Below are 576,716 nucleotides of genomic sequence, written 5' to 3' on the forward strand. Positions count from 1 at the left end.
GTTTGAGCCCCCACAAAGGGAAGGTTCAACCATGCTGGTAGACTGCAGAACTCACTATCATTGCTCAAGCGACCAATGCCACTTGGGGGAGGATGACTTTGTTCCACTGCAAGCCACTGGCTGCCGCTTTTGGCTAAGTTGATCCCTGTTCGAGTCCTAGGTTCTGACGGTTTGTACTTCCTTTATGCCATTTTCCTGGGCACATGCTTGTGAAGTGAAATTCTTTTCTGGTGCATTCAGGCCTGTGCACCATTAAGAGGGAGCTACTGAGGACCAATAAATTGGGGGCATCACTGCTTTCTGTTTACCTTTTCTCATTATTATGGTAGGTGGGTCACTGACAGACATATATATCGGATAGATAAGCTACCAGATTCAAGGGGTTTATTTATGGACCCTTACAAGGCTCGCCCAAACATTTTCCAGTTGTGAAGTCTAACTCACAGTCTTTCTACAACACCTCAGCCAGAAGGCTAGTATTACCCTGTTTTGTAGTACCTAGAGTCAAGCCCGGCTCTAGGACGCTTGAGGCACACCCCAGCAACAGGCACAAGTGGCACCTTGGTCTGTGAATTGGTAATGCTTACTGCCACAAACTGGGTAGAGGTCTTGGAGTCCCTCTCATCCTGGTACACCACAGGCAATAAAATAAAAGGCAATAGCAAATGGAATGTGTCTTTGCACTATACGAGCAAGGAATGCACAACCGTGTAGGAGACAGTGCGACAGGCTATGCATGGCCCCAAATGGAGTGGGATAGGGTACTACAGGCCCACCATGTGCAGTTCCATACAAGACCATACAGCTTTGGGGCATAGGTATATAAAAAAAAGAAAAAAACAGATAGATTTAGAAAGTAACATTGCTTTTACTGGACAGAGCTCCTGACTGTGTGGAAAAAAGGACTGTGTGTTGGAGCATAGCAGAACAAAGTCCTGTGTGGAATGGGGGACATGTATGCACATGAGCCCCAGGAAGCTTTTTTATTTATAATGCTGCTGGCCATCATGCTCCAGCCCTGTGTTCTTCCTGGGGATGACAGTCGCAGAAATATGGAGGAAAGTGGCTGGTGCATAGGAGTGTGTACGTTTACAAGTTACAGCATTTGCAGGGAGGGTGGACAGAATGGATCCACTTCCACCACAGCACGTAGCATAACTTCTCATAGGACCTATGTGCTCTGTATTACAATAACATGGTGGTTACCTGGCAAACTTGGTGTCTCTCCCTTTATTATCCTGTCAAAGAGAAAAGAGATTGATTCTGGACATAGGACAGATGGTGTTGGATGCTACATGTGGCCACCTCTGCCAAGGTACAGCAGTAAGTAGCACTGGAAGTTATTGGATACCGTGGTCATTTATCTAGGTTCCAAGACTGTTTTACATGTACAGGGTGAGACTGCACAGTTGTAAATCAAGGATATCTTTGACCATTTCAATAGATCTATAAAGCCAAGTTGACCATCTACTCTTCACTCTTGATGGCACGAGTCATATTAGGGGACATAGATCATGAGGGCACCAATGCCATATTCCACACCCACTAAGACAATGTCCAGGTCGCCTGACCACAGATCCAGTAAGTAGAGACACATAATTGCAGTTTCCCTAATAAAGAACCAGGACGTTCAACCCTCTGTAAAACCATAAAATAGAGTAGTGATTAGTTACAAGTGTAAATTAGCGCCAAGTATAAATCAAGTGAGTAGCTATAGCATATACGGGTACGAATGTGAGTTCCAAGCCAGTGGTTGTTGAAGATAACAGTTCATCAGAGGACAAGAAGGGAGAGAGTACCAACAAAGTTCCAAATGAACAGTGCCACAAGAATCCAGAGATATTAAGAAGAGAAGGGGCGGGATAAGGAAAGGCCAGTTTGCAATCCAATATCCAGATCACTACATATGGTATGGCCAACACAAGAATACCATACTAAGCATTAGTTGAGAAGGAAAGTCTGCAGCCGCGTCGGGAAGTGCAAGTTAGATATCAAACTACAGCAGGCAAACAGGACACAAGCTCAACACAATCCAAGAATAGTGTATTGGATCACAGGATACTGGAAGAGGCAAGGTTTTTAAGGAGTTAGCAACCCCATTTTTGCTTTGTTTTACCTTGCCATGGCCATCAGGATATGTAGTCTTAGTAATGCATTAGCAAACTTATGTGCATGCAAATTGGAAATGGACTAGTGGCAGAGTATCGAGACAAGAGGTGCAAGCAACATGGTGGATGTTAATATTATGTATCCAAAACTCCAAATGCCTTCTCTCCATGCTTCATTTCATTGAGGAATGGACCGCCAATAGATTCAAAGCCAGAGAAACTGACATGTGTCAGATGTTAATGTGTTTTTGCGAAGCATCGGCTAGGTGGATGTGTTGTTCGAGTGCAGAGCTTGAGACAATTCTCTCCCAAAGCTTGTTCATTGGCAGGCAGAATTGGTTGGTGTCAGTGGATAACATGCATGGAACTCAGCCATTAACGTGCATGGAACTCAGCCACCAGTGTGGGTGTAAGAACAACAGGTCACAAGATTGCTCTTCTGGACTGAACCTCTTCCAATCAATCATCTCATGTAAAACACCTCTAGTTAGGTGTACATCCAATGCTACTCAAACCTTGTATTTCTCTTCACTGTTTGCCGGTACAGGTGTGGGCGTTGGCAATAGGCAAATGCCAGGTTGTACTGGGATTCAGAAGGGACATGTGAAAGTCTGCATGCACCGTCTACTATTCTGGTATTGCCCGGCGCATATACACTAATGAGCAGCTCCTATGCAACAGCTGTTTGTACCTGGACAACATTCAGGAATAAGCTATTGAGGAAATATAAATATATTTCAGAAATGTTTAGAATCAGTGGCAGATTGTGATTTCGCAGCGTTCTTGAATAATTACAATTTCATTGACTCTTGTGTGCTTGAGTCTGTATGAAAGAAGTTATTTACTGAACCATTGCATCTGAGTTAGACCTGACTGCTCTGTTTGTGTCTGTATTTGGCCTGCATACTTAAGACACCTCACCATTTTTCTAAAACCATCTTTGGCACAAAAAACTGCATTCTACTGCTAGAACTACCATAGCTAATGTGTTACTCTGTTGTGATAAAACGACTCTAGATTCGATTTTGTGAAATCTATGTCAAGCCATCTAGATTTGATATTGTTATCTGCATGTGAATCCACCTAGATTTATTGTGATTTATTGTGCACTTACTTTATTCATTTCGAGCTGCATTCTATCTACTAAGACTCAAGCGAGTGTTTCACGCTCACCGCGCACTGGCAGAACCTGGTTACATGCTGCTATGGTGTAAGCAGACTCTGCAGTAGTCCGCGGGAACTTTATTTCCCAGCACTCCTCTGGGTTCTTAAGACCATCACCAGCGCGTCAGCGCCAGTGCGTTGGAGTAGGTGCCGGTTTGTGCCGGTTCGTGTCAGGGAGTGTAAGGCCAGGAGCCCAGTATAGTTCGGCAAGGTAATACTGCTTCTTCTCTCTTCTATCCCTTGCTGATTCTTGTGGCGGCCTCCTCAGCTTTGCCACTTCATGGCATACCGTCCATCATGGCTCCTCCTAATTACCTGTTTGACTCTGTTGGTGTCTATCACTCTACTATCCGTCCACCTCTACAGGCATCTTTGGCAGGGCTGATAAGTCTCAGGTTCTGCAGTCAACACCTAGCACTGCTCCCGAAAAATCCGATGTCAAAAGACCCAGAGCATGTCCGTCCTGAGCCTCCCATCTGCGCTAATAAGCCCCTGCTCAAGAAGGCTCTCCTGAATAATTGCTCCCTTGTTAAACATGGGGTCGAGGTTGAGGATGTAATGGGTATAACAGAGATGTGGCTGAATGTTACTGCCAACATGGCAGCCTCTACCTCTGTCCCTCAGTCCTTTAACATCCTATGGACTGATAGAATTGATCAAAAACGGGGGCAGGGGGAGTCACACTCCCAATCAGGAATCATCTTGACTACCATGCAGTTATGCATACAGGTATAGATGGTTGTGAGAACCTACTTATTAAGAAAAAACTAGCTTCAATACCTCTGTAGCAATTCTGATTATTTACAAACCTCCTAATGATATGCCTTTATTTGAGGAGCAGTTTATGGCTCTCATTAATAGCATTACAAAACCCAAATCCACTGTTGTCATCTTTGGTGACCTTAACTATTGGGTAGAGAATGAAAAGCACAAACCTTCTAAATCCTTACTTACAGCTTTGGATGCCATTGACTACATCCAGTGGTTTAAAGAACTTTCACATAAGGAAGGCGATATCATCGACTTGTTTCTCACTCACAGGCGGAGGTTCTCAATCCAGCCTGCTCTCCTTGTCCATGGTGAGATCATCTGCTGGTCTGCTTCACAATCTTTCTCCCCGAGGTTCCTATTTACCTGGATAAATTTCCCAGGGCCACTAAAAAATCTTGTAATTTTAGGAATGTCTCAGGAGCTAAATTTATAGAACTGATCAAACCCAAACTTCTGCATCCTGAATCATTTAGTAATGTTACCACCCTGGTGTTCCATCTTTCAGTGGCCACTGCCGAAGTAACTGATCTATTAGCCCCTGAAAAAATCAAAGTCATTAAACCTGATATGCTAAAAAAAACGCCTGTTTCAATTAAATCGTGCTAAAATCCAGGTTAGAAAAGAGATCCTGTGAAAGAGAATGGCGAAAAAACTATACTCCTGTAGCCCTCTCCAAATATAAAATCGTGGTCAACAACTACAAAAAGTGATCACTGAGGAAAAATCCAAACATTTCAACACAAGAATCTATAACGCCAAATCAAGATCTCAGGAACTGTTCAAAGTGCTGAAAGAAGTGGAAGGGAATAATACTGTCTCCTATAGCATCAAGCATGATTCTACCTGGTGTGAAATGATCCAAGAGGAATTATGTAATAAGACTCTGGGCCATAAAAGCATCATCCAGATGAAACAACACCTTCTCTTGAAAAAATGTGCATTACCAGATATCGCTCCTGCTGGCTCACTGACCTCAGAGTTCAATTTTAAACAGTGCTCAGAGACCGCGTACCTCAGGGTAGTGAATAACTTGAAACCCACCTCCTGTAGGGGTTACATCTGCCGGTTCCATGTGTTAATATCCACACGAAAATATCGCCATACAAAAATATCACCATATTTTTGCGGCGATATTAAGGCATGGAACCTGCGGGGGACACCCCTGCAACCCCTGTATTATTTGAAAGGGAGCGGGGGACACCCCCGCAACCCCACTCCCAAAAACCCCAAATATTATCCCCAATAAAAATATCGCCTATGGCCTTTCCTGATGACCATATATACGGCGATATTTTTGTTGGGGATAATATTACGTGATACCCATCTGCCCAGCCATTATTACTAAGGAATCCATGTCCTTTCTCATTCCTTGGATTACGAGGATGGTCAACCTTTCATTTACAGAAGGAGTGGTGCCGTCAACCCTTGAAGAGGTCTGGATAACCCTGCTATTGAAAAAGAGCTCACTCGACCCCTCTCTAGCTAAGAACTATCAGCCCATCATGAATGTGCCTTTTTTAATGAAGATTTTGGACAAAGTGGCGTATCTCCAATTTGAGGAATTCCTGGAGCAAAACAACATTATGGGACTGAGACAGCTCTCCTGGATTTGAAGGCCACATTAGCTAGTATTGTGGACAAAGTCCACCTGGCCCTCTTGATGCTTTTAGACCTCTCAGAGGCCTTTAACCTTGTCGACCATTCAATTCTTGTCGACAGGTTGAAGGGCCTGGTAGGCTGTTCTGAAGTGGCATTGGACTGGATAGCATCCTTTCTTGGTCCTCCAGTGTCAAGAGTGGCAGTGGAGGATGCACAATCTTGTCCCAACGTTATTAATGATGGAGTTTCACAGGGTTCGTGCATCTCTCCCTCACTGTTTAACATCTATATAAGACCACGTCTGGGCCTACTGGACCACCTGGGCATCCGCTATACCAACTGTGGATGATACTCAGGTGGTATTTGAACTATCAGGGAACTACACACAAGACTCTGAAGCTCTCAACATAGTGTATTCACCTATTCAGTCATGGATGATTTCCAACTCCACTTTATCTTAATGACACCAAAACAGAGCTCCTCTCGCACCTGACGATTCTGTATCGGATGTCTTTGGCAATTAGATCCTACTACTCTTCTTTGAACAGGTCTTCTCATGCAATTTCTCCTTGTAGAGATAGGGACGTTCACGACCCGCCACCACTATTTCTCCCCTGCCAGGGCTGGCTGGATTAGTAATCAGAAAGAGTATGTGCATAGAATTGGCTGAGTAGCAGTCAGAAAGAGTTTGTACATAGAATTGACATTGTGCTTGCCCAAGTCAAGATGGAGAGAAAGAAACTTAGTCTGATTGGTTGGAGGAACAATGGTATGTTTGGTTTGCCTGATTGGTGGATAGGACAATGGGTTTGATTCTTGTGAGGTGAGCAAGATTCTAAACTGCCTTTCTTCCATAGAAATTCAGTGGCTGGTTGTACATTAGTTAAGCTCCTTAAATAAGGCCTTGTCAGAGTTCAGAAGATTTACCAAAGAAGTAAGAAAATCGTTGGCTGAGCCAGAGTGAACAAGAAGACATCAGGTGGGATCGTTCTTTTTAAAGGCTTTAAGATTTTCACAGTGAACTTTCATTTTTCATAAGAAAACTTAAAGAGTTAACAAGTTTTAAAGTTTACTGAGAAAAAAGACATTTTACAGTTAAGTTACTATAAGGAAACAAGTTTGAAGACTGTGCGCTCAAGTTTAAAGTTTGTTAACTACGTGTAATGTATTTCAAGACTGTTTAACGCGTGCGCGAGTTCGCGTGACGTCGTTGGCGGTTTTATGGGAGCGCGCGGGTATTCAGTGCGATAGAGCGTGTGTCCAAACTAAATGCGCGAGTGTATTTTAGCGCGTGCACAACTTTAACGTGAGAGACGTTGTGTGATAAAGCGCGTGTTGGGTTGCGATAGAGTGCAAGTCCATTTTTAACTAAGCGCAAGTTGTTTTGAAAGCGTGTACTATTTTTACGTGATTTACGTTTCGTATAACCGCGTGTGTTCGGTAGCGATAGAGCGCGAGTCCATTTTAACAAGCGCAAGTTGTTTTTTTTTAGCGCGTACATGTATTTTCACACGCGCGTGTTTGGTTAAGTTGCGCGTGTGTATTTTAAACGCGAGGACAATTCTTCACGTCTGATGATTTCACGTGTTTATTGCACACGCTTGTCAAGAAAGAATCTATACGTTTGTATGTGTAAAAAAGAAAACGATTCACACGCAGAAGGAAAGCAGCATTCAAGAAAGTTAATGAGTTTCTTTTTAATGTAACTTTATGCAAATGGAATTCAATACTTCAGAGAAAGACTGCATTTTACAAAAGCATTTAAAACTCAAACTTCATAGAGTTAAATGAACTTAAAAAAGCAAGAAGAATATCTAAGTCTGTAAGGTGCTTGCAAGGGTCATTAGGATTAGGATTCTAAAGAGACTTGAATGGCTTGAAACTATATGCACCAGCAAGATAATAATTTACAAGATATTCCACACAGTTAATTAGCCTCTAAGTCTTTTACTGAGGTTTAAGAGGTAAAGAAGTTAGAGATTGTTTTAGAATAATATTAGAAAAGAAGTTTATATTAACATATAAGTAACCAAGTGTATTTGTTTACTACAGATACCAGAGCCTCCCAGAAGGTTGCAGGGCTGCAGTGTTTCCGTTGTTATTTTCTCCAAATTCCCCTTTCCCTTTCTTGGGATTCTCAGCTCAGCTTATACTTAAGGGTTGAGAGGTGAACTCCTGGTGAGGGTCTGTGGGGCCAGCATCAGCTCCTGTGGAATTCAGTTAAGCCGGACCCTGACATCCCCAAAGGGTACAGGGAGGGAAAGAGTGACGGATAGGAGGGGCGCCGTACTGAAAATGAGGGAAAAGCCGGTTGGCAGAAAAACCTTGTGGGGAAAATGGCTTGTCCACTTGCAGTTCCGATTCCGGAAGTGGAAGGTAATGTCCATGGGAGGTAAGGACAAGTAAAGGCTCAGGATTGGAAAAAGTATTCCCGTGAGCACAGGATGGTAGCAGGCAAGTAGAGAGCTCCAGTGTGGAAGAAACACAGCGTAGGAGCAAACATAGACAAGAAAGAAACAGAGATCCCGGAGGGCTGATGGGAACAGATGAAAAGGAAAGAGAGAACTGGATCATCTTAACCGGAAAAAGCTGAGGCCAGAAAGCGGGTTGCAACGCGATTGGCTGCAGTCTCCGTTTGCATAAATAAACAGGACGTTGAACGGAAGAGCCATCTTTAAAGGAACACTAAACCGATACTTCAGTTCCTGGGAATTACGTGATGGCATCACCGTCATCCATGCTTCCACCAGTGCCACAACAACCAGCGGCCGGTTGTGACATCCTCATTGGGGCTACTGGCCAACGACTGAATAAACTCAACACCCCATTCAAAAGCTTTGATATCGCAGACAGTCAGATTCCAGTGTCCACCAGTGTTAAAACACTTTAGGCATCAAAACAGCTTTAAAACACTCAGGGCCTCATCACGAGTTTGGCGGTAACTCTTAAATGCGGCGGTAATGCTATTACCGCCGCATTTAAGGGTCCGCCAGATCATGGCCTGGGGGGAAATCCAAAATTGCAGATTTTCGGTGCTATTACCGCTCGCGGGAAAACCGCCGGCGGTAATAGCGCACATTTTCCCCATTGGGCCCATTGGGGAATGAGGAATTCCCGAATGGGCCCAATGGGGAATGGGCACTAACCGTTCCGCCAAACCCGTGATCTGGCGCTAATAGTGCCGGGGGGTTTGGCAGTAGGGCTATTAGCACTGGCGGTAATACCGCCGGCGTTACCGCCCAACTCGTGATGAGCCCCCAGTGTCTATCTAGACGCACAATTTAACATGAAAGCCCATGTATCCCACACCCGAGCAGCATGTGGGTATGCGGTCAAACTCCTGAATCAAATCAGGCCTTACATCTCCATCGAAAACAGATCCATACTTGCCTCAGCATTGGTGAATTCAAGGCTTGACTACTGCAATAGCCTCCTGTCTGGAACTACCAAGGCTAACATACAGGCCCTCAGCTTGTCCAGAACAGCGCATTTCGCACTGTTTTTGGCCTACACAAGCAAGACCACATTTCTGACTCCAGGAAGGCACTGCAGTGGTTACCTGTGCCACACAGAATCTCACATAAGATCCTATCACTGGCCGCCAAATGCTGGTGCTCTATTTGCCCCCCTTACCCGATGAAACAGCTGCTCCCTAACCACCCTGCCCGCCTTCTTCGCTCCAGCGACCATGATAAATTGAAACAGCCCTGGTTCAAGCTGACCAAATTTGGTGACTGCAACTTCCCTGCCCGGGCATCCCGCAGAGTAGAATGCGTTACCACTCACAATAAGAACTATCAACTCGTTGACAAGCTTTAAGGAAGCAGTTAAAATGCACCTGTAATGTCAAAAATCAGCTAATTCTCGGACACCCCATGATTGTATGTTTTGACAGGCTCCAAGAAAGCAGTTAAAACGCACTTGTTCTGCCTCATGTTCCTTGTTCTTTGTGTTCCCTGAGGTCTATGGGCATGTGGCGCAGAACAAGAAATAAAATAAATAAATAAATACATAAATAAATGAGCAAATTCTAATAGAATTGTATTTTTTTTCGTCTATTTTACAGATAAATATATACATACATATGAATATTTGATCAAGGAGGCCAGGGCTCATTTTGTCTTCTCGTTCCTCCGACTGTTTCAAACCTGTTGTCTATACTTGGTCTTCAGCTCTGTGTTCCTCTGACACTGATTATTTCTCTTTGTCTGTCTCATGTCCTTTTAAATTCTGTCGCTGCATGAATGGTGGGGCAGGTGTAATGTCTCTTTGGGCACATATTCTTTGCAGAGGATGTTATTCTGCTCCACACAGCGAATGGAAGTCAAGCTTGTAAGATATGTTGCAATGCGTACCATGGCAGAAAGAGGAAACATTTTTTTGTCAGATGGTGTTGAAAGCTACGTCTTGCAGACAGTAATATAGAAATGTATAATGCTTAACACAGTGCTGACCAGCCACCCAGCTCTGCCACTGATCCCATGCGAGTCCAAGTTTCGGAATCCCTTACAAAGCTTTGCCAATTAACCACTGTCACCAGATGGTACGTGGTACTGATTTTCCTCACACACAGCTCTGCTCATGCTCTCGAATCCACGCCATGAGCATGTATATAACATACAACAGTTGATGTTTCAGAATGTGGGCTGTTACAGGTTTCAGACTCCAAAACCAGGCAGCTTCAGTACTTTAGATGTGTCAGTGCTGACGTTGCAGGTAGAGGCTCCAGCATGACACCCCAGGTTTGTGCTGGGGAAATCCCTTTGCTGTAGATGACTGTGTTACTGTCTTGTTTTCATTTTGACTGAGAAGTAGAGTAGATGCAGTGGCCTGTGGTCCTCTAAGCATTTGACTCCTGGACGTGGGAGGTGCGGCGCACCAAGGCGGACCTTGCTGGATCCTGGATCTCATCAACAATGACTTCTTTAGGTGCTTCTCTCCTGGTGAAGGTGCCCTTCACAGACCCATCGACAGCATCCTTTAACTAAAAGCAGACATGAAAATGACAGGCCTGTCAGCATTGTTCATTTAGAGAGGTTCTCATCAGCAACGTTACCCTGACTAATAGACAATGTTAGAATGGACATTCAACTCTGTTCGACTGGGCAGTCAGCAATGTTAGGCTAGGCAGTCAGCAATGTTAGACTGGGCCTTCAGTAATACTAGCTTAGATACTCAGCAATGCCAGGATACCTTCACCATTGTTAGACCAGGCAGTGAGATTGGGTCGTGAGTAATTTGAGAATAGCCATACATCAATGCTACATCTGACATTCAGCAAAGTTAGCCCAGACAGTCTCCAATTTTAGATTAGGATATCTTTAATGATACACTGGGCAGTCAGTAAAGTTATATGATGCCTGCTCCTATCTGTTCGAATAGGCATTCAGCAGTGTTAGTCCAGGAATTCAGGTATGTAAATAATGTAGGCCTGGAAAGTCAGTGATGTTGGACAGTGCTTTCAGCAATATTAAATCAGGGAGTCAGCAATGACAGAGCGGGCAGCCAGTAACAGTGTGAGCATTCTGCAATGTTAGACCAGGTGTTCAGGAAATGTGGAGCATATTCCAGCTGCCAACCCACGTTAATCTAAAATGCCCCTGCCCCCCATGAACACGGACCAACAATTTGGCTCCCGGTGTGGCCTATACAAATGCCATGTTACTGCATGTATAGGAGTACTACTCCTGGAGTGCCTGTGGGGACAGTAACTGTTCTGCCACTGCCTGTTTTGGCAGACATGCGAGTGCCCCTGTGTGACTGACCAGCATTAGCTACCCCATTGACCCTCTGCTTGTACCAATTCTCACTAATTTGGCATTAACGTGAGAACACCTATGTACTCTATGACTTCCCAGAACGATACTTTGCCAGAACCTGCAAGGCCTGTACTCACAGTAATGCAGGATTACGAGGCATGGTTTACCTTAATAGTCATGCTGAGGGCACAACACACATGCAGTTCTCCTTCTGGAACTAACATTTATGTACTCTATGTCCAGAGCTCATGATAACAGAGTCTTTGCTAGCAAACGAGACGGGGTGAAGGTAAACACACAACAAAACATACCTCCTTAAGGCTCACCACGCCAACCAGTCTCCCTGTTGAGGTGACGTAGGCTATTCTAAGTCCCAGCAAGTTGAATAAATCATAACACTGGAGCAAGATGGGTGAAACAAAACAGAGAGAGCAGTGTCACAGCATTAGAACTGATTGTAGAAACAGGACAGGGCAAGAAATCCGTAACCTGGCGATGGAATCATAATATACAAATTTACATTTCACTTTTTCACAATCTGCCTCCTTATCTCTGTATGTCCCAGGTCCAGTACCTCTGCTACCATCTTGTGCTCCCATAGATAATACTCTTGTTTAACGTCTGACACGAACAGCTGTCTCAGAGTGCCTTCTAAGAGGTTTTTTGGATTACAATGTCCATCAGTCCTAGCCAGCATGGCCCATGTTGGGGGATCATGGAAGTCGTAGTCCGAAACATCTGTAGAGCCACTGGTTGGAGAACCCTGCAGGGTTGGTGGCTATGTACTGGGTAACACTGCTGAACAGGTGATGATGGGAACAACTGTCATTTAGGCTATGCCATGTTAGGATCACTTCTAAACTGCACCTGTTGCCTTATCCCTTTAGTTGCCCAGGTCTCTATTTCTACCCTGGTCAGCTTACCTTTTGTTGTGACCTTTGGCTTCTTTCTCATGGTGCTGTGATTGGACTTCCCACAGAGCTTCCCATGGGATAACATCACGACATGGATATTGGGCCACATTATGAGTTTGCCGGTAACCTGCCTGTACTACCGGCGTGTTACCGGCAAACTCGCCTTACCATTACCAGTGACCCAATATTCTGGTGTTACTGAGATATTATGGGTGCCGGCAACAGCGGTAAGTTCCCATTCCATGTAGTCCAATAGGACTCCATGAAATGGGTTTGCCGCAATCACCGGCCTAGTGATTGGGGCAGTTCTTTGCCGGTAGGGGCCTGAACTCCCAGCAGGGCAGGCCTGCCGGTAGTTTACTGCCCCTACCGGAAAACCTGGAGTGTGCATGTCCAGTAAAAATGTTGGATCCGGTATTACAGACATTTTTACCAGACTGGCACACTTGCAATGGGGCTCATTGTCACAGCTTACCCATTCTGTGCCTCTGTTCAATGGGGGTCAATGTGAGTGCTCATTGCAAGGAAAGAGGGAAACAATCCCATGAGATGTAGCGAGGAGATACTAATGATGTATTTTGGCATTTATTTTGTGTTTATGCATCTGGGTGTGAGGGCTGTCCTTGATTAAAGCAGGGCATAGGTGAAAGCTCCTAATTTGATCTCTTTCTAGGGGGTTTCCCTCCTCCTTGAGGACTCTGTTGGGGGAGCAAGCTACGGCCATCATTTCCCAGTGTTGGTTGTTAGAACTCTCCAGTGAGTTTTCTCTGTTGGATGGGCTTAGATCTTAGGTTGACATTTGTTCCTGGAAGAGTGTAGGCTGTAAGGCTGACCCTTATTACTATGAAAGGGGTATAGGTTCAACCACAGGGTGCGGATTTCCCTTTAGGAAGTGAAATGTCTAGCTGTGACGTTTCATTCTAGCTGTGACGTTTCATTGTGGGGATTTGAAAAGTCCACACTTTATCTCTGACTTCAATGAGAGTTCTGTGTCTGGTTTCTTAGAGCAGTGAGATTGATCTGAGGCCTGGGCTTCTCCAAGGGCAATGCCAATGCCTGATTTCAACACGGTTAGTGAGTGTGGGGGTAGTTGGGTGGTATAGCAATGATGCCCAGTGCCCTGATATTTAACTTGGAGGTTAGACATCTGTGCTGGATTGGCCTGTGGGATAAATGAGGTATACTTCTGTGTTCTCTTAAAGAGAGAGGTGAAATAATTATCTTGAGTTCCCTGTTGGGAGGTGAGAGGCCCATCTCATTGTCTCCATAATAGCTGAGAGATTTTCATGGGTGAGAGGACAAGGCCATCCCCAATGTTTCTTTATCATAAGTAAGCAGTGCAACGAATCCTTAGCTGTCTACCCTTCTCCCATGGGGGGAGACCTTCCCATGGGGCCAGGGTGGTGAGGCCACAGTCCAATAGTCTCCCTGGGGATGGTACATCAAGGAAGGATCACATGGGTAGGTAAACCCCTTATGAGACGAGGGATGACTTGTTAGGGAGAACATGGTATCCACCCTCCCACGTACAACCTATCTTAGTTCCACAAGTTTCTATCTACACGTATAAGGTAGACCATTCTATTTCACTACCTTATACTGAGACGAGGAAGAGCAAGGACTACCCATGTGAATCCTATCTAAAAATCGGGACGAGAAAGATCATCAATTACCCAGTGGAGAACAATCATAGTATGACTGTGGCGAAGAAGAAACTCAGAGTGCTGAAGAGCACTCCACAGAATCAACAAACGCAGACTAGTCAATATGGACAATCTGTCAGTACGAGCACTACAAAAAGGGAAGATGGACCAAATATGTGGTTGAGTCCTCCCAGTAGTAACCCTGAGAGGCTGAACAAGAAGCAAAAACCAGGATGCTGAGCCGGGAGCAGGACCCTCCCAGGCTGACCTAGAGTGGAGAAAAGGCTGCTTACCAAGCCGGCTCAAAACAGTACCCGGAGTCGTTAAAGCAGGAGAAGGGCATGGAGCAGGAACCGTGTGACCCAGAGGAACTGGGAACTTGCAGAGCCAGCGCACACAACAAGCCATCCGAGAAGGCTGGAAAGAGCTCCCGCTCAACCACACCACAAACTCATGCATACCTAGCCAAAAGGATACACGGGTGACCGAACGGGTGAGGGGAACTAAGAAAGTGGTGGGAAGCAGAAAGGCTTTACGAAAGCCAAGAAAGGAGGGTCTTGACCCGGAGAGTCGTAGAAGATGATAGATAGTACCTAGCTAGATAGTGAACCAGGTCTATCCTTACAAGCAGCAGGAGGAGAAAAGAAACCATAGAAACACCTGGCAGGATAGTGAGCCAGGTAGCCCAAGAGGTAAGAGAAGCTCCATCCCTCTTTTTCATCGCAGTACCCGGTGAAGAGAACTAGGTTTGCCAACTGGTGTCTGGGACCCCCACCCAAAGAAACCAGAGAACGTCAGGGACAAGGGAATTATTTTCTCCTGGGATTGAGAAGCAGAAGGAACTAGTGGAGGGTGCCATCCCCTCTTGTGTTATTGCACACTGGGAAGAAAGCCAGGGGAAAGGGAGACATTTCCCTCTGACATTGAGAAGTAGAAGGAGCAAGGCGTTGGAGTCACTCCCTCTCGTGATATTGGACACTGGGAAGAAATCCAGGGAAAAGGGAGGCATTTCCTCCTGGCATTAAGAAGCAGAGGAACCAAAGGAGGGAGTCATCCCCTCTGGTGTTATTGGACTCTAAAAAGAAAGCCAGAGGCAAGGGAGGCATTTCCTGCTGTCATTGCAAAGTAGACAAACCAGGGAGAAACCAGGGGAAGGAAGTCATTCCTGCTGGGACAGTGGGATACTGAGAGAAGATATTACTCTTGACATTGGAAACTGTGATAGAAACCACGGGAAGGGAGAAGTCCTGTCTGGAATGCATTGTCCAGAAGAAGGGAGTAATTTTTCTGGACACAGTAGAGACATTTTCCTTAGTTGTTAGGAAATAGGATTTGACACGACGGTGGACACTTATGATTTTGGGCATTCTGACAATCTCCTTAGTTTATTATTTGAGGCAGGGAAATCCATCTTAGCATTAGGGATAGGAAGTTTCTTTCCCTTTCTTTTGAACCAAATAAAAGTTTACAGCAACCACTACGCCACCTTTCTGTCGGTCTCGGACTTCTGCACCCTTACATCAGTTTGTTTCCTATGCCTTCGTATAGCAGTTTACAGTAATTCCCCATGTGAATATGAGATGCCTCATTCTGAAAGTTCTGTGGGAAAGGTGAAGTATGTCTGCATAGGGGCTTCATGATACCTACGTAGCGGCCTTATGGTGTCCCGTTGAATGTACTATGAATATGCTAAACTCCTAGATCTGATAAACACATGTAAGAATGCATTTAGCCCATGCCCCACCTGGTACAAGGTCTCCTTTTCTACCAGTCTGTAGGGAGCCGAGTCGATGATCAGGTCCTCCATGCGAACTGTCTCTTGTAACTGGCGGCACTCCCACTCTTCCATCTGAAGGGTAAACAGAACACTATTAAATTCTAGAGTGATGGGATGCCAGAATCCCAATTGGTAGAATTAATTGGTTAACAAGCCGTATTGGAGGAAAGGTGTAGTGTTGTTAGGTCAGGAATGATACAGGAAGTCGGGAGGTTCCTAAATCAAAGAGTTAGAGGTTTGTTGGGTTTGAGTATGGGAAGAGGTGCCACAGATTGAGAGGGCATTCACCAACAATGTTAGATGAATAATGGGTAGGGAAGTAGATGTTTGCTGAGGAAAGTTTCCAGGAAATCTTAACTGCAAAGGATGCAACGTTGTTGGGATGAAGATAGGTGCAGGGGCATTAGGGAGGTTTAGAAAGGGAAATCTATTGAGTCAAGTGGGCATTAAGTAGGACTGCTGTAATAGCCATGAGGTTCCACACCGAATTCTGGCAGTATTGCAGCTTACCCCGCCACCCCATTCTCCTTGTTCATCAGTTCCAAACAATTTGAAAATCCAGATGTAAGGAAAAAGTTACCTAGTAATGTTCCAAATAATATTCCGATGAGCCCCTCACATCAACACAACTCAGCCACAATTCCTGTCTGTGCTCTGTCCCTAAATTTCACTTTTTTCTTATTTAAGAATGGCAGGAAAGGAGATGAAGACACACAGAGAGTGTGCTGGCGGGAATGCTCTTGAATATTTTAATTTTCAACATACAGGTTTCAAGCCCCTTCAGCTCATTGGAAATGTAAAGAATTATGAGTGTTGTGGTTATCAGAGTAAACGACCCATTAACTTTGCCAAGATGTGGCTTCCTAAGGGTGGCAATCGAGGCTCAATTTCTTCTAAGCGAAGCGGCATGTGGAACAATATGCTGCTACCTTGACTGGCAGTGAATTCTTGCCCCATGAGTAGTGTCTTAACTCAATCGTTCACCACTCACACATTGTAATGACTCATAGCTGCTCTTCCCCCAGCTCACTCTTCCCTCATGGTGCAAGCCTCTCATCTCCCATGTTTCCATAGCCATCAGGAGTCCCCTCACTAAGTCCCCTCCCCCAGCTGCATATACTCCCCTCCGCTCACTCTGGTGCTAACCTCTCATCTCCCAGTGTCCATTACTTTCCTCTGCCTCTGCAACAGTATGGTCTGGTGCAGTGGTTTGGGCCATTTTCTCAGGCTTCTGTCCAACAGCCGTGTGGACACGACTGCTGGTGGATTTGCTGTTTTGCTTTGGTCCTAGGATGCCTTCCTAGCATCCAACGTAAAGGAGATTTTTTTTTACCAATCATACATATGGTCAGCTTGCACCTCCCTTGAAATTATGGTTGCCATCTTTGGGGTGTCAAGAGCTCCTGCAGCCACAGACTAACTTCAGACTCTTAGTTCTGCCACGTCGCTCCTCCTACACTCAACTGTTTTCTTCCTCCCCCATTCTTGTGCCTTTAGTATACTTGTAAGCCTTCATGAACAAACACTTTGACGAGCATGAGGCCAGTAATTCCACCTGCGTGCCTACTTGCCTGCTCTTATGGAGGACTGTCAAGCTCACCACAACCTTCAAGGCATGCTTTGTGCCTCACAGATTTATGCCACCCCTCCTCCAGGTTTCTAATTCCTGAGGTTTCCGTAGTTGTCAGGTGGACCCCTCACTCAATGTATTCACACTGCCTGCCCAATCTTAGGTCCAGGCATTCTGCACCTTCCTCTTCTTGCTCATCTCTTGGCACAATGCCGGAAGCTCTATCCTTTCACATCTGCACCTTCCTCTACTTGCTCATCTCCTGGCACAATGCCGGAAGATCTGTCCTTTCACATCTGCACCTTCCTCTTCTTGCTCATCTCCTGGCACAATGCCGGAAGCTCTATCCTTTCACATCTGCACCTTCCTCTACTTGCTCATCTCCTGGCACAATACCGGAAGATCTGTCCTTTCACATCTGCACCTTCCTCTTCTTGCTCATCTCCTGGCACAATGCCGGAAGCTCTATCCTTTCACATCTGCACTTCCTCTACATGCTCATCTCCTGGCACAATGCCGGAAGCGCTATCCTTTCACATCACCGCCTTCAACCCCATGACCACTGTTTCTTTCTGGCCCTGCCCATCTTATATACAATTCATGTCTCAAAAATTGAACATTTCTAATTTTCCAGAAGACCTATGCAGAACATTTGAGGAAACATGAATGCCAACTGCAATAGTGGTTACAATAGCACTACTGTGACACTGTGAGAAGATGCTTCTCACCAAAGGTCGGGACTCTTGGACCTTGGCTAGTCAATCCTTATCCGGCTCATTGCTGGTGCAGTAGAATTTATGGGAAATGTGTAGACCTTTGCCCCCCCCCTGTACTTCACTGAGGTTTCCCCTATGAGCGCAAGTGTTTAAAGTCTTTTAGAGGGCGAGATGGAAGACGACTTAGACGGGAAGTCAGAAGAGGAGTTATGAGGTTGTGGGGTGGGACAGAACATAACTCAATAAAGAACTTGCAGAAGCACTGGGTCCATAGCTAAGCAGGACATTGGGTGTGAAAGTTAAATAGAGGCCTCTTGGGGCAAGTTAGAAGACATTGAGAGGGGTGTCATGGAATGGTGGAGTTACAAAGCCATTGAGAGGGAAACCTGGGGGCCACACAGTAGGGAGTTGCGTGGGTAAAGGTTTAAAAGGACATTTGTGGGGGAGATCTAAAAATCAATCTAGTAGGGAGTTAGAAATACTGGTTTATGGAAGGATATAGGGAAAGGACTGGGAGAGTTAGAATGACATTGAATGAGAGTGTTCAGAGAATATTCACTAGGTGAATGCAGCCATACCTGTCGCCGCTTACCGAACGCTCGCGCTCCGTGCTATTGAGTGACAACTTACATTTGAATGAAAAATACATTGCAAAGAAAGCAGCAGAAGGACTAGATGATGAACCCAGTGTTTAAAAACATTTCTAACCCCCTTTTACTTACCTGGCTTTCTGAAACCTCGAACCACCACCAATTAAGGAATTAACCAATCAAACCAGATTGCAAGGGAGGAGGACAGAAGCACACGAGAAAAAAAGGAAGGAACAACCCAATCCCCAGTCCATTTCCTTCAGCAAGACCATGTCATTGTCAGTGGATTTAACTCTTTCAATGCTGCCCAGGCACCACAAATTGAAAATGCCAACTCCCTCATTGACCGAGCAGTGGATAGACTCTCCTTAACTGGCTTTATCCCGTTTGACCCTTTTAGTGCTGGGGTCTTTCTTATATTCTTAAGAGCAATAGATAAAGGTGAATGGTTACTTTCACAGAGCTTCACAGTCGAATCTGTTGCTGACTGTTTCAGTGCAGTGCGTGCTCATTGTTATTCAGCCAGTGTTTTAACACTGAGGCACTCTTATACACAGTAGCACAGTCAGTACAAAGACTTAAAGTAGCAGCATGATCTCTCTATTCGCCAGTGGAAGACCCTTAGAGGAGACATGGCAATGCAACCAAATTTGGCTATTATTGGAAATGTTCAACAAATATATATGGGGCAAATGGTGAGGGCAGGTTCAGAGGCCAATGGAGTCAAGACCCTTCTCTTTCTGGGTGCACTGGAAGAGTTAGTACAGGCATGAGCTTGAGGGATGTTTCAAATGTTAGAATAGAGAGGGAATATAAAGTTTGTGGTTGGTTCTTCCAATGGGGGGTAACAATGCCAAGTGGGGCAGAATGAAAGCAGTAAACCAGTTACATGGATCAGACCACAATTTACTAAGCACTATCTAAACTGCAGAATTTCCCATTTTAAATGGGCCACACAATGATTTTAAATCTACTAAAAACTCACACATCAGTCTTACCTAGAAGGTTGACTCAATCAATAACAATATTGCATAACTCTACTTAGACAATTATACACCTGTAGATTGTGATTCTTTAAAATGTAGACATTGATCAAAACAAGCTCCTCACTCTGTTGGAAAATGTGACCAGTCAGGAATTTACATGTAGGACACATGTGCTTTGACACAAATAACTACCACTCTTCACTCATGAATACGACAGCCTTTTCACTCCTCGACTTTCTCTCGATCCCTCTAGTCCACCTGCTTGACTCCCCCCTTTTTCAAGCAGCTACGCACAATGAAGTTAATATTATTGGCAGATGGTGCTGTACAAGACTTCTTCCTTTACATGACCAAAACCAGCAAAATGATTAATACGTGATCCTGTGACAGATGCATGCCGCTACATACTTCCTTATAATATTTTAAGTTGTAGCCTATGATTGTGGGGTCAGCCTAAGATCCTTCATTGGAAAGATCTGCAACTCAGTGACTCTTCTTCAGAATTGATATGATATGATAAGTCATTTCTAACGTGCCTGTGACTAGACAAGTAACGAGGACAGATCGAGGGCAAAACAAAGGTCTTACTAGGCCTTGTGTCATTCAGATCATGCACGTGCAGAGGGGAGGGTAGGGGGGAAGCGCCAGGGCATAGAGTGGACTGGCAACAGTGCAAATAAATGGTAAGTGCTGCAAGCAGGTGGCTCATAAGTGCACCAGTCAGGAGACTTTAGGGTTGCAGATACAGTCGCATAAGTGGTTTGGAGGCCCGGATGCAGTGCAAGGGCAACTGGTTGTGCAGTTGCTTGGTCCCGTAAGTTCAGTGGGTGGCCAGGTAACCAATTTGCGAAGATAAGGCCAATCTAATATTTTAAATATTTCAGACCACATTAGTGCAGAGACTCCAAAGAGCCACCCTAACCTTTTAAAAGTACAGTGGGTCGACCTTAAGTCTGGTTCTTTGACACATTCAAATATTTTTCAGTCCTGGTAAAACATTTCCCTATTGGCTTGTAATGTGCAAGACATTTCACAGAATTCAATTGCCAGCCAAGTCTTGCCAAACAGAACAGAATAGATTGCACCTCAAACTAAACCGCTGAATATCTGGCGGAACATCAGATGAAAAACCACTTCCCCTCATGACAACACTTTATGGCGAAACACTCTTCAGTCTCAAGAAGGACAGCAAATCTTTAGACAAACCAAGCGCCAGTCTTATTGAATGCTCTAAGCTAAATTCAGCAATGTCTAGCCTCAATAAGGGTTTCCTTAGAGTTAAACTGATGGGATTAATCAATGGCAACACCTACAAATGTGTAAGGCTATGATGCTAACCTGGCACAACCCACTTAGTCTACCCTATTTTTATTTATTTATTTAATTCATTTATAAAGCAGGCAGCAGCCCAAGGGCATTGTGGCGCTGTTACAGAAATCATAAACATAAATTGCATGTGACGGGCATATACAAAGTTGCAGTGGACTTGAAATAGTGCACATTTGCCTTATTTGAACAGCCATGTTTTGAGGGCTTTATGCAAAGCCCGCAGGACTGTTCTTCTCTGAGTGAGGGGGCAGCGAGTTCCATTGTTTGGCTGCAATATAAGGGAAGCTTGCCCCTCCCGCTTTGGCATGTTTGACTTTGGGGAGTAGCAGTCTTAGGGTGTACTGTGTTCTGGTGGGTCTGGAAGAGTGTATTCTGATTATTTTCTGGGAGAGATAGGGAGGTGCTGAGTTGGTGAGGCACTTATGAGTGATGGCCAGTGTTTTGAACAGGACCCTCTCTCTGATGGGTGGATGTGCCAGCGAATAGGACATTGCAATAATCCAACCTAGAGCCTATGACGGCTATGGCTATGGAGAGGCAACTTGCAGTGGATAAGAACGGTTTTGCCGCATTCAGAAATTTGATGGAGTAAGCTGCGGAGAAGGCAATGGAGCTGACTTGGCTAGACATAGAGAGGGTGGCGTCTAGGTACACCCCTATGGTCTTAACCGCGGAGAGACCGGGATCTGTATGTTACCTATCTGGAATGCAGGGTATTGGCTGTTGAGTTTTCTTAGAGCCGTCGGGGGCCCTCTTAGCAGGATTTCAGTCTTGTCCCCGTTGAGGCATAGACTGTTTGCCGCCATCCAGACCTGGATGGTGGAATAGGCTGTATTGAGGGCCTTTGAGTCTTCTTCGTAGATGCCTGTGAGGGGGAGGAGGACTTGGGTGTCGTCAGCGTAGTTGGTGTAAGCACTGCCGCTGGAATCCAGGTTGTCAAATAACGGTCTGGAGAAGATGTTGTATAGTGTAGGAGAGATGCAGGAGCCACATGGAATCGGGGAGGTGGCAGCGCTTCCATGCTCTGTAAACACTCTCATTTGTCTGCCCACAAGGAATGAGGCGATCCAGGTTGTTGCTTCATGTGAGAAGCGGGACGATGTAGTAAGGTGGTGACATAGTATTTTATGATCCGCTTTGTCCAAGGCGGTTGATAGGTCCAGAAGGAGGAGCAGAGCTGGCTTGCCTTCATCTCTGATTTCGTCCATCTGATTTTTTAAGTCCAGCAATGCCGATTCAGTGCCATAGCCGGTACAGAAGCCCGATTGGTGTAGGCCTAGTATGCGGTTTACTTCTAGGAAATGCTGGATCTGCAGATAGGCTGCTCTGTCAAGTATTTTTAGTAGATAAGGGACTGTTGTGATAGGCCTATAGTTGTTGGGGGGCTGTGGGATCTAGTGAAGTTTTTTTAGGAAGGGGAGTACCCAGGCTTCTTTAAGGCTGGATGGGCCTAGCCTTGAGGCAAAGGAGGCGTTGATGAAGGAGCTAGGATGTCAGAGCAATCCCTTAATGATCGTGGCAGGACAGACATCACCTTTGTATTTTGATGGTTTGAGGTTTTTTAGGATAGAGAGGACTTCAGAATCCGGGATGTCCTTGAAAGAGAAAAGAGGGGTGTCTGGGGTAGATATGTTTGGTGCAGAGGCTGCAGCTATATGGTGGGATGAGGCCAGCCTGTTCTGGTTGCTGCATATTTTATTGTTAAGCATGCCTATTTTGCTAATCATAGTGGTTTGAATGTTAGTCCACCAGGCTTGGCTTTGTCTTTGGTGATAGATTGAGGGCGGAGACTGGGGTCTCAAGTTGTCTAAAGATGGTGAAGATGGCCCTGACGTCTGATTTCAAGTTAGTGATTCTGGTATTGAAATAGGTGGCTTTGGCTAAAATGATAGCCTGTTTGTACATTCTGGATGCTTTGGCGAACTCCCATTTAGAGGAGTCAACCGGATTGTTTATCCAGGAGGATTGGGCTGTCCGTTTTTTGTTTCTGAGTTCGAGTAGCTCATGATGAACCAAGAGTTGGAGTACCTAGTGGGTTTCGTGAGGGAGGCAATGGTGTTGACTGCCTGCTTAAGCATGGAGGTGTATAGCACTTCAAGTCTGTTAGGATCCTTGGGGAATGGCAGTTTGAATTCCATAGTGTTGAGGAAGGGGATTAGGTTATCTTTTGTCAACTTCCGAGAACTGTGCGCTAGTGCAGTAGGCAGTGAAATGGTTGTGGTTTTCCGTTTTTTGGGATGAGGGATGGAGAAGTGGATGATATAGTGGTCTGACCACAGGCATGGGGAGTTGGATGTGATGGATGACTGACAATTGAGAACCGCAACACAATCCAGAGTGCTGACTTTGTTGTGCATGGGGCTGGTGATGCAATGAATACATCCTAGTGTTTCTAGAGCTTTGGCGAGTGCCTTGGCTTGCAAGTCCTTCGTGTCATTGAGGACAAGTTTCAGGTCACTCAAATGGATGATCTTGGAGGAGTTCTTTAGGTTGTCATTCTGATGTTTCCTGCTTCACCCTGAACGTCCAGACGCTCAATTCTCCAGTTAGGTGTAAATCGATCTTCCACAGGTTAAATGTGCTAGGTCCAGTGTTGGTGTTTTTTCAGGAGACTCACCTGCTCCCTGGTGATGAATCCCGATTTGTTAATGACACTTTTCAAAAGGCATACTTTGCTGCTAGCGGTACCAGCTATTCTTGCTTGACAGGGGATTCCATTGAAGGTTAAGGGGGTATTAAGAGGTACCGAAGGGAGATACATAGCTCTTAACACAAGGGTGGAAGACCAGTGTCTGACCTTAGTATCAATTTGAATCCGTTGTGCACTCCCAGATGAACTTTATTGATGGGGAATTGATCATAGTGAGCGATTTTAACTGCGTGGTGGATCGCACCATACACAAAACCCTCCCACCGATGAGTGCAGAAAATCGCAATTTCTTAGTCATGACAAAGCTGCTGTGGGACCTTTCGGTGATAGAGACTTGGAGATTCTTTCCCCCGAACGAACGGGACTATGCGGGACTAAGACCCCATCGATTGAGAGCCTCCCAAGAGTCCTATCTGACCATTGCAAATGAACCATACCCAAACCTCCCCTCAATTATAATCAACCAGCAGTAACATTCTGATCCCATGAAAAGGGTTCAATGTCACATTGGAGGAAGTAAGTTTTCAACACTTGTCTCTCGGCCATGAAATCTTCTTTCTTGACCTCCTCTGCCTCCTCCGGTGACCCCATCTGGGGCTTCCAGAGGGATTCAGGCCTTCCGTGATGTCTGACTCGCGTGGGGGTGTCACCTCATCATGACTCTCACTCGTGGCTTCTCTGGCACCATGCTCATTTGCTGAGCTGCCTCTTCCTCTTTCGAAATTGTATAGCATTGATTTTTGAACTCAAATATCAATTTGCAGGGGAACCCCCATATGTAACGCACATAATGTGAATGCATCCAGCGAGGACCACATTCAGCTTTTATCACTTAGCCAGCGTAAGAGATGTAATGATCTGGAAAAGCGTGATGTTTGAGCTATAGAAGCAAGTCCTTCAAATCAGATTTGGTGGCCAACGATCCTTCCTGCATGTTGTCCACCTGTGGCGTGGGTATCTGAGCTATTGCCATCTGTATGTGCTTCTCTTTGCTGTCTTGGTGTGACAGCATAGACTTGATGTCTCCCTGCTTGATCTTTGTTGGTTTTTGGCCATATTGCACTGGTGGAGGTAGTGCTGGTCCTGCACACCCAGTCGGAGCTCTGAGGGGGTTCTCCAGCAGGGTAAACATTGTTCACCCAGCAATGTAGCTTTGTGAATGCCAGAGTAGGTAAGCCTTGCCTGGCGCAGGGGGGCCAACAGCTGAATTTGGAAGTCTGCAGTCCGCTTCAATGCAACTAGTCTCCATAACGTATATGCAGGTACTCCCTAAGCGGTATCAGGGTCCAGCCTTGTGGTCTCTGGTTGTGCCTGTCGTGTGTGTCACCTTTCCTCCAGAGGAGCACCACCCCCGCCAGACTTACCGGCTCACTGTTTAAGGATCACTTCTCAGTATGTAGGACCTCTACGCACCAGATCACTGCTTCATTCTCTCACCATTCACTCAGGGGTCACAGCAAGCTCGAGTCCTCAGGTGCTGGACACCAACACGTTCCCCTTTGATATGGTAATGGCGGTATGTTCAACGGGCTGACCATCTGCTCGGGCCTCCAAGCAGGACTCCAAGAATGCAGGTTTTGTTAAACAAAGTGAAAAAGCTCTTTACTTCTTAGTTTTCACCGTGCACCCTGCAGGGTTCTTACAGAGGATCAGTGGGGCCCCAGATGTGATTCATCTAATGACGCCTCTATGGAGCCACTGTGTGAAGATTCACTCTATCCAGGCCTGTTTTCCACTGTGGTGGGCCCGCACTCTCAAGAAGGGGCCTGGCCGCAATACAGCTTTTCACTTCTCACGGCCATCCATTGCAGCTATATGCAAATCGGCTTACCTGGTGTGTATCTCGATAGACGTCAGGTAGGTCTGCCTCACTGGTCTCCAGATGACAAGGGGCCCTCCTCTGCTGCTCCCAAACTGGGCGGTGCATGCTGTCTGCGAGCCCGACGCTCCGGGCTCCCCAGCTGTCTCAGATGTTTCACCTGCTCAGCGTGGGCAAGCCACGGGGGAGAACTCCAAAGTCTCACCACACCACGCCACTCTGCGGCACAACTTGCTCTACTCGTCGGAGTTAGCCTGTCTTCAAGGAAGGCGGGGTCACTGCCTTAATTTGTTTGGCCGGGCAGCTCCACGCTTCTCCCTTCTTTGGCTGACAGGTTTCATATCCTTTCATGGCGCCATATTTGTCCAGTCGGCCTTCCCGTTCTTTTCTCCATTTCATCGTTACTGGTGCTGCGATCTCATTAAGTGTCAGACTGCCAGGAAAGCTTCTCAAGCACCTACTTTAGTAGGGCAAAATTGATATTGATATGGCTTTTGTTGCGGCCACAGGGACGTTCTCCCCCGGAGTTCACAGCAGACACGTACGTTCAGTCTGCCATATTGTCACGCCCCTGTTCCTGACACTTTTAAAATGCTAATGAATCAAATTTTAAACAAAATGCTGACCACGTGCAGCTATTAGTTCTTCGCATTCCGCAAACCTGTAATCAACTGGTAAGATGGCTCAGTGGGTTAAATGATTGTTGCTGTGATCTGTGTTTGATCTGCAGGTCACAGGTTCGAATCCGGGCAAGGCTAAGGCTAAGGAGAAGAGACCTGAGGGCTGTTGTGAGGGTCAGGGAGAACACCAGTAACTATGGTCAGGCAAATGGGTTTACGGACTTGCTCCTGTAACCTGTTAAGTGGTTGCAGATGCATAAAATGTGGAGCCGACAGTCAGGGAGAGGAGACCAGCAGGAGAGAAGCCAGGCCTACGAGGAGGAAAATCCTGTCAAGAAGGAGGCTGCTGAGAGTCACAGCTGTTAGAGCCTCCTTGGTCGGGTGCCCACAGCCGGGGTTGTGGGGCGCAGAAATGACCCCAGTGCTGGAAGCTACCGGCAGCTTCTGTGAGTGGCCGCAGAGCTGCCAGCAACCCACAGAGAGGTTTCCAATGTGCGAGCGTGGCTTGCAATTCTACACAGACTTGGACGCGGAGTAGAGAGCAAGGAAAGAAGCCACTGCCATGGACCGCTGAGTGAACAAAAGGGAACATTCATATCGGGGCGCTCTTGGGGCTACTGCAGGGCAAATGGAAATGCCGGGTGGCCGAAAATAGATATGCAAGCAAAAGTGAACGCAAAGTGAGGGGTTATACAAGCAATTTGAACTATAAGAGATAGCCTCATGAGTTAAGAATGATTCAATACTGAACTAAAGGAAAGCTTTGATAAGCTTATGAATGGAATGCAAGCATGTGCAAAATACACATAATAAATACTGAAAGGCAGTGAACGAATCCTATGAAATAAAGTGAAAAGCAAGTGATGAACATTACTAAAGAGTGTGACAGTAATGTGGTAAAGGAAAGTAGGCACCACGGAGCAAACTGTGTGAAAAGAACACATTCTGGCAAAGCCAATAGACTGGCAAGGAAAAGCAAAAGTGAAGGTGAACCAAAACACAGGGGCAGTAACAGAGAAACCTGTGTGTGCAAGAAAGCCTAGGGTTATCAGTTGCGTGACCTGTAATGGGTGGACCGTGTGGTCTGACTACTGCGCCTAGATCGAGGATACCCTGTCTGTATAAGATAAGGAAACATACAGATACGTAGGAAAGAGATTGCTGAAGTGAAAGCAGAAGAGAGCAATCTGTGTAAACTATTAAGGAATCAGAAGGAGTGTAAAGTTGACCTGGAACTGGTTTTGAGTGCTAAGAGACTAAAACAAAGTTTGAGCTGGCAAGCTGATGCCTTGTGAACTTTGTTGTAGCCTTGGGTAAGGGAACCTCAAGGCCCTTTTGGAACTGTGTTATCTTCTTGGGGAAGGGAACCCCGAGACTTTGTGGAACTGCTTTGAACTTGGGGAAGGGGAGCTGGAAAATAAGCCAAGAGCTGGAAGAAGCTCAGAACTTTTATTTGGAACACTGCTTAGTTTGTTGTTGATATCCCTACACATTGTTTAGCTTTAGTTGTGAGGGCAAGTGTAGATTTCTGGACACAGACAGACTTTTAAGTTGAGCTTACTGACTTAGACTATTCTAAGTTTCTTTAGGTAGGGAAATCCCACCTTAGCATATGGCAAGTTTGGCCTTACACCATCCTGACATTTAAGTTAATAAGATTATTTTATTTGAACTTTGACTCTGTTGTCTGTGTCTTGCTTCATGATGCCTTTACAACCCTCTAACCCCAACAGAGCTGCCTCGCCTGAGGATCTTGTAACCAACTTCAGACTTGACACCTTTGAGGGGAAAGGGAAATGGGACAGCTAAACAAACTTCCAGATTTCAGCACCACCCTCCAGAAACGACTCTCAGTTCTCTGCCTGTGTGTGTCAGGTCTGCTGAATCCACAAAACACAAACACTCAATTAATAACTGAAGTCTAGCCTACCCTTTAATTGTAACCCTACTCAGTCTAATCTCAGCCTTTACCTGGTTGCCTCCTCTTAGTGCTGAAAGTTAGATACAACTAAATCCAAAGCTGTACAATTTAACAACTTATCTTCAAATTAACTCTCCTTTGAATCTCTTCTTTTAGCATAGGTAAGTATATACTCATTTTCTCAGTTTAATGCTCAGCACAACTTTTAGAGAAAACCTTCTAGTGTCATCATAGAACTCCAGCATTGTTCAAAGATAAGTTCACTGTAGTCCCGCGCTATTTTTTTTCTTCTTTTTTATGGTTAAAATATTCAACCTTTAATAACAATGAATGAGATGAAACAAGGACCATTTCTTTGATAATACAACGTTTTTAAAAATGCATGTGGGTATAATTCAGTTCCTATCTTAAAATCATTAAACCAATTACACTCAGTTAGCACCAGTCACAATTAATTCATACAATAAAAGCAAAACACAGAAGAAAAATAACAGAAGAAAAGGTTAACATTTCAGAATCTAATACGCCATTATACAGTATTGATTTGTAGGTTCAGTGATTTTATAAAACCAATCTCAGCAATGACACTGGAGGTTGTCCATCCAGCCCACCATGGTGCAAAAATAGCTACGTTCCAACAGATAAAATTGTTAACAAAAATTTCTCAAATTAAAGCAGCCAAGCACCCTCCGGAGATGTGCATTCAGTTACCCAATGCCTAAGAGATTCATATTCAACTCCTCGGGTGGACCCTATTACAATCTGGCCTGCTTCCTCCTCCAAAGGCAATATCGACTATGCATCTTTTTTCCAAGAAAAGAGTCTTTATTGAAGCCTGCATCTCCACGGCTTCAAGCAACACGGTCAAACCTTTCAAAGTCTGTAAGGAACTGGCCAATCCTGCAGCAGCCTCTTCTTCTGTCACACCCACCCAGGACCTTTGCTTGGCCCTGGCTGCACACTTCAACATAAAAACCCAAGACATCCTTTCCTCCCTCTCTTTCACACCACAGCATACATCAACACTGGTGCCTCCGTTGGCCCCCCTCTCCACTTCCCCTCTCTTCTCTCCCAGCTGTCACACTCAATGTGGTCGCCAGACATGTCCGGTCTATGAAGGCTTCTGCTAAACAGGTGGACCCCTCCCAAAACCATTAAGGACAACATTGACTCCCTCACCCCAGCCTTGGCTGATCTCTGCAATCTCTCCTTTTCCACTGGTGTTTTCGCAACTGCTCTTAAGCACTCCCTTGTACACTCTCTGCTCAAGAAACCCTCTGCCGACCCCTCCATTCCGGAAAACCACCGCCCTATCTCTATCACACCTGACCTGGGCAAACTCCTGGAGAAGTTGGCTATCTCTCAGCTGACCCTCCACACTGAATCTATTGGTTGCTTCCACGACCATCAGTCTGGCTTCAGAGCATCCAGCAGCACGGAAACTGCTCTTCTGAACACCTGTGAATACCTGCTCTCAAACGCTGACACTAACACTCCCGCTATCCTCATTCCCCTTAACCTCTTGACTGCCTTTGACACGGTTAACCACAACATCTTGATCACACGTCTCCGTGATATCTTGGGAATCTCAGGTTAGGCTTTGGCATGGTTAACCTCCTTTCTCTCCGACCGCCCATCCCAGGTGGAACATGGAGCCTTTCTCTCGACTATCGCTCTCTCTACATGTGGCATTCCCCAGGGATCTAACCTATTCCTCTGGTTGTTCAACGTCTAAATAGCTGCCTTGGCACGTGTGATTGCCAATTTCACCTCTAACTTCCAGTGTTACGTGGATGACACGCAACTATCTTTCAGGCTACCCCCAGCCGCCTCCTCCTCCTTGCTTATATCTAACTGTCTGTCCGCTATTCAGTCATTGTGTGCTGCAAATGACCTCTGCCTCAACGCCAGTAAGACTGAGATTGTTCTCATTGGGACCCGTGCTGCCGCTTTCTCACTTTCACTCTGGCCGGCCTCTCTTGGCCCAGCGCCTACACCCACCTGCGAAGCTAAAAACCTTGGGGTCATCTTCGATTCCACTCTCTCCTTCTCTCCTCTCACATTTCGGACATCTCTAAAAAGTCTATCAGCTACACCTCCTCAGAGGTACTCTACCTTTTCCCACTTTCCCCCAGTGACTTACTGTCTCCAGATTCCTGGTTCTCTCTAGGCTGGACTACTGCAACAGCCTCTTCCTCAACCTCCCTGCTTCTGCTCTGTGCCCTCTGCAACTCATCCAGAACAGAACCGCAAGACTTATCCTTGACCTCAAGTTCAGGGGCCGCATCCCTCAGGCACTGAAATCCCCCCACTGGCTCCCCGTGGCTGCAAGGATCAAGGTCAAGACCCTCTGCATTGTCCACAAGGCCTTCTGGGGCCTGAGACCTACCCATCTGCAATGATGCCTACCTAAATACTGTCCCTCCTGAGCCCTCTGCTCATCTACCTCCAACCGTATGCGAGTGAGCCGGTTCTCCAAGCAGAGATTTGGAGGGAGATCTTTATCCTCAGCAGGGGCCCCCCTCTGGAACAGCCTCCCTGCCGCCCTCCGTCTTGAGCCTGATCTCCTTAAGTTCCGTAAACTCATCAAGACTTTCCTCTTCTCCTCCTCCTTCTCTCTCCCTCTACCCTGCTAACCTATCCCTCTTCTTTCCTTCTCTCCCTCCTCTTTTCTGTACAGCCTGCTGACTGGCTGCCTGGTGTACCTTAGAGTCTCACAGGTCCCTGGCACCCCTGCCAGTTCTCTCGCATTTGCCTCTGGGCCCTGCACTTACCTCATCACCACTGCCCTTGAGCAATGACCCAAGAGAGGGGCTCTCTCTGCAGTTACCGCAGTTGGAACCCCCACCCCCAGAACTTGTCCCCCCTCCACCTCCACCTCCTCGTCCCCTGTAACCGCCTGTGCACTTGCGCGATCCAAATACACCTGCCTGAAGATCATCCGTCTGTTCTCCCTTATCATTACCTCTTAATTGAACTCGTCATCAGATCTATCTGCTGTTGTCTCAACTGTTTATTGTATTATATGCACTTACTCTGCCTTTGCAGACTATTCTCGTTTCAGAATTTCAAGGACTCTGAACGACTGTTGTTTTTTCCCCATGCTCCAACCTCCCACCCTCCTTGAGCACTTTGCAACACTTGCTTGTGTATAGGCGCTATACAAATAAACATGACCATACCAACATTACCATATGTGCCTGGTACATTACAGAAGTGACATATAACCTTTTCAGAGGAGCTTATACCATATCTGAGAAGGATTTGTTTGGTAAACAACAGGTTCCAACGAAATCATAAAAAGATGGCCCTAATCAGTTTATCTGGATAGATGCATAGACACAGAGCTATAATGACCAGCTTTTTGTGGCCATTGCACAGATGACTCAATGAAGGATAACAGTGCATAGAATTAATTGTTTTGATCCAATCATAATTGTACAAGGATATTTTATCCTTAGCTGGAGAGTGCACCAAATCCTCAATGGAACCATTAATAGCATCAAGTATAATAATACATCTATTTGAGATCAAACTAAGCCAGGTACATCCTTGAACCTGAAGAATTTTGTTAAAATCTACAAACAGGAATCCCTCAATTGGACACAATGGGCCTCATTAAAAGTGTGGCGGTCCGGAAACAATGGTGCTGGTGAGCTCACCGGCACCCTTGTTTCCGTACTGCCACACTATGAGTCTGCCTCCCGACGCTGCTGCGACCGACAGGTGTGACCCTGCCGGGCGCATCGGCCCAGTAGGCAGAGGCGTCACGGAAGCACCGGCACCATTAGCAATGGTGCCGGTGCTTCTGTATCCCCACTCCCATTGAGTCATATGGGACTCTATGGGAATGGGGACTTAGAAAATCCAACGCCTGACTTCCCACGCCGCCGGAACTTGTAATGTCCTGGCGGCACCGGGAAGTCAGGTGCCGTTTTCGGTGTAACGAGGTTGGCGGCAACCCACTGGTGGCACCGATGGGTTACCGCCAACCTCGTTATAAGGCCCAATATCTTCGAAATAGCAATAGAATTTTCCAATCAGCTCTTGCTTGTAGTGATATAATACCAAGTTCGTACCGTATGGCAAAGATTGGTAAATAATTCGGAAGTTTGCGTGTTCTTCTCCAAATAAATGCCTCAAGTGCTGATAAACAATTCATCACACTGGCAGGATAGGTCTCAATACCATAGAGTAATGTTGGCAAGAGTTTGCCCTCATAGAAGAATATTGCAGGTTTCAAGGAAAATATGCAATATTTCTGATCAAACCTTAATAATTGGGAGGAGAGTGCTTGGACATAATCTTTAAACCACTGTCTCAGACTCCCTATACAAGGCTTTGAAGTAATCAAAAAACCTAAATATGTAATTGAAGTCACAGTGTTGATATTCACCTCTCGTATCTTCCAGCGGTAAGAACTCTTAGTCCTAACTTTGGAGAATTGGATCACCTTAGTCTTTTCTGGATTGACCTTCAAGGAGTGGGCTTAAATATAGCTAACAAAGGAGTTTATTAGGTGCTGAAGACCTACTGCAGTGTAGTCAAATAGTAAGAAATCATCGGCGTGCGCTAGGGTTCTCAGTCTTAAATCACACAATTTAGGTGAAACAAATATTGCAGATTTTAGGCAGTCATCAATGTCTGCAAGATATAGATTAAATAGGTGAGAAGGCATCCCTGTCTAACTCCACGTATAGTGGGGATAGATTTAAAGAGACCACCAGTGTGTTTCAGGCGAACCTGTATTTGAGTATCGGTGTAAAGTCCCACGATAAGTTTAAGGAGTTCAAGAGGGATGCCCCAGGTCTGAAGTTTGAGCTAAAGTTCATTAATCAACTTCATCAAACGCAGAGCTGAGATTGAGAGAAGCGACAAAGATACATTCACACTCGCCCCATGCCAAGTGTTGTAGATAGTTCACCATAAGACCATTTAGTGAGGTCGCTAAGTAACGCCTAAACCTTGTTTGCCTTTTCCCGAAAACCTGAGAATCAGCAAACCACGACTCAAGATGGTTCAATAGTATGGAGGCAAATACCTTACTTTCTGCCTCTTGGGTTGCAATTAGGTAATAATTCAACGGGCATAATCTTTCACCTCTTTTGTAAATCGGTATAGCGAGGGCAGAAGACCATAGACCCGGCAGCTCACCAGTGATGACCATATTTTGAGATAGGCAAGACAATGCATCAGCCCAAAGGTACGGGTCCCTCCTAAACAGAAAGCTGGGAAGCCCACTTGGACCCGGGTCATGGGACTAGCTGAGATGCAGTAGTGACCGATATACCACCTCAGGCCCAAAATCTTCCAGGTTCATGTGAGTGACAAAATCATCGGATAGATGCATAGTGTCTAGATCATGATTGTTTTTAAGAGAGTAACCAGTACTAAAGTGAGCAACCCAAACTGATTCTGTTACCGCATTAGTTTGCATGCTCGGTTGTGACAGATCTCCAGAATGCTCTAGAGTACTTATTTCTAAGATAATTTACCATCATTTCAGAGTCAGCCTGTAATCTTTTTGCCTGTGTGTTTCACGTCCAATTTTTATAGAACTGGCAAATCTTTCTAATAAGCTTTTGAGCCACATCCAATGGGATCTAAGTCGTCTTATGCTCTTTCTCATATCTCTTCTTCTCAATACCAGTTCCTCATTGTAGGTATAGGTATGTCGAATAGTGTTTCACCGTCTTGCCGACTTAGTGAACCTCCCACCTTTTCTTATTGCACCAGAAATCATCATTAATGAATTTACAAAAGTGCCAAATTTGTCAGAGGCAAGGTTGGTGCACTTGCCTTCCTCCGAAGAGAGGCGTAGGAAATGAGAAAGATGGTAATTCACTCAGGCTGGAGGGCCCGCATTCCATGAAATCCTGTTACCAGCGCCATTAACCATCAATTCACAAGGTCCCCCCATATGAATTCACAATCACACTCTAATTTAATGTCAAATGTGATCTCCAACATGGCATGGTCAATGAAATTGGTGGGTGTAACTATAAACCTGGTACATTGTGAATGCATCCATGTGTTGACAAAAATGGAATCCAAAATAGAAGATTTGTTGCCATCTGTCCATGTGGGTGCTACATTGGCCGAGGAGGAAAAACAATAATTCAAAATATCCAAACCTAAGCCATTCAAACAGTTCTATCACTGCCTACCATTTCCGCTTTTGTTGGAGGTCCAAACTCCCTTCTTACCAACCCCTCCCAGCCCTTCTGGGTTGATGCGATTAGAGTTTAAATCTCTGACCAACACTATGTGACCTCCCAGGGAGCTGGTGGACCACTCCAACAGAAAGTCAGTTAGACAACACAATATAGAATCCAGATCTCCCAGTTTGTTTTGCCAAAAAACATTTATATTCAAGAAGTTCATTAGTCTCATTATTGTGCTGAATATGGGTGGCCAAGATTCCAAAACAGACCTCGTGTGACCCAATTACTGAAATGGTAGGGGAAGAACGAACACCCATAATTAGGCCATCATAAGCGCGACCAAGAGCTCCTCACCTGGTAAGTTGACAAGAAAGATAATAACCATCCATCACAAGAGACTCCACCAGCCAGGTCTCCTGAAGAGCCACCACAGAAACAGTTTGTAGCTTACACCCAAGTTCAACATTGGTTAATAAATGTCCCTGACCTCTTGTGTTCCATGAGATTACATTGAAAGCTGTTGTCTGTTTTTGATCAGGATCACAAGGAATTCACTTTTGGTATGACTATGATGCTTTCAATAACCATGACCAGTTGTTTGTCTGTTCAGAGGTATGAATGATATGTTTTAAACATTGTATTTCAGCCCTCAGAACAGCCTCCATTCAGATGTCACGTGCTTTAGTGTCATTCACACGTGTCCATTTATAATGAGAAATATCAAAACCCACCACTCTAGAGTTCTCCCTTTCTTCCATAATGTGGTCAAACACAATTCTCAATATTACAGAGCGATTCTCAGGTAAAAGACCTTCAAATAAAATGACATATGGATGTTGCTCTAAGATGTACTTCTCATTGGCCAAATTGGCCATCTTCGTTCACTCGCGCAAATTCAACGAGAAAAATAAACACGTCCATGCACTGCTCCGCAGTCAAAAGTACATTTCTAAAAACACGCGATCAAAATTCAGAAAAAACCTTGTGCTAGTTCTTTTCTCAATGCGCGCTTTTAATACGTGCACACACTCTTAATTCTGATCGCGCCCACGCTCTTCTTTGAAAGAAGATCTCGCGTACAGTCAATTAGGAAACGTGCACTATCGCACATCGCACACGTGCTTCCATGAATGACGCTGTTAAAGATGTGAAGACTCGCGCTTGCGCTAATGCTGTTTGAAATTTCAAGGCATGTAAAACAACATTACAAACTTTTCGCGCACAGTCTTTTTTCCTTCTACTTATTGCTTTAAACAGTGTTTATATTAGTTCACACACTGTACAGTCATTAAACAGCATCAACGCATTTATATTCCTTAAGTACTGAATCTTGAATAAATGCTTAATGAGTTAACATCTTGACTAATAACTTTTTACACAAAAAAGAAATATATATTTATATATATATCTATATATATATATATATACATATATATATATATATATAGAGAGAGAGAGAGATGCTAAGTCTTCTCTCTTTTCGCAACACAGTCATTCAACAGATGTCTTCTCCTTATTTCTCTTGTCTCAAGGTTTCTCTTTCACTAATGTATATATTACTTTAGATTGAAAATTCTTTGAAGTCTATGAAATTTTAAAGGAACAATCCCACCTGGTGCCTTCAAGCTCTCACAGTTACTGCAATCAGTTTTCTTACTTCTTTAGTGGATTCTCTGAACTCTGGAAAGGCCTTACTTAAGGAGCTTAATAAATGTACTACCAGCCACTGAATTACTATGGATGAAAGGCAGTTTAGAATCTTGCTCACCTCCCAAGAATCCAACCCATTATCCTTCCCACCAATCGGACAAAGCAAACATATGATTGTTCCTTAAACCAATCAGATATGGTTTCCTTCCCTCCATCTTGACTTGGGAAACCAACAATGTTTATAGTTAAGGAAACAGCTTCCTATTCTACATAACTACAGGCCCTTTCCTGCTCCTTTTCCTGCTACCAGTCCACTTACTCCAGCCAGCCCTGACAAATCCTTCTTGTCACCTTGTATGCTGCTCTGACATACTATATTCTTTTTTGTACTCCTCTCTTCCCTCTTTATGCCTCATCTCTACTATGATACTCTACCATTCTATACCTTCTGGTCTCCTTTACTCTCATACCCTTGTCCAGTCTACTGAAATACTTTTCTACTCGAAGCCTCTTGTTGTCCACTATTGTAGCTTTAGAGCTCTCATATATTCTCAGGCTCCTCCATTGTATTCCTTTGTGGTCCTCTTTTCTCTTCTTAGTTCTCTGTTCTGGTCACATACTTGCTTTCTCTCTCTTTAGTGCTCACCATGCCTCACATTGCCTTTCTCGCATAGCTCTTCAGTACATTTCTCCACTCAGATAACATTTGATGATTTCCATATATAGTCCTATTTTATTTCTAGTTTCTTTCCTGGGCTCTCCTGATCCCATATTTTCCGAGATTGATAAAATGAATGTCGTTGAGTTGGGTAATGAACACCTGGTATTAGCACCTACAAATGATTCATATAATTAATTTCACTGCATATGTGTGACATGCATTACTTACCGTAATAGCATTTCTGATGATTGTATCTGCTTAGATTCACTTGCTGTGCATATAACCAGACATCTAGTGGTAATCGTGGAGTATCTCATCTTTCTTTCGAGGATCGAAAGGGGACGTTGACCTGGGTGTGCCTGTAACACTATCCTTAATGTGACGTGTAGTGTACCCAAAATCCCTCACGCATCGAGGTCCCTCCGATTGTGTTTTTTCTGCCGTGAGTGAGCCTTATGACCATCGTGAGTACAGAAAGAGAGAGGTGTAAGATGTCTATGTTCCTTCTACTACAAGAGGGGAGGAAGGGTGGTTGCATGTGAATCAAAGTAGATACAATCATTAGAAATGCTATTACGGTAAGTAATGGATGTCTTCAGATGCTTGTTACTCTGCTTACAATCACATGTTGTGCATATACAAGCAAGCAGTACCCAGAGATGGTGGTGGGATGTGTGAAGGAACAGTAGGAAAGAGATGTCTTAGCACCGCTTGACCAACTTGAGAGTCAGACCTAGAGTGTGTATCTAGGCAGTATTGTTGTGCAAAGGTGTGTACAGAACTCAAGGTTACTGCTTTACAAATGGACTCAAGAGGAACATTTGCAATGAATGCTATTGAAGCCCCCGTGCCCCAAGTAGTGTGCTCTAGACTTGAAGGACAGATCTCTCTTGGCAAGAGTGTAGCACAGTGTGATGCAGTTTACGATCCACTTAGAGATGGCTGATTTAGAGACAGGGTCCCCTTCTCTACCAGCTGCCACTGACACGAAAAACTGGTTCGTCTTTCTTAGTGACTTTGTTTTCTCCAGATAATAAATCACCGCTCTCATCAAGTGTGTGGAGGCTTCTTTCTGCCATGTTAGTGGGGTTCTGGAAAAAAGTGGGTAGTTATATTGATTGGTTGACATGGAACTTTGAAATAAATGTAGGCGCAAACCGTGGGTGAGTGCGCAGGGCCACCTTATCCTTGTGAAGCGTGACAAATGGGTCATGAGCTGAAAGGGCCCCCAGTTCACTAACTCTTCTTATTGATGTAACTGCCACCAGGAAGGCAGTCTTGTAAGTGAGTGTTTTAAGGCTAGCCTTATGCATAGGTTACAACATTCAGCTCCCATCCAGAAATAGGGGGATGCAGTCTCTTAACCCACTGCATAAAAGCCTTGATCTCTGGAATTTTCCACCAAGGAACCTTCTTTTGGGACATGGTGTAAGCTGAAAGTGCAGCTAAGTGAACCTTTAAGGAATTGAAAACCAGGCCTGAGTGCAGTAGTTGAGTCAGGTACAGGACAATGGGCCACATTAAAAGGTATACGGTAGAGGGTTAAGGGGGCTGGGAGGGATGCCGGCCCTGTTATCCCTCTACCGCCCCATTCCGAGGACTCCTTGTGGGTCCCGCAAGCAGGCCAGGATGCTAACAACGGGCCCGTCATTAACGGGTCCGTTGTTAGCATCATCCCATTCCCATTAAGCCCTATGAGGGCTTGAATGGGAATGGGGATGTACCAGTATTTCCCCATTCAGGGAACCCGGACCCGGTACCCGGTATGGAGATAGCCATGCCGCAAAAAGCAGCATGGTTATCTCCATCCACTTAATGAGGCCCAATATCTGTTGGTGAGCAGTCAATAGGATTGATGCTTTTGGTATTGCACCAGATGAGGAAGCGTTTCCATTCTTGGAGTAGCAATGTCTGGTGTTAGGTTTTCGTGCTTCCCTAAGTATGTCCATGCATCTTTGAGGAAGTTGGAGGTGTCTGGACTGTATGCCCTCAGGGGCCTGGCTGCCAAGTTGAGAGTTTGCGGGCATGGATAAAGTGTCAGGGCCACCAGAATCATCGTGACTTTTTGAGTAGGGGAGTCGGGGGGGGGGAGAAAATGTAGACAAATTTCCCTGACCATGTTATTCAGAGACCGTTCCCCTTGGAGCGATTCTGTGGGTCCCTGGTGGTGTAATCTGGGCATTGCGTGTTCTCCAGAGTTGCGAACAAGTCGATCTCTGGGAAGCCCCAATATACGAAGACGTTGAAAACAATGTTTGTGTGTAACTGCCATTCGTACTCTATGGGTAGTGGAAAATCTCTGCTGAGCACATCTGCCAGAAGATTGAGTTGCCCTGGAACGTGTTGTGACAGGGGGAACATCTTGTGTTTGAGAGCCCACTTCCATATGTTCTGAGACAGTTTGGATAGCCTTGGAGAGTGAGTACCCCCCCTGTTTGTTCAGGTAATACATGGCTGTGATACTGTCCATGATGACTAGAACTGTCTTCCCCTGGAGTTCTGTTTGGAATGCCTTCAAGGCCTTCAATACTGCTAGCAGTTCCAACAGGTTTATGTGGTTGCTTGCTACCACTGGGGACCACATGGTGTGCACCATTTGGTGAAGGAGGTGAGCCCCCCATCCCGTCAGAGATGCGGCCATGGTGAGAGTGGTTTCTACTGCGGGGGTGGTGAAGGTCTTCTCATGCAAGAGGTTCTCCCTTGACCACTTCTGCAGAGACTGAACGAGGGCTGCTGAGACCACTAGATCATCCCAGTGCCCGCTGGCCTCACACCATTGGCTCGACAGCCACTCCTGCATGGGGCGCATGCGCAGGCACGCGTGTGGGACTAGATAAATGAATGATGCCATCATCCCTAACAGTTGCATGGCCTTGCGTACGGTCACCTCGTGATTGGCTACATAGTGAGGTATCTGGAGCAGCATGTTTTGAACCCTCTGATTGGAGAGGAAGACAAGTCCATCTTTGGTTTGAATTAGAGCACCTAGAAATTGTTTGTTTTGGCTGGAGTCTAGACTGGACTTTTTCTCGTTGACTGAGACTCCCAGACTGAAGAGGAGATCCACTGTCTTCTGGGTATTTGAAAGCATGTTCCGTACGAATCCCCTGTTATTAGCCAGTCGTGTGTAGACTGGAATGGACTGCCTGCGCAGGTGAGCCGCTACTACCGTTAGTACCTTCGTAAACACCCTTGGGGCTGCAGCAATCCCAAAGGGGAGAACTATGAACTGATAGTGCTTGTTCTCTGTCATGAACCTTGGGGAATTTCTGTGCGCTGGCAACGCTAAAATATGAAAGTATGCATATTGCATATCCAGTGTTGCCATGTAATCCCCCTCCGTCAACAGAGGGATTACTTCGTGCAATGTTGTCATTCTGAACTTTTGTGGCTTGGCAAATTTGTTAGCTGGGCACAAGTCTAATACAGGGCGCATGGTGAGATCCTTTTTGGGTACAAGGAAGTACACTGAATAAATACCCTTGTTTACCTGCTGAATGGGGACGACTTCTATGGTGCCCTTTTCTTGAAGGACCTGCACCTCCTCCAGTAGAATCTGCAGGTGTGCCAGCGATAGGCATCTGTGTTTTGGAGGGTCGTATCGAGGTGGCTGGTGGAACTCGTTACATTAACCGTGGGCGACATCTTGAGCACCCACTGGTCTGAGGTGACCCCCTCCAATGCGTGAAGAAAAGATGTTAACGTCACCCGACCGGGAAGGCATGAGAGGGGACCCCGGACTATCGAGTCATTTGGGAGCGGAGGACGGGGAGCCTCTTGGGGTAGATTTTCTGCCCCTGCCTTTGCCTCCTCACTGTCCCTGCTGGTATTTATTGGTGCCAGCTGCACCTTGTGTAGAGGACCATGAGGTGCCTCCTGTGCCATACTGGTTGTGTGGAGACCTGGAGAAAGACTGACCCCGAAAGGAACGGCGAGAGTTACCTCCCTGTTGCAATGCCTAGCAGTGATATGATTTAGAGGCTTAAGAATCTCATGCTCTTTCTTTGCCATCTCCAAGGCATCATTTACAGCCTTGCCAAACAAATTTATGTCTTCCACTGGTTTGTTTATTATGGAGGCCTGCGTCTCCGGCCTAAAAGCTGAGTTCTTAAGCCAGGCGCGCCTTTTGAGAAGAGTGCCTTGGCCTAGAGTTCGCCCTGCCATCTCTGCTGCATCCAAAGTATTCTTTAGAATTTTGTGGGTCACCTGCTTCCCTCCCGAGACAATCACTAGCTGGCGTGATCGTACCGGTTCAGGGACTAGGAGGCCCTCCTAGAGCAGGTTCCACTGTACATCACTATAATTGGCAAGACGTGTTGAATTATTAGCAATTCTTGTGGAATATGTGGCTGAAGTGGTGATGCGTTTGCCCATGCCGTACAACTTCTTGCAGTCTTTATCGGGGGGCGCTTCAGAAGTAGATAGTGGTACCCTAGCCCTCGTTCTGGTGGAACTGGAGAGGTGTATAATGGGTCAGAAGGAGAGGCGCGAAACAATTTTTCCACTTGATGGTTCACAGTCCTTGTAAGGGAAGGGGACAACAAGGATGGTGCGAGACGTTTTTTTGGTTGAATTTAACAAGGGGGTAGCCTGACTCGTGGGAGATTTCTCCTTCAGCATGTCTTCCTCAAGGTCAGTATCTTGAACAGCTTCCTGCATGGCAAATTGGAAATGTTCTGCAGCTCTTTTCAGGATTGCATTAAAAGCCATCTGATCATCAATAGGCAATGCTTGCCTCTGTGGAGGTGAGGAGGGAAGGTCCAGACAAACGGCATCTGGGTCCGGAGTATGAGTATTACCAACTGCACCTTCACTCTTAAAGTAATGGATAAGATCACCACAGCACAGTTACAGTCATTTGTAGAGGCAAATGAGATTCTGCATCGCCAACAATCAGGCTTTCGGCTGCACATAGCACCGAGACAGCTATGCTTGATTTGCAGACACACATGTTGGGTATCATCGACAAGGGCAAGAAAGGACTTCTTATTCTGCTTGACCTAAGTGTCCCCTTTGACCTGCTGGACCACCAATTACTCCAGCAGGCACTCCAGAAAGTTGCCAACTGCTCCAAGGGGGCAGTCAGCTGGTTGGCCTCGTTCCTTAGGGATAGAAAGTCCAAAGTACATTGGGGAGATACATTTTCACACGAGTATGATATCTTTTGCGGCGTTCTGCAAGGAGCAAGTCTATCACCGCTTTTATTTAACCTGTACTTTTGATTTCTCTGTGAAGTCCTGGATAACATCAAAGCCTATTTCACTAACTACGCTGACGACATTCAGCTAGTGGAGTTAAGCGGGGACTACGGCAAGGACAGCCAGACAGTTAAGGACCTCCGTAACATCATAGAATCTTGGATGGACCATAACTGGATGTGTTTGAACAGTAATAAAACTGAGCGATGGTGTTTGGCTCCCATCAAGCTAGGGCCAAATTATCACCATAATATGACTCATTTACGATAAAAACACTCAAATCCAAGTAGTGAGTAAAGTTAAAACGTTGGGCATGACTCTGTAAGCCTCAATGAGCTCAGATGCTCAAGCTTCTTAGAGCAATCAAAACTTTCCTAAATGAAGTAAATTGTACCAACATAGCAAGAGCAACCATCCTATACCGCCAGAACTATGGAAATGCACTCCTGCTGGGTGCTAGTAAACAATGTATGACCACATACCAGCTAATCCAAAACAACGCGGTTAGGATAATTAAACAGAAACCCAGGACGGAGCACATTAGCAATGCTAGAAGGGAGCTACACTGGCTGATGGTTGAAGATAGAGTTCTTTTCAAATCCTTGACACTTACCCATAAGTGCTTGTATGGGAAAGCACCTGCCTATCTTAAATCGAAAATTGTCAGATACAAGCCAGACAGTGTATTAAGATTTGAAGCCCTGGGACTTATTGTGGTTAAACCACGTAAGAAAGCCAATGGTTTCAGTAGAGCCTTTCCCATTTGTGCTGTTACTAATTGGAACAAATGACCTCTGAACCTGAGATTAGAACCCAATCATCTCACTTTCAGAACAAACCTGAAAACATTCTTGTTCAACTGAAGACAGTGTCCATTAGTTAGTCTAGGCAGTCCGTTTTGTCTTGGCCTCTGGTAAGTGTCCTGTTGTGAATGTTTGCTTGATGTCCCCTGTATGTGTCTTTTTGTTGCACCCCAATGCCTGTGGGCTTTCGGCGCAATACAAATAAACAAATAAAAATAAAATATGATTGGGGGAAAGGTGTTTCTCTACAGGCTGACCTGTACACCAATCTGGGCAGGGGTCAGGTATGTCTTGGCCAAAGGGATTGGCATCCTGGCCATGGGGATGCTTGTAGACCTCTTCAGGTTCCGAGAGTTCAAATACGTCTTTCTGTGGAGTATAACTTAAAAGCCTCTGCACCTTTGGTAAGGTAGGGCAGGTATCCTCCTCCCTAAGTCTCTTAGGGGTTATAAACCTTTCTGAGAAGTCCACAAACTGTGAAAGTTTATCCACATAGCTCTCAAACCTAACTCTGGTCCAAAGAGATGAACCAGAGGGGTCAGGAGGGGGGAAAGGCTCTCCAGGAGGACAAGAGTCCTTAGAATGAAGGGATCTGTCAGACAGAGTCTTAGAGAGGGGCAGGGACCCATCTGAATACTCCTCTCAACGTGAAGATGAGCTTTTAGGCCTATTCGCCACCGACACAATATTTGCGAGACTCTGGGTACACTAGACGTCACGTTAGGGATCGTGTTACAGGCACGCCCATGTCGATGTCCCCTTTCGATCCTCAAAAGAAAGTTGCAATACTGCGCGTTTACCACTAGATGTCGGACTATATGCACAGCATGTGATTCTAAGCAGATTAACAAGCATCAGAAAATGTATCTTTCATCCTTGCGTCTTTGTCTCTGGTTCTTCTCTTTCTGCAAGATTGCTGCAGGAAAACCCCACAATCAGTCCATCCATGTAGACAACAGACATCCCAAGTTTAGCAAATGGATGGTATTGAGACGGCCATTGTACAGAGAATGTATTCCTCTCTGTAAGCATCCCTCGCCCATGCTTCTGGTAGAGACGCATGCTTTTTTCCATTTTCAGGGAGATTTTTCTTTATTACATTTACTTTCCGGCAAGGTGCCATCAATATATAGAACAGGAAAATGGTCAGCCAATCAAGGGCACTTGGGATGTCTGTCATAAACGGCAAATTTTGTAAAGATTAAAAAGAACAATAATTTCCCCCAAATTTGCCATCGGCAGAAACTGAAAGGTTAGAATCTTTCCTAAAACATAATTTTAAAAAAGTGAGCATATCCAAAAAGAAATTAAACTAAACCAGCAATCAACAAAAATGTATCTAAAACAGTCCTATCTAAACCAGAAATTTTTATGAAATTAAAGTAATCTTAAATATTAGTTAAGAAACCAGGCTGCTATAACAGTGGAATAAATCTATTTTAAAACTAAAATTAAATTAAAGATTTGTTAAAAGCGAAAAGAAATTGGAATAAGCAAATCTAAAATAAAAATAAAACAGGCCTATCCGAACAGGTAATAGAAGCAACATTAAAACATGATTATCTCCAGGTGAAGTACTGTTCTTTCCAAGCTGTAACAAAATTATTTAAACTTTATATGAAACTGAAACTGAGCAAAGAGCTCTTATTTGATTGTAGGAAATAAAAGAATACTGATGCAAATCCTGGGATGTTTGTCCTGCTGATGTACGGCCTGGCGTAATTGTTAGTATGTGTGATTGATGTGAGTGGTAGTTGAAAGGATGGACAGCACCAATTCTACTTTGATGACCCACACCACCAATTTCTAGGATTTCAACTGTTTGACACCCGTGATTATGATTACACCCATGTTCATTGAACTCCACCGCACCCAGTTTTCCTCTCACCTCTTTGACAGTCCGGGTGTCATAAACGGCCAATCCATCCTGAAAAGCAAACAAAGGCTTAACATGCTGATGATTCATGCCGTATTGGGCACAACCGCAAGGACTTGCGCCAACACTTAGGCATTAGCACCCGCTCAAGCTTACAAATTTCAAGATTCAAGACACAGGACAATGTTGATCATGGACTCTTTAAAAACTAGTGGAGAGAACTGGCATATGTATGATTGGCGTATAGACTGGCAGCAGAACATTCTCAAAGCATATGTTGTTTTATTTTCAATAGAGATTGGGCCTCATTATGACCCCGGCAGTAGCCGTGCCGGTAAAAACTGCATGGCTGCCGCCGGAGTCTTTTTTTTCCCAGTGCCCAGTAATGGGGACTTACCGGGGCATTAAAGCCCCGGCGGTCCCAGTAATTCCCCATTGACGGGCGCCGGAAAAAATTACTCCTCATTCCCATTTGAGTCCCATTGGACTCAATGGGAATGGGGAGGACGGATGCACCGGCACTGCGTGCAACAGTGCCGGTGCATCCATCAAGGTCTGCGAGTGGCTGCCGCTCCACCCGCCAGGTCAGACACCCGGTCGCAGAACTCGGAGTATGCCGGTCTGGTAACAACGGTGCCGGTAGCACCGTTGTTAACGGACCGGCATACTCATAATGAGGCCCATTGTATTTTTATAAAAAGAGGCCCACGGTTTGAGTATTAATATTCTGTAGCTGAAGATGGGGCAATGGAAGACGATCAGAGAGAGAGGGACAGAGGTGTGTGCTTTAGAGAGACAGAGAAAGTACTGCGCTACTGTTAAAATATGTCGGCCCAAATGCCAGCTACACACACTCTGTACAGCGCTCCGAAGTCCTCGAGCTAGGTCAGTGCTTTAAACAATAACATTAAAATAAATATAGACGGTGAGCTAGAGCACAAAATATTAGATTATTGCGTGATGGAGAAAGAAAGATGGGAACTCAGTTGTAATGTTTGTATGGTGGGGAAAGGAAAGAGGGAGTGCGGCGAGAAAGACTATAAGCAGAAAAGAGTAACTTACCTGCAACCATGTTTTCCACAGAGACAGAAAGAAGGAACTCCGTTGCAATGTTTGTATGGTGGGGAAAGGAAAGCAGAAAAGAGTGATTTACCTGCAACCATGTTTTCCACAGAGACAGAAAGAAGGAACTCGGTTGCAATGTTTGTATGGTGGGGAAAGGAAAGCAGGAAAGAGTAACTTACCTGCAACCATGTTTTCCGCCGGTGTTTTCCTTCTCTGATTCACAAACCCTGTGTTTATTTCTTGTAACCAAGCTTAGTATTATCTGTATATTTTGGTGTATTAGGAGTCTTTTAGTTTTGCCTCATAGAAGTGGCAAATACCACCTGTATGAGAAAAAGCAAAAAGGTATCATTTGAAAGTTTGGCACTTTTTACTACCATTTTTAGGAGGAGACATATCACCAGTGGCACATACTCTCTGTGCTATCCAAACCAGTGCCTATTAAGATCATTTAGAACAGCTATTTCTGCATGCAAAATCAATTTCCGAAAAGGTAATGGGTGTATTGGGGTTATTAAGCCCTACTTTTTTGATAACAACATCTTCAACAAGCACAACTTTCTGGTGTTTCATTTGTAAGCAATACAGCGTATATATGGCACAGCCCTGAATTAAAGTACAGCAGCTGCTCAATGGTAATACATCTGTCTCCAGTTAGACTTTGAACTTTTGACATGGGTTATAAAAAGGCAAATGTTCACCACACTCATTATAACAATACATAGTGGGCCTCATTACGACCCAGGCTCTAATGGGTTAACGGCGCAGTAAAAGGCTGCGGCACCGTTAACCTATTAGCGCCTAATTACGAGGTCCCTTTGCGGGACCCGACCTTAATGGCTGGTGTAGACCAGCCGTTAAAGTAGGGACCCGCAAAGGGACCTTGGTGCTAATTACAGTGCCGCAATTTGCGGCACCGTACTTAGCGCCTTCCCCATTCCCATTGAGCCCTATGGGTCAAAAATGGGAATGGGGAAGGGCCATGGAGGAAGGGGGAATTACCGCCCCGCCAACCTTGTAATGGAGTCGGTAACTTACCGGCATGGACCATGGTGCTAATAGCACCATGGTCTTCCGCCAGGGTCGTAATGAGGCCCATTGTGTCGCAAATATTTGGACACAGCTAGAACACTGCACTTCCTGTAATTCCCATTCTGCTGACTGGTCCACTGAGATAGTTAGCACTGTGATGCTTCTTGGGCTATAAAGACCAAATGCATAAGAAAATCAAATTTAGTGTAAATGCAAAATCAAAGCGATTGTAACTATTTGTTTTTTGTGTATATGATATGATATGACATTTATAAAATGTAACATTATTTATTTAAGATTGGTAGTATGTTTTGTGATGAGCTGTACAATATTGTACTATATAAATAAAAATGGTATTGTTAAAAATATATAAAGAATGGAAATCTGTCTTCCTCTAGAAATGCCAAAAGCTTGACTTTGCAAATGCTTGTTATATAGGCTATCCATTTCTTTGAGCATTTTGTTCTTATCATTGATTGGTTGATTGAGTGTTTATTATGCGCTTACAAACAAGTGTTTCAAAGCACAACCATGCATGGGGGGAGATATAGGGAAGACAAGACAAACGATCTTACTAGGCATGGTCCATTCAGATTATGCAGGTGAACAGAAAAGAAAAGGAAGTACGTGTGGGGTGGGGGTGGTTCATAGTAACAGGGAAAAGTGCGTCCAGTCAGAACATGGGTTAAGTGCATAGAGATACCACTCTCGTGGGTCGTAACCGAAGTGCAAGGCAAGTGCAAGGCCCAGGGACAAGTGCAGGAGACTGGCGTGGAAAACTTGGGACCTGTGAGGTTCTGAGGTACACCCATAGTCCTCCAATAACCAACTGCGCCACCCCTTCCAACGCTTAGTACTCCTCTAGACAGTCCACCCATAGATAGAGGATCACCCAAACCCAACCGACTGAGTGAACAGACACCCTCAGAGAGCATCCAGCTATTGCAACATAAGGGGATAAAACTCTATATTATACAAGCACAAGGCCCGACAGGTGGGCTACTGCCCCTGTAAACACAATATCCAAACAAATCCTACTACCAAGGACCTAAAATGTCCCGATGCAGAATTGGATCCCGCCAAAGAACCCTGGAACACTTACCAACCACAGCAGATACACAAACTCACCTGCCTCCAGTAGGAGCCCTCTCGAACACAGGACGCACCCCAGCAAACAATACAACCAACAGAGCAAACATCATAAGAGAAAAATTCCTATACCTTACACTGTATCTTGCAACAACTGCAGAACCTTGACACTTCAATGCCACTGAATTTCCAGACAAGCAAAGTATCTTACCGAATGCCACAAAAAAAGATGAGAGGACCCAAGAAGAGAAAGGCACGATACCAACGCCCTTACTCCGTATATCACAAGAACAGAAGGGCACTACTGACAACCACAAAACACGAAAGATGATGAAGCTGTAGAATTCATCAAGCCAACTATCAATCTAAAAGTCTGATTCAACGACTAAGCGGCCTCCATGGAACTTCAACCAACCGGCGAAAACAACTCAGAAGCGCTACAACTGAATATCCACAAGTCAAAACAGGGAACAACAAACCGAAGCACACCAAAAACATCCACTGCAATCTAATCAACGCTAGGTCAATGTCCAAACATGCCACCGAAATCTACGACCTCCTGTGCGATGGAGGTATCGACATCCTACTCGTAACTGAAACATGGCTAGATGACAACTAGAAAATCACTCTCCACAACTGCCTGCCTGAAAACTTCAAGTCCGCCAAGCAAACAGGAAAAACAAAAGAGGTGGGGGACTGGCAATAGCCCACAAGGAAGACCTGGAAATTAAACTTGAAGACCCACTAAACATCAAAAACTGCAAATCTCTAATCCTTCGCCTATCAACAAACCCAAGACAAACCTGAAATTCATACCGGTGTACAGACCACTGACTTACGATGCAAACTTCATAGATGCCGCCCAGGAAGCAGTGACCAACCTAGCCATCGAACAGGATCACCTGATTACCCTTGGTGACTTCAACATCTGGTTTGATGAAGAAACCACAGCCACACAAAAATCACTAGCCAAACAACTGAAACAATGAAATTACATCAGTTAGTCAAAGGAGCACCCCACACGGCAGGACATACACTAGACTCGATCTTCGCCAACAGAATTCTCATTACCACGGCACCACCACTTCAGATCCATCATCCCTTTCATGATCCCACTGGCCACACCAATAATCAAACAGGACAATCTGCCAACTATCATGAAAAGAAACTAGAGGACCATCACAAATTGCAACCTAACTGAACTACTGGAAATAAACAAACCACAAGCAACAACTATGGACGATTGACCTAGACAAAAAAATAGAACTACTTCACAACTGGATAATGACAACAATAGATGAGATCGCCAAAGAAAAACCTTTTACCCCAGCAAGCAAAAGAGCAACAGCAAAATGGTTTACCCCCGCTACTCAGCACCATAAAAAGGAAAAAACGAAAACTTGAACTAGAATGGAGGATCAAAAATGACCGTGCAAAGAAATTCCAATTCCAACAACAAATCCACTCATACAAAAAGGAAATCCAAAAAACCAAAAGGAAATACTTCGACAACATCAAACCACCAAACACCCAAAAAGAACTGTTTAAAATCATAAATGACATTTTTTAAAAACCTGGATGTAACAATGCTCCAATACCATCGAAGGGACTAAGGGCCCCATCACTAGTTTCACGGTTTCCAGGAGCATATACAGCCGAGCAGTATTTCGGTTAATGCCGTGAGTTGTGGCGCAAACAACGCCCCATTACAAGTTGGCATTACAAGTTGGCGGCCATGTGCACACGGCCTGGGCGTTAACACAAGTAGCGTTCAGCAGTAATAGTGGCTGAAAACTCAGTGAATATTGTCTTACCGCCGGCGTCTCACACTATTAGCGTGCACTACTAGTGCACACTAATAGCGCCACAGGAAATGTGTCACCCCCGGAACGGGAAACGAAGCGGCAGCCATTTTGGAATTCACAATCCTCCCAAAATCAGAGCCCCTGGAAGCCATCCACTCCAACAAACCTCAGAAAATGTCTCAGGAGAGTGTGAGGGTCAAGTCTGCCCTGGACAGGGTGCGCAAACTGAAGTTCTCAGACTCCAAGCTCACTATACAGGTGGAGGAGGTAATTTCCTATCAGGGTGAAGTCTATGGTCCCCAACAAAAAAAGATGGACTAACAGTGGTGTAACCACATCTGGGCAGACATCAGCCAGAAGGTCACTGCAGCGGGCCACAAGCGTGTATGGGTCCTCCTGGCACTGGCACAGCACAGGAGTGAGAGCATGTCGGCCGGTGGAGGGCCACCACCACCGGAGCTTGCATCATGGGAGGAGCAATGCACCACCGACATCGACATGGCATCCATGGAGGGGGTGGGAGGAGCCGACGCAGGCCCCGGCACTCAGGAGGCTGGAGGTGAATCACCTCCCACCCCCTGCAATTGTATTGTAAATAGGCCACCACTCCATCCTCAGCGGGAATGTCCGACAGCTGGGCACTGTGAGTGGGTGCAGTGCGTGTGATCGACCACAGCCACCCACGACTGCGCCCTTGCACCAGTGCACCTAGGCGGACCCAGGGATCCAGAATTGTGAGTAGGGAAGCCAATGGACAAATGCAAGCACCATGGCAACCATATCCATGGAGGGGGCACAGCAACGTCAGGTGGGCGTGTGTTGTACCAACTCCCCCTGACTGACTGCGGCATGCTAGCTGTGCATTTGCATCATATGCATGAAAAGGCTATCACAACAATTCCGAAATGTGTCCCCCCCACGTAGTATGCCCCAGAAATACCAACATCGTGACTACTAAACAGGTCAGGACCAAGCATGATAGAAACTGTCCTGTACAACTCCCCCCCCCGTAAGCCTTGAAATGCATGAAAATAATTTGAGGTGCCCTGTCTTCATGCCATACCCTATGTCCCCTACAGACACACAGGCGTCATCCGAGCCAAGGCAGAGTACCCACCCCACCACACAAGGGGCTCACCACCTCGGCACCCACAAGCCACCAGGGGCTCACCACCTCAGTGTCCACAAGCCACCACGGGCTCACCACCTCGGCGCCCACAAGCCATGAGGGCCGCCTCGTCGAGCCCATCCCAAGCCACCGGGGGCTCACAGGATGTTGAAGTTGCCACGAGTGCAACCACCCCAGAGGAGGATGCGTCATCCTGTGAAGAGCAGCATGCTGTACCAGTCATAACGCCTATACACAGTCCAATGCAGCAAATGGACACACCCAATGGGACCCCTGAGCATGTGGAGAGTCCCAGCCACATTCCACATGTCTGTGGACGCTGTGCACACACACCAGTGGCGGAAGAGGACACACTCTCAAATGGGTCACCTGCTGGCAGCCCCTCAATCAAAAGCAACCATGATGTGCCTGGTTGTGACGGAGGCACGCCAGATGAGGCTAGAGGGCATGGCCAGCGAACACAACCACCAAATCAAGGCCATTAGCAATGCAATTTGGGGGGCTGCCAAAACCATGGCATGCGACAATTCCCACACACATAAGGTTGTAGAGGGATGCACTGCAGCACTCACAGGATTTGGTCAGCGAGTATGTGAACTATGCAAGGTGTAATCTGCGAATGTAGAACAGATGTGTGAGGCAAATAATCTCCTCCGCCAACAGCTGCAGTTGGATACATCAGTGCCATACACCTCAACAACCCCCACACAGGGCTCCCTACAGGGGTCACCCAGGCGTCGGTCACTGCAGCATTCACAACGGCGCTCACCTGAAGGCAGAGCACATGGAAAGCGACAACGTCCATGTTAGATGGACAATGCATTGTTGGCCTGAGGGCCGGGCACACTGACCCATATGCACTGTGTGGGGGAGGGGGATATGTGTGCTGGGGAGCTGGGGGGGCAAAGGGGGTATGTGTGCTGGGGAGTTGGTGGGGGAAGGGAGGTATGTGTGCTGGGGAGTTGGTGGGGGAGAGGGGTATGTGTGCTGGGGAAGTTGGTGGGGGGAGGGAGTTAGATCCACTTTAATTCAAGCCTGTTCAAGCATGACAGAAAGCTCAGACATTCATGATTGTGTACAAGTGTTATTTATTTTACAAGTGCTCTTCGTGACATGTGCTCACCCTTTGTGTGCAACGGGGACATGCAATGTGATTGGCAATGTGATTGGCATCTTTCAGGACATGCATCATCTGACCCATACATACACCCTGTGTGAATGAGTGGGCTGTCCTGTGGCAGATTACATTTGCCTGCACATGGGAATACTGGACTTGCACCGGTGGATCGGCGGATGATGACCTATCTGTATGGGATTGTGTGGGACACTCATGCTCAACAAGTTCCGTCATGTAACCACCTGTCCTTTGAATATGGTGTATTCAAGTTCCACGGGTTTGCTATACAATGTCCCTTGTATCCCACTTTCTACATGCATTACTCACTGGATTTGATTGGCACAGTGGCGCATCCATACCGTCACGATGAGGCTCCCGTCATGACTGACTGTTCAGGGCCAGTGTTGATTTGTATTTGGTTGTGGCGGTCTCAGGGGATGGTGGAACTTTAGCTACATGGTACCAGTTTTTGTTTCACATGCATGTAAATGTGGATTCATGGGTCACTCTCTCAGGGATGTTCATGTTCGGGTTTGATCCTGATCATCTACTGTGGTTCACAGAATGGTTATTGTATTTCTCTCACTTTACATTCCTGTGGGGTGGCCCTGGGTGGGGTTACTCTTGTGTGTCAGGGTGTAAAGAGGGACTGCAACAGACAAGGTGCATTCTGGTCATTTCGTCCCATGTGTTAAGTTTTGAGAAGTGTGTGCCCATCACCTTTTGTGGGTGCTGGTGTGGTGGTTGTGTGCAGGTGTCCTTGTGTGCCACACGTATATGGTACTGGTGCGGTGATGGTGCTGGCTGTGGCTCCTGTTGGCATGCAAGGCTTCCTGTGGCTCTGCCCCCCCTACATTTGTTGTACGTTGGCATGCATTTCAGGCAGGGTTTGTACTCACCAACTGTCCATGTGCGTTGGGCTCTATGCCTCTCCATGTAGGCTGGCAGTCTGCTGTTGCGAAGCATCATGGAGTCGTGGGTGGATCCAGGGTAGCGAGCGCAGCAGTGGCTGATGGTCAGGTCTGGGCTACAGGTCATTTACACGTTCAATTAATGGAAATGCTTCTGATTCCTTTAGGCTGCCTCATGGTCCCGGGATGCATCATGTGTGCAGTCTAGGGCTGCAAGTATGTTCAGCACTTGGGCAATGGCATAGAACTGTGCCTTGTGCTCATTCACCTGTGCCTCGGTGGTGGGCAATGCAATGTGTTCGTTCACATGGCACAGCAATGCATCCTAGGACTGACAGCAGCTTCACGAGTGGGGGCATATCGGTGCTGATGGCAATCCTGCTACCAATGTCACCTTGGATTGTGTCCAGCAACTGGGTGATGGTAGCCCTGTCCAGCCTGTACTCAGATACCAACTGTCCATCAGTCAGGGCCCAGAGTGTTGGCCTGACTCTGGGGATGGCTGCCCGCCTTGCTGGAGCTGGTCTCCTCCTCCTCCTCCTCCTCTTCATCAACCCCCTGCCCCTCTCTGGGCTGGTTGTCAGGCCTCTGTAGCTCCTGGTACAGTATGTAGAGGTCCATGACAAGGTTCTCGGCTTCCAACGGCAACATGGGGTTGGGAAGTGTGTGTGGGGCATGGGTTGGTATTTTGTAGGCCTCTTGTGTGCATAGTTTGCACCTGTGCCTTCATTGCTGTCAACTCCCTGCTCCTAATGGCAATATGGTGTTAGGAAGGGTGGGTGGGGCCTGGGTTGTTTTTTTGTATGCCTCTTGTGTGTATTTTTTCCACCTGTGGCTTAGTTACTCTCACCTGTGTTCTTTTACCTCCAGCATACTGTACTTTTGATAGGTCTGTGATAGTGTGTTGGGTTGTCAGCGCAATTACAGCCGGCGCTATTACAGATGGCTGTAATAGCGCCCGACTGGAATAGCGCCGGCTGAATTGCAGTCGTAATGCAGCAGAGCAGAATTGGCGGCGCTAATACCGTTACCGCCGGATTGCAACAACCTCGCAGACCACTTCAATAACGAAATCATCACCATCCAACAGACCATACAAAGCAGACCATGTGACCGCAATATGCAACCCACCCACCCGTACGAGCAACACCCGTACAAACTCGTCAAACTGGTGAACAAAGCAACAAAACAGGCTCCCCCACGGATCCCTGCCCACTCCAGACATCAATCCTCACACAAGGAACAACCATGGATTTCTACAGAAACCTCTTCAACCACTCAATCTCAACAGGGCAAGTGCCACAATCCTTCAAATCAGCATACATCAAGCCACTCCTCAAGGACACAGCAGGAAACATGTAGGATCTCTCCAATTACAGACCTATCTCCAACAAACCGTACCAGGTGAAACTACTCGAGACATACATCTATAGAATAACCCAAGAATTTATAGAATTTATAGAAGAACACCACCTATTGGATCAGGCACTATTGGATCAGGCACAAGTAGTTTTCCGAGAGTAAAGGAAACAGCACTTCTCTCAATCTGGGATGATCTAAAGACAAACGCAGACTCAGACAAAAGCACCGCCCTGATACTTCTGGATCTCTTTCCATCATTCAACACAGTTAACCACTACATCCTCATCAGGCGATTGGAAGAAATTGGATTCACTGACCAAGCCTTACTATAGATTAAATCCTTCATAACAAACAGAACAGAAACCATATGGATCAAACCTTTCAAATCCAACTCAAGAGAATCCTCCTGTGGAGTACCACAAGGATCATGCTTCTCCCTGTTATTATTCAACAATTACCTGGATCAACTAATCAAGATCATTAAAAGACATGGACTCACACGCTACAACAACACTGACGGCACACAAATAGTCTATAAAATACAAGACACACAAGAAAAACACACAAAACTAGAGAGCTACCTTCATGAAATCTAAAGCTGGATGAACTCGAACTACCTCAAACTCAACCCAGGCAAAACAGAAATAATAACCATCTCTAAAAATGGAAAAAACATTCACTACATCCCTTGGCCAATGGAACTTGGTACAATCCCAGCTCCATCGACGAAAGTGAAAAACCTGGGAGGCTTGATAGACAACAAACTAAGTCTAGAGCAACAAGTAACCGCTCTAATAAAGAAATGCTTCTTCCTCCTATGAGCAGTAAAAAGGATCCTACCAATCCTCTCACTCGCCCACAAAACACTCACCATCTTTGCTATCATGTCCAGAGTAGACTACACCAACAGCAGATATCCAGGCATGCCAGAGCAACTTCAAAACAAACTCCAACGCATACAAATTGCGGCTCACAGGCTGCTCCTCAAACTACAGCAAAGAGAATACCAGCTCTGAAAATGCTAAAATGGTTACCAATTAAACAGCGAATAAAGTTCAAATCAATGTGCATAACGCACAGAGCAATCCACGGCCAAGGCGAAGAGATCCTAAGAGAGAAAATAAAAGTCTACCACCCAACAAGACCCGTCGGATCTAGCGAAGACAACTGTTTGGAAACAAAACCACACAACAAAAGACAATTCGGAGGATTCTCCTCTCTCACCTTGCACAAAAAACCTTGAATGAGCTACCAAAGAACATTCATAACACGAGAGATCACCTTCTATTCAGAAAACTACTCAAAACTATGGGGGCACATACACATGTAATGTTTTCATTTCCATGTAACATGTATACGAGTAAATCGTCTGTAACAGCGCCACGATGCCTCAGGGCCGCTGCACGCTTTATAAATTCAAATAAATAAATAAATATGCAGCTGAAACAATACTCAGAGAGGGAAATTATCTTCCTAAGCTAGCTTTCATCAAAAGAGGGCGGGGGAAGAACAATCTGCGGCATATCACTATACCACAATGAAAGATAAGTTAGAATCACATAAAAGAACGATTATGTAGAGATCCGGAGGGAAGTGTAAGGATGACATGTCAACACACCTTTAGCCGATGAAGCAAACATAGGCAGCTATGGATCACCGACAGGGAAACGGATAGGAAGGGAGCTGATGAATGTAAAATATACAGCACCAATACCAGAGCGGAGGACAATGCGTACCATAACCTGTTAAACAAACCTCTGAAATAGCTCAGATGGAAACTTGCCATCCCGTCACACCTAATAACTAGACGGACAAACTAAAATACCAGCTCCATAGGACAATCAGAGACGTGGTACTTTCCGCATATATCTCTCACACAAAAACCAACACAACCATTCTCAGCAGAGCGAACCGCACATACTTCACCACACCACAACAACAAACAAATAACACATAACTCACACCAATAGCACATAAGGACCCACATCGATCTGATAATCACACCCAAGCCCAGCGCACTGTGAAAACCTAACTGAAGCTGCCAACAGGACACCACCTTTCTCACTTTCCTACTTCCACTTCACCCTACTAACCCCTCACCCCTCCTTTATTTGTTTGCAGATTCACCAGAGCGCTTGGGGACCAATTCCGTTGGTGATGGTGCGTGTACAAATACCTTTAACATTAACATGTGGGGGCAAGCACAGGGGCATAGCCATATCCCTGTAATGATATCGGGTGATGCGTACAAACTGATCAAAGAAATCAACTGTTTCCTTGGAAGTGCCCAGATCATTTCAGGGGGTAATAGTAATACCAACGCTGATGATCCTAATATAGACCACATTAGTGGGGAAAATCCCAACAGGAAAGTAGAGGGGGTGAAATCAGCCTGTGCAGCAATGATGAACAATCTCAGGGAGGGGGGGGGCAGTTGACAAAGTACAAATGGGGACATGTGACCCCTTCTCAGCATCAGCATTGCCAGCTACCAGTACATCTGTTGACACCTCTTTTTCTACCATTGAACGCTGGCTCGAGAAATGCCATCTCGAGCTCTCAGAAAAACAGCCTCAGGCGAAGTGCCTCCATAACTCTGCACCGCCTACCCCTGCTGCCGCCAGTTGTAACTCTAATTCCAGTGCCAATTACTGCTCCCATTGCATTGGTTCCAATATTTGGCGCCCCTGTCACAATCTCACAAGAAAAAAGGCCCCTGTTACCAAGTGTCAGTCCCCCAATCACCATGGAAGCCACTGTCCACAAAACATCTGATGCATGTGAACCAATAAATGTGAAATTGCACCTGTGGGAGTCCAATTCTCCATGTCCATTCCCACTGGATACATTTCTCTCTCTCTCCCCGGTCTCCATCCCTAAGGAAACAGCCCAGGGCTGCACCCGCTCACTGGTTCTGACCGAATTGGCGACCCTAAAGAATCTGCTACTACAGATCCTAGAAAATGGTAGAGGAACAGGAAGAGGGGCCCAGGGGGACCCACACCCAAGCACTGACACCATTAACAAGGATCCGGTGACGCCAGTGAAGGAAATCTGTACTGTTCCCAATCTCGGCACAACCCAGTTTATTCAAATAGCTCCCCCAGTCCCTATAAAGGTGATGCCCACTGAGGTGGCGATCCGAAAGGGGCTCTGGGGCAAAGTTGACGCTGATGTTAGCTCGAAAACCAACCTTACCTAGGCTGAAACTGCTAAATCTCTCCAGCAGGGATTGCAGGGGGAGGTGGTCCAAAGGGCCCAGGTTTCCTTGCAGGGTGAAAAAAATGAGTGGGGGGCAGGTGAGATCTTGAAGGTGTGCATAGAGCATCCCCTGATTTGCCAGCGCACAGCGATCCAAACCCACAGAGGCTGATTCACATACTAGGAGGTGTATTTTTGCACAGGGTCCCCAAATGTTCTAGTGACAAAGTCGAACCCAGAGATTCACTTACAAACAAATGCACACATTAGCTGTGGTCAGCATACGGTTACCGCTCGTTGATTAGGGAGGACATTAAAAGCTTGAGAAGACTATCCTATGGGGAGGGCTGTCCCTATGACCTCATCCGCCTACAACTAAGGGACCCAAGAATGGCTACTGATTTACTGGGATATGGCCTGCGACGAAGTACAATGCCTAGCAGTCAGATCACAATGAGTGCTTCCCCCTTTCTCAACACTGACCCCCGTATAGGATTTATGCTTGTCTGGGGTATTAGGCCCCAGTTCTTGAGGCTATCGGGAGACAATGCAGTCCCTTTGGAGACATGACTGGTGGGTTTATCCAATTGATGTGGAAGCATCCTCTAAAGCCATAAACTGTGTTTCCCACCTATTGTTGTTGCTGCTGTACACGGATTTCATGGGGGCTGGGAATTGTCCAGAGGTTTGCTCTGAGCCATAGAGGCACGTCCGGTTTTTGTTAGTACCGATGATGTTTTGAGTATCCACTCTTCCCTTTCCCTTTTCTGTTGATGAGGGTTTTGTGGCTGACTTCTGTCCTTCTCATGGGTCTCAAGCTGACTTTTGTCTGGCACAATAGTTGGTGGTTTTCTACATGTGCCGGTGTTTGTTCATATACATAGGTCTCTAATAGTTTTGCTGGATATGGAATGTTTGATATCGGTCTGTAGTTAGAGAGGTCTTCCACATTGCCCATGGTATCCTTGAGGAGTGGTTTGATGTATGCAGATTTGAAAGCCTGCGGTAGTCTCCCCATAGAGAGTGATTGGTTGAAGAGGTTTATATGGCATTCTGGTGGTGTGCCCTGTGTAAGGATTGATGTATAGATGTCAGGTGGGCAGGGGTCCATTGAGGAGCCTGCTTTGTTGCTTTGTTTCACCAGGTTGACACATTTCTCTGTTGACATTTGGGCAAAGCTTTGAAGCTTGTTTTGTGGTTCCAGGGCAGGTAGGGGTTGAGGCACGGTCTGCTTGATTGGTCTACTTTGTATGATCCGTTGTATGTCAGTGATTTATTTTTAAAGTGGTCTGCAAGATCATTGCATAGTTTTTGTGAAGATACCGGTGTGTTATTACATGCAGGGGAATTTGTCATCTCATTTACTATGTTGAATAGTTCTTTCTGGGTGTTGGTGGCTTTTGTGATTCGTTCATTGTGGTATTTGTTTTTGGCTTTCAGTGTTTCCTTTTTGTATGCTTGTATTTGTTATTGATAATTTATTCTTTTGGATTGTTTGTAGTTTTTCCTCCATTTTAATTGAAGTTTCCGTTTTTTTTCATTATATTGAGGTGAGGTGTAAACCATCTTGCCACTGCTTTCTTTCGTGATGGAATGAAGGGTTTTTCCAGGGACATGCTGTCTATTGTTTCAGTGATCTATTTCTGTACTAGGTCTGCTTTTTCGTCGGTTGCGATTGATGTTTTGGAGGATTCCAGTTGTTCTTTTAAGTTACTGCTTTTGATGGTATTCCGGTTTTGTTTCCAGATCTGGTGGAACTTTTGGGGCTGTTTGGGTGCTTGAGATGGTAGTTGGATCACAGACGGTATGATGAGGTGTTCGCTCCATAGTATTTATATTGGTGGTGCAGTTGAGATCAGTTTTTTGTTGGTGAAGATTGCGTCGAGAGTGTGTCCTGCTGTGTGTATCGCTCCGTCACCATCTGGCATAGTTTCATTGTCTTGAGCTGCTTCAATAGTGATTGTTGTGAGTTTGCGTTCTCTTCTTCAAACCATATGTTAAAGTCGCTGAGGATTATCAGGTATTCATGTTCGATGGCCAGGTTCATCATGGCTTCTATGAAGGTGTCTACGAAGGTGGCGTCGTAGGTCGGTGGTCTATAGAGGAGTATGAATGTGAGGTTTGTTTTTGAGTCTGTCAGGTGAAGGACGAGGGCTTCGTAGTTTCTGATGTTAAGAGGGCCAGCTGTTTTTATTTTCAGGTGTTCTTTGTAGGCTAGTGCAAGCCCTCCTCCTTTTCTTCCTTTTCTGTTTGCCTGTGTACATTTGAAGTTGTCGGGTAGACAGCTATGTAGTGTGACTTTGTGGTTGTCATCTAACCAGATTTCTGTGACAAAAAGGATGTTGATTCCCCTGTCGTAGAGTAGATCAGAGATCTCTGTGGCATGTTTGGACATTGATCTTCCGTTGAATAGATTGCGCTGTATTTTGTTTTATAGTGCCTTGTTTTATTCTTGGTTTTGTCTTATAATGCTCTTGTTGGCGAGTTTCCTCATTGTTCTGCAGGGGTGGGGTGTGTTTAACAGGGTCTGTTTGACTAGATCGGCTAGGTTTCGTATTGTGTTTGCAACTTCTTCTGGTTCCTCTTCTGTATCTTGTTGCCGTTGCTGTTGATGCCCTAGAGTTTTTGTGATCCATGGAGTGAAGCTGTTTCCCCTCGTACTATACTACTGAGTGGTCTCGCTGGATTCAAGTATATGCAAACTATGATTTACTTTGTAATTCATTATTGCCGATATACAGTTGGATAGGCATTATTAATGGAGAATAACGTTGATGTATGCATTTGCTTTGAAGTGCATGTATCTGACACTGGTAACAAAAAAGGTATCACCCAAAAATATCAAATCATTTTACTGCAAGTCCAAAAACAACACATTCTTTTAATCGCTTTTCCAAATATTTTCAAAAAAATAGAAAGGGTTTTGGGTTAGGGTATTAATTAAGGTGGGGGATGTGGGAGAGGGCTTCAGGCGGTCTCCATCCACATTTATTTAAAAAAACAATGTACAAAAAAAGAAAATACATCATTTTTGGGATTCGTGTAGAATCAACGAAAAATATTTTAAAATATAAAAAGAATTGCAGTTGCTTAACAATTTGTTGAATGTAGTCTTATTATGTCGATTGACCTGTAGTGCCATATTTCCGGTAGAGACAGGTGTCCAATTCCTTCCCTTTCTCCTCCTCACCTGAGTGGTAATCCTCCAATTCGTCTGTATTGAGACGCTGACGTGCGCAGAAATCTCTCCTTGTGGATAAAGCAACTTGCCTACCACGAGAGGAAGCCACAGTGAATGCCTGAAACAAGCAGTCCTGGGACTCCTCTCCCGCAGTAGGCGACAAGGGAAAAAGCCTTCTTGGCACAAAAAACCCTTGTGAGGCAGGAGGTCGAGCAGAAGTCTTCCCAGGGAAAGTACGAGAGTCCAGCAGTCGAAGAAGTGAAGGTGGACGGCCGCTGCGGGCTGTGGGGGCGGAGCAGAGCCGAAGGCGACGGAGACCAGGAAGCGCTCTCACTAAAAGGGAGAAGCGTGAGGGGCGCTCAAGCAAGAAAACTCGAGCGGCCGCAGGACCCAGGAGAAAGGGAGAGAGGCTCAAGCCGAGGAGCAGGGGCGAGCCACCGGAACTGAAAGAGAAAACCAACCAAGAACCAGGAAGGGAAAGAGAAAGAGAGGGGGGAGTGGCGGAAGAAAAGAGGTATCGCAAGGAGCGATAAGGCGAAGAGACAGAGCGGCAAGCCGCAAGACAGAAAACTAGCGTCTCACCCAAAAGGCTGAAGCGGAAGCTACGGGGGTTGCAACGCATTGATAGCTGGGATAGGGAGACTATGTACTTCCCAGTGACCGCCATGTTGAAGGAAAACTAGACCGTGACTGCGCGCAAGGAAACTCAACGTGCTGGAACAACGGTCGGCGCCGGAGCCTCCATCGCGGAGGTAACCGCCAGTCGGCTCGGCAGCGCATGACAACAGGGGAGCATGGGGTAGAGATGGAAACTGAGGTATGGCGGAACCCTTGCACTGTGTGCTGGTGTGATTTCAGGTGGTTTGTAGAGGTGACACCTGCCTGGGTGTGTGTCTATGCATGCACTGGGGAGATCTCAAGATGGATTCCCTGGCAGCGCTGGAGTTCCAGCAGAACCGCTGGCCCGGGAGGAGCGGGAAGAGGGTACGTGATAGAGGCGGGCGGCTTGCCATGACGTGCGCAGGGCATGGACTGTGGCTGCACACTGGCTAGCGTGGTGTTTAGATTCTTGCGGATGTCATGCTGCAGTGTGCATTGGGGTTCTTTTACGCACTGCTAGGCTTTTACTGGTTTTTAATAGATTGAAAAGATGAGTTGGATAGTTGAAGTGGAAGGTTCTGGACTGATTATTGATTAGGTTTTCCCTGTGATTAGTTCCGTTTGCTATGACCTTGCAGTTATGGGGCGCTGCAGAGCAAAAGGAAGACACTAAGCCTATGATGCACACTGTCGAAAGTCCGTTCGTGCCCTGCCTGAGCACGTCGTGTGACGTCCCCATTATTCAATGTGCGTGGGGCGTGATGGAGTAAGGCGGCTGATATGGTGGTATCATTTTGGCTATAGACTTTTATTCAAATAAATAAAAGAAACTGCCTCTCCTTAGTTCTAGAGGGGTTTTCCCTACCTCAACACAGAATAACTCAGGTGCTCGTCAGGATGTAAGTTACAAAACCAATATACTGGCCCCTGTCCAAACCAACTACTCTACCCCTACCACTGACAAATAAACCAAGAAAAAAAGGTTCAATGAACTTCTTATCTAAGCCACTAGGAGAATGTTCCCTTCTCCTGGTGAAATAATCCAGTCTTAGGTTGACTTAACAGAAGTCTCTTATACCAGGGTCTGATGTACCAAATACACCTAGACCAGGAGAATGACTCCCTCCTGCTGGTCTATCTGGAAGAGTTTTGCTGGTGCTTTGTCAAGACTTTTTATATTTTGTATATTGCAGAGATTACTCCCTGACAGTTCTTGGTATTTTTGGTATCTTTCACATGTGTTGGAATTCCCACTGTGATGAGGGAGTTAACGAAGAATACTTTACTCTTAGTTTCTGGGTATCACTACTGTGACGCTGGATGTCACTTCCAATGAATATTTGACTCCTGGTTCTCTGGGTATCACTATTGTGATGAGGGAGATCACTCCTGAGGAATATTTGACTCTTGGTTCTCTGGGTATCACTACTGTGATGAGGGAGATCACTCCTGAGGAATATTTGACTCTTGGTTCTCTGAGTATCAATACTGCAATGAGGCAGCTCACCCCGGCTTTCCCGCAACTCCTGTTAGCTGTATCTTCACTGGGGAGCACTACCGTTTTTTCCTGGGGTCTCACGTCACTTTTGGTTCTACACGCGTAGAGCATGTACTCCTGCCGCCCCCAACATGATTGGCAGGAGAGGTTTATGATACGTGATGACAGAAATGGGATGGCCGTATATTTATTCATACACACTATTAAAGCGCACAGCCGCCCGAAGGCATCATGGCGCTACCCAGAAAACAAATGCAGAACCTATAATAAATACGTCCTCAGAGATCTCCTAAAGGCTAGATAATCATCCATCCTCCACATGTGCGGAAGGAGGGAATTCCACAGGGTGGCCCATGCACCGAAAAAAGGCACACCCAGCGACCCAAGAAAATCTGAAGCACGGAACCTCCACCAAAAAAGCTTTGACGGAGTGGAGAGAGCGTTGAGGTACATAAAACTAGAACTTGGCCTGCAAAAAGGCTGCCCCAATCCCATATAGGGCATGGAAAACCATACAAAGAGACATAAACTGCACTCTTCGGCACGTGAAGCCAAGCCAGTGGAGAGAGCACAGCACAGAAGAGATGTGATTTCTGTAAGGGGTGGAAGTAGTGACCCAGGCCGCCAGTTTTTTTATAAAACCTGGAGGCGCCGGATCAAATAGGCAGGCTAACCCAGCAGCAACGTGTTACAATAATCAAGAGATGATAGCACCAGGGAAGAAAATACCATAGCCCATAGAGAGAGAGGAGGTAACTTTCACCACAAGATCTTTAACAATTAGCACAGGAATGGGACAAGAGCCCAGTTAAGGGGGCCAAAAGAGGTGGGACCAAATAAAAACATCAGAAGGACCCACCACCAGTAACTCCGTCTTCTCCCCTTTCAGTTTAAGCCAGTTAGAGGACATCCATCTTCCAAGGCACCCAAGCATGACCTAAGCTTGACAGATGTCTCAGGTACCGCCATATCTAGGTGGACCAAGATCTGGGTGTCATATGCATACGTGAAGCCTTAGGAGGTGATGAGCCTTATCACTGGCTGCACATAGATGTTAAACAGGATAGGGGAGATGGCGGAGCCTTGAGGGACCCCACAAGAAAGTGTAGTAGGAAGTGAATTGAAGTGCAGTAAAGTGAGAGATTGGGACCGATCCGATGATCCAATAGAAAAGAAGAGAACCAGGCCAGTACCACTCTGGAGAGTGTGGCTCCTGTGAGACGTCTCACCAGGACTGCATGATCGATGGTAACAAAGGTATATGAACAGATGCTACTGGTGAAAACCCCACAGCATGGCCAGAGTCTCTTGCTCTATCTGTGAATACCTCTGCTATGTGGCAGCGAGCGCCCTGCTGGCATATGCTACCGGCTGTTCATTTCCTCCATTCCCGGGTTCTAATAGCACCAACCATAACCTGAAAGGGCTGGCATCCACCACCAACTCATATCTTCGTCCAGGATCAAAAAATACCATGGTGCTATCCGCTGTCAGGGCCTCGTTTATTTCCAGGAAAACATTTTCTTTTAATGGGGTCCACTGCCATGGTGACTGTTTCTTCATAAAATTTTGTAGGGGCTCAGACAGGGATGCCAAATCCTTAATGAATCTTCCACAATAGGTCACCATCCCTAGGAACCTTCTTACATCCGACACAGTCACCGGGGCGTGGGCAGTCTTATTAATGTCAGCCCCCTGTTTGGGATCAGGGAAAATGCAGTTTGTAGCAACACACCCTTCTCCTTGTGGAATGACATTCCTAGCAATTCGATCCTGTCCAGCACTCTCGCCAGCTGTTCTAGATGTTTGACGTCCGTTTTTGTATACACCAGTTTGTCGTAACTGATGTTTATGGCACCATGTATGTGAGCCAGTGCCCCTCGGATCGTGTTCTGAAACACTTCCACCACTGACGATACACCAAAGCTGAACTGCTTGTACCTGTATAGGCCTTTGTGTGTCAAAAACGTAATGTATCTCGAGTCTGGGTGCAAGGCCAGTTGGTGGTACCCTGCCCTTAAGTGCAGTTTGGAGAAAAGAGTTGCCCTTGCAAGTCTGCCACAATGCCATCAATTGTCCGGGTTATGTGTCGCTCACGCTTAATCGCCTTATTCTCACCGGGTTTGGTTATTTCATCTTGCCTGCAACGAGAATAAGTGAGACCCGGAGAGTAGGACAATCCACTCACTCTATGATCTTTTGCTTCACCAGATAGTCAATCCCCTCTTTGACCTTCTCTCTGAGATGGAACGGGACCCTTCTTTGCTTCAGGGTCACCGGCGGAACCGTCTCATCAATACACATCCTCACAGGTTCTCCTTTCATTTGTCCTCTTCCTGAGAATACTGCCCTGAACCTTTCTATCAAAGACTGTATGTCCTCCACATAGACCCCAGATACAAAATTGCCGATCCCCAGTGCTTCCGCTGCTGCACATCCCAGTAGAGTATCTTCGCTGAAATTCATGACATAGAGCCGGCTTGAATTTAACAGTCATCATGTCGTACCTTTGTTACGAACACTCCCTCTAGGGGAAGAGGTTTCATACCTACAAAAGTGAATATGCAGACTTGGGTGCGATTCCGTGCAGCTTGCTATAATGGGACGCAACCATCACGTTCACTGGTAGCCCTGTGCTAATGAGTACTTGGGTGTCCTAATCCTGGATGTGAACTTTGTACCTTCTTGGTTGCTGCTCCCTGTATTCAATAAACTTGGGTTTAAGAAAACTTCCCCATCATCGTCTTCCTCACCTTTTTGCTATTCGTTTTGTTCAGCAGGGTAAACCAGCGCTAATTTGTTTTCTGTTTTTGAAATGGCTTCCTTTGTTTTTTCAACCTTGTTGTTGTATGACTGACATCTGTGCTCGACATACTCTGGCGAAATGGTCCCCTTGTCTACACCGGCCAGATGCAGCATTTTTCTGCGCATTATCCAGTGTGAGGGCGATTATATACGCAGCTTAGGCAAGCGGACACCCATCCCCTTTTGCTGTACCACCTCTTTTCACCATTCTCACTGGCTGTTTTCCCACACCAAATGCATCTTCTATTTTGATAGCCTTCAGTGTGGCATTCATTTCTCAAGCTCTGCTCTCATGTCCACTAGTTCATGTGACCTCCCCAGCTCCAGTATGCCTGGCAGAGGTATGCCTGTTTTGCGCAGAATTTGTTTGCGTAGTTTCACTAAGAAAACCCTGGTCTTTTCTCCCCCTTTTTAGGATTCTCAAACTTGGGTGTTTTTTCCCCGTGTTGTTATAAAATGCACTGTATCAGTATTTAAAAATTGCATTGTGAAAAACCTGGCTTTTCCCCCCTTTTTAGGATTCTCAAACTTGGGTGTTTTTTTTCCCTGTGTTGTTTTAATATGCACTGTATCAGTATTTAAAAATTGCATTGTGAAAAACCTGGCCTTTTCTCCCCTTTTTAGGATTCTCAAGCTTAGGTGTGCCCTCCCACCTGTCTCAAACCGGCACATTCTGAATACTCTTATCCAGAGTGTTGCTGTCTTGCCTATTGCTCAACTCGCTTGCCTCTCGCTGTCTTGCTTGCCTACTCCAGTGACCTTCTCTAGTGTCTTCCCCTCTCCCGTCCACCCCCCTCCTCTCCCGCCTACTCTATGGTGCTCTCTGTCTCTCCTATCTTTTCAAACTGCTTCTCTATTGACTATCCTGCTCTCCTCACTAAATCTGGTAGGAAGAAGTTTAAAAAGGACATCCTGGTCTCCAACCCAGGCCTCCCTATCGCCGACACCTACACCAGTGCCTCCTCCAAGGAGACTCTCACCAACATCCTCTTTTTCGTGCCTTCGACAGATCTATGGACCCTTCATATGGTCTCTGTGCTCTCCCCCTTCTCCTCTTCTCCCATTAATGGTGGCACCCGGTGGGACGCCCTCCTGGCATCCTTCCATTCCTCTAAGTTCATCATTAATGTTTACTTTAATGAGACTGTTCTTGTCCAAGGCCCTCAGGCCAACCTTCACCTCTTTGACAGACGCTTCCCACACCTCATCAACTTCCTTTCTTCTCCCGCTGTCCCCTCTCCCCTTTCCTTGACTATCTCGCCTCCCCCTTCTGCCTCCTCCTTGGCTACCTTGCCGCCCCCTTCCCTCTCTGCCCCCTCTCGGGCTCCTTCTACACCTACGCAGGGCTTACCTCTGATCTGTGCCCCTCCCCGGAAGACCTTCAAGGATGGCAACCTTCTCATATTGCCACTCTAAACTCTCGCTCTGCTGTCAAACACTCCTCTGATATCTGCCGCCTTCTGGAAGAACTTGACCTTGATGTCCTCGGTCTCACAAGATCCTCTCCACACCGAGGGCCAACTGCTGTGGTGGGGGTGTAGCCCTGATCTTCCCCGAGTGGATTCCTGCCTCTGTCACTCCTACGCAGGCCTACTACTCTTTTGAAGGCCTCTTCTGCAGGCTCGCTCTCTCTCTCTCCCCTAGCCGTTCACTCACTGTGGCTACTATCTATCGGCCACCGGGTCAGATTTCATCCTTCCTCTCTGAGTGGGCTGACCTCTCCGCCTCACTCCTTGCCTTCACTACTCAACTCCTCCTTCTTGAAGACTTCAACATCCACCTGGATGCCTCCTGTCCTCCCTCTGGACTCTTTCGCGACCTCTGCGACTCTCACTCTCCATTCTCCCCTCTGGCCCAACTCACTCTGCAGGGCACACTCTGGATGTTCTGATCTATTCAGACCTTCCCCTCTCTGTCCCTCTCACAACTCCTCTCTCCTGGAGTGATCACTTTCTCCTCTCCTCCCACCTCACCCTCCCTACCCTTCAGGCCAAGCTACTTTCTTATTTATTTATTTTTTTCTTTACTTGTTTATATTCAAAACAAAATTTGATTTTTACAAGAGGTCATCTCTCGTGTGCCATATGAAAGTGTTACGTTGAAGAAGAGAGAAATTTAAAAGAGAAAAAATACCGTGTGTCATGCAAAGCGAAGCCGAAAGGCTTGTGGGCGGGGACTTTATTAGAGAGTAACAGGTGAGGTTGCATTCTCTGTCGCTCGTTTGAGAGCGGCCTCCAAAATCTTTACCGCCGCACTGGACCATTTCGTTTTTTCGCCTGCAACCAAACGGCACCACCATGCGTCTTACTCACGAAGAGTTGCGCCATACATTAGGGGCAATAGGAAGGCTTATCGCAGGTATGCTGTTTTGTCACAGCTTAGCAGTAAATGCTTTACAGTTTCCACCTCTTGCGTCTCTGGGCATAGTCTGCATGTTTTAGAAATGGATTTTGTCCGAATGGCTTTGATTTCTTGAGTTAACGTGAGGTTGAATCTTAATTTCATGATTTTTTTCTGTAGCCTTTTTTCTGGAAATTTGATACAGTAATTTAAGGGTCTGTTAAGCCGATTTGTAGTCGGTGGTAAGTGAGTGAGCAATTTGTTTGCCATCGCTACCTCGCATGTTTGAATCCAGTCCTCCGGAGCTATTTTTCTTTTTATCTTGGCTGGGTTATGGATTAAGTCATCAGAAGTGCAGGCTAAATCTGCCAGGTTTTTTTGCAATTCTTGCTCCCATTTGTTCAGCGCTTTACATTGTCCTTGGATAAGTTCCTTTTGGATTGCCTTAAACAATGGTAGAGCGTCAGGAGAAATGATTTTGCTCAAGAGTCTTATTTGGCTTTGTTTGACAGATGCTTTCATTGATAGAAGGCCCAGCTCGCGCCTGATTGCCGAGATAGATGTTGATTTCGGGAGGCCCAAAACTGCTTTCCACAAATGGCCTTCTAGTTTTGGCCAGATCGTGTCTTGGATATTTAAAGCTGCGTCCATTGCATAGGTTATGATGGAACCACCTTTTGTTTATAAAATTGGATCGCCAGTAAAAGAGAACATTTTCCATATTTTCCATCTACAAGTTTGGTCTGAGTGGTCAATGTTTTTATTTTTGACCACAAGGCCAAGTGGATAGCCTTTTCTGAGTGCGTTGAGTCGAACATTATTCCTAAGTATTTTATACTGGTGACAATCTCTATCTTCTTGTTATTCAGGAACCAATGTCCATAGTTACTTGTAGCTGAATAAGTTTTCCCCATGATCAGGATTTTGGATTTGTTGGTATTTATTTCCAAATCGTTATCTTCAATATATTTGGCCAGGTTGTTGAGTTGGCGTTGAAGCCCAATTTGGGTTTGATCGATGAGGATTAGATCGTCCGCATAGAGAAGTCTTGATATTGCAGTGTTTCCTACTTTTGGGGGGAAAGCTCTTATTGCCGCTTGAGTCTGTTGGTAATCTCCCAAAAAAGCTATGAAGAGGGCAGGGACAAGCGGGCACCCCTGCTTAACACCTCGTTCTGACGGGAATTGTTCAGACATCAGGCCTTGTTTGTTGAGCCGAACTCTCAACTTAGTATCTGTGTGCAGAGCGATCACGGGTCCTAGGATTTCACCCGGGCAGTTCCACTTTGATAGCTTTGACCAGAGTTTCCGACGCCCAATTCTATCAAAAGCTGGTGTCAGATCTACAAATGCGATGAAAACTTTCAGCGCGCCGTTCTTCACTTTTTCTTTTATGATATTTAGTATCATGATGTTAATGCTTGTGCTCGCGTTTTTAACAAAGCCTGTTTGAAGTTCATCTAGGCATGGAGCCGTTCTTGCCCATCTGTGAAATCTGGATAAGAGAAGAGTTGCGAAAATTTTCCCCATAATATCCAAAAGGGCAATAGGCCTGTAGTTCGATGGATTATCTCTACTTCCCTTTTTGAAGATAGGCACTATAAGTGCTTCTGTCCAGGTTTTGGGAATTTGTTTCTTAGCCTGACATTGGTTGAAAATTTTGGATATTAGGAAGGACCATTCCTTAGGGTCTTGTTTTAGGTCCATGTTGGTAAGACCATCAGGGCCTGGTGCCCTAGATGTTTTCAGTTTAAGGATCGTGGTCAAAATTTCTTCTTGGTCTGTGAGATCAACCCATGGTGTCGCCGTAAGGAAAGCAGTTGCTTCTGTTGTTTCAGGCAATGGAGCAAATTGGGCTGAGAAGAAGGAAGTCCAGATGGATTCTGGTATAACGTTACATAACTGGCTGGCTGACTCAGTGCTTTTATTTTTGATCAATGCCCAAAAGTCTTTTGATCTTTTGGATATTAAAGTTTTCAGCATTTTTTCCGCGTCGTTCTGATACATTGTCGCTTTGTGGTGTTTCAGCCATGCTTTATATGATTTTACAGCCGCGATGGCGATTTCTTTTTGTTTGTTTTTATCAGAAACTTTAGCCAAACTTCTCAGTTTGCGTACTTCTCTTCTTTTCATCACCACTTGCAGGCCATATTCATGGGTCTTGTATTCGGTCGATGGAGCTTGGTTTCTTTGCTTTTTCCTGTACTTCACAAGTAGCGGGAGATAGTTTGGCCTAGTTTGTGAAGATCTATTGTTGTCGTCTGCTTCATCGAATTTCCGGGAGATGTCCGTGATGTTTGCTGCTGAGAGATGGATTCGGGAGGAGTTCCGTGAAACCTCCAAGTCAAAGGGATAAAGATCTTTGAGAATGTTTACTGACATAAAGGTCGTTGACAGCAAGTTGTGATCACTGGCTTTGGTTCGGTAGACTTCAAAGAGATCAATAGATGGAAGCAGAGAATGTGAGACGAAAATATAATCCAATGTGGCTGAGGTGTCCAGACGTTCCCAGGTTGGAATCATCGGAAGTCGGCCGTGCAGCGCTGCCGCGTTGTGGAAATTTCTGGAGTCCATAAGGTCCGACCATGCTACACCGCGTTCCACAGAATGCGACAGATGGAGATTTTTCGCACCTTGCGTTTAGGTCTCCACAAATAAGGATGTGATCGGTGGCCAATTCGATGGTAAGTTTGTAAAGAGTGCCTGCGATGGCGTTGCAGAACTCAGTGTTGGTTGTCCTTTGTGGTTTCCAATATACGTTTATAATGGCTAGACTGGATTTTGTTTTCTTTCGTGAAAATTTTTCTGTTACTTTTTTTTTAATAGAGATGCCTGATCCAAGCTTGACTGCGGTCAAAAGACCGGATGATGGTCTGCCAAACAAGCCCTTACTGGCCGGTGAGATGGAGGTGTCGTAGCCGTCGATCGTTGGTAAATCCATCAACCAGGTCTCCTGGAGACAGATAATGTCGAACTGAGCCAGGTCAAATGCGTCTGGTTTAGTTAAATGGTCGTGGCCTCTCGTGTTCCATGAGCACAAAGATGTTTCTTTTGGTTTAGAGGCGTGTCGGAAGTTCTTGAGCTATGTTGCATGTGGACGTTGCTGCGGCATTTCGTTGTTATGCTTGAGCGTTTGGGTTGAGCACCTTTTACAGCCATCTCCATGGACCAACGGGTTCACGTTTTTTGTTATGAGACCAGTCAGCGCTTAGCTCAGTCGAAGGATTGAGCCTTAGCTTGTTCACCCATCTATCGTTCTTTCTTATGTATTCTAAGTGGTTCGATCTCTTATAGTTTACATTGTCGTTTTTTGGCGTGTAGTTTGCTTGGAATCAGCCTCGGTGACTTTCCGTGAGCCTCCTATTCATTTCGTCTCTCTTCTTTGTAGTCTGAACCTCTGTACCCGTTGGATAGGCGGGATAGTTTTCTATTGGTCTGCTTGGGGCATATGTGCCTTTATCAGATGATGCTGGTGTAGTGATTTCTTCCAAGGCAAATCCCATTTCCTTCAGGGTGAGGATCACGTCAGATTTAAGGTTACTGCTTGCTGCCTTTGTGACGTGGAGGTACGCTTTTGCCTTCTTGTGCCTGTGACAAGGTTCAATCAACACCAGATCTGCCGTGTCCAGGGATTTCAACTTTGGAATTTTGGCTAAGATCTTAAGGATCGTTTTTCTGTTTAGTATCACAAAGTTTTTCCCAGCCATCAATTGCTCCATCTTAAAAATTCGAGTTTGGGAGAGTCTCGAGTTTGTTGCTGAGCCTGTTTGTGGTGAGACCTTATCTTGCTCTTTACTGGGCTTCTGCCTCTGTCTAGGGATTTCGATTTTATCTGAGGTATAGGTCTCGTTTTGGTTGGTTTTCTTTCGCAAGTCTAAAGGGGCTCTGTCCGGTTCTTCACATACGTTGGCTTTGGGGCACTGAATTTCTAATGTAGGCGTAGCTGTGGAGGGTTCTCTTGGTTTCTCCTGAACAGCGATATTTCCTGATATGTCGGTCGCCATTTCTCAGTTTAGGCCGGTGTAGTCTTGTGAGTCGCAGGCCCCTTCGTGATCCATGTGAATTGTTAGATCCGAAAGTGATAAGTTTCCTGATGAATCAACTAGAGAGGTGGTAGAATTGTCCAGTTCAATTATCTCTTGTTCCTGCGGTGGATTTTGCCCAACAGGACCTTGGGACGCCATAGACATTTTAGGTATAGGTGCAGCTTTGCTTGCAGTTGGTAGAGTTGCCTTTGCAAGATTAAAAATTGTCGCTACTTTACACTGGTCTTGGTTTATTTTTCCCTTTTGGCGTGTTGAGTCAGAGCATTGGATCGCCTTAGAGGGAAAGGTGTTTACACCGACAGTTTTTTGCTCCTTTGTGATTGGCATTGATCTTGGCTCCTTTTAAGTCATCGAAAATGCTTCTTGAGGGGAGTTGTCCCTGAATTTGGCTTCAATTAAATTTTGAAGATGAGCGAATTTCGCGTCTTGTTGTTTATCCTTCTCGACATTTTGCTGGATTAGCGCGGTAATGAAGCCCTCTAGGAAGGTTACTTTGGTGTTTATTGCGGCTAATAAAGTTAATGAGTCTTTCATTGAGTCATGTATTGACTCGTATAACTTTACAAAGGGGGCCAAGCCCACCGTGATTGCTGACATGATGGTGACAAGATCTGTTTTTTTTTTATGGAGTTTCTGTGTGCAGAGTCCCAAAGCTGCTGGGTCTCTCATTCCTGAGTGGGGTTGAGATGTTATATTGAAGGCCACTTTGAGAAGGTTGTCTTCTGACTGGGGAGTCACTGTTGTTGATTCTTTACTCTGACTGGGTCAAGACTGGTTGGGCCTGCGTTACTAGGGGCGGGCTTATCTTATTTCGTCCATTTGTAATAGACAGATTGATTAATGGAATTAGTAGCTCGTTTCCAGGTCCTGGCTTCCCTAAAGAGAAGGATGGAACATCGTCGTCAAGCAGATTGATTTGTCGCCAGGGCAGTGGTTTGGAATGATGGATTTTGAGTGTTGATTCTCTCCTTCGTAGCAGCTGACGTTTCTGATACTAAATTGGGGTCCTGAGCACAGGGAGGAGTTTCCAAGAGGGCTTGAGACAATGTCGATGTGTTTTTCCCTTGGTTAGAGGCTGAGGAGACCAAGGGAGCTTCAGTGGTGGCATCTAATAGTTCGGCATCTGAAAGTTCAACCTCGGAGTCAATTTTCCTTTTTGTTTGTTTGAAGAAGAAGTCTTTCAGTGAGTGAGCCGTCAGAGGATTATGCAGAAATGGCTTTCCAGATTCGCCCTTTTGGTCTTGTAATGCTGATGGTCTTGATTCAGTAGCTCTCCCTGTTCCTTAAGGATCTTTTTAGTTAGTGCTCTTTTTTTTAACAGTGCCAGTGCTGTTTCTCTTTTCTGCCGAATTAAATCGTTTGTGGAAGCGTTCAATGGACTATGGATTGCATCTTGATCAAAGTCCGACCCCAAATGTTCCTTCCCCTCTGAGTTCAGAGTGTTATTTTGAATGGTCCGTGGTAGTTCTCCCGGAGCAGCAGAGGGCGCCTCTATTGTGGCGCATAGGTTCTGTGATGGCTTTTCCGTTTGGCCAGGACGGAGCTCCACCAGTTGACCAGGGCTTGACACCTCTACCCTCGACACCGGTACCATATTTGGATCTGAAATCTTGCTCATGAGCTTGTCCGCCTCGTCCATTGCCTGGACGTGGGCGCACGGAACACCACCAGATTCCCCCGCCGCTGCAAACTCCTCGGCCCGCGAGCTGAGGTCAGCCTCACAGCGTCCTTCTACCCCGTTTAGTCCCACCTCACTCGCCGCAGCGGCTGCCCGCGGGTCAAGGGCAGGCAGCAGCGGGGAGGTTCGGGGCACCAGGAGCTCCTCTGCCAGTGCCCCTGCCGGCGGCAGCCGTTGGGGTGGAGAAGAGTCTACGGGTAGGCTCCCGTCCGCAGTTACTGGTGGTGCCTCAGCGGGCGTTGTTTTTTTTTTTTTTTTGCGAGGTTCTGGAGGGGCTATGAGACGATGGAGAGTCAGTTGGGGAATACGTTTGAGGGGAGGCGGGTGCGTCCTCCCCGCTGGATGCTTCATAGCTCTCCTCTCCTTCCTCGTCCGTGGTTTGAAAGTTTTTAGTTGCGGCCCCCGTGATGCAAGGGGCCAACGCAGCTTGAATTGGGCACAATTGGGCAGAAACAGTGAATGTTTTTTTCTGTACTGGTAAACAGGAACTGAATTGGATGTTATCGTTAGTCCCAGTGATAACCGTCCGATTTAGCTGTCAGGCCTGGCTGGGTTAGTAACAGGAAGAGTAACAAGATTAACATTGTGCCTTCAGAGCTGGCTGGGTTGTTGTGCTTTCAGAACTGACTGGGTTAGTAACAGGAAGAGTTTGTACATAGAATTAACATAGTGCTTGCCCAAGTCAAGATGGAGCGAAAGAAACTTAATCTGATTGGTTAAAGGAACAATGATATGTTTGGTTTGCCTGATTGGTGGAGAGGACAATGGGTTTGATTATTGGGAGGTGAGCAAGATTCTAAACTGCCTTTCATCCAGAGAAATTCAGTGGCTGGTTGTACATTAGTTAAGCACCTTAAGTAAGGCCTTTTCAGAGCTCAGAAAATCTACCAAAGAAGTAAGAATATCGTTTGCTGAGCCAGTTTGAACAAGAAGTCATCAGGTGGGATCGTTCTTTTAAAGATTTTAAGATTGTCACAGTGAACTTTCATTTTCTTTTATAAGAAAACTTAAAGAGTTAACAAGTTTCAAATTCATTTGAGAAAAGAGACATTTACAGTTAAAGTTATTATAAGGAAAACAAGCTTAAAGTGCGTAGGAGTTTAAAGTTAATTAACTGCGTGTAATGTTCTTCAAGACTGTTTAATGTGTGCGCGAGCTCGCAAGTCGTCGTTTACGTGTTTTTGAAAGCGCGCGGGAATTCAGAGCGATAGAGTGCGTGCCCAAATGAATTGAGCGAGCGAATTTTAGCGCGTGTACATTTTTAATGTGAAAGACGTTTCATGAGAAAGTGCGTGTTGTTTTGCGATAGAGCGCGTGCCCAAAAGAATTGCGCGAGTGAATTTTAGCACGTGTACATTTTTTACGTGAAAGACGTCTCATGAGAAAGCGCTTGTTGGTTTGCGATAGAGCGCCAGTCCATTTTGATGAAGCGCAAGTTGTTTTAAACGCGTGAACTGTTTTACGTGAAATACGTTTCGTTTCTCCACGTGAGTTCGGTAGCGATAGAGCGCGAGTCCATTTTAACCAGCGCGTGTTATTTTTTATCGCGTTTATGTATTTTTTCACATGCGCGGGTTTAGTAAAGAATCGCGTGTGTATTTTAAACGCGAGGACAATTCTTCACATCTTCTGATTTCACGTGTTTATCGCACATGCTTATTAAGGAAGAAACTATACGTTCTTTGTGTAAATAAGGAAACAATTCACACGCAGAAGGAAAGCAGTATTCCAGGAAGTTAAAGAATATTATTTAATGTAATTTATGCAAATGGAATTCAATACTTCAGAGAAAGACTGCAATTTATGAAAGCATTGAAAACTATATAAGGTTAAAAGAACTTTGAAGCAAGAATAATATCGAGTTCTGAATAGGTGTTTGCAAAGGCCATCACTTTAGGATTCTAAAGAGACTTGAGTGGCTTGAACTATATGCACAACACAAGATATATTTACAAGATATTCCACACAGATTACTAGCCTCTAAATCTTTTACTGAGGTTTAAGAGGTAAAGAGTTTAGAGTTTATTTAGAATAATTTTAGAAAAGAAGTTTTTCTTATCATATAAGTAACCAGGTGGATTTGTTTACCACAGATACCAGAGCCTACCAGACGGTTGCAGGGCTGCAGTGTCTCCGTTGTTATTTTCTCCAAATTCCCCTTTCCCTTTCTTGGGGTTTTCAGCTCAGCTTATATTTAAGGGTTGAGAGGTGAACTCCTGGTGAGGGTCTGTGGGGCCAGCATCAGCTCCTGTGGAATTCAGTCAAGCCGGACCCTGACATTAGATTTGGGCTTTTACACGTTTCGTTTCGGTTATGAACTCTGACGTATCTGTTCCTCAGCATTCTACCCGAGGGATTTTTTTTCAGAGTCTGGGTGCCAGAAACGTCAGTTATGTGGGGATTGTCACTGTGTGCTTGTATATTTTCTGGAAGCAGTGGCATAGTTTTTGGGTCCACACTCGAGTCCATGTCTCCTCACCTTTGCGCCTCTGTTGCCTGGTTGAGACCGCTCGTACCTCTCTGCAAACCACTTGTAAGTCTATAGGTCTGTGCGTGAACCGCGCAGAACAGCCGCACAACAGCCTGTGGGCTTGTCCCCACCGGGCGTACCCGCCGCAAGGGTGGTAGCCTTTGTCCTTTAAGGGCGAGCCCGATCACGTGATGGAGTCACGTGTCTCCTGCCCTGCCTCCTCCAGGAAGCGGGATGATGCGAGGTATGAAGACGGCAAGAGCAGAATACAGCTCGCAATGCCTGGTGAGTGAAAAATCCGCCTCTGCACACTGAGTGTTATTTCCACGGGTCAAATGGCACACTGGTCGGGCGGCAGCCTTCGTCCTTTAAGGGCGAGCCCGATCACGTGATGGAGTCACGTGTCTCCTGCCCCGCCTCCTCCAGGAAGCGGGATGATGCGAGGTATGAAGACGGCAAGAGCAGAATACAGCTCGCAATGCCTGGTGAGTGAAAAATCCGCCTCTGCACACTGAGCGTTATTTCCACGAGTCAAGCTACTTTCATCACTGCCCCCCACCTTCTCGATCATCCGACCCAAGAAGCGCGTGTCAGCTGAGGCTTTTGCTGCCACCTTCTCACCCCCCACTCCTCCTTGGGCTGACTCTCATCCTGACACAGCCCTCTCCACGCTCCACTCTGCTATATCTGATACTCTTGATATCCTTGCCCCTGTCAAGAGATTCCGCTTGAAGCTCAAAGCCAAGTGCAACTCCTAGTTCGACTCTGACCTCGTCACCCTTAAATGCAAGTGTAGGGTGGCCGACAGGAAATGGCATGCTTCATGTACATCCACTGACAAGCTGGCCTGCTGCCTGCTGCAAAGGCAATACCGCTCTCTGTCCTAACCAAGAAGAGAGCGCCTATCCAAGCCCACGTCTCTGCGGCATCTAACAACTCTGCTGAACTCTTTAAAATCTGCAAGGAACTGGCCAATCCTGCCGCAGTCTCTACCTCTCCTGTTCCCTCCCAGGCCCTCTGTACGGCACTGGCTTCTCATTTCATCTCTAAAACATAGGACATCCTGTCCTCTCTCTCCTCCTATACCCTCCTTCCCCCACCCCCTGCTCTTCCCCAGGCCTTTCTTTAGCCTCCTCTCCTCCCTCCTTCGCTGCCTTTCCGATGTTCTCCGCTGACGAGGTTTCTAGACAAGTCTGATCTATGTAAGTCTTGTCAAAACAGGCTCACCCCTGTTCTTCCAAAACCATAAAGGACCACATTGACTTCCTGGCTCCTTCCCTGGCTGATTTCTGCAATCACTCTTTCGGCACTGGAGTCTTCCCATCCGCCCTGAAGCACTCCCTTGTGCACCCCCTTCTTAAGAAACCCTCTGCCGACCCCTCCTACTTGGCTAACTATCACCCCATCTCCATCACTCCCTTCCTGGGCAAGCTCCTGGAGAAACTGGCCATCTCCCAGCTTAATCTCCGCACTGAATCTGTTGGCTGTCTTCATGACCCTCAGTCTGGCTTCAGACCTGCCAGAAGCATGGAAACTGCTCTCCTGAACATCCGTGAAGACCTGCTTTCCAACCTTGACTTTAACACCCCTTGCGTCCTCATCCTGCTTGATCTCTCTTCTGCCTTTGATACTGTCAACCATGCCATCCTGCTCAACCGACTCTGTGATAACCTGGGTATCACTGGTCAGGCTCTGGCATGGCTGACTTCTTTCCTCTCAAACCGACCCTCCCAGGTTCAACTTGAGTCCTTCCTCTCTTCTATCTTTTTCTCTACTTGTGGTGTCCCCCAGGGGTCTAACCTCTCTCCCTGGCTGTTCAACCAATACCTGGCACTCCTGGCCCACCGCATAGCTGCTCTCTGCCCCAACTTTCAGTGCTACATGGATGACACTCAGCTCATCTTCAGGCTACCCTTGGCCTCCTCCTCTACTTCCCTCATCTCTGACTGTCTGTCTGCTATCCAGGAGTGGTGTGCCGCCAATGACCTCTGCCTTAATGCCAGTAAGACTGAGATTCTCCTCATCGGCACACCCGCTCCCTCCTTTCCTGTAGCTCTCTGGCCGGCCTCTCTTGGCCCCCTTCCCGCTCCCACCTGCAATGCTAAAAATCTCGGGGTCATCTTTGACTCTACACTCTCCTTCTCTCCTCACATCTCTGACATCTCTAAGAAGTCGCACTACCAGATGCACCTCCTCAGAGGTATTCTTCCTTTCCTTTCCTTCTCCTTCCTTTCCGCTCCTTCCCTCAGAAGCTCACTGTCTCCAGAGCTCTGGTTCTTTCCAGGCTGGACTATTGCAACAGCCTCTAAATCTGCCTGCTTCTACTCTCCGCCCTCTGCAACTTATCCAGAACTTGGCCTCAAGCCCAGGGATCGTATCTCTCCAGCATTGAAATCTCTGCACTGGCTCCCAATGCCAGCCAGGATTAAGTTCAAAACCCTCTGCATCTTCCACAAGGCCTTCTGGGGCCTGGAGCCTCAATACCTTCAACACTGTTTTCCTAAATACCTTCCTTCTCGAGTTCTTCGCTCATCTGCCTGCAATTCCCTCAGGGTCAGTCGCTTCTCCAGGCAACAAGTTGGTGGTAGATCTCTCTCTTCGGCTGGGGCCTCCCTCTGGAACAGCCCCCCTGCCTCCCTGAAACTTGAGGAGAATCATCTTCGTTCCGTAAGCACCTCAAAACCTTTCTCTTTGCGTCTGCTTTTTCACCTTCTCTCCCTTGCTGATTTCCTGCCTGACACTGAAACTGCACTGGTTACCTAGCCACCCTCTGATCTCGGGCCCAGGTCCACTCCCCCGCCAGTCGCACTCCTGCACTGCCTTCCTGGCAACCCCTGCACTTGGTGACTGTTTTCAATATCCCTACGGTTCCACTTCCAGCACTTGACACCGGTCGTCTGCACTTACCCTTTCACTTGCCACCTGCTGGCCATACTTTTACTTATTGTATATTATTGTCTCATCCCATGTACAGCACTGTCCTCTCACCCTTCCCCCTCACTTCTCCTCCTTCCCCTTCCCATGCACTTGCGCGATCTGAATAACAACTGGCCTAGTAGGATCGTTGTCTGTCTTCCCCCTGTTCCCCCTCCCTTGCCTCGTCACACCTTGAACCACTTGTGTATAGGCACGTTATAAATGCCATATCATATCAAACAGCTTTGTAGGATCTGTGCTCGCACTTCATCCTCTCATTGTCCAGCATGCACATAAATGCCAATTGACGGAGGCTCCCATGAAATGCGGCAAGCGTTTCGCTCACTGTTTTGCATCTCAGAGTATTAACTTTTCATAGTGTACATTGACCATGGGGCTAAAGTACTCATTAAGTGCAGCTGTGGCTGCAGCATATGAGGCATCACCCGGGAGTAGAGTCTTGAATATCTTGCAAACTGCAAGGCCAGCTGAATATAGTAGTGTTGATTTCTTGGCGTGGTCGATCAGCTCTCCAGTGGAATCAAAGTACATGTATAGGACAGCGTTCCTGAGATGTCAAACTCTACAAGAGGTGCCAATGAACCCTGTTGCCTTGGGAGTCTTCCCCTTCATGTGCCCCTTCCACTATGCCAGCCATAACCAGCTGTGTTTGTTCTTGTACTCCACTTGTGATGCCCCTCTGTGTGGATTATTCAATGGGAGCCTCTCAACGTCCTGGTCTCAGCTTGACCCAGCCCACTGTTGTGGCCTTACTTGTACACGGGCAACCTAACTGTCAGTCCTGTTGTGTTTTTTTTCTTTTGAGGCACATCAGCACTATGGACATAGCCGCAATCTCCCGGTGGTGGCACTTATACTGTTGTTTGGTACGCATCCTCATCCCCTAAAACGAGGAAAATTTTGCTTTTTTGATGTGTAAAACACGGATGTCTGCCTCTTTGAAATCCTAATAAAAGGTTTATTTTGCATAATGGAGGTTGGCACTAAAGAGGGCTTTGACATAACAAAGCCAAGCTATGTTAAAAGCCATAGCTGGACTTCACCGGCCCACAGGTCCATCCCCAAGTCTGTTTCTTTGATGTTTTATCTTTTATTATTGGGCTTTGGCAGAAACGTTTGAATTGAAGAGTGCTAATGGCCCCTTTCCCTGACAAGTCACATCACAGCTCCCTGGGAAGGAGCCATAAGCATTCCAAGGGTCCTCATTCTGCCTATTATCCACAGTAAATGGCTGCACTGCATAAGCCTGAAACAGTGTAATGCATGCACACTTGCACATTTTATTCAATTCTGTGAGGTGAAGACAAGTTGGGCAATACACAAAGATGTCTGGTTGTCTTGTGCAGGTAAGACATCTTCAAGCATCAGAGCGTTGTACATTTTTGCGGACTCCTTGATTTCGGGAATACAGGGTGTTTAAAATGAATGTCGAAAACAAGAAAAGGGGGTGTTTTAAAAAAAAAGAAGACGAGTATTGGTACAACTTTAAACTGAGAATTCCACCACCAGGTGCAACCTTCAGTTCACGTGCCACACCCACCAGGGATGGGTGTCAGACACATGTGCCTGGTTCTCTCTGACTTCTCACCTCTTGTATGCTGCTCTCACTGAGGCGTGCTATCCAGGATAGGTCCGCCTTGCAGCGTCTGTTCTGTGGGTCCTTGCTTGCCGGCGCTGTAACTGCCCAGGGGATCGTCCTCGTTGACAATGTTATGGGACGCTGCGCAGCAAAAGGAAGACACCGAGGGCCTGATTTAAAGGTCTGTCTAAAAATAGAAATGTGTTATTCCAAGCCAGAACAACACATTTCTTAACTGCACCATATTCTGACAGGGAAAGAAGTGGTGCAGGGACATGAATGCCTCGGCTTCCGCATGAGCTCAATTACGGCTTGACTACAGCCCTAGCAACCATCAGGAATGCAGGGCAGCCACATGGAGGGCCTTCTCCTCCCATCAGCACTGGTCTAGCACGTCAATAGGAGTTAAACTACACTCCCCTGCACTCTTTTCCCATTTATAAACATTACATTTCTTAGAATGCAGCACCACTTTTCTAGTTTAATGAAAGTTTAAGAAGAGATTCTTAAATTAGAAAAGTGGCGGGCTTTAAAGAAATGCTCGCAATGCCACTGGAGCACACGTTTTCCTCACAACCTGTGATTTTAACAGCTTCCGCTGCTCGAAAGCAGGACATCTGCACTCCAATATTCCCACCCCCCTCAGAATGATGGTGCTGGAAACTGGAGCGGAGAATGTTGTATTTCTGCACTCTAGGAATCGCCCTAGGAATCGCCAACCTACCGGAGGCAAGGGACTAGCAACTCTTGAAGAGCCAGGGTTTATCCACCCCAGCGTGAAGAAGGCTTCTGCCCATCTAGCAGTTATTTCCTGTACTGAAGCAAATTTGCAAGAAGGACATAGCCAAGCGGAATCGTACCAGTACTGTGACCTCATAAAGTTGCCTGGTACGATAACAGCGCCTTTGCGCATTAATAAAATGCAGACCCCCATTACTGCGACTAAAGGAAGCTGGGGTTGCGGGGGTGTCCCCAGCTCCTCTTAGTCGTGGCAATGGGGTTTGCTGGCGGTGTCGTCCCCCGCTTCCATTAAATGGAGAGCGGGGGAGGACACGAAAGTGTAAAAAAAAAGGACCCTTCCGAGCCAGCGCCGACCCACATAAGTGGGTGGGAACAGACGCTGCAGGCATCTAATCACTGCACCGCGGCGTAATTGTCATCAACACTTTCGTCGGCGGAATTATGGGCGGCGCAGTGATCACATAGATCCTAGCCAAGCTGAGGAAGCCCACTGCCAAAAGGTAACTAGAGCCGTCACATATCCCCGTAAATGTAGCAGACGACCCTACAATGCCAAGAGACGACTACTGGCGTACACATTTGTAAGCCGCACAGAAAAGCTCATCGAGAATATATTAGTGTTTCTAGTCACAAGAAACATTTTTCACAGGCTGTGGACCCCAGCAAGCCTGAATAATCAACTTCAACTATTGAAAGGAAGGCTGAGCATTTGTCAGTCATAACCAGTGGTCGAAGTGTACGAAATGTAGTAGTGGACCTATGTTCCCTACTGGCTTGCCCCCGCTCCCCACAAACCTCTCGGCACTCCCCCTGCCCCCGAACAATCCAAAACCCCAAACACATGCACCTACCGTTTAAGGGAACGTTCAGTGCAGTGCACTGAAGTTCAAGGTTCAACTTCCTACACTTTTATTTTAAAACTGAACCATTCGCGAAATGGTGTCTTTTAAAAATAAAAGTATAGGAACAGTAAAATGTAATTTAAAAAAGTAGAGGAGTAGCTCTCCCGACCATTCCCGCCTACTTCGATCACTGGTCATAACACATGATCAACAGTCCCGCTAGTTACATGTGACGTATATACGGCCATTGCTGATGATAATGTATACCGGTGGGTCCATTTATGCTACTAGACGAAAATAAGGATAGATGTTTATACTTTCATAATAGGCAGCTCAAACTCCCAATGGACACATGAGTTAATATGGACATTAAGAACAGCACTAAGTCCTATCAAAGTGCTCAGGCTGAATATTCGGCCGGCCCTATTACACAGGACAGGATGAAATGTGCATGCCTACTTTTCATTCAAACCTCTTATTATGATAATAATAATCGTAATAGTAATAACGATAAAAATACATCATAATAATAATTTGATAATAAATAAAATAAATACAAATAAATACATAATCTAAATAATGAACACTTAAGATACAAATAATAACTCAAAATAATATCAATCACATATTAATAATACAGAATAGAATTATCTGGATAAGGGATTCAAGACGGGCAAGATGGTTTCAACAGTTTTCTAAAAGTCAAGGCATTAAAAGCATTTGTTGAATCTGCTGACAAAATGTCAAAAACATTCTTGAATTCCTTATATCTTTCATTATGGAGACCTAAGTTACAGAGCTCTGAGTATTCATCGATCACACTGAAAAGTAGCCGGTCCCTGCCTAAACGTAGACATTCAATTATATTTTCCACAAAAGTAATTCACAAGCATCGTGGCAAGAAACCTCCATCATTGTTTTTTTTCTCCAAAAAGCAGAAGACCTTATACAATTGTGCAGATTACAGGCCAACCGGTCACATAAATTTGGGATATTGAGACCTTTTCAAATATCTTGCCATAATCCTGGGGTTAGTACCTTTGGATCGGAGTGATTTTATCCAAAACGGTAGTGTCTGTAATCAGAAAGTTTTATGTGGCTTACCATGGTGTAGAACTGGAAACGCTTCTTGCTGGACTTTCTGCGCTTTGCATCGCGGAATATTCGCGCATTCTAAAGAATAGAAACAATGTAAGAAGTCAGGCTTGGGTCTAGAGGTCAAGCGGAGCTCATTGGGACACGTGCCAGTCTACTCTATCGTGAAAAGGACCTATCACATTTCCAAATGGGCAGCCACACACATCCATCAGCAGGTGCTGTTCTCTAGGATGAGCTGCTCATCTAAATCACAAGCCACTTGTCTTCACCAGCCAGTCCAGTAAATCACAAGCCACTCGTCTTCACCAGCCACTCCAGTAAATCACAAGCCACTAGCACGAGACAGACTCGTCTTCACCAGCCAGACCAGTAAATCACAAGCCACTCGTCTTCACCAGCCAGTCCAGTAAATCACAAGCCACTCGTCTTCACCAGCCAGCCCAGTAAATCACAAGCTACTAGCACGAGACAGATGTCTCCATCACCATTCCCTTGTCAACTAAGTCATGTGAAGCAATGGAAGGAACACCTCCACATAAGCAGCCCTCTTGGCTTCATTCTTCTTAACTAGCTCGTTTAAGAAATGCATGAGAGTCTGCTCTCCAAAAATCAAGACGCAACCTAGGCCAACACATCTTGATGGTTTGGGCGCTGATGGATCTAAACAGGTGACATTTATGCAGAAATCCTTAAGCAACTGAAGCAAAAATAATATTGCTCAAAACATGTCAATGCAGAACTGCTGCTTCTGTAATTTTTAGACACATTTTTGAGTAAATGTCAGGTCCTCTTGGTGTTCTAGGGAAAGTGGAATAGGCGACGTCATAAGTGTTCGATTCTGAAAGAGTGAGGTGCGAGAATCGGGTTTTGGCTGTTCTTTCCTTGAATTATCCTTCGATCAGCAGGATAGGCCTATTCCTACACAAGATGGAGAATGCGGAGCAAAAGGCTGATTATCTCAACATGACTGACCAAGTGATGTAAAACTTTCCTGAGAATCCTAAACTGGCATTCAGTGTCTGTATTACCTGGAAGCAGTCAAGAGAAGTAATTTGGGAAGTCTGGATTCTTGAAAGTTACCTCAGTTCAGAATAATCAGCATGAGAGGGGTTCTGGAGGGTAACGGTAGGGCACAGCGTTATTTCAGGAAGTGGCACCTCCTGAAAATGTGGGTCTGCAGTGTACTTCAAGGGGTAGATCTCCTTCATAAAACGTTGCGGTCATACACGCATTCATAGACAGTGCAAGCTAAGGCAGTCATTCTTGACTCTTTGGCAGACAATCTGTGGGGTCTTCGCCTTAGCTGAGTAATTCGGGAGGCTCTACGCGTCGCCCTTTGCTCACATCATGAAGATAGCACACCTTTAGGAGGAGACGTTAGGAACACCCTGAGAGTGCGACACTACTGACAACTGAGAGCAGTGCCATTTCCTATCAGAAAGGTAGGAGACTCACAGCAGAAGAGGCATGCAATGCTCATGTATGGGGAAGCTGAATTTTCAGTGTCTCCACATTGTAAACAGTAGCATGTGCAACTGCTGGACTATCTCATGGCTGTTTCATGAGTCATTTTGAAACAAAAGTGTTCAAAGTACAGTTTGGAGGACCACTTGTTAGTAAAGAAAATCTAGGTTTTAAGGAAAAAGTTAACTCATGATAACTCTTGTGGGGGCTGGACTCTGAACGGAAAAAGGAAAATAGTTGAATGAACACTACCAAGCACCCTAGTGTTCAGTTAGTGAGGGAACCCATTCCTTCACAAATATATGGATAGAAGATGTGAGGAATCCAAGGATATCGGCCCTTCTCTTAAAAGAGGAGACCCTTCTCCTTCTCAGCAACACTTTCTGCTGTATAGTGATCCTTAGAAATACTCAATAAATACAACAAAAACATTCAGTAAACACAGAACATGGTCCTAAAGCTCCCATGCCTTATCTTCCTCTACCAAGTAAGAACTTACCAAAACCAATATGTATATAAGGTGTCCAGTCATTATCTCGAAAACAAAATGTCGAATTACAATAATGTCGAAGCAATAATGTCGAAAACATTTAATTTACATGTTTTTTTGGGGTTCCGGTGGTAAAAAAAGGGGTAAAACAAAAAAAAAAAATAAAAAAGGGGGTTGGGGGGAAACCCCCCCATTTCGAATAAAAATCAACAAAAAAAAAGAAATTCGACATTTTTGTTTTCGACTTTATTTTTTCGACATTATGACTTTCGACATATTTGTATTCGAGATTATGACTATAAACCGTATATAAAATAGAACCAGGTACATATGGTTCACATACTGAGACGAGGAAGCTCACTGCAGATGTAAGGAAGAGACAAGAGCGCTATTATGAGTGCTCTAGCCTTTTTCCCATAGTTAAAGACCCTTATGAAATTAAGAGCGACGAGGGACGTGAGCTGCAGAGAAGTAGTTGTCGCTGGAAAGGCAGTTTGAACTGGACACGCAGTGGAAGTAGATTAGAAAGAGGGAACTGATGGCAATGTGTGAGAGAGAGAATACCGGAGAAACAAGCAGAAAGATGCTGATGGAGCCGTGGTCAGGAAACGAAGCGGAAGACCAGTGGGGAAACACAAAGGACGTCCCCCCAACAGACTCCACTTGGGTGGAGGTACAGCAAACACGAGGGGAAACATCAGACCCCCCCCCATACTGCTGCTATACCAAAGTTGTATTGCTGCAAAGCAGATCACCCAGGAAAGCCGACAACCCCTGAGATCAGTTTGTCGCTGCTGAAAATGGCAGTTGCCCTGCCAGCAGCATTGAGTGTGTTCACCCAGATGGTGGGTACAACTGGAGACGCTGCCGGTACAGGACAGACTTCTGGAGCCTTGCAGCTCCCGAGACAATGGAGTCCCGGCAAAGCAAAGCAGCCAGCTCCGTGAAGCCGGTGAAGGGACACTGGCTTGGGGAGGAGAGCTCCGGAGAGCGGAGGACATGGCAACCAACATAGTGGCTGAAACAGACCCCAAGAATACAGTCTGTCTCAATTTACAGAGACCCGTAAATAAAAATATAAACACCATGCGACAGAGACAATAAGAAGAAACAAGCAACAAGGAAATTGCTTGTTGATTATTGAGGAGACATTTTGTTTCCTCGTTTTTTTCACGCAGTAGGAACAAAGAAAGGTTGTGCTTGTCAGGAGAGTGTACCAAGTCTGCCGTGGGCTAAAAGTAATAACAAGAAGGAGTGACGGATAAAACCCCTTTTCTTTTACTTGTGAACTGTGGAAATTTGGAGCAAACCAGAACAGTAATATACCCCTTTTTGCACATTGAAACAACGTAAACGTAAGAGAAGCCAAAGGAAGAATCATATCCCTTTGAAACTACCAAATTGGAAGAAACCTGAAGAGAGGAACTTTGTTTTGTTTTGGTGCCGTTGGAACTTTATCTGAGAACCTTGAAGAAAGGTGCGAGTGGCCAGCTAAGGAATCAACTCCTTTTCACTTTTTATTGAGTTTAGAGTGTGAGGGTAAGATTAGGTTTTGGACACAGGACAGAGAACCTTATTTTGGACATTCTGATACAGACACTAGTTCGTTTTGTTGAGGCAGGGAACCCCATTTTAGATTTAGGGAAATAAAGGAGTTTTTACAACCCCTTTTTGCTTTCAATAAAAGTATATATCAACCAACTCACCACGCCTGTGTTTGTCTCCGAATTTCTGCACCCTTCACCTTTACAAAGAGCACAGATCTTCAGGTTATAAAAATTGGAGTGACCGCTTATGCTTCCAAATAATTGGCGTGGGCTAATCATGCATGAGAGAAGGAGTAAAGGGGGTGGAAGGCAGCTGAAGGTAGGAATGTGTTAAGGGCTCGATCACGAGGGTGTTGCTTACCGGATACTGGTTGTGAAGATCCTTTCCCTTTCTTCTTGGGGGCACCAGGTGGAGAGTCGTCCAGGATGAACAGGGGTCAATGCAGGCCGGGAACCCAACCCCCTTCTGACCCAAACTGATATTGACTGGGGTAGTCGGGGACTGGTTCCCCCACACGATGGGCTGAGGAGCTTCCCGGCATTTATGTGGTGCGAAGGCAGTGACACCACAAGGGTCCCACTGAACCGGGAAGTACTGTGGTAATATAGTCTGACAGACAGACAAGAAAGCACAGCAAAGAATAGAAGTAGGAACCCAGCAGGAAAGAGAGAGAGAGCAGGCAGAGAGAAGGATGAAAAGAACCAACATGGTTGGAAAGGAAAGAAGCTGTGTAGCAGAAGGCAGAAACAGGACCAAATGGCTGGTAAAAGGGGCTAGAAGACAGGTCCCGACCATGGAGACACACAGGAGAGATCAGACCATGCGAGCGATAAAACGCACTGGAAAGGAGTGACAGCCAGCCTTATGTAGAGCCTGCATCTCCGGCAGCTGTGGTTGCCAGGAAACTGAGACGGCGCAGGCCGGGAGGTCAGTCACATGACCCAAGGTTAGAAGGGGTGCGTTGTGAAGTAAGCACGACACGGCCCTGACCCCAGAAACATCCAGCAGGTAAATGGGGGACTCACGGAGCACCCCTGTGGTTCCTCCCCGGTGCCTCTCGTGATGGCAGGGTGCGCATGGATCCCAAGAGCCGTGGCGCCTGCTCACGCCACCCAGGATACAGATGCCAAGATCTTGCAGGTAAGTGGTACAGGTGGCGTGTGCAGCGGTGAGCAAGCGTAACAGAATGAGAGAATGAGAGAACTCTATCAGGGAACACATCTTTTTTCTTCTTTCTTATTTCCTAAGGATCACTCCAGAGCATTGGACTACCTGATTCAATTGTTTTGCCCAAATCTGCTTTACTGTGTGCCAGTTCTCGCAGGTCCTATCGTGGTACATAGTACTGGGGGTGTTTCTCTGCTAGGAGATATTTTTAGGATGAAGTTGGGGAGGTGGAATTTCCCCTTTTAGGAGTTCAGGTTCTAGCTGGGAGTGAATTATACTAGCATTCTTACATTTCCTTTTAGGAGGTGTAGTCATCCCCAATCCAAATGACATGGGACCGGAGAATTGATTGGTTTATAAGATGAATGTGGTTAACATTCAAAACTGCCTTTCATCTAGGATTGCCAAGTGTGTAAGAACATCTGTACAATCACTACTATGTTCATTTTCAGTATCCCGTTGCTGCTTCTTTTTTATCAATAGTTCCTAGAGCATACTATGAACAAGAACAAGCAAACTGACATGCAGCTAAAAAGAGAACGTTCCCGCCAGGTTTTCTTGAACGTTTGAAGTTAGATTTCTTTTCCTGTAGTTTCTGTCTTCTTTTTTGCTGTTCTGGGGGATGAAACATGGTTTCTGTGGGAGCCACTGAGATGTGGCCCCTTCTGGCTCGATAGCTTCTGATGAAAGGCAGTCTGGTCAGTGAATATGGACCAATAATTCTTCAGATAGTCTCCTTCTATTTTGGAAAGGGACTTAGATATTTTCCTAATGTGAAATCAGGTTAAGGAAAACCTTTTACCAATCTGACTCTCACCAGCCATACACCTGCACCCTTCACCGTAGCTACTCCCCCCTTAAATTTCCAGTAAGAGAAGCACCTCCCCCCTGTGAATGACAACTGCTCTCCTACCTTTCTCATTGCACTGAGACAACCTGACAAGGAGGTTTAGTCATCCCCAATCCAAGATAGAGACAAGTTAACTGAGAACTGATTGGCAAAATGGAATGTGGTGGACATTCTAAACTGCCTTTCAACTAGGTTTTTGAGATAGCAGGTCCAGTTTTTGAGAGCTCCCATCTAGGGGCCTATTCTGCTCAGCATCTGGCCAACGAAAAGATAAAGAATTCACATTTCCAGTGAGGCTGAGATGAATTAGTAGATGAAGTAGTAAATCACTTTGTACAACAATTCCCTGGGCAGTTCCACAAGAGTCGGGTGCTGGAGAGGGGAGAGGGACCCAGGGAGCATCTTCGTCGTCTCAGTGGGGGCAGGATAAAGAGTATAAAGAAAGCAAAATGTGTTGAGACTTCCTTGAAGGAACTCCAAGTTTTGGTGAAAACTATAAGGAGCCTGCTGGGAGAAGGTAGTCATTCTCCTAACCCTACGAGGATCCTGTAGAACTGTTTGTTTGTTCGAAAAGCTTGGAACTTTAATGGAACTTTTACTTTGAGAAGACTTGGTATCTTTGAGACACTTTGCATCCAAGAGAAGGGAGTCATTCTCCTGGTTCATGATCAGAACCCAAACTTTATTATTGTTTATTGTAGTGATGGGGATAGCGTAGGAGTTTTTGGGCGGAGACGATTCCTTTTGATTTAGACTTTCGCGGACATCCTTACGAGCACCCGAGTTTCTTTAGTTTAGGTAGGGAAACCCCATTTGAGTTAAGGACAGATAGGTTTGTCTTTTGTTAAATAAAAGTCTATACCAATCACCATGACACCACTTGTTCAGTCTCTTCATTCCTTGTCGCCACAGGACTCAAGAGAGACTAGACTATAACCAGTTTTCTTCTTATCTCACCACCTGCTTCCCTTCTCTCACTGAACATATATTATCCAGTAGAAGACAATAAGTAGTTGAAAGTCTTTTTTTTGTTTTACCCATTTCCCCTTCCCCACCAGTGAAGTTCTGTGGGTATCTTGGAAGAAATACATAGGCAGCAGGCATTACTTCTACACGGGGTCTGTGAGGATTTGAAACTTCCCACAATTGAGTTTGTCTGGACCTAAGGGTGTTCCGAGTGTGTTATGTTACGTTATGTTATTTTGCATTTATATAGCGCCTTATATACCATTGGTATAGTCTGAAGGCGCTGGTAGGTTGAACGCCTTTGGGAACCGAAGATCAGGTCAGTAGAGAGAGTCAAAGGTGCATGTGAGCACCGGGTATGTGTGCAGCTGGTGCGGTATTCGTGTAATAGCTGCTTCTTAGCAGTAGGTGTGGTGGTTGAGAGATCAGGAGTATGTGTTCGTTCTGGCAGGATTCATCCAGACAAAATGTGGCTGCGTTAGGCCTGAGGAGAACGCCTGGCTGGGGGGGGTGTAACCAGCAGTGCTTACTTAGAGTGATGGGGAGTGAGCGGCGGATGTTGGTATGAGAACAGTTATACGAATGGTGTCATAGTATCTCTGTGTTCTAGTTGAGTGGTGGTGTAAAGAAGAGAGTAAGCGTGGTGGTGTTATATGATGGTTATATGCTCTTTCAAACGTTCCCTGCATTCCAAACCATACTATGTACGTCACGCAATTCTATGCGCTCTAGTCCATTCCATGCACTCTTATTAATTCCATGCACCGCAGTCTGCTCCACACACTCCGGTCTGCTCGACGCACTCATGCACTCCAGTCCGCTCCGTGCGCTCCAGTCCACCCCACACACTCTAGACTGCTCCATGCATGCACTCTTGTCTGCCCCGCGTATGCATTCCTGTCTGCCCCACGCATGCACTCCTGTCTGCTTCATGCATGCATTCATGTCAGCCTCATGCATGCATTCCTGTCGGCCTCATGCATGTACTCCTGTCCGCCACTCGCACTCCTGTCCGCCACTCAGACTCCTGTCCGCCATTCGCACTCAAAACCGCTCTATTTACTCCAATCCGTTTCGCGTATTCTAAGTTGTTTTATGTACTCCATCCACATATTTCATCCGTACCATTCTGTGTATTCTAAGTTGTTTTATACGGCACCCGTTCTATCCGCATATGTCAGCCGTTCCATCAACGTACGTCACCCGTTCCATCCAAGTCCGGCATGCGTTCCATCCATGTATGTGATCAATTCCATTCACATATATCATTTGTTCTATCAATATAGAATCCATCTACACACTTCCATCTACACCGTCCGCTCTATGCATTCAGAAGCTCTACGTACTTATTCATTCTACGCACTCACCATACTGCATGCACTCTGCACTCACTCGTTCTACATACTCATCGGCTCTACGCAACTCGTCCGCTCTACGCAGCATGACTGTTCCTTCTAGGCATTCGTTCACTCTGCTCTTGGCACTCATTTGCTCTAGGCACTCGTTCGTTTTATGCCTTCACACGCACTATGCATTCACCTGTTTTTCTCACTAATCCGCTCTACGCACTCGTCCCCTCTACGCACTCTTCCCTCTATGCACTCCTCACCTCTACGCACTCCTCCCCTCTACACACTCCTCCTCTCTACGCACTCATCCCCTCTACGCACTCATCCCCTCTACCCACTCATCCCCTCTATGCACTCATCCCCTCTAATCACTCATCCCTTCTACGCACACATCCCCTTTACGCATTCGTCCCCTCCACGCGCTCGTCCCCTCTACGCGCTCGTCCCCTCTATAAACTCCTCCGGTCCCCGCACTCGTCTGCTCCCCGCACACATCCGCTCCCCGTATGCGTCCGCTCCCAGCACTCGTCCGCTCGCCTCATTCATCCGCTTGCCTCACTCATCCGCTCCCCGTACTCATCTGCTCCCTGCACTCATCCGTTCTATGTACTCAATATGCGCTCATCAGCCCTATAAAGTCATTCGCTAATACGCAGTAATCCTGTTCTACATATTTATCAGCTCTCTACACTCATCTGCTCTGTACACTCATCCGCTCTGTACATTCATCCGCTCTGTATACTCATCCGCTCTGTACACTTATCTGCTCTGTACACTCATCCGCTCTGTCACTCATCCGTTCTATACACTCATCCGCTTCATACACTCATTCGCCAAGTCTGTACATTCATCTGCTCCAGCGATCCACACACTCTCCGCACTTCCGTACTCATCTGCTATCCACACTCATCCGCTCTACTTACTCATCCGCTCTACATACTCATCCGCTCTACATACTCATCTGCTCTACATACTCGTCCGCTCTACCCACTCATCAGGTTTACGTTCATCCGTTCTGTACATTCATCTGTCCTACGTACTCATGCGTTCTACTCGCTTCTCTGTATGTACACACTCATCCACTTTACACGCTCGTCCGCTCTACACACGCAACCGCTCTGCACACTCATCCGCTTGATATGTTCATCCATTCTATACACTCATCCGATCTACATACTCATTCGATTTACATACTCATTCGATCAATATAGTCATCTGTTCTTCCACTCATGCATTCTTCCACTCAGCGCATTCATCTGTTCCACAAGCTTCATCCATTCTAACTATTTCATCTACGCCATTCACTTAGTTCGCTCCTCATACATTATGTCCATTTCTGCAGTTTAAATCTCTTTACTGCTTCCCTATGATTTATTCATTACTCGTTTAATTCTGTTTGTCCTTCTAGTTTATATTTGGGGTTATTGGCTGTCAATTTCTCGCATCAGGTAGTTTGTTGGATTGGTGTCAAAGCGATGCAGTTAGTCTGTTTGGGTTAGTTTTGGTACCGGTTGCTTTTAGGGGAAGAGCCTGGTTTTCAGCAGTTTGCGGAAAGACATTAAATCCTCAGTTAGGCGGATGTGGGGTGGGAGCGAGTTCCACAGGATGGGGGCCAATGCTGAGAATGATGATCCACCGAACCTGGCTGAGTTTGTTTTAGGTATGACTAGGAGGCCGGCTGAGCTTGATCTTAGGGTGCGTGGAGGGTGATAGGGTTTTAGCTTGTCTTGAAGATATTGAGGTCCGGTTTTATGCAGTGCTCGATGGGTGATGCATAAGGTTTTGAAAGTCACCCTTCGGGCTACTGGAAGCCAGTGAGGCATCTTAAGGGCTGGGGAGATGTGGTCTCTTGGGCCGAGTGCAACTAGCATTTTGGCTGCCGCGTTTTGAGCCCTTTGGAGTTTATTCAGGCGGTACGCGTGGACTCCGAGGTATAGGGGGTTTTCGTAGTCCAGTCTTGATATAACGATTGATTGGACCGCAGAGAGTCTGTTGGGAAAGGAGAGATATGGAAAGATGCGCCTAAGGGTTTTAAGGTGGTAGTGGCAGGACTTTGAGACGTTGTTGACTTGGCGCGAGAGTGTTAGGTCAGAGTCAAGGGTGCATCCAAGATTTTTCACTGAGTTGCAGGGGCTTGGTGAGTTGCCCATGGTGGGTGGCCAGGGTAGTGGGTGCGGAAGAAGTTTGGAGTTGCCACATACCATGATTTCCGTTTTGGAGGGGTTTAACAGGAGGTGGCTTTGGGTCATCCAGAGTTCTATGTCGAGGAGGCAGGAGGCCAGGTCAGGTCGGGAGTTGGGTTTTGAGTTCATTAGTTTTAGAATTAGTTGAGTGTCGTCAGTGTAGTTGTAACACAGGATGTTGTGTGAAAGAATTATTGGTGGGAGGGTGATCAGGTAGAGATTGAATAAGAGGGCGGATAGGCATGCTCCTTGTGGGACTCCCGTGTCGACTGGTCGGGCTTAGGAGGTATAGGTGGAGAGTATCGTTATTTGGTACCTATCTATGAGGAATGAGGCTATCCATTTAAGAGCGGTTCCACTAATTCCTAGGGAGTGGAGGCGGTCTAGGAGAATTGAGTGATTGATTGTGTCAAAGGCGGCAGATAGGTCAAGAAGGATTAGAGCGGCGCATCCCGCGGCGTCTGCTGTCATTTTAAGGTCATCCCAGATTGAGGTTAGGGTGGTTTCAGTTCCGTGACGGGCTCTGAAACCTGATTGTGCGGGGTCTAGGAGATTGTTGGCTTCGACAAAGGCATTTAGTTGGGAGTAGGCGGTTCGGTCAATGAGTTTGGCAAGGAATCTGGTGTTTGAGATGGGGTGGTAGTTTTTGGGCTCAAGAGGGTCAAGAGAAGGTTTTTTAATTAGCGGGTTGACATGAACCGTTTTGAATGCATCCAGAAAGATACCAGAGGAAAGGGAGGCATTTATGATGGATCATGCGTGTTCTCCTGCACAGGTGGAAGCGAAAATCTCTTTGAGGGTTGTGGCCGGGCAAGTGTCCAGCGGAGAGCCAGATGGTTTGCGGGCAGATTGGAGTTTGAGAAATTGCTCTGGTGATATTGCACTAAAGGATTCGAACGTTGGTTGCGTAGTGGTCGCAGCTGGTGGGCTGGCCGATATGGGGGGAGTATTGCTTGGTGGATGTAAGAGAGCCAGTTTGGTGGCTAGAGTTTTTGTTCTTTTGAGAGCCGTTTTGTAAAAGTGGAGGGAGAGTGAGTCGCACAGTGATTGTGAGGGGGTCGGGACGGTCGTGGTGCAAGCCGGTTTGGTGAATTCAGAGATGATTTTGTGGAGTTCTTTGCTTGGGTTTTTGCAGTTTAGGATTCGGGAGTTGTAGTGGGCTTTTTTTGCTTTCCGGATTTCGTCCTTGTACTTATAGAGGGGTCGGGTCAAGGTGGCCCTGCTCTCCTTGGTTTTGTCTTTCTGCCATTTGCGTTCTAGGTATTTATATAGTTGTTTAGTGGTCTTCAACTCAGGAGTGAACCATTTGGGGAAGAGGCCACGGCGGATTGATGGTTTGCAAGGGGGTGTGAGCCGCGTCAGAGATGCGTTGAGCCATGAGTCAAAGGCGTCAGCGGTTAGTTGTTTATTGAGTTGGCAGGTAGGTGGTGGAGACTGGAGGAGCATGTCGGCTAGGTCCGGGACGATAATTTGTTTATTCCAGCATTTGCGTAGATTCAGAGGTTCAGATTCGAGTACGGGAAGGGGGTCAGGTAGCGAATGGCGAACGAGAGAATGAAGTGATCGGACCAGATGATAGGGGTGGGGAGGATTAAATGAATCCGGGTGTTGGAGCTAAAGATGGCATCAAGAGTTTGTCCTTTATAGTGAGTCGGGCCCTTTATGTGGGGTTGGAGGTTAATTGCGTCTAAACCGTCAACAGAGTGTGTCATAGGGTTGGTGGGGATGTCGAGCCATACGTTGAAGTCTCCAAGAAGGGTGAGGTTGGGATGGTTTAGTTGAAGGGTGGCAATCGAGTCACAGAGGTTGTTTGCGAATTGTCTATTGTAGCCAGGGGGCCTGTAGATTAATAGGCAGCTGTGTGAGAGTGACGGGGAGAGGGATAGTTTAACAAGGAGAGATTCGCAGGAAGGAATGGAAGGTTGGTTGTCGATGATTGAGGCATGGAAGAGAGACTTGAAGACGAATGCTACTCCCCCTCCTCTGGGGGGACGGTTCAGTGGGATGAGAGAGTAGGCAGGGGGGAAGGCTTCATTAGCGATTGGGGTGAAGTCGTCAGAGAACCAAGTTTCGGTGATGAAAACCAGGTCTGGTTTGTCGGAGGCGAGGAGGTCAAAGATGCAGTGCCTGTTTTTTGCTACAGATCGGGCATTAAATAGGAGGCAGTTCACATCGGCAGGCGAGGTTGGTCCGGAGCTGGAGCGGAAGGGGGTGGTGGTGGAGAGACTGGAAGCTGGAGAGGGTGAGGGCTAGGGTGGGTGATGATCGATGGGAATAGTGGGCGAGCAGAAGTATTGGCGGGCCTCTGGCGGGATTGGGTTGCTGCGTGTGTTAGGATGATCCGGTCTGGCTCAGCGGATTTGAAGGGGGGTGTGGGCGGTTAGGAGTTTCAGTTGCAGTTGATGAGAAATCGAGGGAGAGGGGTTTCAGGGAGGGTGAAGCCACGGGGGAAGGAGGTGAGTGGGGGAATGAGGTGGTGGGTCGAGACAGGGGAGGCGAAGAGTGCTGAGCGATTGAGGGGGACCAGATACGTTTCCTCTTTAGTTTCTTTGTTGCGATTGGAGTGTGAGAGAGGGTACGGGGGTCAGAGGGGGAGAGGGATGCGGCTTCGGTTCTTGCTAGGGCTAGGCGTGCAGATTTTAGGGAGGGGAAAGGGTGTGGTCAGGGGGGCAGGTGGCAGGGGTTTGAGGGCAAGGCGGGGGGGATGATTGCAGGGTGGGGTGTGCCAGGTATGATAGTGAGGGGAGCGGGCATGGTTAACGTTGGCTGGTCGGTGGTGGGGTTCAGGGGAGGAATGGTTTTAGGGTGGTTGGATCGCCATCGAGCCTCTCTGGCTTGGTGTTTGGAGAGGGGAATGGTAGGGAGTGCGAAGGGGGGTGGGGTGATTTGGGAAGGAGGGGACGGGAGGGCAGGCTGATCGGGGAGTGGGGGCGGTCCACAGTGGTCGTTTCCAACAAACTTTGGTGGACTGTGTGCACTCATGCTTGGTACAAGCTTTTAGGTGGATTTAGGAGGGCTTTTTAATTGTAGATCTAAATTTATTGGGGGCAGCCTTTTGACGCACTTCCAAGTTCAATTTGCACAGAGATGATACTAGACTATTAGGTGCACTTCTAGATGCAATTGTACACAGAGATGATATTAGGCTATTAGGTGCACTTCTAGATTCAATTGTACACAGAGATGATATTAGGCTATTAGGTACTATTATGTACACTTCTAAGTTCAACTGTACACAAAGATGATAATAGGTCTACCTCTAGATTCAATTTTTGTATTGAGCGGATATTAGATTATTAAGCACAGTTCTAGATTCTACATTACACAGATATACTATTAGGCATACTAATGGTGTCGTGTACACTTCTAAATTGAACTAAGCGCAGAGAGACTATTCTGGACACTAGTCAGTTCAATTAGGGCACGCTAATAGGCGCACTTCTCTCAATTCAACTCTATACAGGGAGGGCATTAGGCATGAATCTAAATCAACTTTGCACAGAGAGGTTACTATGGAGATTAGTCGGTTCAACCGGCACGGTATTAGACTATTAGGATATTGGGCACACTTCATAATTCAACATTCACAGAAAGTCTATTGGGCACACTTCTTAAATTCAACTTTCACACAGAGGCTATTGAGCACACTTCTAAATTCAACTTTCCACAGAGAGGCTATTGGGCACACTTCTAGATTCAACTTTCGCAGAGATGCTATTGGGTACACTTCTAAATTCAACTTCTGAATGTACTTCTAAATTAAACTTTCAATGAGCGGCTATTGGGCACTCTTCAAATTCAACTTTCCACAGAGAGGCTATTGGGCACACTTCTAGATTCAACTTTCGCAGAGATGCTATTGGGTACACTTCTAAATTCGACTGTACTTCTAAATTAAACTTTCAATGAGCAGCTATTGGGCACTCTTCAAATTCAACTTTCACAGAGAGGCTATTGGGAACACTTCTGTGGGAGAAGGTTTAGAGTGTTGCACACATGGAGGCTGATGGGGGTCTCTGAGCCAGCATTAGTTCCTGAGGAATCTCATCTTGAATGACAGCTAAGCAGACAGTAATCAGTGAAAACATCTAGAAACTATAAAGCAACCGACTATTGCACCCATTGTGGTACTGTCCAGCAGTTGTAAAGATCATCATGAAGTAAGACATGGACAACAGATCCACATTTCTAAAATACAAATTATTTATTTTTATGCTATGGTGGGATTTCCCTACCTAAAGAAGCAAAGGATAGTCTGTCTTTAAGTTCAACTGAAAAGTCTGTCTTCCGTCTGTGTCCAAAACATACTTGCCCTCACAACTAAAGATACACATACAATGTGTAGGCATGTCAGCAACTAAAGCAACAGTGCTCAAAATACAGTTCTGAGCTTCTTCCAGCTCTTGGCTTGCGTTTCATCTCCCCATCCCCAAGTCAAAACAGTTCCACAAAAAGACCTCGGGGTTCCCTTCCCCAAGTTCAACACAGTTCTAAAATAAGGCTTCAGGATTCCTTTCAACAAGTTCAATACAATTCACAAAGTCTCTGGGTTCCCTTCCCCAAGAAGACAGCTCTTCTAGCTTCAAAAACACGGTCAGTTCAATTATCTTCTCTTGACTCTAAACCAACTTTGTAACCTTTCAGGCTTTTCAACAGTTCACATATTTTGCTCCTTTCTGTAATCACTTCAACACTTGTTAGTCACAACAGCTTTAGTATCTTGACTTTCCTTGGTTCACTCCAAGCAGGGGTTACTCGGTTAAGGTGCAGTTGTCGGACCACATGGTTCACCCATTACAAGTCACGCAACCGATAATCCTTGGCACTTTGTTATATTCAGCGTTTCTCAATGGACTTCCTCACCAAAACAGTCTTTCTCTCTACACATGTGTTATTAGTCCACTTTCAGTTGTATACCTCTCCTTGGCAGTCTCTTGACTCTGCCACAATGTGACTTTCACACAGTTCACTTTGTGGTGTTTATTCCTTGTCTCCACCTTGCTTTCCAACTATCCAATAGTGCTTTTCAGTTGCTTCTTATAATTTTCTTTTCACCTGCTTCACAAGCCTTCATTACTGGCTTTCACTTGGCTCATACTTTCACATTGTCCATCAATGCTTATTACTGATTTTCACTGTGTTCATACGTGCACATTACTTTGTTTTCACGCATGCAGTATTTTCCATGTACTTTGCATATCTTTCCTTTAGTTCAGTATTCAATAACTTATACAGTACACTACAGATTGTTCTGTATTCAATAATCGTCTATTTGGTCTCCAGACCCATTCATTACACAAGCAGCATCTTCCTCTGCCCATGTGAAGCCCCTGGAGTGCCCCTGCTTGAGTGTTCCCTCTATTTCACTCACCGGTCTGTGCCCGTGCTCCCGGATGCCTTCGCTTTCTACACCGGCTTCCTCTCGCTTCACCTTCACTTGCGGGAGCTCCGGCGAGCAGCGCTCGCCCCGTCCGAAACCTGCTGCTGCAGTCTGCAACATCCTGGTTTTCTGTGTCCCACAGCTCCGGCTGAGGAGACACAGTGCAGGGATCTACAGGACTCGCAACCTTGTCCTGGCCCGTTCTGGGCTCGGCGGCCTTCTTGCTCTTCTTCAGTGCTCGGCGTCCTTTTCACCGGCCCCTCTCCAGTCTGCTCCACGTCAGTTTGCCGTGTCCACGTTCCCAGGTGGGTTTCTCCTTTTTCCTCGCCTCTCTCTTCTTTTATGCACCTGTAGTATATCAGTTGGCTGCAGGTGAAAGTCCTTTGCCGGACCATAGAAAAAGAAGCTTTGAACACACCTTATTACTGCTCCAAAACAAATGATGCTGAATCACAATGTGTTTACTGAGTATTAAGTTTAATATGGTGGCACTTGAAGGTGACACGTGTTTCGGCGTTATAAGTAATAAGGTGTGTTAAAAGCTTCTTTTTCCAAGTCTAACAAACGGAGTAGGTGAACTCAAAGTCTCCGTTCTCTGACACACCAATGCGACAGCGCAATCTTACAATTAAAAAGGTTGTGAAGGACACTAAGTGATATCATCCAAAAAGTTCCCACAGTAATTTCCTTTGCCTGACCACAGTTAGCCTCATTAGTGGGACTTTCCTGACCATTGTAGTAATGCTTTGCAGTCCTCGTCCTCATTGCAGTACCAAAGTCGTGCGCCCCAATGGAAGTCTGCATTACTCCTAGCTGCTTCTTCCTTGTCTTAGTCTTAAAGGAATATGAATGTGGGACAGTTGGTGTGTGTGAAAGGGGCAGACTGATAATAACCTACAAAGGCAGTGGGAGGGTAGGGTGCATTCTGACAAGGGAAAGGGGGATACCATGTCTCACCTGTAGACATCCTCTCTGCGCTCTCCAAGGTCCCTCCACCCAGGTGATCCCCAGGGTCAGGATCCAAAAGCAATGGCCTTCCCCAGGCCACCTGAGAAGAGGATCCATGGGGAGCAGATGGGAGGATGCTCTCAGGTTTATCACACAGCGTAACATTCAAAATAAATCTCACAGGATCTGCTGCTAACCCCAAAGATCCTCAGTGGGTGTCCTACCTGCAACTGCCTCTTTAAACAATTGCACTAATGATTCTTAGAGAAAGGGGAATGGGATAAAAAAAACAGAACTCGCTACATCCAATTCTTCATATCACAATGAACCTTTTTACAGGAATCAAAGTCAGAGTCAAAACTAAAATCTTCTAGTGTCTTCAAATGCATCTGATGAAAGGTAGTTAAAGAATGCCTTTTCTCCAGGATTACAAACTGCCTCACGCCCTGTAACCAATCTATACCCAGGCTTTTCCACTGCATCTTGAATTGGGTTATTACTCCATGTCTGATTGGTAGTATGGGCTACAGAAAATCATCCTCCCTACACACTAGAAGGAAGACATGGTATCAAACAGTGAAGACATACACAAGTGATCACAGTTCAAGGGTGTTTATTAAACTTCAGATGGGTTGGTGGAACACCTATCTAAACCTAAATCTAAGGATGGGCGCAAGATACGATCATCAAATAATAATACCACAGTCCTAGTGGAGTCTCTGTTAAAATAAAAGGGTCTATACTAATAAACCTATTTCCAATCGTTTCTTCTAAATATAAAAGGGTGTGGGACAATGGTGTATGCAACAGTAAAGTGTTCAAGAAATAATATGTCAGGACGGTTGAGCAGTTGGTTTCTCTTCCCCACGTTTTCAGCACAGGCCAAGTTGGCATGTCCTGGCTTTGCGCACACTCTGGCTTCTTGGCAACGAGGTAACAGTTCAAAACATAGCCATAAGGGCATTCTGCCAAATTCTATCTCAATGACCGTCTCTTATTGCAGAGGGCCTGATGTAACAAACAGAACACAAAGGTTCCTTTCCTTTGTCAGGGTTCTCAGATTCACAAGTTCACAACTGGTCTCCATCATTCGGGCTCAGACCACGGATCGCGCTAGTTCGGGTTCAGACCCCTTTTCCACAATGTTCATAATTGGTCTCCCTCATTCAGGCTCGGATCCTCTTGATATGATCTCCCTCGTTCAGGTTTGGATTTTATAATCTTGATATTGGAATCTAAGACTTTCAAATGTGCAATGGGTTTTGCTTAAATCATCGCAGGACCACTTCAATTCACTTCACACAATCTTCTACAATCAAATCAATCTTCTACTTTCATTTCTCTTGGCGGGATACCTTACAGAGACCTTCGATTGAGCACATTCATGGTGCCGTATCCTTCTGTCAACGGTATCGTATCGTGCCTTCTCAAGTTCAAACATTCATCAGCAGTCTAGCTTTACTTGCGCTTTCATCCCACGCGTTTAACAGTATTGTATTCCATCACACTTTATACATTGTTGCTGCTTGCAACCTTGACTACAACACAGACTGATCTTGTATCGGTCTCCCTAACTCATCGGCTGTGTTGATCTCTCTGGCACTTATTTGTTCTTGAAGCTAAGGATGATACCACAGCGGCTGCTGCTGCTCTTCCCCGCCTTGGTCAGTTACGCGGGAGGGCCCTCAGTATTTTTGACACACAATGCAGGATTCTTCAATCTGGTTTCCTGGCCTTACGCTTTCTACCTCGAAGGTTTCTTGAAAGTAACAGCGTCTTGCGGGAAAGGTCAAGGGTAATTTCCTTCTTACGAAACCCTACTTCGTTTGGCGTCTTCCTCGCTCGTTCAGCTGCCTACTCGAAACTGATGTTCCTTCGTGAGCTTTGCCTCGCTCAGAGTTTGCTCTCGTGCTCCGCCCTTTATCCGTGTGGGGAAGTTTAATGGAAGCCAGGTTTGAGTGATTGGCAGTAATTGCCGGACCTCACCTGACCATAGTAGCGGGCATATCAGACACACTGCTCGGGTGTGAGTCTGTTTTTTCCCAGAGCGGGCTGTCAGTGAGAAAGTATTGGAGAAGGGTCCACGTATCCTACCTGGTAGGATGGGGTGAAGGTGTTACAGGGGAAGGGATACAGTTTCTTGCCATTAGGTCTGCCACCCCCACTTCCCGAAGACCACTCACCCAGGTGATCCTACCGCACTGGTCCACCCCTAGAGTCTGGATACAAAGGTGATGGCCGTGCCCTGGCCACCTGAGAGAGAAATTCGCGGGGACTAGCAGGTGAGATACCTTTGGTTTCTCACAACACCCACACATTACACTCCATCAGCATCTCCTTCTTTCAACATGAATCAATATCCTCTCCCCACCTTGATATGATATGATATGATATGGCATTTATAACGCTCCTATACACAAGTGTTTCAAGGCTTCTTAAAGGTTAAGCAACCCAAAACTCTCTGAAACACCGCTGCCTGGAGCTTGGACACTGAGACCAAAGGTCCCATCCTTTCAATCTGGCCCTGTGTTCTCCCTATCTGGTTACCCTTACCTCTGCCTTGATATGTGGTCACAAAATGCCTCATGAGAGACACAAATACTGATTGTTGTTTATCCCTGAGGGACTCTTAGGGTCAAGGTACACCAATATCCTGTAAATGGGAGTGTCTGCTTGCACAGTTGTGTCACAAAGGAAACAAACTACTGGGTGATTCCACTATTGCTGGGTTTATCACTTGTTTGCATGTTCAAAATGGCAGTGTTTCATGCTGTGATGCAGGAAGGAAACATGTTGGAAAGCCGTGTAGCACTCTTTCCCAGGTGGACTTTGTGCTGTATGGACATTGCCAGTCACAACTAGGGCTGGCATGCTTCCTTGACCTGCAAGATCCTTCTTCCAGAAGCAGATCAATTCTGGAATGGCATGGATATACGAGCTGGTGGTTCCTCTGGGGCTGAGCGGTACGGCACACTGGAAAGCCAGACAGGCATGAGAAAGGGCTTCATTCAGGATCAGTCTCTAATGCACCTACATCTTTACATACTAGATTAGTATACCTGGTATATTAATATACTGTTTCCAGAACTCACAACAAAAGAGGTCATGAATAATTAGGTGAAGTCAATATCATCAGTTGATATAGTGTGACCCTGGACTAATCACACCATCTTTCTATGTCTCCATTAAGCATCTTCATATCCAAGCGTGTATGTACTCTTGAAAATTACAGTATTCACTCAAATCCATGAGTCCATCATTCACCTCTTTTGACTCAAATCTAACACCCAACATCTTTCGGTGTTGAGCATTCCTGTTCCATGATAGTATGACATGGCAAGCAGCTTGATCAGACCACACTCAAAAGGGGTCATCACCAGTTATGTGATATGAGATCACAGAGAAAATTCTTAGATGGCAAACGGTCATTCGTCATGTATGCCAGTACATTCATACATACATACACACCATCTGGCCTGCTGTACAAATTACAAATACATGTAGCCCCTTTACTCACCGCGTCACTCTCACTCACGATGGTGTCCTCTGCACTGTATGTTCCATCTGTGATTTCGGGATTGTCTGGAATGGCAGAAGGCGACAGTACCTTGAAACAATGTCTGCAAACAACTGACCCGCAGCTTGGAAAGTCGTGTTTTCAACACAGCTTTGCTTTTAGTGTTGAATACCAGAAAATGAGCAATAACTGCAAAACATTGCTTTTTATAACACAGAACGGAAAAAAGGCAGAGAAGTGGCCAAGGTACCCAATAAAGCATTTTCATAACTCACTATAAATATCTTAACTCTATGTTTTAAAATGATGTGGCTTACGACCCTCGTTAACAAGGTCCAGTTTTTTTAAAGAAATCTTTTATGACTTAATGAACCTCCTTCTAATAGAAGATTTCTCTTTTCATATTGATGACCCTTGAAATCATAATGTATGAGAGATTAAGGCTGGTTTAGATTGCTAGGAATGTACTGTAGATATGTTTAATCAATCCATACTGTAGACCTTTTGATGGAAATTAGCTTTGAGATCTAAATGTTCTAATCAGCAATCTCAAAACCAGTAAAACATTTAAATGCAGGTGCACAAGCAGACCCCCATTTCAGGCCTATTGGTAACAGATCTTACCCTGCACAATACTGGATTCATCATGCAACGTGCTTTAGTTTCCATGAAGACAAAAACCCAAAAGAACGAAGATCAGTTGTAGAATTTGAACAAAACTTGTGTGAGATCTTCCGAGAAGGTAGATCCATTGTAGTTCAGTTACAGAGGCCTTTACCTAGAAAGTACTGTGATTCTCTAAAGCCAAAATATATGCAATTATACCACCCATGGCAGGGTGATTGGCCAGTAACAGCATGTGCCCCAAGTTTATAGGCCCATGGGTTACCGGATGATCCAACCCGCCTCCACAGGTATTATTATTATTAGCACTCCAGTCCACACTCAAGGTGCTAATAATGTGAACAGAAAAAAGAAACAAATCAGGGGAGTGCATGGCTCATCTGGAGCTAAGATGCCATGGAAATGGAAGCAGGTGTTCAGAGCGGTGTCCTTCTTCCATTTCCATGGCTCGTGTGGGCGGTACTGGTGTGGAAGACAAAGAAGACATGTGCAGGTGAGCTGCGCAGGTTTGCATCACAGAGGGAGTAAAAGGTATGTTAGGGAATGAGAACAAGGGACATGGAGAGGACATTGGAAGGGGATAGATCAGAGATGAAAGTAGAAAAATGCCAGTTGCTTGGATTGGCAGTTGCAGCCCAGGTTTGGAGTAACCAGATTGGCTGTCGCACATGCGCTGGTTTATATTATTCTTTAAATCCCATAGCATTAGTGAAAGCTTCCAATTGCAAGTTCATTAAATCTCTTAATTTTTTCTGTTTGCCTCAGATGGTCAAGATCTGCTGTACAGAAAAGCTAATAAATAGTTCCAAGAGGACACGAGATGAGTAAAATCAAGAGGGCAGAAGAAAATAACTGACATGTATCTGAACTTGCCCCAGGTGAAACCCAATGTCTCAAAACAAATAGGCATCATGGCAATAGTGCATGCTTTTCCTTTATATTTAGCAGTAATACAATTTTAGCGCACACAGAAGCTTTAACAACATGCCATTCCATCTCCCCAGGTAGCCCCAAAGCCAGAGAAAATATTATACGCCTGCGGGCAGCCCTCAGATAAGGGGTGTATTGGCCACTTTTACTCCCTAAAAATAGACAAATACTCCCAAAAAATTAAAACTGGGAGTAGAAATACTCCCAACAAAAAATGGAAAACAGACACATAGGGCCTTGTGCTCCTGCTTTCACCCACACAGCTCCATGGATATGTTTGGAGCAATAGTGCACATAGTACCACAGGATGAAACTACTGTTATTATTGCCTGATTGGAAGAAGTAAACTTCTATATTTTTAAATGTCTATGAATAAGTAGATGCAAAGGAATAATTATTACAAAATCATTTCCATTTTCCAGTTAAAAAAATCTCCTCACTTATAAAATATTCCCATTGTATATTGGTCTTACATTTGTACTCTCTAAAAAATCATTTTACTCCCAAATTTAAAAAGTAGGGAGTAAAATACTCCCACTTCAAAATCTTATCTGGAGCACTGCCTTGGCATGTGGTGAGACGAGGACCTGTCAGAGGGTCTGTTATTTTTTCAGTCCACTGCGGTGGACTGAAAAAATAACAGACCCTCTGACAGGTCCTCGTCTCACCACATGCCAAGGTGTATGTTCAAATAGTGGCCAAACACCAGAAAACAGAGTGTGGACTCCCACTAGCTTCCCCAATGACAGTACATCTGAGCCTGTGACTGAAATCAGGGGTCATTGCCATCTTCCAGTGTTGAGGAATTGGTCTTGGAACCAAGCACAAATTCCAATAGTTGCAGAGTCTGCAAGAGCTACATTTAATTTATTAGTAATGACTTAACAGTAAAAATGACCAGGCAGAACAATGTCGACTTTTATTTATTTTAAATTTTTGGAAAGATAGAAAATGCAATGTGGCCTCCTCATGAGCTATGCAACTATGAGATACGTGTAGAGGATTAGGAGTATATATAATAAAAATTACACTTTAAGAGAAATAAAACCAAAAATATAAGAAAAGACATTCTCTATTAAATTGACTAATAAGCCACCCAGGATATCCACAGATATTCCAACATCAGGACAGACAGTCAGGACACTCTAGAATAGATATTGTAAAATTTATAAAAGGTACCCATTTTTCTCACAAATTAAAGCAAAGATTAGCCAATAAGAATATCAAAGCTATTCTCTTTTCTGACAATCTGCACAATGTATCTATTATAGAAGATCTGAATTCGGACAACCACGTTGAATTCACAAATAAATAAGGATTATTGAATATGTGGCCCTTGAAACCTGACCTATATTTTTGCAGTTATGCAATTATTTTGAGTCTATTTAATACTCCTTTTTGGTTTCTGCTAATCTTAAGAGCACCCCAAGAAAGAAGGATTACCTTGAAAATACTAAAAGGTGCATGGAATTTGAAAACAGACTTACCTGTTTGCAATTCAAAGACTTTGAAATCCTTTAAGAGTTTATTGTTTGGTTTCTGCAAGCATTAAGAGTTTCTCATATATTTTTTTATATTTTTTATTTGTATGGACATTAAACACGTTTTCAGATCTCATAAATGGAAGGTTTTCTTTCTTCTCACTTTTTTAGACAGTTTATGTACTTTTAATGTCATCTTCTAATATAGAAATGCATTGGGAGTCACGTTTGACAATGCCGAATATCTTTCTAGGATTCTGCTGATTTAAGGGCCCGCACAATGTTGTACATCCACTCTCCTCTCCTCAGATCTGTTTGTGGTGTAAGTGGCAGGTACCCAAAACGAAATGCCCATCACATATTAGTCTGGCGAAAAACTATAGGTAAGAAAAGTGTCATGTTGTGCTGTTAACTTTACACCCCGCCTATAGTACATTTCAGGTTTATTGCATGCCACCTGCTGTGAGGGGTCGGAAATGAGAGGTGGACACAAAGTGCTAGCGTTTTCAACATTAGACATCTTTGTTGAAACAAAAGGGGTCGTATAAAGGCCTTTCTGTCCCTAGTCTAAAAAGAGTTTCCCTATCTAGGAAACTAAAACTAGAGTCAGTGGGCCTCATTATGACTGTGGCGGAATGGGTTTAACAGCACCGGTAATGGTGCCGGCGCCTTTAAACCCATTCCGCCCTATTATGAGGTTCCTTCTCGGGACCCGATCTGGACGTCTGGTCAGACCAGACGTCCTTTGCGGGTCCCGCGATGGAACTAACATGCTAACAACGGGTCCGTCATTAATGGGCCTCGTTGTTAGCATGCTCCCCATTCCCATTGAGCCCTATGGGGGCTCAAATGGGAATGGGGATCGTCCGGGTGCGGGTTCCCTGAATGGGGAAATACTGGGCCCTCCAAAGTCGGAATGGCCCGGTAATTCCCCATTCAGGGAACCCGGACACGAGTTTGGAGGCAGTCATGCCCTTGGCTGCCTCCAAACTCGTAATGAGGCCCAGTGTCTTGTCATCAAATTTATGTAAACTGTCGTTGTGTCCAAAATATATTTGACCCTCACACTAGAACTAAATAACTAAGAAGTGTAAGGAAAAATGTCTCTGATCAAGGTTTAGCCAAAACGTGTTCAAATGTAACGCAAACAGATCAATCCAATAAAAATGGTTTCTTTCAAGGAGACTTCCTTGGATCCTGAGGGTAGTTTCCTTCCCCTGGATTAATACAGGAAGGATGGTGAGAGTATCTTATCTCAAACAATGTTTCCTTAAGAAGGGCAAGAATGTCTCTTCCACATAACAATGTTTCAAGGCAGGCAAAAATGTATTTTTTTACACAACTGTTGTTTCAAGGATGGCAAAAAGTGTCTCTTTTACATAGCTGCTTCAGGGGTGGCCAAAGCGTCTCTTTTACACAACTGCTTCAAGGATAGCAAAAGTGTTTCTTTCATACACAACTGCTTGAGGACAACTTCCTGGTATATTCCCCTGTCAGGAATTCAGTAGATTCTCTAAACCCCCTGGTATACTCTCCTGCCAGATATTTTTTCACAATGTCGTTTTCTTTCATACACTAAGTGCACTCCCTTGCCAGGAATTGTCTTCTGGGTTTTATAGATCCCATGGTGTACTCTCCTGTCAGGTATCTTTCCCTCAAAAGCCTCATTGCCTGATATATTTCCTTCACCAGGACTTCCTTCAATGTTCTCTTTGTTTCCCAGTATAGCACAGTTTTACTCCAGTACTGTCTTCTTCAACTTTAGACGCTACTTGTCCCAAGCTTCTCTATATGGGCATCTCACATATGAAGACTTGTTCAAGTTCTCTCTTTTAACTGCTTCACCAATGTTCATTTGCTTATGGCAATGCTTGGTCCAACTTTCCCCACATGGACATCGCATATATGGAGACTTGTGCAAATCTTGTCTTTCAACTTCTTCATTAACATACATCTGCTTGTGATAACATGTGCTCCCACTTTCCCCATATTAACATCTCAATCATGAGGACATTTGCAAATTCTGTCTTTCTAATTTGCTTGGTATGTATTCAAAATGCACTTTTAAATGCTCATGTGCCTGTCAGTACGTTCGGGGGTTCCCACTATAACCGGGCCAACTCACTGGTTTTTCATAGTGTTTCCGACCTGTGGCACGTTGCTGTGGCGAAGTCTCAACTCGGGAACAGCTTCTCCCACTTGGCAGATCCGCTTTCAGCTCTCGCGCCTGACTCGCCTTCACTTGCTGGTAAAGTTGCAGCTGTTTGGCATGACCGCGTCCTTGACAGCCTTGCTGTGGCTGCGGGTACCTATGCGGCACTTTATCGGAGCATGCCATGCTCCCCTGGGTCTTCCGCCACTCCGGTAAGAAATGCTGACAAGCGGCAGCTTGAAAACACCTGCCTCTCTCAGCACGGTCCGATCCAGTGCATTTGCCTTCATCTGCGGTTTGGCTTCCCGCTTTGCCCAAGCCGCTTCTCTTCTCTCTGCATTCTGATTGAAAGTGTAAACTATGTTTAAATGTCCCGCGCAGATGATCTACATTGCAACAACTAGTCTGCATGTTGAGCTTAGGCTTTCTTTCAATCCATACTAGTTCCTTCTTCCTCTTCCCCGTCTCAATACTTGAGGCGTTATGGTGTTGGGAGTCTCTAGGATTATTAGAACTTCTAAGGTGATTTTGTTTGGGTCTTTTATTTAATACAAAACCATCAAAGACAGGAGATGTTATGTGCTTTCTATGTACATATGAGGAGTGAATGGTATTTAGCCTAGAATGTTTGTTAGGAAAGGTTTTTGGAGTTGTCTAACTGCAGGGATTCGTATAATTACAACATGCCATCAGGAATTTAGGAATTATATGGTCCTCCACATTTATAAGGGAAGAATACCACATCCCTCCCAATGGGGCCACCACATCTCCCCGACAGCCATCTCCTACCATGTGATCCTCTCTATAATACCACCCCCAGGGTCAGGATCAAGTAGCGGCTGCCGTCCCCTGGCCATATGGCAGGGGATCACAGGATGGGGATCTGTGATGACTCCACAGGATTCATCACACTGCTGACACTATTGAGTTAAACTCTTGAATTTCCAGAAGCATAGATATGATGGAACTATGTTTGGAAAACTGACAAATATTGTCAATACACCTACGAGCACACCTAAGGCTTCCTTCTGTGGGACAAAGGCCACACGCTGAACAGAGACCGTATGAAGAAGGGTAGTACCAGACAGTGAAAGAAGGGTTAGCATTTCAGTAGTGATGTGGCTCATAGTTGTTTGTATTCCCTGTGGGGCTGTCACCACATGATGAAGTACTCTTTTTTTTTTTTTAAAGTACATTTTATTAGGCAATGTTAATTGGAAACCCACACCTGCAACCTGTCAAGTGGTTGCAGGTGTATAAGGGAGGAAACCAGCAACATGGAGACCAATAGGGAGGCATGTGTTGGGGAGACCAGAAGGGAACCAGTTTTATGTGGAGGCAGCTGTGGTGGGACCTGAGAGGAAGCCAGGACACCTGAAGACGACCCAAAAGACCTGTCTAGCCCAGGGTGAGTTGGGCTGCCAGAAGTCCACAGGTGTGGGAGCCTATGTGGTCGGAAAGGAGCAGCTGGAGCTGCCTGCATCAGCAGAAGGGAAGTGGAGAAAACGGCGAGCGGGGAGAAGCATCCAACATGTGAGCGTAGCGTAGCTCACAGTTACAACAAAGCCAGCCAGTGGAGTGACGCAGCTGCCCGCAGAGTACCGGTGAGTGAAGAGGAATGTCACTCGAAGCCGGGGCGCTCCTAGTGGCTGCGTGGAAGTGAGAAATGTGGAATGAACCAAATAGAATGCCAAATGAACTAAATGACATATACAAGTCGAAATAAACCCAAAGCAGAATGACAATTAATCAGCAAAATAAATAATCACAAATATTGAATGAAGGTTTGGGCGAGTCAAGACCCAGTTTGAAGCATTAAAGATGGGCTTCTGTTTGATACAAAGTTATTTTTGCCATTAGAAAAGTTGCAGGAAAGAACACCATGAATTTCGTCAACACTTGTGACGTTTGTACCAGATTGAAGAAGGCAGTGGGCAAGCCTGTTGGTTTACTTGAACCTCTTCCGATTCTGCCGCGTCCATGGTAGACGATTTCAATAGACTTTATTGTGGATCTTCCTAGAGATCAGGGATGCTCTGCAGTGTTGGTTGTATTAAGTAAAGCCACTTTATTTCTATGAAGGGGGAAGTTACTGCAGGAGCATAAGATCAAAGTTTTTGGGAAGGCGTAATACGTTTACATGGATTGCTTAGTGTAAGGAAGGCATGGTATCAACAGTAAGACAGTGACCACAGTTCAAGGGTGTCTATTGAACTTTAAAAGGGTTTGAAAAATGCCTATCTAATCCTAAAGCTACAGATGGAAGCAAGCTCTGACCATCAAATAATAATAACGCAGTCCTAGAATTGTCTTGTTAAAATAAAAGGTCTTATATTAATAAACCTATTGCCAATCCTTACCTCTAAATACAAATAGTGTGGGACCCAATGTTACAAAAAAGAAAGAAGTGTTCACAAAACTATACGTCAGGGTGTTCAGGCTGTTGGCCTCCCTTCCCAACGTTTTCAGCAGGATAAGGCGGGGCACTCGAGCTTAGCACAGTCTCTGGCTTCTCTAGCACGAGGATACAGTTCAAACATTAGCATCAGGGCCTCCCATTCCCAAATTTCTTTGTCTTTCAAAGACTCTTGATTCCTAGGGTCTGATGCAACCAACAGACAATAAGTTCCTTTCTCCTTTCTGATTTTCACAAATGCTTAATTTCTCAGGCGTTTCACTATTCACCCTGGATCCCCCTCTGCCGAGCTCAGATCCTCTCAACCCAATGTTCGTATGCATCCAATTTGTCATAGGATATTCTTTCTCTGGTGACTCACTGTTCACCACGGATTCCCCTCAGCCTGGCTCAGATCCCTTTTTAACACACTTCGTCTCCCTCCGCCGGGCACGGACCAATTTCAATTCAAATGAAATTCTTAATACAAACTTGCTTTAACCAAAAGGTTTTAGCTGATCTCCCTCCGCTGGCGTCGGACCAACTTCATATACTTTCTCATCAATTACCGAAGACTTTCAAAAGTGCACAGGGTTTTGCTTGACCCGTTGCAGGACCACTTCGATTTCACAATTCTTTGTTACTTTTACAATTGCCACCTTTCAGCTGAATACCTAACAGAGACTTTTCCTTTTGAATGAGTACCCACGTGGTACCTGACCACTCTGTCTACGGTATTGTATGTTGGCTTCAAAGTTCATTCACCCCTCAACTGTTTCATTTGTATCACTTGCCACATATGCTTCATACACTGTCCTCTTCAGTTTTTACTATACAATGTTGCCGCTTGAAACCTTGGATTCAATACAGACCGGTCTGGTGTAAGTCTCCCCAACTCACCGGCTGTGCTGACTTAACTGGCGCTGCTTTGTTGTAGAAGCCAAGGACAGTACCAAGGCAGGAAACGATTCTCCCCGCCTTGACTATTGACGTGGCAGAGCATCTGACACACAATGCAGGATTCTTCAGCTTTGATTCCTGGGCTTAAGTTTCCTATTCTCGAAGGTTCATGAAAGTAACAGTCTTTTGTTGAAAAGGTCAAGGTCACTTCCCTCCTTGCAATCCTCTTCAGTCTTGCCGTCTTTCGCCTTGTATTAAACTGCTATCTTGGAACTGCTGCTTCCTCGTGTGCTCTGCCTTGCTCAGAGTGTACTTTCATGCTCCACCTCTTATCCATGTGGGCATGTGTGATGGACGTCCGGTGTTTATGTAATGATCAATAATTGCCTGACCCTGCCTGACCATTATATTGGGATATGTCAGCTATACGGCTCGGGCGTTAGTTCATTTTCTCTCACAGTGAGCTGTCTGTGAGAAGGTTTTCGTGTTGGAAAAGGCGGGGTTTTAGTTCCTACGTATCCTACTTGGTAGAATGGGGCAAAGGTGTTACACGGAAGGTATACCGCATCTCGCCATCTGGTGTCCCACTTCCAGTCCCAGAGGACCCCTCACCTAGGTGATCCTCCTTCACTGGCCACCCTCAAGAACTGGATCCAAAAGCGATGCTGTGTCCTGGCCACCTGGATGACAGATCCCCGGGGACTAGCAGGTGAGACACCTCAGGTTTCTCACACTAGTCAGGTTAATTCTGATAGGTGGTCACAGTTTATCTCCAATTTTTGGAAGGCATTTTGAAAAAGGGCTGGGGGTCGAGATGTTGTCCGGCTATTATCCTGAAACTAATGGTCAAGTGGAACGGTGAACTAAGAAATATAGAAATATCTAAGCTGTTATTTACAGGCGAGAGATAGTTCAGTGTATTTAGATTGGCTTGCAGAGTTTGCTTTTAATAACTCACTGCAGGACTCAACCTCCATGTCACCTTTTATTTGTAATCATGGGTTTCATCCTCGGTTATACAGGAAGAGGTTCGGGAGATGCTCCACTTCCGGAAGTAAACGACAGCATTCAAGCAATGAGGTTAGGTTTGGAGAAGGCAACTATTGCATTGCAAAGGAGTAAGGCTAGTTACAAAATATTTGCGGATAAAGGATGAAGTGTCGGTCCAGTTTATGCTGTGGGAGACAAGGTGTGGTTGCCCATCAACTATCTCAGATTGAAGGGAAGGAATACATTTAGTCTTAGGTTTGTTGGACCCTTTGAGATTGAACACATTATTAATCGTGTGACTTTCAGAATAAGGCTACCCCACAATTTGAGGTTCAGAAGAATTTGAGGTTAGAGCACTTTTAGACTCAAGACTAGTTAAGGGGAAATTGCAGTACCTGGTGTATTGGAAGAGGTGTAGCCCGGAAGAGAGGTCTTTGGAGGCTACTTTTGATAAACATGCACCTAGATTGGTGAGAGGATTTCACAGTAAGTACCGAGATAAACCTGGCCAGAGTCACAGGAACAAATTAGAATTAAACTAAGCCACTAGGAGAAAAGCTATACTTTTATGGATTCCATACGAAGAATGCAAGCATGCATTTCTGTTGTAAGTAAGGCTAGACCTCCGCTACAAGGTGTAATACATTAGTGTAACACATTAGGAGAAACTCTAAACAATGAGAGATTGTGTACATAGTTACTAATAAAATATTTGGAGTTAAAAGAAAGGAAAACCATTTACAGAAGTGAGTGCTATTCAGAAGATACACTAGCCTGACCACACAAATGCAAAAGCAAGAAAGGTCTCCTCAAGGTATGAGATAAGACTGGGGAAGGGAACAAGAGAACGTATGTGTGTTGTTATTTTCTCGACAGATCTTCATTTTGAAGATGAAGCAATCCATTTTATCATTTATATTGCCCATGCCCCCTTTCCCTTTGAGGTAACCTGTACCGAATTGTTGTTCTATACCCTGGGGCAGAGCTCTATGATGGGAACAGTGGAGTTCAGCAGCTTACACAGGAATAAAGGTATGGTCCGGAGTATAAGGCAGCCGAGTGACGCCCATCAGGCATCCGTCATTCAGGAGGGAGAGTAGCATCTCCTTAACATGCAACTGAGCTCATCTGAAGGAAAAGTCTTTTGACTTGGAGAGCAGAGCCTGTTCCAAATGCCACTACTCCAAGCATAAATACAAAAGTGATATTTACTACAAAACGCCTGTTTCTAACGTGAACGGATAAGCAAAAACCAATGAGGGCTGTATTGCAATGGCCTAGAACCCATGAAGGTTTTGGTGTTAATTATTCAAAAATCAACCAGGCATTTATCTTGCAAGTGTAAATAATAATCTTAGAATTGTACAGCAATTGTACAGAAGTATCTTAATTAGGGACAGTTAGTCTAAGTTTAGACACGTATAGGGTAAACATTCTGAATGCATAATTTATCCGAGCAACTCAACCATTTGGAGTAAATTCTGCAAGAGCTTTGTTGGGACTCCAAGAGAGCTAATACTGAGATTGTCCACAGAGAGAAGACATTCATTTCACATACCTCCTCTAATCAATTAGTAGATGAGCACAGGTACCGAGTGAGTTCAAGGGAGTGGAGGATGGGAAAATATTGTGTTCAATGAATGTTTACAACTATTCTTCTTTCTCATACCTGCAAATCTCCATGAAACTTAAAAGACCGGAAATCTGTTGGTTGTTTTTTTATTCACTTCCCCTTTCCACCTGCGATATGTCGGATAAGCACTTAATAACCATGACAACCATGATAATCATCCGACGGATTTCATGTGGTGGGAAATCCCTCTCAGGCAATGCCAATTTTAAGAGGCTGTGAACATGAGTGCATTACAAGTTGAATGAAATCACAGATTGAGTTACTCTTACCAGTTTGTTCCAAACTTGGCAGGGTGGCTTCGTTCACGCTCTGCGTCTGTAAAGAAGAGGGAGGTGGATTAGCTTTCCCAACACACTGCAGTGCAACCGCACACTCTCTTCTCCAGCTTGCAAGTATGCTACTCTCTCCATCGCACCAAAGAAATCTGACTACTTAGATACTTAATGGGGTTGCGCGTTAAGGGACTTTTAAATGTGCATAGGCCCAGAAGTAACAATAAAACGGTAATCATAATGAGGGAAGTGGTGGAACATTTTATATTCCGCTAGCTGTGAAGTTATCAAGAACCACTTGACAGATATCCAACTGGTCAATACATATCTACCATTACCACAATTGTAACACAGGCCGAAGTAGTACTGATGGGATTTAAAAAGGATTTAAAATCTTTTTCAAGTTCAAAAGACACTGCCCTTCTTATCAAAGCAAGAATATGGGTAGCGAAAGTCCTCTGAACCTTGGTTAACTCCCAACTCTTGTGGCGTGGTGGAGCAAGGAATCAGACAAAGGGGTGGCATGTTTCAACAACACTGTATTTCAGAAATAAAGAAAATAACCTACCTCTCCCTATTTCTAAAAGGTTATCCCTACCTAAACAAGTATCACCTTGGGTGCTCATTGTCAGGATGTTTGTCCAAATGAAAAAGTGTCCATCCTCTGTCCAAAAACCTACTTTAACCCTACCACTAATCTTCAAAAGGGTTCAACATTCAAATAATACGACTACCAGGAGAATGACTCCCTTCTCCTGGTGAACTTTCTCAGACCTTACACCTTTTTCCACAATCCTTAGGTCAAGCTTCTGATTCAACAACGAAGGTCTGGCCAGGAGAATGACTCCCGTCTCCTGAACTTGCGGGCTGTCTTGGGATATTTTTGGCAATAGTCCTCAAATGTCTCTTTACTTCTTCTGAAGGGCTTCTGAAAGCTTGCCTTACAAATCCAGCAATTCTTCCCAGTCTTATGATGTTATGAAGATAACCTCCAGAAAGCTTGTGTTGTCCAATATGATATGACTGGTTATTTATAATGCGCTTAATACCCAGAGGTTTCTAAGCGTGGACCCGGGGATCGAACCTGTGTTGCTCCGTGTCGTCTTGCTTCCAAGGCGAGCACATTGCCCCTGAGCTATCCTCCAAAGACAACCCTTCTTAATCCCACTTTAGTTATCACTGTGATGAGGGTGATTCCTCCAGATGCACTCTTGATTCTTGGTTCTCTGAATATCACTATTAAAAGGACGGAGATTACTCCAGAGGCTTTCCTGACTTTTGGTTATGTGTGTGCCACTACTGTGATGAGGGACATTACTCCCGAGGATTGGCTCTTGGCTCTTTGCATGTCACTAATGCGATGAGGGAGATTACTCCTGAGGCCTTCTTGACTCTTGGTTCTCTGGGTATCACTACTATGAGCGGGAGATTACTCCCAAGGTTTTCTTGAGGTTGGATTCTCTGGGTGTCACTACTGTGACAGGGGCGATTACTCCTGAGGCTTTCTTGACTTTGGAGCTGCCCCAAACCCTTACCGGGTCTCCCGCTGTTCCTGTTACCTGTAACTTGTTGGGACTGCATTTCGGCTACTTCTTGTGGTGATGGGCTCACTTCCATTGCTTCATTGCCTTCATCTGAGTTATGTTACTTTGTGGATCAAAGACTGAAGAGACATTACCATAGCAGACAGTAGTGTTATCATGGATTTCTGATAGGGACTTGGTTCCTAGGGAAAAGTGGTAAGGGGTTTCCTTCACAGAATGAGAGTCCTTATCCCCAGTAGGGGAGTCTCGCCCTGTGAGGCCCCGCTTTAAGCCACCTCTAGGGTGGCTATTCTGTAGCGGCCTAGCCTCACTGGGAAAAGCTCCTCCCTGGGGATAAGTGACGACATCCTGTGAATCGTCACACTCTCCACTCGCTTTTGGATGAGACACGTCCTGAATAACTTCCACCTACGTTCAGCTGATATCTTGGCATGGACACTCCTTAAATCGGCAGGAGAGAACTACATCAGGCAAGAGGCTTCGGCTGGATTCTATTAGACCTCTCATGTAGCTTTTACTATTTGGAGCATGAAATCTCCAGCAGACCTCATTTGGTCAAACGCAATCCAAGACACAGACTTTCGCTAATTTGCATCCTAATTTCCTGATGAAATGAATTCACCAGATAACAAAACCATAAATTCTGCCCCGGCCTACGCAAGTATCAGAGGCAATACCCAACCACTTGGACATCAGCACCTTGGTGTAGTCTGCCCCGGCCTACGCAAGTATCAGAGGCAATACCCAACCACTTGGACATCAGCACTTCGGTGTAATGAGAGTGCTCTGTTATGTTATGTTAACAATGCTTATAGAGCGCAAGTTGACCTGAAGGTATCTAGGATACTAACGCAACACCACCGATCCTCCTTAGATTTTTGGAGGCAGTGAAATGGAAGGTAGTTTGCTGTGCTCAGAAGAGCTGTAGGTGAATCATTCCAGAGAGTTCCCACCACCATGGAAAAGGCCCGGCCCCCAGCCCACGTTCGCGCGAAATTTGGGGATGCCCACAAGGTTGGCCACCATAGATCGCAACTGATAGTCAGGAATTTATGGCAGAAATATGTCCTGCAAATACTCTATCCCTTGAAGATAGATGGCCCAGTGTACCAGGCAGAGGGCTTTGAATGTAATCCTTTTGGCCCCCAGTGCAGTGAATGGGGAACCGGATTGATGCGTGCTTCATGTGGACATCTCGTGGCAACCCTTCTGCCATATTTTGCAAACGCTGCAGCCTCTGGACCAGGCCTTTCGGCTGGGACAGATAGAGAGCATTGCAGTAGTCAATGGGGCTAGTAATCAGAGACGCCACTGTCTGGGGGCAAAGAGTGGCCGGCAGGAAAGGAAGTATCTTTCGGAGCACCCTCAGGGAGTAGAAGTCCATCTTGCAAACCGCACTCAGCTGAGCGGCCATTGACAGGGAAGAGGAAAGATAGACATCCAGATTCTTCACTGTGGACACAGGGACAGGAGAGTCTCCTAGAGCAGACAGCCGCAAAGAAGACTTCCAAGAAGTGGTCTTAGAAGAGGAGCCCACCACCAGTACCTCGGTTGTGTCCCCATTCAGCTTTGGCTTAGTTCTGTGACCAATGTAAGGGTAACCACATGTTCACATGGTAGTACAGGTTTCCCGAGGCCCTTCTTTTTACCATATGCTTGCTTGTTTTAAATTCCACCCTCAAGTCCAGTGGAAGTCACATCCCACGTTAGTACTGCTCGGCGGAATTTCTTTTCTTCCTTAACTAATCACTATGCATGTTTTCCCCCTTCATCACACATGCTTGATATGTGGCAGACTGGTGCTTTCAGAGGGACTGACAATCATCAAATATTTCCCCAAAACTGTATATAGTTCTATGGTTGTTCTACCTGCGAGAGTGCAAGCTGCCACACGCATTTCTACACTGGAAGGTCTGTGTCTTTTTACCAATTTCACCTGAGGCTATTAGTCACAAAACCATATTTTCTGCATGTACAGTTTTTGCCCTTTCTCCTTCTGTCTGGACACCTGCCTCCTCTTTACAGACCAGCATATCGATCCATTCAACAAGGCACATACATTTTGGATATAGCAAATGTAGATGGCACCAACATCTTTTTTAATGTAGGTCAACATTAGCTGGCCTTTATCACTGATGTTTTAATGTAGGACATACTGGGCCTCATTACGACCCAAGCGGAATGGGTTTAACGGCACTGGTAAAGGTGCCGTTAAACCCATTCCGCCCTATTACGAGGTTCCCTCGCGGGACTCGGAAAGGACGTCTGGTCAGACCAGTATGTAGCACCAAAAGCTATGCCTAGTGGGTCTCTTTATTTCCGAGGCAGCAGTGCAGTCACTCAGGGGTTCACTCACAGACAGGTTGGTGGCGCCGTTGGTGGCCGCAGGAGACTGGTCGAGGAGATACTGGAGACGCCGCTCGGTGCTCAGCTGCTCCGCCAGGAGCTTGACCAGATGTTTCCTCTTGATGGAGCCCAGAAGAATCTTTGCATCTGGAAAATAACATCATTCTTGTATTGTCAAGTAAAGGCACACACACATAAAAGTCAATGAAGCCATGAGTAGCAAAGCAGGCGCAAATGTAATCAATGACCCCTTCTTGATGCCATTCTGCAGTGCCCCCCATCGACTATGTTGCAAAGGGATCTATTTATGCACATTTTGACTCCATCCAGTGAATGCATCATGGAACTTGGGCCTTGGGTGAAAATTAGGTAGGTACGAGGATAGGTAGTCATGTGCAAATGAACCTATGACAATGAAGGCAGGTTGAGTTGAGCAGTGTACTAGAGTGGATGGTTGGAGTACACATTGAAAAATAATTAAAGTCAAAATAATCTGTCATTTTTAAACTGCCTCCCTCTCGATCCCCTTTCATTGCTTAGTTAATTTGTACATTTTCTGTGTAAAGACGCAGCACGGTCTGGTCTTTTTCCCAAAGCCTGTGGACTAGCAGCCCCAATGCAAACATGTCGCCATTGGTTCTAGAGAGAATCGGTCCTGGACCCATGAAATACCAGTTTCATCTCAGAAATACAACAGACCACACATTGCAGTGATTTGGGGGTTTCTAGGTTGAGCAACTGCAATGCCTAAGCTGTGTTTCTTTCAAAGTAAGGATGCCCTTTGCTATATTTAGAAGCTGGTGGTTTGCCCCTACTATCAATCAGTGTGCCCCCACTTGCAGCTTTCAATAATGAAGTACCCCAGCACATTATTAGGGTCAAAGGTTGTGCGAAGCCACTGCAATGAACCCACTCTCACAAGTAGTACATCTGTGCTTCGCCTTGATCTCACCGCACACTATCCTTCCAGTCACATGTATGTCAAACGAATGCCTTCACATGAGTTGCCATGACTAAACATGCACGAGGGAGGGGATGGCAGGCTGCCATCTTCTGCTCACCCTGCGAGTCCACCAGTGGAAACTGCTTTAGGTCGGACACTTTCAGCAAGTCGCGGACGTCCTTGTATTTGAAGTCCTTCACCAGGTATTTCAGATCGGTGATCATGAAGTCTTCAGCATAGATGTCGTGAGCCCTGGACAAATGAAACATCAGAACCCACTAACACCAAGAGACAGGGCACTTCTGATGTTTTCAATGCAAAATTCCCCTCTGTCTGATTAGTCATTTTTCACATGATGACTGTTCACAGGCTGCGCTAAGAGTAGCCAACTTGTTTCGGCACAGTCATGGTGATATAGGGCTGTAAACTTCAACCGTACATTATGGCAATGGTTCCACTGAAATCACACAAGCAGAGGCCAGATGCTTACCCTGTTTTGCCCACTGTGAGTTTGGGAAGGTACGGCAGCTTCTTCACAATGATGATACCATCAAAGAAGGAGGGCTGCGACCGCTGACTAATGGCGTTGGCAATCAACACTGCAATCAAGACTGGCAAAATGTGCGACATCTGCCCGGTGAGCTCAAAGACCAGCACTGCAGTGGAGATGGTGTGGGTCACGGCACCGGAGAATGCAGCCGCACCTGGTCGGGGAAAAGCAGGAGTATCATTCAGTGTGCCCTTCATCACCTTGACTCCATATGCCAAGAGGAACCAATCGGTGGGCGCCGATAACAGTCAAAGTGGAAAGCAACATTGCTCCTAGACCTACAGACTGACTTATAGAGAGCATTGCGGCCATGATCGCAATTCCCCTCCCGCTCCCCCCTGCACTTTGCACGATCTGAATGTCACAAGGCCTAGTGAGATAGTGTGTATTGTCCTCCCTGTGCATTCCCTCCCTTGGCTTGTCGTGCCTTGAAACACTTGTGGACAGGCGCTTGATAAATGATTTATCATATATCATATCATATCACATCATGGGGGTGTCTATACCAGTGAAATGAGAGTCTAATTGTTGCTCTAGCCACACACACATGGACTAAGACTCGCAGTACAAGCACAGTGACAGAGAAGGATTGAGAGCTTAGTCAGAGGATATAGATAATGAAAGGAATATGAAGGTAGCCGAGCACCAATAGGGAGACAGATTATACTCCAAGGCCAATTGAGCGCATACAGAAAATAAGAATGGCAAATAGACAAATATAAAATCAACAATGTGACAAACAAGTCGGGAGACTAAACCTAGAACTACAACAAAGGAAAGAGGGACTAAGAGACTCGTCTAAAATGTATAGCATGATGGGTAAACTGGAAGATAAAGCCTAGAACTACTAAGGCAGAAAGAAAGAAAGGACTAACCAACTAATTTAAAATCCACAATGTGAAATGAGGTATGAGAAGAAATGTGGGCCTACAAAGAGAGGAAGGGGGGCTAGAGACTAACAGAACGTCCAAAAAAAAGAACAAATGCGTCAGGAAAATAAAATTAAGCCCATTTAGAGAGAGAAGGGCGGGCCAACAGGGACAGGACAAGCGGTAGAAGGCAACATACATGCTAATAGAGAGACAGAGCGAAAAGACAGCAAACAGGCTAACAGGGAGGTACTGACATACTCCAAGACAGCACCGTGGCCAACAGATGGACAGAGCGATTAAAAGACAATACCAAACCGAACCAAGATGTATAGAGTGCTTGAGGCAGCATCTAGATCTACGAGGAGAAAGACATGGCTTCTCGGCTACATTCAGACCTAGGAACAATGAATAAAATGCCAAACCAGTATACACAGAATCCGCCGGGGTGGCCATGTGATAAAACCTAGATCTACCCGAGAATCACACCGCTAACCTGTTACAAAGGAACATTCAGGAGCAACGCAGACCAAGAGATGGAGACGGGACTAACTATAGCAAAAGGTCCTATATTAATCCTACAACTATGAAGGTTTGGGTGAACTAATATGGGTGAAAGCACTGGCACTGTAACTTTAAGTCTGCATACTCGTGAATTGTCCAATCCCAGAACGTACCTGCTAGGGCATAGCCAGCGGGCGTGATTTTGATATTGATGCCCTCCGAAATGATTCCTTGCGGGAATATCTTTGCCATGATTTCTCCGTACAGCCTGCCTAATCCAGATCCTGTAAGGAAAAACAATGTGCTCTTAGTAGGAATGTTCATAGGTCTTCCCAAGTGAAGGAATACCTGGTTAGCTTGACAAACCTCTTTACATGCTGCAGTAACCTGCATTTTATTTATTTATTTAGTGTGCCTAATCCAGATCCTGTAAGGAAAAACAATGTGCTCTTAGTAGCAATGTTCAAAGGTCTTCCCAGTGAAGGAATCCCTTGTTAGTTTGACAAACCTCTTTACATGCTGCAGTAACCTGCATTTTATGTATTTATTTATTCATTGTGCATTGCCCAGGCGCTTATACAACAGGTAAATTGTGTTTCAAAGCGCCCACAGGGCAACAGGGGAGGAACAAGGGATAGAAAACAATTTAATACACAAGAGCATAAAAGATGAACCTATTAGGCCATGGGAGCATTCAGAGTGTGCAAGTTCCTGGAGAGGAGGGAGGAAGACGGAGAAGGGGGGAAGTGTTGGCGTGCCCATGCTCGTGCGTGAGCAGCAGGTGTAAGTGCCCAGTGTAGGAAGTGCTAGGGAACTTTAAGCTGTAATAATACATTGGTAAGTGCAGGCCTACAGTGGCGAAGGCCAGTTTGTGCCAGGGAAAGTGCAGTGTGTAGGCAGAGTCTGGGGTGATTCGGTGTGAGAGGCCAGGGCCCTGAAGGACACATAAGGGCCCTGGTCACCAATCACAGCGACTGTGAGATTAGTAGAGGATGGAAGAAGCGAAAGACTTGAGGAGCTTCCAGAATTCTGAGGAGGTCCGGCTCAAGACAAAGATGAAGGAGGAGGCTGTTCCATAGGAGGGAGCCAGCTGAGGAAAGAGATCAGCCATCGGCCCTATGTTTAGCGAAATGCTTGACACACAGGGCCTCATCACGAGTTGGGCAACAGCCTTTAAATGCAGCGGTAACAGTATTACTGCCACATTTAAGGGCTGGCCCGATCACGACTTGGGCGCTAAGTTAGCCGTTTTACCTCCAGCTTTTCTCTGGAGGGGAAAATCCCATTTAGCGCCCTGTATTACCGCCAGTTGTATTAGTGCTGAAAATTCCCCATTGGGTCCATGTGGAATGTGGATTTACCGTTAACGCCCAACCCATGATCTGGCGGTAATACCGCCGGACTGGTGGGCACTAACGCTATTACAGTTAGATGGTATTACAGCCAGGATACCGCCCAACTTGTGATGAGGCCCACAGAGAGTTGGTGCCAGAGGAACGTAGAGGTCTAGAGCGAGAGTATTTAGTAAGAGCAAGTTGTAGATAGCCTGGTCCCTGGCCCCAGCCAGCCTTATGGATGATGCAGAGGGATTTGAACTTGATCCTTGCAGCAACTGGGAGCCAGTGACGAGAGTTTAGGGCAGGAGAGATGCGGCCCCTGGGCTTGAGGCCAAGGATACATCTCGTTGCCATATTCTGGATTAGGTGGAGTGGTTGTAGAGAGAAAGAGGGTCAATTCAAGCGAAGGTGATTGCAGTAGTGTAGCCTAGAGAGAATCGGAGCTCTGGTAACATTAAGCTTCTTGGGGAAAGGGAGAATTCCTTTGAGAAAGAAGAGTTGAAAATTGGACTTCTTGGCAAGAAAGGAAAGAGAGGAGTTGAAGATGGCTCCAAGATTTCTGGCTTCAGATGAAGGGAAAGAGCCCAAAGAGGATGGCCAGATTGTGGGGAAGAAAGAGGGATCAGGGATCCCAATAGGAAGGATCTCAGTCTTGCTGGCATTGAGGCAGAGATCGTTGGAGATGCACCAGGACTGGATGGCAGATAGGCAGTCCAGGATGATGGAAGAAGCAAAAGGGTCAGCAGGAAGTTTGAAGAAGAGTTGTGTGTCATCTGCGAAGCACTGGCAGTTGAAGAAGGAGGAATTGATGCCTGCCAACGGGTAAGTGTTAAAGAGCCAGGGGGAGAGGTTGGAGCCCTGGGGGACACCACAGGTGGAGAAGGAGGTAGGTGAGGAGAAGGTGCCCAGAATAACCTGGGACATACGAAGGAGGTCAGCCACTCAGTATTGAATGGTAGTTTGTTAATCAGTATATGTGTAGTCCAATCACATGTCTAAACCTTTTGAAAGATGATGGTGCTGTAGCTTCTGACACCTAGAACTGGCAATGGCAAAACAAGTTGTGCCAAGTAAGACCAGAGACTGCTTTTATAGGTATGGTGTGCCCTGTACTGTTTGCCTATATCATTGCTCACCACTGGTGTTGTGGGCTGGTTCCAGCAGTGGTGGTATTATAGGCACGCGTCCCCAGCCCTGTTATATGACAAAGGCACCATGATCTGAACTCAGTTGGAACACAAAGTGAAAGGATGGGCCTTTGTGTTTATTCAGCTATGTACACATTGTTTATGTTGTGAACAGTGTCCCAATGTAGGTACTGAGCTTGCTAGCACTGTATACTCATGTACATATGGTAGGTTAGCTTGCTGCACAGATACATGTTCTCCTGTGCAGATACGGTATTTGCCAAGGGAAAGCTACTCACCTTTTACTACTGTCACAGTTTATCAACATGGATATCGTCCTTACACACATACCGACTTGAATTTTCACCTCAAGTTGGGAACATCTGGAAACACTTAATGTTATCACATATCCAACACAATCTTTCTTTGTTATCAAGCAGAAACCCCTACACTCCAGTGCATCTATGCATTGAGCACCCCCCCGCGACCCCCACCATGAAGCACACTATGCAGTATCTCAGTGATGTTTTCACTTGAAGTATTGGATCAAACGAGTACCTCTGCACACTTCTTTCCGATGTGCAATGAAGACATGGGTTTCTTCATTCCACTTCTCCCATTGAAGTGTCTGACACTTGAAATCCAAATATTTTGAAATTATTGGGTCAACTTTCTTCACTAGTGTAGATTCATTTGGTTTGGACACTTTTGTATAGCACCACTGAATTTGGTTGCACAGTTTATTCAAGCACACTCTATAAGTGAAGTGGAACTGTGGGGGTAGTTCCACTTGTCTCTCCTACTCTTTAAGTTTGAGACGTCACTCTGGATTCTTTTACCTTAGTCGTTCTGAGTAAACTGCTTGCTGCACAGGAAAAAAACACTCCCTTCTACATTAAACGGAATAAGCCACTAGAGGGCGCATGAGCACTACGGAAGCTCCAATCATAAGGATGTCTGCCGTCAAAGAAAAGCTTTGTTTACGCTGCACAAGAACTCTCTTTCTTAGTTTCAGAGTTTGCTTGTTCTAAGGAATGCGCTGCAGGTGAAAGGTCACGGAGGGCTCCCCATCGGTCTAGAGCAGTGGTCTTCAAACCTTTTAGGACTGGGCCCCCCCTGAGCAAAATGTGGGCAGGCCGCCCCCCCCAAAAAAATGCCACATGGACAGTAATTCCAAATGGCTATGATCTGTCACGTGCCGTCATGGCACCCTACTAGTCCCTGGGCTCCCCACCTGCTCCCATCAAAGTCTCTGAGCACCTTCATCCCACTCTTACCCAGTCCCTGGGCTCTCCCCACTCTGCTCCCACCACTATCCCATGGTTCCTGCCAAGCCTGCTCACACCACAGTCCCTGCCCCCCCCCCCCCTGCTCCCAGCACAGTACCAGGGCCAGTGGCGGCTGGTGAATTTTTTAAGTGGAGGGGCAGAAATATTTCCCCAAGATATGTCATAGCGACCGAGCGCAGCAAGGGAGCCGGAACCAATTAAGGGGGTTTAGGGGTGTTTCACCGTCTGGGAATTTTTCTAAAAATATTTAGGTTGAAATGTTGCATTTTAGAGCATACTTAAAAAGAAATTGGGTAAAAAGCCAAACAGTCTGCAATTGGCGCTGAGGGGACCAGGAGGAAGGCATGCTATTTTTTACTGGACATCTATGATGGGTGTCAAGTAAAAAAATAACATCCCTGTCCCCTGGGCTCCAAAGCGCCTCAAAAGGAGAGCTGATTTTGGCAGGTGGGTAGGGAGATTGTGCAACAAAAGCATTTTTAAAATACCTTTGTTGTACAACCCCCCCACTTGCCAAAATCAGCTCCACAGACAAACACACACACACACACACACACACACACAACAATCACTCTATCATTCACACAAGCACCCATCATCATACACTCACTCATAACATAAGCATACATAGATCCATGAACAGGAATCGGGAAGCAAGAGCTGCCTGGTTCCTGAACATGTGTGTGCAGGGGCCTGCGCGTGGGTGCAGAAACGCATGGGTGCTGAAATGCCTGGGTGCTGAAACGCCCCACTACAGGCTTCTCTGTCTGTATTTGCGAGGAGGTGCAGGAGCTCCCCCTCGCATATACAGACATACAGTTCGCCAGCCAGCATTTCCAATGAGCTATGCAAGATGGGCGAAGCAAAACGCCCCATCCTTGCATGCTCAGTGAGCATGTGCGGCTGGCGAACTAAACTGTCTGTCAGGTTTCCTTTAATTACTGTCATCAGGTTTCCTTTAATTACTGTAAGGTTCCCTTTAATTATTTCCCTTTATTTCTGTGTGGGTTTGGCCTTGACCTTTCTATACAGATTCCTGGCTCTGGCCCAAGGCAAGATGGAGTCTTACAATAGAAGCCTTGATTGGCTAGAGAGAACTGCAGGACAACAATGAATGTTCTAAACTGTCACTCTCTGCCTTTCATCGTCGTAACCCCAGCTGAGAGGACGTGTTTGTAGCTGCTCCTGCTGAAATCTTGGGCCTAGTGGATTTGAACTTTCAAATCCTGGCAGTCGAGCGGCTACTTATGCGGGGTTGTTCAGGAGAAGAATTCAGGTTCGCAGGAGAGTTTCTGGAAGTTCTTTTGGAGAAGAAAAAATTCTTAAGCTAAGTGACTTTATTCGGATATGTAAATCTTTGCTTAGATTCATTAGAAACTTTAGGAGATTGTAAATGAAAATTCAAAAGAAGAACTGATGTTACACTGTTTATAGTTCAACTTTTAATTGTTAAACGCGCACGAGCAACGTTAGACTGTTACGTGTTCATTGCGCGTGTGTTCGTAGCGCGAGTGCGCGAGCGCGAGAAAAGACTGCTACGGGATAACTACAGCGCGTGAATACATTGCGCGTGTAAGCGTGCGCAAGAAAAGACTGCCACGTGATTTCTATAGCGCGTGTTCCAGCGCGAGTGTTCATAGCGCGTGTGTTCATTGCGCGTGTAGTCATAGCGCGAGTACGCGTGCGCGAGAAAAGACTGCTATGTGATTTCTATAGCGCGTGTGTTCCAGCGCGAGTGTTCAAAGCACGTGTGTTCATTGCGCGTGTAGTCATAGCGCAAGCACGCGAGTGCGAGAAAAGACAGCTACGTGATTTCTATAGCGCGTGTGTTCATAGCGCGGGTGTTTATAGCGCATGTACGCGAGAGTAAGAAAAGACTGCTACGTGACTTCTACAGCGCGTGTTTTCTTAGCGCGTGTGTTCCTCAGCGCGTGTTTTTTCTCTGGCGCATGTTTTCTTCAATGCGTGTTTTGCGTGGGTACATTTTTGCGCGTGTGCGCGAAAACGTTTCAACTGACTTTGGAAAAGTTTGCAAGTTCTTCATGAGACTATGAACTTTATTTATTAAGAAGAAAGAACAGGATTCATCTAAGTCTTCTTAACTGGAACATTTAACAGTTTATAAGGCAAGAGTCAAGGTTCTTAAGAGTTCAACTATCAAAGGAGTTGCTGTTATTTTCAAGACTTTCAAAGCAAAAAGAAAGGTAGAAAGATTTTATCAGCTATTACTCCAATCTTCTCTAAGATCCTAAAAGAGAAGAACCAGGTATGATTCTTTACATTTTAGTTAAGGATATAAAGTTTTCATAATTTACAGGTAGTAAAGTGATTTGAGGATTCTGTATGTTCTTATGTATTCACTGCAGGTTCTGCATCAGCTAGTCAGAACGTCGCCAGCCTGGTGTTTCTTATGTTATCCACATCCCCCTTTCCCTTTGGGGTGTAGTTAACAGAGCCAAGAATTATCGGGTTCTGAGGATTACACTTCAGGGGGATTGTCGGGGGTTCAGCAGCTTCCGCGGACACAGGATAACTCTCAGCCTGACACTGTCAAAGTGAAACAGTGCTTCCCTGCAACAGTTCAGCCAGCTCAGGAGCACTCCCTCAGCTGGGAAAAGCAGCTAAGGAAGTGCTCAGTGTTTCACTGGGCTCCTAGATGAGCCGCCAGGCTAGGACTGGCCTATGGGGCAATAGGGCAATGCCCGAACCAAAAATGCAAAATGCTAGTGTGGGCAAGTTTTTTGGGTCAAAATGGGCTGTTTTTTTGTCCATGGTTGGCAAGTTTGATGAGTTACTTCACTATGCAGCTAGTAGTTTTGACAGTTGCTGAATAAATATTCCTTACATTTCACAATGTGCTTACATTCTAGCAAAAAACACCCCCTTGGGGACTATTCAGTCTGTCATTAAAGGAATTAATTGTCATTTGCAACTATGGCCACTTTTTCCTTAGTTCCCGAGACTTTTTCATGCTCTAGTCCGACCATGTAAACCGCCCCAGCCAAATTCCTCCATTTAAAAAAAGACTAATTTCTTTTAATTTTTTTGTTTTAAATTTCAGGCTGGGCTCTCGCGCCTCCCTTGGAATGCGGCTCCGCGCCCCTCAAGGGAGCCCCCCACAGTTTGAAGACCTCTGGTCTAGAGTTTTCAAGAGGAAAGAAAACGCTGCGAAGTGTACGCAGCGGGTCCACGCCCCAAAACAATGTTCCTTCACTATGCGGTGTCTGTTCACGCTGTTAGAGATATTTTCTTAAAACTGAAAGGGAACGCTTGCATAGATTAACTGTCTTAAATTGATTACACTTCTAGTAGAATTAACTGCGCTGACTCTTGCCTTCAACAAATCCTTTTGCACAAACTGTTGACTGAGAAGAAAAGTTCCTAGAAGAGTAAATCCTGTAAATAGATAGGGGCAGTCCGGGAAAGCAGAGTTAAGAGTCACAGAACGGACAGACTTCACCGGAGAATCTGGTAATTCACAAAAGTCCGCACTCCTTTATCAACAGACTTAATAGGAGACTCTCAGCTTTCAGTGGAGGTGACCAGGTATTGGGGGGCTTTTGGGAGAGCAGATAGCGCCTTGAAACACTTGAGTATAAGCGTGTTATAAATGCCTTATCATATAATATCATATTATAGTGATAAGAGGGCAGGCAAGAAAGGTAATAACTCTAACCTTGCTGAGTGTCTGTTTACAGATCTCCAGATTAAGGGAGAAGTCCAGAAGTCCAGGCAGGAAGGAGCAGAGAAGAGAGTTTTGGTGTATATTATTTTATCCAATCCCCTCTTTACCTCCAAGGGGGGGGGTGCCTGCATCTGGAGACAGTTGTTAACGGGAGGGACAGCCCTCAGGATGGCAGGACTATGTGCTAGAGAAGATTTGCAACTGAGGGGGTCGTCCTGCCATCGGTATTTGGGTCTTTACATAAACTTTATGCAAACATATTGATTTAGTAACCTGAAGGCAGGAGTATCTCTGTCTTTATAGTCACCTTGACGGAAATAGAACAACACGTAGGGCCTCATTACACGGAAGGCGGTAATGGTTAACGGTCACCGTTAATGGTAACGGTGACCGTTAACCAATATCGCCTTACTACGAGGTCCCTTAGCGGGTTGGTGCTTTAACGCCTGCTTTTTGCAGGCGTTAAAAACCAACCCGCTAAGGGACCTTGGTGCTAATTACGGCACCGCAAAATTGCGGTGCCGTAATTAGCACCTTCCCCATTCCCATTATGCCCTATGGGGCAAAAATGGGAATGGGGAAGGGCAGTGGTGGAAGGGGGAATTACCGCCCCGCCAACCTTGGAATGGGGCGGTAATTCCCCTTTCCACCAAGGCGGTGCCGGTATTTTACCGGCATGGACCAAGGTGCTAATAGCACCATGGTTCACCGCCTACCGTGCAATGAGGCCCTAACCGTGCTCATACAGCAATTATTATTTTGCGGTAGATACATTTTTCCTTTTTATCTTTTTTGTCAAAACCTTTTTAGTTTCTGTATGACATTTTTGTGGTTCATTCAACCTAATACAACAATAACCATAACAAAAATAGAAAGTAAAGTGACATTTGTATTCAAGAAAAAGCCATAAATATCATAAAATCATAGATACCTCATCACTTTGCATGTATTGATTACACACGTTGAAGGTTCATAGTCTTTTTCACATGCATTACATACAAGGAAAGCAAATAATTAGCCAGAGGTGAGCTGGGCCAAGGACAGGGCAGAGCCCTATGGGTATCAGAGAGTGCTGCATGCCACACTCCCAGGGAACGCGCTAGCTAATGCACTCCTTTGTAGGGACCTCTCTGAGGTATAATATGCCAGAGATGCTAGGCAGAAGGGTGACCCAGTGCTTGGTCTACGTCAGGATGCACATCGGAGCCATGTGTTCAAGATAAGGACTGTAAGGGCACCAAGTGTGGGGATTGCACCGGCACAGCCATTTTATAAATATGTACGAAGCAGGTCTCATTTGGATTATGCATGAACACAAACCAGCCATCGTGACTGCAGGGAAACAAACACGCAGGTCTGTTGGCCTACCGGAAAAGGCAGGACTTTGAACCTCCTGCTCATGTTATGTTAGGTTACGAGGCTTTTATACTGTGCCAAACCAGCACTGTCTTTAAAATGACAGAAAAGGGCCATACCTTGGAGGATATCTCTAATTACCCTACATCACCCTGGGGGAATGAGCACAGCTAATAACAAGATGGGAGCGTGGGGCAAAAGGCATTCACATTGAGAGCCGTGTGCACACTCCCCTTGTGAACACCTGCAGACCAGGATGAACAGGCGATTTGGGAACTCAATAGGCAGATAAGCACAGGTGGTAAATGATTAGGGTACAGTACCAGGAACAGGTATTATTCTAATATGCAGGATAGTGATTGTACTTGAAGAATGTGTGCAGTAAGAAGTTACGTGTGTACAAAGACTTAGCAAATATAGCCACACATGTTTACTAATTCATACCGTGCTGATCAAAAAAGTAAATGTTCTTCCCCCATATGCTTCTTGTAATTCACAACTACACATGATTTTCTTACCGTAGACAAACACAGGAAGGAAATACCCAGCTGGCACGGTCATAGTGGTAGCAAAAATAAGCAAGAAAAACTGCAAAGAGAAAAACAAGTTGATATCAGTCCACAGTGGCGGTGGATCAGTACATTTTTCAAGCGGAAGATGGCCACATGGCAAAAGAATGATGCCTGAAGACAGTGAGGGAGCCTGAACCTAATGGCTTCCTTTGCAGAGACAGCTCATGGGCATGGACACTGACCATTAGGGAGGTCACTTTCAGAAAGGGATAAAAATGCTTGGACACTAAGGCTGAACGCTGCTTTCATCTACTGAGGTGGCTTCTATCCAGTGAGAAGAGGGATTAAACAGACATGGAAAATAAGTACCGCCATCAAATCCAGCATTTGAATAGGACTAAGCACCCTTTGCCTACTTGGAGTTGTGGTCCCTCTCGGGATGGAACACACTCTCTATTTTCTCAATATTGCGGTAAATCGCTTCCCGCACCTCAAGTAATTTTTTTAACAAACAGGTTTTATGGTTAAGCTTGTCTTTAAACGGAGCCTGCAGATTACATAACCCCTGACAGGCTAAGGAGCGGACCTGGTGCCCATTAATGCACCTGGCATACCTGAGTTTTTTATTTGGTGGGTGGTTTATTCACCTGGCACCTTCTGAGGTTCATTGTGTGAAGGAGTAATCAGAAGGGTAGGCAATATGATGAATACAACAACATTTCCTTAAATGAACTTTCAGTCTGAGACCCAGGCCAAGATGGCAGCATCTGTGAGTGACTTGTCGGGCTGTGTGAGAAGCTCCACAGAATCCTGGGAGAACTTTTGAAAGGTCCATCCCCCTTTCAACAGGTCCACTGAAGTGGTAGTTTGCTTCTTGTACCTCAGCTCAGAAATGCCTAAGTACATGGTCAACAAACAGGTTCACCTGTCGGTGGTACATCTCGGATCCCCAAAGCAAACTTTTCCTACAGGAGCAGAGTCACCCGAATGCTGGTTTGAGCGCATAGCTAGGCTGGGTATGCAAGTCTAGGAGTAATCCAGATTCTGTGCATAGCGGGAAAATATGACGCTACTTTGGAACAAAGCTGTAGACAAGGAAGAAGGCCAGTGAATGTGGAGTCACAATGTGAACCGAAGTGTCTCAGTAACTCTGGCGGCAGAAGAAAAGGAGTTACCGGCAGCGTAATCTACTAGTAACTTGACAATCTTTCTCATCAAGTGAATCAACACCTTCTGCATTTTACAGATGAGTTTATAATGTACTTGCTCAGTGAGAAACTGAAATCGAATGGGAGTGGTGGTGCAATATGCTCGTATATTTTTGATTTAATGGACACGCTAGTTTCTGGTATCTTGTCTACTTGACAGCTTCCATTGCATCTACAGGTTGCCTGATTACCTTGGGATTTGCCCTCCCCAATTTCAGTAATAGATATATTTTGCCCTTATGGGGTTCGCCCAATGCCCTTAATAAGGCAGGAAGGCAATGTGCTTTTTGGAACACGAGAATTCCTTGACACTCCATTTAGATTTTAAAATGGGCGCTTATCTGGCCCTTTTTATTATCTCTTATAAATGTTACAAAAGCAAAATACAGATAGAAATATAGCAGAAATACTTCACCTTTAGCGTTATTCTAAAACACATCACTTGCCAACGTCAACGGGCTGAAGGAGCACGTCTGCTTCTGTCAGCTCGGCCGAAGTCCAAAAAAGGGACTTGATTTTACTCTGTCTTTCTAAGGTCTTTCTCTCTCATGTAATCCAGTACAGCCTGGTATTTTTCCAGAGAGGTTTACTGTCAGTAGAATTCCACAGCTGCTCGGCCGGTGCAGCTCCTGAATTCCACTGAATTGCAAACAACCCCCAAGGCTTCGCGTGAGAGCTGGCAGACTCTGCTCTCTGCTTCCTAAGGAATGCACAACACGACTCACTTGAAACCCATAACATGATGTTTTTCCACGGTTCAGCAACCACACACTGTGTTCAGAAATTAGCTCCTATTTAAGCTTGAAATCAAATGCTCACTTGTGTTTGCAGGATGCATTTCATCTAAACTCCATATTGGAAGCAAAGCTAATATATTTCTAAATGCATTACACCTTGCTAGGCAGCATCAAGGTGCAAGGCTGAGCCACATAAGCAATGCATTCATGTATGCCTTAGGGCGTGGCTCTTGCATGTGTACCTACACAAAGGAAACTAGCTGTAACTAGTCACTGCAATAGGCCAGACGATACACTGCCACAGTATCATGACCTTTTCAGTTTCCTCTAAAGCTTCCTGCTCTCCCGTTTTACAGAAACCTCCACCCTCATCCATCCCAGCACTTCACTAGCTTGCCTTTTTATTATCCCTCAGACTCACTGGGCAACTATAATAGAGCTTGCTTGCTTTAGTAAGCCTATACCTGTCCAAGCATAACTCCCTTGCTTGTAGGGTTGAAAACACAGGGGGTTCCTAGTAGCCACCCCCACTCTCGGCCCCCCACCACCTACCTCTCCTTGCCCTCGCGGGATGTTTATCATACCAACCCCCGGGCTTGCACATTATGAAGGGAATGCCAGCGTCCAGAAATAAACACAACGTAATCGAATGAGACTCTGCATAACCAGGCAGCTATAGGTTACGCACGTAGAGTTCTGGTTGTTGTTTTGAAATCATCATCCTGCCTTCACCATGTGGTCATGTAAGAAGATGCACAGTACCCACAAAAGAGAGGTCTATGGTGCAGAGGTCCACCAGGCATCCTCCAGACATCCCTGTGAGCCAGTCAAGCAGAGCCCTAGAGCTAAGGGGAGCGGGGGTATCTGACGGATGAGTACATACCAGGGGTGTTGCTAGGTCTGGAGAAGATCCGGGGCTACGCGGATGTCAGGACTGTCAGGACTCTGGCTAGCTAGCCTTGTGGTTGTAGCCTCTGAGCTTCTATCCAGGGCTATGAGCAAAAGACAAAGGCTATTGCCCCATCAGGCCCCCCACCCCCTAGCAACGCCTCTGGTGCATACATTTTAGGAGAGCCTGTCGTTGCAAAGGCTTCTGTCCCAATTTTTTATGGCTAGATGTGAAATGTATTATAGTGATGGTGATAATAGGTGCGGTGCAAAAGGGGAGAACTAACATACAACAAGACAACTGATTTGCCTTACAGCCTGTGCTGTACATGTAACTTAACTTGTCTGCAACCTACCTGACTTGACCTGCCAGCATTGTGTTATATCACAACTTATCTGCAACCTACCTGACTTGACCTTGCAGCGTTGGGCTGTATATGTAACTTAACTTGTCTGCAACCTACCTGACTTGACCTTGCATCCTTGTGTTGTATATGTAACTTAACTTGTCTGCAACCTCCCTGACTTGACCTGGCAGTGTTGTGTTATATATGTAACTTAACTTGTCTGCAACCTACATGACTTGACCTAGCAGCTTTGTGTTATATATGTAACTTAACTTGTCTGTAACCTACATGACCTGACCTAGCAGCTTTGTGTTATATATGTAACTTAACTTGTCTGTAACCTACATGACCTGACCTAGCAGCTTTGTGTTATATATGTAACTTAACTTGTCTGTAACCTACATGACCTGACCTAGCAGCTTTGTGTTATATATGTAACTTAACTTGTCTGTAACCTACATGACCTGACCTAGCAGCTTTGTGTTATATATGTAACTTAACTTGTCTGTAACCTACATGACCTGACCTAGCAGCTTTGTGTTATATATGTAACTTAACTTGTCTGCAACCTACCTGACGTGACATGGCAGTGTTGTGTTATATATGTAACTTAACTTGTCTGTAACCTACATGACTTGAACTGGCAGCGTTGTGTTATATATGTAACTTAACTTGTCTGTAACCTACATGACTTGACATGGCAGCGTTGTGTTGTATATGTAACTTAACTAGTCTGTAACCTACATGACTTGAACTGGCAGCGTTGTGTTAACTTGTCTGCAACCTACATGACTTGAACTGGCAGCGTTGTGTTAACTTGTCTGCAACCTACATGACTTGAACTGGCAGCGTTGTGTTACCTTGTTTGTAACCTGCATGACTTGAACTGGCAGCGTTGTGTTATATATGTAACTTAACTTGTCTGTAACCTACATGGCTTGAACTGGCAGCGTTGTGTTAACTTGTCTGCAACCTACATGACTTGAACTGGCAGCGTTGTGTTATATATGTAACTTAACTTGTCTGTAACCTACATGACTTGAACTGGCAGCGTTGTGTTACCTTGTTTGTAACCTGCATGACTTGAACTGGCAGCGTTGTGTTATATATGTAACTTAACTTGTCTGTAACCTACATGACTCGACCTGGCAGCGTTGTGTTGTATATGTAACTTAACTTGTCTGTAACCTACATGGCTTGAACTGGCAGCGTTGTGTTAACTTGTCTGTAACCTACATGACTTGAACTGGCAGCGTTGTGTTAACTTGTCTGTAACCTACATGACTTGAACTGGCAGTGTTGTGTTAACTTGTCTGCAACCTACATGACTTGAACTGGCAGCGTTGTGTTACCTTGTTTGTAACCTGCATGACTTGAACTGGCAGCGTTGTGTTATATATGTAACTTAACTTGTCTGTAACCTACATGACTTGACCTGGCAGCGTTGTGTTGTATATGTAACTTAACTTGTCTGTAACCTACATGGCTTGAACTGGCAGCGTTGTGTTAACTTGTCTGTAACCTACATGACTTGAACTGGCAGCGTTGTGTTAACTTGTCTTCAACCTACATGACTTGAACTGGCAGTGTTGTGTTAACTTGTCTGCAACCTACATGACTTGAACTGGCAGCGTTGTGTTACCTTGTTTGTAACCTGCATGACTTGAACTGGCAGCGTTGTGTTATATATGTAACTTAACTTGTCTGTAACCTACATGACTCGGCCTGGCAGCGTTGTGTTGTATATGTAACTTAACTTGTCCGTAACCTACATGGCTTGAACTGGCAGCGTTGTGTTAACTTGTCTGCAACCTACATGACTTGAACTAGCAGCGTTGTGTTACCTTGTTTGTAACCTGCATGACTTGAACTGGCAGCGTTGTGTTATATATGTAACTTAACTTGTCTGTAACCTACATGGCTTGAACTGGCAGCGTTGTGTTAACTTGTCTGTAACCTACATGACTTGAACTGGCAGCGTTGTGTTAACTTGTCTTCAACCTACATGACTTGAACTGGCAGTGTTGTGTTAACTTGTCTGCAACATACATGACTTGAACTGGCAGCGTTGTGTTGTATATGTAACTTAACTTGTCTGTAACCTACATGGCTTGAACTGGCAGCGTTGTGTTAACTTGTCTGTAACCTACATGACTTGAACTGGCAGTGTTGTGTTAACTTGTCTTCAACCTACATGACTTGAACTGGCAGTGTTGTGTTAACTTGTCTGTAACCTACATGACTCGACCTGGCAGCGTTGTGTTATATATGTAACTTAACTTGTCTGCAACCTACATGACTTGACCTGGCAGCATTGTGTTAACTTGTCTGCAACCTACATGACTTGAACTAGCAGCGTTGTGTTAACTTGTCTGCAACCTACATGACTTGACCTTATCCAATGTAACTAGCGCCTAGATGCCCTTGGGCTTTGAGCGCTGCTAAAGATGCAAAAATAAAATAAACTGTTTGTTCACACCTATTGTAGCTTTGTGATCACTTATGAGATTGCGTATTACGTTATATTGAACGTCTACTGAATTGCTTTGGCTTGGTTATATATGTAACTTAACTTGTCTGTAACCTACATGACTTGAACTGGCAGCGTTGTGTTATATATGTAACTTAACTTGTCTGTAACCTACATGACTCGACCTGGCAGCGTTGTGTTGTATATGTAACTTAACTTGTCTGTAACCTACATGACTTGAACTGGCAGCGTTGTGTTAACTTGTCTGCAACCTACATGACTTGAACTGGCAGCGTTGTGTTACCTTGTTTGTAACCTGCATGACTTGAACTGGCAGCGTTGTGTTATATATGTAACTTAACTTGTCTGCAACCTACATGACTTGAACTAGCAGCGTTGTGTTAACTTGTCTGCAACCTACATGACTTGAACTAGCAGCGTTGTGTTAACTTGTCTGCAACCTACATGACTTGACCTTATCCAATGTAACTAGCGCCTAGATGCCCTTGGGCTTTGAGCGCTGCTAAAAATGCAAAAATAAAATAAACTGTTTGTTCACACCTATTGTAGCTTTGTGATCACTTATGAGATTGCGTATTACGTTATATTGAACGTCTACTGAATTGCTTTGGCTTGGTGAATGGTAAGAAAAAGTTGTCATAATATGTTATTTGAAGGCATTTATCATGTTTATAATGACCGGATACACGTTTTGGAGGTACATCTTTAAAAAAGAAAATGTAAATGTAGTTCCCCCTTCCTGAGTTTTCACTTGTTACTTTGATACTGTGTACTTTGCTCTTGCTGCAACCTGGAGTTCCAGTGAAACACGCTCCAATGGCCATGATGACTTGTGCCAACCCTATTGTGACCAGCACCATCATACCTACCTTCATGACCACGAAAAAGGTCAACATCTCCAAGGAGGAGAGGTTGGGGTGGGTCCACTGCAGCCAGATCTGGTCGTAGGTTGGGTTGGGAGGTTGCCGAGTGCTATTTGTCACAGACAGCTCTTCTATTCCCCATGTCACATTGTTGAAAAATGTCTCCAGAAGTTCCTTCATGGAAAGCTGCAAGTAAAAGCAAGCCTCCCAGATTAACAGGGAGCAGACTGGAGACAGGTGTAAACAGCAGAGAACAGTATTTCAGGCAGACGTGGAAGTGAGGACAATGAACTAAACACTCATGTGAAAGTGGAGAAAAGCTCGCTGAAGCCAATGTGGGAGAGAGAGAGAGCATCCAGCACAGACCTAAGAGAGAAACAGAAAACATACAGACACAGGTGGTGCAGGCAACCCCCGAAGGGTTCAGCAATGAGTGTGTAGACTTATTGAAGGAGGACAGGGAGAGCAAGCCAAATCGACTTACCCGAGCTGCAATGTACTGCCCCAGTCCATGTGGGAAGGTGATACTTGCCAGAACCAGAGCCACAAACCCTGCATACAAGATCTTGCTGTGGAGGTTAAAAATCAAAATGAATTGAAGATGATCTGTAATCTGCAGCCTCCATTTAAATGTGTGCCATTTTATCAGTGTAGCTGGCTCATCAGACACCTGAGAAGCTTAACCATAAAACCTGCTTGTTAATAAAATGACTTGAGGTGGGAGAAGCGATTTACCGCAATATTGAGAAAATAGAGAGTGTGTTCCATTCCCAGAAATGGGGTGGTTAAGCTTTAGCCTTACATCAAAACAGTTAGACAAAGGAACCTGTTCAGGCAGGACTTAACTAGATAAGGCAAGCATTAGTTCTAAGTATATACAATGCTCTTATTAGCACCCTCAGCGTCTTACTATTACACTTTGTACTCAAACCGGCAAAAAATATAAGCACATAAAAGAAAATGGCCTACCCAGCCAGCATTGACAACAACGGCGGTTTTGGTTTTGCCAGAGGGGAGTCTTTTAGCCGTGCAGGCCTCTTCCCAGGTAGAAAGACTCTGGAGGTGTCCCTGAAATTCCCTGTCGCCACCAGTCTCCCGGTCTTGCTCCCCACTTTGTTCCCTGACAATGCATGCTACGTACCACATCCCAACGAATCATTAGATAACGAATGAGGTGTTCCTGAAATTCCCTGTCGCCACCAGTCTCCCGGTCTTGCTCCCCACTCTGTTCCCTGACAATGCATGCTACGTACCACAGCCCAACGAATCATTAAATAACGAATGAGGTGTTCCTGAAATTCCCTGTCGCCACCAGTCTCCCGGTCTTGCTCCCCACTTTGTTACCTGACAATAAATGCTACGTACCACATCCCAACGAATCATTAAACAACGAATGAGGTGTTCCTGAAATTCCCTGTCGCCTCCAGTCTCCCGGTGTTGCTCCCCACTTTGTTCCCTGACTATGCATGCTACATACCACATCCCAACGAATCATTAAACAACAAATGAGGTGTTCCTGAAATTCCCTGTCGCCACCAGTCTCCCGGTCTTGCTCCCCACTCTGTTCCCTGGCAATGCATGCTACGTACCACATCCCACCGAATCATTAGATAACGAATGAGGTGTTCCTGAAATTCCCTGTCGCCACCAGTCTCCCGGTCTTGCTCCCCACTCTGTTCCCTGACAATGCATGCTATGTACCACATCCCAACGAATCATTAAATAACGAATGAGGTGTTCCTGAAATTCCCTGTCGCCACCAGTCTCCCGGTCTTGCTCCCCACTTTGTTACCTGGCAATAAATGCTACGTACCACATCCCAACGAATCATTAAACAACGAATGAGGTGTTCCTGAAATTCCCTGTCGCCACCAGTCTCCCGGTCTTGCTCCCCACTTTGTTCCCTGACAATGCATGCTACGTACCACATCCCAACGAATCATTAAATAACGAATGACATTTTAACAAATTAAAAATGACGAAGGAAATACCGATTTGATTTTTGGGGGGGCCCATAACCCCATTTCCCCTTGCTAAAAACCCACCCCAACCGCCTCCCCACAAGATGTAACCCTTTACCCCACCCCCGCATATATCTTCTAAAAAAAGAATTGATATTTTTTCTTTTTTTCCAATTCGTTAAAATTGTCACTCGTTATTTTTTTCCCAGTTATATTCACTGTATACCAACCCACACACCTATAATAATATCTTTGTCTCTCTTTTTGGCCCTATAAAACCACTCAGGTGCCAAACATATGCAGCCTTACATGGTGCCGCTAGCACCACTTGTAACACAGGACTAATGGTTGTCCAAATACGCCACCAATGAGCCAAAACTATTTCACTTCACTGCGCCACTCAAAAGCGTCACTTATAAGCCAAAACTAATATTAGAGCTAAAGCATGACCTGAGACCCAAAACTATGTAGCCTGGCCACAACTGCAGGCTTGTTCTATGTCTGCAATGCCATCTTTCTCTCTAAATACTTAATACCAATCTTTTTTGCCTTGCTACATAGCACTAAAATGTGTGATGTTTTATTACCAAATAAAGTCCCATCTATGAATCAAAACTAAAAAATATACACATCAAACATACAACGCCAACACATCCCACACTCATTTTAACAGAAACACAAGCAGCCACGTCTTACATATACAGAGACACATGTCATAAAACAGAAAACATACAGGAACACATATGTGGCAGATATCACACAATTTCTGTGTTGAAGAATCAGCGCTTAGACTCACTTGTTGGACAAAAACCTCTTTATTCTTGGAGTGTTCTCCAGAAACAGAAGCAGGTTGCGATGGCAGAAGAGGTAAGCACAGCACAGGCAGCCGCATACTACCCTGGAAACAGAAGAAAGCTCATTGGTCCAGAAGTAACACTGCCATGCAACCACAAAGAGGATGGTCAACCAGGACATCAATAGTAGGTGGGCCTGTCATGTGCCCCCTCCACATAAAACCAGACGGAGGACATGTTAGCAAGACCTGAAGCTGCCATGCACTGGTCGCCATCACTGATCGCAGCCAGTATCCCTGGTAATGCTGCACCACACTCTGGCAATGAGTCACATCTTCAAACCTGACTTATGGCTTCTTCAGAGTTCAACACTTTCCCACAATCCAGCATTAAGTCATTATAGATTTCCTGGCACATTGCTGTTTAGCGAAACCTGCTTCGCCCATATATACACTACTTCCCTTCAGGCACAGCCATCATCTCACCAAAGCTATACAGGTATACAGGTAGCAGAAGTATCACACTGGCCCTCATTACGACCCTGGCGGAGAACCATGGTGCAATTTGCACCATGGTCCATGGCGCTAAGCTGCCAACTCCGCCATGGTGGTTGGCGGACTTACCGCCCCATTCCGACCTTGGCGGGGCGGTAAGTCCCCAATCCCCATTTACCCTTCCCCATTCCCATTTTTGCCCCATAGGGTATAATGGGAGTGGGGAAGGCGTTAATTACGCCACCGTAAATTACGGTGGCGTAATCAACAACAAGTCCCGTAGCGCCATGGATTTTTCCGCCTGCAAAAAGCAGGCGTAAAAATCACCATGGCGCTAGGGGAACTCGTACTCAGGCGGAAAGGGGCGCCATGGTTTACGCCGGCGTAAACCCCTTTCCGCCAAGGGTCGTAATGAGGGCCACTGTCTTTAATGGTTTCTCATAGGAAGTGAAGAGAACTCACATCACATGACCTTTGATACTCACTTTCTTTGTACGAAGCCACAATTTCACATTGTAAGAATAGATAGATCACTAAATATTATAATACGCCAAGATATTTAAGACTGTTTCCGAGTAGTTTCTATAGCTCAGGATTCTTAAGGTTTCCATTAAAGCTGTACCTGACCAAGGAAATCTTGATGGGGAGTAAAGAATGGAAGGAAAGAAATATCAATTGCAGGTTTTGTGGCACGGAGGAAGTTGTGAAAACTTTATACCATCTGATACTACTCTGCCCAGGGCTTACAGAAAAAAGAACACTCTATTTGGGAAACATCTCTGAAAGATCTAATACATCAACTAGAGAGGACTGGTGGTCAGTGATTATACGTGGTGAAAATGTAACAACAACAGTAGCCCTCATTAACTACCTGGAAAGCGTCTTGGTGGGACAACAACATTGAGGTTCTCCTTGATGATGAATTTCTTTGATTCAATTATTGGGCTTTGTTATATCTCACCTTTTGTGTCTTTCTCTTTTTCAGTTTGTTACTGTGGTTTTGTTTTTAAACGGTTTTAAGGATTGTAAAGTGTGATATTACTGTTTTTTCTTTTAAGTGATTGTGTAACAGGTAAAAGATTTATAATTAAACCAAGCACCTAACCAACAAATAAATAAATAAACAAATAAATAAATAAATAGTATATAAATCATTAGCAGGGATTTCACAAAGTCCCACAGTTGCGGGCATTTTTGAACAAAAACCAAAGTATGAACCAGGTGATCCCTTCCATAAAATAACATGCCGTCCCTGATTAATTCTTGGAAAATATAGTGTTTTTGGTTCTCATGCTATTATTTTGCATACATCCTTGCTGATGTGGGTAAAAATAAATAGAATACTGCAGGGACGTGCGCTAGAAATCTGCATCCGCTCGCACTGGTAGGGAGGGTTAACCCGTAATGACATGGTCATTGAATCCACATCTTCAACAAAGGTAATGATCACATGTAGGGGATCAAGAAGCATCATGTAGGGCTCATAATGAGCGCCAACCGTCCATTACTCACGACTTTGGCTTCTAATTCCATTCTCCTTCTGAGCCCTCTGAAAGCACTGTAGCGATCTATTCCAAGAGGCGTGAATGAGCCTGCATCTGCAGATGATGAGTATCAAGGATCCGTCTTCCGCCTTACGCATGCCGCAACGTGGCCCAATCACCAAACGCATCTGAAATTGTCTTGCTCTGCTGTACTTTACCTCAGGAATGTATTCAAGAGACACTAGTCTCAGTTTGATATTGATTGCTACCTCACTCATTCTTATACTATTATTACTATGAATGTCATGTTCTGTAGAAGATTACGTGTAGCGTAGCATAGGAAAGTATGCTGGTGTGCCACCAAATAAAATCCTCTCAGGCATGCCTTATAAATTAGTAACCACAATTAAGTTGAGTCGACTGAATAAGCCTTGCCATTTTTCCCTAAAAGATGGGCAGATAACTATCATATGCCATGGCTTGGCTTGACGCGACCAGTATCTATAACAATGGGCAATTGGACGGATCGTGTAGAAATGCAATCGTGCAAGTATTTGCTATATCTCATAAATTATTTTAGATTGTTGTGCTTTCTATTTTGTTTATATTTCTAAGCATTATTTCAATGGACTAAACATTTACTTCAGTGCATTCTGTCTGAAACTGTATTTCTATTTCTTCCAGATATTATATAAATCTTTAGGGACTTGTTAGGAAATGTGCAGGTGACTAGAGAAATCATAATTGCGCTTGTGTTCATATGTAAATACACCACCCTAAACGTAAAGGGAAATACAGGTTGCGAGAATGGTAAAAAAAAGTGAGGCTTTATGCCATTTTAATGTTCACATTTTTTTGCCATGATGTTTTAGTGTCTGTGCCATTTTGAATTAGGCCTCATTTCTGCCGGATCGAAGAGAACTTTTTAAGTTGCTAAGTACGCAGCTGGATTGCAGGCAGTGCAAATATTAATCATATTAGTTATTGTTTCCGGAATGAGGTTCCTGCCATCTGTTCTCACATAGCTTTTCCCAGGGCATTTAAGCACATGGAATAATAACGATTTATGGACCTCAATACAAGCATGGCGGTCCGGGAACTACGGTACTGATAAGCATGCCGGTACTGTATTTCCCGGACCGCCATACTATGTGCTCTGCTCGCGGGTGCGGTTTCACCCGCCAGGTTTTTCCTGGTGGGTGTAACGGCACCCGCGAGCAAAGCACGTCAGATGCACCGGCACAGCTCTCTATGTGCCGGTGCATCGAACCTCCCCATCCCCATTCAGCCCTATGAAGATCATAAGGACCAACGTCAGTGGCGCATGGCAACGCACCACTTCAGAGAAATGTAATGCGTTTGTTTCCCACAGCAGAGGAAAGCGTTACCATTTAACTGTCTGGACCAGAACCTCCAACAGAATAAACTGCAAGAAGCATTGTATAGGTTAGGGCTAGCACGGACTTAGTAGTTTGTTAAGAATCTGATCTTGCCCATTCGCAGGTGCCGGAACAAATGCAACTCTGGCGGCAGTGCAGCCAGAGTTGTAATGAGGCCCTATGCCTTTAGCATTAGACAGATAGATATAAAATAGTTGCAAAATACGTGTTCAGATGTGAACTAGGCCTCGGGTTGAGGCACTGCCAAAATACCGATTCAGGCTTTGGATATACTACCCTCTAGTGAAGTCTTATGATTGCTGAGTCTGTGGCGGAGTGGCTTAGTAGCACCAATAAAACAAGAAATCACTTCTCAAAAGTAGGGCCTATGTTACATGTTTTTCTCTCTCTCCCTCTCTTTGCCAAGTAAGGTGAACATCCTGCAAATGAACCGTGTCTGTCCTTTGCCTAGCTGAAAGGATAAATAATGGGGACAGCAACATGTACCAATGTGGAAGCTTCAAAAGATATGTTTCACGGGGAAGAAGCTGCAAGGTCTGGGAACCGTGTAGGATGCCAAGAAGTCTAGTGTCATGGGAAAGGATGCTAGTGTACCATCTACTATGGTTGCCACAAGGTGTTTATTTCACTGTTTACTAATTGCCCTATTAAGTCATCTGCAGGGGGGTGGATATCACGTGTAATGTACTAACCAATAGAGTAGGGTAATGTATGTTGTTATCTGGGTTAGAAAAAGGCGAGAGCCAGTTGGAGAGTAGTGATTTGCATTTACTTCATTTCTAGAATATATTGTAATGTTGTGTTTTTATCTATAAATACTGAAGCCAGATGTGGGCAGGTCGAGAGTTCTCAGTCTTTTGGTCACTTGAGACTGACTGGGCACACTTACATTTATTAATTCACTTACTTAATCTCTTATTTGCACTTGTGGTTTCGAGAGGAAGAACTCATTTCTGAGCTACTATCTTCGTGGGGCATAACCCAGAATTAGGGTGGGGGTGCAGCGTTCCCAATGTGCACTATAAGACTGAAGTAACTTGAATAAAGTTAGAGAAAAGTAGTAATTGGTCCCTGATGGGAAAGACTGTTTTTTTGTTGTAATTTTATTTGAGAGACTAGCACTTAAAAACATCAGCACATGCTCTTTCACAGACTAGAGGTGACAGAGAGAGCCACGTCATGAAGTTCCTGCTTGCCCGTGATGCGCACACAGTCTTTTCGAGATCAATGCCAGTAAAGTTAAAGTTAGTGCGCAAAACCAGGAAGATTAGTATCTTCATTCCATTTCTGAACAAGTACGTAAAGGCAGGGAGATTAGTAGATCCGTTCACTCACAGATGACCAGTGTTTTCGTTACTGAAATAATGTGCAAGACTGGGAAATTAGTGTCTCCTTATTGAAGAAAGTTAAGCGTTCCGCCTGGAAGTGAATTGTGTCTCGCTTTGGGAAATAAGGTCATTGCCATGTGCAATCCATTAAGGATCAAGGTGAACATTGAGTCCAGCAGCCGAGGATCAAAGACGCGCGGAATTAATGACCAAGAATCCAATGGTAAGCAGACAGTGAAATCAGAAAGGGTAAGTAGCAAGGTAAGCAAATTATTTTTAAAAAAAAGGTATTAGTAAATGAAATGCCAATATGAAAGTTGACAGACAGTGGGATTAGCCAAGTAGGTCATATAAGCAAGCAGCAACGAATCAGAAGCGCCGCAAGACAGGGAATGCGGAATGTGAAACCGGAAACCCTGGGAGATAGTGAGAAACAGTAATTCCGAAAGCAGGAGAGCGCTGATCTAGGTAAACACGTACTAACAGGCCGATTCATGTAATTCCTCTCAAAAGTGTCGCACGTGGCTGGCGCACACCGTGCCTGTGCGAATGTCTGCGCCAGCCGCGTGCGATAAAATCAATTTCCGCGCACAGCATATTCATGGATTCCCACCTCCAAAAGCAGACGTGGCGCAGAGTGGCGCAGCAACCCTGCAGCAGCGCCAGTTACGCCCCCAAGAACGCCCTCGCGCAAGGAAAAGCCATCAAGATCGCAAAACCATCGCAAAGGGCTGCACCAACCCTGTACCAGTTTACCGGACTGGCAAACAGCAAACGCAAATCGGGGAACGCGTATTACGGGTGTCGGGAACATGCGTGCGCGAGAAGTTTCACACGCGACCTGGCCTGGGGGAGCGTGTGCGTGTATTTCAGGGGTGCGCGAGAAGTATTACACGCGAATGACCTGGGTGCGTGTATTTCAGGGGCTTGCGGGTGGTTTCACACGCGATCGGGCCTGGGGGAGCGTGTGCGTGTATTTCAGGGGTGCGCGAGAAGTTCCACACGCGATTGGCCTGGGCGCGTGTATTTCAGGGGCACGCGGGTGGTTTCACACGCGATCAGGCTTGGGGGAGCGTGTGCATGTATTTCAGGGGTGCGTGGGAAGTTTCAAACGCGATTGGGCTGCGTGCGTGTATTTCAGGGGTGCGTGGGAAGTTTCACACGCGATTGGGCTGCGTGCGTGTATTTCAGGGGTGCGCGGGAAGTTTCACACGCGATTGGGCTGCTTGCGTGTATTTCAGGGGTGCGCGGGAAGTTTCACACGCGATTGCCCTGGGCGCGTGTCTTACAGGGGTGCGCGGGGAGCACCACACGTGAATTGCACGTGTGGGTCCTCCCAGGTGTTCCCTCTACACCCTCCACGGCCCCTGCAGGTGGCTCACACCACAGGGGCCTACCCTGCACATGTCCTGCACCCCATCCACCATGGCCATGCCCCCCAGCCAACCCACATGTCAACTTGCACTACTGCCCACCAACGCATGTCCCCCTGCACCCCCAGCCACCAGGGGCAGCCTCCACCAGGCCCCCACCCATGTCTCCCACTCCCCCACCCCCACCCCCCAGCACTGTGGGGCACCTGCCAGCAGGCCCCCACCCATGTCTCCCACCCTCCCCACCCCCCAGCACTGTGGGGCACCTGCCAGCAGGCCCCCACCCATGTCCAACTCATGTACCCCACCACCCCCACCCTCCAGCACTGTGGGGCACCTGCCAGCAGGCCCCCACCCATGTCCAACTCATGTTCCCCACCACCCCCACCCCCCAGCACTGTGGGGCACCTGCCAGCAGGCCCCCACCCATGTCCAACTCATGTTCCCCACCACCCCCAGCCCCCAGCACTTTGGGGCACCTGCCAGCAGGCCCCCACCCATGTCTCCCACCCCCCCACCCCCAGCACTGTTGGGCACCTGCAAGCAGGCCCCCACCCATGTCCAACTCATGTTCCCCAACCCCCCACCCCCCAGCACTGTGGGGCACCTGCCAGCAGGCCCCCACCCATGTCCAACTCATGTTCCCCACCACCCCCACCCCCCAGCACTGTGGGGCACCTGCCAGCAGGCCCCCACCCATGTCTCCCACCCCCCCACAACCCACCACTGTGGGGCACCTGCCAGCAGGCCCCCACCCATGTCCAACTCATGTTCCCCACCCCCCCCCACCCCCAGCAGTGCAGGGGCACCCTCCACCAGGCCCTCGCCCATGTCCCATCCATGCCCCCCTGCACCTGGGTCCCAACAATCCCCAATCATGTCCGTAATGGCCATCCTCCCCTGCCAAAAGGCCCAACCAACTATCACATCCACCCACATATCAAAGGCAATTACATGTTACACACCCAATGTAAATAATGCAAATGAACACATGTCTGTCACACACAATGGCTGCAAGTGAATGTTAAAACACCCAACATGACATGCATGAAAGCAATGAGATGATACGACACATTGAAGGATGAAAATAAAAATGTATTGAAAATCAACTTGAATGGAAATGAAATGAGAAAAACCACAAAGCAAAACAACCAAAAGAAGATGAATGTCCATGAAAAAAATCAAAAACACACAGCACAATCAAAATGAATGGTGTCCAAAGTCACAGTCAGAAAAGTAATCCAAGTGTAAATGATAAACAAAAACCATTGCTCCATGGCGATGAAAAAAAACCAAAAAATAAAAGAATCCATTTAAGAACTATTTACAAGATAATCCCGGGTCCATGAGCCCAACCAAATGAAACCTAACTATGACAACTAACTAAAAACTGAACTATATACAAAAATGTGGCGCATTGTCCAATCGCAACCAAATAAAAAAAAAATTAAAGGAAACCTAACACTAACTATATAACTATATACAAAGGCGGCGGGCAAGTCCAGCGGCTCACTCCGTGGTGTTCTGGGCCAGGGCATCATCGAACTCCTGTTCAATGTCCCGGAGGCGGTCATGTTCCATGGCCCCGAGGGTCTGTAGGGACGACGCCGTCTCCTCCTCCAACCCCCTGCGGATTGCCTCGAGGCACTCGGCCCGCCTCAGGGCCCTCCGCATGGAGTTCTCCGCCCTGACCATTGTGAGCCGCGCCTCTTCCGCCTGCCGCTGCTCCGCACCTATATGCTGGTCCAACCGCTGCCACACGGAAGACACTTTCCGTCCTGGGTCCTCCTGCCCTCCGGCCGATGCCTGCCCCTCCGATGTTGATGGCCCCGAGCCATGATGCCTCCCACGTTGACTCCGCTGCTGCCTCCGACGCCACTGCCTCTGCCAGCATGACGGCATCCAGGCTGATGGAATCCACCGACGCCGTCGTGCACGTGCCCTGCCTGATGATGCCGGCACATCCTCCATCTGCTGGGGTACAGTTGCTGTGGTGTCCACCCCTGCTGGACCTCTGACTCCCGACTGTGGCAGGGATGGGATCCCCACCGAGCTGGCTGCATTGGTCAGGGCAGGTCCACAGGGGGCCCTGGTGGCATCTGGGCCGGAAGACGGCAAGGAGAACGACTGGCGTATAGTCTCCACAGAGGAGGAGAGGGCCGCCAGATTGGCCGACACATGCAGGAAACCCCCGAACATGGACGATCCCAATTGGGCCACGTCGGCACAGTGCTCTTCGTGATGACGTGCGTGCTCCTCCTGGGAAGCACGCACGGCATCACGAATCACAGCCGTGCACATCGCGACCCCAATCAGGACCTTCTCCATACGGCCATGGGTCCCCTCGTCCGCAGGTGGAGGGGAGTCAGATGACATGGACATCCCTTCTACCTGCGGACGGGCCTGGGACGGGGCATCCCTGCTGGTGCATGGTGGTGCACCCACAGGGTCAGGGACAGAGACATGCACAGGCCCCTCCACGGTGACCTGTGCTGCCTCCTGCCCCTGCCCCTGGACTGCACCACTTGCACCAGCAGGGATGCCCCCAGCAGGCCCCATGTGCGCCTCAGTGGCGGCCTCCTCCTCCTCTGTGGAAACCACCAACCTGGATGGCTCCTCACCGTCTTCCGCCGTAGCAGGCCCCTGTGGGGGCTCACCCACCCCTTCCGCTGCAGCCGTGGGGGCATCCCCGCCGCCTTGCTCCACAGCGCCGTCTCCGCCCTCTTCATCACTAGCCGCTGCGTAGAGGGAGACATAGAACACAAGCATCAGGGTACTGTACAATGGTCCCCTAGACAGGAAGCAATAGCAGATGAGTGCCACTGTCAAAGTACACTTCCATCATGTCCCTCCACAACACATGTGTCAGTCCAGGCAATACACACACAGTGACAGTCATGGTGCATGCCATGGACATTTCCATACATGTCCAATGGACTCTCGAAACATACAATGTAATGGTACTCACATGCATCATGGGTCATGCCTATCACATGCACACACTTCACCTCAGTCACATCCATCTGGCCCTGTACACCCCAATCACAGTGGATACAAGGATGACTAGGCTGCATCAGTGAATCTGTAAATTGTCACAGACATGTGTCATGCATCCATGGCATTCACAAGTCACAGACACGCAGGTCAGGCACACAGACATGGATACCAAACACATGCAACAACCGTGCGGTTCACACATTACTGGTCGCACATGCATTACCATGATGTCCCTGCACACATACATGCGTACATGGCCTATGTCACACATACAGGCAAGTATCAGACAACCAGCACACTGCAACATGCCCTGTCTCACACAGCAATGCTTGGCCACTTACCGCTCAACTCCAGACGGGTCTCCCTCTCAAGGACCTGGGCATGGAGCGCTGGGTGTACGCGTTCCAGGACCCTCATCTGGATGGAACTCATGCGGCCCCGGACCCCCTCCACGAGGCGCCGGGCCTTTATGAGGGTTCTGGACCTCAAGTCCTCCCAGCGCTTCTTGACCTTCTGGATGGTGCGGGTTGCCACCCCCTCCGCGTTGATGGCAACCACACAGTCGGCCCAGATCCTCTCCCGTCCTTCCTTGTTGGCGCGGAACGATCCGAAGAGGGCATCATACTGCCCCAGGACTTGCTCCACTAGGACACCAACTTCGGTGGCAGTGAAGCTGGTGCCCCTCTGCCTCTCTGGCCGGAGGTTGCCACTGGTGCCAGATGTTGATGTGCCCGACATGGCAACCCCAAGGGCAGGAGTGGGTGGGCAACTGGGTCCTGGGGCTGGGCTGTGGAGTGATGTTATCCGAGTCGGGAGTCTTCTGTTCCAGCAGGGGTGGACACAGCAACTGGACCCCTGCAGATGGCTGATGTGCAGGCACCAAATGGCAGGGCACGGTGGCAGCAGGCAGGCAGGCAGGCAGGCAGGCAGCAGCAGATGGCACGTGGGAGGCTGCTCGGGGTACTGGGGGGCAGTAATTCGGCCTTCTGGGCAGGATAGTGGTCTTCCGTGTGTTTTCGCGTGGCCAGCTTGATACGGAGTGATTTGGCACGTGAAAATCCTGCACGTCAGCGTGAAATTCGAGGAAAGGGCCTTAGCGCGTAAGCGCGTCAGCACGCGTATGCGATTTCATTGGACCAAAGGCCCTTACAGCGTAAGCGCGTCTGTGGCGTTTCGCGCACGGCGTTGCCCTGGCAGGGCTTGGAGATCCCGCGTGCCTTTACACTGCTCTGTACGTGCTTTTCGTGCGGTGCGTGTGTTTTCCATCCGTTGGGGTTCACATGCTATTACTTCACAGCGGGTGTTGGCTATGCGTTCTTCTACACGCAAGGCAGACGGTGAGTGGTACCCCGCCCCCCCCAGGCCCGATCGCGTGAAAAACTTCACGCGAACCCCTGGAATACACGTAGCACGCTCCCCCAGGCCCGATCGCGTGTGAAAACACCCGCGAGCCCCTGGAATACACGTACCCCGCTCCCCCAGGCCCGATTGCGTGTAAAACTTTGCGCGCACCCCTGAAATACACGCGCCCAGGCCAATCACGTGTGAGAAACTTCTCGCGCACCCCTGAAATACACGCGCCCTGGCCAATCGCGTGTGGAACTTCACGCGCACCCCTGTAATACACGCACACGCTCCCCCAGGCCAGATCGCATGTAAAACTTCGCGCGCACCCCTGGAATACCCGCACGCAGCCCAATCGCGTGTGAAACTCCATGCACACCCCTGAAATGCCCGCACGCAGCCCAATCGCGTGTGGAACTTCTCGCGCACCTCTGAAATACACGCACACGCTCCCCCAGACCCGATCGCGTGTGTAAACACCCGCGAGCCCCTGAAATACACGTACCCCGCTCCCCCAGGCCCGATCGCGTGTAAAAACACCCGCGAGCCCCTGGAATACACGTACCCCGCTCCCCCAGGCCCGATCACGTGTGAATACACCCGCGAACCCCTGAAATACACGCGCCCAGGCCAATCGCGTGTGAGAAACTTCTCGCGCACCCCTGAAATACACGCACACGCTTCCCCAGGCCAGATCGCGTGTAAAACTTCGCGCGCACCCCTGAAAAACACGCGCCCAGGCCAATCGCGTGTGAGAAACTTCTCGCGCACCCCTGAAATACACACGCCCAGGCCAATCGCGTGTGGAACTTCACGCGCACCCCTGTAATACATGCACATGCTCCCCCAGGCCAGATCGTGTGTAAAACTTCACACGCACCCCTGAAATACCCGCACGCAGCCCAATCGCGTGTGAAACTCCACGCGCACCCCTGAAATGCCCGCACGCAGCCCAATCGCGTGTGAGAAACTTCTCGCGCACCCCTGAAATACACGCACACGCTCCCCCAGGCCCGATCGCGTGTGGGCCTTCTCGCGCGTGTAGGACTTTGGCGCACATTTTTTTCCTGCGCAGGGGTGCTACCGCCTGCTTTCGTGTGGCGGACATGTATGGGCCTGTGCGCGTCTTTGGCCGTGCGCTGTTTTTCCCTATTCGATTCCATGAATACGTGTTGTAGGCGAGCGTGTGGGCGTTCTGCGCACTTGCCTCCTGTACTTCCCCCGTGACGCCCACATTTTCACGAGTTGTTCCCCATTCTGCGTGTGACGCCCCGTGTTACGCCTACTTTTGTTATGTGCACCGCGCTATGTGCGAATTCGCTGTGGCCTTATCGCACAGCGTTCGATGACCTTTCTCAGCGCACATCCCACATTTCGCGTGTGCACGGACTTCCATGAATTGATGTGCAATGTTTTCTGTGCGATAATCGCACTTGCACTGCGATTTTCGCTATTTCTCTGCGAATCGCACGTTTTCGCACGCGTGCGCTGTTTTTTCGGCGCACATTAATTCCATGAATCGGCCTGTAAGTGTTGAGATGCAAAGTCTCTGTGTCCAACACTTATAGTGAATGTCGTACCCAGAAGAGAGAGCAGATCCAAGAGGGAAGCTGGGAAAGTCTAAACTGGCAAAGACGCTTCGAATATGCTGCATCAGCAACCATGTTGGAAGGCATATGAATTGCAGCAGGTGATGGGACATGCGCCATGAAGATCATAAGGACCAACGTCAGTGGCGCATGGCAACGCACCACTTCAGAGAAATGTAATGCGTTTGTTTCCCACAGCAGAGGAAAGCGTTACCATTTAACTGTCTGGACCAGAACCTCCAACAGAATAAACTACAAGAAGCATTGTATAGGTTAGGGCTAGCACTGACTTAGTAGTTTGTTAAGAATCTGATCTGATAGTGTAGGATTTCACTCAGCTGAGTATGTAAATAGGTATTAGATTTGAAATAAGAGGTAGGAAATACTAAAGACAAAAACTCCAGTAAACAAGAAGGATATAAGATATTGCAGCAGACTCAATGCAGAATTGCTAGAAATAATTCAGGCGTGTTAAAATTCAATATCTATTAAAAAGCAATTTCCCCCCAGCTCTTTGACGAAGAACACAGGTATTAGCTGTGCCTTGAGTCCTGGTTGGAGGTACATTGCAAAAGAATAGTAACAATCTGTGAACCTTATGCTTTCTTCCCCTCTGCAGCTTTACACGAAAATAGAAGACAGAAATCTGTTGTTTGGTATTTTCTCCACCTCCACTTTCCACCAGGGGTGTTTCGGATTTCAGTTGTTGCATAATCAGTTGTTAACCAAACGCCTTTGTAGGTCTTCAGGGTTCAGCAGCTCCTGCAGATCAAGGAATTCAGGACCGGACAAAGAGCTGTTTTTCTGCAATTTGTGCACCTCATTGTTTTTTCCTGGATGTATTGGAGTCAAACACTTGAGGAGATGAATCGATATGACATTAAGGAGGTCATTACGACCTCGTCAGTAGGGGTTTAACGGTGCCGGTAGAGCTGCCGGCACCGTTAAACCCCTACTGCCTCATTACGAGGTCCGCTCGCGGGTCCCGGTAAAGACGCCTGGTAAAATCAGGCGCCTTTGGTGGGTCCAGCGAGCAGGCCAGCATGCTAACAACAGGCCTGTCATTAACAGGCCTGTTTTTAGCATCATCCCCATTCCCATTGAGCCCTATGGGGACTCAAATGGGAATGGGGATGTACCGGGTCTGGGTTCCCTAAATGGGGAAATATCGGGCCCTTCAAGGTCGGAATGGCCCGGTAATTCCCCATTCAGGGAACCCAGAGCCGGTACCCAGAATGGGGGTAGCCATGCCGCAAATAGCAATGACCTCCTAAGTCTATTTTCTGGCCAGACTGAAGAGTAACATATTGCTGGTAACCAAATTTTAACCAATTTGTTTGATAATGGGGTTTCAACATTCATAGTGTCCTGAGGTGTTTTTGCATCATATCTTGTACACATATCAGTCCACGTTGGCCATAGCATATGGGCCCTTCAATTAGATCTTGTGTAGGAACTTGCTATGCCCAAACTTGAACAAATTCTGTAATCTTGGGCAGGGAATGCAAAATGTAGGTATAACTAAAACAGAAATGGAGAACCCATTGCTTTTCAAAGTCTATCAACCATTGTTAGTCAGTAGGCAGTATTCATAACAGAAAGTCTCCATACCCTCCATTAACACATGGGATAGGATATTGGCGTGCATGGTGTGGTTGTTTTCTGACGTTGATAAAAACACTACAGATTGGAATGATTTCTGACGAAATTGTCCCCGTTTTAGCATGGAAAAGGTCAAAAGTATATTTTGATTAAATATAATACACCCCCAATTAGAGAGTGGCTGTTTCACCATCCATTAAGAATTTGAGTTTCAGCCTTATTTCGAATCAAAGTAATTCATACATGCTTCCCATTAACTTTTGATATACGCAATAATCGTGTCTCCTCAGTCATCTAGCACCTGCTTCCACATTCAGCCACTCCAGAAGAGGACTTATGGGAAACCTTGTTTTTTGGGATAAGTAGAAAACAAGAAGCCATAGTCCCCCTGAGGGATTGATTGCTCTCCACCCAAGTTGACTGATATGTGTGGAGTTGTTGGCACTTCTGTATAGTGTAAGTGTCATCACTCAGTCTCTGTGGAGGTTATGGAACCGCTGGTCCTGGCGCCATTAATGTACCAAGATGGCGCTGATCAGGTCTTCTTATACAGACCTCCCGGTCAACGCTTTGCGTTGCAACCCCATGCTGTTCTCTCTGGGTAAGACACTGTTTTCCTCGAGTGCCTATGTTCTTTCTAGCTTTTTGAAGTAACTGTTCTTTTTTTCTTTCTTGCTTCGGTAGCAATGGCCTTTGGGCTGTCGCTTCCCTCTTTGGTGGCGTTCTTGCTCTGCTGCCCCTCCTCTGCTGGCTGTTCCGATTGGGCAGCATTCTGCTGATTTTCGAACCTGTTCTTACCGCTTCCTGTTCTCAGACCTGTTCTCCTAGCTATCTCTGCATTTTTGGTGCTATTTGTGAATCCGCCCATTCGGGCTGCCGGCTCCTTGCTGGCGATCGCACTGGAAAGTACAGATATCCAACTGCTTTTTGTTTTGACTCCACAGTATTCCTGAACACGCCACCCACCATCGGAACCTCCATCTCTAATCAGATGTTTTTCAGCCTACTGGCTTTTCCCCTCTTTTTGGCAGTTCCTGGGGGATGAGGGGCCGTGCCATTGTTGGTAAATCGAGCAGGCATAGTGGCTTCTCCTCGAGATCGGCCCTATATTTTCAAGGACCAATGATCTACAAGGAAAAAGAAGAATTCTCTTCCTCTTGAAGAACCGCTGTTATCAAACACGGAGGAAGATTCAGGTAAGGAAGACCCTATAGATGTGAACAGTGACAGTTGCAATGCCATCCATCTCAGACAATGGCTTCCGCTGAACAAGTGCAGGGACTCATCAATGCCATTCAGGGACTCTCACTGGGAGTCCAGAACCTTAAGGCAGAAAACAATGTTATTAAGCAACTTGCGACTGCCAGAGAAGACCGGTCTTCGCAACTCCCACCCATGGGACTGCTTCAGGCAAGTTTGATGGATCACCCAAAAGGGTTAAAGAATATATCGAGCCTTGTGTCATACATTTCAACTTTCATCCTTCCACTTTTGCCATGGGCCAAGCCAGTGTGGGTTTTATGATTTTGAACATGGTTGGCAATGCGTTGGCTTGGGCAACTCCTTTGGTGACTTCAGCTAACCAACTGCTGAAAGACTATCGGTCGTTTATTACTCTACTGAGGCAGGGCTTCGAAAGGCCGGAAGTGGTCTTTATGGCTTGTGAGGATCTTTTGGACACTGTCAGGGATCGGCGGCTCTAATGTCGCAATCAGCCACTTCAAACAGACTGCTGCAGAAGCTGGTTGGCTCGGGGGTGCTCAGTATTCCATCTTTAGGAGAGGGTTGCACAAAGATTTGAAGGATGTATTAGCCCGGACTGCTCGGTCAGCTACTCTTCCGGAGTTGATAACATTGGTCCTGCAGATCAATTACTTGCTCACGGAAAGGAGAACCAAAAGGAGTTGTTCCTCCTCCTCCTCCTCCTCCTCCTACTCCGGACAAACCTACGGAGAAGAGATTTCAGACTGTGTATGCATTGTGGATCAGGTTCCCATCTGCTATGCGAATGTCCAGAGGTCTCGCAAAGACGACAGGGAAATGACAGATCCCGGTCCTAGAAGGGGCCCAGTGCCGGGGAAGAAAGACAGGTCCCTTTGCGGCTGTTCAAGCTTGTTCTGCCAACCAGGATTTTCGCCTCCTTGTGATCCGGCTATTTTTCTGGATACCCGGAAGAACGCTTGAGGCCTTGGCTTTGGTTGACAAAGGTGCAGCTGGCAACTTTTTGGATACCATTTGGGCTGAAAAGGTAGGAATACCTTTACAGGAACATTCAGTCAACCAGGCTTTGAAGGGATAGATGGAAAACAATTGAGCTCTGGTCCCATTACCCACTCCTCTGTCCATCTAGGAGTCTCTATGTTTAGTCATTGGGAGACTCTTTGTTTTGATGTCATTCGTGCAGCCCACTTCCCGTTTATACTGGGAATTTGCTGGCTGCGGAAGCCAAACCCACTAATAGATTGGTAAAAGAATACTCTCCACTTCAAGCCGGCCCATTTTATGGCCCATTGCTTGCAAGCTACACAGGAAGACCCATTATCAGCAGATGAGACAGTATCTTGGTCTCCGACAGCCAGGGAACATTGCATTCCTGGGAGACATCAAGAATATTGAGAGTTTTTTTTAATAAAGTACCAAAGGAGCTTCCTTCCTCCTCATCGTCCCGAAGACTGTGCACTAGACCTGATTCCGGATGCCTTGGTGCCCTTCGGCTGCATGTTATCATTGACCATTCCCGAGAAAAAGGCCTTGAAGGACTATCTTGTCAGGTTTCCTTCCCTTATTCAAGTTTCCTTCTCATTATTTCTCTTTGTTTATCTTTTTCAGATTAGCTTTGTGTGGGTGGGAAGTTTTCTATTATAGTTGGTTAGGCCTTAACTTGCTGATTCAGAATCCTGGTTCTGACCCAAGGCAAAATGGAGCCCCCCAGTGACAGCTCTGATTGGTTAGAAGACAATGCAGAACAACAATGAACATTCTAAACTGTCACTCTGTGCCTTTCATCATCAAAACCCCATCTGAGAGGATGTGTTTAGTGGCTGCTCCTGCTTTAGTCTTAGGCCTGGTGGATTTTATCCTTCAGGCGTCAGCAGTTGAGCGGCTACTTTCTTGGGGGTTACAGGAGAAGCTATCAGTTGGCAGGAATTCGTTTTTGAAGACAGGAAAAGCAGAAGATCCTTTTGAATTCGCTCAGGAGATAAGTGACTTTATTTGTACTGTTACTCTGTTCATCATAATGACATTCTCCTTGAAAATTCGTGAAAAGTTGTGTTTGTACTAGAACATTTGAACTCCCGGAGTGCGCGTGTGTTTTCTAGCGCGGGTGTTCTTAGCGCGAGAAGCTATACGTCGCGTGTGAACTAAAGAGCGTGTGTGATTTCTAGCGCGGGTGTTCTTAGCGCGAGAAGCTATACGTCGCGTGTGAACTAAAGAGCGCGTGTGATTTCTAGCGCGGGTGTTCTTAGCGCGAGAAGCTATACGTCGCATGTGAACTAAAGAGCGCGTGTGATTTCTAGCACGGGTGTTCTTAGCGCGAGAAGCTATACGTCGCGTGTGAACTAAAGAGCGCGTGTGATTTCTAGCGCGGGTGTTCTTGGCGCGAGAAGCTATACGTCGCATGTGAACTAAAGAGCGCGTGTGATTTCTAGCGCAGGTGTTTTTAGCGCGAGAATCTATACGTCGCGTGTGGACTAAAGAGAGCATGTATTTCCCAGCGCGAGTGTTCCTTCGCGTGAGAATCAATACGTCGCGTGTGGAATAAAGAATGCGTGTGTTTTCCAGCGCGAGTGTTCCTTCGCGTGAGAATCAATTCGACACGTTTGAACTCAAGAGCGCGGGTGTTTTTATTTCGCGTGTTCCGCGCAAGAACATTGTTGCGCGTGTGGATTTTTGCGCGTGTGGATTCTTTTGATCGCGTGTATTCGTTCGTAAGTGAACTCTTTGCGCGTGTTCTTCAACCAGGAAGATTTCTAAGTGAAGTTCATCGTTCATCTGAATGGAGATAACCTGCGTGTGCGTTTAACATGTGTTTTTTCTTCAAGGATTCTAAAACTCAATATAATTATAAATAGTTTGAAAAGTTTGAAAGAAAAAGAAAGAATATTTTTAAGAACAATCTAACTGGACCTCCAGGGCATTTTGGAAAAAAGACAATGAACTAAGATTTCCAGATTTGCCTAAAGTAAGAAGTAGCTGTGAATTTCAAGTGTCTCAAGTAAGAGAGATTTTCAGCTTCTTATCAGCTTCTCTAAGAAATTTCAAGAGAAGAGCCAGGTATGATTTTTTCATTATTAGTTAAGGATTAATGTCTTCCCATTCATAAGGTTAAGTAAGTAAATTAAGGAATTGTATCTGCTATTCTTATATCCTCTGCAGGTTCAGCTCTGGTTAGCCTTGACGCAGTCTGCCTGGTGTTGTTTTGTTATCCACTTCCCCCTTTCCCTTTGGGGTGTAGTTTACAGAGCTGAATTGAAATCTAGTTCTGGGAATTACATCTCAGGGGGATTGTCGGGGGTTCAGCAGCTTCCGCGGACACAGGACCTCTCAGCCTGACAGAATGAAAGGCCAATAATTTAGTCCGCCCGAGCTGTCATGAACCCCGACGAATCCATGGAGATGTTAGGATCTTTGATCAGAGAGTTACGGGAGGAGTTGAAAATTTCTCGGGATGAAAATGCCTTACTTAGTCAAAAGGTGGATGACTTGAGTGTTAAAGTTACACAAATTCAACAGAGGGGAGAAAATAAGTTGAAATATAAAAGGTGTGCAGATTTGAGAAGAAAGGCTGGTCCTGAATATAAGGTGGGAGACTTAGTTTGGCTTTCTACCCGGTACCTGAAAATTAAGGGGAAGAATAAGTTTAGTCCACGATTTGTAGGCCCTTTTGAGGTAGAGAGAATCATCAACCCTGTGGCAGTAAGATTGAAATTAAACAAGCAGTTGAAGGTACATCCTACTTTCCATGTTAGTCTTTTAAAACCAGATTGTTCAGGAACTAGATTTAGAACACCACCTTCCCCTGTGATTTTGGAGGATTCATCTGAGGAATTTGTGGTTAAACACATTTTGGATTCCAGGAAAGTGAGGGGAAGGTTACAGTATTTGATTGATTGGGAGGGATATGGACCAGAGGAACGATCATGGGAAGATTCAGTTGATGTACATGCCCCCCGTTTAGTTGCTAAGTTTCACGCTAAAAATCCACATAAGATAAGCCCAGAGACTGGGCATTAGGAGGGGGGTACTGTCAGGTTTCCTTCCCTTATTCAAGTTTCCTTCTCATTATTTCTCTTTGTTTATCCTTTTCAGATTAGCTTTGTGTGGGTGGGAAGTTTTCTATTATAGTTGGTTAGGCCTTCACTTGCTGATTCAGAATCCTGGTTCTGACCCAAGGCAAAATGGAGCCTCCCAGTGACAGCTCTGATTGGTTAGAAGACAATGCAGAACAACAATGAACATTCTAAACTGTCACTCTGTGCCTTTCATCATCAAAACCCCATCTGAGAGGACGTGTTTAGTGGCTGCTCCTGCTTTAGTCTTAGGCCTGGTGGATTTTATCCTTCAGGCATCAGCAGTTGAGCGGCTACTTTCTTGGGGGTTACAGGAGAAGCTATCAGTTGGCAGGAATTCGTTTTTGAAGACAGGAAAAGCAGAAGATCCTTTTGAATTAGCTCAGGAGATAAGTGACTTTATTTGTACTGTTACTCTGTTCATCATAATGACATTCTCCTTGAAAATTCGTGAAAAGTTGTGTTTGTACTAGAACTTTTGAACTCCCGGAGTGCGCGTGTGTTTTCTAGCGCGGGTGTTCTTAGCGCGAGAAGCTATACGTCGTGTGTGAACTAAAGAGCGTGTATGATTTCTAGCGCGGGTGTTCTTAGCGCGAGAAGCTATACGTCACGTGTGAACTAAATAGCGCGTGTGATTTCTAGCGCGGGTGTTCTTAGCGCGAGAAGCTATACGTTGCGTGTGAACTAAAGAGCACGTGTGATTTCTAGCGCGGGTGTTCTTAGCGCGAGAAGCTATACGTCGCGTGTGAACTAAAGAGCGCGTGTGATTTCTAGCGCGGGTGTTCTTGGCGCGAGAAGCTATACGTCGCGTGTGAACTAAAGAGCGCGTGTGATTTCTAGCGCGGGTGTTTTTAGCGCGAGAATCTATACGTCGCGTGTGGACTAAAGAGAGCATGTATTTCCCAGCGCGAGTGTTCCTTCGTGTGAGAATCAATACGTTGCGTGTGGAATAAAGAACGCGTGTGTTTTCCAGCGCGAGTGTTCCTTCGCGTGAGAATCAATTCGACACGTTTGAACTCAAGAGCGCGGGTGTTTTTATTTCGCGTGTTCCGCGCGAGAACATTGTTGCGCGTGTGGATTTTTGCGCGTGTGGATTCTTTTGATCGCGTGTATTCGTTCGTAAGTGAACTCTTTGCGCGTGTTCTTCAACCAGGAAGATTTCTAAGTGAAGTTCATCGTTCATCTGAATGGAGATAACCTGCGTGTGCGTTTAACACGTGTTTTTTCTTCAAGGATTCTAAAACTCAATATAATTATAAATAGTTTGAAAAGTTTGAAAGAAAAAGAAAGAATATTTTTAAGAACAATCTAACTGGACCTCCAGGGCATTTTGGAAAAAAGACAATGAACTAAGATTTCCAGATTTGCCTAAAGTAAGAAGTAGCTGTGAATTTCAAGTCTCTCAAGTAAGAGAGATTTTCAGCTTCTTATCAGCTTCTCTAAGAAATTTCAAGAGAAGAGCCAGGTATGATTTTTTCATTATTAGTTAAGGATTAATGTCTTCCCATTCATAAGGTTAAGTAAGTAAATTAAGGAATTGTATCTGCTATTCTTATATCCTCTGCAGGTTCAGCTCTGGTTAGCCTTGACGCAGTCTGCCTGGTGTTGTTTTGTTATCCACTTCCCCCTTTCCCTTTGGGGTGTAGTTTACAGAGCTGAATTGAAATCTAGTTCTGGGAATTACATCTCAGGGGGATTGTCGGGGGTTCAGCAGCTTCCGCGGACACAGGACCTCTCAGCCTGAGAAAAAGGCCTTGAAGGACTATCTACAGGAGAATCTCCAGAACGGTCTCATAAGATGCTCTAAACCGCCAGCCAGGGTGTTATTGTTCATTATTCTTTATTCTGAAGAAAGAATCATCTGAACTTTGGCTGTACATTGATTATAGAGGACTCAACCAAGTAACCATATGGGACAGGTACCCTATGCCATTGATCAAGGACATTTTGGAGGCAGTGCAAGGGACTGTTCTATTTACCAAACTTGATTTGTATGGAGCATACCACCTCTCAGGGATCTGCTCAGGAGACAAGTGGAAAACAGCTTTTAGGCCACCTTTTGGTCTATACAAGTACCAGGTTATGCCGTTTGGAATGGTCAAGGCATTGGCAGTGTTTCAGCGGTTTATGGATCGAAGGTTTTCATACTTACGCTTTATATCCGTTATAGACTACTTGGACGACATTCTGGAATTCTCCAAGTCCGCCAATCACCACCAGGCTCATGTAGCAGAATTCTTTGACCGATTATACAAGAATCGGCTTCTGGTTAAACCAGAGAAGTGTCTGTTCGAGATCACATCGATACCATACCTGGTGTTTGTAATATCTGACAAGGGGATATAGATGGACCCACGTAAGGTGTCGCTAATACTACAATGGCCTGCACCTTCTTCAGTGAAGGAAATTCTGTGCTTTTTAGGCTTGGCCAATTCCTCTCAGAAATGTATTCCCTATTTCTCAGAGAAGGTAGTCCCTATTACTGCATTACTTAAGAATGATCAAACTTTAATTTGGAAACAGGACGCTGAAGATGCGTTTTGACAACTAAAGTTCCTGTTTTGTTCAGTAGCCGTCCTTAAACAACCTGACCAAAGAATTCCTTTCATTGTGGAAACGGATGCCTCAGCAGGCGCAGTCTTGAAACAGTTGTTTGATGGACAGAAACACCTGCTTGCTTACCTTTCAAGGACATTAAGCCATAGTGAGCATAACTACTCGGTCATCGAGAACGAGTTGTTGGCCATGAAGCACACGTGTGCTGAATGCGTCACCTATTGCAAGGGACCCCTCATCCTTTAGAAATCAGAACTGACCATCGCAACCTGCGCCTCTTGCAACAGATGAATTGTATCAACACCCGACATGCTCATTGGGCCTACTTCTTTGCACAGTTTGATTTTACCATTACTTATATCCCTGGCTCAGAGAATAGGGTGGCAGACGGCCTATCTACCAGCTTCCCCACTGAATCAACAACCCTTACTGGAGCACAGCCCGTTTTTCCGAGAAACAGAATCTTATGCTCAGTAACGTCTTTCCTCCAGAAGGTGAAAGAAGCTTCTTTAGACTTTGGCGCTAGCAGTCCCACTCATACCTTTACCAGGAAGGAGTGATTCCTTTTCCGAGTTAAGCAATTGGTTCTTCCCAAGGAGTTTCTTCAAAGGCAGGTAATGACCTGGTGACATGACGAAAAGACGGCCGGACACAAAGGATAACAGGCTACCTTGGATCTCATTCAGCGTTCATTTTGGTGGCCCCACATGGCAAAGTATGTGAAGTCCTTGCTTGTCTTTTTTGTGCTCAGTGCAAGTATAGTTCGGGTAAACCCATAGACCTCTTGGAACAAGATCAGACACACACCAGACCTTGGAGTCACATGTCCACTGACTTTGTAGTTGACCTTCCCCTCTCTCTCTCGGATGCACGGCAGTGATGGTCACGGTCGATTCCTTTAGCAAGATGGCGCATTTCGTGCTCCTTCCAGGGTTACTAACAGCTGCTGAGATGGCCATTATATTCTTCCGTGAAATCTTTCGTCTACATGGGCTTCTGGAAAAGATAGGGTTCCACAATACACCTCGACTTTCTGGAGGACCCTCTGTAACCTTCTAGAGATCGACACAGCGCTATTATTAGGTTATCATCCCCAGACCAAAGGGCAGACTGAAAGGCTGAACAATGCTATGGCACAGTACCTCTGTTGTTTCATCAATTGCCGACAGGACGATTGGGTAGATCTTTTACCAACAATGGAATTTGCCCATAATAGCACCAAACACACCGCCATAATTGTACGTACAACATTCATCCAAAGGTCTTTCCTAGCTCAGCCTCCCCAGCTTCCCTTGTTCCTTCTGTTGATTCTCTCTTGTGAGCCATTGCCCAAGCCCAGGGTCGGATTGGCCGAAATCATGTGTAGTCCCTGGGGGCCGGTTTCTGCCCACGCCTGGGCGAGTTTGGAAAAAAAAAGATTAATAATAATTTGAAAAAAAAGAAAAATTTGAAAAAAGCACCTGCAACCCCATAATTCATCAAAGCAAGGTAACATGTTACCTTGATTATTGATTTGCATGCATGATGTGTGCATCACAAATTATGATGCATGCATCATTCACATGCTGCTGCACCATGCAAAGATGAGGGGCGGGGGCCGCCGCCGGGCCAGCCGCTGTCACTGTGCCATGACTCCAGGGGGCCGGCGGCCAACCAGTGCGTAAACTAAGTAAACTAACACCTGTAGTGTAATTCTACAGAACACATCACACAACGCTACATTACACAATAGAAAATAACATTTAAAAAAATACAGCATAGCACAGTACACATAATACACACCATAATAGTACACCGCATATTATCATGCCACATTACATAAAATACATTACACACAACTGCGTAATAAAACAATGCACTGCAACAAAACACAATGCCACACAAACAGGCGTGAATTGCTCTCACCCTGTTCAACCCAATTGAGAAGAGTTTGTAAGTGGGCATAATGAGGCGCAAAGCGCCTTCTGTGACCCTGGCTTTATTGCAGATACAGTAAATCACACAATTTACTTAAGACTGGCCAACATTCCAATGAAACACAGCTTCTATGTATTTCATCAATGTTTGCAAGATAATGTGAGGCAAATATGTTGGAGTAGTATTAACAGTGTTCCCATGTGCCCAAGAATCTACCACATGCTTCTGGTATGAACATTAAGATAGGATATGGGTGTAGAGTTTTTGCTTATAATCCAGCCTGGACAAATCTAGGATGTGTCATTTAGAAGTTGAAAGTATGAATACATACGTACCACGCTGCCATTTGCAGAGCATGGATAATCTACTCACCGGACCTACAGACGACACAACAAGCGTGAATGGGTTCGTGGGAGGCTGATTTCCAATATGTACTGTGTGCAACTGAGTTTCACGTGGTGTTGCCACTGGCAACCATTTTATGCCACACACGCTGGCCTCACAAGGCAATCTACAGCATTGAGCATTTTCATTGCAAAGTAAAAGATGGTCAGTCGCCTACCCACTGGGACGTCTGGAGTCGCAAGTTCATCACTTAGAATGGGTGCTAAAACAATTCTTTCATTTGCATTTGGGTCTGGGCAGCAGGGCAGGCTGGAGCCTGGAGGCTGCCTGCAGAGCTGGGCTGAGCCTGCCTAGGCCCACAGCACAGCGGCGCCGGCACGCTCATTAAGTTGCTTTCAACTTTGCAGAAGCAACAAATGTGTTGCACTTTGCAAAGTTGAAAGCAACTTGTTTTGCCTGGGGGCTGCCGGAACAACAGTCGGGCCATTGGGCCAATGAAAATGCGTCTGCAGTAGCTGCCGACACAGACTCCATGCCGCCACAACTCACGTCACACCATGTGACTGACTGAGGATATTTGGGCCTCTGACCCTGCTGCTGGGGCATGATTTCGGCCATCCACGGGCTGCACAGAGAGAGACCCACGGCCGGCGCACAGACAGGAGGGAGGACCACAGCAGCAGCCAGCCGTGCAGCAGCAAGGCTGTGGCCAGCCCTTGGGCCCAGGGGACATAGGCAGCAAGCCCAGCTGCCAGCCGGCCTGGCCCCTCACAGCCAACCACAGGCACCATAGCCTGGCAGCGGAGACAGAGAGATTCTAGGAGCCTGGCCCTGAGAGCTGACGTAAGAAGACTTTGGGTATTTATTGTCCAGCCACCTCCAGCTGTGCTGTTGTATTAGTGATAAACCACCAATTTTAGAGTAGAATAAGCATCAATTTCGGACTATGTATTTTGCTTTTCCCAAGTTGCAGTAATAGCATGTTTTTTTTCTGCCGTTGTGTCTGTTACGATCATCACAAGACATTCTTTCTCTGTGTCCTCGGTCACTTGACAAAATCCTTTTGCCTAAAAGCATCTGTACAGTGTAGGAATATTTGACCATAGGACATCAAGTGGCCATTGACTTAATTGTTCCACAATTAATTCTTTGTTTTAATGTGTCTATCTTTCCCATCTCCCTGGCATGCTGTTCAGGATGTTTGTTTGCATACTCTGAGCACTCGTTACCTCATACAGTATGCTCAGAGTATGGGATATGATATGATAGGTTATTTATATTGTGCTTAATACCCAGAGGTTTCTAAGCACGGACCCGGGGATTGAACCTGTGGTGCTCCGTGTCGTCTTGCTTCCAAGGCGAGCACGTTGCCCCTGACCTATGCTATCCTGTGAGTGCGCTGCTTTCCCTATTTTTCCAACCTCCGAAGCCTGAAAGTAGATGCACGCAGGCTTGACATACAGCCAACTTTGCACCAGACCTGCAGATGAACTTAACTGGTCTGCTGTTAAATCTCAGTTACCAGTTTAATGGTATCCACTACAGAATAATTGCTCCTTTTACTATAGCTGATATGATAGCTCAGTGGGTTTAGCGCTTGCTGCTGCAATGTGTGTGTGATCTGCAGGTTGCAGGTTCAAATCCCAGCTAGGCCATATCAGCCTTTCATCCTTCTGAGGTTGATAAATGAGTACCAACACAGGTTGGGTGATATGATATTGTATGCATATTTGTTCTATAAAAAAAGAGCTTAAGCGTAAGTTCTATACAATCACATATTATCATTTGGCCTTGGACGTCTGCTTGCATTCACAGTAATTTGACAATATGGATCTATACAAACAGATATTAAAGATACATATGGTGATCCATTTATGTATGAAATGTATATCACATTAGTGAAATCATAACCATATTTTTCGTAGTGTACTTAGGAACAATGCTATTTGATGCCACTTCCTGTTTTGTCAAGGGATGAAAGGTTGTGTTTCATCGCTTCCCCGGATATCACTTTCGGGTGGTGTCAAATGACATCACTTCCGGTGATGTCATCAGAGGTCAAAGGTAGTGAGGTGAGGGGTGGACCACTTTTTCTTGGGTGTCTGGGCCTATTTCTTGTGCCAGTCTGACCCTGCCGAAGCCCAGAAGGAAGTCTACGACAATCTCGAACGGGGCAAAGAGAAATACAAGAAACATGCAGTTGCTCATAGAAATCCTTCTGCGGATTGTCATATCGGATCCAAGGTATTGCTATCGACGAAGTTTCTCCCTCGGTGGGTTTATCCTACCAAGCTATCTCCCTGCTACATCAGGCCATTTGAAATTCTTGCTAAGATCAATCCAGTGGCCTTTAAACTCAAGTTACCATCTACGTTGAAGAGTCTTCACCCAGTGTTCCACTCCTCTTTGTTGAAGTCATACTTATCAGACCCTTTCCTTTGCAATCCCAATAGACTTCTATCCACTCCGCCTGCTATTCCTGAGGAGTATGAAGTCTCCCAGATTTGTGATTCAAGATACCGCACATGGGCTCTTCATTACCTGGTTCAATGGAGGGGTTATCTTGCTTCAGAAAAAACCTGGGAACCCAGATTGCATATTAAGGCACCACTGTTGCTTTGGCGTTTCCACCGATTGCATCCGGGAAAACCCGGCACCTGCAGCCACAAAAAGGGGCATACTGTCATCATTATTAATGTGCCATCACGCTTCATTCACTAGAACGAGGACTCGTTCTAGTCTTTTTCCAATATGGCACCAACCATGTCTTCTTATACGGACCACCCGGTCCACGCTTTGCGCTGCAACCCCATGCTGTTTTCTCTGGGTACAACGCCGTTTTCCTCGAGTGCTTATGCTCTTTCTAGCTTTTTGAAGCAACTGTTCTTTCTTTCATTCTTGCTTTGGTAGCGATGGCCCTTGGGCTGTTGCTTCCCTCTTTGGTGGCATTCCCGCTCTTCTGCCTTCTGCTCCTCCTCTGCTGGTTGTTCCGCTCAGGCAGAAATCCGCTGATTTTCGAACCTGTTCTTACCGCTTCCTGTTCTTGGACCTTTTCTCCTGGCTATCTCTGGATTTTTGGTAATATTTGTGAATCCGCCCATTTGGGCTGCCAGCTCCTTGCTGGCGATAGCACTGGAAAGTACAGATATCCAACTTTTTTGGTTTTGACTCCACCGTATTCCTGAACACGCCAACCACCATAGGAACCACCATCTTTAATCTGAGTTTATTATTAACCTATCAGCTTTTTCCCTCTTTTTGGCAGTTCCCGGGTGGGGGGGGGCATGCCTTTGCTGGGAAATCGAGTAGGCATAGTGGCTTCTCCTCGAGATCGGCCCTATCTTTTCAAGGACCAGCGATCTAAGAGAAAAAAGAAGAATCCTCTTCCTTTTGAAGACCCGCTATTGTCAAACATGGAGGAAGATTCAGGTGAGGAAGACCCTATTCATGTGAACAGTTACAGTAAGGCTGTCAAAGAAGGAGACTGACACAAAGGTGGCGTGATTTTGGTGATACAGTTTTATTTAGGAAAATGGAAAAGAGGTCCTCACTATCCCTAACTAAAGGGGTTCCCTGCTTCAAAGCTAATACTAAAAGGGTCCATAAAGATGTCCGTCAAAGTATAAGCCACCGTCCTCTGTCAAAAACCTACTTCTATCCCTCACACTCTAAAACTAAAGGGTAAACTAATATAAAATTCCTTCTATAAAGATAATTGCTCCTTTTGCCTGCTTCGGGACTGTTGCTTAACCGAAATGCTCCTTCATACATAAACACCAGGGGAATGACTCCCTTCGCCTGATTTGTAGGTTTCAAAACAATCTTTATACAATGTTCTCTCCAGGAGAATGGCTCCCTTCTCCTGGTGTGATTCTGTACAGGTTCCAGTAAAACCAGGGGGAATGACTCCCTTCACCTGATATTTCTTGATACAGTGCACATCAGGGCCAGAGGGAATGCCTGCCTTTCCCTGGCGTCACCAACTTTTGTTCCAAGAACAAGAGAATGCTTCCCTTCTGTCTGTTCCTGACACACAAAGCCTGGGGGGAGGACTCTCTGACGTCTCTCTACTTCCACTTTGCTACCAGCAGATTTACTCCCTTCTCCTGGTATTATTTGATATTCAGTGCTTTCAAATTGATACAGTCTTTGCCTTGGTTACTTGCTCTCAACAATGTCCCAAATCTTCTTAGGATATCAGATACTTCTCTTGTGACTAGTGGACTTATCTTCACCACTACGGCGGAGAATATTTCCTCTCTGCTTTAATGTATCATTATTGGGATCCCAGTCCCTTCATATATCACCAGTGGTTTGCTAGCCTGGTGGCCAGTGGGCTGTTCTCCTCCACTGCAATTGTGGACAGTGTCCCAGACCCTTCTCTGCCACTGCCTTGAGGGCGACCCCCTCAAGTATTTGCTTGGTCATGCTTTGGGTCGCAGACGGAACAAGTTACTTACCTGTAACTGTTGTTCTCCAGCATGGGTCTGGCATGGATTCACATGCTCATGAATATTCCCCGTCGTCAGGCTGGGAATCCTCGGTAAAGAAAAAATCAGTATCAGTTTCGTTTCTGATCTGTCTTTCTTAGTAGTAACCAATCACTGGTCTCTGGGTCATACTGCCCCAGCCAATGACTGCCCTCTCCCTAAGCCCCTCCCTTGGCAGCCATCCTCAGATTTGGTAGCACGTAAAGTGGCAGTATGACCAAGTAAAGAGCCGCAGAGGGGAAGGAGGGAGGGTTCGCATGTCAATCCATGCCAGACCCATGCTGGAGAAGAACAGTTACAGGTAAGTAACTTGTTCCTTCTCCAGCATGGGGTCTGGCATGGATTCACATGCTCATGAATATAAGAATACATAACAGTACACACATGCACAACCACGGGAGGTGGCAAAAGGCTCAACATTAAGCATTACATAAACTCAACATTAAGCAACTCTTACCTCCTCAACAGGCCCACCTTCAGGTGAACAGGTTGCGCAGCACTGCCTGGCCGACTCTGGACTCCTCCCTGGAATCCCGGTCGACGCAATAGAATCTCGTGAAGGTTTGTGTCGACCTCCATGTAGCAGCCCTGCAGATGTCCGGCAGGGGCACACCAGACAAGAACGCCGTAGTAGCAGCGATCGCTCTGGTCGAATGGGCTCTCGGACGGCCGGGCAACGGTCGGTTGGCCAACCGATGACAGTGCATGATGCAGCCGGAGAGCCATCTGGAAATGGAAGCCTTCGAGAGAGCCTTCCCTTGGTTCACAGGTCCAAAGTTCACAAACAGCTGTGATGTCTTCCGAAAACTCTTTGTTCGGTCCACGTAGAACTTAAGCGCTCTAGCTACATCCAGCGAGTGCAAAGTCCTCTCGGCCAGCGACGAAGGCGATGGAAAGAAAACTGGTAACACCAAGGGGTTGTTAAGATGGAAGTCCGACGGCACCTTGGGCATGAAATAGGGGTGCGTCCTCAGCACCACCCTCGTATCGTGAAAAGTCAAGTATGGAGGCTTGAAGGATAGGGCAAGAATCTCTCTCACGCGTCATGCGGAGGTGATGGCCACAAGGAACGCTGTCTTCCACGCAGGAACTTCAACGGAGCCGAATGCAAAGGCTCGAATGGAGGCCCCATGAGCCTGGTCAGCACCACGTTGAGCTCCCATGCCGGGGCTGGAGCCTTCACCGGCGGGAACGATCGGAACAGTCCCTTCATAAATTCCTTCACCAGTCGATGAGACCACAAGGACGGCCGTCCTGCAGTTCTGGTGTATCGGGAGATCGCTGCCAGATGTATCTTGATGGAAGCGTGAGCTAGTCCAGCTTTGGCCAGCGACAGTAGGTATGGTAGCACTTGAGGTGCCGTAATCCGTAGAGGGTTGATCTTCTGCGCACGGCACCAGACGGAGAACCTCTTCCACTTACTCCTTGGCAACGACGCCGAGATCCTCCTTGCTTGCCGCAACCTCTGTAGGCCTCCTGGGACGAGGAGCGGACCGCCTTGCGGTATGTAGAGGAGCCACCGCCTGATCCCTTGGAGGCCCCCTGTCTGCCTCCGGCGCTTCAAAAGGGCCGTCGTTGCTGAAGGTCTCCCAGGGCTCGGGCCATCTCTGTGTCGGCCTTGATGGCCTGCAGCGACTCATCCACCGTTTTCTCAAACAGGTTGTTGCCGTCGAACGGCATGTCCAAAACCCTGGTCTGCACGTCCTGACGGGAGTCTGTCACCTTGAGCCAGCCTCGATGTCGAAGGCAAACACTGTTGCCTAACTGGCGAAAACCGGTGTCGGCAATGTCCCTTGCCACTGTTATGGCGTGGTCCGACGCCAGCTCACCTTCCTGCAGAATCTCCAGGGACCCGCCCTCTTGTCCTCTGGTAGGAAGTCCAGTAGGGGAGCTATCTTGTACCATAGCTCCCTGTCGTAACGGGCCACAATCGCTAAGGCGTTGGCCGCCTTAATTGTCATCGCCGCCGACGAGATGACCCGTCGCCCCATGGCGTCCAATTTCTTACCCTCGCCGTCAGGTGGGGAAGTAGAGGTTGAGGCTGTCGCCCCCGCCGCCTTCTTCTTGGCCGCCGCTGAGACGACCAAATCCGCTGTAGGTTGAGCCCTGAGGCACAAAAGGGCGGCGTCGGGGACCCGGTACTTCTTCTTGTACCTGTCCCTCTTGGCAGGTGTTGTGGACAGCTTCTTCAGGATCGCAAGTCCCTCGTCCCAGATAGCGTCGAGTAACGGTACTGCGAGGACCGTCTTTCTCTTGGCCTCTCGCCGTTGATAGAGGAAACCCTCCTTCTTCTGTTCCTCGGGGCAGAGCTGGAAGAGCTTGGATGCCCTGGCGATCATGGCGTGAAAGGCGCCAATTTCGTCAGGCGGGGAAGCCCGAGGGAGTGGTGATGGAAGGTCCGTCCCATCGTCACCACCGTCGTCACCCGTCCCCTTATCCGTCGCTGTGTCATCCGTGGGGTCCGGTGAGGGGGATGAAGGCTCCACGGGTCGTGGGGGCAAGAAGGGCTGGGAGGGATGAACTCTCCTCTGCTTATTCGGAGGGCTTCCCGACGGGCCCGGTTCCGGGTCCTCCGCCGGTGTTCGTAGTAATCTCGTCCTTATCTCAGTGCATAAGGTTTGGATTGCAATTAAAATGGCCGCCGAGTTGTCCTGAGGCTCAGGCAATGGCTGCGACGGGAGGGATGGCTGCTCCTCCACTGGGGCCTCGTCGGCGCCACCATCGCTTTCTTCGACCACCTCTTCGGGATCCCTCCCGTGGGGTCGTACCTTCTTGAACCTCTCGTTGAGGTTCTTCACGGTTTCCACCAGCTCCTCCTCAGAGGCTGAATCCGTGTCCGTACTGGCCACCGCCCCCCCTTTTTTTCCACCAGGGTCTTCACAGGGGTCTTGTCGATGGGCTGGAAAGAGGATTCCCTCCGCGGTGGCAGGGAAACTCTGGGCCCCGAGATCGCCTCCACTGGTGTAGACTCCCCAGGCTTTGCCAGGGCCCCTGCGACTCCCTCGATAGAGGCCTTAGCCGGGTGAATCAAGGCCTTCACCACCTTTGGCGCGCTTGAGGCCTTCACCTTGGGGGGAGGGTCACCGCCTCGCTCCCCCACGGCTGAATCCTTCGAGATCGACCGGGGCCTCTCCAGAAGCTTACCTGGGTTCTCGGATTTCCTCTTCCCCGAACCAGAGCGTTGGCTCGTGGTTGATGGTGCCGGGGAAGGCGTGCCCTGCCTGGCAGCCGAAGAGCCTGACCGTCCGGCGCTCCCGGTGCCCGCGGACTCGCAGTGCTTAGCCTTCTGTTGGGCCCCCGTCGCCGGGGCACCCTCACAGGACTTAGAAGACCTCTCTGACCTTTTCTTCTTCTCACATGCTGGGCCCTTCTCCAGCAAGCTGGCGAGGCGGGAACGACGATCCCTCATGATCCGTTCCGATAGGTTCTTGCAGAACGCACAGTCCTTCTCCACGTGCGTCTTGTCCTCATGAAGGCAGTAGAGACATCTCGAATGCTCGTCCTCCTTGAAAACATTCTGTAACCCGCATCCAGGGCAGTTCCTGAACAGCTTGGATCCGGGCGTCGAGCTTCCCTTGTCCTGGGCCATGTCCATGGTAGGCCTCCGATCTTCTGGAATCCTCCAAGAAGCGTAACTCTACGAAAACTTCCGAAAATTCCGAAACGGGTCCCCGTTGATCGGAAGTAGAACGGTGGAGCTTGAGCCTCGATTTAACCGAAAAATGAAACAATCTCTTTGAAAAAAGCGCGAAAACGCAGTAAAAGCACAAGAGCTATAGCATGAGGACTCCCAACACTTGAACGTGCGGTAAAAATCTGAGGATGGCTGCCAGGGGAGGGGCTTAGGGAGAGGGCAGTCATTGGCTGGGGGTAGTATGACCCAGAGACCAATGATTGGTTACTACTAAGAAAGACAGATCAGAAACGAAACAGATACTGATTTTTTCTTTACCGAGGATTCCCAGCCTGACGACGGGGAATATTCATGAGCATGTGAATCCATGCCAGACCCCATGCTGGAGAACCTTATCTTCCTTGGGTTTCAAACCCTTGGTTCACTCTTCTGCCATGAGGAAGATTACTCTTATCATCAAGTTCAGTTAACTCGCATTCAGTATTTCCAATGAACTTGCATTTACTTTCAAGCTTTACGCCCCTACCGGTTCCCACGTTTCACCCATTAGCTTTGCTGACTTCGGGATGCTCAGCCGGTTCTTCCTGGAGTCTCAATCGTTCAGTAGCATTGCATGGGCCTTCCTTGTCTCCTGCTCCACATTCTTTGGCCCTGCTCGCGGGGCCAGCAGTGTGGGTGCTTTTGCAGGACCGCACAGTCCACCTTCTCAAGGTTGCGCCATCGCTCCTCAGCCTGCAGCCACATTCCCGACCAGATCCATGCTACTGGTCCAAGGATTCTCTCCAGTGGATGACTGCTTTCGGCTTCCCCGCAGTGTGCTTTGCTCCGCCTTTGGTTTTCCCAGGCTGGGCTGTCTCCTGTGCTGCTTTCCTTCTCGGCTGGCCTGCATTCATGACGGTTCTCTCCGTCTCTCAGGGCTTCAGGGATTTTTACATTGTCTTGGTGGGCAGTGGCCACTCCCCTGCAGAGCACTAAAAAAGTTCTCTCGTTCCACGAGTCACTCTTCACAGTTCCTTGGGGCCACCTCTTCTCAGTACTTGCATTGGGGTTACTCTTTGCTGTTCATACAATCTTCTTCATCTCAGTTGATGAAACTGACATGATGTCACATTTTACATCTTGGATGATCTTCGTCGTCTCAGTTGGTGAAAGTGACCTGATGTTACAATAACACGTGGCTATGCGAGCCAGATGGGAGGGGAAGTGTGTAAAAGGGTGCAAGAGGTTTCTGGCAGGTTTGGGTTCAGGTGTTGTGCCGTCTATCACCCAGGTGGTAGTCCTTATCCCCAGTAGCGGAGTCCCTCCCCACAAGGTCCTCCCACATTAAAACACCCGTGGGGGGACAATTGCGTAGTGGCCTGCCCTCCCTAGTCTCACGAGCTCCCCCTCTGGGAAGAAGCTACAACACCTAGTGAATCGTCACAATAGTAGTGAAGAATCTCCCCTTCTCATAGCATGCAAACATGCCCTGACACACACAGGAGTGCCTTCCCTTTGGGGATGGGTGCGTGCCATGACTGGTGGAAGTATCTGCAGGTCGAGTCTAGGTGACGTCAAAAGGAAATGACAGAAAACAAGCCTTCTCGCCCTACCACCAGGACTATGGAACCTCCAACCCTTCAGCATCAGACTCACCCCCATGCTCCTACAATTCAGAAAATAACTCGAGATCCACCTCTTTAAGGAGTCTTTACTCTTCAACAACTAGGCCATCAGTCGCCCCTCGCGCCGCCTGACTCACTAGACACTGGCCATAACTTTCCGCCCCGCCGCACGGTACAGCAGTACCCCTCCTCTATGCCCCTCTGTATCCTACCCCCTGCTATATATCTGTTCTGTGGTTACCTCTAAAAAGTGCTCCGTTATGCATCTGTACTGTTGTATACCTTTATAAAGCGCTCTGTTATGTATCTGTATTGTTGTATACCTCTGTGTAACACTCCGCTGCTTCTGGAAGCTAGGTCCGCGCTCAATAAATACAATAATAATAATAGTAATAATAATGATAATAATTTGCACAAACATATATATACAGGGGTTTTCAAGGGAAAGGTGTTTGAGACATTTGGGGAATAAGAGGTGCATGGTGAACACATGGGAAGGTTGAATACAGCAAGTCCCTCATAGCTGGGGTTTGTGTAGGGAACAACAAAAAGGAGGTCAGACCATGGTTATTTGTTCACAGGGGTCCAGAGGCCAAGAAACAGAACACAAAAAGAAAGAGACCCTGTTTTGATCTTCAATTATTTAATGTAGTACATAATCTGACATTTGGCGTCTAAAGCACAACTTGGTACAAGTGTGTGTGTTTGTGGAACATAATGTGATATAAAATCTAAAAGGGGTAACTTATGTAGAAGTTACCTGTATATTTTGGTACAACATCCAACAGTCACCCATCCATACTCACATTGATAGACATAAACGAAACGAGGAAAAAACAGTTACACTTGATATAACCAACACAATATCAAAAATAATTATTTTAGTTTGATAGGAGACTGTATAAATCAAGTCAGCGCTATTCATCTGGTTTACAATTACAGCAAGCGCTGTTGGTCAAGCACAGTCTGCGTCATTACTCTGTAGCATGTGGCTATGAATGAATACAAACCCTACATCTCAAATTAGTTGGAACAATGCTCATGCACCGAAGGATATCCTAATCATGTAGTCACAAGACTAGTTGCCTATTGCCAACTTGAGTTTTAGCCTTCACAACAGTGGTGCTACGTAGATCACAGGTGGCCTTCTTCAGGGCAAGAGGAGAGCATGAATGTTGGAGATAAGGATGAAGAGAGTTGTCTGTCAAAAAATAACAGGAGGAGGTATGTGTTGCTTTGGAATTGAAAGTGAAAGTTAGAAATTAAAAAAGCTGTAAAACAATTCTGGTGAGGTGGACAGAATAGCCAAGAGCCCAGGTGTCAGTGAACTGCACTCTCATGTCCCTACCACCGTGAGTCATCCACCACCACTTTTCCCAGGGAAAGGCCAAGCAGGGTCAAGCCCTGTCTGCTGGGTAGAAAAAGGTGTGCATCGTGCATGTGAGCCAGTGGCCTGAGTCACTACTAGCAAAGCGGGGTGTACGCCTAAGTCTGCATGAGGAGTCTTGCACCACTGGCCGAACCAAGTACAAGGGAAAGGTTGGTGGGGTTACGGCCGATGTGTCAGGATTGGAATAGCCTGTCATGCGCAAGGTGACCTGCCACTAAATCAAGTGGCATGTGTATAAAAGGAGGGGCTGCTGATGCCTGTGTGCCATGTGGGAATCTCGTACTCACATGTGGAGTTCGGGGTGTCAAGACAAGCAAATCTGCTTGGGGATGTACCCCACTATTGGTGTTCAGTATAGCCCCAGTTCAAAACATGCAATAAAGACAATAAAACATGAAAAATAATAAACCAGTGTAGGAGCTGGAGGTGCTTGTAAAGGTGCAAGTGGCATGCTGCACTGCAAAAAGTTGGAATGGGTTAAATGGCAAATGCAGTTGGAGAATCGACCGCATGGAGATTCTGTTTGCATGGGCAGGATATGGAAGAAGCAAATGAGTGCACACTGGCCGCATTAGTGTGCCCTTGAGTAACGGTGACCCAAATAAAGTCGATCAAACGAAGTAAAAAGAGAGGCTCGAAAAGTGTATATGATTCAACAGTATGTGCTTAGCTTCACCGTCAAATGGAGGCACTTAATGTCAGTTTCTTGTGTGTCTGTTCCTCAGCAAGCCGGCTGAGTGGGTGGCACCATGTCTGAAACTAAAACAGAAACAGCGCGCAGGGATGAGTGCTGGGGCGTGTACACATGGAACGTGAGTCCCAGGGCGCCAAGTTCCCCAGCCACATGACTAACCTGTCCGTGTTAATGGTGCGCAGCGGTTTGAACAAGACGGCTCATGGCATGCCGCTTCTGCAAGTCTGGCTCTGACGTTCGCTGGGGCACTAGTAGGCAAGCCGGGAAAAAAATCAAGGGTTTCCATGGTGACCCAGCCTCTCAGTCCATGTGTCACGCTGCGTGCATCAAGGTGCTGCTGGGGGTGACCAAAGAGGGCGGCTTACTTGGAGTGGCACTAAAAAGATGGAATTGGTGAATGGTGCTCCTTCCACCTCTTTGGGAGTCAAATCAAAAGGGCACAGCTCAGAACGGGAGTTGGAGATGATTGGAATTGGGAATAAGGGGAAGAGGTGGAGAGAAGGGGTGTAGGAATGGAATTAGAGTGATTCAAACACAGGCAATATCCCAGCTTGGGAACCTATGGGGAGAGGGCCAATCAGTGACGTAGGGATGGCTCCTGGTGCGTCACCACCCACAGATGTTCAAGAGGGCACATTCAAGGGAGGGTGGAGGCAGAGTGGCCATGCATCAGTGGAGAATGACTCCACAGATTATCATTCCACACCCGTGGGCATGACATTAATGTGAGGGTATTAGGGAGTGGGCAAGGTCGCAGCCGAATGGCCACTGTGGTGGGAGGCCATTCATCAGTTTAATAGTGCCTCATGGGGCATCATCATCCATGATGGTTTGTGAAGTTATATTTACACGGTGGGTATGCGATGCCCCCTCATTAGGTGAAAAGCTCTGACCAAATAATTTGATTGTTAAGGCCACTGATGTGAGTATTTAGTTTGTGGATTCAAGTTTGATCCAATTTCAGCAGTTTGGCTGAGTTGGGGAAACCAAAGAGGCCTGATTTCAATTGATTGGTCAATCACTAGCCATCTAATGTCATCAGGTCCATGTTTGTGATCATGGAAATATTGCACCAAAGATGCATTTGAAGTGTTGCTTCTAATCCTGCTTCTGTGTTCCGCAATCCAGAACCCCCACCTTTCTTGTGGTCATGTCGACATATACCAGGTCACAGGGGTATAACATCACATAGATAACATTATTGGAATTGCTTTTTGAAATTCAGTATATTGTCCAATTTAGCTGTTGGTATACCAATGTGGTACTTTTCTGAGTGAATGCGCAAACTGCACAGTTGCCACAGGGGTGGGGCCTGTGATAAACCTGAAGGTGTCTCACCCGCTAGTCCCCGAGGATCTGTCATCCAGGTGGCCAGGACACGGCCATCACTTTTGGATCCAGTTCCTTGGGGTGGACCAGTGCGGGAGGATCACCTGGATGAGGGGTCTTCGGGGAGTGGAAGTGGGACACAGGACGGCGAGACGGGGTATCACCTTTCCTGTAACACCATTACCCCATCCTACCAGAAAGGAAACTTAGGAACTCAACCTCCCCGCCCCCCTTTCATACACAAACATTTTCTCAAGGACAGCTCACTGTGAGAGAAAATGGACAAATACCCTAGCCGTATACCTAGCATGTCCCAATGCAATGGTCAGGCAATTACCGATCATTACACACACCTGCAGCTTTTTAACATGACCCAGGTGTATAAATATAGCGGTCTGTGAAGGAGGATAAAGAAGGCGTTGAATGAGCAAGGCAAAGCAAACGAGGAAGCAGCAGTTCCAAGATGGCAGTTTAATACAGAGAAAGACGGAAAGACCGAAGAGGGTTGCAAGAAGGGATGTGCCCATGGCCTTTTCAGAGAAAGACTGTTACTTTCATGAGCCTTCGAGAATAAGAAACGTAAGACCCGGAATCAAAGCTGCAGCACCTGCATTGTGTGTCGGAGGTACCCGGGGCTCTCCCATGATAGCCAAGGTCCGGAAGGATTGTTTGCACCTGTGGTACTGTCCTTTACTCCTACAACAAAGCACTGCCAGTCAGCACAGCCGGTGAGTTGGGGAGACTTATACCAAACCAGTCTGTTTTGATTCTAAGGTTGCAAGCGCCAACATTGTATAGAGAAAACCGAAGAGAACAATGTGTGAAGCGTATGTGACAAGCAACGCGAATATAATTAAACAGCAGATGAGTAACTGAACTTTGAAGTCAAGGTATGATACCGTAGACAGAGTGGCCCAGCGTCACGTGGGTGCTCATTCGAAGGTATCCAACTGAAAGGTAACAATTGTAATGATAAAGGAATTGTGAAATCGAAGTGGTCCTGCAAAGGGTCAAACCAAACCCGTGCACATTCGAAAGTATATGATAGTTGATGCTAATTGAAATTGGTCTGTACCCGGCTGAGGGAGACTAATTGTATTGAGAAAGGGATCCGAGCGCGGTTGAGGGGGATCCGGGGTGAACCATGAGGTACCCGAGAAGAGAATTTCCTACGAACATTGTGAAAGAGGATCTGAGCCCGGAAGAGGGTGTGAGGAACTCATGGTGGCAACAAGTAAGACTGGCACAAGTGATCACAGTTCAAGGGTGTTTATTGAACAACGAATGCAGCATGTAGGTTGGAAAAACACCTAATCTAAAACTATATCCAAGATGGGAGAAAGTGTCGACCATCAACTGAAAAATAAGGCAGTTCTAGTGGCGTTGTGTCAAAATAAAAAGGCCTATATTAAGAAACCTATTGCCAAACCTCAGAACTAAAACAAAAGGGGGGGGATAGTTCTCAAGAAAAGAAAGGAGTGTTCTCAAATAATATGTCAGGATGCAGTAGCCTGGGTCACCCTTCCCCACGTTTTGGTCACGGGGTAAGATGGGAGCTTGGAGCACAGTACAGTCTCAGGTTTCTCCAGCATGAGGCGACATTTCTAATGGCAGCACTCAGGACACACTCTCGAGCTTTCAGCTATCAGGGCCGTCGATGGCCAAGTCTCGTTTCAATTGAAAGTCTCTTGCCTTCGAGGACCTGACGTGTTCAAAAAACAAAACAAAAGTTCACTTTAACAAATGAAAAGTTCATTAACAATGTTTGCTGGGTGATGGGTTCATCCCCTGGTCCCCCTCTTCTGGGCGCTGACCCTTCTCAATTGTTTAGCACAATTTCAAATAGGGTGATGGCTTCACCCCTGGGTCCCCCTCTTCTGGGGGCTGACACTTCCTATATTGAATTCCACAAATCTTAATGTTTTGTTAAACAGTTCCAAACACACTGTTTCTTGGGACTTTAGACTTTGACCCTCTTGGGATTCGCTTCCCTTTCTTTCACTTAGTTTGTAGATCAAAGTCTTTCGATTGTACAGGGATTTTACTAGGCTTCCTGTATGACCACTTTGACCTCTTCCGGTGGCTCTCCTACAGCCTTCTGGTACCAGTAGTTTCGCTCTGATGGGGATTTACCAAAGTCTCTTGAATTAGCACCCACATGGTGCCAATTTTCCCTCAGAAGCTGGTCTCCCCTCACACTTTTTACAGTTCTTTACACAGTTCATTAAACTTGGTTCAACCTTGCCACTTTGTGCTTCTTATTCAACACAGCGCAGTTCCTAACGATTCTCCCCTCGACTCACCGGCTGTGATAAACCGCTTGGCTTTTGGCTTTCCTCGAGTCATGGCCGGTACCACGGTCGCGGGAGCTTCTCTGCTCCTGCTTATTGGCGTAGGCTTGACCCGTGTACTGTTGACATCTGCTACAAGACACTCATGCTATTGTGCGCGGTCTTAGGCTTTCTTCCATGAAGGTTCTGTGGGCCTGGGATAAAAAGGGCAAGGACACTTCTCTTCTCGCCACCCTCTCTATTCCGGCCGCCTTTCTCCTTCTCTTGGACTGCGCCTGTGTAGCTGTGCCATTGTGCTCTCTGCCGTGCTCGCCTTGCTAGTACTGTGCTCTCTGGCTCCATCTTTTATCCCTGTGGAGAAGGGAAAGGGCTGTCAGGTGTGTGTGATTCTGATCAATTGCCTGACTGCCTGACCCTTATATTGGGACATGTCAGGTAAATGACTACAGTGTTAGTCCGTTGTCCTTTGTGTTGTGCAAAGGTGTTTGTGTAGAAAAGGTGGGCAGTGGTTTAGAATGTCCTACGTGAGAGGAGGGGAAAAAGGTGTTAAAGGAAGGAGGATACCGCGTCTCCCCCGTTGGTTTCCAACACCCAGAGGACCCCCCATCCAGGTGATCCTCCCTTACTGGCCCACCTCCCAGGTACTGGATCCAATAGCGATTGCCGTGTCCTGGCCACCTGGATGACAGATCCCGGGACTAGCTAGAAGCTAGAGATTGTGCTACTCTCGAGTGTACCACCTTGTCCCGTGCTGAAACGTGGGGAAGAAATGCCAAATGGCCTGAACATCCTGACATGTAATTTTGAGACCACTTCTTTCTTTTTGCTAACACTGTTTCCCACACTATTTGTATTTAGAGGTAAGGATTGGCAATATATTTATTAGTATAGGCCCTTTTGTTTTTGACAAGACACCACTAAGACTGCGTTATTATTATTTGATGGTCGTGGCTTGCTCCCATCTTTAGATTTAGGTTTAGCTAGGCATTTTCCAAACCTTTTTTGAAGTTCAATAAACACCCTTGAACTGTGGTCACTTGTGTCTGTCTTACTGTTGATACCATGTCTTCCTTGCATGCCCCGCAACCGTTGTGAGGTACATCTGTCCACCCGGGGGGAGTGTGGCTTGTGCAGGACCATTGCCAGATTAGAATCTGGAGTGGACCAGTTTATCATTGTTTTTGGAGCCCCTTTTAAGCACAAATAATGGCGCATGCGATGTGCATCCTGGTGACGTCACCATACGCCAATATTATTTCACCAATTTGCATATCTGGTTTGTCTGAGGCAAGCAGGTTGTTAGGCAAATCACTCTATATGTAGATTCTGTAGGCTCTTTGGGTGTCTCAATCCGTATAAAACGGGCTCTTTTCACAGCACATTTTATGATTTTACAGGGATAGCCCCGTTGTCCTAATCGTACTGCTTAGTCCTGTGGCTGGTCCTTGAAGTCACCCAAATGTGTAGGCCGCAGAAGGCTTGGTTGGCGAGATAAACTTTGTGTGACCCGGAGAGTTGGTTGACAGGGCTCAAAGGTAGGAGGAAGGCAGCTAACTGCATTCAACCACAAAATTAAGTGCTAGTGGTTCATAGGTTTAGGATTTGGTGCTGTTGTATATAAGTGATGTAATCTTCCTAAGAACATGGAAGCTTGTTATTCAGTGACCTGGGAAGTGCGGCCACATGGGAGGGTCGACTTGGGGCCAGTTAATAAACCAGGTGCAAGAGGTGCTGAAGGGCAGAGGTGGCAAATGGTTATGGGTTTCAATTAGGTTCACCTGAAGATGAGCTGGAGGCTTTGTGGGCTGAAATGGCAGTTGCAATAGATAAGCTATGAAATGAGAAATACCAGGGATGCCAGCAAGTCTGGGTAGATAAGATGTTTATTACAGGTTCAAAGGAAACTTGTTTATTTCTCTCCTTCCTCATATTGGTGACGTGTTATTGTAAAAGCCATGTGCATCACACCCGGGGTTAGAGGTCCCCACTCAGAAGGAACTTGTAATAAATTAGGATTGTTGTAGGCGAATAAGTATTCATGTGATGATGTCACGATCAACTATGGAAAGAGCCCAAAAGGGGTTGTACTTGTAAATAGGAATGTATGTTGAAGGGTATGGTGTTTAGGTAAATGTGTCCAATAAGAGTGTGGGAACTTAGGGGGATTAGATTTCCTTGTATAGGGTTACCCAATCATATTTGGGGGATGACTTTGTAAGACAATATAGGGGAGTGTATTAAGAATTGCAACAATGTATATAAAAGGTAACATTGGTATGGTTTGAAGCGATTCAGGTTAATTCAGTTTCTAACATGTCATCTAGCTCCTCCTGGTCGTTTATATACAATAAACTTGCTTTACTGACAAACATGCACTCACTTCTTGAGAGGTGGGCTTATTTTGGGTAGAGAGATCAGAGGTCTGCCCGACAGATTAATACAGAGGCCCTTATCTGTGAAAGATCACATGGTAGGTCCAGATCAATACAGTCAGAAGAAGGAAGTGCTGAAGGGTCTAAGCCGCTTTGTGCTGATGAAGGCAGCTATGAACACCCATAGAAGCACTACCTATATCCAGCAGGTAAGCACCAGAATTCCACCCAGTCAGAAGTGGCATGCAGAAAAAAGCCTAGAGACTCGTATGCAGGGAATTCAATTTATGGTGAATGCTCCACTAACTTCCTGTCAAGTAATGTGATCACATGAGAAACCACGTGATGATACCAGACCAATCACAGGAGTCCGATCAGTAAGAAGTAGTAGGAGAACATTGTTGTAACATCAATAAAATATGTTAAAAACAGAGTGCCATAACCACACTATTCTGGAAGACAGAGCTCCAGAACAGATAGCTGAATAGGGAGGCGGCCTATAGTGCTCTCCTTCCAGCAGCATCTGAAGAAGGCGGCAAAGCTGGCCTGCAGACAAACACTGGAGACCTGATAGACACAGGGAGATCCTACACTCTGGACCAGAGTATTATTGTAACACGAGATACTGAAAAAATTGTCCAGAGGACATATTCATTTAATAAATGACGTACCAAAATGTATTCAGCATGATACAAAAATGTTTACAAAGTATCAATTAATCACAAATCACTATACACTTAATCATTCTATAACATAGCAGGAAAGCATGTACCTAAAATAGCAAAAATAAAAAGCTCAAGAAATCATCATACAACAACACTTTTCATTCAACGTGCAACATTCAAACATTTATCTACACACAGTGTCAGTCATACATACATCTGCTAAAAAACTTATCAAAAACATTAAGAAGAGGGATTTATAAATTGTCCCTACAAACAGTCGTGTTGTTTATATATTACAGACAGCAATAGAAATTATTACAAATAATCTGGATCAGAGCAACAAGAATTAAGAAGATCACATCCCTTTTAGATTTTCTCAACCGGTTTCGGCGTGAAGTGCTGATTTTGTCAACGTCTTCTTCAGGAGGAAGATATAAACATATTGCAAAAACAGGGACATGACTACATGAATGTAATGCAATGGCCTGTCATAATACTGAATCTAACCACATTAGTGCCTTCACCCATGCAGCCTGCACAGTTAAAATATATTGCACTAGCCAGTTACCCCATGCCTCTGCCTTCGATGTCGGTTTGCCAGCTACGGGCACTGGCAGAATTACCATCTATCTGTGCCCCTGCTAATTTATGGTATAGGGCAGTCTATGCCGTCTATCCGTGGGCAGTGTCGCCCTCATGTTGTTCCAATTCAACTTTGTTCACTCTGTTTATTATAACTACTGCTGATTTTCATCAGCTATATGACTGACAGTTTAGATCTTCTGCTGCAGCATTTGAATTAAACACTAATGAGCACAGCCACGGCCGCGAGTTGCACATACAGCACGTCATGCCGTTCTGCTACTTCCGGAGTACTGCTCTTCCGCGCTTGTGCAGTTTATCGCTCATTCTCACGGCCACCACAGTGTTCTGCCAGCTGGCACTGCAGTACGAGTCTCCGTACAAATTACAGGACAAGTGAGTTTTTGCATATTTCACCCTTCTCTGTGTTAATGCGTTGTCCGTGTCCATCTTTACGAGAGGCATTATTTTTCGTCCATGCGGCAGCTGTTTCAGCAGCATATCATTAGTAGCTCATTCAGCCTGATGTGTTCCATCCATTTGCATGGCTCGAGACTACGTAACTTGTTTGGGTCATCTGATTCATGAGGTTTACTCTTCTGCCATCCATTTGATCAGTTTGGCCCTTACTCTCTGAATATTTTTGGTACAATTTAGTAACACCTGCCCTGTTTACGCAGTTCATCTATGTATTTGCCTTCCATTTAACTCTATTTTTGGGCTGCTTTACATGTATGGCTTCTACAGGCTTCTCTTAGTTGTTGCATTCTTTTCTTGGTTTCAGACATCAATTGTTTGCAATTATGGCGTACACGTTGGACACTTCTATTTACTGAGTGTCGAGTCCCTGACACTCGACTCCTCTTGGCAGTCCATTCACAGGCTGCACATTGGCCTGGCCTAACTTCAGGTGAGCCGTCTGTCCGCCCTACTGCAGGTTGCTGACTCGCATTTAACAAGGGTTCCGTACATGTCCTCCATTTTTGATTTTTTCATCCATCCAGGCCCCTTGCACCTAACAGGCTCACTGTGCAGGCACAACATTGGTCAGTTGTTGGTATAATGTACTACTCCTGGGATCTCGTGGCCCACACATACAAGGTCAGTCTCCGGCTTGTGAGTAGCTGTCCGGATGGCACTTTTGGGTAATGGTGGCTCTTGCTTCGGCACAATAATTATTGTTTTGTCTCAAGTTTTCCATGGTGTTGTCTGCGCCCCACCACCAAGCACGGTTCCCTCCTTCCAGGTTTCACTTACCTTCTGCTCTGGGCAAACTCCTGAGGGTTAGGCATGTCTCTATATTTACTAATAGACGTCCACATTTAAATAATATTCCTTTTTGGTCTTTTACAATATCTTTTAACTGTGCAGGCAGCATGTGGTGAAGGCACTAATGTGGTTGTATTCAGTATTATGACAGGCCATTGCATTACATTCATGTAGTCATGTCCCTGTTTTTGCAGTATGTTTATATCTTCCTCCGGATGAAGACATTGACGAAATCAGCACTTCACGTCGAAACCGGTCGAGAAAATCTACAAGGGATGTGATCTTCTTAATTCTTGTTGCTCTGATCCACCTTCGCAATAGATTATTTGTAATAATTTCTATTGTTGTCTGTAATACATAAAAAAACAAGACTGTTTGTAGGGACAATTTATAAATCCCTGTTCTTAATGTTTTTGATATGTTTTTTAGCAATTGATGTATGTATGACTGACACTGTGTGTAGATAAATGTTTCAATGTTGCACGATGAATGAAAAGTGTTGTGGTATGAGGATTTTTTAAGCTTTTTTTATAGTTATTTTAGGTACATGCTTTCCTGCTATGTTATAGAATGATTAAGTGTATAGTGATATGTGATTAATTGACACTTTGTATACATTTTTTTTATAATGCTGAATACATTTTGATAAGTCATTTATTAAATGAATAGGTCCTCTGGACAATTCTTTCAGTATCTCCTGCAGACAAACACGGACATGCAATATGTTATGTTATTATGGTTTATACTGCACACCGCTGCCATTTTCATGGTCTCCAGGCGTCCTATATGGCAACGCTACCTCCAGAAAGTACATGTAATCTCAGATGCTGTCTCCTGTTGTTTCTTCCAGTGGCATGTAGTAGCAGTGTGAACTGAAAACTTACCTTTGCTCTATGCTGAAAAGTCCAAAACTTGGTTTAAGAGAACAGGTCAAATTAGGGCAGTAATCTACATGGGTGCTCAAAGAGCTTGTGGTTGTGTTCTTCTAGCTAAGCATATAGCAGACAAAAACCTGATGAGGACAGAATTGCAGCGCATAACTTAGCAGTGGACAAGGTACAGGACACTTTGGATGTAGACACTGAGTAAAAGACCTTCAGGTGAGAAGGAAACAGACTAAAACATGGAGCTTGTCAATACATCAGAACAGCAGGAGAATGTACAGCGAGAGAAATAGTGAAACAGTCTGGTCCAGCCATTTTCCTTGATCATGCCCGACAATTCACAAAACGGCCAACGAGTGCAAGTGAAACCAGAAAATGTCCACTTGCCAACACTGCATGCCACTTCTAGGACATCTAGGATGCTTCTTTGATGAGTTGCTTCAGCAAATAGGTATTTAATAGGTATAACTTTTGAATCTCAAATTGAATCAAATGTGTTGTCTACTTGCAGTGAAAATCAAGTAAAGAACTAACCAAGAGTCAAGTACAATACCAACTAATGGCTCCCGGGAAGAGCTGATGACAGCATGCTCACTCTAAGCCAGTGACTCACTATATTACATTCCCCATTTCAAGTATCATCAGAGCTTCCACTAATGGCTCCTACGCACCCCAATTCCTGGACAATGACCACTTTTCACACTTACCCTAAAATCGCATAAGAGAGAAACTCAGGAAGGTCAAAAGGGAACTCCACACGCCAGGTGGTGCTGAAAAGAACAGCAACGGTTTCTGTAAAAAAGAATAATACAATTTTAACTTTTTTGTCTGGGCGGTTTGAAACATCTTTAAGTCTACGTATATCATTAAGTCTACATATATCACTAAGAACAGACTTTTTGCTTGGGTCCTCTGACATCTAGCCAATCCAAAAGCCCCAGCCATCTTGTTCCATCTTAGCATATTGTAAGGATATAGAATGGAATCTAATTTTTTTCAAAGGAGATGTAAGAAGTGCCCCATGTAGTTTTATAAAAGAATTTTAGAATAAGCGTCATGTTTCTGTTCATCAGACTATGGCCGCTATATGCACACACATACTTTGAAAATGGAGCACAGCAGTGCCAATTGAAAGATAGGAGTGCACCGAGAAACCACACCTTGCACAAAGGGGATTTGGAGTAAATATTGGTCAGTTTGAACTTTTTTATTGATGTATTCCTAGTGGATTTATAGGGTTCCAACAGTAACTTCAGTCTATTTGTGGCACCACAACTAGGGAGGTGGCAGAAGGGGACAGAAACTAACCTTCACAGCCTTCTAACATTGTAATTGTTCTTTTGTAACGCGCTTAATACCAGAGACCAGTTTCAAAGCGCGAGACCGTGATTCGAACCAGTGTTACTATGCGTTCTCTTGCTTCCAAGACAATCACGTTGCCCCTGAATTATCCTCCCGGCCTTCAGGTCTTGTGTGCCATTGAGTTACTATGCAAGCTATAAAAGCAAAGAAAATACTGATGGAACGAACCAACTTTGTTGTAGTGATTTGTCACTCTAAAAGATATATAAGATTGCATATACGTTTTTTTGTTTTTTGTTATTGTGTTGTAGTTTGTTACAAAACATTTTTACACATTTAAAAAGAAGAAAAACTTCAATCACTGTATTTTAAATTTAGTGAATGCTTCAGTAACTCCAGGACCTCAGGGAGAACAATGGAACATAGCAGTGCTGTTTTAAGGAGATTGAGGAATTTAGAGTTTAGAAATGTTTGCTCATTGAATTCAACCAGACAAAGCCAAGACAACCACCTAGCTCGGGGTCTTGAGGACCCCACCAGAAGAGATGCTGACCTCGGTTCCTCAATGAGGAAGTCATAGAAACTGCAAGATGCACAAGGGTGACCCAAAACAGGAGGCCACTGTTGAATCTGCACAAGGCAACAGGAGTGGCGGGAGAACAAATCCATGATTGTGAGGCACAGCATCCTGTGACTGAGCAGATATCCAGCTGATGTAGACTCCCACTTAAGGTTCACTGGATTCCACAGCACAGAAAGGCTTTGAGGGCGCATCCGGGACTGCATTCCCAGAAGTTACAACACATACGCCCTCAATGATGAAGAGCTTTAGTCAAGAATCTTCAGGCACAGAGAAACAGGGATGCTCAGGGGCAGAGCACAGCCAGTAATAATAATAATGCAAATAATCAATCAATCAATAATAATAGGCAAAATCTCACAAACATGCAGGGCTATTCCTTCCCACTAATCTGAACCTGGCAGCCATATTATCAGGATTGCCCAACTAAACTCCACACACTCATGCACAGCCTCACAGATGTGGACTGAGCATCTAGGAAACCCTCATCCAGTTTAAACTGGAATCCACTCTTAGAAGTCTTTGTGGGCTCTGCATTTTGTGGCCATTCCTTGTGGCCCAAACAAAGGGAAGGCCGCAAACACAATAACTGGGGTGCAGGGTTTTTAAAGTGCATTGGTAGCCCAATGGCCATCATATACACCAGTCCCTCTTTCTAAGGTCTGAAGGAAAGGATGGCTGGAATCCTAGTGAGTGGAATAGTGGAAGGAACCAGCAACACTTTGGAAGCAGAAGATCACTTCATATATTGCCAAGACAGGGAAATATAACATGAACAGGAGTCCCTTTGAGAGACAGGAAGGGAAATCACCCATTTTGAAACTATGAAAGAACCGAGCTATACAATATGCTTATGGGACGAAGCCATGTGTCTCCAAACTGAATTAGACCTACCTATTGTTAACCGGGTTCATGAACCCTAAAAGTTGATAGTACCCCAGAAGATGACAATGCATCTACTCTCTTACATGTTCTCCAAAGAAACACTACCATTGGAGTTTGAGCGGGTGACAATAAGAGGAAAGGGAAGTGATGTTACCTCGGATCGAATTTTGGGCACCAATGGCAAAACTGACCAACGACTCTGGGGCAATTTCTTGAACAACCTTCTTCCCTCTGCGTTTCATAGGACCAGTGTAGCAGAGCTTCGATGCAGGGATAGGTGATGAGCTGCAGGTGAACTTGAGTAAAGTCGGCTTGGACAGCTGACGATAGATGAAGACTCTATTTGAGCTGGGAGTCCTTGAAGAGAACAGCCAGCATTCTTAGGAATGCCACCTGACTCTAAGATGGTTTACTTAGGTTGGACAATGATGAGCCACGGAGGCGCAATAGGTGGTAGTTTGAACAGAAGCAGAGAGTCCAGTGCTGGGAAGTAGCTGCCATTCCCCTAAATGGGATGATCACAGGATCCCAGGGGATCCAGTTAAAGAGAACTGCCCAGAGCGAAAGGACAGGGGGGAGTAAAAGGCAGAAGAGTGGTGGAAAAGGCAGAAGAGATAGAGAAGAGAAAGTTGGTGAAGAGCAGAAAAACTAAAACAAAAAAGAGGCGAAATGGAGGATGAAATCTGAGAGGGTGGCAGAGAGTAGAATGAGAATAAGAACACTCTAGGAAAATAACAGATGCAAGAAAATAACAGCTGGAGCCTCAAAGGAGAATACAATGTGAAGAAGAGGGGCTAGTTTAAGGGAATGTGGAAAGAAAACCTCAGAAAATTGAAAAGGGGAAGACTCAAAAGGGAGCAGGAACCTCCTGGGAGAAAAGGTGGAACACAGCTGATAGAAAAGAGGGGCGGGACAAAAACCTAGAGGAGGTGTGATCCCTGCCCAAAGGGAAGAGGGTGGAGCCAAAAAGTAAAAAATCGGAGAAAAGGGTCTGGGGAGTGAATGAGTATCCCCATGCCAGAAGGAAGACTGCAGAAGGTCGACAAGGGGAGAGAAAAAAAGCTATGAGGCAGCTGAGTGGACCTTATACTGAGCAGAGATAAGGATGTGACCCCAAAAATCAGCCAAGGGCCCAACTCACATGGAAAGAGAAAAGACCTCTCGGGAAGGAAAAGATAATAAAGGGTATTCATAACTGATGACAAGGTTGCAGATCCAAGGGATCAGCGACAAACGTGGACTTGGGAGTTGCTCCAGAGGCTGTGGCCATTGGAAGAAGATTGTGGCTGACCCAGCAGCAAATTTGTTGGTACAACCAGGAGGGCGTGTATATTGTGTCCCAAACAGACTGAGTCTCTTTTGGAGGAGAAGAGACTATGCTCTGAAAGCTAGCAATGAGAAATAGGTACTCGGAGCAGTGATGCCATGAAAATCGCTAGCTCAGGAAGAACAGTATATATGAAACTGACCACAACATAAGAGAAACAAGAAAGGAAAGCAACCCAGACAGAGATGGATTGAGCGCCTGGATCTTAGGTGAGACAGTGATGGGGATGCCAAACAATTCAAACAATTTCCCCTGACAGAAATGTCATTTTTAGCTGACAAAGGACCTTCTGGATTTTGATGACATTATGTTTTCAGCCTCCATAGCCCGAATAAATCTGTTAATGAGAGCATGCAATCCATTCATTGTATGTTGTCACAACGTTTGTGGCACTCGCCACTGCATCGCTTCCAAGCAACAATAGCTAACAGCAAGGCATTCAACGATTCAAAGAGAGGTTTTACGACAAACAAGAAACTAATGTGTCAGCTGCTATTGCCCACCTTTCCCATGGAGGGACTTTTTCACACACTTGCATCCCTCTGTGACGAATCATTGGATGGCGTCACTTCTCCCCAAGGGAGAGCCCCTTTTCATGAGGCCAGGGAGGTGAGGCCGCTACCCGATAGTCCCCATGAGTTTGGTATCCAGCGTGAGGATCTCATGGGGTGAGACTCCCCCTCTAGGGACAAGGACGAACATCCAAGGGAGACGCGATATAACTCTCACCCATCATCCTATACACCTCCCCACCTGATAAATCCCATTAATATACCTAACCAACCTTTGTATTTATGTAGGTCTAGAGACTTGACTTGTACTGAGACAAGGAAGACAATGGACTACCCAAGGGACAGTAACAATAGACATACTGGGACGAGGAGGAGGCATATAGGAATAAAGATTGAAGGACCAACAACACTGATAAAGGACTTAACATATATTGCCAACCATTGCCAACCATCCGATATAAAAATAGACATAGGACTCTATGAAGCAAGACCAATCAGCAGGAGAGGCAGTCCAGCCCGGGAAGTTCGATGAAAGGATGCAAAAGGCAGCACTGAGCAACCCGCTCCCGAAGCCTGGAGGCTGGAGAGAGGAAGCCTTGTCCTGGTGGCATGGAGCCACTGTAAGGCAGAGTTGGAGGCTGGAGGGCGGTGGCGTGGCCCAAAGTGGCTGGACCAGGAGTCCAGAGAACAACACCATGGCCTCCAAGGGTATCCCGCAGCAGAGCTTTACAGGATCATCCGGAGCAGAGAAGCACAGCGCTAACAAGGACCCGCTGCCCTGCAGATATCTGGTGAATAGCTCCCAAGAAACAGGTAACGGTAGAGAAAGGAAGTCCGGATGGGGACCAGGTTTGAGAGCCATAGTTAAGAGAGAGAAAGAGTGCAACAGGAATCATATTCCTCAGCACAGTGGTTGGTCGCAGACCACTATTGAGAATAAGAGTGAGAAAGAGTGCAATCAGAATCATTTTCCTTGGCACAGTGGTTGGCTGCAGACCACTACTGAGAACAAGAGTGAGAATTATGGTAATTCTCAGAAACAACGAATCAGAAAACAACGAGGCTGAATAGGTCGAGTTTTTGTTTAGTTAAATTTTTATGGGATCTTTAAAATATTTTTATAAAACAATAGATGGGGGTTTAAATTAAGGTGGGGAAGTGGTTAGGTATGGGGGGACATTAAAAAAAGTGCAGAAACCCCCAAAAACATTTTAGCAATTCGACCAAAAACACCTCTGTCTTTTCGGCTTGTTATTTCTTTTCTCAATTTTTTTCTCCTAGATCCAAGAAAGAGTGTATTGGAAGTCGTCTTCCTCGGCACAGTTGTTGGTCACAAATGACTTCCAAAGAGTGAAAGAGAGCACATTGGAAGTTGTTGTCTTTGTGGCAGTACCTGGCAGGAGAGTGAACTAGGTCTTCCAAAAACAAGCCATTGAGAAGTACACACCTGGGACTCGCACCCACAAGAGAAGGTTACAAACCCCTTTTTGCATTGCAGTACTTGGCAGGAGAGTACACAAATTACACTAGGAGAAATTAGAGAAACCAGGGTTGGGCACCTTTATCACAACTGGGTCTTTGCTTACTAAGAAAGGCCACAGGAAGGGAGTCCTTAGCCCCGGTGTTGTGAACTGTGGAATAGAGCCTAGGAAATTCCAGGGGAAGGGAGTATTTACACCTAGTGTGGTGAACTGTGAAAAAAGCCTAAGAAAGGCAGAGGGAAGGGAGCCATTCCCCCTGGAGTTGTAAAATAAGTCTAAGGAAGACTAGGGGAGGGGAGGCATTCCCTCTGGTGATGTGAACCAGGAAAGCAAAACTTACAAGGGCCAGAAGAAGGGAGTAATTTTCCTCAAAAACCAGCCAACAAGGGGGATCAAATCAGGATTCCTGGGGAAGGGAATAATTCCCCCTGGGATTAAAGTATTTGAACTTTGTGATGCAGAATGTTGGAAGATCTGCATACTTTTTGTTTGTTTGTGAAGTACGTGAATCAGGGGAAGGGAGCCATTCTCCCTGCTGGAGAACTTTCAGCCAGAACTGTACCACCTAGTCCAGGAGGAGGGAGTCATTTTCCTGGACCAAGAACTTTGGAACTACTGTTTAGTTAAAAGATTAAGTTACAGAGATAGGGATATTTTGACACGGGAGAGGGGAATCTTTTCAGTTAAAGAGACATCCTGACAGACCCATTAGCATTTTAGTTGCGGCAGGAAAACCCCTCAAATATATAGGCAGAGGGAGACTATTTCTTTACTTTAATTTCAAATAAAATTTTATCGAAACCACCATGCCACCTGTGTGTCAGTCTCCTCCTCCTTCACCCTTACATACAATGTCAGGAGTGGAGTCTGACCTAGATGATACAAACCTGGGAACCCTAAAATTCACTAAACTAAGTGACTGAGCCTCGAACCCATCGGACGTCACTACTGCATGGTTTGACCGCTCTAGTAGTTGTGATATAACTTTAGAACCTGGAGAGAGACCATTCATTCACACTGATCTAGCCTTGGCAACTCCCAAGGATACATACATCTGGTTGGTCTCCAAGTCAGGGCTCGCTTGGGAGCATGGGGTGGATGTAATGGCTGGGGTGGTGAGCCCCGACTATAGAGGAGATATTAAGATCTTACTCCAGAATAATGGCAAACATGCTGATCATGTAATAACCAAGGATAAGTTTTAGAGAATGCATTATTCCCCTATTTCCTAGTTAGGCTTCACTGAGAGAGGGGCTAAAGGAGCTAAAGGCTTTGGGGAAGCTGGCCAAAATCCAGACCCAAACCCGGGGTTGCCCAAAGAGAGTATTGAAGAGGGGGAAGCTGAGATAATCCCAGATTTAGCGTTCGCCCAACGCAACAACCCCATGTTGGTTGAAGCCTTCCTCCGAGTCATCACTGAAAGCTAGAGGGTCCATTCTTCTTTTTGAGACCAGGTTTACTCCATTGGGGAGAACTGTACCACCTACTCCAGGAGTCATTCTCCTGGACCAAGAAATTTGGTATAACTGTTTAGTGTAGTTACAAGTCTAAGGGGCAGAGATCAGTACATTTAGACCTCCATTACCAATTCATTCACAGTTCTTCCTTATTGCAGAGAACGTTCACTCTTGTTAGAGGATATTAAAATAAATCCTCACATTAAAAAAAAGGCACTGCTTGGGCACAGTCCTCATGCATGGTCTGGTGGTAGTCAGCCTCATAGTCACATCGTGAGACTTTAATGATATTATGTTTCCCCATCAACCCACCAAAGCCCCAGCCCAATTACAAACCCTGAATCAAAACAACACATTAAAGATCCAACAAGAGCCTCCTTTCAAAACCTTTCAGGAACACAATGAAGGAATGTAACACAAATAGTTTCCCACTGTGTTTCAGGTTTGGACTGTCCGCTTTGAATCTCACCACTGCTATATTCTGCCGTCCCACCATGGCTAACAGTTCCAAAATGAGAGGCACCAACTGGCGCTGCAGAAGGGCCTCAGCTCAACAGATCAGACGGCACCATTATATGCCGCACTCCTGCCCAACCTAGCACTCGGGAGAGGCCACGACATACCCCCACTTCCAGGTTGCCCTCCCAGCTCTCTCCGTCCCGCCAGGCCTATACCTCTTTTGACAACCCCACTCCCACCCCCACTCGCCCACAAACACTGCAATCACACCACTCAGATCCACGCTTTGCATCTCAAAGCATTATACAGGCAATACTGGCCTCCTCCCCCAACACAGCCATCACTCCAACCCTTACCCACACAACCCAAGGTTCCCCGAAATATCTAAAGAACACACTGTGCCTCCCGCAACATTTCTATTGATCATAACTCCCCCTGCCTACAGTCCAGACCCAGACTAACTCTTGTAACTACGCCCCCACCTCCTCCCTCACACCCACAAACCCAGTAAAATCTCTCAACTTACTAAATAGCCCTCAAGGCACAATTGCCATGCCATGATTGGCTGGAAGACTGGCACCAGACTCCCCCTCCTGACTGTATACCCAACCCGGGGCCTTTCAGACCCCACACACCACACAATCATCCTCCACTTTCATACCTCACCCCCATACGAGGGACACCAAACCTCACCCCTGCATACACTCTCACCCCTTGCAGCCAGCCAGACCTCTCCCACCATCCAAGCCATCAACACACATCCACCAACCACACACAAGGCCTCAGTCTACTTGCCCTCCTCTGGGCCCACCGACCCCCGAGAGACTCCTCACCTACAGACACATCTCGGACCTGGCACAGGCTTCCACCCTCCCCCTCTTCCACACCAGAAGCCATCCAACCGACATCCTCTTACAGCCCCCCAACCACCACTGCAGCAATCTGCACATCAGCCATGAACGTCTCCCACCCTGCATCAACTCATTCCCTCGCTTCGGGAATCTTCCCATGGCCCCCCTACACCCACCCAGAACCTAAACCCCCCCCCCCCCCAACCTCAAACAAACAACTAAACAGTTGTCTGAAGTGCATCCTCCTGCAACACAGACTGCAAATCCCTCCTGGTAAAATGTATGCTCACCCCGTCATACAGTCACAGCTTCCTACTCATATATCGACACCCAGGATACAATAAAAGCTTTGTGGAATCCCTTAGTGACTCCTTGACAGCCATTATGGTCTCCAATCTCACAGTATTAGGGGATTTCAACATCTGGTTTCGACATCCCACATAACCCTGTGACCCAATCTCTTCTGCACAACCTGGAAATCTCACACCTTTCTCAGCTAGTCTCAGGTCCTACCCACTCAGCTGGTCACATTCTAGACCTAATCTTTGACTCACCAGACTTCATAACCGCGCTGTCACCACGGCCACTTGTCCGGACTGACCATTCTGCTATCCTCTTCCTATCCTCTTCACGCTCTCCTCGGTGGACCCATCCACCCCTCAAGCAGCTCCGTAGCTCCAATGCACTCTCGTCTCACAACAAAGTCAAAGTAACTCCTGACCTGGCAGACACCCTATTCGCCTCCCTGACCTCATCTCCCCTCTTTGATCACTGGCTTTCTGTAGTACTCAGTCCCCTCCCCCCTTCAGGTCCTTCTCTTACAGACAAGGCCACTCTCCAGATGGTTCACCTCAGCCCTCAAAAAATGGAGTTCCCAGAACCACATCCTACAGCACAGATGGTGGGCAGACCCATGCCATCTAACAGATTGGTCTACATCGCCCAACTCAAAACTTACAGGGCAGAGATTTGCAAAGCCAAAAAATCCTACTACTTACTGGAAGAGAATCACCAACCCCTGCACCCTTCAAGGAAACTCTTCAAGCTTAGAGCTGAATTCAACACCCCGCCTGCACCACTGTCAGGAGGCTAGTTTTATATATACCACTCGTCGTTGCCCGGGTCTGTAGCTGACATGCACATGGGGGTCTGCTATAGCATTGTGTATGTTTTATTGTGTCATAAAATCTTATTTTTGAAAAATAGCAAAATCAGCAACTCCCGAAATCGCCTATACTGATAGCACAGGGATGGACCCCGCTCCACCCCTGTGCTGGGTGAATGGGTGGGGTTGGTCACATTTCACTATCGCCAGTACACCCCAGACTGGTATGCCAACCTCAGGCCACAATTTAAGCCCACCAACTGTTGTGGGGCAGGAGCTAAAAATCACAAATTCGGCAATCTTCCGAAATCGCCTTTAATGATAGCACAGGGCCGGACCCCACCCCCTGTGCAGGGACAATTAGTGGGGTTGGTAAATTTTCACTATCTCCAGTACACCCCAGACTGGTATGCCAACCTTGGGCAAACGTTCAGCCCACCAACTGTTATGGGGCTGGAGCCAATCCCAAACATACAAGGACATTTTCAGAAATATATATATATATATATATATATATATATATATATATAGATTGTGTCATAAATTCCTATTATAGACAAATCCCAAAATTGGCAACCTCCCAAAATCGCCTATACTGATAGTACAGGGCTGGACCCCGCTCCACCCCTGTGCAGGGCGAATGGGTGGGATTGGTCAAATTTCATCATCGGCAGTATACCCCAGACTGGTATGGGGACCTTGTATCCTAACTTCCTATTTTAGGAAAAGTCACAAAATCAACAATCTTCCAAAATCGCCTATACTGATAGCACATGCCCAGACCACGCATCATGCAGAGTGAATGGGTGGGGTTGGCCAGATTTTGCTATTGTCACTGCACCCCAGACTGGTATGTCGACCATGTGCCAAAACTTCAGCCCACCAACTGTTGTTGAGCCAACAATCGCAAAATTGGCAATCTCCCAAAATTGCCTATACTGATAGCACAGGGCCGGACCGTGCCCTGTGCAGGGCGCATCGATGGGGTAGGTGAAATTTCACTATCCTCAGTACACCACAGACTGGTATGCCGAACGTGAGCCAATATTTCAGCCCAACAACCCTGAAAATACAAACACACTTTCAAATATATATATGTATATTATTTTATGGGACATACATGAAGTTTCCTTAACTAGTTATTTCTGGAAGATATTCTTAGTCCAATGATGGCAGGACCAATTGTAGGTTCCACAGATGAGGTAGGCAGCTTGGCATTCTGAGGCTACTAGGATTCCAGAGGCCTCGCATTGATTGTAACCCAAGTGAATGGACATACTTTATTTCAGCTCCTGGTTTTAGGCCTTCATAAAGATAAAGAAACCATCAGCTCTTCGTGGGACATGTTCCAGCAGTTTTAGTGGAATTGTTTCGTAGCTTTTGAGAGACAAGTGATATGTCTAAAAGAAAATTCTGAAGTAATTCCTAAGAATTCGTTCAGCTTGTAATCGTAGAGGTTTACTGTTTAATACTGTTAACCGCTAACTTAGAAATCTACATTTAAAGCCTGCTGCAGCTTTGAATAGTAGAAGTCAGCATTCGCGCATGTGAAGAATGGTGTACGTAACTTCTATATCACTACGAAACCAATTTGGCATCTTACAAGAGGTAGAGTAAATTTGTTAACGTAACCCACCAATATTTGTGCTTGCTTCTGGTGGCGCAGGAGCGTGTAACAGCGTTTACGAGCTGGCGCGGTCGTTAAGGAGAAGCGTGTTGAGAAGGTCTTCATTTGTTTCCGCCTCCATTCAGCGCTTTGGCAACATAGAAGACTTCTTTCAGCAGCGGTAGCGCGAGACATCGTTTTTTTTAAAGAAGGCGTCACTTGCAGTTGCGTTTGGGATTGTCATTGCATTTTTTAAAAGAGGCTATCGAGAACGGCATTTCTTGTGCTCGCCACACAGTTTTGGCAAGCAGTTTAAAGGAAAGACTTTGGTGCTCATAAGTTCAGTGAAGGCAAAACAGCATTAAATAAATACATGTACACTCGAAAGTACACTAAAAACAAATGGTAAATTTTTCTCTAATTAGCGTTCAATAGTTAGTGAGGCAAATGCAAAATATAAATAAACCAGAGCTCTTTGAGCTAATAAGTTAACTAGGAACTGAAAATCAATCGGCACTACTGGTGTTCTAAAGGCTCACCGTTTTCTGCAGTAGTGGTTTTAGAATTCAGCCTACTGGGATTCAGTCACCCTTGGTGAAGAGGTGACGACTTTTGACAAAGAAAGTAAAGTTTGACCAGAGATGTTTTCAAAGGAGGAGAAAAAAGAACACAGTTTCAAGAGTCAGCAAGTAGCAAGCGCTCTCCAGACGGAAATCCCCCACATAACTTTAAATGTCTCCTTATACTCTGGTGGTGTGATAGTTGCTGAGGCTACAGTGAAAGAAAGTGCAGAGTGAGCCTAACTACTTCTCTCTAAGTCCGCCGTATCAGCCAGCTGTATTTTCCACTTTGTGTTGTATGCTCAATCAGCCCCAACGCGTGTCAAGCTAAGCAGGTTTTTAAGAAAACAAAATGTATTCATACATTAGTAAATTATTACACAACTAAAAAACATATTTGCCTTATTCTTGTGCACTTTCCACAAGGCACATTACACAAGGTAACAGACATTTGTCTACAATTTAGCAAACCCAATATAGGGCTGGATAGTGGGGTTAGTATGTGACAAATTTAGCTTATTAACACAAATTGACTTTGGAATGAATCCACCTCATTATGATTTTGTCAATGCTTTCCATAGAATCATTTTACAGAAAAGAGGCAATTAATAAAGTCTCTTTTTGGACAGATCCCTTTTGTGTCCAGCAGATGTGTCTACATATATTTCGGCTAGGTGAGTATTTTAAACACCATCCCTAGTGTCTATCCCTCTTGTGTTAGCCGTCTTCAGGACAGGATATTTCTTCAGTGTAAATGGTACATTCATCTATTCCCCAACATTTCATGCCTTGTATTCACTGGTCACTGTTCTTGGTCGGACATGAGGATCATGATTTATGTTGAAGGGATTTGGTTCTTCCTTGGCAGGAGCCGTTTTATTATGCTGCATGTAGTTTTGCTTCCTTGATTGGAAACAAAATTATGTTTCACCTCTATCTGTGTTTTTCTATGTTGGTGTTGTATTTCTGGTCAGTATTGGGCGGTAAGGGATGGCAGCTATCCAATTTTCTGGTTACACCCTGCTATTGAGTTCTTCTTGTTGGTGTCAGGCTTATTGACCTGTCTGTGTATCTGGTGATAGTAACGCAGATTTGGTTAATTTCGTTCTGATACTCGATGTTGTGTATGGACCGGTGTCTGAAACGAACCAAATCTGTGATGCTATCACCAGACTTACTGTAGTCAAGGTTATCACCTTTGTTTTCGATGAGAGTTGATAATTGAGGACATTTGTAATCCCGATATTGATAAAAGAATTCAACTCATGAAGGAGAATTTAGAAAGGGCATGCAAGCTTTGCAGCAGAGTAAACTTTCTTAGATCTGCTCCCAAATATTTTAAAGGAGATCTGCTTTGGTTGTCCTCACGTTACATCAAGCTTAAAGGAAACAATATGTTTAGTCCATGTTTTCTGTGTCTTTTCGAAATAGAGAATGTGTTGTCTCCTGTGGCAGCAAAACTAAAATTACTGTCTCATTTGAAAATTCACCCCACTATTCATATGAGTCTGGTAAAACCGTGTGCAAAACTACATTTTAACTACATTAAAAAAGAATCCACCTCCAGTTCTAGTGGCGGGGGAGGAAGAATTTGAGGTACAAGCAATTCTAGACTCCAGAGTGTATAGAGAGGAATTATAGTATCTTATAGATTACAAAGGATTTGGTCTGGAAGAAAGATCTTGGGAGGGGGCGGAGTTTGCAAATGCTGCCTTGTTAACTGCACGTTTTCTTCGTAGACATCCTCTTAAACCAGGCCCTGGGTTAGAACATTGATGGGTGCGGAGGGGAACAAAGGTCAGGAGGCTTGTTATATAAATATACATTTATGTATGTATGTGCATATTATTTTATGGGGAAGGCATAAAGTTTGTTTAACTACTTATTTCAGGTAGATATGCTTAGCCCAAGGCAAGATGGAGGAAACAATTGAAGGTTCCACTGATGAGGTAGGTAGCTTGGAATTCTGAGGCTACTAGGATTCCAGAGGAGAGTTCTAAACTGCCTTTCATTGATTGTAACCCAAGTGAATGGACATTCTTTATTTCCGCTCCTGATTCCAGGCCTTCAGAAAGATAAAGAAACCATCAGCTCTTCGTGGGACAAGTTTCAGCAGTTTTGGTGGGATTGTTTTTTGTTTTAAAAATGAAAGCAAGTACCTTTTGAGAGATAATTTATATTTTTAGAGTTTTATTGTTAAAACACTGTTATGAGTTAGGGGGTGCTAGACACAAACTTAGAAATCTAAATTTAAAGCCTGCTGCAGCTCTGAATAGGAGAAGTCAGAGTGCGCCCATGCGTGCGCGTGAAAAAAGCACGTGTAACTTCTGTATCACTAAGAAAACAATTTGGCATCTGACAAGAGGCAGAGTAAATTTGTTAACGTAACCCACTGAGATAAATGCTTGGGTCTGGTGACGCAGAAGTGTGTAATGGCATTTGCGAGCCGCTGCAATCGTTCAGGAGAAGCGTAGTTGAGAAAGAGGTTTTCATTTGTTTCCGACTCCTTTCAGAGCTTCGCCAACTTATAAGACAGACTTCTTTCAGCAGCGGTAGCGGGAGGCATTGTTTTTTTAAAAAAAAAGTCTTCACTTGCAGTTGCGTTCGGGCTCGTCTTTGCATTTCTGAAAAGGGGATATCGAGAAAGGCATTTCTTGTGCTTGCCACATAGATTTGGCAAGCAGTTTAAATTAAAGACTTTGGTGCTCACAAGTTCATTGAAGGCAAAGCAGCATTAAATAAACAAACGGACACTCGAAAGTGCACTAAAAACAAACTCTTAATATTTCTCTCACTAACCTTCATTAGTTAGTGAGGCAAACTGAAAATATATATAAACCAGCGCTCATTGACCTAACAAGTTAACTAGGAGCTGATAAGCAGTCAGCACTAGTAGTCTTCTTAAGGCTCTCGCGATGTGCTGCTGTGTGTTTCGTGTAGTTGTGGAGGAAGGGCACACATTTGAATTGGTCCCTGTTACCTGGATTGTACAGACTTGCAGGCAGTCCTGCTTTTATTTATTTTTTATTTCCTTGAACTTTTAATAAAAGAACTGTGCTTGCGCTGTGTGCTGCTGTGTGTTTCATGTTTGGTGTTTGGTCTGATCGAGGTCACCGCCACCTATACGTACGCTACGGTAAGACTTCTTTCTCTCCTGTATTCCCTTATATGAATGCCGCTGAACTTTGCTGCTTTCTTGGAGCCCATAGAGTGTATGACTTTACAGTGAAAAGAACAAAAAAAACTATGCTTCTGCACAGTGGGTATCCGTGAGTATGGCTTTTGTTTAATCACAGCCCCCTGATCGCGACTGCGGAGCATGCTCTTTGAGCGATCAGCTGGGATTTAGCTCCCACGTAGTTATGTCATGAGTCGGAAGCAGACTCCAGCTATATCGACTCTGAACCTAAACCCTATAAAGCTAAACCCCAAACGCCTACTGCACTCAAAAAGAATGTGAAATTTGCATTGGGCAATGGGGCCTACATATAAGGCCAAAAATGTTCCCCTGCCGAAGAAAGAATATACAGAAGTATGCTAATGGAGATTCTACATGCACATCTCCCTCTTAGAATTGTAAATAGTAGTGATTTCGATTTGTAGAGCAATGCCCAAATACATTGCTCACACTCTTTTTATAAATTGTTTTACTTTATTTAATTTTAAAAAAAATCACCTAGTTGTGCCCCTGTGTATGCTAGGTGCTTCTTTTGCTTTAATGTTTGTGTCTTGCTAACCTAGTGCGATTTAAAACGAAGTTTAGGATCTATGCACACACTAGGTCCTATAAGACTCCATTAGCCAGCATTCTTGTAGTCCTTGGGACTATTTCAATTTGGCACAAACGTCCTGGCATGAACATGGTAAGCCGGTCTGTGCCGGTCCGTGAAGGACATGATTGCGGTTGCGACCCCTCTTTGCCCAACTGGACCATCTCTCATGGGGCTCCAAGAAGTACTTGCAGCCATTGCTGCTGCCCGAAACATTTTTTCTGAAAATGCTCTACCACTCTGAGAGCTGCCCACCCCGAAGTTAATATCTTTCAGCGCCAGCCCTCCAGAGTCTAATCTAAGTCTGTCCTCAACATTACCTGCTTTTTTCCATCTCACTGCTCAATGATTTACCCTCTCATCCGCTCCCCACCCCTTCTGTTGCACCATTGTCCCCGAACCCAATGTCTACAGATTCTTCCTTTAGTTGTCCTATCTATTTCTTTTTTTGTCGCAGTTTTCTTCTTTCCTCTTCTTGTCTTGTGCCTCCTAAAAAAGGAATCTGTGGAGTATGTGTTGACAACTTTTCTGTTTATCCAATAAACAGTAGTTTATTCATTTTATAACAACAAATCATAAATCACAATTTAATGTGGCCCAACGCGTTTCGAGTATCAATTTTCACTCTTCATCAGGGGCAATGTGTTCGTGTGAGGTTGGTCGCGTCGACGTCATCACGCAACACGCGCGGGTGACGTCACTCGCGACCATGTTTACACTTAAATCCAATCAGAATTGGAGCTCGCAACGTGACGTCATCACGCGCATGCGCGGGTGACGTCACTCGCGACTATAAATATACATACCACTGTTATCCGGCATTCGGGTGCGGATGGAGAATGCCCATACTCTACCTCGTACCAGCAGTCACCTTCTTGTACTGTAAGTATCCTTTAAGGCTACCTTTTCTTAGGCGGCTTGACCTTTTCTTTATAATATAGCCATGCTATTTCTCTTTTTTAGAATACTACAACCAGTTCACACTGATGCCTTTAAAAGACTACTGGGGGTGTCCTACATGACATCGTGAAGTGAGTCTAGGTTTTATTCTACACTTCATAAATCACCACGGGTGCTTGGCATTTGTCACCATTGTAGTTCTTACATGTCTAAATAGCACAGGAACAGGATCTTGTTACACCATTCCCCACTTTTTTTCTTAATAGGTTACCAATCACACTCCGATTCTATTGATGGTATTGTCTACAAACTCAATAGGCTCCCAAGCATTTGGTGAATAAGTTCATCCTTTGTTACAAGACTAAATCTCTTAAACTAATGTTATTGGTTGAAAGCATGCGATGTTGCCATTTTTTATACTCCTATCTAACTAATGAAGTACCTTGTTTTGGTTCAAAAGTATAAACATGAATACATATTATTAGATAATTAATTTTTTACTTTTTTCTACAGAAATTGTATTGAATGTTAAGAATACAGAACACATTGCCCCTGATGAAGAGTGAAAATTGATACTCGAAACGCGTTGGGCCACATTAAATTGTGATTTATGATTTGTTGTTATAAAATGAATAAACTACTGTTTGTTGGATAAACAGAAAAGTTGTCAAGAAATAATTGGATGATTTAAGAATAACTTTGTGAGCTAAACAAAGCAATGACATTTATTTAAAAACTGTGAAAACTACTAGGTTACTGACTGTACCTATTAAAACTTCTATACAGGCTTTTAGCCTCTTGTTGATAGTGTGCAGGGGACGCGGGTTTCCTTAAATAGGAAACTATTGTTCCATGTATGTATTCCAGCCTAGATACCAAGGCTGAGCACCTCTCCCCTGCACCTCAAATTACTTATTATTCCTGATTTAACTACTTTGAATCATTACTATATACACTGAAAATATAGGTGTGCATGGTGATTATCAAACTTCACGACACCCATATCAAGCCATGCCCCTGGTCGGATCATTTGTTCATTAATTTCTACATAATGGTACCTTTTCCAGTAAAACCTAAGTTACATAAGCCCAACTTTGTCACCATGCGCAACTTCAAACACATTACTGAGGACAAAATCGGACCTCTCCTCGACCCTGCAATCAACCTTTCTGACCATACTACCTTATTGGACATGTCATCCATTCTTACTGCCAATTTGGCCTCCATCTCCCTATCTGTAACGCTCACCTGATTCCCGTAGAGGCGCCGGTCTTGACTGGGCGTATACCGTATCTGCAAAGGTGATGTGTAACACACGGCTGGCTCTTTGGACTGGACCTCTGTGCACTGTATGTCTGACTTGAAGGGTAAGATGTCTGCAGATAGAAAATATGGGATTAAGGAACTGGGTTATTGAATATCTCTCTCTTCTTCCCTTTCTCTTCTCCTGTAGAACCCCAAAGGTTAACGCTCTCACCTTAGGTAAGTGAACGCCGTGCTCTCCATCTGCCTCGGGGCAGGGTGCTGTAACCAGTTTCTTCACTGGATAAGGGGAGCAGACCTCTTGACTTCAGAGGACTGCTGTCCGTCGTTTACTGCACGAACGGTGAGTTTCGAGTAATTCTAATGTCTTTAAAGTCTTTAGTAATGATGTTTCTTGTTTTGCAGGGTTCCGGCGATGGCGGATGACGGGCTGAAGTGAGTTGAAGATGGAGCCCGTGTGATGAATAGAAGCGCCTGGAAGCGCGTAAGTAAGCGCTTGTTGCCTGCTTCACGATGCGCTCTAACTGTCTTTTTATTTTGCAGGTACAAGTTCGGAGCGGCTGCAGGGTGCCGGAATACCCACTGGGTTAGATGTGGAAAGGAGTAATGGCACGTGAGTATTAAAGTTCCCCAATGTCTTTAAACGCACCTTGTTTTGTCTTTCAGATGCGGGATGCAGCGCCGAAGGCCTCCGGAGCGTGCGAAGAGTTGGTAAGCTTTTGTCTTTCAGATGCCGGAATGCAGCGCGAGGCGTTGGTGACAGCCGATGGACCAGGTAAGTGAAGAGCTGTCACTGAAGACCGTAATGCTAACCTGTTCTTTCTTGTCTTTATAGGTGTTGCTGAAGACTGGATTCAGGATGGTAAGCCTTTTTCCTTAGGCCCAGGATCAGATGCAGAAGACACGATGAGCGTTCTGCTGCAGAGGATGCAGAATAACGCAAAGCAAGATTCATCCATCGGGTGTGGTTTAAATAGCCTCCTGTAGTGCTTAGGTGTCTCCTTCCACAGCCACGCCTAGGTAAGAAAAGAGTTCCTGCTTTCCAGAAGAGTTCCAGTGTTCTGAATCTAGGGAGTGGCTCCTGCCCCACCCAACAGGAAAAGTAGTTCCAAACAGAAGAGGATCAGAGGCTCAACTGGCAGGCAAGTAAGCAGCATGGTCTGCTGCAGGTAAGTCCACCCAAGCATTATGAGCCCGGCGCTTCCAGCGCTGGGACTGGGCATATTTATGAGCCTGGTGCCACTGGCGCCAGGACTGGGTCCAAAAGGTCCCAATTGGGACTGGTTGGCACTCGGAACCTGGGTTATGGATCTGCTTCCAAGGGAGTTGGGAAAACCCTGACCTTTTGGAAGCAGAGATCATGACAGTACCCCCCCTCAAGGCCCCTCCCAAACCGGGCTTCTCCGGGGGTTTTGGCTTGTCAGGAAATGTTCGGTGAAATCTTTTGATTAGGCGAGGAGCGTGGACATATTCAGCAGGTTCCCAGGATCTCTCTTGGGGGCCGTAGCCTTTCCAGTCAATTAGGTAAAATAGTTTAGATTTGGAGATCTTGGAGTCCAGAATGCTTTTGACTTCAAACTCGAGTTCTCCATCATCTAGGATAGGTTTTGGAGATTTAGTTAGTCGGGTTTGAGGTTGCACGGGTTTTAATAGAGAGACGTGGAAGACCGGATGTATCTTCATGTGTCCAACTTGACCGCTACTGGGTTTACTATGGTAGTGATGGAATAGGGACCAAGGTATCTTGGGTTGAATGTGCGTGGCCCTTTTAGAGGTAGATATTTGGTGGATAACCAGACTTGATCCCCTACTTGATATTGAGGGGCTTCCTTCCGATGTTGATCTGCTCCTTTCTTGTATTGTTCTTTAGCCCTTTGAAGGTGAGAAACAGCTTCCTTAAAGGCTTGGGTGATTGTAGAATGCAGGTAGTCTACTGCTGGTGTTTCAAGATCTTGGAGGGGATCCAACTCCGAGGTTCGAGGGTGACTGCCGTACAAAAGAAAAAACGGGGTTTTCCCAGTTCCCGAATGGACAGAGTTATTGTAGGCATATTCGGCTATCCAAAGGATGTCTTTTCAAGTTTTTTCAGTTTGTTGCAGCATGCAGTGTAAATACTGTTCCAGAGTTTGATTGGTCCTCTCGGTTTGTCCGTCGGTCTGAGGGTGGTGACTGGTCGATAGTCTCACATCAATTTGAGCCGACCGACAGCAACTTCGCCAAAAATGAGAAATAAATTGACTACCTCGATCCGAAATTAGAACCGAAGGAAAACCGTGCAGTCGGACGATGTTTTCGAGAAATTCTCGGGCCAGAGTTGCTGCTGTTGGCAAGCCTTTGAGCGGAATGAAATGCGCCATCTTGGAGAATAAGTCCACGATTACTAGAATCGTATTGTATCCGGAGCATGGAGGTAGATCGGTGATGAAGTCCATAGAAAGCGTATGCCAAGGGCGAGGTGGGATGTCAATAGGGCGTAAGAGGCCTGCTGGTCTTTCCTTTTGACTCTTGTTTTGGGCGCATACTCCACAGGACATTATAAAGTCTCTGATATCTTTTTTCCAAGACGGCCACCAGAAGTAGCGCTTGATCTTTTCTGAGGTCTTGGCCATACCGGGATGTCCTTCCATTAAAGAATCGTGATAACAAGAGATTACTTTTTTCTGTAAATCTGTGCTGGGTAGGTATAATCGTTCTTGGAAATACAATAAGTTGTCCTTTACTGCAAAGTCCTTTCCCTGCAGATGCCAATTCTGTATGTCTGCTGGAGTTACAAGTTGCCTGGCTTTATCCTTAACTTCCTCTATGGATTCTGTGGCGATTACACCCAGAATTCTTTGTTCGGGAATGATTGGTACAGGTTTAGGGTTGATCAAGTGTTCTTCCACTCCCATCCGAGAAAGGGCATCAGCTTTACCGTTCTTTGTACCAGGTCGATAGGTAATTATGAAGTCAAACTCGGCAAAGAATAATGCCCAACGGAGTTGTCTAGAGGATTGGGCTTTTGCGGTTTTCAAATATTGCAGGTTTCGGTGATCCGTAATCACAGTAACGGTGTGTCGGGCCCCCAGCAGATAATGCCGCCAAGCCTTAAAGGCAGACTTGATAGCCAGAAGTTCCTTGTCAGTAATCGTGTAATTGATTTCAGGAGGCGAGAATTTGCGGGACCAAAATGCCACGGGATGCAACTGATTGGTTACCGGGTCCTTTTGTGATAGAACTGCCCCCATGGCAAGGCTTGAAGCATCAGTTTCCACGATGTAGGGGAGTTCGGGGCGAGGTGTTTTAAGATTGGTGCAGAGATAAATTTAGTCTTCAAATCCTGGAAAGCTTGTTCCGCCTCGGTAGACCATTCAAAACGTTTGTTTTTCTTTAACAAGGCAGTGATGGGCTGGACTATTCGAGAGAATTCGGGGATAAACCTGCGGTAAAAGTTAGCGAAGCCTAACATGCTTTGCACACCTTTTACGGAGGATGGTGATGGCCATTTGAGAACTGCATCGACCTTCTTTGAATCCATACGCACTCCGCCAGGTGATAATATGAATCCCAAGAATTCAACTTCAGTCACGTTGAAAACACATTTTTCCAACTTAGCGAAAAGTTTGTGTTGACACAATCTTTCGAGGACCATTTTCACGTGTTTCCGATGTTCAGATTCCGATGAAGAATAAACGAGGATGTTGTCAATGTAAACAACAACACACACATCTATGAGCTCTCTGAGGACATCGTTCATAAAATATTGAAAGGCGGACGGGGCATTGCAAAGTCCGAAGGGCATGACCTGATATTCAAATAGCCCATACTTGGTGCGGAAGGCCGTCTTCCATTCATCGCCCTCTTTTACTCGTACTAAGTGGTAAGCTCCTCTAAGATCCAGCTTTGTATATATGCATGCTTTTCTGACTTGGTCCAGGAGTTCAGGGATCAAAGGTAACGGATATCTATTCTTAACGGTGATCTGGTTCAGGGAGCGATAATCTATACAAGTTCTAAGGTCTCCTTCCTTTTTTGGAACGAAGAACAAAGCTGAAGAAGCAGGGGACTTGGAAGGACGAATAAACCCATTTTCCAGGTATTGATCCAGGTATTGTCGAAGGTGAAGGTTCTCAGGCTCGTTGAGGGCATAAATTCTACTACAAGGAGGAGTAGATCCAGGTATCAGGTCTATCTGGCAGTCATAAGACCTATGAGGAGGTAGAGAGTTAGCCTGATCCTTCCGGAAAACATCTTGGTATTCTAGGTATTCGGGAGGTAACTGGGGAGTCTCTGAAGAAATTGCTGCCAGTGCAACACCAGGTGGAGGGTGACAAGTAGAGACACATTCTGGAAACTGGACCGTTCTTGCTCGCCAATTGATCAGAGGATTGTGTTTCTCTAACCAAGGTATTCCTAGAATAATCTGAAACTGAGGGGCCTTGATCACATCGAACACGATCTTCTCATGGTGTCCATCTTGACTTACTAGCGTCACCTCTTGAGTGGTATGCGTTACTGGCCCGGAGGCTATCTCCGTACCATCCACCGTAGTAATGACGTCCTTTACAGCCTTGGGACAAAGAGTTAGATTCATCCTCAAAACCATTTCATGATCCACATAATTGCCGATGGCACCGCTGTCGACGTAAGCTTCAATTGCATGTAATCGACCCGGATTATCAGGGCTAATGAGGACCATAGGTATCACGAAATGCGAGGTCACGGAACTGGTTTTCACACTCGGCAAGAGGACCTCTATTCTTGTCGGGCGAGGTCGTTTCCCTGCTCAGAGTTTGTAACTTTGGTAACTGCAGCTCCTACTGCCTTCTTGGCAGGTTTCACCGGACAGTCTCGAAGAAAGTGCCCTGAGTTTCCGCAATAGAGGCATAATTGCAACTGTTTTCTCCTTTCCCGCTCCTTTTGTGTTAGAGGACCTTTCAGACCCCCTATTTGCATGGGTTCCCCGGAGTCTACTCCTTTGGAAGGAGTTGGCGGTTTGGAAAATACTCGAGCATCAAACTTGGAACGATCAGCCTTCCTGTTCTGCAGTCTGTGATCTATTTGAACGACTAAGTCTATATAGTCCGAACAATCTTGTGGGGGATTCACTACTTGGGCTAACACATCTTTGAGCTCTCCACGTAGACCTCTATAAAACAGCGTAATCCTTTTGTCCTCAGGCCATTGAGTTTCCACTATCAGTCTGTTGAAAGACGCAATATAAGCCAAAAGGTCTTGATTACCTTGTCGCAACGAAAGAAGCTCATTGTCCAAGGCCTGCCCCTGTGAATGTCTTGCGAACAGTTTTTCCATACTGAGCTGAAAAGCTTGAAAATCATGGAGGACCGGATCATCTTGATTTACTAGAGGGATCGACCAGTCTGCCGCATTGCCACTAAGGTACGAAAGCACGAAAGCTACTTTAGCTTGATCAGTTGGAAAGGCTGCTGACCGGCATAAGAAATGCAACCGGCACTGATTGATAAATACTGCAAACCTCTTTGGGTCACCAGAAAATCGTTCATGCGGAGCCAGAGGTACATTCCCAGGTAGGTTGATCTGTACTGGATTCATAGAGGATGTAGAAGGAAGATTTCCCCCAGATGCGGGTAACGGGGTCTGTCCGGCTTGTGACTGTAGCAATTGTCTAGCGAGATCATCTGTTCGCTCCTTGGAAATAATCAGTTCCCTTCTTAGAGCGTTCGTTTCCTGACGGGCTGCATGCACTTCTGCCCTTAGTTCCTCAAGTAACTGGGCTAGCTGGTCGGTATCCGAGGTTTCCATAGCGCCTGGACGGGAGTTTTGTGGTAGGCTTTGCGTTCTGTAACGCTCACCTGATTCCCGTAGAGGCGCCGGTCTTGACTGGGCGTATACTGTATCTGCAAAGGTGATGTGTAACACACGGCTGGCTCTTTCGGCTGGACCTCTGTGCACTGTATGTCTGACTTGAAGGGTAAGATGTCTGCAGATAGAAAATATGGGATTAAGGAACTGGGTTATTGAATGTCTCTCTCTTCTTCCCTTTCTCTTCTCCTGTAGAACCCCAAAGGTTAACGCTCTCACCTTAGGTAAGTGAACGCCGTGCTCTCCATCTGCCTCGGGGCAGGGTGCTGTAACCAGTTTCTTCACTGGATAAGGGGAGCAGGCCTCTTGACTTCAGAGGACTGCTGTCCATCGTTTACTGCACGAACGGTAAGTTTCGAGTAATTCTAATGTCTTTAAAGTCTTTAGTAATGATGTTTCTTGTTTTGCAGGGTTCCGGCGATGGCGGATGACGGGCTGAAGTGAGTTGAAGATGGAGCCCGTGTGATGAATAGAAGCGCCTGGAAGCACATAAGTAAGCGCTTGTTGCCTGCTTCACGATGCGCTCTAACTGTCTTTTTATTTTGCAGGTACAAGTTCGGAGCGGCTGCAGGGTGCCGGAATACCCACTGGGTTAGATGTGGAAAGGAGTAATGGCACGTGAGTATTAAAGTTCCCCAATGTCTTTAAACGCACCTTGTTTTGTCTTTCAGATGCGGGATGCAGCGCCGAAGGCCTCCGGAGCGTGCGAAGAGTTGGTAAGCTTTTGTCTTTCAGATGCCGGAATGCAGCGCGAGGCGTTGGTGACAGCCGATGGACCAGGTAAGTGAAGAGCTGTCACTGAAGACCGTAATGCTAACCTGTTCTTTCTTGTCTTTATAGGTGTTGCTGAAGACTGGATTCAGGATGGTAAGCCTTTTTCCTTAGGCCCAGGATCAGATGCAGAAGACACGATGAGCGTTCTGCTGCAGAGGATGCAGAATAACGCAAAGCAAGATTCATCCATCGGGTGTGGTTTAAATAGCCTCCTGTAGTGCTTAGGTGTCTCCTTCCACAGCCACGCCTAGGTAAGAAAAGAGTTCCTGCTTTCCAGAAGAGTTCCAGTGTTCTGAATCTAGGGAGTGGCTCCTGCCCCACCCAACAGGAAAAGTAGTTCCAAACAGAAGAGGATCAGAGGCTCAACTGGCAGGCAAGTAAGCAGCATGGTCTGCTGCAGGTAAGTCCACCCAAGCATTATGAGCCCGGCGCTTCCAGCGCTGGGACTGGGCATATTTATGAGCCTGGTGCCACTGGCGCCAGGACTGGGTCCAAAAGGTCCCAATTGGGACTGGTTGGCACTCGGAACCTGGGTTATGGATCTGCTTCCAAGGGAGTTGGGAAAACCCTGACCTTTTGGAAGCAGAGATCATGACACTATCCCTGGCTCCTGCCAAGTCCAAATAATCGCGTGGCCCCAATAGAAGCAATTTATGGTTTACCAAGGACCTTCAAAAGTCCAAATCGTCTACGGCCAAGCTATTCCATCAATGGAAAGCCAACCCTAATATCCTCACCCAAGATGCATATAAATCTGCCGTTAAGGATTACAGATCAGAGTTTACGGCAGCAAAAAAGACTTACCACAACAATCAGATCCTCAACGCCAAATCTGATACTAAAGAATTGTTCAGGATCCTAAAAGACTCCGAATCTACCCCCGAACCTCAGGGACAACTTCCACCGTTAGATAATTCCTGGTGTCAACAAATCCAGAACGGAATGCACAATAAACTTCTTGGCATCAGAGCCGATATTGTGCAAAAACATGCTGCCAATCCGGAACCTGCTCATAGTAAACCTTTTACTAGAAATCCCTCAGTCACCGAATTTAACTTCCACTCAATCTCAGAGGCTGAATTAAAATCCATCATCGAACAACTCAAGCCCACTAAGTGTAAGGGCGATCCCTGCTCCTCCCTAATCATAAAATCTTGCCCCCCTCCACTGCTAAAAGCCATTTGTAATTTTGTTAACGCTTCCCTACGAGAGGGCTGCATCCATGACAACCATAAAACTGCCTGGATCACCCCCATTCTTAAGAAGCCCGGCCTCGCCCCTGATAATCCGCTTGATTATCGCCCAATCACCAACACACAATTCCTTCTGAAAATACTCGATCGAGTAGCTTATTCACAAATAGCCTCCCCTTTGAACCAGCATCCCATTCTAAATATCTTTCAGTCAGGCTTTAGGCAGGGCTATGGTACAGAGACCTCCCTTTTGGATCTCAAGTCACGCCTCCTTGCAAGTATGGATAAAGGCCTAGCAACTCTTCTCGTGTCTCTGGATTTATCCGCAGCATTCGACTTGGTTGACCATCCCATTTTGGTAGCCAGAATGGCAGAGGATGCCAATTTTTCCCCCTCCGCAGCATAATGGATCAATTCCTTCTTGGCTAATAGACAGAGCAGAGTCTGCGTCGGGGAATCTGAAGTGGACCCAATTCCGATTCTCTTCGGGGTTCCTCAGGGTGCTAGTACCTCCCTCCTGCCTTTCTAACATCTATACAGCTCCCTTATTTAAGATGCTTGAGGAAGAAGGTATCTCATTTTCTAACTACGCCGATGACACCCAGGCCCTAGTTCAACTCTCTGGAGTACACTCCCAGGATGAACAAGAGCTAAACAGAATCTTCTCCCTAATTGAAAACTGGATGATCGCCAATAACCTCGTGTTAAACAAAAGCAAAACCGAGCTCATGATCGTGGGCAACACCTTGCCAAATTGGACCCCATCTTTAAATCATTAGGCTAGGCCTAGTGGACATTTCTCCCCAACCTAAATTAAAAATGTTAGGCGTCATTCTGGATCAGTCCCTCAACATGAGAGCCCACGTTAGTAGCGTCATCTTCGCCTCCACCTACTATGTAAACCTTCTGACCCACTTAAGACCTTTTATCTCGCAGGCAAATGCTGAGACCATCGCAAGAGCCATAGTTGGGGCAAAGATCGATTACTATGGCAGTCTCCTGGTCGGCTTGGGAAAAGCTGACTCCAACAGACTTCAAGTAGTCCAGAACGGGGCCGTCTGGGTCGTCACGGGTCTGGTGCGGCGTGACCACGTCTCAGCTGCCCGACGTTCCTTACACTGGTTGCCGATCGAAGCCTGTGTTAAATTCAGAATTCTAATGATTGTCCTTAAATGCAGACTTGGCATAATGCCCAAATAACTGCAAGATCAAATCCAAGACAAAGCTAACACAAGGGTCCTTAGGTCTAGTAACCAGAACATGCTATCTCTTCTACGCTGCAAACGTAAGAAGGTGGAGAACAGGGCCTTTTATACTGCAGCACCCAAACTCTGGAACTCTCTTCCCCCCCATGCTCCGTCAGCAATCCTCGATCACTTCTTTCAAGAAGACCCTCAAGACTCATCTTTTCAACTAATCACTCATTCTCTCACTTACCTATTCTGACCGGATCCTATTGCATCCCGATGTAGTGATTTTCTTCCCCTTTTGCTTCATGTTCACATTTTTATGTATGTGTTTTGTCAAGTCTCGCGCCCTCACGCCTCAGGGTTCACGGCTGCGCATTAGAAATTGAATAAAAAAAGTAGTAAAGTATGACCAAGGTACACTGTTTTTCAGAGGCAGTGGTTGCATTAATTAAGAACTGTCATACTGACCTTAAATGTAATGGATATGTGATTGATGGTGCACAAACAGCGAGTAAAAAGACTAAAGCCTGGCAGAATAAGAACAAGTTTAAATCAATACAATCGAACAATTTGAAAATGCCGGCGGGGCAAGATGTAAACAACAACTCTCATTGGGAGTGGTTGTGTTCCTTTTTACAGCCCATGAATGGTAAAAAATTAGATCATATAACTGTTATATCCTGGAATACGCGGGGTCATAGACACTTGTTTGGTCCAAATGGATCGTATGACCTATTGGTGAATGCGGATATAATTCTGCTCCAATTAACTTAGCTACTTCAGAAGCTGGTATTTGATGGTTTTACTGTCTATCATAACCCTGCGAAGAAGGGGGAGAAGGGGAGACCATATGGGGGCCTTGTAGTCTTGGTTAGCAATGATATATATTCTGTGGAATGTCTTCAGGAAACTCCTAATGCTAATTTGCTGATGGTTGAGATACATCTTCAAGGTGGTCAAATAATTGTTTTCGTTAATCTGTATGACCCACCAGGGGAAGGTTATACTAGCGATATTCAATTGAATTTATATCAGTGTATCTCTGCTAGATATGTGGCGGAAGGGGAGGCTAATGTTTTAGATGGTGGCGACTTTAATGCAAATAAGCTGTAAGAATATCAACATGACATGAAGTCAACTCTCCAAGTTGGTGATCATATGCTGATCTAAAGCCTGAGAAAGAGAGGATGCCACAAGCTAGGTGACAAGCAGGAATATTATCCTTTCATCATAGAGCATCAGCTAGGACAACTCCCAGTCTACTGACTGTGAGAGAACGGACAGCCAAGGAATAGTAAGACATTGCACTGGAACCACCTGCTCCCAGTCATGGATGAGGTTGAGCTGAAACCAGAAGTGACTGATGAAGAAGCGGGCAAGGGGCCGGGTACAAGCCAGCAGCTACTGCGCGCTGAAAAGCCAGAAGAAGATCCTTCAAAGGCTCAATCTCTGGAAACTTCTCAAGCTACTGAGACCGTGAGACCATTGTGAGGGCAATCAGTTTAGCACCTACTGAAACCAATGGTTTAATCAGAAACTAGTGGGGTCCCTACACTGATCCAGATACCACTCCTAGGGTGCCTGAAACCCATCCTGAGAGTGTTCCTATTGAGTCCAATCCAGATCCTTCTCCAATTGCCCCTGCCACTGTGGATGTGGCATAGGAACCCTTACCTGTTCCTCCACTGGAAGATAGGGGCCCTGACCTGGCTCGGTACGCAATGCTGGGTTAGGAGGAAACCCTGGACGTTGCCATGGATGTCCTCTGTCGTACCACCAGGGAGAACAGACATGTTGTGAAATCAACTCACAATTCACCTGGGGTTCAGTGGGAGTTTACCATACCCCGTTCCTTCCCAGTTTTCCATTCTTCCTTCTTTAGAGCAGGCTCCTAGGAGATTGGGGGTACTGTGGTGGTGCCTGAGATTCAGGGTACTGGGTGGCAACCGGTGGCCTGTTCATCAAAATAATGGTTAGATAAGTTTATAGAGCAGTCCCAGGCCATCCTCAGGGCCGGGGATAGTGCAAAGGGGGAGCATGTAACCCCTTACAGGGGTAAAAGAAAAAAAAACAAAGGATTGTAACCGTAGAGTAGAGGACCCTCTTGCGTGACTTCACAAGGGATCTTTTACTCTAAGTAAAGAAAACAAATGTTGCAGGCGCAAGCAGAGTGCCGGTGGACAACGGTTGAAACCCTCAATTGGTTTAAGGGCTCCCAGCTCCGTGCTGTTGACCTCTGCTGCCCAGGCCTTCACCGAGGCACTCCCTGACAAGCAAGGGAGCACCCATGAGCACTGCCACTCCCCAGGTCGTATCAGGTAATAATGTCCCCATACATAACATCCCCATGCATAATATCGCCGGGAAGAAAAGCCACTGGCGACATTATATGGTGACATTATGTATGGGGACGGGATGCAGGGATGAACCCTGCTCCCCTTGTAAAAAAAATCAATATGGGAACGGGTTGCGCAGATGACCACTACCTCCCTTGAAAAAAAAATAAGAATTGGATTGCACGGGTGTCCCTCGCATGTTCAATGTAATAATGTCTCTGCAAAAAACAGCTACTGTTTTGTCAGGAGACATTTTTGCAGGGACATTATTATATGGCACACCCAGGTGGCCCACTGTCACCGCTGGCTCTGGGCATTCATAATTACAGGCGCGCCCCAAAATGGGAAACGCCCAATGTTTTCAGCCCTCCTGGGCTGCATAAAATTGAAGGAGCCGCTCCTTGTCAGGTAGCTCACCAGGACTTCCTGTGCCAAACCTGGCAGATGCTGTAGGGCCCCTCACAATGCATCAGATTGCTGGGCTGCACCTTGCATACAGAGCCTAGCCCAAGTAAAAACTTTGGGGCCACCACATATTGCTGTTGCCTGTTACTCAGAAGTGCTTACCAGAACCATCTCAAGGGAGTGTCAAAACCAAGAAGAACATCCACAAAGAGCAACAGCAAAGACCTTCAGATAGCCGTGGCCAGGTTGTCTCCAAAGTAAGGTGTTTTTATATATAGTTTTTTGTACAGTGCACTGTATGGACTTTCTATATATTTTTTTAATACTTTAAAAAACATTTTTAATATTTAAACTGCCTCTTTTTATATTTTTGTATTTAAGGTTTAGATACGCAGCTGCTTAGGTAGTTATTTGTATATAGTGTCTCGTGAGCTTCCCCCTTTTTTGGCCAACATCCTCAAAAAACCTGTAAGAACTGTACTTCAGTATTCCCTTGCCCACATTTCCTTTTGTGTGCCAGTTAATTTAACCTAGTGTCATCTTTCCTTAGAGGTATTTGGGGAAAATCCTGCCCTAATTTTTTACTTTTCCTCCGATGTCACAGCGGAGCTCACCAGGGTGATCTTGGACCAAGGCAAGTGGGGCAGGCTGGAGACAGGTATGAGGCGGGTCAAGTAGTCAGTAAAGATAAGTATATTGGGTGCCTGCCTACACCTGTCTCCATATAAAGTGCGTGGTACGATCCCTCTGCTACATTTACATCTGCTTTTTTTCCTTTGTTACCTTTTATTTATCAAATTTGCAAGTATGATAGTCAATTTGGGTCCAGTCAAGAGCTTTTTTCAAGCCCTTTTAAATGCATCATAACTTTCTTGGTGTATTGTATTTATGACCCAATGCTCCAACCACAAGGCTGTCAGGACTAAACTGCACTGATGAACACTAAAAAGGTTGATACCAGGTATGTAGTTGTCCTAACAGCTTTGCGAAGTGTCTTGTCTTGGGTTGATTAAGCTAGGTGTAAAGTTGCACTGCCCTCTAACACAAAGAACATTTCCTGGACAAAATGGATCGCATTTGGGATCATTTGCATACCTACACTGCCTTGCTGACGTGGCTCAGAACAGGAGGTGAACTTCCAGCGTTGGCTACTAGGTGGTGTTGTGGAATGTGTGACTTGGCTCAAATTGACTATCCTACATTACCATTTCAGGTGAAAGTTTTATTTCAAGCCCTTTTTAACCCACCATAACGTTCTTGGAGTATTTATGAAATGTATAAAGCTCAGTCTCATCCCATGAGTATCAGCACTTCTGTATGTCCTTCAAATTATATGCAAACTCTCAGGACCTGAAATACCACAATTTGTATTAAAAAAAGAAGAAAACAGGAATATCAAAAGGCTGCAAGCTTTACGAAAAGACAGAACGGTAGGAAGATGACTAACATGAGGCGGTAAACAATTCCAAGCACGGGTCGAGGCAGAAGAAAAAACGTATGCAGCGAATCATGCCCGCTTAAACCTGGAATCAGAAAGATGGAAAATGTCCTGAATCTGGTGCTTTCATAGCAGCTCAGTAATCTAGCTTGCCTAAAACAATGGCTTTATAAGTAGTACAGCAGATCTTGAAAAAAGTGTGAAGGTGAAACACTTGTGTATAGGCGCGTTATAAATGACATATCATATCATATCATAATAGGAAGGCAGTGAAGGGAGAGAAGAGAAGGTGAGATGTTCAAATGCCCGTACATCGCAAATAACTTGAGCAGCAGATTGCAAAACTAACTTCACGAGAGGTCATGAAGAAGCCTGCAGGCCTGTCAAATTACCCTTCCAGCTGTCCAGACAATCTAGATTCAACGCTCCTCATTATGATTTTAGCGGTATGGCAAAAAGGGCAGTAAAATGGCAGTAATTCTGTTACTGCCTCTTTATTGCTACTGAGAGGAAGGGGGGACGCTTAAGACCCCCCCACCTTATTCCTGTGCTTCCCGAGTGGGCCCAGTCATGGCTGCTTCAGGTCCAGGGCCCCGGCCCTGGCGCCCTCATGCGGGAACACCCCCGGGAACCATCACCCCTTTCGTACAAGTACACCCATGGGTGCTGCCATATTCCCGTGCATGCCCTTGTACAGCTAAACCAGGACTCCATTTTGTAACATGAAGACTCCATTTGCCAACTGCGAAAGGACATTCAGATTTTACCCCAGTCTGTAGCCATCTTTGTTAAGCGCACAGCCAGCGCGGCTCTCCCCCCACCACCTCCTCTCTGCCGTCCACATAACTGCCTGGTTCCCATGAGAAGGCTGGCAGCAGGAATGCAACAAAATCCACACTGTATCACTTGCTGTCCAACTCCCTCCATTGATTCAGATGCAGCCCAGGGGGGAGAAGGCGAGAGCCAGGGCTATCTGTCTCTGTAAACCTGCCCTGCACCCCACAGACCTTGGCCATAAAAACCTAACCCCCGTGTACCCCAGAGCAGAGTCAACAACCAAAAGAGACCCATAAATCAGTGAACATATTTTCCCTTCTGACCTACATGAGCGAAAGGATGTCTTATCAGTGTATGTAAATTCATATAAACCTGCTGATACCTTAAAAAGGATAACGAGTAAACAATGTAAATACATATACGTGTGTCGCTGGAAGTTCATATGCTAACCTGTTATATTGAAGGTACAATATATGTTGACTTATAATGTTGATGAACTTTAGACCTGTGCACGTTCGTACAATGCTACCTCATTGTTGATAATACAGAATGTAATTGTATGCATGCCATAGAAAACCTCATATGAACCTTAGTCGATCTCGACTGCCCTTGTTGTGTGATCATTAGTTAGCAATTTCTCCCGTACCATCCCGTTTTAGTGTCATGACATTGCCCAAATTGCATGAAGTTAGAAGATGCCATAAGTGTATTTCTCTCAAATAAAGAACTAGCCAAATATACATGAGGTTGTAACCCGTTACGTGTAAATATAAAGGCCTCCAGCCATTACATGGTGTGAGACCAAAAGCCATGAAAAGGTGGCCTAAACCCATCTCTGAACACCCCGGCCTCATACAGAGTTATGTTGTTTGGACACCTAGTCATTGCAGCCCCTCCAAGGAAGGACAGGTCTAAGATTAAATGTATTTTTTGTAATCCAGTCACAGCAACCATATACCCCAGCTTCCCCTTGTTAATATTGAACGAATACCCGCAACCGTACATTGACCCTACAACCCCAACCCCCAACTCAGAATTCGAATATGTTTGGACAAGAAAGTGATATCCCTGATAGAAACATATAATTGATGTTCAGTAATGAATAAGCATGCCTTGTTTTTACACATGCAGCCTACTGGCCTTGCTGCCAGACGAGACGATCAAATGTATGAATGGACGAGAATGTGTGGCCACAAAGCCAAATGTTACAGAAGTAGGATATTGATGTATCAACCCATCGGATGTCGGACAGATGAGCCCAGCTGAATGTTTGACCCCACGTATCACATCATCTCGTCACATGCCCGTGGACCAATCAGCCATCACCGACCATATAGCACCCATGGGTGCCTCCTCTTAGTGACCAATCCTGATCAAACATGTGCCCCTTAGGCCTCCCCCTTTCTGGCGACTCAACATGTGTATAAAAATGAATTCTAACATGTTTTCTGCAGAGCGGTCTCGGCGTGAGCAGAGTAGATTCTGTTTGCCCTACTTTAGATAAACGGCCTTTAATCGTACCATCACTTGGTCTTATTCCCTCCTGGGATGTACCTTTATTGACTCGGTTGGGTGATTTTACCAACGGGCCTTGGGGGCCTCTCACCTTCACTACGATACCGCGCAAACCGTATTCTGTATGTGGAGATCAAGTGGAGAATTCATCCCCTGCAAAAAACTGGAGATAGATCCTCCACTTACACTGCAGAATTACCACTTGCTGTAAATCCACCCAAAAATCTACATGAAGCCCAATGGACTCCAAAAGAGGGGAATTTATACCGCAGTACCGTCACTCATAATCCTGCAGTAATGCCACAGGACAGAGTGGCGTGATAGTAAACAATATTGGTATGATATGACACGTCATTTACAAAGTGCCTGTACACAAGTGTTTCTATGTGCGACAAGACCAGGTAGGGAAGACAGGCAGGACAAGACAAAAAATCTTTCTAGGCCGTGTGTCATTCAGATCGTGCAGGTGCGACAATGCAAAGTGCCGGGGGAAGGTGAATGGGGAAGTGCCAGGGAGAGGCAAGGGGGAAGTGCAATCAGGGCAGCATTGCTCTGAGTAAGTGCAGCCAGGGCAGCGCGGCTCTGGGCTAGTGCACAGAGGCAGGGGACTGTAGATGTTACAGATACAGTCCCCCCAAAAAGCGCAGCAGGCCCGGGAGCAGTGCAGGGGGGAAGAGAGATCAGGGGGGGCCCGGTACCAGGTGAGACTCTGAGGGTAATCAAGTTACAAGTCGACGCAGCGACAGGTAGGCCAGCAGGGGGGGTAGAGAAAGTAAGCTGAGGAGAAGAGGAAGGTCTTGAGCTGCTTCCGGAACTTGAGGTGGTCCGGATCAAGTTTGAGAGGAGCACAAAGGACTTTCCAGAGGGAGGCACCAGCAGAGGCGAGAGATCTACCCCACTCTCTGCCTGGAGAAACATCTGACCCTCGGAGAGTTGAAGGTAGCAGAGCAAAGGGCTCGAGAAGGAAAGTCGTTTGGAAAAGAGTTGGATGTAGTGCAGGTCCCGGCCCCACAAAGCCTTGTGGACAATCTAGAGGGTCTTCAACTTGATCCTAGCAGCCCCCGGGAGTCAGTGGAGAGATTTCAAGACTGGAAAGATACGGTCCCTGGGCTTGAGGCCAAGGATAAATCTTGCTGTGATAAATCGTGAGATGGTGATAAATCGGGAGATTTACTGCCAAACTCGTAATGAGGCCCAATTTCTGGGCAGTGGGTATTATTTGAACTTAATTTGACAGTCTTCCTATTTGAACTTTATGGTATTTGTAAATCACCAATTAAGATAATCTTATCGTTGTGATATACAGATAATTCTAAAATGTAAAACCTCAATGTACACACTTTGCAAATGTCCTGAGATTATGAGTTACAGTTCTTCTGAAGTGCACATGGTCCTTGAGAGGGGCAGGTATTCTTCCGATGTTGGGTGTGTACAATTATACCTCAGGCTAACTGAGGCTTTACTATCTGGGTCTTGCACCTGGTCCCAGGTGTAGTAGTGATCTTTGTTAAATCGGATTTCGCCATTGACACCCAAGGGATCCATATTAATATACAAATAACAGCAATAAAACTTTCCCAAAGAGATAACGCTAACAAACAATCATTAAAACAAAATCATGGAATTAAAATGCGCACAAAAATGTGCATTCCAAGCTTTAGGCCTAAATTAATTTAGACCGATGACACAGGGCTTCTTTTATGTACTTAATCAAACTAAAGATAACATTTGTATTGTTACAATTCATTATTAAAACAGTGCTTCCATATAAACTCTAATATTACTGTTATGATGTTGCTGCTCACGTAGCAGCCTGAGCCACCTAGCACAGTGAAGCTGGATGGCATGGAATGTTATGTACCTCTGGTTCCGATGAGGTCATAGAGGTTGCAATGTACAGCACTACTCTCAGTGTTCTAAATGTGTCAGTTAATCTTGTCTGTGTCACTGTAGGGAGCCCTTGTTGTTGTTGGGGGTCTTTTCCCTTATTATCCTAAATAAACGTATGTATGAAGACTTACCAGTGCCCTTTGATGACTTCGCAACAATGGCGACGAGGATGGGATAACTGAAGACCCCCAGCAACCATCCTGAAGACACTGCCGCTCCGCTGTTTCCCCCCAGCGTGGTAGTGGCAGTTTGAAGCTGAACTGAAGCCAGTCCTGAAGAACTGAAGCCCCATCGTGTGCTGGCCGCTCCGCTTTGCCCCAGCATCGAGCGGCCACCAAAAGTCCGGCAGCATTCCCCCTATCAAGTAAGTGCGCCGCCCGCCTGGCTCTGCGAACTGCTGGCCTCGATCCGGTAATTCGTGTTCTTGTCCCCGTTTCGTCACATCGCGCCTGCTGCACCGCGTCCTGGTTGAGTGGGGTAGGCCCTCACTGGCACCCCGGACGGTGTCTACAGAGGCCCGCTGTTGGGTTTGAACGTATCTTCGGCTTGAACACAAAGATACGGAAGAAAAGGGAGAGGCGCGGTTGAGCCGAGGAAAATTACCACGCAGCTCCTAGTAGAAGCGCATTCTCCAGAGAAGAGCCGTGAGTGAGCCGAGGATAATTACCACGCAGCACCTAGTGTAAGCGCATTTAACAGTGGAATCTACCACACAGCTGCTAGTTAATGCGCACAGCAACCCTGAAGCTTAGGAACAGATGCCGCATATCTCTTGGTACAGGCGCGTGTAAATATTCCACAATGGAAAGAAAGTGCATTTGATATTTATTTCATTGTGCATTGGGCTCACACTGAAGAGTCAAGAGTGGTAGGACCTGCCGCTGTCACACTGAGGATGAAAGCCATACAAATCGTGCATTTGGTGAAAGGCGAAATAGTGAGAACTTGTGCACGAGGGGGGGAAGCCAACCGCCAGCTCCTCAGCGGAGAGGATAAACAGAGGAGGGGAGCACAGGGAAAGCAGAGGAGTAAAATACTCCCCAGTGTCACAGAGAGGGAGAAGGACGAGCAGCGGAGCAGAAGGCAGGTCTGGAGTGTCCCTAAGAGGAGTGTTCTTCCTGAGAACTAAGTATGGCAGGTTTGCCGGGGATATCTGGACCACCGATATTTATGCTGATACCGGGAGCTGCAAAGATTCCATGGGCTCAATGGTGCAAAGGATTTGCACATTACTTAAAGGCTGCCGGCGGAACGTCATATTCTAGCGAAAGGAAGTTGGCACTATTGCTGCATTTCTTGGGGTATGAAGGCCAAAGAATTTATGAGACTCTTCCACAACCAACAGGAGATGGTAGTGAGGGTGATGCTGGGAATAAATTTGACTTAGCTTTAGTGAAGCTGGACAAGCATTTCAACCACCAAACCAGCACAATACTGGAACGATATCATTTCCGCATGAGGATGCAGGCCCAGGGTGAGTCGGTTGAGGAGTATGTGACAGCCCTGCAACACTTAGCATTGACTTGCAAGTTCCAAGGAACATTCGACGAACACATTCGTGACCAGTTTATGACGCACTGTAGATCTAATAAAATACGCGAAGAGTTGTGGTTGAAGGATGACCCCAACCTGGATGAGGTATTAGATTTGGCGAAAGGAGTGGAACATTCATTGGCATGTGTTGCGAAACTGTCAAAAAGTGAAACTAATGATCCCAAGGAAGGCAAGAGTGAAGTATTGAATGTAGGAGATAACAAAAGCAAAAGAAGAGGAAAGAGCAAGCAGTCGAATAAAATTGGGGGTGAGGAGAAGAAGAACCAGGAGACAGTGCAGAGATCTGAGAAAAGAGAGGATAGACTATGTTTTCGATGTGCTAGTGGGACGCATTTTGCTTCATCCATTGCATGTCCTGGCCGTAAGGCAACATGTGCAAAGTGCAAGAGGAGAGGTCATTTTGCGAACTGTTGTAAGAACTACCAGTTTGGACAGTCAAGTCAAAGAAAAGTTCTTTATGTAAATGAAGAAGAGGACGGCAGATCGTCGGACGAAGAAGTGATGCTTCCAGTGCCAAATGTCATCGTCAATACTGTTAATGTTGTGATGGGTGGCGATCAGGATGATTGTGAGCGGCCGTATGCGACAGTGAATGTGAATGGTCGTGACGTGTCTATGATGGCGGATTCAGGCTCGAAGATAACTTTAGTATCCAAAAATGTGTTTGCAAAGGAGATGTGTGGAGCGGTAGATCGTTTGATTCTTCCGGATATCAGTCCCGGAGGTACAATCAAGACAGAATTGGGTTGCTGGGTTATGAGTGGAGTGAGTTTGAGTTCAAGGGAAGGAGATGTAAAGGCAAATTATATGTCACTAGGAAGGGGCAATCATTATTGGGATGGAGAGAACAGAAGAGTCTGGGTATCCGTTTGGACCCCAATCATCCTGAACAGGTGCTCTAAGTGTCATTGCCGTGCACAGAATCAAGCAAGTATGTGATAGTGAGTTTTCGAGAAAAGTTTGGGGAAAGTGAAAGGATTTCAACACCAGATTGTTCTAAAAAGGGGTAGTTTGCCAGTCGTTGCAAAACTTAGGCCAGTACCATTCACTTTAAGAGAAGGGGTAAAAGATGAGCTCAAGAAGTTGCTACGAATGGGTGTGATCGAGAGAGCAGGAGGCGTGGAATGGGTGTCACCGGTTGTTGTAGTAAAGAAAAGTTCAGGTGATCTGAGGTTGTGCATAGACATGCGCAAGCTCAACAAGTGCGTTATGGTTGACAGGCATCCTTTGCCAAACATGGGTGAGATGTTAACCATGGTGGGCAAAGGGAAAGTATTTTCAAAACTTGATATGGCGTCGGCATATCATCAGGTCAGGTTGACGGAAGAATGTAGGAAAGTTACAGCTTTCATAACTCATGAGGGTGTATTTCAATTTAGAAGAATGCCGTTCGGGCTGGTGTCAGCTTCATCAGTATTTCAAAAAATTATGGATCGGTTACTTGGATGTGTAAAGGGAGTGTTTTGCTTCCAGGATGATGTGCTGATATGCGGAGAGACATTGGAGGAGCATGACAGAAGTTTGCATGCGGTCCTGAAGATCTTTGAGGATAGAGGCATCGCTTTGAGGGAAGAGAAGTGCAAATTTGCAGTACCCAAGGTAGATTACCTGGGTCATGAGGTATCATTTGAAGGGGTGAAACCCAAGGAAAGCATTATCAACTCCATAAAAGAAATTGAGAGGCCAACGACCAAGAGTGAACTTCGTTCATTTTTAGGCATGGCGGAGTTTTATCAGAAGTTCGTAGTGAATTATGCTGCAAAGGTCATGGAGATGAGAAAAATATTGAGGAAAGGTGTGGATTTTGTATGGAGCCGTGAATGTGACGTAGAGTTTGTCAGGATCAAGGAGGAAATAGATATGGCGAAACCTTTGGGATGTTTTGATACTAGGAAGTTGACGATTATTACGGTGGATGCAAGTGAGGGCGGCCTGGGTGCTGTTCTAGCTCAGAGACAAGATGATGGATCGGAAATTATAATAGCTTATGCATCACGTGGTTTGAAAGGTGCGGAAGTACGTTATTCGGTTCTTGAAAAGGAAGCCCTTGCATGTTACTGGGCGGTGGAGAAGTTTAAAAATTTTGTCTGGGGTGTGGAATTTGTGATCCGCACGGATCAGAAACCGTTGAAAGTTATTTTTGAGACGAAAGGTCTGGACAAAATATCACACAGGGTGGCTGGATGGGTTACCAGGTTGCAGGCCCACAGGTTCGTTATGGAAGTAATTCCTGGGAAAGAAAACACATTAGTGGACAGTTTGTCGAGAGTAAAGGTTCATTCCCGGGACAGGATAGAGGATGATGACATGGAGATGGTGTTTGTGAGTACAGAGGGTATTGTATCCAAGGAAGAGTGGTTGGAGGAGATAAGGAAGGATGTGATATTGAGAAAGGTGATATCGTATGTTGAGTCCGCAGTTTGGCCAAGCAAAGCAGCATTATTAGAGGAAGAAAAACCCTTTTGGGAGGTAAAAGATGAATTGTCGGTTGCCGATGAGATATTGTTTAGATGGGAAAGGGCAGTGGCTCCCAAGGGGATTCGGGGAAGGATTATTGATCTGGCGCACAGTGGTCATATTGGTATTGCAAAGACCAAGGGAGTATTGAGAACGGATTACTGGTGGCCTGGTTTTGACAAGGAAGTTGAAGTTCGGTTGGGCGAGTGCCAATTTTGCCTCAGAAGTGGTAAGGGGGTAGAAGATAAGAAGCAACCCCTAGTGGATGTTGGAGTTCCTTCAACGGTTTGGAATGATATAGCCATGGACATACTAGGACCTGTCGATTTGGGATATGGTCGGGGAAGATTTGTTGTTGTGGTGGCTGATCTATTTTCTAGGTGGGCGGATTTAGAGTTGTGAGAGAGATAACGGGAGAAAGTATGGTTAAAGTATTGCAGGAGATTTTTGCAAGTGAGGGTCTCCCAGGAAGTGTTCTTACAGACAATGGTACGCAATTTACTGGTGGATGATTTCCCAAGTATTTAGAAAAATGTGGTGTGAGTCATAAGAGGGCAGCTTTGTACCATCCAGAAACAAATGGAGTTGTTGAGAGGCTCAACAGATGTGTGATGGAGAGCATTTGCATGGGGGAAGAGTGTGGATTTGACAAGTTGGCAACTATTCAGAATAGGATGTGGGCGTTACGTATGGCCCCCCATGCCACCACCGGACTATGTCCATTCGAGCTCATGAGAGGTCGAAAACCTTATTCCATGGCGTGCCCGCCTTGGTTAGGCAGAAGCAGGGAATCTGATGTGGTTGTCAACGAGGTGAGAAGAACTCTCAAAAAGAAGAAGAGTGAGTGGGTCATGCGGGAAAACAAGAGGAGAGGAAGGAAGGAATTGCGTGTGGAGTGTGGTGACTTGGTAAGGATAAAGAAAGGAGTTGTGAGAAAGAAGGGTGATCTGTTGTATTCCGACCCAGTTAGAGTTGTAGCTGTGTTGAAGGGTGCAGTGCGTGTGGCCGGTGGCCAGGTTTGGAATATGAATAGAGTTGCCACAGTGAAAAGAGGTAACGTGTGAAACATCTTATTGTGAAGGAGTTTATTAAAAAGAAAGGGAGATGTGTTATGATGTTGCTGCTCACATAGCAGCCTGAGCCACCTAGCACAGTGAACCTGGATGGCATGGAATGCTGTGTACCTCTGGTTCCGATGAGGTCATAGAGGTTGCAATGTACAGCACTACTCTCAGTGTTCTAAATGTGTCAGTTAATCTTGTCTGTGTCACTGTAGGTAGCCCTTGTTGTTGTTGGGGGTCTTTTCCCTTATTATCCTAAATAAACGTATGTATGAAGACTTACCAGTGCCCTTTGATGACTTCACAACAATTACATTTAATAAAATATGACTTTAACCGCTCCCTTCTTAAATCAATATATCTTTTACAAATTAGTAGGAAGTGACCCAAATCTTCATACGCTGTCATTTTGTAATGGTATCTCGGATACTTTCATTATTATTATTATTATTATCATCATTAGGGTATTTATTGAGTGCGGCCCTAGCTTCGGAAGCAACGGTACACCTTACAATCACAGGGGGATGAACACAGGGAGGGGAGCAGATACAAAAGGAGCAGGGAGCTAACAAGGGAGAATGGGCAATTTGGAGCAAGGGATCTACAAGCAACCAGGGGTGGAGGCAGTGGTGAGCACATCACTGAATCTCAGGGAAGGTGGGGAGTGCTGTGTGTGTGGACCTAGGTGTTACGGCGGAGCCATCCCTTGAAGAGGAAGGTATTGAGCTCTTTCCTGAACCGTAGAAGGGATGGGGCAAGTCTGATGTTGACGGGGAGGAGGTTCCAGAGTCTTGGAGCATAGAAAGAGAAGGCCTGTCATCTTGTTCTTTCCTTCCTGCACCGCCATAATTCAAGACTGCACATTTCCTTACTTCTGGTGGATTGCAGGTCTTCAGAATGCTGAGTTTACCAATGAGGTAGCTTGGACATCTCAGGATGAAAGCCTTGTAGATGATGAAACAGGATTTGAAGATGATACAAGAGACTTGGCGCCCCCACTGCCCATCGTCTTTGGGCATTTACCTTCTAAAACACAGCCTTTAGCATATCCATTTTTTTTGCAAGGGCACAACAAGCAAAGATACTAAACATCTAACTTACATGCACAGTCATGTTAGTTTTAATTCATCAAAATACATTCACTTCATAATGCACCATTTCTTGAATCTGGAGCATATAAGCATGGTAATGTCAATTCTCATCCAAGTGCTACTACATATACAGAACATTATCTCAAAAAAGACTTGAATGTATTAGATCATTTAAGGGGTCATTATGACATTTGGGTCTGGCAGCCTTGGGGAATACGAGAGGGAATGGGGATATCTTAACCAAATATATAACTGTTCTTCCGTGAGTGGATGAGTTCCCTCTTTATTTGAAACCCTTCCTGAAGGCAATGATTTTACGTGTATGCCTAAAGCGTAGGGAACACATCATGGAAGCAAGGAGATCATTGCATTGGCTCCCGGTGAGGGAGCGGATAAGTTCACATTACTCACCATTGCGCACAAATGTCTTTTTGGCCATAGTCCAGCTTTTCTCAAAACAGAGACTATCGTTCAAGCAAAATGGACTGGTGCTCAGATCCATTGACAGTAAATTACTATCTGTGCCAAGAGTCAAACTCGAAACAGCTGGCAAATGGCCTTCAATTTCCTTGCTCCTGATCTCTGGCATAAGCTGCAAGCACAGCTATGACCAGAAACCTTGTTGGACCTCTTCAGGAAATTGCTAAAAACATTCTATTTTACCGAAAATTGTGTTTTTATACTGCCAATTGTTTTAGCTGTATCAGATTTTATGCTATCTTTCCCTCCGCCTTGTTAGTTGTGATTTTATTGGTTGGATCGCTGCTTTGGTATCTTTCTATCAGTATTTTATCTGCGTTTTAGTCTCTTTATCCTGGGATTTTATCATGTGCTTGGTTCTCTTATGTGATTTTATGTTGTTTGTCACAGTCCCCCATTTACCTATGGGCACAAGGTGTTTTATAAATGTTTAAATACATAAATCAATACATGATGTCTTCAGAGAATGTAAGGGAGTCTAATAGAATGTTTTTACTGTTTTCCTTTTTCTTTTTTTTATTGTTTATTGAATTTTCAGAAAGAAGAACATCAACACAATGTATACATAACAGGCAATTAATTCAAAACACATCCAGGTTATAACAGCAACAGGCCCATTAAATGATCAAATGCAAAAAAGGAAAAATCCTTAAGGAAGAAGACAAAACAAAAAACCTACATTGCAAGAAGAAAACAAATAAAAGAAAATAAATAAATATGGGGGGGGGCTAAACATACAAGTCATTAAAATCATCCAAAATGGCTGCATATTTACCATGTCACTGTTTATACTTGAAGGACACCTTCTCTATGCCAGTAAGGATAGATAAGCTGTGAAGCCAGTCATCAAATGTAGGCCTGGCATCACTCTTCCAATGCACAACATATGCTTCTTAGCCACCACAAGAGTTCTATAAACTCAAAAGAGCTCACCAACAGACCAGCCAATATCAGCTGGAAATAGGCCCAAAATACATAACATAGGCGTGCGAGGAAGAAAAAAGTCCCAGCACAAGGTCCATACACTGGAGAACTTCCCCCCAGTCCAAATGGATCTTCTGACAATACCAGAACATATGCAAGTTGGTAGCTGCAACGCTTTTACAATTGTAACATAACTCATCAAGACTCAACCTGCAGGACACCTAATTTCGGGGGACCAATAGATGCAATGATTGATCCTTTGATGCGTGAAGCCCAAATCTAAGTCGATCTTGAATCTGCATGCACCAGCACATATCCAAGACCATTCAATATCAGAGTTTGCAACCTAGGTCTAGGTCCCAGCGGTGTCTGCCACATGAAGACGGCAAGTTATATATGGCATGGAGTAAGTAGTTTATAGAGCAAAGAAGCTGACAGTGGCTTTTTCATTTTCTGTATGTTGGGATTTTTATCATATGATTTTAACATGTCTTTAGCACCCCTAACTCAAAAATAAATTCATGTTATTTTATATTGTTTTCAATGTTACATCATGAAACACTTTTTATGTGTTGAATTGCAATATTTAGAAGATGGTCTTATTGAAATGTGCAGAAGAAACAAAAATGTGTCCTTACAATTTGCGCATTTCCTATGACAGCATCATCTTCCCACTTAGAGGGATATGACAATAGTTGTGACTAAGAAATGCCACTAACCTCTTTCGTTGTTCACCACGGCTAGCAGACGGAACATCATAGCGGCACAGGTTGCTGCAAAGAATCCCCTCCAGTAATTGCGGACAGCAAAGTGCGTGGCAGTGGTCTCCACACTGAAGAGGACACCTAGGGAGGAGACAGTGAAATTGTGAGGAAACAATGTGCGAAGTGGCAGTTACCAAAATGTTAGACTTGACATGGGCCGTGTAACCGGAATTGGAAATCCGCAGAGAGAGAAAGATACAGTTTGAATTCCTTCTATTCAGTATTCCCATCAGAAATACTGTCACTCATTTAAATGTACTCGCGATGTACACACAGCTTCATAATAGTTGACTGAAGAAAAGATCACAAGGTCCATCTTGCCTGGCAATTTCCTTACCTGTTTCAGCATCTGGAGATGTTTTTTTTTCCCCCAACCAGTCATTCTCCTATTTTTCTGTTCCCTTACCTGCGTCCTACTTGACTCCCTGCCTCACTCTTTGCTCCACTCCCTGTTGAAAATAGAGCTGGGACCTCTGCTCTAGTTTTCACATCACATCTCGCGACCCTAAAATACACTCTTTAACATTTCTAAAGGGTACCTTTGTCTATACCCCGTTAACTGCATAAATATCTTATTCAAAGTTTTGATGGGTTGGTTTGGAGGAATCACAAGGGTTTTCTGAACCATCTATGAACTAAAGTGATCTTACAGCACAGAGTCAAAAGTCTGCAAGGCTTATTGATGTGAGTGGGCTCTCCAGATCTTCTCCTCCTGGGGGAGGATAGGATGACTTGAATTCCCCCATTATAGGCTAGTTGCCTGTTTTTGGAGGGAGCATGATGCCACACTGCACAATAGTCTACCGTTTCTAAGGTGCACTCTTAATATCTCTTTACTCCAGCTATTGATTTCTTTCTGCCTTCTCTCCCTCACCCCCTTCTCCCTCTCTCTAATTTTCTCTCCCTGTCTTTGTCGTTAGGACACTTTGCAATGCCTCTGCCATGTATGTTCCCTCTGTATTGCAAAGGAAATCATTGTAAACCCTGCTCACTCTCAAGCTGAAGAGGCCAGGGAGGACTAAAAACCTGTCTGAGGTGAAGCAAGCTGTTTTTCCTGTTACATTCCCTCTGAGAGGCTATTGAGCTGGGCACACTGCCGGTCCCATTTTTACATGAAACAAATTGCGTTTATTTCCGGGCCATTTACAAGTATGCAGCTGGGGCTTGCATTCTTTAAGGTGTCAAGCCATCAAGCTGCAGAAATTGGTCAACTTCATAAAGCCATATTGTCAAACTTAGTATCTATTTCAGTAAGTCCATGAGTGGTGGGGCAAATTGCAGTGTAACGACTTCTAGAGAGGCATTGAATTAGAAAGACCTTTCAAGCTAATGGGCATTGGCACACCGAGAATGCTTTCCTCTGCATCCGTAAATTCAGATCTGTTCAAAAGAAAATACTTTTCTGTAATGTTCTTGAAAATAGGGCATGAGGCGATATGCCATAACAACATGAGGCAGCAGGACTGCTTTATTCATTGGACGGCTACCCTGATGTACGCTGTATACAATGTGTGGCCACGTGCAGAGGTTTTATTTTAGTATAATGAGCTGTTGATGGTGAGGCTGTTCACTCCTGACTCCTGGACACCCCTGTGGGGACAGTTAACACATTAGGATTCATAGGCAAATCGTTTCAATTACCGCCAAACTCATTTACTGTTTCCGTCACTGGGTCCCACAGGTTTACCACGGGATTACAAGTGGTGGAAGGGCAGGGTCAAACTCCATTTTTGAAGTGCATAGACCTCAATGTGGAGTTCAGTGGAATTACTGCAAGCAGAAATTCTGACGTGGTAATTCTGCTGATATTTGTTCTTAAAGTGATGGATTTACCCCCAGCTTCATGCTAGAGGACCTCTACTTGAAGGTCAAACTTGTGGTTCTGCCGTATGGTAAAAATGCCAGTACTTTCATGTACAGCCGAACTTGTAATGATGTCCATTGTAATGAATATAATGTCCGACAAACTATTTATTTATTTATTTATTTATTCCTTTGTAAAGCGTTATAGCCCACAGGCATCAGGGTGCTGTTGCAGAACCCGTTACATACAAGCATCAGAGCAAACACATCTTAGGTTAGAGAGATACAGAGACCAGGGACGCCGGACTCAATTCTAGTGGATCTAGTTAGCAGGCTTAAGGAACAGTCTTGTCCCGGTACTGCTCGACAGGTAGCGACTTAGGCGAATAGCCAGGTTTTTAGGGCTTTGTGGAACGCCCAGTAGGAGGTTTCTACTCTTAGTGGGAGGGTGTTCCAATTGATCGTTGCCAAGTCGGGAAGCTGGAGCTTCCTCCACTGGCTCTTTTTACTCCTGGTAGGGACAGACGGTGGGCGTGAATGGCTTTGACTGGTCTGTTGGTTATGGATCTTACGATTTTCTGTGATAAGTAATGGGGTGCTGTCTTCAAAATGTATTTGTGTGTGATTGAAAGGATTTGAAAGATTATCCTTTCTCGAATTGGGAGCCAGTGCACTTTTTTCCTCATGGCCGAGATGTGGTCTCTTCTCGGAATGTTGAGCGCGGCTCGTAGGGCATTTTTCTGGATAGTCTGTAGTTTGTTTAAGTTCTCTTTGGAAGTTCCTGCAAATAATGCATTACAATAGTTTAATCTGGCCCCAGTGAAGGCTCTGGCAATTGTGAGGCAACTGGACGGTGTCAGGAAGTGTCTGGCAGCGTTGATAAGTTTGGCTATGCATGCTGCTGACAAGGTGACTGCGTTGACTTGTTTGGTGAGGGAAAGAGAGGCATCTATGTGGACACCCATCGTTTTTACTGATGCAGATATGGGGATCTGTATCCCATCAATGCTGAAGGTGGAGAATTGGGGGTCCAGAATTTTGAGCAGGGCTGGAGACCCCACTTTTAGGATCTCCATCTTCTCGTCATTTAGGCACAGGGAGTTTTCTCTCATGCAGGCTTCAATCGTTGAGTATACGCTGTTAATGGTGAAGGAGTCTCCCTTGTAGTTGCCTCACAGGGGGAGGTGGATTTGGGTGTCATCAGCATAGTTTGTGTAGGATATGCCGATGTCACCCAGAGATGGAAAAGGGGCTTACTGAAAATGTTGTAGACGCCGCAGGGGGTAGGTATGGGTAGTGCAATAGCCAGATCGGAGAACACTCTGGTGGATCTTCCCTCCCGGAAAGATGCTACCCATGATGTAGTTTCGGGTGAGAAGTTGGCCACATCTGTGAGGTGGTGGCATAAGGTGTTGTGGTTTACCAGGTCGAAGGCGGCTGAGAGGTCTAGTAGGAGGAGCGTGGCTTTCCCCTCATCTTTGAACACGTCTAGCTGATTTTTTAAATCAAGGAGTACTGATTCTGAGCTATGTCCCATTCTGAAACCCGATTGGTGCATCCCTAGGATGTGGTTGTCTTCTGGGTAGGATTGCATTTGAGTGTATGCTACCCTGTCACTGATTTTTAGTAGGAATGGTACCATGGTAATGAGGCGGTAGTTGTTTGGGATAGACGGGTTGAGTGTTGCTTTTGTTAGCAGTGGGAGGACCCAGGATTCTTTGAGGCTAGTGGGGACTTAGCTACTTGTGAAAGAAGCGTTGATGAATTTGGTAATGAATGATATTCGGGATTCTGCGCAATCTTTCATAATGTGATGTCCCCTTTGCACCTGGAAGGTTTTAAGTTTTTGAGGATGTCGGCCGTTTCTAGTTCCCAGATATCTCTAAAGCGGAATTGAGCTTGTTTCTTCTTGGTTTTCTGCTGGAGAGTACTGATTTTCAACTGCATGGCGATCTTACAGCACCAGGTCTGGAGTCGGGGGCTGGGGGCAAGAGGGATTTGAAGGTGATTCTAATTCCCTAAGGATTTTAAATATTTCCTGGGAGTTAGAGTTGGCATTAGCTATTCTTTTGTTGTAGGAGTCTGATTTTGTAGTAAGAATAGCCTGCTTGTATTCTATAGATATCCTGTTGAATGCATATTTGGAGGTGGCTGAGGGTGCTATTTTTTCCATATGGCTTCCACTTGTCTTTTTCTATTGCGCAAGATCTGGAGGTCTTCGTTGAACCAGGATTTGACTTGGCTAGCTGGTTACACTTTCCTCAGAAGTAGAGAAGCTACAAAGTTTACCACATTGGTTAGAGTGCTGCTGTAGGCATCAACTAATACTGTTCGGACCAGGAGGACCCAGGACCCAAACCCCTGCCCAGACAGCAAGTAAGCATGCACCAACATATGTTTACTCCCTCTGTCCCCACAGGCCATCCCCACCATCATCAGGCAATACCAACATCAACTTCTCTGGTGCTGGGGTAAGGACATGTGCTCCGTGGCACAGTAAGTTGTGCATTTGTAAAATTTATATTCTTGCGCTGCAGCGTGTGTGTGCGGTTTACCCGCAGCAGCACCTCCCTGACAGTGTGGTCCCTCGCAACTCCCTTTCAATTGTGCCTCACGTCCCCCCTTCTCCAGCCTCCTGCGTGGCGCCCACGCGCCCCCTTTGCTCTTCCTCATTGACTGCCCTGTTTTGCATTGTATTGCTTTGTGTTCTGCTATATTCTTTCTTCTTCTTTACATTTGTCGACTGCTTTGTTCTTTTGTATATTGTTCTGTGGTCTGCTGTGCTCTACCCTCCTCTAGGTTCTCTTTTTAATGACTGCTCTGTTCCTGAGGCCCTGGTAAGCTGATTTGCTTACCGGACTGCCTTGTTTTCTGCCTGCTCTTCTTTCTGATTTCTTGTATTCTTAGTCAATCGTCCACTATTGTCTTGTCTCTTTCTGTCTCATCTGCTTGCACCCCTCTTTGGGTCCTCCCCTAGTGTCTCCCCCCACCTATCCACTCCACCCCTCTTCCTCTCTCCTCTTCCCTCACCTACTTAATGGTGCTCTCTGTTTCTTATATCTTTTCAAACTGCTTCTCTAGCGACTATCCTGCTCGCCTCCTAAGTCTGGTAGGAAGAGGTTCAACAAGGATATCCTGGTCTCCAACCCAGGCCTCCCGATCGCTAACACCTATACCACTGCTTCCTCCAGACAGACCCTCACCGACATCCTCTTTGCCGTTCCCTCGCCAGACCTATGGACTCTTCATATGGTCTCTGTGCTCTCTCCTTTCTCTTCTTCTCCCATTATTGGTGGCACCCGGTGGGAGGCCCTCCTGTCCCCTTCCACTCCTCTAAGGTCATCATTAATGTTTACCTGAATGGCACCGTCTTGGTCCAATGCCCTCAGGCCAACCTTCTCCTCTTTGATAGACGCTCCCCATGCCACATCAATTTACTTTCTACTCCTGCTGTCCCTTCTCTCCCTTCTTCGGCTTCCTTGCCTTCCCCCTATAACCTCCTCCTTGGCTACATTGCCCTTTCCTCCTTACTCTTCTGCCCCCCACCCCTCAGGCTCCTTCTACACCTCTGCAGGGCGTACCTCTGATTTGTAACCCCCCCCCCGGAAGTCTTTCAAGGTTGGCAACCTTCTCCATATTGCCACTTTCAACTCTTGCTCAGCTGTCAAACACTCCTCTGACATCTGTCACCTTCTGGAAGAACTTGATCTCGATTTCCTCGGTCTCACCGAGACATGGTTCACAGCCAGCTCTGTCACGAGCGTTGACACTCTCCTCCCTGATGGCTACAAGATCCTCTCGGTGCCCAGATCCAACCGTTCCAGAGTGGGTGTAGCCTTGATCTTCCTGGAGTGGATTCCTGCCTCTGTCATTCCTATGCAGGCCTACTCCTCTTTCGAATGCCTTGTCTGCAGGCTCTCTCTCTCTCCTGGCCACTCTCGTACTGTGACTGCAGGGTTACTTATTTAGGTTATGTTGGTTATTCATTGGGAAGTGTGTTTGGTTGGAAGAAAATTATAATAATGGGATTTTGTGGATAATTGTGATGTATTACAGGTTGGGCCTTAACTTGCTTGTTTACAGTGTTATCAGCAGCCCAAACTAAGATGGAGGAACTAATCAGTGACTTCATTGGCTATCTTCAGATGAGTAGGTCAGGTTTTAGGAGGTTCCAGTTTTTAGGCCAAGGTCCTGAGGCCTAATCAAGAATTCAAGCTGGCAGGAAGAAACAGTTGTTGAGAAGCTAGTGGACAAGGCTGGCTGAGTGAAACAATCATCTTTCTTGAGATAAACAAATTTGTCAAGTACTTCTAACAAGATATTCAGAACTGTAAATCTTCTTTAATATTGAACTGTGTACATAATTATAATACAGTGCGTGTTGCATAGTGTGAGGAGGTCTAAACAATCTAAAGTGACCTGTTTGTTTTTTCGGACACGGCGGACGTCATTTTTCCTCTCCAGGTGACATGTAGTAGTGAGCTGCGAGCCGTACTTTAATATTTGCAGAAGCTTTTGGATACCATGCATGACGTGTGTCTATTTCTTGAATGTTCGCTATGTTTGCCAGCTGAGCAAGAGGTTCCCTTCTTTCCCTCTGGCGGACTTGGAAAGAAAGGCTTGTCAGTTTCCTCTGACGCTGGCAACAGATGTATGATTCGCGAGCGTGGCTTCAACGACTGAAGCAATCTTGTTTAACAGTCTAATCCTTTGGTTGCGGTTGACGCAGCAATTAAAATTCTGTTTGCAAAGTAGGACTTCTTAAGGCACAAGAAACACACTAATATTAGAGGTATTTTCTTGATCCAGAGTGCAAAGAAGGCATTATCTTCCTCTGGGCAATCTGCAGAGGAACAACAGGTACACATTCATTAAGACTTTAAGTATGAGTGATAGACAGGCAATTCAGGAAATGTGGTTAACTGTTGTAATCCTTTTTTCCTTTCTCTGCTGCAGATTTTCCTGAGGTTTCTGAAGGAATCTGTTACTTTATTATTTTATCCACTTCCCATTTCCCCCGGGGGTGTTGTGTGGTCAGCTATAATTAAGGTGGCTGAGTGCGCCACGCCTTTGAGGGCCTGTGGGGGGTTCAGCAGCCTCTGCAGATCTTCGGTCAAGACTCAGCCTGACAGGCTACTATCTATCGGCCACCTGGTCAGATCCCCTCCTTCCTATCTGAGTGGGCGGAACTCTCCTACTACCTCCTGGCCTCGACTACTCAACTCCTCCTTCTTGGAGACTTTAACATCCACCTGGATGCTTCCTATCCCTCCTCTGGTCTCTTTCGCAACCTATGCGACTCTCTCTCTTTCTATTTTCCCCTCTGTCCTGACTCACTCTGCAAGGAACACTCTGGATGTTCTGATCTCCTCAGACCTCCCCCTATCTATCCCCCTCGCCAATCCTCTCTCCTGGAATGACCACTTTCTCCTTTTCTCCCATCTCTCCCTCTCTACCCCTGAGGCCAAGCCAACTCCAGCACTGCGACCTACCTTCTCGGTCATCCGTCCCATGAAGCGTGTGTCAGTTGAGGCTTTCACTGCCAATTTCTCTCCCCCTCCTCCTCCTCTGGCTTACTCACATCCTGACACGGCCCTTTCCATGCTCCACTCTTCTATCCCTTATATTCTTGATGTTCTTGCCCTTGTCATGTGGATTTGCTTGAAGCCCACAGGCAAGTGCCACTCCTAGTATGACTCTGAACCCCTTCACCCTTAAATGAAAGTGCAGGGTGACTGAGTGGAAATGGCTAGCTTCTTGCGCATCCTTTGACAAACTGGCCTGCCGTCTGCTCCAAAGGCAATAGCGGCTCTCTGTCCGCACTAAGAAGAGAGCCCACATCCAAGCCCGCATCTCTGCGGCATCTAACAACTCGGCCGAACTCTTTAAAATCTGCAAGGAGCTGGCCAATCCTGCTGCAGTCTCTACCTCTCCTGTCCCCTCCCAGGCCCTCTGCACGGCCCTGGCTTCTTATTTCATGTCTAAAACCCAGGACATCCTGTCCACCCTCTCGTCCTCTCATCCTACTCCCTCTACCTTCTTCCTTTCCTCTGTTCTCCCCTGACAAGATTTCTAGACAAGTCTGATCAATGAAAGTCTCATCAAAACAGGTTCTTCCCTGTTCTTCCAAAACCATTAAGGACCACATTGACACCCTTGCTACTGCCCTGAGTGACTTCTGCAACCACTCCTTCGCCACTGGAGCCTTCCCTTTCCACCTAAAGCAATCTCTTGTGCACCTTCTTCTCAAGAAACCCTCAGCTGACCACTCCTGTCTGGCTAACTATCGCCCAATCTCCATCACTCCTTTCCTGGTCAAACTGCTGGAGAAGCTGGCCATCTCCCAGCTTAATCTTCACACTGAATCTGTTGGTTGTATTCATGACCATCAGTCTGGCTTCAGACCATCCAAGAGCATGGAAACTGCTCTCCTGAACATCCGTCAAGACCTGCTCTCTAACCTCGATTCTAATTTCCCCTCTGTCCTCATCTTACTCGATCTCTCTTCCGCCTTTGAAACGGTCAACCATGCCATCCTGCTCAATTGTCTCTGTGATGAGCTGGGTATCACCGATCAGGCCCTGGCATGGCTGACCTCGTTCCTCTCTGATCGACCCTCCCAGGCTGTTGAACCAATACCTGGCACCTCTCGCCCACCGCATTGTCGCTCTCTGCTCCAACTTTCAATGCTATACGGATGACACTCAGCTCATTTTCAGGCTCCCCTCTGCCACCTCTTCTCCTTCTCTCATCTCTGACTGTCTGTCTCCTATCCAGGAGTGGTGTGCCACCAACGATCTCTGCCTTAATGCCAGTAGGATGGAGATTCTCCTCATCGGCACTCCTGCAACCTCCTTTCCTGTAACTCTCTGGCCTGACCTGTAAGGCTAGGAACCTCTTGGTCATCTTCGACTCCACACTCTCCCTTTCTCCTCACATCTCTGACGTCTCTAAGAAGTCAAACTACTAACTGCACCTCCTCAGAGGTATTCTTCCTTTCCTCTCCTTCCCCCAGAAGCTCACTGTCTCTAGAGCTCTGGTTCTCTCTAGGCTGAACTACTGCAACAGCCTCTATCTAAATCTGCCTGCTTCTACTCTCTGCCCTCTGCAATTTATCCAGGACTGCAAGACTTGTCCTTGGCCTCAAGCCCAGGGATTGTATCTCTCCAGCACTGAAATCTCTGCATTGGCTCCAAGGATTAAGTTCAAGACCCTCTGCATTGTCCACAAGGCCTTCTGGGGCCTGGGCCCACAATACCTCCAACTCTCTCTTCGTAAATACCTTCCTACTCGAGCTCTTTGCTCCTCCACCTCCAACTCCATCAGGGTCAGACGCTTCTCCAAGCAACGAGTTGGTGGTAGATCTCTTTCTTTGGCTAGGGCCTCCCTCTGGAACAGCCTCCCTGCCTCTCTGAAACTCGAGGAGAACCATCTCTGGTTCAGGGAAACACCTCAGGACCTTCCTCTTAGCTTCTGGTTTCTCTCTTCCTCTCCGCTGCTGTTTTCCTGTCTGATAATGCACTGGGCGCCTGGCTACCCTCTGATTTCGGGCCCAGGTCCCTACCCGCCCAGTTGCACATCCGCACTGCCTCCCGGCAACCCTTGTACTTGGGTCTGTATCTGTAACCCTAGAGTCCCCCTACCTGCACTTTTGGACACCTTTAGCCTGCACATCCCCTTGCACCTGCCACCTGCTGGCCGCACTTCTTGTTACTGTTTTGACCCCATGTACAGCACTGCTCCCTCCCCTTTCCCCTGGCACTTTTTCCCTCCCCCTTCCCTGCACTTGCGTGATCTCAATTGGCCTAGTAAGGTCGTTGTCTCTGTCCTCCCTCTGTTCCCCCTTCCTTGCCTCGTCGCGCCTTGAAACACTTGTGTATAGGCGCATTACAAATGCCATATCATATTTTATCATCTGGTTCTGTGGACTTGAGGAGTTCCAGGTCGGAGCGGAGTGAAGAAGGGGGAGATGGTTTCTTTGGATATCTTCAGGGTGCTGCCTGACATGGATTGGGGCATGACTAGTCTAAGGGTCTGTCATTTCTGCTGGGAGAAAGTGTGATAGTGTGGTGGTCTGACCAAGGGGAAGGGGCATTTGCTATGATAGTTATTTGGCTGTTTAGGTCGGCAATCCAGTCTAGAATTCTGCCTTTAATGTGCATAGGGCTGGTGACACAGTGTTGAACCCTAAGTCTGATAGTGCTTTGGCTACGGCAGTGGCAGTTGCGTCGGTAGGGTCATTGAGGCCTAGGTTCAGATCCCCGAGGAGTATGATTCTGGATGTGGATTTGAAGTTCACCCCTATTGTGCGCATGAGGTCTGCCTCAAAGGCTGTGCTAGGACAAGGGTGTAGATAGATAATATCTATGGTGATACAGTCTGAGTGTGATGAGGTGAGCATCATGGAGAGGAGCTCCCAGTTCCCGTCCATAGGCCTGACAATAGGTCTGATATGGAGGGAGTCTCTAAAGATGAGTGCTATGCCTCCACCCCTCATGTCCGACCTGTCGTGCCTCAGTATAGTGAAGCCTTCAGGAAGAGCTAAGGATAGGGCTGGGCCAGAGACTGTGTTGAGCCAGGTTTCGGTGACGGCTAGCAGGTCTAGGTTTTGGGCGGTGATTAGGTTGTTGATATTGAGGGCATGGGCACAGATCGATCTAGCGTTGATGAGGGCTCCTTTGAATAGGGTGCAAGATGGGCGTACTTTAGGCTCAGGTGGTATCAGGTCTGTGCTAGTCGCTTGCAGTTGTAAGTCCAGGTCCTGTTGGGGTGGAGTATACTTGGTGTGGGGGGGTGGGGGGGGTAGTTGTTGTTGGAGCAGTGAGAGCTGTTTGTTGCCGTACAGAGTAGCTTTCTTTTCCGTGGTGACTATTGTCGTCTAGTATGACTGAGCTTATGGGTATGTTCTTAGTGGGATGCACATGGTTTGAGTGCAATCTGAGGCCCAGGTGGCAATTCATTCTAGCCAGGCTAGCTGGGAGGTGGGAGGAACTGATTTTGGATGTTCTGAATGAGAGCTTGGTGTTCCTAGCTTCCATAGAGAATGGGGTCGTAGTTGCTGTGCAGAGTGAGTGCATGCCATGAGGTGGCGTTAATGGAGTTTTCCTTTTGAAGGCGGTGGTAGGTTTGGGCTTTAGTGCCAGAGGGCTGCTTGCATAAGTATTAGCGATAGGTGGTCTGCGGTTGTTATGGTCGACGGGCAAAGGCTTAGGGGCACTGGAGGCTGCCAGGCCGTTAGACTGCTTTCCTGCTTTAGTGGTGTGTGCAGCTGGGGCTGGAAGATACACGGCAAACCATCTCTATATAGTAAGGACAGCTCCCTGAAACTAGATAAATACTGCATCATAAGTATTTTATTATTGAGGATTCCAAGATTCCTTTGAGAACGGAATCAATGCACCCTGCTCCGTCGGACCATTGAAGACTCTCCTGCCATAATTTCATTCTATCAGTGTTTAGAAGTTGACCAGATAGCACTCTCAGCGCGCTTGAACAAGCCTTTCAAAACGTTAAGTGCAATTGCATGTTGGGGTTTCTTTTCTTTAACTTTACTCACGTGCTCGTTGTTTGCACACTGCAGGTGAACTCACATAAGCTTTTTCTTTCAAAGTCTAGCTTCAATTAAATGTAATAAACAACTGCTCCGTAAACTCTCGGATAAATTGCATAACAGAATGAACGTAACTAGTATCGTCTTCTACTCCTTAAATTAATTATATACAGTAAACTAAATATGTAGTGGTCTCTCAAGATTTCGTTTAGCTCTGATTGCTGTGAATGAAACAGTCATCTCTTGGTCATCATGACCCTTCTTCCTTGTAACTTGCAAATGGTTTCTCAGGGGCCTCTGCTGCTGCATCCTCTATGGACAATATTCTGGATGAAAGGCAGTTTAGATTCCTCCCAAAGTTTCCACTAGGGATATTTTATGGGGTCAGCAGGGGTCGCATCTGCGACCCCCGCGTTCTCCCTTGCTGCCCCTAAAAATAAATGTAAAAAAATAAATGTGGGACTTTGTTTCTGGAGTGGCTGGCTTCCGTGTTCAGGCCTCCTAAAAAAACAGTTTGAGCAGTGACCCTAAATAAGAAAGAATAGGAATAACAAATAATTTGTCTTTCTGGAATTCTATACAGTAATTGCTAGACTCATCAAAGGTTTATTTCAGGCACTCTTCAGGGGTCATTCACTGATTTAATCGGTTCTAAAACACCTCAATTGAGCCTGGCATCCTTCTGAGGTCGATAAATCAGTACCAACACAGGTTGGGTGATATTGTATGTATATGTGTTCTATATAAAGCGCTTAAGCATAAGTTCTATGTAATAACACATCATTATCATTTGGCCTTGGACGTCTGCTTGCATTCACAGTAATTTGGTAATTTTGGCCTATACATACTGATATTAATGATATATATGGTGATCCATTCTTGTATGAAATGTATATCACATTATAGTGATACAGTAACCATATTATTCATATTGTACCTAGGAACAATGCTATGTGATGGCGCTTCCTGTTTTGTCAAGGGGGAAAGGCTGTGTTCCATGGCTTCCCGTGATGTCACTTCAGAGTGAGTTCAAATGACACCATCGGAGGTCAAGGGTCATGTGATATCACTTCCGCTACACCTGGCATTTTGGTGAAATTACGTCCTCGGATTCCATATTAGCTCACACTGCCTTTCCTCCATTTAGTTCCCAGTTAACTGTCCACCATCTGGCCTGGGGAGATTACAGCTTCTTGAATGCACCATAGTTAAGGAAACGAATTGTACTGCCAAACAATCATCACTCACCTCACCCTAAAACACCTTTACTCCCCTGCATGCTACACATCCTCCCACTCTATGGATGACTCTATTCCGCCTCTTAGAGTAACCTCTCCGTAGGGCCATGACAGAGGGCCCCCCAGTGGATGCCCGCCCGGTTACAGAACCATTCCAGGCTAGGGCCAAACTGCTTTAGTAAATGCTCATTCTGCAGTAGCGCATGCCTCAGAGCTTTAAGACCTCGTCGAGCAATGTGAGTCAGATTTGTTATTTATTAATGAAACATTGTTTAATGAGGTCTCACCCACCATGTTTCTCTTGCTAGCTCCTCCAAATGACTCTATTCAATGTATTAATCGATCCACACAAAGAGGTGGGGTGATCACAGTTATCTATAAATCTACATTTTAAGGTCTCGCATCTGGAGTCGCTTAGCTGGGACAATGTGTCTCAAGTGTCAGGGCCCTGCGTGGGAAATACTCCAGGAAGGGGAAGGTGGTGCACAAGGTTGGGGGTGTTTTGCCTTTTAGGAGTGTGTGAGAATGTTTAATGAGTAAACCATGTGTCCTTAACAGAAGTCTCTTCAGGAGGCTGATATTATCAATTTCCAAGACGGAGGAAATTTGTATAGCGTCTGATTGGATGGAGTTTCAAGAAAGGCAGCTTGGAATGTTTGGCTGAATTATAAACTGCCTTTCATTCAAGATTTGAGCAGAGCAGGTCACAGCTAACATGAGCTCCTGACAAAGACTGAGAATTTGCTGTTTTTCCAAGAAGAGACCAAAGAAGAAGACTTTCAAGATTCTAAGAGCTAAGTGTAATTAGTTAAAACGTTTAATCTTTAGTGAACTCAATCTTAGGGTTTGAGTGACATAGGAGAAGTTATATGTAACAATAGGAAAGAACTGTAAATAGGTTAAAAGTGTTCTTACATAGAGCAAGCACTAGAGGCAGTAGTGGCAGCTTATAATTCAGAAGATTACCGACTCGCGATCACGTTATCAGTTGTTTACAGCGTTACAGTAAATGTGAGCCAAGCTGGGAAGCCAAGGAGTTTTAGGACCTTGTAGTGCGCGGATGGGCGGTGATGTGCTGAGCAGTTCCCTTAGCAAAGCTTCTATATACTCGCACAGCACAGTGGCGCGATGGACTACAGCACTGGCAACCCAAGAACATGGCGGTGCAGTGAAAAATTAGCTGAGCTTCTGAAAATAACTAACGTAAGAAACGTGAGCTGTGTTGACAAGTAAGGGTTAAGCACAGCAGTGCAGTGAATGAAGAGGCACCAAAGGAATTCTTTATTGACAAAAAGGTTAAGCGCTGCAGCGCTATGATTTTTAGACTTAAAAGCAATTTAAACTGAGAGATAGCGACAATAGGTCTATATGGCTAGCAATAAGGAAATCTAGAAATGGGGGCAGACAGAGCAACTACAGACATTTCAAGAGATATAAACAGAAGAATAATACCTTTGAAAAGAAAGGAGAGGTACAAGAAGGAGCCTAATATTCAAAAAGTCTGAAGCAGTCTTAGAAGTAGGAAAACTCAAACAACCAGGATTCTACCAGAGAGAGTAAGCTCTAGAGGGACTACCACAGAATTCCCTTGCAGGATCTGACTGAGGAGTGCATACCTTGAACAGTACTACAGCCACCACAGAGAAGATTAGTAAAAGGATTCAGCTCATAGAGGAGGTTGACAGGTAATCAGTCGGGATGTTTTTAAGAGGAGAAGGAGCTGTAGGAGGTAAAGCGATAACCTCTTGCATTTGGTTTACAGGGTCAACGCCTTTCATCAGGTGAACTGAGGGAGAGAGTCTCATGCACTGTCATGTACTCCACCCCCTCTCCCCATGTCGGCTCAGCAGTAGTCACTAAAACACGTGAGCCCTCTGTGGGATCAGAAGCTGGGGCCGGATAGAATGAAAGGCTGTTAGAATTCAGCCAAACATTCCAAGCTGCCTCTATCAATATTATTCTATTCTACAGACCACCAGGTTCCGTTAAATCCAATCCTCATCCAATCAACAATAGGAATTAAAAATCAGCAGTTGGTCTGTATTGGCGATTTCAACATATGGTTGAAGACCCCACACCAGCTGAACCAGCAGTGTTGTGGTGAGATTCTGACGAATCATGACATGCAACCTCTCACCATGTCCCCCTCTCATCATTTCGGTCGCTGTATTGACCTTACTCTTACCATAGGGCCTGGATCTGTAATGGGGAAAGTCAAGCCGTTTGCTGGTCGACCCACTCAGATTTCTTTCTTTTCAGTTGGATAATAGTTTGCAAGGCAGAAACTCCTTAGGTATCATAGGAAGAAGGACTTCTTAGCAATCCCTGGCCCTATGATAGCCAGTGTCCTGGAATCAATTGACACATCATTGAGCTGTACAGCATTTCTTGAAGGGGGATCCAAGGAGCTGGAACTCGTATGTAATGAATATGCACCCTTCCAATTCAGGGTACCAAAAAACAATATACCCTCTGATATTCCTCCTTTTCAGCTGCATTGAAACAAAAGTGCTGCCAACTAGTAGGTATTTGGAGAAAAGGTAGGCGTCCCTCTACGCTTACTAACATCAGAATTGCTATCAAACACTACAAAATGGGGATGGGACACCAAGGATGCTTCCTTACCTCTGCAACAGCTGTAGAAAGTGGCTGCCAAACACATAAAGCAGGCCTACACTAGCGCACTGCTGGGCTTCTTTCCCGGACCAATCGGAGCAGGGAGGGCGGGTTGGAGGGTGGGAGCAGGTTAAGATGCAGGGAATGGGGTTCAGGAAGGAAGAGTATAGTGTGCATGGAGCTACTTTTGAAAAAACTGCCAATTTGGCTCCAAAATGGGGATGGGGCACCACGGATGCTTCCTTACCTCAGAAAAAGCTGTAGGAAGTGGCTGGAAGATTATTAGCACTTTGGTTATGAGAAAGTGCCGAAGGATATTTTCTCTTACCATTGTGTTTCTTCTTGTTTTCTGCAGATCTCCATTCTAAACTCCAAAGTAAAAGTACCAATCTAATCTCTGAAGCAAGGAAGTCTGTCGCTTGTTATTTTATCCACTTCCCCTTTGCCATGTGGGATGGGTTCAGATGTTTGCTTCAGCATAATCAGTTTTAGACCAGATGCCCAAGTGGGTCTGTGGGTTTCAGCAACCTCTGCAGATTCAGGAAAGACAGGACCTGACAATAATGAGTCAGTCAGATCAGGCAGGTAAAGATTGAAGCAAGTAGGTGCCAGGGCATAACCCTGCTTTGCCATGGTTCCACAACCATAACCAGTGCCATGATGTTAAATAGGGTAGAGGACCGCCTCATTAACCCAGTTTGATTGAAGGGGATAATGTTATTATTATCTGTCCGGTCTTGTAACGTTAGTAGGATTACTCTAGAAAACCCTTTAGCAGGGGTGTCAAGCATGGGTAGAAGACCATAGCTCTTGGGATCAGTTTGCAACCCACGATTGCAAATCGTGATGATGGTACTGCTTCTCCAGCTTTCTGGAATTTGGCACACATTACTTGAATACAATATGTAAAACGCCTACCCAGATTTCAAGTTTTTCCATGTAATAGGGTGGCAAATTATAAATACAATATCTCCTCCATCTGAATGATTTAAGCTTAAGATACAGCCACACTGAGGAGTAACCATTTATACTTCCAACATGGCGTGACCCTATATAGCAGCAATTTTCACTTCCAACATTGCACTGCTGTAGCATTTGAACGCTCGAGTCTTTGCCAATTTAGAGTGAGTAGAATCACTCGCCAAACATCCAATGAGAACATAGAGGCTGATGGCTGATGCTCGGGGTGGTGATACAATACAGAGTTGTCCTGCTGATTGAGCGGCAGGCATAGGTATGGTTAATCTACTTTATTATCTTTTAGGAAGGAGAGGATTTCATTTGTTTATTGGCACTGCAGTTAACGCGGCCTTGTCTCATTTTACTTATTTATTCATTAGGTTGAAAAGGTTAGCCAGCAAATGTATTAATAAAGGATATGTAAGAACCTTGTTATGTGCAGTAATGAAAGAATTCTGTTGTATGAAATTAATAACCCTATTCATATTTCTAAAGAAGTAGATTTTTAGGGGTGACACACACTATTTGTGGTGGGTTTTCTTTATCTAAAAAATGTTTTGAATTTGGTTTAAGATTATGACAACATGAATTGCTCATGTGTACATGGGTGGTCATTGAATCATTTCTAAATATTGTTGTGCTGAAGATGGCTGTTATCAAATTAGAACAACCAAATGGTTAGCTTGTGGAAGGCTGAAACAGAGTGTGCCAACGCTTTCGATCAAGAATTACTGTGAACTTCAAGATCCATTTTTGGAGATAGTGAAGTCATTGTGACCTGTACCATAACCTTCGCAGCATTAATAACATTTTAGCTAAAGTGGACTTGTTGTTAAGTTTGACTAGTCCCATGTAATTGATTTAAAAAAGGTTTTAAACATATTGGTGTCAAATAAACTGAATTTGTTAAGAATGTTTAATGATTCATTGTGCATGCATGTCCGAGAAATTATACATCTTTAAAAACCTGCTGATAATTTTGTCGGTTAATAAGTATCACTTCAAAAGCTAAGTAACTACATCATGCTTGAAGCTTGTGGCAAGTCCCTGGTTTACGTATTAGGTATCCTGGGAAGTCCAGGTTGAGTACCAGGTTTTTCCATTTGAGTATATTAATGTGTCATGTTTTCCTACATTATTTTGTAGTAACAGAGTTTATGATGAAATTCTAACCACCCAAATATATTCTTAATATATCAGTGGTTCCAGAACAGTGTATAACATGGGCTATGAATAGCTTCATAGCCTTTGTCATGTATACAATGTTCATAAATGTATAACAGTCCAAAGTTGAAATTTAGAAAGGAAACTTTCTCCACTTCTTTCTGTTATCCATCAGCAGGTATCCAAGACAGTGATTAGTTTGGGATGTTTAGTTTCCATAGCAACAGTTAGCAACATTATTACGAGATATGTAATGGCATATTACATGCATATATCTATGTGATCACTGCGAGAAAATAAAATGCTGAATACAAATGTTTTTTTTTTTTTCTCACATATTAAAACAGTTAAAGGCAGGGGGAGACACCCCGCAGCCCCCAATACGCCCCTAAAATTATTTATTACCATAACCCACCACCCCACATATAATTGTGGGGGAATGTGCAGTAAATATTTTGGCATTTTCAGATTTGACATTTTGGGCTGCCGAATTATGGGGTGATATCTTACATGCCAGATATATGTCTTTAAGGAACAACACACACATCAGAAAGAAAAGTCGGACTACACTGTCAATGGCGTCTGCATTACTATGGGGGTTTTCCTTTCCCTCAGTGGATTAACTTCATGCAAAAAAACATTCATCCTATGTATTATATGTAGGGCTTGAGATATGTACAATATTTTCTATCACAATTCTTTTTTGGTTTTCTTAGAAAACATAAAAACACTCGAGATTCTGAACATTTGATGGTTTGAACTATGAGAAGGAAATTAGAGGCTTCTCACATTGAATCGAGAGAAGATCATCTTCCCTATTGGATGTGACAAAAGTGAATTATTTAGTAAAGCTATTCTTTGACATAAAATTGGGTATCTGAAATGGTTGTATCTGATTTACCTGGTTATGCTCAATCACAAGAATTGTTGTATTTCTTATATTACATTTCTTTGTAGACGAATGCTGCATAAATCCCACTATTGGGTATTTATTATTATTAATATTATGAAGAATTTTGTATAGTGCGCAACACACCCAAAGGCCTCCTCAGTGTGCCCAATTTGTCCATCAACAGGATAAATGGGTAAATATATACTCATGTTTACATGACTAGTTTTTTGTGAGAACTTGGGGATCGGAAATAGGAATAAAACTGTGTTTTTAATTGTAGATCCAAGCCACTCTATTCAAGTTGTAATCATATAACTTCCACCATTCTGAGAAAAGTCTATTATGCATTAAGTTAATGGTTGTCAGAAGAAGTCCCCCTGAATAATGGTCGTCATCAAGGTTGCAGAACAGAAACATGTCGGGTTTATTTACATATATATATATATATATATATAAAAGTCAAAAGTTCTGTGTGGGTTTGTAGTGCGAAGCGTTGTTCCCTATACAATTCCACACCGTTTCACCAATCTGCACCAAATTGTGCATAGTTACCTGTTACCTGTTTATAGTTACCTGTTAGGACGCTCCCGACATTACTGGCTACATGACATTCGTACACCCCACCCCTTCCCCCAGATTTCAGCAAAAGTCAACATTTGTTTGTGGGATTATTATTATTATTATTATTAGGATTTATAGAGCGCAAACTATGGCCAAAAGGCATCTTCTAGGCACTGGGGGGGGCAATTTTACTGAAACATACCTCGAAAGGCTGAAAAACAGAAAGCGAGCTGAGTCTTAAGAGCTTTCCTAAAAGGAAAGTATACAGTCTGAACTCTCAGATGTAGTGGAAGGGCATTACACAGGCTGGGCGCAAGTACCAAAAAAGAGCGACCACATAGCCGCTTACAATGAAACTTAGGAATCTTCTGGAGAGTCTATGATTCTGAACGCAGACTTCTTGCAGGAACGTACCTGACCAGTTTCTTCCTCAGGTACTGAGGACCAACGTTGTAGAGTGCTCGGTGTACAATACACAGAATCTCAAACTTGATCTGTGCTTCAACAGGCAGCCAGTGTAGCCAGTGAAGAAGAGCAGCGGATGGAGTTAGTCAGGGGAACTTTAAGCGCTAGACGTGCTTCTGCGTTCTGTAGGACCTACAGTCACTGTATCTGGTACTTCGGCTATCCCAGATAAATACCATTGCAGTAATCTACAGACCCCATTATCGAGAATGTAACCAGTGTAGTCTGATTTTCCGGGGGAAGCAGAGGAAGTTTTTTCTCAAAGTTTTAAGTTTTCAGAAGCCAGACCCGCAAATAGCAGAAATATGGGCTTCTTGTGAGCCATTGGGGAGAAGTTTCACACCCAGGCTCTTAACTGAGGCGCAGAGGACAGGGCAAGGGCCAAGGGATTCAGGCCAATATTGCGATTTCCAAAGGTGGTCCCTATGCTGAGGTCCAACTACTAAAACCTCAGTTTTATTACCATTTAGCTGAAGCCAATTGGCCGTCATCCAGGAACACACTTTTTCCAGGCAGTCAAGCAACTGACTGGGGGATGCAGTCTGAGGAGAGTCCAACCTGAAAATCAACTGTGTATCATCCGCGTAGGAATAGAAAAGTACACCACACTCTGTTATGAGATCTGCCAACATGCGAACATACAAGTTGAATAAGAGAGGAGATAGGGCAGACCCCTGCAGAACTCAGCAAAAAAGTTCTACAAGAGAAGAGAAGCACGCTTGAAAAGAAACCGTCTGTGATCGATCTTCCAAAAAGGACTTAAACCAGGTCCGAAGAGATCCAGTGACACCCATATGTTCCAGTCTGGCAAAAAGAATTTGGTGATCCACTGTACCAAAGGCCGCAGAAAGATCCAGGAGAATTTGTGGCTTAGCAAAGCGTTGTTCCTCATACAATTCCCCACTGTTTCACCAAGCTGAACTGAATTTTGCATAGATACCTGTTAGGACCCTCTGAATATTACTGGCTACATGACATTTAGACACCTGTCCGCTTTCGCTGGATTTCAGCAAAAGTACACATTTGTTTGTGGGTTTGTGGCCTGCCGACGAAGACGTAAACATGTTCACTGGGTAGGGAAACAAAACATGTATGAGGCAAATGGACTTGAGAGGCGAAGGTGAAGGCAGGTAGTTTCAAAATTTTGGATGCATCAGGTAAAATTACTTTTCCAGAGGATTTTTGCAAGAGGGTGCCTGCCGATGAAGCTGTAAACCATGTAGACCGGGAAGGGAAAGAAAAAATGTGTTTTCTTAACCAGTCCTGAAACGAGGAACAAAACTCGAGGTCCCATATGGACCTTGAAAACCATGTTTCAAAGCTCTAGGATTACGATGCACAATGTCCAAGATATTTGCACCACAATGTGACGCAACGAAGTGCACCATGCCAGGGTGAGGCGACAGGTGGGAAGAGAGCACAAAAGGTCCCAGTATGCAGCAGCACACCAACTCTTGCCTCCCCCCAACATCTGCTCCAGGGTATGTCAGCCAGCCACATGTGCCCATTCTCAGTGCAGTTTACTTCAGGGTGCAAATCACATCATGCGATAAGGGAATCAGAACAGCGACCTACAGAATCATTGATTTTCAACAATTGATGAAAGTGTTATCATGTCTGTCTACAGAACCAGTTCAGAGAACGGGTACTTTTGCTAGTATGTGATGGTCATATATATATATATATATACATATATATATATATATATATATGTCAAACAGATGCTGGTATTTGCCAGTCACGTGTTTTAATGTATGGTCATTTTTGATAATTGAATCCTTTTTTACATTGGTCACTAAATTGGGGGCAACTCATGAAGGTTTTAGTTATCAACCAAGTATATGAATCTTTGTCAACAGGTTTCTATGGCGGTTTTAGAAAGTGTTTTTTTCAAAAATGTTTGTAATTCACAATAAAATTATTAGTTTCTGGGTATCACAGTTCTCCATTAATGGCTAATGTATCAATGTTGTTCCCCTATGCAGTTTTGTTTATACTTGAAAAGGACTCCAGTAATCAGAACCCAACCCCCCTAGCGAGGGTGGCCATTGGAGTGTCAGGGGTGCCTTTGAAGTACTGATTCACCGGGAACCTCTCAGGGAATGTTCCTGTTCCCCATAGGAAGGTGACGACCCTTGTCAGGGGATCAAATAGAGGAACCGCATGTGTCCTGTAGTGTTTTACAGAGTTGGTGATCACTTTAATCATGGATGATTAATTCTGGTCTCCGTTTGGTTTTGGGGTGGGAGCTCTTGCATGGCTAATTAAGTTTACCTGGTACTAGTCTCTTCAGGAATTTAGGGCAGTCCCAAACCAAGATGGAGAGCAAGCAAATAGATGTTGAGTTGGCACAGAGGTGTTGCTGTCAATTTGGAAAGTTGTCTATTTTCTATGATTGCACTTCTTACAAGTTGGGCATTCACGAGGTCCTATTTCATCACGTTTGCCTATTGAAGGCCAAGATCTGAGGTAGAACAATTACGGTGGGAGTGTTGTGATTTAGTAAAGGAGCGCTGAGTTTTTTCTGAAGAGACTGTGTTGTTTTATTCCTTGTCGCTAATAAATGTGTGTCATTCTGGAGCAGACTTCAATACCATTCTGTCACATTGGCCGCTCCTTTTCCAGGGCTTTCTTACAATCATATTTGTCACTGTAGTGTAGACAAAGAGCGAGGGCTGAGAGCTGAAGCATTAGAAGCTACGAACAACCCTGGAATTGAGATAAGTGCCCGGGTGCTGTGAGAGACTGCACAATCAGGGGCACTACATATCTCTTTATGTATACACAATAAGGAAAGGAAAAAGAAAGAGACAAAAAATGTGCGTTGGCTTCCTCCACGCGCAAAAAACCAACTTCAAATTTGGGACTATTAAGAATCTTCTACAGGGCTGTGGAGAGCTTTAAAAGTGATACTTTAACAGCAACATTGGGCCTCATTATGAGCCCGGCTGTAGCCGTGCCGGAAAAACCAGCAGGCTGCCGCCGGACCGGTAATACTATTCTGCCTCTGTGATTGCCGTAATCACTGGGGCATTACAACCCCGGGGACCCGGTAATTCTGGAGGCGGAATTCAGTAAATGAAGGGGATAACACTGGGGGAAACACTGGTTCCGTCAATGACAGAGCCGGTGTTTCCATGTCCGCCTGCAGGCGGGTGGTGTTACTTCCGCCAGGTCAGACCTGGCGGGAGTGACACCTCCCGCCTGCAGGACTCGGAATCAGCTAGTCCGGAAACAACGGTGGTGGCGGATTTACCGCCACTGTCGTTTCCGGACCGGCAGACTTGTAATGAGGCCCAGTGTCTTCATTTAGAATTTCCCGTCAGCAACATTAAGAAGCATTTGTAAGGGAAAAGTGCAAAGGATGAAACTGTACAATATGATATATAATAAGTATGCTTAGTTAGATAGAAAGGAAAGTTAGTTAGAGATTAGGAAAGCAAGATAGTGGAAGAGACAAGCAGCCTGTAAATATTTAGTGTTTTAAGCAACAAAAAGGATTGAGCTACATTAATTTAAGAAAAGAGCCAATCACATACCTGAAAACTCCTATCACTTGGCAGACTAACATACTGAAAGTGGGTTGGGTGTGTAAACCAACTTAAACTAGTTATTAATTCTCTATACGAAAAAGATCTTTGGTTTCTGCAAAAGAATCTCTTCTTGGCTCTCAGAGGAGGAGAACAGATAAGAAGGAACGTCAGGAGAGGGAGTGAGGAAGAGGGTAGACTCAGTCAAAGGTATTTGCTCTGCTCAAGACAAAGAGAGAGAATATGTTTTTTATTATTTTATCCACTTACCTGTTCCCTTTCCGGGGGTTACTTATTCATTTGAAGATAAATGAACTGAAGAAAGAACACTCTGGGTTGGCTCCACGGGATTCGGCAAATCGTGTAGATTCAACCAGTGGGACCTGACCTCTCTTTGATTCATCTGAGAAGGGTTGCCACCTTCCCCGAGGGAACACAAAGAGAGGACGTCATGTGTTGGACCCAACATGGTTATGTGGATAAATTCAGCCCAGACAGTATAGTACCAACCAGGCCCTGTCGTAAATGATATGATAACATTTTTGACATAAAATGCATGTGGCTGTATAATTCTGTAATCTCAGTAGCCACCATGTAAAGAAATTGACATGGTTTATATTCCATTTTTAACAGCTGCCACTAGATGTCCAGGGTACACAATTATAAGGTTCTGAACCAGAGGTGCATACCGTTAAACTGACATGTTAAACGAACACCTCAGTATGTTGGGTTCCAGCAGTTGTGTTCAGGAATGCACATGTAACCTTTGAACCTTTGAACAATTTGCTCTGACTGCCTCCTGACATCCCCAGCACTGCAGGGCAGTTGCTGGGGATGTCAGGAGGCAGTCAGAGCAAAAACATGTGTGCTTTGTGCATTGCGCATTATTGGCATGGAGCATTATGAAAGTGGACTCTGATTAGCAGATTCTACCATCAGATATATATGCTTGTAGTGATGGATTTGTCTTTGAGCACATGTACACGTGTAGGCAAGAATCATGCTGCCAAGGGACTTCATCGGTAACACGTATATGGAGTCGTTATATCATCATAATAATAATAGTGATTTTTCTCATATAGTACTTCGTGCCAGATTCCTTCGGCTTCTAAGTGCTTTAGTAACAGGTATTATTATACCATTTATATGGAACTTACTTCATTAACCTTGGAAGGAGGAATGGCTAAGTCAGCCTTGCTGCGAGAATTGAATTTGCAAAGTGCAGGCTGCCCTTTGGTAAAATCCTGGACACTGAAATGAGCATGAAGGTGCATGTGAATAATATCATATCTACTGCTGCCTACTATCTTAAATTATTGGGCCAAATGCGACCTTTCCTATCTAGGAATAGTTGCTCCACTGGGGCTCTACCTGTTATTGGAGCTAAGCTGCATTACTGTGGCATTCTGCTATATGAAATAAGCAAAAGAGAAATAGCTAAGCTGAAAGTAATTCAGAATAGTGCGGTACGTGCGGTTGAAGATCATATCTGGCCGGTCAGGCGAACACTTTACTGGTTACCAGTTGAAGCCGGGATTTCCTTCCGACTTCTCACTGTCACACACAAATGCTTATTTGGCTACAGTCCAAGCCATTTAGCGGAAAGGATCTCCTGGCTACCTATGCATAGGACATTGAGGTCTAATTCTACCAACCTGCTGTCTGTGCCGAGAGCTAAACTGGTTGCAGTGGGCCAGAGTGCTTTAAATGTTGCAGCTCATACGCTTTGGAACACCCTGCTGCCTGATTTGAGAGGCTGTTGCTCATTGCCCTGTTTAAGCGAACCTTGAAAACTTACCTGTTTGCCTGAGCAGCTTCTTCAATGAATACCGTCTCCTCGAACAATATTGCTTTTGGATTGGATATATATATATGTGTTTGTTTTTGTGAGCACCCTGATGCCCCCAAGCTTGTTCTGGTTCGGTGATGTTATAAATAAATAAATACATTATGGGCCTCATTCCGAGTTGGGCGCAAAGGGATTACCGGCACCGGTAAGGACACCGGTGCCAGTAAACCCTTTGCGCCCTATTCTGAGGTCCCTTAGCGGGTCCCTCCTTTAACGCCTGGTCTGACCAGGCGTTATGGACGGGACCCGTTAAGGGACTTCAGAGCTAATAACGGTACCGCAAATTGCGCTACCGTTATTAGCTACTTCCCCATTCCCATTGAGCCCTATATGGGCTCAAATGGGAATGGGGAATGGATTTTTCAATGGGGACTTACTGGTCCCGCAAAGTTCGGACTACACTGGTAAGTCCCCATTGAACCAAGTCAGAGTCGGTACTGGTACGGGAGGTAGTCATGGCGCAAATAGACTACCTCCATACTCGGAATGAGGCCCTATGTCAGAGACCAGCACTTTAATTGTGATCAATACACCTAGTCATCTCATACATAGAAATATAGATGCATATTGAAGGGCTCACCTCCGACAGGTGCCACGAAGCAGCACGCCACACCCACAGCTGCACCGGCAATCAGCATCTCATATTTCCTGCCGGGATTCTAGAGGGAAAGGTAAAGGCATTAGTGCATCAGCACTCACGATTTCTGGAGAACCAGTGCATCTTGAGGCAGCAAACTAGCCTCGGAAATAAGACTGCTATGCTATGTGACATGGATTTGATCTGTGGTTCGGTGCAGGAGGAGTCTGGCCTCAAACATGATGTAAATCACCAATAATCATAATCTCTTTTAAAAGACAAGGGTGTCCTGCCTCCCGTCCCAGGGAAGAGAGAGAGCATTGTTCAGACAGAAGAGTGGGCAGCAACATGGAGCAAAAAAAAGAAACTGTGGGCCCATCTAGGAAGCAACAGTAAGGTTACCTCTTTAATTCCGGCGAACTTCACCATGATCTTCCCAAGCAGCGTGGCCAAGATCGTTGAAATGTGAACAAATGGACCCTGTAGTGGTACAAGAGAAGCTTTATATTGGAACATGTCAGTGACAGAGTAGGAACAGTACAGATGTCTTGTACAAACAGAAATGACACTTTTGTTTCCAGCCTCTGGACCTTAAAATTCAGTTCTTGTTTTCCTTGAGGTGGTAAAAGGATCAGATCGGAAAACAACAAGGCAAGACAAGCTTGGTGCATTTTTATTCTGACCCTTGCCATTTTGGTCAGGATTCCTCTGGCGAAGGGTGGCCTGGAGCAGAAAATAGGACCTGTGCACTTCCCTGCTCAGTGAGGGGAAATCAGTGGCCTGTTTTTTTCCATGTGTGAGAAGTGCCTGGATTCCCCATGGAATTGAATTTTATATTTATTTTTTTATATTTATTAAATATTAGTATGACGCCTACACATCAGAATGTATTTCCAGGTGCCACAAGACGGGGTGGGGGAGAGCAGAGAAAATAACAGTAACGGTCCTACTGGGCCTTGTGACATTCGGATCCTGCAAGTGCAATAACAGGAAGTGCAGGAAGAGGGGAGGAGGGATATGTGCAGAGGGGTGGGGGGAGGTCAGAGGCTGGGCAAGTGCTCAGGAAAAAAGGGAAAGGGGTCAACTAGTGTGAGGGAGTGGACCAGACTCAGTAGGCTAGACTGGTCGAAGAAGGTCCTGGCCCCAGTAAGGCTCATGAGGGATACAGGCAACCAGACATAGAGGCAGGTGGAACTGGCAGGGGATGGAGCGATAGAGGGGGAAGGAGGAGAAAAGGAAGGTCTTGAGAAGCTTCTGGAATTTAAGGAGATCCGCCTCAAGACAGAGTGGGGTAGGAAAGCCATTCTAGAGGGAGGCATCTGCCAAAGAAAGAGATCTGCTGCCACTCTACGCTTGGAGAAGCATCTGACTTGCAGAGAGTTTGAGCTAGAAGATGTAAGAACTCTAGCAGGGAGGTATTTAGGGAGAGAGTATTGGATGTAGTGAGGTGCCAGGCCCAGGAAAGCCTTGTGGATGATGCAGAGGGTCTTGTATTTAATCTTTGCATCCACAGGGAGCCAGTGGAGAGATTGGCGGGCTGGAGAGATGTGGTCCCTGGTCTTGAGGCCAAGGATAAGTCTGTATTGTAATTGTAATGTAATTGTAATTGTCACTGTAATGATGGCCATGAAGTACATGCATGGCAGCTGCCATTACCACGCATTTCCCAGCCAGGGGCGTCAATGTCAGGGAAACCTGGGAACTGCTCAGGTGCCTCTATACCAAACCTGGCTGAGAAATGACCAAAATCCACTAGAGCAGACTGTGCAGGCAGAGGCAATCCGTTCCAATGGATTCACTAGCTTACTTAGAATGAGTATGTTAACAGAAATTGGATTTCGGCAAGTGATCCTGATAGGGTTAGGATAAGAACCTTCGGAATGTCAACCACTCTAGAGGATCCAGACACATACAGACACTCTGAGAGCTACACCATCCCTTGAGAGCCTCAGCCACTGAAAACAACAAATGGAAGAGACATGTTTCAGATCAATCCCAGCTGCTCACCTGATGAGATAGGGAATCTATCGGACCAGAGACAGGCAATTGGTGAGAACAGGAAAGGGATGGAAAAAAGAAAACACCCTAGGCCAGAGGTTTCAAACCTTTGGATCCAAAGATGGTTTGGTCAACCAGGATGGATCATGAGTGTTGTAGTCCAAAAAATCTAGGTACTGGAATCCAGAGGTTGTATACACATGCCCCAAGGCAATACATTCCTTATAAAAATAAGTTTTAACATTTTCCAAAGGAGTTATTAAAGATTTAAGCATACTTACCCTTTTCTCATAAACACCCACCATACTTATTTAGCTTTCTTTAACAATATTCACAGATTACTTTTTTTATACCTTTTCTGAACAATGTGGCATATAAACAGATGAATATATGTGCATATACATGCATATATGTGCATATATGTCTGTATCTTTATCTTAGTCTTGTGTGATCCAAACATTGGATGGTACACATTTACAACTGTGTCCCATATACTAACCATCTTCCTGCTTCTAGACACCTTTTAGGCAGATTGTCTTTCATTAGCAGTGGCGACCATACTTAGGCTATTTCATACTAAATCTGTTAGTCTCCATTTCACTTTCATACAATTTATCTCCTCATGATAACTCATTAAGTGGCCCTCCAGGTGTTTTTGGACTTAAACGCACATCACCCCTAGCCATCAAGTCAGTGATAAAAGATCACGTGAGTTGTAGTACAAAATCACAAATGAGTAACGCGCAGTGCTCCCTGTTACGCTCTTATGAGGCCCTTGATGTTCTCTGACGGACACATTATGTACAAGTGGGCTGATGCTTAAATCAGACCAAGAACGATGTAAAATAAATCTCAGTCAAAGAGGTTTGAGCACTGTGACGGATCTTGTCAGTTTTTCCGAGGGGATGGGGCTTTCCCTGTGAGGCTAGGGAGGTGAACCTACTCACAATACCCTCCCTAGGGCTAGAGTCGAGTGGCACCTCACCCGCAGAGACTCTCGCTGTGGGGACAAGGACTCCCGCCGTTAAGCAACATCTCACTAACCCATCTTCAAAAACATCCAGTGAAGAAAAACATAACAAACTAAAATATGTTATTGTCATCCAAAGGCTATGAAGGAAAACATATGTTGTAATGAGACGATGTAAACCTCTGGAAGAATACAGAGTATGAGCCAAACAGAGAAGGAGGACTTTAACGTTGTGCTGGGGAAGTCCCATGGCAGTGTAATAAAAGTTAGAGGCCGAGACATTGAGGAGGAGAGAGCCCGCGAGTTAAGAATCTGCTTGCAGAGGTACGCTGAAGAAAACTTGGACGAGCATTGTTCAACTTTAAAGGGAAGCTCAGGTGCAGCTTCCAGCGCGCAGTGTTGGAAAGGAGAGCAGAATCGAGAAACCGAGCTGGATGCAAGGTGTCCTGATCACGAACAAGTCATGGTGGACCAGTGGATCCATGATTAATACTGATACCACTTCCTCTGATGGAACCCGAAGTGAACCAACCAAACAAAGAATGGGGTAACCGTATGTGTGACCGCAGAAGTTACAAGAAGCCAACCTGACAAGGAAACAAGAAGGTCCTAGACTGTTAAAAATCCTGGTGAATTTACCCATAAACAATCCAGGTAACGGGGAAAGCGGGAGACCCGAGAGGGGAACCGAAGATTGTTATTGGAATGCTCCTACTTATCTCAGTCGAGATAAAGTCTCAAGAATGAATGAAGAAAGTGAGAATCATTACTAGAACCCTCATACTCATCCCCGTCGAGACAAAGGGCCTCATTACACGGATGGCGGTAGGTATTTAACGTTACCGGTAATGGAATACCGGTAACGTTAAATACCCATGCGGATTACGACCCGGCTCACCGCCATTAGCGGCACCGCTAATTACGGTGCCACTAATAGCGGTCAGTCCGCGTGCGCGCGACCCGCCAACCCGTAAATAACGACATACCGCTAATAGCAAACCATCACAAGGCCAGTGCACACGGCAATAGCGCCATGGTAAATACCCCAAAACCCCTTACCGGCATGGCGGCAATACCGCCATCGCGAACCACCCGTTAAAAGAACTAAGCAGTGTCAACACCTGCCACAGGTCGCCAAAATCAGCACAGGTGGAGGCAATGGAGACTGTGGCTGCTCAAAAGAAGCACACCACACCCCTTCCCACACCCCTTCCCACACCAAGATGGTTCCAATACTGGCAGCATTACATGGCCTGGAGGACCTGATTGCAGCGCTGCTGCTACAACACCAGGCTGCACAGAGGAGAGGCAGGAGGAGGAGGAGGGCCAGACAATGAAGTGGTCTACCGAAACAGGAAGCAATTCCACTCCATCAATGTCCAAATGGTATGTGATGCAAACAAGATAATCACACATTGCTGTGCCCGATTTCCAGGATCTACCCATGATTCCATTGTCCTGCGGAACTCAACTATCCCCCGCTACATGGAGCGATAAATGGGACAACGTTCGTGGCTACTTGGTGAGTTCCATGCTAAGCACATGGTAGTGTGATTGGGGGGGGTAGATAGATACTCCAACTGGGTGTGCATTGGGGGGGATAGATAGATACTCCAACTGGGTGTGCATTGGGGGGGTAGAAAGATACTCCAACTGGGTGTTCATTGGGGGGGATAGATAGATACTCCAACTGGGTGTGCATTGGGGGGGGATAGATAGATACTCCAACTGGGTGTGCATTGGGGGGGTAGATAGATTCACCAACTGGGTGTGCATTGTGGGGGGGGGTAGATAGATACTCCAACTGGGTGTGCATTGGGGGGTAGATAGATACTCCAACTGGGTGTGCATTGGGGGGGTAGATAGATACTCCAACTGGGTGTGCATTGTGGGGGGGTAGATAGATACTCCAACTGGGTGTGCATTGGGGGGGTAGATAGATACTCCAACTGGGTGTAGCCTGTAGTCTGTCGCCCAAAATGCACGTACAGATGTACGCTAATGGGCATCTGTGAGGGAAGCAATGTACTTAGGATGAAAGGACATGCAAGTATATGCCACACGACACAGCTGACAACCCAAATCTGGTGACATCAAACATCAATCCTCATCCACATTGCACGACACTCCACGCCACGAAATACACAAATGTCATCCATGCCGCCAACATAGTCATGCAGCATTCCTACAGCACAACATCAACAATGCATTGTGCCCTTGGATGCATGCAAAGGTATACCCCCTAGCTATGGCAATGCACCATAAACCCATGGCACCACTGAAGCGTTGCCTCTCAGAATGGCAACAGCAATGTCGGAAGGACAGTACACCACCAGTGTGGTACCAAATGTGCCTGCCCACAGGGACACCAATGACCTGGCCTCACCCAGGACATGGCAGTCACTGTTGGAGACAACCATGGGGCATGTCTACTTGCATGCTTGTGCTCACCCGTGTACATGAATCAAAATGATAGGCCAAAGTATGTGACATGAACAGGCCACACATGTGTCAAAAAGTAACAGGAACCCATTCCTCCCCCCATGTAGGTGATGCCGGCTATCCCCTGAAGAGGTGGCTCCTCACACCTGTACGGAACCCACAGAACAGGCAGGAAGAAGAATACAATCATGCACTTACCCGTACCCGCCTCGTCATCGAGCAGACTTTTGGACTTCTGAAGTTACGGTTTAGGAGCATTAGCGGGTCGGGTGGCGCCCTCCTGTATGGCCATGAGAAGGTTGCAAAGATCACCACGGCATGTGTCATGCTGCACAATATGTGTATGAGACGGAATGTGCCACTGCCCCCTGACGTTGAAATGGAGGCACCTGATGAGGGTGATGACGGGGATGAGGACAGAGGTGAAGGGGATGCAGGTCATGCAAGAGGGGATGGCCAGGAGGGACGTGCTGTGAGACAGCATTTGATCAACCAAATATTCTGAGTAATATGTAGTCATACTGTCACCTGTATATGGCTGGTGATGCACTGGTGTCTGTTTGTTAGCTCACAACGGACCTTGCCGTCAATAAATTGATCATACACAATGAAGGAGTCAAGGCCTGTGTTTTGCTCAAACAACAGTGTATTAATGAACAGAAACAGGAAAATGTGCAAGGCCCCAACCATCACGCTACCCTTCCCCCACCCCCACAACTGTCCCATCACACCCTTCCCCCCACCCCACACAACTGTCCCATCACACCCTTCCCCCGCCCACAACTGTCCCATCACCCCCCCACAACTGTCCCAGCACACCCCCCCCCACAACTGTCCCTCATGAGTCTCCAACAATGTATGTGTCCAGGCATGCACAGAGGTCAATGGACATTCATGCCCTAGTGTTCATTGCCAGGGCCAGCATTTGGGGGATGGCTGGAGGTGCGCCTGGTGGTGCGTGTAGAGCGTCTGATTGGGCTTGTCTACCGCAAACTGGTGGTCGAAGAGGTGGCAGACTGTCCTGGTGGAAATTGGCGCTCCATAGCATCTGCGATGCATGTTAGCACCTCCCGGACGCGTATCAGCTCCCCACACAGCCTGTCTGTGCACGACTCCATTCCCTCCCTGGAGTGCCCGGATGTCTCCCCGAGGTCAGCCCTGAGACGGGCAACCTCCTCCACATGTTGCCCTACGAGGTCTGTGAGAGCCTGCTGGCGCTGGATGACGCTGGCCAGGTCAGTTGAAGTGGCGGCTTGTGGTGGTGTGTCTGCTGCGCATCCTGATGCTGGCTGGTGTGCAGATGCCGCCTCTGGGGGTCTACTGAAGGCCTCCATAGACTCGTGAACGGTGACGTGTGAGCAAGGTGCGTGTAGGGGTGATTGCTCTGGGGTTACAGCAGGGCTTGGGGTGTGCATAGGCAGATCGAGTTCCGTGGGCTCATCCACGTCGGACAATGGGGCAATGGCTGCTGCCTCCCCTGCCGAACTGGCAGCAGCTGAGGGTGGACCCTCGGTGGCGGTGATTTGGGGGGGGGTGGACCTCCAGAGGCGGGGCAGTAGGGTTTTGCGTGGCACTGGCAGTGGCACGCAGGAGTTGTTTTGGACGCTGCAATAGGGGCCTTGGCCTTTTTCCACCTGATGTTGTTGGTGCGTCCTCGCTGGGCTGTGGCCTTTTCTACTTTTGCACAGGGGGTGCCTGGGATGCTCCCTCGCTGTCTGTATGCGACCCTGTCGGGGACAAGAATGGGGATGTCATTGGTTATGGTCGCATGTACTGAATGCAGGCTACATCATGAATTCATTTGGAGCCGTTTCAACTTCATTGTGGAGGAAGCAGGTGAGGTGTCATTTAAGTGCCTCATCCATGCAGTGTTGTGTGTGGCACTTGGCTCTGTTGATGTATGCATGTGTGTGTGTTGGGGTCTGGCGCTGACATGCGCAGGGTGGAATGCATGTGTGGATGCCGGGCCATCCATGCAGTGATCCAGGGCTGCCATTTGTGGGGACTTGTACATTCACATTGCATGCTTGCATCAGTGCACTTACCTCCATCAGAAGTGTCCGGCACGCCGTGCTCCATCCTCCCGACTCCCTCATAACATTCTACCCCAATGAGGTTTGCACATGTTTCCTCCCACTCCTTCAGCTTGATCAGTGACCCTGATCCTCCAGCGGTGGCAGTCTTGCGGTTCTCGACCAGGATCATCCTGACCCGGAGTCTCAGGTCCTCCCATCGTTTTCTGCACTCGCGTACATTGCGCGTGCTGGTGCCTACAGCACTCACTTTTGTTGCCACTTCGGCCCAGATTGCTTTCTTCTTTAGGAGGGTCTCCCGCCGCATGTCATTTGCGAAGACCACTTCTGCATTGCCCGCTAAGGTTTGAGTCAGCATCACTAACTCCTCGGTGGAGAACTTCTTCTTTCGCTGGCTGTCTGTTGTTTTTTTAATGACTTGGGCATGGTAACAGTGTAGCAATGGGTCTCAGGCAGCAAGGTAACACAAACAGGTCCAGGGGGCAGAGGATGGCAATGGATTGTGTTTTTAAAGATGGCCGCTGTGCTCTTTCCCGTTCCTGTGCGATGATGCTATTTCCGGTTCCGGTATTTAACGGTCACTGCTATTAGCGATGGCCGCTATTTGCACGATGCGTCAAGGTGGAGTTGCTATCTGCACTGTCTTTGAAGGCGGTAAGTGACTTTTGGGGGAGATTAGCAGCAAGGCTGGAGAGGCATTACCGGCATGGCGCAAAGCTCGTGTCTGCATACTCGTAATGGTACGCTATTAGCACACTCCTACGAGGGCGGACACGTTAAGGGCGCCATGCCGGTAATTTGCGGATTTTACCGCACAACGTGTAATGAGGCCCAAAGTATCAAGAGGGAATGGAGAGAGTGAGATTCATTACTGAAACGCTCTTACTCATCCGAGTTGAGATAAAGTATGAAAAGTAAATGAAGAGAGTGGGAATCATTACTGGAACACTCATGCTTGTCCCAGATAAGATAAAGTATCATAAGTAAATGAAGAGAGCGAAAATAATTACTGGAACACTCATAATCGTCCCAGTCAAAATAAAGTGTTAAGAGTAAATGAAGAGAGTGGGAATCATTACTGGAACGCTTTTACTTGTCCCAGATGAGATAAAGTATCAGGAGTAAATGAAGAGAACGAAAATAATTACTTTAACACTCATAATCACCTGAGTCGAAAAAAAAGTGTAAAGAGTAAATGAAGAGAGTGAGAATCATTGCTGGAATACTCATACTCATCTAAGTAAAGATATAGTATTAAGAGTGAAGGAAGGACAAGAGAATCAATACTGGAACACAGAAATTTGTTCCAGTCATGATAAGAGTGGACATTAAATAAGGGAAGAATCTTAAATCGGAGTGAAGAAAAAGGAATAAACTTGTCCCAAGAATGAAGAGAGACAAATACTATTAGAATAAGACAAGCGGAGAAAGAGTAATCAAGTGAAAGAGACCATTGACCCAGTATCAAAACTGTGTGATTTGATAAAAGCGGTTACCAAGAACTACCTAAGGATACATTTTTTAACTGAACTTGGCGAAAAACCAACTCACAGGAGAAGGGAGTCATTCTCCTGTACTTTAGTTGTTCTAGTCAGTTAAACACTATTTAGATTAAAAACATCCATAAAGGTACATAATCATCATTGCATACAAATATGAGTGTTCCATACAAGCATTTATGACCTTTAATGCAACACCCACAGCTTGTTCTGTAATGGGACTCAAAGTAGCGACATAAAATGGATTTTGAATACTAACCTAGCTTGAAATCTCCACCAAGGATTTTCTCCATGTGAACACCTCCTTGAGAGGGCCGGGGAAAATAGAAGTCAACACAGAAATCCTTCAGAAGGTCATTCAGGGATTAAGTACTTCCCAGTCCCCAGGCCCTAACAAGTTGTCAAATTTCCTTTTTAAATCCAACTTAAATCGTTGGTCAGAAGTATTAACAACAGTATTGATAGACATAGTAAGGACGGATAGATTTCCACTAACATGGAGTCAGGCATTAGTTATCCCCATAAAGGAAAAGGGTGCAAGAGCTCTTCCCTGTAATTATCGCCCAATAGCACTGTTAGATGCAGACTCAAAGGTATTTGCATTACTTCTGCTTGATCATCTTGAGTGATGGGCCACGAGTACGGGAATTCTTATTAAATTGCAGACAAGATTCCGTAAAGGGATGGGTACCCCTCTTAACGGCATACTTCTGAAATCCAGAGAGTCTTGCTGAGGTGACTATGCAGGACTGGGAGCCCTTGTGAGGGAAGGCATACAGCAGGAGCTGCCAGGGAGTAGAGGCACAGCGAAGCACAAAGGCCGGTGTGTGTGCTGAGTGGAGCCCCCAGTGGACTGGCAAGTTGGTTTTCTTGCTCAGAGAAAAGACGCTGAACAGAGCTGCAGAGACCCAGTAAGTATTGGGAGACACTAGGAACGCCGGAGCGCTCCAAGGGACTTTGGAAATTAAATGATAATGGTCCATGGAAGTAGTGAAATATTGCACTTTCTGAATGCCGTACTGAATGAAAGGAGCTGTTTAAGCCGCACATTTGAAAACTGCATCTACTGAATATTGTACTGCATAAAAAGTGCCATTCAAGCCTGCACAACTTAAAGTCACATTTACTGAAGACCGAACTGAATGAAAGGCATTATCCTGATGAATACAACACAACATTACATTTACTGAATATTGTGTGGCAGGAAAGTCGTGGTTTGAGTGAACCCATGTATATGCTGCATTTATGAACACTTGAATATAACTGAACACAGGCTTTGGGGAAACATATGGTTGCGTGACCTGTAAAGGTTGGACCGTGTGGTCTGACAACTGCGCTTAGACTAGGAGGTTTCCTAACACAGACATTGCCAACATCAAAAGTCAAATCACAGACAGGGTATGGGGTTGCTGGTTGTGTGACCTATGATGGGTGGACTGTGGGGTCTGACAACTGCACCTAGACCAGAAACGACTAAGTATTGGAAAAGCAGCAAAGAAGTGTGTGCCCCTGGTGAAACTGACCAAAGGACAGGTCAACCAAACCCTGTATTCTCTTGTGAACTTGTGAACAGAGGAAACAAGTCAACTGCTCAGTATACATCTTCGGGAAGTGAACCCTGAGAACCAAAGAACTGGAGAGTATTTATCTTGGGGAGGGGAGTCCCAAGATCACACTGGTTATTGCAGTTGAACTTGGGGAAGGGAAACCCAAGGCCCTCTTTTAATGTGAACTGTGATGCCTGCGAACCTACAGAAGGTAACTTCAGAAATTGATCAAACCTCCTTGAAACTAATTTACATTGGAACTGTATTGCACTTGAGACAGAGAACTCTGGACAAACATAAATTGCGAGTTTCTGCATATTTACTTTTGAACACTTTTATTTGGTTGAGAACATTTCCTCACTAGATGTTGTTGTAGTTGTGAGGACAAGCATAGGTTTTGACACAGACAGACCTTTTGGTTTGGACTTGTGGACTCAAGTCTGTGCTTAGATTTCTTTAGCAAGGAAAATCCCACCATAGCATAGGGTTAGTTAGGCGTTACACCATCCTGATTATTAATAAAGCTTTTTTTTAGAAATATGTATCTGTTGTCTGTATCATCTCTCTTGATACCATGCCTCTGTCACAAGGGTTAGAGGTAGAGTTCAATATTTGATTGATTGGAAGGGTTTTGGTCCCGAAAGAACATTCTTGGGAGGCTGCAGATGATGTTAACGCTCCTTTGGTGGTAGCTAGGCTTCACAGAAGGAATCCTAACAAGGTCCTTTGAGAGGGGGTGCTGTCGGGTTTCATGTTAGACGCAAGGTACACTAGTCTCATTTTACACTGCCACATTTACTGCATTTTTTCTATGGAGTTGGTTTAGGCCTTAACTGTTTTTGTTCAGAGTGTTGGGATGATCCCTGGCCAAGATGGAGGAAGAGAACCAGATTCCTAATTGGCTGGTGAAGGGACAAAGGTGTGTAGTTGGACATTCTAAACTGTCTTTTATTAGAACTTGTCCTTTGAGTAGGTCCAGTCTTTATGAGCTCTAGTTTTTTAGGACAGGAATATTCAGGAGAGAAGTAATATAACACCAGGAAGGGGAAGAGGTCAAGAATTCAGTAAGAGAAAAGAGAGACCCCACACTTTACCTCAGCTAAGTACAGTGCAGTTTGGAGTGAGCCTTGAATCTTTAATAACTAAAATTGTGCAAATAGTTTTAAATGTTACCTTGTTTGAACTGATCTTTCTAGCGCAAAAAAGTAAGTGTAAAAAACAGTGGTGGAAAGGGAAAATAATTGGTAGGGGATCCCACAAGGGCTGTGGTGGGGGTGGAGTTTAGGGGGCGGTGCCCGAGGAGGGAGGCTCTAGGGCAGCGGAGCTGAAAGTTGACCTTTGATCAAAGGAAATGTCCAAAATATTAGTTTAAAACGGAACTATTTCTTTCATGCTGCTTCATTCCAAACAGGAACTGTCCCAATCAATCTCAAGGAAGCCTTGGTGAGGCCACTTCTAACAAAAGACCACTCTTGACCGAGCGCAACCCAACAACTACAGACCGGTAACGACAGTCCCGTTCCTCTTGAAAATCCTGGACAAAGCAGCTCACAACCAGATCCAATCATACATAGAATCTAATTCCATACTAGGCAAAAGGCAATCTGACTTCCAGGTTGGGCATGGAACAGAATCTGCTTTATTAGACCTAAAAAATAAAATCGCACAGATCATGGACAAAGGCAAACCTGCCCTGCTCCTCCTCCTCGATCTATCAGCTGCTTTTGACCTGGTAGATCACCAAACACTTACCACCCACCTCACTCATGCAGCCCATTTCTCTAAAAAAGCAGCATCCTAGATCTCTTCCTTCCTCGAAGGAAGAGCCATGAAGGTCTACTCCGACACAGCAAACGCATGTACAGCCCCCACCCTCTATAACCTCTTCACAAAACCCCTCTTTGACCTACTTGACTCCATGGGTGTGGCATATACCAACTATGCAGACGACACTCAAGTACTTATACCTCTAACTGGACTCTACCACCAAGACGCCACTATCCTTCACAACATCTATGCTACTATCCAAGCATGGATGGCAATCAATGGCCTCTGTCATAACGGGGAGAAGACTGAAATTATCATCCTTGGGCAGAAAAACACAATAACGAAGCTAAGCCCCCAATACGCCAACTTCAACATAGACAACTCAACCATCTTTGCATCATCCTCAGTCAAGACTCTAGGTGTTCACATTGACGCTAATCTATCAATGAACAAACAAGTCAGTTCCATAGCCTCTGCATCAGCGTTCAGCACCAAACTCATCAATGCCATTAAACCCTACCTATCGGCCCACAACCGCTTGGCCATAGCTAGAGCAACTACAGGCGCTAAACTCGATTACTGCAAGCTCTCTTAGCTGGTACCTCCGCCAAGAACATCCACAGACTGCAAACTACACAGAACAATGCCCTCAGAGCCGCTATGAGCATCCCCAGAAGGGACCTTATATCCCATGCCAGACGTGCAGCACGATGGCTTCAGGTCAAAGACCGAATTACTCTGAAAATCCTCACCATCACACACAGATGCATCAACAACACTGCTCCCACATACCTATCTGAAGCAATATCAAGGCCCACTTCCACTCGCCCTACTAGAGCTCAGTACACCAACCAGCTACACATACCACGCATCAAGAGAGCCACAGCTGGAGGTATAGGCTTCTCCTATATTGCACTGCAACTTTGGAACTCACTCCCTACCACCCTTAGAGCTGAAACTTCCATCTCTGCCTTCCGCAACAACCTCAAGACCACTTTCCTCAACTAGCACTGCGACTTCCTCCTCTACTCCTGCCATGTATATTGTAATATAAACAGAAATGTAATATAACTTTATTGTAACCTTGTATATATATTGCTCATGACTGTGTAACTAAGCTTTGTACTGTAACAAGTGCCACGATGCCCTCGGGCTGATGTGCGCTATATAAATATGAATAAAACAAACAAACAAAACAAACAATATATCAATTCCACTGTAAACCATTTCCATGGCATTGGTGATGAGTTACTTCACTACTTGGATAGTAGTTTTCACCATTGTTGCTGAGTAAATATTCTTTAGAGTGCATTATTTGCATCCCATTTTATAAAAAAACCTCCCCCTTTGGTACTATTCAAACCTGCTGATTTCTGTTCGCCATAAGCAATGTTTTCTTTTACTTGAACCACACCCGGCACAGCTCCTGCAGCTCCCCTCTGAAAGCAGTTGGGTGGCTGCATCGTGTGTGATAGTTTCAATGTTAATAGAGGTATTTATTCATACAATGTTTGTCGGGATACCTCTATATTTATTTATTTATGCAGTTTTTCAGAGTATCCGACAAACATTGCAAGAAAAAATAAATAATCTGAGTCCATGTATCTGACAAACATTGCATAAATAAATAAATAAATAAACAAAATAAATAAATAAATACATAAATAAACTAGATCGTAGCTGAGGACCGGGCCGCCGCTGAGGACTGTAACTTCCTATTGTGACCCCTTGCACAGGGTCACCAGAGGAAGTTAGTTTGCTCACAGGGGCTTTCTTGCATTTTTTTTTCGTTCCCCCAGCGCTGACTCTGGCCGGGTCCAGAGATCCGGCAACACATCTGGTGCCGGATATCGGATCTGGCGAGAGCCGGCCCAATCGCCAGCGCTGGTAATAAGGTGAAATCTGAAAGAAGTTTCATTTTAATTAGCCAGTGTAAATTAGAGGAAGGGACTCAGTCGTGAGGGTGCGCCCGAGTGAAGAATACTGGAGGAAAGTTGACATGGTAACTAGCAGTTTCTGTTACATCGTATCTCAATCCCAAAACCAACATGGACTTGCGTGGTGAGTTCGGAGCGGAATTGAGGAGGAGCAGTGTCTCCGGCATCACAATCTGCATTCCGCACAGCAGTCAGAGGGAGGGTTTTCTGAGGTATCACAGCCAGAGAAGTTACCGCGCAGCACGGCCCATGTAGAGTTGGGACGCCCTTCAGTTGTGAGCGCAGCAACATTTTCTAGAGAAAAAGAAATTTGGTGACAGAAAAGCGCGCAGCGCAGCAACAGTATTTTGGGTAGGCATTCTGGAAAAAGACTCAACCTGAGTCTTTATGACAGAAGACATGAAACAGTTTGCGCAGTAGTAGGAGAACAAAGTTTGACAAGATAAGACACATGATAATAGAGTGTAATTAAATAGGAAACAGTTTAGTCAAAGCATTTAAGAAACTAAAGTAAGTTTGCAAGTAAACAAGAAGCATAAAAAGAGTCAAGTGAGTGAAATACTAAACAAGACTAGTTGAGCATAAAGAAGGTAAATGACTTATTTGAAGAAAGTTTCAGTATCAGCAGCTGACAATTGAAATACGGAGTTCGGTGCTGAGTTCCAGTCAGCCCAGTCAGAGAGCCAGTGCAGACCCGTTCACCCTTCCGTGGTGAGAGGTGCTGCAGCGACGGTTTGTGGAAACTGTGCCTTTAACTTTCCATTTTTTCTACAAAAATGAACTTTCGGCACGGAGTTCCGTGCTGAGTTCCAGCCAGCCCAGTCAGAGAGTCAGTGCAGACCCGTTCACCCTTCCGTGCTGAGAGGAGCTGCAGCGACGGTTTGTGGACACTGTGCCTTTAACTTTCCATTTTTTCTACAAAAACGAACCTCCGGCGCAGAGCGCGGCGTGGAGTTCGGTGCTGAGTTCCAGTCAGCCCAGTCAGAGAGTCAGTGCAGACCCGTTCACCCTTCCTTGCTGAGAGGAGCTGCAGCGACGGTTTGTGGACACTGTGCCTTTAACTTTCAATTTTTTCTTCAAAAACGAACTTCCGGCACGGAGCGCGGCGCGGAGTTCAGTGCTGAGTTCCAGTCAGCCGAGTACGCCTCCGATCGCCGCAGAAGGCGCCATGGAACCAGTTCCCAATGTTCCCAATGACTGTGAAGTGTCACCCACGGAAGCCGGCCCACACACGCGAAACCGTTTGTTATAGTTGCGGCGACTACAAACTAAAACTTCAAGTAAAACGAAGGCAAGCGTTGTGTGTGTACCAGCCGGCACCTCCCCGTGTAGCACTAAGCACCAGGAGACGGTGAAAAATTCTGACTGTTTATCTAAAGCTGTGAGTATTTCCGCTGCTGCACAACAGACCCCCGCTGAGCAAGTGTGTATTTCCACTTCCTCTGACACTTCAACACAAAACACACTAATTACATGAAATGAATCGACGTTGAGGTCGAGTTCAAAAAGTGAAAAAGAAAATCACATGAATGGAATAAACGGAACAGACTTAGCACTAGTCCCAGTTCTGCCATGCACAGAATCATTGATTCCGATTACTCTACTTAATTCAAGCAACTATTTGTCGAGGCAAGGTAAAACTCAAGGTGGGAGTGTATCAACGCTTGATAAGCAAGCAAATAAATCAGAAAGAAGTACACCACCTCTAGCTACGGTGTACCATGATGCCTCAGAGACAACCTTTTCTTTCGACATAACGGACGCAGACATTCTAGCGATAAGGTCATCCTCTGATGAGGTGTTGTCCCCACTACACCCTCATGTGAGTCTTGTCCAACAACAGAGCCAGCTGTGCTCAGTAGAAGAGTCTGTGAGAAATTGTAAAACACCAGAGAGATGGAAAGCAGTAGAAGCTGTCCCCACCGCTCAAGTGGAGAACAAAAAAATGCATCTGCAACAGGTTTCACAAATCTACCAGGAAGAGAAAGATGGCTCGAATAACAAGGAGCATGCCGTCGATTTAAGAGCAAGCACTATAGATAGTGAAACTTTACCAGAAGAAGAAAAGACAAGAGCTGGACAGGCAGAACCTGTAAACACTCCTGTACAAAGGCCCAAATCGAGTGTGGTGGTAAATGCTGCAGCAAACTTTGATGTGGCGGCACGTGAAGCACGCCTTACCGAAAGGTTAAAGGCTGACTTTATTCAAATGAGAGAGCGACTAAATGAAAGTTTTGTCAAGATAAAAGACAAGAAACTCACGAACAGACGAAATGTGAGTACTTTGACAAATGAATTAACACACAGAAACAGCAAAGCAGCCTTACTACAAAACCCATCGACAACATTGCGTCCTATTAACCTTGACATCTCAGATGGCGGTCAAGAAATAAGCGGCAGTTAATCTTGTAACGACCTCTGAACAGGGCGCCGAAGACCCAAAGGCATTGGGAAAATCGCAAATGCAAAGCTCCAACGAAGCTCAGCAAACTGTAATTCACCACCTTGAAGAAACACCGATTTCCAAAGGGAATATTTCCATAGCCGCAGGCATACAGATCCACAATAACGTTTTAGCGGCCACTTCCATTTCCTTGATGCCATTTATGAAATTATATGAATCATTAAATGACGCATTGCGAGACCAGAACTCTGTTCTAGGAACTTTAAATAATAAAGTCTCAGCGATGGAAACATTAAATGAACATCTAATTTCCCGACTTGACTTGGAAGCAGCAACTTCAAGACAATGGCCCTCGCGGCTCAACGAAATAACTAAGCGTGAGGCCCATGAAAAACTTGATCTAACGGAAGCCATTGTCGAATGTACTAAGTGGGTCAGGCATAATGTGGCGGTACAGCCTTTAAGCTGCTATGAGAAAACTAGCTGCATCTGTTAGCAACACTGTAACAACTTAGGAGTAGTCATCCAACCAAGCAATTTAATGACGCAATCTACTAGTGATGTGCCTTCAAAAGAATTAACAACTTTAAAAGAGGTGCACAGAGACCTGGAGTTTGGTGAATCAACAACAATAACCAATAAAGAAGGACCCATGGCGAAGATTCCAAAAACAAAAGGGTGTGCGGCCTCAGTAGTAGAGAGTAGCAACACTCCACTTAAGGAAAACGCGGCCATGAAGACGGCATCAGACACGCAAGATATAAGATCCTCAAATTAAGTTGATACTATACCTCAATTGGAACAAAAGAGCGCTGCAATAACAGAGGAGTAAATCGCTTCTTTTGGGATCTTTTCTGGCGTAGCTAAATCAATTAATGTAGCAACTGCCAAGACAGTGCCGCAAAAAAGCAAACCACCAAAAATGGCACAAACAAACAAGAGGGTCCTGCCTCTAAACGCCCTCGTACAAATGGAGCAAAAAAGCTTATGCAAAACTTGACGACTCCCCCGCAACCAGAAAGTATGAGAAGCAGTAAAGCGGCATTGCAAATTGAGAATCCAGTTAAAGAGTCTAATCCTCCTTTAAATCTATCGAAGGAAACAGTGAAAACTCAACACCCGGCCTCAAAACGTGCTCGTGAAGAGACTATGTCCTCAGATGACGCTGATACTAATAACTCAATAGACCTTTGCAATCTATCAACTTATACAATTGATGAAGAAGCTGACCCTGAAAACACGACAGGAGTGAGAGAAGACCAGGAAACACCTAGCGAAGAAGAGATCATCAATGACTCTAAAAGAAAAACTATGTGGTGCAGCCGATATGTGTAGATGCACCCAAAATTGCAACCAGCAATAGAAGCCACCCTATCACTGCCGACGCTTGAGTAAATACAAACAACAAATTGCAAGAAGCATCGGTAAATGCGCCTCTAAAGTGTAATCCAAAATGCACTACTGCCCAATCACAAAAGCAAAAGCAAAATAGAAGGAGTGAAACAATGACTTCGCAACCACAAGAAAAAAACAGATGGTGGAAACTGGAATTTGAAAATATACTAGAAGACAACAGCGATCTATACTTAAACAGAGCCAACGTAATGAGGTTACTACATTATGTCCCTGCATTACATAACATAAGATCTGACAACATTGCAATTGTCGTATATAAATCAGAAGCAAGATCAGATTGGGTGGTGCTACATATGAAATCTAAGAACTTAGCCAGACCACTCTTCGAAGCAAAAGAAGACCTGCTGTTCTTTGGGTTCGATCTTACAGTATGTGATGCTCAACATCCTGCTATGGTTGGGGCAAACGAGCATAAGCAGAAGGGATCCTCAAAAAACATCAAAAGAGACGTCCTATGGAAACAGATGAAACATCAATCTGCCCACTCAACAGGAACACAAGATTCCAAGAGCCATGCTTAGGATCAAGAGGTTTGACCCAACTTCTACCATCCTGGAATATACTAGAAGACAACAGCGATCTATACTTAAACAGAGCCAATGTAATGAGGTTACTACATTATGTCCCTGCATTACATAACATAAGATCGGACAACATTGCAATTGTCGTATATAAATCAGAAGCAAGATCAGATTGGGTGGTGCTACATATGAAATCTAAGAACTTAGCCAGACCACTCTTCGAAGCAAAAGAAGACCTGCTGTTCTTTGGGTTCGATCTTACAGTATGTGATGCTCAACATCCTGCTATGGTTGGGGCAAACGAGCATATTTTATTTATTTATTTTATTTATTTGCATTTATAAAGCGCACAGAACTGCCCTGGGGCATCGTGGCGCTGTTACAGCAGACTTAGTCATGAACACAAGCATAGGAATGTGTTTACAGATGTAACCGAGTTACATAGTACATTTCACATTGGTAATAAACATTGAGCTTAAAGGTTATGCTATGCTGTGGATACAATGCAAGCATGAGAGTGAATGTGGCAGACTTTAGCGTAAGCAGAAGGGATCCTCAAAAAACATCAAAAGAGACGTCCTATGGAAACAGATGAAACATCAATCTGCCCACTCAACAGGAACACAAGATTCCAAGAGCCATGCTTAGGATCAAGAGGTTTGACCCAACTTCTACCATCCTGGAATACCCGCGTATTTCTTCACCTATTTAAAGATGGTGACATACAAGATTTAAAAAGTACCTTTATCTGTCTACAAGAAACGTGGCTACGGGAGCTACCTTCAAGTGACGGATATACAATATTCTTAAATGCAGCTGGCAAAAACATATTTGGACGTCCCTTCTCTGGCTTATTAACTACGGTAAAGAACTCCGCAGGATGGGAACTGCTATACACACAAAACCCGAACTTGTTCGTCCGGGCCTTAACTTTGCAAACAGTAGTTGTAACCCAGGATGGAAAATCTTTCAAACAACATCTGCTGTTAATGAACTTATATTGGAATCCTGCAATGATTGCATAAACTGTATTTCTAGATGCTGTAACAATGGAAATAGACAAATGTTATGCATCGTTTGTCGATCCATTCATAATAGTGTGCGGAGACCTAAACTACGCATGGTTCGACAAATTAAAAAGACGAAAGCCATGTGAAATATTGAAATGTCCAACAGAGTTTGATGACCGTGGAGCCAAATTGGAATATCAACTAATGTTGCGACATTGTGTAATGTTGAACGGTTTAATCAGTGGTGACATCCCCGCAGCAGACACGTGGCATCGAGGGGGCACGTCAAAAACCCTTGATTATATATGGGCTTCTGAAAATCTTCATCCCCATATTACAAACCTCTCGATAACGAAGACAACTAAAAGCGACCACGATCCGCTAGTGCTATCGTGGGAAAACCCCCACAAAAAGCAGCTGCGAAGATACATATTCCCACTTGGCATTAATAATGCCCAAAATCGACTGCGAATAAACAGCGAGCAGATCGACAATTTAACAACTGGTTACACACAAACACAGAAGTGGAATAACCAAGTGGAATATATATCCTTACTAAAGAAATACAAGTATACAAAAACAAACCAAAGGAAAGAATCATCTCAAATAGGCACCAATTTAGTCCAGTATTAGATGAGGCAAAGAAACAGCTACAAAAAGACCTGAAGCAGATAAAGAAAGTAGGCAATCTTAATCAAAAGTCGTTGCTGAAGGAAAGACGACAGAGACATCGCAACTGGCTGAAGTCATTCAATAATATACGATCACAAGAACAAGCTGAATTGATGCTTCAACTATTAATCCAAAAAGACAGCCGTAACATCTGGCAAATTATAAATTCTGGCAAGTTAAACCAGACGAGTCCACTATCAAACAGAGTAAACCCCGCTAGTTGGGTAAAGCATTTCACAGCAGTATTCAATAATCATGACAACATGAAGTTATCTAACCCGTTGGTAGTAGCAAAAAGCTGGAATGTCATCGAAACAGTAGAAGACATTGAATTAGCTATTCAGAAATTGACGACTTCACGAGCCGCTGGACCAGATGGCATATCAAACCAAATGCTCAAAGCAAACAAAGAAAATTGGGCACAATTCATTAAAGTATTGTTTGAGCATATTGCCATGACAAAAAAGATCCCTGTCTCCTGGTCTAGCGCTGTGGTGGTACCAATTTTCAAAAAGGAAACCGAGACGATCCAGAGAACTATCGTCCTATTGCGTTATTAGATACCATGGGGAAAATTTTTGCCACCTTTCTCCAAAATAAAATTGCTTTATGGGCTGAAGACGCACTGATATCTGATAACAGACAAACAGGCTTTACCAAAGGCGTCGGGGTGGAATTAAACTTAGTGCTATTGAACATGGCCAAACTGAATGCTTTAAAACAGAAGAAGAGACTGTTTCCGGCATTTGTCGACTTAAAACAAGCATTCGACAGTATAAACCGCCAATCCTTTGGAAGAAATTGAAAAACTGGGGCTGTCCTGAGCAACTTTTGGCTCCACTAATGGCACTCTACGCAAATACCAGCATTCGAATACGTTTAAACATGGAGGGGGATACAAACCACAAAGGGGGTGAAACAAGGCTGTCCCCTAGCAGCCCTATTATTCAAACTGTTTATAGCCGACCTTCCAGCGCCCTAATGCAAACAAGGTGCTTCTCCCCAAAAATAAACAGAAACCAGATAAGCCACGTAATATATGCTGATGATGTAGTACTATTAGACAGCACGGAAATTGGCCTTCAAAGACTGTTGTCTTCTCTTCAAATGTATCTATCAGCCAATCAGATGACTATAAATGTGAAGAAATCGCAAGTCATTGCATTGGGTCCAAAAACAAACCCCAAAAATAAAAAATTCATGTGGAAAATAAACAACAAAGTCCTGTGCAGGGCAGATACAATCCGTTATTTGGGAGTTGTATTTAATATTTCCATAAGAGAGTGGAGCTGGACAAATGAAGTATCTTCGTGAATGAAAATCTTAGCTACAAGGAGCAAAACTACACACTACATATGGGAAGTTTTCATTACAGCCAATAATCACTTTCTACTCCCAAAAAGTGATCCCAATAGTATGTTTTGGCAGTGAAACAAGTTGGAATATTGATGCTAAATTTTGGACCCAATTAGAAGGCAAATTTTGGCGCAAAGTTCTTAAACTACCACAGTGTGCCTCAATGGTAGCAATTCGTCATGAGCTGGGACTCAACTCTTTACATTCTGTAGTTCTGTGGAAGTCAATAAGTTTGCTCCGTAAAATGAGAATAACACATGGAGCAAAACCTTATTTGATTCTAAACAACAAAAGTTCAGACCCATCAGCCTACTTGCTAAATAGTTGGGAAGAGAAACTGTTGTTAATTCTAGCAGCAGCAAATATAAACATGTCACTGGTAATGCACATTCCACAAATGGCGAAAGTCAAGTTTAATCAATGGAATTGGATCATAAACACCAATACAAGAGCGTCATCGTCGACAGCCATTGACTTGGGAATGTCTTTGCAAAAAGTAGGAGATTTACCTAAATATCCTACAAAATTTCCATCGCAATACCATAGAAACCAGTTCCTAAGACTGTGACTTAATCTTTATCACACCCGTGAGATTCTGATGAAAAGGAAAGATCCAGCGACAAAGAGCGAAATCTGTCGTTTCTGTCTGACAGAGACTGAATCATTAAAACATTTGATAACTGAATGCCCAAATATCGCCAACCAGCATTCATTGCACTTAGCGCGCTTTGCGCCAAAGAATGGAAACATGGAAGAATGGTGGAGCTATGTAATATCGGGGACAAATACCAACTTAACCTACTCAATCATTAATTTCATTGATATGATACTTCCACATGCAGTGAAGCTGAGTGAAACTTGTACGTGAGGCATTGAATCCAAATGGGAGGATTAGGTGAAGAGAAAGGAATAGAGGAATTGAGAATCAAGAACTAAACGACGATGTCGATATTGATGATTGGAAATGACAAATATCAGCAGGAAATCCACGAGAGGAGATGGGAGAGAGTGATCTCATACTTGGTCAAACTGTAACTGTATCTGGCTCTTTTAACCTTTTTCTACCCTCTTTAAGTCCTACTTGTCACTCCTATTTCACTTCTACTCTTTATGCCTATGTTCTTTTCTCTTTTCCGTTTTCTTTCCATTTTCTTTTCTTTGTCTGGAAATTGGAATGTATTGATGAATACTCACGACAAAAAGTTTTGTTTACCTTTTCAAACTAAAGTCAATAAAAGAAAAAGAAAAAAAAATAATTGAAATACATTCCTAACGTTGGAGAATCCAAGACTCAAATTGAAAATCAATCCTTTGGGCATTCTGCTGAGGAATCTCAGTTATAGTTACTCTCTTGGAGATTAGGAGTAGGAGGAGAGTTGAGAAAGGTACACTCATCTTATTTGTTTTTTTCTCGCTCCGTGCATATTTCTGTTCCAGTTGAAGATCCAGAATCAGAGTTTTTTATTTTATCCATTTCCCCTATCCCTCAGGGGTGTTCTGGGTTCAGCTGATTCAGCTAGTTGACAGCGTTACAGCTTTGTGGATCTGTGCGGTTCAGCAGCTCCTGCGAAAATGCCAAGGCAGGACCTGACAGTTGAGAGCAGGGAGACATGCAAGCTGATATTAAAATTAAGGACTCTGCAACATTGGTATGCATGTGCAGTCATCAAAGGGAAGCTTTTCCACAAAGATATCGTTACAGGCAGAGTCCTTGTTAACTGCTTGAGGTCCGAGCTTTGTCATTTCCTGACAGCGCGGAGCATGCAGTGAAAAAACACAATTGGAGCAGCGCGGAAAGCGCAGTGTGAGTTTCATAATAAAATAATGGCACAGGAAGCATAGTGAATACTGGACTGGAGGACGCGGGAGCACAGTGATTAATAGTTGGACACAGCGAGGGGAACACAGTCAGCACAGTAGCGTGATGACATGTAAATATTTAAGTTGTGCATGCTGCGCAGAAAACTTCTTATGAGTGGCAGAAGTATCTGGGACTTTTGACAAGTACGCTGCCACAATAGAAAAAAGACTAAAGACACAGATATTTAAAAGGTTCCTTTCCAGTGAGACACAATCTACATCAAGCCAGGATAAAGAACTTGTATAGAACTTACACATTTGGGAACATTTTGTTGTCCGCCTTCCAGCTTTAAGATAAGGCAACCAGGTAAGGGAGGAAGTTACGCAGAAGTAGACGGATAACAATTATTTTGGTCAGTCACTAATAGTGTGTTTGTGCTTCCACAGATTCAGCTGACCCGAGGTGTGTAGGATTCTAACCGGGCATCACACACCGGATCAGGACTCTTACCCTTAGCCTAGAATGTAGTGCTCAATTAGAATACTTTCTCTTTATTTGCTATGAATTCAAATTGAGCTGATACCAACCCGTCTCACACCCCCTTTAACAAATACCCCGGGTCCCAATGGACCATGAACCACGCCGGTTGGTGGGAATACAATATTTCTTTATTTTAATTTCAAAGAAAATCACACTATTTTTATATGGGGCAGCAATCACCAATGAGGTGATAAGTTCAATGAAAACCACTGAAATACACTTGGGTAACCTTCTACAAGAACATATCCAAAGCACAAATGAATAGGAGCACTTTTTCAATTAGGATAGATCGCACCCACATTAAGGTTTCCCCCTGCAATGTTCCCTCAACCCACAGATTCTGAGTGGATAGGAAGAAGCAGCTGCTAGTCATGGATATGAGACAGCAAGCAGAATCAAAATAAGAGGCAAAAGCCTTTTCAATGGCCTAAAATGACGTTCAGATTTTAACAAGTAATTAATTATATGTGTAATTAAATAATGATGTGCATATGTTTTATCACAGTCTCAGGAATGTTATATCGCTAGCAACTCTAAGGTAAGGTATCACAAAAGGCATACAGTTCACAAAGCAGGTTGAAATTTAAAACACAGTGCGTTCAAATCACACATGGAAAAGTTATATTTTTCTCTTTTTCATCTTTCAATGACAAAAACTTTTTTTTTAAACAGATGAAAAACAGAATCGGAATGCAGTATTTAGGCTGGGTCATAGATGCACATCACAGGGACAATATAAATGTGAGAGAGTGACTATAGCTGGAGAATTTAATGAGATTTGTAAGGTGAAAGGAGGATCGATTTCAGGAAAATAGAGCAGTTAAAAAGAGAAAATCGGTTTTTAAAAGGAAAGGCAAGTTTCACTAAACTAAATTATGTAGACTATATTGTTAAAGAAAGACACAGTACATTCCAAGATTGATTCTCCACGTCACCCTTTTCACCCCGCGTTCATCTTTATTTGACACCACATTGACACCCTCGCTCCGGCCCTTGCTGATTTTTGCAACCACTCCTTTGCCTTTGGATCCTTCCCCTCCCCTCTGAAGCACTCCTTTATGCATCCTCTTCTCAAGAAACCCACAGCTGATCCTTCTTGTCCAGCTAACTATCGCCCAATTACTCCCTTTCTTGGCAAACTCCTGGAAAGGTTGGCCATCTCTCAGCTTAACCTTCATTCCAATTCTATTGGCTGTCTTCATGACCACCAGTCTGGCTTCAGAGCCGCCAGAAGCACGGAAACTGCTCTCCTGACCATCCGTGAAGATCTGCTCTCCAACCTTGACTCTAACATTCCCTCTGTCCTCATCCTCCTCGATCTCTCTTCTACCTTCGACATGGTCAACCATACCATCCTGCTCAACCGTCTCCGTGAAAACCTGGGTATCAGGCTCTGGCCTGGCTGTCCTCTTTCCTCTCAGATCGACCCTCACAGGTCCAACTTGGGTCCTTCCTTTCATTTATCTTCCTCTCTACCTCTGGTGTTCCCCAGGGGTCTAACCTCTCGCCCTGGCTTTTCAACCAATACCTGGCAACTCTCGCCCACTGCATTGCCATTTTCTGCTCAAATTTCCAGTGCTACGCTGACGACACTCAACTCATTTTCAGGCTGCTCTCTGCCACCTCCTCTCCCTCTCTCATCTCTGATTGCCTAACTGCCATTTAAGATTGGTGTGCCGCCAATGATCTTTGTCTGAATGCCAGCAAGACGGAGATCCTCCTCATCGGCACACCTTCACCATCCTTTCCCCTCACTCTCTGGCCGACCTCCCTTGGCCCTCCTCCTACCCCCACCTGCGAGGCTAAGAACCTCGGGGTCATGTTTGACTCCACACTTTCCTTCTCCGCCCACATCTCTGAGGTCTCTAAAAAGTCAAATTTCCGACTGCACCCCCTCAGAGGTACTCTGCCTTTCCTCTCCTTCCCCCAGAAGCTCATGGTATCCCAAGCTCTGGTTCTCTCTAGCTTGGACTATTGTAACAGCCTCATTCTAAATCTACCTGCCTCTACTCTCCGCCCTCTGCAACTAATCCAGAACAGGACTGCGAAACTTGTCCTTGGCCTCAAGCCCTGGGATCGTATCTCTCCAGCTCTGAAATCTCTCCACTCGCTTCCAGTGGATGCAAGGATTAAATTCAAAACCATCTGCATCGTCCACAAGACTTTCTGGGGCCTGGGTCCAAAATACCTTCAGCTATCCCTCCGCAAATACCTCCCCTCTCAAGCTCTTCGCTCCTCTACCTCCAACTCCCTCAGGGTCAGTTGTTTTTCAAAGAAACGAGCTGGGGTAGATCTCTGTCTTTGGCTGGGGCCTCCCTCTGGAACAGCCTCCCTGCCACTCAAAAGGTGATGAGAACCATCTCCGGTTCCGGAAGCACCTCAAGACCTTCCTCTTTTCTTCTGCCTTCGCTCCCCCTCTCCCCTGCTGATCTGTTCTCTCTTGGCACTGTGCACCTGTCCACCCTCTGTCCTTCGGGCCCAGGTACCTTCTCACCCTGCCACCCTCCTGCACTGCCTCCGGGCCACCCCTTGCACTGGGGTCTGTATCTGCACCCATACAGCCCCCCCCTTTTGCTTCCTGCACTTATCAGACCTACTCTGTCTGCTGCCATAAACCTAGCACTTGCAAATTGCTGGCTGCATTACCAATGTTTGTTGCCTTTATTATGTATTCATTGTTATTTATCTGTTTCTCCTCTGCTTCGCACTTTCCACTTCTCCCCCTTCCATGCACTTTTCCCCTCGCCCCTCTCCCATGCACTTGCGCGTTCTCAATGTCACTGGGCCTAGTAAGATCGCTGTTTTGTTCTCCCCTGTTCCCCTCCCTTGCCTTGTCGCGCTCTGAAACACTTGTGTACGAGCGCGATAGAAATAAAATATCAATTAATCAATCAATGTGGGAATTCATTTGATTATTCCAAATGTGGCTAAGGATTTATGATCTATGCAAGACAAAATTGAAAAGGAAAGTGGCGCTAACGCTTGGAGATCAAGGATAAGATGCACAGAGAATTCTAACAGTCTTAAACAAGTTAGCAAGGCATGGATAGGATTTCTTAGAAAGTAGAACAAAGACAAAGTATCAAGATGGGGTAGACCATGTGTGGCTATGGGATGGGGAAATACTCACAATCTGCACTTGAGTTTAGGGATTTGGGCAGCCAACCGGATTCGGGACTCAAAAGGTTCTGGTCACAGTAAGGCAGCTCTCCTAACAGCAAACAGCTAGGCAAGTCTGGTCACTGGATGATGGCAAAGATACAGCGGGCATGCAGGTAGTGGACAAAAAGCCGGTCTGGTCATGGATGCTCCCCAAAAGGGTACCACAGCTTTTCCCCTTTGTTATTGGGATTTTGTGGAATTTCTGGATAAATGGCCTTGCTGGGATAGGATCAGCTTTGCGTTGGCCTTGTAGTAGAGTCAGGAATCATACAAAGGTGGATCTGTAATGTCAGGATATGCAGGCGCTGGAAATTCAGGCGAGAGCCTCTTGAGTTCTGTCAGCCTCTCTTATTTATAAGACATGGTGACATCATAGGATTATCTGATGGGGCAGGTTTAGGCTGGGCATGCCTCTAACCACAGGATTGGTCAGGGGTGATTGTTACCACCTTGCTGTAAGCTGGTTGGGTTTCAGGGGCATGATGTCAGATTTATGATGTGTGCTTTACAATGCATAGGATCATCCCACAGTTACTTTTGCTAAAATCAGTCTTTAACATAAATTCCACAGTTGTGGCAGATTAACAAATTACATAGGCAGATTACGTATTTCACGCACCAATTCTCCCGTTTGTAGGACTTTGTTTCGTCTGTCTAATAGTTTTTTGCGGTTTTTCAATTAAATGACTTTACCTAAAATTCCATAACTTTATACATGTGTATATATTGTCATAAGGCATGTGAATATTGAATTTCAAAGTGGCAGCCTATACACTTTCCTCATAATGTCCAATTCTCTGCCATTTCTGTCCACAATATGCCAGTGCAGGCTAACATGTCTTGTTTAAAAAACACAAAATGTACACTTAAACTGTCCAACTTTCACATTTCTGCGCTGTCCGGTTACAGAATTAACAGTTGTAAATGTTTATTTACCAAATAGTATTTTGAGACAAATGGGGCTGCTTTTGTCCTCCAAATATGGTCATGTCTGTCCAGGCTACCACCAACTGTCAGCTCTGCCCAGGGTGGCAATGGGGGTTTCCCAGTTTGATTGAAAGTTTATTGCCACTTCCCCCACTTCACACATAGGTGTCCCCGATCTATTGTCTCAAGCTGAAGCCGAGACAAATGTCTGATGAGCATGTGATATTTATTCTCTTGGTCCATTCAAAGTTTTCAAAGGTAGCAATTAACATGCATGTGTCCCAGAAAAATATGGTGGCTCCTTTTGGGAGAAGGCATCAGTTAAGCCAGCAGAAAAACCTGTTCTGGAGCTTCCACAGTCCAGCCACTGCATTTTATTTTGTTCTGAATCAGAAGCAAGCCTATTGAAATAAAACATCCCCTATATGTTTCTCAGCAACATCCATTTTACAGAGCTAGGCCACGACAGGGCCCTCTTTCAGCATTACACTTTTAAAACAGGCATTTTTCCTTATTTGCGAAAGCGCATTTTAACCCATGGTGAAATCTGCTGGGCTGACCATTTCAAAAAGTTTTTCTCTTCCTTCTGACTTTCAAACATTATTTTGTCCTGGTCAGTTTCACTTATACAGCAGTCTGTTTAAGACACATGTCCACTGAAATTGACATAAGCCCTTAGAGCTAGGGTTTCTTTTGAAGCAGTGATTTTTGAGATTTTGTAGCCCAAAAGTCAAGCGTTTTTCTGTGCAGCTGAAAGTAAAGCTTCTGTTGATTCCCAGATCAGGCCTGACACAGCCTGTCATTCAAGGATAATGCTTTCTCCTGCTGGGGCACAATCTGAATATGGATGGGTATGGCAGGGCCTCACTGATAAAAGCAGAGTACTGTAGAACAGATGAAAAGAGCATCAGAGTGGCATCATTTTAAATGTAAAATATTTCCCTTTTACCCAGGGAAACTTTGGGCTTGCAGCAAAGCAGCGCAGTTTCTCACTTCGCTCCTTTAGTACACACAAGAACACACCCTGGCAGCCTTTCTCTGGGTGCCTCCTGTTCCAACTTGCCCAATGGTGTTTGGCAAAACAGTGTGGCCATCCTTTTGTAGCTGGAAATACAGTTTTGATGCGAGGCAGTGGTGCTCAAAGGAGCCAGCGCAGCCATTTTGCTGGTTCTGCTGAAGTGCAGCTTGGTTATGGATGGGAATTCTGCTGAGTGGGTCAATGTATCCCACAACGGAAGCACTGAGTATGAGAACTGAAAAACGTGTCCAGAGGGTATAGCAGGAATCTGGAAGTTTGTTTTATTGTCCCATTCCTTTTTCCCGTCAGAGGTGTCCAGTCTGAAGTTGATTGTTTTACAAATCCTCAGATTGGACAGTCCTGAAAGGGTTGGCTAGTACACAACCAATTTCAGCAAGACAGGCAACCTGGGACCTTAGAAGGAAGCTCGGTCAAAGGATTGTACCATCTACTGGAAAATTAGCAGAGTTGAAGCACTGTCAAAACATTCTACCATACACTACAGTTGAAGCCCATTTAAGAGATACTACCATTTCCTAGCAACATGTGTACAGTTCAGCATTTAAATCTGCGTGCTTCTTTTCCATCTGTTATTATTTCTCTCCATTTATTATTAAAGTTAGAACTTCAGTTAAAACGCCAAGTTAAAAGGTACACTCACACCCGCAACCCTATATGCCCAGTCCTGGGGAACCTGCCATTCCTTGGGTGGAATGGAAGGAGTACATGATTAACTATCTGGTGTAGAGTGAGCTTTCCAGTGGACCATGCTGTTTCTGTCGATTAATTATATTGTAAATTGTTAAAAAGCTCAGATACCATGAGAAACATGTCGGAATCCATAGACCAATGCTTAATTCAATCGATATCCTTTGTTCTGTTATATGCAAAAAATAGCCCATTGCAGCAATCAATTGGGTATAGACCGCTAGTTAATCTAATCAATTTATAGGTGTTTTGTTCTAATGAATGCAAGAAATTGGTAGCCATCTAATGGGGAATATGTCAAAACTTTAGTCACACTATTTCAAGAAATGTATTCTACCATTTTTGGGCAATTCATATTACGGGGAAGCATAATTAGTAAAGACTAGCCACTCACACTATACCTTCCCTTCTTTAACATAGTCACAGTTTACGACCTATTATGGTGTTTTTTGGATGGTTAGCCTCCCTATATACGTTTTCCACAACTTCGAAATAATAGCAATTTTGCTTACTCCACTTTGTTAGTGGTTGAAGGTACGTGCTCCTCTTTTAGATATCCGTTGCAAACACCTGATAAAGTTTTCTGAAAGGGAGTTTTTTGTTGTTGCTGTGCAGCTCTTTTTTAATGCAATTAGTGACCTACCTTTGTTGTGTTATAAATGAAATTTTTCAGGTTGGGTAGGTAACTCTAAGATCTCTCTCTTCGGCAGGGGCCTCCCTCTGCAACAGCCTTCCTGCCTCCGACACTTGAGGAGAACCATCTCCGGTTCCGTAAGCATCTCAAAACCTTCCTCTTTGATTCTGCTTTCTCTCCTTCTCCCCCCTGCTGAATTCCTGGCTGAAACTGCACTAGTCAAAACTACCTGGCCACCCTGTCTGATCTCTGGCACAGGCCCCGCCAGTTGCACACCTGTACTGCCTCCCTGGCAACCCTTGCACCTAGGGACTGTTTTCTGTCTCCCTACAGTCCCCCTACCAGCACGTATGTCTGCACTTACCTTGCACTTGCCGCCATCTGGCTGTTTTTATTATCTTATTTATTCTACTACCCTTTGTACTGCACTTTCCCCTCTCCCTTCCCCCTCACACTTTTCCACTTTCCCCCTTCCCATGCACCTGCGCAATCTGAATGACACCAGGCCTAGTAAGATCGCTGTCTGTCATCTCTTTTTGATCCCCCTCCCTTGCCTCGTCGCGCCTTGAAACACTTGTGTATAGGCGTGTTATAAATGCCATATCATATCATATCATATCAAGATCTTGAAGGGACACATTTTTTGTGGGTGGAGGGGTACTATCTAAACACCACTGGTAAAGAGGACTTAACTCTGAGCAAGAAGAAGTCAAGGTTACTACAGCCCTTAGCCCCGGAAGTTCATACAATCTACAGGGAGATACCTCTGCTTAGAGAGGCAGAAGGTGGTGATGGGAGGAATCAGTATGACATTTCTGTAAAGCAAATGGATATTGTGACAAATTGCGGGATTCAATCACTTCTCTCTGGGGGGAGCCTTTCCCTGTGAGTTTAGGGAGGTGAGTCCGCTACGCGATACCCTCCCTATGCGTAGAGGCAAGCGGGAGCTCACTGGGAGAGACTTCGCCCTAGGGGACAAGGACTCCCATTCTGAAGAGGAACTCCATAAAGCACTCTTCTATAAATCATCATTGATAGAGGAGCAAGCGGATGTCTGTTATTGTTATGCAGAAACCTTAAGTAAACATCAAAGGAAATCTTGTTTGATACTGAGAAGTAGATCATGCGAGCAATACAGAGTACTCCTCCAGCAGAGAAGAAGGACTCTGGCGCTCTGCTGGAGAAGTTCTGGCATTGCGTCATAAATCAAGGAGAAGGAAGAGTCCAGAGAGTGAGAGAAGCCTGTGAGCTGCAAATCAGCTGTTTGAGGAATGCTGAAGCAGGGAGGAACACGCTGTTCCCAAGCTGGCAGAGAAGCTGGCCGGAGCAGCCTACGCGGGTGAAAACTAAACCGGAGGAAACACAAGCAAGGAAACAAGATACAAGTAACTGAGTCCAAGGTGGTGGTGTGACCAAGAGTCGGAAACAACGCCGAGATAATTTACTTAACTGTAGCACGTAGCGGGTACTCTGAAGAGGAGGAAACCGAGAAGCGAGAAGCCAACCTGACACTCAGAGGAGAGGATCCTGTCCTGAAGGCAGGCCCGGTGACGCTAACTCTGAGAGTTAAAGGTAACGGGCAGGCGGGAGACCCGGGAGGGATGCCTAGAATAACGAAGAGAGGCATACTACTTGTCCCAGTGGGGAGTTCATGTGAAAGTTGTCGGAGAAGAGTAAAGAACTACATGAGTACACACATACTCGTCTCAGTAAAGCTGGAATAACAGAGCAAATTAATAATTATTATTTGAAAACTCATACTCATATGAGTAAAGACGAAATTACATAGGAAGTTAAGAATCATTATTTGAATACTCATACTCGCCTCAGTAAAGGCGGAATAACAGAGACAGTTGAGAGTGTTTGTTGGAACACTTATATTCGTCCTAGTAGGAACAAAGAAGTAGAGAAACCTACGAAGTATTACTGGAACATCCATACTCATGCGGTAATGATGCCAATTCAGCACTGCCAAGAGGGGTGCACCTATAAATTACGTGACTGACGGAGAGAGGGCACTGCTAGTGGTGGGGGCGTCATTGACGGCTGCACAGTGTAACTTATGTGCCGTGTGCACAGGTGCAGCTAGAGAAGTCAGTAGGGAGGAGCACCAAAGTTCACTGAAAAAGGAATTGTCTTGTTAATTTGTTGAATATGACTTCTGACGGGTCTGTGCGCAGTAGAGGGAAACCCAGGGGTGAAGTCATCACCCGAAGTGTTCGTAGGACACAACTTTATGTTTGTTTGTTGAGAGCATCAGGTCTCAAGGCAAGAGACTTTTATTGAAAAGAAACTTAAGCATCGGAGAACCTGATAGTTGATACGGAACTGTTGGCTGGTGCTGGGAAGGCTCGAGCCTGTGCTGTGCACCAAGTCCCACCTTGTCCCATGCTAAAAACGTGGGGAAGGGAGACCTTGAGGCAATCACATCCTGACATATTATTTGTGAACACCTTTTCCTTTATTTGAATACCCTATCCCACACTCTTTCTTTAATTAGTTGTAAGGAATTGGGAATCGTTTTTTTCAGTATAGGCCTTTTTATTTTGACAAGACGCCACAAGGACTGCCTTATTTTTCATTTGATGGTTTGACGCTTGCTCCCATTTTAGATTTAGCTTAGGCATTTTCCCATCTTGCATTTATAGTTTAATAAACACCCTTGAACTGTAATCACTTGTATCTGTCTTTACTGTTGTCACCATGAGTTCCTTACACTCCCCAGAAGCCTGGATTATAGTTAGGGAACAGAGTGATAAGGGCAGCAGTGCAGAGAGTTTCTAGGTGTGCAGTCCTCTCTCTCTTCCCCCAACAGTACCCACAACTGACTCCTTCCAGTTCGCTGGCTCCTCGGTAGCCAAGAGCATAATTAGGGAGCAGAGTGAGAAGGGCAGTAGTGCAGAGTGGTCCCAGTTGTGTAGTAATCTCCCTCTTTCCAATTCACCAGTATGCACAGCAAGCTCCTTACTGTACCCTGGCTCCCAAGCATCCTAGAGTCTATGGAGCTGATTGGGGTGGGGGAGCAGTGGATCAGGGAGGTCCTAGGCATGCAGTACTCTCCTCCAATGCAACAGTATGCACAGCAAGCCCCTTACTGTACCCCTGGCTCCCCAGCAGCCTAGTGTCTAGGGCGCTGAGTGGGGTGGGGGTGGGCCAATAGGTCAGAGAGGTCCTAGGCATGCAGTCCTCTCCATCTACCCAACAGCACCACAGTTACCCGCTTCCTGTCCCCTGGCTCCACAGATGCCTGGAGTATAGTTAGGAGGGGGAGTGAGAAGGCCAGTAGGTCAGGGAGGTCCGAGTGATGTTGCCCTCTCCTTCTACCCAAGAGTGTCCTCAGCTGCCCCCTTCACCTCCCTCTACTACTGCGCTTCTCACTAACTAAGCTCTAACTTGCTGATCCTGATTCTTTTTGCTGTAACACTCCAGGGAGAGGAACAGTACACCAAATTCCACACAATCTTTGGGGCTTTTAAATCACTATGGGGTCAATTTGGCGCAGTATGAAAGAGGCCATGTAAGCAGTTAAGCAATACACCCACACAAGCCCCAGAAATATTGCCAGATAACTTATTAGTACCCGGCGAGGGTCAACCAGAATGTAACACACATTCTGATTGGCCCTCGCTGGGGCATCACCTGGCCGGGAATCCCTCGGCCGGGTTTTCCACTCCTTTGTTCCCGGCTGGGGGGCGTGGTAGCCCCTCAGCCAATGAGAAGGCTCGAAGCGGGGCCATCCCCGCTCAGAACCTCCACATGGCTGGAGGCCGCCATCGTCCCCCGACAGAGATTCAGGTATGTGTTTTTTTTTTCTTCCCTGTCCCCGCCCTCCCAACCCCACTCACCTTCTGATTTCTCCTTTTTCTGGAGCGAACGCGCTGGGAATCACTTCTGTTCCCAGCGCGTCTGTGCCCGATGGCTGCCAGAGAAAGGGAAAACGGACTCCGTGTTCCCTTTCCTGGCGGCCAGTTCCTTGGACTTTTTTTTCTGTTCCGAAACAACGCAGCGTTTCGGAACAGAAAAGAATGCTATTAGTACCCCGGTCTTGCGGGCCAAGATACTAATAGCAATATGCCCCTCGCTGCAGGGGCATTACCGAGTCTGGTAATGCCCCGGGGCCTTCGTTAACTATAACTATGGGCCCCGGGGCATTACCTGACTCAGTAATGCCCCACAGCTTGGGGTATATTGCTTAAATATTGCACCACTTTATAGAGTGCACCTTAGCAGACCTGCAAAGTAACCCACCTATTCCATAGAAGCAGCATTCTGTAATGTTATATGCCTTTTCAAACCTCATTGATTGCCTTTTAATAATGCAGTTAATGTTTCATGTGAAAACATTTAAAGGTATAGGTTATTTTCACATACTTTGTGATCTATAATGTGCCACATGCTGTCACTTTAATGTGAAGCAAGGTGCAGCACAGAAGACAGAAAAGAAATGCACAGGCAAGCCAGACAAACAACATAGGCCTTAGAAGGATAGCCTAGGGGCAAAGCGTTCATCTTGGAAGCAAGAAGATGTGGAGCAACACAGGTTTGGTCCCTGTGTCCCTGCTTAGAAACCTCTGGGTATTAAGCGTGTTATAAATAACCAATTATTATTATTATTATAGGTAAGGTGAAGACCATAGTTACACGTGATGTAACTGAGGGAAGAGTGTTGTTACCTCTAGGTTCATGAACAGTTTGTGAGATTTGTTTCGGGTGCGTGTTGTTTGATGAAAAACTGCTCATGTTATTTTTTTAAGGAACAGAGTGTCTCCGATTCTGGATAACACACATTCTGAGTGCATTCATTGGTATCTGAAGCGATTTGGCTAATTTGGTAGAATATGGGCGCCCACACTTCAAATAAAGAGTTGAAATGAAGGTGTGGTGTCGACTCCCATCTATTTATTTACTGATCTTAATCGAGTGTTTCAGATAATCCAAAACAGGTCTGTGGACAAATCAGCGCTGTTCGCAACCCAGAGTATTTACACTCTGTGCGCTGTTGACAGTTCAGACAAATATGCGTGTCTACGCTGAAGTAGGCTGGCCGGTGAATTTCCACACAGAAGATCAACCTGTACTGAACTCAAGAAAAATAACCTTCTGGGCAGGTTTTTGCTTTCACTTACACACAACCTGTTTGTGAACTGGGCCACCAGCATGCCGGGTTAGAAACTGCTATTAAAAAGATGTAGATACCTTGGAACCAATTGGGCCTCATTACAAGGTTGCCAATCTGAGAACAATGGTACCGGTAAGCTTGCCAGTACCGTTGTTACCAGACCGGCAAACTATGAGTTCTGCCCGCGGGAGCCATTCGGCCCGCCATGACTGACCTGGCGGGTGGTCGGCACCCGCAAGCAGACCTCGACGGATGTACCGGCACCATTCATGAATTCATTCATCTTCTAGCGGGGAGGCTAAGTAGGTTGTGTGGAAGATCACAGACATATAATACCGTAACCTTAACTTCCCTGAAGGACATATTTATTTACTCTGTAGTCCTGATCGCCATCCTTTCCAGCTTGGTTTGACAGGCTAGCCAATTTGGAGTTGGAAAGGCATGTCCACTACCAATAAATAAGCAAAAAGGTTGGGGAGGGAAGAGCTTTATGGCTAAAAGGTATACGCCAAGATAGCTGCTGTACACATAACTCCTTTTGTAAGTGGCCTCTCAAAATCCGTTGAGACTGCTCTAATCTCACTGCATGGACATGCAAACCCCATGGGTGGAATGATGTGGTCCTTACAAGCCTCTAGAAAGCAAGAAACAATCCACTGGGCTACGGAAAACCCTGGATGCTCTAATCTCACTGCATGGACATGCAAACCCCATGGGTGGAATTATGTGGTCCTTACAAGCCTCTAAGAAGCAAGAAATAATCCACTGGGCTACAGAAGACCCCGGATGCACTAATCTCAATGCATGGACATGCAAACCCATGGGTGGAATTATGTGGTCCTTACAAGCCTCTAGAAAGCAAGAAACAATGCACTGGGCTACGGAAGACCCCGGATGCTCTAATCTCACTGCATGGACATGCAAACCCCATGGGTGGAATGATGTGGTCCTTACAAGCCTCTAGAAACCAAGAAACAATCCACTGGACTACAGAAGACCCCGGATGCTCCAATCTCAATGCATGGATATGCAAATCCCATGGGTGGAATGATGTGGTCCTTACAAGCCTCTAGAAACCAAGAAACAATCCACTGGACTACAGAAGACCCCGGATGCTCTAATCTCAATGCATGGACATGCAAACCCCATGGGTGGAATGATGTGGTCCTTACAAGCCTCTAGAAAGCAAGAAACAATCCACTGTGCTACAGAAGACCCCGGATGCTCTAATCTCAATGCATGGACATGCAAACCCCATGGGTGGAATGATGTGGTCCTTACAAGCCTCTAGAAAGCAAGAAACAATCCACTGGGCTACAGAAGACCCCGGATGCTCTAATCTCAATGCATGGACATGCAAACCCCATGGGTGGAATGATGTGGTCCTTACAAGCCTCTAGAAAGCAAGAAACAATCCACTGGGCTACAGAAGACCCCGGATGCTCTAATCTCACTGCATGGACATGCAAACCCCATGGGTGGAATTATGAGGTCCTTACAAGCCTATAGAAAGCAAGAAACAATCCACTGGGCTACAGAAGACCCGGATGCTCTAATCTCAATGCATGGACATGCAAACCCCATTGGTGGACTGATGTGATCCTTACAAGCGCTAGAAAGCAAGAAACAATCCACTGGAATACGGAAGACCCCGGATGCTCTAATCTCAATGAATGGACATGGAAACCCCATGGGTGGAATGATAAGGTCCTTACAAGCCTCTAGAAAGCAAGAAACAATCCACTGGAATACGGAAGACCCCGGAGGCTCGAATCTCAATGCATGAACATGCAAACCCCATGGGTGGAATGATGTGGTCCTTACAAGCATCTAGAAAGTAAGAAACAATCCACTGGACTACGGAAGACCCTGGATGCTCTAATCTCAATGCATGGACATGCAAACCCCATGGGTGGAATGATGTGGTCCTTACAATGCTCTAGAAAGCAAGAAACAATCCACTGGGCTACGGAAGACCCCAGAAGCTCTAATCTCAATGCATGCACATGCAAACCCCATGGGTGGAATGATGAGGTCCTTACAAGCCTCTAGAAACCAAGAACACAATCCACTGGGCTATGGAAGACCCCGGATGCTCTAATTTCAATTTATGGACATGCAAACCCCATGGGTGGAATGATGTGGTCCTTACAAGCCTCTAGAAAGCAAGAAACAATCCACTGGACTACGGAAGACCCCGGATGCTCTAATCTCAATGCATGGACATGCAAACCCCGTGGGTGGAATGATGTGGTCCTTATAAGCCTCTAGAAAGCAAGAACAATCCACTGGGCTACGGAAGACCCCAGATGCTCTAATCTCAATGCATGGACATACAAACCCCGTGGGTGGAATGATGAGGTCTTTACAAGCCTCTAGAAATCAAGAACAATCCACTGGGCTACGGAAGACCCCAGATGCTCTAATCTCACTGCATGGACATGCAAACCCCATGGATGGAATGATGAGGTCCTTACAAGCCTCTAGAAAGCAAGAAACAATCCACTGGGCTACGGAAGATCCGGACTCTCTAATCTCACTGCATGGACATGCAAACCCCATGGGTGGAATGGTGAGGTTTTTACAAGCCTCTAGAAAGCAAGAAACAATCCACTGGGCTACGGAATACCCCAGATGCTCTAATCTCAATGAATGGACATGGAAACCCCATGGGTGGAATGATGAGGTCCTTACAAGCTTATAGAAAGCAAGAAACAATCCACTGGGCTATGGAAGACCCCAGATGCTCTAATCTCAATGCATGGACATGCAAACCCCATGGGTGGAATGATGTGGTCCTTACAAGCCTCTAGAAAGCAAGAAACAGTCCACTGGGCTACGGAAGACCATGGATGATCTAATCTCAATGCATGGACATGCAAATCCCATGGGTGGAATGAAGTGGTCCTTACAAGCCTCTAGAAAGCAAGAAACAATCCACTGGGCTACAGAAGACCCCGGATGCTATAATCTCAATGCATGGACATGCACACCCCATGGGTGGAATGATGTGGTCCTTACAAGCCTCTATGTTAGGCGATCCTCTGCACACCAGGCCACGACACATCAGAACACTGCTCACATTCCCCCAACATCTCCTCCCAAGCTTCGAGGCTCAAGTGATTCGGTGAAGCCACAGAACCGAAAGCTCCGTACCCTTGTACGGGCTCGATTGCAACCCTTTCTGCATTGGCAACTACCTTGGAGAACGTATAGCAGAAAGGGCGGCCTCACGTCCTCACGCCAGTCACGTGATACACTACGGCGTTCCCCATGTGATCTTGGTGGACGTCACATGATCCAGAGAAGTCACGTGACCCAGGGGCGATCAGTATAAAGGTCTGAGAGACAGAACGCTCATTGCTTCTCAGCTGGCTTCGGACACTGTTTGGCGTTACAACTTGCTCCTTGTTACCTTGATCACGGAACTCTATCTCGGACTCCCTTGGACACCCCTTGGTACTTTTGCTTGGAACTGTATACCTGTTGCCGGATATTTGGACTGCACCTCGACTTGTCTTTGGATCATCCCTTGGTACCTTGCTGATCTTCTACGCCTTTTCCCTACTGGGGATTCAAGTCAAGCCCTGACTCCCACAGGTGGCTACCCTTCATCCACGCTAACCTGCGGTTCTACTATTCCGGGGACCGCCGCATCTCATGAGCCTCGAACCTCCCTACTAGGTTACCTGGGTCTCCCGTACACCAGATAGGTAAGACACTTTAGATTCTTTTGATTACCTGCCTGTATTGTGATTGCCTGGTGCTTAACCTCCTTCCTTCTTGACAGCAGCATCGGTGTTCCAGAGGCTCCGTGGATCTGGGAAGACATCTCTCACCTGTGGCCTCAAGGGTCGCACAGTGGGTTTCTATTTCGTTCCCCTGTGCGTCACTTGGGGACGGAGGTCTCATCGGTCTACACGACACTCAAGTCAGAACACTCTAGAAAGCAAGAAACAATCCACTGGGCTACGGAAGACCCCGGATGCTCCAATCTCAATGCATGGATATGCAAATCCCATGGGTGGAATGATGTGGTCCTTACAAGCCTCTAGAAACCAAGAAACAATCCACTGGACTACAGAAGACCCCGGATGCTCTAATCTCACTGCATGGGCATGCAAACCCCATGGGTGGAATTATGAGGTCCTTACAAGCCTCTAGAAAGCAAGAAACAATCCACTGGAATACGGAAGACCCCGGAGGCTCGAATCTCAATGCATGGACATGCAAACCCCATGGGTGGAATGATGTGGTCCTTACAAGCATCTAGAAAGTAAGAAACAATCCACTGGACTACGGAAGTCCCGGGATGCTCTAATCTCAATGCATGGACATGCAAACCCCATGGGTGGAATGATGTGGTCCTTACAATGCTCTAGAACGCAAGAAACAATCCACTGGGCTACGGAAGACCCCGGAAGCTTTAATCTCAATGCATGGACATGCAAACCCCATGGGTGGAATGATGAGGTCCTTACAAGCCTCTAGAAACCAAGAACACAATCCACTGGGCTATGGAAGACCCCGGATGCTCTAATTTCAATTTATGGACATGCAAACCCCATGGGTGGAATGATGTGGTCCTTACAAGCCTCTAGAAAGCAAGAAACAATCCACTGGACTACGGAAGACCCCGGATGCTCTAATCTCAATGCATGGACATGCAAACCCCGTGAGTGGAATGATGTGGTCCTTATAAGCCTCTAGAAAGCAAGAAACAATCCATTGGGCTACGGAAGACCCCGGATGCTCTAATCTCAATGCATGGACATGCAAACCCCGTGGGTGGAATGATGAGGTCTTTACAAGCCTCTAGAAAGCAAGAAACAATCCACTGGGCTACGGAAGACCCTGGATGCGCTAATCTCACTGCATGGACATGCAAACCCCATGGATGGAATTATGAGGTCCTTACAAGCCTCTAGAAAGCAAGAAACAATCCACTGGGCTACGGAAGACCCCGAAAGACCCCGGATGCTCTAATCTCAATTAATGGACATGGAAACCCCATGGGTGGAATGATGAGGTCCTTACAAGCCTCTAGAAACCAAGAAACAAACCACTGGACTACGGAATACCCCGGATGCTCTAATCTCAATGAATGGACATGGAAACCCCATGGGTGGAATGATGAGGTCCTTACAAGCCTCTAGAAACCAAGAACCAATCCACTGGGCTACGGAAGACCCCGGATGCTCTAATCTCAATGAATGGACATGGAACCCCCTTGGGTGGAATGATGAGGTCCTTACAAGCCTCTAGAAACCAAGAAACAATCCACTAGGTTAAGGAAGACCCCGGATGCTCTAATCTCAATGCATGGACATGCAAACCCCATGGGTGGAATGATGTGGTCCTTACAATCCTCTAGAAAGCAAGAAACAATCCACTGGGCTATGGAAGACCCCGAATGCTCTAATCTCAATGCATGGACATGCAAACCCCATGGGTGGAATGATGTGGTCCTTACAAGGCTCTAGAAAGCAAGAAACAGTCCACTGGGCTACGGAAGACCCTGGATGCTCTAATCTGCTGTATGGACATGCAAACCCCATGGGTGGAATGATGAGGTCCTTACAAGCCTCTAGAAAGCAAGAAACAATCCACTGGGCTACGGAAGACCCCAGGTGCTCTAATCTCAATGCATGGACATGCAAACCCCATGGGTGGAATGATGTGGTCCTTACAAGCCTCTAGAAAGTAAGAAACAATGCACTGGGCTACAGAAGACCCCGGATGCTCTAATCTCAATGCATGGACATGCAAACCCCATGGGTGGAATGATGTGGTCCTTACAAGCCTCTAGAAAGCAAGAAACAATCCACTGGGCTACAGAAGACCCCGGATGCTCTAATCTCAATACATGGACATGCAAACCCCATGGGTGGAATGATGAGGTCCTTACAAGCTTATAGAAAGCAAGAAACAATCCACTGGGGTACGGAAGGCCCCAGATGCTCTAATCTCGATGCATGGACATGCAAACCCATGGGTGGAATGATGTTGTCCTCACAAGCCTCTAGAAAGCAAGAAACAATCCACTGGACTACGGAAGACCCTGGATGCTCTAATCTCAATGCATGGACATGCAAACCCCATGGGTGGAATGATGTGGTCCTTACAAGCCTCTAGAAAGCAAGAAACAATCCACTGGGCTACAGAAGACCCCGGATGCTCTAATCTCAATGCATGGTAATGCAAACCCCATGGGTGGACTGATGAGGTCCTTACAAGCCGCTAGAAAGCAAGAAACAATCCACTGGGCTACGGAAGACCCCGATTGCTCTAATCTCAATGCATGGACATGGAAACCCCATGTGTGGAATGATGAGGTCCTTACAAGCCTCTAGAAACCAAGAAACAATCCACTGGGCTACGGAAGAGCACTGAATGCTTGTTTGCCCGGCTGATCACCACCATATGTGGCAAAACAGCCTGTCTCATTTTCAAGCCTGGCTGCATCAGGATAGGACTTGAGCACCAGATAGATTACTAAGAAAGGAAGACTTCTTTCTAAATCTGATGTGGGATTTTGAAAAACATGGGTAGGCATATCTCTTGATAAATGTAAAAATCTTAGTGAACCTTGGAGAAAAAATGAATGGTGTTTATGCAGCACAAATATATGTTCATGAAAGACTAGGTATAGTTCGGAAGAATACAGGGCCTCCATTTCATTGATCCTCCCCGCTGAGGTGACCACAAGCAGAAATACTTTTCAGGTTATCAGACAAAGTTCTGCGTTCACCATAGGTTCAACCTGCTTGTGGGCAATAAAGGACCACATTGAGATCCCACACAGGGTCAGAGGCGGTGACTCGAGGAAGGGTTTCGAAAGCCTCCAGATTCTGTATTACAATAGGGTTCTCAGTTGAAAATGAGATCTGGTCCGAGCAACGATCGACCCCAATAGCTGCGTTTAGACCTTCCTTGGCTAGATGTGAAACAAATGATGAGGTTTCATTCTCGCGAGGTTAGCTCAGGGGCAACACTCTCACCTTAGAAACAAGATGACACTGAGCAGCACAGGTTAGATCCCCGGGTCTGCGCTTAGAAACCTCTGGGTATTAAGCGTGTTATAAATACCCCATTACAATTCAAAGTACGTTCACAAGACAGAGTGCATTTCACAAGGCACTGACAAAATCCAAGCCACTTGCTGCAAGACTGGGCTCTCGTCTAATGTCTTCTAGCAGCCTGAATGATGGATGCACGGCCTTTATTAATTTTATTTTTGATGTATTGCTATTTGACATCCCCCACTGCCCCCTTTTTCTTCCTGCATGTATCAGACCTACCCTGTCTGCTGCCTTAAACTGAGCATTTGCCACTTGCTGGCTGCACTACCACTGTTTGTTGCCTTATTTATTTATTTATTTATTTATTTATTTATTTATTTATTTATTTATGTATGATATGATATAAGGCATTTATAACGCGCCTATATACAAGTGTTCCAAGGCGCGACGAGGCAAGGGAGTGTGAAACAAAAAGGGACGACAAACAACGATCTTACTAGGCCTGGTGTCATTCATATCGCGCAAGTGCATGGGAAGGAGGTAAGGGGAAAAGTGTGAGGGGGGACGGGAGAGGGGAAAGTGCAGTAAGGGGTAGTAGAACAAATAAGATAATAAAACAGCCAGATGGTGGCAAGTGCAAGGTAAGTGCAGACATAAGTACTGGTAGGGGGACTGTAGGGAGACAGAAAACAGTCCCTAAGTGCAAGGGTTGCCAGGGAGGCAGTACAGGTGTGTAACTGGCGGCACCTGCGTCCAAGATCAGACAGGGTTCAGGTTGTTTTGACCAGTGCAGTTTCAGCCAGGAATTCAGCAGAGGAGAGAGGGAGAGAAAGCAGAAGCAAAGAGGAAGGTTTTGAGGTGCTTACGGAACCGGAGATGGTTCTCCTCAAGTTTCAGGGAGGCAGGAAGGCTGTTCCAGAGGGAGGCCCCTGCTGAAGAGAGAGATCTACCACCAACTTGTTGCTTAGAAAAGCGACTGACCCTGAGGGAGCTTGAGGCGGATGTGTCAAGAGCTCGAGAAGGAAGATATTTGGGAAGAGAGAGTTGAAGGTATTTCGGCCCCAGGCCCCAGAAGGCCTTATGGACAATGCAGAGGGTTTTTAACTTAATCTTCGCAGCCACTGGGAGCCAGTGTAGAGATTTCAGTCCTAGAGAGATACGATCCCTGGGCTTGAGGCCAAGAACACGTCTGAAAGTCCTGTTATGGATAAGCTGCAGAGGGCGAAGAGTAGAGGCAGGCAGATTTAGATAGAGGCTTTTACAATAGTCCAGCCTAGAGAGAACCAGGGCTTTGGAGACGGTGAGCTACTGGGGGAAGGAGAGAAAAGGAAGAATACCTCTGAGGCGATGGCGCTGGTAGTGTGACTTCTTAGAGATGTCAGAGATGTGCGTCGAGAAGGATAGTGTGGAGTCGAAGATGACCCCAAGGTTTTCAGCCTTGCAGGTGGGAACAGGAAGTGGGCCAAGAGAGGGCGGCCAGAGAGCTGCAGGGAAGAAGGGAGTGGGTGTGCAGCTGAGTAGAATCTCAGTCTTACTGGCATTAAGGCAGAGGTCATTGGCGACACACCAATCCTGGATAGCAGACAGACAGTCAGAGATGAGGGAAGGGGAGGAGGAGGCCGAGGGTAGCCTGAAAATGAGCTGTGTATCATCGGCATTATTATTTATCTGTTTCTCCTTTTCTTCGCACTTTCCACTTCTCCCCCCTCCATGCACTTCCCCCTCCCACTCTCCGATGCACTTGCGCATTCTCAATGTCACTGCGCCTAGTAAGATCGTTGTCTCTGTCCTCCCTTCGTTCCCCCTCCCTTGCCTCGTTGCCTTGTTGCCTCGTCGCGCTCTGAAACACTTGTGCACGAGTGTGATAGAAATAAATGATCAATTCAATTCAATTCAATAGCGCCAAACTTGCCCAGAGGCATCAGGGCGCAAACAAAAAAACAAAACAACATCTACAAATACGACACAACATAAACTGTAACAAAGAAACAACAAAACACAAAAATAAAGATGAAGGCTCCCAACACAGACATTAAAAAACAGTCTAAAGCAATATTCAAAACTTAAAATTCAGTTTACATTAAAAGCTTAATCCAAAAAAAAAAAAACGATAAAGCTCGAGCTGCAACTATAAGAAGCAGGTCTTTTTGTTTTTCAAGTAAGACTTTACTCATTGTCTGATATTCTTCACATGGGCCAGGAAATCCCGGTACTCAATAGTAAAATCTCAGTGCATTCAGACATCAAACTTATTTCAAAAGGGTATCGAGAAGACTCCTAGGATGACATATCTTAAGGCTGCTCTACCAGGTTAAGGGCTCTCAATCGAATTGGGCACAACAGGGCATTATAACCTTCTTGAACGTATTACAGGAAAGGTGTCCACGTAGCCGTGAAGGGTAAAAGAGAGTTCCTCATGTTGGCAGTGAGCTTTTCCATTGCGTAAAATGGTCCACTCTTTGTCCAGCCATAGCGTTACTGAAGGAGGTACAGTCTTCCCCCAAAGATGGAGAATTGACAACTTGGCTGCTAACAATAAGTGTGCCAGCCGCTTGCACTCTGCTCTTGTACAGTGCTGCTCTAGCAAGGTATCGCTGCCCAGGATACAGATCTTGGGGTCTCCTGGCACCTCTACCACTAGAATTTCCTCCCGTTTAGATCTGCCCTCAAGCCAGAGGTCTTGTATTCTCAGACATCCCCATAGGGTATGAAGCAGGTTACCCTCCATCCCACAATTTCTCCAGCACATCTTGGAGGTGGCTGGGTCCTATACCACCTTGTCAATATTTTTGCCTGTGTTTCCGCCAAATGTGGGGAAAGCATAGGGGAGGCTCCCCTGCATATACTGTCCCAGTCACATGGGGGAATCACCTCCCCAAGCTTCCTCTCCCACCCATCACAATAGGACCTTCGATCGGGGACTGCCAACAAGTTGATAGCCTTATATATTCTAGAAATCAGGGATAAGCTTTCTGACTGCCGGCCCCCCAATGCTAGGGTGAAGTACCCAGTGCCAAGCTTGTAGATAGCGGAAGTGGTCTGTCTCTAAAATTCCCATCCCTGCCTTGCAGTCCTCAAATGATCTGATCTTCCCATTAACGAAAAAGTCTCCCACCTTACCTTGCCCCTTGCCTATCCACTGCATAAATCCGTTGTCGTTTCTGCCAGGGGTAAAATGGGCATTGTGAATTAGCGGAGTGAACAGAGATGGGATAGACTAGGTAACCATGGTTGAGTCCACAGGTGGCGTCCCACTACCGCCTGTTCCATAGACACCCACATTGTACCTGAGTCCCTCTGTACCGGGTCAACCAATGTTCCGGATCTGAGCAGCCTGATAATAATTCCAGAATCTGGGGAAGGAAAGGCCGCCCCTGCTCTTGAGGGAGTACAGTATGTTCTTATTCTCCAGCATTGGATCTTTTTATAGATTCAATGCTTGAAAATTCCCCGTCGTCAGACTGGGAATCCTCGGTGATAAAAATAATTATTAAAAATGTTTTTAATATACACACATTGCTAATAGCAATGCATGTACATAGCCCATTATGGCCTATGAGCCATTTTATTGTGTAGTCCCTCCACCTCACTTTGGTCCTTTATGACCCCAACCAATGAGGTGGCAGGGCTTAAGGTCCGCCCCAGGCAGCCATCTTCAGATTTTTCACTGCAGTCTAATTGACACAGGGAATTCTCAAGCTCTCTGAGCTTTTTTCGAATATCCTTCTATTTTCACAGTAGTTTATATTTCTATATACTCTACCGCATTCCCCTGGCTAGGGGCTATCTGTACTGGTTTTTGGGATTTCAAAAAAACCTAATTTTGACCCAGAATTCGTCGAGTGAACTTTCTCTTCAGATGGCTGAACTTCAGCCAACCCAGAAACCGTCCCTTTTCAGGGATTACAAGAGGTGCAGGAGAAAGGTGGTTTACATGAAAGACCCCCATGATCACTACATACTGTCTATATCCTCATGACATCCAGAAATGTCACATTTGCAAGTCTTTTTCAACTAAGACCCTACAAGACAGACATAGAAGACTTCTTCTGCATCTGGAAGCCAAGGAACTTTCTTCAGACAAGGAATCTGCGAAGACAGCTCCTGTTCACTCCGGCAAATCATCTGAGAAGCAAACTTCTAAAAGAAGGGCTTCTTCAGTGGAAAGGGGTTCCTCTCCCACTCTCAAGAGCAAAGGGAACCTGGAAATTATACCTTTCCTACCTCCCCTGGACTCTATAAGGCATAAGATGAAGCATTCTATGGCAAAAACTACCTCCAGAGGTAAGGAGGAGTTTGCAAAAAACGGGGGAGGGGGGGGCGTCTACGAGCGGCGGTAAAGATAGAGGCCCGTCATCCACCAAGCCATCGACGAGACCCTCATCGACAACCACCACGCGGCAAACCGATTTGTCCACGACTAAGTCCTCGTCGGCGAGTTTATCATCCACGAAGCAATTGTCGACGAAGGAAGCTCATCATTTCTCCACGAAGTTCTCGTCCACGAGACATTTGTCCACGAAGCACTCGTCGACAGATAAGGTACCATCCACGAAATCTTCACCCACGCACTCGTTGACGGATAAAGTCAAGCTACAGTCCACGAAATCTTCGTCGACGAGACTGTCGTTGACAAAATCTTCGACCACGGCTCTGTCGACGGCACTGCAAGCTCATTTACCGACAGAGGATTTATGGCCCAAAACGCCCCTCGCTGACGCCACTCTTACACCATCCGACGAAGACAGTCTTCCTGGGTCTATAGAAGCGTCCCCTCAGTTTGTAGATGCTCTCGAATCTCAGGGAACACAATTATCTCCCTTAGGAGAAATGCCAGAGCTACCTGACGTCATCCTGCAGGAGGAGTTTTCAGACACTTTCTTGAAGAATAGCATTGTCTTACACCTAAGGAACACAGTCCTCCTTGGCAACCTACTACAGAGGTGCCTGCTGATCCTTATGGTCCCGTGCTCATGTTATCAATGTAAAGGATCATTGAGGAGTTCAACAGATGTCAAAATGAAAAAAGCAAGTTGGCTGTACCGAGGGAGCCAAACGCCCCGCAGAGGGATTTTACACCTCAACAAAGCACGCCAAGACATTCGCCTTCCAGAAGTAGGCCACAGAAAAGGGTGCGTTCACCGGAACCACTGCGCAGATATAGGAGCAGGACACTCAGTGCTTCACCCACAAGGGTCCTTTCTCCAGCATCGTCACATAGAACAGGATCTCCAGTTAAAGATCCAACAATTGTACCATCCTCTGTTTCTGTCTCAGACTGGCAGGAAGATCCTTTCAGAGAATTCTCTGAACCGGAAGAAGGCGAGATCACTCAGGAGCCTGATACTAACGAATGGGACGATTGCATTGTCGAAAAGCCCAGGAAGAAAGATTCTCTGGGTGGCTCTTCACCACCGGATGATCCAGTCTCCTTTCATACTATCATCAGCAAAGCCACAGAATTGTTTCAGTTACAGGTCACATCGGAGGAGAAGAAGTCGGTGCTTTATGAGCACAGGGACAAACGTAGGAGAACTGTTACTACCATTCCTCTCCTCAACACTATTTGGGAGTCTGGATCCAATATATTGGCCACACCCCTATCCACTCTTGCGCTAGTTTCCAGGCCTGAGAAAAAATACAAGGCCCCTGAATTTGCACCTCTTTGTCTACGAGGTCATACAAAACCGGACTTGGTCATCACAGTAGCAGCTAGGAAAAAGTTGGCCAATCCAGCATCACCTCTATCAGCCCCACCGGACAAGGACGGTCACAAACTAGAGGCAATGGCAGGAAAGTATCTGCATCAGCATCGCTTACCATCAGAGCGGGCAACGGGCTGGCCATGACGGCGAGGTTTGACCTCGAGCTTTGGCTCCGCATGTCCAAGCTGATCAAACAACTACCTGTAGAACTCCAGGAGGAAGCCAGGTCGATTATCGCCGATGGGGAAGCAGCTTTGGATCCCATGATTGACGCAGGAGTCGATGTGGTGGAGTCGGGTTTCCGGCAGATGGCCCACGGCACAGTGGTGAGAAGGCAGGCCTGGATGAAGGCTACCAATTTCAGACCTGCGGTCCAAGCTCAGATATTAGACATGCCCTTTGATGGTCAAGAACTCTTCAGGAAAACGATCAATGACCTCCTCAAAGGAATCAAAACGGACACGGACATGCCACGTGCCATCAGCTCTTTGAAAGAAAAATACAAAGATCGCCAGTCTTTTCGTCCTTTTCAAGGTTCATTCTCGAAGTACAGAGGTTTTAACCGTCTTTCCTACGGTCAGAAGTCGCAAGGTAGTTCATACCAGGACACCAAGTACCAGTCTTCCAATAAATACAGCCACAGAGGGAGGTGGGGCTCTGCTCAAGGGAAGTCACAGAGCAAACAAATCTGACAGTCCAGCTCCTCCCCCTCAACGTCACACCATGGTGGGGGGAAGGGTGAGCCAGTTCTACCAACGCTGGCAGTCAATAACATTACACAAATGGGTGTTGCAGGTGGTCCGCGAGGAACACACCTTGGAATTTCTAGACCGGCCTCCTTCCTTGCCCCCGACTCCGCGCAAGGTGCATATGTTAAAACAAGTCATGGCCGAAATCCAGAAGTTGCTGCACAAAGCAGCAATAGAGCCAGTACCTTACTCTCTAAAGGAGAAAGGGTTTCTACTCCCGCTTCTTCATCATCAAAAAGAAGAATGGTTAATGGCGACCCATCTTGGACCTGAGAGCGCTAAACAAATATATCAAGCGCATCAAATTCAAGATGATAACTTTGCAAGGAGTGCTTCCTTGGTTAAACAGGCACGATTTCTTGGCCACTCTAGATTGGGAGGACGCATACTTCCACGTACCAATCCACCCAGCGCACAGAATATTCCTCAGGTTCATGGTGGGCGATCTTCATTTTCAATTTCGAGTGCTCCAATTCGGTCTGTCATCAGCACCGAAGGTTTTTACAAAATGCCTGGCACCAGTGGCTGCAAAACTGTTATGCTCACCTGCCTCCCACAGAGGCGCCGATCTGGACAGGACTGCTGCGGTCTCCACCAATGTGACGCTTAGGGCCGCTCTTATAATCTCACCTGATGATTTGAAAAGATGAGCTCTCCATCCTGCATTGAGCGCAGGGGAGCATAGATAACCAGTTGTTTCACTGGCTCGAAGGAATTGGTGAGTTCCAGGACAATATTGACTCCGATATTCCCGGCAAGACGCCGTAAGTATGTAGTTGGTAAGAGTTCAAATGCCTGACTTTCACTCTTGTCCGATTCCTTGCAGGTTGCAGCTTGACCCTACTGAAGAGTTCCTCGTGGCAACCGGTAATGTTCTGGTAAGGATTTGTATTATCCAACACAGTTCAATAAAATAATGTCCATATGTAACCTGTTGCTTTCTCCCTTATTCAGGCGCTGAGAGAAAGTATGAAGTCTCGGGGAATAATGCCTCCGGTGGTAAAATCAGGTAAGTCTTTTGTGGAGAGGAGGGTTCCCCTTGTTAGTCCCTTGTTTCACCTTGCTGTCCTTTTGTTTCCCCTTAGGGGAAGGATGCAGTGGAAGCTGCGCCGACCAGTGAAGAAGAATAGTACCCCCGGTGGTAAAATCAGGTAAGTCTATGGGGGGTATTCCTCTGTGTATTCCCTTGGCTCACCTTGCTGTTCATGTCTTCTCCTTAGGTGCCAGAGTGCGGCGGGAACATGCAGGAGGATGCGGTGAAATGTGAAGATGCTGCGAAGGCCGGTGAGTTCATGAGCTGCTGTCTGGGCGTGGCTTAAATAGCCTCCAAAGAAGTCCCAGGTATGTATCCTTCCCCAACTAGGTATGTATCCTTCCCTGGCCACGCCCGAGTGAAAAAAATAGTCCCTATGAAAAAATAGTCCCTTTCAGGTCTCAGGGAGGCCTGAAGCGTGCAGCATGGTCTGCATCAGGTAAGTGCACAAAACACCTCCCTTTATGAGCCTGGCGCCTATGGCGCCAGGACTGATGTCCAACATGAGCCTGGCGCCAAACGCGCCAGGACTGAGTCCAAAGAGTCCCTATAAGGGGCCGCTGGGCTTTTACCCGAGAACATGATGCCTGCTTCCGGGGGTGCTGGGCCTGGCCTGATGCTCCGGGGGTAGGCATCATGACAAATCAAGGCCCCACAGTTCCAAATAATACTGGGGATACCTTGATTGGAAACACATAATCCTTGTATTGATTGGCGAAAGAAGAGAATAACCTCCCCGGATCGTGCCCAAACCTGTTACCCAAAAATAAATCTGAGCGCAGGCCTGGCCACAGTAACCACAGCAGTCATGCAACTACCTCCTGAATACCAAGAATTCCAGGATGTCTTCCAAAAAAGAACAGGCAAACACCTTACCTCCTCATAGATCGTACGATTGCCAAATCGATCTCATACCCGGTGCACAACCCCCTTGTAGCAGGATCTATGCCCTTACGGAACTTGAGAACCTTCACCTACAACAATACTTAGACCAGTACCTTGCCAATGGCTTTATTCGCCCATCTAAGTCCCCTGCATCTTCAGCTTTGTTCTTCGTGCCCAAAAAGGAAGGTGACCTCAGAACATGCATAGACTACCGCGCATTGAACCAGATAACTGTTAATAACCGATACCCATTGCCTCTGATCCCTGAACTACTAGAACAAGTGAAGGACGCTTGCATATACACTAAATTAGATCTCCGGGGGGCATACCATCTGGTACGTGTAAAAGAGGGCGACGAATGGAATACTGCTTTCCGCACTAAGTATGGGTTATTCGAAAACCAGGTGATGCCTTTCGGGTTGTGCAATGCACCTGCAGCCTTCCAATACTTCATGAACGATGTCCTTCGTGAACTCATTGATGTTTGTGTTGTCGTATATATCGATGATATTCTAGTATACTCCTCTTCAGAATCTGACCATGTGAAGCACGTCCCAGCAGTCCTTGAGAAATTGCGCCAGCACAAACTATATGCAAAACTGGAAAAATGCGTTTTTCATGCCACAGAAGTTGAATTCCTTGGGTTTATCCTGACCCCAAAGGGAGTCCGAATGGATTCACGGAAAGTGGATGCCATCCTCAAATGGCCATCACCTAGTTCAGTGAAAGGTGTCCAAAGCATGCTTGGTTTTGCCAACTTTTATCGCAGGTTTATCCCGGAGTTTTCACTTGTGGTGCAACCCATCACTGCACTCTTGCGAAAAAATAAACGTTTTGAATGGACCGAGGAAGCCGAACAGGCCTTTCAGGAGTTGAAAGCTAAGTTCACGTCCGCCCCTATTTTGAAGCACCCGCTTCCTCATCTCCCACATATAGTCGAAACCGACGCGTCCAACTTAGCCATGGGAGCTGTCCTGTCTCAGAGAGACCCTGAAACCAACCAACTGCACCCCGTAGCATTTTGGTCCAGAAAGTTCTCACCGCCGGAGATAAATTATGCGATTACCGATAAGGAACTATTAGCCATTAAGTCCGCCTTTAAGGATTGGCGGCATTATCTCCTCGGCGCCCGGCATACCATCACCGTGATCACTGATCACCGAAATTTACAATATTTAAAAACTGCCAAGGCCCAATCGTCTCGACAGCTCCGATGGGCTTTGTTCTTTGCTGAGTTTGATTTTGTAATCACCTACCGCCCCGGTTCTAAGAATGGTAAGGCGGACGCTCTATCCAGAATTGGAATGGAAGAAATAGACACAAACTCAGAACCTGTGCCGATAATTCCCGAACAAAGAATTTTGGGAATAACCACTTTACAAACCCTTGAAGACATTCAAGCACGAGTAAAACAAGTCCTGGACTCTTCAGCCTTGCAGGATTGGATCAAAAAGGGGTCTAACTTTTCAGTCAAGGATGGCTTACCTTACTTCCAAGGACGCTTATTTTTGCCAGAAAAGGAATTGCAAGAACTGGTTATTTCCCGTCATCATGACACCCTGATGGAAGGACATCCTGGCATTGCCAAAACTGAGGAAAAGGTTAGACGACAATTCTGGTGGCCTTCCTGGCGAAAGGATATTAAATCTTTCGTGATGTCCTGTGGAGTTTGTGCCCAAAACAAAGGTCAAAAGACAAGACCCGCCGGTCTTCTTCAGCCCTTAGACATTCCACCAGCACCTTGGCACACCCTGTCACTAGATTTTATCACGGACCTGCCCTCTTGTAATGGTTACAATACTATTCTGGTCGTGGTGGATTTATTTTCCAAAATGGCCCACTTTATTCCGTTGAAAGGATTACCTTCAGCCTTTGTTCTTGCCAAGGAATTCCTCGAGAATATTATCCGTTTGCATGGATTCCGTCCATACTAGTCTCCGATCGGGGAAGCCAGTTTATTTCTCATTTTTGGAAAAAGTGTTGTCAGCTGGCACAAATCGACGTAAGACTCTCGACCAGCCACCACCCACAGACCGATGGTCAGACGGAGAGAACGAACCAGACCCTTGAACAATTTCTACGATGTATGTTGCACCAATCGGAGGGTAATTGGAAGGATATTCTGTGGGTGGCTGAATATGCTTATAATAACTCGATACACTCTGGAACGGGGCAAAGCCCCTTTTTTACCCTATATGGACATCACCCTCGTACTTCAGACTTGGACTCACCTTCGAGCCTTGAAATGCCTGCAGTGGATCATTTGCATTCTACGATAACTCAAGCCTTCAAGGATGCAACTGCACATTTGCAACATGCGAAAGAGAAATACAAAAAGAATGCGGATCTACATCGAAAGGAGGCGCCTCCGTACCAAATTGGGGATCAAGTATGGTTGGCTACCAAACACTTATCGCTCAAGGGACCTTGAACTTTTAATCCAAGGTATTTAGGCCCTTACTCAATCAAAGCTATAATTAAACCAGTAGCAGTCAAGCTCGATCTACCAGCCAACATGCGGATTCACCCTGTTTTGCATGTGTCACTTTTGAAACCAGTACAACCAGGAACCAGATTAATAAAGCCACGAGACCCAATCCTGATAGATGGAGAGCCAGAATTCGAAGTAAAGAACATTTTGGATTCCAAAATCTTAAAATCAAAGCTTTTCTATCTAATTGATTGGAACGGGTACGGGCCTCAGGAAAGGTCTTGGGAAACCAGTGATCACGTACATGCACCTCGGCTGGTAAAAAGGTTCCATCGGAATTTCCCAAACAAACCGAAACCTCCAGAAGGAACGACCTTGGGAGGGGCCTTGGGGGGGAGTGCTGTCATGATGCCTACCCCCGGAGCATCAGGCCAGGCCCAGCACCCCCGGAAGCAGGCATCATGCCCTCGGGTAAAAGCCCAGCGGCCCCTTATAGGGACTCTTTGGACTCAGTCCTGGTGCCTCTGGCGCCAGGCTCATGTTGGACATCAGTCCTGGCGCCATAAGCGCCAGGCTCATAAAGGGAGGTGTTTTGTGCACTTACCTGATGCAGACCATGCTGCACGCTTCAGGCCTCCCTGAGACCTGAAAGGGACTATTTTTTCATAGGGACTATTTTTTTCACTCGGGCGTGGCCAGGGAAGGATACATACCTAGTTGGGGAAGGATACATACCTGGGACTTCTTTGGAGGCTATTTAAGCCACGCCCAGACAGCAGCTCATGCTTCGCGTTGTTCTGCTTCCTGCAGCTTAATGCTCACCGTGTCTGCTCCTGCTCCTGGACTACAGCCACGCCCGTCTTGAACCTGGAAGACCTGCAAGGAAGGAAGGGAAGAGAAAGGTGAAAACCAAGGATTATTTCAAGCTTCTTACCTGCATCCGGAATCTTCTCGCCAGCATCCCTGAAGGAAGACTTCAATTTAAAAGCATCGCGTTGCTCGCTGCAGCGCCACGCTTCACTCACCTGTCCTTTCCTCGAGACATCTCCCGGCTCCATCGCGGCTGTCAGCATCGGACGCCACATCTTTGCACCTAGGGGAGAGAGGAAGAAACAAAAGGTGAGCAGAAGGACACACAGAAGGAAAGCCTGATTAACAGCCATAATACTTACCGGCTTTTCTTCCACATTTCGGGTCGGCGCCGCCCCGTTGGCAGGTACTGTACCCCGGCCCCTATGGGGAAAGGACTAGAGACATTTCAGAGGAATGATAAGGACATCTAGAGGGATCGCCCTCATTACTACTCACCTCGGCAGGTTAACCCCTCGACGCATTGCCTTCATTCTGCACCTGAAATAAAGGACAGATCACAGGTGAGAAAGACAGCATAAAGGGGGCCTCACTTGAACTTTGAACTTTCATACTTACGGCGCATCGCTCAGGAAAGTCAAGTGGATTTTGCCAGCGCCATTCTGAAAACCAGTGAAGTAACTGGACGAACGCGCGCCCCTGCACCAGAAACAGGATGGAGAGTTCAACCTTCCAAACCATAAGGTGAGCTTAAACCGGGTTTGGAGGCATAGAGAGGAACGGAGGGGGGAATGGGGGAGCTAGCACACCATTCTGCAGACTGTTAATCCCCTTTCCCATCTGCAGAAGGATATTCCTATGGGCCAAGGAAGCACGATTTGGAGGTCCTGTCCAATCGGTGTTCCGGGTCCTGCGCATCACGCTAGAAGAGGCCGCAGTAATCCAGAAAAGATCAGCGCCCCCGTGGGAACCAGGTGGGTGTTACAGATTAGATCAAACACAATAGCCTCTCGATGCCCATCCGGACCCAATAATGTCATCTCTGCGGTGGAATGAGTTACAGGCCCAGAGGCAATTTCAGTTCCATCAAATGTGGTGATGACATCTGAGGTGGTTTTTCGGCAGAGAGGCAGATTCATCCTGGAAGCCAATTCGTAGTCCACATAGTTTCCTATGGCCCCGCTATCAATGTATGCCCTTACTGCGTGCATATGCGATGGCTGCCCTGGATCTACGAGGACCATTGGTATGATGAAATGTGAGGTCTGAGTATCCTTCTTCAAGCTCGGCAAGCGGACCTCTACGCTTGTCGGGCATGGTCGTTTCCCGAGTCTGACTCCATATGGCTTTTATCAGCAGCTCCTACCACCTTCTTGGGTGGTTTTACAGGGCAATCCCGTAGAAAATGCCCAGAACTTCCACAATATAGACACAATTGCATTTGCCGTCTCCTTTCTCTTTCCTTCTGGGTTAAGGGTCCTTTAACCCCTCTGATTTGCATGGGTTCGGAAGCCTCTGTTCCTTTGGGGTTAGTGTGGGTTTTGACCAACACCCTGTTCTCAAACTTGGCTCGATCAGCCTTTCTGTTCTGAAGTCTGTGATCTAACTGGACCACTAAGTCTATATATTCAGCACAGTCTTGAGGTGGGTTCACGACTTGAGCCAAGACATCCTTGAGTTCTCCTCGAAGCCCTCGATGAAGTAACGTGATTCGTTTTACCTCAGGCCATCCAGTTTCCACTATCAACCTATTAAAGGTCGCGATGTAAGATAGAAGGTCTTGGTTACCCTGTCGTAGGGACAAAAGTTTGTTATCCAGGGCCTGTCCTTGGGAGTGTCGGGCAAATAGTCTTTCCATGCTCGTTTGAAAGCCCTGAAAATCCTGAAGAATTGGGTCATCCTGAGTAACTAGTGGAATTGACCAATCAGCTGCACTGCCGCTGAGATATGACAATACAAAGGCTACCTTGGCTTGATCGTTTGGGAAGGCTCCAGGTCTGCATAAAAAGTGCAAGCCGCATTGGTTCATAAACACGGCAAACCTTTTGGGATCTCCAGCAAAGCGTTCGGGTGGAGCTAATGGAATATTTCCAGGTAGGTTTATTTGCACAGGGTTACTCGATAACACAGGGGCTGGATTTCCCCCGGAACCAGGTAGGGGTGCTTGTCCAGCCTGGCTTTGCAATAGTTGCCTAGCAAGGTCATCAGCTTGCTCTTTTGACAAAATCAGTTCCCTCCTAGGGGCATTGGTTTCTTGACGGGCGGAATGCACTTCGGCCCTCAGTTCCCCTAGTAATGGGGCCAATTGGTCAGTCTCTGAGGTATCCGTAACGCACGGGTGGGAATTTGTAGGTAGGCTTCGCGTTCTATTACGCTCACCTGGCTCCCACAGAGGCGTCGATCTGGACAGGACTGCTGCGGTCTCCACCAATGTGAGGCGTAGGGCCGAGATGACGGACTGGCCCACCTAGCTTCGTTTGCCTGGCCCGTAGGAATATTCTTCTGCAAATGGAGAAAGGGAATTAACCACCCGTGGAGTTGAGCGTAAATCCCCCCACCCCGCTGTTCTCCCCACTGATCACCTTGGATGTCCCCTCTTATAGTCTCACCAGATGATTTGAAAAGATGAGCTCTCCATCCTGCATTGAGCGCAGGGGCGCGTAGATAACCAGTTGCTTCACTGGCTCGAAGGAATTGGTGAGTTCCAGGACAATATTGACTCCGATATTCCCGGCAAGACGCCGTAAGTATGTAGTTCATAAGAGTTCAAATGCCTGACTTTCACTCTTGTCCGATTCCTTGCAGGTTGCAGCTTGACCCTACTGAAGAGTTCCTCGTGGCAACCGGTAATGTTCTGGTAAGGATTTGTATTATCCAACACAGTTCTATAAAATAATGTCCATATGTAACCTGTTGCTTTCTCCCTTATTCAGGCGCTGAGAGAAAGTATGAAGTCTCGGGGAATAATGCCTCCGGCAGTAAAATCAGGTAAGTCTTTTGTGGTGAGGAGGGTTCCCCTTGTTAGTCCCTTGTTTCACCTTGCTGTCCTTTTGTTTCCCCTTAGGGGCCGGGGTTCGGCTAGGATGCAGTGGAAGCTGCGCCGACCCGTGAAGAAGAATAGTACCCCCGGTGGTAAAATCAGGTAAATCTATGGGGGGTATTCCTCTGTGTATTCCCTTGGCTCACCTTGCTGTTCGTGTATTCTCCTTAGGTGCCGGAGTGCGGCGGGAATATGCAGGAGGATGCGGTGAAATGTGAAGATGCTGGGAAGGCCGGTGAGATCAGCGCGGCGCTGCAGCAGGCGAGGCGACGCGCATAAAATAACTTCTTTCTTCCAGCTCGAAGGCGCGATGGATCGGGAATTCAGGTAAGGATGAAAGGTATTGCTCTTGTTCTAACCTTTTCTCCTTCTTTCTCCCTTTTTCTAGGAGCTCCAAACTCGAGGCGGGCGTGTTGAGCGTTATGCTGCTGGATGCAGAATAACGCGAAGCGTGTGCTGCTCTTCGGGCGTGGTTTAAATAGCCTCCAAAGCAGTCCCAGGTAAGTATTCCTTCCCAGCCCCACCCGAGTAAAAAAATAGTCCCTAGGTAAAATAGTCCCTTCCAAGCCTCTTTTAGCTTGGCGCTCTTAAAGGATGGTCTGCATCAGGTAAGTTTGCAGCATGGTCTGCATCAGGTGAGTTTTAATCTATAAGTCTGGCGCCTATGGCGCCAGGACTGACTCTCCATATGAGCCTGGTGCCATAGGTGCCAGGACTGCACCCAAATAGCCCCTAGCGGGGGTTGTTGGTCTTGTTTGGGGTAACTTGATGCCTGCTTCCGGGGTTGCTGGACTTGGTCTGGGTCCCCGGGGGTAGGCATCATGACAAAAACTCAGGAGGACAGTAACAGAAGTCTTTCGATATCTGGATGACTGGTTGATAAGAGCATGTTTCGCCTCAAGTGCACGCTTGGCAGTCTCAAAGATGACAAATCTCTTAGGTTTTGCCATAAACAATGCAAAATCCTGCCCAGTTCCCAGCAAGACACTCTCTTTCCAGGGAGCCGAGCTCGACACCAGCATTCCCAGGGTGAGACCGTGGTCAGAAAGAGCAACAGCAATTCTCCGCTTGACCTCGTGGTTCTTAGGGAGAGAAACGACATCGGTGCGCTCTTACAAATCCCTCCTGGGCATGATGTCCTCATGTATATTGCTCATACCAAATTGCAGGCTTCGCATGAGGCCTGTCCAGGAGGCACTGGACCACCAATGGAAACAAACTCTCGGCTCTTGGGAGGACATCGTCCATATTCCAATGACACTGCACAAAGCTCTTCGATGGTGGAATGCTCCGCAGAACCTTTTACAAGGGATGCCGTTTCAGGCACCAACGTCGACCCTTCTTTTGAGGATGGACGTGTCTCTTTCGGGCTGGGGCGCTCATCTTGCGGAACTACAAACCAAAGGCTCCTGATCAACCCAGGAGTCCCAACTCCACATTAATGTGTTGGAACTCAGGGCCATACGGTGGGCACTGAAAGCTTTCCTTCTGGTAGTGGCAGGACAGGTACTCACTCTACAGACAGACAACACGACCTCCATGCACCGCACAAACAAGCAAGGAGGTCAGAGATCTTATCTCAAGAAGCTCAACTACTATGAGCATAAGCATGGGAGTCCAAATCAAGGCGGAACACCTTCCGGGGGTGGACAATGTCCTAGCGGACAAACTAAGCAGAGACTACACGAAGCCCAACGGATCTTTGCCTTATGGGGTCATCCACATCTCGATCATTTTGCCAACAGGGCCAACAAGAAATGCAAAATGTTCATCTCCAGATACCCAGATAGCCAGTCAATAGGAGATACGTTCTCAGTGGATTGGATGGAGAAATTCCTATATGCCTTCCCACCCTTTCCCTTCATTCCAAGGATACTACGCAGACTGAAAGATCAGAGGTGTGCTATGATCCTAATTGCACTGGACTGGGCACGGCAGGTCTGCTACTCGACCCTACAGCACCTGTCCCGATGGCCCCCAATTCACCTCAAAGCGCATCAGTATCTATTGATGCAACAGAACCGCAGGGTCCTCCATCACGATCCAGCGAGCCTGTCTCTCAAGGCCTGGTTCCTGACCAGCGTAAACTGATGAATCTCAATCTGCCTACGGAGTGCTGGGACATAATCAGAGCCTCAAGGGCTCCTTCTACACGCATCACTTACACTAGGAAATCGACTCGTTTTTCAAAGTGGTGTGAGACATATGCTATTGATCCTCTCATCCCCTTTGTTGAGCAAGTACTTCCCTGCTTATTGCACTTAGCCAAAGCAGGTCTTTCACTGTCTTCGATCAAGGTCCACCTATAAGCCATTGCGGCATACACGACAGCCCCGGAGACGCAGTCCTTACTCTCCCTTCCGGCCGTTAAGGTCTTCCTTATAGGACTTTTGCGTACATACCCGCCTACCCCCACGCCGGTTCCAACCTGGAGTTTGAACACTGTGCTAACAGCCCTCATGGAGCCTCCTTACAAGCCCATTCACAGGTGCGACATAAAATTCTTGTCATGGAAAAAGGCTTTCTTGATAGCCATTACTTCGGCCAGGAGGATCAGTGAGGTACAAGCCTTATCATCTGAACCTCCCTTCACCCTGTTCCATAAGGACTGTGTCATTTTGAGACCACACCCTAAGTTCCTCCCGAAAGTAGTATCGGACATGACGCTCATAGAACGCATTGTTTTACCAACTTTCTTCCAGAATCATTCTTCGCAAGCAGAACGAGCATTGCATTCTCTGGATATAGCAAAAGTTTTAAAGTTGTATTTGCAAAGGACTAGAGAGTTCCGTTCTTCAAATAGACTGTTCATCGCTTTCTCTGGCCATACAAAGGGCCAGCATATTTCCAAAAAAGGTCTGGCGCGCTGGGTCTCCTCTTGCATCACCCACAGCCAACTAACGAAAGAGGACTCCCTTCCCAAACCCCCCTCAGCGCACTCCAGAGGGAGAGCGGCGTCAACAGCATTGCACGCAGGGGTAGCCTTGAAGGACATGTGCAGAGCCGCCACGTGGAGCACTCTGCACATGTTCGCTAAACACTATTGCCTGGCTGAAGATACCAACAAAGAAACTGCAGTTGGACAAGCAGTGCTCCACCACCTCTTTGCATAAGGTAGGACCAGCCTCCTTTTCCCACCTTTCCCTGAGTATGTAACCGTTGTGTTGCTGCATGGTAAAGGTTTGATCAGAAATAATGTTTTTCTGTATTTGTGGATATATGTATATTGATGGTGGCATGTTTTTAACTGCTTGGTATTCTATTCAAGCATCTGAATCTATCAAAGATCCAATGCTGGAGAAGTCTTAGTTACTTACCTGTAACTGTATTTCTCCAGCATTGGTATCTTTCATAGCATGCGCCCACCCGCCTCCCCAAAGAGGCTGCTCCTACGCTCAGCACCCATCATACTGTAATTCCTACAGTTCAAAATCTGACGATGGCTGCCTGGGGCGGAGCTTAAGCCCTGCCACCTCATTGGTTGGGGTCATAAAGGACCAAAGTGAGGTGGAGGGACTACACAATAGAATGGCTCATAGGCCATAATGGGCTATGTACATGCATTGTTATTAGCAATGTGTGTATATTAAAAAAATGTTTTAATAATTTTTTTTATCACTGATAATTCCCAGTCTAACGACAGGGAATATTCAAGCATCTGAATCTATGAAAGATACCAATGCTGGAGAAATATAATTACAGGTAAGTAACTAAGACTTCACTCTGGGTGAGCCCCCCCCTCCACGGGAACCTCAATAGCATTGCTTCCCAACGCCCCACGGTGTTTTAGGATAAGGGATAGGGACAGACTGAAAAAGGTACAGAAATCTTAGATGTATATTCACTTTTATTCCAGCCATTTTACCAAACCAGGACCAATGAAGGGAGCATAAAAATGCCAAGCAAAGGAAGAAAAATGAAGTAACCAAATTCCACCTGTAGGCATCATGCACATTAACTTGGTACACAAATACAGGATTGTGCTTTTTATTAAACACAGCATTGCCTGTGATTTAATAGTAGTTGGGAAAGTCCTTTTCTATCCCATAACCCTAGATAAGCTGCCCATCAGCGGTATCTAGGAATAGCCATCTCACGAGGGAATAGAAAGCATGTTTGGAGGGCAAGATATGCTAAAGTTACACAAAAGGTGACTGTAAACTAGGAAAACAAACTGAATCGCTTACCTGATAATTATTATTGTGTGAAAATGCATTGGGGTGCATTGTGAGGTACAATACCCTTTAAAAGTCCCCTTAGTATGTGTTTGACTTTCCTGTGCACCAAAAGCAGAGAAATCTCATGTAAGTAACTTGCTCAAAACGAAATTAAGTGTGGGGGGATCTGCTTGCCTTAATATTCTTCCCTTAATAGTGGGGGGGGGGTTGTGTAAACCTTTAGCACCTTTGCTTGAATATTCATTTAATTAGATAGATTGACGCAGGGGGAGCCTGGAAGAATTTGAAATTTCCACCCTCTCTCTTAGTGGGAATAATGTTATAGTCACATTAATTAATTGGGGTGTCCTGACCACAAAAACGAAATTTGTAATGGTCACCATTCCCATACCTTGCCTTAGGTCCTTGTCCCTAAAACAAAATTCCCAACTGACACACCCTCCCAAAACTTGCTTTTAAACAAAAGGTATACTTATCCCAAAAAGGAAATCCCAATTGTCACCACTCCTTAAACATTGTATTTAAACAGAAGGGTACACTTGGCCCCAACGAAATTCCTAAACTGTCCGCACTCCCTAGACTTGGCATTTAAACAGACGAGTGCTGCATAACATTGATGCTTTGGTTCTTGGTGCTGGGGAGAAGTGCTTTGAAAAGGTGAGACCTCATGTATCCAGCACTAAACGTATGATGTGTAATTGTTTTAAAATCAAACCCGTGTTTACTTTCAAGCAAAATTTTGGTCACGTCATATGTTCCTGTGCATTTCAAAAAAGAAAGTTATTGGGCCTCATTACGACCCTGGCGCTAATGGGTTAACGGCGCCGTAAAAGGCTGCAGCGCCGTTAACCCATTAGCGCCTTACTACGAGGTCCCTTTGCGGGACCCGACCTGAATGGATGGTCTAGACCAGCCGTTAAAGTAGGGACCCGCAAAGGGACCTTGGTGCTAAGTACGGTACCGCAATTTGCGGTACCGTACTTAGCGTCTTCCCCAGTCCCATTGAGCCCTATGGGGCAAAAATGGGAATGGGGAAGGGCCAATGTTCAATGGGGAATTACCGCCCCGCCAACCTTGGAATGGGGTGGTAATTCCCCATTGAACATTGGCGGACTCGTTACGATACCAGCACCAACCATGGTGCTAATAGCGCCATGGTTTAGCGCCAGTATCGTAATGAGGGCCATTGTGTGTTAAAGCTTTGTTTTGTACCGCAAAGAAGGTGGCGTGTGTAACATAAACAGAACCCCAATGAACCTACAATATAAATAAATATATATTCTGCCTATACCCCTGCCTGGTTCTTGGCTCATTGTTAGCACAGGGCTCTATATGAGTCATAGATGGGGCGTGTTGAATCCTGAATAAGGGTGTATTGTGGTCTCGGTTAATGGGGTGGGGGAGTCTCCCTATGGTGACTGGGCTCTCCCAATATATTGTGACAAATGTCCAGTCCAGGCAAGTGTATTCAGGCAATCTAGAATTTAGAACTTTCTCACTCACTCAAGGGAGTAAAGATCATTTTTTGGAGAGGCCTAATAAAGAACAAAAAGGGGTGAGAATTTGGAAGAGAAATACTTAACTTGTTTTCTCTATTTATCCTTCTCTGAAGACCTCAGAATGAGCCGCAGACAGAATCTGTTTTTTCATTTTTGTATCTAATTCCCAATTTCCACAGGGGCATTTTGAATTCAGCAGTAAACTCGTAATTTCGGTAGACGGAATATTCACAGGGGTCAGCGGCGTTCAGTGGCTTCTGTAGAATCCAACTAATGGGGACGTGACACAGACGAAGGACAATTGCCAGTCTAAGCAGAGGGAAGCAGTACAGTGCATCTAACCTCACCATGAGTATTCAGGAGTCTCACACCAGAATACGTGGGAGAAAGAAGCTGCGCTGGGTTGTGCCAGTGCCCCGCACCGATTTGCATACACAACACCCTCCTCCCCCCCTCACTCCTTAGGCCTGGAAAAGGCAGGTTGTATGGGTGGCAAGCTGTGAGCCACTAAGGAGGCTGCAGTGTGCTCTACAAATCTTAATAAATAAATAACTCCTACCATATCTAATCCTCCGTGGGTAGTATTCATGTAACCCAGAATCAAGCCCATCTGAGTATGTTTTAACAAACCTTTACCATGTCTAAGAATTTTCCATGGGCAGCATTCATGTGACCCAGAAACAAGCATTCCTAAGCTCATCTTAGCGCCTCGATGGCCATGGGCTGCAGTGCGCTCTACAAATCTAAATAAATAAATAAAAACACTCTTGAATGTGTCAGATTCTTTCTGTTCCCCTCTGATCCAGGGGTGGATTGGCCTATAAGGAACCCTGGAGATTTCCTGGTAGGCCTCTGCACCCTGTGCCTCTTTTGTGTGGTATTTCCACATGTTCACACAGGAAAAGGGTTGGGTTTGCTGAAAATCTTGAGTATGGGGGCCACTTTGACAATTATTTCCAGGACCTCTTTTGGTTCCCAGTCCAGCCCTGCTCTGATCCCTTGTTCTACTGCATCCCATGAGTGCCCTGTGATCAGATTAGTGCAGGCAGTGGTTTTATGATTGCATGAAGGCTGACATCAATGATAGGCAATGCATACTTTTCTAAACATTATAGGATGAAGCCTATTAATAAGCAGGGACTGATAGCGGAAGTAGAAAACAGCTACTGAAGCAACACGTGTTGAGGGCACATTTACTTTTGACACATCAGCCTTTACATGGGTTACATGACAAGGGTGGCCAAGCAGTCACCAGGAGCTGCCCACAGCAATGCCGTCAAACGCATTGCTACCATTCGCTATCGCTGAATGACACCCTCAATGCATCCTGTCTTTGCTGCTGTTGGGGTCCATGACAGTATTTCCAGGCACCTCTCTGCATGGGGGACATCACTAATTAAGGGCTAGGTACACGGGGTATTTCCGTGCACTATTCTAGCAGAGGGCTCTACAAGTTAAGAGACAAGAGCCTGGGGTATTTCGGGCACTCCTCTGCATAGGGAATGCCAGGAATAAGGCAACAAGAGGCCTGGGTATTTCCGGGCACTCCTCTGCATATGGGACATCACACATTAGGGCCATCACACATTAGGTAGCGGGAGCCAAGGGTATTTCCTGGCAAAAATGAGGAGCCAAACCATCCAGGGAACAGGACTGTGGACGGGCCGAAGAGCCAGCCATCACTGCTATGCTGAATAATTAGATTTTGTTAATGGTGGTGGCAGGGACGTCATTTCACCAAAATGCCTGGGGTAGCGGAAGTGATATCACACGACCCTTGGCTGCAGATATCACAGGAAGTGATGCCCTTTGACCCCACCTCAAAGTGACATCACAGGAAGTGATGGAACACAACCTTTCACCCCTTGCCAAAACAGGAAGTGGCATCACATAGCATTGTTTAAAAGTACACTACGAAAAATATGGATACGATATCACTGTAATGTGATATACATACATACAAGAATGGATCATCATATGTGTCTTAATATCAGTGTGTATAGGCCCAGGTTACCAGATTACTGTGAATGCAAGCAGAGGTCCAAAGCGCCTTATAAAGAACAAATATACATACAATATCACCCAACCTCTGTTGGTACGCCACACATACCACCCTATCATTAACAGGACACTCATGCTACCCACCTATCTCCACCCCACAGACATAGCACCCTAGACCTGGGGAGGAGGAGGCTGGGCCGCAGTGTGCTAACAGATATCCTCCATTTCTCTGTACTCCACACATACCACCCTATCATTGGCAGGACACTCATGCTATCCACTTATCTCCACCCCACAGACATAGCACCCTAGACCTGGGGAGGAGGAGGCTGGGCCGCAGTGTGCTAACAGATATCCTCTATCTCTCTGTACACCACACATACCACCCTATCATTGGCAGGACACTCATGCTATCCACCTATCTCCACACCACAGACATAGCACCCTAGACCTGGGGAGGAGGAGGCTGGACCACAGTGTGCTAACAGATATCTTCCATCTCTCTGTACTCCACACATACCACCCTATCATTGGCAGGACACTCATGCTATACACTTATCTCCACCCCGCAGACATAGCACCCTAGACCTGGGGAGGAGGAGGCTGGACCACAGTGTGCTAACAGATATCTTCCATCTCTCTGTACTCCACACATACCACCCTATCATTGGCAGGACATTCATGCTATCCACTTATCTCCACCCCACAGACATAGCACCCTAGACCTGGGGAGGAGGAGGCTGGGCTGCAGTGTGCTAACAGATATCCTCTATCTCTCTGTACGCCACACATACCACCCTATCATTGGCAGGACACTCATGCTATCCACCTATCTCCACCCCACAGACATAGCACCCTAGACCTGGGGAGGAGGAGGCTGGGCCGCAGTGTGCTAACAGATATCTTCCATCTCTCTGTACACCACACATACCACCCTATCATTGGCAGGACACTCATGCTATCCACTTCTCTCCACCCCACAGACATAGCACCCTAGACCTGGGGAGGAGGAGGCAGTGTGCTAACAGATATCCTCCATCTCTCTGTACGCCACACATACCACCCTATCATTGGCAGGACACTCATGCTATTCACCTATCTCCACCCCACAGATATAGCACCCTAGACCTGGGGAGGAGGAGGCTGGACCGCAGTCTGCTAACAGATATCCTCCATCTCTCTGTACGCCACACATACCACCCTATCATTGGCAATGGTAATGCTGGTCTCCTGCATGCTACTCAGGTATACATCTGGCCCCTTTGCGCACCCATACCCCCCTGCCATTGTCAATGGTAATGCTGAACACTTGATGTGTACCCATAGTATCCTCGTGTCTCCTTCACCCACCCATACCACCCAGCCATTGTCATTGTTGCTGCTAGACACCCGCGTCCTACCCATTCCATCTACTCGTCTCCTTTGCACACTCACACACACAGTTAGCACCCCACCTTTGTAAATGGTAATGATAGACACCTGTGCCCTACCCATACTATCCACTTGGGTCCTTCCATACACACACACATGCACTATCCACTTGCCTCCTTCACACTCACATACCCTGTCAATGGCAATGCTGGACACCCGTGTGATGCCAATTCTATCCACCCGTCTCCTCAACCCACACATACCACCCAGCCATTGTCAATGTTGCTGCTTGACACCCGCGTACTACCCATTCCATCTACTCGTCTCCTTTGCAGAACCACACACATAGCACCCCACCTTTGTAAATGGTAATGATAGAAACCTGTGCCCTACCCATACTATCCACTTGGGTCCTTCCATACACACACACATGCACTATCCACTTGCCTCCTTCACACTCACATACCCTGTCATTGGCAATGCTGGACACCCGTGCATTGCCAATTTTATCCACCCGTCTCCTTAACCCACACATACCACCCGGTCATTGACCATGGTAAGGCTGGACAACATCTTCTGAAACACTTACCACTTTGCCCAGGAAAATGGTACTGCTGGCAGCCAGGGTGCAGACGACACCAATGTACTTGGCAACAAACGTTTTGAAAGTGAAGAACTCTTCCAACACCACACCTCGGAGGGTGACTTTCAGTTCTGGGATGCCTGACCCTGGTGGGGAAAGAGAAACAAAGGAGTGAGTTCCACGGAGGTAGAGCGACTGAGAGTAGGTGATGAGTGCCCAAGACATGGAATACGTTGAGCTGGGGAACAGGAACGTATAGACCGATCAGAGGTGTGGCCTGGCGGGCTAAATGTTTGATTGTAGACCCTAGCATTGGCTCCTCCACTTCACCACATTGCAGGGGTGGGTTGGGAAGAGGGGCAAAGGTATCCTGCCCCCCAGGCTGGTAGGGTGTGGACCTTAATAAATCAATGGGGTATTCCTGCAGAATCCAACCTACCTGTAGGCAACAGAGAGCTTCAAGATCTGCTTGTCTTCTCTGTAGAGGGGGTGGGGCGCGTGTGTTGATTTCAACAATGTTGCAAATGTGCCTGGGTGACCTCCTCACGAGGGCCTCCACAGTTAGTGATTAGGAGTGAGAAAAGCCTGGACAGCAGGCGCATGTTCACACTGCCCACAGGCAATGTATGCATATGATTGACAGATTCTCTGATCCTAGAGGGTAATGCTGGCACCGCTGCAACCCATAAACCAATGATCTGTTACCATCTTTTGCATCTGATCACAGCCCCTTGCTCCCAAGGAAGTAACTGTCCATATCTTATTGGAGGATGCCCTCTGTGCCACCTTTTAAGAATGCTTGCCCCCGGATTGTTGAGACTGAGACACACACACATAATCCTCACCCCCCAGTCACCACCCCACCCCCGCATCTTCCTTGTGAACACAAAGACATTTGAAAGTTCACCTTTACATCCTCTCCATCACCAGCTCCCTGGTGGACTTCCCTGTGAACTGAAGTGCACAGTCAACATTCCAAGTAAGAGCAACGCGCAAGCACAATGAGAGCCAAGTCCCCTTGACACAATTAGCAGCAAGATCCAGATCACAGCTCCTTGCCGTGCCTGGCAGAAGGTGACTGACAAACACAGGCTGCACATGAGCCAGGACAATGGAAGGTGGTGAGGGTAAGGAATGGGCTTGGTGTGACGGGTAATTGAAGGAGGTGATTGGTAAGGAATTGGTGAATTAGCAATATGGGCAAGGGAAAGGGAAAGGAGTGAGTCTGGGGTAAGAGAAGGTGAATGAGAAAAAGGGGAACAGAGGTTTTAAAGTTAATTGTAAGGGATGGGTTGGGTGGGCATTGAGGGTGTGGTGAGGACACCAGAGGGTGATGGGAAAGGAAAATAGGATAACTGATAGGAGAGTACAAACCCGGAATGGCAATTCAGCAGATTGAGTGACTGTTGCTGAGATCTGGGCCTAACCTGCATGCCACTGCATCGGAAAGTGGGGCTGAGTAAGCGGTCTCTTTTTTTTTCTAACAAAGTGATGCATACTTGCCTTTTGAACATGTGCTTCTACTAAATGTTCTCTTATATTTTGTCAGGTTCCTTTATCATGTGACTTGGTGCTCTGAAAGCCAGATTTATGACCAGTGAACTAGTTTAGCTCTTTTGTTGGTTGTAAAATTGAAGATGGAATGGGAGAAGGTGAAGATGGAATGGGAGAAGGTGAAGATGGAATGGGAGAAGGTTTAGTCTGCTTTGCTGTCAAAATTGTAAACTGTGGAACTGGGAAATCACAGTTTAAGTCACGGCTTCTACACTTCACGCGTTATGTTACCCTGAGCAAATCACGTTACCTTCCTTAGGCTTTATTTTCCTTAAGTATCAAAATCAAGATCACCTCAGTAGTGATTGTGCTATGCGTATGCTGTAGAGAAAGTCTCGCGCATATGGGTTTGTAATCTACAGCGTTATTCCATGGATAATTATATTAACCCAACTGATGAGGAGGCTCGATGCCAACTGTGGCTCCTGTTTTGGTTGGAGGCATTCTTTCAGAATGTGTGTATATGAGAGAAAGGTTGGCATTGAGTTTACTGACTCTGGAAGTTGGGGCCGCTGCATTGTGGGCTTGGGTAAGAGAGGGAGAGAGAGGGAGTTGGAGATGGAGAGAGAGAAAGGGAGAGAGAGAGAGAGCGAGCGAGAGGCAGGGACAAGTGGAAAGAGTGATAGAGCACAGGTCGAAACAAAGAGAGCGTGGCAGAGCCAGTGTAAGAGTGAATGGGAGAAAGACAGAGAGAGAAAGAGAGACAGTGATACTGAGGGAGCGTCACTGAGAGAGACTGGACGCAAGGGGGGAGTGAGAAGTCAGAGAAAAGGTAAGGGAGTGACAGAGAGAAAGAGACCTACCGACACAGAAAAACAAAGAGCGTGACAGGGGCAGAATAACAGAGACTGGGAGAAAGACAAAGCGAAAGTGACAGATTGAAAGAGAGCGAGACAGAAAAAAAGAGCGTGACAGAGGCGGAATAACAGAGACGGGGAGAAAGACATAAAGAGAAAGTGACAGAGATTGAAAGAGAGAGTGTGAATGGGGTGGGGTGTTGAGGAAAGAGGGGGGAAGACACACACTGAAAGACATGGAGATAAGAGAGAGTGATGGAGCGAAAAAAAGACCACCAAGGACAGAAACAGGGAGGGCACAGTAGAGCTAGATTAAGAGAAAGAGTGGGAAGAAAAGGTAAGAGACAGAGGGAGACAGAAATGGGGCGAGTGGGAGGGCGAGGTAGTGAAGAGAGTTGGGGAGTAACAAAGACACAACAACAGACATAGACAAGCAGAAATAGTCGCGAACAGAAACACCCCGGGAGAGAAACGAAGAAAGTAAAAGTAGAAGAGAGACTGCGAGACACACAGATTCAGAGAAAGAGAGTGTGGGGAGACAGAGCGAGAGAATGAAAGGGGTGTGAGGGCGGCGGCAAGGAATTCCCAGAAAAGGCAGACACGCTTCATTGAGAGAAACGCAGCGTGCTGACGTGCGGCTAGAGAGTGGCCAGCCTCGAGAGGGCGAGGGCAGAGCCCGTGATGCCCAGACAGACTATTTACACGCAAACAGCTCGTGCATGTTTTGGTAACAGAATAATCTCTGTCATTACATACCCGTGACACGGACAATAGGAGTCGCGTTACAGGCGCTGAAAGCACCGCACGCTGCAGGCCCGGCACGGTCCTCCTTCCTGCTGTCTAGCTGTGCCCCCCCTTGGCGGTCTGTAACACCTCCCCACCCCCCCACCAGAACGAGGTCACTCCGAGGACACGCGCGGGACTCTTTCACATCTAAAATGGGAAGGTGATGGGTGGAGTTCATCAGAACCAAGTTAATTCCTCTGGGCGACCTTCCCTGTCTGCCCATGGCAGACACAGGGAAAGCAACCTCGGCCTTGGCACCAATGGGGGCAGCGAAGCCCACACTGCTAGCGAAGCCCTCCAGACATGTGTCGGCCGTGTTGGGCCTCAGCCTGTTTCTCTATTGAGACCACTCTAGGGTTCACATGATCTGGGCAAACCTTCCTTTAGGAAAACAAACGAACCCCAAATAAGTGATGGACTGAAGGTTTAGAATCCAAGTTACCACGGGCTTTGATCTGAAACACCCCCCCTCCTACTCCCACACACACATCCCACCTCTTCCCACACAGGCACATTTTGGAAACAAAACATGCCTCTTGCATTTGTTATGTAAAGGCCTGCTTTTGTCGCAGAAATGTACGAAAAGGGTAGGGGGCAAAGCGAAATGTAAACTAAAAGCGTAAACGTCAGGCGTAAAACTTGAAACCACTTATTTTACGTTATTTCTCAATGCCATGCATATGCATAGTGGAGAGGGGGTATGGATCATAGTTTCTTTCCGCATCCCCAGCCCTCCGCCATACAGGTGCGACATTAGTTTTGCTAGCATGACATTTTCATGTTGGCGTAAATGCTGTTGATTCCTATGGAACCCACCTGCGTTTTACACCAGCAAAAAGCAGGCCTATTCCAGAGGAATTTATTTTAAACATTGCCTGCTAAGCATAAATGGCAGGCAGCGTTGACTCAATTTGCACAGCTGAGTGCAGGAGGAAGACACAGGGCCCCATTTTGAGGTGCATGCAAAAATGGAAAACTGTTCTTCCATGAACGAAGAACACTTTCCTTAAAAGCACCATATTCTGTTAAATGAGAATGTGGCGGTCTGGCATCAAAGCATTGACTTTTGTATGTACCTAATTTAATAATGGCATTCCTCTGGAAAAAAAACAGGATGTGCATGTAAAAAAAATGTATTTAAAATACGACACCTATGAGGTGTCAACCTGTTTTTCTTTCTACTAAAGGCATTTCTTGGTCTACAGCACCACTTTTCTTTATTTACTGAACGCTCAAGAACACTTTCATAAATAAGAAAAGTGGCAGATTTTTAAGAAAAGCTCCCAATGTAACTGGTATGCACGCTGGTCCAACAAAGAGATTGTGTCTGCTTTTGCAGCAGGAAGACATGGCTACTCCCCTCGAATCTTTTCACCCACTTGAAAATGATGGGTGGTGCTGAAAACTGGAGGGGAGAATGTTGCCTTTTCATACTACTTTTCCAGAAAGCTCAGAATCGGCGCCGTAGAGGTGATTTCGCCTCCACTCTACACCTCTTGAGCACTCTACACCAGCGGTCAAGTGGTGAATATCGGTTTCTAAACCGTCCATCAGCCCCACACCTCTAGCACACTTGAAGGGAACCGAACAGATTGGAATAACAAGCAAATTATAAACCTCTGTGTCCAATTTTGGTAACGTGGACGGAACGGTAGGCTCATCTCCAGAAAGGTTGCGGATCGTTGGTTAGTTGCAACACAACGAAAATAGAATTATTACCCAACGATAAAAGGGACTGTCCAGTCAAGGTTGTGTCAAACATATCTACTTTATTTATATAAAAACAGACAGTTCTAGCAACACTACGAAATACAACCCACCTTGCAAAGGAATGCAGAGGACAGTTTCAAACAAGGAAAAGGGATGCACTCTGGATACTGACAGGAGGGTAGTCGGGATGGTTAATAACCACAACCGTTTAATGTTTCTTGGCTTCAGCACAAAGGTAGCAATGGGTCTTAATATGTCTCTAGGAGCCTTTCCGAGAAGGACCTGAGGGGCAGAAGCACAATGTATCCTGTGCTGCAGGTGTTCTTGCTGCTCGACAGGGTCGAGTAGGTTTCATGGTGCTTTGCAGGCTTCTGTGACAGAGTTCAAGACGCGAATCAGCTGCGGGTATCAGGCGGCGAGGTGGTCCGGCGACGAAGGTCGATGAAGGGCTGCAGGCTGGCCTACATGGCGGCTTAGGGTCAGGAATAATTGCCTCACTGCTGGTCGCTGTTTCTGAAGCACTGATCGAGACGTCTCGGATGTCTTTAAGCGACTGCGGCTTGACAACGGTCAGCCGTGTAGTCGGTTGCAGCTCGAGGAACTTTACTGGGTCAAAAATGTCCTTTAAAGGCTGACGTCGGTAGATGCTCGTCGAGGCACTTCTCCCAGCTTCTTCAATGGGCTTGTGTCGTTCTATAAAGCAGACGGCCCAAAACTGAGGAGTGTGTTGCAGGCAACTGCCTTGTCCTTTGTGGTAGGTTCAGATACTGTCTGGCTCTTCCTACACCTAGAAAGCTTGCTGCAGAGCCTAGCAGGGCATGCTGGGTGCTGGTTGGGTACTGGTTCTGGAGTGGCTAGAGGGTTCTCTGAGGTCTTTATCTCTCTCTGTTCCCTGGGAGATGTTGAGGGGAGTGCTCTTGCTTTCCTTTTTGGAAATCCTGGCCTTCCTTCACTGGTGGAAGATGTAAGGCAGACTGTATGTTCAGCCAGGGTCCAAGGTCGAGTTCTCCTTTGTTACTTCAAGGGAAGTCTTCAGATAATCTGCAAAAAGAGGGGCTCAGCAGCCCTTCTTTAAAGCCAAAAAGGGGCCACAGTGATTGGCGTAGACAAAGCCTACCTTAATGAACCAATCCTGGGGTTTGTACCAACAATCTCCTGTATGTATGAGGTCATAACCAGAGTGCTTTGCAACAGGAAAGGTAAAGGGGTGAAAACATGTGATACTAAGTCCCACCCATCTTCCTGTCTGTTGTTGATCAAAGAGTCTCTCAGGTTAATGGATCTCTATGTGGGTTCTGTTTAAAGCAGCAGGTCTCTCTGGAAAGCCACGGCGAGACCAGACTCTGCAAACCACATTCTCTTACCTGATGAATGGGGTCCCCCTATTGGGAGGCTTACTGTAGACACGCAGTCCCAGACATGACAGTTCACTGTCAATGACACTGTGTGGGGGAGCTGGCTTCAGGTTGACACAGTTACCTATGAAAGGTTGTTGGGGTTTCCTGTCTCCTTTGTTAGCCTCTGCAGCCGGGCCCCACCTGTTTGAAGTACACTCTATCAGTATGATAATTGCTGCCACCAGTTGCAGGGCTAAAAAAAAGAGCAGGGCGGATCCATGGAGACTTTGTTAGTTACACAGACTGGCCATGGCAGGGGGAAGCTTGTAAACCCCCCCCCCCCCTTCCCGGAGAGGAAATAGTGTACTCCTGGCTGTCACATTGCAACTAAATATGACGGGGCGGACTGTGCCTATAGGCTGAGTCCACCAAGAGTATACATGTTTTTGTCATGGTGTGAGCATAGCAAAATGTGCAGATTAGCCCCACACATTTTCCAGAGGTTGGTCTACCATCATTCCATTTAATTAAACATTTTTAAAAAACCCAGGCGGGCGCACACCCACCGTGCAGATGGTCGCATTCCGCACATCCTTTTTGCATTCTGATGCACACATGATGACAATTACACAGAACCCTGTTTTCACCTAACTGCAAAAGTAACAGGTTCCAGCTGCTAAAATGATCGGGATTTCTAAAATATGTCTGAGGATGTTATTAAACTTTCGACAGCAGGGTGGTGTTTAAAGATAGGCCTTGCTGGCGAAAATCCAGACAAACGACCTTAAGACGGCCAGAAAACGTTTGGTTTGCTCTGATCTGCAGCTCTCTTCAATAGCTCCCCTAAGGAATGTACAGGCTTGTTATTTTTACTTTGTGTACTGCTTGCTCTTGCTCAGCGACACAATGTTGTAAAACGGTAATCCCATACCACGAAAAGCAGCTTCCCGTGGGTGGCTGTGCAGGTCACGTGTGCCAGTCTATGGCTGCTGGCACAGTGTGTGCAGCGATTGGGGTGCATCTCTGGGAGCCACCCGCGCATGCGCATTTCAGTAGATGCAGGTGGTGGCCCTGCACATTGTCAATCCTCAATGCCACCTTAATGGGATCCAACCCACACACAAGGCAGCATCGGGACAGATTTTCACCCAAACCTTCACCCCAGGCAAGGATGCTTGAGCAGTACTATTACTAAGCCTTAACCGTGGTACGACAGGTACATGAGGTAACATGCAGTCAATGGTCGAAGGGAGCGGGAACGGTCGGGAGCGGCCTTCCACAACTTCTATTTTTTACTGGTAACAGTGATACTACTTTTTTCACACTTCTCCACTTTAACACGTGTTGTATTGTAAGTCTCCTTCTGCAGTTAAAGAGGATTTAAATGTTTGGGAAAATGCAGTAGCAATCCACTTTCAATCCAGATTTTTTTGGTAGGGTTGTAGTGTCATTGGCCAGGAGTGCCAACATTCTCTTGAGCTGCTCATCATTCATGCATCAACATTATAACAGCAAACACTCCTGGCCAGTGACAATACAAGACTTACAATAAAACACAAAGTCGCTTCAGGAGTCAGGTACCACAATACCAGACCCGGGATGGTAGTGTGGGGTGTGGTGGCTATGTCCCCCGGGTTCTCAGCTCCACTACTTTTTTGGTACACATCTACGACTGCATGGAGAAAGCCGCAGTACAGCCCACTCGGTAGATGGCTGGCTCCTGCCATTCCAAGACCTGAAGCGCCAGGGAGATCACCGCCTGACTGAGCCTGCATCAGGGCTAACATGGAGTATCACAATAACACACTCAGGAGCACACTCCAGCTTCCAGTCCTCGCCAGAAGAATCTTCACACTGTGTCACCACCAATTACAAAACATTCCACCCTAGCCCGCTCAACATCTAAAAGAGGAGACCTCCTGCAATCCACCCCTTGCAGCACTGTTCAGAACAGGCTGCTTCTTCTGGCAGCCATTTTAAGCACACCGGCTGAAGGATGGTTCGGTCACCTGCTGCTTATAGCGCCGTTTAAATAAATAGAGATTTGGCATTGGTCAGTGCCCAAAGGCCTAGAAATGTGGCCGGGACAGAGACCACCAACCCCACAGGTCACCTTGACCTTCCAATTCCTCCTTGAAGGAATGACCCATTTCATTGAAGTACACGGGAAGCACGTCCCTCACGCTTGCAGTCTCACTGAAGCGGGGAAGACCAATGGCCGGCGCACCTGAGCTCTACTGCCCACGCACCCCCGCAGTAAGAGTCCACCCCATTGGCTGAGTTAGTCCCCAGTGATGAATATGCGCGCGCGCGGGAGCTGGTTACCTGCAGCCTGCGGGGAGATGTATTTGGCCACTCCAGCAGACACCATCATCAGCAGCACGTGGTAGAGGACCCAGGAGAAGTACTGCAGGTACCGGTAACTCTCCAAGGCGTCGTACACCCAAAGGTTGCCTGGAGAGGGGAACAGCAAGGAAAGAAAAGACACTGCGATTACAAACAATCCTTCAAACACACACATGCTCTTCTTCCTGGAGGCTACTGCCCCCCCAGTCACCAGAGACCCCTCCCACAGCTCTGGATCTCTGTCACCACATAGCGGGGGACTTTCCACCTGGCTATTCAGGGGCACAGGGGTGTCTGCACCCCCGGGATCGGCAGACTCCTTCTGCCAGCAGCAGACGGCCTCCGTGGGCCTGTAACTAGGCTCCTCTGCTCTACCCCGGCCGTGGCACAGGATCACCAGGGCCCATTATGACGTGTTGGCAGGCCCCTTTGATGACACTACACGCAGTTGCCCCTAGTTACAGACCACCCTGCAGCACAGCATGTGTCATTGTGACAAAAAGATCTTACGCCAATTAAGTGTGGGGAAGAGCTTTATTGTATGGCCCCCGGAGGCGAGGAGGGCGGTTGGGTCAATGGCACGTTCGTACGGAACGTCGGGAAACCGGCGTTCCTCGCTCCGGATGGACAGCTGGAAGATTACATCACAACATCTCCTTATCTATGGGAAAGAGAGGAACGGAGAGAGGGGGAAAGAACAGGGTAGGCGGGGTGGGATAGTTTATGGGTTCATTATTTAAATTGATATGTGATCAATAGTAGATGAAGTCGTCGCTGAAGTTGCGGATAATTTTACGATTCCTTTTCGAGAGGCCCTTGGCGGATTCTCCTCCATTGGTGTGGCAGGGTTCGTTCTTTCTTGTATGTCTGGCGCGGTATCTCTCTTCAGGAAAATGTTCACCTTTTGATCTCATGTCATCCTGTGAATCTAGGGATGTGCTAGGTCTGTGAGTGTTGTTGGTCGTTCTCTTCACGTTCTCTCTTGACCATGCATCATGTGAATAGTTTTTTGAAGTACTCGGTTTGCTGGTGTCATTGGTTATTTTCACGAGGTCGTCGTGAGACCATCTCCCTCCATCGTCTAGTGTGACAGACTTGTTGTGACACTGTATGATCTTTTGTGGAGATCTGAATTTTGATTCACCCTTTAGAGTTTTCCTGGGTTCTTTGATGCATACCCAGTCTCCTTCCTGAAAGGACACCCTTTTGGTTCCATTTCTTTTGTCGTAGTATGTTTTGTATTTCTGCTGTTTCTCCTTTATAGTTTTATGCATTTGTTCTATGTCCAATTTTGGTTCTGTGTTCATTCTCGCCTCACCGGTGTCCAAGAAGATCCATGCCGGTCTTAGTTGGTTGGTTGCAGTTCTGCCCCGCATCAAGGTGAAAGGCTCTACGTTGGTGGTGGAGTGTGGCGTTGTTCTATATGCGTGTAGAGCCTCCTTGAGGGTTTCTCTCCAAGGCATAGTATTGGCCGTGGCCAGTTGAATGACACTTTTTATCAGCCTGTTCATTCTTTCTACCAACCCGTTAGACATTGGGTGGTACAGTGACGTAGTGATGTGGTTGATCGATCTTTTGTCAAGGAATTCTTGAAATTCTGACAAAGTGAATTGGGACCCGTTGTCTGCGACTATGTCCCTGGCGTCACCTTCAAGTAGCGGATGGTATGGCAGAATTTACGGTGGCTATGATATCTTCTTCTTGATCCTCACTTTCGACATCTTTATTATCTTGAATGGTGGATAGTCTCGACAAACAATCCGCTACTTGATTTAGTGGACCAGGATTGTAACAAATTTGAAGGTTGTATTGCATGATGTCTAGAAACCAACGCCTTATCCTTGGTGATATAAGGTGTGGCAATTTGGATTGTAGGATGTTGACCAAAGGTTTGTGATCAGTCTTGAGGAGGATCGGTAGACCCCATATTAAATTCCTGAAATGTTGTAAGGCCCATTTGACAGCCAGAGCTTCTCTCTCGATGGTGGAGTAGTTCAATTCAGCACCCCTTAGTACTCTGGATGCGAATGCGATTGTTACGATGTTACCGTTCTGTTGTTGTTCCAGTACTCCACCAAGGCCAATCTTGCTGGCATCTACCGACACTATCGTTTTCGCTCTATAATCAAACATGCTAAGGGCTGGAGCTTGGTTGATGTCACGCTTGAGGTTCTCAAATTCGTTCCTACATTCTGTGGACCATTCAAATCTGTTGGATTTCTTCATAAGATTTCTCATGTTTTGTGTTCTGTGGGCATAATTATTCACGAATTTGGAGTCATACTCCGTCATTCCTAAGAAGCTTTTCAATTGCTCCTTGTTGTTGGGCTCAGCTAAACTCAGTATTGTGTCAAGGAGTTTTTTCTTGGGACGGATGCCACTGGCGTCGATGGAATGACCAAGATAGGAGACTTCATTACACTTTATATTGCATTTCTCTAGTTTGAGGGTGAGTCCACTTTTTTGAATTATCTGTAATACGCCCATTAATTTGGCGTTGTGCTCCTCTTCAGTTTTTGCTGATATGAGAATGTCGTCCTGGAAACATTGTACTCCATCGAGGCCCCCAAAGAGATGTGATATGAGTCTCTGGAATACCGCCGCAGCGGAAGCAAGCCCGAATGGCATTCTGTTGAACATGTATGCTCCCAAAGGTGTAACAAATGAGGTGAGGGCTTTTGAACTGTCATCTAATGCAATTTGGTGATATGCTGAGGAAAGGTCTGTGCTGAAATAGCTTGCTGGTTTCATGGTCGATAGGAGTTCAGCTATGTTAGGAAGTGGGTTGTCTGTCAACCCATATATTCTTGTTTAGATCTCTCAAGTCAACACACATCCTTATGGAATTGTCGGGTTTCTTTACGAGAACGATGAGGGCCAGCCACTCAGAACTCTCTATGGGTTGTATGATGTCCTCATTGCAAAGGCGTGTGAGTTCATCCTTGAGTGCTGCTTTAGTCCCAAAGGGGACTCCACGTACTCGATGGACCACTGGGATGGCTCTTCTTTTCAATATGATTTTGTGCTGGAAACCCTTGAGTAGGCCGATATTTTTGCAAAACACTTTGGGGAATTGCTGAGCCAAATCGGACTTGATGTCAGTGTTGCCTTTGAGCACGCTCAATATAGGAACATCTTCTCCTGGGTGGATCTTCACTTGGAGAGTCGCTTGTTCATCCCATCCTCGTCGCCAATGTGACAAAAAGATCTTATGCCAATTAAGTGTGGGGAAGAGCTTTATTGTATGGCCCCCGGAGGCGAGGAGGGCGGTTGGGTCAATGGCACGTTCGTACGGAACGTCGGGAAACCGGCGTTCCTCGCTCCGGGTGGACAGCTGGAAGATTACATCACAACAGTCATTAAGCGTCATTCAGGCGTAGCGAGATTTGCTTTCTTTAAGCCCCTGGGAGCCCCCATTTCACGTTGATGTGCGATAACACATACGATTCCAGTGGCCTCCCTTAAAATTCACATCTCCCACTCCACATACCTGTCATACCTCCCTCTTTCTCCCATTCGCCATAAAATACCTCCCTATCCCCCCGACTACCCATATGCATACCTCCCTCTCCCCCTAGTCCCTATACGCATACATCTCTCCCACTCTCCACACCTATAACCCCCCCTCTCTCCACATAGACATAATGCCCCTTCTCTCTGAATCCCTATAAAACTACCTCTCTCCCAATTTACATAGCTCCCCCTCCCCATTCACACACATTCTTCACTTTTCACTCCCCATACACATACCTCCCCCTCCTGCCCAGTCCCCATGCACACTCCCAATCCCCATACACATACCTCTCTCTCCCACTCTCACTCCACATTCACATACCTATCCATCCACATACACATACCTCTCTCTCACACTCCCATTCCCCATTCACATACCTTCCTCTCACACTCCCACTCCCCAGTCACATACCTCCCTCTCACACTCCTGCTCCCCATACACATACCTCTCTCACACTCCCACTCCCCATTCACATACCTCCCTCTCCCACCCAGTCCCATGCACATATCTCTCTATCACACTCCCACTCCCCATGCACATTCCCCTCTCTCAAACTCCAACTCCCCATTCACTTACCTCCCTCTCACACTCCCCATACACATACCTCTCTCACATCCCACTCCCCATTCACATACCTCCCTCTCCCGCCCAGTACCCATGCACATACCCCTCTCTCACACTCCCACTCCCCATACACATTTCTCTCTCACACCCCCACTCCCCATTCACATACCTCCCTCTCACACTCCCTATATCCCTACCTCCCTCTCCTGCCCAGTCCCCATGCACATACCTCTCTCTCCCCATACACATAGCTCTCTCACACTGCCCATTCAAATACCTCCCTCTCAGACTCCATACACTTATCTCCCTAGCACACCCCTGCTCCCCATACACATACCTCTCTCTCACACTCCCACTCCCCATTCACATACCTTACTATCACACTCCCACTCCCCATACACATACCTCTCCCTCCCACTCCCGCTCCCCATTCACATACCTCCCTTTCACACTCCCACCCCATACCTCCCTCTCTCGCCCAGTCCCCATGCACATACCTCTCTCTCCCCATACACATAGCTCTCTCACACTCCCAATACCCATTCACTTACCTCCCTCTCACACTCCACTACCCATAAACATATCTCCTTCAAACACTCCTGCTCCCCATACACATACCTCTCTCCCATACTCCCACTCTTCATTCACATACCTTACTCTCACACTCCCACTCCCCATACGCATAACTCTCTCCCATTCCTGCTCCCCATGCACATACCCCCTCTTACACTCCCACTCCCCATACACATACCGTCCCCTCCCGCCCAGTCCCCATGTACAAACCTCTCCCCCCGCTCCCCATTCACATACCTTACTCTCACACTCCCACTCCCCATAAACATACCTCTCGCACACTCCCACCCCCATTCGAATACCTCCCTCTCACACTCCCACTCCCCATACACATACCTCCCTCTCCCTCAAAGTCCCCATCCACATACCTCTCACACTCCCACCCCCATTTGAATACCTGCCTATCACACTCCCACTCCCCATACACATGCCTCTCTCACACTCCCACTTCCCATACACATGCCCCTCTCGCTACCACTCCCTATGCCCATACCTCTCTCTCTAATACCCCCATACACACATCTCATTCGCCCTCCTCCTCCTCATGTAAACAATTATCCCCCACTCCCAATACACACACGGCTCTCTCTCTCGCTCTCTTCTTGTCCTCCCCATCTCTCTTTCACTCTGTCACACACAACCTCTCCATGATTCTCTCTCCCGCACCCTCTCTCTTTCTCTCCCATGCATTCATACCACACCTGCCCTTTTCCCTTACTCCCCCTCTCTCTATCATCCAAATGCACACCCCTCTATCTTTCTCCATTTCTTTCTCTCACAGAAACGCCTCTCCCTCTCTGCCCACATCCATTCATACGTCAAAATAATCTTGACATGCAAATGTATTCGGCTGCCAGCCCAGCAACTGCACACATTCACATAGGTCATGAGCACGTGCATATCCATCGCAGGGAAGGACTTCTAAATACTAGAAATGCAGTGCACATATTCATGTGGGTCACCATGCGATGCAATGACAACACATGTCAGCCCATGAAGGGTCACCTTGGGCCCCTTTCTGCGTGATATGGAAACATTCATAAAGGCAGGGTTCATTGTTTAAAAGGGGTGAGCGTATGCAACATAGCGCTGCCCGGCATGGAACAACCCCAACCGCCATTACAGCAGGGGGCAGATATGTCCTCCTCAAAACAGCACCTCTATACAATAACAAAATCCTTTGTGAGGGGCCGTCGAGGGTGGCTAACCACATGCACAGCGCTTGCACCGGCAGCTGTTCCTGCATCTGTCTTACGAGAAATGCAAGCACCGCTTTCTAACTGGCTAAAGCTAGCCTTTGCCACCAGCCTTCCGATGAATGGAGTCAAAACATGCTCCAAATATGCCTCCCAATTCAGGGCGGTCATGGAGGAGAGTCATCATTTGAGCACAGTGCTATCTCTGGCCTCCTCCAGGACTCTATGGAAGGGAGGCAGCAATATGCCCTTAAACGTAACTACTCTGCATAAGAATGTGACCAAAGGGACCCCAGAAATTAAATTATTTATGAATACCGAAACTGAAAGCCCTTTGATTGCATTACCTGTGAAGTCATTGCCCCACCATGTTTACAGTTTCACAAGCTACCTCACAACCTAACATAGTATCTACCTCAATGCTTAGTGAAATATACAATGTGCTCCACCCCCCGACCGTTTCTAATATGAGATTTACTCCCTCCACCCCCACTATGGTATACCGACAAGAGACCACAGACACTAATGGAAATACAGATACTGGTATTTTCCCAATGTACAGTCAGCAACCCGCAAACGTACAAGGATCACTATGTACTACTGATAGTCTGTGTAGAAGATTGACAGGGAAACAACAATCTCTCTTGCATAATAGAAGGAAGAAAAGACAGGCACGAAGCCCAATGTCTCACCCACCTTGCACTATGCAGGATAAAGAGCTCCTTTCAGGCACGCACAGTAGGCTGAAACTCCTCCCACCGGACGAAAAGATTTGCAAAGAGGGATTGCAAGGTTGAAAGTTTTTCCAAGAACCAATCCTGGCAATCGAGGGCACAAGCCTCGTGGAAAACAAACGGCAAGAGTCAACCTACATTTGCAAGGCTGAGGGACTGCGTGGCTTGTCAGATCAAAGGCTGGAATGGATGGACAAGACAGGTCTCGGGAGGATAGCTCAGGGGCAACGTGCTTGCCTTGAATGCAGGACGACACGGAACAACACTGGTTCGATCCCCGTGTCCGTGCTTACAAACCTCTGGGTATTAAGCGCTTTATAAATAACCTATCATATCATGTGCACAAATATGGACACAGTATATCACCAAACTAACATGGGTCACAGCCCTCGAAAAACCAATCAAGGTCCACCAAGAAGAAAATTACGAAGTTTGTTTCTATGGGGAAGGCAAAGTGTCTATGGGTTCTAACACACACTGCAACAGAACCCTCATCATTCCTGATCTTTGGAAAGGCTTTCTTAATGGACTATTATTGGGTGTGCGGCAAACCAAACAGACATACTTGCACCATCCACCATCATGAAAGGGCTATTGTACGCTTGCAACACTGCACTCTCTGCTGATACCGGAAGAACATATAAAGGGGGGAGTGGTGCCTCAAGGACAACAAAAGGCACCACGACCGACGGAAGCGCAACCCCCATCTTTCGAATATTCCCTGAAGAAGAACGGCGTGATCACCTGTTCTGGAAGAAGTGCGCCTCTAACTACCTGTCTCAAGAGTCCTCTGACCTCTTTGCACAGATGCCCGATGAATACAAAGTCTTTAACCCAGCATAGACATTTTTCCGCATCACTTGTGCCCAGTGTCCAAACAAAAGCAAACGCAAAATGCCTGCAAATAGTAAGGTGGGAGCTCATTCAGCTGGCGAATGACACTGAGGAAGTATTTAACGTCATCCAGGTGGAACTACGAGTCCTCCTACTAATGACATTGCAGAATCGCTATGTAGTAGACCTTTTCACTACTATGGAAGGTGGTGTTTGCAAGAAAATCAGAAAGTTCATGTTGCACATTCGTACCTTCCTCAGACGCTGAAAACGGGACACTATCACAAGTAATCGCATCAGTGAATGAACTTGGTGTAAAAATGAGAAAAGAGGGAGGAGTTCAAGAAAATGACTGGTTCAATATGGCATTCAGCTGGATGCCCTTGTGGCTTGGAACAATAATGAAGGTGCTGATACCTATCATTGTGTTCTTTCTGCTGATCTTTTGTGTGTGCCAGTTAGGCCTCCGATGCTGCACAAAAGCGGTACCGAATAGTGCGATGATGATGGTGATAATCGGTAACAGGAATATTAATAACAAGATGCTGAATGATACTAGGGGAGCTCAGGTACAAACTGGTGAGAATGATGAGCCCAAATACAGCATGGTGGCCATATAGCACACAGGGGATGAGGTAGACAATTACCATCATACTACTATCAAACAACCTCAAGATCTTGAGAATTACAGGGAGGTGTGGGTTGATCTAGCTGGGGATGGGGGAGGTATTTACATTACCTGCACTCCTGAAGAATATGCACGACGTGGGGAGAGTTTAAGAAGTGTGTGTAGAGCATAGATGCCTATTAAGGGTACCCACGCATGGGACAAAGCTGTGAAATGGGCTGAGGAACGTAGAAATACTGGGGGAGGGTGTTTGTTACTTTAGGAGTAACGAAAGGGGGGAATGTTGGGAAGGAGACAGTCCTATCCCACCCCTAGGCTTTTTCGTGGTGAATAGATCACGTGTAGGCCAAGGGGGGAGAAACACCCTCCCACAGAACGCCTCATTAGGATATAACATAGAGACTTACACAAATAATGCATCTTACAGCCCCAAGACCAGACACCATGTTGTATTAGACCAGATGCCATCTTTTTTACTAGGCCCAAAAATCATCACTTTGTAAACTCAGCTCTCCCAGCCCCAGCACCTCGCACAGAGAGCCCAAGACATCACCAACCCTTGCCAGCTCCACGCAAGGCTTGTTTTCACGGAAGTCCAGCCATTTATTGTTGCAATTGTTTAGTATCACTTCCACATAATGTGCTCTCTGTAGAGCGTGAGATCGAAGCAAGCCCCAGCACAAGTGCCCATCCATCTCCACAAAACTGCCCAAACCCTCTCAACCTCCACCGAGCCAGGCCAGGGCCCACCAGTCCCCAACCCTCCACTCTCTTTCATGTTGATACACATCTGACCCCCTCGCACTGGCCATTCCAGAACACCCACATACACTTAATCCTGTGCAGCAGTATATTCTCTCCAAATCAATACACGTCTGTTCGCATCATGAGGCATCAGGGAACATAAATAGTAGATCAAACCCCCAGGGGGAGACACCTGGGAGCGGGATCCCGGTATGAATGAAGCCTTGAATGTAGACGTCAGAATGCCAATATATCAGCCCATTTTCTCGAAGTACCCCCATTCATGCAAGGGTTTTATGTTTGCCATTATTCTCATATTATCAGTTCCTGTTGTTTAGTTTAGATAGTTAGACATGTGTCACATTTGTCCTGACCTTCACCACAGAGATGAGCCCACCTGACCCACGTGCCACCAGATCGACTGGGAAGCAGCAGCCAATTGCAGCCTATCATCCCTTATAGAGTATGCTGTGCCATGCGGCCCCTCCAATCCGCACTGTGATTTTGTACCTTACATAATGATGTCACTAATGATGAAATTGTTCCTTATAATGTGCTGCCCGTGTAACTTTTGGCAGAGTGCTCCCGGGCAGCAGAGTTCTTTGCTTTCAATTTTTATTTTATATAAAGTTTGTTATCCTTGCAACTTATCTCTTGGTCTCATTCCCTGAAGGGGTGTGTTATCATTACTTTTATATTTTTATGAGGACACGTGTTCGGTTGCCCACCTTCAACTTCACATGCCAACCTGATCATAATTGTGCTTTCTAGGACATATTTGTTTTTTTTGTCCAGTCTTGTCTATCCTTAAATAAGTGAGGTAGCCGCAACATACCCAATACCGGGGTAATATGATTAAGCCATGCAATGTGTCCTCTACCCTTCCTTCCAATAGGGCTGTCTATGTCTGTTTGTGCCAAATGGAGTCAAACTCTCTTTGCCAACCACAATTCAGTAAAAGGTCATGTATTAGTCATTGAATTGGGACCATTAAAAGACTTTCTAAAAACCTTTTCTCTTCTGCCTCTAAACGGACACAGAGTTCCCAGACCCAGTTGCTGCATTATCTGCTGTAGAGTTCAGGTTTAATAAAGATCCAGAAGCACATTTGGGTTTGACTCTCTTCACATCTTTCTGTATATCATCAACGCATCTGTCTGTATTTCTGTCCATCATAGTCGATTGTCTGTGGGAGGAATTCACCCATCTATATGGTGGGTGCGGGCTCACCTGGCTTTTTAAAAATTTGATATGAGATTAATTCATGGTAGATCAGCCTCCGGAAAATGTGTGGGGCTAATTAGCACACATTTTCCCATGCTCACTGCCCGACATACACATAGACCTGTGTACTCTTGGTGGACACAGCCTACAGGCGCCATCCCCCGTCATGTTTAGTTGAAATATGACAGCCAAGAGTACACCATGGCCTCTCAGAAGGGGGAGGACAAATCCTTCCTCCTGCCATGGCCAGCCTAATTAACTACAAAAGAATCCATGGACCTGCCCTGTCCTTTTGTTGAGCACTGCCGATTGGTGGCAGCAATTAACATAATTAACCTACTAACAGAGTATACTCCAAACAGGCCCACCAGAGGTTAGCAAAGGAGACAGGAAAACCCAACAACATTGATATGCATCTGTGTCAACCTGAAGCCAGCTCCCGCCACTCAGTTTCAAGGGTCGTGAACTGTCATATTTGGGACCGCTGTTTACAGTAGTCATCCGAGCAGGGGGACCCCATTCAGAAGGTATGAGAATGTGGTTTGTAGAAGCCAGGGAGTCTGTTCCACCCCTTTACCTTCTCTGTTGCAAAGCACTCTGGTTATGACTTCATGCATACAGGAGAGTGTTGGTGGGGACCCAGGATTGGTTCATTAAGGTAGGCTTAGCCTATACCAATCACTGTGGCCCATTTGGATTTAAAAGAGGGCTGATCATCTCAAGGCTTCACCAGAAGCAGGAAAGAAGAACTCAGCATTAGACCCTGGCTGAAGGTCTGCCTTACATCTTCCACCAGTGAAGGAAGGCCAGGACCTCCAATAGGGAAGCTCGATCCGCCCCTAAACATCTTCCATGGAACAGAGGGAGATACTGAATCCAGGGGACCGTCCAGCAGCCTCAGAACCGGTACCCAGCCAGCACACAGCATGCCCTGCTAGGCTCTGCAGCAAGCTTGCTAAGTGGGAAGTGGCAGAGAGTCTCTGAACCAAACCAAGGGCAAGTTAGCTGCTTGCAACACCCTCCTCAGCTTTGGGCCATCCGCCTTAAAGGACGACACAAGCCCAGTGACGATGCTAGGAGGAGTGCATCGACAAGTATCTACCAGCATCCACCTTAAAGGACATTTTCAAATCAGTCGAGCCCCTCGAGCTGCAACCGACTACACTGCTGACTGTTGATACGCCACAGTCGCTAAATCCATCCGAGACACCTCGACTATTGCTTCAGAACTGCCGATCAGCACTGAGACAACGATTCCTGACCCCGAGCCACTGTGTAGGCCAACCTGCAGCCGTCTGTCCAGCCTCGCTCGCCCAACTGCCTGCCGCCTGATACCCCCAGCTGTCTCCCGCCTTGAACTCTGTCGCAGAAGCTGCAAAGTGCCCTGAAACGGACTCAACGCTGTCGAGCACCAAGCGCTTCTAGAAGCACAAGCTCCATGTAAGAGACTGGGCCTCATTATATATTTGCTGGTATCCTACCGGTAATACCGGCAGGATACCGGTAATTCAGGCAACATACCGGTAATTCTGTCAGAATACCGGCAAACGGAGCGACTGTTACGGGCGGCTGATATCCAGGTATTACCGGGATAGTCCAGCTACCAGCAATGTCGGTCATTCTCCATTCAATGGAGTCCCAGGGAACTCCATTGGACTCCATGGGGGGAAGTTCCGATATTACTGGCACCGGCAGCTCTCGGCTGGAGGTAAATCAGACAACTCCCAGCGGCAAACCTGTAGTTTGGCAGTGCAGGAAAAGTGGCAGTAACAGAATTACCGCCACTTTAACCAGAACTTTTCTTGCACCGCCAAACTCATAATGAGGCCCATTGTCTGAAAAAGTCCAAGAGACCTGGTGAAGCATCCTCAAGCGCACTGTCATGAAGCCGAGCGGTATGAATGCGAGACAGACACAGAAGGGTGAGTTCTGAATGGATGCAGATTTATTAGGGTTAGTGGAAATGGTTTATTGAAGATAGGAATACAATGGAACAAAAGAAGAACAGGATGACTACTCCATATAGTTCAACTCAAGACCACCTCGGGTTTTTGTAATCTTCAGTCTTGGGATCCCTTCTTGGGATGTTTTCTCAATTCTCATTCACCCACAATCTTGGGGGAGTTAACTCACTTTTCCCACCTTACCCAACTTATATATTGCGTTCCAGTTGTTAATGAGCACAATATGAACCGATTTATTTCCCTTATCAAGGCAGTACCGCCAAAAAGTCTCACTCGTGATACCGTTGTAATCGAACACACAAGGTCCCAGCAACTTCATATAGAGTGGACCATATACGCAGCACCTTGTCTATACATGCTGGGCGGTCTCTAGTGTTCCAGAGAGCCCATAGGAGCGACACACTCTTCCCTCTTTAGGGACCCCCATCTCGGGGCCAATGGATGCCATTACTGGTGTTTTACCCATTCGCAACCACAGCACAAACCTGCGCAATTCAGGTGAAGGGTATAGCTTTTTATACCCTTGTGGAGTTTTATATCTATGAGCTATCTGCCCAATATGTGAGCAGTAACTCTTCAAGGTAGCGGGGTGGGAGTAGTTAGCGCACCAGTCCTGGTGTTCAAGCTTGCTAGAAGACATCTTAATTAGTTCGTGCAAGCTATCCTCCCAGACTGGTTTCCACCCCCAATATTCTCCAATGCCAGTGATGTCAATGATTTACAGTGTGCGTTAGGAACTTGTTGGCCTAAGTGCAGAAGAGGGCATCTAGGTGTCTTGCGAGATTTAAGGAACACTACTATCCTCCTTCTTAATGCCATGGTAGACATTGAAGTAAGGCCCAGCTGCAGACAAATGATTTCTCCAGGAACACTAGGGCTGAGGCCTAGCATTTTTCACCAGAATTTGCCTCTAACACGTTTAACCACAAGCGATCTGTCATACCCAGTGATTCCAGACCATATAAACCCGAACTACAAAAGCATTGTTTGTATAGAGTCTGAACGCCTTGGAGACTGTAACCAGAGGCTGCTCTCACCCAACTATGCATCATGCATGTTTTAGAAATTGCATTCCGTTTCCTGGAATTCTTTAATTCTCTGTAATCTGTCCGAGTAGTGAACTCCATGCCCAGATATTTATAGCACATCCCTGAAGCTCCTCCAGAGATCTCCTGAGACCCGCAAAGGTGCGTTAAAAAAAGACTACGTCATCTCCATACGATAGGCAAAAGACCTTTGCCTCCATGATCTTAGGGGGGCAGATATTTATGGCCTCCAGCACCGCCGCTATTTCAGCAATGTAAATGTTAAAAAGCAGAGGAGCAAGCGCACAGCCCTGCTTTACCCCTCTGTTTGTTTTAAACAGTGCCAAAACTGAACCTCTGCTGTCGAGCCTGATTTGCACTGAAGTGTCCTCATACAGACTCATTATTGCTATCAATAGATCTCATGGGCAGCCAAAATAGTTCATTTTGGTCCATAGTTTATTCCTATTGACCGTGTCAGAGGCCGCCCGAAACTCTATCATTGACTCATAGAGACCGGGGTTCCCCTTGATCTTTGCTGCCTTAGTAAGGGAATCGAACAGCCAAAGGCAACGAGTTGTTCCTGGACCTGCCCTAAAGCTCATTTGGAACTTGCTGAGTAGTCCGATAGAGTCAACCCATTGGGTAAGCCTATCAAGTAAAAATGAAATAATGATGCTAGATTTTTCTACTAGCGTTCAGCATTACTAGAAGTCGAAAATTCTCGGGGCAAGTTCTGGAGCCCTTCTTATATATGGGCACCAGAATAGAGCACCGCCTAAGACTTAGCAATGCATCCCTCTAAGGATACTTTGTCAAACAGGCGGATTAATAGCTCTTCCCAGAATGTAGGATCTTTTTTATAATTACATTTGGGCCAGGCGGTCTAGAGTATTTAACAGTTTTCATTTTAGATGCTATCTATGCCCGGTCAAAACATAGGTGAAACTTGCTACCCATCATGGGCGGAGCTCCAAGATGGGCGATAGAATCGTTGAATGTATTGCTGATATGTTTCAGCCATGCCTGCTCCCCGACTACACAGATCTCGTGTTTTATATCTCTGGAATTGAAGATGCTCAACATTTTCCAGAGCTTGCGAGAATCTTTAATCTTAGCAATAGCTACCAAATGTTGCCTTTGTGCATTATTGCCCGAGGAAACCCAATCTTTTACCCATCAATGGTGGTTTTTTTTTGCGTAACATGTTGCGGCCCGCATTTCCAAATGTGGACAGCCGCTTTTTAAAATCTCGGTCAAGTCTTGCCTAAGTTGTTTTTTTGCTTCCCGAATAGATTTATCAAATCGGTACTTCTTAGATGGAGGATTGAGCATGGCACGATATGTGCTTTCACCCCCAAAGGAAGTGGTAAAGAGCCTCAATGCCATCCACAGAGAGATTGCCTAAAGTAGACAGCAGGTTTCCGGCCTGAATGATAACGTACTTTCTAGCATTCTCTACGCTTCTATCAGTCCAGCAAATTCTACTGCCAGCCGAATCCCCCTCTAGTTCCCTAACCGGGGCGTGGTGCCAAATTCCTGTACTACCAATCATATGCAATGTAATAATAGCATGGTCACTGTGACGTGTGTTCAAAATTTCAAGCTTCCTGACAAACGGAAGGGCCTGGGAATTGCATTAAAAATAATCCAGTGTCGAGGTTTTAGTTCCTGATCTCCAAGTACTCCCCCCTGTTATATCCCCAATAACCCTTCCGTTTAACAGGAAGCAATCATGTCTTTTTGGAGCCCAAAAGGGGTACTTGCCCTGGGCTCCTACTTTGGATGGGGCCCCAGAAGGCTGCCTGATCAAAAAATGTCAGTTTCTTCCAGTGCTTTAAATGGAAAGAATGAAGTTCAGGTACTCACCTAGGTTTAAGTGGGTGGGAACTCAGCCCAGGCAGGGTCCAAACAGTTTTCTCGTGCTTGGGGCCCGACAGGCCTACTCACACCACTTCTATTAATCTGTCTTTGTTCCTCTCGATTGGTGTAGTTTTATTTTATTTTTATTTATTTCATTTTATTGGGTATTTATAATGCACCTATACAGCAAATGGTGTTTCAGGATGCAACAAGACAAAAGATTGGGATTAGGGGGTGGTACAGGGATGAAGAAAAATAAAACGGTCCTACTAGGCCTTGTGTCGTTCGGTTCATACAAAAGCAGTAACAAAAAGTGCAGGGGAGTGGGAGAGGTGGGGGCAGGTGCCAGTCAGAGCGGAACTGCTAATGCTAAGGAGGGAAAGGAAGTGCAGGTGGAGTAGGGAACGTGAAAGTGCTGGGAGGGTGGAGAGGGGAAGGGGGCCCCTGGACTAGGTGAGCGCTAAGCGGAGACCAGGTGGGCAAGTGCCAGGGGAATGCAGGGAGTGCAGGGAATGAAGGTCCCCATGCTAAGTGCGAGGACGGGCTGGATGGGCTTAGATGGGGTGCAGGCCCCACCAGGCTACTGGAGGGGCGAGTGATCCTGGTAGGGCAAGTGCAGATTTGGGGGGCCAGGGTAGACCAAGGTGCTGGGTAGAATGGGCGAGGAGGGCCTGGTGACCTGTCTGAGTCAGAAGGAAACAAGGCCAGTCAGTCAGAATGCGGCAGAGGAGGACATTAGCTGGGGAGGGGGAGAGGGAAGGAAGAAGAGAAGAGGAGGGTCATGAGAAGCTCCCAGAACTTAAGAAGATCCGGCTCAAGCCTGAGAGGGGCAGGGATACCATTCCAGAGGAAGGCTCCTGTGGAAGAGAGCGATCTACCCCCCCCCCCCCACTCTCTGCTTAGAAAAACGACTGATCTGCAGAGAGTTGGAGCTAGAAGACCGAAGGGCTCCAACAGGGAGGTATTTAGGGAGCGCGACTTGGATTTAGTGGTGTCCCAGACCCCAGAAAGCCTTTTGGAGGATGCAGTAGGTCTTGAAATTGATCCTTGCAACAATCAGCAACCAGTGGAGAGATTTTAGGGCTTGAGGCCAAGGATAAATCTTGCAGTGCTATACTGGATCAGTTGAAGGGGGCAAAGGGAGGATTTAGACAGATTGAGGAAGAGGCTGTTGCAGTACTCCAGCCTAGAGAGGACCAGAGATCTGGAGACATTGAGTTTCTGGGGGAAGGTGAGGAAAGGGAGAATGCCTCTGAGGTGGTGCAGCTGAAAGTGGGCCTTCTTGGCAAGGTCTGCGATGTGAGGAGAAAAGGCGAGAGAGGAGTCGAAGATGACACCAAGGTTTTTGCCTCACAAGAGGGTGAAGGACGGAGGCACATGGAGGGCGGGCAGAGAGTAGGGGGGAAGGAGGGACAGGGGTCCCAAAGAGAAGGACCTTAGTCTTACTGGCATTAAGGCATCGATCGTTGGCAGCACACCATGCCTGAATAGCAGTCAGACAGTCGGGAACAAGAGAGGAAGAAGAGGAGGAAGAGGAGGGAAGCTTGAATGAGAGCTGCGTGTGGTTCGCTTAACATTGGAAGTGAGGAGAGAAGGCAGAGATCAAATAGGCTAGAGGGGCAAGGTAGATGTTGAAGAGCCACAGTTCTCCATTTGACTTGCTTTCTACATGTGCCTCACTCTTTTTGTCTCATTCTTCATGACCCTCTTTGGGTCCCTTTCTAGTTGTGTGTATTAACTTGTTTCCCCTGCCCTGGCATATCACCAGTTTACATAGCACCAGACATGTACATCAGTCAGTGGGAAAAAAAACATTGAAAATTGCATGCCTAATGGCTGCATTGGGTCATGACAGGTAACAATAATAAAGTAATCTGTGGATGTAGTGAAACTGGGCACAGCTACTCTTGGCCGTAGTAGGGTGCAGCACGCTGGAGGCAGTATGTTAATGTTAATGTTAAAGGACATTTGTACCACGCACTATCACCACCAGAGTGGTCCACTGGCGCTCTGGCGGCTCTGAAAGAGGGGAAAAAGGGAGGGCGAGTTAGTGGGAGGAAGCTGGAAAAGTGCAAGAGAGCAGTGATGTGCTGTTGGCTGCCTCAGCCCGGTGGGTCTGTTGGCTGGGCCTGGGGTGTTTGCGGCCGGTAGTCGTTGTGTACTATTGTGTGAGTCTATGTGTGTTTTATGTTTTGTTGTTGCAATGTAGTGAGGTTTGTGAGGTTTGTTGTACTGTAGGTTTGTGGTTGTGTTTGGTTTGGAGTTTGAGAGGTGTATGCAGAGGGGATAATTGTTAGTGGATTGGTTACCTGGCATTTCTGTCTCGAAGTGAGGCACTGGGTTTGCGTAATCTCCCCAGCTGGGGTGTTGGAGCATTTCTGCGCCTCTGTCCTGATCTGAGCTTGTCTGGTACTCAAAATCCCTTTCCCATCTGGCCTCCACTTCCATTTACTTCCTTCATAACCTTACCTGCCTTCCTTTTTCCACTCATACGGCCAGTGTACCTGCTAATGTCCACAACTCAGTTCAAGTGTAATGATTGCTAACATTTAGATAACTCTATAACGGTATGGTTCCTGGTAGTAATTATGGGGCGAGTGAGGATGTTGGCTGGGATTGGCTGGGGTTGTTGATTCTGTCTTAATGGGCGTCGCTTGTTTTGTATTTGAATTGGCGTTACCTGTCTAGTTGCAGTGGGAGTTTCTTAGTCGGTTCTGGGTGTTTTCAGTGTCCTCTTATGTTTATTCATCCTTTTTCCTTTCTGTTGTTTCGGTTTTCACTTTGAGTCTATGGTGTTGAAGAACCAGGTTTTTAGTAATTTCCTGAATTATAGGTGATCTTTGGTGTTTCTTATTTCTTTTGGGATGTTGTTCCAGGTTTTTGCGGCTAAGTGGTAGAAGGAGGTGCCTCCAAGTTTTTTCTTAAGGTTTTTGTTCCAGGCAGATTTCGTTGCTTGACCTGAGGAGTCTTGTTGGCTTGTAGATTGTTATTTTCTTTTGTAGGAATTCTGCTCCTTGTCCGCTGATTGCCCTGTGTGTTATGCACATTGTTTTGAAGGTGATGTAATGTTTTACTGGGAGCCAGTGAAGTGTTTTTAGGGCAGGAGTAATGTGGTCTCTTCTGGATAGTTTGTGTAGTCTGGCTGCTGTATTTTGGATCCATTGTAGTTTCTTCAGGAGGTATTCTGGTATTCCGAGGTAGAGGCTATTTGCATAGTTGATTCTTGACATGATGAGGGTGATGATTGTGAGTGTTTTGTGCATGAAGGAGAGGAAAGGTAGGATTCTTCTTGCTGTGTGGAGGAGGAAGAAGCATTTCTTGACTATTGCATTTATTTGTGGTTCTAACGTTAGGGTGTTGTCCATCAGGACTCCCAGATTTTTTACTACATTAGATGGTGATGGTGCGGTTCCCATTTCCGTTGCCATGACAACTTTCTTTGGAGGGGTTATGTTGCTCAGCATTGCCTCCACACCCCTCTTCTTCGTCCCAGTACTTCCATTACTATAAGAAGTCATTCTGTCACTCCTGGCAGCATTATCCAATCATAAATACCAATTTTGATCAAGGCCTTACACCTCCTTCCCTTCCCTCCACATCCCTCTGCTGCTAATGGCGGCAGAACCCAACATCGCATCCTGCCTTCTTCTGTGTCCTTCTGAACAGCTGGTAGACCGGCTGGTCGAGTCCTTTTGGTTGTATTTGTTGCTGGGCTGCAGAATAATATGGAGAGGTTCACAGAATACACTCTGCTGGGTTTGTGCAGGCACGTCGTTTCAAACAGTTTGGATTCTTCATGGAATAATGCAAGTACTGTGACTAGGAAGAGGGACGTGGAGCGAATGCCCTAATTAATTACCGGCAGGGATGGTCATTGGGCTGGGTTTTAGCCAGATGCGGGATCTGGCAAAAACGGTCTCCCCGGATCTCGGACCCAGGACATGCATTTGCCCCCTTTCATGAAAATGATCTACTCTTGTTCCTGTAGCCAGGACTCGAACTCAGGTCAGGACTAAAGTTGAGAGACTTAGCTACTAGACCACTGAGGCAACTGCCATGACTGTGGATGTTAAGATTATACTGTGCAGAAAATATGTAGCTACAGCTTTGTACTTTTAAAAGATGTGCACCTTTTATAATTTCCAATATTATAGGAAACGCTCCTCCTTTCTTGGGTTAGTGGCAAGTTGAAATGGAAATGTTTATTTGTAGGAGGGAGGCTGCTGAGACAATCTCCCGAGTCACCAACTCCCTGGCTGGCCTCATATGCCCCTCACCCCCTGCTTCGCTGGTGGGGATCCCACAGTTCATAATTTCCTTTTCCAGCACTGACTACCGGTAATGTCTATTATTTCTCGTCCCACCCACCCACTCTGAGTTGAGGCACATCCGGTGTTTGGGGTGGCAGGATGTGACGTTGGAACGGGGCTTCATCAGAATTGTCATTTTTGATTGAATAAGAGTTCTTTACTAAAGCATTGTGCGCGTGGACAGTGGTGAGCACTGAGACAGTTGCAATCAAAACAGGAACACACACTAGTCAATTAATCTCAAGTTTAGGCGCTATAATTGCTTGAAACCTGCACTACCTTTACGTCTGGCTAAATGAGCACCGCTTGGCTTCAGTAGAGGGCATGTTGTTACTCACAAACACAATAGCAGAGTGTTTTTATGTTTTACCATACACACTGGCATTCAGCTTATTGTACATTAAGCAAACTATTAGCACATCCAAAAAGACCAAAACACCATGCATGATTAAAAACACCTGTGAAACTTCAGTTCAGGGAGAGATGTGGTTATGGTAGGGGTTTAACTGACCTGAAAGTGCACGGAATGTATGTGTTTAAAAACCAGCAAATGATTTCATGATTCAATGCCAATGGGAATATTAAGAACCTGACACAGAGAAAATCAAAAAGAGAGGACAAAAGTTTTATTTTGTGACCTTTCCAAAAGTCACCTGTTCGAAAATGAGCCCAGACTTACTACAGTAGCAAAAGCAAACCACTAATCTATTTATGTACTGTTTTTGTATAACGGCAGGAAAAGACAATACTGGGTAGGTTTGCCCCAGGCTATACATGGTAGATAGGTTAAATTGGGCTGCAGCTGTGCTATTTCCAGTTTTTGTGAGACAGATGATCTGCCAAGTGGGGCCAGAGGTTAAGAGGGGGTGAGAAGGTCAAAGGGGCATGGCAGGAGGTCTGAGCAGGGGGCAACCTATTTTTATAGAGGGAGGTAATCTGTAATACCCTGGCTTGTGCTGCCTTAGGTACTTGCGACTTGCCATCCAAATAATGAGGGCTTCGAATCTCTGCAGGTTGGGGCTAGAAGGAAGCAGGATTTGATGGAATACAGAGGTTGGGCGCGTAGAGATGACGAGCGAGCACAGCGTTCCACAGTGAAGGTGCGCTAAAGAGTGTATCAGATGCTTTAATTTTCTCCCGTGATGTATGCTTGAGTACCGGTACTCTTCCTTAGTTTGGAGAATTCCCAGTACCCAATGCTGAGAAAAGAAACAAGTGCCGGCCCTGAAAGCCACATAGGACCGACCATGTAAGGCTCTGGTTTCGCCAAACTTAAATAGCACACGTCAGGATATTTTATGGCATGCTTCTCAGGTTGTCCAACTCCAGGCTTTGAGGGCCGGAAACATGTTGGATTTTCAGGAAACCCCTAATTAATATTCATGAGTTAAATGTGCATACAATGGTTCTGGCCCTCGAGGCCTGGAGTTGCACAAGGTCTTGACCGATTGCCTGTCTTTTGTTGCGAAGTACATTCTGCTCTTATCAATTCATCCTGTAATGCTTTCTGTGTTCACTGTAACATACAACGGTTGTGTGTTCCCTACAGCATTCACACCTTTCTGTGGGGATTATATTGATCATGTACAATAGCCAAAGTTCAACTGATTATTGATATATTTGAGTGCTGCGATGGCCTTTCACGTCTCATGTATGTTGATAAGCCTGCATGTATATGTACTATAGACCTCATTACAATTTCAGCTGTGTGTTAAAAAGGGGTCGTAATCCCCCTCTACTTTGTTTTGGTTGTAACAGAATTATCGCCATGTTTACTGCACCACCAAATTCCGGGTCTGGAGGAAAAGTGGAGGATTCACCCCCACCACGGCCACTTCCTCTTAGACTCTTGACAACACCAAGGGAGATGATTCCCTGGTCACAATATGTCTCAATTCCAGTTCCATGGGGATTGACTCACTTCACCTAGATTCCACACACTGCAGAAACTTCAACAAGCATTAGAGTGAGCCCCAGTCCTTCATCTGTCAGTCTGGTACACTTTCCTATTAAGCTTTCAATGATTTGTATCAACACAGTTCAGCGTGGGTCCCAGGCGGATCCTTCTGCCTGGTATACTCTCCTGCCAGGACTATCTTGCCTTGCTTATATGTATTTGGATGTGGGTCCCAGACTTGCAATTCTTATGCCTGGTATACTCTCCTGCCAGGGCGTTCTTGACTTGCTTATATATATTTGGGTGCAGGTCACAGACTTGCAATCCTTATGCCTGGTATACATACTCTCCTGCCAGGGTATTCTTCCAAGGGACGCACTTTCCTTCTTTCTCAATGTTCAAACAGTTCCAAGATTGGCTATTTGCTTCTTTTATACATTGGGTCCTTGACCCGTTCCCCCCTGCCCTGCTTTTTCTTAACAATGTCTGTGTCCCAGCTCCCCTGTTCGTGCTCATCAAGTTCCTACAATTCTATTCTATGGGTATGTGATACATGCCACAAAGCGCCCCGGCATCCCAACTTCCCTCTATGGGCTCACTGGCTTCACTCAGCAGCTTTGACATCTTTTGCAGTCTTTGGTTCTCCCAGCAACTCGTTCCCTGGTCTGACAGACGTCTCGTCAGCTCTCATGTTCCCGTGATGCCTCAGACTTCCCTCTGCAGCTTTGTTCACGGTATTCACACAGCCTTCTTTCTTCTCCAGAGCTTCCTCTGACAGTGCCTCCAGGTGTTTTCTCGCTCCACACTTCAGCTTGTTTCCTTCGGGCTTCCCGACTCGAGTCAGGAGTAGTGAGACTACCTCTTTTCCGACGCTTGGTGCTTTTGAATGTCTCGGCACCTATCAAATTCTCCCAACAACTAGAGCAACTCTTTTGCTTCTCAGCCTCAGCAATCTTCATTGCTCTGGTCCTCTTCCTCATCTCGATATTGTCAGACATTTTCAAATAAGGATATGGAAGAGTTTTGTTATTAGTCATGACTGGAGGTTCTTGACTAACATTACAATATGCCTTTGGAGGATTGTGAAATTACGGAAGTGTTGTCAGGCTCTAAGGGGGAAGGGGGTGTTAGGGCAAGTTCTCAAAATGTGCTAATTCCTCTCTACCTTAGAGACCCCCAGCTCTTTTGCTGAACTATGGGACTTTGTACTTTTTAATTCTGTTTGTTTTCTGTATTTATTTCTTTTGGTTATGGAGTTTTAGACAACTCCATATACATCATCTTTTTTTCTGTGTGTCACACAGCACCCTCAGTGCAGTGACACAGGGATGTCTTTTTAGACTTCCCAAAGGTTTAAATACCTTCTCTGGGATGAACTACTGTTTCCCAGAGAATGTAAGGTTAAATTGACTTTACTAGTCTTTTTAAATTCCTAGACCCAGCCCACACTAGCTTCCTATAGAGTGCTGGAGGGGCATCTGGTATCTTGTGTCTAGAAACTCATGTAGCAGTCAAATGCTACCCTTTCCTATCGAAATGGCTGGTGGCAGTGGTTTCACAACGAACTACAATGATTTTTCCAGACTGTGAACACCGGTAGCTAAAAATTGCGTGAGCCATGTTTTTCAAGATGGCGCCTTAAGCCCGTTTGTTTAAACGGGTCCCAGTCTTCTTTTTTCGCCATTTCTTTTTGGAAAGGTCCTTCTAGAGTTCGTCTCTGCGCGCCAAACTAGGTTGGGTCCCTTTGTTTCCATGCCTTTGGTGGGCTTCAGGATTGAAGACTGCCTCTGGCGTCTGAGTGACTAGGGTGGGCAGGAAGTGAGGGAGGTGCCCGAAACTCCCTGTGCTTAGTCTCCTAGGAGACCCAAATGCACTCTGGCATGATTGTCTGGCTGACTGTCCGGCAAGGACAGCCACCCTGCTGGGTGAGTAGCAGCTAGGCTGGAATGAATGGGAGAAAACTGTTTAAAAGGCGAGTCAACCACCGGAATGAAAGAACCGAAGATGAGCTCGAAGAGGACGGCTGCTGCAAGTCCTGGACAGTTGGTTTGCCCGGTGAAGCCCTGCTGTGCGTCTGAATCGCCAAAGCTCCTTTCGATAGAGAAGCCCCTTCAAGGACGACTTCTTCCTTTGAGTTGGTGGGACCAATCCACTCGTAAACCACCTGGATACCATTCTCGAAGCTGGTTAGGATTAACCAGGGGGAAGGACACCAGCTTGTGTGCTTGACTACAGCTACTGAACTGAAGTGACTCCATTTTGTCAGTGTTTTCCAACAATCCTGTGCAGTGCAGGAGTCCCCAGACGTCCTCACTCTTGTCCCGACTGACAGGAACAATGAGATCAGCAGGAACTGCCAAGAACCAACGTCTTCAGCGGCATCTTTTGCTTCATACTAAGGTACTGTGCCAACCCGATTGAGAGAACGCATCTCTCGCAGTGAAAGTTTGTGGAACTTTCCCAACTTGCAGACCTAATCAGCTTGTGACCCAACATATGATTCTTTTTCGTACAAACTACTTCTGAGAACTTGGCCAAAGACTTTACCGTTTACTTCAAGAACTGCTCTTTCCTATCCAAGACACTAGTCCATTGACTTTGGCCTAGGCCTATTGAACTGAATCGAGTCCTCTAGTGAACTGAAACTATTTGCAATGCCTAAGAATGAATTTGTGATCTATTCTGTTAACTTGTGCCTTTTCCCTCCCATTTAAAGTGACTGAAATGCTATTTTGCTCCTATTTCAGGGGAGCCTAATTTACTCAGAAACGTATTGGTTTGGTGTTGAAGTTTATTTGTGTATAATATTAAGTGGCCTCCTTCTAGTGAATGTTTTGTAAATGATTGTGTAATAAATTAATAAGTGTTTTACCAAGAAACCTGAGTTTAAGTGTCTACTTGAATTGTAAGACCTCTGTGTAACATCCTTGTGCTGCTCACATTCCCTCTTGAGATAAGCCTGGCTGCTCAGCTCGCTACCACAAAACTGTAGTACAGACTTATACCAAAGGTTGGTTTTGCTTACCCCTGTAGTCCTAATTGTATGTGGTGGTCCCAGAGGGTACTGCATGCAATTCAGCCTAACAGGGGGATACCATGTTCCAGCTAGCGAGTCCATTTCACTCTCGTGAGGGTCTTCTCTTTTCATGTGGTCATCCCTCAGATAACCACCCACAGGGTCAGGAAGCTTCTGCCTTTCTCTAGCAAAATAGGGAGAGACATTGCTGGATGGGCCCTCCTCGCTCTCCCCTGTCGGTGCCCCTATCACTGTGGCGTCTCTACGTGGGGTTCTCGTGTATGTGTCCATGGGGCCCTTCTTGTTATTCCCATTGCCCCGGGTCATTTCAGCAGAGGCCATCTGCAGTGCCTCCCCAATGACTGGCCCACGCAATCACTCTCAGTCAGCCGATCAATGGATCCCACAGGTCAGTGTTAACAGAAGACCAGGTCAGCAGTGTCATGAGGAGCTACTTGGTGGGTCTGGGGCTGAATGCATCAGAGACAGTGGTGGCAGAACTGTCTGAGTGGGTGAACATAAAGATGGGACATTAGAAATTCTGAATGTGTTCACAGCTATGTGCGCAGGAGTGATGGAGATTTCGTAGCCAATCCCTCATCCGTGCATGGTCTGACAACACAGTTTTGGACTCAGGTCTCAAACAGGGCCTCTGGATAATTTCACTTTCACTCTTTCCCCCTCCCCCAAGGGGAGTTTATTTGCCATTAGTGGGGGCCTTTCGTCCCCTGGTAAAGCTGTGCGACGTTTGCCCAACTGTGAACATTAGGAATGTGGGACATAAAAAGAGCACAGCTTCTCAGCTACTTTTCCCACCATGTGGGATTTGATGGCACAAGGGAGCAAGAAGTGACACCGCCAGCATGCCTGTGAGGAATTCGACCATCCGCACTGTGAGTGTGCGCTCCCCTGGGCTTTTTTGATAATGAAAATGAATGATGGGAGATCAGCCTCCGAAAATGTGTGAGGCCATTCCACACATATTTTCTCACTTAGCAGATCATCTATGACTTTGAAAGAAGTAAGGACTCATTTGTTGGGTGCTGCTGAGCAGCCAACAAGATGGCTGCCTAACGCTGGAGCTCTGCTAACGGCCCCCCAGAGATCTGATGTGGTGGCGGCAAAATATTGGTGCTCGTTTACCCCAACTTACGGCATCGAGCCCCAACACAGTGCTGTCCAACTGGCCACACCAGGGAGAGAAACTGGAGGCAGTGTGACCTGCGATGGGCTGATGCAAACCTTGCTGCCTTGAGAGGGAGGATCTGCCGGAGCACCATTGCAGCGAGGCAAAGGCGGAAAGCAATGGATGGCGTGGTCCTGGCTCTGACCCTGTATTCGCGGCATGTTAGCAACCCAACTCGAGACATCTCCCGCCCGAGAGAGGCCATAAACGTCCTTGCAGCTGCTGCGCGAGGCACCCCTGGACCAACAAGACAGAGGGAGGCACAGCATCCATCTGATTGTGCAGGCCAACTGGTGAGTGCTGCTTTCCCCGCCCATGGCCTCCTCACCATACCCCAACCAGCGCTCTCCTCCCCCCAGCACTGATCCGGCACCAAGCATGGGGGCTTCAGGGACCTCTCCACCGCGGCTGGGAGGCGATATACACACGGCCAGAAACTCCATGGGACGAGAGGAGGGGCGGGCACCACCCTGAGAACATTGCTGGCAGCCCAAGGCATGAACGCTCCATACCGCATCCATCCCACACGACCAGCGGGCCGGACCGCAGCACCATTGTCTTCAGGGCCAGCCGTAATTGCTTATTCCTGCAGTGACTCTGACACAGAGCCCAACAGACATTAACAATCAGACTGTTCTAAAGCCCATACACTGGCCCCCCAATGCCCCCAGCCAGCACAACCTCCTCCTGTGCAGCCCAACCAAAGCGATCTCCTGCTTCTACCCGAACCGTGGGGACGGGGCTCTCGGCCTTCAGCCCTCCAAGCCTGATTGGACTTTCACTTCCCAGTCAGCATCCACAAACCATGCAGGGGAGAGAAATTCAGCACAACTGTCAGTGCCACAGGCCCGGAATCCTTACACTGCACATCCAGACAGAGCATACCTCTGCGACCCCCGTGCGATTGCGTGCAATCCCCATTGCCTCCCCCCGATGAGAACAACCGGGAGGCATTAGACACTGGACCACCGCCGAGACCAACTGGCAGTACAAACAGGTAGAGACACTGCCAGCATGCCCCTCCCGTAACGGGGGTTAACAGTACAATTGTTTTTTAGGGCAGAGTGATATGTTGTAATGTTCAATAGCATAGAGGCCTCAAGTTGAGGGTACACGTGGGTGGACGAAGTCCCCCGCTTTTTTGAGAGGGCACCTTGATATGCCAATTCATGGTGACTCCACATTGAATTGGTAGGTTAATGAATTCCCTCACCTATTCTGTACGACTTGACCTCTGATAGCATACTAGGGCACTCCTCTTGGTACAGGTCGGTCTGGCGTGTTGTGGGGGACGCAGCCTATGGTCATTGCTGTGGTGTGTCCACCTGGGACACTTGTTTACAAAAACACACCTGGTCCTACTTGTCACATGGTGGAATGGAGTCAGGCAGGAACACGCCGGCAAGGGTTTGACCGTGCAGGGGCTGGCAGGTAGTTTTTGTCAGCTCACACTTCCGAGGCTGGCAGCCAGGGGCTCATGGCTCAGTCAGCCAGGATGAAGTGGGGAGGCAGAACCCTGCCATCCCTAGAAGTGCTCACTACTTTGATGATGCGTGCAAACTGGAGCTTGGCGCCCTTCCAAATAAATACGGTTGCAGCCGTGTTTGACCCAATCCCAAGAGTAGCAGGGTTATTTCCTCCTTGTCTATATTTATGCCTGCCCTGCATGGGTAATTTCGTGAGGAGGGGTGGTTGGCCATCAGGAGGGTTACCTTGCCTCCCTACCCGCACAAAGAGAGCAGGCAGGCGCTGCTTGTTGATGTGTCCCACTGGGCACAGTGCATAGCCCTGAAGCAGATCCAGCCGGGCAGTGGCGAATCCTCCCTGCGCACGCGAGAGCTGGCAGGAGAGCTGGGACTCGCCCTGTGCACGCGAGAGCTGGCAGGAGAGGCGGGAACCCATGCAAAGGGCACACAGCTCGAATGAAGCGTTCTCCTCAGCTGCCCTGCGTGGCGCCAATAGCAAAACACAGCGGTAGAAGTCCTGACTTTAGGTATTGTGACATCGCACTGCCTATTCCTGGTGAAAAAACACAACTTCACCCTCCCTAGCTCACATCACTTCCCCTTCAAGCAATTGGCCCCAACGGGGACCACCCACATAACAATGTGGGGAGAACATGAGTCCTGTCAGTTCACGACGTGACACGCTTAATATTAAGTTTGCAGCAGCTGCATAAATCGATATAGTATAGAAAAAACAATAGGCCTCATGTCGCCATTTTCACTGCACAAGCATATACTCATATACTTGGAGGAAAAGTGGCACTTGGTTGAAGGTGTTCACTCCCCTTTACCTCCATAAAATGGCAGAACTACCATTGGCCTGATGACGACTGGTGGTAGTTCCACCAAACTCCAATGAAGAGACTACCTAATAAGGCGTAGACCCATCTCAGAATCTGGAGGATTTCGCCCCAGGTGCTATAAGGTGATCTGTCAGTAGTGCTAAATGATTTTGGAGGATTTCCAACTTGTAACGCTGCCAAACTTGCAATGAGGACCAATGGGGGATATGGAACTATGTCGGGCCATGCAGCATCAAAGCCATACATCCATTGCAGGCGTTGATCCACATTCTACATAACCTTGTTCATTCTGCCGAAAAACATCATTTAATGTAACATTGTGTTAAACTAAAATCATGAAAGTGGTGAAATACTGCTATGCTAAGCTAGACCTGAAACCTTCAGTCCCCCATTGTCTCCCGGTGGCATGAGTCCCAATGCATATGACGTCATTGATGACATCATTAATGGCTCCACTCATGGCCTTGATTAGCGATCGCCCCAGCTTCATGTCTGATGCTACCCAGGGATAAAAATTGAAACAGTCACTCTATCCATCAATTTTTGGCTTCTGTAGTGAGTCTCTTAAAGAGGCAGTTATCCCCTGACCTGGATCTCTTGCTGGCTAATAATAATAATAATAATAATAATAACCCAAGCTATACTTGACTGATGAGGCAGAGCAAGACGAAACAGGTGTTCAGCAGCGAGCAGATGGAGTAGCACCAAAACTGAGTGGTAACGGGTCCACCTCCTTTCGTGATGGCACAGATGATTGTCATGCCCCGCATTCCTGTTTCTGGACACTTGCGGGTATTTACTTCCCGGTGGAAACTGCCCTGGAGACTGTTAACAGCTCACGGAATCCGCTGCACTACAAGGTCCAGAATTCCATCTGCTCGCGGTCACGTGAAACGCCCGCAACGTGCCTCGCGTTCTGAAACAGATTCCAGTACTTAGTGTGGCGTGTCCCTGTAACGGGTGCTCCTAAAACTGACTATTCAGTTCGAGTACTCGATCTACTGTTACTCTGATTCCTGTTTTATTCCTGACCCGGCTTTGTATCAAGGACTATTCTGAACGTCTTTCCCTTCAATTTCTGGCTCCTGGCTCCCTCGGTTGTTTCCCCTGGTTAACGAACCCCTGGCTCCCATTTCGGATTTGTTCTCCGCCTGCTCCCGTATGTTATGGTATTCGGATTCATACAAGAATAAAAGACCTTCAGTGCTACTCTCTGTTGAAGACTTCCACGCACGTTTCCTTCCCTCTATTGTGCTATCACTATTGCACGAGTTTCCTGCTTCCCTTCCCTTTCAACTATTACACAGAAAATATACAAAGACAGATCCACGGCGCTGCCCGCCGCACAAGAAGACAACGCTCTACATACTGAAGTGACCAAACGGACGCTCTGCTGTTTCTGGTGGTCGCTCCCTGGATTGGTTACACTTGGGGACGCTCTGCTCGCTCTACATACTGAAGTGACCAAACGGACGCTCTGCTGTTTCTGGTGGTCGCTCCCTGGATTGGCTACACTTGGGGACGCTCTGCTGAATACACTTGGGGATTATTTTGGACACTTGCCGTTTCGGTTAGGTGGACCATTGCACAGACTTCCTTCAACTGGAACTTCCATTTTCTATCATCACGTCAACTTCCTACTACACTCTCTAAGGTTACGGGACTTCCTATCTTGCTAAGCAGGTAAGAGGGGGCAAGTACGGGGGGAAGGAACAAGTGCTGTATTTTCGTACCTCTTTGGCTGCTATCTTGAACTATCCTTTTCTTTGTTCCCTTAGCTCTGTTGTCGCTGCTCCTGCCTTTCCACTTAAGCCCCTGGCCTGTTAGTTGGTATACTTTCTACAGGCTGCGCTCTTGGGGGGAAAGTCTTGTGCAAACATCACGTTCAAGATATCCCAGAACCATCTTGGTGATAGTCCAGGACGTCCCAGAGTGAAGGGGTTCCAAAAGTGGATGCTGACCTTGTATCCTTTAACAATCTGTATCCTTTTTCCAAAATTGCGTAAAAGTTGTGACAATGATGTACAAATGATGGAACGAAAGCAACCCAAAGTAATTCCCAGTGGTTATTGTGTCCGCCGAGACCAGGGATTTGTAACCTTTGGCCTTTCGCTCAACAGACTACAACTCCCATCTGCCTCATCCATATAGTCAAGGGTAGTCAATGTAGTGCAAAACATCTGGAGCAGCACAGGTTGCAGACTCCTGGGCTATACCAACAGATAATGCTCGGACAGGAGTTAACGTCTTTCAGCTCAGACTCCCACCTTTAGACTGAAAGGTTATTTTAACTTAAATTCTCTCCATTGGAGATTTTTGATTTTGACCACAGCTTTGCCTGGTGACGTGGAATCTACAGGGAATGCCGCAAGACTGCCAGGCAGAGCGATTGAGATAGGAAATTATCCAAGTGTCCAAGACAAATGCGGATCACTGAGGTTTTCAGCCTAATGCAGCGAGGCTTTGGTGGGTAAACCTCTCAGTTTAGGTTCAGGGCACTTTAATGCGCCACGGGGATGCAGGCCAAAAGACTTGCACTCACGCTTGTAATCACCTCAGAGAGGTTTGTCTGGTATTCTTCTTGACAGATACCCAACAGGGTCTATTGCTATGTCATCGTTTGGAGAGACGTGGGGCCCCATTATAAGTTTGCTGCTATCCTGCTGGTAATTCCAGTGGGATACTGGCTCAAAGCTTGGACTATTCATGTGCCTGATATCCCGGCATATTACACGTGTCAGCAATGGCAGTCATTCCCCATTCCATGAGGACTCCATCGGGGGAATAGCCGGTATTAGCAGCACCTGTACTACTTGTGCCAATAATACTGGCTGTTTTTTGCCAGTGGAGGCCCGATATACATACAGCTCACGGCTGGAGGTAAATCAGTGAGCCCCACCGGCAAACTTGTAGTTTGCTGGTGCAGGAAAAGTGTTGGTAACGGAATTGCTGCCACTTTCCCCACCACTTACCCTGCAATGCCAAACCTATAATGAGGCCCTTGGTCTGCAACTTGGTCCTTGCTTTGTCTCTTGGCTGTTTATTTAGAGGTTTGTTTTTCTGGATCTTCTTTCGGCTTCTTTGCTGAGGGCTGTGAGCCGTCTGCTGGATGCATCTTGTAAGGAGGCAATTCACTCTTACTCTATTTCAGGTGTTTCGGAGGGTGGCCTGTCTGTCTTGATTCCTGGAGAGGATTTTTGTAATGCGGATTCCTGGTCTACGGCGGCAGAATTCCTCTCCATTCTGTCTCATAACGCCAGCTTGCGGGACTTCTCTCTTAGTAAATATTCTTTGATGTACAAGGGGCTGCAAGCCCTTCCTCTGTTATTTTATGTTATGTTAGGTCCCTTGTAAGGCGACAAAGCCCGAAGGCATCCAGGCGCCATCGAGAAGGATGAAGCGCTGCTCTGTTAGACTCTCTACACGTGGGGCTTGCTGAGGATCAGCTGCCTTGACTTTGCGGTTAGAGGCTTCTGCATTAGCAGCTTGGACTATTCATGTGGCAGCACGCCTGCTTCTGGTGATGGTTAATGTGGGTGCTCCACAGGTTCTGTGCATTATCCTTATATAGTGATGAGCAAACACAAATGTGTAAAGGTTTAGCCGCTCGGAGCTTCTCGCATTTAGACCAGAGTAATATAGGTTGCAAGTTGTCCAATGCACGACTTGTGCCGACGCTAGAACATTTGACAGCTCTGCTAGCATCTATGCGTAAAGCTTTCTTTTAGACGTTCTCCCGTTGGCTCGAATTGGAGTTATTCTCAGTTCTACAAGACCAAGTTATAGTACTGTGCTTGGACTCAAAAACGGAATGTAGTACATTTAATGACTTCTGTGGGAGCAACTCCTCTAATGACTCCATGCTATGGAGTTACTTAATTGTCTGCATACATCCATGTCTTGGGAGGATAGCCCAGGGGCAACGTGCTCGTCTTGGAAGCAAGACGACACGCAGCAACACAGCTTTGATCCCCGTGCCCGTGCTCAAAATATAAATAACCAATCGTATCATATCAAGTAAGCAATACACTTTTGCTTATGTATTATGTGGACAATCCATTTCTGTATGTTGTTGTATTTTACATTGTGCAAATTAAACAAGAGTGTAGAAGCCCCTCCAATGAGGACGAACATGGTTCAAATAACCTGTTCTATGGAATTTCTTCCATTCAGGAGAGTCTACAACCACATTTTAGCTCACTGCACCCTTCAGAGAGGAGAAATATTCATTTGCCATGCCTCCTCATCCTACTTGTCCTCTCGGCTGTACTCGAAACCGTCAATCACAGCATTCTTCTCTCCCTCCTTGCTGACAGGATGGGATTCTCTAGCACGATCCTGAATTGGTTTACTTCCTACCTCTCAGGCAGACACCAGGCGGTTCAGATGTAGTTGCTGCGTTCTAACAGACTCTAGGTCTCCTGCAGAGTCCTCCAAAGCTCCATCCTCTCACCAATCCTTTTGAACCTTTACATGGATCCTCTAGGCACTCTCCACAAAGATCCCAATATAGCCATCCACCGATACGTAGACGATATTCAGTTGTACATGAGAGTAAACAGCGCGCAGGACATCATTTGTCTACGTGATTCCATAGCCATCATCCATTCCTGGGTGTCGACTGCCTACCTCAAACTAAATCCACCCAAGACTTAATTCATCCTCATTGGTCCACCCACTAAAACAAAACATGTCCAACAATGGCTCAATCATATTCACCCATAAGGATTTGATCCTCAACCCTCAGACTCTGCAAAATACTTAGGCTTCACCATTGATAGCAGCCTGTCCTTCCAGAAACACGTAGCCAAGAAGGCCCAAATAGCCTGGCTCTCGATCTCTACCCTTTTGAAAAAAAATCCAACTGTACATTCTGCTGCCATACTTCCTGACCGTAGTGCAGGCCCTTGTGGTCTCCCACATAGATCGGGGAAATGCTCTCCTGACAGGGCTCCCAGCTGCTCACTTCGCTACCCTAAAAGCAGTCCACCACGCTGCAGCACGTCTTATTATGGGAGCATTGAAATGTGACTGCATTAGCCCATCCTACGCAAACTGCATGTCTTCCACTCCAAGCCAGGATACTGTTCAAGACTGTATCATCTACAAAGCAGTAACAAGTAGCACACCAGCGTAATTGGTGGCTAAGCTCCACGTATCTGGTGACACATGCTCCTCACCCAGCAAATCGCAAAGAGAGGACCCACAAACAATCCTTCTATTGCAGTGGTATTCAAACTGTGGGTCGCGACCCCCTTTTTTTTTTTTTTTTTAGATTGGAAGAAATGGGCAGGGGTGGCCCACATGGGCGGGCTGAAGCATGAAACTGTCTCAGGCAACAATGAAAAAGTGGCCCACAGTTGTAAATGGATATTCATTCCTTTAGTCACAGACTGGGCCTCATTACTACTATGGCGGACCAGTAACAACGGTGCTGGTAAGCTACCGGCACCGTTGCTACCGTTCCGCCATAGTAAGAGTTGTGCTCGTGGGTGCTTGACAGCCCCCGCCAGGTCTGACCTCAGCTCGTCGGATGCACCAGCACCGTTATTAATGGTGCCGGTGCATCCGAGCTCCCCCTTCCCATTTGAGCCATATGGGGCTCAAATGGGAATGGGGATCTACCGGCACCTTCGAAAGGGCAATTATCATGTCCGCCTAACTCGGCATGACCTAGTAATTGCCCATTCGCGGGTGCCAGACCCGGATGCAACTCCAGTGGCAGCCGTGCCGGTTTTACCGGCACAGCTACCGCCAGAGTAGTTATGAAGCCCACTGTTTCAATAGTACCCAAAGGGGTGCTTTGTGTTAAAATGTAAGTAAATTGTGATATATTCAGCAACAATGGTCAACATTACTAACTGCATAGTGGCTCCTCACCCATTATGGAGGAGCTAAGGAGCCAGCCCAGTGAAACAGTGAGCACTCCCTCAGCTGCTTTATCCAGCTAATGGAGTGCTCCTGGGCTGGCTGAACTGTCAAAGGGAAACACTGTTTCCCTTTGACAGTTCAGTTTAGTTCCCCAGCCGCACATGCTCACTGAGCCATGCAAGTGCTGGGGCGTTTTGCTTCGCCAGCATTGCATAGCTCATTGGAAATGCTGGCTGGGGCACTGCATGTCTGTATGTCCGAGGGGGAGCTCCTGCGCCTCCTCGCACATACGGACAGAGCAGCTGGAGCAGCACCCACACACAGGCCAATGCAGAAGGTACGTTTATGTTCATTGTTTTTATGTAAACATGTGTATGGATGCGTTATGAGTGAGTGTATGGTGATGGATGCTCATGTGAATGATAGAGTGATTGCTGTATGAATGTGCAGCGCCTTGCATATATACATAATCATGTTCATTGTGTTAGGACCAGTGGGGCCCAGGGGACAGGGATGGTATCTTTTTACCGGACATCTATCATTCAAAACCCTCTGCCTTGTCCACAAGGCTTTCTGGGGCCTCGGTCCAAAATACCTTCAGCTATTCCTCCGCAAATACCTCCCCTCTCGTGCTCTTCACTCCTCTACCTCCAACTCCCTCAGGGTCAGTCGTTTATCAAAGAAACGAGCTGGGGGTAGATCTCCGTCTTCGGCTGGGGCCTCCCTCTGGAACAGCGCCCTGCCACTCTAAAACTTGAGGAGAACCATCTTTCTTCCTGCACTTATCAGACCTACCCTGTCTGCTGCCTTAAACGTAGCACTTGCAAATTGCTGGCTGCACTACCACTGTTTGTTGCCTTTATTATTTATTTATTGTTATTTATCTGTTTCTCCTCTGCTTCGCACTTTCCACTTCTCCCCCCTTCCATGCACTTTTCCCCTCACACTTGCGCGTTCTCAATGTCACTGGGCCTAGTAAGATCGCTGTTTTATTCTCCTCTGTTCCCCTCCCTTGCCTTGTCACGCTCTGAAACACTTGTGTACGAGCGCGATAGAAATAAAATATCAATGCCTGCCCCCTGGACTCCCAGCAACAATTGCAAACTGTTTGGCTATTTACCCATTTTTTGTTAAAAGTATGCTCTACAATGCAACATTTTAACCTATTATTTAAAAAAAAATTCACAGGGGGAAACCCCCCCGAACCTCCCCTTAATGCCCCTCCACTTAAAAAAGATTCACCAGCCGCCACTGGCCCTCAGACTGTGTTGGGAACGGGATGGGGGAACCGAGGGACTATGGTGGGAGCACAATGGGCGGGAACCATGGGATAGTGATGTGAGCAGAGTGGGGAGAGCCCTGGGTGTGTGATGGGGTGGGGAGAGACCAGCGACTGGGTAGGAGTGGGATGAGGGAGCCCAGCGACTTTGATGGGAGCAGGTGACGGCGCGCAATATATACTGTCCATTTGGCATTTCTGGGGGGTCCCGACCTGCCCAAATTTTGCTCAGGGGGGCCCTGGCCAAAAAATTTTGAAGACCACTGTTCTATTGTGATGCACCCACCCTCTGGAACCTGATCCTGGTGCAGGCTTGGAATTCCCCCACAATTCTCCAATTTTGCAAATCTCTCAAAACATGGCTATTTCAAAAATACCTGACCAAAGACTCATTCCAATGGACGTACATACTGACGCATAGACCTCAGTGTTCTGCGCTGCTGTTAAAAGATGCCAGTCCAGATGCCAGCAACTCACACTCTATACAGGGCTCCACTGCTCTCGAGCTAGGTCCTTGCTTTAAACAATGAAATAAATAAAAATAAAATATCAGTTTGACTCCATACACAATGCCAGTCCAGCGCCGAAATGCTAGGCAAATCTCCTCTGATCCGTCTGGCCCCTCCCAAAAGGGCAGACCAGCACTGAAATGCTTGGCAATCCTTGTCTAAACAAGAGTACCATCAGCAACCCCAGCCTCATGTTTTGGCCTTGTTGGCGTGTTGGGCCTTCTCAGTCAGGTGAAGCTGAGCCTCTCTGAGGCACTGTGAGCAAGGGGTCCACATCTGGATTACCCTGGGTTACTTAAGGTGAAGCCCTAAGTTTTACAAATGAAATAAGAGCATGGGAGGCTCTCTACTAAGGACAAACAGGGTTTAAATAACCTGTCCTATGAAATGTCTTCCACTCAGGAGGGTTTACAACCACGCTTTAGCTCACTGTACCCATCACAGAGGAGAAATATAATTGCATGTGTTCACCACACTTCTCATCTCCTAAGAGGATAGCCTTGACTGCTCCAGCATGTTTACCCCAGGGAGCGTCAGACATGTAAGGAGACTATAAGGCTGGCGTGACAAAGAGCTCTAGTGGCATGACATGCATTGAGCTAGTATAATAAGCCATTATGCTGCTTACGTAGTTGTGCTACTTTAACTCTTCTTCTATGATGTTCTGATCCTGGCGTCTGCTCTGCAGGACAGCTTTCTGGTCAGCACAAGAGAAACTTCATCTGCCCATCCTTCGTGCCTTTGCCTGCGCGGAGCCCATGTACAACGTCTTTTCTTTTTAGACTCCATCTAAGTAAAAGCCGTAGCCACAGCATCACCATGGTTGGTTCGTCTTGAACCCTAAACTTAGGGTGTCAAAAAATCCTTCTAATAATTACACATCACAAGCATTGGAAGGTCACCTTCAGTGGAGGCGGGTATTTAAAGCTGCGGGCTGCGACTTGACAATGCTGGATGGTGAGTAGATGGGGTTGATAGGGCACTGAAAGACGATACTAGTTTCATTACAATGGGGGTTTATTTATGTATGTATTTATATAGAGGGAGGAGCTATGCTCTTTTTATTACAAAAGAACATACAGTTCGAGTGACATTCTGACCAGGTTTTGGCGGGGAGTAAATGGAACAGTCACTGGGGACAATACATGGGCCGACATACATAGATTAAGGACAACTAACATTAGACATTTTTACGTGCATTTAGGCAATATAGCCAGCTGTTTTAGGGATGCAACCATGATGCATCAAGGTAGAGAAGGTGTCAGACACAGAAGGTAGGGGACAGAGGCAGGTTAGAGGGGAGGGAAAAAAGGTAAGCGAGAAGGCAGATGAGAGGTAGGTTAACAGGGTAACTCAGAGACGAGGAAGTAGGCTTCTAGTCTGGTTTTAAACAAATCAGCGTGCACTGTTTCTCGGATGTCCAGGGGAAGAGAATTCCATGTAAGTGAAGCAAGAAGAGAAAAGAGCGTCAGCGAAAAGAAGCACAGGGAGAGCAAGGTGCCACAAGGGTAGTGGAGGAGGCAGAGTGGAGATTACGCACGAGAAGGCTTGTGGAGTTGGATAGAGGGGGATAGATACAGTGGTGCTTTACCATGGAGAGATTTGTGAACCAGGAGAAGACATTTAAATCTGGCCCTGTTTTGCATCATCAGCCATCCAGCCTGGTGATGGTACGAGGAAGTAGGTATGAAGTGTGGGAGTTCAAAGAGAGTCCTGGTAGCAACGTTAATGATCTTGTTGAGAGAACAGAAAGCATAGTCGGGGAGACCAAAGAGAATGCTGGCACAATAGTAGGGATGGATTGAGAACGAATGAATTCCTATCTCTGAAAGTAACCCTGTTTCTTACTGTGTTCCCTGGCATGGCAAGATGTTAGGAGCAGACGCAGGGAGGACGGGACATCCTTTCCAGCGAAAGTCCCTGAGCACCTTGGCATCCGGCCTGAAGGGATCATGTGTGGTGGGAGGGGAGCAGCCCTGTGGAAGAAGAGGGCAGCTTCCTCCCTCAATAGCTGGAGTTGGGTGTAATACTGGCACAATGACGCCATTCTGCTGGGGTCCCACATCATCAGCAGGTAAGACCAGGGTTCTGCATAAGGAGTTCACCCTGTTCGATGCCATCGTTCCATTCCTGCTCTAATCTGGTGAGCAGCTGATTATGCAGCTGGTGTTTCTTTTTCTCTTTTTGTTGTTTTTACTGCAGGTGTGGCAGGCTACGGGGGAAGTGGAGAGAAGAGAGCAGCAGAGATAGCAGCCGCCGGAGACGAAAAGGACAGGGTTCCTTAAATGGTAAAGCGGTAAGTAGGGTTTGGGAGGGATGGAGCAGGTGTCTCCACTAGACCACCAGTAATTAAAAACCTTCAGAAGGCCACTAAACCGCCAGCGATATTGGTAGAGGCCGGCTAGGCCTCTGAGGAAAGGGGGCGGGCCCGCCACTAGAGCACGAGCACCAGATACTCCCCGACAGTTTACCACAGAGTACCCCGGATTTCCACTTTTCATTGAATTGTACCTTCATTGACTAATTTTAGTACTTTTTACTGCATTTGAACGCGTTTCTACTTAATTGGTTGCTGTGCATGAAATTGTCATGATTGCACCGCTTGTTCCTGCAGTTACACTGTTTTGCTCCCAGTCTTGCTGTTCTGGGCTGTATTTGTGCTGTTTGCCCTCCAATTCTTCTTTTGTCATTGACACATTTTGTGCCAGTTTTGTTTTGATTTATTTTGGGATATCGAGCGGTGAGAGTGCAGAGAGTAGTTGGTTATTTATTGGTTGCATCCCCTAAAGCAAATGTCTCTCTCCCCCCCAAAAAAACGTCTGGGCAGCAAACCGCTCCTCCTACCCCCGGGGATGGGATTCAGCTCAGGAAGTTGTTAAGGTGCTAATCTTCAAAGAGATTGGTGAATTGAAAGTGGAGTCTGCGCAGAGCCGAGCGGAAGCTGGCTCAGAAAGTATCAGAGGTGGAGTAGGAAAGGAAGTGAGTGGGAGGGGAGGTGATGGGGATACAGGAGAGGCAGCCATCCGAGGAGTCACAGAGGAGTAGCTAGCAGGAGAGGCACTGAGGAGCCAAATACCCAGCGGGTCATTGGGGAGTGTCAGGAGGGGACGCAGGCGTGGGCCCCCTCTAACAGGGATGACCGCTTCTTTGTGAGAAAGAAGCGAGGAAATGGAAAAGGGAGCAGAGCGCAGGGAGAAGGCAAAGGAAGGAAGAGAACAAGGAGAATAAAACGGAAGGCAAGGATGTGCCGGGGAAGAGAGAGGGCAGGCAGCACAGGGCCCCTAGGAGGTGAAACATGGGAGCGGGCCGATAAGGAGCACGGAAGATGTCACAAAGTGTGGGGAAGAGCTTGGGCATGGAGGGGCAAGTTTAAGTTACTGAATGTATGGAAGAGTTTGAGGAGATACCTTTTAGATAAAAAAAAGGGGCCATAAGATATATGGGGAAAAACAAAAGCCTGGAAGTAGGGCATGGGGAAGAGGGGAAGAAAGTGAACAGACTGAAGACATTTTGGAGAGACAGTGTTGCAGGGATTTCCAGGGATCATTCTGTATCCCTTATTGGGGCACATTGCAAGGAATGGGGGACAGTAGTCCGCAGGGTCACAGGCCCCACCACAATCCTTATTTTTAGAAAGGTTAAGGGGTCCACGCTGGGTTTCGCTCCTAAGAAGGAGGAAGGTGAATTCAGGTTTGTCCACCACCTATCCTACTCAGAGACCATTTAAGGAGGACAATTGCTCAGAATACACCTCTCTGGAGCCGGAGGTCTGATGATCAGAGCTATGAGTGAGGGCCATGCTGGCTACGACAGGCATCAGATCTGCATCCAGGCTCCAAGTGGTACTTCTGGCTGGCTCCGAGCGTCTGACATTTTCACGAGAGGACGATAATACTGTGATAGGTGCCTGCCAACGGGCTGTGCCATTTCATGTGCCTTCCGGTAGTGATGCTTTAGGACAGGGTCTGGGGTCCACAGAGTGGTGCACCGCCTTCATGATTTCTTTTGCAGGCCCCCATTGATTGAACTGAATGTCGGACCCTTATGCAATGCTTTATGCTTCACACTGAGAGTTTGGGGGGCCCACTACCAGAGGAGAAGGGGGCCACAACCCCTTGCCTCTCTTTCTCAGGCATAGAGTTGCATATGGTGAAGCAATAGTCCCGGCTTTGGGCAGCACTGAGAACATGTCTGGTAACTGACATTGGGGCATCAGCAGTCAGTTCACGTCCATTGAACTGTGCTAATGGGGTGATTCCAGTGGCCAACCCTTCTCCAGAAGGGTACCCTGAGCTACACTGGGGCTGCGACAGAGGAATCATTGTACCAGGTTACCATAGGCAGTTAAACAGGTCCTCGCGGTGTGGGCCAAACCTTTTGCTGCATTTCAATGGGACATACATATGAAGAAAGGACCAAGTGAGAAGCCGTGCCCTGGAACTGCACACTGATGCCGGAGTCTGAATGGGTTTAGGGGCAATCACAGGGGAAAGCTGGTGTACCATGCGCTGGCTGCAAGGGCCGCTCAGCGGGGAGCTGAGTGGGTACATTCACTTCCTAGAACCTCTCCCAGTTCTGCTGGCGGTGAAATCAAGCAGAAGGAGCTGCTGGACCAAGAGATTGTTTTCTGTTTGGGCAGCTTGTCCATTGTCTAGGCTGTATTGTATTGTACTTGTTATTTGTATAGTGCCAATTTTATCATTATTTTAGTTTCAGTGCCTGTTAGTGGGAACGGCTTCAGACGACCGAAGTCCGGAGTGTTGGAGATCATGGAGTAAGATTATAATGCGTGTTTGCATTTGGCCGGAAAAGACCTAGCGGGGCTGGCCAGGCTCTGGTAGAGAAGCGACCCATGCGGCCAGGCATGTGGATGAGTGCTGAGTGGAGTCCGGGGATGACGTCAGTGCGGAGCTCGGGATGACGTGAGTGCTAGAGACTCCCTATGTGTTCAGCGTGCACACATTGATTGTAGGTCTGCACTACATTCTGCTTTCGTAGATGATATCTGCGTCTACTCAGGATTCTTGTGTTGCGCTGTCTAGAATGGAGCATCTTTTGTTTGCCTAAGTTTGCGGAGTGTTCCAAGAATGTAAGTTTGGATGCTTTAATTGTTTTATGTGGGAAAGCTTCTGGAGGCTGGTGCAATATGCATAAAAAGCGATTTGACCCTTCAGCGACAATCCCTTGTGCATTGGTGTGCAGGACCGAGCAAGCTGTCACACTCTCCAAACAATCCAAAGTGTGGCGCTGGCATTCATAATGACAGGTGATTGTACAGGGAGTCCTTCCCCTGAAGGGCACACATACTGCCAGTGGTCTTCAAACTTTTTTGGACTGGGCCCCCCTGAGCAAAATGTGGACAGGCCGGTCCCCCCAAAAATGCAAATGGACAGTATGTAAAAATGCTGTCACTGCACCCTACTTCCAGTATAGTCCCGGGCTCCCCCACCTGCTCCCATCACAGTTGCTGGGCTCCCTCATCCCATTCCTACCCAGTCCCTGGGGTCTCCCCACCCCATCACAGACCCTGGACTCTCTCCACCCTTCTCCTACCACTATCCCGGTGTTCCCGCCCGTCCTGCTCCCACCACAGTCTCTGGGCTCTCCCCACCCCGTTCCCGACACCGTCTGAGGGCCAGTGGGAGCCGGTGAATTCTTTAAGTGGAGGGGCATAAATATTTCCCACAAAAATGCCATAGCAAGTGAGCGCAGCGAGGGAGCTCGAACCAATCAATGGGGGTTCCGTTTGTGAATTTATTTTACATAATGGGTTAAAATGTTGCATTTTAGAACATACTTTAAAAAAATGGGTAAAAAGCCAAACAGTTGGCAATTGGCGCTGGGGGAGCCAAGGGGGAAAGCATGGCATTTTTGACTAGACATCTATGATAGATATCCAGTAAAATAAATAGCATCCCTGTCCCCTGGGCTCCACAGCGCCTCAGAAGGAGAGCTGAATTTGGCAGGTGGGTAGCGGGATTGTGCAACAAAGGCATTTTTGCGTTTGTTGTATAACCCTCCTTACCCCTCTACCGCCCCACTCGCCAGCTCAACAGACCAAAAAAACACACACACACACATTCACACAGCAATCACTTTATCATTCATACGAGCACCCATCATCATACACTCACTCTTAACACAAGCATACACGCACCCATACACATATTTAAAAAAAAATTAACATAAACATACCTTCTGCAGGGCCCTGCGCGTGGGTGCTGAAATGCCCCGCTCCGGCTTGCCCTGTCCGTATGTGTGAGGAGGCGCAGGAGCTCCACCTCACACATACAGACATGCAGTGCCCCAGCCAGAATTTCCAATGAGCTATGCAAGCAAAACGCCCCCAGCGTTGCATGGCTCAGTGAGCATGTGCGGCTGGGGAACTGAACTGTCAAAGGGATCCCTTAACTGTCAAAGGGAAACTCTGTTTCCCTTTGACAGTTCAGCCAGCCCAGGAGCACTCCCTCCGCTGGAAAAAGCAGCTGAGGGAGTGCTCAGTGTTTCACTGGGCTGGCTCCTCCATAATAGGTGAGGGGGCCACTGGGTGGACGCCCCCACACCCATTATGGATGAGCCACTAGGCTCAGACTGGCCTATAGGGCAATAGGGTGATGCCTGTATCAAAAATGCAAAATGCTAGTGTAGGCCAGTCAAAATGGGCCACTTTTTTGGCCAATGTGGGCCAGTTTGACGAGTTACGTTACTATGCAGCTAGTAGTTTTGACCATTGTTGCTGAATAAATATTCTTTAAATATCACATTTTTTGCATTTGTTGTACAACCCTCCTTACCCCTCTACCCCCCCACTCGCCAGCTCAACAGACCAAAACAAACACACACATTGACAGAGCAATCACTCTATCATTCATACGAGCACCCATCACCATACACTCACTCACTCATAACACAAGCATACACGCATCCATACACATATTTAAATAAAAAGAAATTAACATAAACGTACCTTCTGCAGGGGCCTGCGCGTGGGTGCAGAAATGCCCCGCTCCGGGTTGCCCTGTCCGTATGTGCGAGGAGGCACAGGAGCTCCCCCTCGCACATACAGACATGCAGTGCCCCAGCCAGAATTTCCAATGAGCTATGCAAGCAAAACGCCCCCAGCGTTGCATGTACGGCTGGGGAACTGAACTGCCAAAGGGAAACTGTGTTTCCCTTTGACAGTTCAGCCATCCCAGGAGCACGCCCTCAGCTGGAAAAAGCAGCTGAGGGAGTGCTCAGTGTTTCACTGGGCTGGCTCCTCCATAATAGGTGAGGGGGCCACTGGGTGGACGCCCCCACACCCATTATGGATGAGCCACTAGGCTCAGACTGGCCTATAGGGCAATAGGGTGATGCCTGTACCAGAAATGCAAAATGCTAGTGTAGGCCAGTCAAAATGGGCCACTTTTTTGGCCAATATGGGCCAGTTTGATGAGGTACGTTACTATGCAGGTAGTAGTTTTGACCATTGTTGCTGAATAAATATTCTTTAAATATCAAAATTTGCTTACATTTTAACCAAAAACACCCCCTTGGGTACTATTCAAACAGTCTGTGACTAAAGGAATGAATATCCATTTGCAACAGCGGGCCACTTTTTCATTGGTGCCTGAGACAGTTTTAGGGTGCAGCCCAACCATGTGAGCCGCCCCTGCCCATTTCGTCCAATCATTTAACATTTCATGCTGGGCTCTCGCGCCCCACCTGGGATGCGGCCGCGCCCGCCTGGGTGGGCGCGCACCACAGTTTGAAGGCGTCTGCAGTAGAGGCATTTATTTTGTGGGCCAGGAAGGCAAGTCATAGGCAGAGATCAGGGAGCCCGCCATTTCTTTTATTGACAGAGTATGGCGGAGCAAGAGCCTGTCATGCTCATTTTTGGTCAAGAGAATGTGCACCCGGGTCAAGGCACCCCTCCTTCCAGTTTGGGAGACTCACTACAGAATGCAAATAGGGCGGATGTTGTGGCAATCCGTACCAGCTGCTAGGCGTGAGCCGCCTCGTAGGATATAGAGCTCGGGCGGCACGCGCACAATACACGAGTGATGCTATATAGCGTCATGTGCATTGTGTCTCTAATGCCAGCAGGTAAGCAGCGAGAGACTAACGGCGGGAAGTCTACCTTAACAGAACAGTATTTCAGCAACTTCGTGATGTTAGCTTGAAACAATAATGTTGCAATAACTGATGTTTTTTTTTAGTGGAATGAACAAGGCTGTCCATCAGTGCCTGCAATGGGTGTACGGCTCTGACGCTGCTCCACCTGGGGCGGTTCAATTCCCGCATGCGGCACCATGACGAGTTTGGCAGAATGTGTAAATCCATAAAACTCCTTACAGTTACCGCCAGATTACCGTATTGCAACTGGAGAGAACTCCTCCAAATGCTGAGGTGCTTTACTCCCTATTCCCGAGTCTCTCCCTTGATTACCACTAGCAAAATCACCACTGCCAAAATTACCGCCAGTGGCAATTCCTCCATATTTCTTAAAGTAAAGTGGAGGAAATACCTCTAACCAAGAGCTTGAGGTTTTTCCTCCACTGCCCTTCGTTTTGTGTGATATATCATTGTACACACGTGTGCAGCTGCTGCTATTTTACTCAATGTTAAATTCATTGATTGCATGTTGTAAAGATATTTTCTCATGTGAGACTGCTAACAGGTTCTTCACGTCCCAACTCCAAGCAATGAAAGCACCTTCTATAAGCCAACACGATTGCATTAGAGTACAGCTAGGGATACGAGGAGGGGCAGAACGCTTGTAGGTGTTGTGTGGGTATTTCCCCACCCATTGTCATGTTAATTCATATTTAATTTAATTGGTTATTTATAACGCGCTTAATACCCAGAGGTTTCTAAGCGCATACCGGGGACCGAAACGGTGTTGCTCTGCATTGTCTTGATTCCAAGGCAAGCGCTATGCCCCTGGGCTATCCTCCAGGCTCCCACCCACATCCTACCCCTCCCTGCTAAATACACATCCTCCTGGGATCTCTTTGGGCTACCTTGCCATCAAACCTTGTGCTCGAAGTGGATGCCAGTGTTTTTTCTAAGCAGTCTTCTGTGAGTTAAGCTCTTTAATTGTAGCTGTAAACCCACTACTGGTGTAATAAAAAGGTCTTACCAGGTCTGTCTTCAGCCACACGATATTCAGTTGGACATGAGAGTAAACAGCGCGCAGGACATCATTTGTCTACGTGATTCCCTAGCCATCATCCATTCCTGGGTGTCGACTGCCTACCTCAAACTAAATCCATCCAAGACTTAATTCATCCTCATTGGTCCACCCACTAAAACAAAACATGTCCAACAATGGCTCGTTATATTCACCCATAAGGATTTGATCCTCAACCCTCAGACTCTGCAAAATACTTAGGCTTCACCATTAATAGCAGTCTGTCCTTCCAGAAACACGTAGGCAAGAAGGCCAAAATAGCCTGGCTTTCGATCTCTACCCTTTGAAAAATCCAACTGTACATTCTGCTGCCATACTTCCTGACCGTAGTGCAGGCCCTTGTGGTCTCCCACATCGATCGGGGAAATGCTCTCCTGACAGGGTTCCCAGCTGCTCACTTTGCTACCCTAAAAGCAGTCCACCACGCTGCAGCACATCCTATTATGGGAGCATTGAAATGTGACTGAATTAGCCCATCCTACACAAACTACATGTCTTCCACTCCAAGTCAGGATACGGTTCAAGACTGTATCATCTACAAAGCAGTAACAAGTAGCACACCAGCGTAATTGGTGGCTAAACTCCCTGGGCTCTCCCCACCCCATCACACACCCTAGGCTCTCCCCACCCTGTTCCCACCACTATCCCAGTGCTCCCGCCCATCCTGCCCTCACCACAGTTCCTGGGCTCTTCCCACCCGTTCCCGACACCGTCCGAGGGCAAGCGGGAGCTGGTGAATTCTTTAAGTGGAGGGGCATAAATATTTCCCACAAAAATGCCATAGCGAGCGATCGCAGCGAGGGAGCTCGAACCAATGAATGAGGGTTTGTGGGGGGTTTACCGTCTGTGAATTTATTTTTAAATAATGGTTTAAAATGTTGCATTTTAGAGCATACTTTCAAAAAAATGGGTAAAAAGCCAAAGTGTCTGCAATTGGCGCTGGGGGAGCCAAGGGGGAAAGCATGGTATTTTTGACTAGACATCTATGATAGATATCCAGTAAAATAAATAGCATCCGTGTCCCCTGGGCTACACAGCGCCTCAGAAGGAGAGCTGATTTTGGCAGGTGGGTAGGGGGTTGTGCAACAAAGGCATTTTTGCATTTGGTGTACAACCCTCCTTACCCCTCTACCCCCCCACTCGCCAGCTCAACAGACCAAAACAAACACACACATTGACAGAGCAATCACTCTATCATTCATACGAGCACCCATCACCATACACTCACTCACTCATAACACAAGCATACACGCATCCATACACATATTTAAATAAAAAGAAATTAACATAAACGTACCTTCTGCAGGGGCCTGCGCGTGGGTGCAGAAATGCCCCGCTCCGGGTTGCCCTGTCCGTATGTGCGAGGAGGCACAGGAGCTCCCCCTCGCACATACAGACATGCAGTGCCCCAGCCAGAATTTCCAATGAGCTATGCAAGCAAAACGCCCCCAGCGTTGCATGTACGGCTGGGGAACTGAACTGCCAAAGGGAAACTGTGTTTCCCTTTGACAGTTCAGCCATCCCAGGAGCTCGCCCTCAGCTGGAAAAAGCAGCTGAGGGAGTGCTCAGTGTTTCACTGGGCTGGCTCCTCCATAATAGGTGAGGGGGCCACTGGGTGGACGCCCCCACACCCATTATGGATGAGCCACTAGGCTCAGACTGGCCTATAGGGCAATAGGGTGATGCCTGTACCAGAAATGCAAAATGCTAGTGTAGGCCAGTCAAAATGGGCCACTTTTTTGGCCAATGTGGGCCAGTTTGATGAGGTACGTTACTATGCAGGTAGTAGTTTTGACCATTGTTGCTGAATAAATATTCTTTAAATATCAAAATTTGCTTACATTTTAACCAAAAACACCCCCTTGGGTACTATTCAAACAGTCTGTGACTAAAGGAATGAATATCCATTTGCAACAGCGGGCCACTTTTTCATTGGTGCCTGAGACAGTTTTAGGGTGCAGCCCAACCATGTGAGCCGCCCCTGCCCATTTCGTCCAATCATTTAACATTTCATGCTGGGCTCTCGCGCCCCACCTGGGATGCGGCCGCGCCCGCCTGGGTGGGCGCGCACCACAGTTTGAAGGCGTCTGCAGTAGAGGCATTTATTTTGTGGGCCAGGAAGGCAAGTCATAGGCAGAGATCAGGGAGCCCGCCATTTCTTTTATTGAGAGTATGGCGGAGCAAGAGCCTGTCATGCTCATTTTTGGTCAAGAGAATGTGCACCCGGGTCAAGGCACCCCTCCTTCCAGTTTGAGAGACTCACTACAGAATGCAAATAGGGCGGATGTTGTGGCAATCCGTACCACGTGCTAGGCGTGAGCCGCCTCGTAGGATATGGAGCTCGGGCGGCACGTGCACAATACACGAGTGATGCTATATAGCGTCATGTGCATTGCGACTCTAATGCCAGCAGGTAGGCAGCGAGTGACTAACGGCGGGAAGTCTACCTTAACAGAACAGTATTTCAGCAACTTCGTGATGTTAGCTTGAAACAATAATATTGCAATAACTGATGTTTTTTTTTAGTGGAATGAACAAGGCTGCCATCAGTGCCTGCAATGGGTGTACGGCTCTGACGCTGCTCCACCTGGGGCGGTTCAATTCCCGCATGCGGCACCATGACGAGTTTGGCAGAATGTGTAAATCCATAAAACCCCTTACAGTTACCGCCAGATTACTGCATTGCAACTGGAGAGAACTCCTCCAAATGCTGAGGTGCTTTACTCCCTATTCGCGCGTCCCTCCCTTGATTACCACTAGCAAAATCACCACTACCAAAATGACCGCCAGTGGCAATTCCTCCATATTTCTTAAAATAAAGTGGAGGAACTAACCAAGAGCTTGAGGTTTTTCCTCCACTGCCCAGCGTTGTACACATGTGTGCAGCTACCTCTATCTTACTCAATGTTAAATTCATTGATTGCATGTTGTAAAGATATTTTCTCATGTGAGACTGCTAACAGGTTCTTGGCGTCCCAACTCCAAGCAATGAAAGCACCTTCTATAAGCCAACACGATTGCATTAGAGTACAGCTAGGGATACGAGGAGGGGCAGAACGCTTGTAGGTGTTGTGTGGGTATTCCCCCACCCATTGTCATGTTAGTTCATATTTAATTTAATTGGTTATTTATAACGCGCTTAATACCCAGAGGTTGCCTTCAGCCACTCGATTTGTAAGCACGACGTGTGTCCTTCACGGAAGCCCTGTTAAACAAGCATTGGCAAAGCCAACAGTTGCGGCTCGTCTATAAGTATTAGGCATTTGCCAGGCACTGCTATTATATGGCCAGGCATTCTCACCATTTTGCAGCGTCTACCATCGATGGCCAGGTAATCCCACTACAGCAGTGCCTGGAAAATGCCTATACAAAAGCCCTCATTGTTGGCGTTGCCAATGCTTGTCTGTTTTGCTATTGGCACCAGCTTTCGCTTGCACAGGGAGAGTCCAAGCTCTCCTGCCAGCTCTCGCCTGCACAGGGAGAGTCCAAGCTCTCCTGCCAGCTCTCGCCTGCACTGGGAGAGTCCCAGCTCTCCTGCCAGCTCTCGCCTGCACAGGGAGAGTCCAAGCTCTCCTGCCAGCTCTCGCCTGCACAGGGAGAGTCCAAGCTCTCCTGCCAGCTCTCGCCTGCACAGGGAGAGTCCCAGCTCTCCTGCCAGCTCTCGCTTGCACAGGGAGAGTTCGACACTGCCCGGCTGGACCTGCTTCAGGGCTGCGCACTGTGCCCAGTGGGACACATCAACAGCGGCGCCTGTCTGCTCTCTTTGTGCTGGTAGGGAGACAAGGTGACCCTCCTGATGGCCAACTTATATATGCAAGTAGGCAATTACCCTGCTACTCCTGGGATTGGGTCAAATACGGCTGCAACCGTATTTATTGGGAAGGGGGCCAAATACCTGTTTGCACGCACCATCAAAGTGGTGAGCACTTCTAGGGATAGCAGGAAGGCTGTGTTCTGCCTCTCCACCTCACCTTGGCTGACCCAGCCATGAGCCCAAGTGGCTGCCAGCCTCGAACATGTGAGCTGGCAAAAACTACCTGCCAGCACCTCCCTGGTCAAACCCTTGCCGCAGTGTTCCTGCCTGACTCCATCATAGGAGTAGACTCCTCACTAGGGCCAGGCATTTTGGTATAAACAGGTGACCCCCCTCTTATCCACACAGCAATGGCTGTCAGCTGTTTACCCTCCCCACCCCCAACATCTCTGACCTACATATAACAAGAGGAGTGCCATAGAATGCCATCTGGCCACACAAGACATAACTCTACCCTATAGACCTATTCTACTCTGCCAGCGGTCAGCCTAGCACGGTGACCCCTGTTACGGGAGGGGCATGCTGGCGGTGTCACTTCTTGCTCTCTTGTGCCATCAAATCCCACATGGTGGGAAAAGTAGCTAAGAAGATGGGCTATTTTTATGCCTCACATTCCTAATGTCCACAGTTGGGCACACGCCCCACAACTATGCCAGGGGGCGAAAGGCCTCCACCCATGGCAAATGACCCCCTCTTTGTGGAGGGGGAAAGAGTGGAGGTAAAAGGACCCAGGGGGCCTATGGCGAGCTGGATCCAAGGCCGCGTTGTCACCACGTACAGCTGAGGGATTCCCCGTGATATCACAGCTGTGGACACACTTAGATTTCCAACACCCCAACTTTATGTTCACCTCCTCAGACAGCCCTGCCATCGCTGACTCTGATGCTATGCAAACCCTAAATGAGGGCGTGCCATAGTCTTTGCTTTCAGCCCCACCCCCGCCAGGCAGGTCCGCATGATGCTGCTGACCGGATCTTCTGCTAGCGCTGATCCGCTGCTGCAAATAAGCGACCTCCTTGCTTGTCTACCGCCAGCATGCAGATAGCCCTAGCGGTTTGCAGCGGGCAACATAGCCTCACCCGAGCTGTTCCCAGGGGATCAAGCTATGCTTGTCTGATGAGGCACCGCAAGGCCGAAACATGGGTTCAGGTGCAGATGGAGCAGCACCAAAATTCACTTGCATGGGGTTCCTCCTTTTCGTGATGGCACAGATGAGATACCAATGGCATCTAAACTGTCTTCTCACAATGGAGACAAAAGTACGATCGAAAGTGATCCCACCGCCTGCGCGCCACACTGTCAAGGAAAGGAAGATGAGAAACAAAGAATGCGGTGAAAAATATGAACTGCTCATGGAATAATCCTAGAATTGCCAGACAACAGAATATTGAACTGGTGATCTTGGCAATCAGCAGGCACCTGGGAGCTAAAGGATGCATTGGACAGAGATTCTGCATTTTAAATACACGTCCAAAGTGTTAGAAGAAGCCGCGAGATAGGAGAATTTAATGTAACTCCTGGTCAAGGGAATGAAATAAAGGATCCCCGATGCGTTAAGCTGTGCCGGGGAACCCAAAAAAATTATAATAATCATATCCCTGGTGCAAGAGCCGCCTCGGTGACCCGGAACAAAAAGAAGAAAGGGTTAGAGTAAGGGGTCCTGGCACGTGGGCACGCGAGGGTCCCATTACTCTGAAAGAAAAACAAACTGTCACCGGCACGAGCGGCGCGCCGGTTGACAGTTGGAGAACCATGCTAGAGGGTTCCAGGTGCTCCACTCTGCGCCAGTCACCGCTGCTGCCCGGCTTTCATTTGGCCCTCCGCTGGCAGGCAGGGGAGTGCCTGAAACAACACTGACACCCTGTTTAAATAAAGAGCCACTGAGACCTGGCCCACACCTGGCAGACGTGGCCCAGGTGTGACGGGTGCTGTGCCCCACCCTCCACCCTCCCCACGCTGCTACTGAGTGCTGGGCTGCATCTTGCCAAGAATGCCAGCCCAGGTAAGACTTTGGGGCTTCCATCCTTGCTGCTGCTCTCTGCTGCCGTCATCTACCACACAAGAGCCACCACAAGGGGGCGCAGAGAGGAACATCGAGGGCAGCAGCCAGACACGCTGAGACAGCCCTGGCCAGGTAGTCTTGCAAGTAAAGTCTTTATTAATAGTTTCTCTTTATACAGTGCACTGTATACACGTGTATATATTTTTTAAGACTCTTTTTTATATTTTTTATGTTTGAAGGACACTTATATTTTTGGGTTTTACTTTTTAGTAACACAGCTGCTGAGGAGTATTTTAATGTGCATATAGTGTCATGGGTTTGTCCCTTTTACACAAAAACTCAACTAAAAATAAAACGTACGCCAGCATTCCTTTTGCCCGCCTTTCCTTGCGTGCTCCATTTACTCTAACCTTGTGTAGTAGCTCATTCCTGTCCACACACCTGATGGGACCCAGGTTGTCAGGGCAGGACTATTTATCAATTTTCAAGAAAAACAATGAGATGAAAGGCGACAATCCTGGGCACTGATGCTGGCCATGTTCACGTACCGCTCCACTCAGCCTGCATGACATTGTTGCAAATCCTCTCGTGTAATAACCAGCAGTGTGGGTTGGCAACAACAGGAGAGTCACCAGCCAACTTCCCCGACACTGGGGAAAAGACATTGAAAAGACCCACATCAAACAGGAGAGCCAGTCATGAGTGCCAACCTATGCAAGACGATCTTGCTGCAGTGACTGACGGGCAACTCATCAGTTCAGCGATGCTTCTGCCTACACTCGTTCATCACTTTACCATTAGAGGAAAGCATTGTTGCTGTTTTTAGATGTGGTTAGAGGGTTAACATGCTTCACTTGACACTGATAGGATTAGAGCAAAATGTTGACGATAAGGAGTTTTAAGGAAACACTTAAACAATGCTTTTATTGCAAGACACAACTAATATGTTGATTTCACCGTCAATGAACCAGGGGAAGTTGGAGCTTTAGTCCCAAATATGTTGACACCGTATGGAGCAGCCGTGTGACACTGTGTGGAGCAGCAGTGGGTGGTGCCAACAGTAGCTTCCCCTCCCCCCATCCAAGAAAATATTTGCACCCTGGCATCTGGCAATATATATGTCATGCATGAGATTAATTTGCTGTTTATTCACTGTTTATCACCACAGGTGTATGATCATTGTTACTGTGCCTTGTGTTTTCTTTCTGTTTGCAAATAACAAAATACTAATTAAAAATACAAAACAAAAATACTTGCATTGCTTTGAAAATAAAGAAATGATGGAATGAAAGCAAACTAGCGAGATCTGTAAGCGTTGGCCTTTCGCTGAACAGGCAACACCATCAGCCATATCCAGCATAGTCAATGGTGTGGGATCATGGAAGTCGTAGTCCAAAAGATATGGAGTGGCACAGGCTGCAGACATCTGTGGTAAACCATTGGATAATGCCCTGACAGTGCTTAATGCCCTTGAGCTCAGAATCTTAACTATTCACTGAAAGGTCTTTTTCTAACTTAAATTTGCCCCATTGAAGATATTTGGTTTAGATCCCAGCTTTGGCTGGTGACATGGAATCGTGAGGCACTCCAGCAAGACATCAAAGCAGAGAAATTGAGAGAGGCACATATCGAAGGTGGATGCTGATCATGGAGGCTTTCAGTCTATTGCACTGAGGTTTTGGTGGGTACCTCTCAGTTTTAGGTACAAGGTTGCAGAATACTGTAATGCACCCTAGGGTTGCAGGCCAGCAGCCTAGCACTCAGGCTTGTACTCACCCCCGAGAGTTTTGTCTGGTATTCTTCTTGATAGCTACCCACCAGGGTCTATTGCTATGTATATTCGTCTGGAGAGAATTGGCCTCCAGCTTGGTCCTTGCTTTGTCTCTTGGCCATTTTTTCAGAGGGGATTGTTTTTCTGGATCTTCTTTCAGCTTATTTGCTGAGGGCTGTGAGCCGTCTACTGGATGCATCTTGTAAGGAGAGATCTAGCTCTTACTCTATTTCTTGGACTTCGGAGGGTGGCATATTGTGGTATCGTGCCATCAGCCAGATGGCGTGGCACGAGAGGGATTCCAGAACAGAGTGACAAGTGGTATGTGGTAGGAATGATGTGAGTGTGAGTAGGCGAGTTAGTGGTGAATGGTTCTTGCCAAATGAAACAGAAATGTTTCAGTCAACATGAAGGTTCGGAAGAAGATAACAATGGCCGAGATATCTGAAAGACTATACTCAACCAGGAGAGGTTCGGAGAGGAGTCCTGGTGAAAGAAAGGGGATGTGTGGTATCGTGCCATCAGCCAGATGGTGTGGCACGAGAGGGATTCCAGAACAGAGTGACAAGTGGTATGTGGTAGGAATGATGTGAGTGTGAGTAGGCGAGTTAGTGGTGAATGGTTCTTGCCAAATGAAACAGATATGTTTCAGTCAACGTAAAGTTTCGGAAGAAGATAACAATGGCTGAGATATCTGAAAGACTATACTTCACCATGGGAGGTTCGGAGAGGAGTCCTGGTGAAAGAAAGGTGATGTGTGGTATCGTGCCATCAGCCAGATGGTGTGGCACGAGAGGGATTCCCGAACAGAGTGACAAGTGGAATGTGGTAGGAATGATGTGAGTGTGAGTAGGCGAGTTAGTGGTGAATGGTTCTTGCCAAATGAAACAGATATGTTTCAATCAACGTCAAGGTTCGGAAGAAGATAACAATGGCCGAGATATCTGAAAGACCATACTCAACCATGAGAGGTTCGGAGAGGAGTCCTGGTGAAAGAAAGGGGATGTGTGGTATCATTCCATCAGCCAGATGGTGTGGCACGAGAGGGATTTCAGAACAGAGTGACACCTGGTATGTGGTAGGAATGATGTGAGTGTGAGTAGGCGAGTTAGTGGTGAATGGTTCTTGCCAAATGAAACAGATATGCTTCAGTCAACGTCAAGGTTCGGAAGAAGATAACAATGGTGGAGATATCTGAAAGACTATACTCAACCATGAGAGGTTCGGAGAGGAGTCCTGGTGAAAGAAAGGGGATGTGTGGTATCGTGCCATCAACCAGATGGCGTGGCACGAGAGGGATTCCAGAACAGAGTGACAAGTTGAATGTGGTAGGAATGATGTGAGTGTGAGTAGACGAGTTAGTGGTGAATGGTTCTTGCCAAATGAAACAGATATGTTTCAGTCAATGTCAAGGTTCGGAACAAGATAACAATGGCCGAGATATCTGAAAGACTATACTCAACCATGAGAGGTACGGAGAGGAGTCCTGGTGAAAGAAAGGGGATGTGTGGTATCCTGCCATCAGCCATATGGCGTGGCACAAGAGGAATTCCAGAACAGAGTGACAAGTGGTATGTGGTAGGAATGATGTGAGTGTGAGTAGGCGAGTTAGTGGTGAATGGTTCTTGCCAAATGAAACAGATATGTTTCAGTCAACGTCAAGGTTCGGAAGAAGATAACAATGGCCGAGATATCTGAAAGACTATACTCAACCATGAGAGGTTCGGAGAGGAGTCCTGGTGAAAGAAAGGGGATGTGTGGTATCCTGCCATCAGCCAGATGGCGTGGCACAAGAGGAATTCCAGAACAGAGTGACAAGTGGTATGTGGTAGGAATGATGTGAGTGTGAGTAGGCGAGTTAGTGGTGAATGGTTCTTGCCAAATGAAACAGATATGTTTCAGTCAATGTCAAGGTTCGGAACAAGATAACAATGGCCGAGATATCTGAAAGACTATACTCAACCATGAGAGGTACGGAGAGGAGTCCTGGTGAAAGAAAGGGGATGTGTGGTATCCTGCCATCAGCCATATGGCGTGGCACAAGAGGAATTCCAGAACAGAGTGACAAGTGGTATGTGGTAGGAATGATGTGAGTGTGAGTAGGCGAGTTAGTGGTGAATGGTTCTTGCCAAATGAAACAGATATGTTTCAGTCAACGTCAAGGTTCGGAAGAAGATAACAATGGCCGAGATATCTGAAAGACTATACTCAACCATGAGAGGTTCGGAGAGGAGTCCTGGTGAAAGAAAGGGGATGTGTGGTATCCTGCCATCAGCCAGATGGCGTGGCACAAGAGGAATTCCAGAACAGAGTGACAAGTGGTATGTGGTAGGAATGATGTGAGTGTGAGTAGGCGAGTTAGTGGTGAATGGTTCTTGCCAAATGAAACAGATATGTTTCAGTCAATGTCAAGGTTCGGAACAAGATAACAATGGCCGAGATATCTGAAAGACTATACTCAACCATGAGAGGTACGGAGAGGAGTCCTGGTGAAAGAAAGGGGATGTGTGGTATCCTGCCATCAGCCATATGGCGTGGCACAAGAGGAATTCCAGAACAGAGTGACAAGTGGTATGTGGTAGGAATGATGTGAGTGTGAGTAGGCGAGTTAGTGGTGAATGGTTCTTGCCAAATGAAACAGATATGTTTCAGTCAACGTCAAGGTTTGGAAGAAGATAACAATGGCCGAGATATCTGAAAGACTATACTCAACCATGAGAGGTTCGGAGAGGAGTCCTGGTGAAAGAAAGGGGATGTGTGGTATCCTGCCATCAGCCAGATGGCGTGGCACAAGAGGAATTCCAGAACAGAGTGACAAGTGGTATGTGGTAGGAATGATGTGAGTGTGAGTAGGCGAGTTAGTGGTGAATGGTTCTTGCCAAATGAAACAGATATGTTTCAGTCAACATCAAGGTTCGGAAGAAGATAACAATGGCCGAGATATCTGAAAGACTATACTCAACCATGAGAGGTTCAGAGAGGAGTCCTGGTGAAAGAAAGGGGATGTGTGGTATTGTGCCATCAGCCAGATGGTGTGGCACGAGAGGGATTCCAGAACAGAGTGACAAGTGGTATGTGGTAGGAATGATGTGAGTGTGAGTAGGTGAGTTAGTGGTGAATGGTTCTTGCCAAATGAAACAGGAATGTTTCAGTCAACGTCAAGGTTCGGAAGAAGATAACAATGGCTGAGATATCTGAAAGACTATACTCAACCATGGGAAGTTCGGAGAGGAGTCCTGGTGAAAGAAAGGTGATGTGTGGTATCGTGCCATCAGCCAGATGGTGTGGCACGAGAGGGATTTCCGAACAGAGTGACAAGTGGAATGTGGTAGGAATGATGTGAGTGTGAGTAGGCGAGTTAGTGGTGAATGGTTCTTGCCAAATGAAACAGATATGTTTCAGTCAACGTCAAGGTTCGGAAGAAGATAACAATGGCCGAGATATCTGAAAGACCATACTCAACCATGAGAGGTTTGGAGAGGAGTCCTGGTGAAAGAAAGGGGATGTGTGGTATCATGCCATCAGCCAGATGGTGTGGCACGAGAGGGATTTCAGAACAGAGTGACACGTGGTATGTGGTAGGAATTATGTGAGTGTGAGTAGGCGAGTTAGTGGTGAATGGTTCTTGCCAAATGAAACAGATATGTTTCAGTGAACGTCAAGGTTTGGAAGAAGATAACAATGGTAGAGATATCTGAAAGACTATACTCAACCATGAGAGGTTCGGAGAGGAGTCCTGGTGAAAGAAAGGGGTTGTGTGGTATCGTGCCATCAACCAGATGGCGTGGCACGAGAGGGATTCCAGAACAGAGTGACAAGTTGAATATGGTAGGAATTATGTGAGTGTGAGTAGGCGAGTTAGTGGTGAATGGTTCTTGCCAAATGAAACAGATATGTTTCAGTCAATGTCAAGGTTCGGAAGAAGATAACAATGGCCGGGATATCTGAAAGACTATATTCAACCATGAGAGGTTCGGAGAGGAGTCCCGGTGAAAGAAAGGGGATGTGTGGTATCCTGCCATCAGCCAGATGGCGTGGCACAAGAGGAATTCCAGAACAGAGTGACAAGTGGTATGTGGTAGGAATGATGTGAGTGTGAGTAGGCGAGTTAGTTGTGAATGGTTCTTGCCAAATGAAAAAGATATGTTTCAGTCAACGTCAAGGTTCGGAAGAAGATAACAATGGCTGAGATATCTGAAAGACTATACTCAACCATGGGAAGTTCGGAGAGGAGTCCTGGTGAAAGAAAGGTGATGTGTGGTATCGTGCCATCAGCCAGATGGTGTGGCACGAAAGGGATTTCCGAACAGAGTGACAAGTGGAATGTGGTAGGAATGATGTGAGTGTGAGTAGGCGAGTTAGTGGTGAATGGTTCTTGCCAAATGAAACAGATATGTTTCAGTCAACGTCAAGGTTCGGAAGAAGATAACAATGGCCGAGATATCTGAAAGACCATACTCAACCATGAGAGGTTGGGAGAGGAGTCCTGGTGAAAGAAAGGGGATGTGTGGTATCATGCCATCAGCCAGATGGTGTGGCACGAGAGGGATTTCAGAACAGAGTGACACGTGGTATGTGGTAGGAATGATGTGAGTGTGAGTAGGCGAGTTAGTGGTGAATGGTTCTTGCCAAATGAAACAGATATGTTTCAGTGAACGTCAAGGTTTGGAAGAAGATAACAATGGTAGAGATATCTGAAAGACTATACTCAACCATGAGAGGTTCGGAGAGGAGTCCTGGTGAAAGAAAGGGGATGTGTGGTATCGTGCCATCAACCAGATGGCGTGGCACGAGAGGGATTTCAGAACAGAGTGACAAGTTGAATATGGTAGGAATGATGTGAGTGTGAGTAGGCGAGTAAGTGGTGAATGGTTCTTGCCAAATGAAACAGATATGTTTCAGTCAACGTCAAGGTTCAGAAGAAGATAACAATGGCCGGGATATCTGAAAGACTATATTCAACCATGAGAGGTTCGGAGAGGAGTCCTGGTGAAAGAAAGGGGATGTGTGGTATCCTGCCATCAGCCAGATGGCGTGGCACAAGAGGAATTCCAGAACAGAGTGACAAGTGGTATGTGGTAGGAATGATGTGAGTGTGAGTAGGCGAGTTAGTGGTGAATGGTTCTTGCCAAATGAAAAAGATATGTTTCAGTCAACGTCAAGGTTCAGAAGAAGATAACAATGGCCGGGATATCTGAAAGACTATACTCAACCATGAGAGGTTCGGAGAGGAGTCCTGGTGAAAGAAAAGGGATGTGTGGTATCGTGCCATCAACCAAATGGCGTGGCATGAGAGGGATTCCAGAACAGAGTGACAAGTGGTATGTAGTAGGAATGATGGGAGTGTGAGTAGGTGAGTTAGTGGTGAATGGTTCTTGCCAAATGAAACAGATATGTTTCAGTCAACGTCAAGATTCGGAAGAAGATAACAATGGCTGAGATATCTGAAAGACTATACTCAACCATGGGAGGTTCGGAGAGGACTCCTGGTGAAAGAAAGGTGATGTGTGGTATCGTGCCATCAGCCAGATGGTGTGGCACGAGAGAGATTCCAGAACAGAGTGACAAGTGGATCGTGGTAGGAATGATGTGAGTGTGAGTAGGCGAGTTAGTGGTGAATGGTTCTTGCCAAATGAAACAGATATGTTTCAGTCAATGTCAAGGTTCGGAACAAGATAACAATGGCCGAGATATCTGAAAGACTATACTCAACCATGAGAGGTACGGAGAGGAGTCCTGGTGAAAGAAAGGGGATGTGTGGTATCCTGCCATCAGCCAGATGGCGTGGCACACGAGGAATTCCAGAACAGAGTGACAAGTGGTATGTGGTAGGAATGATGTGAGTGTGAGTAGGTGAGTTAGTGGTGAATGGTTCTTGCCAAATGAAACAGATATGTTTCAGTCAACGTCAAGGTTCGGAAGAAGATAACAATGGCCGAGATATCTGAAAGACTATACTCAACCATGAGAGGTTCGGAGAGGAGTCCTGGTGAAAGAAAGGGGATGTGTGGTATCCTGCCATCAGCCAGATGGCGTGACACAAGAGGAATTCCAGAACAGAGTGACAAGTGGTATGTGGTAGGAATGATGTGAGTGTGAGTAGGCGAGTTAGTGGTGAATGGTTCTTGCCAAATGAAACAGATATGTTTCAGTCAACGTCAAGGTTCGGAAGAAGATAACAATGGCTGAGATATCTGAAAGACCATACTCAACCATGAGAGGTTTGGAGAGGAGTCCTGGTGAAAGAAAGGGGATTTGTGGTATCATGCCATCAGCCAGATGGTGTGGCACGAGAGGGATTTCAGAACAGAGTGACACGTGGTATGTGGTAGGAATGATGTGAGTGTGAGTAGGCGAGTTAGTGGTGAATGGTTCTTGCCAAATGAAACAGATATGTTTCAGTGAACGTCAAGGTTCGGAAGAAGATAACAATGGTAGAGATATCTCAAAGACTATACTCAACCATGAGAGGTTCGGAGAGGAGTCCTGGTGAAAGAAAGGGGATGTGTGGTATCGTGCCATCAACCAGATGGCGTGGCACGAGAGGGATTCCAGAACAGAGTGACAAGTTGAATGTGGTAGGAATGATGTGAGTGTGAGTAGGCGAGTTAGTGGTGAATGGTTCTTGCCAAATGAAACAGATATGTTTCAGTCAACGTCAAGGTTCGGAAGAAGATAACAATGGCCGGGATATCTAAAAGACTATACTCAACCATGAGAGGTTCGGAGAGGAGTCCTGGTGAAAGAAAGGGGATGTGTGGTATCGTGCCATCAACCAGATGGCATGGCACGAGAGGGATTCCAGAACAGAGTGACAAGTGGTATGTGGTAGGAATGATGTGAGTGTGAGTAGGTGAGTTAGTGGTGAATGGTTCTTGCCAAATGAAACAGATATGTTTCAGTCAACGTCAAGGTTCGGAAGAAGATAACAATGGCTGAGATATCTGAAAGACTATACTCAACCATGAGAGGTTCGGAGAGGAGTCCTGGTGAAAGAAAGGGGATGTGTGGTATCGTGCCATCAACCAAATGGCGTGGCATGAGAGGGATTCCAGAACAGAGTGACAATTGGTATGTGGTAGGAATGATGGGAGTGTGAGTAGGTGAGTTAGTGGTGAATGGTTCTTGCCAAATGAAACAGATATGTTTCAGTCAACGTCAAGGTTCGGAAGAAGATAACAATGGCTGAGATATCTGAAAGACTATACTCAACCATGGGAGGTTCGGAGAGGAGTCCTGATGAAAGAAAGGTGATGTGTGGTATCGTGCCATCAGCCAGATGGTGTGGCACGAGAGAGATTCCCGAACAGAGTGACAAGTGGATCGTGGTAGGAATGATGTGAGTGTGAGTAGGCGAGTTAGTGGTGAATGGTTCTTGCCAAATGAAACAGATATGTTTCAGTCAACGTCAAGGTTCGGAAGAACATAACAATGGCCGGGATATCTGAAAGACTATACTCAACCATGAGAGGTTCAGAGAGGAGTCCTGGTGAAAGAAAGGGGATGTGTGGTATCGTGCCATCAGCCAGATGGTGTGGCACGAGAGGGATTTCAGAACAGAGTGACACGTGGTATGTGGTAGGAATGATGTGAGTGTGAGTAGGTGAGTTAGTGGTGAATGGTTCTTGCCAAATGAAACAGATATGTTTCAGTGAACGTCAAGGTTCGGAAGAAGATAACAATGGTGGAGATATCTGAAAGACTATACTCAACCATGAGAGGTTCGGAGAGGAGTCCTGGTGAAAGAAAGGGGATGTGTGGTATCCTGCCATCAGCCAGATGGCGTGGCACAAGAGGAATTCCAGAACAGAGTGACAAGTGGTATGTGGTAGGAATGATGTGAGTGTGAGTAGGCGAGTTAGTGGTGAATGGTTCTTGCCAAATGAAACAGATATGTTTCAGTCAATGTCAAGGTTCGGAACAAGATAACAATAGCCGACATATCTGAAAGACTATACTCAACCATGAGAGGTACGGAGAGGAGTCCTGGTGAAAGAAAGGGGATGTGTGGTATCCTGCCATCAGCCAGATGGCGTGGCACAAGAGGAATTCCAGAACAGAGTGACAAGTGGTATGTGGTAGGAATGATGTGAGTGTGAGTAGGCGAGTTAGTGGTGAATGGTTCTTGCCAAATGAAACAGATATGTTTCAGTCAACGTCAAGGTTCGGAAGAAGATAACAATGGCCGAGATATCTGAAAGACTATACTCAACCATGAGAGGTTCGGAGAGGAGTCCTGGTGAAAGAAAGGGGATGTGTGGTATCCTGCCATCAGCCAGATGGCGTGGCACAAGAGGAATTCCAGAACAGAGTGACAAGTGGTATGTGGTAGGAATGATGTGAGTGTGAGTAGGCGAGTTAGTGGTGAATGGTTCTTGCCAAATGAAACAGATATGTTTCAGTCAACATCAAGGTTCGGAAGAAGATAACAATGGCCGAGATATCTGAAAGACTATACTCAACCATGAGAGGTTCAGAGAGGAGTCCTGGTGAAAGAAATGGGATGTGTGGTATCGTGCCATCAGCCAGATGGTGTGGCATGAGAGGGATTCCAGAACAGAGTGACAAGTGGTATGTGGTAGGAATGATGTGAGTGTGAGTAGGCGAGTTAGTGGTGAATGGTTCTTGCCAAATGAAACAGATATGTTTCAGTCAACGTCAAGGTTCGGAAGAAGAGAACAATGGCCGGGATATCTGAAAGACTATACTCAACCATGGGAGGTTCGGAGAGGAGTCCTGGTGAAAGAAAGGTGATGTGTGGTATCGTGCCATCAGCCAGATGGTGTGGCACGAGAGGGATTCTCGAACAGAGTGACAAGTGGAATGTGGTAGGAATGATGTGAGTGTGAGTAGGCGAGTTAGTGGTGAAGGGTTCTTGCCAAATGAAACAGATATGTTTCAGTCAACGTCAAGGTTCGGAAGAAGATAACAATGGCCGAGATATCTGAAAGACCATACTCAACCATGAGAGGTTTGGAGAGGAGTCCTGGTGAAAGAAAGGGGATGTGTGGTATCATGCCATCAGCCAGATGGTGTGGCACGAGAGGGATTTCAGAACAGAGTGACACGTGGTATGTGGTAGGAATGATGTGAGTGTGAGTAGGCGAGTTAGTGGTGAATGGTTCTTGCCAAATGAAACAGATATGTTTCAGTGAACGTCAAGGTTCGGAAGAAGATAACAATGGTAGAGATATCTGAAAGACTATGCTCAACCATGAGAGGTTCGAAGAGGAGTCCTGGTGAAATAAAGGGGATGTGTGGTATCGTGCCATCAACCAGATGGCGTGGCACGAGAGGGATTCCAAAACAGAGTGACAAGTTGAATGTGGTAGGAATGATGTGAGTGTGAGTAGGCGAGTTAGTGGTGAATGGTTCTTGCCAAATGAAACAGATATGTTTCAGTCAACGTCAAGGTTCGGAAGAAGATAACAATGGCCGGGATATCTGAAAGACTATACTCAACCATGAGAGGTTCGGAGAGGAGTCCTGGTGAAAGAAAGGGGATGTGTGGTATCCTGCCATCAGCCAGATGGCGTGGCACAAGAGGAATTCCAGAACAGAGTGACAAGTGGTATGTGGTAGGAATGATGTGAGTGTGAGTAGGCGAGTTAGTGGTGAATGGTTCTTGCCAAATGAAACAGATATGTTTCAGTCAACATCAAGGTTCGGAAGAAGATAACAATGGCCGAGATATCTGAAAGACTATACTCAACCATGAGAGGTTCAGAGAGGAGTCCTGGTGAAAGAAAGGGGATGTGTGGTATCGTGCCATCAGCCAGATGGTGTGGCAGGAGAGGGATTCCAGAACAGAGTGACAAGTGGTATGTGGTAGGAATGATGTGAGTGTGAGTAGGCGAGTTAGTGGTGAATGGTTCTTGCCAAATGAAACAGATATGTTTCAGTCAATGTGAAGGTTCGGAACAAGATAACAATAGCCGAGATATCTGAAAGACTATACTCAACCATGAGAGGTACGGAGAGGAGTCCTGGTGAAAGAAAGGGGATGTGTGGTATCCTGCCATCAGCCAGATGGCGTGGCACAAGAGGAATTCCAGAACAGAGTGACAAGTGGTATGTGGTAGGAATGATGTGAGTGTGAGTAGGCGAGTTAGTGGTGAATGGTTCTTGCCAAATGAAACAGATATGTTTCAGTCAACGTCAAGGTTCGGAAGAAGATAACAATGGCCGAGATATCTGAAAGACTATACTCAACCATGAGAGGTTCGGAGAGGAGTCCTGGTGAAAGAAAGGGGATGTGTGGTATCCTGCCATCAGCCAGATGGCGTGGCACAAGAGGAATTCCAGAACAGAGTGACAAGTGGTATGTGGTAGGAATGATGTGAGTGTGAGTAGGCGAGTTAGTGGTGAATGGTTCTTGCCAAAGGAAACAGATATGTTTCAGTCAACGTCAAGGTTCGGAAGAAGATAACAATGGCCGGGATATCTGAAAGACTATACTCAACCATGAGAGGTTCGGAGAGGAGTCCTGGTGAAAGAAAGGGGATGTGTGGTATCCTGCCATCAGCCAGATGGCGTGGCACAAGAGGAATTCCAGAACAGAGTGACAAGTGGTATGTGGTAGGAATGATGTGAGTGTGAGTAGGCGAGTTAGTGGTGAATGGTTCTTGCCAAATGAAACAGATATGTTTCAGTCAACATCAAGGTTCGGAAGAAGATAACAATGGCCGAGATATCTGAAAGACTATACTCAACCATGAGAGGTTCAGAGAGGAGTCCTGGTGAAAGAAAGGGGATGTGTGGTATCGTGCCATCAGCCAGATGGTGTGGCAGGAGAGGGATTCCAGAACAGAGTGACAAGTGGTATGTGGTAGGAATGATGTGAGTGTGAGTAGGCGAGTTAGTGGTGAATGGTTCTTGCCAAATGAAACAGATATGTTTCAGTCAATGTGAAGGTTCGGAACAAGATAACAATAGCCGAGATATCTGAAAGACTATACTCAACCATGAGAGGTACGGAGAGGAGTCCTGGTGAAAGAAAGGGGATGTGTGGTATCCTGCCATCAGCCAGATGGCGTGGCACAAGAGGAATTCCAGAACAGAGTGACAAGTGGTATGTGGTAGGAATGATGTGAGTGTGAGTAGGCGAGTTAGTGGTGAATGGTTCTTGCCAAATGAAACAGATATGTTTCAGTCAACGTCAAGGTTCGGAAGAAGATAACAATGGCCGAGATATCTGAAAGACTATACTCAACCATGAGAGGTTCGGAGAGGAGTCCTGGTGAAAGAAAGGGGATGTGTGGTATCCTGCCATCAGCCAGATGGCGTGGCACAAGAGGAATTCCAGAACAGAGTGACAAGTGGTATGTGGTAGGAATGATGTGAGTGTGAGTAGGCGAGTTAGTGGTGAATGGTTCTTGCCAAAGGAAACAGATATGTTTCAGTCAACATCAAGGTTCGGAAGAAGATAACAATGGCCGAGATATCTGAAAGACTATACTCAACCATGAGAGGTTCAGAGAGGAGTCCTGGTGAAAGAAAGGGGATGTGTGGTATCGTGCCATCAGCCAGATGGTGTGGCACGAGAGGGATTCCAGAACAGAGTGAAAAGTGGTATGTGGTAGGAATGATGTGAGTGTGAGTAGGCGAGTTAGTGGTGAATGGTTCTTGCCAAATGAAACAGATATGTTTCAGTCAACGTCAAGGTTCGGAAGAAGATAACAATGGCCGGGATATCTGAAAGACTATACTCAACCATGGGAGGTTCGGAGAGGAGTCCTGGTGAAAGAAAAGTGATGTGTGGTATCGTGCCATCAGCCAGATGGTGTGGCACGAGAGGGATTCCCGAACAGAGTGACAAGTGGAATGTGGTAGGAATGATGTGAGTGTGAGTAGGCGAGTTAGTGGTGAATGGTTCTTGCCAAATGAAACAGATATGTTTCAGTCAACGTCAAGGTTCGGAAGAAGATAACAATGGCCGAGATATCTGAAAGACCATACTCAACCATGAGAGGTTTGGAGAGGAGTCCTGGTGAAAGAAAGGGGATGTGTGGTATCATGCCATCAGCCAGATGGTGTGGCACGAGAGGGATTTCAGAACAGAGTGACACGTGGTATGTGGTAGGAATGATGTGAGTGTGAGTAGGCGAGTTAGTGGTGAATGGTTCTTGCCAAATGAAACAGATATGTTTCAGTGAACGTCAAGGTTCGGAAGAAGATAACAATGGTAGAGATATCTGAAAGACTATACTCAACCATGAGAGGTTCGGAGAGGAGTCCTGGTGAAAGAAAGGGGATGTTTGGTATCGTGCCATCAACCAGATGGCGTGGCACGAGAGGGATTCCAGAACAGAGTGACAAGTTGAATGTGGTAGGAATGATGTGAGTGTGAGTAGGCGAGTTAGTGGTGAATGGTTCTTGCCAAATGAAACAGATATGTTTCAGTCAACGTCAAGGTTCGGAAGAAGATAACAATGGCTGAGATATCTGAAAGACTATACTCAACCATGAGAGGTTCGGAGAGGAGTCCTGGTGAAAGAAAGGGGATGTGTGGTATCCTGCCATCAGCCAGATGGCGTGGCACAAGAGGAATTCCAGAACAGAGTGACAAGTGGTATGTGGTAGGAATGATGTGAGTGTGAGTAGGGGAGTTAGTGGTGAATGTTTCTTGCCAAATGAAAAAGATATGTTTCAGTCAACGTCAAGGTTCGGAAGAAGATAACAATGGCCGGGATATCTGAAAGACTATACTCAACCATGAGAGGTTCGGAGAGGAGTCCTGGTGAAAGAAAGGGGATGTGTGGTATCGTGCCATCAACCAAATGGCGTGGCATGAGAGGGATTCCAGAACAGAGTGACAAGTGGTATGTGGTAGGAATGATGAGAGTGTGAGTAGGTGAGTTAGTGGTGAATGGTTCTTGCCAAATGAAACAGATATGTTTCAGTCAACCTCAAGGTTCGGAAGAAGATAACAATGGCTGAGATATCTGAAAGACTATACTCAACCATGGGAGGTTCGGAGAGGAGTCCTGGTGAAAGAAAGGTGATGTGTGGTATCGTGCCATCAGCCAGATGGTGTGGCACGAGAGAGATTCCCGAACAGAGTGACAAGTGGATCGTTGTAGGAATGATGTGAGTGTGAGTAGGCGAGTTAGTGGTGAATGGTTCTTGCCAAATGAAACAGATATGTTTCAGTCAACGTCAAGGTTCGGAAGAAGATACCAATGGCCGGGATATCTGAAAGACTATACTCAACCATGAGAGGTTCGGAGAGGAGTCCTGGTTAAAGAAAGGGGATGTGTGGTATCATGCCATCAGCCAGATGGTGTGGCACGAGAGGGATTTCAGAACAGAGTGACACGTGGTATGTGGTAGGAATGATGTGAGTGTGAGTAGGTGAGTTAGTGGTGAATGGTTCTTGCCAAATGAAACAGATATGTTTCAGTGAACGTCAAGGTTCGGAAGAAGATAACAATGGTGGAGATATCTGAAAGACTATACTCAACCATGAGAGGTTCGGAGAGGAGTCCTGGTGAAAGAAAGGGGATGTGTGGTATCGTGCCATCAACCAAATGGCGTGGCATGAGAGGGATTCCAGAACAGAGTGACAAGTGGTATGTGGTAGGAATGATGTGAGTGTGAGTAGGAGAGTTAGTGGTGAATGGTTCTTGCCAAATGAAACAGATATGTTTCAGTCAAGTCAAGGTTCAGAAGAAGATAACAATGGCCGAGATATCTGAAAGACCATACTCAACCATGAGAGGTTTGGAGAGGAGTCCTGGTGAAAGAAAGGGGATATGTGGTATCATGCCATCAGCCAGATGGTGTGGCACGAGAGGGATTTCAGAACAGAGTGACACGTGGTATGTGGTAGGAATGATGTGAGTGTGAGTAGGCGAGTTAGTGGTGAATGGTTCTTGCCAAATGAAACAGATATGTTTCAGTCAACGTCAAGGTTCAGAAGAAGATAACAATGGTGGAGATATCTGAAAGACTATACTCAACCATGAGAGGTTCGGAGAGGAGTCCTGGTGAAAGAAAGGGGATGTGTGGTATCGTGCCATCAACCAAATGGCGTGGCATGAGAGGGACTCCAGAACAGAGTGACAAGTGGTATGTGGTAGGAATGATGGGAGTGTGAGTAGGTGAGTTAGTGGTGAATGGTTCTTGCCAAATGAAACAGATATGTTTCAGTTGACGTCAAGGTTCGGAAGAAGATAACAATGGGCGGGATATCTGAAAGACTATACTCAACCATGAGAGGTTCGGAGAGGAGTCCTGGTGAAAGAAAGGGGATGTGTGGTATCATGCCATCAGCCAGATGGTGTGGCACGAGAGGGATTTCAGAACAGAGTGACACGTGGTATGTGGTAGGAATGATGTGAGTGTGAGTAGGCGAGTTAGTGGTGAATGGTTCTTGCCAAATGAAACAGATATGTTTCAGTCAACGTCAAGGTTCGGAAGAAGATAACAATGGTGGAGATATCTGAAAGACTATACTCAACCATGAGAGGTTCGGAGAGGAGTCCTGGTGAAAGAAAGGGGATGTGTGGTATCGTGCCATCAACCAAATGGCGTGGCATGAGAGGGATTCCAGAACAGAGTGACAAGTGGTATGTGGTAGGAATGATGAGAGTGTGAGTAGGTGAGTTAGTGGTGAATGGTTCTTGCCAAATGAAACAGATATGTTTCAGTCAACCTCAAGGTTCGGAAGAAGATAACAATGGCTGAGATATCTGAAAGACTATACTCAACCATGGGAGGTTCGGAGAGGAGTCCTGGTGAAAGAAAGGTGATGTGTGGTATCGTGCCATCAGCCAGATGGTGTGGCACGAGAGAGATTCCCGAACAGAGTGACAAGTGGATCGTTGTAGGAATGATGTGAGTGTGAGTAGGCGAGTTAGTGGTGAATGGTTCTTGCCAAATGAAACAGATATGTTTCAGTCAACGTCAAGGTTCGGAAGAAGATACCAATGGCCGGGATATCTGAAAGACTATACTCAACCATGAGAGGTTCGGAGAGGAGTCCTGGTGAAAGAAAGGGGATGTGTGGTATCATGCCATCAGCCAGATGGTGTGGCACGAGAGGGATTTCAGAACAGAGTGACACGTGGTATGTGGTAGGAATGATGTGAGTGTGAGTAGGTGAGTTAGTGGTGAATGGTTCTTGCCAAATGAAACAGATATGTTTCAGTGAACGTCAAGGTTCGGAAGAAGATAACAATGGTGGAGATATCTGAAAGACTATACTCAACCATGAGAGGTTCGGAGAGGAGTCCTGGTGAAAGAAAGGGGATGTGTGGTATCGTGCCATCAACCAAATGGCGTGGCATGAGAGGGATTCCAGAACAGAGTGACAAGTGGTATGTGGTAGGAATGATGTGAGTGTGAGTAGGAGAGTTAGTGGTGAATGGTTCTTGCCAAATGAAACAGATATGTTTCAGTCAAGTCAAGGTTCAGAAGAAGATAACAATGGCCGAGATATCTGAAAGACCATACTCAACCATGAGAGGTTTGGAGAGGAGTCCTGGTGAAAGAAAGGGGATATGTGGTATCATGCCATCAGCCAGATGGTGTGGCACGAGAGGGATTTCAGAACAGAGTGACACGTGGTATGTGGTAGGAATGATGTGAGTGTGAGTAGGCGAGTTAGTGGTGAATGGTTCTTGCCAAATGAAACAGATATGTTTCAGTCAACGTCAAGGTTCAGAAGAAGATAACAATGGTGGAGATATCTGAAAGACTATACTCAACCATGAGAGGTTCGGAGAGGAGTCCTGGTGAAAGAAAGGGGATGTGTGGTATCGTGCCATCAACCAAATGGCGTGGCATGAGAGGGACTCCAGAACAGAGTGACAAGTGGTATGTGGTAGGAATGATGGGAGTGTGAGTAGGTGAGTTAGTGGTGAATGGTTCTTGCCAAATGAAACAGATATGTTTCAGTTGACGTCAAGGTTCGGAAGAAGATAACAATGGGCGGGATATCTGAAAGACTATACTCAACCATGAGAGGTTCGGAGAGGAGTCCTGGTGAAAGAAAGGGGATGTGTGGTATCATGCCATCAGCCAGATGGTGTGGCACGAGAGGGATTTCAGAACAGAGTGACACGTGGTATGTGGTAGGAATGATGTGAGTGTGAGTAGGCGAGTTAGTGGTGAATGGTTCTTGCCAAATGAAACAGATATGTTTCAGTCAACGTCAAGGTTCGGAAGAAGATAACAATGGTGGAGATATCTGAAAGACTATACTCAACCATGAGAGGTTCGGAGAGGAGTCCTGGTGAAAGAAAGGGGATGTGTGGTATCGTGCCATCAACCAGATGGCGTGGCACGAGAGGGATTCCAGAACAGAGTGACAAGTTGAATGTGGTAGGAATGATGTGAGTGTGAGTAGGCGAGTTAGTGGTGAATGGTTCTTGCCAAATGAAACAGATATATTTCAGTCAACGTCAAGGTTCGGAAGAAGATAACAATGGCCGAGATATCTGAAAGACTATACTCAAACATGAGAGGTTCGGAGAGGAGTCCTGGTGAAAGAAAGGGGATGTGTGGTATTGTGCCATCAGCCAGATGGCGTGGCACGAGAGGGATTCCAGAACGGAGTGACAGGGAACGTGAGGGACCATTGGAAGAGGAGATGGAGAGAGCAAGGCTTGTTACTTGGATCTTTACATATATAGTGCTTAATAAATAATAGTGTTACAACCCACGTCTTGTGTCTGCATGTCGGGAATAGCAGGACACTGCATTTATCTGTCTTGATTCCTGGAGAGGATTTTTGTAATGGATCGTCCTGGTCTACAGTTGCAGATTTGCTCTCCGTTCTTTCTCTTAAAGCCCGGCTCGGGGGCATTTCTTCCGACAGGGATTCTTTTAAGCACACGTTAGGCTCTTTCTCTATTACAACCTCCAGACATGGGCCTTCAAGCTTTTCTTGAAGTAGTTTCTGAACCACTGCCTTTCTTCTGCAGTCAAAGGCTCCTGCATTAGCAGCCGGGACTATTAATATGCCCGCACCCCTGGGCGAGTGAAGAGTAAAGAAAAATGTATCAGGGTTTAGCAGCTTAGAGCTGCCCGCATTTACACCTTAGTGTTACGTTGGCCCATAGAATAATACTGGGTGCAAGTTGTCCAGAACATGACTTGTGCTGACGCTAGAGAATATGGCAGCTCTGCTAGCCTATACCTGCAAGGCTTTCTTTTAGACGTTCTCCGGTTGGACACCATTGGGGCTTCTCGCAGTTCTATTAACCCAATCTATAGCACTGCGTTTGGAATCCAGGACATTTGCTGCCTTCTTGCAGCAGCAACTTCTCTAAAAACTGCAGGCTAAGAAGTGACCTACTTGTAATATACACAAACAAGGGGGGGATCCTGGGAGTGTCTTTCTACTGGCAGATATCCCGGATTGGAGTCTCAACCAGAGTCTTGAGCTCGCCATCCTTTCACAGAAGATAAATGTCCACAACGCAGTCTTTGTCCTGCTGAAGGGCAGTCCAGCACCGAAACGCCAGGCAATTCTACTTGTAATATACAACATTTTCTCTTCTGCACAAATCCATGTAAGCAATATACTTTTGCTTCCCTATTGTGTGTCTAAACCCTTATTGCGTGCTGTTGCATGTTACATTGTTCGTTTTCACCACCCATTGTGCCTGAGAGTAAACCCTTCCTCTCAGGCACCCTTACTCTCAGGCACCCTTACTCTCAGGCTCAGTGGCAGACACTCGTCCCAAGAGGATAGCTCAGCGGCAACGTGCTCGCCTAGGAAGCAAGACAGCACAGAGTGAAACAGGTTCGATACCCGGTCCGGTTTACAAAACCTCTGGGTATTAAGCGCATTATAAATAACCTATCATATCATATCATATCAGGCATCTATGAGACAATCTATAAGGCTGCCTTGAGAAAGCGATCTAGTGGCCTGAAACGTGTTGACCAAGTCCTAATAAACCGTGACACTGCGTATGTGCTGTGCAACGGGCGCTCTTCTGTGATATTCCTGCCCTTCAGGATGCCCTCTGGATGGGACAGGAGAAATGTCCCCTCTCTGTACGTCGTGCCATCAGCTGCGCAAAGCCCATACAAAGGGCATCTTTTCTTCTTAGACCCCCAATCGAAGGAGAAACCCTGCCACCTCACCATTGATACTTCTCCAGGAAACCTAAAGTTAGGGTCTAGAATCAAATCCTTCTAATTTCACACCACCCAATCACTGGTAGGTCGGCTTCAACGGTGGTAGTTATTTAAAGCTGGGGGCTGCTTGAATGGATGAGTTTGATAGGACATGAAACGGTGACGTCAGTTCGATCACAATGTGGATGAATAGAGGGCTACCTCTGAAAGTAACACTGCTGCTTTGAGGAGTTCCTTGGTGGGCTAAGATGTTAGGGGCAAATACGCAGCACCGAAGGCCCATCCCCATCACAGCACTGCAGTCTTCCCAGGCGGAGCCACTTGTTGCTATGTCCGACTCGGCCAAGTGTGCAGCCCAGAAAGAGGTACAGCCGGGCAGTGACAAGCTCTCCCTGCGCAAGCAGCAGCTAACAGGAGAGCTGGTACCAACACTGGAAAGTTACTGCATAGCTTTAATTCTAATTGGCTATTTACAACACGCTTAACACCCAGAGGGTGGACCCAGGGATCGAACCTGTGTTGCTCCGCGTCCCTCCAGCAAAAGAGTGATAGGAGCAAGCCTTCATTTCTGGGGGATATTAACATGTCTGCCAATAGAGTAAATACACCGTCAGGCATTATTCTATCAAATTCCACCTGGAAACCATCAGGGCCTTGGCATTGACCTGTGTTGAGACAGTAGGTTGCTTTGTTTAATTCTTCCACTGAGATCCTGGTATCTAGTGTTGTCTTTCAGTCTCTGTTAGTTATGACAAAGGGAATGTGTTCAAAATATCTGATAAGCCCTCTTCTTCTGACTTTTTCTCCGTTGTACATAGATAGAGTCTCGAACTGTGTTCGTAATTCTCCAATGACCACATCCGGGTCAGAGGTTAGACCTCCCAACCTATTTTCCATGGCACAAATTGCTCTATCCGTGTCCATTATTCTTAATCAGGGAGCTAGTAGGCAACTGCATCTGTCTCCACCTTCATACTATGTACATTTTGTATATTCCGTCTTTTCAGTAAATAGTTTGTTCAGATCATATTTTTCTCATAGAAGCTCCCACCTGACTTTTTCTTTATGAGATTCCCTCCAATCTTTCTCAAGCTCTTTAACTTTGGCCTCCAGCACTTCCATTCTTTTTTCCATAGATGTTCTCCTTTTTCCAGGCATGTGGACCATTACATCACGCATGGGTACATTTAAAGGCCCCCCAGGCGGTATGGTCCTCCACGGTACCACTCCTATCCATCAGTATGAAATGTTCTGCTTCCTGCACAATTTGGTCCAACACCTCTTCATCCTCCAGGATAGAAGTGTTCATTTTCCATGTGTTGACTGAATAATCCAGGGCTGTTTCTAATTGAGATATGAATATTGCTAATCTCACTTCTTGAAAAATGTGGGTGGTTCTGCCTGTAGTTAATATCAAGTTAATTTGTGAACAAACGTTGTATGCCCCCGGTTGGAAACTATAATCCTTATCAGTTGGGTGCTCCAGCCTCCATACGCCGATTAAATTAAATTCACCCAATAGAGCCTTAAGTGCCTCCCGATTTTTACTTGTCTTCCCAAACATGGACCTACTCCTTCTATCCAGTAATGGGTTCAGTACCTCATTAAAGTCACTGCCTAATATAATGCTGTCTGCCCCATGGTCTTGCCAGTGTTACGCCACTTTCACAAACAATGAGCTATTCCCCGTGGTTGGGGGTAAGGGTTGGGAATCGCTAGATCGGTTTCCTGAATTTTCATCCCCATCGAGATGATTCTTCCTTCTCTAGCTGACACCCTACCTGGCAGGCTCTTTCTTTTTAAGCTCATTACTCCCCTTGACTTTCAATTATATGAGGAGTCAAAGACCTGACCTACCCAACCTCTACATATTTTCTGAGCTTCCTGCACTGTCGGGTGAGTTTCTTGAAGCTTAACCACTAGCGGGCATTCTCCCCCAGATATGACTTTTATTTTCCTTCATACAGCGTTATCAATACCACTGACATTCCAAGACACAATCTGGAGGCTTACCTGTGTACATAATGTCCAAGTCATATTTGTAACAGTAATAGCCAGTTACTCACAGAATGCCCACCAAGAGATGAGAGGAAGAGGGAGGAAAAGAGAATACACTCCCCCAAACTCATACAGTCGGCGTTGAGTCTGATACAGAGCCAGAGTGAACCAAAATGGATCTATAACAGCCTGGTCCTCCCCCAAAATCCCTAGGGAACGCTATCTATTAATAGAACTTAAAAGGGTGCCCCCAAATTTCCTCCACATGTACACTGTTATTTTATTTATTTTTAAAACATTCACATAAGGCAGCAAATTAACTATTCATTATCTTAAAAGTCAATTTTTGATGAAGAAGTATATGTACTGGAAATGGAAGGGTGGCGTCCTTGTAAGTGCAGTTCCTTCCACCAGTTCTGTGGTGCTTCGTTAATAGTATGAATAGAGAGTTGTATTTGCGAGAGAATTTGCAACTGGCAAAACCATCAAACTCATAACGAAGCCAATGGAATGGAACCATGCCAGATTGTGCAGCGTCAACGCCATACGTCCTTTACAAGCGCTGATGTACACTGTACACAACTGATGATTCTACTGAAAAAATGTAATTTAATGGAACATTACTGTTTTAAACTAAAATCATGAACTTAGTGAAATGCTGCTCGGTTAAGGTAGACTTGAAACCTTAAATCTCTTTGTGCACTCCGTGACGGATCAAAAGGTATTCACTCCTTCTCCCCAAGGGGGAGCCTCTCCCTTTGAGGCTAAGGAGGTGAGCCCGCTCTGCAAGACTCTCCATAGCGGTCTGGGCAAGTGGGACCTCACTGGGAGAGACTCCTCCTTAGGGGACAAGGACTCCTGCTTCCGTGAGGAACTTCCTAAGCCACACAGCATAGTAGAATACATGGGACTATCTGCTATGAAGACTAATGTAACATCTGCATATGAAGCCGAGAGTAACCTACGTTGGGCAAGGCCCCTGACATGAGCTTGCCTTGGACTGGTGGACCTGAGACGAGCCGCAGAGCCTGTGCCTTTCAAAGAGCTGCAGAATGCCAGAGTGAGATGCTGAAGGCCCAGTGTACCCAACAACAGAAGAGCCGTTGTAAAGATGGAAAGCAAAGTCCTGTGTCAGGTGGTGGCGAGACCACATCTATATCGTGGTGAGCAGGACACCCGACAAAACACATCGCCCACCATCAAGAAGGTAAGTGGGAGCACGAAAAGCTTCCTAACCTGAACCCGAGAATGGGAGACTTGAGGAAACAGAGAACGAGAAGGCTGCTGGGAATGCGAACAGCTTTCAAGCGTCAACCTCCGTACACGGCCGAAGGGAAGCCAAGAACATGAGCGCAACAAACCGATGAATAAGAAAGGCAGTATCAAAGAGGATGACCGGAGCGAATGCCATGGCCCGCAATGTTCCCCGAAATACAGAGCGGTAATGGGGAGAGTGGAGAAGCGGGGGGCCACCGGGGCACCCGAACACGGGAAGAGAAACACTAATATTAACCGGTGTAAATGGAACTGTTTAAAGCTCCATTTAAAAGGAAAATTGAATAACCCTGTGTAGGAAGTCTGTGAATACTCTGAACAAAGATGTAATAAAGGAGGGAAATTACTATATGAGCACCAAGATGAAAAGAGGAGAAACTGTGGCATAAAATCCTGTAATGAAGAAGGACAGAATAGACTATCAAGTGAACAAGATAGTTCTAAAGAGAGAACACAGGAGGGGGGAAGTGCCAAGTGGGAAGAAAGCCTGAATCAATAGATCATGAGAGGTCTAAAACCTCCAACACGATTGTGCGAAATTGTCACGAGGAAGGTTGTCCCAAATGCATCAGTAAACAGAGCACAAAACCAAAAACTATTGTAGAAGACCTACAAGGGTAATCCAAGGGATTAAGAGAGACTATTACAGAAGATTGTGTTTGGCAAGCAGCACAAGGAAGAGAGAGACATTGGGCCTCATTACACGGACGGCGGTAAGGGTTAACGGTCACCGTTAATGGCAACGGTGACCGTTAACCCTTACCGCCGTACTACGAGGTCCCTTTGCGGGTTGGAGGATTTAACGCCTGCTTCTTGCAGGCGTTAAAATCCAACCCGCTAAGGGACCTCGGAGCTAATTACGGCACCGCAAAATTGCGGTGGCGTAATTAGCGCCTTCCCCATTTCCATAGAGCCCTATGGGGCAGAAATGGGAATGGGGAAGGGCAATGGCGGAAAGGGGATTTACCGCCCCTCCAACCTTGGAATGGGGCGGTAAATCCCCTTTCCGCCAAGGCGGTGCCGGTATTTTACCGGCATGAGCCATGGCGCTAATAGCGCCATGGTTCACCGCCTACCGTGTAATGAGGCCCATTGATACAAAGAGACTGTCAGAAGATATTGGCACCATGAGAAGGATAGCTCAGGGGCCACACGTTTGTTTTGGAAGCAAGACAACGCAGCGCAACACAGGTTTGAATCCCGATCCTGTGCTTAGAAACCACTTGTTGGTATTAAGTGCGTTATAAAAGAACAATTGTAATTATAATGGAGCCAATCTCCTCCACTTGTTTAAGCTAGTTATCTTAGTGGTTGGGTCAGGTAGAATTAAATTCAGGACTTTTCTTTCTTTGGGACTTCCTGATGAGAGACAACCACCTTTAGTTCTTTTAGATATGGAGGGAACTCCCTCTAGAAACAGTGAAAGATAGGCTTTTTTCTTTTAATTTGTTAAAAGTGGATTAGAATGTCCTCAAAGGGTCCGACTCCTTCTTCCGACCCAGCACAACTCCTAGTGGCATGGAGATTTACAATGCAGATGACGCCATCAATGACATCATTAATGGCATTACCTGTGCCTTTGCACAGCTACTGCCCCAGCTCCATATCCTACAAGAGGGCTAATGAAGAGCCGGATGGCATGGACTGCTACCCAGAGGGGAAACATGTTGGGACAATCATTCCACCCATCGCTTTCTGGTTTTCTCAGTGAGTCTCCCTAAGTGGAAGGGGTTATGCATTGACCTGGATCACTTGCTGATTGTGCCCAGGGGATCATTCTATGCTTCCCTGAAGAGGCACAGCCAGGCTGAAACATGTGTTCATGTGCAGATGGCATGCGGCTTCGCTGTTACGGGTTCCTGGCTGCCCTAGGGAGAGGGAACAATGTTTATTTACATAGGTGCCCAGGTGCATCCCTTTTGTGATAGCATGAAGGCAACCTAGAGGAATTGCCGGTGGTTAATGTCCCTCAGCTCAGACTCTCAACTAGTCTCAGAAAGGGCACTTTGAGTAAAATTCTCCTAATTGGTGAGTATTGGTTTAGACCTCAGCTTTGCCCGTTTCTTGCCTCCGCTGATCCTCCACCTGGTAAGGAGCGCCACACACATTTGCTCTGGGGAAATAATGTCTTTACACCCGCTTCCGTCCTGTTAAACCTAGAGGGAAGCTAGAGCGAGGCTCTGGGAGGTCTCCACACTGCACCAAACAAGACTACTGAGTGTGCAAAGCAACAGAGCCCTCCATAGCGGAGGTTCACCAAGGCAGGGACACCTTTGCAAATGCTCCACGCGAGTACACCTCCCGCCAAAACTAGAACTTCCCTTGGTGGCAGGGTGACAAGGACCAAGGGTGCAAATGCCCACAAGTTTGCTACCCAGGAATGTGCAGTGCCATATGAACAAGGGCCTTTTGAGGGGTGGGAGCAGCCTCTTTGAGGGCTGCCAATCCCAGAGATGGAAGCACCAGCCAGGGGTAGGGAGAGGTTAGGTGAGTGCAGAGAGGTTTACACTCCTGGGTGATCAAAGGCAAGCTGAATCCTTGCACACACTGCAGTGTGGCTGCCCACCTTTCTGGTGGCCATGAGGAGTCCTTCTACTTCCTGTTTCTGAGTTCCGGTTCTTCACTGACAGTCTCTCAGCTGCAGGGGCCGCTTCCATCTACTGCTGCCTACTCGCGGCAGCACCGGCTCCAAGAGCCATGCAAAGCCCCGGCAACCACACAAGGTTGACCAAAGGTGTTAGCCCGGCAGTGCGGAAGGAGCCTCGGGTGTCAGTTGGGATGTGCCCACAATTCTCATGTGCCAGGCCTATTCTGCCATGATACTGCCTGCAGAGGAGGGAGAAGGGTTCCTTAGGATGTTCTGAACCAGTCGCCTAAGTGGCGCGAGTCTTGGTCAAGCTCTGCAAGCATCCCTTGAATTGGCCCAGGCCACAGGTGCTGCACAAAGCCCTTCCTCTGAGGGCGTGTGTGTCTGTGCATTTCACCGTCACTGCATGATGCCACATGCAGATGAAAGATTGTGGTGTAACTGTGTTAAGTACTCTGCTGTACCCTCTTGGCATTGGGATTATCTGTATCACACGGAAGCATCACCACACAACAACAAAACACAGGGGTAGTCAGAAAGAACACACATACCACTGTGAAGGGACACAAGAAACATAGGCATACAAGGGAACTAGCATGCATGGGAGGAGATGCCAAGTATTGCTAAGGTTGCTGGTTGGCTCTGGAATAAGGGGAACTGATTTCTATTCCCAGCTTCTCCAGTTGACCCAATGGTTTGATCCTGGGACGAACTGTTCATCTCCTCTTACCTCAGTTTCCTTATCTGGCAAACTTGGGAGCCTCGGCAACTGCACAATTATCATTATGGAATGTAATACAACAAAAGTGGATACCCAGAGTGTGATTTCTGATCATAGACGCTAAGCGCGCGCATGGTTGGCTCAAGGTAGTCCCACCTCCAAACGACATGCGCTCTGTGCCATTGAGAATACCCGACAAACCACGCATGCAAGGCACCACAGCCAATGTTCCCAATGGTGGCCTCCAAGCGAGAACTCACCCCTCTGAAACTTGGAAATGATGACGTCCACGCTGAAGCTGATGGTGGCCATGGAGATCCCCAGGAGGAAGAGGAAGATCCAGTCTTCGCCAAACTTCACGATCTGCTTCCGGATGGACAGGCCCACAGCTGAGGAGGAAGGACATCAGGGTTAATACTGGAGCAACTCATGCCTGACCTTGTATTCCATCGATGGCCGGCGTCACCACTGCCATAGTATGTGTTGAGCATATACCCCTCGATAGGCTCTAAATTCCTACTGACTTTATTGCTGTGATATTACAATTTCCACACTGTCACACCAGTATCGGCACTTAAATATCACCATCACTGAAAGTGCCACCATCAATATCCCGCCACATTTCACCTCCTCCCACACGTCACACCAGTATATGCACTTAAGCCTCACCCTCAATAAAAGTGCCACCTTCAATATCCCGCCACATTTCACCTCCTCCCACACAGTCACACCAGTATCTGCAATTAAGCATCACCCTCACTGAATGTGCCACCATCAATATCCCGCCACATTTCACTTCCTCCCACACTTCACACCAGTATCTGCACTTAAGCATCACCCTCACTGAAAGTGCCACCATCAATATCCCGCCACATTTCACCTCCTCCCACACCGTCACACCAGTATCTGCACTTAAGCATCATCCTCACTGAAAGTGCCACCATCAATATCCCGCCACATTTCACCTCCTCCCACACGTCACACCAGTATCTGCACTTAAGCATCACCCTCACTGAAAGTGCCACCATCAATATCCTGCCACATTTCACCTCCTCCCACACCGTCACACCAGTATCTGCACTTAAGCATCATCCTCACTGAAAGTGCCACCATCAATATCCTGCCACTTTTCACCTCCTCCCACACGTCACACCAGTATCTGCACTTAAGCATCATCCTCACTGAAAGGGCCACCATCAATATCCTGCCACTTTTCACCTCCTCCCACACGTCACACCAGTATCTGCACTTAAGCATCACCCTCACTGAAAGTGCCACCATCAATATCCCGCCACATTTCACCTCCTTCCTAATTCAAACTCCATCCCTTGCCTGGCCAGTTGCCACATTTTCCCGCTAGATTCCCCTTCACCCTTTGTTTGTTCCACCACTGGCATATGTCTGAAAAGACTGAGGAACCATTTAGATTCTCAGAGATGCAGCCCCTTGTGCCAGGCTTGGGCATGGTACATGCCTGTAAATGTGTCACGTTTACAACATACTCCTCTCTTTATTATAATACCATGCTACCCCCTTTTAATATCACACAATTAGCTAAATTTCCAAGTACTGCTGATCGTATATATATTTTCCCAACTCCATGGTGCTCATTTTATGGACTTGGGAAAAGGCTGAGTCAACTATTTAGTAATTAAGTGAGCTAAGGACAGGTAATCCCCGACTTCCTTCATGTAGGCCTGGCATGGGATGAGCTGCCCCATCTGTCAGCATGTATGCCTGGCATGGGATGAGTTGCCCCACCTTTCAGCATGCAGGCCTGGGATGAGCTGCCCCACCTTTCAGCATGCAGATATGGTATGGGATGAGCTGCCCCACCTTTCAGCATGCAGGTATGGCATGGGATGAGCTGCTCCACCTTTCAGCATGTATGCCTGGCATGGGATGAGTTGCCCCGCCTTCCAGCATGCAGGACTGGCATGGGATGAGTTGCCCCATCTTTCAGCATGTAGGCCTGGCAAGGGATGAGCTGCTCCACCTTCCAGCATGCAGGACTGGCATGGGATGAGTTGCCCCATCTTTCAGCATGTAGGCCTGGCAAGGGATGAGCTGCTCCACCTTCCAGCATGCAGGCCTGGCATGGGATGAGTTGCCCCACCTTCCAGCATGTATGTCTGGCATGGGATGAGTTGCCCCGCCTTCCAGCATGCAGTCCTAGCATGGGATGATCAGCCCCACCTGATAGCATGTAGGTATTTCATTGGATGAGTTGCCCCACCTTCCAGCATGTAGGCCTGGAATGGGTTGAGCTGCCGACCTTCCAGCATGCAGGCCTGGCATGGGATGAGCTGCCAACCTATCAGCATGTAGGCCTGGCATGGGCTTCCAGAATGTTATCCATCCTTTTGGGACCCGTAAGAATAATCTCTGTTGCTGTTGCTTGCATAAGCATAAGGCACCTGTTATCCCAGAGCAAATCTACAGCCGACCCTCTCATCTCTTCCCTGAAGTGGCCACTGCTCCATGGCACAGAGGCTGGAAGCCCAACGTTATCTCTTAAGACCAGCCTATTCCAGTGAAGATGGAGCACATGCATGTCCAAGTATCCTTACTAACCCCATGTGAACCATGCACGCGTGATGCTGGACTAGCCGAGTCCATTGCTGTGATCATAGCAGGGTTAGGGTCAATTCTCCTGAGTAGATGGGTCAGGTGGCAGGGTCGCTGACCCCTACAGGGGTACCTGCCATCTACAGGTCAGTGCCATTCTATATTCTTGAGGGGGGCCTCAATATAGATGTCAAAAGTAAATCCCCAAAGACCTGGCTCTTCCAAATAAGGACATTTCCCAGAACCGTTCAACACTTCTTAAAGGTCTTCTTCCAGTGCAGCCGTGCTGTATCGCCTGCACAGCCAGCTCTTGCAAACGGTGTACTCTTACAGGGCGGGAATGTTTCATGCAGGTAAGCGTGCTGCCTGTGTTACTTGAACACTTAGGCCTTTGGTGGTCCATGTTATGTCCACAGACAGGGCCAGTGCTACAATGAGGGAATCATAACAAGCTGCATAGGACGCCACCAGCGGACGGACACCCAGGGGCTGTCATGTTCAGTTATAGTTTCCATCCACATCGTTATGTGGAAGGCGGGTTTAGGGTGGTGGTGGGACCCAGGGGAAGGGAAGTGATGGGGCAACAAGGTTGAAGGGAAGTGATGGGGCAACGGGGGGAAGGGAAGTCAGTATTTTAATAAAGTTGGAGTTGAGACCGGTACGGCCGTGTGGGACTCATTATTGAACCTGTGAATGCTGATGCGGCGCACTGCCGCTTGAGGGTGAGAGCCGCTCCCCCCTTGACATTGGTGACGAGGAAGACGAACTCAGCATGGTCCTCCCTGGCCGCATTCCTTCGCTCGGAGCAGGAGTGGGAGGCGTGGCCTGCCTCTCCCGCTCATACGGTCCCGAGGAAGCACAGGTGAATACGCCTCCTGCGGTGGCTGCAAAGATAAGCGGTCCACACAGCACATCGTCACCCCGGGCCGCGGTGGTGATTCTAAGACATATCGCGGCCTGTGGGCCCCCCGAATGGACACGCGCATCAAATTTGGTCAGGAAGGCCCAAAGAACATGCGCGAAGCCGCACCTGGGCCTGTGAGGCCCCCCGGGTGGCCCCACGCTTCACAAAGGGACAGGAAGGCCCAAAGGAACTCCATCCCTTCAGGAATAACTGGGTGAAGCACACCCACACGTGCCGCTAGCATAGATTGACCCTCCAGCCTGCAGGGAGAAGCACAATGAGGTGAGGAAAAAAAAATGCCGGAGGAAGACATCCCGGCCACTGTGCCTGCCAGACCTTCAGAGACTTTTCCGCATGGCCAAGGTGACGTTACCCCGTGGCAGCTACCCCAAGCGTTGAACCTCAGAGACACAGGTAACCTGGGGCACTGGTGGGTCCGATGGATGAAGGACTTTTGGGTTTATGTGGAGGCGATGGGCCCAATGGATGCAGAATGGAAGAAAAACATACCTTAGCAGTTGTGGCTGCTGTGAGGGACATCCTCTACGAATTGGTTGATGAGGAAAAAGCGACGTACCAGGAAATTTGAGAGGTGCTTGATGCCTATTTTGCACCACCTACGAACGTGGACTAGTAAAGACATATCTTTCATACCATCATGCAGGAGAGAGGGAAAACCATGGACAAATATGTCATGCGGCTCCGTATCCGCATGAAGCAATGTGCCTTCCATTGATACTCAAATGACGAAGTACTACCGTCCCAAGGCATCGTGGGGGGCGAATCTGCAGAATTCAAAAGAAAACTGCACCAGAAACAGAGGACGCTCAATGAAATTTTAGCAATGGTCCGCACCGACTCAGCAGTCACGCGGCAAGTTGTTGGCCTGGGGCGAGTGAAGATCTTATCGGACACCAAAGACCAGGAAGTCATCAGGAAACTAACAACGACTTTACCTGACAAACCCAACCAGTCAACGAAATTGTGTTACAGGTGCAGATATATGAATTTCCCCACGAAGGCCGTGCCCAGCACTCAGCCAGAAGTGCGCAGCATGCAGAGGTGACAACCATTTCAGAGCATTTAAGAGCTGTCTACAGGAACGCCTCGGCGCCAACCGCCCAGGCTGCTGCACCAAGAGGCAGCAGACACCATCCCAGTCACCGATCAGACGACAGAAGATAGAGCCGAAAACACAGATGATACCGTCCTGCGGAAAGCGAGAGTGGCCGTCTACCGCCCAGAAGATCGCTCCGGTCTCCTGACAGGAGAACCATTCACAGACCCCAATGGAGCATCCACTGCGTGGAGATACGCTCGCCCTCAGGGAGCGATTCCTCATCCTCCCATGACAGCCAAAGGAGGAAAGGATATGTATGGGCTCTTGGAAATGAGACAGCGAAGGAACACAGCCCCATTCTAACCCTCCAAGAGCACAGCATACCGACAGACTTTCTTATCGTAATGGGTGCAACTGTTAATGTTCTGAGCAAAGAGGCCTTCAATGGCCTCCCTCACCCGCCAAAACTGCGGCCCTCGCAAGTCAACATTTTCCCAGACAACACAAACACACCCCTGCAGCGCATTGGTACTTTTAGCACGGTCTGTGCACACAAATCGCACACATGTCCTCTCCACAGAAGCCAACAGCAGATGCATCTTGAGCTTCAAAATGTCAATTGACATGGGCCTCGTCCATATTTTATACCACATGAGGGCCCACAAATACTTGGCTACAGAGGGAGATGCCACTGAAACATATCCGAAGCTCTTCAAAGGTCTGAGTTAACTACTTAACTGCAAACCGATACTTCACATCGATACGGAAGTTAAGCCAGTTGCTCAGCACTTCTGGGGCATACCCATACATTTTCAAAAACAGGTGGAGGAAGAACTAAGACGCCTGCAAGACCTCCACATCATCAAGCCTGCAGTGGGCCCCCCGCCATTGGTCTCCCGAATTGTGCTGGTTCCCAAGAAATCGGCAGAACGTTCCTTCCATTTGTGCGTAGATATGCACCACCCCAACATGGCCATCCAGTGAGAACGTCATCAAGCCGTGAGAATAACGGACATGATCAACCTCCTCAATGGTGCAACCGTGTTCTCGAAGCTCGACCTCAACGAGGGCTACCATCAGCTGGAGCTAGCCCGGGAATCCAGATACATCACTACGTTTGTGACTCACATGAGGCTATATCACTACAAGCGCCTGAACTTTGGCATATCTTCTGTGGCAGAGATCTTCCAGGGGAAGATCCACCAGGTGATCGAACACAGCTCAGGGTGTCTGAACTACAGCAACGACATCCTGGTATTCGGCAAATCAACCCAGGAGCACAACGAAAATCTACACAAGGTGTGCAGGGCCCTAGAAGCAGCCAATCTCACACTTAACAAGGACAAGCGAGTTTGGCAGGCAAACCCTCAAATTCTTTGGCCACATTTTTTCGGACCAAGGCATGTGGCCGGACCCAGAGAAGGTCAAGGCACTACAAGAAGCCCCCTACCCCGCCCAACAGACGTGTCGGACAACAGGTTGTTCCTGGGGCTCGCAAGCAACTGCTCAAGCTACCTGGAAAACTTTGCGACAGTGAGCGCCCCACTCAGAGAATTGACCAAGAATGGACAACACTTCATTTGGACCGCTGAATGCGAGGCTGCTTTTGCAGAAATCTTTGCTCGTATTGCCACAGCCTCTGCTATGGAATGCTTCTGCTCCGCCAAAGATACAGAAGTAACTGTGGACGCCAGCCCGGTGGGACTGGGCGTGATACTGGAACAATATGACCCGAGAACCCCACACATCTAGAAAGTCTGATCATACGCAAGCCGCAGCCTCTCCGCCACCGAACAGAAATATTTGCAGGCAGAAAAGGAAGGCCTGTCGGTCGTCTGGGCCTGCAAGCACTTCCATCCGTTTCTATTCAGAAAGCATTTACAGTGGCCACCGACCACCAAGCCCTACTCGCCATTTATGGCAACCCCCAAGCTCGGATGCCACCACGAATAGAAAGATGGGGACTTTGTCTCCAAGATTATACATTTTCCATTCGCCACAGACCGGGCAAGGACAAGAATCTGGCCGATGATCTCTCTCGCCGTCCCACAGGTGCATCCCTTCCAGAATACTCAATAGCTAATGCATATCTGCAATACCTCATCCACCAACTAAAACCTTTCCTGATAGCGTGGAAGACGCTTCAGCAAGAATCAGCCAGTGACCAAGTGCTGACCATCCTCGCCCAATGCATCAACCAAGGCAAAATAAGACATGCCAAGGACAGAGCCAAACACTTAGAGGAGACGCTACAGAGTGACATCAAGGCAATGTTGTTAGTTCAAGAGGAACTCACCACCACCAAGGACCAAATAGTCATGAAAGGCTGCCGAATGGTCCTGCCCAAGTCGCTATGCCAACAAGTGGTCGATCTGGCCCGCGAGGGCCACCGAGGCGTGGTCTCAACGAAGAAGATACAGAGGCAGAAAATCTGGTTTGCAGGGCTAGACAAACAAATTGAGGACACCTTAAATAACTGTGCAATTTGCAGAGCCATAGCTCCAGCACCACTCAGAAATCCACTGCTGATGTCCCTGCTCCCTGGTGGCGTATAGGAAGAGCTAGTGGTCGACTGCTTTGGGCCCCTTTGAGACGGCACGTATGCCCTGGTCGTGATCCATGAGTACTCGAGGTACCCGGGGGTACAAATAGTGCCGTCTACAGCGGCAACAGCGGTCATTCCAGTCCTGGACCGCATTCTCACGGCCTATGGCATCCATCAGATGATTAAGTCTGACAACGGCCCACCGTTTACTAGTTTGGCCTTCGCTAATTTTGCCCAATACATAGGTTTTAAACACCAGAAAATTACGCCTCTTTGGCCCCAAGGCAATGGCATGGCTGAGCGCTTCATGTGGAACCTCGAGTGCACTGCAGGTGGCACAATTGTCCCACAAACCATTCGAACAGACACTGTACCAGCGCCTATGCGACTACCACCACACTCCCCACAGCACCACAGGCAAATGCCCAGCAGACCTCCTATTCGGCCGCAAAGTTACAGACACGGCTGCCGCAAGGGCCCCTGGAGCGCAACACCATACCGGAGGATGAGGAGATCCAGACAAAGGACGCAGAAGAAAATCAGAAAATGAAGACTGTGGAAGATGAGAGGAGAGGAGCATGAGAACACAGCTTTGAGGAAGGTGTGAGTGCTGGTGCGCCAGACCCAGAGAAGGAAAAGAGACTCCTGTTTCGCACCTAGCCCTCTCACAGTCACGAAGGGTAAAGGCACCATGGTCACGGCTGTGGACAAGGAAGGACAGGCCATCACAAGAAATGTGTCAGACTTCAAGTAATGCCAAAGTGAAGTAACACCCTGGTACGCCTCGGAGGAGGAACAGGAAGACAGTGCGGATACATAGGCCCGGGAGGATTCCGATGACCCATACTGGGGAGATGAGGAAGTCTCAGACGGGCAGGTCGCAGATGACATGGGTGAGTGGACTACAGATAGACCCCCTTTCTACAGCCCTGAACTGCCAAGGGCAAGCCGCCCCATGAGGGCAAAGACTAAACCCATAAGACTCATTGAAGATATGGGCTAGTATCAGATTAAGTTTTTTTAAAACGGGAAGGTTGTCATGGTCAGTTATAGTTTCCATCCACATCGTTATGTGGAAGGCGGGGTTAGGGCAGGGGTGGGACCCAGGGGAAGGGAAGTGACAGGGGAACGGGGTAAGTGAAATCAGTATTTGAATAACGTTGGTATTGAGACCGGTACCGCCACATGGGCCTCCTTATTGTTGAACCTGTGAATGCTGATGCGGCGCACTGCCGAGTGAGGGTGAGGGCTGCTCCCCCCTTGACAGGCGCTATTTTGTCCCTAAATGGGGTTGGGGCACCATTATGATGTAGCGCGGGCACTAAAATGACATGTTGCTTGGGCCAGGCTCAATCCTTGCACTGTTCCTGTTGGAGGAGCAAAGGAGTGTGTGTGTGAGTGTGTTGGGCCGATTAAGTTAAGAAGAATTCAGCATCAAAAGGCAAGTGTGGGCAAGTTGCCAGACAAGGGGTGGAGTTTGAACTAGGGTGGAGGCGAAATGTGGGGGGATATATCAGAGTGGCATTTTCAACGAGGGGGATCTTTAAGTGCAGGTTTCAAGGCTCAGATATTGGAAGTGTTTTATAGTGAGCATTGGGGAGGGGCATTTAAGGAGAAGGAGCGGGGGACAGGGAGTTAGCTCAGAGGTCCTAGTGGGGCAGTGGAAGAGGTAGTGGTAGACAGGGATGGTGGTGTTAGTCCGTGGAAAGAGTTGAAGTCTTGGAGTGGCAATGGGTAGAGGTAATGGTTAGTTATTGTGAGTATGGCTGGTGCACGAGGAGAGAGTGTAGTGAGAGTGAGTAGGGAAATGAAGGATTTGTTTGCTCAGGTGCACCCACGTCCTGCCTTGGGAGTAGTCGCCAGGGCCACTGCAAGATGGACTGCAGTTCTGATGGTCTACTCAAGACATTCGAGCCGCTCCCCACTGGTTAAGTTCTGGGTCATTTGTATAGCGCCTACCGCCGTTGGTATAGCCTCGACGCGCTGTGGGGATGAACGCCCTTTGTAGTCTGCGATGCGAACGGTGGAGAAAGGATTCCTAAAATGCATGTGTGCATTTTTAGCCAGTGCGAAGATAGGTAGGGGGTGGCTAGGTCCCCAACAGCAGCGCCTGGTTGTCAAGTCAGAGAATGGGTGCTGTGACAAATACTAGTGCTTCTTGGGACGGGTAAGGAGGCTTCCTGGGACTCTGCGGGAGTCCCTTTACACCCGGGGTTCTCCTCCCAGATGGCATTTAGGGTTGCCCCCGGGGCAAACACTGTTAGTGTGGCAGGAGCTGCTCGACAGTATTTGCACAAGCACAATTTAGCCAACCTGTGAGGGGGAGCGAATTATCCCCACGAGGGGTAGGTGCAGTCTGCGACCTAAGGGCCCCCTCACGTGCTGGAAGGGCACCCAGATCTGTAACTTGAAAAGCAAGAGCTCTGGCACAGCCAGTGAGCATCACACACGCACGCACGCACGCACGCACGCACACACACACACGCCGCTGATTGTACACGTTTAGCACATGCACCCGCGGATCAGTAATGTCACCTTGCACATAGGCAAATGGAGTTCTTACTCTTAATTTGCATGTAGGCATGTTCCCATGCCTACAATGGCACGCACACGGTGCTTAGAGACTGGTCTCCGGTGTTAAGCATGCAATGAAAGATGAACGAAATGGCATGGCTGGTTAGGAAACAAGAAAAGACGAGCAATACTCCTCTTTTGCTGAACTACCCACACCATTTCAGACCATGTTATCTGGTCTGTGTGGTCCACTTCGGATGTTGCATGCAGGAGAACCACCAGCCTCTCCACCCATATCTGAGGTTGACGTGAGCGGCTATGCTAGGATCCCCATGTATGTTACATGCCAACAAAGCATCATTGTAATGCCGCGCCGCTATGCACGCACATGGTGGCCCCCGTTACTGCTTCTTTAATGTTTGGGATGTATGGAGAAATGTAAGGGAACACACGAAGCTCCCAGATTTCTTATCCATCAAAATCCCACGCAGAGGACCACAAACACATATTTGGTCAAAGGTGCGGTCCTTTCTGTTGGATTATGGCCTCACTTAAAAAGAGCCCTCGATGGTGATATAGAACACTGCAAACAGATCCAGGACTGTCTGGACACATTGCCACATCACTCTGTCATTGGTGATTGTGAGGATTTGCCATCTGGTAACGGTGTAGAAGCCCAGGCTTTTTTTAATTTATACTAATCAATAAAATGATGTGTGTAATTCCATCTCTGAAAGGGTAATCTGTTTTCAGTTTCCCCTTTCATAAACATCATACTAAAAGCCTAGTGTACACCTGTGCTCTGCCGCATCAGTAGCCTGATATGCAGCGTCTGCTCTCCAGTTGCACAGAGCAGATTCAGAGGTCACAGGTGCCATCTGACAGCCAAGTCACTGCGGAACAGGGGCTGCATTTAAGAAGTGCACCACTGTCCAAAAAATGACATAACTATGAGAATGCTGCCCTGATGGCACGTTAAACTTAAAATATAACCCATAACTGTATGGCATGGTGGCCAGCATCTCTCATAATTATCCCAGCCACAACAATTTGATATTACACATGTCTCAGCCCTGTAAGCCCGGCTCAGCCGTGTAAGGAATATGTGTATTTACCACAGCCAGGCTGCCCTTGCTGCTCCTAGCAAGACTGTAGCCCTGTGGATTGCCTCTCTTTTTTTGTGATGGCAGGTAGCACCCTCCCCCAGAGAGACAGCTCCTCCACAGGAAGCTGTCCTGGGACCAGGAATCAAATGGCACCCAGAGTCACAAAAGTAGTAGCCTTGCATCAGTGTACTGTATTACAAAGGGGCCTTTTATTTTATTGAGAAAGGAAGGAGGCTGGGTTAATGTCCACAGAGGGAGCTCTTTACAACTGGGCGAAAGTTCCACCATCTTGTTTCTCTCTGACTCTATTTATCCTGGCTTTCCCATCCACTTCCTGTAGTACAAAGCACTTTGGGTGTGATGCCAGAAGGCAAAATCCACATATCCTATGAGTAGGGTTTAGACCCCTAAAGCAGGCTAGCTTTACTCCAATTACATGTGGGCTTTTGTCTTTAAAAGAAGGGGTCCCCTACTCCTGTTTTGATTCACTTTTGGACAAACACTACTCAACGCCGGTCCCTGACTCAAACTGCTTGAATGTCACTAGCCAACTGAAACCAGAAGTTAGAAAACAACTCAACACAGCCCAACCTCGAACTGCCGCTTTGTCGAACTGCATCTCAGAGCATCAGGATCATCACTTCCAACTGTCATCGATCTTCAACCCGAACCACGGTAGCGTCACTCGTCAACCCTACCAGGAGGTTGCCACACATCTCGAACTGTCTTGACCCCGAACCAGTCCTGGTGAGTGCTCCAACCTGCATCTTCCAAACATTGCCTCCGGACCACTCTCAGCCACCGCATTCGACCTGGCTCGACACCAGAACGCATCTTGGATCAACATGACTTGCTGCACTGAAACTTGTCTCCGAGCCGCTCGCACAAAAGCTTGAAGCCAGGCCAAACTGTTAAGAATCGCAAAAAGCTATTGTTGACTGCTAACTGGCCTCTTGGTCCATTTTTGGGCCCTAGAGACTGGTTAGATCACTTTGATCCTTTTTGCACCCAAGAACATACCCTTTGAAGAACATTGTGGTTTGTGCTTGCCTTTCACCCTTGATTCATTAGACATAGTGCTACATCTTGCTATTTGCTTATTCTTTGTTCTTTCCTCAGGGGCGGGTATTGTGTAGTGTTTTCAATTTAATTAACCACCCCCCACCCCCCTATATGCAATAATAACTAAAGTATATATTTTCATAGAACCTTGATTGGACATTCCTTTGTTTTGGACTGTTATGCTTTGTTGGTTGGGTTGCTACTGAACCACATTCACAGCTGTCTTAAGAGTATAGCTGTCCCTCGACCCATGTTACCACACATTCCAAAAGAGGGCTAGCTCTTAAGTGGGCCTCTTCTACCTCTATGACTGTGTTGGCTCTTGGTTTGTAGACGTGTGAGGGACGAGTAGGCGCTTTAGTCGCTGCTCATCCTCGTAGTCCTGCAGGGCAGAAGTCAAGTAGTCACAGTGACTACTCTGATTCCTGATCCGTGGCAGCCACTTCTCATGCAGTTGCCAGTTGTTTGCATTTTCCTCCACACCAGGCACCTGGTATTTCAGAAGGAAGTTGGTGCATGGCATACACAACATGCAGCAGAACCCTGGCTACTATCAGGGTAGGTAGGTGGCTACTCCATGGACTTTAAACTCCTTCAACAAATTGTATACCCTTACTATCAGTATCATCATCCATCATCGAACATTAATCACTTTTTTATAGAATTTCAGTTTAGGCCTGGATATTTAAAGTTGAACTGTTGCAAACATATGTTTTACTATTGTCAAAATGGATTTTAAAACAGTAACGTGCTATGCCGGAATACTCCCAGAAACCAGTGATGTTATGCCAGAATACTCTTAGGAACGAGTGACAATCTATGCCAGAATACTGTGAGACGAGTGATATTCTATGCCAGAATACTCTTAGAAACCAGTGACAATGTATGCCAGAATACTCTCAGAAACAAGTTACAATCTATGCCAGAATACTCTTAGAAACCAGTGACATTCTATGGCATAATACTCTGAGAGCAGTGATATTCTATGCCAAAATACTCCTAGAAACCCGTGGCAATCTATGCCATACTACTCTCAGAAACTAGTGACAATCTGTGCCAGAGTACTCTCAGAAACCAGTGACATTCTATGCCAGAATACTCTCAGAAGCCAGTGATATTCTATGCCATAATTCTCTGAGAGCAGTGATATTCTATGTCAAAATACTCCTAGAAACCAGTGACATTCCATGACAGAATACTCTCAGAAACTAGTGTCAATCTATGCCTGAATAGTTTTAGAAACCAGTCGTATTCTATGCCAGAATGCTCTTAGACCAGTGATACTCTATGCCAAAATACTCCTAGAAACCATTAACATTATGCCAGAGTACTCTTACAAACCAGTGACATCATTCCAGAATACTCTCATACACCAGTGACATTATGCTACAGTACTCCCAGAAACTATTGACATTCTATGACAGAATACTCTTATATAAAAGTGACATTAATCCAGAATACTCTTCCAAACCAGTGACATTCTATAAAGATGACTCTCAGAAAGAAACCAGTGATATTAATCTATGACACAGTATTGTTAGAAACTACAAACAATCTGTGCCAGAGGGAGAATTTAGCAGGAAAAGTCGCCCACCAAGCAAAGCCTAGTACCAGGTAGTGGCAACATCAGCCTCGTGTGGTGACAATGAAAAGCTGCTTTTCAAAGCAGATTAGAATAGAAATGGCCGATGACACCCCAAGCAGACTATCCTTACTGAGAGGATGCTAACTTCGGTAGACTAGTAGAGAAAAGGCAGATGATGACAGGCTAGATTAGCATTACCGAGAAGGTGCTAACCTAGATAGATTAGGTCAGATACAAATGTTGCTACCCCAAGAATACTGGCATTATGGAGTGGCTACTAATGTGGTTTGGCTGGGTCACATATGGAGGGTGATACCTCAATCAGACTGACATTACTGAGTGGACAATGATGCAGATACTGGGACAGATACAGGGGGTGGTGCCAACACAGACAGTCCTTATTGAGGGAATGCGAACGCATAGACTACTGCAGATATGGAGGGTGATACCTTACACACTCTGGCATCAATGAGAGAATGCTAACCTGGGTAGGCTAGCAGAGAAATGGCAGGTGGTCCCCAAAGCAGACTAGCATTACTCAGAGTGATGCTATCGCAGGTAGACTGCATCAGGTATGCTGGGTGATCCACTGAGAAGACTGGCAGTATTGAGAGGATGCTAACATGGTTAGACTAGGTCAGATACAGAAGATGATACCCTTAGCAGTATGGCATGATATGGATGGTGATACCCCAATCAGACCATCCTTGCTGAGAGGATGCTCACCTGGATAGGATACCAGAGAAATGGCAAACAGAGATAGTGCAGGTCAGATATCAAGGGCATCAAGCAGATTGGCATTATTGAGTGGATGTCAACGTGGGTAGGCTACGTCAGATATGGAGGGTGATAGCTGAAGCGACTGGTATTACAGAGTGGGTAGACTGACATTAGTGAGAGCACGCTAACCTGGGCTTGTTAGGCCAGATATGGAATGTGATACCCTGAGCAGACTGGATTTATACGGTTTGGCTGTGACTCAATTCTTTGCAGCCGAATTGACCCTGATCAATTCGGCCGTGAAGCCAATTTTTCCGCGGTCAAATCCGCCCAAATTATCTCTACCTAATATGATCGTTGAGGGCAGCCCATGCATGCGAAAAATATGTTGGAACACCAGCATGGTAGTCTGAGTAGAACATGGTAAAGAATCCCATGCTGGTATACAATTCTAGTAGTACCATGGTAGTCATATAACCTTGGCCATTGGGTAATTCACCAATCAAGTCGAGGGTAATAGTGTGACATGGAGCAGGATGGATTCCAAGGGTTGCAAGTGGCCAGTGGGATTCCCATGGTGGGATTTCACAGGTACCCACATATCTGTGGATATCCTCCTCCATACACTGCCACCAACACCAGCTTTCTAATAGAGACAGGCTCTTGCGGACGCCAAAATGGCCGGCCAATTTATTATCTTGGCACCATAATAATGCTTGGGTCCACATGCTCTGTTCTGGTAAGAAAATAAAGTTCTGCATAAATGGGAGTCCATCCTTAAACGACAAACACTGCCACCTTGGATGTGTTCGATTATGAGTTCTCCATAACACTCCCTTCCATAAAACTGAGCGCGACTGGTATAAACTCGCACTACGTGTCTCTGCAGGGGTCTCCGCATCCTACATGCAAGGCAATGTATTGCCCTTAGTACATGATTTTCCAGACCAGAAAGGTCAGAATGAAGGCAAAGGCAGCGAAGAACAAATGCCAGCGTGTTTGTCTGGGTTTGGAACAACTACTGGAGTTCAGTGCCAGTAGGGTTTTATGATCGGAGTGCACTTGGATCTGGTTCCTAGGATGTAGCACCACTTCCGCATAGAATCGAGCAGCTAAACAGAAGGACCCCTAGTACATGGAGTCCGCAGTTCGCTGTGGACCGGCATCCTCTAAGTCAATCTCCATTCCTTACAGCTTGTAAGTACTAGGCGTATCCCATAAGGAGTAAGCCATGAATATACAGGACTCCTCATCTTCCTGACACTGAGAGGGTGCTAAGGCAGATAGACTAGGGCAGGTATGGAGCGTTATACTCCAAGCAGACCCGCAGTACTAAGAGGGTGCTAGCACCGATAGATGAAGTCAGCTATGGCACTTGATACCCCCTTCGGACTATTGTTAGTAGAAGGATTGTAACCAGGGCAATCTAGTTGCCATATGGGAGTGATACCCCAAGAACATTGGCATTACTGAGAAGATGCTAACCCAAGTTGACAGGCGGATAAATGGAGGATGATATGCCAAGCAGACTAGTGTTACTGGTAGTGATACTAACACAGGTAAACCAGGTCCAGTATGGAGGGTAATATCCCAGTCAGATTACCATTACAGAGAAGATGCTAACCCAGGTAGACTAGGGAGGGTGGTACCTCAAGGGTATTAGCATTACTGAGAGGATGCTAATCAGGACAGACTTGCAGCGGTATGAAGGGGGAATACCCCAGGCAGACTAGCATTACAGAGAAGATGCTAGTCCAGGTGGACTCGTTCAGAGCAGACGCGTGCTACCTCAAGCAGGCTAGCAGCAGTGAGAGGATGCGAACAATGGTGGACTAGGTCAGATATGCAGAGCGATGCACCAGGCAGACTAGCATTACTGAGAGGATGCTAATCATGGTGGACTAGCAGAGGTATGACCGGTATGACAGGTGATAACCCAGCCAGACTGGCGTTTCTGCAGGGATGCTAATTTAGGTAGGCTAGCAGAGGTATGGCAGGTCCTACTCCAAGTAGACGAGCATCACTGAGAGGATGCTAATCATGATGGTCTAGCAGAGGTATGATGGGTATGACAGGTGATACCCCAGCCAGACTAGCATTTCTGCGAGGATGCTAGTGTGGTTGGGCTAGCAGAGGTATGGCAGGTCCAGACTAGCATCACTGAGAGGATGCTAATCATGGTGGACTAGCAGAGCTATGATGGGTATGACAGATGATACACCAGCCAGACTAGCATTTCTGCGAGGATGCTAGTGTGGTTGGGCTAGCAGAGGTATGGCAGGTCCAGACTAGCATCACTGAGAGGATGCTAATCATGGTGGACTAGCAGAGCTATGACCGGTATGACAGGTGATAACCCAGCCAGACTGGCGTTTCTGCAGGGATGCTAATTTAGGTAGGCTAGCAGAGGTATGGCAGGTCCTACTCCAAGTAGACTAGCATCACTGAGAGGATGCTAATCATGATGGTCTGGAAGAGGTATGATGGGTATGACAGGTGATACCCCAGCCAGACTAGCATTTCTGCGAGGATGCTAGTGTGGTTGGGCTAGCAGATGTATGGCAGGTCCAGACTAGCATCACTGAGAGGATGCTAATCATGGTGGACTAGCAGAGCTATGATGGGTATGACAGATGATACCCCAGCCAGACTAGCATTTCTGCAAGGATGCTAATTTAGGTAGGCTAGCAGAGATATGGCAGGTCCTACTCCAAGTAGACTAGCATTACAGAGTGGATGCTAATGCGGGAACACTAGCTGAGATGTGGGGGTGATACACAAGCCAGTTTAGCATTACTGTGAGGAATATTAACCAGGCAGGCACTTGGAGAAGTGGGGGTTGATAACCCAGTCAGACTAGTATTATTGAGAGGATGATAACCCAGGCAGACATTAGACTGAAATAGTGATGCTGATATTGATGCTGATAACAGGACAGAGGGCAGAGCTGAGATCAGAAAGGCTGGAATGGATCGGCAAAGAAATGAAGGGCCACACCCGGCATGAGAAAGCTACGATTACATGGAGGATGGTACTCCGGGAAGATTGGTCGGCTTATTAAAGGAACTCATAAAGCTCACGGCTAAAGCGTCAGTGGGTGCAAACCATGAAGACGGGGAACAAACAGGAAGTCAGGAAGGGAGCGACAGACCATTGGGGAGGAGTTCAGACTTAGCAGGTGGGGTTTGGGGCCCGTTGAAGGTAAATTAAGATAATGTTGATTGGGAGCTGGTTCTGCAGGGCCTTTCCACGACCCACACATCAGGAGCTAGGGTCTATAGATGATGGTGGTAAGCAGATGCCAGGGGTCTATGAGGGAAGTAGAGTGCAATTTTACTTCAGGGGTCACTGGGAATACAGCCAGCCCGGTATGTAGAAGTTAAGGAGATTATTTTTGTTTGTTTTCTTTTTGTTTTGAAGGAAACCACTGGAGGTAGGTTGACAAACGGGACCTATTAGCAAAACACTGGAGAACATCTGGACAAGGCAAGCGACAGGAATCTATAGAGGTGGGACATAGGGTGAGAACAAAACACTAGCAAGAGGCTGAGCCAGATCGCGAATCCCAGGGTGCATCCTGGCCAGTCACTCCTGTTCACAATAGAAGCTTTATTTATTTATTTATTTGCTTACACCTCGCCAACAGCCCGCAGGCATCAGGGCGCCACAAAAACACACCAAGACGAACAGGTAGGACGGGACAGTGGACTTGGACTAAGTGAAACCACAATGTGGATTTAGGAATGGGAGAACCGAGAGGAAGAATTACCCAAAAAGATGTGTTTTCAGAGCTTTCTTGAAAATCCGTAGATTATCCATGGCTCGGATATTCACTGGTAGTGAGTTCCAAAGGGAGGAGGCGATGGCTGGAAAGGATCTGCCCAGACCTCTAGATCTTGAGTACCTCACTCCTTGCAGGTATATGCTGCTAGAGGAGCACAATGTACTCTTGGGCTGGTAGAGGGGGATTCAGGTTTTGATGTATTCAGGGGCTTTGCTGAAAAGTGAGTGGTGTATTAGCGTAGCAGTTTTCAAATGGATGTGTTCCTTTCCCCGGAAGCCAATGTAACTTTCTCCTGAAGTTAGAAATGTGGGATTTCCTGGGAATTTTCAAAGCCATGCAGACTGCATCGTTTTGAATCACCTGGATTGCTCTGATGTTGCTTTTGAGGCTCCGCCAAGTAATGCTTTACAGTTGTCCAGCCTGGACAGTATTGTTGCTCGTGCTAACATAACCGCATTTTGTTCATTAAGGAAGGGCTGAATGGCTTTCAGAAGTCGGAGCTGGTAATTGCACGTCCTACGAAGGTATTGCACCTGGGAGTCAGAGTTTAGCGATGATTCCAGGAAGACCCCTAGGGTTTTAACCTTTCGATGCGTCTTAATGATGTTGCCTTGAATCGCAAAGTGATCATATGATGGGTGAAGTTTAGAAAGTGCTTGAGGAGAACCGAATACCATAAGCTCCATTTTATTTCCATTTAGACAGAGCCAGTTTGTTGACATCCATCTCTCAATGGCCTTGTAAATGTTATCTAGGATCCCCGAGTCGATGATATAGTCCCCAGTCAGCTCGATACCAGCTGCATGTCATCGGCGTAGTTTGTGAAAAACACGCCAATCTCTTCTAGTAGGGTACATAGAGATCTGATGTACAGGTTAAATAGGAGGGAGAAGATGGAGGTCCCCTGGGGAATGCCACACTCTATGATAGAGGTCGGGGAGAAATCTGTGCCCCAATGTATTTTGGATTCGCGATTGGACAGGAAAGACTGGATCCAGTTTGCCGTGGCTGTGGAGCAAGCACCCTGATGTTGTAGGCACTGGAGCAAATGCTTGTGGTCCACAAGATCGAAGGCCGCTGACAAGTCCAAAGGAATGAGCATCCTGGCCTTCCCCTTCTCCAGAAATGTCAGCCGGTGAGATTGGAGGTCCACCAGTGCCGTCTCCGTGCTAAATGAGGGAAGCCCGATTGGTGGCTGTGGAGGTTTTGTTTATTTCTGTGAAGGCTTGATATTGGGCTGTGGCTGCCTTGTCAAGTACCTTTAATATAAATGGACTGTTTGTGATGGGCCTAAGATTACAAGGGTCCGTGGGATCCAGGTTTGGTTTCTTGATGATCGGTGTTACTGTGACTTTCTTAAGTCCCGTTGGCACATGATTGTCTTTGAAGGAAGCATTTATGAATTGTGTGAAAAAAAGGTACGAACAGATCTTGCTCGAGTCAAGAGATTGAAAGAGCAGGAGGTTGGGTGCATGGAAGACAACATTTTGGCCGTGGCTTCCTGTGTGATGTGAGAGAACGAGAAACCCTCTGTGAACCCCATTTTATCTGTATGGTCCAGGGTGACCCCTACTGCAGCACCCGGGCAAGTAAAATTCGGTCCCTTGCAGTGGTGATTTTATTCCTAAAGGCCTCTCTGGTATGCAAGCAGTCTTGGTCTGTAGCTCTAAAAGAGACCTCTGAGACTTTTAGTTTTTAAAGGCTATGAGGATCTCAAATAATTTGCCCGTGCAAATGGGGATTTACATCTGGCACCGGCATTCGTAATCTGCCAGTAATGCCGCCGGACCGAGTGCCAGTATCCTGTCAGTATCCTGCCAAATTTACTGTCAGGATGCCGGCAAACATAATGAACCCCAATGTATGCAAAAATACAGACGCTGGGGAGACAGTGTGCAAATGTACAGACCCAGTGTGTGTCGACAACCTGCACAAGGAGGTGGGAATGTGCGGGAATAGAGTCCCAGGGAGGACAGTGGACAGGTACAGAGAGAGTGGAGGACAGAGTGGACAGGTACAACAGAGAGAGTGGAGGACAGAGTGGACAGGTACAGAGAGAGTGGAGGTCAGAGTGGACAGGTACAGAGAGAGTGGAGGACAGAGTGGACAGGTACAGAGAGAGTGGAGGATAGAGTGGACAGGTACAGAGAGAGGGGGACAGAATGGACAGGCCCAGATAGAGAGTGGAGGACAGAGTGGACAGGTACAGAGAGAGTGGAGGACAGAGTGGACAGGTACAACAGCGAGAGTGGAGGACAGAGTGGACAGGTACAGAGAGAGTGGAGGACAGAGTGGACAGGTACAACAGAGAGAGTGGAGGACAGAATGGACAGGTCCAGATAGAGAGTGGAGGACAGAGTGGACAGGTACAGAGAGAGTGGAGGACAGAGTGGACAGGTACAACAGCGAGAGTGGAGGACAGAGTGGACAGGTACAGAGAGAGTGGAGGACAGAGTGGACAGGTACAGAGAGAGTGGAGGATAGAGTGGACAGGTACAGAGAGAGGGGGACAGAATGGACAGGTCCAGATAGAGAGTGGAGGACAGTGGACAGGTACAGAGAGAGTGGAGGACAGAGTGGACAGGTACAACAGCGAGAGTGGAGGACAGAGTGGACAGGTACAGAGAGAGTGGAGGACAGAGTGGACAGGTACAACAGAGAGAGTGGAGGACAGAATGGACAGGTCCAGATAGAGAGTGGAGGACAGAGTGGACAGGTACAGAGAGAGTGGAGGACAGAGTGGACAGGTACAGAGAGAGTGGAGGTCAGAGTGGACAGGTACAGAGAGAGTGGAGGACAGAGTGGACAGGTACAGAGAGAGTGGAGGATAGAGTGGACAGGTACAGAGAGAGGGGGACAGAATGGACAGGTCCAGATAGAGAGTGGAGGACAGAGTGGACAGGTACAGAGAGAGTGGAGGACAGAGTGGACAGGTACAACAGCGAGAGTGGAGGACAGAGTGGACAGGTACAGAGAGAGTGGAGGACAGAGTGGACAGGTACAACAGAGAGAGTGGAGGACAGAATGGACAGGTCCAGATAGAGAGTGGAGGACAGAGTGGACAGGTACAGAGAGAGTGGAGGACAGAGTGGACAGGTACAACAGCGAGAGTGGAGGACAGAGTGGACAGGTACAGAGAGAGTGGAGGACAGAGTGGACAGGTACAGAGAGAGTGGAGGATAGAGTGGACAGGTACAGAGAGAGGGGGACAGAATGGACAGGTCCAGATAGAGAGTGGAGGACAGTGGACAGGTACAGAGAGAGTGGAGGACAGAGTGGACAGGTACAACAGCGAGAGTGGAGGACAGAGTGGACAGGTACAGAGAGAGTGGAGGACAGAGTGGACAGGTACAACAGAGAGAGTGGAGGACAGAATGGACAGGTCCAGATAGAGAGTGGAGGACAGAGTGGACAGGTACAGAGAGAGTGGAGGACAGAGTGGACAGGTACAACAGCGAGAGTGGAGGACAGAGTGGACAGGTACAGAGAGAGTGGAGGACAGAGTGGACAGGTACAGAGAGAGTGGAGGATAGAGTGGACAGGTACAGAGAGAGGGGGACAGAATGGACAGGTCCAGATAGAGAGTGGAGGACAGTGGACAGGTACAGAGAGAGTGGAGGACAGAGTGGACAGGTACAACAGCGAGAGTGGAGGACAGAGTGGACAGGTACAGAGAGAGTGGAGGACAGAGTGGACAGGTACAACAGAGAGAGTGGAGGACAGAATGGACAGGTCCAGATAGAGAGTGGAGGACAGAGTGGACAGGTACAGAGAGAGTGGAGGACAGAGTGGACAGGTACAACAGCGAGAGTGGGGGACAGAGTGGACAGTACAGAGAGAGTGGAGGACAGAGTGGACAGGTAAAGAGAGAGTGGAGGACAGAGTGGACAGGTACAACAGAGAGAGTGAAGGACAGAGTGACCAGGTACAGAGAGAGTGGAGGACAGAGTAGACAGGTACAGAGAGAGCAGAGGACAGAGTGGACAGGTACAGAGAGAGTGGAGGACAGAGTGGACAGGTACAGAGAGAGAGTGGAGGACAGAGTGGACAGGTACAGAGAGAGTGGAGGACAGAGTGAACAGGTACAGAGAGATTAGTGGACAGAGTGGACAGGTACAGAGAGAGTGGAGGACAGAGTGGACAGGCACAGAGAGAGTAGAGGACAGAGTGGACAGGTACAGAGAGAGCAGAGGACAGAGTGGACGGGTACAGAGAGAGTGGAGGACAGAGTGGACAGGTACAGAGAGAGAGCGGAGGACAGAGTGGACAGGCACAGAGAGAGTGGAGGACAGAGTGGACAGGTACAGAGAGAGTAGTGGACAGAGTGGCAGGTCCAGATAGAGAGTGGAGGACAGAGTGAACAGGTACAGAGAGAGTAGAGGACAGAGTGGACAGGTAGGACAGAACGGGCGGACATATAGCCCTGAGGGAGGACAGAGCGAGGAGAGACAGGACACAGGGGAGGCAGAACAGGCAGGCACACAGCCCTAGAGAGGGACTAGTGGGTGGGGCTGACGAGGGAGGGGGTGCGAGGGGAAAGGTAAACCACTCTAAACATGGGACAGAGGCCCAGTGGGCGAGAGCACTTGAGAGCAGAGTGGGTGAGAGGCATTCAGATTTAATGGTGGAAGACGTTTTGACGTACGTAGGGCCTTAATGATGCCAGTAAATAGTGACACCCCGCCCATGCGATGACATCATAGAAAGACCCGGCGCCTTTTGGATGACATCATACGCACAGAGAGTTGAGTACGCTGCCAGACTCAGGGAGGACAACGTTACCAGGCCTAGTACTGCCCAGCGCTGGAAGAAGGGGGGGGGGGAGGGGAAGGGGTGTGCAGACCCGGGACTGGATTGAGGCCCGAGGCAATGCTTGCTTGCATGAGTATGGATGCATCCTCGTCCATTATATGTGGACTGTCACCCAGAGGGAGAAATCATGTTCAATAAATACACACCCTGGGATTCCAAGGCAGTTTCGGAGTATTATAAACTAGAGTTGCAAAAAGTAGGGTTGGGTGTGTGATGGACCCAAGAGCGTGCTCGGCCAATATTGGCAGAAATGTAGGTTTAAGTTACCTCTCATGTTTGTTTATGGTAAAACAAGTACATTCCTAAATAATAGATCTAGGGGTGCCAAGCGACCTTCATTAGTGTGTGTCTCTCTCTCTCTCTCTCTCTCTCTCTCTCTCTCTCTCTCTCTCTCTCTCTCTCTCTCTCTCTCTCTCTCTCTCTCTCTCTCTCTCTCTCTCTCTCTCTCTCTCTCTCTCTCTCTCTCTCTCTCCTCTCTCTCTCTCTCTCTCTCTCTCTCTCTCTCTCTCTCTCTCTCTCTCTCTCTCTCTCTCTCTCTCTCTCTCTCTCTCTCTCTCTCTCTCTCTCTCTCTCTCTCTCTCTCTCTCTCTCTCTCTCTCTCTCTCTCTCTCTCTCTCTCTCTCTCTCTCTCTCTCTCTCTCTCTCTCTCTCTCTCTCTCTCCTAGTGATGACACCATACACATACCGGCCCATGCATTACATAGTTACATAGCAGGTATAGCATTCAGGTGTAGGCCTCATAAATAGATATATTGCTCTACAGATGCCGCTAGACACCACCATACCTCCAGGCAATGACATCACACACACACGTGCCATCTTTCCTTTAACATCACTCATAGAGAGGCAAAAAGAGGAATACCACCCTGCCCCCACACCCGCTCTCTCTGCATTCTCTGCTTGTTCGTACAGTGCTCACTTGCTTGCCGGGTTTGCTGTACATGCATGCCACACAGAAACCAACACGTGTGATGAGATTAGACACAGGCATGACATTTTACCCAGGACATCATGCCTGTGAATGCAGCTGATGCCATAGCTAACAGACACATAGTGCTCAAGTGATGTGTCATAATCTGTGCTTGGCCCTGATTATGGCTACGTGTGGTATGATGGTGTGGTGATGTCACTTACATTCCATGTGGAATGTTGATGGATGTTTGGAGAGCTGGGTTCTACTGGTGTCAGTTGGACCTAATGTGGTGGATGGGTGTCACTCTACCTTGTAACTACAGAGAATAAACCTACATGCAAACTACTTACCTTCTGGTGGTCCTGTTATGTGAAGGAGGCTTAGTTAACCACAAGATGGTATCATTGGGAAGACACTGCACACAGGTGTAACCTGTAGCAGTTCTATGTCATTTCATCCACAGATTATTTTTCGATATGCTTTTTAACTAATATTTTTCAATGAAAAAACGAATCGAATTTGATTGTTTCTTATTTTTTGGGGGTTCCCCCTCCAATCCCCATCCCCTATTGTTTTTTTCTGTATTCCCCCTTTCCCCACCCCTTGTATGCAAAATCCCCCCTATATTTTTCGATGGGTTTTTTGTTGAAAATGTGTCGTATAGAAAAAATATGTCGATGAAAGGACGTTGTAGCCGCTGTAGAAATGCCACCACACCCTCACAAAGTATCCCTCTGACAAACTACCCTAGAGATGGACCTGTGGCTACTGCTTGAGTGGCAGCTCCGCTGGTAACTCATTAGAGCGAGGATGTGTGTTGATAAAGCCTGGCTCGCTCACTCAACCCTACATGTGATGTCATATCACATGCTTGCCTGCAGAATGACAGGCGATGCGACACCTACACTCATCCTCCCATGACCAGCTATCTCTAGGCCCAGGGAGGAGCATCTCTGCGGCAGGCGCAATGCGCAAACCTGTGACTCCGCCCTGCCATACTATCTCGAGGCTCCTCCAAGTCCAGTCCTGAACAGCTACATCCACTCCATGTGTTCCGGATGTCCACACAAAATACACCTGAACCAGTGGTTGATGGGAGCTGTTGACTTGGTCAGTGGTTCGTCTGAAAACATGTTTGGGAGGCTCTGAAGGACCGGACTTGGAGACTCCTCCTGCGCTACTCCTTCACCTCAAAGCATACTGCATGGAGTCCCTACATCCTTGCTTTTCCTTCAAGCCTTTGACGTGAGCCCCTCCTACTGAAGCCCAGCCATTGCTCACCTTCATGGCACTACCGCCTCGCCCCTCCCTTTCACATCACGTTTCACAATCGCTCAGGAGGATTCTTCTGAGCGTGTGTGGGCATTACAAAAACAATAATGACTACCCTGGGAATAGTAGGGATAACGCCTTAGAGGACATGTTAGGCATACTTATTCCATTATGATGACATTATCAAAGCAGAATGACCACCCTAGCGAATACGTCACATACCAGATTAGTGATTAAATCGTGCACAGACATTACGGCTCTGGAAGGACAGCAAACACAAGTGCACTACCCTAGTGATACAATCATACACAGAAATAACAACCCCAGACGCCACACACAGGCATACCACCCGAGCGATAAGATCATACACAGACATACCATCCTAGACATGAAATCATGAATAGACAAATTATCCTAAAGCACCATACACAGACACACCACTCCAGCAATGAAATCATGCCCCAGAGATTGATTAAATCATCCTAACTGGGGCAGTATGCACCGACATGCCACTATAGCCAGGCATACCGCCCTAGCATTGAAATCATACACATACATACCACTCCAGCAATGAAATCATGCCCAGAGATTAAATCATCCTAACTAAATTACTATGCACAGACATACCACCCTAGCTAGCATACCACCCTAGCATTTAAATCATACACAGGCATGCCACCTTAATGATTATATCATACACAGCCAACCAACTCAGAGATTAAATCATACACCTAAAACATTATCCTGACACCTTACATAGACACCCCACGCTAGCGATGAAATTATGAAAGCATATTCAGGCGTACCATCCTAGAGATTAGATTTTACGCAGACATACCACGCTAGCGATTAAGCGATACACAGAAATGTTATCCTGCGGCACCAATACACAGACGTACCACCCTAGCAATGAAACCATACGCAGATGTACCACCCTAGAAATGAAATCATACATAGAAATATTTTCTTAACTAAGGCAACATGCATGGACATACCACCCTAGCAATAGTATCATATGCTGACATTCTATCCTCGCAACAGAATCATAAGCAGATACGCCACCATAGCAATGGCACTATGCACAGACATGTCAACCTATCAATGAAACCACACACAGATATACCACCCTAGCGACTAATTCATACGCAAGTATACCACCCTAGAGATTAAAACATGCACAAATACATTATACTAACTAAGAAGCCATGCACAGACATACCACCCTAGCAATGAAATTATACGCAGGCATACTACCCGGGAGATTAAATCATGCACATTAATTTTATCCTAAGACTCAATGCACAGACATACCACCCTAGCAATGACATGATACACAGATATACGACCCTAGCGACTGAGTAATACACAGCCATAGTACCCGGGAGATCAAATCTTGCACACAAATATCATTCTGAGACACCATGCACAGATATATCACCCTATCAATGATATAAAACACTGACATACCACCCTAGCAATGAAATCATACACAGGCATTCTACCCGGGAGATTAAATCATACACATTAATATTATCCTAAAACTCAATGCACAGACATACCACCCTAGCAATGATATAAAACACTGACATACCACCCTAGCAATGAAATCATACACAGGCATACTACCCGGGAGATTAAATCATACTCATTAATATTATCCTAAAACTCAATGCACAGACATACCACCCTAGCAATGAAATCATACACAGGCATGCCACCCTAGAGATTAAATCATGCACAGAAATATTATTCTAACTGACACACAATGCACGGACATATCACCCTAGCAATGATATCATACACTGACATACCACCCTGGCAATGATATCATACACTGACATACCACCCTGGCAATGATATCGTACATTGACATACCACCCTAGCGATTAAATCATACACAGGCACAGCAGGCAGACATACCACCCTTGAGGTGAAGTCACACACAGGAATATTTCCCAAGACCGGGCCCAATACACCCTAGAAATATCAGATCATCCGAAGACAACACAGGCAGACAGAGGAGCCTCGCGATGACAGGGCGCCCGAGTGGGACTCACGTTTGAGGACGCGGAGCAGTCTCTGGCCCACCCTCTTGCCCAGGGGCTCACTCTCCTTGGAGTAATAGTTATAGTCGCCCTCGGTCATCTCGCTCTCGGCCTTGCTCGCCAGGCGCCGGTCCCTGGTGACGGGCAGCTCCGCATGCGCCATCTCCTGCTCCTTGCCCTCCTTCTTGTCGCGTTTGAAGAGGCCCATGGCTCTGTGTCCAGCGCGTGCGGGTGCGGGCAGAGGAGCACGGTCTGCAGACACACAGGGCGAGGCTGGCATTGACCCTTCAACCTTCCCGGGGCCTGCTGTGCCCTGTTTATACCCACACCCGGGCCGCTGCCTGGATCCAGCTGGCCCTACCCATTCACCTGATTGCATTTCGAGGGGCTGGTTTGAGCAAGGTGTTTGCAGAACAAGCTTTGTGACACAGTGTTATCTGTCCAAAAGCGCGAACTTCCAAGGCAGGTGCGAGGAGGGAGGGAGAGGGGGGCTGGGGGGGGCAGGAGAGGACACAAGAGACAAGGGTGCAGGTGCGTCTCCAGGAAGGGGGCGCACAGGGGGTCCTCGGGTGAAAGTGTAGGGGGCAGCTGTAATGGCCGACATCCCGAGTAACCCCTTCTCCTCCAGATTTTTATTTGAGAATGTGAATGTGTGAAGTCCAGCAAGAGTTGCCGGACTCCCGCTTACAGCGACACTAGTGCGTTTCATGATATTATTGTGAACCGCTGCTATTTGTTATTTCAAAATGTGGACATTGTGCCTTAAAAGTATACATAGCCCCACCCTTAGGCGCTGCTTTCATTCGGAAGGGTTGGGGACAGCGGTTGAATGCGGCAAGGCCGAAACACGTGTCTGGGGATGCCGATGGAACTCTTGCTCAGAGGCGAGTTGCCTGCGTTTCCGGGCTGGGCTGCCCCTGTGGGTGGGCCCAGCCTGATATGCACATGGATATTTCTCTGCTATGAAGGGGGTGCAATGAGCTAAGGCGGGGTGTAGGAGGAAGGAATCCCGCAGAACAGGGTATTTGACCAATCCCTGTTGGTTCTCAGTAGAGGGGCACCCCCACCATGCTCGATCTCAGTAGAGGGGCCCCCACACAATGCTCGTTCTCAGTACAGAGGCTCCCACACCATATTGGTTCTCAGTAGAGGGGCTTCCACACCATGCTGGTTCTCAGTAGAAGGGCTCACACACCATGCTCGTTCTCAGTAGAGGGGCCCCACACAATGCTCGTTCTCAGTAGAGCGGTTCCCACACCATGCTCGTTCTCAGTAGAGAGGCTCACACACCACATTGGTTCTCATTAGAGGGGCTCCCACACCATATTGGTTCTCAGTAGAGGGGCTCCCACACCATGTTGGTTCTCAGTAGAGGGGCTCACACACCATATTGGTTCTCAGTAGAGGGGCTCCCACACCATGTTGGTTCTCAGTAGAGGGACTCCCACACCATGCTCGTTCTCAGTAGAGGGTCTCCCACGCCATACTCGTTCTCAGCAGAGGGGCTGCCACACCTTGTTGGTTCTCAGTACAGAGGCTCCCACACCATGCTCGTTCTCAGTAGAGGGGCTCCCACACCATGTTGGTGCTCAGTAGAGAGGCTCCCACACCATGCTCGTTCTCAGTAGAGGGGCTCCCACACCATGCTCGTTCTCAGTAGAGAGGCTCCCACACCATGCTCCTTCTCAGTAGAGGGGCTCCCACCCCACGCTCGATCTCACTAGAGAGGTTCCAACACCATGTTGGTTCTCAGTAGAGTGGCTCCCACACCATGGTGGCTCTCAATAGAGAGACTCCCACACCATGCTCATTCTCAGTAGAGAGGCTCCCACACCATGCTAGTTCTCAGTCGAGAGGCTCCCACACCATGTTGGTTCTCAGTAGAGGGGCTCCCACATCATGATCGTTCTCAGTAGAGGGGCCCCCACACCATGCTCGTTCTCAGTAGAGGGGCTCCCACACCATGCTCGTTCTCGGTAGGGGGGCTCCCACACCACGTTGGTTTCACAGTAGCGGGGCTTCCACACCATGCTCATTCTCAGTAGAGGGGCTCTCACGTCATACTCGTTCTCAGCAGAGGGGCTGCCACGCCATGTTGCTGCTCAGTACAGAGGCTCCCACACCATGTTCGTTCTCAGTAGAGGGGCTACCACACCCTGTTGGTGCTCAGTAGAGAGGCTCTCACACCATGCTCATTCTCAGTAGAGAGGTTCCCACACCATGCTCGTTCTCAGTAGAGGGGCTCCCACACCATGCTCGATCTCAGTAGAGAGGTTCCCACACCATATTGGTTTTCAGTAGAGGGGCTCCCACACCATGGTGGTTCTCAGAAGAGAGAATTCCACACCATGCTCGTTCTCAGTAGAGAGGCTCCCACACCATGCTGGTTCTCAGTTGAGGGGCTCCCACACCATGTTGGTTCTCAGTAAAGGGGCTCCCACACCATGCTCGTTCTCAATAGAGGTGCTCCCACACCATGCTCGTTCTCAGTAGAGGGGCTCCCACACCACATTGGTTTCTCAGTAGCGGGGCTCACACACCATGCTCGTTCTCAGTAGAGAGGCTCCCGCACCATGCTCGATCACAGTAGAGAGGTTCCCACACCATGTTGGTTCTCAGTAGAGGGGCTTTCCCACCCTGTTGGTTCTCAGTAGAGGGGCTCCCACACCATGCTCGTTCTAAGTAGAGGGGCTCCCACACCATGCTGGTTCTCAGTAGAGGGGCTCTCACACATATTGGTTCTCAGTAGTGAGGCGCCCACACCATGCTGGTTCTCAGTAAAGGGGCTCCCACACCACGTTGGTTCTCAGTAGAGGGGCTCCCTCACCATGCTCATTCTCAGTAGAGAGGCTCCCACACCATGCTCGTTCTCAGTAGAGGGGCTCCAACACCATGCTCAATCTCAGTAGAGAGGTTCCCACAGCATGTTGGTTCTCAGTAGAGGGGCTCCCACACCAAGCTGGTTCTCAGTAAAGGGGCTCCCACACAATGCTCGTTCTCAGTAGAGGGGCACACACACCATGCTGGTTCTCAGTAGAGGGGCTCCCACATATATTGATTCTCAGTAGAGAGGCTCCCACACCATGCTGGTTCTCAGTAGAGGGACTCCCACACCATGCTCGTTCTCAGTAGAGAGGCTACCACACCATGCTCGTTCTCAGTAGAGGGGTTTGCACACCATGCTGGTTCTCAGTCGAGGGGCTCTCACACATATTGGTTCTCAGTAGCGGAGATCCCACAGCACGTTGATTGTCAGTAGAGGTGCTCCCACACCACGTTGGTTCTCAGTAAAGGGGCTTCCACACATATTGGTTCTCAGTAGAGAGGCTTCCATAGCACGTTGGTTGTCAGTAGAGGGGCTCCCACACCACGTTGGTTCTCAGTAGCGGGGCTCCCACACCATGCTCGTTCTCAGTAGAGAGGCTCCCACACCATGCTCGTTCTCAGTAGAGGGGCTCCCCCACCATGTTGGTTCTGAGTAGAGGGGCTCCCACACCATGTTGGTTCTCAGTAGATGGGCTCCCACACCATGGTGGTTCTCAGTAGAGAGACTCCCACACCATGCTCATTCTCAGTAGAGAGGCTCCCACACCATGCTGGTTCTCAGACGAGGGGCTCTCACACCATGCTCGTTCTCAGTAGAGGGGCCCACACACCATGCTCGTTCTCAGTAGAGGGGCTCCCACACCATGTTGGTTCTCAGTAAAGGGGATCCCACACCATGTTGGTTCTCAGTAGAGGGGCTCCCACACCATGGTGGTTCTCAGTTGAGAGACTCACACACCATGCTCGTTCTCAGTAGAGAGGCTCCCACACCATGCTGGTTCTCAGTCGAGGGGCTTGCAAACCATGTTGGTTCTCAGTAGAGGGGCTCCAACACCATGGTCGTTCTCAGTAGAGGGGCCCGCACACCATGCTCATTCTCAGTAGAGGGGCTCCCACACCACATTGGTTTCTCAGTAGAGGGGCTCAAACACCATGCTCATTCTCAGTAGAGAGACTCCCACACCATGCTCGTTCTAAGTAGAGGGCTCCAACACCATGCTTGTTCTCAGTAGAAAGGTTCCCTCACCATGTTGGTTCTCAATAGAAGGGCTCCCACACCATTTTGGTTCTCAGTAGAGGTGCTCCCACACATATTGGTTCTCAGTAGAGAGGCTTCCACACCATGCTGGTTCCCAGTAGAGGGGCTCCCACACCATGCTCGTTCTCAGTAGAGAGGCTCCCACACCATGCTCGTTCTTAGTAGAGTGGTTCCCAAAACATGTTGGCTCTCAGTAGAGGGGCTCAACACCATGCTGGTTCTCAGTACAGAGGCTCCCACACCATGCTCGTTCTTAGTAGAGGGGCTCCCACACCATGCTCGATCTCAGTAGAGAGGCTCCCACACTATGCTCGTTCTCAGTAGAAAGGTTCCCACACCATGTTGTTGGTCAGTAGAAAGGTTCCCACACCATGTTGGTTCTAAGTAGAGTGGTTCCCACAACATGTTGCCTCTCAGTAGAGGGGCTCAACACCATGCTGGTTCTCAGTAGACAGGCTCCCGCACATATTGGTTCTCAGTAGAGGAGCTCCCACACCATGCTCGTTCTCAGTAGAGAGGCTCCGACACCATGCTCGTTCTCAGTAGAGGGGCTCCAACACCATGCTCGATCTCAGTAGTGAGGCTCCCACACCATGCTCGATCTCAGTAGAAAGGTTCCCACACCACCGTGGTTCTCAGTAGAAGGGCTTCCACACCACACTGGATCTCAGTAGAGGGGCTACCACACATATTGGGTCTCAGTAGAGAGGCTCCCACACCATGCTGGTTCTCAGTAGAGGGTCTCCCAAACCATGCTGGTTCTCAGTAGAGGAGCTGCCACACCATGCTCAACCTGAGTAGAGGGGCTCCCACACCATGCTCGTTCTCAGTAGAGGGGCTCCCACACCACATTGGTTTCTCAGTAGCAGGGCTCACACACCATGCTCGTTCTCAGTAGAGAGACTCCCAAACCATGCTCGTTCTCAGTAGAGAGGCTCCTGCACCATGCTCGATATCAGTAGAGAGGTTCCCACACCATGTTGGTTCTCAATAGAGGGGCTCCCACACCATGTTGGTTCTCAGTAGAGGGGCTCCCACACCATGCTCGTTCTAAGTAGAAGGGCTCCCACACCATGCTGGTTCTAAGTACAGGGGCTTCCAGACATATTGGTTCTCAGTAGAGGGGCTCCCACACCATGCTGGTTCTCAGCAGAGGGGCTTCAACACATATTGGTTCTCAGTAGAGAGGCTTCCAAAGCACGTTGGATTTCAGTAGAGGGGCTCCCACACCATGGTGGTTCTCAGTAGAGAGACTCCCACACCATGCTCGTTCTCAGTAGAGAGGCTCCCACACTATGCTGGTTCTCAGTCGAGGGGCCTGCACACCATGTTGGTTCTCAGTAGAGGGGCTCCCACACCATGGTCGTTCTCAGTAGAGGGGCCCGCACACCATGCTCATTCTCAGTAGAGGGGCTCCCACACCACATTGGTTTCTCAGTAGAGGGGCTCACACACCATGCTCATTCTCAGTAGAGAGACTCCCACACCATGCTCGTTCTAAGTAGAGGGCTCCCACACCATGCTTGTTCTCAGTAGAAAGGTTCCCACACCATGTTGGTTCTCAATAGGAGGGCTCCCACACCATTTTGGTTCTCAGTAGAGGGGCTCCCACACATATTGGTTCTCAGTAGAGAGGCTTCCACACCATGCTGGTTCTCAGTAGAGGGACTCCCACACCATGCTCATTCTCAGTAGAGAGGCTCCCACACCATGGTCGTTCTCAGTAGAGTGGTTCCCAAAACATGTTGGCTCTCAGTAGAGGGGCTCAACACCATGCTGGTTCTCAGTAGAGAGGCTCCCACACCATGCTCGTTCTTAGTAGAGGGGCTCCCACACCATGCTCGATCTCAGTAGAGAGGCTCCCACACCATGCTCGTTCTCAGTAGAAAGGTTCCCACACCATGTTGGTGGTCAGTAGAAAGGTTCCCACACCATGTTGCTTCTCAGTAGAGTGGTTCCCACAACATGTTGCCTCTCAGTAGAGGGGCTCAACACCATGCTGGTTCTCAGTAGACAGGCTCCCACACATATTGGTTCTCAGTAGAGGAGCTCCCACACCATGCTCGTTCTCAGTAGAGAGGCTCCGACACCATGCTCGTTCTCAGTAGAGGGGCTCCGACACCATGCTCGATCTCAGTAGTGGGGCTCCCACACCATGCTCGATCTCAGTAGAAAGGTCCACACACCACCGTGGTTCTCAGTAGAAGGGCTTCCACACCACACTGGATCTCAGTAGAGGGGCTACCACACATATTGGGTCTTAGTAGAGAGGCTCCCACACCATGCTGGTTCTCAGTAGAGGGTCTCCCACACCATGCTGGTTCTCAGTAGAGGAGCTCCCACACCATGCTCAATCTGAGTAGAGGGGCTCCCAAACCATGCTCGCTCTCAGTAGAGGGGCTCCCACACCACATTGGTTTCTCAGTAGCAGGGCTCACACACCATGCTCGTTCTCAGTAGAGAGACTCCCAAACCATGCTCGTTCTCAGTAGAGAGGCTCCTGCACCATGCTCGATATCAGTAGAGGGGCTCCCACACCATGCTGGTTCTAAGTAGAGGGGCTCCCACACATATTGGTTCTCAGTAGAGGGGCTCCCACACCATGCTGGTTCTCAGCAGAGGGGCTTCAACACATATTGGTTCTCAGTAGAGAGGCTTCCAAAGCACGTTGGATTTCAGTAGAGGGGCTCCCACACCACGTTGATTCTCAGTAGAGGGGCTCCCACACCATGCGCGTTCTCAGTAGAGAGGCTCCCTCACCATGCTCATTCTCAGTAGAGGGGCTCCCACACCATGCTCGTTCTCAGTAGAGAGGCTCCCACACCATTCTCGTTCTCAGTAGATGGGCTCCCCCACCATGCTCAATCTCAGTAGAGAGGCTCCCACACCATGTTGCTTCTCAGTAGAGGGGCTCCCACACCATGGAGGTTCTCAGTAGAGAGTCTCCCACACCATGCTCATTCTCAGTAGAGAGGCTCCCAAACCATGCTGGCTCTCAGTCGAGGGGCTCGCACACCATGTTGGTTCTCAGTAGAGGGGCTCTCACACAATGCTCGTTCTCAGTAGAGGGGCCCGCACACCATGCTCGTTCTCAGTAGAGGGGCTCCCACACCATGTTGGTTCTCAGTAAAGGGGCTCCCACACCATGTTGGTTCTCAGTAGAGGGGCTCCCACACCATGGTGGCTCTCAATAGAGAGACTCCCACACCATGCTCATTCTCAGTAGAGAGGCTCCCACACCATGCTAGTTCTCAGTCGAGAGGCTCCCACACCATGTTGGTTCTCAGTAGAGGGGCTCCCACATCATGATCGTTCTCAGTAGAGGGGCCCCCACACCATGCTCGTTCTCAGTAGAGGGGCTCCCACACCATGCTCGTTTTCAGTAGGGGGGCTCCCACACCACGTTGGTTTCACAGTAGCGGGGCTCCCACACCATGCTCATTCTCAGTAGAGGGGCTCTCACGTCATACTCGTTCTCAGCAGAGGGGCTGCCACGCCATGTTGGTTCTCAGTACAGACGCTCCCACACCATGTTCGTTCTCAGTAGAGGGGCTACCACACCCTGTTGGTGCTCAGTAGAGAGGCTCTCACACCATGCTCATTCTCAGTAGAGAGGTTCCCACACCATGCTCGCTCATTAGAAGGGCTCCCACACCATGCTCGATCTCAGTAGAGAGGTTCCCACACCATATTGGTTTTCAGTAGAGGGGCTCCCACACCATGGTGGTTCTCAGAAGAGAGACTTCCACACCATGCTCGTTCTCAGTAGAGAGGCTCCCACACCATGCTGGTTCTCAGTTGAGGGGCTCCCACACCATGTTGGTTCTCAGTAGAGGGGCTCCCACACCATGCTCGTTCTCAGTAGAGGTGCTCCCACACCATGCTCGTTCTCAGTAGAGGGGCTCCCACACCACATTGGTTTCTCAGTAGCAGGGCTCACACACCATGCTCGTTCTCAGTAGAGAGGCTCCCGCACCATGCTCGATCACAGTAGAGAGGTTCCCACACCATGTTGGTTCTCAGTAGAGGGGCTTCCACACCCTGTTGGTTCTCAGTAGAGGGGCTCCCACACCATGCACGTTCTAAGTAGAGGGGCTCCCACACCATGCTGGTTCTCAGTAGAGGGGCTCTCACACATATTGGTTCTAAGTAGAGAGGCGCCCACACCATGCTGGTTCTCAGTAAAGGGGCTCCCACACCACGTTGGTTCTCAGTAGAGGGGCTCCCACACCATGCTCGTTCTAAGTAGAGGGGCTCCCACACCATGCTGGTTCTAAGTAGAGGGGCTCCCACACCATGCTCAATCTCAGTAGAGAGGTTCCCACACCATGTTGGTTCTCAGTAGAGGGGCTCCCACACCAAGTTGGTTCTCAGTAAAGGGGCTCCCACACCATGCTCGTTCTCAGTAGAGGGGCACACACACCATGCTGGTTCTCAGTAGAGGGGCTCCCACATATATTGATTCTCAGTAGAGAGGCTCCCACACCATGCTGGTTCTCAGTAGAGGGGCTCCCACACCATGCTCGTTCTCAGTAGAGAGGCTACCACACCATGCTCGTTCTCAGTAGAGGGGTTTGCACACCATGCTGGTTCTCAGTCGAGGGGCTCTCACACATATTGTTTCTCAGTAGCGGAGATCCCACAGCACGTTGATTGTCAGTAGAGGTGCTCCCACACCACGTTGGTTCTCAGTAAAGGGGCTTGCACACATATTGGTTCTCAGTAGAGAGGCTTCCATAGCACGTTGGTTGTCAGTAGAGGGGCTCCCACACCACGTTGGTTCTCAGTAGCGGGCTCCCACACCATGCTCGTTCTCAGTAGAGAGGCTCCCTCACCATGCTCGTTCTCAGTAGAGGGGCTCCCCCACCATGTTGGTTCTGAGTAGAGGGGCTCCCACACCATGTTGGTTCTCAGTAGAGGGGCTCCCACACCATGGTGGTTCTCAGTAGAGAGACTCCCACACCATGCTCATTCTCAGTAGAGAGGCTCCCACACCATGCTGGTTCTCAGACGAGGGGCTCTCACACCATGCTCGTTCTCAGTAGAGGGGCCCACACACCATGCTCGTTCTCAGTAGAGGGGCTCCCACACCATGTTGGTTCTCAGTAAAGGGGCTCCCACATCATGTTGGTTCTCAGTAGAGGGGCTCCCACACCATGGTGGTTCTCAGTAGAGAGACTCCCACACCATGCTCGTTCTCAGTAAAGAGGCTCCCACACCATGCTGGTTCTCAGTCGAGGGGCTTGCACACCATGTTGTTTCTCAGTAGAGGGGCTCCCACACCATGGTCGTTCTCAGTAGAGGGGCCCGCACACCATGCTCATTCTCAGTAGAGGGGCTCCCACACCACATTGGTTTCTCAGTAGAGGGGCTCACACACCATGCTCATTCTCAGTAGAGAGACTCCCACACCATGCTCGTTCTAAGTAGAGGGCTCCAACACCATGCTTGTTCTCAGTATAAAGGTTCCCTCACCATGTTGGTTCTCAATAGAAGGTCTCGCACACCATTTTGGTTCTCAGTAGAGGGGCTCCCACACATATTGGTTCTCAGTAGAGAGGCTTCCACACCATGCTGGTTCCCAGTAGAGGCGCACCAACACCATGCTTGTTCTCAGTAGAGAGGCTCCCACACCATGCTCGTTCTCAGTAGAGTGGTTCCCAAAACATGTTGGCTCTCAGTAGAGGGGCTCAACACCATGCTGGTTCTCAGTAGAGAGGCTCCCACACCATGCTCGTTCTTAGTAGAGGGGCTCCCACACCATGCTCGATCTCAGTAGAGAGGCTCCCACACTATGCTCGTTCTCAGTAGAAAGGCTCCCACACCATGTTGTTGGTCAGTAGAAAGGTTCCCACACCATGTTGGTTCTAAGTAGAGTGGTTCCCACAACATGTTGCCTCTCAGTAGAGGGGCTCAACACCATGCTGGTTCTCAGTAGACAGGCTCCCGCACATATTGGTTCTCAGTAGAGGAGCTCCCACACCATGCTGGTTCTCAGTAGAGAGGCTCCGACACCATGCTCGTTCTCAGTAGAGGGGCTCCAACACCATGCTCGATCTCAGTAGTTGGGCTCCCACACCATGCTCGATCTCAGTAGAAAGGTTCCCACACCACCGTGGTTCTCAGTAGAAGGGCTTCCACACCACACTGGATCTCAGTAGAGGGGCTACCACACATATTGGGTCTCAGTAGAGAGGCTCCCACACCATTCCGGTTCTCAGTAGAGGGTCTCCCACACCATGCTGGTTCTCAGTAGAGGAGCTGCCACACCATGCTCAATCTGAGTAGAGGGGCTCCCACACCATGCTCGTTCTCAGTAGAGGGGCTCCCACACCACATTGGTTTCTCAGTAGCAGGGCTCACACACCATGCTCGTTCTCAGTAGAGAGACTCCCAAACCATGCTCGTTCTCAGTAGAGAGGCTCCTGCACCATGCTCGATATCAGTAGAGAGGTTCCCACACCTGTTGGTTCTCAATAGAGGGGCTCCCACACCATGTTGGTTCTCAGTAGAGGGTCTCCCACACCATGCTCGTTCTAAGTAGAGGGGCTCCCACACCATGCTGGGTCTAAGTAGAGGGGCTTCCACACATATTGGTTCTCAGTAGAGGGGCTCCCACACCATGCTGGTTCTCAGCAGAGGGGCTTCAACACATATTGGTTCTCAGTAGAGAGGCTTCCAAAGCACGTTGGATTTCAGTAGAGGGGCTCCCACACCATGGTGGTTCTCAGTAGAGAGACTCCAACACCATGCTCGTTCTCAGTAGAGAGGCTCCCACACCATGCTGGTTCTCAGTCGAGGGGCTTGCACACCATGTTGGTTCTCAGTAGAGGGGCTCCCACACCATGGTCGTTCTCAGTAGAGGGGCCCGCACACCATGCTCATTCTCAGTAGAGGGGCTCCCACACCATATTGGTTTCTCAGTAGAGGGGCTCACACACCATGCTCATTCTCAGTAGAGAGACTCCCACACCATGCTCGTTCTAAGTAGAGGGCTCCAACACCATGCTTGTTCTCAGTAGAAAGGTTCCCACACTATGTTGGTTCTCAATAGAAGGGCTCCCACACCATTTTGGTTCTCAGTAGAGGGGCTCCCACACATATTGGTTCTCAGTAGAGAGGCTTCCACACCATGCTGGTTCTCAGTAGAGGGGCTCCCACACCATGCTCGTTCTCAGTAGAGAGGTTCCCACACCATGCTCGTTCTCAGTAGAGTGGTTCCCAAAACATGTTGGCTCTCAGTAGAGGGGCTCAACACCATGCTGGTTCTCAGTAGAGAGGCTCCCACACCATGCTCGTTCTTAGTAGAGGGGCTCCCACACCATGCTCGATCTCAGTAGAGAGCCTCCCACACCATGCTCGTTCTCAGTAGAAAGGTTCCCACACCATGTTGGTGGTCAGTAGAAAGGTTCCCACACCATGTTGGTTCTCAGTAGAGTGGTTCCCACAACATGTTGCCTCTCAATAGAGGGGCTCAACACCATGCTGGTTCTCAGTAGACAGGCTCCCACACATATTGGTTCTCAGTAGAGGAGCTCCCACACCATGCTCGTTCTCAGTAGAGAGGCTCCGACACCATGCTCGTTCTTAGTAGAGGGGCTCCGACACCATGCTCGATCTCAGTAGTGGGGCTCCCACACCAAGCTCGATCTCAGTAGAAAGGTTCCCACACCACCGTGGATCTCAGTAGAAGGGCTTCCACACCACACTGGATCTCAGTAGAGGGGCTACCACACATATTGGGTCTTAGTAGAGAGGCTCCCTCACCATGCTGGTTCTCAGTAGAGGGTCTCCCACACCATGCTGGTTCTCAGTATAGGAGCTCCCACACCATGCTCGATCTGAGTAGAGGGGCTCCCACACCACATTGGTTTCTCAGTAGAGGGGCTCCCACACCATGCTCGTTCTAAGTAGAGGGGCTCCCACACCATGCTGGTTCTAAGTAGAGGGGCTCCCACACCATGCTCAATCTCAGTAGAGAGGTTCCCACACCATGTTGGTTCTCAGTAGAGGGGCTCCCACACCATGGTCGTTCTCAGTAGAGGGGCCCGCACACCATGCTCATTCTCAGTAGAGGGGCTCCCACACCACATTGGTTTCTCAGTAGAGGGGCTCACACACCATGCTCATTCTCAGTAGAGAGACTCCCACACCATGCTCGTTCTAAGTAGAGGGCTCCAACACCATGCTTGTTCTCAGTAGAAAGGTTCCCACACTATGTTGGTTCTCAATAGAAGGGCTCCCACACCATTTTGGTTCTCAGTAGAGGGGCTCCCACACATATTGGTTCTCAGCAGAGAGGCTTCCACACCATGCTGGTTCTCAGTAGAGGGGCTCCCACACCATGCTCGTTCTCAGTAGAGAGGTTCCCACACCATGCTCGTTCTCAGTAGAGTGGTTCCCAAAACATGTTGGCTCTCAGTAGAGGGGCTCAACACCATGCTGGTTCTCAGTAGAGAGGCTCCCACACCATGCTCGTTCTTAGTAGAGGGGCTCCCACACCATGCTCGATCTCAGTAGAGAGGCTCCCACACCATGCTCGTTCTCAGTAGAAAGGTTCCCACACCATGTTGGTGGTCAGTAGAAAGGTTCCCACACCATGTTGGTTCTCAGTAGAGTGGTTCCCACAACATGTTGCCTCTCAATAGAGGGGCTCAACACCATGCTGGTTCTCAGTAGACAGGCTCCCACACATATTGGTTCTCAGTAGAGGAGCTCCCACACCATGCTCGTTCTCAGTAGAGAGGCTCCGACACCATGCTCGTTCTCAGTAGAGGGGCTCCGACACCATGCTCGATCTCAGTAGTGGGGCTCCCACACCAAGCTCGATCTCAGTAGAAACGTTCCCACACCACCGTGGATCTCAGTAGAAGGGCTTCCACACCACACTGGATCTCAGTAGAGGGGCTACCACACATATTGGGTCTTAGTAGAGAGTCTCCCTCACCATGCTGGTTCTCAGTAGAGGGTCTCCCACACCATGCTGGTTCTCAGTATAGGAGCTCCCACACCATGCTCGATCTGAGTAGAGGGGCTCCCACACCACATTGGTTTCTCAGTAGAGGGGCTCCCACACCATGCTCGTTCTAAGTAGAGGGGCTCCCACACCATGCTGGTTCTAAGTAGAGGGGCTCCCACACCATGCTCAATCTCAGTAGAGAGGTTCCCACACCATGTTGGTTCTCAGTAGAGGGGCTCCCACACCAAGTTGGTTCTCAGTAAAGGGGCTCCCACACCATGCTCGTTCTCAGTAGAGGGGCACACACACCATGCTGGTTCTCAGTAGAGGGGCTCCCACATATATTGATTCTCAGTAGAGAGGCTCCCACACCATGCTGGTTCTCAGTAGAGGGGCTCCCACACCATGCTCGTTCTCAGTAGAGAGGCTACCACACCATGCTCGTTCTCAGTAGAGGGGTTTGCACACCATGCTGGTTCTCAGTCGAGGGGCTCTCACACATATTGGTTCTCAGTAGCGGAGATCCCACAGCACGTTGATTGTCAGTAGAGGTGCTCCCACACCACGTTGGTTCTCAGTAAAGGGGCTTCCACACATATTGGTTCTCAGTAGAGAGGCTTCCATAGCACGTTGGTTGTCAGTAGAGGGGCTCCCACACCATGCTCGTTCTCAGTAGAGAGGCTCCCACACCATGCTCGTTCTCAGTAGAGGGGCTCCCCCACAATGTTGGTTCTGAGTAGAGGGGCTCCCACACCATGTTGGTTCTCAGTAGAGGGGCTCCCACACCATGGTGGTTCTCAGTAGAGAGACTCCCACACCATGCTCATTCTCAGTAGAGAGGCTCCCACACCATGCTGGTTCTCAGACGAGGGGCTCTCACACCCTGCTCGTTCTCAGTAGAGGGGCCCACACACCATGCTTGTTCTCAGTAGAGGGGCTCCCACACCATGTTGGTTCTCAGTAAAGGGGCTCCCACACCATGTTGGTTCTCAGTAGAGGGGCTCCCACACCATGGTGGTTCTCAGTAGAGAGACTCCCACACCATGCTCGTTCTCAGTAAAGAGGCTCCCACACCATGCTGGTTCTCAGTCGAGGGGCTTGCACACCATGTTGTTTCTCAGTAGAGGGGCTCCCACACCATGGTCGTTCTCAGAAGAGGGGCCCGCACACCATGCTCATTCTCAGTAGAGGGGCTCCCACACCACATTGGTTTCTCAGTAGAGGGGCTCACACACCATGCTCATTCTCAGTAGAGAGACTCCCACACCATGCTCGTTCTAAGTAGAGGGCTCCAACACCATGCTTGTTCTCAGTATAAAGGTTCCCTCACCATGTTGGTTCTCAATAGAAGGGCTCCCACACCATTTTGGTTCTCAGTAGAGGGGCTCCCACACATATTGGTTCTCAGTAGAGAGGCTTCCACACCATGCTGGTTCCCAGTAGAGGCGCTCCCACACCATGCTCGTTCTCAGTAGAGAGGCTCCCACACCATGCTCGTTCTCAGTAGAGTGGTTCCCAAAACATGTTGGCTCTCAGTAGAGGGGCTCAACACCATGCTGGTTCTCAGTAGAGAGGCTCCCACACCATGCTCGTTCTTAGTAGAGGGGCTCCCACACCATGCTCGATCTCAGTAGAGAGGCTCCCACACTATGCTCGTTCTCAGTAGAAAGGCTCCCACACCATGTTGTTGGTCAGTAGAAAGGTTCCCACACCATGTTGGTTCTAAGTAGAGTGGTTCCCACAACATGTTGCCTCTCAGTAGAGGGGCTCAACACCATGCTGGTTCTCAGTAGACAGGCTCCCGCACATATTGGTTCTCAGTAGAGGAGCTCCCACACCATGCTGGTTCTCAGTAGAGAGGCTCCGACACCATGCTCGTTCTCAGTAGAGGGGCTCCAACACCATGCTCGATCTCAGTAGTTGGGCTCCCACACCATGCTCGATCTCAGTAGAAAGGTTCCCACACCACCGTGGTTCTCAGTAGAAGGGCTTCCACACCACACTGGATCTCAGTAGAGGGGCTACCACACATATTGGGTCTCAGTAGAGAGGCTCCCACACCATTCTGGTTCTCAGTAGAGGGTCTCCCACACCATGCTGGTTCTCAGTAGAGGAGCTGCCACACCATGCTCAATCTGAGTAGAGGGGCTCCCACACCATGCTCGTTCTCAGTAGAGGGGCTCCCACACCACATTGGTTTCTCAGTAGCAGGGCTCACACACCATGCTCGTTCTCAGTAGAGAGACTCCCAAACCATGCTCGTTCTCAGTAGAGAGGCTCCTGCACCATGCTCGATATCAGTAGAGAGGTTCCCACACCTGTTGGTTCTCAATAGAGGGGCTCCCACACCATGTTGGTTCTCAGTAGAGGGTCTCCCACACCATGCTCGTTCTAAGTAGAGGGGCTCCCACACCATGCTGGGTCTAAGTAGAGGGGCTTCCACACATATTGGTTCTCAGTAGAGGGGCTCCCACACCATGCTGGTTCTCAGCAGAGGGGCTTCAACACATATTGGTTCTCAGTAGAGAGGCTTCCAAAGCACGTTGGATTTCAGTAGAGGGGCTCCCACACCATGGTGGTTCTCAGTAGAGAGACTCCAACACCATGCTCGTTCTCAGTAGAGAGGCTCCCACACCATGCTGGTTCTCAGTCGAGGGGCTTGCACACCATGTTGGTTCTCAGTAGAGGGGCTCCCACACCATGGTCGTTCTCAGTAGAGGGGCCCGCACACCATGCTCATTCTCAGTAGAGGGGCTCCCACACCATATTGGTTTCTCAGTAGAGGGGCTCACACACCATGCTCATTCTCAGTAGAGAGACTCCCACACCATGCTCGTTCTAAGTAGAGGGCTCCAACACCATGCTTGTTCTCCGTAGAAAGGTTCCCACACTATGTTGGTTCTCAATAGAAGGGCTCCCACACCATTTTGGTTCTCAGTAGAGGGGCTCCCACACATATTGGTTCTCAGTAGAGAGGCTTCCACACCATGCTGGTTCTCAGTAGAGGGGCTCCCACACCATGCTCGTTCTCAGTAGAGAGGTTCCCACACCATGCTCGTTCTCAGTAGAGTGGTTCCCAAAACATGTTGGCTCTCAGTAGAGGGGCTCAACACCATGCTGGTTCTCAGTAGAGAGGCTCCCACACCATGCTCGTTCTTAGTAGAGGGGCTCCCACACCATGCTCGATCTCAGTAGAGAGGCTCCCACACCATGCTCGTTCTCAGTAGAAAGGTTCCCACACCATGTTGATGGTCAGTAGAAAGGTTCCCACACCATGTTGGTTCTCAGTAGAGTGGTTCCCACAACATGTTGCCTCTCAATAGAGGGGCTCAGCACCATGCTGGTTCTCAGTAGACAGGCTCCCACACATATTGGTTCTCAGTAGAGGAGCTCCCACACCATGCTCGTTCTCAGTAGAGAGGCTCCGACACCATGCTCGTTCTCAGTAGAGGGGCTCCGACACCATGCTCGATCTCAGTAGTGGGGCTCCCACACCATGCTCGATCTCAGTAGAAAGGTTCCCACACCACCGTGGATCTCAGTAGAAGGGCTTCCACACCACACTGGATCTCAGTAGAGGGGCTACCACACATATTGGGTCTTAGTAGAGAGGCTCCCTCACCATGCTGGTTCTCAGTAGAGGGTCTCCCACACCATGCTGGTTCTCAGTATAGGAGCTCCCACACCATGCTCAATCTGAGTAGAGGGGCTCCCACACCATGCTCGTTCTCAGTAGAGGGGCTCCCACACCACATTGGTTTCTCAGTAGCAGGGCTCACACACCATGCTCGTTCTCAGTAGAGAGACTCCCAAACCATGCTCGTTCTCAGTAGAGAGGCTCCTGCACCATGCTCGATATCAGTAGAGAGGTTACCACACCTGTTGGTTCTCAATAGAGGGGCTCCCACACCATGTTGGTTCTCAGTAGAGGGTCTCCCACACCATGCTCGTTCTAAGTAGAGGGGCTCCCACACCATGCTGGGTCTAAGTAGAGGGGCTTCCACACATATTGGTTCTCAGTAGAGGGGCTCCCACACCATGCTGGTTCTCAGCAGAGGGGCTTCAACACATATTGGTTCTCAGTAGAGAGGCTTCCAAAGCACGTTGGATTTCAGTAGAGGGGCTCCCACACCATGGTGGTTCTCAGTAGAGAGACTCCAACACCATGCTCGTTCTCAGTAGAGAGGCTCCCACACCATGCTGGTTCTCAGTCGAGGGGCTTGCACACCATGTTGGTTCTCAGTAGAGGGGCTCCCACACCATGGTCGTTCTCAGTAGAGGGGCCCGCACACCATGCTCATTCTCAGTAGAGGGGCTCCCACACCACATTGGTTTCTCAGTAGAGGGGCTCACACACCATGCTCATTCTCAGTAGAGAGACTCCCACACCATGCTCGTTCTAAGTAGAGGGCTCCAACACCATGCTTGTTCTCAGTAGAAAGGTTCCCACACTATGTTGGTTCTCAATAGAAGGGCTCCCACACCATTTTGGTTCTCAGTAGAGGGGCTCCCACACATATTGGTTCTCAGTAGAGAGGCTTCCACACCATGCTGGTTCTCAGTAGAGGGGCTCCCACACCATGCTCGTTCTCAGTAGAGAGGTTCCCACACCATGCTCGTTCTCAGTAGAGTGGTTCCCAAAACATGTTGGCTCTCAGTAGAGGGGCTCAACACCATGCTGGTTCTCAGTAGAGAGGCTCCCACACCATGCTCGTTCTTAGTAGAGGGGCTCCCACACCATGCTCGATCTCAGTAGAGAGGCTCCCACACCATGCTCGTTCTCAGTAGAAAGGTTCCCACACCATGTTGGTGGTCAGTAGAAAGGTTCCCACACCATGTTGGTTCTCAGTAGAGTGGTTCCCACAACATGTTGCCTCTCAATAGAGGGGCTCAACACCATGCTGGTTCTCAGTAGACAGGCTCCCACACATATTGGTTCTCAGTAGAGGAGCTCCCACACCATGCTCGTTCTCAGTAGAGAGGCTCCGACACCATGCTCGTTCTCAGTAGAGGGGCTCCGACACCATGCTCGATCTCAGTAGTGGGGCTCCCACACCATGCTCGATCTCAGTAGAAAGGTTCCCACACCACCGTGGTTCTCAGTAGAAGGGCTTCCACGCCACACTGGATCTCAGTAGAGGGGCTACCACACATATTGGGTCTTAGTAGAGAGGCTCCCTCACCATGCTGGTTCTCAGTAGAGGGTCTCCCACACCATGCTGGTTCTCAGTAGAGGAGCTCCCACACCATGCTCGATCTGAGTAGAGGGGCTCCCACACCACATTGGTTTCTCAGTAGCAGGGCTCACACGCCATGCTCGTTCTCAGTAGAGAGACTCCCAAACCATGCTCATTCTCAGTAGAGAGGCTCCTGCACCATGCTCGATATCAGTAGAGAGGTTCCCACACCATGTTGGTTCTCAATAGAGGGGCTCCCACACCATGTTGGTTCTCAGTAGAGGGGCTCCCACACCATGCTCGTTCTAAGTAGAGGGGCTCCCACACCATGCTGGTTCTAAGTAGAGGGGCTCCCACACATATTGGTTCTCAGTAGAGGGGCTCCCACACCATGCTGGTTCTCAGCAGAGGGGCTTCAACACATATTGGTTCTCAGTAGAGAGGCTTCCAAAGCACGTTGGATTTCATTAGAGGGGCTCCCACACCACGTTGATTCTCAGTAGAGGGGCTCCCACACCATGCGCGTTCTCAGTAGAGAGGCTCCCTCACCATGCTCAATCTCAGTAGAGAGGCTCCCACACCATGTTGCTTCTCAGTAGAGGGGCTCCCACACCATGGTGGTTCTCAGTAGAGAGTCTCCCACACCATGCTCATTCTCAGTAGAGAGGCTCCCAAACCATGCTGGCTCTCAGTCGAGGGGCTCGCACACCATGTTGGTTCTCAGTAGAGGGGCTCTCACACAATGCTCGTTCTCAGTAGAGGGGCCCGCACACCATGCTCGTTCTCAGTAGAGGGGCTCCCACACCATGTTGGTTCTCAGTAAAGGGGCTCCCACACCATGTTGGTTCTCAGGAGAGGGGCACCCACACCATGGTGGTTCTCGGTAGAGAGACTCCCACACCATTCTCGTTCTCAGTAGAGGGTCTCCCACACCATGGTCGTTCTCAGTAGAGGGGCCCGCACACCATGCTCATTCTCAGTAGAGGGGCTCCCACACCACATTGGTTTCTCAGTAGAGGGGTTCATACACCATGCTCGTTCTCAGTAGAGAGACTCCCACACCATGCTCTTTCTAAGTAGAGGGCTCCCACACCATGCTTGTTCTCAGTCGAAAGGCTCCCACACCATGTTGGTTCTCAGTAGAAGGGCTCCCACACCATGTTGGTTCTCAGTAGAGGGGCTCCCAAACATTGGTTCTCAGTTGAGAGGCTTCCACACCATGCTGGTTCTCAGTAGAGGGGCTCCCACACCATGCTCGTTCTCTTTAGAGAGGCTCCCACACCATGCTCGTTCTCAGTAGAGTGGTTCCCACAACATGTTGGCTCTTAGTAGAGGGGCTCAACACCATGCTGGTTCTCAGTAGAGAGGATCCCACACCATGCTCGTTCTCAGTAGAAAGGTTCCCACACCATGTTGGTGGTCAGTAGAAAGGTTCCCACACCATGTTGGTTGTCAGTAGAGTGGTTCCCACAACATGTTGGCTCTCAGTAGAGGGGCTCAACACCATGCTGGTTCTCAGTAGACGGGCTCCCACACATATTGGTTCTCAGTAGAGGAGCTCCCACACCATGATCGTTCTCAGTAGAGAGGCTCCCACACCCTGCTCGTTCTCAGTAGAGGGGCTCCCACACCATGTTGGTTCTCAGTAGAGGGGCTCCCACACCATGTTTGTTCTCAGTACAGGGGCTCCCACACCATGGTGGTTCTCAGTAGAGAGACTCCTACACCATGGTGGTTCTCAGTAGAGAGACTCCTACACCATGCTCATTCTCAGTAGAGAGGCTCCCACACCATGCTGGTTCTCAGTCGAGGGGCTCCCACACCATGCTCGTTCTCAGTAGAGGGGCCCGCACACCATGCTCGTTCTCAGTAAAGGGGCTCCCACACCATGTTGGTTCTCAGTAGAGAGACTCCCACACCATGCTCGTTTTCAGTAGAGAGGCTCCCACACCATGCTGGTTCTCAGTCGAGAGGCTTGCACACCATGTTGGTTCTCAGTAGAGGGGCTCCCACACCATGGTCGTTCTCAGTAGAGGGGCCCGCACACCATGCTCATTCTCAGTAGAGGGGCTCCCACACCACATTGGTTTCTCAGTAGAGGGGCTCACACACCATGCTCATTCTCAGTAGAGAGACTCCCACACCATGCTCGTTCTAAGTAGAGGGCTCCAACACCATGCTTGTTCTCAGTAGAAAGGTTCCCACACTATGTTGGTTCTCAATAGAAGGGCTCCCACACCATTTTGGTTCTCAGTAGAGGGGCTCCCACACATATTGGTTCTCAGTAGAGAGGCTTCCACACCATGCTGGTTCTCAGTAGAGGGGCTCCCACACCATGCTCGTTCTCAGTAGAGAGGTTCCCACACCATGCTCGTTCTCAGTAAAGTGATTCCCAAAACATGTTGGCTCTCAGTAGAGGGGCTCAACACCATGCTGGGTCTCAGTAGTGAGGCTCCCACACCATGCTGGTTCTCAGTAGAGGGGCTCCCACACCATGCTGGTTCTCAGTAGAGGAGCTCCCACACCATGCTCAATCTGAGTAGAGGGTCTCCCACACCATGCTCGTTCTCAGTAGAGGGGCTCCCACACCACATTGGTTTCTCAGTAGCAGGGCTCACACACCATGCTCGTTCTCAGTAGAGAGACTCCCAAACCATGCTCGTTCTCAGTAGAGAGGCTCCTGCACCATGCTCGATCTCAGTAGAGAGGTTCCCACACCATGTTGCTTCTCAATAGAGGGGCTCCCACACCATGTTGGTTCTCAGTAGAGGGGCTCCCACACCATGCTCGTTCTAAGTAGAGGGGCTCTCACACCATGCTGGTTCTAAGTAGAGGGGCTCCCACACATATTGGTTCTCAGTAGAGAGGCTCCCACACCATGCTGGTTCTCAGTAGAGGGGCTCCCACACCATGCAGGTTCTCAGTAGAGGGGCTCCCACACCATGTTGCTTCTCAATAGAGGGGCTCCCACACCATGCTGGTTCTCAGTAGAAGGGCTCCCACACCATGGTCGTTCTCAGTAGAGAGGCTACCACACCATGCTCATTCTCAGTAGAGGGGCTCGCACACCATGCTGGTTCTCAGTCGAGGGGCTCCCACACATATTGGTTCTCAGTAGAGGAGCTCCCACAGCACGTTGATTGTCAGTAGAGGTGCCCCCACACCATGCTCATTCTCAGTAGAGAGGCTCCCACACCATGCTCGTTCTCAGTAGAGGGGCTCCCACACCATGCTCAATCTCAGTAGAGAGGTTCCCACACCATGTTGGTTCTCAGTAGAGGAGCTCCCACACCAAGTTGGTTCTCAGTAAAGGGGCTCCCACACCATGCTCGTTCTCAGTAGAAGGGCACACACACCATGCTGATTCTCAGTAGAGGGGCTCCCACATATATTGATTCTCAGTAGAGAGGCTCCCACACCATGCTGGTTCTAAGTAGAGGGGCTCCCACACATATTGGTTCTCAGTAGAGGGGCTCCCACACCATGCTGGTTCTCAGCAGATGGGCTTCAACACATATTGGTTCTCAGTAGAGAGGCTTCCAAAGCACGTTGGATTTCAGTAGAGGGGCTCCCACACCATGGTGGTTCTCAGTAGAAAGGTTCCCACACCATGTTGGTTCTAAGTAGAGTGGTTCCCACAACATGTTGCCTCTCAGTAGAGGGGCTCAACACCATGCTGGTTCTCAGTAGACAGGCTCCCGCACATATTGGTTCTCAGTAGAGGAGCTCCCACACCATGCTGGTTCTCAGTAGAGAGGCTCCGACACCATGCTCGTTCTCAGTAGAGGGGCTCCAACACCATGCTCGATCTCAGTAGTTGGGCTCCCACACCATGCTCGATCTCAGTAGAAAGGTTCCCACACCACCGTGGTTCTCAGTAGAAGGGCTTCCACACCACACTGGATCTCAGTAGAGGGGCTACCACACATATTGGGTCTCAGTAGAGAGGCTCCCACACCATTCTGGTTCTCAGTAGAGGGTCTCCCACACCATGCTGGTTCTCAGTAGAGGAGCTGCCACACCATGCTCAATCTGAGTAGAGGGGCTCCCACACCATGCTCGTTCTCAGTAGAGGGGCTCCCACACCACATTGGTTTCTCAGTAGCAGGGCTCACACACCATGCTCGTTCTCAGTAGAGAGACTCCCAAACCATGCTCGTTCTCAGTAGAGAGGCTCCTGCACCATGCTCGATATCAGTAGAGAGGTTCCCACACCTGTTGGTTCTCAATAGAGGGGCTCCCACACCATGTTGGTTCTCAGTAGAGGGTCTCCCACACCATGCTCGTTCTAAGTAGAGGGGCTCCCACACCATGCTGGGTCTAAGTAGAGGGGCTTCCACACATATTGGTTCTCAGTAGAGGGGCTCCCACACCATGCTGGTTCTCAGCAGAGGGGCTTCAACACATATTGGTTCTCAGTAGAGAGGCTTCCAAAGCACGTTGGATTTCAGTAGAGGGGCTCCCACACCATGGTGGTTCTCAGTAGAGAGACTCCAACACCATGCTCGTTCTCAGTAGAGAGGCTCCCACACCATGCTGGTTCTCAGTCGAGGGGCTTGCACACCATGTTGGTTCTCAGTAGAGGGGCTCCCACACCATGGTCGTTCTCAGTAGAGGGGCCCGCACACCATGCTCATTCTCAGTAGAGGGGCTCCCACACCATATTGGTTTCTCAGTAGAGGGGCTCACACACCATGCTCATTCTCAGTAGAGAGACTCCCACACCATGCTCGTTCTAAGTAGAGGGCTCCAACACCATGCTTGTTCTCCGTAGAAAGGTTCCCACACTATGTTGGTTCTCAATAGAAGGGCTCCCACACCATTTTGGTTCTCAGTAGAGGGGCTCCCACACATATTGGTTCTCAGTAGAGAGGCTTCCACACCATGCTGGTTCTCAGTAGAGGGGCTCCCACACCATGCTCGTTCTCAGTAGAGAGGTTCCCACACCATGCTCGTTCTCAGTAGAGTGGTTCCCAAAACATGTTGGCTCTCAGTAGAGGGGCTCAACACCATGCTGGTTCTCAGTAGAGAGGCTCCCACACCATGCTCGTTCTTAGTAGAGGGGCTCCCACACCATGCTCGATCTCAGTAGAGAGGCTCCCACACCATGCTCGTTCTCAGTAGAAAGGTTCCCACACCATGTTGATGGTCAGTAGAAAGGTTCCCACACCATGTTGGTTCTCAGTAGAGTGGTTCCCACAACATGTTGCCTCTCAATAGAGGGGCTCAGCACCATGCTGGTTCTCAGTAGACAGGCTCCCACACATATTGGTTCTCAGTAGAGGAGCTCCCACACCATGCTCGTTCTCAGTAGAGAGGCTCCGACACCATGCTCGTTCTCAGTAGAGGGGCTCCGACACCATGCTCGATCTCAGTAGTGGGGCTCCCACACCATGCTCGATCTCAGTAGAAAGGTTCCCACACCACCGTGGATCTCAGTAGAAGGGCTTCCACACCACACTGGATCTCAGTAGAGGGGCTACCACACATATTGGGTCTTAGTAGAGAGGCTCCCTCACCATGCTGGTTCTCAGTAGAGGGTCTCCCACACCATGCTGGTTCTCAGTATAGGAGCTCCCACACCATGCTCAATCTGAGTAGAGGGGCTCCCACACCATGCTCGTTCTCAGTAGAGGGGCTCCCACACCACATTGGTTTCTCAGTAGCAGGGCTCACACACCATGCTCGTTCTCAGTAGAGAGACTCCCAAACCATGCTCGTTCTCAGTAGAGAGGCTCCTGCACCATGCTCGATATCAGTAGAGAGGTTACCACACCTGTTGGTTCTCAATAGAGGGGCTCCCACACCATGTTGGTTCTCAGTAGAGGGTCTCCCACACCATGCTCGTTCTAAGTAGAGGGGCTCCCACACCATGCTGGGTCTAAGTAGAGGGGCTTCCACACATATTGGTTCTCAGTAGAGGGGCTCCCACACCATGCTGGTTCTCAGCAGAGGGGCTTCAACACATATTGGTTCTCAGTAGAGAGGCTTCCAAAGCACGTTGGATTTCAGTAGAGGGGCTCCCACACCATGGTGGTTCTCAGTAGAGAGACTCCAACACCATGCTCGTTCTCAGTAGAGAGGCTCCCACACCATGCTGGTTCTCAGTCGAGGGGCTTGCACACCATGTTGGTTCTCAGTAGAGGGGCTCCCACACCATGGTCGTTCTCAGTAGAGGGGCCCGCACACCATGCTCATTCTCAGTAGAGGGGCTCCCACACCACATTGGTTTCTCAGTAGAGGGGCTCACACACCATGCTCATTCTCAGTAGAGAGACTCCCACACCATGCTCGTTCTAAGTAGAGGGCTCCAATACCATGCTTGTTCTCAGTAGAAAGGTTCCCACACTATGTTGGTTCTCAATAGAAGGGCTCCCACACCATTTTGGTTCTCAGTAGAGGGGCTCCCACACATATTGGTTCTCAGTAGAGAGGCTTCCACACCATGCTGGTTCTCAGTAGAGGGGCTCCCACACCATGCTCGTTCTCAGTAGAGAGGTTCCCACACCATGCTCGTTCTCAGTAGAGTGGTTCCCAAAACATGTTGGCTCTCAGTAGAGGGGCTCAACACCATGCTGGTTCTCAGTAGAGAGGCTCCCACACCATGCTCGTTCTTAGTAGAGGGGCTCCCACACCATGCTCGATCTCAGTAGAGAGGCTCCCACACCATGCTCGTTCTCAGTAGAAAGGTTCCCACACCATGTTGGTGGTCAGTAGAAAGGTTCCCACACCATGTTGGTTCTCAGTAGAGTGGTTCCCACAACATGTTGCCTCTCAATAGAGGGGCTCAACACCATGCTGGTTCTCAGTAGACAGGCTCCCACACATATTGGTTCTCAGTAGAGGAGCTCCCACACCATGCTCGTTCTCAGTAGAGAGGCTCCGACACCATGCTCGTTCTCAGTAGAGGGGCTCCGACACCATGCTCGATCTCAGTAGTGGGGCTCCCACACCATGCTCGATCTCAGTAGAAAGGTTCCCACACCACCGTGGTTCTCAGTAGAAGGGCTTCCACGCCACACTGGATCTCAGTAGAGGGGCTACCACACATATTGGGTCTTAGTAGAGAGGCTCCCTCACCATGCTGGTTCTCAGTAGAGGGTCTCCCACACCATGCTGGTTCTCAGTAGAGGAGCTCCCACACCATGCTCGATCTGAGTAGAGGGGCTCCCACACCACATTGGTTTCTCAGTAGCAGGGCTCACACGCCATGCTCGTTCTCAGTAGAGAGACTCCCAAACCATGCTCATTCTCAGTAGAGAGGCTCCTGCACCATGCTCGATATCAGTAGAGAGGTTCCCACACCATGTTGGTTCTCAATAGAGGGGCTCCCACACCATGTTGGTTCTCAGTAGAGGGGCTCCCACACCATGCTCGTTCTAAGTAGAGGGGCTCCCACACCATGCTGGTTCTAAGTAGAGGGGCTCCCACACATATTGGTTCTCAGTAGAGGGGCTCCCACACCATGCTGGTTCTCAGCAGAGGGGCTTCAACACATATTGGTTCTCAGTAGAGAGGCTTCCAAAGCACGTTGGATTTCATTAGAGGGGCTCCCACACCACGTTGATTCTCAGTAGAGGGGCTCCCACACCATGCGCGTTCTCAGTAGAGAGGCTCCCTCACCATGCTCAATCTCAGTAGAGAGGCTCCCACACCATGTTGCTTCTCAGTAGAGGGGCTCCCACACCATGGTGGTTCTCAGTAGAGAGTCTCCCACACCATGCTCATTCTCAGTAGAGAGGCTCCCAAACCATGCTGGCTCTCAGTCGAGGGGCTCGCACACCATGTTGGTTCTCAGTAGAGGGGCTCTCACACAATGCTCGTTCTCAGTAGAGGGGCCCGCACACCATGCTCGTTCTCAGTAGAGGGGCTCCCACACCATGTTGGTTCTCAGTAAAGGGGCTCCCACACCATGTTGGTTCTCAGGAGAGGGGCACCCACACCATGGTGGTTCTCGGTAGAGAGACTCCCACACCATTCTCGTTCTCAGTAGAGGGTCTCCCACACCATGGTCGTTCTCAGTAGAGGGGCCCGCACACCATGCTCATTCTCAGTAGAGGGGCTCCCACACCACATTGGTTTCTCAGTAGAGGGGTTCATACACCATGCTCGTTCTCAGTAGAGAGACTCCCACACCATGCTCTTTCTAAGTAGAGGGCTCCCACACCATGCTTGTTCTCAGTCGAAAGGCTCCCACACCATGTTGGTTCTCAGTAGAAGGGCTCCCACACCATGTTGGTTCTCAGTAGAGGGGCTCCCAAACATTGGTTCTCAGTTGAGAGGCTTCCACACCATGCTGGTTCTCAGTAGAGGGGCTCCCACACCATGCTCGTTCTCTTTAGAGAGGCTCCCACACCATGCTCGTTCTCAGTAGAGTGGTTCCCACAACATGTTGGCTCTTAGTAGAGGGGCTCAACACCATGCTGGTTCTCAGTAGAGAGGATCCCACACCATGCTCGTTCTCAGTAGAAAGGTTCCCACACCATGTTGGTGGTCAGTAGAAAGGTTCCCACACCATGTTGGTTGTCAGTAGAGTGGTTCCCACAACATGTTGGCTCTCAGTAGAGGGGCTCAACACCATGCTGGTTCTCAGTAGACGGGCTCCCACACATATTGGTTCTCAGTAGAGGAGCTCCCACACCATGATCGTTCTCAGTAGAGAGGCTCCCACACCCTGCTCGTTCTCAGTAGAGGGGCTCCCACACCATGTTGGTTCTCAGTAGAGGGGCTCCCACACCATGTTTGTTCTCAGTACAGGGGCTCCCACACCATGGTGGTTCTCAGTAGAGAGACTCCTACACCATGGTGGTTCTCAGTAGAGAGACTCCTACACCATGCTCATTCTCAGTAGAGAGGCTCCCACACCATGCTGGTTCTCAGTCGAGGGGCTCCCACACCATGCTCGTTCTCAGTAGAGGGGCCCGCACACCATGCTCGTTCTCAGTAAAGGGGCTCCCACACCATGTTGGTTCTCAGTAGAGAGACTCCCACACCATGCTCGTTTTCAGTAGAGAGGCTCCCACACCATGCTGGTTCTCAGTCGAGAGGCTTGCACACCATGTTGGTTCTCAGTAGAGGGGCTCCCACACCATGGTCGTTCTCAGTAGAGGGGCCCGCACACCATGCTCATTCTCAGTAGAGGGGCTCCCACACCACATTGGTTTCTCAGTAGAGGGGCTCACACACCATGCTCATTCTCAGTAGAGAGACTCCCACACCATGCTCGTTCTAAGTAGAGGGCTCCAACACCATGCTTGTTCTCAGTAGAAAGGTTCCCACACTATGTTGGTTCTCAATAGAAGGGCTCCCACACCATTTTGGTTCTCAATAGAGGGGCTCCCACACATATTGGTTCTCAGTAGAGAGGCTTCCACACCATGCTGGTTCTCAGTAGAGGGGCTCCCACACCATGCTCGTTCTCAGTAGAGAGGTTCCCACACCATGCTCGTTCTCAGTAAAGTGATTCCCAAAACATGTTGGCTCTCAGTAGAGGGGCTCAACACCATGCTGGGTCTCAGTAGTGAGGCTCCCACACCATGCTGGTTCTCAGTAGAGGGGCTCCCACACCATGCTGGTTCTCAGTAGAGGAGCTCCCACACCATGCTCAATCTGAGTAGAGGGTCTCCCACACCATGCTCGTTCTCAGTAGAGGGGCTCCCACACCACATTGGTTTCTCAGTAGCAGGGCTCACACACCATGCTCGTTCTCAGTAGAGAGACTCCCAAACCATGCTCGTTCTCAGTAGAGAGGCTCCTGCACCATGCTCGATCTCAGTAGAGAGGTTCCCACACCATGTTGCTTCTCAATAGAGGGGCTCCCACACCATGTTGGTTCTCAGTAGAGGGGCTCCCACACCATGCTCGTTCTAAGTAGAGGGGCTCTCACACCATGCTGGTTCTAAGTAGAGGGGCTCCCACACATATTGGTTCTCAGTAGAGAGGCTCCCACACCATGCTGGTTCTCAGTAGAGGGGCTCCCACACCATGCAGGTTCTCAGTAGAGGGGCTCCCACACCATGTTGCTTCTCAATAGAGGGGCTCCCACACCATGCTGGTTCTCAGTAGAAGGGCTCCCACACCATGGTCGTTCTCAGTAGAGAGGCTACCACACCATGCTCATTCTCAGTAGAGGGGCTCGCACACCATGCTGGTTCTCAGTCGAGGGGCTCCCACACATATTGGTTCTCAGTAGAGGAGCTCCCACAGCACGTTGATTGTCAGTAGAGGTGCCCCCACACCATGCTCATTCTCAGTAGAGAGGCTCCCACACCATGCTCGTTCTCAGTAGAGGGGCTCCCACACCATGCTCAATCTCAGTAGAGAGGTTCCCACACCATGTTGGTTCTCAGTAGAGGAGCTCCCACACCAAGTTGGTTCTCAGTAAAGGGGCTCCCACACCATGCTCGTTCTCAGTAGAAGGGCACACACACCATGCTGATTCTCAGTAGAGGGGCTCCCACATATATTGATTCTCAGTAGAGAGGCTCCCACACCATGCTGGTTCTAAGTAGAGGGGCTCCCACACATATTGGTTCTCAGTAGAGGGGCTCCCACACCATGCTGGTTCTCAGCAGATGGGCTTCAACACATATTGGTTCTCAGTAGAGAGGCTTCCAAAGCACGTTGGATTTCAGTAGAGGGGCTCCCACACCATGGTGGTTCTCAGTAGAGAGACTCCCACACCAAGCTCGTTCTCAGTAGAGAGGCTCCCACACCATGCTGGTTCTCAGTCGAGAGGCTTGCACACCATGTTGGTTCTCAGTAGAGGGGCACCCACACCATGCTCGTTCTCAGTAGAGGGGCCCGCACACCATGCTCATTCTCAGTAGAGGGGCTCCCACACCACATTGGTTTCTCAGTAGAGGGGCTCACACACCATGCTCGTTCTCAGTAGAGAGGCTCCCACACCATGCTCGTTCTCAGTAGAGTGGTTCCCACAACATGTTGGCTCTCAGTAAAAGGGCTCCCACACCATGTTGGTTCTCAGTAGAGGGGCTCCCACACCATGGTGGTTCTCAGTAGAGAGACTCCCACACCATGCTCGTTCTCAGTAGAAAGGTTCCCACACCATGTTGGTGGTCAGTAGAAAGGTTCCCACACCATGTTGGTTCTCAGTAGAGTGGTTCCCACAACATGTTGGCTCTCAGTAGAGGGGCTCAACACCATGCTGGCTCTCAGTAGAGGGGCTCCCACACCATGCTGGTTCTCAGTAGAGGAGCTCCCACACCATGCTCGATCTGAGTAGAGGGGCTCCCACACCATGCTCGTTCTCAGTAGAGAGGCTCCGACACCATGATCGTTCTCAGTAGAGGGGCTCCGACACCATGCTGGATCTCAGTGTTGGGGCTCCCACACCATGCTCGCTCTCAGTAGAAAGGTTCCCACACCACCTTGGTTCTCAGTAGAGGGGATTCCACACCACACTGGTTCTCAGTAGAGGGGCTACCACACATATTGGGTCTCAGTAGTGAGGCTCCCACACCATGCTGGTTCTCAGTAGAGGGGCTCCCACACCATGCTAGTTCTCAGTAGAGGATCTCCCACACCATGCTCAATCTGAGTAGAGGGGCTCCCACACCATGCTCGTTCTCAGTAGAGGGGCTCCCACACCACATTGGTTTCTCAGTAGCAGGGCTCACACACCATGCTCGTTCTCAGTAGAGAGACTCCCAAACCATGCTCGTTCTCAGTAGAGAGGCTCCTGCACCATGCTCGATCTCAGTAGAGAGGTTCCCACACCATGTTGCTTCTCAATAGAGGGGCTCCCACACCATGTTGGTTCTCAGTAGAGGGGCTCCCACACCATGCTCGTTCTAAGTAGAGGGGCTCTCACACCATGCTGGTTCTAAGTAGAGGGGCTCCCACACATATTGGTTCTCAGTAGAGAGGCTCCCACACCATGCTGGTTCTCAGTAGAGGGGCTCCCACACCATGCAGGTTCTCAGTAGAGGGGCTCCCACACCATGTTGCTTCTCAATAGAGGGGCTCCCACACCATGCTGGTTCTCAGTAGAAGGGCTCCCACACCATGGTCGTTCTCAGTAGAGAGGCTACCACACCATGCTCATTCTCAGTAGAGGGGCTCGCACACCATGCTGGTTCTCAGTCGAGGGGCTCCCACACATATTGGTTCTCAGTAGAGGAGCTCCCACAGCACGTTGATTGTCAGTAGAGGTGCCCCCACACCATGCTCATTCTCAGTAGAGAGGCTCCCACACCATGCTCGTTCTCAGTAGAGGGGCTCCCACACCATGCTCAATCTCAGTAGAGAGGTTCCCACACCATGTTGGTTCTCAGTAGAGGAGCTCCCACACCAAGTTGGTTCTCAGTAAAGGGGCTCCCACACCATGCTCGTTCTCAGTAGAAGGGCACACACACCATGCTGATTCTCAGTAGAGGGGCTCCCACATATATTGATTCTCAGTAGAGAGGCTCCCACACCATGCTGGTTCTAAGTAGAGGGGCTCCCACACATATTGGTTCTCAGTAGAGGGGCTCCCACACCATGCTGGTTCTCAGCAGATGGGCTTCAACACATATTGGTTCTCAGTAGAGAGGCTTCCAAAGCACGTTGGATTTCAGTAGAGGGGCTCCCACACCATGGTGGTTCTCAGTAGAGAGACTCCCACACCAAGCTCGTTCTCAGTAGAGAGGCTCCCACACCATGCTGGTTCTCAGTCGAGAGGCTTGCACACCATGTTGGTTCTCAGTAGAGTGGCACCCACACCATGCTCGTTCTCAGTAGAGGGGCCCGCACACCATGCTCATTCTCAGTAGAGGGGCTCCCACACCACATTGGTTTCTCAGTAGAGGGGCTCACACACCATGCTCGTTCTCAGTAGAGAGGCTCCCACACCATGCTCGTTCTCAGTAGAGTTGTTCCCACAACATGTTGGCTCTCAGTAAAAGGGCTCCCACACCATGTTGGTTCTCAGTAGAGGGGCTCCCACACCATGGTGGTTCTCAGTAGAGAGACTCCCACACCATGCTCGTTCTCAGTAGAAAGGTTCCCACACCATGTTGGTGGTCAGTAGAAAGGTTCCCACACCATGTTGGTTCTCAGTAGAGTGGTTCCCACAACATGTTGGCTCTCAGTAGAGGGGCTCAACACCATGCTGGCTCTCAGTAGAGGGGCTCCCACACCATGCTGGTTCTCAGTAGAGGAGCTCCCACACCATGCTCGATCTGAGTAGAGGGGCTCCCACACCATGCTCGTTCTCAGTAGAGAGGCTCCGACACCATGATCGTTCTCAGTAGAGGGGCTCCGACACCATGCTGGATCTCAGTGTTGGGGCTCCCACACCATGCTCGCTCTCAGTAGAAAGGTTCCCACACCACCTTGGTTCTCAGTAGAGGGGATTCCACACCACACTGGTTCTCAGTAGAGGGGCTACCACACATATTGGGTCTCAGTAGTGAGGCTCCCACACCATGCTGGTTCTCAGTAGAGGGGCTCCCACACCATGCTAGTTCTCAGTAGAGGAGCTCCCACACCATGCTCAATCTGAGTAGAGGGGCTCCCACACCATGCTCGTTCTCAGTAGAGGGGCTCCCACACCACATTGGTTTCTCAGTAGCAGGGCTCACACACCATGCTCGTTCTCAGTAGAGAGACTCCCAAACCATGCTCGTTCTCAGTAGAGAGGCTCCTGCACCATGCTCGATCTCAGTAGAGAGGTTCCCACACCATGTTGCTTCTCAATAGAGGGGCTCCCACACCATGTTGGTTCTCAGTAGAGGGGCTCCCACACCATGCTCGTTCTAAGTAGAGGGGCTCTCACACCATGCTGGTTCTAATTAGAGGGGCTCCCACACATATTGGTTCTCAGTAGAGAGGCTCCCACACCATGCTGGTTCTCAGTAGAGGGGCTCCCACACCATGCAGGTTCTCAGTAGAGGGGCTCCCACACCATGTTGCTTCTCAATAGAGGGGCTCCCACACCATGCTGGTTCTCAGTAGAAGGGCTCCCACACCATGGTCGTTCTCAGTAGAGAGGCTACCACACCATGCTCATTCTCAGTAGAGGGGCTCGCACACCATGCTGGTTCTCAGTCGAGGGGCTCCCACACATATTGGTTCTCAGTAGAGGAGCTCCCACAGCACGTTGATTGTCAGTAGAGGTGCCCCCACACCATGCTCATTCTCAGTAGAGAGGCTCCCACACCATGCTCGTTCTCAGTAGAGGGGCTCCCACACCATGCTCAATCTCAGTAGAGAGGTTCCCACACCATGTTGGTTCTCAGTAGAGGAGCTCCCACACCAAGTTGGTTCTCAGTAAAGGGGCTCCCACACCATGCTCGTTCTCAGTAGAAGGGCACACACACCATGCTGATTCTCAGTAGAGGAGCTCCCACATATATTCATTCTCAGTAGAGAGGCTCCCACACCATGCTGGTTCTCAGTAGAGGGGCTCCCACACCATGCTCGTTCTCAGTAGAGAGGCTACCACACCATGCTCGTTCTCAGTAGAGGGGTTTGCACACCATGCTGGTTCTCAGTCGAGGGGCTCTCACACATATTGGTTCTCAGTAGCGGAGATCCCACAGCACGTTGATTGTCAGTAGAGGTGCTCCCACACCACGTTGGTTCTCAATAGAGGGGCTTCCACACATATTGGTTCTCAGTAGAGAGGCTTCCATAGCACGTTGGTTCTCAGTAGAGGGGCTCCCCCACAACGTTGGTTCTGAGTAGAGGGGCTCCCTTACCATGTTGGTTCTCAGTAGAGGGGCTCCCACACCATGGTGGTTCTCAGTAGAGAGACTCCCACACCATGCTCATTCTCAGTAGAGAGGCTCCCACACCATGCTGGTTCTCTGTCGAGGGGCTCACACACCATGCTCGTTCTCAGTAGAGGGGCCCAGACACCATGCTCATTCTCAGTAGAGGGGCTCCCACACCATGTTGGTTCTCAATAAAGGGGCTCCCACACCATGTTGGTTCTCAGTAGAGGGGATCCCACACCATGGTGGTTCTCAGTAGAGAGACTCCAACACCATGCTCGTTCTCAGTAGAGAGGCTCCCACACCATGCTGGTTCTCAGTCGAGGGGCTTGCGCACCATGTTGGTTCTCGGTAGAGGGGCTCCCACACCATGGTCGTTCTCAGTAGAGGGGCCCACACACCATGCTCATTCTCAGTAGAGGGGCTCCCACACCACATTGGTTTCTCAGTAGAGGGGCTCACACACCATGCTCATTCTCAGTAGAGAGACTCCCACACCATGCTCGTTCTAAGTAGAGGGCTCGAACACCATGCTTGTTCTCAGTAGAAAAGTTCCCCCACCATGTTGGTTCTCAATAGAAGGGCTCCCACACCATTTTGGTTCTCAGTAGAGGGGCTCCCACACATATTAGTTCTCAGTAGAGAGGCTTCCACACCATGCTGGTTCCCAGTAGAGGGGCTCCCACACCATGCTCGTTCTCAGTAGAGAGGCTCCCACACCATGCTCGTTCTCAGTAGAGTGGTTCCCAAAACATGTTGGCTCTCAGTAGAGGGGCTCTACACCATGCTGGTTCTCAGTAGAGAGGCTCCCATACCATGCTCGTTCTTAGTAGAGGGGCTCCCACACCATGCTCGATCTCAGTAGAGAGGCTCCCACACCATGCTCGTTCTCAGTAGAAAGGTTCCCACACCATGTTGGTGGTCAGTAGAAAGGTTCCCACACCATGTTGGTTCTAAGTAGAGTGGTTCCCACAACATGTTGCCTCTCAGTAGAGGGGCTCAACACAATGCTGGTTCTCAGTAGACAGGCTCCCGCACATATTGGTTCTCAGTAGAGGAGCTCCCACACCATGCTCGTTCGCAGTAGAGAGGCTCCGACACCATAGTCGTTCTCAGTAGAGGGGCTCCAACACCATGCTCGATCTCAGTAGTGGGGCCCCCTCACCATGCTCAATCTCAGTAGAAAGGTTCCCACACCACCGTGGTTCTCAGTAGAAGGGCTTCCACACCACACTGGATCTCAGTAGAGGGGCTACCACACATATTGGGTCTCAGTACAGAGGCCCCCACACCATGCTGGTTCTCAGTAGAGGGTCTCCCACACCATGCTGGTTCTCAGTAGAGGAGCTGCCACACCATGCTCAATCTGAGTAGAGGGGCTCCCACACCATGCTCGTTCTCAGTAGAGGGGCTCCCACACCACATTGGTTTCTCAGTAGCAGGGCTCACACACCATGCTCGTTCTCAGTAGAGAGACTCCCAAACCATGCTCGTTCTCAGTAGAGAGGCTCCTGCACCATGCTCGATATCAGTAGAGAGGTTCCCACACCATGTTGGTTTTCAATAGAGGGGCTCCCACACCATGTTGATTCTCAGTAGAGGGGCTCCCACACCATGCTCGTTCTAAGTAGAGGGGCTCCCACACCATGCTGGTTCTAAGTAGAGGGGCTCCCACACATATTGGTTCTCAGTAGAGGGGCTCCCACACCATGCTGGTTCTCAGCAGATGGGCTTCAACACATATTGGTTCTCAGTAGAGAGGCTTCCAAAGCACGTTGGATTTCAGTAGAGGGGCTCCCACACCATGGTGGTTCTCAGTAGAGAGACTCCCACACCATGCTCGTTCTCAGTAGAGAGGCTCCCACACCATGCTGGTTCTCAGTCGAGGGGCTTGCACACCATGTTGGTTCTCAGTAGAGGGGCTCCCAGACCATTGTCGTTCTCAGTAGAGGGGCCCGCACACCATGCTCATTCTCAGTAGAGGGGCTCCCACACCACATTGGTTTCTCAGTAGAGGGGCTCACACACCATGCTCATTCTCAGTAGAGAGACTCCCATACGATGCTCGTTCTAAGTAGAGGGCTCCAACACCATGCTTGTTCTCAGTAGAAAGGTTCCCACACCATGTTGGTTCTCAATAGAAGGGCTCCCACACCATTTTGGTTCTCAGTAGAGGGGCTCCCACACATATTGGTTCTCAGTAGAGAGGCTTCCACACCATGCTGGTTCTCAGTAGAGGGGCTCCCACTCCATGCTCGTTCTCAGTAGAGAGGCTCCCACACCATGCTCGTTCTCAGTAGAGTGGTTCCCAAAACATGTTGGCTCTCAGTAGAGGGGCTCAACACCATGCTGGTTCTCAGTAGAGAGGCTCCCACACCATGCTCGTTCTCAGTAGAGGGGCTCCCACACCATGCTCGATCTCAGTAGAGAGGCTCCCACACCATTCTCGTTCTCAGTAGAAAGGTTCCCACACCATGTTGGTGGTCAGTAGAAAGGTTCCCACACCATGTTGGTTCTCAGTAGAGTGGTTCCCACAACACGTTGCCTCTCAGTAGAGGGGCTCAACACCATGCTGGTTCTCAGTAGACAGGCTCCCACACATATTGGTTCTCAGTAGAGGAGCTCCCACACCATGCTCGTTCTCAGTAGAGAGGCTCCGACACCATGCTCGTTCTCAGTAGAGGGGCTCCGACACCATGCTCGATCTCAGTAGTGGGGCTCCCACACCATGCTCGATCTCAGTAGAAAGGTTCCCACACCACCGTGGTTCTCAGTAGAAGGGCTTCCACACCACACTGGATCTCAGTAGAGGGGCTACCACACATATTGGGTCTCAGTAGAGAGGCTCCCACACCATGCTGGTTCTCAGTAGAGGGTCTCCCACACCATGCTGGTTCTCAGTAGAGGAGCTCCCACACCATGCTTGATCTGAGCAGAGGGGCTCCCACACCATGCTCGCTCTCAGTAGAGGGGCTCCCACACCACATTGCTTTCTCAGTAGCAGGGCTCACACACCATGCTCGTTCTCAGTAGAGAGACTCCCAAACCATGCTCGTTCTCAGTAGAGAGGCTCCTGCACCATGCTCGATATCAGTAGAGAGGTTCCCACACCATGTTGGTTCTCAATAGAGGGGCTCCCACACCATGTTGGTTCTCAGTAGAGGGGCTCCCACACCATGCTCGTTCTAAGTAGAGGGGCTCCCACACTATGCTGGTTCTAAGTAGAGGGGCTCCCACACATATTGGTTCTCAGTAGAGGGGCTCCCACACCATGCTGGTTCTCAGCAGAGGGGCTTCAACACATATTGGTTCTCAGTAGAGAGGCTTCCAAAGCACGTTGGATTTCAGTAGAGGGGCTCCCACACCACGTTGATTCTCAGTAGAGGGGCTCCCACACCATGCGCGTTCTCAGTAGAGAGGCTCCCTCACCATGCTCATTCTCAGTAGAGGGGCTCCCACACCATGTTGGTTCTCAGTAGAGGGGCTCCCACACCATGCTCGTTCTCAGTAGAGAGGCTCCCACACCATTCTCGTTCTCTGTAGAGGGGCTCCCCCACCATACTCAATCTCAGTAGAGAGGCTCCCACACCATGTTGCTTCTCAGTAGAGGGGCTCCCACACCATGGTGGTTCTCAGTAGAGAGTCTCCCACACCATGCTCATTCTCAGTAGAGAGGCTCCCAAGCCATGCTGGCTCTCAGTCGAGGGGCTCGCACACCATGTTGGTTCTCAGTAGAGGGGCTCTCACACAATGCTCGTTCTCAGTAGAGGGGCCCGCACACCATGCTCGTTCTCAGTAGAGGGGCTCCCACACCATGTTGGTTCTCAGTAAAGGGGCTCCCACACCATGTTGGTTCTCAGTAGAGGGGCTCCCACACCATGGTGGTTCTCAGTAGAGAGACACCCACACCATGCTCGTTCTCAGTAGAGGGTCTCCCACACCATGGTCGTTCTCAGTAGAGGGGCCTGCACACCATGCTCATTCTCAGTAGAGGGGCTCCCACACCACATTGGTTTCTCAGTAGAGGGGCTCATACACCATGCTCGTTCTCAGTAGAGAGACTCCCACACCATGCTCGTTCTAAGTAGAGGGCTCCCACACCATGCTTGTTCTCAGTAGAAAGGTTCCCACACCATGTTGGTTCTCAGTAGAAGGGCTCCCACACCATGTTGGTTCTCAGTAGAGGGGCTCCCAAACATTGGTTCTCAGTTGAGAGGCTTCCACACCATGCTGGTTCTCAGTAGAGGGGCTCCCACACCATGCTCGTTCTCTTTAGTGAGGCTCCCACACCATGCTCGTTCTCAGTAGAGTGGTTCCCACAACATGTTGGCTCTTAGTAGAGGGGCTCAACACCATGCTGGTTCTCAGTAGAGGGGCTCCCTCACCATGCTCGTTCTCAGTATAGAGACTCCCACACCATGCTCGTTCTCAGTAGAGGGGCTCCCACACCATGTTGGTTCTCAGTAGAGGGGCTCCCACACCAAGTTGGTTCTCAGTAGAGGAGCTCCCACACCATGCTCGTTCTCAGTAGAGGGACTCACACACCATGCTGGTTCTCAGTAGAGGGGCTCCCACACATATTGGTTCTCAGTAGAGTGGTTCCCACAACATGTTGGCTCTCAGTAGTGGGGCTCAACACCATGCTGGTTCTCAGTAGACAGGCTCCCACACATATTGGTTCTCAGTAGAGGAGCTCCCACAGCATGCTCGTTCTCAGTAGAGAGGCTCCGACACCATGCTCGTTCTCAGTAGAGGGGCTCCAACACCATGCTAGATCTCAGTAGAGGGGCTCCCACACATATTGGTTCTCAGTAGAGTGGTTCCCACAACATGTTGGCTCTCAGTAGTGGGGCTCAACACCATGCTGGTTCTCAGTAGACAGGCTCCCACACATATTGATTCTCAGTAGAGGAGCTCCCACAGCATGCTCGTTCTCAGTAGAGAGGCTCCGACACCATGCTCGTTCTCAGTAGAGGGGCTCCAACACCATGCTAGATCTCAGTAGTGGGGCTCCCACACCATGCTCGCTCTCAGTAGAAAGGTTCCCACACCACCTTGGTTCTTAGTAGAGGGGATTCCACACCACACTGGTTCTCAGTAGAGGGGCTACCACACATATTGGGTCTCAGTAGTGAGGCTCCCACACCATGCTGGTTCTCAGTAGAGGGGCTCCCACACCATGCTGGTTCTCAGTAGAGGAGCTCCCACACCATGCTCGATCTGAGTAGAGGGGCTCCCACACCATGCTCGTTCTCAGTAGAGGGGCTCCCACACCACATTGGTTTCTCAGTAGCAGGGCTCACACACAATGCTCGTTCTCAGTAGAGAGACTCCCAAACCATGCTCGTTCTCAGTAGAGAGGCTCCTGCACCATGCTCGATCTCAGTAGAGAGGTTCCCACACCATGTTGGTTCTCAATAGAGGGGCTCCCACACCATGTTGGTTCTCAGTAGAGGGGCTCCCACACCATGCTCGTTCTAAGTAGAGGGGCTCCCACACCATGCTGGTTCTAAGTAGAAGGGCTCCCACACATATTGGTTCTCAGTAGAGAGGCTCCCACACCATGCTGGTTCTCAGTAGAGGGGCTCCCACACCATGCAGGTTCTCAGTAGAGGGGCTCCCACACCAAGTTGGTTCTCAGTAGAGGGGCTCCCTCACCATGCTCGTTCTCAGTATAGAGACTCCCACACCATGCTCGTTCTCAGTAGAGGGGCTCCCACACCATGTTGGTTCTCAGTAGAGGGGCTCCCACACCAAGTTGGTTCACAGTAGAGGGGCTCCCACACCATGCTCGTTCTCAGTAGAGGGACTCACACACCATGCTGGTTCTCAGTAGAGGGGCTCCCACAAATATTGGTTCTCAGTAGAGAGGCTCCCACACCATGCTGGTTCTCAGTAGAGGGGCTCCCACACCATGCTCGTTCTCAGTAGAGAGGCTACCACACCATGCTCATTCTCAGTAGAGGGGCTCGCACACCATGCTGGTTCTCAGTCGAGGGGCTCGCACACATATTGGTTCTCAGTAGAGGAGCTCCCACAGCACGTTGATTGTCAGTAGAGGTGCTCCCACACCACGTTGGTTCTCAGTAGAGGGGCTCCTACACCATGCTCGTTATCATTAGAGGGGCACCCACACCATGTTGGTTCTCAGTAGAGGGGCTCCCACACCATGTTGGTTCACAGTAGAGGGTCTCCCACACCACGCTGGTTCTCAGCAGAGGGGCTTCAACACATATTGTTTCTCAGTAGAGAGGCTTCCAAAGCACGTTGGTTTTCAGTAGAGGGGCTCCCACACCACGTTGGTTCTCAGTAGAGGGGCTCCCACACCATGCTCGTTCTCAGTAGAGAGGCTCCCCCACATGCTCATTCTCAGTAGAGGAGCTCCCACACCATGTCGGGTCTCAGTAGAGGGGCTCCCACACCATGCTCGTTCTCAGTAGAGGGGCTCCCCCACCATGCTCAATCTCAGTAGAGAGGCTCCCACACCATGCTCGTTCTCAGTAGAGGGGCTCCCCCACCATGCTCAATCTCAGTAGAGGGGCTCCCACACCATGTTGGTTCTCAGTAGAGGGGCTCCCACACAATTGTGGTTCTCAGTAGAGAGTCTCCCACACCATGCTCATTCTTAGTAGAGAGGCTCCCACACCATGCTCGTTCTCAGTAGAGGGGCTCCCACACCACATTGGTTTCTCAGTAGCAGGGCTCACACACCATGCTCGTTCTCAGTAGAGAGACTCCCAAACCATGCTCGTTCTCAGTAGAGAGGCTCCTGCACCATGCTCGATCTCAGTAGAGAGGTTCCCACACCATGTTGGTTCTCAATAGAGGGGCTCCCACACCATGTTGGTTCTCAGTAGAGGGACTTCCACACCATGCTGGTTCTCAGTAGAGGGGCTCCCACACATATTGGTTCTCAGTAGAGGGGCTCCCACAGCACGTTGGTTGTCAATAGAGGGGCTCCCACATCACGTTGGTTCTCAGTAGAAGGGCTCCTACACCATGCTCGTTCTCGGTAGACAGGCTCCCACACCATGCTCTTTCTCAGTAGAGGGGCTCCCACACCATGTTGGTTCTTACTAGACGGTCTCCAACATCCTTGTTCACTATGTTTGTTTAGTTTTATTTTGTGCGTTGTGTGGTTAATTATCACCTTGTATCCATTATCCCAATATTCCAATACGCATAATACGAGTACAGCCACTTGTGGTCTATAATGCATGCACACACTTCTTTGGGGAATAAGAAAACAAGGGGGTGGGGGCCTATCGTGTTAGGACATAGCTCCCTGTAACATGAGTAGCTTTTAAAGTTTGTATATTTGCACCTACCATGTCCATTGTACGCACGCCTGACGTAGCTCCCTGTAACATGAGTAGCTTTTCCAGTTTGTATATTTGCACCTACCATGTCCATTGTATGCACGCCTGACGTAGCTCCCTGTAACATGAGGAGTAGCTTCTCCATGTATATTTGCACCTACCATGTCCATTGTATGCACGCCTGACCTAGCTCCCTGTAACATGAGGAGATTTTCCAGTTTGTATATTTGCACCTACCATGTCCTATGTATGTGCGCCTGATATAGCGCCCCCTAACATGTGGAAAGACTCTACCAGCAGCTGTACTGCATCTTCCTTGTCCTGCACCAAGCACAATCTGTAACTAGCTCCTAGATGCCTCTGGGTTTTGTGTGCTAAAATAAATGCCAAATAAATAAATACAAATAAATGATGCAATATTTGAAGCCGGTTCCTAAAAAGGGTCTTGTGCAGCTTCACTTCCCAAGTAGATAATAAACCTTTAAAAAAAAGTGGAGTCCATGTAACTAAAGGTGTGCCCCACCAGCACTAATCAAGTTTTCACATGTGAGTACATTTTCCTTTAAAAGATGTATTAAAATACAATGAATGTGTGTAAAGTATAAAATAGGACATGAACTCAAAATAGGTCAGTGGGCCATACAATACCACAGTTCTTTTGAAAGAAGTCAGTGGGCCTCATTATGAGAGCGGCAGTAGCCGTGCCGGTAAAATCGGCATGGCTGCCGACGGGAAAGTTTTTTTCCAGTGCGCAGGAATGGGCAATTACCGGGGCATTACAGTCCCACCGGACCCGGTAATTACCCATTCCCAGACGCCGGAAAAAATTACTCCCCATTCCCATTTGAGTCCCATTGGAATGGGGAGGCCACATGCACCTGGTATTGAGCGGTATTGGCACTCATTTTCATTACTGCAGGGTATACATCTGGTTGGGGGAGTCCGTTCGTGAGCCCATAGCAGAGTCCTGGCTCAAAGTCAATATTTGGAGACTGCCAGGGCTCAGCCGTGGCTAGCTCTGGCCTACTTAAAGCCCTGCATGCATGTCTATTTTCTGTACAATTGTAAACTATAGTCTTAAAGCATCAAAAAGGGGTCTTACGATCCCCAAGCCCAGGAACAGCATCTCTCCTGCCATACAAAGCCTCTATTGGCTCCCGTTCTCAGCAGGGTTTAATACAAATCTCTCTGTATCATACACAAGGCTATCTGGGGACAAGGTCCGCTCTATCTTCAACGCTTCCTGACCAAATACTCTCCTTCTTGACTCTTGTATTCCTCTGGCGCCAACTCCCTGCGTTTGAAGCGCTTTGCGTGGTACAGCCTCCCTCTCCATCTGCGTCTTGAGCATGACCTCCTTAGGTTCTGAAAAAGCCTCAAGACCTTTCTCTTTACCTCTTCCTCTCCTCCTCTCTTCCCTGTTCATCTTACATCAGCGTGACTGTTGTACAGGGCCCATAACGTGTCCTCGGGGACTTCACCCCTCACATTTCTCATCCCAGCCGCTGTCTTCTGCTGCATTTACTTGGGCTCACCCTACCCATGCGTGGTTGATCTTATGGCCCTCTCTTCTTAGCACTTACCCTGAGCACTTCTCCATCAGCATCAAAGCACCTTATCCCTCACCCCCGCCCTCTGCACTTGCACCTTCTGAACACTCACAAGGCATAGTAGGTTTGTCTCCCCTTCACTTTATTCTCGTTATTTGCGTGTAATATTAATGACATTACTTATCCTTGTTGTCATTTATTTCTACCCTCCCCTGCCCACCAAGTTTGCCCTCTGGGCGCTTTGAAACAGTTTTGCTAATTGTATAAGCGCCTCATAGTTGACCAATAAATAAATATGGCCTCTTCCTCAAATGTTAGCATGAGATCCTCCCTCTTACAATGGGCAATAGCTGAGTAGATTCCTTAGCAATTTTTTCCCTTTCTGAATAGTGCATCCTCCTACTGTGACGTCATGGCAGAGGATTATCAAATTCATACTCAACTGCTGTGGCATCAGAGGAGGGGTTACTGCATTTTCTCTCACAGTTCTTTGTTTCTCATTTCAAGATGACTGTGAGGTGATGGGAGATGGAACCTGCTAGGTTTTCGATTGTGTGTAGTTATATCCTGCACAATGTCAGAGCCTCCTGCTTATAGCGATTTTGCGATCCCACAAAATGCTGCAAAAATGGCACTTTTGCGCAAAATGCCGCAAAAACGGCCGTTTTGTGCGAAAACAGCATCTGTTTTAAAAAAATGTTTTTTTTAAAATATTTTTTTTAAGTAATCTGCAATAATTACTGTTTTAAAAAAAATAATAATCAGGGTGCCAGCTTCTCAACTTTTTTTTACACAAGAAATGAAATGCACTAACACATCTCATCACTTGCGCCCCAAAAAAGTGCAGCCCAATACACAAGGGACACATGAATGGGCACATTTTAAATGCGCGCCCATTCAGATGGCCTTTTTCACCTCCTTGATCAAATAAAGTGGCGTTTCTGTCAATTTAAAAGCGTCTCCCTCATTTCCAAGCAAGATGCACTTTTAAATGTGCAGAAATTGTAGGCAACCCTATGCGCACGGGATGTGGGGCTGCCACTGCATGACAGGGTCTTTCCTGACCCTGTCATGCATTTCTTTTAAGGTATGAACCGCTGCTGTGTCGCTTGCATTTCTGTTCCCCAAACAGGATAAAAATGCATTTTTTGGGTTGCATTTTACAGCGGCAGGCACCTGGAGGGCCTGTCCCTGTGAAAGGCGCTGGGAGCTTGCAGAACACTGTTGGGAGAGCGATTCTATTCAAAGTACTGCCCATTTTGATGACAAAAATCTATCAAATGTTACAAATTGACCTATTTCGTCCAGTACTATTCGATCGTTTTTTATAAATACTGAACATGTGTTGCGGGGGTGTCACCCGCTCCCCATGTTCAGTATTTTTGGTCTAGGGTGGTTGCAGAAGTGTTTTCCCCTTTTTCCTCAAAATTGGAGGCGTGGACAGAAAAAAAAGAAAATAATGAAAATGGGACCCTGCGGAGTCGGATCCGACCCGCGTTAGAGGGACGGATCTGGCACTGCAGGGTTGCAGGGGAAGCGGCAGCGACCAAGCAGTTAAGTAGGGGAGGTGGTGGGGTGATGGTAAAAGGTACATTTTGGGTTGTTTGGCTGAAGTGCAAATCAATTCGCAGCGAAATTGACTACGGTCAATTCCGCCGCAAATAATTACACTTCGATCAAACAACCCAGAACACCATTCAAGGCAGCTGGCCAGTGCACAATTTGCGCTACAGCTCAAGCCTGTGGAAATGCGCCGGTCACCTTTGAGAATAAGGTGACCTGCTCATTTCCAAAAATGGGTTGTCTAAAAACAGCATATCCTCCGTTCTTTTTTTAAATGCCCCATTATTTGAGAAACTGGGTCAAAATCTACATTTAAAATAAAAAAATGCTTACACTATGAGAGAGAGGGAGAGTGATGGGTGAGATGTGAAGTGATAGGCAAGAAAGCAGAGGGAACGCAGTGGGTCAGAGGAGGAAGCGCTGCACAAGAGAGCAGAGGAAGCAGTGAGGCGGTGGGCCAGAAATCTGAGAGCGAGCAGAGGTACAGAAAGTAGAGGGAGCGTGTGGTCAGTGAGCCAGAAAGCAGAGAGGAAGCGGTTGGCCAGAAAGAGGCAGTGAGCTGCAGATTGGAAAAAAGGATGAGGGAAGAGTGCGATAGAATGGGAGAAAGGATGCAAGATGCAGAAGCAGCACAAAAGAATGAAGGACTTTATATTGCAGGAGGAATTGTAGAGTGTAAGGTGTGAGTTGGGAGTATGATTTGGAGTGTGGCAGGGGCTGTGCAGTGCAAATTGTGACATAGTGAGAGGTTAAGGAATGTAAGTTGTGATGGAGAGTTGGTGAGATGTGTGTTGGTGAGAGAGGTGTGTGGGTGTTTGGGGGATTGGAGAACATAGAAGGGGAATATTTTCAGCATTACAATTGATAATGATCAATTTAGTTAATACTATTGAATAGGCATGAACATTAAACCAGAAATGTAGCCAAATCAAACACTGTTCTGCCAAGCCAGAGACATCTGGGACTCTTCCTATTAAATTAATACAAAAGATACATAATAATGATCCCCTGGCTCTCTTGTAGCTTTGCACTCTACTCTGCCTATTTCCTGCAATGTGGCAATCTTACACCCTCCAGTTAATACAAAATGTCCCGCAAAAATCCCGCAATAAAGGTTTGTGCCGCAAAATTTGCCATTTCATGCCGCAAAATTTGCCATTTCATGCCGCAAAATCCTGGAAGGTCTTATGCTGGCCCATAGAGAAAGTGCAGGTGGCACAACACAAGGGGGAGGCAAGGGGGCCATACACAGCCTAACATTATACACTAGGGGAGGTACTCCACTTTGCAGTTCCAGAGTGACATCATAAACAATGTGAGCTACGCTATGCGATCTCATCCGGAACCCCTTGGTGCAATATATCCCAGAAGTTAATAGCTATCCATCTATACATCTGGTAGTGACATCAAAACTGACTGTTTTTTTCATAACATTCTAGATGTGATATTGCAACTGGCTAATTATATCTTAATCCTCTGCTTTTGACATCAAACCCAGCAGATTATTTTATAATCCTCTAGTTCTGCGCTCACACCCTTGTGCTATCAATTTCACAACCATGTCATGTTGGCACTGCAGCAATGTTATTATGTTATACAACTCTAGTTGTGACATCAGCAGTCCGTTGGGATGCTAATGAACACACTGGCAGGAAGCGGGCCGCATGCGACACACAGATCTCAGAGTCCTGCCCTCCACTCTGAGAAAACGCACCTAGGAGCATTTCTGTCACTCACACACAGCTGTACTTCCCAAAAACTAAAGAGAGTCAGCCCTTCTAGGCACTGAAGCATTTTGCTTACTTCAAGGCACCTGTCGATTATTCCAAACTTAAGAGTGCTCCCTCTGTGGTACTATGCAGAATAATGCACCTACGATTCTGTTCAGGCAAGAGTAGAAAGAAAGAGTCAAGGGCTGCCCAGATGATGCATGAAGCAGTGAGGGTTAGGTTCTGCGGTGGGCAGGCTACTGGGTCCAAGGCAGGGAGTTCCTTCCAGGAGAAAGAGCGGGCTTGTGCATACTTTCATGGAACTAGCCATCGCCAAGCACAGAACCCTTTAGGGTGTGGTGGGTACTGTAACTGTGCCCCCGACATTTTGGCTGGAGATGCAGCTCATCATCTCATAGAGACACCAAGAGACGTATCGACAGCCGGTTCCTATGGAGGACTAACAGGGATGCTCTAAAGTTAGTCATACACATGGCTCCTGATTGGTTGAGATGCCGGGTTTATTGCGATTGGTTGAGGGGGTGGGAAACCAGTGGTGATGGTAGCTTAGACCAAAGTAGAGGATGTCATCAGCTGAAGTGAGGGACCGCATTCAGTGCATGACTGGAAAGCTACCAAGCGGCCACAGGGTGCGACCATCTCTTCAACACCGTTCTGGAATATAGGCATCATCATTAAGATGTCTGCTGAAGCGCTATGTTCACCGAAAGGCATCTTGGCGCTATGAAGAGCTAACACTTATGCGGTTTCTAAATGGGATCGTAGGTGGGAATAAGTGGTAGGGTGGGATACCTTTAATCAAGCATTTCAGTTGACAGGGGGCCCCACCTCTTTACTACGCCCCTGAACCCCTATAAAATTATTACACCCCTATAAATGTAATGACCCCTAAAATGTGTTATATATATTTTATGTAAAGGTGATAAGAAACCTGCTGTAGCGTATATAACCTATGATAGAGATGTATCCGAACCCCTATACATTTAATTGAGCCCCAGTAAATTTGATGACCCCCACAAAAATGTATATACATTTGATAAGAATTTTATATACATTTGATAAAAATCCCAATTAATTTCTTATAGATTTATCTGAACCCCTATACATGTAATTGAACCCCAATAAATACATGGATTTGATATAAATAGGTATATGTCTATGGCCTGTTCTAAGGTTATGGCGCTATTAGGAGAGGGATCTTACAATACGGATTTATAGCTGTCATTGTGGGCCATGAAAACATATGCACTTGTCAGGCTTCTCAGGGCTACCCAGCGTGCTGTCAGGGAAGCTGTAATTATGAACATCTACAGTTACGATAAGGCGAAAATAGCCCCCGGCAGCCCCAGCAATCCCGAGGATAGTCCTTTACTTTATTGCCTTAGAACAGTGGTCTTCAAACCTTTTTGGCTGGGGCCCCCCTAAGCAAAATTTGGGCAGGCCGGGACTTCCCAGAAATGCTAAATGGACAGTATGTATTGCGCTCCGTAACCTGCTCCCATCACAGTGGCTGGGCTCCCTCATCCCACTCCTACCCAGTCCCTGGTCTCTCCCCACCCCATCACACACCCTGGGCTCTCCCCACTCTGCTCCCACCACTATCCCATGGTTCTCGCCCATTGTGCTCGCACCATAGTTCCTGGGTTCCACCCATCCAGTTCCCAACACAGTCTGAGGGCCAGTGGCGGCTGGTGATTTTTAAAAAAATGCCATAGCGACCAAGCATAGTGAGGGAGCCCGAACCAATAAAGGAGGGCTCAGGGGGGTTTCCCCCCGTGAATTGTTTTTAAATAATGGGTTAAAATGTTGCATTGTAGAGCATACTTTTAACAAAAAAATGGGTAAATAGCCAAACAGTTTGCAATTGGTGCTGGGGGGCCCAGGGGGCAGGCATGACATTTTTTACTGGACATCTATAATAGATGTCCAGTAAAAAGATGCCATCCCTGTCCCTTGGGCCCCACTGGGCCTAACACAATCAACATGATTATGTGTGTATGCAAGGCACTGCACATTAATACAGCAATCACTCTATCACTCACACGAGCATCCATCACCATACACTCACTCATAACATAAGCATACACGCATCCATAAACATGTTTAAATAAAATAAAGAACATAAACATACCTTCTGCATTGGCCTGCGTGTGGGTACTGAAACGCCCTGCTCCAGGATGCTCTGTCCGTATGTGCGAGGAGGCGTAGGAGCTCCCCCTCGGACATACAGACATGCAGTGTACCAGCCAACATTTCCAATGAGCTATGTAATGCTGGCAAAGCAAAATGCCCCAGTCTTGCATGGCTCAGTGAGCATGTGCGGCTGGGGAACTGAACTGAACAGTCAAAGTCCCTTTGACAGTTCAGCCAGCCCAGGAGCACTCCCTCAGCTAAAAATAAAATCAGCTGAGGGAGTGCTCACTGTTTCACTGGGCTGGCTCTTAGCTCCTCCATAATGGGTGAGGGGCCACTGGGTGTGCACCCCCTCGCCATTATGGATGAGCCGCCAGGCTCGGACTGGTCTATAGGGCAATGCCTGTACCAGAAATGTAAAATGCTAGTGTGGGCCAGTCAAAATGGGCCACCATTTTGGCCAATGTGGGCCAGTTTGATGAGTTACTTCACTATGCAGTTAATAATTTTGACCATTGTTGCTGAATATATATCAATTTACTTACATTTTACCACAAAGCACCGCCTTGGGTACTATTGAAATAGTGGGCCTCATTATAACCCTGGTGGTAGCTGTGCCGTTAAAACCGGAACGGCTGCCGCCGGAGTTGCATCTGAGTCCGGCACCCGCAAATGGCCAATTACCGGGTCATGCCGAGTTAGGCGGACCTGGTAATTTCCCTTTCACGGGTGCCGGTAATGGTAGATCCCCATTCCCATTTGAGCCCCATTGGGCTCCATGGGAATGGGGAGCTCGGATGCACCGGCACTGTTAATAATGGTGCCGGTGCATCCGACGAGCTGTGCTCGTGGGTGCCGCACAGCCTGACAGGTGAGACCTGGCGGGCTGTCAAGCACCCACGAGCACAACTCGTACTATGGCGGTACGGTAGCAACGGTGCCTTTAGCTTACCAGCACCGTTGTTACCGTACCGCCATAGTTGTAATGAGGCCCAGTCTGTGACTAAAGGAATGAATATCCATTTACAACTGGGTGCCACTTTTTCATTGTTGCCTGAGACAGTTTCATGCTTCAGCCCGACCACAAGAGCTGCCCCAGCCCATTTCTTCCAATCGAAAAATGTTTCTACATTTTATGCTGAGCTCTCAGGGCCCCCCAGGGATGCACCACGGATCCATGGGGGGCCTTGCCCCACAGTTTGAATACTGCTGCCTTAGGAGAAGATACAACAGTCTTGATGCAGTGCACAACTCACAGGCTTTAATGGCAGACCATGAAGATCGGGAGTCCCGTGAGACCATGTCTAAACTTTCTGTGAGCAGTCAGCCACTGCTCATCGTCACTGTCATGGGGCGATCTGTTGGTGATGTAATTCAAAACACTCAGGCGAGTGCAACCGCAGATATGGCTAATTTGGAAATGACTACTGGTCCTGACACCCTGGTTCTCGAGCAGCTCATAGAACCCGTGCTATCATGTGTAGATATTCAACATGGCGAAATGCAGTCTGAAAAAAAGAATCCATGATCATGCAGAATTACATAGTTGTGGTGGGAGACAGTGACTCCAACCCCCTGAACATTTGAAGAATACAGAAGGGCATGGAGCGTTGATATCAGACATCGTGCCAGCCGCTAGGTATATTTTTAAAGCAAACATTTGTACCTTTCAGGGGTAGCGACACCTAACCCAGAGTTAGAACCATGCTTTTCTGTTTTTGTCTACAGCTATTTGCTGATAAAATGGACGACAATGAGGAGAGCCAAGATGTAGCAGATACTGTCAATATTTACTGTTTGCTGCTCAAATCGAATAAAAAAACATGGATTCTAAATAATAGACTGTGTAAGCAATGTATCTCGATAATGGAGACCGATAGTGTTAAAGACTGTGAGGTCATAACAGTTGTGACCTGGGCAGATATCCTTGCCATTCAGGGTTCCAAAGCCACAGTGGCGAAAACGTGTTTAAAACAACACTGTTCCAAATGGTGCGCCAGGCATAACATTGATGATCTGCAGAAGGAGGCTCATGGATGTTTGGAAATAATCTATACAGATAAATTGTTACATAAAATAGGCTACATGTTGAGCTCTAAATGTTGTGTAAATGTGATGCATCTAATATAGCCGTCAATGCACTTAAGGGTTCGGAAAGGGGCAATGCATGTCTATAATGTTGTGGGCTATACAAGTGGTGTATAAGCCCCTCTTGAAAATGAAGCGATTTAGATGGGAGTGTCCGCTGTGTGTTAGAAGTATAATTGAAAAAATGGTTGGCAAGTGGGGCGATAAAATATATTTAAGCCATTAAAACAGTGAAATGTGCATGTTGTCCCGCAAATCGACCTATGAAGATTGAGAATGTAAATAATTTACATGTATTTACACTTATTTGCAGGAAATAAAAAATGAACACATGTTGGGAAGTTGCCAATTTAATGTGAAACCCGTCAGTGGATGTGTACAGAAATTAATGTTTACTTAAAGAGCATCTAGGCAGTATATCCCCAAGGATGCTGTGTTATCTGCAAACACCACAGCGGGCATACAAACATGAATGCAATTATATTCTATGCATTGCAAACATATGTTCCAACAGATGCCACCCTGCAATGGACATCTACTGGTGAAATTGATACAAAGGAGGTTTCAATGATTTATAGCTACCTGTGAAACCTTCATTTAACCTGGTGGTGTACGAAATGCAACATAATTTCCTTGCCATTAAAGGATATTGGCTGTTTGGTACGGACCTTTACGAATTTCTATCAGCCACAGCTATACTGTGTATGTTTGCTTATTGAAGCAGTGAATGGCAGAGTGTGTATGAAGTAATTGAGCATACTGCAGAATTTGTAGCCCGATTGGTAACTGTACAGCAGCAGACAACCCCAGATATTCAATGTAAATACAAATCTGATTGTATAAATTGGAAATGAAAATCTGATGTGATAAATGTCAATAAAACTCTGTTGTTTGTGAAATGTAGTTGTCTTTATGTCCAGCGGTTATGGGGTGACCATGTCCTCTGTAAAGCAGTCCAAAATATATTACGATGAATGGGGTGTTGGTAGTTATGGAGGTGTTGTATTGTAAACTGAGAACTGTGGTGAGAATGTGTCAAGGACCGCTGTCAAGATGTTGCTTTCAGATAAGGAGTCCTGTGCACTACACAAGCCGGTCTGGAAATATTTTTTATTTTTATTATTTATATGTGCCTCCTGGTCTAAATAAATAGGCCTTAACACAATTGTTACATACTTAAAAATACAAATTTAGAATAAAATGCCATTTGACTCAAAAGAGAAACACACATTCATTCACAAACATAATTCCTAAAAAGCAATACAGACAATTAATAATGACCTCGAACAATGGCCCAAATAAAAGACTCCCAAAGGAAATCCAAGAGAGACAATCTTATTCTCTCAATAAAATCCCCCAAACTGTAATTTCTAAGAGTATTCAATTCTGGGAATTCATACACCAGATGTTTAAGTGACTCTACGGAGGATAAGCATCGGCTGCAGGTACGGTCTTCCAAGTCTTTAACCTTCCATCGAAATGTGGCATCCTTTGTCGGCAACAAATCTAGGAGGAAGTGTAGAATAGTTCTATTAAATAACCTGGATGGATAAAACAGCAAGTATTGTGCACAACAACCCAATTTATGGTTTGCCCTATTTAAGTATGTATAGCTCTTCTATGTATTGCATTTTTCACAAGTGGTGATCCAATCATGCTAGCGAACTCTCTTCCTTGCTAACAATTTATCTTCCAAGCTAATGGAAGCCAAGCTCAAGTTCATACTGCTTGATTTCACCAGCGCACTTTAGCTGTGTCCATCCACTCAAAGATGGAATTAGCAGATGGTTGGTGGACTATCAGGCACCATTGAGTCCTTTTCCACTGTATCTTGGAATTTTCCGAAAATCAGACCCAACTCTGCTCAAATGAATGCCATTGGAACAGATTTTGGAATGCCCAGGTACCTTTCCATAACAGCCCTTCCAGATAGTCAAAATTATGCTCCATTAACTGATAATGAACATCCAACCCATAACAGACAATCAGAACTACCTTTGATTCGTACAACTTGAGCCACAGCTTTAGTGAGAATTTACCAAAGCAACAATGTAGTGACTTCATTTGGCATAGCATATGCTTAATCTTAGCAGTCGCCTGCTTCTTCAGAATCGTTTTCCCTATTATCCTGTATATATACAAACCCAGATAGTTCAGTGTTCGCACCTCGTCGATTTTGTGAAAGCTCAACATTCAGCTTGTTGAAAACTTCTTACAGCCAGCATGAAAGATCAGCATTTTTGTTTTCATGGTGTTGATGGTCAATACCTTCTTCTTAGCATATTGACCAAAGGAGGATGTTGAAAAAGAGAGGTGCCAGGATACAACCCTGGTGCAGCCCATTAGATGTTTCAATAGTTGAGGATGTGTTACCTCTCTAACTCAATCTAACATGTAGAGTCATGCCAGAGTTTAAGTTAGTCAAAATGGACAACAGGGTATTGGGAATACCCCAATTCCTTAATTTCACCCAGAGCAAATTTCTTTCAATCCTATCAAAAGCCATTGATAAGACAATGGAGGCAGCATAGATATCAGGAACTCGCTTTTGCCAATACCTTTTGCTGCAAGTGGTCAATAATAAAACCCACAGTAGTGGTCCCTACCCTTTTACGAAAACCAACTTGATTGGGTTTCAGAATGCCTGAATTACCTGCCTATGAGGAGAGTTCAGCCAAATCACGGGAGCAAAGATTTTGGAGTCCGAGTCCAGGAGGGCTATTCGTCTGTAATCAAGAAGACATTAATCAGGGCATTTCAGGTGGGCTATCGTGGATTTAAGCACTCTGAATTATCAGAGATGCCCAGAAGATTGGGTCGATGTTTAAAACTGCATTAGAAAGACCACTCGGTCCTGGAGACCTCGAGTGGCTGATCTTCTGTATACGTGTTTCAATTACATCACGATTGAAGTTGAAATTCCAAGACCCCCCACCCTCAGGATCACATGATGGTAAATTTGAGCTGCATAATTGGGAAAAGTGAGTCACCCATAGCGCCTCTGATATTGGACATTTTTGTGATGTCATGTTGGTACTATCTTTCTCATTTACAATCTACTAAAAGTTCTTGTCTGACTTTCTCAAAATAGCAGACAAGATACACTCGCCTTCAGTCTGATGTTTCATCCCTCATAGACATTTTAACTTGTTCCTGAAGTTCATCTTTTCCTCTTTTATACCCATAGAGCATTCAAATAGACTCAGATTTAGGTTTTTAATACCATTTGATTTCTGTACTTCAGGAATGTAGATGTCCCTTTAGTAGCACAGAATCCCCTGTTCTTAATACGCACAATTGTATCCCTGCATACCTTTGGCAACAAGGTGTAGATAACGGTGACATCCCTATCATCACTTCCCTTTTTTTTTCCATGCTTCGCCAAACAAGCTGGTAAACCTACCCATATTTCTATTGCTCCAAACTAGTCTATTTTTAGATTTATTTACTGTTATGCTTATCACCTGACCCACCATTTCACTCCGTTGAAGACATGCAAACCTGCCTCAAAGCACTGAATGGTCGATGGGTCGCAGGGTTCGGTCTTAAGAACACAAAATTGGTCACACCAATCGGAACAGCACCTGTGAGACAAAGAAGAAACCAATCAAGGCCTGCTCTCCATGATGCCAGGTGGTACTACCATCCAGATCCCCCTACCCATTCACATTCAGTGGTCCCAGATGCCACTGTCTCAGAAATGTATCCCACCTCAAGCCCCTTGCACCCAGTGTGCTAGCCAAGTGTGGTGCATTCCAGAGAAAGTCTGTGTTAAAATCACCTGCCAACAACACATGCTTAGAGCTTAGGTCATTCTGGTTATGCATCAGAATGGATTCCAGCCATTCAATATTTGTCACGATTTATTGGGCGGTCACTCCCCCCCCCAAGCCAGGTGGCACACACCAAAGCGCTTTGCAGATTCAACTTTAGTGAGGCCTCCAACCTATATAGTATAATGCAGCAAATACCCTCTTTACCACCAATAAGCTAGGAACCATGCCGGTGTATTGTAAGAATATATCTTTATTTAAGTTTTTACAAAGAATACTAGAACAGTCCCAAAAACATCAGCCACCAATGCCGTGGCCCTCCACAATATCACAATTTCAAATTACTTGCAGCAAGTGACTGACATGTTTCTAATGGACTTTCAGATACTACAACACACAGGTAAAATTTAGAGATGGGCAGTCATCACTTTACATCAGATTTCTTGCAAGTGAACCCATAGAAACATGTAAAACACACAGTGATTGCTTGGTTTGTTATCATGCCCTTTTCTCCCAGCAACCCCCACCCTCCTAGCATCAAGAAGATATGACCACTCTGGTGTGAAGGCAAGGTACAGGGAGTGGGAGTGCAATGGGAAAATGGTTTTGGCTTTTTACTTGAAAGTTATGGTTTGGGAATTAACTCTTTGGGAAAAATCATTTTGCACCACTCATACAATGCTTTAGGATTGTTATTTGCGTATAATGCAAACATTCATATTACACACTCCACATTCACTTGAAAGGCAGAGTTTTAGAGTTACTTCTTTTGGGAATTTAGGACTCCCCCTTCAGTACAGAAGTCAGGGGTTTCAGAAAAATAGTCACTCAAGGATTTATTGTCTATACTGGCTCTAAACACACTGGGCATGAACATTGTTAGTTTTGAACTCTAACAACACTCGTCCCGTGATTTTTCTGTCTGGGAATTAATTGATTTAACTTTAATTAAATGTGATAAGAATCTACACAGTTTCACCCCTTTCCCCACAATTTAATGGAAAGGATTGAGGCAGGCAGTTCCCAACACAATTCAATTTAAATGGATTGGGTGGTTTTCTATGGGAGAATGAATTTGAGTTATATTTAATAAAATGTGCCATGGGTCTCCCCAGTTCCACCCCCCCCCCCCCAACCCGCTATGTGAGATGGCAATTAAGGCTGGCAGATTCCCCCAAGACTTTTGTTGGCATTTGGATTATTCTACTTACATGGGAGGCCTTGGTTTTGGGGCACCCAGGGAAACAGCAGGACTCCTCTGAGGACAGCACAAAGGCTTCTGTCAAGGATAGTCCCAGCACCCAATCCTCCTCTGGCTCCTCAAATGGCAGGCCCAGCTAGCTTCTAGATGTCCAGTCTCTGTCTCCCATGCAAGGTTTTAGGCCTTTCCAGTTAACCAGCTTTTTCCTGGCAAGGGTTACCCTGATAGCCTTGGTAGCTCTCCTTGTCTCTCTGCTAGTTGTTCCTCGCAAGAGTCCAGAAGTAGGCTACCTCCAGGAATAGAGTGGAAAAGTCAAAAGTCCCCCTCTCAGATTGAAAACTGATCTCATAAAAGGCTGATGACACTGACATATTTTAATAATTCCCACGATACGGATTGGCTACCTCTTTCCCTCCCACTCTCACCATATACACCCACTGCCTGCTGTTAGGACAAGGAGTTAGGAGGTGTGGATGATGGAGGTTGAGGGAGGAGAAGGATTCATCATCCCAAAATGGCAGGTGGGTTTACCTTTTCAGTGCTGTTAAAATCGACCAACATGGTAGCTACCTTAATTTTTCTGATAAATGTAGGCACATATATATTTTTGAGTTTTATATTTTATGGCGAGTCAGAATATACTAATCTTATTTCAGCACGCCCTTCCTGGGAGGAGCTACAATTATTTTAGATTTGCTCCTGCGTCGAAATAGCACAAAATTTGACACTTCAAGATTCAAACATTACTGTCACAATCCATTACCACACCAACATCCATTTCCTTGGAATTATGAGAAGGCCGGAATCATAATTTTCTTCATAACTCAAAAAGTATACATCACACAGACTTCATATTTACATGGTCCCAACAGGCTTCGTATCCCTATTAATATGAGTCTGAGATGAGCTCACAGGGACACCCGATTCCCGTTTAATGAAAGAAAATGTGTCTCAATGTTAATCTATGGCAAGACATCCCTGGGAGTTCATAGTTTCATATGTAGTCCCCACCTTTTTAAGTTTAATTTTTCTTCTGTGACCAGCAGGGTCTATTCCTACACAGTGGTTGAAGATCCATTAGTGGCTCTGAAGGCCATTTCCTGAGGTTGAGTAAGCCCTAAAAAGGTCAGTTCTGTTGGCCACTAATGCATAGTTAATGGGGAGGCCTGACCTTCAAGGTTATTTCTTTTGGCCGGCTTATCTGGACCCCCCACACAATTCCGATCTAATTCTCTATATTTCTTTTGCATTTAACTGAAACCCAGGCCTGTTTTCTCCTAGAGGGCCTAGGTTAAAGGCCTTAAGGTCACATTTTGATATCAGTGGAAAGGGACAAGCTGCATCTATGGGCCTCATTACAAATCAGGCGGTCCGGAAATAACCGTGGCGGTAAACCCGCCGCCTCCGTTGTTTCCAGACCGCCTGATCCTGACTCCTGCAGGCGGAAGGTGATGTTCCCGCCAGGTTTGACCTGGCGGGTTTAACACGGCCCGCCTGCAGGCGGACGAGGAAACACCGGCAGCATTACGAGATGCTGCCGGTGTTTCCATAATCCCCATTCTCATTGAGTCCCATAGGACTCAATGGGAATGGGGATTAACACCATTCCGCCTCCGTGATTCCCGGAAAACCGGGGTTGTAATGCCCCGGTAATTCCGGGAATCACGGAGGCAGAATGGTAATACGAGTCCGGCGGTAACCAGGCGGTTTTACCGCCTCGGTTACCGCCGGACTCCTAATGAGGCCCTATACTTCTGAAAGTACAGCTTTTATATCGAGAAGATGTGTTTACATGTAACATTTAGTACTGCATCTGGGCATGTTGTTTACAATACAATCTTTCTTTACATACTGTTTGAACAGATATAAGTTCATTTTTGGTGTTATTCACAAATATGCCACAGTTAAATAGAAATCAGTGTTCATTTTTACACAAACCTAAATAGGCCTTTCCCTTTAACTGTTGTCAATTTATATGATGAAATAAGTCTTTTTTACTACGAACAAATGCAAAATGCTTGGCTTCACTTTGGATTTCTCGATCACCGTCTTGTGCTGTATTGAAGTCAATGGGCCTCATTATGAGTTTGCCGGGCTGGAAAAATCGGTGGCGGTGAAACTGCCACCACCATTGTTTCCTGCAGATGGAAATGGAAACACAGGCACCGTTAATTACGGTGCTAGTGTTTCCATGGACCCCATCCCCTTGGAGTCCTATGGGTATCGTTATTCCGCCTCCAGAATTACGGGACCATCGGGGTTATAATGCCTCGGTAAGTCCGGCAAGTCCAGAGGTGGTAATTCATTCCGGGTCCGGTGGCAGCCTGCCGGTTTTTCCGGCGTGGCTACCGCTGGACTCGTAATGAAGCCCATTGTCCCATGCGGCTATCTGTCTAAGTTGAAATTGTAACTTTTCATATTTTAGGAAAGCAGCATTTGTAGCCACTCTTTTCCAGTTCATTTATCATATCCAGCAGTTTTAATCTCTCAAGTACATTCCCTTTCACTTGAGCACGTGTCCATTTTAGTAGAGTTGAAACAGGCCCATTTCTTTTCATTTCACAAGGCATTATGTTAGAAATCGATGTTTTGTACTCACTTTTATATTTCAATGGGACTCTACATTAGCCAGCTTCACTCTCACAACAGGGGCCTAGCATGGCCTCTCAGTCTCTGTCATTTTGGGGCTGTATTTGTACCCCACATAATCATAGCCTGTTTCACTTCTCTGTAATTCGCATATAGGTTAATGACCAGAAATGAGCCCAGATGACATTGTGTCGAGAGTCGCACAGCCTGAATACATGGAGGATAAGAGTATAGAGGATTTATTGACTCAACCCACTCGTGCTTTTCTGCTACCAACAATCCCCCTCGAGGCCTACCAAGCCGATTTACCAATGCCATTTGCTGGCATACCACAAAGCCATCAATGATAACTTTGTCTGTCAGGAAAGACTCCTGTATCAGAATCAACTCAACAGTGCCAAGTTTCACAATGGTGTTTTCCTGACAGGTGAGGTGCTTGAAGCCTCGAGAGTTCCAGCTAACAACGTTAAAAACCCCTTCCTTCAAAACAGGTCCCCACATTACCGGTCACCTGCAATTCCTTGACCGATACCTAATTTCTCCTCCCATTCATGTCTGACTGGTTGGCAATAAGTCTCATTGTTTGATGCATAACACCACTCCCAAGGCCGGTACTACCCTCCAAATCAGGTGGACGAGAACTAATTTCAGCATACCTGGTCACATCAACACCCCTCAATTTTAGATCATCGAGGAATGACAACAAATAATTTTGAACTAGGGTGGATGGGATATCATTCACACCCATTTCTAAGCAATTGTCCGAGATGAGCTCCACTCTCGTGTTATCCCTTGAGGTAATAATTCTCAATGCTGGAATTTCAGGCAGCAGGATCAGGATGGTAGTTCGGTTCATAATGATGTCTTCTTCGTCATTAAATACATGCTCCATTTTAAAATAGTTGCTCTTCTCAAAAACCTGCTTCATGCCACCCTGTTGGCTCAATCTTTGAAACACCATCCCCTCAGCAATAGAACCACTATTGCCCTCACTCCCACCAGCATTCCCTCTGAATAATTCTTGTCTAGAATCTCCCACATGGGTGCATACCATTTTCTGAGAGTTTTGGGGGCAGAGATTTCGACCTAATTGTTCACGTGGAGAGATGATAAAGGCCTGCAAATCTTTAGTTAAGTGAATAGTGCCCATTATTTATAGGCAAGGCCATCCTTATTTCGTTACCGTGACCGTATGTTGATGGGCATTCTCTAATGTGGTCTGCTCAGTTTGACAGGCCATTTCCATTGGCCCAAGAGCATTGTCACTATTTGCGGTATCAGGGGGCACTGCTGTCTGCAAATTCTTACTCTTCTTCGTAAAGATGGACGTGACTTTAGTTCGCTTTAGTTGAGGGCCTGCTCTTTCTGGGGAACTTGTATCACCTTGTACACATTCGACCTTGAGGTCGATAATGCATGTAGGAATTTTAATTTGGGGCCATTCTTGATGTTACTTCTCTTGTTTTTTGCTTTTTGTTCTTGAGGTTTCCATCATTGGGGGACAAGGTCCTCTCGTCCCTTATTCTTCTTTTTCCCTTTTGTATTAGAGATTACTGCTTCCCTTTGTAGATCTGTTGGGGGTTTAAACTCCTTCATCTACTCCATCTCCCTATTTCCTTCATATCGAAAGGGAGATGGGTCAGTTTAGCAAACTCTTCCAAGACTGACTGGGAGATTGGCATATCATACCAATCATTGTGCACTTGCTCTGCCTCCTTCATTGATGTTCTTCGCTCAGTCCAGTCAATACTAGTGTGATTAACACTTGTCGTAGTGACCAGATTTGCTTGTATATTTTCGAAATGCACCGTTGATACTAATGAGGCCGATTCCATGTCATTCAAAAGGGATGAGTGGTGTCTCAATTCCACTTTGATTGGATCCAGTGCTCCCAATACATTTGTGTTAACTGCAGTCTTTAGCTCCATGATGGATGAGTCACAACATTCTAGTTCCTTGGTCATATCCAGTAAAATTCCAGAGTAGACTTGCACTTCGGCCTTTAACAGTTCAAAGACGCTCATGAGGGAGCTCAAGACAAAGTTCAGCGCTGACAAAGTTACTTCACAAGTACCCTTGTTAGACTCTCCATGCGTTTCAGCAGTTTGTTGTGCCAGTTGAATTTGTTCCATGGTTTCCCCAACCACATTGGGGTGGTTAAATAAATCTTGTTGATCCCCGACAGCTGGCATCATAGAAATAGAGCTCAGGTTAAAGTAACTCACAGGGTCAAAATTGGGCGGTTGTTTGGTTTGTTGAGATGTTCCCAGTTGCACAGAATGATTAGTATCTTCCTCTAGGTTTTCCAAGGCCACCTGAATCAAATAGGGGCCTCTGTCAATCGTAGGTCACTCAGGCTCAAACTGTGCCCTTTGTAGAAAAAAACAGTTCTTCTGCTTCATTGAAGAAGCTGACAAAGTATATTCATTAATCTCCTTTGTGGAAGGCCTGGTGGGCCCAATATCAGGTAGGGGACACAAGGCTACTCTACACGTGTGGTCTCTTTGATCACCCAGTGTCAAAAGTAGGTGTCGTGCAAAGGCTCCAGATGCTTTGCCTGTTTTACTGTCATCAGTTTGCTGTTGCTGCATCGCCCGTATAATCGGTGTAATCTATCTCAATTGCTTTTGTTTTGTCGCAAAGGCACACAGTGTGCAAATGATACGTTGTGTCAGGCAGTCAGGATATGTTATATGTGATATGTGATATGTCATTTATAACGCGCCTGTACACAAGTGTTTCCAGGCATAACAAGACAAGGTAGGGACACAGAGGGAGGACAAGACAATTTTACTAGCCTTGTGTCATTCAGATTGTGCAAGTGCGACAACATAAGGTGCAGGGGGAAGGAAGAGGAAGCAGTGCCAGGAAGAGGGAAAGGGGAAGTGCAATGCTCTGAGTAAGTGTAGCCAGGGCAGTGGACATATCTTAATGTTTAACTAAGTGTTTAACTGTGCTCTCACAAAACTCAAGGCATAACTGGCAATGCAATTACAGTTTATGTGCGAGTTATGTTCAGATTCAGTATTTCAATAATACAGTAAATCTGTAGTCATCAGCGTTACATCGTTGCGAGTCGATGAATCAGTTATCAAGGAGAAACAAAGCATAAGTGCTCACCATGCTCTCTACGCCTCTTACAGGTCAGCGCCTTAATGCAGGCTATGTCAAGAGCACACTGTCCGGTTTCCACAGGGGAGTGAAAGGCTCTAAGACATCCAAGGCTCCAAACTCCCCACTCCTGCAGCAGACCACTGCACACCACTCTGTCTCACCACTCTGCACGGGTCTGATGTTTTTAAAGGTTGACTTATCGAGCTCCTGCTTTGGGTACCGCCTCTACAATAGACACAGTGAAAACACTTGAAAGGTCCTAGGCTGGCCACTGTAGACTACTCTGTCTAACCACTCCGAAAACATTTTAAATAACGAATGACAATGGTATCTCATATCGATCAACAATGGCAGTCTGATATTATGGATATGAGCCAGTTCCAGGGAGGCAGTGATGGCTTCCGATATACTCTAGCTGTCATTGAAGTCCTATGAAAATAAACCTAGGTTGAGGCTTTGAAAGACAAGGCGCGACCCAATTTAGCAATGGATTGTAAACGCATATTTAGCAGCGGACGAATACCGCTAAACTACAGACAGATGCCGGTACGAAGTTTCTAAATAAACCACTACAGATTCTTCCAAAACAACACAGGGTGCACCATTTCATAACACACTCTGAAGTTAATGTCTCTATTGTAGAACATTTTATACAAACTTTTAAAACATGGATCTGGCATTTCTTCACAGCTCAAAAAATCTGTCGATATGTGGACATGTTGCCCGCATTTATACATGTGTATAACAAGACACATCATAGAGCTATTAAAACTAACCACGTAGCTGTAACACCCCTGAATTCCTTGGAGGTCTGGAAAAATCTTTATGCCAAAATACTTTTTGAAAATGAGACATAAACTCCCCTTATAAATGGTGATGAAGTGGGGGTGCTAGCGAGCCCTAATAAGATGGAGACGACTAGGGGAAGCTCTTTGTCGTGAAGTCGAACCTGGCAAGAAAGGGGCCACTATAACGCATTCTCCAGCACTGGCACTCACTTTGGGCTGAGCTCTGATCACAGTGCAGCTCTAACCGACGCATCGGACCGATCGATCGCATAATCCAATCTTGAGATCTCAGAGGATGTGTAAGAGGCCGGACGTTGTGGTTGAGCGGGACCGCAGGGCTGCGAGAGTGCACTTTTAGTGCATGCTGCCCATGTGGGGGTGGATGGTGTTGGCGGCGCTGAGTCCCGGTGTGGGGAACCATTCCCGCCGGGTCTCGCGTAGAAGGCCGGGACCCCTGGCACGCGGCACAATTGTGGCAACCCAGAATGCCCCAATGCGTCTGCCTCAGCTGGAGACCGAGGTCCGAGGGGACATAGCTACAGCCCGGACATACTTGTAAATGCGGTGGGGCCTTGGATTGCCGTACAACGCAGTGCATTGCAGACAGTCAGAGGCAGACAGGCCAACAAGTACTAATTAAACGCCGCAATCACAAGGGTTTCGGGGTAAGTAGAGGCAGGTACCGTACCCAGCTGTGCTCCTCTCTGGAACCCTGTTTTGTACTCCCCCCACACCCTCTTCCTGCAGAGGGAATTCGTTGTGAGTAGGCAGAGGATTGGCTCTCCCGTGGAGTGTTCACAGAGATCTGCCATTGGGCAAAGATAAAGGGCCATGGCATCGGGAATGGGGAGGAAAAAGACAACAGAGGATGACACTGATTTTTTTGCACCTCGTGGGGGACATCGTACCCTTGAAAAGATGTTGCCCCAGGACCCCGTCATGACAGCCCTGGGGTGCACAGAACAGTCCATGTCACGCCTGTAGGGGAAATTACTGGACCGGCAATGGGTACAAGCACTTCCTATAGTGCAAAAACTTAGTAGTGAAATGGAAGCGGTTGTGCGAGGTGGTAAGGGGACAGAGACCAGACTCGAACACCTCAAGAGCGCTGCTCATTATCAGTCTCCCTAAAAGTGCAGAAGGGGATGACCCGATTGGATTTATATCAACTTGGCTCCCTGAATTACTCGAGCTTGAAGTAGACGAGGACCCCATGTATGTTGACAGAGGCTACAGACTCGGGTTAGTGGGACTCAAAGCAAAGCTGTCATCAGTGGTGGGCCCCACACTGCTGGTACACCTGAGTCACTCTCGTGACAGAGATAGGATCCTGAAGGTGGCAGCGGCTAAGAAAACATTGCACTTCCAAGATCACATGATCCATCTCTTCCCTGAATTTTCTCTGACCACCGACAAGAAGAGAAGGGCCCTGAATGCCGCGAAGAATGCATTTCTGGACTGTGGGGTCGGAGCAGACCTGCTCCGTCTGGCTAAGCTCAGGGTGACTGAGGGTGAATGAGAAGGAGTACCTCTTTTGGGGGGCAGAAGGGGCAGAAAAACTGTTGAAAACCATTCCTGTTGAAAAAAAACCCAGTGAGGATACTGGATGAAAGGCTGTGGGATAAATGAATAGAGCATGGATTCCTCTATTCTGGTTGTAACTATGCCATGGTTTCTTTTTTCCTACATAACAAGCATGGTTTGGCATCTGCCTCTGGAAATGAGCATGCTCTTCGATCCTCTGCTGTGTGCTGTGTGGAATATTTATGTTTCTCAGTTTATATGGCCCCAAGGAAGGGTCAGTACCATCTCGCTATATGGAAACGGTTATACTATGGGCACCACTTGTTAATGGGTATTATAGTAGGGGTTAAGACATCTCACCCCTCCCCCCACCCCCTTCAGCGAATGTGGACTTCCAAAGTTGTTTCCCTTTCAGACTCAATGCTTGACCCTGTTTATGGTTTTAAGGTGCTGGAACCTCCTACTTTTGTTACATTGTAATGTTCTTTTTCTTGACATGATCAAATTAATTTTTAAAAAATGATTTAAAAAATGGTGATATGTGTTGATCTGAAAACTCCAGGCCATCTTTACGAGGGGTTATGAGCAGAACTACAGCAATGAGATCTTTATAATATATGGAGTGGCTCTCCGGGAATGTCTTTATATATACAGACTAATTGATTACTTAGGGGCAGATGTTCAAGGTGTTTGTTATAGGGAAGACATCCAAAAAGTCAGCAAACACCAACATAGATTTTATATAATACAAAAAGCCATAACTAGTAAAGGATGAGGCGCTAGGAAGCAATATCTAGTGAAATGGCAGGCACGGCCTGTGAAATTCAACAGCTGGGTAGACGCCAGCTCTCTAGAGGCCATTGGTATATAGATGGAAAGTGATGGAGTTGCACCTTTTTTTATCATGCTCCCCAACAACACATCCACAAATACATTCTGTTAGGAGTCAGAAATGTGAGGCGGACAACTTGATATAGGTTTTTCACAAGAAGCCATTTTATTAACTTAAAAGCGTGTGATACATGGCTTGCTTTCCCTAACCTAACCTAAGAAACTAAGGAAAAACACTCTACTAAAAAAGCTGTCTGTCCCTTACACTTATACATATAACAAAACCATTTCAGGTATTTATATGGCTGGTAAAGTTCAACAAAATAATAATTAAAAACAAATATCCTTGCAACCTGGGTCGGATCCCCTCCCCCAGGATCAAGTTAGAATTTCCAAATAAAAGTTCCAATGGATAGGGTTGCCTCCAATAATGAAGTTCCACATCTAAAGGTAACACACACAGGTTTCTTCCAATAGCCACGTTCAGTTTCCAACACCAAGTTCTGTCACTCCTGGACGGTTTCACTTGGCATTGTGATTGTCTTATAATCAAATAAAGTTGATCACAAAGTTTCCCCATGCGTTTGTTTATCAAACCACAAGTCTTTGCCTTCACTCTTCCAATGAAGATTTCAATATAACTTCTGTTCCCTTGAGAAAGACAGCTACTACACTCTTTTTCTTTATACACAACAATGTTTTCATCAGGATGGTTTTACCACAGTTCAGCAAACATATTAGCAGCCTTCCGCTTTCTTTCCACCACAATCTTTCACAATTGTCATGAGGCGGGGTCATCGACGGTCTGTGTGGCAGCGCTGGAAATATGTTTCAGTCCTGACTAGTTTCTCCCCAAGATGGCGGCTAGCAATGCGAGATACACTTCAGTCTTTCAGATTCATGATGTGCATTAGGCTCCGCCCCCTGGAACCGCCAGGACTCAAACAGAGCCACATCCAGGAGAACGTTGCGTAGCTACTCCTATTAGCATGCGCATCGTGAGTTCGTTTTCCAGCCTCCCAGCATTGCACACTTGTATTCTCTTACACTGTCTCTCTACTAAACTAACCTTTCGTTACAGATCTCGCCCGTACTTCCACACAGCTCGCGCACCTTCCAACGCTTCCTTGCAGACACCGCATTTCCGGGTAGGAATTTGCATACCCGTTTCCTAGGTTACCCAACGTGATATACACACCATTCATTCTCTCTTCATATTTCCTTCTGACAGAAGTTCTGCGTCTTCTCGCCCACAGAGCAGAGCATTCCCAGCCCTTCATTACTCATCTATCAGACAGCGCAACTACCGCTATGATTCAGTCCTCATTGCACCGTGCAGTCCTCCCTTTACAATCACAACGTCTCACAGCAACGGGTAGGCTAAAGATTTCCCCTATTGCACAGGCTTCCCATTTCGCTCTCTCTACTCTACCATATGCTCAAGCTTCTTTCTCTTTTTTACCAGCCTTGTTGAATACTGGCTATCTACGTGCCGAGTTCTGTTCTCACCCTGTAGCTAGAAGAAATACTTACCAAGACCTTTACTTTTCCTAGAAGAAATTCAGGGTAATTGTCACGGATGGCACTCTGTAAAGAGTGGCACAGGACACCCAGGAAGGGTTTTGGGTGGTTGTGCCGAAGTAAGGTGGACAGATAAGTACACACACAGCTGAAAGTAATGAGAACGAAGAGTAGGCAAGTATAGCAAGGAAATAAGGTACAACAGAATGGATTCCCTCTAGGGGTGTATGCAGATATAGGAAAAGGGTATTCCATGGACCTTAGGAAAAAACTCTAGCCTTCTGCACATTTTGCTATAACAGAGGCCCACGCTGATTGCTCATGGGTTTGAACAACAGCTATGGGTGTCTGTAACACAGAAACGAGACAAGGGAAAGGGCAGAGGTTACCTGACGGAAACCAACAGACAAGCTCTGTACAAGGGGTCTACTAACAGAACAAGAGAATACACTAACAGACAAATCCAGGAAAAAGGAAAAAGGAAGTCGATAGCAAACTAGCAGAAGGAAATGAAGTGAAAGTCGTACAACAGGATTGGATAGGGATAAAGAACAGAGGGCTGCAAACAAGGAAGAAAACAAGGGAGCAGCAGTCAGGAAACAGGGGGACTGCAATAACTGAAAGTAAATAAGTAGGTGAACTGTTGAGGATAGCAGAGAACTGTAGGGTACAAGGTTGAAAGCTCAGAGGAGCAGGAAAGCAATGAGCAAGCCCAAAGGAGTAGGGCTGTAAGGAAGGGAGCCCAGAGGGAAAGGGTTTAGGGCAGCGGAGTAAAGCAGGCTGCACGGCAAGGAGCCCAGAAGGGCCGGGCAGCAAGGAGTGAGCCCAGGGGAGCAGGGCTGCTGACTGTAGAAGGCTGCAGAGGACTGTAGAAGGCTGCTAGGCTGGGAACCCAGCGGACAAAGGCTGTAGGTAGCAAACAGCGGAGCGTGATCGGCTGCAAGGTAGGAAGCCCCGAGGACAAGGGCAGTTTGCAGCAGAGAGAAGCAGGCTGCGCGGCAAGGAGCCAGAAGGGCCGGACGCAAGGAGTAAGCCCAGAGAAGCAGGGCTGTGAGGCAGGGAGCCCAAAAGGCTAGGGCTGTAGGCAGCAGGGTGTAGCAGGCTGCAAGGCAGGAAGCCCAGCGGACGAAGGCTGTAGGTTGAAGGCAGCGGAGCGTGATCGGCTGCAAGGCAGGAGCCTGGAAGACAAAGGCAGAAGGTAGCAGCGGAGCGTGATCGGCTGCAAGGTAGGAGCCTGGAAGACAAAGGCGGAAGGTAGCAGCTGAGCGTGATCGGTTGCAAGGCAGGAGCCCGGAAGGGCAAAGACGGACGCTGGAAAGCTGCAGAGCGTGATCGGCTGCAATGCAGAGAGCCCGGCAGGGCACTGGATCCAAAGCAGGAGTAAGGAGGAACTGCATACAAAGATCCGTAGCTCGAAGCAAAAAGGTGCTGGAAGGACTCTTAATGCAAGAGACTGAGCCCCTGCAGGCAGCAGCTATTATACCGCCCTACCCAGCACAGAGGCAGGCTAATTGGCCACACCTGGATCAGAACACCTGAATACAATCTGCCTCCTCCCTCTCTGTTCCTGAGCTGGTGGAAGCAGAGCTGATCCCTAGGGCTTCTGGGGATTGTAGTTCCGATGATGACGAATAGGAATGGCCAGGAATAGATAGTTATAGCCAAGTGCATTGTGGTAAGTGTAGTTTGTTGGGAAAAATAAAAAAGCACCAAAGTCTCGCAAATGGGAAATAAGGTCCAAAAAGTGAATAACGGTTGATCCAAGAGTTTTCTGTAGATAAATGAATAACAATTAGTCGATATTGATCGCCAATGTATGCGCACATGGCACAGGCATGACAGTATGCCCCTCTCCAGGCCCCTCTCCAGGCTCCCTGAAGACCGACCAACAAGAAGAATGCCTGTCACACCGTGAAAGAGTCTCATACCAAAAAGGCACATCATGAAGCACCAAAAACTGTTTAAGGTTGCAAGGTGAGTCTTGAATGACGGAGACAGTACCAATGTTCAGAACCTTTGAGGTAGAAATCAGAAAAGACGAAGTCTTTGGAGCACAAAACCCAACAGTGTGTACATTAATAGAGGAACTGTGAATGTCTGCTGCAGGTTCCATGGCAAATCTTGCTTTTAAAGGCAACAGTAAGGTGTTGAAAGGTGGAGCCAGAGGTACAGCAGAGTTGGTTGCTCTAGGAAGGTTTTCCAAGGCATCAGAAGCAGCAATGGCAAAGTCAAGATTAGCCACAGAAATTTCAGGAGTCACAGTGGCAGGTTCTCCATGATTAGAAGAAAGTACAGAAACCACCGCAGCAGGGAGATCATGAATGGCTGTAGATAGTTCCGATGCTGTAGCAACTGAGAGTGTGGGTGCCGTAGAAGAACCAGCGGGCAGTGATGAACCTGAGACTGATAGAGTAGAGTCTGGTAGTTTTAGTGCTGCAGAGGCATCTGCAGGAACAACCGGAGCTGTAGTCCTAAAAGAAAAGTTGTTATCTGACTTAGCAACAGGTTCTGTCCTTGCAGGCAGAGAGGAAGGGGGTGCTTCTACAGCAGAAAGAGTGATGTGAGAAGCTGCAACAGTAGCAGATTTTGAAGTATTAGCAGGAGGAGCAGCAGAGATTGGGCTAGCAGATACAGTAACAGGCAGTATGACAGATGTGGGGTCAGGATAGGGTAGGCGTTCTGAAGGCTGATCTTCAAAGTCTGGTGTGCTCAGATTGCTAGGTGGGTCTGGGGTATTGATTGATGGAAAGGCTGGATTCCACACAGGTACTGGGTATTGTTCAGAATTAGAATCGTGGTCTGGTGTACAAAAACCCTTAGAAGCAGAGTACATTTCTGATTTGATCACTTCAGAAGAGGCTGTAAGTGTGAGTAAAGGACAGTAGTCGGGGGTAAGAGCGGAACAATCCTTTGACTCAGAAGGATCTCTAATCAGAAGATTACACTTGTCTTGTGGTGTAATGGCAGTGTGAGTGATTTGGCCCACCGAAGGAGATAATTCTTTAGTGTCTGTACAACAACCTGAGTTACTGTGGCTGGAAAGTGAAAGAGCTGTGTCAGACTTTAGAAGGAATGCATATGCTAAATTTAAGTCTTCCATCTGCTTGGTATACGTCTGTATCCTTTTCTGCGTGGCAATTCCAGGCCTTATCATGTCGATCTCTAAAGATAGAATATCGGGTGTAGGACATAGTGTCAGAAGGTCTGGAATATTGTGTCCCTTCATTACATTTTTACTATGTAAATAAACAAAGTCATCATAGAGATGTTCGGTCTGTCTTTTAAGGCGTAGGAGTTGTTCTTGAAGCAGGTATGTTCCATTAGCCTGATCTAAAACTTCAGAATCTGGTGTAGCAGAAAATTCGGTTGTAGGAATAGGAAGACTGACCTTAAGGTTATGATGGTTAGTAGATACTGGGGAAGTATTAAGACAACCGATGGTCAGTATTGGTCTTTTGTATCCAGGACCAGGTGGACTAACCTCAGGATACTTAATGCCGTGTCCTGTCAAATGAGGGTTTCCAGCAGTCTGGGGAGCTTGCCAAGCTGATCTTGAACATATCACTCTAGCAACAGCGTACTCTGGTTTAGAGTCTCCCGCATTGAGTGCTATATCCTTGGCTGTAGCAGTGTTAGAAAAATTGTCAGAAGACGCAGGAGTGTTTTTCACTGTGTGGGCTAACAAGATCTGTAAGAATTAATTGTCTTGCTGTAGCTCTTCAACAGATAAGGACTGCGGATCATAGTCGCAAATGTCATAATAATTATACATGGAAGAAGGGTCAGCTAGCCAGTGAGTGTAGTATCGTGCTTGTAAATCTTTGTTAACTAAGGTGAGACTGTCTTTTAGACTAATGTTCTTGTTTGCTGTCTTTAGGGAACCTATAGATTTTTGCAAAGGTTTCTTAACCCGAAAGGAAAGCATCCTTGGTCTGTGTGTGCCTTTCCTGCCTATAGAACAAGAACTTTTTGGCTCTTGCATTCTGTCACGGATGGCACTCTGTAAAAAGTGGCACAGGACACCCAGGAAGGGGTTTGGGTGGTTGTGCCGAAGTAAGGTGGACAGATAAGTACACACACAGCTGAAAGTAATGAGAACGAAGAGTAGGCAAGTGTAGCAAGGAAATAAGGTACAACAGAATGGATTCCCTCTAGGGGTGTATGCAGATATAGGAAAAGAGTATTCCACGGACCTTAGGAAAAAACTCTAGCCTTCTGCACAGTTTGCTATAACAGAGGCCCACGCTGATTGCTCATGGGTTTGAACAACAGCTATGGGTGTCTGTAACACAGAAACGAGACAAGGGAAAGGGCAGAGGTTGACTGACAGAAACCAACAGACACGCTCTGTACAAGGGGTCTACTAACAGAACAAGAGAAGACACTAACAGACAAATCCAAGAAAAAGGAAGTCGATAGCAAACTAGCAGAAGGAAATGAAGTGAAAGTCGTACAACAGGATTGGATAGGGATAAAGACCAGACGGTTGAAAACAAGGAAGAAAACAAGGGAGCAGCAGTCAGGAAACAGGGGGACTGCAATAACTGAAAGTAAATAAGTAGGTGAACTGTTGAGGATAGCAGAGGACTGTAGGGTATAAGGTCGAAAGCTCAGAGGAGCAGGAAAGCAATGAGCAAGCCCAAAGGAGTAGGGCTGTAAGGAAGGGAGCCCAGAGGGAAAGGGCTTAGGGCAGCGGAGTAAAGCAGGTTGCACGGCAAGGAGCCCAGAAGGGCCGGGCAGCAAGAGGTGAGCCCAGGGGAGCAGGGCTGCTGACTGTAGAAGGCTGCAGAGGACTGTAGAGGGCTGCTAGGCTGGGAACCCAGCGGACAAAGGCTGTAGGTAGCAAACAGCAGAGCGTGATCAGCTGCAAGGTAGGAAGCCCCGAGGACAAGGGCTGTTGGCAGCAGAGAGAAGCAGGCTGCGCGGCAAGGAGCCAGAAGGGCCGGGCAGCAAGGAGTAAGCCCAGAGAAGCAGGGCTGTGAGACAGGGAGCCCAAAGGGCTAGGGCTGTAGGCAGCAGGGTGTAGCAGGCTGCAAGACAGGAAGCCCAGCGGACGAATGCTGTAGGTTGAAGGCAGCGGAGCGTGATTGGCTGCAAGGCAGGAGCCTGGAAGAGAAAGGCGGAAGGTAGCAGCGGAGCGTGATCGGCTGCAAGGTAGGAGCCTGGAAGACAAAGGCGGAAGGTAGCAGCTGAGCGTGATCCGTTGCAAGGCAGGAGCCCGGAAGGGCAAAGGCGGAGGCTGGAAAGCAGCAGAGCGTGATCGGCTGCAATGCAGAGAGCCCGGCAGGGCACTGGATCCAAAGCAGGAGTAAGGAGGAACCGCATACAAAGATCCGTAGCTCGAAGCAAAAAGGTGCTGGAAGGGCTCTTAATGCAAGAGACTGAGCCCCTGCAGGCAGCAGCTTTTATACCGCCCTGCCCAGCACAGAGGCAGGCTAATTGGCCACACCTGGATCAGAACACCTGAATACAATCTGCCTCCTCCCTCTCTTTTCCTGAGCTGGTGGAAGCAGAGCTGATCCCTAGGGCTTCTGGGGATTGTAGTTCCGATGATGACGAATAGGAATGGCCAGGAATAGATAGTTATAGCCAAGTGCATTGTGGTAAGTGTAGTTTGTTGGGAAAAATAAAAAAGCACCAAAGCAATTAACCTCACTCTCTTGAATTATTCTGGGTAACATGTATGTGGGGCAAAAGTAATTCTTTAGCGTTAATTAGCGTTAGTATGTTTCTTAAAGATTCTAGAAACAAATCTCGTACATAGGTAGATTACATCGATATAGAAGCTATTAAGAAGTGAATGAATATATATATCTTTTCCTTAACCATTATAAAGCACCTTCTTTATAACCATGATATTGTCTCTTTTAATTATTTCATTGATTGTTCAAATGATCAATTGTTTTCCATTTTTACATACAATCAGGTTTATTTAAATGATGAACTGCCCATGATTATTTGAACACTGTAATCACATTAAGAGATCTGAAATTAATTACCAAGATGCAAATATTGGTGGGTTGTGAGAAACAAAATCATTCAAATTATTGTAGCAATCCCATTTTGTTACTCCTTTGACAACAATTGCAAGATTGTCTTGTATTATATTGTTCTGAGCACTTACTTGACTATGATGTTTTAAAAACTTTTCTAGATGATTATGTAAGCAAGTGTATTGCAATTGTAAGTTTTACTGTAATTTTGTAAAGGTGCTTGCACCAAATACAATAAAAATAAATGTTTTTTAAAACTGGCGCCAGATAGACCAATGGTCATGATCTCATGCTTGACTGTATTTTTGAGTAATTGCCTGTATAATTGTACAGGCTGACGTATAACTTAAGGTACAAAAGATATCGACCATACAGTAACAACTTTGATAAAGCTCACAGCAGGGTGAAACATCAGCACGTGCCACCATACGTTTAACGTTGGCTCAAACAACACACAATACGTGTATTAGGCTCAAACAATAACGCTAAATTCTTGTGTTAAAATGTTGCTACTGACATTTATTGTTTCCAATTATAAACTTGAATAAATATCTAACGTACACTTCTTGCGTATTGACTATTCCTTGGCCATGGTGCAGTGCTCTACCTAACTAACAAAGTACAAATGTATCTTGATTGACTAGGGGAATGTCAATTACAGGTAGGTAACCGCAGCCAGCTAACACACATTGAAACAACCACTGGAGATAACGAAGGGAGACGTACAGACTTACCACATTCCCCAAACCCTATAAATTTGCAGGACAGATCAGGCTTAATAAAGGCTGTGTGGGAGTGTTAAGTGGAAAAGGTTCACATCACATCTACACAGCCCTCTGAAACACATCAAGAATTGAAGCTTAGGGCCTGACGCAAACATCAAACTAAGAAGAAGCATGTTACACCTAAAACACACAAGAGCAGGGATGTCTTCTAAAGGACAATGGCCTTCTTACATGGTTCCTCCAGGTAGGGTGTGAAATCAGAGCATGATCTCTTCAGCGTATCACTGACCCAAACAAGCATTGAGAATTTAATTTTTATGGAGGTATCACCTCTGGCAGCACTATCGCTGCTAGCCCCCATAGAATACTTTGTATCTGGGTCGACCAACGTGTATCTGGATTTGAACGACACATTGCTGTATGTATCTTGTAAAATACCAAATGCCGACTGCACCAACATTGGGACTAGCACACGAGAGGCTACGATCGAATACCCCACAGCCAAATGTTCAACCAGGTGGATGTAACACTAGATGATCAAATGATAACACATAGTGATAAAATTACACCTACAGGGCCTATATAGAGAGCATATTAAATCCTGGACCAATGCCTTGGAAAACCAGCTCTTGGCTGGTCTCTTTTTTCAAGACATTGCGGGGCAGTTCAGCGCCACTGCACTGGAGGGTAACAACACAGGGATCGTGAAGAGAGGCCGCTATATGATATGATATGAAAGGTTATTTATAACACGCTTAATAACCAGAGGTTTCTAAGCCCGGACCTGGGGATCAAACCAGTGTTGCTCCGTGTCGTCTTGCTTCCAAGGCAAGCACGTTGCAGCTGAGCTATCTTCCCGAGTAGAACATTCGATTTAATAGGCCTTCTACATTCATACCTTTTCTTCCAGGATAAACTGCTGATAAATGGTGTTGACCTTAAAGTGAAACTATCCCGAAACACAGAAGCTTTCCCTTTCATCAGCAGGAATGCCAAACTATACAAGCTGGTCATCATATTGGCTAGTTTGTTCATTAAATGTGTGAGTGTCTCCCCAACCATTAGACTAGCACGTGCAGAGGCACTGCAAATATCTAAAGGGAAGTACCCGGTTTAGAGGGTAGCCCTTAAAGTCTTCAGCATTCTGTGAGGAGCCAGGAATGAGACTCGGACACCTTTCAAAGGTCAATGGACCAAGTACTCAGGCCTTACTCCTCTTTCTGTGGGGCTTATATCAATGATATAATTATCTATAGCAAGACATGTACACCTATACCACCTATAGCTAGTTAGCAGAGCTCTGAGGAATGCTGAGCTCACAGCCAATCCGAAAAAGTGTCACTTGGCACAGTCAGCAGTCAAGTATCTTGGATTCTTTGTTGGTACTGGGTTAGTTCAACCACAAAGTTATAGTCGATGAGGGGAGGTGTAACAACGTGCCATTAAGTCATTGGGTATGGATGGAGTATCCTCAAGAGAGGAAGGGGAATACCATGCCTTGTCCGATGGTGCCCTGCTACTCTCCCGGAGGTTGTCTCCCACATATGATCCTCCCTCATATAGCCACCCCCAGAGTCAGGATCAGGTAGCGGCTGCCGTCCCCATGGCACATGGGAAGAGGTCATTACTGGGAAAGGAGTGATGACACCACCAGATTCATCACAATTCCTACCAATACCCAGGGTACCAGTCAAGACAACCTGTTCCTGGGGCAACTCTCAAAAATAATCATCATGCAGATTGTTGAAACAGTGTCGCTCACATGCACATACGTTGAAAACCCCTTTGACTTCAACACTGTAACATGAACTATGCAGCGTTTTATAAGGATGGTGTATGGATCCCAGCCAAAGCCCACGCACCCGATTTTGAAATTCCAAACATAATCAGGGAGTGTATGGGGCTGGTGTCTATTACAGGGAAGCACTTGCGTTAAGCAGTAGTTGCATTCCCACGCAATGACTATGCACATGGCTACACGCTACTGGACTTTGATCTACGACCTGTGAGGAGCTAGGAATGAGACACTGACACAGAGGATTCATGGTGGTTGTTTTAGACTTTTATTGAAATGATAAAGGGGTTGGAAAAGGCCTCACTGTCCCTAATCTAGGAGGTATTTCCCTACCTTAACCGAAACTGGGATGGATGATGCACCATGCGTGGGTGGGCTGGTGGGCTGGTGGAGAAGAGATGTGTGTCACATTGGATGGAGTCTTGAGGATGGAAAATGTGTCACGCCTCAATGAACGGTTGGGGGTGGGAGATGTATAATACTTAGCTGTACTCCTGGGGGCATGAAATGTAACACAATTAGATGGATTGTTGGGAACATTAATGTGCCGTACCTGGACGGATTGTTAGGGGTGGGCGGTGTATCGCGCTTGGATGAATTGTTGGGGTGGGAGATGTGTCACACGAGGATGGATTGCTGGGAAGATTAATGTTTCACACTGAAATGGATTGTTGGAAACATTAATGTGTCACACCTAGATGGATTGTTTGGGGTAAATTGTAAATTGTTTATTCATAACGCGCTTAATACCCAGAGGTTTCTAAGCATGGACCCGGGGATCAAACCTGTCCTGCTCCACGCTGTTTTGCTTCCAAGGTGAACGCATTGCCTCTGAGCTATCTTCTCGTGACAACATTTCCTAGTCATTGTTGCACAACCTAGATGGACATGAATGTTTGAATTGAAATGTTTCACACCTAGATGGACATCAATGCTCTCTTGCTCTTCCCCTTCTAAACCCCACTAACAAACCCCCAAACCCCTGCCATTGCATATCTGCCAGAGCGCCAAGAGACCACGCAAGTGGCGACAATGCATTGTACAAACTCATTAACATTAATATTAATAGTACTAAGGGTATGTCAAGTGTCAAGATGTCCAAAGAAAAAACATCCTGCATCCAAACTCCTATCCTAGCCCTCACATTCTAAAACAAACTCTAAGGTGTTAAGGGTATTGTCTCTTTCTTAGAAAGTGCACAAAAGTTCAACAAAAGGTGTAACTCCAAAAAAGATTCCAAATGGATAATGTCCACGGTCACAGAGAGAATGACTTTCTTCCCCAGGATTCTCTCCACCAAAACAAAAGTTCAAAGCATAGCCAAGTTCTTTATAGTTCAAGAGGATAACTCCCTCATCTTGTGTTGCAATTCACTCTAGGGGAAATCACTCCTTTCCCCAAGCTTTTTCCATATTCAATACAATTTCAAATCTTAAGGGCTTGAGTTTTCCTTAGGATTCTTCTTTCAAGATAACACAACTTGGGTGCAGAACCAGACTCACAAAACACCTGATATACTCCCCTGCCAGGTTCTCATGTACAACACAATTCTTAATGGGTGTGGATCCCAGATCTGCTCTTTGCCTGGTATACTCCCCTGCCAGGACTTTCTGTTACAATCTCTCTTTCTCAATTCAGAATAAGGGAGCATGGGTCTTCCCCAAGTTACTGTATGATAAATAATTGTGATTGTAATTGTAATTGTTTATTTGTAAAGCGCTTATTCACAAGTGTAGTGCTTCAAATCGCTACAAGGCGGGAAGGGAACATGCGATTACAGTCATCATTCTTAGGCCTTGAAGATTCTAAATGATCAAACAACAATAACTAGCATACTAGGCCAGAGGTATATCTACTAGTGTAAGTGTGTGACAAAGAATGAGGAAAGAATGGGGGGGAGAGGGAAAAGGATCGTGCAGTACAATAAACTACAGTACTAGGCCTGGCTAGGGAGGGGAGACAGCGGGAGGACCGGACAGACAGACTTGCTAGATCTAGTAGATTCAAGGTCATGCAAGTGCACAGAGACAGGAAGTGCGAGGAAGGGGGAGGGGGAAAGTGCACCCAGTCCAGCAGGGGCCAGGATTAAGTGCAGCATGGTTTCCCCTCTACTGGAGCATAATACAGTAGTGACGAGCAAAGTGTAGGGGCCTGGAGGCAAGTGCAGGACTGGCGGGGGAGCCTGGGACCTGTAGGGCTCTGGAGGTGCACCATGCGACCAGTCAGCGAGCTGAGTAGGTTGGGGTGGAGAAATAAGCAGGGAAAGAAGCGAGGAGAGAGGGGGCTAGCAGGGGAGAGGGAGAGTGAAAGAGGAGAAATGGAAGGGCTTGAGGAGTTTCTGAAACTTAGATGATGAAGATGACGCTGATTCCGATCAGGATTACTCTTTGCCAACTCTTGGCAACCAATTCACTCTTTCAGAGTCACTTTGCCTCAGTTTTGCTGTTCCCTTCTCTCATCTGGGTTCACTGAGATAATCTGCGTTCTCTCACTCCATTCGTACACATTCAAGTACTCACCTCGGTATCTGCTGAACTCGAGCAGCTTTCCCTGGCCAGTGGCAAGGAGCGTTCTCGCTCCACGCATCGGAACAAAGCCAACCCTGGCTTCAAGATACTGCTGCATCTTCCTCCTGCTTCGGGCGCCTGAACGGACAACCGGCACCACTTCCCAACCCGGCTGGTCCAGAGCTCACCTCTCTGTTTCTCTTCTTGTTGAAAGTGCTCGGCAGCCACGGCTTTTGGTCCCATCTACTTGCTGGTTTGCCTGACCTGCCAGGAATGCTTGGGTCGGCACCTTCTCTCACCACCAGCACTCGGCTGCTTTGGGGTTAATTCCCAGACTGGGTAATCATCTGCTCTGCACTACACCCTGCATCTCTCAACGGTTTCCAAGCCTATGCTTGGAAAAGGAAGGTCTCTTCATTTTTTCGCAGCAGCTGATTTAAACTCCTGCCGCCAGGCTGGAAAGTGTCTTGGACCAATCACATTCTTCAAAACACTAGACTGCGTATTATAGTTCACCCTCTTGCTCATTGTAATCCTCTTCCTTGTCTTAGTACATGTTGTTTCACAAGGTAACAAATGTTCATGAAGTCTGTCAGCAGCTTTTATGGGATGGTGAGAGGCTTTGTAACAATATGTTATTAAGGCATGGAGAATGGAGGGGGTATCCCTAAAAGGAAAGCAGGGATACAATGTCTCATCTGATTATGCCTGTACATCCTTCTGAGGATCGCTTCCCCTCATGTGATCCCCCCTCGCATAGCCACCCCCAAGGTCAGGATCAGTTAGCGGCTGCCGTCCCTTGGCCACATGAGGAGAGGCTACCTCCAGGAAATGAGTGATGACATCATCAGACTCATAACAGACCTGACAAGGCATCATCTGGCCATTTCAACCTATTGAGGAGTGGGAACATATGAGCGGATATAAAGTTTGAAGGAAACCTAGTAGCTACGCACTTGCTTCTAGTGGACAGCGTTTTCAATAGCATTTTCAAGATCAACGCAGAGCGAAAAATTCTCTTTGATATATAATGGATAGTTCACAGATAAAAGGATTCCTGAGTAACAATAGACACACCAGGACAACATTTTACAGTGTGCATGCCAGCGATACATGCCTCATGCATCTACACTGCAGTCGCCCTTTAGCCTGGTGGTGAACACGAATGGGCAGGCCCGGGATGGAATTGGATAGCCTTGTGGCTGGAGGGGGATACACTAACAGTGTGTGCGAGCTTGGCAACTTTCCGCAAAACTCCATATACGCCTGTGTTTTAATACATAACATGAAAAGCATTGCAAAGTATTTACATTATACCACCATGCCGGTCCAAGACTCTAAAGCTATTACATGCCGACAACACTGTATATTTTGTATCAGTCAAATGTCAGAATGGCAATCGCTGTCAGCTGTTTTAAAAATGTACTCAAGCAATCGCAAGCAATAGGATCAAATTGTTACCGGATTTGTTAATAATAATAAGACATTACACAGTGGGTACAGATCTTTCAGAAGTTTTACCCTGTGTCAGAAATGCTGATGATGAGTGTTCTGTTTCGTGTTAGCTTTTATGAATAAAATAACGTTTAAAAATTCACAAGTGTTGTCTGTTATTATACATAGATGTGGTAGTGTAATAAACAACCAGTCCATTTTTTTTTTTTTAAATTTTGTTTTTATTGACAACATACACAACAGGGTGGGCCAACTGGCCTATCCCACCCGCAATAAATGCAGAAGTAATCACATTGTCAGGAACATTTTCTGATTAACTCCCAACCCCTATTCCCCCCTCCCCATTCCTCCCCCCAAACATTTGTCGCGCCAACTTTAGGGATAATGCATAGGGAAGAACACTTGCTTAGCATTTGACAGAAAAACGTTAACCTTGAAACAGTGGGGTAATACTATGAAGCGGGTAGGCCGGGGCAAGTCCAACCCCCCAAGGAGCGTGGGGATTCGCGCAATTTGACCTTTGGCTTAAACATTCGTTCGATCACCCCTCTACAATCGCATAGTAATACAGTCATCGTGCAGCAGCACTGCTGTCCATTCTTGGACAAAATCAGACATGGTATCGTTTGCTATTGCCGAGAGTTTTTCGTAACTGAAAATCACCCTAAGCTTGCAGAGCCATTCCTCCTTGGAGGGGGCCAGGACACTCTTCCATTTTTGCGCAAGCGCCAGTCTCCCTGCCCGCAACATAGCGCTGATGACCTTGGGGAAGGCATTCCCCTCCGATTCAGGCGTGGGGGAGCCCAGTAGGATTTCCAGCGGGTGCAAAGCTGGTCCATAACCCTCGATATCTTTGATCCAGCTAAGAAGCTCTGCCCAGTATATCTGTATGGACGGGCAACTCCACCACATATGAAACCAGGTTCCCCGTTGGTGGCATCCTCTGGGGCAGAGGGGGGAAACATCCCGGTACATTCTAGACAACAGAGCCGGGGGGCGATGCCATGAATGGAGGATTTTAAAGTTGTGTTCCATAGCTGCTGTGTATAGGGAGCCCGTGAAAATGCACTTAAAAACCGCACTCCAGGTGTGATCATCTATTAACATGCCCATCCTCTCTTCCCATATGCGCTTGAAGGGTTGTCTGCCTTCTAGGTCCGCTGTAATCAGCACACTATAGAACTTAGATAGCGAACCTTTGCGAGATCTACTTTTGGCCAGAATAAGTTCGAATGGGGTGAGGGGGCGACTAAGCTGTTCGGACCACCTTGATTGGGTAAGTATCCCCTTCATCCGCAGAAATTCAAAAACCGTAGGGGGCCTATCCACCAGAGCCTCCGTCAAACTGTCATATTCGATGAAGCCCTCTTCTCGTGTAAGCTGAGAGACTCTTTCCAGTCCCATGTCAGACCATGCCTGGGTGTCCCGAAAGCCCCTCATGTCCAGATCGATGGGGGGGCCCCAGAGTGATGCCAGAGGAGAAGGCCATGTAGATATCAAATTATTGGCTTTGTTGGGTTTCCACAGCGTCCAAAGGACTGCTAAGGTAGGATGTGTCTTGAGTTGTGGGGGGATTGACCTGGGAGGGGCCCAGAGATAGTCCCTGACCTTCCTCGGATGTGCGTGGATGTCTTCGATATACGTCCAAAATGTACGCATATCGTCCCGCATGTGTTCCAACATCACCCTGAGCTGGGCTGCTTTATAGTAAAGCCTAAAATCGGGGAGTCCAAAGCCACCATGGGATTTTGGGAGGGTCAGAGTGGAGGTTTTTACCCTGGGTCTTTTGCCATTCCAAATGAAGTGGAGGACACGGGACTGGAGCAGCTCGAAAAAGGCTTCGGGAATCACGACAGGGAGAGCGGAGAAGAGATAGAGAAGGCGTGGCAGAATGTTCATTTTAACCGAAAACATACGTCCCAACCAGGAGAGTGTGAGGGGGGCCCATCTTTTGAGATCGCTAGTGACCCGGGCAAGGATTCCAGGGAAATTCCGTTGGTATAGCAGTGACAGATCCCTGGGGATGATGGTGCCCAGATATCTAGTGGATTCTCGCTCGATTCTAACCCCCTGAATGTCAGTTTTATTCTCAATTTCTTGTTCCCCTGGGCCCATTGGCATGATGCTTGATTTGGATGTGTTTATTCTCAGTCCCGAAAAGGAGCCAAATAAGCGCATAAAATCAAACAGCCTTTTTGGATGCTGGTCAGGTAGCCTAGTATGTCGTCTGCGAATAGGGAGAGCTTAAACTCGCACTCACCACACCGTATACCCACAATTTCCGGGTCGTTCCTAACCGCTATAGCCAGGGGTTCCATGGCCAAGGCATATAGGAGAGGTGACAGGGGACAGCCTTGCCGGGTGCCTCGGGAAAGGGAAAAGGGCTTGGACGTACCCCCATTAACCAACACTCTCGCCGTGGGCGAGTTGTATAGTGCTGCGACCCACCTACAAAAATTATCTCCCAATCCCATTTCCCTAAGGACCTTGATCATGTAAGCCCACTCGACCCGGTCGAAGGCTTTTTCTGAGTCGAGTGAAAGGAGGTACCCCTCCACACCCTGCTCGGTTGCCTCGTGCATAAGGCCGAGGGTTTTTCTGATGTTGTCTGACCCCTGGCGCCCCGGGATAAAGCCCACCTGATCTCCATGCACCAGGGTTGGAAGGAATTTTGCCAATCTGTTCGCCAGAAGTTTCGCCAATATTTTGACGTCAGTGTTCAGGAGCGATATGGGCCGATAAGACTGGCATAAGGCTGGGTCCTTGCCCTCTTTAGGTAAGACCACTATTAAGGCTGACCTCATTGTGGGTGGGAGGGACCCCTGGCTAAGCGTGCTGTTGAACAGTTTGGCCAGAAAGGGGGCGAGTGTGGATCTATAGGTCTTATAGAATTTAACTGAGAAGCCGTCGTCCCCCGGGGCCGTACCACTTTTCAAGGAGGAGATAGTGTCGATAACTTCCTCCGATGAAATGGGGATTTCCAAGGTGTCGGCTTTGTCTGGCAGCAGGCCCGGGACAGGGAGGGAATCCAGGAACCTATCAACGTCAATCCCATCCCCCTTGTATTCTGAGCAGTATAAATTTTCATAATATAGCCTAAATTGTTCAGCTATTTTGGAGTCCCTTGCAGTCGAGTTACCGTCCGCAGAGCGGATTGAATTCACTCTCCTGCTATTCCTAAGTTCGCGGAGTCTCCAGGCGAGTATCTTGTCGGCCTTTTCCCCTTTCTCCATATATTTTTGTTTCAGAAAAGAGAGCTTCCTTTCCATTTGCCCTACTTGAAGGTGAGCCAATCTAGTGCGCAGCTTTTGTAATTCCTCCCACTGCCCAGGAAACATCTGTGTTTTCAGTTTACCACCTGGTTGTATGGCCTCTATCTTGGTTTTCAGGTCTCTCTCTTCCCGGTCCCTCTCCCTTTTCTTCCCCGCCCCGATGCCAATCAGGGTACCTCTGATAGTTGCCTTAAATGCCTCCCATACTCCCATAGTGCCCACCTCCCCGTTGTCATTCAGGGAGAAATAATCTTCTATGGCTGTCAGGAGGGTTTGGCGCGTCTCCTTGTCGTGAAGAAGGAGGTCGTTACAACTCCACCGGGAGCTGGCTGCAGGGGTAGGGGGGAGGCCAATCCTAATCTTGACCATGTCATGGTCCGTCCAGGGGACGGTTTCCACACCAGCGCTGGTGATCTCTCCCCGCATAGATGCATCTACCAGAATATAGTCTATGCGCGAAAAAACATCATGAGGCTTGGAGTAGAAAGTGTAATCGGGGTTCAGACCTTGCTTGGGTACACTCGTGTCACACAACCCCAATTCCCCATTCACTTCCTGGAAGGCAGATGCCAATTTTTTGTGGAGCCGGATGTTGGGGCAAGGGTTCACAGATTTTCTATCCCTTTCGGGACACAGCACCATGTTAAAGTCCCCTCCCACCAGGAGGGTGCCCTCCGCGAATGCCATTATTGTCCCCTTCATGCATTCCCAGAAGACGTCCTGCGACTCATTTGGGGCGTATAAGCAGACCAAGGTGAACAATCGTCCCCGCACATCCCCTTTAACCATGAGATACCGACCCTCGGGGTCGGTCTGTGCAACCTTAAACCCAAAGTGAGCCTCGGGGGACACCAGCAAAGCTACTCCCCTCTTCTTGGACTGGGTCGAGGCCGAGAATACCTGATCTATGTTTTTAGCCTTGAGCTTGGGCTCCCTCCCCCGAACCCAGTGGGTCTCTTGCACAAAGAGGAACTGTAGTTTCGACCTCGTGAATTCCCGCATGAGCAGCGACCTCTTGGTGGGAGAGTTGAGCCCCCGAACATTTAAAGACCCCACTGACAAGGATTGAAGTGACTCATCCATTAGGACACGTTTTGAAACACATAACTCCGAATTCAAGGATGCAAGCGTCGTTACTCCCTAAATGTTTCCGCACCCTACAGAGGGCTGGTAATTGTCCCCAGGGTGCGATCAAGTCCCCAAACTTTGGCGTACTATAACAAAACCCCAACCGTCCCAACTTCCCCTCATCTCTCCCCCCACCCCCCTCCCCCCAGATCGCCTGGTTGTGTTGAGGCATCGTCCCAAGGTCACACAACCGGCCAACCATGTCTCCCCCCTCCGGGCTCGGTACCTCTTTATAAACACCCATTCGAGCCCCCCCCCCCTCTCCGGGATTAATGCAAAAACGTAAAAGTTAACAACTTCCCCCCTTTGCCACGTCAAGTGGATAAAATTTTCATCGGTTTCCAGTGTTTTGTTTCAGCCATTATGAGGATCCGGCGACGCCGGAGCCACTCTCCTAAATTTCCTTTGGCCTCGCACTCTACGCCTCTCCTTCGGAGCGTTGTTCTTTTTTGGGCCCATCGGGGCACGCTCCCGGTCGCGGTCTCCCCGTTCCAAACCCGAACTATCTAGGAGTTCGCCCGTCACTCTTTGGATGTCATCCTCGGTGATCAGGGTATACTTATATCCCTCCAACTCGAAAGATAGGGAAAAAGGATACCCCCACCTGTATCGGACTCCCTTGGCTTGGAGCATTTTCGTCAGGGGGGAACAGAGGCGGCGTCTCGCCAGAGTGAAGGCCCACAAGTCCTGGTATACCGAGATCTGGGCCCCCTCCCATTCCACCGGGCCCTTCTTACGAGCCAGTTCAAGGATCCTACTTTTTTCTGAAAAGTAGTGGAAGCGGACCAAGACGGATCTGGGGCCTCTGGAGGCTGCCCCAGCTCTATGGGCCCTGTCTATAGTGGGTTCGTTAGTATTAGCTCCGTCAAAAAGTACCCCCACCACCGCGTTGACTGCCTTGACAATGTCTGCCTGGGTTTCACCATCATGTTCCGGGAAGCCTAGGAAACGTAAGTTGCAGCGCCTTTCCCTGTTTTCCAGGTCGTCCATTTTTAGTGAGCATTTCTCTTCTCTTCTTTCAAGCTCCGACAGGCGCATGTCAAATTGGGTCTCGAAAATGTCACTCGAAGACGTATTGTTCTCCAGTGCCTGCACCCTGTCTTCTATATTGTCCACCTTTTTGTCTAGGGTGTCCAGCCTAAGGGTGATATCTGCGCGGAATCCTCTAATTTCATCAAGCAGGGCCGCCATACCCCTGGAGACTGAGTTTGCCTCTGTCGCTTCTTGTTGCGTTTGGGCGGCCATTTCAGGGGCAGAAGGGGGCTCGAGGGACGGGCGCCGAAACCTCTGCAGTGTTTCCCTCCAGGTCATAGGCCCTCCCTGGGCACTCCCGCTCCCCGGTGTCTGCCACTGTGTGGTTGTGGCCTACGGGGCCTGCTTGTCTCCTCAGCTTCCTGGGGGGAGCGGGGGCCCCTGACAGCTCTGCGGCCGGGGTCACGGTTGTGGGGGGGCTGGAGCCCCAGGCAATTCCTCCGTCGTGGGCGGGGGTCTTCCTTTCCCAGATTTTCCTTGTTTTATATAATTTTTTTTTTTATTTATGTTTTTTTTATTTTTATTTCCCCCGTAGTTGGGGGCCGTGACCTGATGTGTGTCAGCGGTCTGTCCTTCTGCGGCGTTTGCGGGGGGTAGGTGCCCTCGGTTGAGCCCCGTGCACCTCTAGGGCTCGGGGTGCCTCCGGGGCTAGTGTGGGCTATCCCTGGCTTCTCTCCTCCTACCCCCTTTTGGGTTGTTATTACCCCCGGAGGGTGCCCAGCCCCGGGGTGGGTCTCCTTACCTCGGGGGGGCCTCACCCAAGCCACTCGTGTTCGCCCCACGCGGGCTCACCAGACTCTGCGCACTCCTGGCGCCGATCCGCTGCAGACTCCCGGCTGGGGGGTTCCCTTGACCTGCTGCGGCGCCTCCTTCTCCCGCTCCGTGGTCCACCTCACGGACCGTTTCATCGCCGCGAGCCGCCGTCGGTCAAGGCCGGAGTCCCTTAGCAAGCCCCGGGCTCTCTGCTACTTTCCGCGGAGCCGCAGGGAGGAGGGGCCTCGCGCCCTCGGAGTTCGCTAGGACAGAACTCCGGCTCCGTTTCACCCTCAGGTTCCAAATTTGGGCTGGGGGTGCCCGGCACCTTCTTACGGGGGGGGGGGGGTGTCGGTGTCTCGTTCCGGGGGGGTCGGGGGGGGCTCAGGTCCCTCGATCAGCGCCCTATTGGGGAGACGAGCGGAGATGCATCAACACATCTCAGCGCCCCCTGGTGGATCTCAACCAGTCCATTTTATTACTTGAAATAATATTTATTCATGAAAGACATATTTAATACAGAAAGGGGAAAAGATATCAGTCATACTTAAAACAAGTATTTTAATACAGAGGATAAAAGCCATCAGTTATACTTAAAACAGTTATATATTTTTTCATACATCCACACAATGGTTCATTCGCATTAGACAGACAACCAACTCTGGCTTTTATGTCTTCTGCGAGGCCTAGGTGCTTTGGAGGTATCAATGGCAGGGGCATCATGGTATTGTGATGTGGTGGCTATGCCACCTTGTTTCAGGACTGGCCAATAGGGATCTGTTTATAGGGGTGGTTGGTCTGGATATATATACAGAACTGTGTTGTTGTGGGATACCGGGGTTAACAGCTTTTAACCTCTCCAGAAGGCGTTGTTTGGTAACATTACCTACAACGGATGTTGGGATATTTAAATCAGCAACTGCCTGCATGTACTTGTTTCAGCGCTGAGGGCATTTTGTATAGAATTTGGCTGTAGACTTGTAACTCCCTGCACTAGATTGTGCAGGCTACAGCTCTACCTAGATCAATTCTCCCCTATCGGTCCACACCACCACGTACTTTTCAAGCTCCATTTTATGTAGCAGTAGTTCTGCATTCCCTCTGCAGCGCTGGCTAAGTGTATTCACCATGTCCGCTACAACCGGGTCTACTACCTGTGGAACCTTCACACTGTTAGATTCTCCAGGTGGCACATATAATATTAGTTTGTTCTTTTCTGCATCGCCTAGCGTGGCTTTAGAAAGAAGTGTCCACAAAATGAAAAGCCTGAACGGTATGGTTGGGTCTCCCTTCCCCTATGTTTGAAGCACGGGACACGGCGGGTGTCTCGAGCACAGCACGCTCCTGGGCCTCGTCAGCACAAGGTTCACAGTTCAGGTTCAATGATATCAAAAACCTTCAGAGGCTAAGCCTCCTTCTTGCAAAAAACTCTTGCCTTAGAAGGCTGTGGTGTTTCACAATGACAAACATAAAGTTCTCTCAGTGATCTAGCACCTTGGGCGATTGCACTTCGCCCCAGGATCTCCCTTCACCGGGCTCAGATCCTTCTTACAGTTTTGGGCCTCCCTCCCTCCGGGTTCACTACGGCTTTTCTCTAACACAGTTCATGTATTTTAACACAGTTCATGCATTGCTCATTTCCATCAGCCAGCAAGGCTTTCCTTCCCCTAGCTTTCTCATGGCATCCCTCTGTAGGGTTCACACTTGCCTTTATTACACAGTTCACAATCTTCTCGATAAGCTGGGTTCCCTTCCCCTAGCTTTCCTCTGGCTAAGGGTCAGTTTCAATTGTATAAGGGATTTGGCCTAACCCTTATAGGACCACTTTGACTCCTCATGCTACCCTTTTCCAAGGCTTCTGGTTCTTGTAGTTTCAAAGACTAGGTCCCGGTCAGAGTCTTTCGAATGAACGCCCACGTGGCGCTGGACCCCTCTGCACCTGGACCTCAACTGATTTTCTCTACAGTTCAACCACACACACAAGTTCCTTGTCTTTCAGATTTCCTGCGTTCAAAAATGTTGCTACTTGCAACCTTGGGGTGAACACAGTTCGGCTTACTATAAGTTTCCTCCCACTCACCGGCTGTGCTGAACTCGTTGGCTTCTTTGTTCTCTGGAGTCAAGGATAGTACCACGGTAGCCAGTTTGCCTCTCTGTCTGCGTTATCAAAGCGGGAGGACCCTGTGTACCATTGACGACTGCTGCTTTGCATGCTAGGTCTATCTCCCAGTTTTATAATTTCTCTTTCGGAGGATTTGCGGGTCTGATGTGAATAGTACAAGGGCAAATCCCCCTTCATCATCTTTCCAGGTCTCACAGCTCTCCTTCTCCCTTTGAACTGCCAGTTTGGTGTCGCTGTCTCCTCGTGCGTTCGGCCTTGCTCAAAGTGTGCTTTCGTCCTTCGCCTTTTATCCCTGTGGGGAAGGTAACGGGCCATCAGGTGTGTGCGATTATTGTCAATTGCCTGACGCTGCCTGATCCGTCTATTGGGACATGTCAGGTAAACGACTCTGGTGTTAGTCCTTTGTTTGTTACTGTGTAAGAAAGTATTTGTGTGGGAAACGGGGGTGAGGGGGTAGAGCTTCTACATATCCTACAGGATGGGATGTGGGAAAGGTGTTACAGGAAAGGGGATACCGCGTCTCAACCCTCGGTGTCCCACTTCCACTCCTTGAAGACCCCTCGCCTAGGTGATCATTCCCCAATGATCCACCCCCGTGTCCTGGCCACCTGGACGACAGATCTCCAGGGAACAGTGAGTGAGAAACCTTCAGGTTTCCCACAAAGGCCACTTCATCAAGAGCATTAAATCAAGCCTAAAACATCCTTCATATCAGAGTCGAGCTGCATGGTTGCAACCTTTCATATGCCCCTATCCTCTGTGGGTGAGAGCTCCAGGCTTTCTAACTGGTGTTTGTCCACCAAATACATTTCGTGAACGTGTTTCATCACTGATTCCCGATCAATCTGGTGGGATTAGCGGTTAGCCTATGCCTATGAGAAATCCTATGTATCCCCCAGCCTAAGAGACCACTTTACTTTTAAACTGTATGGCTACCCACTTATTAACCAGTTTCATGATGATGCCCTTCTTCTTTTTTAACACTCACTTGGCATTGTGTTAAGGGGATGTGTCCCTTTAAAGTGTTCTGGGCAATCTCATAAATAGCGGCCACCAGATCGTCAGAGGCCGTAGCTAGAATGGCCTTGCGTTGCTGGATGGTGAAGTATACAAGCATTTTTTTCATATACCATTTCCATTATATTTTGAAACAAAAAGGTATACAATAGGTCACAGAAGTACACAGAAAATTGACATGCCATGAAACATTGATAGACCCCCGGCCTACCTCCCCTCCGTTGTTAAGTCTCCCAGATAAACCAATATACCATAATCCCTCTCTGCCTCACCAATTCCCCATGTTCAAGACCCCCTTCCGCATTCAACAATCTGATAATTCCCTCGTTGATGACCAACCCTAAGTCAGCGTCTTGCCATTTACCCCATGTTTGGTTATGTTTCTGTGGGCAGCCCCTATCTCTATACACTCAGTGTTCCATGTCACAACAATAGTCCATTCCCTCTCTCCAAGTTGAGATCCTCGATCCACCCCACCCCACTGCAATATTCCTCTCAGCTACCATCAGTGCCGTTTTGATTAAGCACTGCTCTTTTCTGGAAAAATCTGTATTCCCCCATAAATGTAGCAGGCAGAGCTTTGGACAGTCTGGCATTGGCCACCTCAAGGCCCCGACAGTGCATCCCTAATGGCTCCCCAGTAGCACCTTATCCTGGGACAATTCCAGATAGTATGGAGGAAGGTGCCTTCCTCTGCCGCACACCTCAGGCAATTCGGGTCTGCTGCTCTCCCCATCCTATGTAAATGAGCCCTAGTATGGTAGGCCCTATGCAGTATTTTATATTGGAAGAGCCTCAGTTTACTGGAGAAATCCACTTCCATGGGAGACCCCAAAACACCCACCCAGTCTTCATCCTCCATCCTCCCAGGTCCCTCTACCATTTGTCTCTCAGCTTGCTCTGGGGTGTTGTGTAAAAGTTATTTATTACTTGGCAGAGTGTAGTGACCACCTTACCCATCATCCTCCCCTCCAGCAGGTTGGTCTCCAATGGGGAGAGCACAGGGAGGTCCCAGTCCTCCCTGTCTTTGTGCCTCATTGCATGCTTTAACCATGTATATGTGAAGCGATCGCTTTCGCACAGCCAGTGGGAATCCTGCAGTCATCGGAAGGGGACCAAGTGTTTTTTGTCGATGATATGTTTCATATTCAGAATGCCCTCAGTAGCCAATTTTGCTTGGAGCCTAAATTCCCCTTCCTCTGAGAGATATTTATTACACCAAATATGCACCTCCAGTGTCACCAGCCTGCACCAGCCTCTGCGGACCACACTTCAATTGTACACTGACCTGTCGGTTGCAGGGAGGCCCTGCGTGGGTACCTGTACAGCACAAATGCTGGAAGGAGGTTCTCCATCATGTCTCTTTCCAACTGAATATGTGAAGTCGAGCAAGAAGGTGGCAGGGTGAGGACTGGCGAGACTCTGCGCAAGGACTGATACATTAAGTTGGTTTGATTGGGCTGCAGGCGAGAGCATGTAGTGGGGACCTGTCAAATCACCCACTCGGTAAATTATGCACAGAAGAGTTTGTTTGCAATCACACTGCGCACACAAACTACAATTGCAATTCGTTATGATTTTAATTAGAATTGAAGGCAGTCTGACACATGTGTTGAGATAAAGAGCTCTTCCTCTGAGACTGAAGGCTTCAGAATCGTTCTCGCAGCGGAAACGCTGTTTCAACTTCGCTCGACCGAGTGGTTTAACGTGCAACAGCATTAATATAGTGAAGCCCATGAATTGTCACAGAATTATTATTAGAAACTCACACCAATGTATGGTGACCTGTGTTGACTTCTCAAGATTCCGAGTCTCAGAGGAAGAGCTCTTTAGATCGAAACACGTGTCAGGCTGCCTTCAATTCTAATTAAAATCATAACGAATATGTGAAGTCCCCTTCCTCACAAAGCCATTCATTCACGGCCACCAACTGGGAACCCCAATAATATTTCCTGCCGTCAGGAATCCCTAGCCCCCTCCCACATCGACCTGACCAGCGCAGACAGTGCAATTCTTGGAACCTTTTTGCCACACACCACTTCCCTCTGCAATCCCTCAATGATGTGGAATACCCTCAGGGGCACCTTTACTGAGGTGTTCTGAAGAACATAAAGCAGCCTTGGGAGCATAGGCATTTTGGCCCATCCCAGCATCCTGACCGGTAAGGTAGTCCAGTGTTGGACATCAAACTTAGCCCTCACTAAAATTGGATTAAGGTTATTCTGGAGGAAACAGTGCTTGTCCGTACCTATGTTGATCCCTAGCTATTTGACCGTCCCTTGTGCCTCCGTTAGAGGGCACCCCACCGGCGCTGCCTCCATCCCTCCCTTTACCGGCAGCAGCTCCGACTTGTCCCAGTTTATGCATAGTCTGCTATAGTCCCCTAATTCTCTTATATCCATCACTACTGGGCCAGACACCCTGGCCATTCCTAGGTAGACCAAAATATCATCCACGTAGAGGATCACACAGACTTCTCAGTCTTCCGACCATCTGAAACCCCTGATCCTGGTATACAAGCGATTTGAGTAGCTGTATTAGTTAATATGCAGCGTTCCGCCTTTCACTTTGATACTGACAGTCTCTAGAGATGTGAGATAGGCATATGTTTTAGGCCCTGCATATACAAACTCCACAATGCACTCGCCAGGGACTAACTCTGGAGTTAGAGTCCCCTAGGTAATTGCCGGTGACAAGATTGACATCCCCAGGGGTACTGACAAAGATAACACTATCAATATCATGATACAGAACCCTCTCTTGCAATCGCTCCATCACACCATACAGCTTCAAGTGCGCATGAAGTGTTGTGAATGAGGTTATGAAGATATTGCTATTGTCAGAAGTTATTGGGTATTACACTGCGTATCGCCAGTACAAACATGCTATTTCATCATCTATGAACACGCAACTGCTCACGTTGTAAGAATTATGATATAAATAAGCATGAAGCTCATTGGGGTCTGTGAGGATGCCTGTGTTTGTGTGAAGGGGTTAATCCAGAGAAGGTGAGCCATGAGGAGAAATCCAGCAACACAGGACATCACAGCAAGGAAAGGGTACGTGGATAGATGCAGGAGGAGCGTCCCTGGGGATTGATAGACAAGTGACAGAACGAATGACCAGTGGGCTGCAAGACATAGGGAGCTTTCCTCTAATGTTGTGTTGGTTCGTTGCAGACGGTGTGTGAGGCAGAAGAAGGCGTCTATGAATGGGCATATTGAAGCAGGACGAGCAAAATGATTTTGACAAGAAGACAGTTCAGTTGAATTCAGCCGTTTTAGGTTGACAGAAAAGTAGCTACGGCGTTGGGCAGCAACGCAGCCTGAAAAGCTGGTGAGAGTTTTTTTGTTGGTAATCAGTTGTCACAGGAGACTGGGATCGTGACTGTGAAGGCTCACGTTCGAAGCCTGTAGCCTGAGAGGATAAGAACAGCTGTTCAATAATGCGCCGTCAGCTACATGAGGGGAGCAAACGTTGAGCGATGCATCCGAGCGCTGAAGGGAGGTGAAACTGACTTTATTGAAGGAGACCCGAGAGATCGCTACAGCTGACAGAGCAAGGCTAGCCCAAGTGTTATATGAACCTACTTTCATTGAAGTAAATGTACTGTAATTGACATGATTGGGACCCAGCAAATGTAACGCTGCAGATACAAAGTGAATGAATAACACGGAGATAAGGGAAACTGACATTGACACGCTCGCTAGCGGAGCAGGAGCAGTGCTGAAGAGGATACTGTGGATACTGATGACCCTACGAAACACACTCCAGTTTTCGACAGGGTTTGCACCCTTCAAACTTTTATTTGGAAGGCCAGTACAATCTCTGCTTGACATATTATAGGAAGGGTGGGAAGAACAACCCACACAAGAGATTACCCTTACCGAATATGCGTCACAATTGAAAGAAAGAATAGAGAAGCTATAAACCGTTGCGCAAGCGAACCTACAACAAGCTCAAAGGAGACAGGAACAGTACTACAATCAAGGCACTCGGATGCAAAACTTTCAGGTGGGAGACCAGGTGCTAGTTCTACTACCGACCTCGGAAAACAAGATGGTGGCGGCATGGAGAGGACCTTACACCATAGAGCAAGTTCTGGGTCCGGTCACATATAAAGTATGCCAGACAGACAGGAAGGCTACCCTTCAAACCTACCACATCAACCTGTTAAAAAAATGAGTAGACCCTACACCCGCGGTCGCAATGATCAACACAAAAGAAGTATCAACCGAATACCTTCCTCAGAGTTGGGAAAACATTGGAAAAGAAGTCCTGAACATAAATGTTAATTTACGTTCCACACAAAGAAGGGAACTGATACACTAAGTGGTACAGTACTCAACAGTGTTTTCATCTTCACCAGGTCGAACCACTAAAGCCTATCACCACAAAGAGACTACCCCAGGTACCACAGTCAGATTACGCCCCTAGTGAATCCCAGAAGCCCGAATCCAGACCATCAACCAAGAAGTACAGGCTATGTTACAGATGGGAGTGATAGAGCCTTGTTACAGTTAATGGTGTTCCCCCATGGTTCTGGTGCCTAAACCTGACGGCAGTTCAAGGTTCTGCATGGACATCCGTAAGTTAAATGCGATATCAAAGTTTGACGCATACCCCATGCCCAGAATTGAAGACAAACTGGGAAAAGCCAGATATTTGACCACCATTGCCCTCTCCAAAGTTTACTGGCAAATTCCACTCCACCCAGCTGACAAGGAAAAGACTGCCTTCGCAACCCCTACCGGTCTTCACCAATTCACAGTACTTCTTTTCGGTCTTCACAGGGCACCGGCCACCATCCAGAGCCTTATGAACTCCCTTCTAAAGGGTCATGAACAATATGTGGAGGCATACCTCGATGACATCATCATATACAGCCAATCCTGGAAGGAACACCCGAAAACACCTGGAGGCCCTTTTTGAGACTTTGCAGCAAGCGGGCCTACATATCAAACTAAATAAAACTCTTATGGCCAACTTCCACACGAAATATCTGTGATACATTGTCGGTCAGGGGACCATCAGACCGCAGAAGGAGAAGGTGGAGGCGATACAAAGATTACAATTCCCGGCCAACATCCGACATATCCGGGCTTTCTAGGATTTGTTGGATACTATCACTGATTCATCCCACGCTTCTGAACTATAGCAGCCCCACTGACTGACCTACTAAGATCCTCCACTAACGCCAAACGGGAATGGCAAAACGATGTTATGGAGGCTGCCTTTAATGTATTAAAGAACACTCTCACAGATCAAGCAGTTGTGCAATGTCCCGATTATGAAGCACCCTTCTTTCTGCATACCAACGCTTCTGGAACCAGACTGGGAGCGGTCTTATTCCAAAATCAAGGGGAGGCAGAGAGACCCATCCTCTTAATCAGCCGAAAACTACTTTCCCATGAAATGGGATATGCAACCATAGAGAAGGAGTTTCTGGCAGTCAAATGGTTTAGTGGAAGCCCTCAGGAACTACCTCCTGGGACGCCATTTCACATTGGTGATGGACCATGCCCCATTAGTCTGGCTAGCCAGGAACAAGTATATCAATCCCAGAATACTGAGATGGTTTCTGTCTCTCCAACCTTTCTCCTTCCAAACCATTCACCACCCTGGTCGATTGATGGCACAAGCAGACTTTTTGACATACGCTCACCCCCTTCCCAAACGTGAGGGCCTAGAGAGGGGGGCCTGTGAAGGGATTAAAGGAATGGTTCGGTCAAACATTTTTATTGCCCCTACGGGTCGGCCATGTGTTTTTAAGCCTTAGTCGCTCGATTTTAGAAAAATTTCCTATGGACCTTACCCGAGTTTTCGTCCATTAAACGCACGCGAAAACAGGCACCAGGGAGCTGCCATTTTGTGATAATCCTATCATTTCCCCCATCGCCCTGGCTGACCTGCTTTTACGGCACTAAATCATATACCCCGCCCCTGAGCCTGTCATCAGCAGACGCGTACCGCCCATTTCACAACGCCAAAGTACGTCTCGTGTCAACATTCGCTGCACTTCAGCTAATGACGTGTCGCCATGGAAATGGCAGGACGCCTCTTTCCTCAATAAGTATAAACAGACCGTTTCACAACACACAGCAGCAGATTTTCAATTACATTCCTCTCTCTGTGTTACTTTGAGTATTCTGTGACTCGTTTCTGTGCTCTGGTCAGCTACCTTCGTTGCTTGTAGCCCGTGTGAACAGATACCAGTACCACCGCTATCAATTATTTTAGTTTGTTTAACACACAATGGATACAATAATGCCCTACAAGTACGAGCCCGAGTATACCGAGTATTTCCCTACTGGAAAGGGAAACACGCGAAAACGATGGGTCTTCGGACGGCAGTTGGGAGGACGATTCAACAGCTGAAGAGCCTGGACCTAGTCGCATTGACGGTGTTTCCACCTGGTGCACTTGCAATCGGTGTGAGCTAATGCCAACCCAGGACGAGAACTGCTGCTGCTGTGAAAACTCGGGATGCATGGCCTACATTTCGGAAGGCAAGCCACGACCGCAATGCATCACCGAGCTGCCAGACTTCAGGGCAGCCTGCCTCACACGGTCCGTTTATGCACGAACTTCACGCAACTGTTCGTCCTCGTAATCCGAGTAACGAGTAAGTATACTCTGCTTGTCATGCCACTCCTATTTCATGGTCTTCTACTATATCCAAAATTACATATACATATCATTGTAACGCATGAAAGTCTTTCAATAGTGTGCAGTGTCTAGATAGCATTTGTCCGAGCAGAATGCCATTAGTCACAAGAATTGTCATTGACAACAAACTTTTATTAAACTTATTTTGGTCATTTAAAAACAGTTTGTTTAATTCCTTTTTACAGGTGGTACAGGCTGGTGGCCTATCGTTCCTTTACATGGTGGCTTCATGGGAGGCTTGGACACCGCGTTCGAAGAGTGATACCCGCCTGTGCCGTTCGTGCCATAAGAGAAACATTCCCGAGTGACAGCGGTCAGTACAGGGGATTTTCTCTCGCTGTGCTGCAACCTGAACTGTACAATGTGTAAAGTTTTGTATTTTTGTGTCATCAAAATAAGCTACAAAACAAAACACCACATATATTTTAACAACAGTTGTTTCGATTTTTTAAATCAATCAAGTGTGTCTCCATTCAAGGATGGACGTCAGACACCTGTGCTCGGAATGGGTGAAGTTCAGGTTGCTGTGAAGCGGGATGGTCACTATCTAAGCTAACATAATATATTATCAATAATGCATGCACTAAATATCACTTGTTCAAAGTCTTTCAGTCGGTTATGTCTCTATAAAAGTCACACATATATCTATACTATCAATTAACATTGGATTATACAGGCCTTAAGTCAAGGGTCTTGACCACTATAATACACTGTTTGAAGTGTGGGTCTGTGCTCACAAGAATCTCCGATGTGGCATTTGTTAATGATAGGCAACGATATACTGCAGTAGGGGTCTAATGTTAGTTGGGGATCTGCTAGGTGGGCATCATGGCGTGGTCAGTGGTCTGGCACATGAAGAGAATACCTTGCAGGGACACAGGGTCAGAATGGCAGTAAGTTTCCACTGGCGAGGGTGCGTGGGCAAGGACACGTTCGTGGAGATGAACGAGCCATGATCTCAGAGAATGATGTGTTACATTTATTAGCTGTTGCAAATACCTCTGGAGTTTTCCAGTCAGAGTGGGAACGAGGCTGTGGGCCATGTGCTCTGCGCGCTGTACTATCGCAGTGAGGCCTGGTCACCAAAATGGAGAGGAAAGGGGGTACAAAAATGGATGCCCCGTGTCCTGCTCAGTGTTCCCATCTACGCGAATGTCATCCAAAGTTAACATCACATAAGGGCAAGGGGGGAACCAACTACTGGAGGCACTTGGTACGAGTTTCTACTGAGAAGTAAAGGATGAGAGGAGCCTGATGGCCCCTCGCTCCCACACACTTGCCTGCACGCCAAAAGGCGGTTCGCACCCGGGGATGAGTGCTGGCATGGGGGGCTGTGACGGGCGCAAACATCCAAGGTGCCAAACAGCATGTACACTTCAAAAGGTATCCCACGTCCAGGGGCCATCGCTCACATGGCCTCCTCAGACCCCGTGTCTCCAGGCAGGCCTCCCTGCAATCCACATAAGTGTGTCTCCATTCAGCAGTCTTCCTGTGCCTTATCTGCACGCCCCAGGCCCATCCATCCCACCCCCTCTATCAAAGGCGGTTCGCACCCGGGGATGAGCGCTGGCATGGGGGGCTGTGACGGGCGCAAACGGCCAAGGTGCCAAACAGCATGTATACTTCAAAAGGTATCCCATGCCCAGGGGTCATCGCTCACATGGCCTCCTCAGACCCCGTGTCTCCAGGCAGGCCTCCCCTGAGGCAGGCCGCCCCCCTGCAATCCACATAAGTGTGTCTCCATTCAGCAGTCTTCCTGTGCCTTATCTGCACGCCCCAGGCCCATCCATCCCACCCCCTCTATCAAATGCGGTTCGCACCCGGGGATGAGCGCTGGCATGGGGGGCTGTGACGGGCACAAACGGCCAAGGTGCCAAACAGCATGTACACTTCAAAAGGTATCCCACGCCCAGGGGACATCACTCACATGGCCTCCTCAGACCCTGTGTCTCCAGGTAGGCCTCACCTGAGGCAGGCCGCCCCCCTGCAATCCACATAAGTGTGTCTCCATTCAGCAGTCTTCCTGTGCCTTATCTGCACGCCCCAGGCCCATCCATCCCACCCCCTCTATCAAAGGCGGTTCGCACCCGGGGATGAGCGCTGTAATGGGGGGCTGTGATGGGCGCAAACGGCCAAGGTGCCAAACAGCATGTACACTTCAAAAGGTATCCCACGCCCAGGGGCCATCGCTCACATGGCCTCCTCAGACCCTGTGTCTCCAGGCAGGCCTCCCCTGAGGCAGGCCACCCCCCTGCAATCCACATAAGTGTGTCTCCATTCAGCAGTCTTCCTGTGCCTTATCTGCACGCCCCAGGCCCATCCATCCCACCCCCTCTATCAAATGCGGTTCGCACCCGGGGATGAGTGCTGGCATGGGGCCTGTGACGGGCGCAAACGGCCAAGGTGCCAAACAGCATGTACACTTCAAAAGGTATCCCACGCCCAGGGGACATCACTCACATGACTTCCTCAGACCCCGTGTCTCCAGGTAGGCCTCCCCTGAGGCAGGCTGCCCCCTGAAATAAACATAATACCACGACATACACACGTCATTCATTCACAAACACACCCCTGTTTCTAATACTTTATAAACCACTTGATATGTCTCATGAGAACATCTTTGTGCTTTGCAAGTCAACTCCTGAACCTTCTACCTGAGAAGCACTGAGATCTATGCTAATCTGCTCGTCGCCGTGCTATCTGTGACGGCTTCGAGCAAACTCGTCAGTGTGCTACCTGTGGCCATCTACCTGTTCTCCTGCAACATACTGCTCGGCCTGCTGAATCCAACTGTTGGGTGGTCAAGGTAAGGCCATGTATCCTAGTCATATTTCGGTCATTTTTACATTTCAATCTATTTGCTATTACAGTACCCAATACAGCTATGGTCATTGGTCTCATTGCTATTGACTTGAGTTTCAATTGTTATGCTATCAATAGATCTATTTATTTTCATCTGTGTCACTTGTCATCGAATTGCATCCTTCGGGGGTCCATTCTATAATGTAAGCATGGTTCCTTTTCGTGCAAGACAGAACATCCAAGGGGCGAGTCACATGTTCAGAGTTTAGTCACATAATTGAAAAATTGTCTGTAACTTATGCAAATACTAAGCCGCACATGATGAACTGGTATAGTACAGGCGACCAAAACAAACCTTGCATTGAGCATGGTATGGTTCATTTACTTTTTTATGACATTTTTATTCATCAAGGTTTTATAATAATCTTGATATTTACTTTTCAGAATTTTCAACAATGCCTGCCTGTTCGATTAGCGGTTGCTCTTCAAAGACCCATGCTAAATCTGAAGGCACTACAATGCATGTATTCCCGAAAACTGTTGATCGAATAAGAGAATGGGTCAGACATTGCGGATATCCACTGGATGAGCTGGAAAGTAGAGTCCAACAAGTCTTTGAGGACAAGAGGGGTGTTTTTTATACCGCATCTGCAGCCGGCACTTTCCCTCGAACATGTAGACCACATCTTGGGTAACAAAGAAGAATAAACGACGAATGACATGAAAATTGGTCGCAAACACTATTCCCACTCTATTCGTCCACAATCTGCCACTGGTGAGTCAAGTGTCAGTTTTTAGCTTTAGGCCTTGCGGTAGTGTGTAGGTAGCCGAATGGATTCATTGATATTTTAGGTGTTGTTTCCAATTTGTAATACTTTCGACATTGATATGAGTGTATAGCTTTTTGAATAATGGCATTTATCAATATATTATTTTTAGATTTCATAACCCACAAACGAAATCTATATATGGGCACAGGGAACTGTGCTATATTGCGCATTACTCAAGTATTCTGTCTCCTTACATGGCAATTTTAAATATTGGCATTTCATTATCAAACAATAATTTACCTTTACAACTTCTTGACTATCCCTTGAATCTGAAGCAAGAACATTCTACTTCCATCACGTGCTCGCAGTTATCAACCACTTCTAGCGCGTATCAGGTAATCATACTTGGCTATTCTGCTACAGACTTGTTTTATGCATGTCAAGTAATAGTTTGTATGTATCGTGTGACTATTTTACCAATTGTTTGGTTAGTGCTTTCCAATTGATATACACCTTAGTTGTCGTCCCTTGGTGTTTGTTTTGAGTTATAATTAGTGTTATCCATACTAATGCAAGTACTGTCTTTCAGGGAGATGCTGAAGCGTCCACCACATTGACAACAGCCCTAGATGCTCTTTAGCAACCCGAGGTATGATATGATATGATATGATATGATATGGCATTTGTAACGCGCCTATACACAAGTGTTTCAAGGCGTGACGAAGCAGGGAGGGGGGAACAAGGGGAGACAGACAACGATCCCACTAGGCCAGGTGTCAGTCAGATCGCGCAAGTGCATGGGTAGGGGGGACGAGAAAAGTGCGAGGGGGAAAGGGAGAGGGGAAAGTGCAGTACAGGGTTAGTAACAAACAAGATAAATAATAAGGGCCAGCTGGTGGCAAGTGCAAGATACTGACAGCTCAACTGACCGTGATCATCAGGATTGGAACACTTGTCGTTTGATTGTTCTACACCATGTTTCATTTGTGGTTAGCCGTTGATATGTACCTGTGCGGTCGACCCCAAGCGTGTGTTGTGTTTTCAATATTGTAATCCTTACTAATGCAAATACTATGTTTCAGGCAGTTGTTGAATCGTCAACCCACGCACTTGATGAAGTAATTCCGGTGGAAGCGGGACCATGCGGATATGAATCGGCGGAACAGCTTTCGGAAGTGCGCACCACATTGACAACAGCCCTAGATATTTTTTTCTAGATATTCTTCAGCAGCATGAGGTATGGAAACTGACAGCTCCATCGAGCGTGATCATATAACGTGATTCCATTTGCTATACTTTCTTCCCTATTAACGCAAGTACTGTGTTTCAGGGAGATGATGGAGCTTCCACTACAATCACAAGATCCCATTTAGATGATGCAGATGTAAAGAAATCGGAGAAATAAGTCGATTAAATCTGATCATTTTTAAATATTCCTTGATTCTTTTAGACAATGCAACATTTGTGGTTATCTCTTTATATGTACCTGTGCCGTCGACCCCAAGTGTGTGTTATGTTTACGATATTGGAAACCATACTAACACAAGTACTGTGTTTCAGGGAGTTGCTGATGCCTCCTCTTCAATACAATCATTCGTGGCAGTCCATGCAGAGCCAGAGGTATGGATACTGACAGCTCCATCGAACTCGGTCATCAGAGCTCGAATACTTGTCGTTTCATTGTTCCACACAATGTTTAAATCGTGTTTGGCTATTGAGATGTACATGTGTGTTCGTCCTCACGTGCGTTTTATGCTAACAATATTTTGATACACAGTAATGAAAATACTATGTTTCAGGGAGTCGATGGAGCCTCATACCGTGCTGTCTATGCGGATACAGAAGATATAGTCGTTGCAGCGCAAGAGGAAGGGGAGACATGCGGATACGTATCGGAGCAACAGCGTGCAGATGTTGAAGTTCGAGTCAAAAAAGTTGCAAAGAAAAGAAACAAAAATAAGGTTAGTTACAAACAGTTCATAACTTTAGAAATGTTTTTGTGCTGGGGACTATTTTATGTTTTTTTAAAGTCAATTGTACCATATTTTATCTTATGTTTAAACTGAACATCCCTTTTCCAATCTGACCGCTAGTTACCCGTGGGTCTACGAACTATACATACACAGACAGTGAAGCGAATGAGAGATGTTGCTTGACAGACCATTTACACTATGGAGGCTATGGAGGAACTATTAATTCAGACGCGGCGTGTTGAGACTCGGGATGCTCATGTCCAATGTTCAGAAAATGAAATGAATGTGTCCGGAGAATCCGGCAAAGTTGTATTGGACCATTGCTACAGTACGACGGCACCACCGCAACAACATGATACTGGATGTATTGAAGATAGCTCTGAAGTAGTCGCAGATCAATTTACACAATCTACACCCGCCAAAAAATTGCCACCAAAAAAGCTGTCGACATTGTTGTGTTCTCCCATCAATGTTGAAGTAGCAGATGTTGAAATGACAGAGAATGAACCAGCAGCAGCATTCACTGACGCATCAGAACTTGATAGCAGCGATATTTCTTTCAAATGTGGTGATATGTCCTCAACGTCACAGGCCGAAACAACTTTGACGCAGGATGACAGTCTAATGAAAGAGGACAAATACATAGTATTCGACAGTTGTTTGATGGATATTATAAGTATGCTGAAATGTGGGCATTCCGTCAGAGGGAAAGTATGTGGGAAGCCATTGATTCATGTGACTCGTCAAAAACAAGGCAGTAAAGTCACAATACATGCCGCCTGTAGATTACATCATACGTTCTCATGGTCTGCACAACCAATGCTGGGGAAACTGCCAGCAGGCAATCAACTGTGTGCAGCTGCATCACTTTTTAGTAGCTCCAGTTTTAGAAAGTTAAAGTCTTTCTTTCAGTTTGTGGGACTCCATTTCATTTCAAAAACGCAGTACTACAAATACCAACATGATTATCTGTTTCCGGCCATTAGTGATGCTTGGAAAATTGAACAATTGTCTCTAGCAAGTACATTCGAAGGCAAACGATTCAGGCTAGCCGGCGATGGACAGTGCGACAGCCCTGGATTTTCTGCCAAGTACTGCACCTACCAATTTCAGGACATGGATAGTAAGAAAATTGTTAGTTTGGTGGTCGTGCAGGTAACACAATGTACATCCTCAGTGGCCATGGAGAAACTAGGATTTATAAAATCAGTGGAATATCTGCAATCGAGTGGAATGCACATCGACCTCATAGCCACGGACAAACACGTTTCAATTGCCAAGACAATGAGAGAGCAGTTCCCACATATTAAACATCAATTTGACGTATGGCATCTTGCTAAATCAATCAATAATAAAATCTTGGCTGCAGGGAAAAAAAAAGGTTTGGAAAGTATTTCAGAGTGGTCCCAGTCTATCAGCAACCATCTTTGGTGGAGCTCCAAAACTTGTGAAGGGTCAGTGGAAATACTACTTGAAAAATGGCGGTCACTGATGCACCACTGTACCAACGTGCACGGCTGGTCAGAAAACCTACATTTCCACCAATGTGAATATGGCCCTTTATCCCCAGTGGAGGCACGGAAGAAGAAGTGGTTGAATCGATCTTCACCGACACACAAAGCCATTGAGAAAATTGTTTTCGATAAAACTCTATCAAGAGATTTGAGGGGACTGACAGAATTCTGTCACACAGGAGGTCTGGAGGTGTTCCACAATATGTGCCAAAAGTACAGGCCAAAGCGCTTGCATTTCAGCATATAGGGCATGAGACATAGGACTCTACTTGCCGTCTTGGCCCATAACGAGAATCTCTGCCGTGAACAATCTAGGACTAAGGGTAATGTAAGGATGCCTCGCTACACTAAGGCTTTTTCAAAAAGAAGTAAGCAATGGGTGATCAAACCAGTCTATGAGGAAATGGAGTTCGACTTTGTAAAAAAAGCCTTATTGTTGCTGTATTAGAGAAGCACAGATATGGAATTTTGAACGTTTCTGTGCAGAGCACTGATCCATTGCCACCCAACATTGCCACTGTGCATGTCCACCCAAAGGAGAGCTGGTTGTGAAGTACAAATCCCGGTTTAAATCATTGTAATACGATTGTCTGTTTGTAAATAAATTTTATTGTACAGTGTGCATACAAAGTACGCTAACCCTAACCCCTACCTTCACCATCCTGGGTGCCGAAATACCTGGGTGTCATCTTTGAATTCTCTCTCTATTCACCACATATTGCTGACCTTGTCTATATGTGTATGTATATATTTTTGTTGATGTAACTAATTTTCACAATCTCTTATAAATTCTGGGCACTGTTAACCGAGGGGAGGCTTGCGTATTGCAAATAATAAAACAAACAAACAATAAATCTCACTTTCAACTCAACTCCTCGGGTACTTTATACTTTCCCTGACCTTCCCCAAAAAATTAAAAGTCTCAATAGTTATGGTTCTTTGGGGCTTCAAAGCTCGCAGACAACAAGGACATAATTGGGGGTCTTAGAACGCGCCAAGCGAGCCGTTGCAGATGGGAGAGAAGCCAGTTCGCATTTGCACATTGAGGCGCACTACACAGATGGATTCAAAACTTCAAGTTCTCACAGATGGCTTTACTACGGGATGTTGCACAGAAAGAATGTATGCTCATTTCTAGTGAAGGTCAGCAGCTTTGATTTTCAGCTCGCGCCCTGAAGAGGCCCACAACTCGCACTGGCAGTATAATGTTCTATTGTTATTTGATCTTGAGAGACAGGGACCATGCCGAAAGAACTTCATTTGAAGGGGGGTTGGGGGGTGCAATAACATAAGAGACGATAAGGCAGAAAATTCTTAAACTAGACTGAGTTTCATGTTAGTTCAGTATACGAAAAATCATTGTCAAGAGCACAGTGGGATTTACGGACTGCATTACGCAGAGACACAATGCAAATTTCAAATATAATGTAAGTAACTCTTTAGACGCTTTTATACCGGAATGAAGAATTAATGAATGGATGCATGAATAAATGAATGAATGAATAGCTTTGAAAACGTTTGTGGGATCGTCCTTGTAGCGGGCACATGGGCATGCAGGTCCACATTCCACACGCATGTAGACAAAAAGTCGTTTCTCATTGTGTACTAACCTCGATTTATTTTGTTAGTTTTCGCATTGAATTTAGAGCCGAACATACTCCATTGCACTATACTTGAAAGCAAATAGTTTCAGCTCGGCCGTAATAAATAAAATGAATAATATTAATAAAGATCGGCTGGCGAGACTAATTATAAATTTTATGATTCAAAACAGGTATATACTTCCCTTTTGCCACTGCCACCCGTTTCAGACACCGGCAGACGGTTTCTTCAGCCGCCAGCTGCAGCTCAATGTAAACAACTGCACCATTCTGATGATCTTATGGGACGATCGCCAATGGCCCATATGCCCTTACGCGGTACTAGCGGCTAGAAGCAACATATCAACCTTTATGCTGGCCTAGTGCCTACTTGATGGAACAGCCTTGCGGTTCAACGTGCGACAAAAGTGCTTCTTTGAACAAAAACCAACACCCTGTGTACCATAAAGGAACAGCGCGTGACTCACGATAACATTTTACGGTTTTGCGGATAGAGATAAAAGAAAATAAATGACTTTTGGAGTTCATATGGCAATTGCTGAATATTCTATAAACATTTAATGTCAAATAAATGTACTTTACCAAATTTACTGTGTTGCTGTTTGATTTTAAAGTACAGTTTCATATTCCGAATTGTGGCGCGCTGTGTTGTGAGCTGATCTGTGTTGGTTTCCGGGTCTGTGTGAAGTCGCGTAGAAGACGACTGGGCGCGTTTGCCTACGCAGCACAGTAACGTCACGGAGAGAGGCGGGGAATATGAATGTGTTGATAATGTCAGGCTCAGGGGCGGGGGATATGATTTAGTGCCACAAAAGCAGGTCAGCCAGGGCAATGCGGCAAGTGATAGGATTATCACAAAATGGCAGCTCCCTGGTGCCTGTTTTCGCGTGCGTTTAATGAACGAAAACTCGGGTAAGGTCCATAGGACATTTTTCTAAAATCGAGCGACTTAGGCTTAAAAACACATGGCCGACCCGTAGGGGCAATAAAAAATTTTGACCGAACCATTCCTTTAATAAGGGGGAGTTTTTTGATCAAATAAGATGCAAATTGTGCATTTTAAAGAAGATTTATTCAGCATCACTGGTCCAAACTACTAGCTGCATAGTGAAGTAACTCGTCAAACTGGTATGGCGTCCTTTCGCCGACACCCGTTTACAAAAAAACTCATCGAATTTTTGGGGGCGGGGGCAAATAAAGGGTTGGGGGAAGGGAAATAAAACATTTCGATTCGTTTTTTCGTAAAAACTTCCATGCCAAAACACTCGCAAAAACGGGTGTCAGCAAAATGACATGCATCCATCAAACTGGCCCACTTAGACCCAGAAAACTGGCCCACACCAGGATTTTATGTTTTTGGTTCAGCTGTGGGTCCATTGCACTCTAGGTCAGCCTGAGCCTGCTGGCAAGCTCGTATCTGAACAGCAGTCCAAGTACTTTTGCACCAAAATGCCTCTATTTTTAAAGGCTTAGTGTAAAATATAGGCGAAATCGCCTTTCCTGTTCATTTTTCCACTATGTGGCTGGAAAAGTGTAAATGCCTCCATCAATGAATGATAGCATTTACAATGTGATAATATGAAATCCACCTCCATTTACCTGGTGGCACTTTCAGACGAATTCCATAGGAATCCATTGGTTTTTTGCCAGCATAGAAAAAAATATGCTGGCGGAAAACCAAGTGTATTTGACAGAGTGGTGGACATGTTAAGTCATCTCTGCTCTCCAACTCCACCCGCCAAATCAATGCAAACCCACAGATCGGGAAAAATGGGAGCACCACTATTACCACCTCTTTTACAGATCTGCGGAACATAGAAGAAAAGGACCCTGTCAGAGTGTCGTCAGTCTACAGATAGGTCACTGTTGTCTAAACAAAAGAGTTTAACTCTCCTAAGATCACACATTCAGCCTCGGGTGTGGAACCCTCAATGCAAATCCTGTTTCTCATTGCTAGCCCGATGGAGCTCCAGGAGGAAAGCCACATTGCAACCACAGACTCAATTAGTGAACTGGACAAGCATGACAGCAGGTGGTCGCAGGACAGCTGCATAGCGACATGACATCTTGCTCAGAGAATGGATAGACGGGCTGATGAGTCTACCTGAGAAAAAGATTCCCTGAAATGGAGATCGATCTCCTATGGCACGACGACAGACACTTGACTTTCGTTTTTCCAATTCACGTAAGCCTAGGCACGATTACTCAACGCTTCCGAGTGGTTCTCAGAATCCTGCCAAGCCTATTATAGAGTCTTAACTTTTATGCCAGGTACTACTGTTGCTGAGGTCAACTGAGCTTTTCACATTGGTGGTTATTTCCTCTTTTGGCCAATGCCCCAGGCCTGCGCTTCACCCCTTCCCATGATCCATCCCCTGAATCAAAACCCGCTCCAGAACCCGGTACACCCGTGTACCTATGCACCTTTGCTCCGTTGCCTCGATCTGTGGGCCGACCGCCAGCTGCCTGTCATACATATCCTAAAAGAACAACGTCCCTTTCCTATTTTGGATGCCGGTTCTTTTTTGGGGTATGTTCGATGGAATCATCATGCGAGAGTCGCACGAAGCAGTTTTGGCATTTAAAAAAGTACTAACTTTCCAGAACTTTCATAGCTTCTTTAAGACCTGCATTTGTGAATGAGCTTGGATGGTAGCTCCCCTGAGACTTAGCTTAACTCAGGCCTACTAAGGCTCAGGCTGGCAGGTCATTATCATCTAAGCCTGCGTTCCGAGCATTCCGACTTTCCCAACCCTACCCACTTCTCAAATGTTAATTAAACAATGAACTTCCTTTAGCCCGCTCTGCTTCCTCCCTTTTTGCTCTTGTGTAGCCAACCTACTTTAGCCTGCTCTGCTTCCTCCCTTTTTGCTCTTGTGTAGCCAACCTACGACGACCATGAAAATGGGGACAAGCGGCGAAGGCCCTCCATGTGCCAGGGCTTGATATCTTGGGATGGTGGGTTAATACTGACTGACTCGTTATCACCAAATCACAGGATGCTTCTTGCCATTTTCGCTTTTGGATTAGGGCCTATGCTGTTAAATGGCCATGTTTGAATTGTTATCTTATAGGAAGCGTCTTATCCTTCACGCGTGGCTCGGGCATCTGGAATCCCAAGCTTTGAAGGGACCCCTAAAGAGCAGGTTGCTCCCCAAAGCAGGTTATAGTTAGCGCACTCTGTTGTAAATGCCCCTAACACGTGTCTGTAGGATATTGTTTTGTGGCTGGCCAAAGCCACCGTAGGTCTTCAGGTCGCTTTCTCGGTCTGACCTCTCTTGTTCCTCTAGTTACACAGACTGTAGCCGGCTTTGTCACCAGGAGGATAGCTCAAGGGCAATGTGCTCGTCTTGGAAACAAGGCAACGACGAGCTGCACAGATTTGATCCATGCGGTGGCCTTGTGGGAGAAGTGAAAGTTGATGAATAGAGTTTGGCAGAGTTTGTCGTGGTCGACCAAGTCGAAGGCCGCAGATGGTCTAGGAGTAGGAGGATACATAGTTTGCCGGAGTCCCTAATGGCATCCATCTGGTTTTTGAGGTCAAGAAGGGCTGTCTCTGTACTGTGGTTGGGGCGGAAGCCTGATTGTCTTTCCCCTAGTAGGTGATTCTGTTCAAGGTGATGTTGTACTTGGGTGTAGGCTATTTTGTCAATGATTTTTAGGAAAGGTACTGTTGTTGAGGAAAGGTACTGTTGTTATGGGCCTGTAGTTAGTGGGGACCTTGGGATCCATGGAGGGTTTTTTCAGTAGTGGTGTGACCCAGGCTGTTTTAAAGGGGGCTGGTATTTCGCTGGAAGTGAAGGATTCATTCACAAAGTGGGTGATGGTGGGAGCTAACATGGTGGCGCATTCTTTGACTACCTTGGCTGGAGTGCTGTCAACCTTGCAGTTCGTGGACTTTATGGATGCTATAGTTTTAAGGACTTGTTCAGGGGTGACTTGTGTAAAGTGGAATTCCGGTACATCAGGACTGATGGATGTAGTCGAGGGGTGGGGGTAAGATCCAGTAGGTTTTTTTGGGCGGCTATTTTGTTTTGGAGAGTGGTCACTTTAAATGATAAGGCATCCTGAATGGTGGTGCACCAAGCTTTACCTGGAACTATGGGGTTGGAGGGAAGTATGGGCGTTTCTAGTTCTTTTAATATAGTAAATAATTCTTTGGTGTTGGAGGCTACGGCTGCTATACGATCATTAAGTGACTCAGCTTTGTGGAAAAGTACACTGGATTTGTAGGCTTTGGTTAGTTTTTGTAGTTTGGTTTGTAATTCGGGTGAATTGCCTTTTCTAATTTGGTGCTCTAAAGCTCTTTTTTCTCTTCTGAATTCTATAAGTTCATTATTAAACCAAGGGGCGCTGCGTTTAGTTTTGGGAACTTTGGCTGTGAGCGGTGCTACTTCATCAACCGCCGATTTTAAGCATTGGTGATAGTGTTTGGCAATGTTGAAAAATGCTCTAACACAATCATCTTCGCATCCACCGTAGCATAACTGTAAACCATAAGGGTAATGGGTAACTGTTCACACCCTGAGTAAATTTTCCTTTAAAATGCTTAAAATTGCTCTGAGTGGGTGCTTATGTGCTCCGATGTGCAAATGAAAAGTGTAAAGAGACGGCGGGAAGCCTCTTTACACTTCTCTATTTGCACTCTGCATTGCGGATAGAGTAAACGCTGCCTGCCGTGTACGCATGGCAAGCAGCGTTTACATTGATTTCTTATGGAAACCGCCGGCTTTTTTACTAGTTCAAAAAGCAGGCGGTTTTCATAGGAAATCATTGGTTTAACGCCAGCATGAAAATCTCATGCTGGCATGAAACATAGTGGTTTTTGTAGGTGGGGTGCAAATGGGGGGAAATGTAACTCCCGTTACACCCCTGCCCTCCACCTTCAAAAACAATGAAAATCTCCTGCAGTGTGAATGTATATGTTAAGACAGGTGCAGCACAGTTGTCGCGATTAATTAAGCGGTCACACTCAACTCAGGGGGTTCCTTTACCCCCCAAGCAAGGTGGCATGCACCCAAAGCTCTTATACGGATTCAACTTTAGTTAGGCCTCCAACCCGTCGTGCACCACCCCAACAAACACCCTCTATAGCCCAAATGAGCTAGGAACCAGGCCGGTGTACAGTGAGAATTATATTTATTTATTTAAGGTTTGACAAAACGGAATATCCACTAACATCAACCGCCAATGCTGTGGCAACACCCAACATCACAACTCCAACTTACTTTCCGTTATAAAAACACAATTTACATCAGATATTTCATAATTCCCATGGTAAGGATTGGCTAGCACGCTCCCTTCACCTCCCACAAAGACGCCCACTGGCTGCTGATAGGACCAGGTGTTGGGAGGGCGTGTATGATGTAGGCTGAGTGAGGAGAAAGATTTGTCATCCCAAAAGGACATGTGGGATTTACCTTTTGGGTTCTGAAAATCTACCAACATGTCAGCTATGCTCATTTTTCCACGGTTCCAACTAGCTTTTTATCCCCTTTAAAATGAACATGGGGTGGGCTTTATAGGACACCTGATGCAGTTTTATTAAAAATAAATGTATTCAATGTTTAATCAATGGTACACTGCAGCATAGGTGTTCCCAATTTCACGCTTACAATGGCCCCCACCAAGTGTTAGGTTTCTATTTCTCCTTAAACATGCGACCAGCCATCTGCTCGGGCCAATATTTTTTCTACCCTCTTCTCCTGAGCTTCAAAGGGCTTTGCTCAGGGCTAATGCAGCATTAATGGGGAACCTGACCTTAAAGGTCATTTCTGTTGGTTGTGTTATCTGTAAAACCCATAATTTCAAGCATTTAAATTGACAACCAGAGCTTCTTCTCCTAGGGGTCCTCAGCCAAAGGACTTGAGTTTAAATTTTCAAAGGCACAGACCTTTCAGTTTAGTGGGAAAAACACCAGCTGCATCCATCCTTCAGAAAATACAGCTCTAAATCGACAAGATGTGCTTACATGTAACATTTTAGCATTATAACTAGGCCTGCTCTGCATAAATACAATCAATATAATGCACACAGACAGTCCATAGCTACATAACAATCAGTGTTCATTTGTGCAAAAACGAAATAGTCCTTTCCCTATAAATGTTGTTTTATGTGCTGAAATTAAGTCTCTTTATTCCTCATGAAGGCAATTTGTCATTCGACTTTATTTCTCAAATGTAAGCCATCATTCCTCCTTTTTAGCTTCCAAATGCACAGTCTTTCAAAAGTATTTATTTCCTACCATGTGCACTTCTGCAGCCTTTAATCTGTCACCTGTGCCTTTACACGAAGTCTGCATCTGCAATGCCACATGTCCTTGGAGTCCATTGAACACAGTTAACAATATTCCAGTTCTAAGTCTCACTTTTCTTTCGACTGAGTGCCTGTACATTCTAACAAAATGGAGGGAGGTCCATTCTTGCTTATAAACTAGGCCTTGTGTTAAAATCACTGTTTTGTACTGGCTTTTATATTACAATGGAACTCCACACTTAGCATCTTCAATCTCACAATGGGGCCTAGCATGGCCTCTCCATCTCTATCGCTCTGGGGCTGTCTTTTTACCCCACACAGTTACACCTGTCTTTACCCCCTCCATTTATGCTCCAGAGACATTGAAAATGAGCTCCCTTGCGTTTATGCCCTCTTCCAACCCTCGTCCAGGCAAGCACGCGCATCAAGCAGGAGAAAATTGACCATATGTGGCAGCCGCCTCTCCCTCATGCCTTTCGACTCCAAACAGTACCAACCAGGGGTCGGGGAAGTCTCTATTCCATCAAGGGACTTTATCCACCCATGACCTCCTTTCAGAAGCCTTGCACCTCTGCACGCCCCCACCATATTTGCCAGTAGTCTGCCCTTTGGCCACATCCATCCAGCATTTGGGATATATCCCTTCATACATCTTTTACAACCTCACTGGGCCCTACTGCTATCTATATAACAACTTACTGTCGTGCATTTTGTATTGGCATGCAATTGATGTTCTGTGTGTGTTCTTACAAAACATTGTCCACTGCTCTGCACTTATGGCAACCCCTATATCCTTTCCCCATTCATTTCTATGTCACCCCCCTGAGCCGTCCGCAGGGCCTGGTACATCTTAGAGATCGTGACCTTCATGGAGACGCCCATGCTCAATTATCACCTTGGTAGCCGTCAGCTCCCTCTGCATAGCCTCCTTCCATTCCGCAGACATCAATGCACCTTTATGTTGGAAGTATTTAAACACTAGTAGCGCCCCCAAACCGCTGCCCTCCTCCAGCTCGGTAGGCCCACAAACCCATCTGCCTTCACCAGCTGCCCCACTCTCTCCAGCCCTGACTCAAGCCAATCCTGAAACTGGGCATGGCATAGCACTCGACCATTTGTTTTGCAAAGGTGGGTGAAATCAAAGGATTTTGTTTTTGCTGGGTGAGACGCCTATTGGAATGAATGGGCGTGCAGGAGGCTTGGCGGGTGAGTCAGCCCTTTACAAGGCGGGTGACAGCATGTAAGTTGAGAGCTATGGCATGGTCCGGGAAGCTGTTGTGGATTGGGGGTGCCCAAATATGGCTCAGTGGGGACGGCCATGTTGTGACTCCAACCATGTCTCTTTTAGTCCTCCACAGAGGGCCCGGAATGCGGTGCATGGAAACTGACCGCAGAATCGCTGTCTGGGTTGCCCATAACCATTCTCCCATAGTAACTGGCATGAACAAATGGTGCTCTACCTGCACCCACTGTTTCTGCGCATCTAATCGCAGGTGTGGGACCAGAGACCGAAATTGTGCAGCTCTGTAGTATAGGTGCAGATCTGACAGCCCGTCCCGCCGCCCCTTCTCTTTTGTCTCAATTAGCACCCTATATGGTACCCTCCCCTTCTGCCCCTGCCATATCAATGTATCAAGACGGCGCTTTATATCCATAAAGTGTGCCTTTGGCATTGCAATGGGCAGCGCCTGGTAAAGATATAACACTTTATGCAGGAAAGTCATTTTAACTGCATTCAATCTACCCATCCACAACAAAGCAATCCTAGACCATCTCTCCAAGTCATCGAAGAGCATACCCAGCAACGGGGGATAATTGATCGTATATGGAACATTTAGGTCTTTTTGTATCCATATTCCCAAGTACTTTATGCTATACCAGAATCGCTCCAATCTTCACCCCCATCTTGCGTCCCGCCGCCTATGGGAAAGAGGACTGATTTACCCACATTAACTTTGAACCCTGATACCCGCCCGTAATCAGCCAGCAACCGGAGTACCGCCTGGAAGGATGTGGCCACGTTAGAGAGATGAAGGATGGTGTCATACGCATAAAGACTGCCTATCTCTGGTGGATTTTAATGTTTTAACGGCAGAGCGGACAATGGAAGGGGGCCTACCCTGGTAAAACCACCTTGTTTTACGTGAGCATGAGATGTTCATGGTGCGGTAAAACTGATGGATTCCTATGAAATCCGCCTGTTTTTATTCGTATATATGCATGCAGATTTGACGGGAATCCATTGCAAATGTCATCTGCAATGCGTTAGTGAAGCAAGCATTTACACTTTTGACAGAATGGGAGTGAATTCCTGTAGTTTTACACTTTGCTTTTTACGCTCTGCTTGACAAACGTTCAACATTGCAGGCAGGGAACCCAACAGCGGCTACGCTCTGACGTTGGCAGTCCTCTGCATGAAATTCGCTCTTATTGTAAAATGAGCACCTGTGATTCTTCCGGTTACCGCCCCTGCACGTGGGGTCGTTATGGGGCGTGGCCTTCTGTGGAGAGAAGCACCCAATACGCCGATATGTGGGTTCCCCACAGGAAATCTGTGCGTCCACGAGGCCTTATCTGTAATGCACTCAGAACAACAGGGAGGGGGCAGGTAAGAGGGCGGAGAGGAAAGGGGAGGAGAAAGCGTGTTCAAAGCCGGGTCTACAATGGCGCACAGAACAGGCAGCGTTTGCCTACAGGGGCAGGGGCAGGGGCAAGCATTGGTTTGCATGATGTGGGTTCATTGTGAAATCTTGAAACCATTTCAGGTAGCTCCCTCCCCACAACCACCCCCGCCAGGACATCATTCCCCATCAATACCCTGCATAAAGGGGCAGGAAATGCCTCTTGAACAAGCACCCTGGCACAGCTCCCTCCCATGAAGCCACTGGCACTGATCCGAGGAAACACTGCTCCACTCGAAGATGAGAATCATGAAAGCAGTGGCGGTATGTGTGGTCCTACAGCCTTCAGAAAGCAGGGTTTAAGAGTGTGACTCCCCGCTTCCTTTCCTCTCCCATAGAGGCCCCTGAAGCTCCTGCAGGACCCTGAAACAGGGAGTTCTGTTAAAATGGCAGCCGGCAATCAGGGTCGGACTGGGCCATACAACTGTCTCGGGCACCGATGATAAAGTGTCCAATCGTTGCAAATGGCTGTTCATTCCTTTTGCGACACTGTTTGAATAGTACAAAGGGGGAGTTTTTTGATCAAATAAGATGCAAATTGTCCATTTTAAAGAATATTTATTCAGCATCACTGGCCCAAACTACTAGCTGCATAGTGAAGTAAGTCATCAAACTGCTATGGCGTCCTTTCGCCAACACCCGTTTACAAAAAAACTAAAAATTCATTGAATTTTTTGGGGGGGCAAATAAAGGGTTGGGGGAAGGGAAATAAAACATTTCGATGAGTTTTTTCGTAAAAACTTCCATGCCAAAACACTCGTAAAAACGGGATCAGCAAAATGACATGGAGCCATCAAACTGGCCCACTTAGACCCAGAAAACTGGCCCACACCAGGATTTTAATGTTTTTGGTTCAGCTGTGGGCCTATTGCACTCTAGGTCAGCCTGAGCCTGCTGGCAGGCTCGTATCTGAACAGCAGTCCAAGTACTTTTGCACAAAAATGCCTCTATTTTTAAAGGTTTAGTGTAAAATATAGGCGAAATCGCCTATCCTGTTCATTTTTCCACTATGTGGCTGGAAAAGTGTAAATGCCTCCATCAATGAATGATAGCATTTACAATGTGATAATATGAAATCCACCTCCATTTACCTGGTGGCACTTTCAGACGAATGCCATAGGAATCCATTGGTTTTTTGCCAGCATAGAAAAAAATATGCTGGCGGAAAACCAAGTGTATTTGACAGAGTGGTGGACATGTGAAGTCATCTCTGCTCTCCAACTCCACCCACCAAATCAATGCAAACCCACAGATCGGGAAAAATGGGAGCACCTCTTTTACCACCTCTTTTACAGATCTGTGGAACATAGAAGAAAAGGACCCTGTCAGAGTGTCGTCAGTCTACAGATAGGTCACTGTTGGCTAAACAAAAGAGTTTAACTCTCCTAAGATCACACATTCAGCCTCGGGTGTGGAACCCTCAATGCAAATCCTGTTTCTCATTGCTAGCCCGATGGAGCTCCAGGAGGAAAGCCACATTGCAACCACAGACTCAATTAGTGAACTGGACAAGCATGACAGCAGGTGGTCGCAGGACAGCTGCATAGCGACATGACATCTTGCTCAGAGAATGGATAGACGGGCTGATGAGTCTACCTGAGAAAAAGATTCCCTGAAATGGAGATCGATCTCCTATGGCACGACGACAGACACTTGACTTTCGTTTTTCCAATTCACGTAAGCCTAGGCACGATTACTCAACGCTTCCGAGTGGTTCTCAGAATCCTGTCAAGCCTATTATAGAGTCTTAACTTTTATGCCAGGTACTACTGTTGCTGAGGTCAACTGAGCTTTTCACATTGGTGGTTATTTCCTCTTTTGGCCAATGCCCCAGGCCTGCGCTTCACCCCTTCCCATGATCCATCCCCTGAATCAAAACCCGCTCCAGAACCCGGTACACCCGTGTACCTATGCACCTTTGCTCCGTTGCCTCGATCTGTGGGCCGACCGCCAGCCGCCTGTCATACATATCCTAAAAGAACAATGTCCCTTTCCTATTTTGGATGCCAGTTCTTTTTTGGGGTATGTTCATTGGAATCAGCATGCGAGAGTCGCGCGAAGCAGTTTTGGCATTTAAAAAAGTACTAACTTTCCAGAACTTTCATAGCTTTAAGCCCTGCATTTGTGAATGAGCTTGGATGGTAGCTCCCCTGAGACTTAGCTTAACTTAGGCCTACCAAGGCTCAGGCTGGCAGGCCATTATCATCTAAGCCCGCGTTCCGAGCATTCCGACTTTCCCAACCCCACCCACTTCTCAAATGTTAATTAAACAATGAACTTCCTTTAGCCTGCTCTGCTTCCTCCCTTTTTGCTCTTGTGTAGCCAACCTACGACGACCATGAAAATGGGGACAAGCGGCGAAGGCCCTCCACGTGCCAGGGCTTGATATCTTGGGATGGTGGGTTAATACTGACTGGCTCGTTATCACCAAATCACAGGATGCTTCTTACCATTAAATGGCCATGTTTGAATTGTTATCTTATAGGAAGCGTCTTATCCTTCACGCGTGGCTCGGGCATCTGGAATCCCAAGCTTTGAAGGGACCCCTAAAGAGCAGGTTGCTCCCCAAAGCAGGTTATAGTTAGCGCACTCTGTTGTAAATGCCCCTAACACGTGTCTGTAGGATATTGTTTGGTGGCTGGCCAAAGCCACCGTAGGTCTTCAGGTCGCTTTCTCGGTCTGACCTCTCTGTGCCATGCGTCAAGGTTGTTCCCCTAGTTACAGACTGTAGCCGGCTTTGTCAGCCAGGAGGATAGCTCAAGGGCAATGTGCTCGTCTTGGAAACAAGGCAATGTCGAGCTGCACAGTTTTGATACGCAGTCCCGCGCTCAGCAGCTGACGCCTGGCATGAAGCCGGTATAAGAAAGCAATTCAATTTTAGTTATTGTCGCTGTCATCGCCAACAGTCCAGGGACGATTCTTGGACACGCTACCTGGCATCGTACAGCATTAACTACCGAGTTGCAAAACCCACTCCATTATCTGATGACATGTCATCAAGACTAATGCATATATCCTATCAAAAAGTTACACATCTTTGTAATGCCAACACGCTCCACCCATGGCAGATAAACAGGGATGTAGTTTTACTGTCATCCTTACACAATTGGGCGTGTCAGCAGAGGTCTCCTAAGGTAAGCCCCAAAGGGTGGAGACAGAGAGGGAAGGGCACAGCATTAGAAGTAAACAAAAAGTAAATCAGGAAGCGGTCTTACAAGGTTATTCCTAAGAAGTCACAACCATTGAACTTCCAGGCAGGCGGGTTGTGAACAGTCATTCCACATTCCACCCAGCAATCAAAATGAGCAAAACCTCCCCGTCCTGAGGTACTAGGGTTCTGCCCCAGTGAAAAACGGAGCATAATTTTCCTTCGAAAGTGGATGAGAATCTGTGGGATCTTCACACAGTCCCCAAGGTGACAGCCAATACAGTCGCCAATGCGAAAGAGGTCACAGCAGCTTTCCCCATAGGCATAGCAACAGATCATGGTAGTGCTCAGGAGAAAATTAGGCCCCCAAAAGAAACATTTTGGGGCGGGGGTAATTTTTTATAAAAAGTGGTAATTGGGGCCGGTCATGGGCCCAATAAAACGGATCTACGATACACCATGTACCTAAACACACGACCTTAAACATGACACGCGCCAAAAAGGCCTAGACACACAGCATGCCGCACAATTTCAGGAGTGCTGGACAAGTGGAACCAGTAGAGAGCAGCTCATAGGTTAAGGGGGAGGGGGGAACTGTTAGGTGGTATGTTACTGTTACTAGTTATTCGGGCACAGATGGAATGCCAGAGGAGGGGAGGAAGCGGGGGTTGCTAATTAAACAGAGATTCTAACGCCTTCTAGCGCCTCCTCTGGCGAAACGTAAGAAATGCAACATAAACACAATAATTGGTCTCATACCTAATTTCTACCTCGTTTGACTGCATGAAGTTTGTACCTAATTAATAAATGCCAATAAAGATACCGTTTAAAAATAAACATGGTCATTGCATGGAGGGGACTGCCGGGGTTAGTACTTACGCTGTTGGGCCCCCTCTGTTCAATTTTCCCCATTTGCAAAACGGACTGGAAAACCAAAGCGTTAAAAGACATCTGCCTTATCGCTTGCTTTTACGCTCTGTTTTGTAAAAAAAAATAAAAACCGAAATGCTGCCTGCGATTTACACCTGACATGCAGCTAAAGGCAGGCGGATTCCATTCCTATTACCCCAACATACACATCTTATGCTGGCGTAAAACCAGGTGGAGCCGACAGGAGAGCCGAAATCCTCCCACCCAAGCTGCGAAACGTGATGACTCACTTGATGCCCATTAGACAAAAATCTGGGCCAGGTCACTGAAGCAGTGCCTAAAATCCTGTGCCCCAACCACTCTGGAAACATGGCAGCCAGAAACAGAGTGGCAGTAGAAATTGCATCCGTTTCAAATATTGCACGAGGAGCTTGAGCTATGGATGCCTGGAGTGTGCACTGATAGATATGAGGTGTATCGGGACCTCGAGCTATGGATGCCTGGAGTGTGCACTGATACATATGAGGTGTATCAGGACCTCGAGCTATGGATGCCTGCAGTGTGCACTGATACATATAAGGTGTATCAGGACCTCGAGCTATAGATGCTAGGAGTGTGCACTGATACATATGAGGTGTGTCAGGACCTCGAGCTATGGATGCCTGGAGTGTGCACTGATAGATATAAGTTGTGTCAGGACCTCGAGCTATGGATGCCTGGAGTGTGCACTGATAGATATAAGTTGTGTCAGGACCTCGAGCTATGGATGCCTGGAGTGTGCACTGATAGATATAAGTTGTGTCAGGACCTCGAGCTATGGATGTCTGGAGTGTGCACTGATACATATAAGGTGTGTCAGGACCTCGAGCTATGGATGCCTGGAGTGTGCACTGATACATATAAGGTGTGTCAGGACCTCGAGCTATGGATGCCTGGAGTGTGCACTGATACATATAAGGTGTGTCAGGACCTCGAGCTATGGATGCCTGGAGTGTGCACTGAGCTATGGATGCCTGGAGTGTGCACTGATAGATATAAGGTGTGTCAGGACCTCGAGCTATGGATGCCTGGAGTGTGCACTGATATATATAAGGTGTGTCAGGACCTCGAGCTATGGATGTCTGGATTGTGTACTGATAGATGTCTGGATTGTGCACTGAAAGATATAAGGTGTGTCAGGACCTCGAGCTATGGATGCCTGGAGTGTGCACTGATATATATATATAAGGACCTCGAGCTATGGATGTCTGGAGTGTGCACTGATATATATAAGGTGTATCAGGAGCTCGAGCTATGGATGTCTGGAGTGTGCACTGATATATATATATATATATATATATATATAAGGACCTCGAGCCATGGATGTCTGGAGTGTGCACTGATATATATAAGGTGTATTAGGACCTTGAGATATGGATGTCTGGAGTGTGCACTGATACATATAAGGTGTATCAGGACCTTGAGCTATGGATGCCTGGAGTGTGCACTGATAGATATAAGGTGTGTCAGGTCCTTGAACTATTGATGTCTGGAGTGTGCACTGATAGATATAAGGTGTATCATGACCTTGAGCTACGGATGTCTGGAGTGTGCACTGATATATATAAGGTGTATCAGGACCTCGAGCTATGGATGTCTGGAGTGTGCACTGATATATATAAGGTGTATCAGGACCTCGAGCTATGGATGTCTGGAGTGTGCACTGATATATATAAGGTGTATCAGGACCTCGAGCTATGGATGTCTGGAGTGTGCACTGATATATATAAGGTGTATCAGGACCTCGAACTATGGATGTCTGGAGTGTGCACTGATATATATAAGGTGTATCAGGACCTCGAGCTATGGATGTCTGCAGTGTGCACTGATAGATATAAGGTGTATCAGGACCTCGAGCTATGGATGTCTGGAGTGTGCACTGATATATATATATAAGGACCTCGAGCTATGGATGTCTGGAGTGTGCACTGATATATATAAGGTGTATCAGTACCTTGAGCTATGGATGTTTGGAGTGGGCACCGATATATATAAGGTGTATCAGGACCTTGAGCTGTGGATGTCTGGAGTGTGCACTGATATATATAAGGTGTATCAGGACCTCTAGCTATGGATGCCTGGTGTGTGCACTGATACATATAAGGTGTATCAGGACCTCGAGCTATGGATGTCTGGAGTGTGCACTGATATATATATATAAGGTGTATCAGGACCTCGAGCTATGGATGTCTGGATTGTGCACTGAAAGATATAAGGTGTATCATGACCTTGAGCTATGGATGCCTGGAGTGTGCACCGATACATATAAGGTGTATCAGGACCTCGAGCTATGGATGCCTGGAGTGTGCACTGATACATATGAGGTGTATCATGACCTCGAGCTATGGATGCCTGGAGTGTGCACTGATACATATAACGTGTATCAGGACCTCGAGCTATGGATGCCTGGAGTGTGCACTCATATATATATCATGACCTCGAGCTATGGATGCCTGGAGTGTGCACTGATATATATAAGGTGTATCAGGACCTCAAGCTATGGATGTCTGGAGTGTGCACTGATAGATATAAGGGGTATCATGAACTTGAACTATGGATGTCTGGATTGTGTACTGATAGATGTCTGGATTGTGCACTGAAAGATATAAGGTGTATCAGGACCTCGAGCTATGGATGCCTGGAGTGTCCACTGATAGATATAAGGTGTGTCAGGACCTCGAGCTATGGATGCCTGGAGTGTGCACTGATAGATATAAGGTGTGTCAGGACCTTGAACTATGGATGTCTGGAGTGTGCACTGATATATATGAGGTGTATCAGGACCTTGAGCTATGGATGTCTGGAGTGTGCACTGATAGATATAAGGTGTATCAGGACCTCGAGCTATGGATGCCTGGAGTGTGCACTGATATATATAAGGTGTATCAGGGCCTTAAGCTATGGATGTCTGGAGTGTGCACTGATAGATATAAGGTGTATCAGGACCTCGAGCTATGGATGCCTGGAGTGTGCACTGATATATATAAGGTGTATCAGGGCCTTGAGCTATGGATGTCTGAAGTGTGCACCGTTACATATAAGGTGTATCGGGACCTCGAGCTATGGATGCCTGGAGTGTGCACTGATATATATAAGGTGTATCAGGACCTCGAGCTATGGATGTCTGGAGTGTGCACCGTTACATATAAGGTGTATCAGGACCTCGAGCTATGGATGCCTGGAGTGTGCACTGATAGATATAAGGTGTGTCAGGACCTCGAACTATGGATGTCTGGAGTGTGCACCGATATATATGAGGTGTATCAGGACCTCGAGCTAGGGATGTCTGGAGTGTGCACTGATAGATATAAGGTGTATCAGGACCTCGAGCTATGGATGCCTGGAGTGTGCACTGATATATATAAGGTGTATCAGGGCCTTAAGCTATGGATGTCTGGAGTGTGCACTGATAGATATAAGGTGTATCAGGACCTCGAGCTATGGATGCCTGGAGTGTGCACTGATATATATAAGGTGTATCAGGGCCTTGAGCTATGGATGTCTGAAGTGTGCACCGTTACATATAAGGTGTATCAGGACCTCGAGCTATGGATGCCTGGAGTGTGCACTGATATATATAAGGTGTATCAGGACCTCGAGCTATGGATGTCTGGAGTGTGCACCGTTACATATAAGGTGTATCAGGACCTCGAGCTATGGATGCCTGGAGTGTGCACTGATAGATATAAGGTGTATCAGGACCTCGAGCTTTGGATGCCTGGAGTGTGCACTGATATATATAAGGTGTATCAGGGCCTTAAGCTATGGATGTCTGGAGTGTGCACTGTTACATATAAGGTGTGTCAGTGCACTGATACATATAAGGTGTATCAGGACCTCGAGCTATAGATGCCTGGAGTGTCCACTGATAGATATAAGGTGTATCAGGACCTCGAGCTATAGATGTCTGGAGTGTGCACTGATACATATAAGGTGTATCAGGACCTCGAGCTATGGATGTCTGGAGTGTGCACTGATATATATATATATAAGGACCTCGAGCCATGGATGTCTGGAGTGTGCACTGATATATATAAGGTGTATCAGTACCTTGAGCTATGGATGTCTGGAGTGTGCACTGATATATATAAGGTCTATCAGTACCTTGAGCTATGGATGTCTGGAGTGTGCACTGATATATATAAGGTGTATCAGGACCTTGAGCTATGGATGTCTGGAGTGTGCACTGACATATATAAGGTGTATCAGGACCTCGAGCTATGGATGTCTGGAGTGTGCACTGATATATATAAGGTGTATCATGACCTTGAGCTATGGATGCCTGGAGTGTGCACCGATGCATATAAGGTGTATCAGGACCTCGAGCTATGGGTGCCTGCAGTGTGCACTGATAAATATAAGGTGTATCAGGACCTCGAGCTATAGATGTCTGGAGTGTGCACTGATAGATATAAGGTGTATCAGGACCTAGAGCTATGGATGTCTGGAGTGTGCACTGATATATATATATAAGGACCTCGAGCTATGGATGTCTGGAGTGTGCACTGATATATATAAGGTGTATCAGTACCTTGAGCTATGGATGTCTGGAGTGTGCACTGATATATATAAGGTGTATCAGGGCCTTGAGCTATGGATGCCTGGAGTGTTCACTGATAGATATAAGGTGTATCAGGACCTCAAGCTATGGATGTCTGGAGTGTGCACTGATAGATATAAGGGGTATCATGATCTTGAACTATGGATGTCTGGATTGTGTACTGATAGATGTCTGGATTGTGCACTGATAGATATAAGGTGTATCAGGACCTCGAGCTATGGATGCCTGGAGTGTCCACTGATAGATATAAGGTGTGTCAGGACCTCGAGCTATGGATGCCTGGAGTGTTCACTGATAGATATAAGGTGTATCAGGACCTCAAGCTATGGATGTCTGGAGTGTGCACTGATAGATATAAGGGGTATCATGATCTTGAACTATGGATGTCTGGATTGTGTACTGATAGATGTCTGGATTGTGCACTGATAGATATAAGGTGTATCAGGACCTCGAGCTATGGATGCCTGGAGTGTCCACTGATAGATATAAGGTGTGTCAGGACCTCGAGCTATGGATGCCTGGAGTGTTCACTGATAGATATAAGGTGTATCATGATCTTGAACTATGGATGTCTGGATTGTGTACTGATAGATGTCTGGATTGTGCACTGATAGATATAAGGTGTATCAGGACCTCGAGCTATGGATGCCTGGAGTGTCCACTGATAGATATAAGGTGTGTCAGGACCTCGAGCTATGGATGCCTGGAGTGTGCACTGATAGATATAAGGTGTGTCAGGACCTTGAACTATGGATGTCTGGAGTGTGCACTGATATATATGAGGTGTATCAGGACCTTGAGCTATGGATGTCTGGAGTGTGCACTGTTACATATAAGGTGTGTCAGTGCTCTGATACATATAAGGTGTATCAGGACCTCGAGCTATAGATGCCTGGAGTGTCCACTGATAGATATAAGGTGTGTCAGGACCTCGAGCTATGGATGCCTGGAGTGTTCACTGATAGATATAAGGTGTATCAGGACCTCAAGCTATGGATGTCTGGAGTGTGCACTGATAGATATAAGGGGTATCATGATCTTGAACTATGGATGTCTGGATTGTGTACTGATAGATGTCTGGATTGTGCACTGATAGATATAAGGTGTATCAGGACCTCGAGCTATGGATGCCTGGAGTGTCCACTGATAGATATAAGGTGTGTCAGGACCTCGAGCTATGGATGCCTGGAGTGTGCACTGATAGATATAAGGTGTGTCAGGACCTTGAACTATGGATGTCTGGAGTGTGCACTGATATATATGAGGTGTATCAGGACCTTGAGCTATGGATGTCTGGAGTGTGCACTGATAGATATAAGGTGTATCAGGACCTCGAGCTATGGATGCCTGGAGTGTGCGCTGATATATATAAGGTGTATCAGGGCCTTAAGCTATGGATGTCTGGAGTGTGCACTGATAGATATAAGGTGTATCAGGACCTCGAGCTATGGATGCCTGGAGTGTGCACTGATATATATAAGGTGTATCAGGGCCTTGAGCTATGGATGTCTGAAGTGTGCACCGTTACATATAAGGTGTATCAGGACCTCGAGCTATGGATGCCTGGAGTGTGCACTGATATATATAAGGTTTATCATGACCTCGAGCTATGGATGTCTGGAGTGTGCACTGATAGATATAAGGTGTATCAGGACCTCGAGCTATGGATGCCTGGAGTGTGCACTGATATATATAAGGTGTATCAGGGCCTTAAGCTATGGATGTCTGGAGTGTGCACTGTTACATATAAGGTGTGTCAGTGCACTGATACATATAAGGTGTATCAGGACCTCGAGCTATAGATGCCTGGAGTGTCCACTGATAGATATAAGGTGTGTCAGGACCTCGAGCTATGGATGCCTGGAGTGTTCACTGATAGATATAAGGTGTGTCAGGACCTTGAACTATGGATGTCTGGAGTGTGCACTGATATATATGAGGTGTATCAGGACCTTGAGCTATGGATGTCTGGAGTGTGCACTGATATATATAAGTTGTATCAGGACCTTGAGCTATGGATGTCTGGAGTGTGCACTGATAGATATAAGGGGCATCATGATCTTGAACTATGGATGTATGGTTGTGTACTGATAGATGTCTGGATTGTGCACTGATATATATAAGGTTTATCAGGACCTCGAGCTATGGATGTCTGGAGTGTGCACTGATAGATATAAGGTGTATGAGGACCTCGAGCTATGGATGCCTGGAGTGTGCACTGATATATATAAGGTGTATCAGGGCCTTAAGCTATGAATGTCTGGAGTGTGCACTGTTACATATAAGGTGTGTCAGTGCACTGATACATATAAGGTGTATCAGGACCTCGAGTTATAGATGCCTGGAGTGTCCACTGATAGATATAAGGTGTGTCAGGACCTCGAGCTATGGATGCCTGGAGTGTTCACTGATAGATATAAGGTGTGTCAGGACCTTGAACTATGGATGTCTGGAGTGTGCACTGATATATATGAGGTGTATCAGGACCTTGAGCTATGGATGTCTGGAGTGTGCACTGATATATATAAGTTGTATCAGGACCTTGAGCTATGGATGTCTGGAGTGTGCACTGATAGATATAAGGGGCATCATGATCTTGAACTATGGATGTATGGTTGTGTACTGATAGATGTCTGGATTGTGCACTGAAAGATATAAGGTGTATCATGACCTTGAACTATGGATGCCTGGAGTGTGCACTGATAGATATAAGGTGTATCAGGACCTTGAGCTATGGATGTCTGGAGTGTGCACTGATAGATATAAGGTGTATCAGGACCTCGAGCTATGGATGCCTGGAGTGTGCACTGATATATATAAGGTGTATCAGGGCCTTAAGCTATGGATGTCTGGAGTGTGCACTGATACATATAAGGTGTGTCAGTGCACTGATACATATAAGGTGTATTAGGACCTCGAGCTATAGATGCCTGGAGTGTCCACTGATAGATATAAGGTGTGTCAGGACCTCGAGCTATGGATGCCTGGAGTGTGCACTGATAGATATAAGGTGTGTCAGGACCTTGAACTATGGATGTCTGGAGTGTGCACTGATATATATGAGGTGTATCAGGACCTTGAGCTATGGATGTCTGGAGTGTGCACTGATATATATAAGTTGTATCAGGACCTTGAGCTATGGATGTCTGGAGTGTGCACTGATAGATATAAGGGGTATCATGATCTTGAACTATGGATGTCTGGATTGTGTACTGATAGATGTCTGGATTGTGCACTGAAAGATATAAGGTGTATCATGACCTTGAACTATGGATGCCTGGAGTGTGCACTGATAGATATAAGGTGTATCGGGACCTCGAGCTATGGATGCCTGGAGTGTGCACTGATACATATAAGGTGTATCGGGACCTCGAGCTATGGCTGTCTGGAGTGTGCACTGATATATATAAGGTGTATCAGGACCTCGATCTATGGATGCCTGGAGTGTGCACTGATACATATAAGGTGTATCGGGACCTCGAGCTATGGATGTCTGGAGTGTGCACTGATATATATAAGTTGTATCAGGACCTTGAGCTATGGATGTCTGGAGTGTGCACTGATAGATATAAGGGGCATCATGATCTTGAACTATGGATGTATGGATTGTGTACTGATAGATGTCTGGATTGTGCACTGAAAGATATAAGGTGTATCATGACCTTGAACTATGGATGCCTGGAGTGTGCACTGATAGATATAAGGTGTATCAGGACCTTGAGCTATGGATGTCTGGAGTGTGCACTGATAGATATAAGGTGTATCAGGACCTCGAGCTATGGATGCCTGGAGTGTGCACTGATATATATAAGGTGTATCAGGGCCTTAAGCTATGGATGTCTGGAGTGTGCACTGATACATATAAGGTGTGTCAGTGCACTGATACATATAAGGTGTATCAGGACCTCGAGCTATAGATGCCTGGAGTGTCCACTGATAGATATAAGGTGTGTCAGGACCTCGAGCTATGGATGCCTGGAGTGTGCACTGATAGATATAAGGTGTGTCAGGACCTTGAACTATGGATGTCTGGAGTGTGCACTGATATATATGAGGTGTATCAGGACCTTGAGCTATGGATGTCTGGAGTGTGCACTGATATATATAAGTTGTATCAGGACCTTGAGCTATGGATGTCTGGAGTGTGCACTGATAGATATAAGGGGTATCATGATCTTGAACTATGGATGTCTGGATTGTGTACTGATAGATGTCTGGATTGTGCACTGAAAGATATAAGTTGTATCATGACCTTGAACTATGGATGCCTGGAGTGTGCACTGATACATATAAGGTGTGTCAGTGCACTGATAGATATAAGATGTGTCAGGACCTCGAGCTATGGATGCCTGGAGTGTGCACTGATAGATATAAGGTGTGTCAGGACCTCGAGCTATGGATGCCTGGAGTGTGCACTGATAGATATAAGATGTGTCAGGACCTCGAGCTATGGATGCCTGGAGTGTGCACTGATATATATAAGGTGTATCAGGACCTCGAGCTATGGATGCCTGGAGTGTGCACTGATATATATAAGTTGTATCAGGACCTTGAGCTATGGATGTCTGGAGTGTGCACTGATAGATATAAGGGGTATCATGATCTTGAACTATGGATGTATGGATTGTGTACTGATAGATGTCTGTATTGTGCACTGAAAGATATAAGGTGTGTCATGACCTTGAACTATGGATGCCTGGAGTGTGCACTGATAGATATAAGGTGTGTCAGGACCTTCAGCTATGGATGCCTGGAGGGTGCACTGATAGATATAAGATGTGTCGACCTCGAGCTATGGATGCCTGGAGTGTGCACTGATAGATATAAGGTGTGTCAGGACCTCGAGCTATGGATGCCTGGAGTGTGCACTGATACATATAAGGTGTGTCAGGACCTCGAGCTATGGATGCCTGGAGTGTGCAATGATACATATAAGGTGTGTCAGGACCTCGAGCTATGGATGCCTGGAGTGTGCAATGATACATATAAGGTGTGTCAGGACCTCGAGCTATGGATGCCTGGAGTGTGCACTGATATATATATAAGGTGTATCAGGACCTCGAGCTATGGATGCCTGGAGTGTGCACTGATATATATATAAGGTGTATCAGTACCTCGAGCTATGGATGTCTGGAGTGTGCACTGATATATATAAGGTGTATCGTGATCTTGAACTATGGATGTCTGGATTGTGTAATGATAGATGTCTGGATTGTGCACTGAAAGATATAAGGTGTATCATGAACTTGAGGGGGCGTGGCTAACCGCCATGTAAGAAAGTCGGACTTCTTTACAGCTCTGCTGATGCGTCCAACATACTGCCGTAAATCTGCAACTTAGCCGTGGTAAACCGCCACAGCAACCCAGGAACCCAGAGTGAAGTGCCCAGAGACCCATCGACTGAAGTCTCGGACCCCCTGCAAGCCCGCACCGGGGAGAATCACCAAGGCATAAGGAGAAGGAGAGAGTCAGAAAATGGCGGCCGCCTGGTGACTGCCTGGGAGCCGTGCTTTGCACCCGACATCGAAGAGCAGCGCGGGCGAAGAGTATTGCCCTGACTTCAGCTGAGCAAGGAGAGGACAACGGGAGCCGTGCTTCTGGCCCAGCCGGCTGACAAGCACACAGCGCCGCGTCCGGCGGATTGGAACTAGGACCTGCACCCGAGGGATCCTCCAGCGCGGGACCCGCTGCGCGGCCAGAGGAGAGGAGACGGCGACTGCATGCCTAAGGGACCCGGGACCCAGCGCCAGCGTGTGGCATCGAACAAGAGGTACGGAGCGGAAGGTGGGGGCTGGGGGGATAGCCCGACACAGCGCCGTACAGCATGACCCCCCCACCCACCTGCTCCTTCACATAGACTCCTGACTACTGGTGGGGCTGCGCACCTGCGGGCCGCACAGACACAGAGCCCAGCGCAGCAAGCGGAAACCACAGTGTCCCGCTAAGCGGGCAGAAACTGGCCCGCATGGAGGCCATGAGGAAGTGAGGAGCCCCAACGTGGTTGGTGCCGTGGCTCAGGTGCCGAACAGAACGCTTCATGTAAAATCGGCATTAGCTGTGAAACAGTGAGAGCCCATATCATCCGCTATTCAACTGTTGCACTTTGGAAAGCAATCCAACTATTGCAGTGAGCCGGATGCAGGGATGCACATAAAGATTGTGTCTCCATTAAGTCATAGGAGCATCCCTCACCTTGTCGGAAAGCTCAATCTTTCATCTGACAATTATTAACAAGGTATGCAAGACCATCTAACAGACCAAATGTGAACTATGTCATAGTATAAAAGAAGCGTAAATAATACACATACCCCATGTATATGGAAGCATTGGAGGGGCGTGGCTAACCGCCATGTGAGAAGGACGCGTCTTCAGTCGGCTCCAGCGATGTGCCCAACATTTGGCCGCTAAAACAACATTTTGCCGCAGCAACCACTCCCGATTTTCATGCCAGAGGCAGGGGTCGGCTGGACGCGCAGTCTGCCGAGGTTTCGGACGTCTGGAGGACTCCGCCGGAGAGTAACGCTGTGGGCCTGGCGAAGCGATCCGGCGCACAAAATGGCGGCAGTGATCGGCACGGATTGGCCGCTACACCCGGAGGCTTGAACCCGGCGAACTCCGCAGAGATCGGAGCACGCTTGACAAGGAGCAGGCGAGCTGAGGCGGGGATTGCTGGCGGTGCGTGGCTCTAGACCGGGCCTGAGTTGTGCGACTCAGCGCAGGACCGGGCGGCGGAGGCCTGGAGAGGCCGGGAGAGGCAGCGCGTGTGGCGGTCCCGACGGATGAGAAGAGGCGACCAACCCTCGCCGGGCCGGGTTGATCCTCGCCCGCAGCAAGTCGCAACCAACCCGCAGCTGGTGGATTTCGGTGGAATACCCCCCTAAACGAAGTAAGGAGGGGGCGAAAGGGGCGAGGGGGCCTGGACTCCGTGGTGCGGGGGTGTGGAAGTTCGAGATAGGACGGGGAGGCCCTTCGCTCACCCACAGGCCGAACACGTGCGCAGCCCCTGGCTGGGAGTCGGGACCAGTGACTGGCATACTTAAACATCCTACTTGGGCGACCACCCCAGAGGACTCCTTGATAACCCCGGGGGCTCTACGCTTTGGGCCGGGCCCCGGACAGGGGCAATTGCATCGCCGCACTATCAACTCCTCATGGGCAGCAGGCGCGAAGGCTTGAGCGAAGCAATGGCCACTAAAGGGCCCAGAAACAAACAGAGGCAAACAACAATGGAGACCTACGCGGCCACGGGGGCTGCGGGGGCAGATGCCGTTCCTGACCATGGAGCCGCGGCGAGCAACGGGCCCCCCGAACCCGCTAATTCCCAGCTGCTGGAAGCCATCATGACGTTACAAAAAACGATGGAGAGTAAAATCGACGCAGTTGCTATAGACTTAAACTTGCTAAGGCAGGATGTACGATCCATAGCGGGCAGAACCGAAGCGCTTGAGACTCAAGTTAAGGAAAACACGGAGGCGAAAACGCTGCTCCTCAAAGAGGTGGACATTCTAACTCAGAAAGTTAAGAATCTAGAAGACAGGGCGGATGAGGCGGAGGGGCGCGCACGCCGAAACAACATCAGACTCATCGGCGTACCGGAGGGAATCGAAGGGAATGACCCCACCAACTATGTGGAGAACCTCCTGATCCAGGAAATTGGAGCTGGTAACTTGTCCCAAGGATTTACCATCGAAAGGGCTCACAGATCCCTCACCAAGAGGCCACCACCTGGAAACCCACCCAGGCCGATAATAGCCAAGGTACTTAATTACAGAGACAGAGAAACGATCCTTGCTTTTTCCAGGTCAGGCGGCAGCATAATCAGGAACTCAGTGAAAATCGCCATCTACCCGGACTACACCCTCCAGGTTCAAAGGAGCAGAGCCCAATTCATCCACACCAAAGTTAGACTGAAAAACGCAGGCCTGCGGTACATGCTCCTATATCCCGCCAGACTGAAGGTCCTAGTCAACAATAAAGCCCATTTTTTCGATACACCAGTGGAAGTATGTGAGTGGATGGACAGGGAACAAATCCCGGACATTGAGATCAGACAGCGTCGACCACGCCGGTCGGAGCCCTGACCACTGCCACACTGGCCCAAAACCTGATGACGACAACACACAGCATGACACTCTAAATGCGGCAACACGGAATCAACCAGAGCCATACTGAAGACCAACGGCGAAGCATACACCTGCTGAGCCGACCTTTCTTTTTTCCCCAGTAACTCTTTTGGGTGACTAACCCACCCGTAGGGCACCTGTAGACTTAGGTCAAACGGAGCGGAAACGGGATAGTCAGAGGGGGGCAACCCCACTAGACTGGTTTTATTGGTTAAAAGTTTAATGGTTAACGTTTTTGGGATGGAGAACTCATATGCTACACTCCTGAGAGCCTGTCACGGCGAGAGGAACCTCGCCGGACCGGTCCTATGTTCTGGGATCTTGCAGTTAAAGGGTCATGTTTGGGGACCCGTTGTTACAGAAGTCTTGAATACAATGAGGGAAGGGACACGAGGGGGTAAAGCCCATGTTGGGAACTTTAGTCTGACCACACCGAGACCACAGGAACACTTCACAACAGTAATATCACTTGTAAGGCCTGGGCCCAAGCAGAGGACAATCTACAGGTACCATGACACCCATGGCAGGAAGCATTAACGTTTTAACGTGGAACGTCAGAGGCTTGAATAGCTTTGTTAAACAACGCCGGATATACACCTACCTGCGTAGATGCAAGGTGGGAATCGCCATGCTGCAGGAAACACATTTAACAAAGGACAGACAAGAGGCTATGGCCAAAATATGGCGTGGAACCCTAATTGGATCCCCCTACTCTTCATACGCTAGAGGGGTCCTGATATGGATAGACCCATCCATTCCTTTTAGAGTAGTGAACACAAAGACAGACAACGAAGGCAGGATGGCACTGGTACAGGGGACCATGGAGGGGAGGGAGATATGTCTGATTAGCACGTATGCACCTAACCATGACGCCACAGCATTCTTCCACTCCCTTTATTCTAGGATTGGCCCCTATGTAGACTGCACAGTGATTTGGGGGGGTGATCACAACTGCACATTAGACCCCCGAAAAGACAGGTCCGACTCTAAGCACTCCCGTCCTCCCCCCCCAGCCAAAGTACTCTCTAAACTAATAACCCAGCTGGCACTATGTGACCTGTGGAGGGAGCGGAACCCTGAGGAAAGAGAATATTCCTTTTTCTCCCCACCTCACAAGGTCCATACCAGATTGGACTATATCTTAATAAGCCAGGGGCAGCTTGATAGATTTGGTGATGCACGTTACTTGCCCAGGGTGCTATCAGACCACTCTCCCATGCAAGCCACCTGGGAGGTATACCCCCCTAGACCCCCAGTTCCCACTTGGAGACTTAGAGCCGAGGCCTTACTGGATACAGCCTTCCGAGAACATATAAGAGACAGCACAGAGGAGTACTGGCAGAACAACTTAGATAGTGTGGACTACATCGGAACAGCTTGGGAGGCTTATAAAGTGGTTATGAGAGGTGAGATGATTGCCACAATTGGGGGTACCCTGAAGTCCATCACAACCTCCCTAGTGGGCGCTGAAAAAGAACTGAGTGTGCTGGAGGGCGAGGCAGACTCGACCCCGGAACATATACAGAAAATTACTGAATTGAGACAGGCCTGCCTGGCTCACTGGGAGTCGCTGGGGAAACTGAGCTTCGCTAAACATTCTGAAAGAACACACGCACTGGGGGATAAACCTGGTAAACTATTAGCTTGGCTCTACAAAAGAGAAGTCCCCAGGTCACCCATTTGCTCCATACTCAGACCAGATGGCACCACAGCACATACCCAAGATGAGATTAACTTGGTCTTCTCCGAGTTCTACCGAGAACTCTACTCCAAATCCCCGCCCCCCACCAACACTGAAATAGAGGATGCCCTGAGTAGCATAGTGCTGCCTTCACTAGATGCCCAATCGGCTGAGGCCCTAGAGGAGCCAATTACCCCAGATGAGGTGTTGGCTATAATCAGATCCTTACCAACCGGAAAAGCGCCAGGCGCTGATGGCATACCAGGGGAATTTTATAAGACATACGAAGACGCCCTCGCCCCAATGCTAGCACGGGTTTTCAATGAGGCATATGAGCGGGGCACCCTCCCTGACTCCATGAGGGAGGCCACAATAATCCCTTTGCTAAAGCCTGGAAGGGATGGAACGGACTGCGGGTCTTATAGACCACTTTCTATGCTAAATGTGGACTGCAAAATACTAACAGCACTTCTTGCAAATAGGCTACGCAGAGTGATCCCCCAGCTGATCCACCAAGACCAGACTGGCTAGGTACCGGGGCGCTCTATTACCGAAAACCTGCGTAGGTTGCACCACATCATATACGCCACTGAGCATAACCCCCGAAAATACGCGGTGGCGTCATTGGTCGCCACCAAGGCCTTCGATTCGGTGAGATGGGAATGGTTGTATGCTACTATGGGCAAAATGGGGATCGGGCCCGCCTTCCTGAAATGGACCCAATTGGTCTACGCCTGCCCCACCGCCAGAGTGCGCACCAACAGGACGTATTCTGATAAATGGCCCCTTCACAGAGGCACCCGACAAGGATGTCCACTGTCCCCCATGCTCTATATTATTGCGGCTGAGCCGGTAGCAGCGTATCTCCGACAAGAATATGGTGACGGGGGCATTGAACTGGAAGGGGTGACTCATCTTGTGTCCATGTACGCAGATGACATGCTGCTATACTTACACAATCCAGAGCACCTCCTGCCCTACATACTAGAGACCCTAGAATGTTTTCATAAACTTACGGGCATTAGGATCAACAAGGAAAAATCGTGTCTTTACCCCTTGGCTGCTTTACACAGGGACGAACTTGGATCCCTACCCCCACTAGACCTTAAATGGCAGCCGACATCCTTCAGATACCTTGGGGTCACCATACACCGCAGCCCCAGCACGGAACATATCCTTAATACAGTCAGAGCCAAAGTCTCCCTTGATAAGTCCATGGTCTTTTGGGGGAAACTCCCTCTCTCGGTGGCGGGGCGGGCGGGTCTACTCAAGATGGTAGCACTCCCACGTCTACTGCATTTCTTCACAAACGTTCCCTTCAACATTCCCCCCTCCTTTTTCAGAGACTTGAACAAACTTTGTAGAAGATTCCTCTGGCAGGGGGGTAGGCACAGAGTGGCGCTTGAAAATCTCCAAAGACCCTACGAGAGGGGGGGGCTGAAGGTCCCTAATTTCGAGCTATATTACTTGGCCAGCCAGCTTAGACACGTGACACAATGGATGGCCGACGAAACCACCACTGATACCCGACTTCTCCAGCCGGCCCTGCCTACGTTGCTACTTAGGGACACAATGTGGGTTGAAAGGGAGACACTAAGGCATTACCCTTATCTAGTTCAACTTGGGACCCAGCTCTGGAGGCGTGCCTGCGTAAAAGTGGGGACTGCGGATCCGCTCTCCCCGCAGATACCCATCGCCGCAATCATGGCCAAACACCCATGGGGGCACAAGGAAATACGCACCCTATGGGAACCTTGGGGGGTAGCGGTGCTAGGGGACCTCACCAGCGAACAAGAACTAATGTCATTCATCGACCTCAGTGAGTCTACAGGCCTACCCACAGGCCAGTTTCTGCTCCACAGGGCGGTAATCCAAGCCATAAAGGAGAGATGGCCGGAAGCCGCAAACCAGTTCATAGAAAACGAGACCATCGAGTCCATGCTCGACACTGCTGAGGGAGGCCACGAAACCTCCAGACTATACGAAGCGTTGCTGCAGGGCACAACCACAAACGAACTCAAATGCAAGAGCAGATGGGAGATCGAATTGGGTAGGGAGTTTGAAGATAAAACATGGGAAAAGATAACCCACTACCACAAAAAAATATCTAGGAATGCCCGCCTACAGCTCATCCAACTTTACATTACTAATAGAGCCTACCTCACACCAGAAGCCATATCTAGGTTCAGGGGAGCCGCAGTCCAGACATGCCCCAAATGCAATACGCCAAAGGCCGGAATGACCCACATGTTCTGGGGTTGTCCCTCTGTTCAAAGGTTCTGGGCTCAGGTGAAGGAAAAGGTAGCATATGCCGAAATAGTAGTTGACATTCTTGACCCAGCAGCCTGCATATTGGGTAGCTATACGAGAAACAGCAAAAACAAACCCCTCAACAAGCTCAAGGACTTAATATACATAACGGCGAAAAGACGTATAGCTATGAGCTGGAAAAGCGCAAGAGGCCCGAGTGAAGCCCTCTGGTGGGCCGATCTCAAAAGATGGATAACGGCTGAGACTGCTGCTTGGGAAACTGCAATCCAAGTACAGAGATTAGAATCCAGCGAGGAACTACTCCGGTGGGTGGCATTAACTGTGCCACTGCTCCACCCAGCAGCGCGAGAGAGCGCTTCGGAAGGCTCTGACAGTCCAGGGCCGTCGAGGGTCTAAAACAAGGATTGAAGGTCTAACTGTGGTCTCGGGAGAGGCGGGTGGGGAGGGAGGGGGGGAATTGTTTTATGTTCCTCTGAAGTACTCATGTGGCAATGATTAACCATTGATTTTATGTGTATAGTTTGTTGTAAAATTAATAAAGACATTTAAAAAAAAAAAAGGTGTATCATGACCTTGAACTATGGATGCCTGGAGTGTGCACTGATAGATATAAGGTGTATCGGGACCTCGAGCTATGGATGCCTGGAGTGTGCACTGATACATATAAGGTGTATCAGGACCTCGAGCTATGGATGTCTGGAGTGTGCACTGATAGATATAAGGTGTATCAGGACCTCGAGCTATGGATGCCTGGAGTGTGCACTGATATATATAAGGTGTATCAGGGCCTTAAGCTATGGATGTCTGGAGTGTGCACTGTTACATATAAGGTGTATCAGGACCTCGAGCTATGGATGTCTGGAGTGTGCACTGATAGATATAAGGTGTATCAGGACCTCGAGCTATGGATGCCTGGAGTGTGCACTGATATATAAAGGTGTATCAGGACCTTGAGCTATGGATGCCTGGAGTGTGCACTGATAGATATAAGGTGTATCGGGACCTCGAGCTATGGATGCCTGGAGTGTGCACTGATACATATAAGGTGTATCGGGACCTCGAGCTATGGATGTCTGGAGTGTGCACTGATAGATATAAGGTGTATCAGGACCTCGAGCTATGGATGCCTGGAGTGTGCACTGATATATATAAGGTGTATCAGGGCCTTAAGCTATGGATGTCTGGAGTGTGCACTGTTACATATAAGGTGTGTCAGTGCACTGATACATATAAGGTGTATCAGGACCTCGAGCTATAGATGCCTGGAGTGTCCACTGATAGATATAAGGTGTGTCAGGACCTCGAGCTATGGATGCCTGGAGTGTGCACTGATAGATATAAGGTGTGTCAGGACCTTGAACTATGGATGTCTGGAGTGTGCACTGATATATATGAGGTGTATCAGGACCTTGAGCTATGGATGTCTGGAGTGTGCACTGATATATATAAGTTGTATCAGGACCTTGAGCTATGGATGTCTGGAGTGTGCACTGATAGATATAAGGGGCATCATGATCTTGAACTATGGATGTATGGTTGTGTACTGATAGATGTATGGATTGTGCACTGAAAGATATAAGGTGTTTCATGACCTTGAACTATGGATGCCTGGAGTGTGCACTGATAGATATAAGGTGTATCAGGACCTTGAGCTATGGATGTCTGGAGTGTGCACTGATAGATATAAGGTGTGTCAGGACCTCGAGCTATGGATGCCTGGAGTGTGCACTGATAGATATAAGGTGTGTCAGGACCTTGAACTATGGATGTCTGGAGTGTGCACTGATATATATGAGGTGTATCAGGACCTTGAACTATGGATGTCTGGAGTGTGCACTGATATATATATAAGTTGTATCAGGACCTTGAGCTATGGATGTCTGGAGTGTGCACTGATAGATATAAGGGGCATCATGATCTTGAACTATGGATGTATGGTTGTGTACTGATAGATGTCTGGATTGTGCACTGAAAGATATAAGGTGTATCATGACCTTGAACTATGGATGCCTGGAGTGTGCACTGATAGATATAAGGTGTATCAGGACCTTGAGCTATGGATGTCTGGAGTGTGCACTGATAGATATAAGGTGTATCAGGACCTCGAGCTATGGATGCCTGGAGTGTGCACTGATATATATAAGGTGTATCAGGGCCTTAAGCTATGGATGTCTGGAGTGTGCACTGATACATATAAGGTGTGTCAGTGCACTGATACATATAAGGTGTATTAGGACCTTGAGCTATAGATGCCTGGAGTGTCCACTGATAGATATAAGGTGTGTCAGGACCTCGAGCTATGGATGCCTGGAGTGTGCACTGATAGATATAAGGTGTGTCAGGACCTTGAACTATGGATGTCTGGAGTGTGCACTGATATATATGAGGTGTATCAGGACCTTGAGCTATGGATGTCTGGAGTGTGCACTGATATATATAAGTTGTATCAGGACCTTGAGCTATGGATGTCTGGAGTGTGCACTGATAGATATAAGGGGTATCACGATCTTGAACTATGGATGTCTGGATTGTGTACTGATAGATGTCTGGATTGTGCACTGAAAGATATAAGGTGTATCATGACCTTGAACTATGGATGCCTGGAGTGTGCACTGATAGATATAAGGTGTATCGGGACCTCGAGCTATGGATGCCTGGAGTGTGCACTGATACATATAAGGTGTATGGGGACCTCGAGCTATGGCTGTCTGGAGTGTGCACTGATATATATAAGGTGTATCGGGACCACGAGCTATGGATGCCTGGAGTGTGCACTGATACATATAAGGTGTATCGGGACCTCGAGCTATGGATGTCTGGAGTGTGCACTGATATATATAAGTTGTATCAGGACCTTGAGCTATGGATGTCTGGAGTGTGCACTGATAGATATAAGGGGCATCATGATCTTGAACTATGGATGTATGGATTGTGTACTGATAGATGTCTGGATTGTGCACTGAAAGATATAAGGTGTATCATGACCTTGAACTATGGATGCCTGGAGTGTGCACTGATAGATATAAGGTGTATCAGGACCTTGAGCTATGGATGTCTGGAGTGTGCACTGATAGATATAAGGTGTATCAGGACCTCGAGCTATGGATGCCTGGAGTGTGCACTGATATATATAAGGTGTATCAGGGCCTTAAGCTATGGATGTCTGGAGTGTGCACTGATACATATAAGGTGTGTCAGTGCACTGATACATATAAGGTGTATCAGGACCTCGAGCTATGGATGTCTGGAGTGTGCACTGATATATATAAGTTGTCTCAGGACCTTGAGCTATGGATGTCTGGAGTGTGCACTGATAGATATAAGGGGTATCATGATCTTGAACTATGGATGTCTGGATTGTGTACTGATAGATGTCTGGATTGTGCACTGAAAGATATAAGGTGTATCATGACCTTGAACTATGGATGCCTGGAGTGTGCACTGATAGATATAAGGTGTATCGGGACCTCGAGCTATGGATGCCTGGAGTGTGCACTGATACATATAAGGTGTATCGGGACCTCGAGCTATGGCTGTCTGGAGTGTGCACTGATATATATAAGGTATATCAGGACCTCGAGCTATGGATGTCTGGAGTGTGCACTGCAAGATATAAGGTGTATCATGACCTAGAACTATGAATGCTTGGAGTGTGCACTGATAGATATAAGGTGTGTCAGGACCTTAAGCTATGGATGTCTGGAGTGTGCACTGATACATATAAGGTGTGTCAGTGCACTGATAGATATAAGATGTGTCAGGACCTCGAGCTATGGATGCCTGGAGTGTGCACTGATAGATATAAGGTGTGTCAGGACCTCGAGCTATGGATGCCTGGAGTGTGCACTGATAGATATAAGATGTGTCAGGACCTCGAGCTATGGATGCCTGGAGTGTGCACCGATATATATAAGGTGTATCAGGACCTCGAGCTATGGATGCCTGGAGTGTGCACTGATATATATAAGGTGTATCAGGACCTCGAGCTATGGATGCCTGGAGTGTGCACTGATAGATATAAGGGGTATCATGATCTTGAACTATGGATGTCTGGATTGAGTACTGATAGATGTCTGGATTGTGCACTGAAAGATATAAGGTGTATCATGACCTTGAACTGTGGATGTCTGGAGTGTGCACTGATAGATATAAGGTGTGTCAGGACCTCGAGCTATGGATGCCTGGAGTGTGCACTGATAGATATAAGGTGTGTCAGGACCTTGAACTATGGATGTCTGGAGTGTGCACTGATATATATAAGGTGTATCAGGGCCTTGAGCTATGGATGTCTGGAGTGTGCACTGATATATATAAGTTGTATCAGGACCTTGAGCTATGGATGTCTGGAGTGTGCACTGATAGATATAAGGGGTATCATGATCTTGAACTATGGATGTATGGATTGTGTACTGATAGATGTCTGTATTGTGCACTGAAAGATATAAGGTGTGTCATGACCTTGAACTATGGATGCCTGGAGTGTGCACTGATAGATATAAGGTGTGTCAGGACCTTCAGCTATGGATGCCTGGAGTGTGCACTGATAGATATAAGATGTGTCGACCTCGAGCTATGGATGCCTGGAGTGTGCACTGATAGATATAAGGTGTGTCAGGACCTCGAGCTATGGATGCCTGGAGTGTGCACTGATACATATAAGGTGTGTCAGGACCTCGAGCTATGGATGCCTGGAGTGTGCACTGATACATATAAGGTGTGTCAGGACCTCGAGCTATGGATGCCTGGAGTGTGCAATGATACATATAAGGTGTGTCAGGACCTCGAGCTATGGATGCCTGGAGTGTGCACTAATATATATATAAGGTGTATCAGGACCTCGAGCTATGGATGCCTGGAGTGTGCACTGATATATATAAGGTGTATCAGGACCTCGAGCTATGGATGTCTGGAGTGTGCACTGCAAGATATAAGGTGTATCATGACCTTGAACTATGAATGCTTGGAGTGTGCACTGATAGATATAAGGTGTGTCAGGACCTTAAGCTATGGATGTCTGGAGTGTGCACTGATACATATAAGGTGTGTCAGTGCACTGATAGATATAAGATGTGTCAGGACCTCGAGCTATGGATGCCTGGAGTGTGCACTGATAGATATAAGGTGTGTCAGGACCTCGAGCTATGGATGCCTGGAGTGTGCACTGATAGATATAAGATGTGTCAGGACCTCGAGCTATGGATGCCTGGAGTGTGCACCGATATATATAAGGTGTATCAGGACCTCGAGCTATGGATGCCTGGAGTGTGCACTGATATATATAAGGTGTATCAGGACCTCGAGCTATGGATGCCTGGAGTGTGCACTGATAGATATAAGGGGTATCATGATCTTGAACTATGGATGTCTGGATTGAGTACTGATAGATGTCTGGATTGTGCACTGAAAGATATAAGGTGTATCATGACCTTGAACTGTGGATGTCTGGAGTGTGCACTGATAGATATAAGGTGTGTCAGGACCTCGAGCTATGGATGCCTGGAGTGTGCACTGATAGATATAAGGTGTGTCAGGACCTTGAACTATGGATGTCTGGAGTGTGCACTGATATATATAAGGTGTATCAGGGCCTTGAGCTATGGATGTCTGGAGTGTGCACTGATATATATAAGTTGTATCAGGACCTTGAGCTATGGATGTCTGGAGTGTGCACTGATAGATATAAGGGGTATCATGATCTTGAACTATGGATGTATGGATTGTGTACTGATAGATGTCTGTATTGTGCACTGAAAGATATAAGGTGTGTCATGACCTTGAACTATGGATGCCTGGAGTGTGCACTGATAGATATAAGGTGTGTCAGGACCTTCAGCTATGGATGCCTGGAGTGTGCACTGATAGATATAAGATGTGTCGACCTCGAGCTATGGATGCCTGGAGTGTGCACTGATAGATATAAGGTGTGTCAGGACCTCGAGCTATGGATGCCTGGAGTGTGCACTGATACATATAAGGTGTGTCAGGACCTCGAGCTATGGATGCCTGGAGTGTGCACTGATACATATAAGGTGTGTCAGGACCTCGAGCTATGGATGCCTGGAGTGTGCAATGATACATATAAGGTGTGTCAGGACCTCGAGCTATGGATGCCTGGAGTGTACACTAATATATATATAAGGTGTATCAGGACCTCGAGCTATGGATGCCTGGAGTGTGCACTGATATATATAAGGTGTATCAGGACCTCGAGCTATGGATGTCTGGAGTGTGCACTGATAGACGTCTGTATTGTGCACTGAAATATATAAGGTGTATCATGACCTTGAACTATGGATGCCTGGAGTGTGCACTGATAGATATAAGGTGTGTCAGGACCTTGAGCTATGGATGCCTGGAGTGTGCAATGATAGATATAAGATGTGTCAGGACCTTGAGCTATGGATGCCTGGAGTGTGCACTGATATATATATATAAGGTGTATCAGGACCTCGAGCTATGGATGCCTGGAGTGTGCACTGATATATATATATATAAGGTGTATCAGGACCTTGAGCTATGAATGCCTGGAGTGTGCACTGATAGATATAAGGTGTGTCAGGACCTCGAGCAATGGATGCCTGGAGTGTGCACTGATATATATATAAGGTGTAACAGGACCTCGAGCTATGGATGCCTGGAGTGTGCACTGATAGATATAAGGTGTGTCAGGACCTTAAGCTATGGATGTCTGGAGTGTGCACTGATACATATAAGGTGTGTCAGTGCACTGATAGATATAAGATGTGTCAGGACCTCGAGCTATGGATGCCTGAAGTGTGCACTGATAGATATAAGGTGTGTCAGGACCTCGAGCTATGGATGTCTGGAGTGTGCACTGATACATATAAGGTGTGCCAGTGCACTGATAGATATAAGATGTGTCAGGACCTCGAGCTATGGATGCCTGGAGTGTGCACTGATAGATATAAGGTGTGTCAGGACCTCGAGCTATGGATGCCTGGAGTGTGCACTGATAGATATAAGGTATGTCAGGACCTCGCTATGGATGCCTGGAGTGTGCACTGATACATATAAGGTGTGTCAGGACCTCGAGCTATGGATGCCTGAAGTGTGCACTGATACATATAAGGTGTATCAGGACCTCGAGCTATGGATGCCTGGAGTGTGCACTGATATATATAAGGTGTGTCAGGACCTCGAGCTATGGATGTCTGGATTGTGTACTGATAGATGTCTGGATTGTGCACTGAAAGATATAAGGTGTGTCAGGACCTCGAGCTATGGATGCCTGGAGTGTGCACTGATAGATATAAGGTATGTCAGGACCTCGAGCTATCGATGCCTGGAGTGTGCACTGATACATATAAGGTGTATCAGGACCTCGAGCTATGGATGCCTGAAGTGTGACTGATACATATAAGGTGTATCAGGACCTTGAGCTATGGATGCCTGGAGTGTGCACTGATATATATAAGGTGTGTCAGGACCTCGAGCTATGGATGTCTGGATTGTGTACTGATAGATGTCTGGATTGTGCACTGAAAGATATAAGGTGTGTCAGGACCTCGAGCTATGGATGCCTGGAGTGTGCACTGATAGATATAAGGTATGTCAGGACCTCGAGCTATCGATGCCTGGAGTGTGCACTGATACATATAAGGTGTATCAGGACCTCGAGCTATGGATGCCTGAAGTGTGACTGATACATATAAGGTGTATCAGGACCTTGAGCTATGGATGCCTGGAGTGTGCACTGATATATATAAGGTGTATCAGGACCTCGAGCTATAGATGCCTGGAGTGTGCACTGATATATATAAGGTGTGTCAGGACCTCGAGCTATGGATGTCTGGATTGTGTACTGATAGATGTCTGGATTGTGCACTGAAAGATATAAGGTGTATCATGACCTTGAACTATGGATGTCTGGATTGTGCGCTGATAGATATAAGGTGTGTCATTGCTTCTGTTCTGGCTGTCCACAGAAACCAAAATTGGCAGAAAATGAAAGACAACCAAAATGGCTATTGTATGCTAGGCCGCTGCCACACCATGCTCCGTTACTTCCAAAGTATATCTGAGTGCTGTTCAAATAATCCAGGACGCGGTTAATAGTATCAGGGAATTCGTGATGTTACTAACAGAAAGCTCACAGGCGTGTTGTGCAAATAAGCACATTGCTTTCACACATGGGCAGGCTCAGCTCAATGTGCCAGGCTGTCAGTTTCCATCTTGCCTTGCAGGTTTCCACATTGACAAGCCAGTTTCATGTTGCACCAGATACGTATGTATTGTCATGCCAATTCAAACAGAGCTATGTCAGGTTCACATCATTGCCCTGATTTATGCATATGACCCAGAGGGGAACCTAGAATTGTTGATATGTAACATAAAATGTATAATTTTAAAAATGTGTGCCATAATGGATGCCATCATGAAAAAGATGTGTACATGCTTACACTTTTCCGTTGCATATATTGGCTGTTACTTTATCAAAGCAAAATGCCAGTTTTCCACTCCTATTTTTGGCACAACGGCACTCTTTTAAGGACAATCTTGGTAAGTAACACCCACACAATATATACACAACTTGTCCCACAATGCAGTGCAAAATGAGTGACAGCAAAAGAAAGATCCCTAAAACCAAAACTCCACTCAGAAGGGTGTGAAACAGTAGAACAGGCTAAGTGTAGCATTGTTGAATTGTGTAACTCTTAGCCGGCAACAGGTTTTTTCCTGATGTCCATTGTACGTATAATGATGCTTAATAAAAACAAAGTGAAAAAAAATAAAAGGCTAAGGGCCTCATTACACGGATGGCGCTAAGGGATTACCGGCACCGGTAAGGGCACCGGTGCCGGTAATCCCTTAGCGCCATACTACGAGGTCCCTCAGCGGGTCATATCCTTAACTTGTGGCCAGACCACACGTTAAGGAAGGGACCCACTGAGGGACTTCAGGGCAAATAACGGTACCGCTAATAGCGGTACCGTTATTTGCTCCTTCCCCATTCCCGTTGAGCCCTATGGGGGCAAAAATGGGAATGGGGAAGGGCCTTGGTGAATGGGGAATTACCGCCCGCCAACCTTGGAATGGGGCGGTAATTCCCTCATTCACCAAGGCGGAATCGGTAAAATACCGGCAGCAACCACGTCCATGTAACGAGGCCCTAAGTGTTGAGAAAGGAGCTGGTCATTTCAAGAAAGATGAAAACACACCCAGTATCAACTGAATTTTTAACTCCATAAATATTGGTTAGCAAACCACTTGTTTTTCTTGTGTTTGACTGGAACAGTTTCATGCACAATTGTGTTCTATTGACACTATTTCTCACAAAAAAGTAGAAGTTTTTACAAACGGTTATGGCATATTTCACTAAAGGATTCACCTATCCTATCAAGATGAGTAGGACTGAGACCGGTGTACAGATGACATCCAAAGAAATTACAGACCAATTCACCGAAACACTACAGCACAGGTATGCAATATCCCCTCCATGTTTGTTCAGTGCACATAATTACACGCACACAGATACCCTTTATATTAAAATGTCATCATTTTTATTTTTTATTGTTGTAGCAATTTCGGGATCTTCTAACTGCATACAAGAAGACACCCTCTTGTTGCATTAAGCACAGTCCTGAGGAAAACATGAGAAGAAAGACATTGGGGGTCATTACGACCCAGGCGCTAATTGCGCCAACTTTACCACCATGGTGTAAACTACGTTTACACCATGGTGGATGGCGGATTTACCGCCCCATTCCAAGGTGAGTGGGGCGGTAAATCCCCATTTCCCATTTTCCCTTCCCCATTCCCATTTTGCCCCATAGGGCATAATGGGAGTGGGGAAGGCGCTAATTACGCCACCGTAAATTACGGTGGCGTAATTAGCATCATGGCAGTTTAGCGCCATGGATTTTAACGGCTGCTAAAAGCAGCCGTTAAAATCAGAATCAGGCGTTAAGGGTTAACGACGGCGTTAACCCTTAACGCCTGGGTCGTAATGAGCAATATTCTCATCTTATGTCAGAAACACCAACAGTGTCGACTCGGAATATGTGTTGAATAACAACATCACATAAAGTCACACTGTTTCTACTAACCTTTCACTAGCCTATCACAATGGTTCAAACTGTATATTGTTGAAACACTATATGACTAGTAATATGGTGCCAACAAATAACTGAAGTTCTATAACACATGTTTTACACTCTATAATGTGCAGCCCAATAAGTGGGTGCTTTTAATACTATGATGGCAAATAAAAGAGTGTTTTTTCTTTAACTTAATCTGAGGGATCTGTCTTGAAGAAAAAGTACAGACCAATGAAAAGTGTCTGTTAAAACGGAGTGGTTTACTTGCATTGCTTCAGGTGAAGAAGGGAGGGGTAGCCTGCATCTTTTTGTGTCTATACAGACTTTAAATGCCTGCCATCTAGTGCCCATCGACGTTGCATCGAAGTTGTTAAAGGAGAAGAAGGTCTCAATGTCTGATTTAATATCCACTTTAAAGACAACGCCTCATTACGACCCTGGCGGTAAGGGGTTAGCGCCAGCGTTAGCTGCGCCGACCCCTTACCGCCAATTACGAGTTCCCTTTCCGCCATGGCGGTTTTTACACCTGCTTTTAGCGGGTGTAAAAAACCATGGCGGTAAGGGAACTTGGTGTTAATTACGCCACCGTAATTTACGGTGGCGTAATTAACGCCTTCCCCACTCCCATTATGCCCTATGGGGCAAAAATGGGAATGGGGAAGGGTAAATCGGGATTGGGGATTTACCGCCCCGCCAAGGTCGGAATGGGGCGGTAAATCCCCTTACCGCCATGGCGTTAACGTAGTTAGCACCATGGCGGTAAAGTCACGGCCCTGGCGGTAACTTACCGCCAGGGTCGTAATGAGGCCCATAATGGGGGTCATTCCGAGTAGGGCGGTAAGGGTTTACGGTCACCGTTAACGAGACCGGTGCCGTTAAACCCTTACCGCCCTATTCCGAGTTCCCTTTGCGGGCTGGTACTTAACGCCGGCTTTTTGCAGGCGTTAAAAAACCAACCCGCAAAGGGACCTAGGAGCTAATTACGGCACCATAATTTACGGTGCCGTAATTAGCGCCTTCCCCATTCCCATTGAGCCCTATGGGGCAAAAATGGGAATGGGGAAGGGCCCTTGGCGAATGGGGAATGACCGACCCCGCCAACCTTGGAATGGGGCGGTAATTCCGCCATTCACCATGGCGGAGTCGGAAAGATAACAGCGTCAACCAAGGCGCTAATAGCGCCTTGGTTAACGCCAGGGTCGGAATGAGGCCCAATGGGCCTCATTCCGAGTAGGGCGGTAAGGGTTAACGGTCAACGGTAACGAGACCGGTGCCATTAAACCCTTACCGCCCTACTACGAGTTCCCTTTGCGGGTCCTTCCTTAATGCCTGCTTTTAGCAGGTGTTAAGGACGGGACCAGCAAAGGGACTTTAGCACTAATAACGGTACCGTAATTTACGGTACCGTTATTAGCGCCTTCCCCATCCCCATTGAGCCCTATGGGGGCTCAAATGGGAATGGGGAAGGGCCCTGGTGAATGGGGAATTACCGGTCCCGCCAACCTTGGAATGGACCGGTAATTACTCCATTCACCAGGGCGGAATCGGAACGAGTTTGGAGGCAGCCATGCCGCAAATAGCGGCGTGGTTACCTCCAAACTCGGAATGAGGCCCATTGTCTTCCAATGCGTCGGGCTTTGAAACGCCAGGACCTACCTCGAGCGGAAGGTTTGTCTATAAGCAGGCTTCTCATAACGAGAGTGCGTGGAAGGACATCAACAGTGGAAACGCTACCCACAAGCGATTTGGATATATAAAGTATACTCCTGGGAGTAAGGGTGGAGAAGGCGGCACACATCCTTCAAGGACATCGATTCTATATGATTTGATAGGGAAGGCGCTACTCTGGATCGAGGTCTGGGGTAGAGCTAGTACGGTCTCTGTCTTGATCTAGTATTAGATTCATGTGTCCCCCCCGGAGGATTGGAAACCCGATATAAGCGTCAAGTATCCTGGTTATTACTTTAAAATATTCCGGGGAGTTTATGTTCGGACCATACATGTTCACTAATAAGAGCTCAATTTCCTCAATAATACCAAGGATAATCACATAACGCCCTTCTGGGTCTATGTATACCTTTTTCTCAGTCAATCTCACAGACTTGTGGAGAAGGGTCATAACTCCCCGTGACTGGATTGAATATGAGATAGACAGGGTAATGCATGGAATTTCGCACAAAAGTGTCACACGCGGCTGGCGCACAGCGTGCCCGTGCGAATGTCTGCGCCAGCCGCGTGCGCTAAAATTGATTTCCGCGCACAGCGTATTCATGGATTTTCGCATCCAAAACCAGCCGTGGCGCAGCGTGGCGCAGCGACACTGCAGCAGTGCCAGTTACGCCCCCAAGAACGCCTTCGCGTAAGTAAAAGCCTTCAAAATCCCCAAATAAACGCAAAGGGCTGCGCTAACCCTGGACCAGTTCACAGGGCTGGCAAACAGCAAACGCCAAGCGGGGAACGTGTATTTCAGTGGTTCGCGGGAAGTTCCACACGCGATTGTCCTGTGTACGTGTGCATCAGGGGTGCGCGGGAAGTATCACATGCAAAAGCAGCAGGGTACGTGTATCTCAGGGGTGCGCGGGAAGTATCACACGCAATTCCATCAGGGTACGTGTATTCCAGGGGTGCGCAGGAAGTATCACACGCAAAAACAGCAGGGTACTTGTATTCCAGGGGTGCACGGGAAGTATCACATGCAAAAGCAGCAGGGTACGTGTATTCCAGGGGTGCACGGGAAGTATCACACGCAAAAGCAGCAGGCTACTTTTATTTCAGGGTGCGCGGGAAGTATCACATGCAAAATCAGCAGGGTACGTGTATTCCAGGGGCGCACGGGAAGTATCACACGCGATTCCATCAGGGTACGTGTATTCCAGGGGTGCGCAGGAAGTATCACACGCAAAAGCAGCAGGGTACGTGTATTTCAGGGGTGCGCAGGAAGTATCACACGCAATTCCATCAGGGTACCTGTATTACAGGGGTGTGCGGGGAGCACCACACGTGAATTGCACGTGTGGGTCCTCCCAGGTGTTCCCTCTACACCCTCCACGGCCCCTGCAGGTGGCCCACACCACAGGGGCCTACCCTGCACATGT

General features: G+C 47.0%; 1 protein-coding gene across 2 annotated transcripts; it reads right to left on the minus strand.

Moving 5' to 3' along the window:
- Positions 1-9,658: 9,658 nt before the first annotated feature.
- Positions 9,659-432,435, minus strand: LOC138567616 (chloride channel protein ClC-Kb-like). 2 transcript variants are annotated; one of them, XM_069646032.1, is made up of 23 exons: positions 432,155-432,435; positions 405,513-405,641; positions 328,560-328,688; positions 320,057-320,196; positions 253,665-253,742; positions 253,266-253,344; positions 228,013-228,138; positions 185,035-185,119; positions 139,406-139,507; positions 137,133-137,217; positions 136,655-136,834; positions 130,121-130,190; positions 120,982-121,092; positions 119,376-119,589; positions 119,004-119,137; positions 117,953-118,089; positions 114,050-114,095; positions 102,676-102,740; positions 82,820-82,888; positions 44,301-44,339; positions 15,703-15,807; positions 11,713-11,799; positions 9,659-10,626 (listed from the first exon to the last, which is right to left on the minus strand). In XM_069646032.1, exons 1-23 carry the CDS (start codon positions 432,420-432,422, stop codon positions 10,483-10,485), a joined length of 2,622 nt encoding a protein of 873 aa, XP_069502133.1. In that variant the 5' UTR covers positions 432,423-432,435; the 3' UTR covers positions 9,659-10,482. The 2 variants fall into 2 exon arrangements, with proteins under 2 accessions (XP_069502133.1, XP_069502143.1); XM_069646042.1 differs by lacking the exon at positions 44,301-44,339.
- Between the last annotated feature and the right edge of the window lie 144,281 nt (positions 432,436-576,716).

The sequence above is a fragment of the Ambystoma mexicanum genome, chromosome 1p (assembly GCF_040938575.1).
Source record: "Ambystoma mexicanum isolate Mex_15411 chromosome 1p, UKY_AmexF1_1, whole genome shotgun sequence".
Lineage (NCBI taxonomy): Eukaryota > Metazoa > Chordata > Amphibia > Caudata > Ambystomatidae > Ambystoma > Ambystoma mexicanum.

Excerpts from the sequence above, each read along its gene's own strand:
- LOC138567616 (XM_069646032.1), bottom strand. The coding sequence starts at position 432,422 with ATGCCAGCCTCGCCCTGTGTGTCTGCAGACCGTGCTCCTCTGCCCGCA. Across the intron at positions 136,835-137,132 it reads GGCAGTACATTGCAGCTCGG|CTTTCCATGAAGGAACTTCT; the intron begins GTAAGTCGATTT and ends TTTTACTTGCAG. Across the intron at positions 114,096-117,952 it reads ACGGCGCCACCAACCTGTCT|ACGCAGAGCGTGAACGAAGC; the intron begins GTGAGTGAACCC and ends TCTTCTTTACAG.